Source organism: Amblyraja radiata, chromosome 31 (genome assembly GCF_010909765.2).
Source record: "Amblyraja radiata isolate CabotCenter1 chromosome 31, sAmbRad1.1.pri, whole genome shotgun sequence".
In the NCBI taxonomy this organism is placed as follows: Eukaryota; Metazoa; Chordata; class Chondrichthyes; order Rajiformes; family Rajidae; genus Amblyraja; species Amblyraja radiata.
Window position 1 is genome coordinate 19,459,795 of NC_045986.1, and position 454,043 is coordinate 19,913,837.

The following is a 454,043-nucleotide window of genomic DNA, read 5'->3' on the forward strand; positions in this document are numbered from 1 at the left end:
TGGAGATAACCACTCATTCTGGAAATGTAATAATTAGACCTGTGTGGATCTGCTGTAAGAAGAGTTTTCGGTTTTATCTATCTTTAGTATTATGTTAGATTTTCGTGTTTTTCATTGTGTGTTGGGGGATAGAAATTGAAATTTCATGAATATCACAAAAGAGATTTTTCAAAATCTAATGTTGCTTTATTGTGCAAAGAGGTAGCGTTAAGTTCAATTTATCGAAGATATATGATGAATTTGTAACTGACAGCAGAACGATCAAGGATAAGTGGAGGGAAATGGACATAGGACTGAGTATAACGAAGGGTCCTGACCTGAATCGTTGTCTGGTCTTTTCCTAACACTGATGCTGCCTGATGCAGTGAATTCCTCCAGCATGTTTGTTTTTTACTCAATATTATGGTTACAGTCTCTTTGTATCCATCAAAAAATAGCTTGTTATCTGCAAATATTTTGCAGTAAGGAAACTTACTGACCTTCACCAAACTGGGAGATAGGGCAAATTATGAGAACAAGTCAAAATCCTGTTAATTTGGTTTCTTGCGTTATCTATTCATTTGGGAATTAGCTGTACAATATTTTTGCTAGAAGAATCATATTTGGGCATTTTTTTAAAGCATACAGTTAGGACCATCAAGTAAGTTATTGAGATATGTAGCACAACTAATTGTGCAGGCACCTCGTGTTTATGCATGTTTGGTTTATGCATTTTTGAAATAACATGCTGTTATTTAATACCAAAACCTAATATACACGCTGTATTTTTGAAGTGTGCTCCAATTTACGTGTTTACATTTACGCATTTTTGATTCGCGTGCTGATTTTCAATAATGTTATCCCTGCATAAAATCTGAGGTGCCTGAACTCCCAAATAATGTGAACATGTATACCAGTATTTCATTTCTGCTCAAAATTGTCTCTGGATGAATGCCAAGCTTTTTAATTGTTCAAACATGCTTGTGGTTTTTTGGGCAACCTGGGGAAAGACAGCTCATTTTCCAGAGATCAAGTTTACTTGAAAACTTGTACGGTACATATAATTCCATGAATACCAGAGGCTTCATTATTCAACTCTCAATGCAAAGAAAGCACTGCCTGTTAAAAGCCACAAAACTAATCTTGCTCTTTACTATATTCCGCATCTAACGGGGATCATTGGATAGGGATTTAAAAAATAATTTAAACTGCCCACTTCCCAATTATCCCAGAATCGCTTCCTAATTATTACCATGGTTTAGATAAGGTCATCTTCCAAATATCTTACAGGTCAGGCAGCATCTGTGGAAATAATCTTGGACTCAGTCCAGAGTCTGGAAAGAACTGGAGAAGAGCCCCAGACATGCTTCATCTGCTGAATATTTCTAGCCATTTTTCCATCGTCAAATAATGTTTTTGATTCAAAGAACATCTTTGGTTCTCATGTTCAGTGCCACGTTAAGTAGTAAACCATTCAAAGTAGGACCATTAGCAAGTTGAGTAAGTCTCATTTTCAAAAAAGTGCTGCTGTCTTCTCTGTGTAAAGATAAAACATTTGACCATGTAGCTGTCAGGTACAGACGATCAATTTTCAAATACACATTTGTCATCCAGTTGAACCCAAATCCTGTGGCTGATTGTTTTTTGAAGTGCATGCTGGATTATTAGTTGGGCTGGTTTTACAGAAACTTGTTCAGACAAGGTAACATGCCATTACAACATTTTACTTGAAGTAAAATCTGAATTGAGATAAATTAGATTAGATTATTTTTTGTATTTGAATCAAAAAGAAACCTTATGGGCAAACAACGTTGTCACAATTATTTTTCAATATTCCAAGATGCAGCTTGAGGAAAAGTAGACATCATTAATCTGAAGAACATGTTTGGAAGGTTCTTATTTGAGAAACATTTAACAAACATGTTTCAAATGGGGGTGTTATTCCAATATCCAATTGAAGGTAGGTCTGCTACAATGCTGTTTCCATAATGCAAATTTGTTATTATAACTTACTTTTCATTGGTTACTAGTGAGCCATTTAAAAGTTATTTTGAAATTGGACCAAATTTATAAAGCGCTGTCTTGGGGAAAACACGGTTTATGGGGGGGGGGGGGGGGGGGGGGAGGAAATAGGTATTCCATTTAAGTGCCTGGCAGTAATTTGACAGCATTGTCACTTAAGGACATTATCTATATATTTCTGGCCTACAGATAAAAAAAACTTAAAGGGGCCCATTTAATTTTGAAATCCATGCGGGAAAAATAACTTTTTGCAAATCTGAAACTTTCGCCTGTAACCCCCCCCCCCCCTTTACCCCAATGACAATTGTCATTCATTGCGGGGTTTCTTAGGAACATAACTATCCCATTATAGCGGAACAGCCTGTACAGGGAAACATCCATTGCAAGATATCAGCTGATATTAATAACTCAATCTTTAACATGGATGTAAGACCTGTGCTTTTTTTAATTATGGGGAAAAATCATGATTTTTGATTGTCTGCACAGATATAAGGAAATATTTGGCAACTTTTTTGCAAGAACTGGAATATATTGTCATATGGAGGGGGCATTTTTAACTTTAAATTCAAATGATTTGTAGACCCACTGAATGTATCATAAAATTAATTTGTTTAATTGATGAGTTTCCAATGTTATTACTTTTATGATATAAATTTTGCATTTCATCATGAAATTATAGTACATGCATGACAAATACTTGACAGTCGTCTTAATATTTGCTTTACTGCATTTTAATGCAGTAATTTAAAAAAATCCCAATCTTCAAGTGAGGTTCCCAGAGCAGGTTTGTCAGCTTCACTGTGTGTAATGCTACCCGTGCTATTTTCAACATGCCCATCTCAATCGATCTATTGCAAGAACATGGCTGCCAGCACTTGGGCTAACTGTTGTGACTTTTTACAAGCCAAGGCCTAAAGTGGACATGAGCATACTTTAGTTGTTGGGAAATGCTGCTGCTTAAAGAATGGGTGGTGCAATGATGGGAGAGACTGGGAGCAAATCCCCTTAGGAATTTGGGTGTATGGGGGTCTGAGATGCTGAAGAAGATCAGAATCAGATCAACCCTCAAGATATACAAACAGGTGCAACTGGCAAGAGTTTGCTAGTCTGGTGACATATTTTCTTACGGCATGTACTCTGTGTGCCAAGTGATTTCCTTCTATACCCACTGTGGAACAGATCAATTTCAACAATGTTGTTTTAGAAATGCTATCAAGTGTTAAACTAAAAATAGGGAAAAATTGCAAGCATAGTAAAAATATATTTGGTGCATACCAACTTAGCTTCAGCAGAATTACATTTTTGTCAGTTCTGCACGATATACCAAAGTGGAACTTTAAAAATAAAAAGTTTCATGGGTCATTTGTTTCTTGGTAATTACCAACATCACACTGGGCATTATAAGATTTGTGATGGAAATCTTATAGATACATTGCTTTGATGTTGAAAATGCACTTAATTTGAAACTACACCGAACAACCACAATACAGGGCACATTTCCATTACGCTTTATACTTTTTCGAAATTTCATTCCAAACTTTGCAACAATGCAGATCAGTCTGAAGAAGGGTCTCGACACGAAACGTCGCCCATTTCTTCTCTCCAGAGATGCTGCCTGTCCTGCTGAGTTACTCAAGCATTTTGTGTCTAGCTTTGGTTTAAATCAGCATCTAGAGTACCTTCCTATAAACTAACGGTAAACTTGGCCACCCTCCATTGTATAGAGAAAAATCACTGATAAACCTCCAGGAACATCTTTTGTGGGAAGGAGCAAATGCCATAGCGAACATTGGAAAAGAAACAATTCTCCAAAATTAGGCTGCTTATCTGTTGCTATTGTACAAATGTCTACTTTTCAATCCTTGAATAACTTGAATCGGTATCACTTTGGTAGAAATCCAATAACTTTATACTGTTTTATACAATGCAAATTTTATATTGAGTATAGTATGAGTTTCTATGTTATAAAACAGTATGCTGAGATTTGTTTATAGATTTTTTAATACTGTGTTGCTCAGACAAAAAACATCTATTGCAATAATATATAGTGTTTTCATAATGTCAACAAAATTGTACATTATTTATAGTAAATCCTTGATTATTCTAATAAATTGCCTCTTGGATTTACTATATTCTGATTCAAATGATTGTGCTGTTCTACTCTTAGCTTTAGGTGTCACCTTTAGGTATAATCCGAGGAATTATCACACTCGCCTCAGACTAAACTCATAAAGAATGGCAGGTTTAGGCCATTTGGTCCATCAAGTCTGCTCTGCCATTAAATCATGGCTGATCTAAACCCCCCCCCCCCCCCCCCCAACCCTACTCTCCTGCCTTCTCCCCATAACCTCCGACACCCGGACCAATCAAGAAGCTATCTATCCAGTGACTTGGCCTACGCAGCCTTCTGTGGCAATAGATACCACAGATTTCCCACCATCTGACTAAAGAAATTCCTCCTCATCTCCATCCTAAAGGAACTTCCTTTTATTCTGAGACTATGGATTTGGCCCCTTTTTTGAATTGGATTCAATTTATTGTCATTGCACTTTTCAGTGCAACTAAATGGTTTAGCCTGCAGTCATAACATAGAATAAATAACAAACATTCAACACAGTTTAAAGTTCCAAAGTCATTGTCTCTTCCCTCCTTGCTCTCCCTCTGCGCTGAGGCAATTCAAGCCTCCGATGTTGTGACCCCGCCGGGTGATGGTAAGTAAGTCCCGCGGCTGAATCCGTGCTCCGCAAACGGGCCGGTTCAAACGCTGCGGCCTGGGGCGGTCGAAGCTGCGGCCCTCCAGTCCAGCGGACGCAGCTGTAGTTGCGGGAGCTCCGGAAAAACAGGTCACCACCTGTGACCTGTGAGCTCCCGATAATGTCGTCCACTGGCCCGCGGCCGAGCCTCCGAGGCTCCAAAGTCGGGCCGCACCGCGACCACAGCCCCGAAGTCGGCCAGCCTCGCGTTGGTAAGTCCTGGCTCTGCCTCCGCAGCCTCGAGGTCGGTCGCAGTTGGAGGCCGCCAGCTCCGCGATAGGCCTCAGCGCAGACGGACACGGAGACGGGGGATACGGCAGGAAAGGTCGCATCCCCCCCGAAGAAAGAGTCCAAAAACATGTTACACCCACCCCCCCCCCCCCCCACACATACACAACTAAATAAACTAAAAACGGGACAAGAGAAAACAGAAAAGACAAGCGGACTGCAGCCGAGCCGCAGCTGCAAGGCAGCGCCACTTCCTAGACTCCCACTAGTGGAAACATACTCACCACAGCCACTCTATCCAAGCCTTTCACCATTCGGTAAGTTTCAACGAGGTCCCGTCTCGTCCTTCTAAACTCCAGCGAGTAGAGACCCAGCGCCGTCAAACACTCGTCATATGTTATCCCACTCATGCCTGGGATAATTTCCATAAACCTCTTCTGGATCCTCTCCAGTGCCAGCAAATCCTTCCTCAGATATGGGGCCCAAAATTGCTCATAATGCTCCAAATGTGGTCTGACTAGCGCCTTATTAAGCTTCATCATTACATCCACGTTTTTGTATTCTAGTCCTCAAAATAAATGCTAGCATTGCGTTTGCCTTCCTTACTACCGATTCAACTTGCTTCTGCCATTTCTCTACCAATTTCAGTAGCTGATCTATATCCATGCTGTATACTTTGACGCCTTTCCACACTGTCCACTAATCCAGCAATCTAAAAAGCATCAGCCCCTTTCAGATCATTAACGGTCTTGCATACTGTACATTAAGCTTTTCCTTCCAACACATTTAAACAGAAAGTTATACAAGTCATTCTTAATAAACTTGACGCCTTGTGAATTTTGTATTGTATTGTATTGTATTCAAATTTATTGTCATTGTCTCAATTAGAGACAACGAAATGAATTTCCCTTACAGGCAGTATCATAAAAATAAATAAATAATAATAAATAATAAAACATTAAAAATAAAATAGAATTTAAAAAAAAGCACAAACACTGAAAGTCCACGACACAACATAACACAGTGGCACCAAGGTGAGGAAGGCACCATAGTCCAGCCAGCCTCCCCTCCATTCTTCCCAGATGTTCACTCGTGGTCGAGGCCTTCCTAGCACCCGCAGTCGCCGCCCCGGGTGGCCCGATGTTCAGGCCCTCACGCCGGGCTGGTGGAACGGCCATTCTGGCCATTTGAATGAGATGACCTATGATTCTAAACTCAAGAGCACAGGCTCAATCTGCTTAATCTTCCTACATATACCAAGCCCTCTAATGAATTAAATTGCTAAGGTAGCTGCAGTTACATCTACCAATAACCAAGATTGAGATTTTAGCTTGTCAAAGGAGCAGGGAAAAGAAGGAGTATATAATTCTAAACCAAAATACTTCATGTTGGATGCTACTTATATTCATAAAATATGCATTATTCCCAAACTTTGTCACACTTTAGAAAGCAGATAAGTACAGAAAAAATAAATGGTATGGATATAAAATGTCCGTACCAGTACACATGTGGATTGTTTCACCTGATTATTTCAATATGCCTAGGAATCATTAAAGTTAAAAATATATGCTTGCATTAATTTTACAAGCTTTTTTTGAAGTATGGCACCTGCTGTCCTTCTAAATTACAAAGAGAAATGACCCCATTCCATCGTGCAAATTACCACTTCCATAGCGTGTGGCAGCTGGTGAACAGCTGTGAATTGATTGTGCTGCCTACCACGCTGGCAGCACTGTTACCCATATTATACACAGGTCAGCTTCTGCACAGATCTTTTCTCCTTTGATGGCAAAAAAAATTAACCTGAAAAATGGTTTGGTACAGCACGGTGGTACAGCGATAGAATTGCTGCCATACAGCACCAGAGACCTGGGTTTGATCTGACAATGGAGTTTGGACGTTCTCCCTGTGACTGCGTGGGTTTTCTCCCACACTTCAAAGACGTACAGGTTTGTAGGTTAATTGGCTTGGTATAATTGTAAATGGTCCTTCGTTTGTGTAGGATAATGTTAGTGTGGGGATTGCTGGGTGGCATGGACTTGGTGGGCCGAGGGGCCTGTTTCCATACTTTGTAGGTTAATTGGCTTGGTATAATTGTAAATGGATCTTAGTTTGTGTAGGATAATGTTCGTGTGGGGATCGCTGGGCTGCGTGGACTTGGTGGGCTGAAGGGCCTGTTTCCGTACTAAAACTAACTTCAGAAATTGGAAGCAGAGGAGACTACTTGACCCATTGAACTTGCTCTGTTGTCCAAAATGATTGATCCTCCACTTCATCCTCTTTTCTCCCCATTCTTCTTAATCCTAAAATCCAAGAACTGCAGATGCTGAAGATCCAAGGTAAAATGCTGGAAACACTCGGCAGATCTGGTGGCATCTATAAAAGAGAAACGGAGTTAATGTTTCAAAAAATGACCTTTCACCAGGACTAGGAAAACCTAGAAACATTGTTTTAACGTAGAGAGGGCGAAGAACAAATGAATGCAAAGAACAAATGAATGTGACCAAAGATCAAAGGAAGCTAGGAGATACAAATGTTGCTTTTGGTTAAGTGAGCATGAAGTCTTGTTAATTGTAAATGATATGTCTGAAGGGGGTGTAAATTGAGGAACAGTGAGGATGAATGAAAAGAGATGGAAACAATAGTCCTGGAACTGTAAGATTCCAGCATTGCAGTTGCAGTAAATCTGGAGGGGGAAAAAATAGCTTGCCAGCAATTCTTTGTATCTGTAGGAAATGAGTCAGAATTACCGTTACATGATGACCTTTCATCAGAATTGGGCAGTTCCTGAAATAAAACTGGAAAGACTGGATAATAGGAATTGATGTTGAGTTCTGAAGGCTCTAATATTCCTTTTTCAGCCTCAAGAACCTGTGCTTCACGGCAACAGTGTAAGAGGCCAAAAAACAAGTGGTTCATGTGAGAACGAGATGGCAATTTACAAATGCCATGAGGAGGTGAGGGGATTTTAATGAAGATGGAAAAGTGAGCAAGAGATTTGTGGATGGACCAATCCCTTTCAGAATTCTGAGAGGGGAAGATATGCCTGTGATGGCATAAACTAGATGAGAGAATTAGAGAATTAAGAACTTGCTGCCAAAAGATGGGAGCGTGTGTCAGCCATATGACCCGTCATATACAGCATAAATGATGGTGGGGAATTAAGCATCTCGCTGGAGGAGATGATTCCACAATGATCCCCATTATCAATGAGCTGGAGGGGAATCGGTACAAAAGAGAAAGTTGAGCATTTGCATTGATCTATCTCGGTTTCCTCGGGTGATAATCAGCATGATAATCAGCCTTCAACCAATTTGATTCACCCCAAGAGATATCAAGAAATGGCTAAAGGCTTTGGATACAGCAACAGTGTGGTTCCTGACAACATTATGCAAAAAGTACTGAATAACTTGCTGTGGCCTTAGCCAAACTGGTCAGGCATAGCTATAAATACTGACATCCATGTCACAATGAGGTAGCATCTCCGCCATGGTGTACTGTTTTGGTATTTTTTGTGAGATGAGCAGTGAGCCAATAGTGAGGTGGGAGATTGCAACCTTCACGTGGTCCGCCCTGTTTCAACCAATGCAATCAACCTAGTGTGCACAATCAAATAAGATCAAATAGAACAAGTTGTCCTACAACTTTAGGCTGTGCACGCCATACGCAAGAAGAAGATGAAGAAGAAGCCAATAGTAATAGGAATTGATGTTGAGTTCTGAAGGTTGTATCTATTCCTTTCCAACCTCAAGATCTTGTGCTTCACTACAACAGAGTAAGAGGCCAAACTCCAAGAGGTCACAGTGAGAATGAGATGGCAATTTAAAACAAAAGACAAGTGGAAGCACCCGGTCACCCTTGCCGACTGAACTGAGGAGGCTATCTGGCCCATCAAACTTTTTCTATTAACCAATAAAATCTTGGATGATTCTCCCAAGCTGTCGTGCAATCCACGTTTTGTTACAAGAATAGAATCATGCAGCTACCAGAATGCCAGCCTTGTTCACCAACACGCAGCAGCTGTGAAAAAATATCAGAGGAGCTCAGCTGCAATGAAAGTCACAAGTTTTGTAAAAATCTGAAGCTTTTCATAGTTTGTGCGGAAATAAATCTTGGGTAATAACAAAAACCCTTGCAAGTAGAAGTTTGCATCTCACGTGGACCAAGATGTTTACACCATGTGAACTGCATGAGGCTTTCTGTTTCTCTTACAAATAATAATTGGCACACAATGTAAAACCTTCGCTGACACTTTGGCATGTCAGCAGTGACATATCAGGCTGAGATATTTAAATAATTAAAATAATTAAGAGCGTTATTTATGGAGTGAGATGCTAAAACATAAATTCATTAATTGAACTGTGATCATAACATAAAAAGCATTAATCTGCGTGTTTCCAGCACTTATGTAATGTATTAACACTGTGATGTATCAGTGTGACATTCACCAGTATCCAATGGGAAAATGTTCAACACTGAGATGACATGCAGGGATGGTTTCAAGAATACGTTGAAGGAAAGAGATTGCTTAGCACACAGCTTTGAAGTGCATCTGTATTAATTGTCATAAATGAGCTTCGAATGCCCAGCTCCAAAACTCCTGGCCGTATGTATCTCTGAAGATCGGTTCTGGTCTCAGCTCATTGATGCAATCACAAAGAAAGCTCATCATCTCCTCTATTTCGTTAGAAAATTGAAGAAATTTGGTATGCCGACAAATACTCTATTGTACTTCTACAGGTGCACATTTTAAAGACCATTACGTGCAGGGAGGAACTGCAGATGCTGGTGTAAACCGAAGATAGACACAAAAAGCTGGAGTAACTCAGCAGCACAGGCAGCATCTCTGCAGAGAATGAATGGTGATGTTTCGGGCCGGATGGGTCTCGACCTGATACGCCACCCATTCCTTCTCTCCAGAGATGCTGCCTGTACCATTGAGTTACTCCAGCTTTTTGTCTCTATCTGGGAGACCATTATGACAAGTTCCATCACAGCCTCGCTTGGTAACTCGAACACCCAGGAACAAACAAGGCTGCAGAACGTGGTGGACATTGCCTGGTCCACCATAGGTCCTGACCTCCCCATCATTGAAGAGATCGAAAGAAGGCACGACCTTAAAAAGGCAGCTGATATCACACCACCCTGGCCACACTCTCACTTCGCTATTTATATCGGGCAGAGGTACAGGAGCCTGAAAATTGTAAACACCAGATTAAAAAAAGGCTTCTCTAGACCACTATTCAACACTACCCTCAGCCGTTGTGATCTATGGACTTAGTTTTTCTTTTTCACTATTATGATTACCTGGTATGGTTATTAATTTATTGTATTATTTTGATTTTACATATTATCTGTGTTAATGCATCTCTGGGCCTTTTAAGTTGCACCAAGTAAGAAATTTAAAAATTTAATTACTTGGTGTAATTAATGTAAATGTAATTAATGTTTCCTTTGTCATTACATAGGAGAATTAAACACTAGAGTCTCTCTTCACTTCTCGACTGATCACCTGACCAGTAATTTGAGTCTTACAGTGAAAGAGCATGGAATTGGCCATTCAGCCCACAATGTCCACCATGGACAACCCCTATGCTGAATGCAAGTAATCCTATCCCTGAATACTGCGGGAGGTGTGTAGGAATGAACTGCAGATGCTGGTTGAACCTGAAGAAAGACACAAAAAGCTGGAGTAACTCAGTGGGTCAGACAGCATCTCTGGAGAAAAGGAATAAGTGACACTTCGGATCAAGCAGTAGAATTGCTGCCTTTACAGCAAATGTAGTGCCGGACACCCGGGTTCGATCCTGACTAGGGGCGCTGTTTGTATGGAGTTTGTACGTTCTCCCCGTGACCTGAGTGGGTTTTCTCTGAGATCTTCGGTTTCCTCCCACACTCCAAAGACGTACAGGTATGTAGGTTAAATGGCTTGGTAAATGAAAAATAAAATGTCCCTAGTGGGTAATAGGATAGTGATAATGTGCGGTGAATCGCTGGTCGGCTTGGACCCGCTGTCTCTAAACTAAACTAAAACTAAGACTGCAGGAGGTCTTGCTGCTCTAGAGGTGGCATCAGGCCAATCAATTGGCTGTGAGTGTTCAGTCAACATGAAGCATTGAGCTGGATCTCAATCTCTGATTTTATCCTTCTTTCTGCCCAGAGATGAGCGTGATGCTTCTGGCAATGGGCTCCAAAGCCCAATTATCCTGCAGCAACAAAGATACCTCATCACAGTAGTACATGACCATGGGAAACAAACTGCACAGAGAGCCAGTGGGCTGGAATGAAGGGGAGACTGATGTCGGAATAATGAAGCACTGAAGGGGAAATTCAAGCAAAAGTAATAGATTAATTTTCTGCATTGTCTGGAGGCATGAATTCTGTTGGGCATTTTGGTGCATGGGATGTTCTTTATCACCTACTATAGCTGCTGCAATGCTCAGAACCTGTGCCTAGTTTGAGGAAAATAAACCTAAAGATCATAAAGTTGTTACAAAAATACTGAAATACCATTCTTCAGACCCAGACCTCCGTTCTTCCTCAACCACAAACCCATACTGGATCTGAAGAAGGGTCTTGAACCGAAACGTCACCCATTCCTTCACTCCAGAGATGCTGGCTGTCCCGCTGAGTTACTCCAGCATTTTGTGTCTGACTCTGCAATACTCTCTCCGACAAAGATCACCTCCCTTCCACTCACCTTCTTTGCCTCTACCTTGTGGTTGAAACTTTATTCCAGCATTTGTTATCTCCAAACTTGATTACGCCTATGCCCCCTGATGCGACTACCATCTTTCATTCAAATAACCTGCAGCTCATCCAAACTTCTGTGGCTCGTAGCCAAATCTAATTCCTGTTCCTCATCGCTGATCTATTACAGCTCCTATTCAAAACTTTTATTCTTGCTTCAATATTCTTTCATTATTCTCCCCCTCTCAATCTCGGTAACCTAGTGCAATTAATCATGAACGTCCTATTCCTCTGATTTTTATGCATCAATTTGTCTTGTGAATTTATCTCGAGCACAGTATAGTTTGACACTAACTGCACTACAGGGGAAATTCCGAGCTGGCTTTTCAATAAGATGTCAAATGGAGGTCCCGCTTCTTCTCTTGAAATAGACATAGAAGATCCTGTGGATTGTTCAATGAGGAGCAGACAAATGTTGCCAAATATTCTCCTTAACCAAAATTACTAAACAAATGATCTTGTCCAGTTGGCTCAATACACCAATGGGAAAAACCTAACACACAAGATACCTGAGGGATTCAGATCATCATAAAAAAATCATCAAAGGAGCATGCTGATAACTCTAAGCCTCTACCAAAATTGAAAGACCCCAACCATTCTTGAGTACCCCAATCATTCTTGATTGTATAATGTATGTTGTTTCATCTATACTGGTTTAGCTTTACCTCACAAATCAATACAAAAATAACTGTTTATTGCAGCAGCCAGATCTTAACTGAAGTGTGAAACCAAGTTACCAAAGGAAATAGATGATCCATTCTCTACATCTAGTCACAACCCATCAACCATTAAGAGCCATTACATTTAACAGCTGATAGCCATACAACGCAACCTTTGCTTGTCTGTGTCGGAAGGAACTGCAGATACGGGTTGAAACTAAAGATAGACACAAAAAGCTGGAGTAACTCAGCAGGTCAGACAGCATCTCTGGAGAGATAGAATATGTGACGTTTCAGTCCGAGAACCTTCTTCAGACTCCAGTCTGATGAAGGGTCTTGTCCCAAACCATCACCGATTCCTTTTCTCCAGAGATGCTGTCTAACCCGCTGAGTTACTCCAGATTGTTGTGTCTATCTATGCTTGTGTGTAATCTCCCCAAGTAGTTTAGCATATGGCTTTAATTGAACAAAATGGGTTTAGTAAGATAATTTATTATCATCAAATCGATATACAGTATGACAGTGACAATACTTTGTACTCTTCAGAAATTATGTTCTAATGGCTTCAGTGTAGAATACAGAACTAGCTTAGAACAATGAAAAGGGTATTATACACAGCCTCAGGGCTCAGGGATTTGATAACCTGCATATCTCTGCACCTCCACTTTCACTCCCCCCACCTATCCCCAGCTAATTTTGGCAACCATCCCTGTGCACCCCCTGCCCTGTGATATTGCAGGCCAGGGTTAGAAATATCTGCCGTTGATGCACTGCCAATATGTGTTTACAAGATTTCACTACAAAGGACAGCGGATGTTGTTTCTGCTGCTTATTAATATAAGATGATTTTGGGTGCAGTTAAGGAACAATTATGGCACTGACGTCTTCATTTCTTTCCAGTGTTTTTTTCCCTTGCATTTTAATATACGTTTTATACTGTGATACTGTGAATTGTATAAATCAAATTCTCATGAATTCTTCAGATTATACATGGGTTCTAATATCTGAGTCCTTTTTAATGTTAATTGATTATTTTTTCAAGTTGCGTTAACAGAGATTCTCCAGGTTCCTTGTTTCTGCAGTCATATCCTGTTCACATTGCTGTCTCTGTGATGAATATCTCATTCGCGATCAACTTCTTTCAACTCTGCTTTTTATGTTGTACAAGATTGATCACTAGACGCACGAGTAATTTGTCTGATGTCCCCAGTTGGCAGGCCATTGGAAATTCTCCTCTCCAAGAACAGATTCAGATGCAGCCCAATTGAATTTTGGCCCAAACTCTGCATTAAACATGTTGCCGCATCGACGAATACTTCAACGTTAAAAAAAGAGATGGATAAATAAAACGGAAGGATTGTAGCAAGGCACATGTTCAATCATTTCTACCATAACGTGCTTTATCAGCTTTCGGGGATCGTAACTATTTACCTGGCTTCAAAAACATTTGTTAACAAGCAAACCTCTGTTTTGAGCTGGATGAAATGCAAGCTGCAGCAGGCACCACATATCTGCACTTCAATATTTAGCAATCAGATCAAAGCAAATACTGGAAAAAAAACAGGTCCATGGGTCCTTAACTGTATATCTTTAAATTCGAACTAAAACCACTAGTACTACTTCCCTCCCCAGATTTATGTTTACATGAGCTTCTCACCCTACCTTAAAGCCCCATTAAATTACAAAGTTCAGTAAGAACAATTTGTTCCTTTCCACAAATAACAACCACAATGTTTAAAAAGGTGTTTGGATAGGTAACTAGGGAACAGTGGTGGAGTTGCTGCCTTACAGCACCAAAGACCTGGGTTCGACTGACTACAGATCATGTCTTTACGGAGTTTCAATGTTCTTCTTGTGACCGTGTGGGTTTTCTCTGGGTGCTCTAGTTTCCTCCCACAGTCCAAAGACGTACAGGGTTGTAGCTTAATTGACCGGTAAAATTGTAAATTGTCCCTAACTAGAGTCAGTTATTAAAGATGGGATAGCAGCACATTTGGAAAGTGGTGAAATCATTGGACAAAGTCAGCGTGGATTTACAAAAGGTAAATCATGTCTGACGAATCTTATAGAATTTTTCGAGGATGTAACTAGTAGCGTGGATAGGGGAGAACCAGTGGATGTGGTGTATCTGGACTTCCAGAAGACTTTCGACAAGGTCCCACATAAGAGATTAGTATACAAACTTAAAGCACACGGCATTGGGGGTTCGGTATTGATGTGGATAGAGAACTGGCTGGCAAACAGGAAGCAAAGAGTAGGTGTAAACGGGTCCTTTTCACAATGGCAGGCAGTGACTAGTGGGGTACCGCAAGGCTCAGTGCTGGGACCCCAGCTATTTACAATATATATTAATAATATGGATGAGGGAATTGAAGGCAATATCTCCAAGTTTGCGGATGACACTAAGCTGGGGGGCAGTGTTAGCTGTGAGGAGGATGCTAAGAGACTGCAAGGTGACTTGGATAGGCTGGGTGAGTGGGCAAATGTTTGGCAGATGCAGTATAATGTGGATAAATGTGAGGTTATCCATTTTGGTGGCAAAAACAGGAAAGCAGACTATTATCTAAATGGTGGCCGACTAGGAAAAGGGGAGATGCAGCGAGACCTGGGTGTCATGGTACACCAGTCATTGAAAGTAGGCATGCAGGTGCAGCAGGCAGTGAAGAAAGCGAATGGTATGTTAGCTTTCATAGCAAAAGGATTTGAGTATAGGAGCAGGGAGGTTCTACTGCAGTTGTACAGGGTCTTGGTGAGACCACACCTGGAGTATTGCGTACAGTTTTGGTCTCCAAATCTGAGGAAGGACATTATTGCCATAGAGGGAGTGCAGAGAAGGTTCACCAGACTGATTCCTGGGATGTCAGGACTGTCTTATGAAGAAAGACTGGATAGACTTGGTTTATACTCTCTAGAATTTAGGAGATTGAGAGGGGATCTTATAGAAACTTATAAAATTCTTAAGGGGTTGGACAGGCTAGATGCAGGAAGATTGCTCCCGATGTTGGGGAAGTCCAGGACAAGGGGTCACAGCTTAAGGATAAGGGGGAAATCCTTTAAAACCGAGATGAGAAGAACTTTTTTCACACAGAGAGTGGTGAATCTCTGGAACTCTCTGCCACAGAGGGTAGTCGAGGCCAGTTCATTGGCTATATTTAAGAGGGAGTTAGATGTGGCCCTTGTGGCTAAAGGGATCAGAGGGTATGGAGAGAAGGCAGGTACGGGATACTGAGTTGGATGATCAGCCATGATCATATTGAATGGCGGTGCAGGCTCGAAGGGCCGAATGGCCTACTCCTGCACCTAATTTCTATGTTTCTAACGTATAGGATAGTGCATTTGTACGGTGTGATCACTGGTCGCACGGACTCGTTGGGCCAAAGGGCCTGTTCATCTGATGTATATCTGAGGGGCTGAACGATCTCATAGTAAGTAAGTTTCTGTGACTTAGCTAGAGGGGTAGCTAGACCTGGAATGCTACAAGTGCATGCCAAATGCCTTCTTCACACCCTGTCTACCTCTATCGCTACCCTCAGAGAACTGTGTGTCTGTACCCCTCAGTCTCTCCGCTCCACAACATTCTCCAGGGATCTGCCATTTCCTGTGTAAGTCTTACCCTGCTTTGAATTACCAAAAGACATCATCTCACACATGTTGAAGTTAAATTCCACCTGCTATTCCTTGGAGCACTTCCCTAATTAATAATTTAATCAAACTAAGGAATTAAGAGTTATGGGGAAGTGCTGGAGTAACTCAGCGGGTCAGGCAGCATCTCTGGAGAGAAGAAATACGTAACATTAGTCTGAAGAAACGTCTCGACACGAAACATTGCCTATTCCTTTTCTCCAGAGGTGCTGCCTGACACGCTGAGTTGCTCCAGCATGTTGTGTCTATCTTCGATGTAAACCAGCATCTGCAGTTCCTTCCTGCACGTAAGAGTTATGGGGACTGAGTAAGGAAGTGGGGTTGAGATCGGCCGTCATATCAGCTGAGATCTTATCGAACGTTAGGACCGATCGCCTGCTGACACTTCCCAATCCTTATGATTTTACAGATAATCAATCTTTGCAGTCTTCAGTAACTTAGTTAGGTCTTAAATCATTGGTTTATCTATTGACAAACATAGAACCCTTTATTAGAAGAACAAAGTCTGTTTACATCCAGCAACTCACAGGGAATAAAATGAAAGCTCGGTGCTGCCTCAGTCTATACTTGATCTAACACATCACTCTGGGATTATCTAGATTTGGTGATTGAGGGAAGATGGGAGGTTTAATTAGATCTTTGATTAGATTCTGATCCTCAATGCTACCTTCCAGTTAATACTTATATACAATTTCACATGGAGTGCATAAGCTAGCACTGATACATTATATTCTTAAATCATTCAAGCCTCATTAAAATAACATTTTCCTCAGAGGGATTATTTCTTTTTGATTCCAAGAAGTAATCTTACATTTATAACAGGATTAACACAGTTGCAGAGTATTATACAATCCCGGGTCCCATCAGTTAATACTTCAAACGTGATAATAGAGTGAAAACCCTAATGCATTCGGAAATGATAGGGTTCTCTTTGGAGATTCTCCCCATTTACGCTGCAAAGCAAAAAGGTAATCCATTGGACTTTGCTGGCATTGAAATGTCGTGCAGGAAGGAACTGCAGATGCTAGTTTAAACCAAGATTATATACAAAAAGCTGGAGTAACTCAGCGGGGGCAGTCAGCATCTCTGGGGAGAAGGAAGGGGTGATGGATAGGTGGAACATGATAGGTAACATTTCAGGTAAGAATCCTTCTCCAATGATACCTCCTGATCTGCTGAGTTACTCCAGCACTTTGTGTCTTTATTTGTAAGCCAGCATCTGCAGTTCCTTGTATCCATATTAGGCTGTTACATTTGTTCACACCGTGTGTGAACCAGCTGAATGGGAGGCTTGCTCAGCTGCACACATTTTCCTGCTTGCAACTCTCACGTCACTACAATTCATTTAGCAGACATAAATTGAATGAGCTGGAAAATATTTAGAGTTGTTAATTAATTTGAAAAGGGAGTCATTAACAAATTAGATGTGTAAGCTGAACTTTCCCTTGTGTTTGGAAGGGTGGAACCAGATTAGACAGCTACCTCTTTTGTAATACTGAAGAGGTTCACCCCACAATACCACCAAATGATAAACATAATAATTCAGCATCATTGCACTGTGGCCTGAAGATTCTGGTTAGGGGCAGAGGGTTGGCTCCTATGGTGCCACAGCAGTAGAGTCAGAAACCCGACTTCAAACCTGACTACGAGTGCTGTCTGTATGGTGTTTATACATTCTCCCTGTGACCTGTGTGGGTTTTCTCCAGGTGCTCCGGTTCCCTCTCACAGTCCAAAGACGTACAGGTTGTAAGTTAATTGGCTTTGGTAAAATTGTAAATTGTCCCTACTGCATAGGGTCGTGTTCGTGTGCAAGGGATCTCTAGCCAGTGCGGATTTGGTGGACCAAAGGGCCTGTTTACGTGCTACTTCTCTAAACTAAAATAAACTAAACTACTGCTAATCTCGCAGAAACCAATTGGTTCTCTCTTGAGTTCGGAAGAATGAGAAGTTGTCTCATAGGAGTGTACAGAATTTATAAGGGTCGTGATGGTGAACTAGTCAGGAGGTTGTTCTCCCTCATTGGATTATTTGGAACTCTACTCAAGTAGGAAGCTCAGTCACAGTTTATATTCAAGATCAAGATTAATGGAAATGAAACAAGTCAAGGGATATGAGGGTAGTGTGGGGAAGTGAGTCAGAGATAAATGGTCAGCCATATGGTATTATAGAAAGGCAGAGCAGGACAGGGGCTGTGTCATTTTATTTCTTATGAAGCATTGGCTTGCTGCCTTTCTGGGGAAAATAAGAAACTGCAGATAAATCGCTTGATAAACTGCAGCTGCTGGTTTACCAAAGAAAGACACAAAATGCTGGAGTAATTCAGCGTGTGAGGCAGCATCCCTGGAGAACATGAATAAGTGATGTTTTGGTTCAGAAACCCTTCTCCAATCCGGGATCCCGACCCGAAATGTCACCTATCCATGTTCTTCAGGGATGCTACCTGACCTGTTGAATTACTCCAGCATTTTGTGCCTTTCTAGGGCTAGCTTTCTCCTGTTGGTGTCACAGTTTCTAACCTAGTTACTCTTCAGTTTAGTTTAGTTGCACCAAGGTACAATGACAAACATTTGCTAACCAGTTAGCGGAAATACAATATGTGATTACAATTGAGTCATCCACTGTGTACAGATACAGGGTTAAGAGAATAACATGAATAACGTTTAGTACAATATAAAATCCAATAAAGTCCGATCAAATATAGTCCAAGGGGTCTCCAATGAGGTGGATAGTAGCTCAAGACTGCATTCTAAAGTGCAAAAACCTGCAATCATGTAGTCAAGACAACAAAGCAGACACAAACTGCTGGAGTAACTCCGCAGGACTGGCAGCATCTCTGGAGAGAAGGACTGGGTGACATTTCGAGTCGAGATCCTTCTTCAGACTGACGTCAGGGGGGAGGGAGATAGATAGATAAGGTAGTGTGAAGGTGTGAAAACAGGGCAAAGGGAATGGGGATCGGGGAAAATGTAGAACTGATCATTGTTAGCTGGGAGAAGGTAAGAACAAAGCAAACAGAGATAAAATGTAGTCGGACAGTAAGACTGGTCGAAGAACTGGGAACGGGAGGGAAGGAGAGAGAGGGAAAGCAAGGGTTACTTGTAATTAGAGAAGTCAATGTTCATACCGCTGGGGTGTAAGTAATTGTGTTTGACTCAAATCAGGATAACAAAATATTAAATGTTCATGTTTTATTAATAGTGCAGAGTGTTTGGTATTTGGCAAGAAATATACCAAAATACCACTAATATTAAAAATCAACCGTTATTTTAAAATCCATGGAATATTCTCCGAATGTGAATGAGACTTCTCATTCAAAAAAATTATTTAAGGTAAGAAGTTATTGTTAAAAGTGATTAAAATTAGAATGGTATTTAAAAGTAATTTACATCTCATTTGCATAATGTACCATTTACCTTGTGTTTTTTTTAACAAAATGAATAGTATGTAAAAAGTTGGCATTGACATAATTCCCAAATATATATTAACATGTCTTGATGTGTTAAATGATATATCAGCATTTGTTAATAGTTGCTGTCAGTTTTACCAGGTAATGATACTGAGAATGGGTTTACTATAATTAGAACCACATAATTCTGTGCCATTGGATTTATGAACAGAAAAGGAAAATTTGCAGGATACATTTTCATTCATAACCTGCAAAGTTTCCCAGACTGTTTATGATTTATTGAAGTGCGGCCATTGATGTGTCGCCATTTTGGTGTTCCGGACAGCAGTAAAATCAATGGAAGTTTAACTTATTTTGGTACTGTTGAATGCTTGTTGGCTGTAGCAATGAAGAAACTTCCTGCCCCTAATAGCATCAATAACCTTTAACTTCCACCTGCACCACTAACCGTGTAAATGTGAACTCAGCCAAACATTTTTATCTCCAACAATGTACATACTGAGTCTATATCTCTCGGTTGCCAAACACTTTAATTCCCCTTCCCATTCCTACACGGATCTTTCTGTCCAAGGCCTCCTCCATTGTCAGTGAGGCCAAATGCAAATTGGTGGAACAGCGCCTCATATTTTGCTTGGGCAGCTCATAATCCAGTGGTATTAAAATTGATTTCTCTAACTTCAAGTAACCCTGGCATCCCCATCCCTTCTCCACCCAAGTTGTACTTGCATCAAAGTTGTCTTGTTGAGTCTCATTGTCTGTAACTCATTTTCACCTAGCTCACAGCTAACAATGGCTTGTTTCTTTGATCATCGTTACCTTTTTGCATATTCTCCTGACTCTAGGTTTGAAGAAGGGTCTTGACCCAAAACATCATCTATTTCTTTTCTCCAGAAATGCTAACTGGCCTGCTGAGTTACTCCAGCTTTTTTTTGTCTATCTTTGATTTAAATCAGCGTCTACAATTCCTTCCTGCTACATTGAATCACTATGATAAGTGCTCACTCACTCATCCGACAACATGGAATCATTAAATGACCCATCCCACACAACATACCTCCCATCCCACAGTCAACTCGTATTAAAAGTTTCACTTTCATCATTATATATTCTGCCCAAATCACATTTTTTCTAGAGGTCCCAAATACATCTTGAACTGATTTATATATATATATAAATGCTCCATGGACAAACAACCTATGGCTCTCGATGAATATATATATATAAAAGGAAAATAACTTTTATATATATATATATATATATATATATATATATATATATGTTATTTTCTGAGTATATAAGTTATTTTCCTTTTCTTTAAGGTGTATAAGCCTCCTTTTTATTAAAGGTTTTATTAAAGTTGCTGTAGTTTGATTGTGTTGCCTGTGGATGGCAATGTTGCACAGAAAAGATAAGCACATTGGACAAGATTTCTGAACTATTCTTACAGCCATATGATGATCTCCCCCCCCCCCTTAATAGTGTTTCTATTCACGAGAGAGTTTCTAAAAGTTCTCGACCTCTCACTATTACCAGATTTTTAAGGTGAGATTTTTTTGATTGATTTGTGAGATAATTTATTTGAATCTTTCATTTCATTTAATACAGTGAATAGCATTTATTGGTTGCAAAATATTTCTCCTGTCACTTTCCAAACATTGTGCAGGAAGGAACTGCAGATGCTGGTTTTAACCAAAGAAAGACACAAAATGCTGGAGTAACTCAGCGGGACAGGCAGCCTCTCTGGATAGAAGGAAAGGGTGACATTTCGGGTCGAGACCCTACTTCAGACTGAAGAAGAGGTTATTTGGTCAGCTTTTGTTAATGTCCGCTCAAAGCTTTCATGAGCTAAAAATATAAAAATTAAATGGTGTCAAATAACACTAATCATCTTTTGAATTTTGTCGGAGCAAAATGGAAAGGCCGCGCAGAGCTGGTGTTCGAAGTAACGGGTGATTTATTGAAAATAAACTTAAATTATTTTGCCAAATCTAACCTTTCAACTGTGACTTTGGTACGGTTTTATATTCTGAGATGACGAGGCTACTCAGAAACTCGATTAACAGTAATGAGATTTTGCAGAGACTTGATTAAGAATACAACAAAGTCTTAATAACAGAATGGAACTCAGAGAGACTTAGTTAGGTCACAAACAAAATGAGATGATTGTCCACGTCTAAATTCATTAACAGTAGATCCAAATTTCTGTTGCAATGATGGGTGCATGCATAATCAATGACATTCCTGTTAGGCTTTGTCAGTGGTTTCCTGTCATCACATTAGCACAATCCACATCTCTATTTACCAATTATTAGCCCTATAAAATGATTTATATGTTTTTAAATCTCACCATGTCAACTAACTGTTTCTTTTAAAGGATTGAACAATTCCTGTTTGGGAAGAGGGGTCTTCAGAAGTATACACTGAGAAAGGTTGGAGCTGTTTTCATGAGTCATATGTAGTAATATGAGAAAATTTAATCCTCATTTTGGTGTAAAGCTTTCAAGAGGGACAATTCCTTAGCTCTGTTTTATGGCTCTGAAAGATGGCAAGCTCAGTCACAATGGCCACACATGCGGGAATACATGAATGTTGAATAGGATATCTGTTTCATCGCTTACAGACTGCTGTGACTTTCACTTAGCCAAAAATAATTTGAAGAGAAAACCATTCCTGAGGGAATTTCATTTTTCCATCACGTGGATCGGGTGCCCTATTTTCTTGCAGAGTGAAAAATACACAGAGAAGTTTATGTCTCTGTGTTTAAAATCCAGAAGTTTATATGCCTGTGATGCTGCTGCAAGCAAGATTTTCTTTGTTTTTGTACCTCAGCGTATTTGTACATAATTTATTTGAATCTTTCATTTCATTTAAGACAATAAATTCAACTTGACTTGTAAGTTTAATATTGTCCCCCCCCACCCCCCGTCGACACGGTGGTGACATCACCACAAAGGACGTAGAAACGTAAAAGATAGGAGCAGGAATAGACCATTCGGTCCTTCGAATCATCACTGTCATTCAATATGATCATGGCTGATCATCCAAAATCAGCACCCCGTTTCTGCTTTCTCCCCATATCCCTTGATGCCATTAGCATGGAAGGTAGACAAAAATGCTGGAGAAACTCAGCAGGTGAGGCAGCATCTATGGAGCGAAGGAAATAGGCAACGTTTCGGGTCGAAATCCATTAGCATGGAATCTGGTTTGGACAAAAAATGCTCCATGTACAAACAACCTATTGACTCTCGGTGACTAGATATATGGCAAAGAAATATGCAACCGAAGCTCGTGGGGTTTCTGGTCTCTGGGTAACTGTAGATCAGCCTGAGCAAATGTCAGGAGAAAAAAACTGACAAAGAGCCATTACTCACTACACCACTGCAGACTCTTCATTTTGCTTCATTTAACATGCTACATACATTCAGATTTTATGCCTCTGCCCGCCAGCAGATGCTGCCATTAACACTGGTAATAAAATACATTCCAATGGTGGAAAACTGGAATGAAGAACGTAGCTACTGGAAGCATCTGAGTTGCTGTGTATTTCCAGAATTATCTGCTTCTGACTCATTACTTATTGTATCCCAGCAATGAAGTTACTGTGGTTGTATTCGAGGTGAGAGATGGTAGCGAGCCCTGTGCAAGAATATTGCAGGTTGTAGGCAAGCAGACTGACGCAGGCTGCTGAGATTTCTTCATAATACTGTAAATAATTTGGTTTCTGCAGAAAACTGAACTTTGATATTCCATAGCGATACATTACAAAAAAACACTCGGCACGACCCCACTGAAGTATAGCTTCCATCAAAATTAATACAAATTTTAAGTCCCAGAGTATCAAGAATCAATATTAGTCATAAAAATAATAATTTTTCAAAAGAGCAAAGATCTCGGGAGAGTAATCAAGTGAACTCAGCACACAGATGACAGGTCATTATGCAGAGACAGATAACAATACTAACGCCTATTTATTACAAGGTAGGCTCAGACTGGCTAACAGCAGAACAAATTGATCACTGCTGCCGCAGGCTGGGGTATGGATTGAGCATTTCTTCACCAGCAGATGCAAGATTGTTTCATCCAGGGGTACATCAGCATATTACACTTCAGTTCCAATTTCATGCCGTACAATATGTTAGCAGCTGATAAGATTCAGTGAGGAGTCAGTGGAGTTAAAATTCAGTTTTTGTGTTACTAACACAGTATGCATAGACTGATGGTTTATATACAGTATGTCCCCTGCAAATATTATTCCCACCCTGGTTACACATTCAAACTTTGAAATATATTTTCGGCTTGTGCGGTCCATCACAAAAATCTTCTTATATTCATAAGCAGCTGAAAAAAACCCCAGCATCTGTCCACCCTTTGTAGTGAAACCTTGTAAACACACGTTGGCAGTGCATCAACAGATAGAGGTTTCTAAACATGGGCCTGAAAATCACAGGGCAGGGGTGGAATGGGAGAAAGTTGGCAGAAATTAACTGGGGAAGGGTGGGGGGAGTGAAAGTGGAAGTGCACAGATATGCAGGTCATCAAATCCATGAGCCCTGAAACTGCGTATAATAGCATTTCATTGTGTCAAGCAAGTTCTGTATTCTACACACTCCCTCATATATTGCTGCCATTGGAACAATTAGTAAAGTACTGCTGCTGTCATATATCTATTTGATATAATAAATTCCCTCTTGGACACATAGTGTTGAAACAAAGCCATATGCTAACCTACTTTAGGCGCTACTTAATACACGCTATGTTTATGTTGTATGTTTATTAGCTGTTAAATTCATTTACTTTAGTTTAGTTTAGAAATTCAGCAGGGGAACAGGCCCCTACAGACCACCGAGCCCACACTGATCATCGATCACCCGTTCACACTAGTTCTATGTTATTCTACTTTTGCATCCACTCTCTACACACTGGGGGTCAATTAACCTACGAACCTGTACATCTTTGAGATGTGGGACGAAACCGGAGCTCCCAGAGGAAACCCACGTGGTCACAGGGGGAATGTGCAAACTCCACACAGACAGCACCCTTAGTCAGGATCAAACCTGGGTCTCTGGTGTTGTGAGATCTACCAGCTGCACCACTGTGCCGCCCTTCATTGATGTGTTGCCACCACCTTAAGGGAATGGACCATCTATTTGCTTTTTGTCATTGGCTTCAAATTTCAGTTAAGATCTGGATGCGGAAATAAACAGTTTTATTTCACGAATGTTTTGTGAGGTAAAGTTAAACTGATATAGTTAAATTACAGTACATTACAATGACAGGACTCCAGAATGGCTGGAATCTTTTGTTTTTTTTGCAGGGTCTAGAGTTATCAGCATGTTCTTTTGATGACTTTCTATGTCTTTGTTGATTCTGAATCTCTAAGGCAACTTCCGTGTTACTGCCATCTGTGTACTGCATCAACTGGACTGCAATCAATAAGATTATTTGATTTTGATTAAGGAGAATATTGGACAAAATCTGTCCTCTCTTATATTAGTTAAGTTTAGAGATACAGCACGGAAACAGGCCCTTTGGCCCACTGAGTCAGCACCAGCCAGCGATCCCCATACACTAGCACTATCCAGCACACACCAGGGAGAATTTACAATTTTTACCGAAGCCAATGAACCTACAAACCTGTACGTTGTTCAAGTGTGGGAGCAGCCGGACAAAAGCCACGTAGTTGTGGGGAGAACGTGCAAACTCCATAAAGACAGCACCCACAGTCAGGATCGAACCCGGGTCTTTGGTGCTGCTGTGCCATTGTGCTGCTCATTGATCAGTGCCATAGGACCTTTTATGTCTACCTCAAGAGAAAAGATGGGACCTCCATTTAACATTTAAATGCTTAACTAAAAGTTAGCTTAGAATTCCCACTGTAATGCACTGGAAGTATCAACCTATGCTGTATGTTTAACTTGAACTGATGTGAGAAATTGCGGCACAAAGATCAGAGTCAGAGGAATAGACTGTTCATGAATAGTTGCACAAGGTTACGGAGATTGTGAGGGGAAAAATAATGAAGGGATGTCAAACAAAGAATAAGAATTTTAAATTTGAGGTGTCATGGATCAATGACAAGGAAATGGCTATGAGCCACACTATTTTGGATGATGTGCAGTTTATTTGGATGAAGGATGGGAATTATAACAAGGGAGTAAAGGATGGATCAAGTTGCAACTTAACAAATGCAGGGATCAGAATTTCAAGAGGGTGGCACATTGGCGTAGCGGTAGGGCTACTGTCTTACAGCGCTAGAGACCCAGGCACGATCCTGACTATGGGTGCTTGTCTGTACGGAATTAGTATGTTCTCCCAGTGACCTGCGTGGGTTTTCTCCGAGATATTTGGTTTTCTCCCACACTCCAAAGACGTACAGGTTTGTGGGTTAATTGGCTTGGTGTAATTATAAAATTGTCCCTAGCGTGTGTCGGGCAGTGTCAATGTGCGGGGATCGCTGGTTGGTGCGGACTGGGTGGGCCGAAGGGCCTGTTTCCACGCTGCATCTCTAAACTAAACTAATCCACAGGGGTAGAGGCAAAGAAAGGGAGGTGAGCCGTGATCTTCATCATAGAGGGTATTAAAATGTCAGACACAGGTTAGAAACGAACAAGACATCATGCTTGAAAATAGTTTGGGTTGGTCTGAGATAATGCACAGGACAAAGAATTACTTTGGTGGTGAAGACACAGAGCTAGCGTCAGTGGACAGTGAGTAGAAACATAGAAAATAGGGTGTGGTCCCATGGGGTCCCTCTACTTCTTCTTGCGTATGGCGTGCACAGCCTAAAGTTGTGGGACAACTCGATGGGTTCCCTTATTCTGCCCTTTCCTTTTTGTAGCATAAATTAATATAATGTAATGCTTTTGAAATATTTACAGGAAGTATGAAAAGTCTGCAGTTAGGTGTATGGTTGGAGTGGGAAGAGAAGGTACAGATGGACTGTTGCATGGGTACACAATAATGAATGAACCACAGAGGTCAGATACATTTGTGTACATTTCACAACATGTGGGTTCTGCTACGAAACCTTGTTTAATAGAGGGTCCTTGGATGATAACATCTGATTTCGTTCACCATAATATTTTGATCGCTACGTTTTCAACATCATAGAAACATATAACATAGAAAAATAGGTGCAGGAGTAGGTCATTCGGCCCTTCACTATGATCATGTCTGCTCATCCAAAATCAGTACCCCATTCCTACTTTCTCCCCATATCCCTTGATTCCGTTAGCCCTAAGAGCTAAATCTAACTCTCTCTCAAATACATCCATCTCTTGAGTAGCTTTGGCCTTCCTGACACTGAGGCGGAAAGATCATTGCACACCTGAAACTGGAAAATAGATAACGTCAGATGTTGGAAAGAGAAGGTGAAGAGGTATTTTTTCTAAGGTACACAAAAATGCTAAAGAAACTCAGCGGGTGCAGCAGCATCTATGGAGCGAAGGAAATAGGCAACGTCTCGGGCCGAAACCCAGGGTTTCGGCCCGAAACGTTGCCTAGTTCCTTCGCTCCATAGATGCTGCTGCACCCGCTGAGTTTCTCCAGCATTTTTGTGTACCTTCGATTTTCCAGCATCTGCAGTTCCTTCTTAAACACAGGTATATTTTCTACCTATTTCTTCAGATATTCAGCAAGGGAAGGAGAAGGATATTGAATTATGTGAGGTAAGGGAAACAAGTAGAGTAGCTATGGAAACTATGAAGATCAAAGAAAAGGAATACTGACACTTTTGAAAAAATATAAAAGTGGATAAGTCTCCAGGTCCTACAGAATATCCTAGACATTGAGGGAAGTTAGTGTAGGAATAGCAGGGGGCTATGACAGAATATTTCAAATGTATTAGAAACGGGAATGGTGCCGGAGGATTGGTGTACTGCGCATGTACTGCGATGAGAAAAACATTTTCACACAGAGAGTGGTGAATCTCTGGAACTCTCTGCCACAGAAGGTAGTTGAGGCCAGTTCATTGGCTATATTTAAGAGGTTGTTCGATGTGGCCCTTGTGGCTAAAGGGATCAGGGGTATGGAGAGAAGGGCAGGTACAGGATACTGAGTTAGATGACAGCCATGATCATATTGAATGGCGGTGCAGGCTCGAAGGGCCGAATGGCTTACTCCTGCACCTATTCTCTATGTACAGAGTGCGTATGAAAAGCAGGTTGAATTATGTACATGATTTAGGATTCCCTGATGGTGCAAGTGTGAAAAAGAGGAAAATAGGCCATTTCTCGTAATGCATGGATGTGACTTGACTGTAGGCAGTGAAGCATATCACGAATACAATGTTCAAAATGACCGTGTTAGAAACATGATACCTATATCCATCCCTCGCCATGCCTTGAGCGGTTACTCGCCGAGTATGTCAAACACTTAAAGTTAAGAGCATAAAAAAATCTAAATATTATATATTTTATTTTTTGAGAAAACAAGTTTCAATGTAATTAAAAAGGTGCAAAAGGGAATAAGGAGAGAAAAGGTTCAAAAGGGAACAAAAGAGAAAAGGTTCACACTGTCGGCAGTAAAATTACTGTACCATATCAGAGATTTTAAACAGAGTCTGAAAGACCAATTAATCATGATTAATTACGGGGCGAGTTATGGCTCGGCCAATAACCGAATGTAAGTTCTCTCTTCGGTTGAGGGGATTGTTGGACTGGGCAACATCTCTTGGTTGCACGTGGCAGGTATCAGCAGGGAATTCACTTACTCCAGCAGACGGTCCTCAGCCACGGTCTACTGATAACAGTACACGTGCATTGCAGGAAGCTTAGATGAAGATAAGCAGTAAATGGAGTACCCAATCTACAGAGCACAGTGGGCATTAGACACAGAAGGTAGTCACAAAAAGCTCGAGTAACTCAGCAGGTCAGACAGCATCTCTGGAGAAACGGAATGAATGATGTTTCAGGTCGAGACCCTTCCTTCGAAACGCCACCTATCCCTTTTCTCCAGAGATGCTGTCTGACCCGCTGATTTACACCAGCTTTTTGTGTCTTTCTTCCATTTCAACCAGCATCTACAGTTCCTTCCTAGGCATTTTACACAGTGGGAAGCCTTGTGTGTTTGTGCGACTTTGAAACAAAGGCACACGTCTAAATCCTTATGCTGCAATTTCATAAAACAATGGAAAATGTATTATGCAGATGGCTTTCTTTGAACCCAAATATCTGTCAATAAAGATTGCGCTGTCTAATCACAGCTTCCAGCACCACAATTTGTGGCCTTTTAAACATATGTCCGTGGGCTGTTTTAATATCTCCTCGTTGGTGGGTTCCAGACCCCAACCACCCTCTTGATGTGAATGTTGCCATGAAGTTATAAAGGGCCTGTCCCACGAGCATGCGACTGCATGCGGCAAGCGCGACCTAACGTGGCCGCTTGAGCCGTACGGGCTTGCGGGGCTGGTCCCACTTCGATCGCCGGAGCCGTATGGAGTTGTGCGGAGCTGGTCCCGACAACGTGCGAGGCTCCGAAAAACTGACACTGTTCAAAAATTCCGCCCGGCAACGGCCTGCTGGCCCGCAGCCGCATTGAGGCCTACGCACAGCCTCGACGGGCGTAAGCACAGTCTCGACGCCGTATGCAGCATCTTGACGGCGTACGCCTAGCGCGCACTTCTCGCGGACTTCGCTCGGACTTCACGTCAACTCGTACGGGATCACTCGACCTCCGCACGGCCCCCTCTCCAGTGCCAGCACACCCTTCCTCCAGATTATAAAGAATGTTTTATATTCACTGAATTTCAATACAAAATGTGTACATGCATTTGTCTTTGTGTGTAGATGTGTGAGGAGGAAGTTCTGCTCCTTGAGGACAGCTCTCACAATAGGTTGAAATGAGATCGTAGATCTGAAAATTACAACAGGGGAAGCAACTGAAGAGTAACTCTCCCTGATTATGTATAAACTCATACTCAACATAGCTATTGTCAATGTTACACGCTGTCAATGACTTTGTCTTTTGGGTCATAAACAAAGACACCACTGTTTCTTCGAATGAATGCAAAACGAAGGAACAATATGAAGAATTCCAGGTCATTGCTCCCCATAACTAAAGGTATATTCCACAATCATTCAACTTGCCCCCATACGCGGGAGCTTGCTGTGTGAATTGACTGCCCCATTTGCCACTGTGATAGCAATGGTTACACCTCATAACTGATACATTGGGTGGGATGTCAAGGAATTATTATTTTTCCCCATGGATTGTTCTGAAAGTACCTCATAATATTAGTTCCAAATTCATTTTGAAAATAATTATTGTGAAGTGTAATAAAACTCAGCTTCACTCGATAACATTTCATCATTGTTAAACTCACTTGAAAGAAAATCTCTTTGCATTGCTTATTCTCTGTCCCTCTGCAATTTTGCTCCCGCCAATGCAGTTAGTTATCGCTGAAACATCATCTTTTTTTAGTGATATTTAATAACCCCTTTCCCCAAAATAACAGTGGCTGAAACTGTCTGTAATTGCTGATAATAACACTGTTTAATCACTGCCACATTTGCTTCACACTTTCATTTGTTGAATATTACACTGAACGGTTTGCTTCGTTACAATCAATAAATAGAATAACCACAAGCTAATCAGCCGTGAGATATGGAATTGCTTTTGTTTGGCTTTCAATATGCTTAAAAATTGCCATTCCTCTAACTTGTTTGTGCTGAGGCAGATTTTTTCCCCCCAAGTAACCTGTTCATTCAACAGTGTCTCCCTAAAATTTCTCTGAGGAGTAAATTGTGTCCCTTTGAATTTATCTTCCTCTCTGCCTGCAACTTTCCAAGTCAGCCTGCTAAGCAAAATAAGACTGTTCCCATTAAATAATGAAAGTCTTCATCATTGTTATTTATGAACTATTCCCAAGTCCTCTGCAAGTCCCACGCACTCACATCATTGCGAATGTTGACTCTGGTTGATCAGGCCCAGGAAACATACTGATATTAAAGCACTCATCCTTGTTTGGGGATCCCTCTGTGGTTGTTCCCCCCTCTCTATCTCCGACCTCGGAAAGCACGTAACAGAACGCTTTTCACCATGCCTCGGTACACGTGACAAATAAAGTAAACTAAACTGGCCAGCACGCTGGCGCAGTGGTGGAGTTGCTGCCTTACAGCGCCAAAGACCCTGGTTCGATCCTGACTACGGGTGCGGTCTGTACGGAGTTTGTACGTTCTCCCTGTGACCTGCACGGATTTTCTCTCACGTGTTCCGGTTTACTCCTCCACTCCAAAGACGTACAGGTTTGAAGGCTAATTAGCTTGGTAAATTGTAATTTGTCCCTGGTGTGTGTAGGATAGTGTTAATGTGCGGGGATCACTGATCGGCGCTGACTCGGTGGTCCAAAGGAGCTGTTTCCGAGCTGTACTAAACTAAACTAAACTAAACTAAACCTCTTCAGTCCCACCTGGCCTTTGCAAACTGTGAACTCCTTCACTTCTGGAATTGAGGTCAACCACAATTTTTCTGACCTCCAGCTGCAGGAGGGGAGTTGATGACTGGCAGCATCTCTGGAGAGAAGGAATGGTTGACGTTTCGGGTCGAGTACCCTCTTCAGACTGATGGGCAACGTAGGTGTGGTCCCATGGGTTCCCTTAAACAGCCCTTTCCTTTTTGTACCTTAAATTAATATAATGTAATGCTTTTGAAATATTTACAGGAAGTATGAAGAAGTCTGCAGTTAGCTGTATGGTTGGAGTGGGAAGAGAAGGTATAGATGGACTGTTGCATTGGGTACAAAATAATGAATGAACCACAGAGGTCAGATAAATTTATGTACATTTCACAACATATGGGTTCTGCTACAAAACCTTGTTTAATAGAGGAGTCCTTGGATGATAAAATCTGATTGCTTTCACCATATTATTTTGATCACTATGTTTTCAACATCATAGAAACATATAATATAGAAAAATAGGTGCAGGAGTAGGTCATTCGGCCCTTCGAGCCAGCACTGCCATTCAATACGATCATGGCTGATCATCTAAAATCAGTACCCCGTTCCTGCTTTTTTCTCATATCCCTTCATTCATTTAGCCCGAAGATCTAAATCTAGCTTTTGGGAGAATTATTTTCAGGGGATTATTTTAAGGCCAGTGCCTTAGAGATGGAGCTTTTCAGGTACACGAACAACAAAAGTTTATGGAGATAGGAGTCAAACATGGGCAAATAGGACCAGCTTAGATGGGGCATCTTGGTTGGCATGGGCGAGTTGGGCCGAAGGGCCTTCTTCTGTGCTGTTGGATTCTATGAGTCTTTGCGCTCTAAGTGAAGTCATAATCTGTGCAATATGACTCTATATCTAAATATCTGATGTAATAGTGATTGAGGCTTCTTGGAAAAACGTGAAGGATATTTCCTGCCGTACGAAATGTGTAAAAAGGAACTGCAAATGCTGGTTTACACCAAAGATAGACACAAAGTGCTGGCTTACAGCATTTTGTGTCTGTCTTTGATGTTTCCTGCCAGTTGTTTAAATTCAGTAACGCCCCAGGTTACCGAGAAAATCAACGTGGTGTTTCTTAACAATTAGTCTTTTAAAAGATTGTTCATTATCTCAGTGACCAGCTGGTGCTATTTTCACAGCTTTGCAATTGATCTTTCATTAGGTCGAGTCTAATTAGTGCAATATATTACACCGCTTGCCTTGCTGTTAATTGTTTTTCAGCTACAATTGCTTCTTTTTTTCGCTGTCACCCGCACGCGGTACAAACAAACCTGTTCACTTTGTCCACAATGGTGTTTGCTTAAACCCTGTACAACCAAATAAATAAATAATTATGTGTAGGAAGGAACTGGTTCAAACCGAAGATAGACGCAAAATGCTCAACGGGTAACTCAACGGGCCTGACAGCATCTCTGGAGGAAAAGAATAGGTGACATCTCGGGTCAAGACCAAGGTGTCAGAGGTAATGGGGAGGGTCTGGAGAATAGAGTTAGCAGGGAGAGATAGATCGGCCATGATTGAATGGCGGAGTAGATTTGATGGGCCGAATGGCCTAATTCTACTCCTATTCCTTATGACCCTTATTCAGACTTATTCAGACTCCCTCAGTCTGAAGAAGGGTCTCAACCTAAAACGTCACCCATTCCTTCTCTCCAGAGATGCTGCCTGTCCCGCTGAGTTACTCCAGCTTTTTGTGTCTATCTTCTGTATAGTGTATAAGTTGAATGAATGAATCAACAAATTAATGAATGAAGTATAAGTGGATGTGTTATGAATTCCTAGAGTACCGTTACACACACATACATGTGCATGCATACAGAGCTTGCACATGATGCAAACAGACATGATCACACAATATAAATAGGAAGGAACTGCTGATGCTGGTTTACACAGAACATAGACACAAAATGCTGGAGTAGCTCAGCGGTTCTCTGAAGAAGGGTCTTGACCCAAAATGACATATATTTCTTTTTTCCAGAGATGCCACCACTGAGTTACTCCAGCATTTTATGTCTATGATCACAGGATCACACACACAAACATGCACAAATGGTCGCACCCGTACAAATCTACCTTCATAATCTCTTAGAGGAAGCTGCATCCAAATTAATATAGGAAGGAACTGCAGATGCCAGTTTAAACTGAAGATAGACACATCACCCAATCCTTTTCTCCAGAGATGATGTCTGGCCCGCTGAGTTACTCCAGCTCTTTGTGTCTATCTCTAAATGAGTGTAAATGGGCTGAAATCTGGCAGGTTTCTGGCGAGCAGACAGAGCAAGGTTGACGATCAATATTAATATTCTAAAATAAAACTCAAAGCGCACAAGAACTGTCTTAGCCTATTGTTCTGTCATTCAATCAAACAGAATCTCCACGAGAGATCCATTGAACACTACAGGGCTGCTGAAATGAATTTGGATCAACCAGTCATTTGAACAATCTGTCTGCGATCCTTCCTTCCTTGTGTAGTAAGGAACTGCAGATGCTGGTTTAAACCGAAGATAGACACAGAAAACAGCACGTGGACATACGTTCAAAAGGCCACAAACTGTGGAGCTGGAAGCTGGGATTAGACACCGCAGTGCTTATCGACAGATATTTGGGTTCAAAGAAAACCATCTACATAATAAATGTTCTACGGTTATATGAAATTGCAACATGAGGATTTAGACATGTGCCTTAGTTTTAATGTTGCATGCACACAATTACAGATGGCTTCCAACTGTGTAAAATGCCTAGGAAGGAACTGCAGATGCTGGTTTAAATGGAAAAAAGACATAAAAAGCTGGAGTAAATCAGCGGGTCAGACAGCATCTCTGGAGAAAAGGAATAGATGACGTTTCAGGTCTCGACCCAAAACATCACCTATTGCTTTTCTCCGGAGAAGCTGTCTGTCCTGCTGAGTTACTCCGGCTTTTTGTGTCTATCTTTCCTTCCTTTGCAGCTGTTCCATTTCCCTGCAAATATCAACCACAAGAAAAAAAACATCATTCCCAGCAAACTCATTAAATTCAAGTCAATTTCATCACTTGAAGGTCAAACAAGCAAAAATGCCAGTTTGCATAATCCTAGGTTTTACATTATGTACAAGATTAAGTAGGAGATTATAAACTAGTAACAAATAATATATAAGAAATAGCCAGTGAATTCTGCCAACTCCTCGGATCAAATTTTGTGTTAAGCAATTTTTTTAATACAAAAATTAATTTTATTTATGAAAATATTGACAGGAAACACGATACAAACAGCACCTATTATTAGTAACATTTATCCTGTCATCATGTTAATACAGACAAAATGTGTTGGAAGGAACTGCAGATGCTGGAGTGGGAAGGAACTGCCCATTTCTTCTATCTGGAGATGCTGCCTGGCCCGCTGAGTTAATCCAGCATTTTGTGTCTATCATGTTCATACATTCTATTTACAAATCACCAATCATCACCGTTCTTTCCCTACGTTCTCTGCTACCTAGAATAATTTGTTGTCTTTCAGCTCTGAAGAAAGCTATTTCAATTGAAATGTTAAGAAAAATGCTGGAGTATCTCAGTGGGACAGGCAGCATCTCTGGAGAGAAGAAATGGGTGATGTTTCGGGTCGAGAGCCTTCTTCAGACTGAGAGCTTACTTATTCTCTTGAGTTTTTCCAGCATTTTCATTTTTTTGATTTCAGATTTTCAGCGTTTTTATGTTTCGATTTTTTTGGTTTCGTAGGCTGTTGCTGGTCTGGAAACCACTCGAATAGCACTTCAATTGGCAAACTACTTCAATGGAAGCCCATCTTGTGATTCGAGGACGTGCTTGTTTACAAAGGGTTAATTCGGGTTATCACAACAAATGAGCAAAATAAAAGCAGCAGCTCAGAGAAACTGTGGCAAGTCTTGGAATTGATGTAGTCACACCTGAAATGTTAATCCATTATAACTGTGTTTGGCAACTGAAGTGTAACACCTTTGTAAACCACGTATAATTGCATTATTGTGTTTTTGCAATTTAATTACCACATTACATTAAAAAATGGCATCTAAATACTGACACAGATATAATATAGGCAAGAGGAGATTTACTTCCATTTGGAGTCCTGTTTGCTTTATGCCAGAGGATGTGGTGAATACAATAAAGGAGAATATGAAATTATGGCTTATAAAAGCTAAAGGGGTTCTACCTCAAAAAAGGAAGGTCACACAGCCATAAGAAAAATACAGTTGGGGAGCGTGAGCTTGTCAGGCTGTAGAAAGGGCGGCACGGTGGCACAGCGGTAGAGCTACTGCCTTGCAGCGCCAGAGACCCAGGTTCGATCCTGACTGCAGGTGCTTGTCTGCACTGAGTTTGTACGTTCTCCCCGTGACCTAAGTGCATTTTCTCCAAGATCGTCGATTTCCTCCCACACTCCAAAGACGTACTGGTGTGCAGGCTAATTGGCTTGTCAAAATTGTAAATTGACCCTCGTGTGTGTAGGATAGTGTTAGTGTGCGGGGATCGCTGGTTGGTGCGGACTCAGTGGGCCGAAGGGCCTGTTTCTGCACTGCATCTCTAAACTAAACTAAAACTAAACTAAATCCACATGAATGGCACTGGTACTTTGTAAATAGTAAATAGAATATAATCACGATGTACAAATTTTGCAGATTTGATAGAGGTGTTTAAGAAGCTTTCCGATAAGCACCTGTATCAAATATGCAGAAAATGGAAAGGCATTGATGATCTGCAGTCAGATGAGATGAGTTAAACTTGGCATCATGATTAGCATAGACACTGTAGACTGAAGGGGCTGTTCCTGTGCTGTTCTATTCATGCATTCAAATTAGATAAATACACTGATGTATTCAAGAGAGAGTTATGCCCCTGTCCCACTTAGGAAACCTGAACAGAAACCTCTGTAGACTTTGCGCCCCACCCAAGGTTTCCGTGCGGTTCCCGGAGGTTTTTGTCAGTCTCCCTAATGGTCAAAAGTGGTTTCCGCTTCTTCTATGTTCCGGCGATTATTTCAAAAAATTCAAAACCAGCCGCAGGTCTTACCTTCCACTACCTGCAACCTCCGGCAACCACCTTCAACTAGCATCGCAACCGGCTTCGACTAAAAAATTACCGATTTTTAATACGTCAACCTATTTTTAGTTGCGGCCGGTTTTTTAATTTTTTGAAATAATCGCCAAAGTGGGACGGGGGCATTACATAAAGCTTTTAGGGCTGATGGAACCAAGGGATACGGGGAGAAAGCAGGAACATGGTACTGATTCTGGATGATCAGCCATAATCATATTGAATGGCGGTGCTGGCTCGAAGGGCCGAATGGCCAACTCCTGCACCTATTTTCTATGTTTCTGTGTTTCTATGTTCTATGTTGGATAGAACTGCTTGTATTATAGATTCTGTGTATATTTTAACAAATAATGTTTATTTTGAAATAATAAGCAACCATAGCCCATCGTGTTTCTAAGTAGGTGAGGGAAGAGATATTATTATCAATCACTAGCTTAAAGTTTCTGCAAACTCTCAACCTCAAATAAAAATATATCACACAAAATTATGAGTTCAGATGTCCTGTGATTAATAAAGTCCCAGAGTTGGGCACATGAGCAATAAGTGTGTTACATTCAGGTGATCTTAGCAGTACATAATTCTTGGTGGCAGTGCACCTTGTTTTTTTGTCAGCATTGGCATTTACGATACGATACGATAGAACATTTATTTATCCCAGGAGGGAAATTGATCTGCAAACAGTCATACAAACACAAAATACATGAAATATTAAATTAAAGTTACAGGCAGCATCTCTGGAGAGAAGGAATTGGTGACTTTTCGAGTCAAGACCCTTTTTCAGATGGCCTGACTTCAGACTTCTTGACTAAGTTCCTATTTAGAACAGGTAAATAGGTTTTTGGCATTACTCCCATGACTCCCAGTCTAAGGATGGGACAATCAGACCAAATGACAGACTGCCAAGGACCAGACCCATACTTTTCATTTGATTATTTATTAAATAAGAAAAATGGTACAATAAATCATCACCTTCTTGAGCTGCTGCAGTGATTAACTTGACAAATACTTTGGAAAACAAGCCTTGGAGTTCTATCCATCAACGGCAATATGGTGATGTCAAAATCCAAGGACCACAACAATTTTATTCATGAATTACACCAGTATTATGAAGGAACTGCAGATTTATGAATGAGCTGCATGCCATAACTGTAATGAATCTACCCAGTAAGGGTGATTTAAATGTCCATGTGTGCTGTGGAACGGTAAAACCATCCACCAAGCTTCCAATTCAAGTTGCTTTTTATAAATTCTGATCTAGTTGCTGTTGTGTATTGATCAGATAACCTCCTTGATTGTATTTTTTTTTTTTTCAATCCATTGACTTTGCCATTTTGTTTAATTTTTAATCATGACATTCACCATAGTGTGGGCTGTGGCAAGTAGGCATTGTGTATTAGGTAGACACAAAAAGCTGGTGTAACTCAGCGGGACAGGCAGCATCACTGGAGAGAAGGAATGGGTGACGTTTTGGGTCGAGACTCTTCTTCAGACTGGTTAGGGATAAGGGAGAGGTGAGATATAGACGATTATGTGGTGTGATAAAGAACAATGAATTGCAGCGAGAGAGGATGTTGCAGAGCTCTCGTCGTTCTCCTCCGCTCTCTGACGAGATACACATCATGTATTAGATAGTGACATACTTGACATACAGTGAGGAGCAAGATTAGACGAACTATCCACTTACAGCGCCAGAGATCCAGGTTCGATCCTGACTACGGGTGCTGTCTGTACGGAGTTTGCACGTTTCCCCTGTGGCCACATGGGCTTACTCCAGGTACTTCTGTTCCTCCCACACTCAAAGAAGTAAAGGTTTGGAGGTTAATTGGCTTTGGTAAAAGTTGTAAATTGTCCCTAGTTTGGAAGATCAGGACTGCACACTCAGCTTATGGGCGGGCCATTCAATAGTTCCGATATTAGTGGGGAAGAAGCTGTTCCTAAATCTATTGGTACCTGCTTTTAAGCTTTCGTATCTTCTGCTTGACGGGAGTCCTTGATTATGTTGGCTGCTTTCTCGAGGTAGTGTGAAGAGTAGATGGAGTCAATGGTTGGGAAGACTGGTCTATGCTATGACTAATGAAGGAGAGGAGAATTAGGTGTGACATGTGGAAAAACGTATTTGTGCAGTCTATAGTCGGAATTTGGCCCACGCTGCCTTCAGATGTGGTGGAGGCAGGTGCCAATGTGGCCTTCAAAAGGCAATTGTATAAATATATGGGGAGGGGACATCTGGAAGGAAGTGGGAAAGGGGATGGAGAATGGAGCCATTACGGTGCTTTGGAAGAAGGCTGGCATAGGTACAATGGGCTGAAAAGCCCCCATCTCCGCTCTAACCATTCTATATCAGTATTTCTGGTAAACACTTTTTATATTCATTCTGCCACAGAAAGCATTCAACTAATTCAGTCCAAAGTTTTAGCATTATTTCTTCCAGCCACTTTATTTCTTTACACAAAATGTTTCACAGTTTCTCAGTACACGTGTCAATAATAAACCAATACTAATACCAATTGCATCTCTCCTCCCTAACCAGGCATTTAATAATTTCCTCTAATATCTCCCTCTTTTTTACAAATTTTTTTTCTGTTTATATTCCACAAGTTATGTGGGAATTACTGTTGCTACATCAATTAAAGTTGCTGCTTTTGGCACTTGGAGGTTTTAAGGTTAATTGGAATTTCAGTTTGAATCCCACTTGGTTGAGTTAAACAGTTGTCACACCTAGCTCTGTGATTTAACACACCTTCATTACATGTATGTGCATTCAATTAATGGGAAATCGTCACTGAATGAATGCAAGAATATTAAACTACTTGTAAAGTAGATACATTTTTTATATATAGTCATAGTCAAAGAGTGATACAGTGTGAAAACAGTCCCTTCGTCCCTACTTGCCCATGCCAGCCAACACGTCCCACCTACAATTGCCCCAACTGCCCGCGTTTGGCCCATATCCTTTTAAACCTGTCCGATCCACACCGTCACATTTTAGGGAGAGGTTGAGCAAACTGGGACTTTAATCCTTGGAGCATAGAAAGGTGAGAGGTGATCTATGATGAACTTTATTCACCGCCGGAGGGAAATTAGTCTGCGACAGTCACAACACACAAGGTACACAAAAACTTGAAATTAAAAGTGAAAACAAAAAGAAAAAGACAAGCGACTGTTGGCTGGCTGCCGTGTGCACAGAGGCCTTCACCGGAACGAACAAACAATCAAACACAGACTTATCCCCTGCGCAGAGGATTCTAAACTAGAGTGCCCCCACTCCCTCCCCCACACCGGGGCCCCCTTTGTTCTCCTACCTTCCCTCATGGCGGTCCCTCCATGCCGGGTCCCCATTATCTTCCCCTCACGCTCATCGACCGCGAGGCCCAATCGCCACCGAGGCTCCCGTTACCGCCGAGGCCCACGTTGCCACCGAGGCACCTGCTGCCGCCGCCGAGTCTCCCCCAGCCGCCGCCGAGGCTTCCATCGCCGCCATCGCTGAGGCTCCTTCGGCCCAGACAAGCCTCGCCACCCGGCTTCACCGCAGTCCCCTGGGACACGTGGGGGGGGGCGAGTCGGACCGACCGGGGCGCGTTCCAGTCTTTGGTCGTCGTTCTGGCCAGCAGCGGCACGGTTGTTCGGCGGGTGGATCGGTCCCGCGAGCGGCTCCCCGGGGCTTATAGAGGTGTATAAAATCATGAGAGGAATAGATCGGGTAGACGCACAGAGTCTCTTACCCAGGGTAGAGAAATCAAGAGCCAGAGGACATAGGTTTAATGTGAAGGGGGAAAGATTGAATAGGAATCTGAAGGGTAACTCTTTCACACAAAGGGTGGTGAGTGTGTATAGAACGAGCTGCCAGAGGAGGTAGTTGAGGCAGGGATTGTTGCAATGTTTAAGAAACAATTAGATAGGTACATCGTAGGATAGATTTAGAGGGATATGGGCCAAATGTGGGCATGTGGGACTAGTGTAGATGGGACATGTTGGTCGGTGTGGATAAGTTGGGCTGATGGGCCCGTTTCCTTGCTGTATGACTCTATCTGTGAATATACAGTGTGAACATTTGCTCCAAAAGTGAGTTCAACATATTCACTAGCAGAATCTGGATTAAAAGTGATTCTGTGGATCAATGCATTGCCATCAATGCTCAAGCAAGTACATTTCCAAAAAAATATCGAATGTGCATGAAATACCAGAATACATTTTCATCATTCATCATCCTGGATGAGAAAACCTCCAGAAAAAAATCTACATTAAAACAGAAAGTGCAGTCGTCAACATGAAACATTAATTTTGTTTCTCTTCCAGCAGATATGGCCTGAACTGCTGAATAATTCCAGCATTCTCTGTTTTTATACGCTTATACGAGTGGAAATCACTGATAAAACGTCACCTGTTTCTGTCCACACGTATGGAGCCTGACCTAGAGAGTTATGCCCCTGTCCCACTTAGGAAACCTGAACGGAAACCTCTGGAGACTTTGCGCCCCACCCATGGTTTCCGTGCGGTTCCCGGAGGTTGCAGGTGGTTGTCGGAGGTTGCAGGTAGTGGAAGCAGGTAGGGAGACTGACAAAAACCTCCGGGAACCGCACGGAAACCTTGGGTGGGGCGCAAAGTCTCCAGAGGTTTCCGTTCATGTTTCCTAAGTGGGACAGGGGCATAACAGACACTTTGGTACATTGTGTCCATGCTGACTGTCAAGCATGTATTGGTACAGTGTAGGAAGGAACTGCAGATGCCGGTTTACACTGAAGATAGACACAAAAATCCGGAGTTACTCAGCAGATCAGGCAGCACCTCTGAAGAAAAGGAATAGGTGACGTTTCAGGTCAAAACCCTTCAGGGTAGAGGGAATTGAAAGATATGAAAAGGTACATAAGACAAATTAATGATAGATATACAAAGAGAGAGAGATAGTGGCGCAGTGGCGGCGCTGTGATACGGCTGCGGCTCGCCTGCAGTCTGTCTGTTTTTACTTTTTTTTGTGTTGTTTTTTTTTGTCTAGTTTAGTAATTTTTTTGGTTATTAGGTGGTGTAATGTGTGTGTGGGGAGGGTGAAACAGGGCTGTCTGTCTCTTCCTTCGGGGGAATGCGACTTTTTTGTCGTATCCCCCTTCTCTTCCCCCGTCTGCGCTGAGGCCTAATGGCGGAGCTGGCGGCCTCCAACCTGCGACCGACCTCGAGGGTCCGGAGGTAGAGCCAGCCAGGACTCATCAACGCGAGGCTGGCCGTCTTCGAGCTGCGGCGGCATTCGGGCAGCGGCACGACTCGGCGCTCCGGTGAGGGCGGACGGCGCGGGGCTGAGACACTCCCGTGCGGGCGGCACGGCTACCGGCTGGAAGGCGCTCCCGTGGGGGCAGCCCGGTGCGGGGCTGAGACGTTGCCGTGTGGGCGGCCCGGTGCGGGGCAGAGACGGTGCTCCGGTGGCTGAGGCGGCGTTCTGGCGGCGGCGACCTGGATCCGGGGCTCGGCCGCGGGCCAGTGGGTGACAATGTCGGGAGCTCGCAGGTCACAGGTTGATGCCTGTTTTCCGGAGCACCCGTTGCAACAGCTGCGTCCGCTGGACTGGAGGGCGGCAGCTTCGACCACCCCCGGGCCGCGGAGCTTGAACCGCGGGACTGACTTACCATCGCCCGGTGGGGTATCGCCTCGGGGCAGAGGGAGAAGAGGAGGGAAGAGACAGTAACTCTAAGACTTTTGCCTCCATCACAGTGAGGAGGTGTTTGGTGAACTCACTGTGGTGGATGTTAATTTGTGTTTATTGTGTGTTGTTATTATTACATGTATGGCTGCAGGCAACAGCATTTCGTTCAGACCGAAAGGTCTGAATGACAAATAAAGGATTCAATTCAATTCAATTCAATAAAAGCTTTAGTAATAGTAATCCATTTACCAGCACTTGGTCCATAGTGTTTCACAATGCCAATGCCCATCCAGATACTCTTTGAATGGTTTGAGACTACCTGCCTCCACCACCTTCTCAGGTAGTGGTTCACAGACATGCTTTGTGTGAAAATTATTATTCTTCAGATCCCCACTATGCTTTTTAATTCTCATCTAAAATATGTACCACTTCATACTTCTCCCCTGTGGGGGAAAGTGCTAAATATTTCTCACACCTTCTGTTTTCATTTTAGATTTGCAACATTTACAGGGGTTTTTGTTGTTGTGGTATTCTTTAAAAATTCAGCTCTGTTATTAAGCCACGAAGTCACTGAAAGTCTAAACCCATTTTTGATGAGATGTTGAAGCCATTCCATCTCCTTAATTGAATGCTTCAGTGAATATTGAATGTCCCAGGAGGAGTAGAGTCTCACAATGTTTGAAACAATATTCTCACAGCCAACATCACCACAATATATGATTAGCAAGTGCACATCTGCTGGCTGTTTGTGGTTCTTCCTGGATGATTGCATTTTCTGTCTTACATTCATTGTGCCTCAAAGCATGCAAAGTAGTCAGGCTGTATTCACAAGATTGAGTTGCGACCGTTGTAGCAAACGCAATAACTAATGGCTTACTCTCAGGAGCATCAACACGGAAACAGAATTATTACTGTTGGAACCAAACCAAACTGGCAAACAGGTTGCTGAGCGAAATAAAAAAAAATCTGTGTGAATGCAGAATGAGGCAGCATGTCAAAATCCAGAATGAAAACTATTTACCAGAAAGCAGTGCTGAACAACGATCTACCTCTTTGATGACCCTCGGACTATCCTTGATGGCACTAAATGTCATTCCTTTATTATGTATCATGGATGGATTGTAATCATGTATTGCCCTTCTGCTGACCGGTTAGCATGCAACAAAAAGGTTTTCCTTCCTAGCTTATGGAAGAATGTCTTCCCTTCTCCTGAACTCTGGCTCCTCCCTGCCCTAGTTACCAGAGCTCTCGACCACATTCATGTTCTGCACATCTTCTCTCATCCTCTTTCCTCATGTCCAGAACAAGGAGAATGTTCCCTCCGTTCCCACCATCTACCTCATCGGCCTCCACATTTATTGGATAGTCCTGATTTATTGATCGCATTTAAGAAATATTTGGACAGGTACAGGTTTGGAGGGATATGAGCCAAATACAGACAGGTGGGATAATGTAGATGAGACATGTTGGCAGGTGTGGGCAAGTTGGGCCGAAGGACCTGTTTCCACACTGTAAGACTCTATGACTATAACTCTCTATGACTCTGTAATTTCCATCACCTTAAACAAAATGTCATCGCCAGGTACTGTACATTTTCCCTTCCTTCTTTCCTTCCTCTTTCTGCAGACTGGAGACACCGTTCTCTCCTCCATTCCCTGGCTCCCTCTTCTATTTCACCAACATCCTGCCACAGAACATACGACATACAGCAAAGGAACAGGCCCTTTGGTCCACCTTGTCTGTGCTGAAAATGATGCAACCATAAACTAATCATAACTGCTTGCACGTAACACAGACCAGGCCACTCCCTGCATACCCATGTTCCTCTTAAAAGCCCACTATCGCATCTGCCTCCACCACCACCCATGGCAGCGCATTCCAGGCACCCACCAGGCACCCAGTGCATCTCCTTTATAAACTTTGTCCCTCTCACCTTGAAGCTACGTATGCCCTTTAGTCTTTGATGTTTCCTCCTTGGTATGTTTCTACCCGCAGTGCGGACGGAGATACGATACGGAAACAAATCGCATCTCCGTCGAATAAGATATTAGAAAAATATTCCTCCAAGTCCCTCCCACATAAAACAAGCTAAAGGACACTAAAAACATACATTTAACACATATTAAAAAAACAACAAAGAAGAAAGGGACAGACAGGCTGCTGGCGAGGCAGCCATTGCAATGCTGGCGCCACCCGGTTTTTAGTGCCTATCTTCAGATCAAACCAGCATCTGCTGTTCCTTCCTACACAATGGATATTTTAAGGTGGAGATTGAGAGATTTTTGATCAGTAAGGGTGTCATCTGTAATGGGGTGAAGGCAGGAGAATGGGGTTGAGAGAGAAAGATGGATCAGCCATGATTGAATGGCAGAGTAGGCTTGATGGGCCGAATGGCCTAATTCTGCTCCTAGAATGTATGAACTTATGAGCAGTGCTCACGCTGTGCTCACCTCTACATTAGAGAAAGCAAAAACAGAGTGGGAGACCATTTTGCAGAACTTCTTCATTCAGTCTGTAAGAGAAAACCTGAGCTTCTGCCTGCCAGCCTGTCACTTTAATTTTCCCTCCCACTCTTAGTCTGACCTTTTTGTCTTTCAGCTCTTACACTGTTCCAATGAAGCCTAAAATAAGCTTGAGAAACGATGCCTCATCTTTCATCCAGCCACATTGCTCCCCTTGGGACTCGAGGCTGAATTAAGCACATCCCAAAAGCAACCATTAAGGACAACGTTCGGAGAATGGATAACGGGCTACAGACAGCATTACATGCTGACTTTAGATCAGACGCGGACGGGACTGAATGCCAATTTTCATCAGGAGTTATGTGGGTGGTGGCCAGTGTTAGAAACACAAAAACCAGTCTTCTAAAAAAAAACTGTTCATAAGTAGATTACAAGCAGTAATCAAACAGACACCCTTGTCTGCAACAATTTCAGGCTACTTACTCACAGCAGGAGATCATGAAAGTGATATGTTTTGAAAATTTACAAGACCATTGCTTCGATTTACGCTTGTAACAAAATAATGTAACATCCACCGATTCTCAAAAGGGCAGCCGTGGGGCATGAGACTCCCTGGTTTTATACCATTGTGAAAGACACAGGGTAAATACTAGATGGATGTTCATGTTCATCAGGCTACATTGAAACCTACAGGATGATGTTGGGGAGGAGTTTCAGACTAATTTCTTTAGTCAGAGGGTGGTGAATCTGCGGGATTCATTGCCACAGTCGGCTGTGGAGGCCAAGTCAATGGATATTTTTAAGGCAGAAATTTACGGATTCTTGATCAGTAAGGGTGTCAGTGGTTATGAGGCAAAGATAGGAGAATGTGGCTGAGAGGAAAAGATAGATCAGCCATGATTGAATCGCGGGGTCGACTTGATGGGCCGAATGGCCTTATTCTGCTCCAAGACCTTATGAACTAATATCCTGTTAATTAACACATAGTTATACACATTGTTGTTCTATTAATCAATATTTGGTGTGTCAGTGTATCTAGTGAGCCACCCCTCAATACAGTGGTAAAATAAGACAGTCTAGGGTAGAAACAAGGAACTACTAATGCTGGTTTGCAAAACAAAGAGACCGAGAGCTGGAGTAACTCAGTGGGTCGGGCAGCATCCCCAGAGATCGTGGATAGGTGATGTTTCGGGTCGGGATCCTTCTTCAGACTGATTGTAGAGGGGAGAGGGAAAGCCAAAGCTAGAAGAGAGGAGGGGCAGGTCCAAGCATGACAGGTCAATGTACAGTTTTGGGTGCCTGCATTCCCAGCGATGGTGATTGAATATTCAGAGGTGGTCTTGCAGTTGAGATTTATTCCCATTACAATTCTATGGAGCCACTTGTCTATTTGTCAAATGCACTTGTGAGGCCGTATTTAGAGTATTGTGTTCAGTTCTGAGCACCATGTTATAGAAAAGACATTGTCGAGCTTGAAAGGGTTCAGAGAAGATTTATGAGGATGTTGCCAGGACTAGAGGGCCTGAGCTATAGGGAGAGGTTGAGCAGGCTGGGACTCTGTTCCTTGGTGCACAGGAGGATAAGGGGTGATCTTATACTTTAGAGGTGAATAAAATTATGAGAGGAATAAATCGGGTAGATGCACAGAATCTCTCACCCAGAGTAGGGATATCGAGGACCAGAGGACATAGGTTCAAGGTGAAGGGGAAAAGATTTAATAGGAATCTGAGGGGTAACTTTTTCACACAAAGGGTGGTGGGTTTATGGAACAAGCTGCCAGAGGAGGTAGTTGAGGCTGGGATTGTCTAAATGTTTAAGAAACAGTTAGACAGGTACATGGATAGGACAATTCACAGTGGAGCAGACAAAATGTGTAAGAAGGAACAGTAGATGCTGGTTTAAAACGAAAATAGACACAAAAAGCTGGAGTAACTCAGTGGGACAGGCAGCATCTCTGGAGAGAAGGAATGGGTGACGTTTCGGGTCGAGTCTGAAGAAGGGTCTCGATCCGAAATGTCTCCCATTCCTTCTCTTCAGAGATGCTGCCTTTCCAGCTGAGTTACTCCATCTATTTGTGGCTTACATGGATAGGACAAGTTTGGAGGGATATTGACCAAATGCAGGCAAGTGGGACTAGTGTATTTGGGACATGTTGGCCGATGTGGGCGTTGGGCCGAAGGGCCTGTTTCCACGCTGTTTCACTCTATGACTCTCTCTATGACTTGTTTAATACGCAAAGATATTGAAATAAACCATACCATTTTATCTATTGACATTTTATTTAATCATCTGCTGTTTTCTTTGCATTGATACTATTTCTGGTAGAACACTATCGTTTGGATATAATAAGCACACTGCATATAACAAGCATGTAGCAGATATATATGAATAATGGAGAAATGAGGAACTGCAGATGCTGGTTTACAAAACAAAGACACAAAGTGCCGGAGTAATTCAGCGGGTCAGGCAGCATCACTGGAGAACATGAATAGGTGACGTTTCGGGTCGGGACCCTTCTTCAGACTGATTGAAGACTCCTACACATTCAGTCCAAAGAAGGGTCGTGATCCAAAACGTGACACCTATCCATGTTCTCTAGGGATGCGGCCTGGCCCACTGAGTTACTCCAGCACTTTGTGCCCTTTTTAAGACGAATAATGGCATAGCTAAGGATTACTCTGGCCCAGATTTTCTTGTGCTGCATATTTTGCCATCATATCTTTATTAATTTTGCCCAGTTTAATTTCAGTTTTAGTTTTAGAGATACAGTGCAAAAACAGGCCCTTCAGCCCACCGAGTCTGCGCCAACCAGTGATCCCTGTACATTAACACTACACACACTAGTGAAAAACAATTTTACCAAGCCAATTAATCAACAAACATGTACGTCTTTGGAGTGTGGGAGGAAACCAGATTTCCCAGCGAAAACCCACGCAGGTCACGGGGAGAACATACAAACTCCGTACAGACAGCACTAGTCGTGATCGAACCTGGGTCTCTGGCAGTGTTATGCCCCTGTCCCACTTAGGAAACCTGAACGGAAACCTCTGGAGACTTTGCGCCCCACCCAAGGTTTCCGTGCGGTTCCCGGAGGTTTTTGGTCAGTCTCCCTACCTGCTTCCACTACCTGCAACCTCCGGCAACCACCTGCAACCTCCGGGAACCGCACGGAAACCTTGGGTGGGGCGCAAAGTCTCCAGAGGTTTCCGTTCAGGTTTCCTAAGTGGGACAGGGGCATGAGGCAGCAACTCTACCGCTGCACCACTGGGCCGCTAGTTCTGATGATAGGTCAGTGACTTTCACCCGAGAACCATGATGTGAAACATTGAGACATCAATGGAATCATGGTTTGCCTGGCATTGAATGAAGGTCACAGAGAATGTACTTGGAAAGACTTGTTTATTGAGCAAGACTACTGATAATTTATGTATACATATATCGAAACTTTAGATCAGCAAATGCATCTCTATCCTGGACTCATCATGCTGATCGCACCAGAAGGTAGAGCAACTCAGAATGCTAATTAGTCGTTGATAGTTTGCATAATCGCATGATGAATCAGAGAGCTACTATAGATTAACGTGAGGCCTAATTTCCCTTCTAATTAGTGAGCTCCCCGCTGATGTGGTCTGATGCCTAAATATATCATCCTCAACTCGTGTACAGTTACGACAAAGCAAAAATGGCACAAAGCAGCTGAAAGAGGTTTAACTGCATCTCCTCCTTGTGTCACTTTCCCGTAGTTCCAGCCTAAGCGGCCCGATTGAAGGAAAGAAGTAGGTGCAACGAGGTCCAGAGCTGTAGAGCGTCTTCAGATGTCTCTACACACGTTACAACCAAGTTTACTTCTGAATTGCAATTCAAAGTGTAAGTGTTATTAAGCAGGCAAAGTCAATAGCCAGTTTACACACAAAAAATGAATGTTCACCTGCTGCCAATCTTTGTCACTTTTCAAGCAGAAAACGCCACGAGCCGCATCGAGCGCTAAATTAACACATTACTTACACTCCTTAATGATGCTCTTTCTCACATACATTCTCCTCTTATTTTCCAATCTATCATGCTCTACCTGATTCAGTACCTGCTATGCTCTTAATATATCACCCCCCCCCCCCCCCCCCCCCCCCCCCCCCCCCCCCCCCCCCCCACACACTTTCTCACTTTCTGCATTCTCATCTTTTCTTTCTCTTCATTTCTTGACCACTTCCTCTGTTTGTTCCCCGCTGTCTTGCTTGGGCAAGCTGACTTTACCTTCTGAAAGTTTACTCTCCTTCTTTTCAGCTTAGTATAGGTTAGAGATACAGTGTGGCAACAGGCCCCTCGGACCACCGAGACCGCACCGACCAGCGATCCCCGCACATTAACACTATCCTACACACACTGGGGACAATTTACACATGCACCAAGCCAATTATCCTACAAACCTGCACGTCTTTGGAGTGTGGGAGGAAACCCAAGATCTCGGACAAAACCCACGCGGTCACGGGAAGAACGTACAAACTCCGTACAGACAGCACCTGCAGGCGGGATCGAACCCAGATCTCAGTCGCTGCAAGCGCTGTATACTGCAACAACTTTACCGCTGTGCCACCATGACCCGAAACATCACCTATCCATGTATATTCTGTTAACCATTTTGTATATCTGCCTTTCTTTCACTCTTTTCCTTGATCCTTCCCTTTATATACATTTTTTTGTACCCCTTCTGTTTCATTATGTCCCCCTACCTCTCCCTGATGCCTCTCTCTCTTGATGTTCTCTCTCTCAATGTTTTTCTTACTCTGCCTTTTCTCCTCAGGACTCTTTCAATGTCATCCCCTCTCTCTTTCACTCCTCTTCTTCGTCCCAGTTTTGAACTTCTTTCTCTCTCTCTTGCATTTCCCGTTCTCATTTTATTTCTCTTTTTAGTCCCCCCCCTCCCTTTCACCTGCTGTCTTAGCTTCACACTTGCTTTAGCCATCTCGTGATTTCATTCCCAAGTCTAATGTGTATTCTAGGCTCGTGTTGGTGTGTCTTGATGCGAGTATGTGAACTTGTGTTTGGGTGTGCTGTTTATATGTGATGGTGTGGTGTCTGTGCATGTTTGTTAGTTCCTCAGCGGTCTGATGAATAGCCAAAGTTATTCCTTTGTTTAAGAATGGCAATAAAGAAAAATAATATCAATATCTCTCCTATACTTTCTCTTTTTACTTCACACTTTGCCTTATTCCGAACCTGCCCTCTCTCTCTTTCACACACATACTGAACCATCCTACCACAACTAGAGAGCAGTCCTGTACCACTATGTACCTCATTGGAGACCCTTGCACTACTGGATCTTTATCTTGCACTAAACGTTATTTGTGTTATTCCCTTTATCATGTACCTGTACACTTATGGATGGCTTGAACGTAATCATGTATTGTATTTCCGCTGAATAGTTAGCATGCACCATAAACTTTTCACTGTACTTCGGTACACCTGACAATAAACTAAACTAAATATACAACACGCAGTCTCCCACTTTCTCTCTTCCTTCACATACATCCCCATTTCCTTTTCTTTTGTCATCATTTTTTCTCCCTTCTCCCAATCTACATATACTTTCACTCTTGCCACTCCTCTCTATCTCTGACTGTTGACCGGATATAAGGATACTTCACAAGTTCACGTTACAGGAGAAGGATTAGGCCATTCGGCCCATCGACTCTGCTCCGTCATTCAATCATGGCTGACCTCTGCATCCTAATCCCATTTTCCTGCCTTCTCCCCATAACCCTTGACGCCCATTCCAATCAAGAATTTGTCTATCACTGCCTTAAAAATATCCACTGACTTGGCCTCCACAGCCCTCTGTGGCAATGAGTTCCACAGATTAACTACCCTCTGATTAAAGAAGCTCCTCCTCACCTTCTTTCTAAAAGAGCGCCCTTTAATTCTGAAGCTATGACCTCTGGTCCTAGACTCTCCCACCAGTGGAAAAATCCTTTCCACATCCACTCTATCTATGCCTTTCATTATTTTCTAAGTTTCAATGAGATCCCCCCTCAACCTTCTAAACTCCAGCGAGTTGAGGCCCAGTGCTGTCAAGTGCTCATCATATGCTAACCCATTTATTCCTGGAATCATTATTGTAAACCTCCTCTGGACCCTCTCCAGAGCCAGCACATCCTTCCTCAGATATGGGGCCCAGATTTGCCCACGGTACTTCAAATGCGGCCTAACCAGTGCCTTATAGATCCTCAGAATTACATCTCTGTTTTGTAATCCAGTCCTCTTGATATAAATGCTAGATACTTGATCTCTCCACTTTTAATTGAGAGACTGGGATGAACAAGCTGAAGAATAAGCTCAGCACCTGTAATTGTATTTCCTTTTGCAACAAAAAACACATAATTTAAAACTGAAAACAAGCTATGAGGATATGTCAGCCAGCATATTGTGATATTACAGGGAGATAGGAAACACATTTACTTGCAATAACCAGCTAAGGTTTGCAAACTACCTAGTAACAAGGGAACCTACTGATTTATTGTTGCATTTTCATCGTAATTTCTACAGTTAGTATCATAGGGGTGTCCAGTGTAATTTGTAGCCTGAATAACCTGTCCTTGGCTGCCAATTTTTCTAGATTCACTTTGCTGTTGATAGCAACCAATTCAATGCCTTGAGAGTGCTCTGAGAAAGATGACATTCTTCAGCTGGAATAAAGTGATGTTCAAGAAAAAAAAATCTATTCTCATGAGCATTCTTTTCATTGTGCGTTTGTAAATGTATTCATAATAGAGTAATCGAGGCATACATTTTGCATTGGGCCACATTGCAACGGGTCACAGAGGGTCACAACCTCATTAATTCCACTTCCCCACCAATTTTTCTCTAACCTCCTCTCACTTACTCACCCTTCCCCCCTGATTCTCATTCTACCCATTGCAATTCACAATAACCAATTTGTCCACAATAAGCATTTCTTTGGGATATTTTATCCTGACTCCCGGTGCTGTCTGTGTGGAGTTTGCATATTCTCCCTGTGACCGTGTGGGTTTCCCCCATGTGCTCAAGGCTCCTCTCACATCCCAAGGATGTGTGGGTTTTTAGGTTAATTGGCCTCCGTAATTTGCCCTGAGTGTATATGGAGTGGACGTGAAAGTGGGAAAACATAAAACTAGTGTGAATGAGTGATTGATGGTCGGCATGGGCTCAGTGGGCGGAAGGATCTGTTTCCGTGCTGTATCTCTGAACTTACACTAAAGGTAAGATAGACACAAAAAGCTGGTGTCTCAGCGGGACAGGCAGCATCTCTGTAGAGAAGGAATGGGTGACATTTCGGGTCGAGACCCTTCTTCAGACTGAAAAAGGGTCTCAACCCGAAACGTCACCAATGCTGCCCGTCCCGCTGAGTTACTCCAGCTTTTTGCGTCTATCTTCGGTTTAAACCAGCATCTGCAGTTCCTTCCTACACAATAAAGGCAAACTTGGCCAGCCTCCATTGTACAGAGACAAATCACTGATAAAACTCAAGGAACATCTTTTGTGGGAAGGAGCAAATGCCACAGCGAACATTGAAAAGAAACAATGAACCACCAGGTTCTGAATTACTTTGCAGTATTTTGAATTTGGATTGAAATTGAAATTGAAATTCAAATTAGCCCAAAGGTCTCAAGTCACAGTCCCCATTTATGAGGCAAGGTCTTCATCTTTGCCCTTGAGAGCGATCACAGTCTGAGGTGTAAAATGAAATTCAAGCTAAATGCTGCCAGATTGATATTATAAGCAGAAAATCTTGTAAGTATCTATCTATATTGTTTTAGATTGTCAATTTCACTCCTTACAAGATTGACATTTTAATTTAACGCATGTGAAATCAAAAATAATTATACATTTGTGTATAACACATAAGAGTCCAAGCGGTTATCTGGAATTTATTATTGCTGCTTTGATATTATTATTACAAAAGCAGATATGGTTTGCATACTAATTTGTTGAATCACCTTTTGAGCAAAGAAACAGATGGACAGGGGGGGTAAAGATTGAATTCTATCATAAGCAACACAGAGTGAATGTCAGTACAGTATAGCAGGGGTTTTATGGGGTTAGGGGGTAGGATGAGGAGGGAGCAAAGATGGGTGTGTAGGAAGGAACTGCAGATGCTGGTTTAAACTGAAGATAGTCACAAAATGCTGGAGTAACTCAGCTGGACAGGCAGCATCGCTGGAGAAAGGGAACGGGTGACGTTTCGGGTTGAGACCCTTCTTCGGATGGCTGTTCATGTTGCACCGTGTTAATTCTGTCAAAGTTAACCTGCAACCTTTGCCTGACGGATCAGTTGGCCGTTACTCGGTTATTGATTCCACCCTTTGGGTGAGAAAAGGGGAAAGGTGCAGCTGCTCAAGTGATTCCTTATTCCAATGCACAAGCGAGTGAACGACTGACTAGATGAGCTGATGATGGAGGCCTGCCAAGCGTATTCGTGAAGCATGATTACCCATGTAAGGAAAGTGAGCGCTGCACATCCCGTGATAAACTAAACTAAACTAATGCCACAACACATCACCAGACAAATGTTATCTGATTTTCCATTAGTTGTGTTGTGGGAGATCGTCTGTGTTCGCTCGCGCTGATTCTATTTCACCCCAAGGGTGAATTTATTGTTTAGTTTAGTTTAGTTTAGAGATACAGCACAGAAACAAACCCTTCGGCCCATCGAGCCCGCATCGACCTGCGATCCCCGTACACTAACACTATCCTACACACACCAGGGACAATTTTACATTTATAGCCTACAAACCTGCACGTATTTGGAGTGTGGGAGGAAACCGAAGATCTTGGAGAAAACCCACGCAAGTCACGGGGAGAATGTACAAACTCAGTACAGACAGCACCCATAGTGGGGTTCGAACCCGGGTCTCTGGCGCTGTAAGCGCTGTTAGGCAACAACTCTACCGTGCTCCCCTACTTGGTGTTTTCCAAAGAAATAAATGAATTTAAGAGGGAGTTAGATGTGGCCCTTGTGGCTAAAGGGATCAGGGGATATGGAGAGAAGGCAGGTACAGGATACTGAGTTGGATGATCAGCCATGATCATATTGAATGGCGGTGAAGGCTCGAAGGGCCGAATGGCCTACTCTTGCACCTATTTTCTATGTTTCTATGTTTCTATGAATATGAGTCATTTAGTTCGCAATACTTCAAAGATCAATCTAGTCAAGTGTAATCCAAATTATTCCTGTATTCTCTTAAGCTTAACCCTAACCCTAATCGACATTGCCGTTTGGCTAACACACGAGTCTGAACAATAACTTAATTTACTTCCTATCCCGTTGTGCCACATCTCTGACCCTCAAATATAACCTTACAAGATCCTGAAAGCAAACAAGAGGCCACCAAAATAGAACTTGTGCTTCAGCCAAAACATCAATAATGCAAAATCTACTCACAATGGTGATTGAAGACCAAAACTAACTCTACTCAATTAAAAAAGATTGATCTAAACAAACAGGCTGATGAGATAAATACAGGATCAGTCAAGAACAAGATAATCTACATAAGGTGGATATGGACAGACTTGCCAATGAATAGGTTTGTAACTAAAATGAACACATTGAGGATCAGCAAATGTTTTTCTCTTGATTTCTGAATGCTGTTGGGTTTCATTGATTAATTGCATTTTACAACAAGGCACCAACTCTACCTTTATAAAATCCCTCTGTATTATACATGTTGATAGTTGCTCAGAATCTGATATCTCCATTGTACCTCACTAATATGTGGAATTCAGCCTTGATCTATGGCATTCCCAATGTTGTGATGTTCCTTGTCAAGAGCAGGATTTAGTTAGAAATACACTTTGCTTAATTAATATTGTCGGCAGTGTTGCGATGTAGGTCACAGCTCATTTGCTTTCTCAAAATGTTAAATCAACTCATCAAAGTTGCTTTCTTCTGGAGTTTAGAAGGATGAAGGGGTACCTCATTGAAACTTACCGAATAGTGAAAGGCTTGGATAGAGTGGATGGGAAAGGATGTTTCCACTAGTGGGAGAATCTAGGACCAGGGGTCAAAACCTCAAAATTAAACGACATTCCTTTAGGAAGGTGATGATGAGGAATTTCTTTAGTCAGAGGGTGGTGAATCTGTGGAATTCTTTGCCACCGAAGGCTGTGGAGGCCAATTTTTAAGGCTGAAATAGATAGATTCTTGATTAGTATGGGTGTCGGGGGTTATGGGGAGGAAGGCAGGAGAATGGGGTTAAGAGGGAGAGACAAATCAGCCATGATTGAATGGCTTGATGAGCCTAATGGCCTAATTCTGCTTTAGCACTTGTCACCTTATGAACTTAAAATCGTACAAGCCAAATGCAAACATGGAACAGGTTGGAGAATGAAAAGTGAAATGTTGGAGAAATCCTAAATTTTCTTCGGTTACAAATTACAAGATGGATGTGTGAGGCTCCAAGGGCCCCTTGTGGATAAAATGCGCTTGAGTTTCAATACAATTTGCGGGGTGGGAGATTGCAACCTTCACGTGGTCCGCCCTGTTTCAACGAATGCAATCTACCTGGTGTGCACAATCAAATAAGGTCAAACAGAACAAGTTGTCCTACAACTTTAGGCTGTGCACACCATACGCAAGATGAAGAAGAATACAATTAGTAGTGTTTATGATAGTCCACTTCCAGCATAGTTTTGGAATTAATTTAAATCTGTTAGATCCAATAGGGGAGATAGCTGAATGGGTAAAAAAATGGCTTCATGGAAGGAAGCAGAGGGTGATGGTGGAAGGTTTCTTGGTTTCTTGGTTTCTTGGTTTCTTGGTCCTCCAAAATATTCCAAATGGAATTTAAACTGGAAGGTTGCTTTTCAGACTGGAGGCCAGTGAGTTGTGGTGTGCCTCAGGGTTTGGTATTGAGCTCATTGCTGTTTGTTATTTATGAGAACACATGATTAGCATGTTTGCAGATGACACTAATGTGGGTGGTACTGCAGATAGTGAAAATGGTTGTCAAAACTTGCGGTCGAGCAGGTGGGCTGAAGAATGGTTGATGGAATTGAGGTATTGCATTTTGGGGAGTTTATCAAGAGCAGGACCAATACAGTAAATGGTAGAGCTCCGGAGAGTATTGTCGATCTGAGGGCTCCAGGAGTGTATGTGCATAGTTGCATGAAAGTGCCGTCACAGCTAAATAATGTGGGCAAAATGCCTTTCGGCACATTGGCCTTCTTCAGTCAGAGTACTGAGTATAGAATTTGGGAGGTCATGTTGGATTTATATAAGACATTGGTGAGGCCACATTTAGAGTATTGTATTCAGTTTTGGGCAGCATGTTATGGGAAAGATGCTGTCAAGCGGCAAAGGGTGCAGAGACGATTTACAAGGATGCTGCCAGAACGTGAGGGCCTGAGCTCTAGTGATGGGTTGAGCAGGCTAGGAATTTGTACGTTCTCCCTGTGACCGCGAGGGTTTTCTCCGGGAGTTCCGGTTTCGTCCCACACTCCAAAGACGTACATTTTTGCAGCTTAATTGGCTTTGGTAAAATTGTAAATTGACCCCAGTGTGTAGGATAGTGCTAGTGTACGGGGTGATTGATGTCCGGCACGGAATTGATGGGCCGAAGGGCCTGTTTGTACACTGCGTCTCTAAAGTTTAAAGAACCAGGATTAAGTAAGTAATTCCAAAATTTATACATAGGACACATTTCTCTTAAATAAACAGGATTTTTATTGTGGATAAACACTAATTTGTTACAGTGTATGTGCTCTCTTCACGGGATTATCTATAAGTACAAAAGAAAGGTGAAATATGACAAGCTTTACAGCTATAAATAATGAGAGAGACTGACAGCTCACATCATTCAATCAATGAAAGGATTTGCATTGGTTGATAATCACTGGAAAACATTAATGCAAATATCTGTTCAATACTATTCATCTTCAGTTTGCTTGCAAATGTCATTTCTCAGAGGAGGAGATTAATTCTTTCCTTTGAGACATGGCCTTGAATGAGAAAACCCAGAATATATCTCAAGTAAACATTGTTTGTGACTAATGCGGATTCCTGGACTCGTGGCAGGAACTCAGTAAGGATGGGCTAATTCTACTTCTATCGCTTATGATTTTATGACATGATCTCCTGAGGATAGGTGAGAAAACGAGGTATTAGTACTTGATTAGTATGGGTATCAGGGGTTATGGGGCAAAGGCAGGAGAATGGGGTTGGTTAGGAGGGAGAGATAGGTCAGCCATGATTGAATGGGCTGAATGGCCTAATTCTGCTCCTATCACTCACGAAAACCTCCTTCCAGATCATTCCCAATACCGGTGCCCCACACAGCTGATGCCTCCGCTCCTTACTATCCTCCTCACACACTCACGACTGTGCGGCCAAATTCTGCTTTAATTCCATTTACACGTTTGCGGCTGACACCACCGTAGTAGGCGGACCTTGCACAATGACGAGACTGAGTACAGGATGGAGACAGAGAGCTTAGTAGCATGGTGTCAGGACAACAACCTCTCCCGCAATGGGTACTTTAGTTTAGTTTAATGTCACGTGTACAGTGAAAAACTTTTGTTGTGTGCTAACCAGTCAGTGGAAAGACAATACATGATTACAATCGAGCCATATACAATGTACAATACTTGATAAAGGGAATAACATTTAGTGCAAGATAAAGTCTGATTAAAGGTGTCCGATTAAGGAGGGTCTCCAATGAGATGGATAGTTAGTAGCTCAGGAGTGCTCTCCAGCAGTTGATAGGATGAATCAGTTGCCTAATAACAGCTGGGAAGAAACTATCCCTGAATCTGAAGGTGTGCGTTTTAACTGTAGGTAAAACTTCAGGAAGTTGGGTGGAGCACTCAGTCTTCAGGAAATGGCCAAAAGGTTCACATTTCCCAGTGTAAATATCACTGACAGTTTGGCTGATCCAACCACATCGAAGCTACAGAGCAGAAAGCGCAAATACACCTCAACTTCCTCAGAAGGCTCGGTGGCACAGCTGTAGAGTTGCTGTCTACCAGCGCTTGCAGTGCCATAGACCCAGGTTCGATCCCGACTACAAGTGCTGTCTGTACGGAGTTTGTACGTTCTCCACGTGACCACGTGGATGTTCTCCGAGATCTTCGCTTTCCTCTCACACTCCAAAGACGTACAGGTATATAGTTATGTAGCTTATTTGACTTGGTATAAATTGTAAATTGTCCTTAGTGTGTGTATGATAGTGTTGGTGTGCGGGGGATCGTTGGTCGACGTGCACTTGGTGGGCCGAAGAGGTTGTTTCCATGCTATAATCTCTAAACTAAACTAAACCAAACCAAAGGTTCAGGAAGTTCAACATGTCTCCAATGACTGTTACCAATTTCTACAGATGCACCTTAGAAAGAATCCTATCCGGATGCATCGCAGCTTTGTATGGCAACTGCTCTGATCACGACCACAAGGAACTCCAGTCCATCACATAACCCACTCAGGTCGACTCAATCTGCACTTCATGCTGCCTTGGGCAAGTAGCCAATGTGACAAAAAACACTCGCACTCTCCCCTTCAGGCAAAGGATACATATGCATCTACCCACTTTCAGGAAACAATGTACCTATGATCCATCTACCATACTCCCCAGGACCTTTCCATTCACTGTGATGGTCCTGCCCTTCTTTGACTTCCCAAAATGCAACACCTCACACTTATCTGCATTAAACTCTATTTGCCATTCTTCAGCCCATTTGCCCAGCTGTTCAAGATCCTGCTGTAATTATTGGTAATCTTCTTCACTGTTGGCAATGCCACCTACTTTAGTGTCATTTGCAAACTTACTAATCATGGCTTGGACATCCTCATCTAAATCGTAAATATAAACCACAAACAGCAATGGGCCCAGCGCTGATCCCTGATACATACCACTCGTCACAGGCCTTCAGTTCAAAAAAACAAACTTCATCTACCACCCTCTGCATCCTCCCATGAAGCTAATTTTGTACCCAGGCAGCTATCTCTCCCTGGATGCCATGCAATCTAACTATCCAGACCATCCTACCATGTGGAAACATACAAAGGTCTTTGCCCTCATCAACCTTCTTGGTTACTTCTTCCAAAACACAGTCAATTTTGTGTATCTCCCACATACAAAACCACATTGACTATCCCTAATTAGCCTTTGTATATCCAAATGCAGATATATATTATCCCTCAGAATCCTCTCCAGTAACTTACCTACCACAGATGTTAGGCTCACTGGTCTATAGTTCCCATGCTTTTCCTTGCAGCCCTTCATAAACAGAGGCACAACAGTAGCCACCTTACAGTCATCCACCCATATCTAACAATTCATTTATCTACATCAGGGCTCCTGCAATTTCTTCTCTAATTTCCCGCAGAGCTTTTGGATATATCGGATCAGGCCTTGGAGATTTATCTACATTCTAAAGGACTAAAAATAGATCCCAATAAATGCTGACTTTGTAGTTCTGGGATGAGAGATTGAACGTAAATATGCCTTAATACTGAACTCTTGAGATTGAAGAAATCATCAGATAAAAGATCGGATTCAATTTATTTCCAGATTTGATCTGGCAAAAGTAAATGCCTGTTTCTACTTGCACTTGCACCACAATGCAAAATTACAAATCAGCATTTCACAGTTATGATGATAGTAATTACAGATTGGTTGCATTGATAATTCAAATCATTTCATGTTTCAAAACAGTGATTTTCAATAAAATGATTCACACTGTGTTTTGAAGTTCACACACAAACATGTTGGGATTTAAGCTGTCGTTGGCTGAAGCAAAGTAATTGAGAATATTTGTATCATATCCCGCAGAGATTGCTGATTGCCCCTCGAACGATGACCTTATCCACGACCAACACTCGATGCGACATGTCATCAATTGTTCCCATCTAGCGGGGGGAAAAAAATAAATCAGATAGATCATTTCTTAGATTTGTATTTCAGTAGGTTCTGGGCACATTACGACGCAGCATGAAAAGTTGTTAACAGCACGCACAAACTGTACTCCTATTTTCCAATTTTCCATTTGGCACTTCTCCAGAAACATTGAATAATAGAGTATTCTTCTCAGTTCATATCTCATGTTCTCGCTGTGCTTTTTGTTTTTTTTTGCAAAGCTTGTATTTTTCAATTCTCCAGGCTGTTATTCATTGTTCAGAAACGGAGGTTGCTGTGATACAGGTCAGAATGGCTTCATCACAGGGGTGCCTATTGCGGGCCCTGCTTGGGTGTTTAAAGGTGATTTAAGAAGGCAATGTCCAAGCAATTCAATTTCAAGAAAGGAGGTGATAAATTGAAAGCTGGAGCTGGGGCTGGAACAGTGACTTGTTACATAGCAGTTCTGGACATGTCTTTTGTTTGTCGACCTGATGCATTAAGCAGGATCAATTGTCACTTTTGCATCAATGTACAATGAACATCAATAATTTTAGGAGTACTGTGCACCGGAAAAAAAACTAACCAGGAGAAATTGATGATAATGTTGTAGCTCTTAAAAGATTACTATCTGCAACCATTGCTGAATATTGTGCTGCAGCTTGTGAAGTACTGTCACCAAGTACGGTGACATGGAGAAGGGCTCGGGTGCCCTTTTTCACCGCAGTGGGCATCAATATTCTGGTTGAAGAACAAGATCTGGGTTTTCAGGGTAATCAATCCCTAACTCAGAACTACAAAGTTAGCATTTAGGGGGATCTATTTTTTTTTATCATGTACAGTTTTAATGTGCTGTTAACACAATGCATTAAATTCTAAGCGGAGGTTGGGCGATCGTTTCGCCGAACACCTCCGCTCAGTCCGCAATAACCTACCTGAACTCCCGGTGGCTCAGCACTTCAACTCCCCCTCCCATTCCCAATCCGACCTCTCTGTCCTGGGTCTCCTCCATTGCCAGAGTGAGCAACACCGGAAATTGGAGGAACAGCACCTCATATTCCGCCTGGGTTGCTTGCGTCCGGATGGCATGAACATTGAATTCTCCCAATTTTGCTAGCCCTTGCTGTCTCCTCCCCTTCCTTAACCCTCGAGCTGTCTCCTCCCATCCCCCCGCCCTCGGGCTCCTCCTCCTCCCTTTTTCCTTCCTTCTCCCCCCCACCCCCCATCAGTCTGAAGAAGGGTTTCGGCCCAAAACGTCGCCTATTTCCTTCGCTCCATAGATGCTGCTGCACCCGCTGAGTTTCTCCAGCATTTTTGTGTACCTGCAATAAATTCAAGTCTGTGTTATTCACTCTTTAGACTTTTAGGCTTTAGTGATACAGTGCGGAAACAGTTCCTTCGGCCCACCGAGTCCGCGCTGACCAGCGATCACCCCGCACACTAACACTATCCTACACACTAGTGACAATTTTCAATTTTACCAAAGCCAATTAACCCACAATCCCATACATCTTTGGTATGTGGGAGGAAACCGGAACACCTGGAGAAAACCCACGTGGTCACAGGGAGAACGTACAGATGCCAAACAGATAGTGCCTGTGGTCAGGATTGAACCCGGGTCTCTGGTGCTGTAAGGCAGCAGCTCTATCACTGCGCCACTGTGCCGCTCCATTTGCAAACTTATTCATTTTAAACAAGTAATGGAACAGGGAATCCACAAAAGTTTAACATGAAGCACTCAGAAAGTGAACTCAAAGAGGGATGTATCTAGAATTTAGTCCCAATATAGGGAAAAAAGTATAATGACCTTACATGTATTATTAATGTTATCAATATACAATACAATACAATACAATTTATTGTCATTTGAGCCTCAGTGAGGCTCAAACGAAATTCTGTTTCCACAGCCATACAAACAAAGACAATTCCTAGACATACACACAATTTAGTTCACACAAACATCCATCACAGTGGACCCACTGTGATGGAAGGCAAAGTCTTTTCTCTCCCCTGTTCTCCATGTCTCTCCCGATGTCGAAGCCCCAGGCGGGCGATGATAAGTCCCACGGCCATTTTAGGCCGTGCCGGGCGATTTACGGCCCCGCTCCCAGTCTAGAAGTCTCGAAGTTGGAGCCCCCGGCGGGCGCTGGAATGTCCCACGGCCATGAAGCCGTGCGGGGCGATGTACGTCCCCGCTCCGGGTCGTTCCAACCCCGCGACACGGGCTGGAGAAGTCGCGTTGCGGGAGCTCCGGGAAGCGGTCTCTCCACCCGGACCCGTGAGCTCCCGATGTCCCGACAGTCCACCGGACGTGCGGCTGCGTTGCTGGAGCCTCCGAGCCCCAGGAGTCGAGTCGCAGCAGCGAGTCACCACCGCTCCCCACGCACCGAGGCCGGCCAGCCCCACGATGGTGAGTAGTCCGCAGCTCCGCAGTCTCCCGAGCCCCCGGGTCGTACAGGTTGGAGGCCGCTCCACGGTGCTAGGCCCCAACGACAACGGAGACCCGACAGGGAAAAGGTCGGGTCTCCCGGACAGGGAAGAGATTTTAAACGGTTTCCCCCTGCCCCCCCCCCCCCCCGCCCCCCACATATACACATTTAAAACCAGTGTTAAAAAACACCAAACACTACATTTAACTAGACCAAAGTCAACCAAAGTTGACAATAGTTCCATAAATCATCCATAGGATCTATGACCCAACACAAATACACATACACTTCCCACAATTTACACAATTTGCATCATTCTCATTACAGATGCCCAAAGATTGCCACGAGTCCCAATGCTGATCCAGTGGAAGGATCAGTCACGAAGCTAGAGACAAAGTGCAAGTGTAACTCAGCGGGTCAGGCAGCATCTCTCGAGAACAAGGATGGGTGACGTTTTGGGTCGTGACCCTTCTTCAGGCTGAAAGTAGAGGGGAGGGAACTGGAAATAAGGGAAAAAAGGCTATGTTTCACGTATTGGTCATTTTTAGTTTAGAGATACAGCGCGGAAACAGACCCTTCGACCCATCGGGTCCGAGCTGACCAGCAATCCCCGCATGTTAACACTATATGACACACACAACAGGGACAATTTTTTACATTTACCAAGCCAATTAACCCAAACCTTTACGTCTTTGGAGTGTGGGAGGAAACCGAAGATCTCGGAGAAATCCCATGTGATCACGGGTTAACGTACAAACTCCGTACAGACAGCGCCCGTAGTCGGGATCGGAACCAGGTCTTTGGCACACCAGCTCTATCACTGCACCACCCATGTTTCATCTGACGATCAACTTTCATCTGCTCCAATCTTGTCCCTTCTTGAATCAAAGAACGGTTCAGAGCTTTGGGAGCTGATGTGGTTAAAGCATACAACGGGGATGTATAGGTCCACCACCGATTTTCCGGCACCCTTGGTTCCAGAGCCTTTCCTTCATTGTCTGCTGTGCTAGAGGTCTCAGCCTCCGAGAGGAGTCCAATGGTACTGGAATGGCCATTTGGAACAGAACAGCTGGAGCAGAATTACATTGTACCCTGGTGCATATGATAATAAAATAACCATTGAGTTACACACCTCTCCCATTTAAGTATTTGACCAGTTCTGCTCTCACCCCACTTGCTCCCTAACAGAACAGGAGTAGAGTTCCTTTGGCTCTCACCTTTTACCAGACCAGCCTCCGCATCCAGACACATCGCCCTTCGACATTTCCACCACTCACATCTCCAGCACCTCATATTTTGCTTGGGCAGCTTACACCCCAGCGATGTGAACATTGACTCCTCTAACTTCAAGTAATCCTTGTTTTCCCTCTCTCGCCATCCCCTCCCCCCTTCTCAGTCTCCGACCAGTCTTACTGTCTCCGATTACATTTTATCTCTGTTTGCTTTGTTGTTACCTTCTCCCACCTGACAATGATCTATTCTGCATTTTCCTTGATCTACATTCCCTTTGTCTGGTTTTCACACCTAGCACTTCATTATCTATGAACCTCCCAGTCCCCTGACATTAGTCTGAAGAAGGGCCACGACCCAAAATGTCATCCATTCCTTCTCTCCAGAGATGCTGCCTGTCCCGTTGAGTTATTCCAGCATTTCGATTGAAACCAGCATCTGCAGTTCCTTCATACCACACACATCTCCCTCTCTGCACCTCTACCTGTTTTCTGCAGAGTCCACCTTCTCCGTGAGCCCCTGCTTCGTTCTTCCCTCCTCACCTATTCTTTCCACTCCCCAGGTACTTTCCCCGGCAACTATAAGAGATATAGCATGTGTCCTCATATCTTCTCCTGCACCTCCATCCATAGACTTACAATATTACATCTGCCATCTCTTGTGCTTCAGGTGATGACAATGCTACATCTCAGTGAGCTCACAGTCTGAGCAGCTCCAGGTGTCTTTTCCTTGCCCCTTCTCAAGGACAAATATGAAGGCTGGGTTCCGGGTGATTGTAGGCTTCACCTATACAGGAATAACATGGGTATATCGCTGAAACACTGCAGGACGAAGACGGCAGACCTCTGCTACCTTTGAAAATCTGAGTCTCTGGGTACATCATCAGGTTTGGCACAGACATTGTGGGCTGAAGGGCCTGTTCCTGTGCTGTACTGTGCTATGTTTTAAATGTTGGCTCTTTTGAATACCCTAAACACCGGATGGTTACTCTCGCCTGGTCTATTGATGTAGTACAATGCTGAGTGCCAGTGGGGAGGTTATTTTATATATTCGCAACATGACATCAGAGTCTAATTACTGACGGACCTTTCTAAAAATTAACAACAGTTTATCTGGATATTGCACTTGGTCTCAATATTGTGTGAAACATTGTGGGAGTCCTGCTCGCATTAAATTAGTTCCCTTCCAATATATCCTCAGGTTCTGCTTAGACTGATAAATTAAGGGTGTCAGTGAAACCTTCATTGGACAAAATCTGGATCAAAGAGCACAAGGGAATGGCAATAGAAATCTCCATTACATCGAGTCCATGCAAATTCTGCAAGTCCACACCAGTTAGAGCTAAAAAATAGCTATCCAGTGAGGGTTTTATGCATTCTTTCAACGTTGTCAAATGGAATGAAGGTTGAATTAGTCTTTATATAAAATTAATGACTCCATTTATACTTAGGTTTTAGAATAGAGCAAAGTTTCGACCCAGATCTGTCAAGAACTACGTGTTGTCTGTCTGTGACCAGTCTCCCCACTATAAACAAAGTCACGCACAGGTGTCCTCCCAAATGAGGACAGTCATACTTGTTTCGAGTGACCGCCGATGAATAGGGGGAAATGAGCTGGAAAAGGGGTGGATTCGGGACAATGACTGGCAAGTGATAGGTGGATACTGGTGAGGGGAAAGCTGATCGGCAGATGGGTGGACAAGGGCTGGAGATAAAAAGGAGACAAAAGGGTGTGAGATAAGGAGAGAAGAGGAGAGAAATGGGAAGCCAGAGGAAGGGATATAGATAGAGGAGACGGGGATAATTGGAAAATGAGGGGTGGGGGGTGGGGATGGGGAGGGGGTGGGGGGGGGGGGGGGAGGAATGGGAGAAATGGGTGTTCAACCAGGTCGGGCACAGTCAAGAGAGGGAAAAAAGGAGGGCGGGGGAAAGAGCAACATCAAATAAATGGGGGTTGGTCAACATTTTAACTCCCCCTCCCATTCCTGCTCTGACCTTTCTGTCTATTGTCAGAGTGAGGCCCAGCGCAAAATTGGAGGAACAGCACCTCATATTTTGCTTGGGCAACCTACACCCCAGCGGTATGAACATTGACTTCTCTAACTTCAAGTAGCCATTGCTTTCCCTTTCTCTCCATCCCCTCCCCCTTCCCAGTTCTCCGACCAGTCTTACTGTCTCCAACTACATTTCATCTCTGCACCGCCCACTCCCCTGACATCAGTCTGAAGAAAGGTCTCAACCCGAAACATCACCTATTCTTTCTCTCTCTCTCTCAATCAATCAGTCAATCAATCAATCAATCAGATTTATTCATCACATACACAATAAAGTGCACTGAAATAAACTTGCCAGCAGCTGTACAATCAAAAAGAACACACAATACACAATAACATTTAACACAAACATCCACCACAGCATTCTTCACTGTGGTGGAAGGCACAAAGCATAGTCAGTCCTCCTCCATTGTTCCCCCGTGGTCGGGGCCATAAACCTCCGCAGTCGCCGCTGCGGGCCACCAGATGTACAGGCCCTCCCTTCTGGAAGGTAAGTCCCGAATCGGTGCTTCCTCACCCGAGACCGCGGCTTCAAGATGATGTAGGCCGCAGGCCGGCAGTCGGAGCTATTCTCTGGGGAGCCCCCGCTCCGGTTGGCAAGTCCACGCCGCGCCTGCGGCTAGAAGCTCCGCAGACCGCGGCTTCAAGATGATGCAGGCCGCGGGCTGGCGGGTCGGAGCTCTTCTCCTCCGGGGATCCCCAACAAGGGATCTCAGGCTCCGGACGCCGCGCCCGCAGCTAGAAGCTCCGCAGTTCGCGGCTTCAGGCTGAACAGTCCGCGGGCCAGTGATCGGAAAAAGTCCACGCTGCGCCCGCTGCTGAAGCTCCGGGTCCGACTCCGGGAAAGGCCGCACCAATCCTTGGTGTTAGGCCGCGAGGGAGGCGACATGGAAAAAGTCGCCTCTCCGTGGAGGAGGCGCCCAAAAGCGGTTTCCCCCTTACCACCCCCCACACAAGACACACCGAGAGACATTAAAACAAACATTTGGACATGCTAAAAATTTAAAAAAAGTAGAAATGACTAACACGCTGCTGGCAGGGCAGCAGTCTCGCAGCGCACCTACCGACCTTGGAGATGTTGCCTGCCCCTGCTTCAGAGATGCTGCCTGTCCCGCTGAGTTACTCCAGCATTTTGTGTCTATCGAATAAATGGGAATAGTTTTGATGGGGCATCTTGGTCTGCATGGGCGAGTTGGGCTAAAAGGCCCGTTTCCATGTTTCCGTGCTGTATGAGTCTAAAGAGAGAGTGAGAGAATTGCCAAAAAACTGATTATAAATGCCCAGGAGCATGGTCCCCCAATCAGTTTATAATTGCAACTTTAATCCCACTTCATTCTGATAAGTCTCACTGAAGCCTTCAAGGAATGAAAAGAAAATCATATTTTTTGCTCTTGGTGTGATTATTCCCTGAGCTCTTCGTTAATCAGGACTAGACAAGAGAATCAATGTTTTTTTTTAAACTTTCCAATTATAAATCCAGATCAGCAGAGGAAACGTACATCAATCATTCTGTCAATAGCAGTGAGCTCTGCTGACAATCTTCCCCTCCTCTCACTCAGTGTTTGCTGGTGATGGCAGAGCCTGCATATATTGCAAGGCACAGGTGACCAGAACAAGTCCTGAGTATAGAATTTGGGAGGTCATATTGGAGTTGTACAAGACGTTGGTGAGACCGCCTTCAGAGTATTGTGTTCAGTTCTGGGCACCATGTTATAGGAAAGATATTGTCAAACTTGAAAGGGTTCAGAGAAGATTTACGAGGATGTTGCCAGGACTAGAAGGTCTGAGCTATAGGGAGAGGTTGAGTAGGCTGGGTCTCTATTCCTTGGAGCGCAGGAGGATGACGGGTGATGTTATTGAGGTGCAACTGATCATGAGAGGAATAGATTGGGTAGATACACAGAGTCTCTTCCCGCTCCACTATCCTCTCAGGCTATCCATTCCAAACTCCAACTGGCTTCTGGGTGAAAAAAATCTTCCTTATGTCCCCTCTAAACCTTCAACACCTTACTGTAAACCTATGTTATCCTTAATCCCCTTGCTGATTATGAATCTATCACCACCTAGAAAATATTTTCATCGATTATGCATGAGGATGAGAAGATTCAAGATTCAAGATTCAATTTTAATTGTCATTGTCAGTGTACAGTACAGAGACAACGAAATGCATTTAGCATCTCCCTGGAAGAGCGACATAGCAAATGATTTGAATAAATAATAATAAGTGATAATAAGTGTCCGGGGGGTGGGGGGGTGATTGGCAGTCACCGAGGTACGTTGTTGAGTAGAGTGACAGCCGCCGGGAAGAAGCTGTTCCTGGACCTGCTGGTTCGGCAACGGAGAGACCTGTAGCGCCTCCCGGATGGTAGGAGGGTAAACAGTCCATGGTTGGGGTGAGAGCAGTCCTTGGCGATGCTGAGCGCCCTCCGCAGACAACGCTTGCTTTGGACAGACTCAATGGAGGGGAGCGAGGAACCGGTGATGCGTTGGGCAATTTTCACCACCCTCTGCAATGCCTTCCGGTCGGAGACAGAGCAGTTGCCATACCATACTGTGATGCAGTTGGTAAGGATGCTCTCGATGGTGCAGCGGTAGAAGTTCACCAGGATCTGAGGAGACAGATGGACCTTCTTCAGTCTCCTCAGGAAGAAGAGACGCTGGTGAGCCTTCTTGATCAGAGTTGAGGTATTGTGGGTCCAAGAGAGGTCATCGGAGATGTTGACTCCCAGGAACCTGAAGCTAGAAACACGTTCCACCTCCGTCCCGTTAATGTGGATGGGGGTGTGCGTGCCGCCCCTGGACTTCCTGAAGTCTACAATGAGCTCCTTGGTCTTCTTGGAGTTAAGGGCCAGGTTGTTGTCAGCGCACCATGCTGCTAAGTGCTGGACCTCCTCCCTGTAGGCCGACTCATCGTTGTTGCTGATGAGGCCAATCACCGTTGTATCATCTGCATACTTGATGATGGTGTTAGTACCATGTACAGGTGTGCAGTCATAGGTGAAGAGGGAGTAGAGGAGGGGGCTCAGCACACAGCCCTGTGGAACGCCGGTGTTCAGGGTGAGGGTTGAAGAGGTGTGCTTGTCTAACCTAACAGACTGGGGTCTGTTGGTTAGAAAGTCCAGTATCCAGTTGCAGAGGGAGGGGTCGATGCCCAGGTTACCGAGTTTGGTGATCAGTTTTGATGGTATAATGGTGTTGAATGCTGAGCTGTAATCGATGAACAGCATTCTTACGTAAGTGTCTCTGTTGTCGAGGTGGGAGAGGGTGGAGTGAAGTGCCGTTGAGATGGCATCCTCCGTACTCCTGTTCTTGCGGTAGGCAAACTGATAGGGATCCAGTGTGGGGGGTAGGCAGCTTTTGAGGTGTGCCAGGACCAGCCTCTCGAAGCACTTGGTGATGATGGGGGTAAGTGCAACTGGGCGGAAGTCGTTGAGGCTTGCCGCAGTGGAGTGTTTTGGCACTGGCACGATGGAGGTGGTTTTAAGGCACGTGGGGACAACTGCTTGGGCAAGTGACAGGTTGGAGATGTCAGTCCAGACGTCTGTCAGCTGCGCAGCACAGGCCCTGAGCACGCGCCCGGGGATGCCGTCAGGGCCAGCAGCTTTACGTGCATTAGTCCTACTCAGTGCCACGAATACGTCGTAGGGGGTGAGTGTGAGGGGTTGGTGATCGGCAGGTAGCACAGCCTTGATGGCTGTCTCTAGATTGTCCCTGTCGAAGCGGCCATAGAAGTGGTTAAGCTCCTCAAGGAAGGAGGCGTCGCTGGATGTGGGGGTGGTGTTGGAGGGTCTGTAGTCCGTGATGGCCTGGATGCCTTGCCACATGCGTCGGGGGTCGGAGTTGTTGTTGAAGTGCTCCTCAATCCTGAGCTTATGGCAGTGCTTGGCCTTCTTGATGCCCCTCTTTAGGTTAGCCCTGGCTGAACTGTAGGCTCGAGCATCGCCTGACCTGAAAGCGGTGTCCCGTGCTTTCAGCAGTAGCCTGACCTCGCTGTTCATCCATGGCTTCTGATTCGGGAATATGGTCACCTGTTTGAGGGAGGTGACACTATTGATGGTGGAGTTTATAAAGTCCAGAATAGAGGATGTGTAGGAATCAATGTCCGTGTGGGAGTCAAGGGTGGCCTGGGCTGCAAACGCCTTCCAGTCAGTGTTTCCAAAACACTGCTGAAGTGTGAAGTCCGCTTCCTCTGACCAGAGTTTAACTGTCCTCACAGTTGGTTTAACCCGTCTGATGAGTGGGGAGTACTTAGGGAGTAGGAACAATGAGACGTGATCAGACTGACCAAGGTGGGGGAGGGGGATGGCTTTGTAAGCTTCAGCCATGTTGGAGGGAAGGAGGGAAGGAGCATGGAAGGAGCATGGTGACAGGGGACTGTGGTGGGAGAGAAGTCATAGTCATAGTGTGATACAACGTGGAAACAGGCCCTTCGGCCAAACTTGACATCACCGTCCAACATGTCCCAGCTACACGAGCCCCACCTGCCTGTGTTTGGCCCATTTCCCACCAAACCTGTCCTATCCATGTACCCTATCTAACTGTTTCTTAAACGTTGGGATAGTCCCTGCGTCAACTACCTCCTCTGGCAGCTCGCTCCATACACTCACCGCTCTTTGTGTGAAAAAGTTACCCCTCAGATTCCTATAAAATAGTTTCCCCCTTCACCTTAAACCTATGTCTTCTAGTCCTCAGTTCACCTATTCTGGCCAGGAAACTCTGTGCATATACCCGATCTATTCCTCTCATGATTTTATCCTGCGCAGAGGCGAGGGAAAAGTGGGAAAGAAAGAAAGATAGCAGGGGGTATCGCATAAAAATTGATGGTAACCAAAATATGTACAAGAATCTTAGCAACAGATGAGATGAAAGAACATATTAGTCTCTCACATCAATGTATCATGAGTTGTAAAGGGATTACTTGGAACACATTACTTCACCTGTCTCTTACACATTTGAAAAGGTTTTACCATAATGGACAGCTCTTTAAAACATTTTTAATCTTCATTTGCAACGGAACAGTCAGTGTCAAAGCAGTAGGTGTCTGATTAACTTCAGTGTGATCAGAGAATAATGGATCATTCCCCTTCATCTCTCCTTGTTGTTGCACACAGACATGATACATTCCCCATGCTCTCCAGCTGTGAAGTTAACAGATGTTTTGCTTTTTTTTTTACACAATTGCTTTATTAACCTGCAGTTGCATCAGGCGCTCTCCGAGATCTGAAGAAAAAGAATGAGGGGAAAAACACAAAAACGTTCTATTTTTATCTGAATTTACGTATAGCAAGCACTCGGCATTACAAACGCTGCGGATGATCGAGAATAGACTGTTTTAACATTCCCTTTTCTCTGCTCCTGCATATGATCAGTTCCACAAGTGAACCTGTCATACATATTAAAGGAACATTATACAACATAGAGGCGGAGTGTGGGCCAGTTATTACGTTCAACGGGTGAATGATTGTACCCGCTAAACAGGTGTCTCAAGCCTTTCTCACTCACTCCACCCATCTGACAATCACCCCCCCCCCCCTCTCACCTGTATCCACCTATCACTTGCCAATTATGAGCAATTGCAAGGTGCTGGTTTAAACCAAAGATGGACACAAAATAGCTGGAGTAACTCAGCGGGTCAGACAGCACCTCTGGGGAAAAGGAGTGGCTGACGTTTCGGGTCAAGACCCTTCTACGGTCTGGAGAAGGGCCTCGATCCAAAACGTCACCTATTCCTTTTCTCCAGAGATACTGTATGACCCGCTGAATTTCTCCAGCTTTTTGTGTCTATCTATCACTTGCCAGGTTTTGACACATATTGCTTGTAAACAGAAGCAACAAAGAAGCAAAGTTGCATGTCTGCAATTTTGGGTGCTTTAATTTTGATAAAAACACATAGCCTTGTGTTGTTCTGTAAGGCAATGCCAGTACTGATCTCTGTGTAGACTGTGGGTATGGTGCTGATGTGGCAATTAAATTACCATGTTAATAATTTTGCAACCGGGACTCATAACCCAGAGTTCAAATCTTGAAACTGGCCAATGTGAGATTTAAATTCAGATAATAATCGGAAATTTGAAGGAGAACTACTGTTTTGTACAAACTACCAGATTATTGTTAAAAACTGAAGAAGGGTCCAGACCCGATTCGTCACCTATCCATTTTCTTTAGAGATGCTGCTAAACCCACTGTTCAAAAGGGATAGGAGTAGAATTAGGCCATTCAGCCCATCAAATCTACTCTGCCATTTAATCAAGGCTGACCTATCTCTCCCTCCTAACCCCATTCTCCTACCTTCTCTCCATAACCTCTGGCACCGATACTAATCAAAGCAATAATCCAGCCTTTTGTGTCTATCTCTGGTATAAACCAGCATCTTCAGTTTCTTTTTTATTACACACAGTATTGTTGAAACCAATCTGGTTTACTGTTACGCAAGATAAGAATTCTGCCCCCCCGTTACATATACAACTCCAACTCCAGGACCATATACAACTCCAGACCCTCCCTGTGTGGTTGACTCTTAAACACCCTCTGAAATGAACCAGCGAGACCTGTGATTCAAAGGCAGTCAGTGATGGACAATAGTTTTCAGTGACTCCCAGAAATGGAAACATTAAGATTGGCCATCCCGGTTACGAATAGGTTCCATTTTTATACATGTCCTTAAATCGATTTTGTTCAAAAAGTGGAAAATGCACAAATTGACTTGATGTAGTTACCAGTTGATTGTTCAGTTGCCTGATAACAGCTGGGAAGAAACTGTCTCTGAATTTGGAGGTGTGCGTTTTCACACTTCTGTACCTCTTGCCTGATGGGGGAGGGGAAAAGTTGGAGTTACCGGGGTGAGACTCATCCTTGATTATGCTGGTGGCCTTGCTGAGGCATTGTGAAGTGTCGATGTAGTCAATGGAAGGGAGGTTGGTTTGTGTAGGAAGGCAGATGCTGGTTTAAACCAAAGATAGACACAAAATGTTGGAGTAACTCAGCTGGACAGACCGAATCTCTGGAGAGACGTAATGGGTGAAGAAGAAGGGTCTCGACCCAAAACGTCACCCATTCCTTCTCTCCAGAGATGCTGATGTCCCACTGAGTTACTCCAGCATTTTATGTCCAGGTTGGTTTGTGTGATGGTCTGGGCTCCGTCCTTATGACTGAAGTTGCTGCCAGTTTAGATACAATTGAATGTGAGTTCTACAGGAACAAGAATTCAGTACTAACGATTTCTTGCAACTACTGTATGCCTGTATCCTGGACATTGAGGAGTCGACATGTTGTATTAAAATTGTACAATGTGATTGTGAGGTCGCGCTTGGAGTATTGCGTTCAGTTTTAGGCGCTCTGCTATAAGAAAGATGTCACAAAGCTGGACAGAGTGCAGAGAAGATTAATAGTAAGATTAAATGAGAACTTACCAGTTTGAAGTTTGATCTGTATTTTATGAGGAGTTACGATGAGGGATTACGTGAAGAACCCGCTCAGTGCGCAGGCGCGGCATACTTCCAAGTAGCGGTGTGGAATCACAGATAGACACAGTTATTTGAAGTAAACATAGTAAAGATAAGGAGACATCAATTTATTAGTTTGATGCATATAATGAGGGTGGGAGCGGAGGGCACGTAATCCCTCATCGTAACTCCTCATAAAATACAGATCAAACTTCAAACTGGTAAGTTCTCGTTTAATCTTACTATTTTACTTCGGAGTCACGTGAGTGACTACGTGAAGATTTCAAAGCTCTGTGATTTCAAACCGTGTAACAGTTTCATTTCACTCACTGCCGAAGTTCTTGAGGGAGGAAGTGTTATCGTAATCAACCAATGAGTCTATTTGTAGAAAAACACAATGGTATTTTTTAAACAATAACAACAAAGAATTAAGTTGGGAAAACGTTCCTCTTTGAACGGGGGACAGTTTTGTTCCAGAGCCTTTTTCTCTGCCTGTAAAAAACACAAGCAGAAAAAGGCTCACCTGTAAAAGAAACCCGACCTCAGGGTACTCACCTGACGGTCCGGTTCATTCTGTAGCGGGAGCGCCTAACTCCCGTTGCAGCCGCTGTTGCACTGCTGGCGTAATGCCGCGCCTGCGCACTGAGCGGGTTCTTCACGTAGTCACTCACGTGACTCCGAAGTAAAATGAGAATCTTGCCAGCACTTGAAGTACATATTTTTTCTCATTGACTGACTGCGTTTGGTTCTGGTATACCGGTATCTGTTCATCATTAGTTGTTCTTAAATAAGTGAAATAACATTGTTATGTGCTATTAAAGTTGCCAGGGGTAAACAAGATGAAAAAGATTGAGAACGCCTGGTGTAAGGTGATCGGGGAAAGATTCAATAGGAACCCAAGAGGCATTTACATGTGTAGGAAGGAACTGCAGATGCTGGTTTATACTGAAGAAATACACAAAATGCTGGAGTAACTCAGTGGGACAGGGAGCATCTCTGGATAGAAGGAATGGGTGACGTTTTGGGTCGAGACCCTACTTCAGACCTGAAACGTCACCCATTCCTTCTCTCCAGGCAACACTTGCTCACAGAGGGCGGTGAATATATGGGACGAGCTGCCAGAGGACGTGGCTGTGGCAGGTACAACAACAACATTCAAAACTCATTTGGACAGGTAAATGAATAAGATAGGTTGAGAGCGATTTGGTCAAAGTGGGCAAGATGGGACTAGCATAAGATGGACATCTTGGTTGGTATGGACGAGTTGGGCCAAAGGGTCTATTTCCATTCCGAATGTCTCTAAGACTGAGACAGCCTAATGCTCTACAATAATCAAGGAAGCAAATTCTCACACCTACACCGATCAATGTGGTTAAGTACAGGTTAACCAATGTCAAAGATATGTTTGAATAAACAGGAGACATAATATAAACAGTGCATTAATACTGCATTCTTTGCTGCAGCCGTGCCTAACAGTGCAGTTTCCAGTTGGGCAAAATGATTTTCGCGGATTTGTGTTAGGATTTGGAATCATAAAAGATGCAAGAAAGCTGTTCTCATCACACCACAGTTGTGAACAACTGCCGTATACCTGTGCAATGTTCTCACTAGCAGCCAGTGACTGTAAAGGGGCAGCAGTAGCAATGACTGAATATGTCACAGCAGAATGTGGAGAATCAGATTCCTGTGTTCCAAATGCCAATAGCATAGGAGACTAAAGAGACAATATTCAATATCATGAGCAGCTGAAACAACTAGCCACAAAATGCAGATTTATTGCAAGTGACAGTAATCTAGTTAGAAAAATGGATGTGGGTTCACCTGGACTACAAAGAAGTCATAGCTAGGTGTTGTAGAAACAAGGTACTGCAGATACTGGTTTACAAAACAAGACACAAATTGCTGCAGACTTCTGATGAAGTCATCTATCTATGTTCTCCAGAGATGCTACCTGAGCCACTGAGTTACTCAAGAACTTTGTGCCTTTATATAGCTTGGTGACACTAAGTTTTCCCAATTGAGCCAACCCTTGAACGATGTAATAACTCAGCAGCAATAAGGAACGGTAATATATTTCTAAGTCAGAATAGAGTGAAACTTGAAGGGGAACTCAGACGTGATAATGTTCCCCTGCATCTGATGCTTCACCTTAAGCGGTAGAGTTACAGCCTTATAGCGCCAGAGACCTTGGGTTCGATCCTATGGGTGCTGTCTGTACGGAGTTTGTACGTTCTCCCTGTGAACTGCGTGGGTTTTCTCCGGGTGCTCTGGTTTCCTCCCACACTCTAAAGACGTACATGTTTGTATGCTAATTGGTTTCAGTAAAATTGTAAATTGTTCCTAATGTGAGTAGGATAATGCTAGTGTGCAGGGATCTCTGGTTGCCACAGGCTCGGAGGGCCGACAGGCTTGGTTCCACGCTACACAGTACCTCTAAACTAAAGTAAGCTAATTAGATGCTTGGAGCATCTTTCAATCATAGGCAGTTTATCATGGTCAGAGTCAATAATACACAAATCATTCCAAATCACTCCAGACACAGGAAAAAGTTAATAATTTCACACAACACTTTCATACCAATGTATTAAGGCTTTTAAATCCTTGGTTTGAGCTAGGGTGGAACCCACTAGTTCCTGAGATGAAAGGTTATAATGTCACTCCCAGCACTGGCTCAAATCCCTGCTGCATTTTGTTCTACCGGTTTGCCATGTTCCAAATTGGAAAATAAACTTCATGGTAATCAGATAAGAATTCCAATTAGCGTTTCTGTGTTTGTGTATATTTGTTGCATCGTAACAGCTCAATGAGTCTCATCTTCGAATATTAGCATATCATTACACTTCTAAAAACCACTTTATATAAAAGTCAATGCTCTTAATTGTGGCACCGTGCTAGAAATTACATTTCACGGATGAAATCACTGCTGTTAAAGCAACACAAATCAGGACTTAGGTAGATACTTTGGTTCTCACTTAGCGCCAGGCACCAGCAAATATACTCTCGAGTGCAGCGATGCTTCAGAGTGGTGAATCTCCTCAGGACTTCGTCAACTCATTTCTGAGGTTCTTCGGTCTTCAGTCTGAAGAAGCGTCTCGACGCGGAATGTGTTAGGAATTGTGTTCTCTCCACAATCACCACCGGGTGGCGCCAGCAATGGCTGCCTCGCCAGCCGTCTGTCACGTCCCTTCTCTGTTTTTATTTATTTTAAGTATGTTTTAAAGGTGTGTTTCAATGTTGTTTGGTTAGTTTATGTGGGGGGGGGAGGGGGTGGAATAGAGGGAAACTTTTTTTGTCACTTAACCCGACGGAGATGCGACGTTCTTGGTGTCTCATCCCCCCCCCACCGGCCTAACAACTGGTATGGTGCGGCCTTTCCAGGAGACCGGCCTGAAGCTTCAAGCCGCAGGCACAGCGCAAACTTTAACACCGCTGCAGATCCGTTCCCATAGCCAATTTTGTGGGCCGGTATCTCGGCTCTTCAGTGGCCCTTTCTGTTACCATTGGACTCCTCTCAGAGGCCGTTGCCTCTGTTGGTCCAGCAAAACAGATAATCCAGAAAGTCTCTGGAACCATGGGTGTCTGAAAATTGGTGGTGGACCTGGACATGAAAGTGGTGTCGCTCCACAAGTTGCTGACCACTATCTCACATGTGTGGCTCCGTTGCTGCATCCAGAATAAAAGGTTTGCCATTGCCATTGATGAGTGCAGTTATAGTCGCAGAGTCACACAGCGTTAGGCCATTCAGCCCACCATGACCATACCAACAAGTGGTCTCCTAGTCATATTAATCCCATCTTCCAACACTTGGTCTGTAGCCTTCTATGCTTAGGTGATTTAAAAGCTCATCCAGTCACATCTTAAATGTTGAAGAAAGACACAAAGTGCTGGAGTAACTCAGCTGGGTCAGGCAGCATCTCTGCGGTAAAAGGATGGGTGACATTTTGGGCTGGAACCCTTGTTCGGACTGAAAATAAAGGGGAGGGAACTAGTGGTTGGAGAAGGCCAGATCACATCAGGTCCGGCAACAAATGACCAATGGAACCTAAAATGGTCCCTTGTTGCCTGGGGAAGAGGTGATAACGAAGGGATACAAGGATGCGAACAGCGGAACTAGTAGGATGACTAGGGTGGGGAATTGGAGGTGTGGGGTAAAGTGGGGAGAAAGGAGGCAATGAAGTGGTTACTTACAATTAATCCATTAAGAAATTACCTCAAATGCTGGTGGCTTCCACCATTCTCTCAGGCAGTGCATTCCAGGTAATCCCTACTCCATGAGTGAGATAAGTCTCTGTCATCTCCCTACTAAACCTCTCGCCTGTTGCCTTTATGAGTCTCTCAGGCATTGCAGATTAACATGCAAGAAGCTCAATTAAAGGAGTATTGGCCTCCCCGGCATTGAAAGAATCTGCAGAAAATGCAGTCTCAAGGAAGCTGCCAATACAGGTCCATCGCCGATTTTCCCAGCAACTGGTAGGCCGCCCCATCCCCACAATAATCCAGACAAAATCCCCCCCCCCATCCCGAAAGTCCCCCCGAAAAAGTGGCACCTAGGCCAGGTGAGGCAGCCTGGGCTTTGGAACTCCGGCCCAGCCGAAGCAGGCAGATCCATTCCCATAGCCAACTTCCAAGGCCAACTTTGTGGGCCGGTATCTTGCCCCCCCTCCCTCCCTCCCCAAAGGCCGTGACCTCTGTTGGGCCGGCAAAACGGATAATCCAGAAAGGCTCTGGAAGCGAATGTGCTGGAAAACAAGTGGTGGACTTGTATCATTACCCTAAATCTGTGTCCCGTTGTGTGGTTCTACCAAATGTGCAGAGGAGGAAATGAAAGACTGACAGGGGCTGAACAGAGCAGATATAAAAAGGATCACACTTGTTTTTAATAGTTGAAAGTTGGTGCCCTCTGGTTGGGGAATGAGTAATAAGATATAATTAAGTGATTAGAGGTTGGGGAAGTATCTTCTGTGGAAGGAAGAGGAGAGAAAACAAAATTAAAGGATTCCTTGCTTGGCATCTGATCTCAGAAGCCGGAGATTTTATGTATCTTGTATGAGGAGATTATTTTTACATTGAAATGTGACCTAAATATTAGTCAGAAGAAACAGCAGAATTATTTGTTTTCTCAAATTGTGCGGTAATAACTGTGTTATCAAACTGCAATTGGAAGCTTGTTAATCATTTAAATGTCTAGTCTATTATTAGGCTTCAGTCTCTGAGCATTGGTTTTACTCGATCTAAACTGAACAATAATGCAGCTTGAATGCCCGAGTCAGACATTAAAATTCCATACAGACTGACTTCCCAAAAACACATATTCAGTCCAATTTATCACTGTGTTTTCAAACCAGAGGATTTAAATTCATGACAATGTCTCCACCAATTTTCAATATTTTTTTGTCACTGTGAGTGCCAGAAGGGACTGAGATAATAGACTCACAGGGAAAGGTTATTTATGACCAAATAGAAACCATTTACGCACATTAGATGATTTGCAGGTGTTGGAAAAATTGGGCTGTTCAGTGCACCTGGCATTTCCTGGTGTAAATCGTGCATCTGATAATGTGTAGGAAAGGAACTGCAGATGCTGGTTTAAACCAAAGATGGACACAAAAAGCTGGAGTAACTCTTGAAGAAGGGTCTCGACCCGAATCGTCACCCATTCCTTGTCTCCAGAGAAGCTGCCTGTCCCGCTAGTTACTCCAGCTTTTTGTGTGCATCTACTAATGCCGTCTGGTGAGTCAAACTTAGACCGGCTGTTGAAAATGTGACCCAGTCATTGTTGTAATGAAGTGCCTCGAGAGGTTAGTTATGGTGAACATCCACTTCAATCTTAGTAAGGGACTGGACCAGTTTCAAATGGCTTACCATACAACAGATCAATAGCTTATGATAGACACAAAAAGCTGGAGTAACTCAGCGTGACATTGAAACATACAAGATTGTTAAGGGCTTGGACACGCTAGAGGCAGGAAACATGTTCCCGATGTTGGGGGAGACCAGAACCAGGGGCCACAGATTAAGAATAAGGAGTAAGCCATTTAGAACAGAGACGAGGAAACATTTTTTCTCACAGAGTGGTGAGTCTGTGGAATTCTCTGCCTCAGAGGGCGGTGGAGGCCGGTTCTCTGGATGCTTTCAAGAGAGAGCTAGATAGGGCTCTTAAAAATAGCGGAGTCAGTGGATATGGGGAGAAGGCAGGAACGGGGTACTGATTGGGGATGATCAGCTATGATCACATTGAATGGCAGTGCTGGCTCGAAGGGCCAAATGGCACAGCATTCAATACATCATCCCATCCAAGCCTATCTTCAAAGTTTGGGAAATGAATCTCAGGTCGTCTCGATCCAACTTGGATCTTGACTTCCTCCTCGGCAGACCTCAACTAGTATGAATTGGCAACTACCTCCTCACTGGCCATTAGCTTAGGGGCATCTCAAGGCTGTGTGCTCAGTCCCTTGCTCCATCCTCTCTGTACCCATGACTATGGAAGGTCAGGCAGCATCTCAGGAGCACTGAAGTGTTGGAGTAACAAAGTGCTAGAATACCTCTGCTGGAGGGCTCCAGAGATGCTGCCTGACTTGCTGAGTTACTCCAGCACTTTGTGTCTATCACAGGGAAGTGTATGGTTTATCTAACAGCAAAGGAATTCTAAAGTCTCTTTGTGAAATCTGTTACGGGTTCAGTATCTAAAGATCACACAAATCTTTCTTCAGTGGTCAGCCAGTGAGACTGTTCCCAGCGATCGTTGTATTTGACGCTCTTAAATAATGTACTGTCTGCCTTGCCCGATCTTTGTGGTGTGTTTTTAAGCTTACTTCAACAGGAGCTTGCAAGTGAAGATTTTGCGGCAGTGTCGTCCATAAGGCAGTAAATTGTTATGTAGCAATTTGTAAAGTTAAATATTCATGTGAAACTGCGGTAATCATGCAGACATTCACACAGTCCACCAGCATTCCCTCACTCGTTATTATATCGTTTACAGTGTACTATGTTTACGTATTCTGCTGCGCTGCTGCTAGTAAGAATTTCATTGTTCTATCTGGGACATATGACAATAAAACACGCTTGACTCTCTTGACTCTTGAAACCCACACGGTCACTGGGACAACGTGCAAACTCCACACAGATCGTGCTCGAGGTCAGGGCTGAACCCAGGTTGCCGTAGCTATGGATGGAAGAGGAATAACAGGAAACAAAGAGAAAGTAAAAGCCCCAGAGGAAGGTTTTCATTGACAATAGAAATTTATTTTGATTTGAGTTAATGCAGCTGTAAATACAACAATTTGAATGTCAAATAAGTCAACAACAGTTCCTAAAACAAGGAACATTGTTCAAAAATCATTTCTTTCTACAAAATTACTTAATTTACACAATAAGGAAAAAAAGTACTAAATCTATCACTATGCAGTAATTAGTGCCACTTCTATTTTCAAGACTTTGTTAGATGTTGGTATTAATGTACATGTACTGGACAGATCAATATTTCGGAACTGATTGCCTTCAGGTCCTTGTTAAATAGTCATATCAAAATACATTGGGGTAGATATCCTTTTGGTCATTGAGTATAGATTGGGGAAACTGTTACTATACCTCTCCACCTGACCTTTTACTTGCTCCAGGCATGGGTGGGGAAAAAACACCTTGTCGACTTAGAGTAACTCCTTGCAAATGGTCTGCAATTTTAAGGAAGTGAAGGGTGAATTGAAATAATGCCTTTCAATAAGCAACATATTTAGGCAGATGTGTCCAAATAACTGGCAGATTCTATACATTTTATTAGTTCACAAGTGATAGGAGAAGAATTAGTCCATTCGGCCCATCAAGTCTACTCCGCCATTCAATCATGGCTGATCTATCTTTCCATTCTAACCTCATTCTCCTGCTTTCTCCCCCCTAACCCCTGATACCCATACTAATCAAGAATTTATCTATCTCTGCCTTAAAAACATCCATTGACTTGGCCTCCACAACCATCTGTGGCAATGAATTCCTCAGATTCACCACCCTCTGACTAAAGAAATTCCTCCTCATGTCTTTCCTAACGGAACATCCTTTAATTCTGAGGACATGACCTCTGGTCCTGCTCTTCCACAAGAGGAAATATCCTGTCCACATCCCTTCTATCTAGGCCTTTCACTATTCGGTAAGTTTCAATGAGGTCCCATCCCCTCATCCTTCTAAATTCCAGCGAGCACAAGCCCAGTGCCTCTCACCAATTGTTGAGGTAAGGTTCCCCTGCACAATAGGTGCTGGGGCACAGAGGGAAATGAACCTGTTGCCATACTCAGTCCACTCCTGATATTACTTCAGTGGAGGGAAACTTGTAAAGCACCAAAGTATATCCGATCATACACGCGAAAAACCAGTTGATAAAATGGAGTCCAATTCTTCCTGCTGAGCTCTGAACTGTTTGTCACCAAGCATCACAAAATGGTTTCAGCAACACCTTGTAACTTATCTTTTCTCATAACTGTTATGCAAATCAATCAGTTTGCATTTATTTATTTGTCACAACTTAATTAAACTGCCAATAACCTTAGCTTGTTATTTACTTTTATACCTCTCCAAACTGACAGCCATCATCCTGTTTTCATTAAAATATGTTGTTAAGCATAACTGTATTTTTAACCTTTTAAACGTGGTTTAGGGCCAGCACATGGCACTTTGTATCTGCTATTTTATGCGATACAGAGACAGGATAAATAGTCATAGTCCTTTTCCCAAGGCAACACAGTCTAGACCCAGAAGGGTTTACAGCGAGAAGGGAGAAATTCACAGGGTATCTGAGGGCTAGGTTTTTCACACATAGGGTAGTATTTATCTGGAAAGAGTTGTTAGAGGAGATGATAGAGGTTGATGCAATGTTTAAAATCCATTTGGACAGGTACTTGGATATAAAACGTGTAGAGATACAGGCCTAATGAAGGCGAACGGCATTAGCACAGATAGACATCACTGTTGCCATGGACAAACTGGGCCAAAGGGCCTGTTACTGTGCTATTGAATTCCATGATTCTATTTAGAATAAAATAGATGTGAGGAGTGAAAGAGCCAAACAATCGCCACTCAGGTGTCATAGCCAGGGTTACATGCAAAGTGTACGGATGTCCACAGTCCTTGACATAAAATGTGTAGGTCTTCTCTACCGAGTGGACCATGGTGTAGTAAAGAAATATATTAATTATACAACATTTTCACCTTTGTTACATTCTAGTTCCAACTAGTTTAAGCACCTAAGTTTGGTCATACTGGCAATCATCATGGATGAAGGTCATCCTGACTCGGGTAACAGCAACATTTCAGTCATCTCTCGGTTCCTCCAGCTCTGGCTTCCTCCAAGGTTTTGCCTTTCTTCACGTGGAATAACTTTGGTTTGAAAGTGACATTTTCCTTCGAAGGATGAGCATGCAATGAAGCAGAATCAAGATGAGAGGGAGGAGGATTAAAGAGGATCTGAGGGGTAACATTTTGTCACACAAAGAGTAGTTGGTATCTGGAAAATAGCTGCCAGAGGAGTTAATGGAGGCAGGAACAGTATCAACATGTATGGGGCATCTCAACAGGCACTTGAATGAGCAGGATGTAGTGGGATATACAATAGACGCAGGTAAGCGGGATTAGTATAGATAGGCATGATGGTTAACATAGATGCAGAGGACCGAAAGACCTGTTTCTATGCTGTAGAACTCTATGATTCTGATCAATCTGACATTTTTTGTAGGTCCACACAACATATTTGAGAAACCACTTTACTGAAAAGCGAGGACATTGGCTTGGCTCAAAGCGCAGTGTCGTACGGAGGCAAATGCATTGTCGGAGATGCTACCCCCCAAACAAGACCCAAAACCGAGGCCTCATTCATTTTGAAATTGTAAAAATTATGTTCCACTGTTTGGGGGGTTTCACTGTTGCTCTGATCAAGACTTTAACAAAGCCCATTTGTTGCCCATTTGCTGGAACCACCTTGTACGTTTGTTTACTTTATAGCAGCTGCCATTATTAAAAGAGCGTGAGGTGCTTTGAAACATCCAGAGGACCGTGACCGATGCAAGTTTCATTTCTTGTTATAACTTATTGAACATCCCTTGAAAAGGATGAATAGGAATTGATACCATTGGTTTGCCAGCTGTCACCTATAAAAAGTTTCTGGTGCTATCCTGCTGTATGTAGGTCTGGACATCTATTCTTATTTTGGATGGCCATGGAAAAAGCTAACTACTTGGCTCACTGGACCAGAAATAGGCCAAAACCAGCATTCAGACGATCTTGGTTGGCAATGTGTGTTAAGACCAATGTAGCACCCATGGGTGAAGAACAGCACTTGGGTGATAGAGTGCACCCATGGAACCAGAGGAGAAGGGAGGCAGTGGCAAGAACCTGAGGACGTCTCAAGCTACACAGTTAAAAACATAACAACAAATAAAAATAATCTTAACTAAAACTTATCCTGTGACATGGTGGGTCAAAGAACCTGTTCATTTGCCGTGCTCCATCTCAGCCCTTCTCAGGTGGGTTCCTTCTCAGGGAGAGAGAAGAATAGAAGTGATGTGAATACATACAAAACGCTGGAGTAACTCAGCGGGACAGGCAGCATCTCTGGATAGAAGGAATGACACCTGTCCCGCTGAGTTACCCCAGCATTTTGCGTCTATCTTCGGTGTAAGGCACCATCTGCAGTTCCTTCCTACACAGGTGGATTCACTGTCCCGGTTTGTATTCCCAATGCCCAACCATGGATATTGACAACAGTTTGGAAGAAACCAATTCACCTTGACTCAGCCGGAAGATGGAGCATTGCAGACGGAAGAAAAAACAGGTAAAGGCAAATAAAGAGGCTTTTCCCCGTGCTAATTTGACAGTTTTCAGTTTTCAGAGGCGATTTCTTTATGGTTAAATGCAAGAAATACAATAGGCATAAAAGGTAACTAAAATCTATTGAGAAAGATCATTCATTCCACTGATTAAACTTTCCCCTTACAAATGGTGAAAAAATCGGAACGTGTTCAGAGTCCATCTAATCAGCAGGAAAACTGCACTCATTCCATCCCTTGCAGGTACCTCGTTGTTAGTGGACTCAGCGAGTCAACAATGATCAACCATGAAGGAAGGAAAAGGTTTACAAAAGAAAATGGCAATGGCCCTCTTTATTTATTTTTTTGCTTTGTGATGAATTTCCCTTTTTTTTAGCACTATTTGTTTTGAAGTCTCTTATATTATCTGTATAAATAAATTACAGTGCTGATACATTGGGGAATGGGATTTTGTACCCCAATTTAATCAGTAGGAGACAGATACAGAACCCTCCGCTCCCAATGCCAACTACTCCTACGATCGCCTTGAGGAAAGACTTTCTCGAGCGATAGAAGTCATTTGGAGCCAGAATGCTGAGCAGGGCCGTGTTAACAGTTAATGTGTACAGAATGGAGATGGCGGTATTCAGGGCGACAATCTTCCCAAACTTGGCAAATGGAATTATGATGCAAAAGAAAAGGGGGATTGTCGCAATGACAGTGGTGATGGCACTGGAGACGATGGCGACACCGACGTGTCTTACAGCGGCCAGAGTCCTCCATTTCCCCATGTTACATTTATCCTGTGAATTAAACAAGGCAGAGCGTCAGCAAAAATAGGTTCAGCCACGACTTGAAATACATGAGAAATGGCGATGCTGGAAATCGGAAAAAACCCCGAAATAACTGGGAACGCACGGTGGCGCAGCGGTAGATTTGCTGCCTCACAGCGCCAGAGAACCAGGATCGAACCTGACTAGGGGTGCTTGCCTGTACGTTCTGGCCGTGACCTGCGTGGGTTTTCCACGGGAGATCCGGTTTCCTCCCACACTCCAAAGACGTACAGGTTTGTAGGTTAATTGGCTTCGATTAAATTGTAAATTGTCCCTGGTGTGTGAAGGATAGTGTAAGTGTGCGGGGATCGCTGGTCAGCACAGATTCGGTGGGCCGAAGAGCCTGCTTCCACACTGTATCTCTAAACTAAGGTAAAACTAACACTCAACAGTTCAGGCAGCATCTGTGGACAGAGAAATTGAATTAATATTTCATGTCATTTACTTTTCATCAGAATTAGGAAAAGATTATAAGATCATAAGATCAGAATAATGAATGGATGTGGAGAGGATGTTTCCACTAGTGGGAAGGTCTAGGACTAGAGGTCTTAGCCTCAGTATTAAAGGACGTTCTTTTAAGAAGGAAAGTCAGTGGCTATATTTAAGGCAGAGATAGATAGATTCTTGATTAGTATGGTGTCAGATGTTATGGGGAAAAAGACAGGCGAATGGGGCCAGGAGGGAGAGATAGATCAGCCATGGTTGAATGGCGGAGTTGACTTGTTGGGCCGAATGGCCTAATTCTACTCCTGTCATTTATGATGTTATGAATTAGGAAAAGTTAGAAATTAAATATATTTCCAGTTGTAGGAAGTGAGAAGGGTGGAGAGGACAAAAGGAATGTTTTCCATCATCCTATTCATTTCCCCTAATTGCTTTGTTGTTCTGGGTGACACCATCTCATGTTTTTTCATCTGCTATCTTTCCCTCTGACCCCAGCCCTAATTATGATGTCCCATTTTCCTCTACTTTTCCTCTAATCTCCCCATTCGGTGGTATTCCGCTCATCTTGTCCACAGACCCATCTCCTGTTCTCACAGGTAAATGTAATCCATCTCCTGCTACTCAAGCCATCTAAGTATGGTTCTCCCTCTTTGTGTGTTTGCTCTGGCTCCGGTCATGTGTTTCATCTTCCTTTCTGCTAAACAAAACACATTTCATTCCATTATCTCTGGAGAAAAGGAACAGGTGACATTTTGGGTCGGAACGCTTCATCAGACTGGGGAGATGATAAAAGTGGGCCATGCAGGACTGGGGAGCGATAAGGTTGGAAGCTGTGGAGGGCAAACAGCTGGCAGTGATAAACGAAGGGTTTTGACCCAAAACATCACCCATTCCTTTTGCCCAGAGATGCTCCCTGATACGCTGAGCGACTTCAAGCATTTTTTGTCCATCTTCAGATTAAACCAATATCAGCTGTCAGTGTGGGAATGGGAAGAGTAGTTATGGCCCCGACCATGGGGGGAAATGGAGGAGGACTGACTATACTTTGTGCCTTCCACCACAGTGAAGAATGCTGTGGTGGATGTATGTGTTAAATTGTTATTGTGTATTGTGTGTTCTTTATTATTGTACCGCTCCTGGCAAGTTCATTTCACTGCACTTAATTGTGTATGTGATGAATAAATCTGATTGATTGATTGAAATGGTTGGCAACTGGGAGATCCAGTAGGCCTTGGCGGACTGAGCGCAAAAGTTCGGTGCAGGATATAAATAAAAGCGGTGTGAAATAATAAACATTCTAACCAGCATTTATGCTGCAGCGCCTAAATAATTTTACCATTGATTGATAAAAAACAAATTGAAAAATACTCAGCCCCTCACAGGGTTTTCTGCTGCTCTGCACAGCTGGTTACCATGACATTATGTGATTATTCAACCAAGTGTGCGACTTGCCTTAAATGTCTCTCGGATGTTCAGGATTGCCATTGATCAGTGCAGCCAAATGTTCTCTATATGTCGCCAATACATATATATTCTCATTTACTTTGTTTCACAACAATTTGCACAGAAGTAACTCTTCACCTGAAGCTGTATTGCTCACTTAGTTTGAACACATCGCTGCATGAGTCTGAGGAAGGGTCTCGACCCGAAATGTCACCCATTCCTTCTCTCCAGAGATACTGCCTAAGTTTCTCCAGCTTTTTGTGTCTATCTTCGGTTTAAACCAGCATCTGCAGTTCCTTCTTACACATCCCTGCATGAATCTCTCTTAGCTCAACAGTGCTTGCACAATATATCAAATACCTTGTGTACGCCAATAGACAAGTAACATCAGGGGAATAGATGCACAGATTTGTTTACCCACAGTAGGGAACTAAAGAAACAGAGGACATTTTAAGTCTAAGGTGGAGGGGAAAGATTTATTTGGAACCTGAGGGGCAATATTTTCACACAAAGGGTGGTGGGTATATGGAACATGCTGGCAGAGGAGGCAGGTTCTAGAACAACATTTAAAGGACACTTGGACAGGCACATGGATAGGAAAGGTTTAGAGGGACATGAGCCAAACACAGGCAGACGGGACTAGTGTAGATGGGACATCTTGGTCGGCATGCTCAAGTTGGGCTGAAGGGCTTGTTTCCATGCTGTATGACTCAATGACTCGTTTATTTCATTCTATAGGCTAAAACCTTTTGAAATCCTAACTTAATTTCCTCTATTAACTAGTTCTTAGCCCCCATTTCTATTGCCTCTGATTATGCTCCTTCCTGTGTTCTTTCATCACAAATGAGATTAATATAAAAAAATAGCCAGAATAAAAATTACAGCTTTCTTTTTTATTTATTTATGTCGTAACTCTGCAATTCTCCAGCTTACCTTTTTTAATTAGCATTAATACTATTTTCATTTCACTCAATCTCTGACCACATATAAATAGAACGAGTAGTGAAAGATCTGGATAGTGGATGTGGAGAGGCTGTTTACACTAATGGGAGAGTCCAGGACCAGAGGTCATAGGCTCAGAATTAAAAGACGTTCCTTCAGGGAGGGGATGAGGAGGAATTTCTTTAGTCAGAGGTGGTGAATCTGTAGAATTCATTGCCACTAAATGCTGTGGAGGCCAAGTGAATGGATATTTTTAAGGCAGAGATTCTTGAATAGAGCGGGTATCAGGGGTTATGGGGAGAAAGCAGGAGAATGGAGTTAGGAGGGAGAGATAAATCAGCAATAATTGAATGGCAGTGGTCTTGATGGGCCGAATGGCCCAATTCTGTTCCGGGCACTATTGAACTTATGAACAAATGACATCTCCACCAGGTTACAGGTTACACAGTTTGATGCTAAGAAGATAGGCCGATTATCAAAAGACACTTCCATATTTTGTTGCTTCCACTTACATCGGTCTCGGCTGTCAAAAGGGTTTCCCCAGCCAGCAGGTAACCCTCGACGAGGTGGACACAGTAATCCACAGAAGAGCCCATCAGGATGGACAATGAGATGGCTTCCACCGCTCCCATTTCCCAGCCTAACCAGTACATGAGAGCAACCATCAAGCATATCACACCTGGTGAAACATAACAGGCGTGAGCGTCATTGTACACAATACGCAATCCTGCTCATCTCCAAGGACAACTGGAAAACAATGGAATCGGACAGCAAAATATACATAGACACAGAATGAAGAAATATGTTACTGACATTTATATAGTGCCTTTGCAACCAGTGAATCATCACTTCTGCAGTTATAGTCACTGGTGCATTTTTGGTAAACAAGGATCCAATTTGCGCTTATCAATGTCTTACAAATGGACATGATAAATAACCAGGCAAACCTATATTTTTTAAATGATATTGATTACTTTTTCACACAAAGGGTGGTGGGTGTGTGAAGCAAGCTGCCAGAAGAGGTAGTTGAGGCTGGGACTATCCCAATGTTTAAGAAACAGTTATACAGGTACATGGATAGGACAAGTTTGGAGGGCTATGGACAGGCAGGTGGGACTAAGTAAGTGTAGCTGGGACATGTTGGTCGGTGTTGGCAAATTGGGCCAAAGGGCCTGTTTCCACACTGTATCACTCTCTATCATTCTGTGATTGATTGATGAACACCAGCCTGTTCTGTTCAACTTCCAGAAGTGATAGGTAATGACTTGCCTCTGAAACAGTACCTCTAAAATTACAATCGCATTGAAATATCAGCATAGATTACGTGCTCAAATCTCTAGAATCCCCAGAACTCATAGCCTTCTATATTTGAGATGAAATTAACTCCATGGGATATCAAGAAATAGCTGATAACTATAGATGCGACAAAACTAATGGGTAGGAAGGAACTGCAGATGCTGTTTTACACAGAAGATAGACACAAAATGCTAGAGTAATTCAGTGGGATAGGCAGCATCTCTGGATAGAAGGAATGGGTGACGTTTCGGGTCGAGTCCCTTCTTCGGACTGAGAGTCAGGGGAGAGAGAAACTAGAGATATGAAAGGGTAAGGTGTGAAAACGACAGATCAAAGCAGATGGTGATCAAGGAGAGGGCGAATGGTTCATTGTTGGCTGAGGGGAAGGTGACAACAAGGCATACAAACAGTAACATTAATCAGGAGGATAGTGAAAGCAGTCGGAGAACTAGGACGGTGGGGGGACGGACAGAGAAGGGAAGCAAGGGTTCCTTGAAGTTAGAGAAATCAATAGCTGTAGGCTGCCCAAGCGAAATATGAGGTTCTGGAGACATTGATGTGATTCCCTGAATTTGTTTATATCTGTGCATTTACTCAGAATCTGAGACGGGAAGTTCAGATATGTTAATCAACGAGTGGCAGGCACTGTATTTATCCTTCTGTGTGCCAGCCATCCACTCTCGGCATATCTCCCCTTCCAGTAGGGGTATTCCTGCCTCTTCACTTCGCGATGCGCACTCTTTCTGCCAAGGTTCTGTGCAGATGATCTAGGCAGATAGTCAGTGCGCTTTCAAGCATTAGCAATGCTGCTAGAGTAGAAATGGTTTGTTAGTGGACAATCAATATTAATTATACCTGAGGAAATCCATCACTTCCAATTTCACTGGCTCGTGTTCTGCTGTCACAAACCGAATCACAAACAACAGCTGGGTTGGTCTTCATTAGGAGACCGCAATAAACTCCCAGAATGATAACATTGGTTATTTATGTGTGGAAGGAAATTCTTTTGAGTATTTTTCGCATACATCTAAATGTCCGAATTTAGGAAATCTTCATTTATATCCGATGACTACCAGCATCTATTTCAAAATCTGCATTTGCAAACTATTCCACTCTCACCAATTCCATACATTTTGGAAATTTGCTGGAAAAAATTCCAGGCATCAGTATTAATATCTACTTGCAAAGGCATTGATCGGTGTCATCCTGCATGGCTATTTTTGGTGGGCAATCCTGTCTAAAAATACATTGAATGTTTTAAAGAAGTATTTGAACATATGAGCATGTGGGTGTACTTCACAGGATCATCGGAGCTGCTGCTTCACAGTATCAGGGACCCAGGTTCAATCCTGATCTCAGGTGCTGTGTGTGTGTGAGCATATTAAAGTGGGCAGTGCTGTTGATGTTGTCCACATGGACTTACAGTAAATAAGGTCTAGAGTAAAGCCCTGATGGAAGGCTGGCCTAAACATTTAGAGCCAATGGACTCCAATGCAAGTTGGTAAATTGAATAATTTCTACATTTTGATAAAAGTTATCTTAACTTCTTGAATATATTATGTGTTATTTAGTACTATTCACATCATTAAATAATGACAAAAACTAAGTGAACTATAATAGACCAGTCCATCTAAAAAGATAACTAACATTGATTTGTAAATATTGAAGAAAGCGGAAAGATGTTGGACTGTCTCAATGCACAGATTGACACAGCTAATTACAGTCAATCCTACATCAACATTTCTCACGGCGTAAAGTTATTTAGCCGCTGTCTTACAGACACTGAGCAGTAGTCAAGAGTCGAGAGTGTGTTATTGTCATGTGTCCCAGATAGAACAATGAAATTCTTACTTGCAGCAGCACAACTGAATATGTAAACATAATAATCTGTAAACAATATAGTAAATGAAGAAAAAGTTAAGTGTTTGTATACGTACACACACACACACACACACACACACACACACACACAAAAACACACACACACAAAAAAATATATAGACACACACACATATACACACACATACACACACGTACACACTCACACACGCACACACATATATATATATATATTGATCGCTAGTTTAATTAGAAATGTCCTGCTATATCTATGCACACACACACACACACACACACATATATATATACACAATATATATACACACACCCACACACATACACACGCACATATATGCATAGATACAGCAGCATCTCTCCAATTAAACCAGAGATAAATCTGATAATTCATCTACTAATTTCAAACAACTTTGCAATCAATGGACAGCACAAAAAACATATTGTTATTCTTACCTAGAATGGTCATGAGCACTGGTAAAAGTAGTAGGATGTGCGTGGTGAAAATAGCAACTGCTGCAACACAGATTATCAGAGAAAGCATCAAACTGTACAGTGCACTCTGAACACCTGCAGAGGGAGAAGAGACATCATAAAGTTCTCTGAGCCATTGCAAAGTATTATGGAATATTGAATCAGTATTAATATAAATTCCCAACCCACACCATCGACATGCCACAATTCAATTACTACCTTTAACTTACTTCTCAATTTTGAGCTTTTGTAAATATCTGTTGGGAAACTCATAGTTAGACTCACATTCAGATTTGTTTATTGTCAATTGCACCAAGGTGCAATTAAATTCCTTGTTCATTTGAAACTCATAGAGTAAATAGTATACATATAGTGTATATACAAATACACATATACAAATAGTCCACATATGGGGCTGGAGGTGGATACACTGGAGGTGGTCTTGGACGGGAGGATTCTCCTTAACCTGCAGAGCATCTTGGACAATACAGCTTACCCTCTCCATGACACACTGGTCAACCTGAGTAGCACCTTCAGCAACAGACTGGGTCCACCAAGATGCAGCACAGAATGCCACAGGAGATCCTTTTTCCATGTGGCTATCAAACTGTACAACTCCTCCTCATTTGTCATGGGGTAGACTGACTCCCTCCCCCTCCCCCCCAATCTTTGCATATCCCTGGACTTTCCACTTATCACTTTAACTTCATGTTTCATGTACTTTGTTGTGTTTTATGACTGTTGGCAGCAATTTCCCTCCTGGGATAAATAACGCTCTATTGTATCGTATCATATTGTATCGTATCGTATATATTAATGCCAAATGCAGCAATAAAGACAATGATGAATGAAAAAGCAGCAGGATGGTGCAAGATTGTACTGCAATCTCAAATAGTGCACAAATATAGACATATACTGAATAACTGAATGAGCTAGTGTTAAGTGGTTTAGTAATTGGCTTTGGTAAAATTGGAGATTTTCCTTAGTGTATACGATAGTGCTAGTGTACGGAGTGGTCGCTGGTCAGCACGGACTCGGTGGGCCAAAGGGCCTGTTTCTGCGCTGTATTTTTAAAGTGTATCCAGGAAAGCTTCATGAGGCAGTACATAGTTTCACTAGAAAAGGGAATTGCTAAGTTTAATAGTTGGGAATATTGTAGGGAAAGTGGAAGGAATGTCAATGGGAGTATTTTTCAGAATTGGTGACCATAAATTTTTAAAGTCTTAGGTTATTACGAAAAAAGTCTGGGATGAACAGGAAAAGTTATTTTCACACAACAGAGGGTGGTGGGTATATGGAATGAGTTGCCAGAGGACTTCGATGAAGCAGGTACAATAACACCATTTAAAAGATATATGGACAGGGAAGGCACAGCGGTAGAATTGTTGCCTTTCAATGCCAGAGACCCGGGTTCGATCATGAATCAGCACAGAATTCCTTGAGACTTGCCTATTATTTCCATGAAAATCTGCTTCCAGTGCTCACACGTCTGAAATCCGTGGCGTAGGGATGATTGCTCGGAAAACTGTAGGAGCTGGTCCTGGAGGTAGTTCTCCCATTTCAAGTAGTCTGCATAGGTTTGAAACGAGGACTTTCCTTTGTAAGTTGTCTGTGGGGAATCAAGGAGATGAATATGGTGACAGTAAACAGAATCAAAACACTGTGCAGCACATATGTTGTCGGATCAATGAGCTTTCCACTGATGCACAGCTCCAGTTTTGTGGGTCGCATTAACAACCTGCACTTATATTGCAATTTAAATGCTGCAAACACTCTCAGGCTACTTAATGTGTACAATAAGATTAATACTGATAATGAGCTGGGGAAGCAGATAGTATGGTAGAACATTTAAAAACTCAGACATAGAAGTATGTATTCTTAATTTAGTTTAGAGATACAGCGCGGAAGCAGGCCCTTAGCCCACCGAGTCCGCACCGACCAGTGATCCCCGCACATTAACACTATCCTACACACACTAGGGACAATTTACACATACACCAAGCCAATTAACCTACATACCTGTACGTCTTTGGAGTGTGGGAGGAAACTGAAGATCTCGGAGAAAACCCACGCAGGTCACGGGGAGAACTTACAAACTCCATACAGACAGCACCCGTAGTCAGGATCGAATCTGGGTCTCCGGCACTGCAAGCACTGTTATGCCCTGTCCCACTTAGGAAACCTGAACGGAAACCTCTGGAGACTTTGCGCCCCACCCAAGGTTTCCGTGCAGTTCCCGGAGGTTGCAGGTGGTTGCCGGAGGTTGCAGGTAGTGGAAGCAGGTAGGGAGACTGACAAAAACCTCCGGGAACCGCACGGAAACCTTGGGTGGGGCGCAAAGTCTCCAGAGGTTTCCGTTCAGGTTTCCTAAGTGGGACAGGGGCATAAGGCAGCAACTCTACCGCTGCGCCACCGTGGCCGCCCATAAATGGTATTAAAATGGTCGCAGGAAACTTTTGCAGAGGATGGAGCATCTCTGGAATTGTCTATCCTGGGATGCTGTGGAGGCCAAGTCATTTGTTCAGTTTAGTTTATTGTTTAGTTTCATGGGATTGTTTTAAGATTTACGTGGGATTCCACATGGGACTGTTTTATGATCGTGGGGCAATTTAAAGAATATGTACTTATGCTCCACAGAGTCCCCACAACCCAAAATGTTTTACAATTCAAAATGTTCACAGATTATAAAAACCCAGGAAGCATATAAATTTAAATCTGGAAACCAATCAAAAAAAATTGGTTGGCAGGAACAGGAGACAGATTAAAGTGTGTCTTTAAAAATCATGATAATGGATTCAAATATTCACAAGATTAGATTGCTCAGATTTTCACAGCCAGACAATGCTTGGGAAGTTTCAGGTGTGAAATATCCAGCACTAAGCACTAAATTCATTTCTAGGCTTAAACAGAAATGAGCTGAAATTAACTTGGTATATTGGCACAAGGATTCATAAAAGAATTGTGAGAATATGATAGGACCACACGGTCTCTCAGGCTGACAGAAATAGAGATTGGAATCTCAATATTAACATATTAATTTAACATTTTTATGTGACCATTCTGTTTTTTTTCCCTCTCCAGATATGTGTCTGTACATTTTTTGTTTCAATTTGTTTCTTTTCCTTTTTTCACACTCTTTTTAAAGTACACGTAGTTTTGCGATAAGCCGTGTTTCCATATTGCAAAATGGATAAAATGTGGTGGATGAATATGAGAATGTTACTTGTTTTATGTGGGTCGAATTGATTATAAAGTAATTTCGATTGGGAATGAGAGAGCCACTTATAAGTTAATTTGGAAATTGACAAACAGGAAAAAAAGCTGCCTCTTTTACTTTCACCCAGAGTAGGGGAATCAAGAACCAAGGGACATAGGTTTAGTGAGAGGGCAAAGAATTAATAGCAACCTGAGTGACTACCTTTTCCGCACAGTGATGGGTATATGGAACGAGATGCCAGAGGAGATAGCTGAGGCAGGTACCACAGCAACATTTCAAATACATTTGTACAGGTTCATGGATTGGAAAGGTTTAGAGAGATATGGGCGAAATGCAGATAGGTGGAATTAGTGTAGAGGAGCCTATTCATTCAATGTATGTATTCATGAGAGAGTTAGATATAGCTCGTAGGCCCAACAGAATCAAGGGATATGGGGAGAAAGCAAGAAAGGAGTACTGATTGTGGATGATCAGCCATGATCATATTGAATGGCAGTGCTGGCTCGAAGGGCCGAATAGCCTACTCCTGCGCCTATTTTCTATGATACATGCTGTTATGACTCTATGACTCCAATGCAACTATCATGATGTACCAGAATTGTTACCCTGATAATTTTAGTCCGCATCCTATTACAGAAATGACCTCCATCTCTCCACCCACCAGCTATCTCCCCCCATTCTGGGAAGGGTGGGGCATTTTGGGAAGTTTTCTGGGATGTTTTCTCATGTTTCCATTTCTGATGAAGGGTCTTTGACCTGAACATATTTCTCCCCTCCTCACTGATTCTATTAGACCTGCTGAATGCTTCCTGCATTCCTTGATTTTGTTTTCGATTTCCTTTAGTTTGATGCTTCAAGGTTCTTGGTTCTTGGTTCTTGGTTCTTGGGTCCTCCAAAATATTCCAACTGGAATTTAAACTGGAGGTGGTGAAGGGAGGGATTAAGCCAGAAAGGGTATAAAGAACACACTCTATAGAATTTAACATAAAACATCCCCACACAGCAGAATCAAAGTTTCCCACTGTGTGGGAAGGCACCAAAGTCAGTCTCTTCCTCCACTGTTCCTCGTGGTCAGGGCCTCCCCAAGCCCTCCGCAGTTGCCGCTACGGGCGGCCCGATGTCCAGGACCGCTCGCCGGGGTGATACAAATCCGACATCGGGGCTGCGGGACGTCCTCAGCGGCGTGGACACCAGAGTCGGCCCCCTCCTACCGGTGTCGGCGGCTTCCAAAGTCCGCAGGCCGCGCCGGGCGGAGACTGCTGCTGTAGACCCTCTGCAAGGCGCCCCAGGACTTCACGATGTTGTTCAGCGCCGCCGCATTGGAAGCTCTCCGCACCAGAGCTCCACGATGTTGGAGCAGCGGCCCAACGCTCCGGAGCTCCAAACGGCGACCCAGGTAGGCATCGCCCGCTCCGCGGTGACTCCAGCGCTGCACCGCCGCTGTAGCAGCCCTGGTCCGGTTCCCGGTTCCCGGTCCCCGGCAGGAAAGGCCGCTCCGATCCAGCTGGTAGGCCGCGAGGTGGGGGGCGAGGACGCGACTCGGAGAAATAGTCGCGTCCCCGCCAGGAAGAGACTGGGAAACGGTTTCCCCCTTACCCTGCCCCCCTCCCCCACATAGAAAAGTTAAAGTTTCCCCCAACACAAGACTTTAGACTAACTAAAAATAAAAATAAGATTGAAATAACAGACAGGCTGTAGGTAGAGGCTGCTGCAGTGCCCACATTTAAGGTATTAAATGCAATTGGTCTGGAAGATGGAGAAAGTTTATTTCCAGTGGTCAGAATCAGGATCCGTGGACAAAATAATTGTAAAAATCATTCCACAGATGCAACCTGATCTGCTGATTACTTCCAGCATTTTCTGGATTTATTAAAGGTTTTCAGGAACTATAATTTTTTGATTTTCAAGTCAAATTGACTCAGATTTTAGTTGTACAAAAATTAATAGGAGAGGATTGCTGCCACTGTGGCATTGTGGAAGCGGTAGACTGCTTCCTTACAGCACCAGTAGACCCAGGTTCGATCCTGATTAAGGGTGCTGTCTGTACGGAGTTTGTTTGTTCTCCCTGTGACCGCATGCGTTTTCTCCGGGTGCTCTGGTTTCCTCCCACACCCCTTAAGATGTACAGGTTGCTAGGTTAATTGGCTTCTGTAAATTGTAAATTGTCCCTAGTGTGTAGGACAGTGTTAGTGTATGGGGTGAGTGCTGGTCGGCACAGACTCAGTGGGCTGAAGGGCCTGTTTCCACACTGTATCTCTAAAGTAAAGTCTAATGGGTGCAAAGGATAGAAGTTTTCAGCCACTCCAGAGATATTACAGCTAGATGGGATGGGGGTCTAACTGGACGTGTCAGAGATGAAGACCACCAAGGAATTCAAGGCTCGATAATATAATTACCACTCAAAAACATGGTTCTTTGTCCGATGGATGCATGGCACTTGTTGGAACAAAATAAGTTTATTTCCCACATGAACACACAGCAAAGAACTCAACTCAAGGGTAACTCCCTCAGGCGTTTCAACGATGCAATCGGGCAGCTGTAAAAATGATCTACATTTTTTTCTTGGCAATGCTTACAGATTCAAAGGCCATCGAGATCCACTGAACCCTGCCATCTCTCACTCCTACAGCGCCGTGAGACAGTTGCCCAGGAAGCAGGTTGGGTTCTGGTATGCTCTTGCATTCCGGGTGCAACATTTGCAGGAATGTAGAAACGCTGTAACCTAGGGCACAAGAAGAGCTTGATGTTACTTACCAGCAACAGTGTTTATAAATCGTCAGCTGACATCAGTCAACAAAACAAATTACACATTCAGATCGCCATTCAGCAGAAGGGGCCTGGTGTTTTGCTTTGAGTTTCGTAGCTATCAAACTTTACAATTCCATTCCCTTCTGTCGTGGGGTAGACTAAGATTGACTCCCCTCCCCCCCTCTGGCCCTCTCCCCAATCTTTGCACATCCCCAATCCTTTCCACTCGTCACTTTAATTTCATGTTTCATGTATTTTGTGTTTTTTATGACTGTTGGCAGATCAATTTCCCTCCTGGGATAAATAAAGTTCTATCGTATCATATGCTATCTGTCCGGTGCCTCAGCCGGTGACTGCAATCCTCGGTACGATACAGATGTTGACTCGAGGATTGTTCCAGGAATCTTGTGCCAAATCTGGGACCTGCTGCAGCTAAAATTAGTTTCAAGGGTGCCAGATTGTAAACGTATGGAGAACATATTCTGGTTCATCTAGCAAGATGCGTACATCAAGAGTGGTACAGTGGTACAGTTGCTGCCTCACAGGGCTAGAGACCCAGGTTCAATCCTGACCTCGGATGTTGTCTATGTGGAATTTGTATGTTCACCCTGGGACTGTGTGGGTTTCCTTCGGGTGCTCCGGTTTCCTCCCACATTCCATAACACATATAGCTTGGTGGGTTAACTGGCCACTGTGAACTACCCCAGTGAGTCTGGGGGAATTGGATGGGAATACAAAATGCAATTAATGTGGTGTCAGCACAGACTTCCTGTTTCTGTGCTTTATTTCTCTATATCACATTACTTATATCCTCCTTGGAGAGCATTTAATAAAGGGATTATCTCCCAGGCTCATTTGAGGGACGACATCTCAGGAGTTTTTCTCTACCTTACCATTTCCACAATCCAGGTCTCTTCTAGGATGCTTCTCTCACCTACTTTAGCAAAAATGAGAGCTAACACAACCAAGACTAAAGATAACATACTCATCATTGCCTCTTTGATTAAGTGTCAAAATTCATCTAATCAGCCTTCATTCATCTCTAATATTTTCATAACAAATAAAAAATTGAAAGAAGGTGGAGAAACATTTATTTTTTCTTTTTGGATTGCCCCAACTTGCTTGCAGCAGTAACCAGGAGATTAGGCTTCAATCCTGGGACAATTTGGGAGGGGTGGGGTCCTTCTTTGATTCCAGGTGAGGGAGAAAACCTGTCAAGTAAGCACTTCAGGTTTTCACAGACTGCCATTTTAGTTTAGTTTAGAGACACAGCGTGGAAACAGGCCCTTCAGCCCACCGAGTCCACACCGACAAGCGATCCCCGCACATTAACACCATTCTACACACACTAGGGACAATTTACATTTATACCAAGCCAGATAACCTACAAACCTGTACGTCTTTGGAATGTGGGAGGAAACCGAAGATCTCGGAGAAAACACATGTGTTCACGGGGAGAATGTACAAACTGCATACAGACAGCACCTGCAGTCGGGATCGAACACGGGTCCACGGCGCTGCAAGGCAGTAACTCTACCGCTGTGCCACGGTGCCGCCCTGTATGACTGGGCTGCACTGTATAGAAATATCCCAATGCATTGTTTCAAAAATGGGTAATGATATACTCACAGTGTCATGATAAACATATATCCTGCAACCAACTTCACTAAAAGCAGAAGATTGCATCATTATCATGCCCATTTATAATCTCCTACTGCACACAAATGTGACGCTGTGTATCATTTTTTTAAATGCCTGACTTCAAATCTACTTAGCTGCCTGCGAAACACTTTTGCACGACCCAAGAATGTGAAAGATGCAATTGAAATTTGTCTTCCTTTTCAGATTAAGAAAAGACATATACATAACATAGAGACGATATTCTTGTTAAACATAACTGCACTGTGAAAGCCTGTTTTAATCAAAGTTTTGCAGAGATTGAATTGGAGCAATTAAAGAGAATACATTGCTTCTGGAGAAGGTAAATGGATGAAGCAATTACAAGGATGTTGGTGAATTGGTGACCTCTGCTCATAGCTCATTCGACCCATCATTAACGTAAATACTGATTCAAACTGCTGCTTTATCCTGAGGCATTTATTCGAAGTGGCTGTCAATGCTTTGAAAATCTACTTTGAGCTTTTATGCAGTTGGGATACGTGAAGATTTCCTTTAAAGAAAAGTTAATTCTCCACATTCTGAATAAATACTTCCAGTGAAACAGATTCAGTGAAGTTGTCTAAGTGACCTTGTTGAAATGCCTAAAGGATCAATCAACTTTAATGCTGACAGGAATGTGAAACTACAGCAGTTACCAATCAATACAGCTACGTGCCAAACCTATGGTTTGTGCATTTTATTCAGGTTCTAAAGGACATAATAAATTTGGTCACAAGGAACTGCAGATTTGCAAAAAAAAAGACACAAAGTTGCCAGGACTAGAGGGTCTGGTCTATAGGGAAACATTGAGTCTATTCCTTGGAGCGAAGGAGTATGATGGGTGATCTTATAGAGTATATTAAAACATGAGAGGAATAGATTGGGTTGATGCACAGTCTCTTGCCCAGAGTAGCTGAATCGAGGACCATACAACATTGGTTTAAGGTGAAGAGATTTAAAAAAGATTTAATAGGAATGTGAGGGAAATGTTTCACACAAAGGGTGGTGGGTGTATGGAACAAGCTGCCAGAGGAGGTAGTTGAGGCTGCGACCATCCAAATGTTTAAGAAACAGTTGGACAATTACATGGATAGGACAAGTTTGGAGGGATATGGACCAGGTGGGACTAATGTAGCTGGGACATGTTGGCCAATCTGGGCAAGTTGGGCTGAAGGGCCTGTTTCCATGTTGTATCACTCTATGACTTTAAGTGCTGGAAAAACTCAGTGGGTCAGACAGCGTCTCTGGAGAACATGGATAGGTGACGTTTCGGTTTGGGCACCTTCTTCAGACATAATAAATTTGTTTGTCATGAGCATTGAAGCTCTATCATACAATAAACCAATTACTATCTTTAAAAACAAATGGTCAATCACAGTTTCAAAAATAGACCCACAATTTGAATGGCAATGCAAACAAAAAAAAGGTTACATTGAAAAAAAATGATGTTGCATTTATTGGAAAGGGAAGTGTGACATGAGGGAGGGACTGGAGTGTGAGGAGATGCAGAGTCATCTGCTGGCCATGTATGTGCAAGTGACGTTCATAAAATTGGAGCCCATCCATGGAGCCCAGCCTGAAGAAATGTCCCGACTCTTTTACACCTTCAATGCCTCAATCAATGTTCACTCACATGCAATCAGCTGCTCCCTCAACTCCAAGGGGCATTGACTTTAATGGATTTGGCAGGCAGCCACTTTAGGCTTTGACTGCTAAGTTTGCTGGACCACACACATTACCACTGTAACACTGACAACCACTCCAGGATCATCTTCATACGTCTTCCATCACGATAGCCACACTTACGCAAAGGAATTGGCCGAGTATCCCTGAGCTGGCCCTAGTTTCTAGCGATATTTTATGTCTATGTTTTTATGTAGTTTTTGTTATTTTTTGTTGGGGTATGTGTGTGGGGGGGATGGGGGTGGTGTGGGGGGGAGGGGGTAACTTTTAAATCTCTCCCTGCACGGGAGACCCGACCTTTTCTTTGTCGGGTCTCCGTTGTCGTTGGGGCTGCAATGAGGAGCGGCCTCCAACATGAAGACCGGGGACTCTGGTGCCGAACTCACCTCACCGTCGCGGAGCTGGCCGAGTCCAGAGCGGGTGGAGCTGTGGTGGACGCTGCTGCGGCCCGACCCCCGGAGATTCGGTGGCTGCAACTGCGGGTTTGGCGGACAGTGACACCGGGAGCCCACGGGTCCCTGGAGGGAGACCGCTTTTCGGGGCTTCCGCAGCGGCGACTTCTCCCGCCCGAGTTGCGGGGTTGAAGAGCTCCTGGAGCGGGGCCTACATCACCGCCCCGCGCGGCTTGGAATGGCTGCGGGACTGCGAGCGCGCGCCGGGGGCTCTAACACCAAGACCCGGTGTGCGACCTTGCATTACCCGACGTGGCTTAATGGCCACGGGACAATTCGCCATCGCCCGCCGGGGGCTTTGACTTTGACTCTGACATGGGGGGGGAGAGTGCAGTGGAGAGAAAAGTTTTTTGGCCTTCCATCACAGCAATGTGATGGATGTTTATGTAAATTATGTTGTGTCTTGGGTCTATTTGTTTGTAATGTATGGCTGCAGAAACGGCATTTCGTTTGGACCTCAAGGGGTCCAAATGACAATAAATTGAATTGAATTGAATATTCACAAAATCCCAGAGTAACGATGGGCAGCACAATGGCACAGCAGTAGAGTTGTTGCCTTACAGCGCCAGAGACCCAGCTTCAATCCTGACTGCGGGTGCAGTCTATACGGAGTTTGTACATTCTCCCTGTGACTGTGTGGGTTTTCTATGGGTGCTCTGGATTCCTCCCACACTCCAAAGACATGCAGGCTTGTAGGTTAATTGGCATAGTGTACGCCGGTCAGCGTGGATCCGGTGGGCAGAAGGACCTGTTTCCCTCTTGAAGGAGCATCAAAACCTGCTCCTGGCACTTCAGAAAGTGGTCTAATGATTAATCTGTACTAATTTATTCCCTTCACAATTCGTATTCTTTGTTGGATGAATTTGCTTGTTTAAAATGCTAGATAGAACCATGCATTTGTTGCGCTTTGCATGATTGCAGTTTCAGGGCGCAAACGTCAAAAGAGGGCAGCAGACTAGCTGTAAAGTTGTGACAAATTGCTGCAAATGATTTGGATACAGATTCCTGCTGCAGCTCTCAGTGCAAAATAAAGAGGAGACAGTGATATCAAAAGAAAACTAAAACGGGACAGGTAGTGGTTGAAATGATTCTAAACATATCAAATTAACATGCAGAAACAAGAGGACATTATAAAGTTTTATTAGGAATCTGAGGGATAACATTTGTACACAAAGGAACGAGGTTGTTGAGGCAGAGACTATCGTTTCTTAATTGTTTAAGGAACAATTGGACAGGTACATGGATAGGACAGGTTTATAGGGATATGGGCCGAACGCAGGCAGGTGGGACTGGCGTAGATGGGACATGTTGGACGGTGTGTACACTTTTGGCCGAAAGGCCTGTTTCCACACTATAAGTCAGTTGATCGAGATGGCCCCGACCATGGCTGCCAGGAAATCCTCATCAGAACCATCTGAAGAAGGACCCCGACCCGAAACGTCACCTGACAAAGTTCTCAGAATGCTGCCTGACTGGCTGAGTTACTCCAGTAACGTCTGTCCTTTAATGCGTTAACCTGCATCTGCAGTTCCTTGTTTCTTCATCAGATCCTTTCTCACATACCCTTCCATCCACTGCTCCTCATGTCCCATCTCCACAGGCCAATGAATCTGTCAATTAAGTCAAGATGTGGAGGGGATGTTTCCACTAGTGGGAGAGTCTAGGACCAGATGCCTCAGAATAAAAGTACGTACCTTAAGAAAGGAGATGAGGAGGAATTTCTTTAGTCAGTGGGTGGTGAATCTGGGGAATTCATTGTCACAGAAAGCGGTGGAGACCAAGTCAATGGATATTTTTAAGGTGGAGATTGATAGGTTCTTGATTAGAACGTGTGTCAGGGGTTATGGGGAGAAGGCAGGAGAATGGCAGTGAGATAGATCAGCAACGATTGAATGGCGGAGTAGACTTGATGGGCCAAATGGCCTAATTCCACTCCTGGAACTTATGAATTTATAATCTCCAGCACTGTTGTATTGTTTTAAAGACAGGTTGTGCGCTGCACCCAAGTGCAGTCCAGACTGAGTCGCATTTAGGGTAGACATTGGCTCTGACTGCATTCTCCACTTACCAGAAGGTAAACATTGAGCTCCACCTGGCTTCACCAACTCATGGTTGCCACCAATGGCCTTGCAAATCTTACACAGGTTCCCAATTTCTTGGAACAGGTCGAAGCTCTCATCGTAGATGACACTGCCCTTTCAGGATGGAAAGAGAGAGAAGCAGGTGAAAACGAAATTTCAACATTAAACCGCGGAGGTAAACAAAAGAAGTGGAAGATGGCAAGGCTTGGCCGACGGAACAGCAGAAGATTACACAAAATGCTGGAGTAACTCAGCGGGACAGGCAGCATCACTGGAGAGAAGGAATGGGTGACGTTTCGGGTCGAGACCCATTCTGACAGAAAAGCAGCATGTACCATATCTCCTATCACATGGTTGTCTTGTTTCCGTGTGCGGTTCACTCCCAGAATCCCAAACACAATGAAGACCATGGCTCCCGTGTCCACCAGGGGGCGGACCGCTGGCTTCCCACAGCCGTCGTTCATGCAGGGGTTGAAGTCAAACGTTGGGGCCTCTTCAACATTTGACACCGAGAAAGCTAAGGGGGAACACATCATTAAACGTGAAGCAAAAATATGACACACATGTATCATCAATTTGTTTAAAGCACCTTGAACATAAGAAAATAGGTGCAGGAACTGCAAGACTGCCCCAGCATTCAACATCATGGCTGATCTATGCCAGTTCTGCAGAACCCTTCAGTCCTCAATTGTTCAACTATTTATCAATTTCTACCTTAAGTATATTTAATGATCTGGCCTCTTACACCCGGTGGTAAACAATTCCAGAGTCACAACCCTCGAGGCTAGGATGAATCCCTCTACTTAATGTTTTTTAAAGGAATTCATCCCACACTCTATTGATATGTCTCCATGTTGTCACAGTGTGAGGTGAGAGGGGGGGGGAGTTGGGGGGGGGGTGCGGAACTAAGCTGGAAAAAAGAGGCGGGGGCAGGACAGAACTTGACAAGTGACGAGGTGGATATACGTGATGGGGGAGGGTTGATCGGCAGATGGGAGAAGGTCGTGACAAAAAGTTGGAGGTGAAAAGGAGACAAATGGGTTTAGTATAAGGAAAGAAGAGGAGGAGTGAAATGTAAAACTGGAGGGAGGGATATGGGTGGAAGGGTGAGGGGGAGGGGAAAGGGACGATAAAATAAAGTAGGCAAGAGAGCAGTGTATGGGGAGTGCTTAGGGAGTGGTGGAGCCACAGGATGACCGGAGTAGTGGGAGATGGGTGTGCACTGGTGAGGCAGGGTGGGAAGGAGGGGTGGGTAAGGGGTATATTACTTGATATTGGAGAATTCAATGTTCATACCATTAGGTTGTAAGTAACACAAGCGGAATATGATATGCAGTTCTTTCCCTTTGCGTGTGGTCTTGCTCTGGAAATGGAGGACGCCAAGGCCATAAAGATCGATATGGGAATGGGAAGGGGAATAGAAATGGTTAAAACCAGGAGCACCAGCAGGCTTTGGTGTACAACTGTTTGGTAAAACAGTCGCCTAGTCTACGTTTGGTATCGCTGACGTACAGGAGGTCACATCAGGAGCACCAAATGGAATACACAAAGACTATTCCCCTCCAACCCGAATGCTTTGCATAAGATTCCAGCATCTGCAGTTTCTTGTGTTTCCCTATCTCTGTCTAACTCATGTCACTAAATTACTGATCTCATCTGCAGCTTTCTTATCCCCAAACTAACCATGGCCTCCCTGTAAAAAGGATGTTCTCTTTGCCTTATCCATTCCACCTCACCCTCTCTGCAATTAAAACAAACGTATGGTCTCTGGTCCTCAGTTCTGGCAAAGTATCCACAATTTGAGACATGGTCCTGTCTCTCTATCCACACATGCTGCCTGAGATGCTGAGTGTTTCCACCATTTTCTGTTTCTATTTGAGATTTCCAGCAGTTATTCTGAATTTTACTTAACAGTGAATTTTTTTCTTTTAAGCTTGGCTTCAATACTCCAAATACAAACACTTTGGATTTTCCTTCAATCCTATACTTCATACATCTGACCGTAAAGGCAAACGTAGTCCTTTACCTCTGGAGAAAGGGGAATAGCTGTTGATTCAGGTCGAGACTCTTCTTCAGACCCAAAACGTCATAATTCCGTTTCTCCAGGGATGCTGTCTGACCCACTGAGTTACTCCAGCTTTGTTGTGTCTGTCTGTGATTTAAACTAGTATCTGCAGTTCCTTCCTACACATTTCATGTGCTCCTTTATGTGATGGTCAACCTACCTTTCTTGTAGGGGACGAAGAAGTAGCCTTGATTGGGGCCATTGGGTCCTCCACTAAGAATGCAGCCAGGTGGTGCCAGGCAAATTCGACTGTGGTAGGGAGCCTTCCTCAGCTGGGCATAGTACAGCTTCCTGGAGGAACCAGAAATTAGACACAGGGACCAACTTGGAACATATTCACAGATTTAATTGCAGCAGATGAAATGAGTACTTCCTACTAAGAACATCCTGTTTTAATCTACGATGTTACTAACAGACCAAGTCAAAATAAAGAAGTTCTACACACAATGAAAGGAATATTCCTTTTTTATTCAAATACCATCCCTTAGAAAGTTTTTCACCCCACACTGTTGCTGAATAAGGATAGACTTGAATTTTCTCACAAAGAACTATTATGTGAACATTGTGGGGGGGGGGGGGGGGGGGGGGGGAGATAGAAACACACTGAATTGGGATGCCCTCATTAATGAAGTGTTTATCAACACTCATTTTCTAGGACCATGAATTATGAATGGGCATCTCCAGAGTGTGAGTTTATGGAATCAGTTCGCAGAGAAGTGCCCCATAAAATTATAATTTGCTTTGAGACATAATACTTGGCAATTGGTACTTTAGTAGCTTTTATTACTAAAGGCGGCTACACCTTTCCCAGCTGTATCAGGCAACTGTTATGTGAGGCAACTGAACCATCCTACTAGACTGGAAACTAGACTGGAAACTGAGCTAATATCTACCTCACTGGAGATATGCAAACTATCTTTAATCACACTATACTGGACTTTACCTTACACTAAATGTTATTCCTTTTATCCTGTATCTGTACACTGTGGATGGCTCGACTGTGGTAATGTATTGTCTACAGCTGATGCATTAGCACGCAACAAAAGCTTTTTCCTGTACCTCGGTACAGGTGACAATCAACTAAACTATAGTAAACTAATCTAAAAGATTACAACACTGGTCTGCCAGGTTTCTACAAATCAATTTTGAATGTAAATGCAGAATGTTATTGATCGTAATTTTTGTACAACTTTGATACTATGGATATCTTTGTGGATATTTTCCAATACAAACTGCCCTAAACTTAGACGACTTTGATCTCTGTGAGCAATTTCTTTCATAGGGCTCATAAGCATGGTTGGATCAAATAAAGAGAAGATTGCTAATCCATGTTGGACGTCACCTTGATGCTTATGCTGGTAGCGAATAGTGGATGAAACTCTGCATCCACAGTATTGGTCTTCATTATCTTATATGCAGCATTTCCCCATAAAGGCTTTATTTGAATTGAATTGAATTGAATACATTTTTTATCCAAGTATGTATACATACAAGGAATTTGGTGCTTTGCTCGCAAGGATAACAACACAATATTCAGTAGACAATTAAAACTAAAACATTATAATTTAAACATGTGAAGAATAAAATAAAATACCAGAGCAAAAGGAGGCTACCGACATTTGGCTGTTGAGTAGAGCTACGGCTCGTGGGAAAAAAGCTGTTAATATGTCTGGCTGTGGCGGCTTTGACAGTCCGGAGGTGCCTCCCAGAAGGAAGTGGTTCAAAGAGTTTGTGGCCAGGGTCAGAGATGATCTTACCCGCTCGCTTCCTGGCCCTTGCAGTGTTACAGGTGTCCACATACTTTGCAAATAACAGGAGGGACATGAGAACAACAGTTTTGTCATTCGATTAAATCAAGTTTGATCTGAAGCCGAACTCCGTGCACTTAAGTTATCAATCCGATAATTTAATTCTGCTTCTCTTTCCACAATGGTGAATATCTCCAGCATCTTCTGTTTTTATTTCATTCACTCAACTAGGTTGCATATCCTTTTGCATCCCTGCCATCTAAGAACAGGCTAACCTCAGTTTTAAGGTTCTCACTACCCATCGGTGTGATGAAGAGCTTCCTAACAATGTCACTCTAATTTTAAAAAGCATGCTGATTTCTGCCTGCCGCACTTCCCCACCATGGTAAACATAAATTCTTACCAAGTAAATCTTTCAATCATCTTAAAATACCTCATGCAAAAAAACCCCAGAAGTGCATCGATACCCTGCATAAGGTTATACCGCAGAGCACTGATCCAGATTAACAGTCTATGCTCACTTGTCCAAATAATTACAATTACGATCTCCATTGTACATTATAAAAGTCTTGCTCAGATTGCATACTGTAATGCTAGGCAGTTGATGCAAGTCCCTGCTGTGTGTCAGTGCTCCCCACCAAAGAACTTCTCCAAGACTGACTATGGAGAGATCTCCTTAGAATCTAGACACAATATGCTGGAGTAACTCAGCAGGACAGGCAGCATCTCTGGATAGAAGGAATGGGTGACGTTTCGGGTCGAGACCCTTCTTCAGACTGAGAGCCAGGGGAGAGGGAGACACAGAGATAAGGAAGCGCAAGGTGTGAGAACATCTCCCTCTCCTCTGACTCTCAGAATGAAGAAGGGTCTCGATTCGAAAAGTCGCCCATTTCTTCTATCCAGAGATGCTGCCTGTCCCGCTGAGTTACTCCGGCATTTTGTGTCTATCTTCGGTGTAAACCAGCATCTGCAGTTCCTTTCTACACATTTCCGCTTGCCCTGGAAGCTGCCAGATGTTGGAGGAGTTGAACAAGTAGTGTGGTTGCTCAGGGCTGAATGAGGGCCCTTATTGGGTACTGCCAGCACCTGATCTGTGCATTGATGGAACACGCAGATCCTAAGGTCTCGCTCATCATCTCCTGTTGGAGGAGATGGAAATAGTTCTGGGCTAAGGAGAGCAAAGCAACAAAAAAGGGAGAGACAGCAACTTCCATTATATCCAACAGAGTAAGTGATTCAGCCTCTTAAAGTTGGTCCACTATCTATTGAAGACCGACACAAGTTGCTGCAGTATCTCAATGAGTCTGCATCTCTGGAGAACATGGATAGGTGATGTTTCGGCTCAGGACTTTTCTTCAGGACTCAAATCTTCTTTGGTAAACCAGCATCTTCACTTCCTTGTTATTACATTACACCTTCTATTAAGTTCAGGACTGATCCCGATTTTAATTATTTACCTACCTGACTTTCATTGTACCATTCGGGAATCAAATTGGGTAAAGGGAGTTAAAATGAAGATGTTAATGTTTCCAGGCTTAAGGTAATAAATGACAAAATGAGTCCTATCTTTCCACTTACTGAGTGTGGTGTTGCTCCTTTGCTGATGCATAGAAATGAAAATCAAACTTCCAGCCTTTCCTTACGTTGCAGGATAATGTTGTGATCATCCACTTTCTTGGACACTTGGGACTTGGCAAAGCAACAGTTGATGAGCACACGGTCAGCTTCTTCGTGAAGTTGCCATTTGGCACCGTGTACACCTTGGAAGTGGAAAGAGAGTTAAGTTTAGTTTAGCTTAGAGACACCGCACGGGATCAGGCCCTTCGGCCCAACGAGTCCGCACTGACCACATCCCTGCACGTCTGGGCCGGCTCGGTAGTGTTGCTGCCTTACAGCACCAGAGACACAGGTTCAATCCCGATGACGGGTGATCTCTGTACTGAGTTTTTTGCCATTCTCCACATGACCGCGTGGGTTTTCTCCCGGAGCCCCGGTTTCCTCCCATGCTCCAAAGGCGAACAGGATTGCAGGTTATTTGATTTTGGTAAAAATTGCAAATTATCCCTAGTGTGTGTGGGATAGGGCTAGTGTACGTGGGTCACTGTTTGGCTTGGACTTGGTGGGCCTGAGAACGTTTAAAATATTTAAACTTGACAAAAATGGATTCAGCTACAACTACGACAGGCTGTTACCTTTCTCTTATTAATTGCAAAGCCAGCAGAAAGCTCCTACAAGGCTAACAAGATGTTCATGTTCTTTTTCCCATGAACATAAGCGAGATAACAAGCACAACTTCATGAATGTCTCCTCTATAATATAAACATTAAGAGGATAGTCAGACCCTCAGCTCCTACCCTTGCACTATAAGATTATAATGTACGTCATTAGTTAAATAAAAACAAAATGCTTTTTCTGCAGAAAAATAGCCTTTTCATATAACCATATATTTTGCTAACCCTTCCTCTCTCGGAAGAACCTGTCAATCTTAAGAAGCTGTCAATCTTAAGAAGCTGTCAATCCCCTGTCAGGGGATATGGGGAGAAGGCAGGAACGGGGTACTGATTGGGGATGATCAGCCATGATCTCATTGAATGGCTGTGCTGGCTCGAATGGCCTACTCCTGCACCTATTGTCTACTGTCTAAAAAGAGACACATTCCAGCTGAAGGTTCTCATCATGCTCTGATGAGACTCTTTTTCTTGCAGTCACTGACAAGAGATAATTTTAATGCATTTGTAATCCCTTTGGCAGGAACTTACTTTAAATGATGGGATCTCCCCATTCCTCAGCGACAGGAGGTGCCATGGTGATGGAACTGAGGGATGCAGAGAAAATCTGTAAATTGGGGTTTGCACGTCATCTTCGTACTTTGTCACATACACCGTCCATAGATCATCTGGGGAAAATGACAATCACAATGAGATAAAAAGGAAAACTTGTTCCCGGTTAAAAGCAATGGATCAGAATGAAACATTTCTTTCCAATTTCTCTGCTGTCCTGCTTTCATCAAACTTCGACACCATTCCTCGTTGCTAGTTTAATTTTGTTTAGTACCAAATACCACATACCAAACTTCGGCCCACCGAGTCCGCACCGAGTCCGCACCGAGTGGCGATTCCCGCGCATTAAAACTATCGTTCACACACTAGGGGCAATTTACATTTATACCAAACTAACGACACCTGTAGTTAGGATTGAACCTGAGTCTCCAGCGCTGTAAGCACTGTAAGGCAGCAACTCTACCGCTGTGCTACCGTGCCCCCCAGCCGCAAGTGTTTGGAGATTAATTTCTATAAGCGGGTCGTGACAGAATCACAATGTGGCGGATTTGGTGGAAAGAAGCCAAAGAGGGGGCTTCCCTGGGTTAGAGCGGCTCGTCCATGTAAGGGGTGCCTGTGCACATGTGGAGCATTTGCCCACATATGGTGGCTTTGTCCAGGCAAAGAAGGTGTGCCCTCAGATAGAAGAGTTTTTGCTAAGGAGGTGTGATGACCTGTTCATGTGATGTCTATGCCTGGCACACTTCATGAAACCTTGTTAGATTGACACAAAATGCTGGAGTAACTCATCGGGTCAGGCATCATCATTGGAGAAAATAGGTAGGTGACATTTCGGGTCGGGACAGTTCTTCAGGCCGATTGTAGTAAGGGGAGTGCGGATAAAACTGGAAGCGGGAAAAACGGAGGACAAATCAGGTCTGGCAACAGATGACCACAGGCAAGGAGGTTCCCTGATAGGCGGATTGTTGGATTGAGACAGGTGTGAGGCCAAGAGGGATAGATCGTTCCGAATTTTAGAGCTGGTTAATGTGCCTTTAATGGAGGTACCTTGTTCCCTGTGTAGGACTCCATTTGGTTCACTGTGGTGAAAACTAAATCACATTCGCCTTTGAGCCCTCAATACACCTGAAACAACTAGGCGTTTGTAGTACGGGGCCAGTGTGTAAGCAAACATGGTTAGTTTTGTCTCTTATCCTCAGCACTCCACTCCATGGTATTCTCTGCCCAAGACGTTTTGGTGCGTTGGTTAGATTCCAATTCGTCATCCTCCTGCTGTCCAGTCCCTGACCTCTCTCAGACACCAACCTTCCATTGTTTAACCAGCAATACCCGAGCAATGTGATTGTCACCACATTTCCGAACAGCGGAGGCTATACAGCCCATCGAGTACACGCCGGCATTCAGAGTAACCGTGTGAATCTGATACCCTTGCTTACTGCCTTGTAACCTATTCTCTCTCACCAACTGATTTGCAATTTGCAGAGGTCAAGTAACCTACCAACCTGCACATCTTTGGGCTGTGGGAGAGAACTGGAGCACCTGGAGGGACCCACGCAGTCTTTGATTTTAGAGTTTAGAGATACAACGCAGAAACAGGCCTTACAGTCCACCGAGACCTCACCAACCAGCGATCCCCATACACTAGCACTGTCCAACACTATTAGGATAGATAGAGAGGGACAATTTACAATTCTTACCAAAGCCAATTAACCCACAAACCTGTATCTCTTTGGAATGTGGGAGGAAACCAGAGCTCCCAGACAAAACCCACACGGTCGCAGGGAGAATGTGCAAGCTCCTTAGGGCAGCACCAAAGGTCAGGATCAAATCCAGCTTGCTGGAGTTCTACTGTTGCAGTTCTACAATCAGCACCACTGCTCCCCCACACCCCACCCCCCCCACTCCCTGGAAACTCCCCATGTAGATGATTGCCAATCCGAGCTCCAACTAAACTTACAACGCCTGACAATCCATCCTCTTCCCGTAATAACTTCATCTTCTCTGAAATGGTGCAACACCCACTCAGCCAACAGACATAATTGAGCTCATGACCAAAATGGTCAAAGACACACACAAAGACGGCAGGGGAGCACAGCGGTAGAGCTACTGCCTTACAGCACCAGGGACCTGGGTTCAATCCTGACTCCAAGTGCTTGTCTATACAGAGTTTGTACATTCTCCCCATGACCTGCGTGATCTCCAAGACCAACATTCCAAGGACGTAAATGTAAGATTGTTCCGAGTGTGTGTAGGGGAGTGTTAATGTGTGGGGATCGGTGGTCAGTGAGTACTCGCTGGGCCGAAGGGCCTGTTTCCGCGCTGTATCTCTAAACAAAACTATTGTGATTAGATTGCAGAGCCTTCACCACATTTAATTCCTGCAATGAGGGGATTGACATATGAGGAAAGGTTAAGTAAGCTGGGACTCTACTCTTTGGAGTTTAGAAGAATGAGAGGCGATCTCATTGAAACGTATAAGATCGTGAGGGGCCTTGATCGGGTGGATGCACCGAGGATGTTCCCAATGATCGGGGAGGCTAGAACTAGGGGACATAGTTGCAGAGTGAGGGGGGGCTCTTTTAAAACTGAGATGAGGAAGAACTTCTTCACCCAGAGGGTGGTTAGTTTGTGGAATTCACTGCCCCAGGGAGCAGTGGAAGCAGAAACGTTAAATATATTTAAGTCAAAAATAGATGTTTTTTTAGCTGCCAAGGGGATAAGGGGCTACGGGGAGAGGGCAGGGATATGGACCTAGGTATGGTTAGTATAGTAAGACCTGAGTGATCTCCTGGACAAGTGTCGATCGCCTGGATTGGGGTCGGAGAGGAATTTCCCGGATTTTTTCCCCGAATTGGACCTGGGTTTTTATCCGTTTTTTTGCCTCCCCCAGGAGATCACGCGGTTCTTGGGGTGGAGAGGGGTGATAGCGGTATAAAGGGGAGGGTAGTGTCTTGTGTTCTGTGTCTTGTGTCTACTGTTTGTGGGTAAGTGTGTCTGTTTAGTGTTCAGCCATGAGTGAATGGCGGTGCGGGCTCGACGGACCTGGTGGTCTACTCTCGCACCTACTTTCTATGATTCTATGATTCTATGAGTACAATGTAAAGGCCACAAACTCTTCAGACCAATTTCTACTGGTGATTCCCTCATAGAATGGGTTGATGGAAGAAGAGGTGGGAAGATAAACTGTGCATGAAGGAACCGCAGATGCTGGTTCATACCGAAGATAGGCACAAAATGCTGGAGTAACTCGGCAGGTCAGGCAGCATCTCTGGAGAAAAGGAATGGGCGATGTTTTGGGTCGAAATCCTTCTTCGAGGTGGGAAGGTGCTGATTACAAATTAAAAATAAAAGTTGTGTTTGACCAATGTTCATACCTTGTACTGCATTTGCTTCATTCCATGCGAGTATCTGTCCTCGCTTTTTCTTGCCTGAGGATGCTCGGATATTATTTAGCAGAGGCTGGGGTTTCTCCTGAAACAGACCTAATGCATAAGAGTGCGGCATTAGTCAACCAAAACTGTGCTGACAATTGTTAAATCATGTCATTACAGATTTTCACAGTAAACATTCACCCACCATAAGGAAATGAACCGAGCACTGGAATTAAAAGCATCAGAATAGCATTGCTTAGAGTCTATGGATCTGAAGGCGATATCTGGTCTTCAGACCAACCTCTTCAAACAAAAGTCAAACAAAATAGACTTATCCTGACATACCTTTCAGTTAAGGATGCTGCAGGGATAAGTGCAGATTTTGTAACTCCAGGGCAAAAACTCTCCCACTGCTGCCTCTTGCCCAGAGTAGGTGAATCGAGGACCAGAGGACATAGGTTTAAGGTGAAGGGGAAGAGATTTAATATGAATCTGAGGGGTAACTTTTTCATGCAAAGGGTGGTGGGTGTATGGAACAAACTGCCAGAGGAGGTAGTTGAGGCAGGGACTATCCCAACATTTAAGAAACAGTTAGACAAAACCTGGATAGGACAGGTTTGGAGGGAATTGGACCAAATGCGGGCAGGTGGGATTAGTGTAGCTGGGACATGTTGGCTGGTGTGGGCAAGTTGGGCCGAAGGGCCTGTTGCCCACACTCTATGTTACCTTCTATGAGTTGCTATCAACAAATTCAAAGCAGTAATGGAGGTCTGGGCATTACACCAAGTTTAATTCCCTGTGTATTCCCAGCTTTATTTTCATTATTTCATTTTCAAATATTTATACAATATTTATATTGATACCATTTATTTATATTATGCAATATTTAAATATGTATGACATAATGTACAATAACAGAATAAACCCATTTGGTTATGCAATTATTGTATGTTAATTTTCTTTGGCACTATTCAGGTTTTGCACTACAATCACTCTTGCACCATCCGTGTTGTTGTAATTAAAGTTGTCATTATCATTAGTATATGTAACTGTTTACACTGTGAGCTTCAGATGAATAAGGAATTTCATTGCATCCTGGTGAATATGACATTAAACAACCTAATCTAATTTTCTTTTAGTAGCTTGCTTTTCCTTTTAGGGCAGCACGGTGGCTCAGTGGTAGAGTTCCTGCCTTACAGCGCTTGCAGCGCCGGAGACCCAGGTTCGATCCCGACTACGGGTTCTATCTGTACGGAGTCTGTGTGTTCTCCCTGTGACCACGTGGGTTTTCTCCGAGATCTTCGGTTTTCTCCCACATTCCAAAGACGTACAGGTTTGTCGGTTAATCGGTTTGGTATAAATGCAAATTGTCCTTGGTGTGTGTAGCATTGTGCGGGGATCGCTGGTCGGTGCGGACACGATGGGCCGAAGGGCCTGTTCCCGCGCTGTACCTCCAAAGTAAAACTAAACTAAACCAGCTGTTATGTGTTTTTGCTTTCACCACTCCGACCACCAGCCGAGCAAGCCTTCATGCGGAAAAATATTCTCCTTTTATTTGTTTGATGATAATTTTAACCCTTGGTCTCGTGCCTTTGATCACTGCAAATGGATACACCTGAGTCTTACTTGATCTCTATTGTCAATTACAGAAGGAATCTATCTAACAATATCCAGGAACAGTGATATCATGGCTTGAAACCTCATAAAACATTCGTCTGCAAATAATAAAACTTATACATTTATACAGGAAAATCATTGCTACACTGTTCAGGATTATACTGCAATTTTAGTAGCATTAAAAACGATATGACTTAAAGTATATGAGAAAGTAAAATGATCAAGGTTGTTGAATACTGCCTTATGCATAAAGATGTAACTGTAAGATGTAACTGTAAGCAGTGAAAAATGCCATCAAAGCTATAAGAGTTTATTTTAGACCACCTTGTTTTATAGCTAGAAAAGTTAAGGGAAGGAAACTGTCCATATGTGTGTGTGATGTTGCTGGTACATTATGGCAAGAGGAAATTTCCCATTCTGGAATCGTGTCAGTTACATGCCCCTGGTGTAAAGCAGACTGTGAAGCATCACTAAATATTAGCGCACACAATAATAACAGGTCATTATAACAAGCATCTCTTTTCCCAGCACCCCATTGGAGTCTGAAGAAGTGTCTCGATCCGAAACATCACCCATTCCCTCTCTCCGGAGATGCTGCCTGTTACTCCAGTTTTTTGTGTCCACCCTATTATAATAGATACACTCCAGCACAGTCCATGCTTGTCTCATCTTTGAAATATTGGTTAAATAGTTTGTTTATTTATTGTCACAAGTACAGATACAGTGAAATGCTTGTCAAATCATCGCATACATGAGTACATTAGAAGTAGAAGTACATTCGAAGGGTTTCGGCCCGAAACGTCGCCTATTTCCTTCGCTCCATAGATGCTGCTGCACCCGCTGAGTTTCCCCAGCAATTTTGTGTACCTTTGAGTACATTAGAATCTGCCTCAGAGGGTGGTGGAGGCTGGTTCTCTGGATGCTTTCAAGAGAGAGTTAGATAGAGCTCTTAGAGATAGCGGAGTTAAGGGATATGGAGGGAAGGCTGGAACTGATTGTGGATGATCAGCCATGATCACATTGAATGGCGGTGCTGGCTCGAAGGGCCAAATGACCTACTCCTGCACCTATTGTCTATAATCTCTTCTGGAACAGCGCACAGAATGGTGCAATCTTGCAACTTTCAAGTCTTTGAAAAGTCTGATCCAGGCAAGGACAATTTCTTATTTGCTCACTTTAAGGTGCTCCAGTGCCACAATTTACCTTCTTTAAGTAACAGTCACTGGGAAAATGCCAATTTCAGAATTACATAGTTTTTTTCATTCCTCATCAACTGCACTGATTAAATAGTCAGATGTTCCTATCTTACTTCTGCGTAGAATTATACAGCACTTAGACATCCCAGGAAGGAAATCTACTATCTTTGACCAATCCAGCAATAAATGCAAATCCAGACCAAAGGAAGTTCCAGACAGTGGACATCTCCATCCAGAAAGAGTTCAACCATCTACCACTGGTACTCATTGCTATGACTGTGTTCCCACCCATCAACATCCTGGGGGTTCTGTACACCATCCACGATAAATAGCTCGCTTGATTGATCATCCGACCACCACCATAACCATTCATTCCCTTCACCACTGCTGCAGGATGGCTGCAGTGCGTATCATCTGTAGAATGCACTGTGTTCTGATAGCGCCTTCCAAACCAGAGACCTTTACCATGAAAGAGGACACGGACAGCAGATACAGGGGAATACCGCCACCTCCGGGTTTCATTCTAAATTACACTCCATTCTGACTTAGATCATAAGCAATAGGAGCGGAATTAGGCTATTCGGCCCCAAGTCTACTCTGCAATTCAATCATGGCTGATCTATCTCTCCCTCCTAACCCCATTATCTTGCCCGTCCCCACATTCTCTGTACTAATCAAGAATCTATCTATCTCTGACTTGGAGACGATACACATTCTGTATTAAAAAAAACTCCTTTCTCAAAAAAAGGAGACCAAAATTGAATATAATATTCAAGGTGTGGTCTCACCAAGATCCTGTACAATTGCAGTAAGGTATTTCTGCTACTATACACAATTTCTGTAACATTTGCCATAGTAATCACTTGCATTCTTCATATGGTCATAAGGCCATAAGTGATATAAGCAGAATTCGGCCATTCGGCCCATCAAGAATACTCTGCCATTCAATCATGACTGATCTATCTTTCCCTCCTAACCCCATTCTCCTGCCTTCTCCCCATAACCCCTGACACCGGTACTAATCACGAATCTATCTGTCTCTGCCGTAAAAATATCCATTGACTTGGCCTCCACAGCCTTCTGTGGCAATGAATTCCGTGGATTCACCGCCCTCTGACTAAAGAAATTCCTCCTCATCTCCTTCTTAGAGGAACGTCCTTTAATTCTGAGGTTGTGACCTCTAGTCCTAGATGCTCCCACTAGTGAAAACATCTTATTATCATTCACTCATGTACAAATGCCGTGACGGTCCAATGATACATCCTCTTTGCTTAATTTATCGCCATTTGGATAAGAATGTCTTTCTGTTATTGTCAGCAAAATGCCACTTTAATTCACATTTTACTTTGGAGTCACGTGAGTGACTACGTGAAGAACCCGCCAGGACGCATGCGTGTCATATCGCTACACGCATTGCAACAAGTCACAGCAGGGGGGAACGACGTTCCTCCTAGCAGCAAAATTTGAAAGCCGGGAACAGCAGGTAAGGAGACTCTGCGTTCCTTCCACTTACCTTTTAGGTGGAGACATGGACCGGATCCACGAAGGCTGCGGGAAAGCTGGCGGGGGAGAACCGCGGAGTTGCGGGCTGCCGGCAGCAGCAGCAAACGGCACGCTAATCTCCCATAATGGGAACAGCTGTGCCCAACTTTCGCTCCCGACTTCGCTCCCGCGCCGGCCCCGGCCGGTTGGGAGAGGTAAGCATAAACAGAGTCGTTGACTCCGAGGAGTCCGACCTTGGGGGCCGGTTGGAGCAGCTTTAGGAGCAGCCGCGAGCGGCCAGTGCACGTGTGCACGGGAGCCGGTTGGAGCGGGGATCCAAGCAGCCGCGAGCGGCCAGTGCCCGTGAGCACGGGAGCCGGTTGGAGCGGCTGCAGGATGGGGCAACAGCAGCCGGGAGTGGCCTATGCCCGAGAGCATAAGAGCCAGTTGGAACGGCTGCTGGAGGAAATACCCCAAAGGGGCAGGTAGTAAGCCCCACAGCAGTACCTCGTGTAGGGCTGCACAGGGTTTCTCCCTCATCAGAGGGGAACACCGAGGGTCAATCCTGGGCTGGCTGCAGGAGCTGGAGCAGGAGCGGCTTCAGGAGCAGCCGTGACGGCCAGTGCCTGTGAGCATTGGAGCCGGATGGAGTGGCTGCAGGAACTGGAGCAGGAGCAGCCTCAGGAGTAACGGCTTCAGGAGCAGCCACGATGGCCAGTGACCATGTGCATTGGAGCCGGTTGGGTGCCCAAGAGCATCGGAGCCAGCTGGAGCGGCTGTTGGAGCAGGTAAGTGACAGCTCCATGAGATGGAGACTAGTCACAGAGCGGCAGCTAGAAAGTCCTACAGCAGTACCTCTTGTAGGGCGGCACAGTGTTCTCCCTCATCAGAGGGGAGTATAGGGGGTCAATTTTGGGCTGCACTTGAACAAGGGAGCAGAACATACCCCTAGTACACATAGGGTGCAGAAAACCTATTGGAAGACACTTACCATCAGGGAACTGCAAAACCTGAATGTTCCCAGTATCAACCAAAACATGGTAGGGCAGGGAATTGAAACGAAAGAAAGTTCTAAGTCCTAACAGCAGGACGGGATCGGCTGCACTATAAACAAAAGACATGACACTAGATCACCAGGATGCACTGGCCTTATATGTTAACCTGGAACCTCCCAACCTCCAATATTAAAATTTGGAGGCATCTTATCTTAACAGGGAAAGAACTTCACATCGAGGGAACTCTGGGGCACATTAAGGAACGTCTTAAAAAAGAAAAACTGCTTCCTGGGAAATGCGCTACCCTCATCACAGACACCGGCACCTCAACGACCACGGAGGATGCCGAAATAGTAACAAACCTACTAATAGTAACCATGGAGGAAGGTGGGTTTGACTCCTTACGAGGTTGGTGGGAGATAACAGATCTATCTGTATGCATAGAATTATTTCTACCGACACTTAAATTTCAGAAGTATAGGGTTATACCTTAGAATTATTCATTACATTATCCTCCAGTTCAGCATGTACCGAACTGAATGTTCATGCTTACAGGGATAGAAACAAACTAAAGCACATACTGAACTACAGTGCCCATATAAATAGGAGTTATGGAGGACATCCAACACGAATCACAGGAATTCGTGTCCTAAATATCCTATCATAATATAGAGGTGGTTGCCACTTCATCTTCGATTTGACTAATTTGAATACTTTCGTACTTTATATTCATTACTAGATGGGAACCTTTGGTGCAACTAAGGTATTGATCCTAGGGTACTACATGACAAGCATCGTATTAAAATATGCTTGCTATATAGTACTCATTGGAGGTGCCCACAGATGTATTTAACACAACAGATCGTCTGCGGTTCACCGTTAACACAGTTCACATGGCAGTGACTTTGCCGTAAGAAAGGGTACAGCCTTAATGGAGGCTTGCAGGGAACAAAACCATCCATCAGACTGGTAGTAGAATAATTGGCATTAGGGGCTATGTGCCAGCCAACTGATATCGGACCTTTACATAATCAAATTACTGAGCGCAAACACGCGTCACTCAAATATTTATGGGGGGTCATTCGGACAGACTAATGAAGCAACCAACAGAGGCCACTATGGTACAAAAATGGTGGAACATACATTAGGCATTGTTCCTAACCAAACATTAACAGTTACCCGTCTATGAAACCACATACTGATGGGCCTTGGATTGGGATGCTACTAATTCCATCTCCAGCTGTGGGGGAGATGGAATGCACAGGAGGCATCACTACTAACGTTGGGCATATATACCTGGGGAAGTGAGTGCAAGCCATGGCTTTAAGTCATATTGTTTTGGGTTATATCACCAGTATGTTAGACTACGAATTGACAACACCACCGGGGTAGCATATGTCAACCATATGGGTAGAAACATATCGACATCATGTGATTATCTGGCCAACACTAATTGTGAATTGAATTGAATTGAATTGAATCCTTTATTTGTCATTCAGACCTTTCGGTCTGAACGAAATGTTGTTGCCTGCAGCCATACATGTAATAATAACAACACACAATAAACACAAATTAACATCCACCACAGTGAGTTCACCAAACACCTCACTGTGATGGAGGCAATAGTCTTAGAGTTACTGTCTCTATTAATCTGGATTAATAGCATATCCAGATAGAGATTTGGATATCAGCTACCAACTACCAGGGAAACTGAATTTAGTGGCAGACAACAGGTCACGCTAGTCTAAAAACACTGTATGGATGTTGGATAAAATATGTATTGCTGGAACAGCACGGTATGGAACACCAGATAACGACCTATTCACATCCATGCTCTTACCAGTTATCAAATTATGTTCTTGGGAACCAGAACCTGGGGCAGTGGTTCAGATGTATCTTCGCTGATTGGGGGATCATTTATGCATCCCTCCCTTTGCTTCATCAGTCGGGTATTTAGGAAGAAACTATAGACTCCACGTCTCGAATTTGATAATACCTGATTGCCCTACGCAACCATGGGTCCTGGTGATATCAACATGGGTCAGAACCATACATCACCATCCATCATAGACCTAACTTACTGGTTCTTCCCGCAACAAGGGGAGTTACCCGTCACTATTATATATTAACCTATTTATTTTTGAGTTGAAAGCACCTCTGCTACACCTGGGACTGAAGGACCGAATGCGGAATTATTTCAGCGGGTCACAGACAGTCCACCCAAACATCAGTTACTTGGTATCATCAAGAAATGGGAAGTACTGTCACAACTATAATCATCACCCACAGATCTATGAACATCCCATCTGTTCTGGAATTCCTGGCAAGCCTCCATTACGATGAGAGGCTCAGTCATAGTGCCATCAACTGCGCCACAAGTACTCTGTCAACATACCTGTCGAAGGTACAGAGCGGCATTCTGTTGGGACACACCCTTGTAACCAAACTCATGAGGGGCATTTTAAAATTAATCCCCAAGAACCAGGTACTCCCAAATATGGGATGTGAGCATTGTACTGACCATGTTAAGAAACTGGTCTCCAGCTACAGCTCTGTCCCTACAGAAACTGACTATGAAAACAGTCATGCTGATGGTCCTGGTCACGGCACAAAGGGTCCAGTCACTACAGAAAATAAGGTTGGACAACATGATTAATTCATCTGGAATTTAAGTTTTACATCAATGTAATAGTCATACAGAACAGACAGGGGTCAGCAGGCCTAAAAAACAGAATTCAGAGCCTACCCTACAGATGGTCGTCTCTGTATTATAATACACTTACTATCATACATGAAGTATACTAAGATCATCAGAGGGAAGAAATGTCACTTTAATCAGCTACTAACAGCCACTCAAAACAGTGACAGTCCAGACCATCTCTAGATGGCTAAAACAAGTCCTAAATAGGCTGGAGTGGACACTAGCATTTCAAATCTCACTCCACCAGGGCTGCAGCTACATTGGCAGCTATGAAGTTGGACATACCAATGGACCTAATCCTCAAGACAGCAGGATGGTCAACGGAGGAACTTTCGAAAGACTTTATAACAAACCAGTCATTGAACCTGGAACATTTGCAGAAACAACTTTAAGTTCTGTATATAATTTACCCCATAAATAGGGGCAATAATTGGTGTTAATATTTTTACCATTGGGTTTCAATATCGTATTGATGTCTAATGATGTTAACTCTATTCTCCCCAAAAATCAAGGCAGATGTGATGCATGGACTCGTTCCACGGCATGAAATCACAGAGCTTTAAAAGCTTCACGTAGTCACTCACGTGACTCCGAAGTAAAATAGTAAGATTAAACGAGAACTTACCAGTTTGAAGTTTGATCTTTATTTTATGAGGAGTAACATTGAGGGAATACGTGCCCTCCACTCCCACCCTTGATCATATACTCAACTGGTATCTCTTCTCTAATCTTACTATGTTTAGTCATTACAGTTATCTGTGATTTCACACCGCTGCTTTGAAGAATGACACGCATGCGCTTCAAACTGGTAAGTTCTCGTTTAATCTTACTATTGTAGTGCATCTGCCACTCACTCCACATGGCCAAATCAAGCTGGAGCCTTTCTTCATGTTCCACTTTGTTCACTCTCCCACCCAGATTTGTGCCAGGGTGTTGAACATGTTTTTTTTTTTGTCTGTAATTTCTCCAATTCCACTCCCAGTTTCCTGGCGAATAGCCTGTGAAATGCTCAGGGGTGTAACCTTTTTGAGATTGTGTATGTCGGAGGGAGGAACAGGAAGAGATTGAACGCCCATCGTTTAGTCATTCAATTAGATCAAGACTGATTTAATCTGGCCTCAGCCAGCTCCACTTTCTGGTCTGGCTCCCATAACTATCAAATCTCTGGATATTTATGGGGACATTAGAATTTGCTTTGAGATTTAGAATTGATTGTTAAACTGCAGAGCAAATATAAAATCTAATTAGTAGATCCATCTAGTTACCCCGCGCATGTAACACAACTGGTTCTGTTGTACCTTGTAGTAATTAAAACATATTTTTATAGATCAACACATTTTTGAGATCCACAATCTTCACGAGACTGCCTATGGGGCACGAGGGTCTGCAAGTACAGCTACTTTTGTGATAGTTGCTAACTAGCTCCAAGTGCACTGTTTCCTAATGTGCCAGAAGAAGAACGATTCTCGATCTTGGCCCAAAATTGTGACCTTGGCAATTCCTGCACCTGGATTCTTGCAGACAGCACGAACGTCAAAGTGATAACAACCAGCTAATCTGTTCTACTAATTAGTTTGGCTGGAGCCCGAGGGAGTTTCTTGGCCATCTTTAAACTAGTGTCATGGTATCACTCATGCCCATCATTGGGGATGCACAGGCCTTTGGCTTATCCCAAAGATGGCATCTTTGCCAATGCCGCATCTTCTGAATATCACTTCAGTTTAGTTTAGTTCATTGCCACGTGTACCGAGGTACAGTGAAAAGCTTTTGTTGCGTACTATCCAGTCACTGGAAAGACAATACTTGATTAAAATCGAGCCATCCACAGTGTACAGATACACGATAAAGGGAATAACGTGAATAAAATTTAGTGCAAGATAAAACCAGTAAAGTCCGATCAAAGATAGACTGGGGGGTCACCAATGAGGTAGATAGTAGTTTAGGACTGTTCTCTAGTTGTGGTAGGATGGTTCAGTTGCCTAATAACAGCTGGCTCAACCTGAGAACCTCACAATCTGACTCCTAGTGGCGGCGCGGCTCTGGCTGCAGCGGCTCTCCGGCAGTCCTGTTTGTTTTGTGTTTTTGGGTTGTTTATTTTCGTTTTGGTTAGTCTAGTTTTGGTTTTTAGTTTGTGTTTTGGGGGGGGGGGTTGAAACGGGGCTTGCTGTCTCTCCCTGCGGGGGAATGCGACTTTTTTGTCGTATTCCCCTTCTCTGCCTCCGTCTGCGCTGAGGCCTAATGGCGGAGCTGGCGACCTCGAGGCTCAGGAGGCAGAGCCCGCCAGGACTCGCACTGAGCTCGCTCCCGTGAGGACGGCCCGGCTCGGGGCTGGAACAGGGCTTCCGTGAGGGGCTGTGACGGCCGGCCCGAGGAAGGAACGGTGCTCCCGTCGGAGTAGCCGAGCTCGGGGAGGTACGGCGTTCCCAGCCTGAGGGAGGAGCGGCGCCCGGTCGGGGCGGCCCAGCCTGAGGGAGGAGCGGCGCCCAGTCGGGGCGGCCCAGCCTGAGGGAGGAGCGGCGCCCAGTCGGGGCGGCCCAGCCTGAGGGAGGAGCGGTGCCCGGTCGGGGCGGCCCAGCCTGAGGGAGGAGCGGCGCCCAGTCGGGGCGGCCCAGCCTGAGGGAGGAGCGGTGCCCGGTTGGGGCGGCCTGGCGCGAGGGAGGAGCGGCGCCCGGTCGGGGCGGCCTGGCGCGAGGGAGGAGCGGCGTCCCGGTCGGGGCGGCCTGGCCCGAGGGAGGAGCGGCGGCTGGCGCGAGGGAGGAGCTGGCGCCGGTCGGGGGGCGGCCTGGCGCGAGGGAGGAGCGGCGCCCGGTCGGGGCGGCCCAGCCTGAGGGAGGAGCGGCGGCCCTGGCGCGAGGCTGAGACGGTGGGCAGTACTCACGTGAGGGCGATCCGGCCCGGGGCTGGAACGATGCTCCGGGGGCTGGGACGGCAGTTCTGGTGGCGGTGGCCTGAGACCGGGGGTTCGGCCGCGGGCCAGCGGCTGCGTCAGCAGGTCTGGTGAGCGGCAGCTTCGACTACCCCGGGCCGCGGTGTTTGAGCCGCGAGGACAGGTTTTAACATCGCCCGGGGGGTATCGCCTCAGCGCAGAAGGAGAAGAGGAGGGAAGAGACTGTAGCCCTAAGACTTTTGCCTCCATCACAGTGAGGAGATGTTGGGTGGACTCACTGTGGTGGATGTTAATATGTGTTTATTGTTGTTTTTTATTGTATTGTATTATATGTATGACTGCTTAAATTTCGTTCAGACTTCGGTCTGGATGACAATAAAAGGCTATTCTATTCTATTCTATTCTAAAAGCGGTATGCAAAAATCCTTCATAAAACATTCTCAAATTTACACTCTTTGGGTGGAATGTAATTTTTCATTAAGCAATGTAATTTAGCTAATTCTGTAGTTAAAACTGAAGTCGCAATCCTGTGATTTTATTTGTTCATTGTCAAAACTTTCATTGTTCCCACATAATGGACAAGCTCAAGGGAGGAGGCACAAGGAACTGCAGATGCTGGAATCTTACATAGAACACAAAGTGCAGGAGTGCCTCGGCAAGTCAGGCAGCATCACTGGAGGACATGGATAGGTAACGTTTCGGGTCAGGACCCTTCTTCAGAGTCCATATGCAAATGTCAAGGGAAGTACTTTAAGGGAATTAACTTTTAGCGGTCAACAATGAATCAGCGGTTTTCCAAAATCAACTTCTCACACCCACCTAATGACTATAATGCAGTGAAAAATCATGATGCGTTTCATACGAGGAAAATATCATGAAAAGCGTTAGAAGTAATAAGGTAACCAGCTAGAGAGAGGTTTAAACATTTCTATTTGCCTGCTTTTGTGATGAAATGGGATTTGTAATTTTCCTCCCACCTTGAGCAAAAAAAACATTTGTAAATAATCATTCTTGGGTTGTCAGCATCAGGGATATTTATCACCCATTCCTGGCTATCCAGATGGTGCTGGTGGTAACAGCCCGACAACGGCGATGATCATATTTGAGCAATTTGCTGGGTGGGCTGTGTCAGAGGGAGTTACGGATCAACCATTTTGTAGTGGAATTGCATCAGGTAAAGACTGCAGGCTTCCTTCCCTACAAAGCGATTGCAAACTAAGTGTAACCATACAAAAATCTGATCATCTCTCTCATTGAAATCAGCCTCTCATTTAAAAAAACAATTAACAATTCTGAAAATGCAATTTTTAAAAGCTTTAATTTTCACATTAATAAAAACCAAGTCAAGACTGTGGCTTCTTAAGGGGTTGGACAGGCTAGATGCAGGAAGATTGTTCCCGATGTTGGGGAAGTCCAGAACAAGGGGTCACAGTTTAAGGATAAGAGGGAAATCTTTTAGGACCGAGATGAGAAAAACATTTTTCACACAGAGAGTGGTGAATCTGTGGAATTCTCTGCCACAGAATGTAGTTGAGGCCAGTTCATTGGCTATATTTAAGAGGGAGTTAGATGTGGCCCTTGTGGTTAAAGGGATCAGGGGGTATGGAGAGAAGGCAGGTACAGCATACCGAGTTGGATGATCAGCCATGATCATATTGAATGACGGTGCAGGCTTGAAGGGCCGAATGGCCTACTCCTGCACCTATTTTCTATGTTTCTATAATAATAATAATAATAATAAACTTTATTGTGGACTCAAGGTCCAGACAAGGGGCAACATTACATTAAAAATGCATTGCATATCAAATATCATAAATACATATAAAATCATGGTATATCACTTATAAAAACATCATAATTTATATATTTTTTAAACCCCACAATACTTAAGTTAAAAATCCAGATTAAAAGATGATCAATGTCCTACAACGAGACAACGATACCAGTGTCTCCACAGCTGGGATTCGTAGCGTGTAGTGCTAACCCTTATGTTTGACAAGGCCACAATAAGCACATTTTTAGAGTCATTTATCCTGCAAATGAATTTATACATGTGGTGTCTTAGGATAGCTTCTAAAGTACTGACTCCTGCAGCCACAAACATATTACTGGCACTACACCATCTAGGTTGCCTTAGCAGTGATCTCATGGCATCGTTATATTCCACCTTTAGTCTCTGCATACTTGTCTTTAAATAGTTCGACCACAGGTGCGCAGTGTAGAGTGGTGTGCAGTATGCTCTAAATAGCGACATCTTCCCCACATCTGCACACGCACCAAATTTACGCAAGAGGATATTCGCCTGTATCTATGAGTTGAACATTCTGTTTTTGAAGCTAAGAATTGAATCGTGCCGAGACAGAAGGGGTAAGTTTACTTTAGTAATACCTAATGGGAATATAGTTCAGTTTACTGTCACGTGTACAGAGGTACAACAAAAACTTTTTGTTGCGTGCTATTCAGAATATACATGATTTCCATTGAGCTGTCCACAGTGTACCTCTTCTTAGGCTCCCTTCGGTCACGACTGACGATGGGTGACTCCAGGGTGCTATTCCCCATATGGAGGACGCCTGGGCGTGACTTTGTTTAACGTGGGGAGACTGGTGCACAGACGGTCCTTGACAGATCTGGGTCAGGATCCAGTGGCATGGAGTCCAAGACGACCGGAGACCCTTTTCTGCTGCAGCCTTCATCCGCCATCCCAGCCGTTGTGACGCTCCACTAAGGTCAGCCATCGTGCTCCGTTCCATCGTGTTCCACCGTTGAGGTCTTGGTTTGGATTGCTCTTTGTTAGAGATCTCCTCCTCGATCTTACCGCCATGGGTGGCCCTACCAGGAGCATAGCTCCAGACGGCATCGCTCTCAGGATCTCAGGTCCACACAAGCTTCTCCACCACGACAAGGTGACAAACCACAGTGTTCAGATATAGGATAATGGGAATAATGTATAGTGCAAGATAAAGTCCTGTAAAGTTCGATTAAATATAATCCAAGGGTCTCCAATGAGGTAGATGGTAGCTCAGGACTGCTTTCTAGTTGTTTATAGGATGGTTCAGTTGCCTGATAACAGCTGGGAAGAAACTGCCCCTGAATCTGGAGGTGTGCGTTTTCACACTTTTGAACCTGTTGCCTAATGGGAGCGGGGAGAAGTGTGATTGACCGGGGTGAGACTTGTCCTTGGAATTGTGATCTGCTGGTTGTGAGCTCTGTTGCATGCTGTTCTTGCTTCGTAGCGAGCATGTAATCACTGTTTCAGTTTCACCAGCTGAGCGCAGATCTCTGGTGCAGTTCCTCAGTTCTGTTCTACACTCAAAGTTTGGTCCCCCTTACTTGGCAGTAATAGTGGAGGTGAGGTTTATGCTGGACATTGAACATGGAAGAGTACAGTACAGGAACAGACCCTTCAGCCCACATTAGCCGTGCCGCAGTAACAGATGGTGGACATTACTGCAGCTGCTACTGATTCACAATGCTTCATGGCTGTTCACTCACGACCTGCCAGATTTGTTCAGAGTCTATCCCATTTGGATGAATTACATGCCACCCAAGACAATAGATGGTGAACTTGGCTTGAAGATGGAACTGCCTCCTGAGAACTGATCACCTTTAGTAACACTCCTGTATACAGATGCATCTATCACAGGAGACTGGTGAGGATGAGATCAAGTAAGTTTTATTCTGAGATAGATACAAAGTAAAGGAGTAACTCAGCGGGTCAGGCTACATCTCTGGAGAAAAAAGGATGGGTCATCCATTTTTTAGAGATATGAGATAGAGATACAGCGCAGAAACAGGCCCTTCGGCCCACCGAGTCTGCGCCGACCAGCGATCCCAGTGCGCTCGTACTACCCTACACACTAGGGACAATTTATAATTTTTTACCAAAGCAAATTAATCTACAAACGTCTATGTCTTTGGAGAGTGGGAGGAAACCTGAGCACCCGGAGAAAACACACAAGGTAACAGGGAGAATGTACAAACTCTGTACAGACAGCACCTGTAGTCAGGAACGAACTCGGGACTCTGGTGCTGTAAGGCAGCAACTCTACCGCTGTACCGCTCCAAGATGCCAGAGGTTAGGGTGGGTCACCAGCAGTGAGTACTGTCATCACCTTACACAGTTCCTTAGACCCTCGGATAACACAGATAAACTACCGAACAACCCACATAGACATACATTCTGATTAGTATGGGTGTCAAAGGTTAAGGGGAGAAGGCAGGAGAATGGGGTTGAGGGGGAAAGATAGATCAGCCATGATTGAATGGTGGAGTAGATTAGATGAGCCAAATGGCCTAATACTGCTCCTATCACTTATGAGTTTATGAACATGCAAATACTGGTGTGCTCCCAAGGAAACAAGCAGGTACTAAAATACTTCTGCCGAAGCATCAAACCACTAACCTATTCCAATGACCCAATATTGAGTGACGGCTGATTTTTTGATGCCTTTTACTAAGTGAAAGAAATGGACAACTTGTCATTACAAGTGAGAAACTTGTTTCCAGCTCAAGCAACAAGCTGTCAGCACATCATCAAATTGACAAAGAAATAGAGTGGAGAAATGCTGAGGCTCGATGGTGTTGCACAGACTACCTGACAAGAAATATAATTAATCCCGGGGCCTGGAGACTCTGGACTGCAAACTAGGATTTAAATATTGCCAAATAATACCTGCAGGCTGGGTGATCACGGTGGCGCAGCGGTAGAGTTGCTGCCTTGCAGCGCTTGCAGCGCCAGAGACCCGGGTTCGATCCCGACTATGGGTGCTGACTGTATGGAGTTTGTACGTTCTCCCCGTGACCGCATGGGTTTTCTCCGAGATCTTCGGTTTCCTCCCACACTCCAAAGACGTACAGGTTTGTAGATGGAAGGGTATCGACCCAAAACGTCACCCATTCCTTCTCTCCAGAGGTGCTGCCTGTCCCGCTGAGTTACTCCAGTTTTTTGGGTCTATCTTAGCTAATTGGCTTGTTGTATGTGTAAAATTGTCCCTAGTGTGTGCAGAATAGTGTTAATGTGCGGGGGACGCGGGTTGGTGAGGACTCGATGGGCCGAAGGGCCTATTTCCGCGCTGAACTCTAAACTAAACTAAAATACTGATTCACTGAATTTGTTATCTGTTGCTACAAATATGCACAGTTACCTTGCGGGCCGTTATTGGCAGAGAGGAATGTATCGCACGGCTGGCGGGTGATGGATATTGCAGATTCCCATGTGGCCCTCCAGACAAAACAGCAGAACATGCATGGCTGAGGGCTGCTGCATTAATATCGCACAGCCCTTCCCTTCTGAAGCCTCCTTCTCAATACCAGCAGGGGAGCCTACGCACTGCATCTGTTGAACTTACTAATGCTTTGTTTTGTTTTAGAATGTGAATAAAGGGAAAACAATAAAAAGTCGAATATCTCCAGCTGTGTTGGCGAGAAATCAGTTTGTGATATGCCAAAGCAAATGACAAAACCTGGACTGGTTCAGTCAATGTCCCAGGGGAACCTTCCCGAAGGAATTGCTTCAGTGACTGAGAGATGTGCTTTGATTTGTTATATTAGGCACATTTTCTATTCCATTTCTATTCTCTCTAAGGTTCTTTCCACTGGAGGTACCGAGTGCTGCGAGATGCTTGGGTAATATAATTGAAAACTGTGAGGTGATATATTATGATATGCTGCTCATTACTCAACCTCACCTGTGGCTTTACGGTGTATAAATTCAATATTACAATGAGCCGGGAAGATGGCTCAGTTAAATAACTAACTTCAAAAGATGGACTGAATACAGCAAAGCTGACCTGTACGTAAAAATCGCACTTGCAGTCCCACTCACATCAAACTCATACACATAACACATGCACGCGACACACACTCACATCTGTACACAAGGGATGTTACTACAATGCTGCCATAGAGATGGCCAACAGCTTCAGAAAGCACACCTATGTCTCTGCTTCCTTAGAAGTCTTTGGAAGTTCGGCATGTCCCCAACAGCCCTCACCGACTTGTACAGATGCGCTGTCGAAAGCATTTTATCAGGAGGCATCACAGCTTGGTTTGCGAACAGCTCCATCCAAGACCGCAAGATATTGCAGCGAATTGTGGACACAGCCCCGACCATCATACAAACCAACCTCCCTTCCATTGACTCCATTTATACTTCACGCTGCCTCGGCAGGGCCAGCAGCATAATCGTGGATGAGTCGCACCCTGGCCGCTCTCTCTTCTCCCCTCTCCCATCGGGCAAAAGGTATAGAAGTCTGAAAATGCATACCTCCAGATTCAGGGACAGTTTCTTCCCTGCTTTATCAGGCAACTGAACCATCCTACCACAACCAGAGAGCAGTCCTGAATTACTACCCACCTCATCGAGGACCCTCGGACTATCTTTTAACAAACTTTACTGGCTTTTCCTTGCACTAAACGTTATTCCCTTATCATGTATCTGTACACTGTGCTTCATCGACAATTGTAATCATCTATGTATTCCGCTGGCTGGTCATCATAGTTATATAGACAATGGTTGGTTTCTCAAAGTGTACGTGTGTATTTATATATTTGCTCATAACTTCATAAGTGATTGGAGCAGAATTAGGCCATTTGGCCTATCAAGTCTACTCTGCCATTCAATCATTTCTGATCCATCTCTCCCTCTAAAACCAATTCTCCTGACTTCCTCCCTTAGCCCCCGACACCCATGCTAAACAAGAATCTATCCATCTCTGCCGTAAAAATATAATTTACTTGGCCTCCACAGGTTCACCACCATCTGATTAAATCAATTGCTCCTGACCTCCTTCCTAAAGGAATGTGCTTTAATTCTGAGGATATGATCACTGGTCCTAGACTCTCCCACTAGTGGAAACATCCTCTCCATATCCACTCTATTCAGGCCTTTCACTATTCGGTACATTTCAATGAGGTCGCTCATCCTTCTAAACCGCAGCGAGTAGAGGCCCAGTGCCAACACCAATGTTGTAAGAAAGAAATTAAATATTTGAGTCAGGGCCAACTTTGTGGGAATGTAACAAATGAGCAAAACATTACGACTGAGTGTATTGTGTGAAAAGATGACTTCATTCGGCATGTATGAGCAGTGTGGTGTGACTGCTGTGTGGAGACTTTTTCGGCACTGTTTGCTCCACCTTCGCTGGTCCCGTGTCAGTCTCTTCGGCCATTAGAGAGCCCACAGAAATATAGAGAAAACAAGTCATCCTCAACTCAAAGAAGTGTGTTGGCAAATCTATTCCAAGGTTACAACCCTGTTGTTTTATAAGACTGGATGTTGAAGCTTGTGGGATTATCAGCAATGTGTGTGCATTTGACCTGAACTAGAGATGATCAGATCCAACCTATTGGTGATAACTTTGTTCTCTCTTTCTCAATTCCCTGAAGGCGATAAAACATTTACTATTATTTAGATACGTATTAATATTACTGCAGATGACACATTCGGTAATGTGTTGTCATGTATCATCTCTCCCTTACAAGTAAAAGCAGCAATTTCTGAATTTCAGGGTGAAATCCAATTTCACAGCTGGTTGATTTTGACCTGCGCCACTTTGGTACATTGACTGCAATTGTGGTGTTAGATTAAAAACTCAATTTGGGGTTAACAGTAAAGGCTTTGAAACATTTTTAAATGGGCCTGTCCATGCAAAACAATCGGGGGGCAGCAAAAACTGAACGGGACTCGCATTGTTCGATTCCATCCTTACTTAATTAACCTGAGTTTTGCTTTTGGGAAATTGGAGGTCTATAGATAACTCATATTTAGCATATTTCTTTCTGCAGATCTTTTTTGAAAGTGTGTTGTAGACAGCAAACGTTGACAAGTCCTGTGATTTCTCAACTTTATTCCTCGGGCTTGGGTTAAACAGATGCCTTGATTATGTGGAAATGATGACATATACTATTGCTGAAATATACACCGAGCTCTCAGCCTGCACCATTTTATAGAAGAGAAGCTTTGATTACGGGTTACAGTCATTGTACGGCATAGAAACATAGAAAATAGGTGCAGGAGTAGGCCATTCGGCCCATCGAGCCAGCACTGCCATTCACTATGATCATGGTTGATCATCCAGAATCAGTCTCTCCAAATCTCTTGATTCCATTAAGGGGCCTTAAGAGCTGTATCTAACTCTCCCTTGAATACATCCAGTGAATTGGCCTCCACTGCTTTCTGTGGCAGAGAATACCACAGATTCACAACTCTCTGGGTGAAAAAGTGTTTCCTTATCTCAGTCCTAAATGGCCTACCCCTTATTCTTAAACTGTGACCCCTGGTTCTGGACGCCCCCAACATCGGGAACATTTTTCCTGCATCTAGCTTGTCCAATCATTTCAGGATTTTATATGTTTCTATGAGATCTCCTCAAATCCTTCTAAATTCCAGTGAAAAAAGCCCAGTCGATCCATTCTTTCATCATATGTCAGTCCCGCCATCCCGGGGATTAACCTGGGACTCAGAACCTGAGGCTCAGAATGAGCCGTGTGCTCAGAGTGAGCAGAATGGCTCAGAACCAGAGGCTATTTCAAGGCCAGTCCGAAGAAGGGTTCCGAGCCGATACATCACCCATCCTTTTTCTCCCGAGATGCCGCATGACCCGCTGAGTTACTCCAGCACTTTGTGTCTATCTTCGGAATTACAGTGAAATTGGTTTACAGACCATTTGCAAGAACGGAACCTTAACATGAGCCAGGATTTTCCGTACATGCTGCCATCCCGGCTTCAATCTCTAACCCTGTAAACAGACCTGTTAGATAGACACAGAAAGCTGGAGTAACTCAGCGGGCCAGGCAGCATCTCCAGAGAAAAGGAATAGGTGATGTTTCGGGTCGAGACCCTTCTTCGGTTTAAACCAACACCTGCATTTCCTTCCTCAACAGACCTGTTAGTGTGTATTTGGTTTTATAAGAAAATGGATGCAAAGTCTGGCCGTATTTCCATCTGCAGGCTGCATTGTGGGGACTGATTTTATTCAAATAGTTGGCATTATAGTAATGATGTTTAACTCACTGCATTTTGCCGGGAAATAATCCTGCTGTACTCAGGAGACTCTGCTGCGGTTCCAGTCGTGATTATAAAGACTTTACATTAAAATCTGCCGCTGACTCGCTGGATGAAACAGCAATGTTAATATTCACTCTGCACAAAGATTGATAAGTGGTATATGGAAATGTGAAGAGGAATTAAGCTGTCATTTGTGAACCCTGTTCTTGGGTTGTTTGGTTTTACATGGGCAGGACAAGTTTGTCATATAATAGTCAATTATTATTATACTTTTATGGTGGCGCTTAAAGATGTGGGAGGCTTCCGCTGTAAGATGGTTCATAAGTACAAATTAATTACAGAATAAATCCTCCAAGTCTCATCCAGCATCCCTGGAGAACACCAGTTAACGGTGAACACTTTCCATTTCCCAAGGGCCAGGAAAGTGAACAGAAAATGACCACTTTCTTCTTGTGGTTGGTATCTATTTCAGGGGTGGCACCAGAGGTTATGGGGAGAAGGCAGGAGAATGGGGCTAGGAGGGAGAGATAGATCAGCCATGGTTCAATGGCAGAGTAGACTTGATGGGCCGAATGGCATAATTCAGCTCATATGTCATTAACTATTTGAAGTATGACTGACAAATGCCAGAAAAGGCAGTTCACACGTACTTGGTTCCCTACAATGGTGTTGCATTCAGCGCTAATGCCTGATTGTGGGCTTGCAAATACATTGCAGAACTGTGGAAACTTTAACCTGATCGCTGCATTAAAATGGACGTTGCATGGTTCCCAATGGCGTCTGTGTGCACATCTGGCTTGTCTTATAAAGGTTGCAATCACAGGAAGCCTTCAGCAAACTTTCTCCTTTGCAGCCACATTACAGCTGAACAGAAGGCTGCCCAGAGGTGTGGGAGCAAAGGGGAGGGAAGCGCACGAGGTCTCACCGTGTGTGCGTCTTTGCCACGCTCTCGTATTGACTGTCACATGTGACAATAAAGTATCATTCTATTATTCATTCATTCATTCATTCATTCATTCATTCATTCATTCATTCATTCAATCATTCATTCAATCATTCAATCATTCAATCATTCATTAATTCATTCATGACTGACAGTGAAATTTGTGCCCTGGTGCTCTTGGAGAGTGCAGGTCTCTCAGATGCATGGGGCCACCATGTGAAGCTCTACAATGCGTGGCCATAATAAGCACTGTTAGGACCACAATGATGTGAGCCATAGTCTTACAGCTCAGAAACAACCCTTGTGTCCAATAAGTCCATCTGATCAAGTACCCATCCATGCTCATCTCATCAACCCTACAGTGGTATACATTCCCCTCTAAACCTTTTATCCCCTTAGCCCCAACATATGCCCTTTGCTATTAGTTTCTTGCTAATCACTAGAGCCAGGATTTTGCCATAAATGCCATGTGCCTTTTCATGCCTTTTTTGATGATTTCACTAGGATAATGCCTTTTACACAATCGAATGCCTAAATCAGCCTTTTTTTGCCGTTTTGCTCAAAGGTCGTGCTATTTTCTCTAGTTGTACCGTGATTTCTTGGATCTTGGAAACTATTTTCATTCAGACCTTTCGGTCTGAACAAAATTTTGTTGCCTCGCAGTCATACATATAATAAAGTAACAAAACACACGATAAACACAAATTTAACATCCACCACAGTGAGTTCACCAGACACCTCCTCACTGTGATGGAAGGCAAAAATCTTAAGTCTTTGTCTCTTCCCTCCTTGTTCTCCCTCCGCGCTGAGGCGATCCAGGCCTTCGATGTTGTGACCCCCACCGGGTGATGGTGCTTTAGTTCCACGTCTCAACCGTGCTTCGCGAACGGGCCGGTTCAATCTCCGCGGCCCGGGGTGGTCGAAGTTGCCGCCCTCCAGTCCAGCGGAAGAAGCTGTTGCCGCGGGAGCTCCAAAAAAACAGGTCACCAACCTGTGACCTGCGAGCTCCCGACGATGTCGTCTACTGGGCCGGCGGCCGAACCTCCGGTCGGGTCGCTGCCGCCGTCAATTTCAATGACGTTTTCTATGTTAACACATTAATATTAATGTTATTATTAACGTGTTAACATAGTATAGCTTACAAGAAAATTTCCACCACCGGGGCGAAACCGGGGGCGCCACCGTCAGTCATTCATTCGTTCATGCCGCTGCCCGCTGGTTCAGCCTTCTCCAAGATCTATTTAAGAATGAACTGCAGATGCTGGAAAAATCGTAGGCAGACAAAAATGCTGGAGAAACTCAGCAGGTGAGGCAGCATCTATGGAGAGAAGGAATAGGCATTTCTTCAGACTGATGTGGGTGGGGGAGAGTTGGGAAAAAGAAAGGAAGAGGCAGAGACATTAGGACTAGAAGGAGAGCTGGAAAGGGTGAGGGGGAGGAGGGAGAAGACAAGGGCTATCTAAAATTAGAGAAGTCGATGTTGATATCGCTGGGGTGTAGACTCCACAAGCGAAATACCCAAGCTTGTCTCCTCACTACATTTACTGATGGCTCCAGTCACAGATCTGAGTTTTCGAGTGGTCTGTGCAAGGCATTCATTGATGCTGGAATTCCATTTGGAAATTGGAAAACAAATCTCTCAGAGTTTTTTTAGAGAAATACACAGAGGAACATATACCAAGCGAGTCATAATTACGGAAACATTATGTTGACATCAACTTCAACATTGTTGTGCAGAAAATTAGAGTTGAAGTTGCATGCAACATAATATGGATCTCAATAGATGATACAACCGATGTTGTGAGGAGATATGTTGCCAATGTGGTCATCGGTACACTGGAGGCAGGTCAACCATCAAAGGAGTATTTGTTGACATTGGAAGTATTGGAGAAGTCAAACAGCTCAACTATTACTCAGTTGTTTACATCTTCACATGCTGATCTTTGGCCAGAAGATATAAAACACGAGAATGCTCTTCTGTTTGTGACTGATGCAGCTCCGAACAAGAAAAAAGCTGCTCGTGCTCTTAAAGTTTTATTCCCCCAAAATGTTGCATTTGACATGCTTAGCTCAAGGACTTCATAGAATTGTCAAGCACATACATAGTTTGTTTCCAAATGTCGATCGCCTAGTTTCCAATGTCAAGAAAATCTTCCTCAAAGCATGTTCAAGGAAATGGCACCCGAGATTCCGCGACCTCCTCAGCCCGTTTTGACTAGGTGGGGTACATGGCTCTCTGCTGTACTCTACTATGCTGCAAATTTCGAAAACATAAAATAATTTGTCAACTGTTTTGAAGAAGAATCTGCTGCAGTCAGAATCGTCAGTGAAATCATGCAGAAAAAGTTCCTCCACCGCGAGCTTGTGTTTATTGCTTCCAATTTTGCAAACTTCCCACAAGCTATCACTTCCCTTGAGAAATGTGGCAAAACATTAGTGAATAACTTGCAGGTTTTCAATAAAGTAACTGGCGATATGCGTATAATTCCTGGCGATGTAGGTAAAGACATACAAGGAAAATGTGAGAGAGTGATTTTAGCTAACAAAGATCTTGAAGAAATACAAAACATAGCTAAAGTTCTCAAAGGTAGTTGTAATGCACAAGATATCGACATGAATATAGAGTCTGTAGCTTGTTTTGGGTATGCACCACTGACCTCAGCTGAGGTAGAAATAAGTTTTTCACAACTGAAGCATATTCTGTCTGAGAGGCGGCATAATTTAACACCAGATAATTTGAAATAATTGCTTGTAATTATGTGCAACCAGGCAACTTTGGTCATTTAATGTAGAATACCTTTATATTATCATTTTTAACCATATTTTGGGGGTGGAAATACATGCCTTTTTATTTTGTCAATTAGTGCCTTTTTCATGCCTTATTTGCAATTTTATTATGCCTTTTTGCCTCCCTATTTCAGAGTTTTTTCGCACCTGAACATCCTGGCTCTACTAATCACCTTGTCTGGGCCTCTCACCATTTTACATAACTCTACCAGTCCCGCCTTAGTCTCCACTGCTCCAAGGGAAACAACATTGTCTATCCAGTCTCTTCTCCTACTTGAAACATTCCATCCGAGGCAACGTCCTGCACCCTCTCCATTTCAGTTATATCCTTCCTATCGAGACCATTCTTCAGACTCAGTCTGAAGAAGCATCTCGACCCAAAACATCACCTATTCCTTTTCTCCACCACCCTATCTACCTGTGACACCACTTTCAGGGAACCATGTGCTTGTACTCCTAAATCCCTCTACTCTACAATATGCCCCAGGGTCCTACCATTCACTGAGAAGAACCTGACCTGGTTTGACTTCCCAAAATGCACATTTATCTGCTTTCAACTCTATTAGCCATTCTTCAGCCCACTTGCCCACCTGTTCAAGATCCTACTGTAATTTTTGATATCCATCTTCACTCTACGATACCACCAACGTTAGTGCCATCTGCAAACGTGCCTTGTACATTCCATTCCAAATCGTTGATGTGAACCACAAACAGCAACAATGGATCCAGCACTGATCCCTGAGGCACGCCACTAGTCACAGGCCTCCAGTATGATAAAACAATCCTCTACTGCCACCCCTCTGCTTCATTCCAGGAAGCCAATACTGCTATCAGGTCAGGCTGCTTAGCAAAGCAATGCTTTTACGTGCTAAGGAATGCACATGTCTCTACCCTTGTGACTATTCTCCAGGTGGTAAGAGGCAGTTCATAATGATTCAATGACCTCACCTGAGCAGGTAATGCACGAAATGCCCTCTGCACTTAGGTTATACTTGAGGTCGAGGAGCACCTGAATGTTGGTGTCAGGGCTGAAGAGCAATGGGGCTCGGCTTGCAGGGCGCAGTTGTGTTGTGAATCCAATGGACATCACCAGGGTAATGATGTAAAGACCTGGAAGGATGAAACACAAGCAGAACAATGAAATACATATTATTCTCATGAAATAGGATCCTGTTTTTTAAGACAGTCATTTGGAAGGAACTTGAAGGAGACTTCAAGATCTCAACTGGGGGTGGGGAGGGTAATTAAGATTAGAAACAAAGAGCTTTATCTTTAAAACTCAGGTCGAGCAAAGTGATCAGTTAACAAGAGAAATTAATAACAGTATTTATTATTGACAATATTATTATTGATAACATTACAATAGGGCTCAGCAACATAGCAACAAACTAATGGAGCGACTATCTCACAATTCCAGAGTCCTGAGCTTGATTCTGTTACGCGTCTCAAGTGTCTGTCTATGTCTGTCTGTGTCTGTGTGTGTGTCTGTCTGTGTGAATGTGTGACAATGTTTCGGTGTTTGTGTGTGTGTGTGTGTGTGTGTGTGTGTGTGTGTGTGTGTGTGTGTGTGTGTGTGTGTGTGTGTGTGTGTGTGTGTGTGTGTGTGTGTGAATGTGTGTGTGTGTGTGTGTGTGAATGTGTGTGTGTGTGTGTGTGTGTGTGTGTGTGTCTGTCAGTGTGTTTGCACGTTCATGCGACTGTGTGGGGTTCCTCCAGGTGCTCTGGTTTCCTCCCTCATCCGAAAGATGTCCAGCTTGGTAGGTTAATGACCACTGTAAATTTCCCCTGTGCACATGTAGTTCAATTTGAGGATTTGATCAGTCTGCTGGGAGAATAAAATGGGATTCATGTAAATGGATGCTGGACTCAGACTCGGTGGCCAAAGGGCACATTTCTGATCCATGTTATTCCGTAACAGGTCGGATACAGGGAGAAGTTTTCCCTGGCTGGTGGGTGTGCCTAGTCAGAGGTCACGGTCTAAGGATGCAGAGTAGAAATTTAGGGCTACGATGAAGAAGAATCTCTTCACTCAGAGGATGGTGAAGTTGTTTAATTCTATCGCACAGAGTTGTGAATCTGTGGGATTCTCTGCCACTGGAGGCCAATTCACTGGATGTATTTAAGAGAGAGTTCGATATAGCTCCTAGTGGGAAACGGAATCAAGGAGAAAGCAGGAACGGGGTACTGATTTTGGATGATCAGCCATGATCATATTGAATGGTGGTGCTGGTTCGAAGGGCCAAATGGCCTACTCCTGCACCTATTATCTATGTTTCTATGTTTCTATATCAAGGTTAGGGAGGAACAAATCATTGAATATGTTGATGGAGGAGATAAACAGATGTCAAGACAAGGGGTTTGGGGCGGAGAACAGGAATGTGGTTTTGCGAAAGAGGACCAGATTGTACTGAACGGCGCAGCGGGCTTGAGGGGCTCAATGGCTTACTGCTGCTCTTTTGCTTCCGTCAAAGAAAATATTGGCAGTAAGAACGGTAAGCCTGTAGTTTTGGAACCACTTTAGAATTCAGCAGAGATTCACTAAATTGATAAGCAGGGACGTGGAATGAGCGAGCAAACAAGCAAGAATCAAAAACAGACTGCAGACACGTGACAATAAACTAGACTCAATAAACCCAACTCAACACCATGAGGATGTCTAGGCACACAGAGAAAATATGTGAAAAAAAAGAACTGAGCATGACTTAGGTCAGGCAGCATTTGTGCAGAGGGTAACAGAGACAGCCCTTCAATGGATCTAAAGCATCTGAGGTAACAAGCATGGTTTAAGTTGCATAGAGGGAAAGAAAGTGGTAGAAAGAATAAGGAAAATGTCTATAGACACAAAATGCTGGAGTAACTCAGACTTCTCCAGACTGAAGAAGGATCTTAACCTGAAACGTCTTCCATTGCTTCTCTCCAGAGATGCTGCCTGTCCCGCTGAGTTACTCCAGCATTTTGTGTCTATCTTCGATTTAACCCAGCATCTGCAGTTCCTTCCTCCACAGGAAAATGATTAGGCACTGTTCTTTCGGCTTAAGAACAAGGAACAAGGAACAAAGGTGCAGAGTGAGGCTAATCGCAAATTGGAGGAACAGCATCTCATATTTCACCTTGGCAGTTTACAACCCAGTGGTATGAATATTGATTTCTGTAACTTCAAGTAATCCCTGCACTCCCTCTCTCTCTCCATCCCTCCCCCTCCCAAGTCACACCATGTTCCTGTTCTCACCTAGCAAACAGCTAACAATGGCCTGTATGCTTTATCATCAATACTTTTTTGCATAACTTTCATTCATTTGTTCTATATCTCTCTCTACATCATCTTCTATATCTCTTGTTTCCCTTTCCCCTGACTAGTCTGAAGAAGGGTCTCAACTCGAAACGTCACCCATTCCTACTCTCCAGAGATGCTGCCTGTCCCGCTGAGTTACTCCAGCATTTTGGAAACATAGAAACGTAGAAAATAGGTGCAGGAGTAGGCCATTCGGCCCTTTGAGCCTGCACCGCCATTCAATATGATCATGGCTGATCATCCAACTCAGTATCCTGTATCTGCCTTCTCTCCATACCCCCTGATCCCTTTAGCCACAAGGGCCACATCTAACTCCCTATATCCCTTGATTCCATTAGCTCAAAGAACAATATCTAACTCTATCTTCCGATAGCCCTAAGAGCTATTGCCATGTAGATGATTTTGTGCCTATCTTCAGTTTAAACCAGCATCTGCAGTTCCTTCCTACACAAAGATGCATGTTGGATCGATCCCTCAGAGGGTCAAATGAGGTGCAAGCAAAGATTTTTCAACCAATGGTTCAATCATCATTTAATTGCTTCTGCCCACGTGTACAATCCAATCGAGATGAAAAAGAGAAATTATGTTCCTCAAACCAACAAACTTTTAAAGGAAAGCCACTGATCCACATCCCAGTTACTCTCGAGTTTGGTGTTAACCTATCTCCAATTTGCACACCTTTCAAATGTTACTTCAAGCAGAGAAGGCAGGATAAGTGAATTACCCAAAAGTCACAATACTGAAATGAAATGAAACTCACAAGAAAAACATAAATCAACCAGCTGTGGAGAGGTTGATTGAACTGAAGAGTACAGAAATAATGCAAGAATCAATCTCTGCTCCTATTGTGCAGCGCTAAAATGCGTTAAGCTTCACTATAATTATTCTCTGATGTTCAAATAGAAATTGTAAAGAAAGGCCCCAACAAAGTATCATGAACTGAATGTTGCAAAGCCGGAATGGAAACTCAGCTGAGGATCGCGAGTTTCAAATCCATCATGAAATGTTCCTCTGCTCATATTCCAGACTCCCATGTACAATCCATTGCAACGATAGATTACAACACAGCATGAGAAAAAAAAAAGCATCAATGATATATTCTGAGAACCTGTTAACTTAAAATTGCATGAAAAACAGGAAAGTGAAGTTATTTACAAGATGAATACAGGAAGAAATGAGCACTGATCCATAATCATTGGTGGATGATTGTGAGAGAGAGTTGGCTATAGCTCTTTGGGCTATCGGAAGAGAGAGTTAGATATTGTTATTTGAGCTAGTGGAATCAAGGGATATGGGGAGTAATCAGGAATGGGGTACTGATTCTGGATGATCGGCCATGATCAGATTGAATGGCGGCACTGGCTTGAAGGGCCGGGTGGCCTCGTCCTGCACCTATTTTCTATGTTTCAATGCTTTTATGATTGGTTTCAATTGGTTTGAAATTTCCACTAAAACAAATCCCAACTCTTGTCTTTTTGGTAATGTGTTCACCTTTGTGAGTCAGCTCTGGATCAATGGAAGCAATCTTGCCTTTGATCAGTCCCACTCTAGAGATTGAACACAATATCAAGGCTGACACTGCAAGGGGGAACACTCTTTGGAAAGAGCAGCACTTTGGGACATCTTTTGGACAAGGAAGGCTTTTTAAATGCAATATTTATTTTGCTCTCACACGAGCTGAAGGCTGCAAAGCCAGAATGGAAACTCAGCTCTGGATCGTGATACAAATCCATATTTAAAAGATTCATGGCTGATAACATCTCCAATTGTATGAGATACACATTAATCTTCAGTCAGACAGGCAGAAACTTCTTTCCCCGGGGTGGAAATGTCCAATACTGGAGGGCAAGGCTCTAAGGTGAGAGAGAAAACATTTAATGGAGATGTGTGTGGCGTTTCTTTTTACAATAGAGTGCTGGGGGCCAGGAATACACTGCTATCAGTGGTGGTTGAGGCAGATAAGATTTAAGAGGCTTTTGGATAGGCACGGAGGTACAGGGAATGGAAGGATATGGATCAAGTACAGGCTGATGAGATCAGTTGAAGTGTAGAAAACAGGCACGTGCCATCAGGGTAGGCACAGTAGGCACTGCCTACCCTGACTAAAATTATAAAGTGGTCATTATTAAATATAAATAGTAAAAGCACAGGAGAATTATGCTTACCTAAGAGATCGATCTCTGAGGTAGGCATAATTCTCCCGTGCCTTTCATCCGCAGTACATGTAATATGTGAAAGTAAGTGCAGCTCACGTGACTTCTATGACAACGGTCTATAAAGGCAACTGAAATTCTGCCTTTCAACCGTGGACTGCGTACTGCGCATGAATTTTTCCAAACATGGATTGTCATTATCTTAAGAGTATCTTAAGAAACAAAGAGAGAAGAATGGAGTTTGTGTACAAATAATGTTGTAAGTAAATTTTTTTGAGTTATATGTTTTAAAATACCGTATTTCCCAGCAATGAAGACACTATTTTTTACCCAAAAATAAGGCACAAAAATGTACCTACGTCTTGGAGGCTGAAGGTTAGGTTGTTTGCCAAGAAATATAGACTTGGCTATCCCTCAGTAGCCAAGTCTATCCCTCATTGCTGGCAGCTGATGGGAAGCGGCTGTAAAAGGACAGCACCGCTGGGGGGGAGAGGGTGGGGCGGGGGGGGGAAAGAGTTCCTTTCACAGCGTGTGGGGAGTCTGGCATTAAACTTGTCCCGGTGTGTTCCTGTTTTTCCCACCATCTCTCCACCTGCTGTCACCTTCCACCCCCCACCCATTCAGGCATTCAGAATGGAGGTGGTTTGGAGATTTGGGTAAATTGAATTGTTACTTTCCTTATTTTTATTTATTTTTGAGCGTGAGAAATTCTATGTCCCGCCAGCCTTTTTTTCAAAATTTAGCAACTCAAAATGGGGGTGTGTCTCCGACGCAGGAGCGTCCTCATTGCCGGGAAATACGGTACTTTATTTAGAGATATGGCTTTTGAAAACAAATTACTTTATAAAAGTCGACTGACACCTTACGGAGAGGAGAACAATCTGCGCATGCGCGGTTTAAGATTTTTTTTTAAAAGCCGACTGACTGCCTACCCTGAGTAATTACTCATGGCACGTGCCTGGTAGAAAGGAACTGCAAATGCTGGTTTATACCGAAGATCGACACAATGTGCAGGAGTAACTCAGCGAGTCAGGCAGCCTCTTGGGAGAAAAAAGATGGGTGATGTTTTGGGTTGGATGTTTCTGAAGAAGGGTCCCAACCTGAAGCATCAACCATCCTTTTTCTCCAGAGATGCTGTCTGACCTGCTGAGATAATCCATAAATGCCCCTGTCCCACTTAGGAAACCTGAACGGAAACCTCTGGAGACTTTGCGCCCCACCCAAGGTCTCCGTGCGGTTCCCGGAGGTTGCAGGTAGTGGAAGCAGGTAGGGAGACTGACAAAAACCTCCGGGAACCGCACGGAAACCTTGGGTGGGGCGCAAAGTCTCCAGAGGTTTCCGTTCAGGTTTCCTAAGTGGGACAGGGGCATTACAGCGCTTGCAATGCTGGAGACCCGGGTTTGATCCCGACTACGGGTGCTGTCTATACGGAGTTTGTATGTTCTCCCCGTGACCTGCGTGGGTTTTTGCCAAGATCTTCGGTTTCCTCGCACAGGTATGTAGGTAAATTGTTCAAGAAGGAACTGTGGATGCTGGAAAAATCAAAAATAGACAAAACATGCTGGAGAAACTCAGCGGCAGCATCTATGGAGCAAAGGAATAGGCGACGTTTCGGATCTCGACCTGAAGCGTCGCCTATTCCTTCTCTCCATAGATGTTACCTCATCCGCTGAGCTTCTCCAGCATTTTTTGTTTACTATGTAGGTAAATTGGCTTGGTTAATGTGAAAATTGTCCCTACAGTGTGGAGGATAGTGTGGGGATCACTGGTTAGCACAGACCCGGTGGGCCGAAGGGCCTGTTTCCATGCTGTATCTCTAAAATTGAAAAACTAAAAATTGTGGGCTGTCGGGCCCATTCCTGTTCTATGTTCAAAATCCATCAAAACAAGATGAGGTTTCCCTCCACAGATCAACAATAAACTATTTAATTCTTACCTAAGATTATCCATTTACCCTTCACTGCAGGGAGTGCAATAAAATAGTAAAGTGCATCCTGTAGCCATGTGATTAGCTGTCCTGGATGGTGCATCCCATTGTTAGGTGGCTGAGCTTCTGGTGCCAGTGAAACCAAGGGTTCTTCTCCATTGTCCAAAGAGGCTTTAAAGAAAAAAAAAGATCTATTTAAAGAGATATACCTTTATACAATCCTGTTTGGCAAACTCTATTTTTAGCAAAAAAGAGATCATTTGCAAGCAAGCAATAATGGAAAGAATCTAGTTGAAGAGAATAATCTTTCTCCTGGGCGATATATTGGGAAGATGCAACAAACTTCATATGCTACATGGGGGCCCAATTCCAACATTCAAAAGACACTTGGACATGTGCATGGATGGGAAAGGTTTGGACGGATATGGGCCAGGCGGAAGCAGAAGGGACAAGATCAGTTAGGCAACTGTTGGCATGCATGGGTTGGGCTGAAGGGCCTGATTCCTTGCTGTATGGCAAAGGGGTTCTTCAGCAAAGCCGCTCAGTTCCCATGATTGAGAATGCTGTAAATCTTATGAAGACATTCAGCCCATGCTGGCTGCCAACGTATTAGACCCATTCCCCTGTCTCTACGGAGTTTGTACGCTCTCCCCGTGACATGCGTGGGTTTTCTCCGGGTGCTCTGGTTTCCTTCCACACTCCAAAGTCGTACAGGCTTGTAGGTTAATTGGCTTCGGTAAAATTGTAAATTGTCCCTAGTGTGTATGTAGCATAATATTAGTGTGCGGGGACCGCTGGTCGGTGCGGTGGGCCAAATTACCTGGTTCCATGCTGTATCTCTAAACTAAACTAAACTATATCTCCTTATGGATCTATTATTGTGTGCCAATGGATCTGGTAATGATTCAGTCATTGCTGCATTTCCCGACAGAATTGTTACCACACCCAAATACTTCACTTGAAGAAGTCGCAATGTTGAATGATGCCATACTTTATTCAAGTACTTGCACATAATGAAATTTAATATCCCATTAAATATTAGTTTAAAATATATATATAAAATTCATAAAATTAAAACATATAAAATTCTTAAGGGATTGGACGGGCTAGATGCAGGAAAAATGTTCCCGATGTTCAGAACCAGGGGTCACAATTTAAGAATAAGGGGTATGCCATTTAGGACTGAGATGAGGAAAAACGTTTTCACTCAGAGAGTTGTGAATCTATGGAATTCTCTGCAACAGGAGGCAGTGGAGGCCAATTCACTGGATGTTTTCAAAAGAGAGTTAGATGTAGCTCTTAGGGCAACGGAACCAAGGATATGGGGAGAAAGCAGGAACGGATTACTGATTTTGGATGTTCAACCATGGTCATATTGGCTGGCTCGATGGGCGGAATGGCCTACTCCTGCTCCTATTTTCTATGGTTAGTTGGAAGAACAAATATTTTTCACAAGGTTTTTCACCTGCTTCTTCCTCAACTGACAGCAGAGGAATATCATCATCCAGATACTGGAGGCTCCCACCGATCAACACTGAATCCTGATCCGTGACCAGCAGTGCATCATCATATTCTGCTGGATTCTGTGCTGAGTTGCTGTTTTTCCTTTTACACTTAAGTTGACAACTGAAACAGAAGTTTAGCAATTAAAATATCCCGATACAGCTGCAAGGGACCATAATTGGAAATTACATTTATATTGCCACTCGTAATCATATGCAAGTCAGCTCACACCAGCAAATGAACACTGTTGAGGCACAAGAATCTGCAGATGGACAATGCAGATGCTGGAAGATCTCCGTTGTATCGTTGGCCCTTCCACTTTCATGGTGTATTTACCGGAACACTCACTTACACCATTTAGGTTATGGTGCAGATGTGGTGAAACAATGAGCAATGTGGCCGATAAATGATTGCTAGATTGGCCTACAGAATAGTCATTAGGTCGGCATGGTGGCGTAGTGGTAGAGTTACTGCCTTATTGCGCCCGGGGCCTGGGTTCGAACCTGACTATGGATGCTTGTCTGTACAGAGTTTATATGTTCTCCCCATGACCTGCGTGGCTTTTCTCCGAGGTCTTTGGTTTCCTCCCACACTCTAAAGACGTACAGGTTTGTAGGTTAATTGGCTGGGTATAAAATGTAAATAGTCCCTAGTGTGTTTAGGTCAGTGTTAATGTGCGGGGATCGCTGGTCGACAGGGACTCGGTCAGCCGAAGGGCCTGTTTCCGCGCTAATAACTAAAAAATAAAAGCATTAAGGTCCAGTTATGCAAAGATTGCCCTTTCAGCAAAAATACCTTGCGGTTCAATTTCACATAATTTCACTGTTTGCAGTGGAAATGTTTGCAATAATGAATGTTTTAGATGAATAAGTAATCACAGACAATAGCTTCTACCGTTCTGTATTTTATCTGCGCATGTGAGTGTTGAGGTAGATAGATACAAAATCAAGCCGGTCTGGCAGCATCTCTGAAGAAAAGGAATAGGTGACATTTTGGGTCAGATTTCAAGAATGGTCAAAACGCTGCCTATTCCTTTTCTCTAGAGATGCTGCCTGACCCGCTGAGCTACTCCAGCATTTTGTATCTATCTTTGGTATAAACCTGCAGTCCCTTCCTACATACTGAGTATTGTGGTAGTTGCGTGCACATCCCTCCCCCCCCCCCCCATTATAATGGTGAGTACAGTTAGCCTCTATGCAAATTCTGGTGCAGCAACATTCATAATGCAAGCCCAAGGTTCATGCCAGGGGCCGCTGGTCTATTCTCTGTACTAATATGTTCCATAAGTTATCAAGATTCAAGAATGAGAATACCAGATTTATGTTCTTAACTTGCACCCCAGCAGTATGAACATTGACTTCTCTAACTTCAAGTAGCCCTTGCTTTCCCTCTCTCTCCATCCCCTCCCCAGTTCTACCACCAGTCTTACTGTCTCCGTCTACGTTTTATCTCTGTACCGCCCAGTCCCCTGACATCAGTCTGAAGGAGGGTCTCGACCCGAAACGTCACGCATTCCTTATCTCCAGAGATGCTGCCTGTCCCGCTGAGTTACTCCATCATTTTGTGTCTATCCAGATTTATGTTCATTGTTTAAACAGCAACAGAATTACACGCTAATAAATACATAACCAAAAAAAATAATGGATTTCATTGGGTGTCTATCCTGGGAAAAGAAGTAAAGAAAGCTGATGTGAAAATACTCTTGGGAGTGTAGCACTGCCAGACTCCAGAGTCTACAAATTCTGTGTTGGAAACCAGTGGTATGTGCTGATTCCATTTCAAAGGAACCAGTAAATGGATGCAGCAGGGTATCAATGGTAAACATTAAAAATCAGTGCTATGTTCTTTGAAACTACATTCCCATAATAGTGTTTTCCTTTAAGAAATGCAAACATCAATTAAGGACTTTTCTAATTATCCGCACAATGAATGAATTGCTAGGATGCAGTAATTATTTACTGGAGATTACAGGAGCGATATAAAATTAGCCCACTCTACCAAAAATAAATGACATTCTATTTTTTTAACAACAAAGGGAGAATAGAACAAATCATTATATTAAAACACTCTTCAGACAATTACATTTCAAACTGATAGCCCTGTCCCACGGTGCAAGTTCATTCAAGTGCTCTCCCGAATTAAAAAAAAATCAAATTCGTAGTAAGCACGGAGAATGAACGCAGCGGGTACTTCGGAGCTCGGGGACGTCTCTTAGCGGCTCGTAACGCTAACGGCAGGTACTCGGGAAGACTCGCTAATGGCAGGTAAGCACAGACTCGTTGAAAAACGTTGAAAAATGTCCACGAGAGCCCCGAGTACCGACGAGTGGCCATTGCCGTAAATCTTCGAGTTCGAATCAGGGCAAACTCGGGACAGCTCTTGGAATGAACTCGCACCGTGGGGCAGGGCTATGACACGTCTCACTCCAAACATCTAGTTAGTGTGTTAGAATCTGTGCAATACTTTGACCAGTGCTATTACTTAGCAGTTGCAAGTCCTACCCTCCTAAAAAAAAAAATGATAATTACAGACAGAAGGGGGAGAAAAAAAGGTCAGAATTTAAGCTGATGTACAAGCATTAAATCTGCATCATGTAAATCATCTTATTACACTGTACTATTAATTTGTCTTCTTGATTATTTTGAAATAATTATTTTGGATTATCCCCACATACCCCACAAAGCTGTCTAATGTCGATGTGACCAATGACTACATATGCTTTGAACAGCATGAGGTGAAACTTTTTCACCCAGAGAGTTGTGGAATTCTCTGCCACAGAAGGCAGTGGAGGCCAATTGACTGGATATTTTCAAGGAGTTAGATTTAGCTCTTAGGGCTAAAGGAATCAAGGGATATGGGGAAAAGGCAGGAATGGGGTATTGATTTTAGATGATCAGCCATGATCATATTGAATGGCGGTGCTGGCTCAAAGGGCTGAATGGCCGACTCCTGCACCTATTTTTCAATGTTTCTATGTTCTATGTTTCTATGCTTCAAACGATACATTACTGTTTCCTATACAGATATACAAATCAAGAAGGAAGGAACTGCAAATGTCGGTTTATACTGAAGAGAGACACAAAATGCTGGAGTAGGTCAGGCAGCATCTCTGGAGAAAAAGAATCGGTGAGGTTTTGGATCGGAACCCTTCTTCAGACATACCTAAAAGAAATGACAAATTTTTTTTTTAACAACACTCGGAGAAAATAAATAAATGGAGAATACAAAGGGAGAAGAAGGTTCCAACTTGAAACGTCACATATTCTTTTTCTCCAGCGATTTACAAATTACTTGTTTTATCAAATCTCCATTATGATTACTTTATATCCATTATTAGCAAGTTTTCAAATTTAATTGTTTTTATTGCTTTCTGCATTCTCTAAACTCAGCTTAATAAGAACTCTGTTTTTTTGGAACATGGGAATTAAAAAGGCCTTAAACTGCACTGCAAGGTTTCATCTGCCTTTTCACATCTCAGATGCCACCATAAGACCCCTAATGAAATCTAATTTTATTTATTACTGAGCCAGGTTTGGCCTTGATTCAAGTAATGTTCCTTTAGAGGGGAAGATAACCTGATTGCACTGTAGAACAGGTTAAAATGCAATTACATCACTGTTGGAGCTGAAATCAATGAGCGGCTATTGATTTGAAGAGTTCTTTATTGGCAGAGATGGGTTTTCCTTCACCACGGGCATTGGACAAGAAAACCTCAAGGAATTCATTATTAGGAATCTTCTGGTCAACAGGCAGAGCGAATGTACAACTTAAACCCATGCTGCTACTCATTTACTATCACAAGAAGCAATATATCCAAAGCACAACGAGTAGCTGTATTGCCCAATGAAGAAAAATACACAAGTCTGAAGAAGGGCCCCGACGCCAACTGCCACCTATCCATTTTCTCCAGAGATGCTGCCTGACCCGCTGAGTTACTCCAGCATTTTGTGTCTATCTTTGGTATAAAACCAACATCTGCAGTTCCTTTTTATTATATTTATTTTAGCATTAGAATCTTCTGAAATATTTATAATTTTGATAAGAAAAGGGCAATGCAGAATCATTTATTTCCGACAGAACAATTCTGAGCTTTCTTTCTATGGGTGACCAGCTTATTTCCTAAGGTATTGGTTATACAATATGCAGTCTACCTGTTTTTATTTGACTATAATATATCCTGTTGCTATAAAAACTTTGAGCAGATATGTTCTTTTGTGATGTGGTGCAAGTAAACATATGCCAACCCCACTTCAAGGCTAGAGTTAATGGATGTATTTCTGTAATGCTGTGCATAATGGCAAGCTCTTTACCCATTACTGACTCCTGCAAATGTACTTGCTCTACAAGATGCATTTTACTTGCTCTACAAGATGTACACCAGGCAGAAGTTGGTCAGATTAAAAACATCAATCACTAGCTGAGAAAGTCAAGTTTGCTCAAGTAACATAAGGAATATAAAAACATAATTGAGCAGTCTACATGGGCCATTGAGAGCATCTTTGCCATTGAACAAGAAAGTCATAGTAGAACATGTAACCTAATCTTGTATTTCAGTGCAATAACAGAGGATTACTGCCTCAGCAGAGCCATGCCCTTCTGGAGACTATCCTACACACACTAGGGAATTTTCACACATACCAAGCCAATTAACCCACAAACCAGCACATCTTTGGAGCGTGGGAGGAATCATAGATCTTAGAGAAAACCCACGCGGTCACGAGGAGAACTTACAAACTCCGTACAGACAGCACCCGTAGTCAGGATCGAACCCGGGTCTCCACCGCTGCACCACCATGATCATAGCTCATCTGCTCCTCTGCCTCAGGCCTCAGCTCTGCTTCTGTGCCAGTTCCCCAGAGCCCTCAATTGTGCTGTTCTGTGATGCTCGCAAGATCTACATCTTTGTGGGAATTTTAGGAGGATATTGCCAGAACCTGAGGTTCTGAGCCATCGGGAGAGGTTGGGCAGGCTAGGATTTTATTCCTTCGAGCGCAGGAGGCTGAGGGGTGATCTTATAGAGGCATATAAAATCATGAGGGGAATAGATAGGATGACTGCAGAGAGTGCTTTTTCCCAGAGTAGGGGATCAAGGGCCCGGTGACATAGGTTTAAGATAAGAGGGGAATTATTTAATAGGAACTCGTAGTGGCAACTTTATCATGCAGAGGGTGGCGGGTATATGGAACTAGTTGCCAAAAGAAGTAGTTTATACAGGTACTATAATGCCATTTAAAATACATTTGGATAGGTACATGAATAGGAAAGGGTTCAAGTTCAAGTGAGTTTATTGTCATGTGTCCCTGTATAGGACAATGAAATTCTTGCTTTGCTTCAGCACACAGAACATAGTAGGCATTTACTACAAAAGGTCATAGGAATATTGGCATACACAGGCAAGAGGGACTAGCGTAGATGGGGCATTTTGGTCGGCGTGGACAAGTTGAGCCGAAGGGCCTGTTTCCATGCTGTATTACTCAACAAGTAGATTAGATTAGATTATTCCTTTAATAATCCTTTTCAGGAAATTACAGTGCCACGACAGCTTCAAGACAAACATAACACCACGCTTTCATACATAACAAGTTAAAATACGTTAAAATACAAGTTAAAATACAATTAATTTAAAAAAAGTGCAGTTATTTATGCTCATTATAAAGTCTTATAGCAGCTGGTAAACAGGACTTCCTGTATCTCTCCGTTTTGCACATTGGTGCAATCAGCCTCTGGCTGAAGATGCTGCTCTTGATCACCTTCAGGGCATGGAGTGGGTGAGTGGGGTTTGTCATTATGGAACCTAGTTTATTTAGAGTTCTGGCCTCTGCCACCTGCTGGACCGTTCGTTGCTCAGCCCCGACCACTGAGCCGGCCTTCCTGATTAGTTTGTCCATGATTAGTAGGATCGAACAGAGTGGCATTCTTCAGCAACAAACTAATTTCTAGATTAAGGATCTTATATAGCTGCTGTGTTAATCATAACCCACCATAACTTTAAAGACGGGCTTGCACAATGGGATGAATTGGTCAGATTATTGTGAATAGATGGTTCAGAGGGAACCACTGCTTGTTTAGTTCCAGCGTTGAACAGGATCCTGACTTTAGACACAAAAAGGCTGGAGTAACTCAGCGGGTCAGACAGCATCTCTGGAGAAAAGGAACGGGAGAGTCAGGGGTGTCAGTCTGAAGAAGGGTCTCAACCCAAAACATCACCTATCCCTTTTCTCCAGAGATGCTGTCTGACCCGCAGAGCAACTCCAGCTTTTTGAGTCTATCTTCGGTTTAAACCAGCAGTTCCTTCCTACACATTTTGTAGGACCCTGAATTTCATGTCTGTCTCACAGAAGCTGGGGATACACTGGCTGTATAGAAGCAGGAGGGCAGTTGTACTCAGCTTCTTGCTCCTAAGCTCTGTGTCATGGAGACCTGGGGTAATGAGATCACAAAGCCTCATAGTAAGGGTCAACTCATGTTATTTTAGTTTAACTATATTTACGTTCTTTATTGGTAAATTTTACAAAGAGTGCAGAAAATAAATTGCAAAATAAGACAAAGTAAAGGGATCATTTTGAAAATAGGCAGATAGGTAGCAGAAAAATGTGATAATAGTAACTAAAGCATAATACAGTGGATACACATGTATTGGCAATGTAATATAAATACAATACAACATAATACAATACAATATAAATGATACAATGATATTTTGGTTCAAAAAGATGAAGTAGTAGATGCAAATCCTCTGGTGATTCTGAATCAGTGTATAGATAAAACTAAAACACCATTGGGATGTCTAGGGACTTTAAATTCAATGGAAAGTGCTAAACAATAAATTCAAGGCTGAAAGTGATCAGGAGAGGATATTTCAGTTTCCTTTTTCCCTGATCACTGTGGGTATTCTTGACCTCAGCCAGATTACATGTTTTTCTGGGGGGAATGTCAGATGGAGTAAGATAGAGAGATCAATGAGCATAAAGGACCTGTCCCACTTAGGCAATTTTTTTCAGCGACTGCCGGAGACTGTCATAGTTGTAGCAGGTCGCTGACAAACCGGCAACTGGACCCCACTACGACAATGTCTACGTCAACCTACCACCTCGTCGATACTAAGCTTCCGACAACCGGCGACCCATTCGGACGCCCACCTACGCCGGAAGCTTGCGTCCTTTTCAGGACGGACGATGACAGCGATGTCAACATTTGAAACATGGAAGATGGACACGAAAGAAGAAGAAGAAGCATCAGCGACAACCTACGTCACCTGGCGACAAGCAATGTCATCCTGCCGACAAGCTACAACAGCACCTACATAAGGAGAAGTCAAGCTACGCTCATTGGCGTCAAGCCAACTGTCGCTGACTGTCACCGACTGTCGCCGAAACGTTTTGAACATTTCAAAATCCTGCATCGACCAGTAAAATGCTACGACTCTTTGGGCGACTGAGGAGACGACTCATGACCATACAGGCGACACCCCGGTAACCATGTGGCGACAGCCTAGTCGCCTGTAGTCGCCTAAAAAATCGCCTAAGTGGAACAGGCTGATCCACTGAGTTCCTTCACCAATTGTTTTTTGACTGATTGCACTATCCCTCTCCTGAGATGCAACAGTTTTTTTGTGGCATCAATGGCACGGAAATACCCCCCCCGAGTCCCATCCGCTCCACACCAACTATCAGGCTTCCCATTGACACTAACAATGTTACTCTTCCTATATTTCCATCAGCCCCCTACTGAACCCAGATTCTGTCACTCGCCTACGCACTTGGGACAATCTACAGCTGCCATTGAATACATCAACTCACACGTCTGTGGGATGTTGGAGAAAATAGGAGCAACTCAAGGAAAACTCACACAGTCACATTGGTGAACATGTAAACTCCACACAGACAAAAGCAGAGTCAGAATTGAACCTGGGAGTCTTCAAGCTGTGAGACTACTCATTGTGCTACCACACTTATTTGTTTACATATTTCGTTTGGTTTAATTGAGAGATACAATGTGGAAACAGGCCCTCCAGCTCACTGAGTTTGCGCTGACCAGCAATCCCTGCACGTTAACACTACTCTACACACACTGGGGACAATTTACATTGATACCAAACCAATTAACCTACAAACCTGTACATTGTTGGAGTGTGGGAGGAAACCGAGAGATCTCGAGGTCACAGGGAGAACATACAAATTACGTACAGTCAGCACCCATAGTCAGGATCGAACCCGCATCTCTGACTCTACCACCATGCCGCCAGATTGTCCATCTGTCCTCCTGACATGTATCCAGTTTGTACATGAACTAGTCAGTGAGCACACCTACAGTTCAATAAGATGCTTTACTCTTTTCTCTTTTCTCTGGAGCTAACTCTTTTATCTTTTTAGCTTCATCGGATACTGAATTTTAAGGTATTTGAAGGAGAAGCTAATTGTGTTATTTTTTATAGATTTTCCTTGGAGAAACACATTTTTCATCAAAAAGATCCAAATACAATTGAAAATGAAACATTTAGAAATCCTTCTCATTAAAATTTTGCAATAATGTTGTCAATTTCTCCATTCAAGATGGCATTTCAATTTCTATTTCCCTTCAGCTTTGCACTGATATAATGAAATACTCCCATTTAATGAGCTCACAGCAAATAAATGACAGCAGGCTTCATTCAAAAGATATGAAAAATGTAACGTCTAATTTACAGACATTGACAGGATGCATTTTCAAAGACAGCAACTCTACCGCTGCACCACAGTGTATACTTCACAAGGATATTTTGACTGTAAAGCTGTCTAGGACATTCAAGAGCTGCATTAATGTAGGACTATCTTTCCCACATCTATGTATCAAAAATCAAACAATGTTTCACTGGTAAAATCTGGAGCGGTGGAAGAAGTGGAAGGACTTCATTATTTATTCATCTACTGTATTTTCATTGTTTCCGCCTTCACTCCACTCGAGATGGTACTGGGGCGCAGCAGTAGAGTTGTTGGCTTACAGTGCCAGAGACCTGGGTTTGATCCTGACTATGGGTGCTGTCTGCACGGAGTTTGCACACTTTCCCTGTGACCACGTGGATTTTTCCCCCCGAGTGCTGGGTAAAATTGTAAACTGTCCTTAAAGTGGAGGATAGTGCTAGTATAGGTGGTCGGCGCGGACTCGGTGGGCAGAAGGGCCTGTTTCCGCACTGTATCTCTAAAGTCTGAGGTCTACATTTTAATTGTGTATCCGACCCATGAGGCTGCAACTGTATTCACGTTAAAGAAAAGTATGCACTCCTGCTTTAAATTGCAATCCGTGGCTCCAAGTGAGGATTTAAGGCTCCGCATAAAGAGCTAATTTATCTCCATCTGGGGCTGGGAATACTTTGCAGCACGAGTAGAATTTTATATTTGTTGGGGTCTTCAGAGGTCAGCTCTCACTTGAACATAAGGAATGGGAGCTGGAGTACGCAGCCTATCCTCTCAGACCTGCTCTGCTTTACAGTAATATTGTGGTTAATGAGAAAGGCCAACGAGATCATGGCTCTTATCTCAACATCACTTTTCTGCACCAAGCACATATCCCTTGACTCCTCCAAATATTCAGACATCTATCTACCACTGTCCCACATATACAGCGACTGAGATTTCATTACTCCCTGGGTAGGGAATTTCAATGATTTCAATCTACCATCTCTGATGTTTCTTTTTACATCAATCCTGAAAGACCGATCCCTGGTTCTCGGCACCAGAGGAAATATCATCCCTGCCTCTGTCTTGCCGAGCTCTGTAAAGGTACTGTCTATATTTCAGAGTCATTTGATCACGAGTTCAAGCTGTGTTTGAGAGAATTATGCAATACTGTTACATTTCTGTTTCAATCTGTAGTTTCAATTGTCTATTGAAGGTAGGCAGCCCTGTCTTTTATTAGAACGTTAAATTAAAGCCTTTTTGACTCTTTCCTGCATGTAAAATATCTACATGGAGAGCAGGAGAAGGCAACCACATTATCATACATTGTGACATTGCCTCAAAGATATATCTATGTGCTGAGGTATAGATCACAAGTTATAGCAGTAGAATTAGGCCATTTGGCCCATCAAGCCCACTCTGTCATTCAAGCATGGCTGATCTCTGCCTCGTAATTCCATTTTCCTGCTTTCTCCCCATAATCCTTGACACGAACCGTTCTAATCAAGCATCTGTCTCTGCATCATGAATCATGCATCTCTGCCTTAAGAATATCTACTGACTTGGCCTCCACAGCCTTCTGTGGCAAAGAATTCCACAGATTAACTGCCCTCTGACTAAAGAAGTTCCTCCTCACCTTTCTAAAAGAGCGCCCTTTAATTCTGAGGCTATGACCTCTGATCCTAGACTCTCCCACCAGTGGAAACATCCTTTCCACATCCACTCTATCTATGCCTTTCATTATTCTGTAAGTTTCAATGAGGTCCCCCTTCAATCTTCTAAACTCCAGCGAGTAGAGGCCCAGTGCTGTCGAACACTCATCATATGCTAACCCTCATCATATTCTCTGGACCCTCTACAGAGCCAGCACATCCTTCCTCAGATATGAGGCCCAAATTTGCTCACAATACTATAGTGATACTTGTACTGAACTGTGTATAAAAATGAATTTCAGTGTACTTTCGTACAAGTGATAATGAAATACCATTGACTGTTCTTCAAAAACATATCACTGGCTGTGCAGAAATTAACCACGATGAGGGTCTGGTCTGTTCTGCTGACCTAATCTGATTACAGGTACTTAAAATAAAACCTTGATGAAGGGTCTCGACCCGAAACGCCACCTATTCCTTTTCCCCTTTCCTCCAGAGAAGCTGCCTGATCCGCTGAGTTACTCCAGATTTTGTGTATATCTTAAGCATTATGAGGATGTACCAGGCATGATATACATGCAAATTAAAATAGAAAATGCTGGAAATACTCAGCAAACCGAGCAGTATCTGTCGAAGAAGAAACAGAGCTAATGTTGTCGCCTAAAGCTAATATTCAAAACTTAAGAAGATACCATGGAAATGAGCTAGCATCGATCACTCATTCTTCATTCTTCACCAGAAAATGGTCACATTCTCAACATCCACAAGGAAGTTGTTGAATAAGGTTCACTGATATAACCATAGAAATACAAATACAAAGTGAGTGCTAGGAATCATGTTCCTAGTTTTGCGAAGACAGCAATGAATGAATGAATTAATCAATTAATTAATTAATTGCCATCCCTTTTATTTAACGAAGGCAAGCTGAAATTTAAATAAAATTGCACATTATTTTCAGGTCTTGAGGATTGTAATGGTTTAGATGTTTCTTGTGGAACTGGGTAGAGGGGTAGGGGTTGTGGTGGAGATACTGTGATTAAACTCAATAAAAACTCAACAGAATGAGGAGGGAGATTACAGTGAGTGCTGACCTGGTCTGATTCCAGGTACTTAAAATGTTAATACCAAATTCATTTAACACAGCTGTTGTTTCACAAATAACATCTGCTCCGTGCAATAATCTGGTTTAGTTTTGATTTCCTCTGAGGGCTGGAATGGGATTGTCAATAGTATTTTTTCCCTTTCTGCTGTTGGGTTAGTTTGGTTTTAGTTTAGTGATACAGCATGGAAGCAGGCCCTTCGGCCCACCGAGTCCGCACCGACCAGCGATCCCCGCACACTAACACTATCCTACACGCACTAGGGACAATTTTACATTTACACCAAGCCAATTGACCTGCAAAGCTGTACATCTTTGGAGTGTGGGAGGAAACCGAAGATCTCGGAGAAAACCCACGCAGGTCACGGAGAGAACGTAAAACTCCGTACAGACAACACCCATAGCCAGAATCGAACCCGGGTCACTGGCACTGCAAGCGCTGTAAGGCAGCAACTCTACCATTGCGCCACCGTGCCTCCCATTTGTTCTTGTTTCATCTGAGGAGATTGCAAGGCTTAGAGGATGTGGAACAAAGAACACAAATGTGGGACAGGTTTTATGAATGGATAGGAGGCTAAGTCAAGGCCATCTTCCTTCACTGGGACCACCTCAGATCTGGAAGTTATGAGGCATGGATCAATTATCTTCATCCATACTGATTGCATGATCACTTATATTATTCACATGGGAAGGAACAAATAGTGCAGACAGTGATACTTGTACTGAACTGTGTATAAAAATGCATAAAAACATTGCGGAGAACAATGTTCACACTTTGATAGAGGTCACATCAATGTCATCGACCTGAAGGTTAACTCTGTTTCTCTCTTTATAGGGGCTGCCTGACCTGACAAGTATTGCCAGCATTTTCATTCTTCTTTCATGTAGTACAGCATCATGAAATACTGAAGATAGACACAAAATGCTGGAGTAACTCAGCGGTTCTGATTTTCCACATGTGAAGTCTATCTAAAATTGTTGATATCATCGTGAACTAGTGGAAAAGTTAATTTTGAATTGCGTGACATTGAAAACAGATGCGATATAATTCATTTTCTAGACACAGGTGCCTTCTCATAGCAGTATACTTGCAACACTGGAATTTAAGTACAATCAGAACTAAAACGACAGTGGCATCAAACCAGCAATGCATCTATATGGATGCATGTTCGCTCTCTGCAGATCCAAATTCAATGCTTTCCAAAACATTGTTCAAATATTCATAAGTACTGACATTTTTGTTTCAGTCATTTCACTATGTATAATGTAAATTATGCGTTTCTTTGTTATATGAGACTTTGATTTTGCTTTAGAATGGAACAAAAGGGACTCCATTTCCTATCAAAGGGCACTGTTAACACAAATACCCCTAGCAATTTGAAATGGAACAGATAAATTGAAAATACTCGGCATGCCGGTCAGCATCTTTCTGATAAAAGGTGACTGACCTGAAACATCAACACTGTTTGCTTCTCTAACTATGCTGCCTGGCTTGCTAAGTATTTTTGCTAGATTTTGTTTTGTTATTTTAAATTATTCCACTGTATGCCCTCACAGACAAAATATCTCTTGGCATTATTTAAAGAATGGGGTTGTTCTCCAGGCATCCAATGTAACAGTGATCCCGACCCAAACAGCAATATCAATGTTGCCCATTGCAGTGAGAACACTATTTTCTGACTATGGTTCGGAAGAAGCATTGAGGTCATGAAAGGTGCTATACTCTGCAAGCACTTTCTTTATAACTTTTCATTTCTATTAAATTATTTAAGAGCTAAATTGGTCTCGGTTGCTTGCCGCAGCAGCCTTTTGCCCATAGGGTGTTCAGCCAAACATTGCCAAATTAGTCAATAAATAATGTCTCTTTAGTCATTGGCAAGTGAACAATCACAAACATTCCACTTTTGGCTGATGCTACCTGACCAGAGCGTTTCCAACACTTTCTACTTGAGATACATATGACCCACAAAGGATTGCAATTTGTCACGTGGGCATTGCAAGGGTTATCCCCAAAACACTTGGGTATTGCAAGGGTTCCTTCCCACAAAAAAAACATATGTAATAATCAAAATTAAATTAAACCTGGGCAACACCGCGGCAAAGCAGTAGAGCTACTGCCTTACAGCTGCCAATGACCCGGCACCGATCTTGACTAGGGGTATTTGTCTATACAGAGTTTGTACGTTCCCCCCGTGACCTGCGTGGGTTTTCTCTGAGATCTTCGGTTTCCTCCCACACTCCAAAGACGTACAGGTTTGTAGGTTAATTGACTTGGTATAAATTTATGAATGTAAAATTGTTCCCAGTGTATGTTGGACAGTGTATTAGTGTGCGGGGGTTGTAGGTCGGTGCTGACTCGGTGGGCCGAAGGGCCTGTTTCTGCACTTTATCTCTGAAGTAAACTAATAATGCAGAAGTGATAAAAATGCACATCCACGACCAGCAAGCCCCACAATTGAAAGGCAGGTGACCATTTCTCCAAAATCCCCAACATCATCTTTCTTTTTAATGCAGATCAATGTCCAGAATGCACTAAACATCAATTTATCTTCTCTTGTTTCTCCGCATTCACACCGCCTTAGAAAAGAGTGATAAGGAAAGGGTACATGACAAAATACCAGCAATTGGATTTTAGTCACATCACTGATACCAAGGTTTTCGATTCAGGTCTAAGCAGAATGGTATTTTGAACAGACATTTAGCATAGTCCTTCTGAGATTTATAAATACATAATTGAAAAAGATAACACCATTTACGAAAACTGCTGGGAAGAAAATGAGTCTGCTGTGGAAAATGGTACAATTCCTCTCTATTACATTTCATAGAACACAGCAGAGAAAGGACGTCTACCATCCCTCGCTCCTCTAAGCTTTCTGTGACTGTAGGTTTAATAGATAAATAATTGTACGAGGATAAGGACTGATATTTATGCTAATAACGTCAAATATTCTCTAAAGGAAATCTAAATATTCTGAATATGTCTGACACCATTAGTTTCAATCATGTTGCAATCTTCCAGCTTATGCTCAGCATGATTCTGCACGTCTTATTATAAAAAGGATATTGAAGAATGAAAGAGAGTGCAAAACTGACTTCTTGAAAACGTTCTAGAATTAAAAAGCTCTAGCATTTAACAGTTGACATCTGAGATGTGTCCGAAAAATATATACTAAAAATTTGGAAAGACTTTGAGACAGCATTCACACAGAGAGTGAAGACTGTTTGGGGAGGAACAAGAGGATTGCATGAGTCAGTCATCAAGAAATCAAATAATTAAAATACAACTTCTTTATCCAGAATTTAAATCTCCTGATGGCGGGCCATGGTTGAGGCCCTTGATTAACGTATTAGAGATGGATTTAGATAGGCAAATGACGGGCATCAAAGGGTTAGCCTTGCAGAAAGTCTGAAAGAACCTGACATGTGCTGTAATTGTTATATGGTTATATGGTTATTATATGGACATGAAACATAAACAACAACATCGACAAGGAGGAGTGGTGGCGCAGCGGTAAAGTTGCTGCCTTACAGCGTAGAGACTCGGGTTCGATTCTGACTATGGGTGCTGTCGGTACGACGTTTGTACATTCTCCCCATGACCACGTAGGTTTTCTCCGAGATATTCAGTTTCCTCCCACACTCCAAAGATGTGCTGGTTTGTAGGTTAGTTGGATTGGTACCAATGTAAAATTGTCCCTAGTGTGTGTAGAATAGAGTTAATGTGCAGGGATCGCTGGTCAGCGCGGACTCGATGGGCCAAAGGGCCTGTTTCCTCGCTGTATCTCTAAACTAAACTAAACCAACCTAACACCAAACTTCTTGTTCCACAAGAAGACCTTTACAGAAGGTCTACAACCTGAAATGCTCCTCCATTGTGCCTCCATTATACATGCTGCCTGACGTACATAGTCTGAAGAAGGGTCCTGACCCAAAGCTTCACCTGTCTATTCCCTCCACAGATGCTGCCTGACCCGCTGAGCATTTCCCGCACTCTGCTGCTCTCCTCTGACAGGTCATTCCCCCCCCCCCGGTCCCCCCAAAAAAGTATCTCAAAAGCTTATACTTGTTCTGGGGGGGGAATAGCCACAGGGAATTCATGCACTCTTTACTTACTCCCTTTCCTGGTGATCACTTGGCTATGATCACCTCACTATATCACTAATGGCACTTCATTTTGCAATGTGGACATTACATATATTTATAAAAAAGGAAGCTGTTTCCTCAGTTTCCTACCAATAGCATTTAAAAAAAAGTAATTGCTCATTCATTAAATTGCTGATTTTAAAATCCAGCTGTGCACAAAATGGGAAATGCATTGTGCCTGTTTAACTGTGCAATTAAAAGCAATTAATACTACATGAAGCACTTGGAAATGCTGTAAGTCATCTGGGCTATTTAAAAAGCTTCTCTGAAAAAATGTAATAGATTAGGGAAATTCTGTAAAAAATATCACGTGGTTCAAGTACCTATTGTTGAATGAAGATAAATTATTTCATGGATGCCCATTATAAATATTTTTTCAGGGTAATGTTATGTCGAGAGATGGTTAAGCTCAAGGGAGACTGACACTCAAAGCATTGCAGATTTTCTAGGTGCTAACCAGCTCTAAACGAGCATGCTATTAACAAAATATGAGCCGTGGTGTTGGATAAAAATTAGCATCATACGACCCAAATTATATTTGCAGTTCAAATTGGATCATATGCATCGAGTCTCAATGCAAACCAGTTTGTTTGATATTCCCTGGAATCAGACTTGCATCTAAGGGTAGACACAAAATGATGGAGTAACTCAGCGGGTCAGGCCGCTGAAAAAAATAGGTGACGTTTTGGGTCGAGACTCTTCTCCAGACTCAGTCAGGTAGAGAGAAACTAGGTGTGAAAAGGTACAGAACAAATCAGAGCCGGCATCGATGCCCCCAGGAGCCCACAATGGTCCATTGTTGGCTGTGGAGGAGTAGTTAACAAAGGGATAAAAGAATGAAATGAGCAGATGGATGTCTGAAGAAGGGTCTGGACCCGAAACGTCACCCATTCCTCTATCCAGAGATGCTGTCTGACTGCTGAGTTACTCCAGCATTTTGTAGACACAAAATTTCAGAGTAAACCAGCACTTACAGTTCCTTTCCACACGGTGAAACGGCCAAGATGACTAGGGTGGGAGAGTAACATTATCATTCGCAGCCGTCACTTCAATTTATTCGAATGTACATTGGAACTCAAAACTCAAAACTACAATCATTGTGGAATGGTCTTACTATAACCAGGTACACATTGTGCCTGTGGCTTGCTTTTCTTTTAACTTAAAGGGATCCTCTACAGATACTGGTGGACTTGGCTGGTCACATTCGGAACTGCTCGCCCACCTCTCAAAGTCTGGGGCTGCAGTCTTTCTCCAGCATTTAGCGGTGAAAATACACGCTCACCACAAGTGCTTACATGGTTGTACAGTCGGAAGTACTCAATAGGTCTGGGCATTGTTACGGCCATGGCTGGGCACAAGGATTGCTGCCTTATGCCCGTCCCACTTAGGAAACCTGAACGGAAACCCCAAGGTTTCCGTGTGGTTCCCGGAGGTTCCTGGGGTTTTTTGTCAGTCTCCCTACCTGCAACCACTACCTGCAACCTCCGGGAACCACACGGAAACCTTGGGTGGGGCGCAAAGTCTCCAGAGGTCTCCGTTCAGGTTTCCTAAGTGGGACAAGGGCATTACAGCACTTGCAGTGCCGGAAACCCAGGTTTGATCCTGACCACGGGTGCTGTCTGTACGGAGTTTGTACGCTATCCCCGTGACCGCATGGGTTTTCTCAGAGATCTTTGGTTTTCCTTCCACACTCCAAAGACGTACAGGTATGTAGGATAATTGGCTTGGTGTATGTGTAGATTGTCCCTAGTGTGCGTAGGATAGTGTACGTGTGTGAGGATCGCTGGTCACCACGGACTTGGTGGGCCGAAGGGCCTGTATCCGCATGTATCTCTAGAACTAAAAACACTATCTGACTGCAACAGCTGAGTGCAGACATAATGAGAACCATTGACATACCAGGATAATATAGAAAACAATGTGGGTCTCCTGATCATGAGATAAAATTGGCTACCTCCACTTGGAATGCCTTGCAGTGCATGCCAAGAGTTCATGTGTTGCCCAATCCTGCAAATGAAGAATTGCAATTTGTGCCAGGGATAAATAGAATCGTGGAAAATTTGTGACACAGATGTCCATTTGGCCTATTAAAACTTTATCAGTCAGAAAAGAAGTACCCAGCTTAATTCCATCGTCTAGCACTTGGTCAGTGGTGCTCCAAGTCACACCTTTCAAGGTTTATGTCCAGGTTCTTAAATGTGACAGGGAATTTGTCTCTAAACCCTGTCAGGTAGTGAGTTCCAGAACCCTCATGTCCAGGTGAAAATTCCTTCCTCACCTTCTCTGTAATCCATCTGTCATTAAATCTATGCTCCCTCTAATAAGAGTGATGTTTTGGCCCTCTGGTAAGAGGTACATCCTACTTGAATTGTCGAGGCCACTCATAATTTCCACACACCCTGGTTAAGTCTCACATCAGTCTCTTCTGTTGCAAAGAAACCAAGGCTATCTCGGCCAGATTTTCTTTGCAGCTACAATTTCCCAGACCTGGCGAGATCTTCATAAATCTCCTCTGCACTCTGGGACGGCACGGTGACACAGTGGTAGAGTTGCTGCTTTACAGCGCTATAGACCCGGGTTTGATCCTGGCTATGAGTGCTGTCTGTATGGAGTCGGTACATTCTCCCTGTGACTGCGTGGGTTTCCGCTTTTCTCCCACACGCCATAGACGTACAGATTTGTAAGTTAATTGGCTTCGGTAAAGATTATAAATTGTCCCTGGTGTGTAGGATGGTACTAGTGTAAGGGCGGCACAGACTCGTGGAGCGAGGAGCCTGTTTCCACGTAGTATCTCTGAACTAAACACTCTGTCCAGTGCTTTCACCTCTGCCTTTGGTTACCCACTGTATTCTCAAGGCCCAGTGCAATAAGGAACAGCACCTCATCTTGTATCCAGACCCCCCACTGCCCTTGGCACACAACATTGAATTCAACAATTTCAGATAAACATGCTGCCGGTATTAGTTGATATTCCTCGCGTTCTCTTCACATTTCCATCAACTGCATCCCTCAGTTCCAGTCTGTTCCTTTGAGCTTTGCTTTATTTCCTCTCTCTGCAACTGCCCTCATTTATCTGGTTAACAGAGAGCTTCAAAAGGCATTCAGTATCTGGTGCAGTGTTAGAGTTGCTGCCTTACAGCACCAGAGACCTGGCTTCAATCCTGACTGTGGGCTCTGTCTGTACGGAGTTCGTACATTCCCCCATGATCATTTGCGGGTTTTCTCCAGGTTTCTCCGGTCTTCTCCCATATTCCTAAGATGTACAGGCTTGTAGGTTAATTGGCTTCGGCAAGTTGTAAAATTGTCCCTAGTGTGTAGGATAGTGTTAGTGTACGGGGTGAATGCAGGTCGGCATGGATTTGGTGGGCCGAAGAGTCAGTTTCCACTCTGTATCTCTAAAGTCGAAAGTCTGTAAGCACTGTGGCAACCTTAGTTTTCACTCCACCAGACATTCCCGTTGCTTCCTCCAGCCCGGTCCCAATTTGCAACTTAAACCACCTTACCATCCAGGTTCTGATGAAGGGTTCTGTGAACTAAAGTGTTAACTCTCCTCTCTATCTCCACAAAGATACTGAGCGCATTCAACATTTTCTGCTTTCACCAGATCCCTGCAAATATGTATTTTTTAATCTTCATGCTCTACGACTTGTTGACGCTCAGTTTCACTTTTGCTAAATCGCTTCTCAGTCTGGCAGACAAGACCTTGCTCCAACGCACAACTTTCATTCCTGCTTTATCTCCATCAATTTCTGGAGCGATTGTCGCACGAGGCCAGGTTAAGCTGATTGAGGAATGAGAAGCGATCTCTTTGAAATACAGAATGTCCTTTCGGGGCTTAACAGCATAGATGCAAGAGTGATATTTCCCCTGACTGCAGTGTCACGGTCACAGTATAAAGGGTTAGCCATTCATGATAGAGATGAGAAGAATTCTCTCCACTGACAGGATAATGAAGTTTTGAAATTCTCCTCCCAGGAGGACTCAGTTGCCGAGTATTTTAAAGACAGAACTTGGTAGATTTTTAGAATGGCACAGTACAGCTGGTAGACCTGCTGCCTCACAGTGCCAGAGACCCGGGTTTGAACCTGACCTCAGGTGCTGTCTGCGTGGAGTTTGCACGTTCTCCCTGTGACCACCTGGCTTTTCTCTGGGTGCTCCAGTTTTCTCCCACATCCCATAGACGTGTGTGTTTGTAGGTTAAATGGTCTCTGTAAGTTGCCCCTAGTGTGTAGGAGAAAGCGGGATGACGTAGAACTAGTGTATATTGAAGATTGATGGGCTGTTTTCATGCTGTATCTTTAAACTAAATTAAATTAAATTAGTTATCAGTTGAATCAAGGAATATGGGGTTATCACAGAAATGTAGCACAGGGGTAAGGGATTTAAGACAATCTGGTTGAATGGGGTTGAGGGTGTGAGTGTTTGAACACATGACTCTTCCTTCCATTTCTTACACTATATCTAAATGAAAAATGAGAATTAACACAAATGTTTTCCCACTGATTCTCCTTCCAAGTATCCAGCTTCATTCCCTGAACGTAAATTTAAAATATCCCCCCCCCCCTCTCCACTTCTTGTTCTCATTACACTTCTCCTGAATGCAATTTAGAATTTCTGAGTGCTCTGTATCTTTTGCATGAGCTGTCTCCCAGGTAATGCTCAGGTAATTGAAATCCTTCACAATTAATGTCCTAGCACTTACACATTTGGGAAATTAAAAATTACCTCCTTCGCCTGTTGGTGAATCCACAGCACAAGATACACTCCCAACATTCTGATAACCCAGAGAAAATAAGACACAAAGTGCTGGAGCAACTCAGCGGGTCAGGCTGCATCCCATGGATAGGTGAGGTTTTGGGTCCAGGACCTTCTTCAGTTTAGTGCAGTTTAGTTTAGAGATACTGCGCGTAAACAGGCCCTTCAGCCCAGCGAGGCCATGCCGACCAGCAATCCTTGCACACGAACATTATCCTACACACACTTGGCACCATTTACAATTTTAGCAAAGCCAATTAACCTACAAACCCGCACGTCTTTGGAGTGTGGGAGGAAACCGGAGATCCCGGGGAAAACCCATGAAGTTCACGGAGAGAACGTACAAACTCCGTACAGAAAAGCACCCATAATCAGGATTGATCCCGGGTCTCTGGCATTGTAATGCCCCTGTCCCACTTAGGAAACCTGAACGGAAACCTCTGGAGACTTTGCGCCCCACCCAAGGTTTCCGTGCGGTTCCCGGAGGTTTTTGTCAGTCTCCCTACCTGCCTCCACTACCTGCAACCTCTGGCAACCACCTGCAACCTCCAGGAACCGCACGGAAACCTTGGGTGGGGCGCAAAGTCTCCACAGGTTTCCATTCAGGTTTCCTAAGTGGGACAGGGGGCAGCAACTCGATCGCTGTGCCACCGTGCCGCCCCTGATCAGGTCTTCTTGCAGCAAAGAGACCAGGAGCTTTATCACATGAAACAGGGGCGAAACAGAACAGGAGGAGTGAGGTGGCAGGTCCGAGAGTATATCCTGCTCAGCACAAGCTGAGCCAAGGAGGCAGCCACTGTCTACATGGGTTGGAAGTGAGTCTCTTATGAGTGCTGCTTCTCAAGTGGAGATTGTAAAATTATAGTCCCCCAAGGCAAATCAAGGGACTTTATTCACACTCCAATCATTGCCAATAGCATAATATACCAATAATCAGGCAATGGATTCCAGGTGATGCATAATAATCCCTCACAAGATGCTTGGCAGATCCACCTGTATTGATTATACAGTCCATGCAGCACAGAACCTGGCCTATTAACTCACCACATTAACACCAATCTTTTTTCCTACCCACACCATTTGTTTGCATTCAAATCTTTAAGTCGCTATCTAAATGCTTCTTAAACAAAATTATTATTGTATCAGATTGTACCTCCTCAGGCAGAAAAGGAAATGGAGAACCAGTGGCTTGTGAGAGGGAACATGTTGCAGGGCTACAGGGAAATAAACAATAGAATGGCCATTTGGGAGTAGGAGTGCAGGAGTAGGTCATTCGGCCCTTCGAGCCAGCACCTAATTGTTAATGTTACTTTTAATCCCTTCATCCAAATCATTAATATATATTGTAAATAGCTGCGGGGCACCGAGCCTTGTGGGACCCCACAAGTCACTGCATGCCATTCTGAAAAGGACCCGTTAATTCCTACCCTTTGTTTCCTGTCTGCCAACCAATTTTCTATCCATGTCAGCACCCTACCCCCAATATCAAGTGCTCTAATTTTGCTCTAATTTTGCCAACTAATCTCCTGTGGAACCTTATCAAATGCTTTGAAAGTCCATATATACCACATCCACTGGCTCTCCCTTGTCCATTATCCTGGTAACATTCTCAAAAGATTCCAGAAGATTAGTCAAGCATGATTTCCACATCGTAAATCCATGCTGACTCGGACCGATCCTGCTACTGCTATCCAAATGTGCCGCTATTTCATCTTTTATTATTGACTCCAGCATCTTCTTCACCACCGATGTCAGGCTAAACGGGGTCATGGTACCAATGGGAATGTTCTGCTGGAAGCTAGCTAACATGGACACAATAGGGCAATATCCTCCTCCTGCATTGTAATTAGTGAGTTGAGTTTAGTTTAGTTTTATACCAAACCAATTAACCTAAAAACCTGTACGTTTTTGGAGTGTGGGAGGAAAGTGAAGTTGGATAAGAAAGAAGCAGTGTTTCATTCTGTTCACAATAAATGTCGACTATTGCAGCGCTGGGCATTCTTGAATGAGCAACCACTATTGACGACCATTCTCTCACCTATTCCCGCCATTGTTCATCCCATACTGAGGGGACTCTGACAATACATGCGAGCTGTTGGATCACACCATGCATCATCACTCATATTCCTTGGCCCCCATAGGCGACCCTTCCTCACAGTTTGCCATGATAAGACCAGTGAAAGCAGTTACACATAAAGCTCTTTTTGTGCAAGAACAGAACAAGAAGGGAGAAGATTCATGAGACAGGAATTACCTTTGTTTTATAGTCAATACCAGCTATGGTATTCACTAAATTAATCCACAATCAAATGCTCCGACGTGGTGAGGCTGGAAGAGAATCTATCCCGTGGCAACCATGGTTGATGTCAAGCCAGGAGATCAAACATGCAAACATCAATAAAATGATGAGGTGAAGCATCACAGGAGGTACAGTCTGCCAGCATCCAACATTTTGCTAACTTCACTCTGCACATCGAGATAAACTATTTTCCAGTAGGTGAAGGCTTGACCTCTGTATGGGGTGCAGCAAGGTAGAACATCAATGGTGAGTGAGAATAGTGTAGCAGAAACTGTGTGTACGCATCTTGTATACCAACTGTGTATATGAACGTGCATCTAAGTGTGTATGTATCTATCTACTTTGTGTACATTAGCATGTATGCATATAAGTGTATGTTTCAGTGTGTATACATGGATATGGTTGGGTGAGTGTGCATGGTCTACATGTATATGTATGTCTGTGTGTACTTGCATCTGTTCCTGCGTACATGCACACAAACCCATATGGGTGTGTCAGTTCATGCACCTGCATGCACACAGATGCACGTCTCTGTGTGTACATGTCTGTTGCCTGTGAGCCACCTTGCACCAGACTCTTCTACGGGAAGTCCCAAGGCATCCTCTGGCCTCATGAATGCACGGTACACCTCTCCTGGCATATTCCTCAAGGGAGTACGCTCATTCTCTACTGCAATCTCCGTTACCTCCACAGTAGACCTTCAGCAGCTGTGGTGCTGCTTTGAGAATCTGCTTTTAAGCACAAACCCTCATATGCGACGCTGAACAGTCGGCAGAGTGTGAAACCACCAGGAAACGTGCAAACCTGCTCCCTGGGGTAAACTTTCCCAAATGCTGCTCCACTGTCCATTTGGCCAATATTACCATTATTTTTTAGGGGAGATGAGGGGGGTGCAGTGGGTAGTGAATCGACGTCAGTTCTAAATGTGATCATGGTTTAGGGCACCCACAGTGATCCAATCTAATCCTAGCTGAGAAGTGTTTTATTTTGTGTGAGAGTGTCAGATTTTATTTTTCTCCTCCACTTTTCTTGTATCATTGGAGATGACATTTGGCAGTAGCCGAGCTGCTACTCCCTGCATCGCTGCAGGGAGGTCACTGATCCACCTCCTCAATGCTTCTTGGAACAGTGCCTGTGGCCGAATCATGATCACTAATGAGGATGGTGCTGACGTTGCAATGTACAATGCCGAGTCCATCCTTCTGTTGCCCCGGAGGCCCAGAAGACCGGAGAGTCGAGGCCGAATCCGCTGGCAGTGACAAGTGCGAGGAGAGGGCCGGGGTGTTGCCTCCAGTGCCTTCAAGGTCGGCTGCAGGAGGCGCCACCCGCGACACTGAGGCGGTCGGCAGAAAAGAGGGACATCGGGTCATTGACCTGCAGCAGCCTGGGGCTCACCTGGATTTGGGGCACTCCAGTACTTCCAACATGCCGACCGGACTTTGGACTTTTTTATTCCTTTGTAAACAGTGCCAAAATGTGGTGAGTGTGCATTTGGGGGTTGTGCAAAAGAATTGCACTGTGCTGTGCATCGGTGGCAAAAAAATGACCATTGAACACCCGATGGTTCAATGGTGCTTTTTTGTCACATGTGCAATCTCAGTAAGAGTGAAAATGGTCAGGATTGCATTTGGACCCAGAAGGTGATAGACCTGCTTTTAAAGTAAATTGAAGTGTACATGGGGTGAGCAGATGAGCATAATTAGTGTGCTTAAAAAAAACATGCCCATTAACAAATTGAGGCTTTGAGAATGAATCCTGCGACAACCTTGTCTGTGTATCCCTGTGGAGTTGTTTGGTAAATAGAACAAATATTTGCCGTGAATTCAGATAATAACCGAGCTTAACACTGATAATAATGTTGCAACATATAATGACTTCTGAAAGTATTCCCAGAGCTAAACCTTGTGTTCTTCAGCAAAGTCACTTTTCACTTTGATAAATGCAGAAGGAGCTAAAGACACTTGTTCCTACCTGGAGCAGCAGGATATCTCCTGAGGCGAGATGTACTGACTCCAAATGCAGAGAGCAGCTGGCATAAGAAATAGAACAGCTACCCAGCAGCAAGCCACGATTAACGACATGAAGAGTCCAAAGTCATGGACAGCTGGGATCTGGTGGGAATAAAACAGGATTGTTACTAACTATCTCAAACAGCAAGTGGGCAGTGAATCAATCAACAATTTGAACATTGATGGGCACAATTGACTTGATTTGTATCCAGCTGGGCTGGTTTCCTGAACTCCTGGCAGTAACGCTTTGGGTTGTAATGTATTCACAACAGCCATGTTGCATTTGCTGAGGAGTGTAAACGTACAGATTGAAAGTTAGGAGTAAATTGCCAGGTTATTGTAGCCAAAGTGTGACAAATACTGGCAACAAGGTACAGCATACCAATGAAGATGTAGGGACCAAATTGGGTCTACACGGAATGGCCTCTTGCCTCTTCAACCTGAAATATTAACTCTGCTTTCTCCTCCCACAGATGCCGCCTGACTGCTGAATAGTTCCTGCATCTTCCATTCTGATGGAAAAGGGCAGAAGACAGAATGATTTAGGTGTGAATGGTCCTTAATTATGTCAGTTGCTTTCCTGAGGCAGCGTGAAGTATTTCAATGAGTCGATGCAGGGAGAGGCTGGTGTTCATGATGGAATGGGTTGCATTCATAACGCTCTTCGATTTCTTGCTGTCTTGGGCATAGGTTACCATACCAAGCTGTGAGGCATCTGGACAGTGTAGGAAGGAACTGCAGATGCTGGTTTAACCCGAAGATAGACACAAAAAGCTGGAGTAACTCAGTGGGGCAGGCAGACTGGCCAGTCTGAAGAAAGGTCTCAACCCGAAACGTCACTTACAGTGTTTCTTCTCTCCAGAGATGCTGCCTGTCCCACTGAGTAACTCCAGCTTTTTGCGTCTATCTTAGGCATCTGGATAGGATGCTTTCTATTATGCATCTGTACAAAAAATTGGTAATAATCACTGTAGGTATAATGTGTATATAATGTGCCTGACCATGGTGTAAAATCAAGAACACAATGATCAGAGTCAAAATGTTGATCATTGCTTAAGAAGTGTACTAAAACAGAATTATGTTTAGAGCCTTCAGACTATAATAGTGAAGGCACTAATCATGACTGTAGGATGAAGTTTGAAGCAGACAGATAGCCCTGGGCTGGACAAGTATATTAAATCTATCAGGATCACACTGACAAAATACAGTACTTGAAACATTCATTGAAGCTAAAGACATTTGCAACAGAATGTTATACAATTAACACGAGTGCACTCGTTAAATAGTCTGAGAGAGAGCAAACAAGGATGATGAGCACAGTTACGAAAATAAACAAGTTCTGTAATAAGTGAAACATACGATTTATTATTGAAAATGATCAGGACAAAGAGAGTTTAGGAGAATGTTAGCTGGCATTGTACGACTAAAGAGCAAATGCAGAGGGTGGCACGGTGGTGCACCTTGTAGAGCCAGTTTCAGAGACCCAGGTTCAATCCTGACTTGGGTGTTGCCCGTGTGGGGTTTGCACATCCTGCCTGTGACTCATCCTGCACGGGATTCCTCCCGGCTGCTCTCTATCCTCCCACATCCCAGAAACATTTGAGTGGGTAAGTTAATTGCCCATTGTAAATTGTCTCAGTGAGAGGTAGAATGTGTGTTCAGTGTGTGTGTGGATGTGCGTGTATGTGGAGGGGTATTTGAGGCGATGCAGAGGATCAAAGAGAATGTGGGGAGAATTAAAAAATGGGATTAACATAGGATTATTGCAGGATCTGTGTAAATTGGCATCTGAAATAGTCATAGAAACATAGAAACATAGAAAATAGGTGCAGGAGGAGAACATGCAAACTCCACACAGACAGTACCCAAGGTCAAGATCGAACTTGGGTCACTGGTGTTGTGAGGCATCAGCTCTACCAGCTGCGCCGCTATGCTGCCTCTCCAAATGGTGCTGAGTTTTTCAGTCTTCCGCCGCACTCCTGCCTTGTATTTATAGATGGTGGGAAAGGATATGGATTTTAGGAGGCCAGGCACTCGCCCCAGAATATACAGCATCTTACTTACTCTGTAGCCACTGTATTTCTGTGGCTGCTCCCATTATTGTTCTAGCAATGGTGACCCTCAGTGTGTCGATATTGAGAAACTCAAGAATGATTATGCCACAGATTAGAATGCTAATCTTCCTCATATCAGAGATGGGTATTGCCCCGCACTTGCGTGGTATAAATGTGACTTACTACTATCAGCACATGCCCAAATTGCTCACAAGTTCTAGGCGTAGAATTAGGCCATTCGGCCCATCAAGTCTACTCCGCCACTCAATCATGGCTGATCTATCTTTCCCACTCACCCACATTCTCCTACCTTCTCCCTATAACCCCTGACACCCTAACAAATCACAACATTTGGTCAAAGATTGTGCATCTCTGCCTTAAAATATTGTCAATAATCATAGCTGCAAAATTATTGAATATTTTTTTAATTTTAAATTGGGATTTGGGAATCACTTTCACATTTTCTCCTCAACAAGTTGTCTTGGTGAACTATTGGCAAGTTTTTTTATAACTGGGTGATTTGCTTGGATATCTTGAAGGGTAGTTACTGCCAACCATGAAGATTCTCTTTCTAAAGGACATCAGATCAAGATAACGGTCTCTGTAATCAATGCAAGCAGATATGTTTTTTACACTGATAGAATATCTAGATCTCAGCTGGGCTGATAATCCTATAAATTCTGAAAGGAACACTTCAACACTGTACTTTAAAATTTACAGCTGCAACCGGACTATCAAATGGCCTTACTTGAATGGATATAAGCAAGAATATTATGTCATTTGATATTGGTATTAGTATTGGTTTGTCATGTGTACTAAGATAGAGTTATAAATATCATTTTGTGTGCTATTGAGACAGATCACGCCATGCACCACTGCAATTGTACCATGTATTGAGTACAAGAGGTAATGCAAAGGTGAAAATAAAGTGCAGAATGTGGTGTTACAGTTATAGAGAAAGTTCAGATAAAAAGGTTATTTGATCCTTCATGCCTGCTCTGATCAATGCTGATGTTTTAGCCCAGCACCACTTTCCTGCACTTACCCCGTATCCTTTGATTCCATTGATATCCAAAAATCTATCGATCTTCTGCCTTGAATATACTCAGAAACTGATGCGTCATAATCTTATTAAGCAGAGAATTCCAAAGATCCATTGTGAAGGAACCTTTTCTATTTCCAGGCCCGAATAGCTGACCTCTTTCTCTGGACTCATCAGGCAGGGGAATCGTCATCGCTCCATTACCTTTCAAACCTTGTAAAAACTTTGCATGTATCAATGAGACTCCCTCTCTTTCTGAAGAAGGGTCTCGACCCGAAACGTAGCCAATTCCTTCGCCCCGTAGATGCTGCCTCACCCGCTGAGTTTCTCCAGCATTTTTTGTCTACCTTCAATTTTTCCAGCATCTGCGGTTCTTTCTTAAACAATACCTCTCTTTCATTCTTTTAAAAATTTGACAATGCAGGCCCAGTCTGCTTAAACTCTCCTTGCCAGACTATGTTCCAATTCCTTCAGTCAATCAACCTTTTCTGCAAATAAATGGAACCTGGAGCAATCCTTTATAATAAAATTGCACAAACAAAGAATGCCATTTAGCCCATTCCACCCTGATATGCTTCCTGAATGAGCTATTTTTGCAGTTGCCCTATCCCCTGCTCTTCCCTCACATTCCCCTCAAGCATTTATCTAATTCCATCTTTGAGAGTTATTACTGGACCTAGTTCTACCTCCTTTTCAGGCAGTGCACGCCAAATAATAGCAACGCACTCCATTAAAAACAACCTCAATCTCTCTGGCGTTTTAATGAGTGTCGTATCTTTTGACCTGCCTCCTGGTTAACGGGGCCAATTTTTCCCTTTCGAAAGCCTTCACTACTTTGGCAGTCCAAGTTAAAGCTCCCTTGAACCCGCTATGCTCTCATCGCCTCCTCCAGGTCTCTGCACTCGGCAAGTGGAGTCCTCGGCACCACTTAATATGCACGCTGCATTTCTGCGCACCTACTGCCATCTGCATTATGGCTCTGATTATGGAACTCCGTCCAGCACCAACAATCTGCTTCATTTAATTACCATGTTTTACAGAACACCTCGTTCCCTGGAGCATGAGTGAGCCAGCGAGATGGACTGCGAGGAAAAAGAAATGAAGGTTTAAAAATAAAATTCCTGCAGAAGGAGATTGGAAAGTCTGTCGATCACACAAATGAAATAAATTAGCCGGCTACACAGCATCAGGTCTTTATAATTAACCAACCTGGGAAAATATATTGGCTGCATAGGCGGCAGCTGTGGTGAAAGAGGTGAAGAAGGTGGCTCTCCCCGCTGTTTTGATGGTGTGAATCATCCTCTCCTGTGGGCTGAGAAGGTGGCTTGCTTGTCGAAAAGTGTTAATGAAAACAAAGACATCATCCACCCCTGAAAATAGAAAGTTAATTGCTGAAAAGAAGAAATAAACATATGGCATTTGTTTTTCTCAAGATCTAAAAGGTTGGCAATCTCACAGTAGGCCCAGTGCGTAGGAAGGAACTGCAGATGCTGGTTTAAACCGAAGAGAGACCCAAAATGCTGGAGTAACTCAGCGAGACTGGCGGCATTACTGGAGAGAAGGAATGGGTGGCATTTCGAGTTGAGACCCTTCTTCAGACCCGTCTCGACCCAAAACGTCACCCATTCCTTCTCTCCAGAGATGCTGCCTGTCCCGCTGAGTTATCACAGTATGTCAATATGCTTTGATAACACTACTGTGCCCAGTGCTTTAACTAAAGGTTATTTTAAGTGAGTCAAAGCTTCCTTTCAAATATCAAGAAATTATATCTCATACAGATCTATTATGAAGTAAATCAGAATCAGAATCAGACTTTATTTGCCAAGTATGTTTTGCAACATACGAGGAATTTCATTGGCCAGGTCAGTCATACAATTAAAAGCAACAGGTCAGTCAAAAACACATTTTCACATGAACATCCACCACAGTGACTCCTACACATTCCTCACTGTGATGGAAGGCGAAATAAAGTTTAAGTCCTTCCCTTAGTTCTTCCTTGGTCGTCGGAGATATCAGCCCCATTAAGAGTCACCAGTGCGTTAGTCGATAACTACATGATTAGCCCACTGTAGTCAATGAATTGTATATCCAAATACTCCCAGTTTTGAAGAAACAAGATCAATGATCTCAAATCTTGTTTAAAAAGGAGAGTGGGCCAGCCCAAATGGTTTTATTAACTCTGCAAACAGCTATTGCATGATGTTAATTATACCCAGATCAGGCTTTGCTTTCCTTAAGTAGATATCCATACGGATCATAACTTGCATTTAGTGTTACGAGGCTGTATTCAATGTGAGCAGGAGAGTCAGAGAGTCTGGGCAGTTTCAATTAGTTTTTAAAAACAGTTCAAATTGGTATCACACTAGGACACTCAGTAGTTTTGGAAGATAATTAAGAGTGCTTAAGCACGTAATAACAAGTTGCAATAAATTTACCGAAGTACATGAAATTGCCAGCTTACCCAACATGCAGATTTCAAGCTTGTTCTGAATGAGCTGCACTCCGCCACCAATAGTCAAATGAGTCAAAATTCCCCGAAGCCATGGCCATTAAAGCCAGGGACTTCAATCAAGCCAAACTCAAGAGCGTCCTACCAAAATGCTCTCAGCATGTCTCTTGTCCCACCAGGGGCCACAACATGGCATGGTGGCGCAGCAGTAGAGTTGCTGCCTTACAGCAACAGAGACTCTGGTTCGATCCTGGCTATGGCTGCATGGCCGTACGGAGTTTGTACGTTCTCCCCGTGACCTGCTTTGGATTTTCTCCGGTAACTCCAGTTTCCACCCACTCTCCAAAGACACACAGGCATACACATTGGCTTGCTATCATTGTAGAATTGTCCGGTAGATGGAAGCTCGTTACGATCTCCACAAAACTACCAGGAATGCTAAGAGACAACACCGGGCCAAGGTTGAGTCCCAGTACAATTACTGGGACACTGCAGCAAGGCTCCAGGTTAGCACAAGCACGGCAACTTTAAAAATCCCACCCATGGTCAGGTCCGAGTACTTGAAGTTGCCAATCTGAGTTGCCATTCTGAAACTTCTACAATGTAAAAAAGAACACTAGGGAGTTTATTTGCAAGCGTGTCCCTTATGAACATATCTTGCTACGCTTTCCACAGAGAGGAAACGATAGTTCATGTGTCCATCCACTTAATTGTGGATTTGTGGAGTTTGATGATTATGGATGTCAGTGAATAAAGATCATTCAAACCTATTCAAAATGATTCAAACCATGATCCCTCCATGCCTGCACAAATGCTCGTTATCCAAGTTTAGATTAGCAAAGATTAAAAAAACTCTGGAAGAATTTGAGAAACCCTCCTCGCCAATAAATCATCCTGACTAGGGTGGTTAAAGTCTATTGCCAGTTTAGTGACCAACACAGGTTGATTTTTAGACAAGCATCACTGTACAGATGCTACCGATACAGCACGGATTACAGGTCCTTTGGCCCACCGAGTCAAGCCAACCCATCGGTCACCTGTAAGTTTTTGGGTGTATGGGACGAAACCGGAGAGCATTTAGAAGAAACCCGTGTGGTCACAGGGAGAATGTGCAAACTCCTCACGAGCAGCGCCTGAGGTCAGGATCGAACCTGGATCCCTGGAGCTAAGGCAGTTGTTCTACTGGCTGCACCATGGTGATGCAGATTCAATTAAAAATCACTGATTCGATTAAAAAACAGACTTCAGTCAAATCAGCCACTCGTAACCCATTAAGGGGGAAGAAAATCAAAGAGAGAATTTTACAATGAGAATACTGGATGAAAGTAATTCACAGGTACTTAGATCAGGCACAGAATAAAAGCCATTTTTTATTAGTGTTTAGATTCTGAGCCAATTCCCAGATTGTCACTCGTAAATTCAATTTGCAAAAGCTGATAACATAATTGTGCACCAACCCATGTGCTGATGTACAAATCTGTGGCTCATCTAATGATTTTACAATTTAAATGCTAGAAATCTATCTCGGGAAGACCAGAATCCTAAATGAGTGATGCGATTGCCTTCAGTACTGAACTACTATAGTCATTTTTTGGTTTAGTTTAGTTGAGTTTAGAGATAAATCGTGGAAACAGGCGCTTCGGCCCAACAAATCTGCGCCGACCAGCGATCTCCGCACACTAAAGGGCCTGTCCCACCAGCATGCAATTGCATGCGTCTAGCGCGACCAAACGTGGTGGCTTGAGGCGTACGGCCACGCAGGGCCGGTCCCACTTCCAACCACGGAGTCGCCGGGCTGGTCCCGACATCATACTCACCAATCAGCTGGGCAGGAGGCGGGCCGACTGAATTTGGACGTCGCATGGCATCGGGTGCTTACGTCATCACGCAACGGCACGCCGGGCGGTGACATCATGCGCCAGGCGTAAGCCATCTCAACGCTACGTACGACGTTGAGACGCTGCGTACGCCCGTCGAGGCGGTGCATACGGCCTCAATGCGGCTGCAGGCCGACTGGCAGTTGCCGCACAAAATTTTTGGACAGTGTCAGTTTTTTGGAGCCCCGCGCGATGTCGGGACCAGCCCCGCACAACTCCATACGGTTCTGGTGATCGAAGTGGGACCGGCCCCGCGAGGCCATACGGCTCAAGTGACCACGATAGGTCGCGCTCGCCGCATGCAGTCGCATGCTGGTGGGACACTATCACCATCACACTAACGCTAGGAACAATTTACAATTTTTTTTTACCAAGTCAATTAACACCTCCTACAGTCAGCACCCATAGTCAGGATTGAACCTGGGTCTCCGGCGCTGTAAGGCAGCATCTTTACCGCTGCACCACCATGCCGCCCCATTGTATAAACTGAATTCAAAATATAAACAGGAAATAAAGTAGACTTTCAATGGCCAGCTGAGGCTTTTAACATTGGAACAGTAATATTTGATTAAAAGACATGGAAACGAGGGAATAAAAATCTGCACTTTGCTTTACTTTGGCTAGAGTAATAATGCTTGGCTAATGGGAGATTAAGACTTAGTTAGATATGCTGTGCAACTAAATATGTTTGGTTTCCAAATTCAGTGAAGATCCAGTTAGAGGAAGTTGCTGAGCTGGAAACCAAAGTCACTGATGTCCCAGCCCATTAGCTCTTTACAACCAAGTCCATTATTGATATCAAATGTCTTGTGCCATAACAATAATTATTTTTTAATGTCCAGAAGCAAATTACAAAACAGACGTATGCATACGAGATGTAAATGTCGCAGAACATTTAATTATCTTATTCAAATAAATAAAGCGTAATTGCAAATTTATTACTTTGGATCTATATTTAGTTTTGGTTTAAAGCAAAAAGAAGTGGTTAAAAATGTCGATCTTTCGTGTGAACAGCTGAATTATTATATGTGCCCATCGGACCTGACCTGGAATAAGCTTTCTGATGATAATTTCCCCCTCACACCACTTCCTCTGGTGCCTTTGCCTTGCTCCATTTATTCTGCTTCAGTTTCACATTTACTAACTTTTTAAGCAGAGATTTATTCTCTTTTCATCCCCTTTCTTTGGCTCACCCGCGACCACCTCGCGGTAACCCAATCAAGTGTTAAATGACCCTGCTGCATATCATCTCAGAAGCGTCTATGTAGCTAATCATTTTTTAGTTTGGTTTAGAGATACAGCGCAGAAACAGGTCCTTCGGCACCGACCGCCAATCCCCGCACCTTAACACCACCCTACACACACTAGGGAACATTTTACATTTAAACATTTATATCCACCCAATTAACCTACAGAGCAAACCCCATGCTGTCACAGGGAGAATGTACAAGCTCCGTACAGAGAAGCACCCGTAGTCAGGATTGAACCTGGGTCTCTGGCGCTGTAAGGCAGCAACTCTACTGCTTCGTCACTGTACCACCCTAATCTTCTAATGCAATATTTCAGGAAATACACATCTATCAGCATTTTCCCTTCCTAGTGCACACATAACCATCAATAAAAAATATCCACGAGGGACTTCAAAGATCAGATCCAGTACTGTGGCACTCGTCTGTGAAATGTAGCGCAGTTTCTGTTGAGTGATGTTTGATTTGCTTCAACATCAGATGGTGCAGCGATATAAGGAGATGGAGGATCTTTAAATATATTGACTACAATGTTCAGCTGTACGCTCTTTTCACTTCTGCTATCCTTTAATGCGATATAAGGCAAATAGCTCTGGCTGTGAGGATGGTCCCTGTATAATGGGTTGGTCTGGCATCTTCAGTGTCAGTGGACATATGGCCTCCAATTTACAAAATCTGACCCAGAGAGGCTATAAATTGTCAGCTTGGAATGTTTTTTTTCTGTTTTTAGTGAAGATTTCACCTGAGATTGGGTTGCATAGCAGCTCAGAGTTTACAAGTTAGTATATTTGCCTCAGTATGCTTGACGTTGAAACAAGACACATTTCTCTAGCATAAATAGTTCTTGCTTTAATGAACATGAAAGAGAAACAGTGATTAAATTAGATAATCACACAGAGAGTGGTGAATCTCTGGAATTCTCTGCCTCAGAATGTAGCTGAGGCCAGTTCATTGGCTATATTTAAGAGGGAGTCAGATGTGGCCCTTGTGGCTAAAGGGATCAGGGGGCTATGGAGAAAAGGCAGGTACAGGATACTGAGTTGGATGATCAGCCATGATCATATTGAATGGCGGTACAGGCTCGAAGGGCCAAATGGCCTTCTCCTGCACCTATTTTCTATGTTTCTATGTTTCTATAAAAAAGCTTATTTTGAATCGTGGAGCAGCGCAATGTCACAGTGGGCAGCACTACCTCCTCAGAACTCCAGCGTCCAAGGTTCGATATTGACCTCAGATGTTGTCTGTGTGGTGTTTGCATGTTCTTCCTGTAAACATGTGGGGCTCCCCAGGTTTTCCCCTCTCCTTCTAAACCTCAAAGATGCGATGGTTGGTAGGTTACTTGGTTATTGTAAAAATAACTCTCCGTGTAGGCGACCAATAGCAGAGGAGCGAGGAGGGGGAGTTGGGAGAGTCAATGGGCATGTGGGAGAGAATAGGATATGTGGTGGAATGGGATTGAAGGAATTGCTGACAGTCGTACACAAAATGGGCTGAATGGCCTTGTGTAGAGGCATATTCCAATGCGATATTGGAATGTGTGTGTACATATTCACTTGCACAAGAATTTTAAATTCTTTCTATGTATTCCACTTACGTTGACATAGAAACATAGAAAAATAGGTGCAGGAGTAGGCCTTTGAGCCAGCACCGTCATTCAACATGATCATGGCTGATCATCTAAATTCAGTACCCCGTTCCTGCTTTTTCCTCATATCCCTTGATTCCTTCAGCCCAAAGAGCTAAATCTAACTCTCTCTTGACAATAGACAATAGACAATAGTTGCACGAGTAGGCCATTCGGCCCTTCGAGCCAGCACCGCCATTCAATGTGATCATGGCTGATCATCCCCAATCAGTACCCCGTTCCTGCCTTCTCCCCACATCCCCTGACCCCGCTATTTTAAGAGCTCTATCTAGCTCTCTTGAAAGCATCCAGAGAACCTGCCTCCACCGCCCTCTGAGGCAGAGAATTCCACAGACTCACCACTCTCCGTGAGAAAAAGTGTTTCCTCGTCTCCGTTCTAAGACACTTATCTACTGGTTTAAAACTGTAAACAAAAACGCATGTTGGCAGAGAGATAAAACGAAACATTTGTAAGGTCACAGAAACTAGATTATTGGAATGATACTCACCAATACCCACAATAACAAAGGCAGCCACTCCATTTAAGATGCCCAGGTACTGGATCCCAAATACCACATGGTATAGAAATAGGGCAACCAGGCAGCTCAAGCCAATACTGGCAATTCCAAAGAAGGTCAGGAAAGCTGGTGAAATATAAAACGACAATTAGAATGCTCCTTGTGCCAAAGTGTGTGTGTGTGAGAATGGGGAAGGGATGTCTTCAAAGCAGACAAATTGAGATTAATTTTCAGAATTAAAAATTTCAAACTAACAAAGTCATAGAAACAAACAGAACATGTGATTCTTGATTGTGTAGCAAGCCTCATTTCACACTTATTTTCATAAGCAGATATTGGGATCAAATTTACTGATGATAGACACAAAATGCTGGAGTAACTCTCTGGAGAAAAGGAATAGGTGACGTTTCGGGTCGAGACCCTTCTTCAGGCTCAGTCTGAAGAAGGGTCTAAACTAGAAATGTTACCCATTCCTTTCTTCCAGAGATGCTGCCTGACCCACTCAGGTACTCCAGCACCTTGTGCTTCCTTCCTACACAATCAAATCGACTGCCGTTTGCTATTCCCAAGCAGAATGGGAGATTGTGCTCATAATCTTCCCCATTTTATTACCATTAACTAACTTGCTGCCATTTTCTGCTATGAATATCTAATGGAAAAGGATCCAGCACATGCACAAATTATTTGTATTGTTTCAGAGGTAGCAAAGGCAAAATTAACACATGACAATATTTCTTGGTTTATTGGTCCTCGATAATGTGATGCTCATAAGTTCATAAGTTATAGGAACAGAATTAGGCCACTCGGCCCATCAGGTCCACTTCACCATTCAATAATGGCTGATCTATCTTTCCCTCTCAACCCCACTCTCCAGCCTCCTCCCCAACCCCAAGATGCTGAATGAACAATTCCCTTGCAATGTCAGACTAAATGCATCAAAAATGTCAGTTGGATAGTGGAATAAATCAGTGTCATGAGTAATAAAAGCACATCATTAACGACCCTCCCCTCTACCAGGTCAATACACTCAATTACGGAAAGGACAAATCAGATAAAAATCAAAAATTCATAAACTTAATGGAAATGCCGGACATACACAATAAACACAAAAATACATTTAAAAAAAGATCAAAATATTAATCACATTTAAAAATAATGTTGATAGAGTATTAACACGTAATGTTTCCACAGGGCGAGGGCCAGCAGCCAAAGGATATAGTTATAGATAGAGAACCATCAGCCTATTAAACACTACAATCTCCAAATAAGCTCTGAACCACATAGACGTGGGGGCAATTTTACACTATTAGTGTTTTGTTTGTATGTTTATGAACTTTTATTTTCTTGTTTATTAGATTGTTTACAGAGTACTATGTTTACAAATTCTGTTGTGCCGCTGCAAGTAAGAATTTCATTGTTCTATATGGGACATATGACAATAAAACACTCTTGACTCTCTTGACTCTTGAAACCCAATAGAGTGACTATTAGTACTATTGATCAGTACTATATAGTAGTGACTAGAGTACTCTTGGCAACACTGCATCACGCTAGGAATGGAAAGGAAGGGGTTGAGTATACCACACGGAACAAACATTTTATTGCACAGTGAGCAATTTACTTGGAAAAAAAATTCATAAAGACAAAAAAAACAACAGCAACTTCTCTCTATAAATGCTGGACAATAAACTAAATCACAGTTAGCAACAGTGTAGTCATTGTGTTTGGTGGACTGAAGAATTAGAGTCATAGAGTCATATAGTGAAACAGTGTGGAAACAGGCCCTTCTTGCCCACACCAGCCAACATGTCCCAGCTACATAAGGCCCACCTGCCTGCGCTTGTCCTACCCATGTACCTGTCTAACTGTTTCTTAAGCATTGGGACAGTCCCTGCCTCAACCACCTCCTCTGGCAGCTTGTTCCATACACCCACCACACAATTATCCAATCATCTCCTTCTGGCCAGCTATAGTATTGTCACTGGATAATGAAAACAATTACCTGAGTCTAACAGACTATGAAGGAGTTATGGGCTGGGGATGGAAAAGAGGTGAAATATATTATCACGCAACGTGTTATTATGATCTAGAATGCGGTGGAGAAAAAAATTCAAGAGAAACTTTCACAAGTTAATTGGATAGATGGTTGAAGTAGATATATTTGTACAGCCGCAGGCAAAATGCAGGGGGTGTCACTAATTGAATAGCTCTTTCAAAGAGATGCCACAGGTATAACAGATCAAATGACATCCTTCCCCGCAGTGTGGTTTTACCCTGCTGTGTTTTATGTCTTTGGTTGCACAGTCTGCGAGAGTCATGAATTCTGATAGATTTTGGGACAGAAGAGAGTTTCAGTGAACGCATTTCATTCCGGAAGGAGTGTTCTCACAACGGTGTTCCCAAGGAATCAATATTTATATAGAGAGGTGTATAGAGGTGTGTAAAATCATGAGAGGAACAGATCAGGTGGACCCACACAACCCCTTGCCCAGAGTAGGGGAATCGAGAAGCAGAGGGCACAGGTTTAAGGTGAAGGTGGAAAGGTTTAACAGGAATCTGAGGGGTAACTTTTTCACACAAAGGGTGGTGGGTGTATGGGACGAGCTGCCAGAGGAGATAGTTGAGGTAGGTACTATTGCAATGTTTAAGAAACATTTAGACAAGTACATGGATAGGACAGGTTTAGAGGGATATGACTCAAATGCAGGTAGATGGGATTGGTGTAGATGGAGCATGGTGGCTGGTGTGGACAATTTGGGATGAAGGGCCTGTTTCCACGCTGTAAGACTCTATGATTCTACGCCAACATTGGAGATTAAAAGCAAACCCGTGTCAATGAGGCTGGAGGCAGCAACATTAGAGTCTGTGCCACCCATATAGGCCAAACTGGGTAAAGGAGACAGATTTGTTTATTTTTATTTTCTTCTTCGTTTAAAACAAAATGGCACCACTGAATTTCTGTTTGCTGAAAGCAAGATAAACCTTTGGTGATGATTCAACTACCTACGATCACATCACAAACTAGAGGATTACAATCTCATTCTCCCTGTCTATGGTGCTTCACCATTAGCATGTTTCCAACACTGGTAAACAATATAGTATTTAACTGCAGTTTACTAAGTTCAGAAGTTCTAGGAGCAGAATTAGGCCATTTGGCCCATCAAGTCTACTCCGCTATTCAATCATGGCTGATCTATCTTTCCCTCTCAACCCCATTCTCTTTCCTTCTCCCCATAACCCCTGATACCTTTACTATTCAATAATCTGTCAATCTCTGCCTTATAAATATCCATTGATTTGGCCTCCACAGCCATCTGTGACAATGAATTCCACAGACTCACCACTCTCCAACTGAAGAAATTCCTCCTCACCTCTAAAGGTACATCCTTTTATCCTTCTGGTCCTAGACTCTCCCACTAGTTGAAACATCATCTCCGCATTCACTCTATCCAGACCTTTCACTATTCGGTAAGTTTCAAAGAAGTCCCCCCTCATCTTTCTAAACTCCAGCGAGTACAGGCCCAGTGCCTTCAAATGCTCATCGTATGTTAACCCAATCATTCATGGGATCATTCTCGTAAACCTCCTCTGGACCCTCTCCACGCTAGCACATCCTTAGATATGGGGCCCAAACGTACTCACAAATGCGGTCTGACCGGTGTCTTATAGAGCCTCAGCGTTACATATTTTCTTTTAGTATTCTAGTCCTCTCGAAATTACATTCGCCTTCCTGAATATTTATTCTTCAAAAACCAAAATATTTTCAGAAATTTAAGATGTATTTTGCTAGAAACATTGATGCAGAACTTCAGAACTATTTATATTCGGGCTGACAGGCTATGTAACTAACCCTTTGCTATTTTAGTGCCCTTACTTGAAAGCGCTTGGCTTGTCATGTGTAAAATAGGAACATCTATTCAATTCTGCCTGTACAATGTTCCTGTTCTTGTGAAGAGCACAGAGATATTCAGCATCACAGTCATGAAATTCACTTCAGAATATGACATCAATTGAAGGTGTTGTAACTACTGCAACTGATGTGTTAACTGATAGATTTGATTTCCAGCCACACGCTGTGTCACATTGGCAAGTTTTCTCAAAGTTTATTGTTGCCGCCTTTATGGTTAATAGATTTTTGCCTCCACCACAGTGAGGAGGTGCTTGGAGGACTCACTGTGGTGGTGTTAATTTGTGTTTATTGTTGTTATTATTGTATGATTGTATGTATGACTGCAGGCACGAAATTTCGTTCAGACCGTAAGGTCTGAATGACAATAAAGGCATTCAATTCAATTCAACTGGTGTGTGGCCAATCCATCTCCAAGACTGACCAATACTAGAAAATTATAGGGAGCAAAGCCAGCATCCACTTATATTCTGTTAGATTTAGCTTTTGGCACAAAAGGAATCTAGGGATATGGGGAGAAAGCAGGAACGGGGTACCGATTTTAGATGATCAGCCATGATCATGTTGAATGGCAGTGCTGGCTCGAAGAGCCGATTGGCCTACTCCCACACCTATTTTTCTATGTTTCTGGATTTTTTAATTGCCCTCAGAAGAAAACGTTTTGCACAGATCAAGATCGATAGACTCAGACCCAAGATGGCGCCCAAACCTGGCGACTATTTTGTGCGAGCCACAGAAGCAGATCTACAATCACATATTACAATCGCTCCACACTCTTAAATCTCTATTCCTGCTGCAACATTTGACCTTGCACTGAACGTTACTTCCTTATCATGTGTCTATACACTGTAAAAGGCTTGGATGCAATCATGCTGACTGGATAGCACGCACCAAAAGCCTTTCAATGTACGTCAGTACATGTGACAATAAAACTAAACTGTAACTGTAAAGGGGCTGTCCCATTTGGGCGACCTAATTGGCGAGTTTAGAAGAGTTTAGGAGAGTTTGAAAAAATGTCATGTGGAAGACCTCCTTCGACCACGTAGAAGACCTCCTTCAACTATGTTGAAGATTAGCTTCGACTAGCTACGACTAACTTCGGGAAAATTGGACACCGAATAGTGGAGAGTGAAGACGACCTCCTTCGATCTCCTTCGACTATGATGAAGACTATCTTCGACTACCCTTGATTAGCTACGACTAACAGGCCGACCTACTACGACTAAACCTACGAGTAAAAGCAAGTATCTGGTAGACATGTTCCAGTCTTCGGGGGTTCAATACTTGATTCTCCAACTTTATGTGTCACAATTTGCATTTCTATCAGTGTCAGAATTGCCCTTTCTGCCTGCCATTCACCTGTGATATTTGCTAGAGTTTTTCTCTCTCCATCAGTACAGCCTGAGCTGCTGGGCACATCGCACATCCCCACACTTCCCCACACATCAACCCATTTGACAGGGTCACAGGTATCCTCATTGTTCCCTTCCGGTCACCTTCTCAGCAACTTCCCACTGAGCACCATCATTGTGAAAAAATGCCACTTAGATTCCTATTAAATGTTTCCCCTAACAAACATAAATATAGGGTGGCACAGCGGCGCAGTGGTAGAGCTACTGCCTTACAGCGCCAGAGACCCGGGTTTGATCCTGACTATGGTTGCTGTCTGCACAGAGTTTGTACAGTCTCCCTATGACCTGCATGGGGTTTTCTCTGATATCTTCTGATTCCTCCCACACTCCAAAGACATACCGGTTTGTGGGCTAATTGGTTTGGAATAAATGTAAATTGTCCCTAGTGCGTGTAGGATAGTGTTAGTGCGTGAGGATCGCTGGTCGGCACGGAATCAGTGGGCCGAGAGGCCTGTTTCTGTGCTGTATCTGTAAACTAAACTATGTGTCCTTCAGCTTAAGACATCACTACCCTGGGGAATAGACCCTGTGTATGTAAAATGGCAGGAGAGAGATGCTGTGGACTTCCAGTGTTCACCTATTGTGTTCTGGTTCTCTCCAGTGAATTCTATGGTCTTTGAAGCCGAGATTCCTTAGAGTGTTTACTTCATGGAACTCAATGTAAAGTCATGTGGATCCGAACATCTGTACTGCACGATTACTCATGGAAAAACACATCGACTCTTCTCCAGTAGCTGCCAGTGTTCCTGAAGTGGTGCTGACATGGATTCTGCACTCAGTTTTACTGGTAATTTGATTTGTTTCCTCAATTGAAGTGGTGAATATAAATGAATACTTTGACCATCCACTTAAATCAGGGAATGCTTCAGTAAGCAAGTCTCAGATATTACTTTTCTTCACTTTGTCCAATCCAACTCTTCTGCTCAATACTCATGTTTTTGTTAGCAATTTTAAAATCACAAATAGATTTTGCTTTCACCGAATCGTGCCACAGAATAGTAAGATTAAACGAGAACTTACCAGTTTGAAGTTTGATCTGTATTTTATGAGGAGGAACGTTGAGGGAATACGTGAAGAACCCGCTTCCAACGCATGCGTGCCATTCTTCAAAGCAGCGGTGTGAGGTCACAGAAACTATAATGACCTAACATAGTAAGATTATCAAAGAGATACCAGTTTTTGATATGATCATAGGAGGGTGGGAGCGGAGGGCACGTATTCCCTCAACGTTCCTCCTCATAAAATACAGATCAAACTTCAAACTGGTAAGTTCTCGTTTAATCTTACTATTTTACTTCGGAGTCACGTGAGTGACTACGTGAAGATTTCAAAGCTCTGTGACCTCATGCCGTGGAACGAGTCCATGCTTCACAACTGCCTTGGGTATTGGGAGAAGGTATCATTAGTAATTTTAAACACACTCATACAAGACTTGTGTGATATAACGAAAAATAAATTTATTAAATTGAAATCATAGCCCTGTAACCTTTCGGGCAAATTATATTATTGAACGTAAAATGTTTTCAGAAACCGATGATGGCTCCAAAACTGGTTTGTTATAAAACCTTTGGAAAGTCCTTTCCGATGACCATCCTGCCATTCTGAGGATTTGGTCTGTTGGCACCTCCAGAATTTTTGTTGCGGATGTTGCTGCAGCCCTGGTGGAATGAGATTTTAAAACATTAGTGTCTATTCCTGCCATCTTTAGGACACATTTGAGCCACCTTGAGATAGTTTGGGTCGTGACCCTTTTGTGCGGTTTCTTGTAAGAAATTAACAGAGCCATTTCCTGACCTCGAATGCTCTTAGTATATTCCAAGTATAATTGGATATGTCTGGCTATACACAGGCGTTCGTCATTTGGATATGCCATAAATTCAATCACTTGACCCGATGAACCTGGTCTGTTTTGTTTTATTAAATCATGTATAACAAACACCAGTTTCTCGGGTGAGATGATCAAGCAGTCCAGGCTCAGTTTGTTTAACGACTGGACTCGTTGTGCGGTAACTAACGCCATGAGCATAACCATCTTCATGGTCAGTTTCCGAAGTGATAATGCTGTTATGGGCGACCAACTCCTCAGCATGTTCAAAACGACACCCACATCCCAGATTCTGGAGTACCTGGTTTTAGGGGGTTTTGCATTGAATATGCCCCTCATAAGTTTTGTTATCGGGGGTGCGTTCCCACCATGTGCCGCTCCGTTCCTTGCGATAGGTAATTGGAGAGTGCACTTCTGGCACTATTGATGGCACTGTAGCCTAATCGTTTATCACAATGGAGGCTGTTAAAAATTCCAATACGGCCAGAATGTTCTTGGCCCTTCGGTCTAGGTTGTTGTCAAAGCAGTATATGCCCCATTTCTTGATGTGTCCGAGGTACTGCTTCCGTGTTGACAGTCTTTGTGCGGATGTGATGAGATTCATAGTCCTGTCTGACAGCCCCATGCCGTGTAGTGGGTCTTTCAGACTCTACAAATCAACAAATCCATAGTCTTATGGCATGGGTGACTGCCCCCAGTCACTGGATGAATTAATAACTTTTGGGGCTATGTCCAATAAGGGAACATGGTTCTAACACCATCCCCTGTATGACCGAATACCACGGTTGAGTAGGCCAATCGGGTACTATGAGAATCCCAGATGCCGAATCTTGTTGAATTTTCCTTAGTACCCGATTGATGAGGCAGAAGGGGGGAAATGCATAAAAAAGCCATTTCCCCCAATGCAGTGAGAAAGCATCTGTAGCTTCTGCCCCAGGGTCTGGTTCCCAGGACACATACATTGGTAATTGGTGATTCAACCTGGATGCAAAAAGATCAATATCTGGTCTACCATATTTTGCTGTAATTTCAGCAAATACATTTTTATTTAACATCCATTCCGTGTTTTCGTTAAATTTGCGTGATCTGGTGTCTGCCACTGAATTTAGCTTACCTGGTAGGTATGTTGCCGATATCCAAATGTTTCTTTGGATACACCATTGCCAAATTAAATTTGCCAATTGATCACAAGATGTCGATATATTTCCACCCATGTGGTTAATATATGCCACCGCGGTGGTATTATCAATTTGTAATCGTACATGCTGGTGCTTAATTGCTGAGCAATATGACTTAAGGCCATAAAATGCCCCTAACATCTCTAGGTAATTAATACCACGCGTGTTAAGTAATACTGTAGTTCTAGTATAGCTTCCGTAGGCAGCTCCATAGGCCTATCAAAATGACCCTCGTTAAATTTGAGTGCTCTAATTTTTGTTCTTTGCAAATTTTGATAATGTAATGGCCCAAATTGTGTGGCCGGGAATGTAGCCACAATCTTCCCAATTATCCGGGCTACCCGTCTAATGGAGGGTCTGTTGGTGTTAAGAAGCTTGCTGCAATCCTCCTTTAGGGCTACGGCTTTATCTATTGGTAAAGTTACTAACATATTGACCGTGTTAATGGTGAATCCTAAATAATCCATATTAGTTGCTGGTATCAATTTAGACTTAACTGGATGGATGATAAACTCTAGTTGTTCAAACAATTGTTTTGTGGCAAGTACTGTTTGATGTGCCAATTCGTAAGTTGTGCCAACAATAAAAATGTCGTCTAAATATGCCATCACCCTATGGCTTTGTTTACGTAACAATGCCAAAGCTGGTTTCAGAACTTTAGTAAATAATCTGGGGGCTGATCTTAGTCCATTTGGTAAGGCTCTATATTGCCAAAGTTCCCCTCATCCAGTTAAATTTCAAATACCGTCTGTGTTCCCCTCTGATGGGTACTGTATAGTATGCATCTTTTAAGTCAATGCTTGCCATATGGAACCCAGCTGACACTAATTCTTTAGCAGTGATAAAGGTATCCATCTTAAAATGAACATATTGAATGAATGTGTTTAGGGTTGAAAGGTCAATGATAATCCGGCAACCCCCGTCTTTTTATTTTTAATAAATATGTTTGATACAAATTCTAATTGTTCATGAATAGTATGCTCAATTACACCTTTTGTATACAATCGTTGTAGCTCCATGTGGGCTTTAGATTGTTCGGTTTTTGTAAGGACGAAATGCCTTTCTGGTGTATGTTGTACTGGGGGGTTATTGGAATGAGTAAATTCTATCAGATAACCCTGAATACTGTTTAGAATATACGAGTCTGTAGTGATTTTACACCATTCGTCACTGTAGTATTGCAACCTCCCCCCCCCCCCCCCCCCCCCCCCCCACCGTCGTGGGTCTCTTTTTTACAAAAGAACCACACCCACGTACCTCCATGGTTACTGGTGGTTGTATTATTTTCTTTGTTTTTTGAAAAAAGGGGGTTTACTGGAGGTTGAGGCTTCCGCATCTTCCAGGGTGGCCGTCCCTGGCCATACCCTAAAAAAGGCTGCTGCGGGTTATATTGGGTTTTGGCACTGCCACTGGTATAAGCCACACTTTTCGGTCTTCCATGTGGCTGGTACCGTGATCCAAAATAAGCCTTTGCGCTGGCTTTGATGAGCCCCAGTGTCTTGGCTTTTTCGTCCAGTTTTTTGACCTGTTTGCACAAGTCTTGCCCAAACAAAAGGGTTGGGGTTTTAACGGCTCTTTGTTTGCAAATTTGTTGCATATTTAGGATCCAGTGCTGGCTGAATAGCAGCCTTCTGCATGCTATTCAGCTCATATTGTACATTACAAAACAGGGCTAGTGCGTCTTGGTGGTCTTTAGTTAGCTCTGTTTTAGCTTGTGATCCCTGCCGTAAGCCCCTTTAAGGCTTTCTGGATTTTGAGATCATGGTTCCTGATGTCCCTCCCCATATGTTTCCAAATGCATTGGTTGACACTGGGGACTTGTAATGCATCACAGTTTCCAGGTGGCAGATGTCTGGCCAGTGTCTCTGTGAATATTTGCTGTTGGAGTTGATGGCCAGACATATAATTAATACTGGCTGCCATCCTGGAATCCAAGTCTGCCCCTGTTTGACTTGGTTTGAAATAATCTGCCACCATGTGCAGCAGTGTATCTTTTTCTGCAGATTCAGGATCATGTGAAGCTGTATGATCAGGGTCTGGCCCATCAGGGTCCTGCCCACTCTCCTCCGAAGAGTTTGAGATATCAGGGGGCCCCTCACGGGGTACCCATATGGGGCTTGCCTGCCCACTGTGGCTAGTCTCCACATTCATGAGACTGCCACTGTGAAGGAGCTCCTCCAGCAGCTCCTTTAGACGGTCTTTATGTTGAGCTGCACTTGCCATTTTTGGCTGCTCCCTTTCCTGCAGCCTTTCAGCAGTGTGCTGCTCTTTCCTGCATCCCCGCTGTTCCCGTCCCCGGTACTCACGGGTGCTGGTTTGCGGGCTTTCCTCGTCCCGCCGCTGGCCACACTGGTCCTGTCTGTAGGTCCACCGCTGTTCCCGGTCAGCTGTTGCTCCTGGCTGCTCCGTATGCAGCCACTCATAGCGGGTTTGTTTTGTCTCCCGCACCTGCTCAGCCCTGGTCCGATATTGATACGGACTGGTCGCCCGCTGCTGCTCCAAGTCGGGCTCTTCTAGATGGTGAGTTTTCTTTTGAACTTTGCCTCCCGGCCGGGAAGTAACTTTAGTCGGTGCCAGAACGATTTCTGGCACAGCTGATTCCTCTACCGAGGCATCTAGTGCCGACGGCTGCTGTCTCTGCCCTTCATCCGCGCTTTCAACGCGTTTCTCGGGCAGCTTTCTAGCAGACCGCTTCCTTTTCACTCTGTCCATTTTGCTGTGAATAAAAATGCAGAGTGCCTTACCTGCCTTTTGCTGGCCCGTTTTTCCTTCTCCCGCTACTGGGGGACGTCCTCCCCCCTCCTGTTGACTCGTGCAATGCGTGTAGCGATATGACACGCATGCGTTGGAAGCGGGTTCTTCACGTAGTCACTCACGTGACTCCGAAGTAAAATCATACACTCAACACAGTTGTTGTGCAGAAGAGTTTCTTATATCTTAATTCTATTTGTGATTGTGTGAATTATTTTGCTGTACACTAGCACCATTTGTAATCTAATTGTGAGCCTTCATACCCATGTGTAATCAGGTTGGGACATTTACTTATTTAGAGGCATGGGTTTCATGGTGGCACAACAGTAGGTTTGCCGCGTGACAGCACCAGAGCCCTAAGTTCATCCCTGACTACGGGTGCTGTCTGTACGGAGTGTGTACATTCTCCTAATGACCTGCGTGGGTTTTCTCCAGGAGCTCCGGTTTCCACCCACTCGCCAAAGATGTACAGGTTTGTCGGCTAATTGGCTTGGTGTAATTGTAAATTGTTCCTAGTGTGTGTAGGATAGGGTTAAGGGCCTGTCCCACTTCCACGACCTAATTCACAACCTTTTTTACTCGTGGACATCTTTCATCAGGCTAGAAAAACGCCCCGACCTACTTGATGACACGAGTACCTACGACTAGCACCACGACCTACCTACGACCTACCTACGACCTCCTACGACCTTGTGACGACCATGCTGCGAGTATGAGTGATGGGCAAACTTGGCAGAGGCCGTGAATTAGGTCGTGAAAGTGGGACAGGCCCTTTAGTTTGCGTGTATCGCTGGTCGACGCGGACAAGTGGACCGTAGGGCATGTTTCTGTCCTGAATTTCTAAGCTAAATTAAATATGAAGTTCCATTTCATAAACACAAAGCCCTTATGAATGGTATCACTAAAGTTAAACTAAATTTCACTTTTTATCTTTCTAAAAATGAGAAAGATTATTATTTTGGGTAAACGATTTTCTTTGCATTATGGCAGTATTAACAAAAGATAAAGGTAATTTTACATTCATATACCTTTCATGACAAGGAATCCCCAAAGTTCTTTACACCCAGAAATACATTTGTGAAGGATAGGGTGATGAACTGATAATATTTGTAAAGTGAATGTGGTATAAACATTGGCTGGGACATCAGAGACATACCACAAGCTTCTTTGTATCCTGTTATAGGATCTTTCCCATTTACTTAAAGCAGCAGACAGAATCTCAATTTAATACCTTTGGTCAATGATAACACCTCTGACAGTGCAAGATTTTCTCAATACATCAGCTGAATGTCAGTTTAAACAGTGTGTCTGTCTCTGATAAGTCAACCCCATGCTTGCAGGCAAAGCATCCAGATGAGCTACAAATGACTTTCATACAAAGGTTAATCTGAAAAAGGTGGTTTCACATACCTGGCGACATTGGAATTAGACCTTATTAATTTATCCCATGAATTATTCAACTGTCCCGAATTAATTTATCTCGTAATTTTCCAATTGATATCGGGAGGTAAAACCAGGCCAGTTAAATCCATGGGCATGGACAAGAGTTGACAAATGTGCTTGCCTCCTTGAAGTTCCCACCCTCATCCAGATATAGAAACATAGAAAATAGGTGTAGGAGTAGGCCAAGGCCCTTCGTGCTGAAATTGGCCCTTCGAAAGGCCTTTTTTCCCTTCGAGCCATAATCATTCAATTTAATCATGGCTGATCATCCTAAATCAGTACCCCATTCCGGCTTTTTCCCCATATCTCTTGATTTCGCTAGCCCAAAGAGCTAAATCTAACTCTCTCTTGAAACCATCCAGTGAATTGGCCTCCACTGCCTTCTGTGGCAGATAATTTCACAGATTCACAACTCTCTGGGTGAAAAAGTTTTTCCTCATCTCAGTCCTAAATGGCCTACCACTTATTCTTAAACTGTGACCCCTGTTTCTGGACTCCGCCAACATCGGGAACATTTTTCCAGCATCTCACCTGCCCAATCCTCTAAGAATGTTATATGTTTCGATAAGATCCCCTCTCATTCCAGTGAATACAAGCCCAGTTGTATTCTTTCATCATACGTCAGTCCTGCCATCCCAGGAATTAACCTGGTAAACCTACGCTGCACTCCCTCAATAGCAATAATGTCCTTCCTCAAATTAGGAGGCCAAAATTGCACACAATACTCCAGTTGCGATCTCACCAGGGCCCTGTACAACTGCAGTGGGACCTCCTTGCTCCTAAACTCAAATCTTCTCGCAATAAAGGCCAACATGCCATATGCTTTCTTCACTGCCTGTTGTACCTGCATGCTTACTTTCAGATGCGGCGTGTATAGGAAGGAACTGCAGATGCTGGTTTAAACCGAAGATAGACACAAAAAGGTGGAGTAACTCAGCCAGCATCTCTGGAGAAAAGGAATAGGTCTGAAGAAGGGTCTCGATCCGAAAAATCACCTATTCTTTTTCTCCAGAGAAGCTGTCTGACCTGCTGAGTTACTCCAGCTTTTTGTGTCTAAATGCAGCAAGAACCTTGTACCTTTCGATAGGGCTGAGGCTCCTCTGGAACTATCTGGCGGTCTCTTCTGCAGTCGCACCGTCTTGTCCCGAACCACTTGTCAATTTAGAGGCGGTTGATATGGGGGTGTGACTGCCTCCTGAAATAGCGTGTCCAGGTAATTCTCCCCCTCCCTGCGGTGTCGCAGCGTTTAGTACAGTTTAGTTTGGTTCAGAGATACAGTGTGGAAACAGGCCCTTCGGCCCACCGAATCCGTGCCGGCCAGCGATCCCCACATGCTAACACTATCCTACACAAACTAGGGACAATTTACAATTACACCAAGCCAATTAGCCTACAAACCTGTACATCTTTGGTGTGTGGGAGGAAACCGGAGATCTCGGAGAAATTCTCTGAGCTGCAGTGCGTCAGGTTACCTGGACATGGCTATGTCCCACAATGTCTTACTTGCAAAAGGAACAGGCAACATTCAAGCTGAGATATTGCTGTTCTCTCTCCAGCAGCAGCAATTAATTACACGTGGTGTTACAACATCAAACACAGGGGAATAATAACAATGTACACCACAAGGAAAAAGTATCAATGGTTCAAATTGGGAGTGACCACTCACCTGAAAATGAGGTGAGAACATACACCAGGACTGCTATACATCCACTGCTAATAAAAGCCAGCAACATGTCATTCTTAAAGGTTCGTCGCACTTCATAGTCAAACAGGTCTGTTCCACCGTAGAGAACTTTCACCTTCCTGCAAAAGGAATGAACAAAATGAGGACGTAGATTGGCACAAATGTTTGACTGCATATGACTCACGACAAAAATGTACTTATCCAATTTCTCCCACTACAAAGCACAGCAGGAGACGTCATTTGCGATCACTGTTCTGTGGCTGCTTTCAGTTTTGTTGAATCACGTACTAGAACATCCTCTGCGTGTCGGAGCTGAGCGCGCTCTCACCATTTAGCCAAAGTGTTTTGCTTTTCCGTCTAAAATGAGCAGTTTCACATGTTCCCACATTCTGCTCCATTTGCCAGATCTTTGCTTTTTCAATTAATTGCGTCATTGAGATATCTAGCACTGAAACAGCCTCTTCGATCTACTGAGTCCACTCCAACCATGAACCACCCATTTTCACAATTTCTACATGAATCTCACATTTTTATTTTCTCCTCCCAGACTCTGCCACTAAGCCCAGACTCTGCCACTAAGCAACACACTCGGGGCAATTGACATTGGCCAATTAACCTACCAACCCGTACCCCTTTTTCCCTTATCTTGGATCTGCACACTATGAATGTCTCGATGGTAATCAGGTATTTTCTTTCCGCTGGCTGGTTAGCAGGCAACAAATGCTTTTCACTGTACCTCGGCACTCATGACAATAAACTAAACCGAACTGAACTGCCAAATAGCTTCGATATGTGGGACGAAACCTGAACTCCCAGTGGAAAGCAATGTGATCATCAGGGCGGGGAAGAACACCATTCCCTCTTCTCACCTCTCCCGTCAGGCAGAAGGTACAAAAGCCTGCAAGCACTTATCACCAGATTCATGAACAGCTTCTTCCCTGCTATTATCAGACCACTCTTATCATAAACTAGGGTGAGATCGCAATCTCCCTCATTGCAACTCTTGCAATGTTTCTATCTGCTCATCCTCTGTATTTGTAACACTACAATGCAGTAACACCATGTTCTGAACTTTGGTATTTTTCTCTCTGCACTACCTGTTGTACCAGTGTTTGACATGATTGTACTCGTGTAATGTATTAGACTGGATAGCATGCAAACATAATTTGTCACTGTTTCTCGGTACATGCGCGATAACAAACCAATACCCATAATGTGCAACCTCCAAACAGACGGGAATGGATGCCAGGGCTAAACCTGGGAGCTGAGAGGTAGTGGCTCCACTGGCCATTATATCCCTACATAACTTTACAGTCTGTTGTGTTTAAGAAGGAACTGCAGATGCTGGAAAATCGAAGGCACACAAAAATGTTGGAGAAACTCAGCGGGTGCAGCAGCATCTATGGAGCGAAGGAAATAGGCAACGTTTCGGGCCGAAACGTTGCCTATTTCCTTCGCTCCATAGATGCTGCTGCACCCGCTGAGTTTCTCCAGCATTTTTGTGTAACTTTACAGACTCCTCTTCACAACATACCTTTCCATCTGTTTTTGTCTCATCAGCAAATTTAGCAGCTACTTCTTAGATGCTGTCATCCAAGTTAATTATATATTGAAAAAAGCTGATTCCCCAACACTGATGTCCATATCTTCCAAATTCTTATCTTCCCACCACATTCTCTGATTGTAAGCCAGCCAATTTTCTATCCATGCAACTATGTTACCTTCTCCTCCTCAATGCACTTTTATTTCCTACAATCTCCTTCGATGCAGCAACTTATCATTCCCTTATCATGTATCTGCACACTGTGCATGGCTTGATGGTCATCATGTATTGTCTTTCCGTTGGCTGGTTAGCAAGCCACAAAAGCTTTTCACTGTACCTCGGTACACGTGACACCAAACTAAACTGAACTGAACAATCAAAATAACTTCTGTAAATCTAAGCACAGTACATCCACCAATTACTCTTTGTCCAAAGCACACAGGTACTTCATTCAAGGAACAACAAACTGGTCAAATTAATTTACCCTATATGAAACTGTTAGCTTGTCTGATTATGCTGAGTGGTGAATAGCCCCAAGTGTGCAGCCCCTCCCCATCTTCTTGGGTACCAGCAAGAGTTCCCCAGCAAGAGTTCCTATGTTGGAAAGCAGATTAAAACCCCCTTTTGCTCAATCTCAGCATTCTCCTTCAGAAGATTGCCTTTTACTGCACCAAAATGATACATCCAATTTGTCATATATATATAAATAAATAACTCAGGTTCACTTTCGGTCTGATTCAGATTGAGAGAATCTGAAAGAAAACTGGCAGAAGTTAGATCTAAGCAAACGTCGGAACAAAAGATTTCACTCGGCAGCCTCCAACACAAACGTTGTCCCAGTTCCATGCACACTGTGACTGAATACTAATTAGGCCCACTAATGCTAACCTTGTGCCTTTTCTTCAGAGCATGTTGTAATCCCTTAATCCCGTTTATATCAAGCCACAGATCGGTATTTTAATTGCTGTGTTAATGTGTTGACAATATACAGTCTGAGACTCCAAGCCAAAGTACAAATGATCCTGTTTATTCGTCATGTTTCCAGTTTATTTAACTTGCTTGCAGGTAATGGAGAACAGAACAGCATGACGCCTTCTTGGCATCCGATTTGTTGACTCCTGCTTTAGTACTAGAGGCTTTCTTCATGAATATTTGATACTGTTTTCAAAAACACCATTTCCTCTTTTAATTTTATGTACTGTATAAAGGGTGAAGGCCGCTCATTTACTGTGCGCTGGAGAATCTAATGCCCAATTAGTTCCCAAGCATTTGAGGCAGCCAAACAGAAGGGGAAAGGCTGCAAAGAACTGTACAATAGGCTGTAAATGTAGTTGCGTGGATCGTTAGAGAGAGAGAAGGTAAAAGGCGGGTTAGCCTGGCTTTGTGTGAATTGACTCCACCTGGGATGTTAACCTGTCCTTTCTCCTTTCCACGTAATTATGGATTTAATGTGGATTTTCAACGATTTCTATATTCCACGCAGTCAGAGGATTTGGATTTTTGGAGGGTTACAGCAGGGAAACAGGCTCTACGAATCCATGCCAACAAATGGTCACCGCCATGTTATGCCACCTTCTCTTCCACTCCCGACATACCAGGGGCAATGTACAAAAAACAATGAACACAATGACGCAGCGGTAGATTTGCTGCTTTACAGCGCCATAGACCCGGGTTCAATCCTGACTACAGGTGCTGTCTGTATGGAGTTTGTACGTTCTCCTTGTGACCGCATCGATTTTCCCCGGGGGCTCCCGTTCTCTCCTGCACTCCAAAGATGTACAGACTTGTTACAGGCTTTGGTAGAAATTAGTAAATTGTCCTGAGTGTGAGGGACAGTGTCACTATACGGGGTGATCGCTGGTCGGCGCGGACTGGATGGGATGAAGATCCTGTTTCCGCCCTGCATCTAAAAAAAAACCCTACATATTCACACATCATGGAGATGTGAGAAGAAATCGGAGCACCTGGAGGAAACCCACGTGGTCACTGGGAGAAAGTGCAAACTCCACACAGAGGTCAGGATCAAACCTGGGACTCCAGCTCTGTGAAGCAGCAGCTCCACCACCACAGTGGCACAACAGTCTTGTGCATTGGTCGTATGCAAAAGTTCCAAATTCTAATCATGGATTTTAACAAAACACAATTAAACCATTTAAATAATCGGAGTAATATCTCAGTCGATGGAGCAGACTGAAGATTTTCATAATTTTCAGTGCACTTTTTCCTCATGAATGCCACGGTGAAAACCAGGTTCTGGGCTCCATCAATAATACAGAATTTGCAAATGGCGAATTTCATAAATCCCCAGACAGTCCAGGTTCTGGACTCGCCCAACATTGGGAACATTTTTCCTGCATCTAGCTTGTCCAGTCCTTTTATAATTTTATATGTTTCTATAAGATGCCCTCTCACCCTTCTAAACTCCAGTGAATACAAGTCTAGTCTTTTCAATGTTTCCTCATATGACAGTCCCGCCATCCCAGGGATCAATCTCGTGAACCTACGCTGCACTGCCTCAATCACAAGGATGTCCTTCCTCAAATTAGGTGACCAAAACTGTACACAATACTCCAGATGTGGTCTCACCAGAGCCCTATACAACTGCAGAAGAAAGGCAAAAACCGAGCTGCCAGGCCACCCAGAGACGCCAGTGCTGCCTCTTCAACCACCATGCTGAGCTACCAGAATAAACCTGAAACCGCCAGCATCCTTCCAGCTACATTCCTTCTGCCAGCTTCACAATTCGTTCTTTCACAATTTAATCCTTTTATCTCATGCCTTCCGATTTTTCATCTCTGGGCTCTGTCTAACTATCTGCCTTTTAACCCCCACCCAACCCCCCCCCCCTCCACATCCCACTTGTATCAAATTATTAGCTTCCAGGCTTTGTCTTGCATCCCCCTCCCAATCAATGTGAAGAAGGGTCCCGACCTGAAATGTCACCTACCCTTGTTCTCCAGAGATGCTACCTGACTTGTTGAGTTACTCCAGCACTATGTGTCTTTTTTTCATATATGCCCAGCACCATTGGGAAGGAAGGCATGATCACGCCCAGTATTCTATCCAAAAGTTTCTTCAACACTAACCCAGTCTTCAGACAAAACAACACATCAACACCTGTATTCAGAACAATGGCACATCATGGACTAGGTCATTTTATGAAGACAGGATGGAGGAAGGATTCAAAGAACCCATATCATGGGAGGGATTGGTGACTACCCGCTGCACATCACTTGGAGGAATCCGTCATGTCCATCACAAATGCACAAAACAACCCAAAGGTCCCATCTGGTATTTTGGTATGTACCTTTAACATAGTTTGCATCAGCAAGGGTACACGTCAGCAGTTTCAAGACCTGCAACATGTCAATAGCAAAGGCAGAGTCGAGACTGACAACATCAATTTCAGTGCGGCTGTACACAGGGAACTACAGCACAGCTTGCTGATCCTCAGCAGTTCTTGCTCTTTGCGACTTTCACAAAAAAAACATAAGAGAGACACACAGTGTTAGTTTCATGCCAAAGGAGGCCTGCAGCAATTCCTGGCCATGGTCTCTAGTTCTGACCGCCTACTACTGCGATGGTATTCTATTCATCTCTCTGTTAAATTCAGGGCTAACATGTCAGATGTTCAGCAGCTCATCCTCTGTTAATGCACAAACAGTATAGAACTAGAGTGGAACATTTGATCGATGATCAGTGTGGCCTCAAAGATAGACACAAAATGCTGGAGTAACTCAGCTGGGACAGGCAGCATCTCTGGATAGGAGGAATGGGTAAAGTTTCGAGTTGAGACCCTTCTTCAAACCCTCGTCTGTCCCGCTGAGTTACTCCAGCATTTTGTGTCTATATTCAGTTTAAACCAGCATCTGCAGTTCCTTCCTACACATCGGTAAGGATTAGGCTGGCCGAAGGACTTGTTTCCATTCTGCATCTTTCTTTCAATTCATCGATTCTTCTTAAGCTCTTCCTTCAGGTCTCTTCGATGATGGGGAGGTCAATACAAGTGATGGATCGAGCAATATCTACCAGTTTCAGCAGCCTTTGCTCTATTGTGTTTGACCGAGCCAGGTCATGATATATGATACAACCAGTCTACATACTACCTGTAGAGGTTCCATACTGTATAAGGTGAAATGCCAAAATTCCTCAATCATCCGAGGAATTAGAGAGTAATGCCTTTTCATCTCCCTTTTGAACCTTGCAATTACATCTACTTCCAGCACCACACCTAACATTGTATTCCAACCCTAACCCTGTGTATAACCTTCCCCCTTATTCATTTGGCCATTCATCTATATTCTGCACCCAAGTTCTTGACCTCGCTATAAACAAAAACAGTTGCTTTTATCTACTTGTCCCAAACCCTTCATAATTTTAAATACTTTCCAAATTCCCTCACTAGCTTCTAATTTCCTTGGGGAACAACCCCAGTTTCTCATCTGTCCAAAAGCTCATTCCTGAAAATATTTGGTAAATCTCTTCTGCTCCCTCACCTATAGTAGGGTGCCTAGAGCATCGAGAGCATCCTTACCAACTGTATCACAGTATGGTTTGGCAACTGCTCTGTCTCCGACCGGAAGGCACTGCAGAGGGTGGTGAAAATTGCCCAACGCATCACCGGTTCCTCGCTCCCCTCCATTGAGTCTGTCCAAAGCAAGCGTTGTCTGCGGAGGGCGCTCAGCATCGCCAAAGACTGCTCTCACCCCAACCATGGACTGTTTACCCTCCTACCATCCGGGATCTACAGGTCTCTCCGTTGCCGGACCAGCAGGTCCAGGAACAGCTTCTTCCCTGCGGCTGTCACTCTACTCAACAATGTACCTCGGTGACTGCCAATCACCCCCCCCCCCCCCGGACACTCCTCCCACAGGAAAAACACTATGTCTGTATAAATGTAAAAAGATTTATTTATTGAAATCATATTCTATGTCGCTCTTCCAGGGAGATACTAACTGCATTTCGTTGTCTCTGTACTGTACACTGACAATGACAATTAAAGTTGAATCTGAATCTGAATCTGAATCTAGAACTGGACACACTACAGCAGTACACAAGTGTTTAATAAAGGTGTATCATGATTTCCTTGCTCCTATATACTTTGCCACTATATATATATATTTGTGTGTGTGTGTGCGTTAAAACCCATGTTCTTGTGCCCCATTTAGTACTATGCACTTTGGCTTATATTGTCCCTCCTCATTCTACTTTCCAAAATGTAACACTCTTAATTTCTCAGCACTAATGCTCAATTGCCACCTATCTCCCTTGTTCGTATCTTCTTCAAATCTCTTACCATCCCATGTATGCACTTTTTATGTCACATCTGAAAATGTGGCAATAGTGCCCGATACACAAAGCCCAAATCATTAATATATATTAACTTCACAGCACTGTCTTTAGGAAAATTTGCTTGACCACTTCCCTTCGATTGTAATCATGTTCCTTGATTAGTACGGGTGGCAGAGGTTAATGGGAGAAGGCAGAAGAATGGGGTTAGGAGGGAGAGATAGATCAGCCATGATTGAATGGCAGTAGAATTGACGGGCTGAATGGCCTAATTCTACTACTATTCCTTATGTCGTCTTTTTGCTGACTGGTTAGCAGGCAACAAAAGCTTTTCACTGTACCCTGGTACACGTGACAATAAACTAAACTGAACTGAAACAGAACTTCTGTTCAACCAAGAAGCAATTCACTATCTCTCTATTTCCAATCAGTTGGCTTTTCGCAGCTAGTGAGAATATTAAGAGCGTGTGCACGGACAGGTGGTGCAATGTCGTTAAATTACAAGGCATCATAAACTAAGCTTCAGAAAGGAACCCTGCGTGTTTGGCAGAATGCGAGTTGGCAGAAGCAGGGAAATGTAACAGCATATTTTATGAGCAGCATAAAACTACCTGGATAATTGAAGATGGAAAAGACCATAAATATGCAAATGAGGCACTGGCTGTAAAAGCACAAAAGTGGTGCTGAATTTGTACAAGACATTAATTGGGTCACAGTTAGAGTTCTTGAGCACCCAGAGAGAGAACAAGATTAATGAGAATGGCAGAAATGCTGAGGTCACGATGAAAAGATAGGCTTGAGCAATGGTCTCCCCCCCCCCCCCCAAGGGAACAAGGGACTTAATATGTTTTCAAATTTATGAAAGGCTCCAAGGAGGCAAATATTTCACAACTATTCCCACCCTTATGAATTGGATTGCCATTGCAAACAAGGTGCTAGCTATAACAATATCTTGCATGTACTCAACTATTGTGGCAGGCATTTCCACAAATAACAACTGAGCCAATAAATGTAATACAACTGGAAGGGTACTGGGGAAAAAACAAGATAGATGTATGGAAACTAATGGAATTGTATAAAAGTACACAACTCCATTTAAGAAGTTACTACCCAGCCAACTGAGGAGGCCTGAATGGATTTCTGTACTCATGGTTCCATGACTATAGTTAGGTGGAAAACCATTTTGTACATAAAAATATCCTCAAAACAATTGAGAGATAAATGCAATTAAATCCGTTTTTCAGTGTTAGTTGAAGAAAAATTGGCAACCAGAGTTCCTGCTTGTCTTTGAAGAAGGCAAACCCCTTCAAAGCACTAAAACTGGGAAATGGAACTGCTGTTATGTAATCCAAAGAACAATTGTAGGTAATAGAATAGAATAGAATAGAATCTTTAATTGCCACGCAACCAGGGTTGGTGGTATTTGGGTTCGGTACATGATGGTACACTGCTTTTGTTACATACCACTAATAACACAGATCACCGTAATAAAGTGCATCCATACCACATCACAAATCACAAATCTCACCAACAATACATAGTGCAAAAGAACAAACAAAGACCATAGACAAGACACTGTATACATCAAAAGTCATATTATTGTCTGATTATTGGACGGAATTGAGAGTTCTTATTGCTGAGGGGAAGAAACTGTTTTTAAAGCGGGTGGTTTTAGTAACAAGTGACCTGAGGCACCTCCCCGAAGGGAGAGACTGAAAAAGGTGATTTGCTGGATGGGAGTGGTCCGAGATGATCTTTTTTGCCCGTTTTGAGGTACGTTGGAGATAACTGGAATGGATTGAGGGGAGGGGGGAGTTGATGATCCTGGAGGCCTTGGAGACAATGCGTTGTATTCTGTGTAGTGAGTGACTATCGGTGTTACCGTACCAGACTGTGATTGAGGAGGTGATGATGCTTTCAATGATTGATTGATAGAAACGGACCAGGAGGTGTTTATCGACTCTGAACTTCTTGAGCTGTCTGAGGAAATATAGGCGTTGTTGACCTTTCTTGATGACATTTCTTGGTAACATTTCTTTACACTTATACAACGTAATACAGAATAGTAGAGTAACAGCCTAACAGCCCACAATGTCTGTGCCGAACATGATGCCAAGTTGAAATAATTTTCTTAGCCTGCAGGTAAGCCATGTTCCTCCATTTCCTGCACTTTCACGTGCCTATCTAAAAGTCTCTTAAATGCCACAATCGTGTCTGCTTCCACCACCGACCCTGACAGTTTGTTCCAGGCACCCATCGATCTCTGTGTATAAAACTCGCCCTGCACATCTCTTGGAGATACAGCATGGAAACAGGCCCTTCGGCCCACCAAGCCCATTCCGACCATTGATCCCCCAGGTCACACTGCTCCTTTGTTATCCCACTTACCCACTCTCTACACACCGGGGGCAATTTACAGAGGCCAATTAACCTACAAACACACACATCTTTGGTATGTGGGAGGATTCCGGTGGAAACCCACGTGGTCACAGGAAGAACGTGTAAACTCCACACACACAGAGCGCCTTGGATCGAGGCCGGCTGTCTGGCGCTGTGAGGCAGTGGCTCAATCAGCTGTGCCACTGTGCCACCCTAAATCTCCGTTAAAAATTGTCTCTGACTTCAAAGCTATGCCTTTTGGTCTTTGACATTTGCACCCTGGGATTAAGGTTCTGACCGTTGGTCAGATCAATGCCTCATGAACTCAGAGTCTGTCACCTTGATGAAAGGGTGTGACCACAAAGCCCAAGGTTGGAGAAATTCCAAACTACTGAACTGATATCCCACTGGATGCTGATTTGTTTTAGCATTCTTGACAGGCATACTAGTCAAGGTTTTGTACCTATGGTGTCTGTTGGTGTTGTGCACCATGAAGCTGGTAACCTGGCATGTATTCCTGTCTTCTCCGCTGCTACAAGCTGCGAGGTTTGGTGCGGGGAACCTGGTACTGGCAGTTCGGAGATGATCCTGTGCTGATCCCATTGTGGGCTGATCCTGGTGGGAACAGGCAGCGGTCACTCCGTGTCTTGACAGAATGCTCTAATCCCACAAGTAGCTCTCATCACGTCCTCTTGGCTGTTTAGTTTAGTTTAGTTCAGTGATACGGTGCAGAAACAGGCCTTTCAGCCCACCGAGTCTGTGCCGACCAGCGATCGCCATATATCAACACTATCCTAAACACACCAGGGACAATTTAAAATGTTACCAAGCCAATCAGCCTACAAACCTGTATGTATTTGGTGTGTGGGAGGACACCCACGCAGGTCATGGGGAGAACGTGCAAACTCCATACCGACAGCACCCGTAGTCAGGATCGAACCTGGGTCTCTGGCGCTGTAAGGCAGCAACTCTACCGCTGCACCACCCAGCGTGCCGCCCAGCAGTTAAGATGGATGCAGCTTCATCTCCTTCATCCCAGAGATAGAAGCAAGTTCAGTGGCCAATGGGTTACTGCTGGATTTGCACTCAGGTTCGGCCATGTTGACTGTCAGCAACACCTTCCTCCTTCTGCCTAACATGATCATGAAACTTTTCAGTGATAATTCGCTGAATGGGTAGTCTGTGGGAACATGTCCTTACTATTGAGTTAGGCACCAGTGCAATTTGTCCTTTGCAACGTGGATAAGGTTACAGCTTACAATGAAATGATGGAAGCGGACAAAATCTATTGATCAACAGAACTTCATGATTTCTCCCTCCACACTCACCAGGCCTCTCAGATCCATGCTGGTGCTGGGCAACATATCAAACAGACATCTGCAGTTGGAAGTACTTGGCAATGTTATTTAATCTGCATCAACGGAACATTACCAATTTGACCATCCCAGTTTATTAATTCTCTTACAATTCTGCTCCCTTTATTGTCTGGAATGACATCAATCTGAATTTACAATGAGACGAATTATTGACAGCACTACCTTGCGATATTAGTGGAACCGGCTTTTAGTTCTTTCGTAAGTACCTTCGAATCTTTGATCCAATATCCTCCAGGATTTCAGAACTTTCTTTTGAACTGTGATCTCTCCGCTAATAATGCAATTAGGAAGAGTTACCATTTTTCCTGCATCACAAGTTTCCTGAATCTGGGCAGCATTAGTCCAGCAATATTGCTAATGGCTAACAAATGATTATTCTTTCAATCCTATTTCCTACTCATTTGCAAAGTGGCCAATTGGACGATTTCAAATAACAGCATCAATAGAGTTCGATATTTCACCAGCTTATTATCCAATTTAAAATGCCAAGGGTCAGCAAGATAAATGCTCATAAATGCAACATGGCTTTTTCTAGGAAAGCAAAAAAAAAACTATAGGTCTGAAAATAAATAGTAAATACTGGAAATGATCATCAGATCAAGGGTGGCCAATGCAGAACAAAGGAGGGCTAACCTTTCATCAGAACTGGGGAAAGTGGGGACCATAAGGTCGTAAGTGAAAGGACCCATCAAGTTTACTCTGCCATTCAATCATGGCTGATCTATCTCGCCCTCCCAACCTCATTCCCCTGTCTGCTCCCCATACAACTCTTGACGCCCGTACTAATCAATAATCTATAGGTCTCTGCCTTAAAAAATATCCAGTCACTTGGCCTCCACAGCCTTCTGTGGCAATGAATTCCACAGATTCACCACCATCTGACTAAAGAAATTCCTCCTCATCTCCTTCCTAAAGGAACGTCTTTTAATTCTGAGGCCATGACCTCTAGTCCTAGACTCTCTCACTAGTGGAAATATCTTCTCCACATCCTCTCCATTGTGGGTGGGGTGGGGTGGGGGGAAGCACCTTTAAGTTGGAATGGAGAAAGTAAAAGGGTGCGTGCCTTAGCACCAAGAGAGACCGGACAATGCAAATGGTGGTGGTGGTTTGTTAACAGTAACTGACCTGCCTGGATGAAGTGTAATTATAAGGGCGCTAATGTGGACAGGGAAGTGAGAAACAAAAAACTCCATTGGGACCACAAGATACAGAGCCCCAAATATGAAATAACAGAATGTGGGAGAAACACCCAGCAGGTCAGACAGCATTTGTAGAGAAAAATAAAAGAAACAGTTTATCTAAATGTTTATACTGTTGATAACGCCAGTAATTTCCATATTTTGGTATTAATACCCATCAATTTCCACCACCCCAGGTGCAATACTCACTTTGATATAGATAACTTCCAAAATGGCAAAGGAATTTTGACAAGTGTGTAAAATCGAATTTAATGGGTCTATGGGACAATAGCAGGAGTGCTGAGTCGCCCTGAAAGGTAAAACTGATGGGAACACTATAATAGATTCAAGGGTGATCGGGCATCAAAAGTTTACAGGTTTAGAACAGTGAAATGTTTTAACTACAAAAAGGGACTGAAGCATCAGTGTGCAAAGCCAGGTGCAAATCCCAATACAGAATAAAGTCAGGAAAATAGGTTCTCACTGTAGATTCTACCCTGTAAAGAGAATTTACTTTTGCAGCGATTAACAATGGTCCCAGTGGTAACTTCAAGCTGGCTGCAAGCACACTTATTATTGTGTGTATGCCTGCGGGTATATCCCAGTGCTTCAAATCTCACAGCAAACATTACTGTGTTCAGTTAATGGGCGGCACGGTGGCACAGTGGTAGAGTTGCTGCCTTACAGCGCTTGCTATGCCTGAGACCTGGGTTCGATCCCGACTACGGATGCCGTCTGTATGGAGTTTGTACATTCTCCCCGTGACCGTATAGGTTTGCAGGTTAAATGGCATGGTATAAATGTAAATTGTCCCTAGTATGTGCAGGGTCGTGTAATCTGCAGGGATTGCTGTTCATTGTGGACTTGGTGGGCCGAAGGGCCTGTTTCCACGCTGTATCTCTCAACTAAACTAACTATGGACAGGGTGACCATGGGAACATTCGTTAACATAACAGGTAAGTTATTTTACTTCGGGAATTCCTTCAGAATTCAGAAAATAACAGGCTAGTTAAGGAACGCTGATACTATAGAACTTTACATTTACACCTACATTACAGAAGATACCTTATACAAATTAAATTCATTGGTGAGCCTTATTTTTAGGGAAGAATTACCTACAAATCTGCTATATATTATCTGGGTCTTGCTGCATTTGGATGTAGACTGTTTCAATATCTGAGGAGTCTCTGCTGGCTCTCATACCAAAAAACAATTCCCCCATTAATTTTCACTGCAACCTATTCTCACAAATTCCCCAGGTCTACAAAAATAACACCTCACTATTTCCAGGAATACTTACTGAACAATGTCAACCAGTCCCCGCCACACATCCTGGTACAACCACCCCAGTACACAGGGCCCAATCTCTGTTCATCCATACCTTGATTTAACACCAGAAGACCAGCATTAATGAGAAGCTAACTGTTTTTCTAACCACCTTTGTTGACCAAAGCGCAAAACAAAATTCGTAACCCCAAATGTCCATTGTGCAAATATAAAACCCATGGTTGCAAATTGAATTTTGCTCCAAGCAGCTCTTCAAATGTGGTTAATTAAAACTAAAACATTTCATTAATACTTTCGACTTTACTTTAGAGATACAGTGCGGATACAGGCCCTTCGGCCCCCCCAAGTCCACGCCGACCAGTGATCCCCATCACACTAACACTATCCTACGCACTAGGGACAATTGTACCAAAACCAATGAACCTACAAGCCTGTTACATCTTTGGATTAGTCCCACAACAATAACTGGATTACAGTGAAAATATAAACATATTGTAGCCAAATTTTACTAACGGTTGCCTGGGAAACTCAAAACCAGCTCATCCAATTTAGAATGAGGAAAAATAAAAACATACATTGTAATCGAGGGTTGCATGGAATGATGATAGCATCATACCTTGCCTGTTGTTGGGTTGCTTTGGCCATTTATAATTGCAATCCTCTTTCACAACAGCAAAGGGTTGTGCATGCGATGTAGCTAGTAGGTATGCAGAACATAATAGGTAATTTCCAGGAACATTTTTCAGTTAATAAATCAAAAGCACCAATAGGGATTTAAAATAAATTACTTTTACAGTATTTAAAACGATCTGCAAACTGCAAAGAACATAAGAAATCAATAGGAAGGTGACCTTGTAGCACAGACGGGCAAAATACTTTTAACAATCAGTGCGTGTGAACTTTATCCAATTACTTTCTGGTCATGTGTTTTCATGGTATGTCTAGGTTGGGCCTCAGGGAAAGACTGCAGAGATGTTTAGTTTAGCATAGTTTAGAGATACACTGTGGAAACAGGCCATTCGGCCCACTGAGTCCACACCGACCAAAAATAAAGCATATCCTTATTGTAAGCAATTGGACAAAAATAAAATATGCAAGATGCTGAAAAACTGTCATTAATAAATAACGGTAGAGTTGGTGCCTTACAGTGCCAGTCACCCGGGTTCGACCCTGACTATGGGTGCTACAATATCTGCATGGAGTTTGCACATTCTCCTCATGACTAGTGTGGGTTTTCTCCAGGTGCTCAGATTTCCACGCATATCATGTGACATTTGGCATGCATGGTAATCTTTCCAAAATTTGAAGCAGTGGTACTACACAGTGTGGCACTGCGGAAAAACAGCTGGTAGAACCACTATCTCACAGCGCCAGAGACTCAGGTTTGATCCTAATCTCAGCTGCTGTCTGTGTGGAATTCACACCGTCTCCCTGTGACCACATGGGTTTCCTCCGGGTGCTCTGGTTTCTTCCCAAAGACGTGTGATTTTTTAGGTTAACCAGCCTCTGTAAATTGTCCTTCGTGTGTAGGAAGTGGATACGAAAGTGCAATAACATAGAACTCGTGTAAACGGGTGATCATTGGTCAGCATGGGCTCAGTAGGCTGAAGGCCCTGTTTCCATACTGCATCAATCCATTCTCAATATATACAGATATAATTGTAGTTGGCTGCCTCAAGCGTGCAAATCTTATGACAGCCATCATGACTACTGCATGTTATTCATCTTAACTTGGCTTGTACAAGGTCACCAGGGAAACGAATGGGACTGTGTTACAGCCAAACGTAGCAACTGGTGCAAACTCAGCGACACAAACCATTTTGTCACTCAAACTGAACCCTCAAACGCATTTCCAATCTCTCCAGCCCCCGGTAAACTTGGACCAAGTGAAGGTCTCATTGGCGCATTGTACGGTGACATTCTGGAATGTTTCTTGGTGAATTGAGCTAGGAATTTCAGGTTCCCAGACAGCTCTGCAGATTCATGTCATCCTCACACTCAGCAGTCACAGCGGAGCAGAATCTCTAATTGTTCCCTTTGAAGGACTGGCTTGAGTGGCATTTCTCGTGCTCAGTAACTCGCTGGGTTGAAACTACAATCCGAACCGCGCTCTCTTATGAATACTGAACTGCTTCTTCCCAAGTTCTTCAGTTTATATTAAAGTAACACAGAGGACATTTAAAATTTGTAACAGCCTTTTTTCTTTCACTATCCTCATGGACAATCTCTCGTGCTGCCCTTTCAAGGTCAAGAACATGGCAATGCGGCTGCTAAGGGTTAATAACCTACGAGTTTCCTCCAAGTATTAATGTATTAACTTTTAAATTGCTTCAGAGAGATATTCTGATCAGTCCACATTTTAGCAAATTGCAGGCACCAGTCATTTTGATTTAGTGCAATATTAATATTTATAGTGGATTTGAAATGTGGTCTTGGTTTTAACGATGTGCCAAATCATCTGACATTCCCAAGACTTCTCTATGTCACAGGATAATTCATTACTGGATATTATTTTACTATTACAAGGAACATTTATTCTCTGCCAAGCTCCTCCAAGAAACCTTTCAGTATTCCTTCATTGTGCAGACCCGATCCCCCTGGCTCAGAGTTCCATTTAAAAAGCAAATGATGGATGCTAATCGTCCTGCCACCGTACTGTCAGCATTCATGTGAGCGCTGTAGAGAGAATAACTGCACACCGAGGAGAAGGGGTGAAACAAAGAGATCAGCGCTGTGGAATCACTGCAGAGCTTGTGGCATATGTAACTGAATATAAAGTGGATAAAAGGCATTGTGAAGGAGAATCTGAGCACAGTATGTGTGTGGAGTGGGGCTACATCTCATGCCATTGCTATACATTCCCCTGAAAATAAATTTCCCCAATCTATAACTCTCTGTAATTCTGATCTATTTTAATCCATGGTAGCTCAAACCTCTCGAGTAGAAAAATGCGAGCCCACAGACATGTATCAATAAAAGGACAAACAACGTTTCAAAATGCTGGCAATACCAAGCAGGTTATGAGGAACGCACCATCTCAATATTTGAATCATCTCCAATTATCTCTACCCAACACAGGTTCAAATGAGGAAGGTCACTTAACACATCTTGCTCACGCACCTGTGACCCGGCGTGGAGGGGCCACCGTGAAGAACAATGGAGGACCCGGCGTGGAGGGACCTCCGTGAGGGACGGTGGGAGAACAAAGTGGGGACCCAGTGTGGGGGAGGGGAGGTCACTCTAGTTTCAGAATCCTCTGCCCAGTGGATAAACCTGCATTTGTTAGTTTCTTTGTTTGTTCGTTCTGGTGAAGGCGCTGCGAACACAGCAGCCAGCCAACAGTCACTTGTCTCATTCTTTTTGTTTTCATTTATCACTTTTCACTTTTAATTTAATTTTAATTTCAAATTTATGTGCACCTTGTTTGTTGTGTGTTATGACTGTTGGCAGACTAATTTCCTTGCGGGGATGAATACAGTTCTATCGTATCGTATCGTATCGTATCCTATCGTACTGTACAGCATCATAGAACCTAAACATTTCTTGAGAAGGCTTTCAAGAATCTGCTCTTTAGTCTCCACACACAGAATTTAATGTGGTGGAAAAGAAGAACTTCAAAGGCTGGAAATCCAAAATGAAAACAGAAAATGCTGGTGACACTCAGTAGGTCAGGCAGCAACTGGTTGGCTGCTGGTGACTAGCGGAGTTACGCAGGGCTCTGTGCTGTGGCCGCTGCTCTTCACAATGTATATCAATGATTTGGATGAGGGGATTGAAAGCTTTGTTGCCAAGTTTGCAGACAATACAAAGATAGGTGGAGGGGGCAGGTAGTGTAGAGAAAGCAGAGACTCTGCAGAAGGACTTGGACAGGTTGGGAGAGTGGCTGGGATGTGGCAGATGGAATATGGCGTAGCAAAGTGTGGAGTTATAGACTTTGGTAGTAGGAATAAAGGCATAGACTATTTTCTAAATGGGGAGATTTCAGAAATCAGGGGGACTTGAGAGGGCTGGTGCAGGATTCCCAAAACGTTAATATGGAAGTTGAATCAGTAGTAAGGAAGGCAAATGCGATGCTAGCAATTATTTAGAGAGGATATAATATAATGTTATGCTGAGCCTTTGCGATAGTACCTGCCTCAAATACCGCCTCTGGCAGCTCGTTCCATACACCCACCACCCTTTGTGTGAAAAAGTTGCCCCCTCAGGTTCCAATTAAATCATCCCACCCACCTTAAACCTATGTAAGGACTGTGCAGAGTATGCATATTCTGTCTTAAAATAAATAATGTGCAGGCTGCCATTGGAATCAATACATCTCTCAAACAGAATTGCACACTTAATTGACTCACTCTGTGGACTGTGAAGATAATAGATCAACGTAGGAGATCACAAACTTCTGAAACTTTTTGTGTTGTTCTTCCCACCGATCGTCCACGGAGTAGTAATTGGGGAGTGGGGCTCCAAACAGAATCTCACTCCGAAGCAGCGAGCTCTTCATGTTTTCAGCTGTGAGGCCTTCATCGACGTACCAGTAAAACTCAGGGTGAGTAATAGCCAGCTGGAGTGAGCCTGCCGAATACAAAGCCACACATATCATAACCACATAATGAACAAAACAATATGGGCAGCACGGTGGTGCAGCGGTAGAGTTGCAGCTTTACAACGCTTACAGCGCCAGAGATCCGGGTTCGATCCTGGCTACGGGCTCTTATCTGTACGGAGTTTGTACTTTCTCCTGTGCGTGGGAGAATCCACCTGCTTGGATTTTCTCCAAGAGCTTTAGTTTCCTCCCACACTACAAAGACGTACAGGTTTGTAGGTTAATTGGCTTGGTCTAAATGTAAAAAATGTCCCTAATGTAGGATAGTGTTAATGTGCGGGGATCGCTGATCGGTGCGGACTTGATGGGCCGAAGGGCATGTTTCTGTGCTGTATCGCTAAACCAAACCTAAGGGCAATATATTCTTTGTGCCTTGACTAGATCACCACACTTTTCAGATACCTATTTGTCCAAAATAAGCAGAGTCAAATCAGAAATAACAAACCTCGGGGATCCTGAAAGCCTATATTTCAATGGAATATTGTCCAGACAAGTATGGCACGGGGCGGCGCGGTGGTGCAGCGGTACATTTGCTGCCATACAGCGCCAGAGACCTGGGTTTGATCCTGACTACGAGTGCTGTTTGTACGGAGTTTGTACGTTCCCCCTGTGACCACATTGGTTTTCTCCAGGAGTTCCTCCCACATTCCAAAGACATACAGATTCATAGATTAATTGGTTTTGGATTAAAGAAAATGTAAATTGCCCCAAGTGTATAGAATAGTGTTGATGTTGGTCAGCGCAGACCTAGTGGCCCCGTTTCCGCACTATTTCTCTAAACAAAACTAAAAGAGTTGATAACGTTCTCTCAGCTATTCATTTATTATTCACCTCAACATTTAAAAAAACTTTTTAAATCTTAAAAAAAAAAGTTTACTTAATGCAATTCTTCTATTTTATGACTATTTTATGACTATTCCCTAATTTGGGAATTATGACTATTCCCTTCTCCCCGACTCTCTCTTCACCAGCTAGTGTCTTGTGCGAGGTGGGTCAGGGTTTAACTTGGACCTCCTTTGTATCCAGGGAGAACACGCCATCAGAGAAATGGTTTGGAACACAAATGGAAATATTCTGCAGCAGCTGTGCAGAGGAAAATGGTTAACATTTCAGGTAATCAGAATCTGAAATGATATGAATCATTGAACTCCTGCGTTTCTCACCGCAGATGCTGCCTGACCCGCTGACTATTGTTGCCTATCTCCGTTGTATATTAGATCTTCATCTTTTACAGTATTTGCCTTTCAAATTAGTCTGAAGAAGCTTCTCCTCCTGATTTTTATCTTTGTTTGAAACACCAAGGCTTACTTGCTGTAAGATATATAATGAGTTGGACCAGGGCCTTAAGACAGTTTATCTTTCAGGGATGTACAATTTATCAATGTTTAAATAATACCATTGTCATCTTAAATGTTCTCATGTCATTCATGAAGCCCTCTTTAATGTAATGTGCCACCTTGTGTATTACCCTGTGTCATTTATACAAGACTGTATTTAATTTCTGGAGGAGCTAGCTACAGAGAATTTCAGCAATACACAGTGATTTATGAAATCTCAATGTGCATCTGACTTACTTAAAACCCTTTACACAATACAGCCTATTGATTTATATTTGTCTACATAATAAAGGTTACTTCATTTTAAAGTCATTCATCTTGTGCTGAGAATTTTGAGTTACCTCAGAGATGGTTGGATACATGCAATATCAGTACAAGGTTTCTTCCTTTGAAATAAATTATCGTGCTTGGCCTGTGATATACCAATGTATTGATGCCGAAACAAGGCACGAGAGAGACAGATTCAAAATCAACTCTAATCTTGCCATCTGTTGCCTCAGATTGAAGGTAAAAAACTTGATCTGAAGTGGTGCACTTACTTATACAAAGCAGATCTTTAGCCTGTTACTGAAGATCCATCTGTCTACACCATGAGGATCCACATGTATCAAAGCAAGGTTCAACAGCAGCCTGTGCTGAATGGTGCTTTAGGACTGCAGAAATCTCTCATCAAATGCCCAGGGGTCAAAACAGAATGCAGTGTAATGGGAATCTATAATACCGCTAAGGTTGGGTGTGTGGAATTTCAGTATAATGAGATTGTTAAAATGCAGTGGTGGAGATGCTGCCTTATAGCACTGCAGCCCCGGGTTCGATCCTGACTCTGGATGCGGCCTGTATGGCGTTTGCTCGTTCTCCCCGTGACTGCGTGGGTTTTCCCCGGGTGCTAGAGATAATTTGTAAATTATCCCTAGCATCAGTGTCATAGAGAGAGTCATAGAGTAATACAGTGTGGAAACAGGCCCTTCGGCCCAACTCGCCCACACCAGCCAACAATGTCCCAGCTACCCGAAGCCCACTTGCCTGTGCTTGGTCCATAACCCTCCAAACCTGTCCTATCCATGTACCTGGCCAACTGTTTCTTAAATGATGGGATAGTCCCAGCCTCAACTAGCTCCTCTGGCAACTCATTGTAGGCTGGTCAGGACGGTTTTGATCATATGGGATTCAGGGTGAGCTGGGCAATTGGATACAAAATAGGCCAGAATAGAAAATAAAAGGTGGTGGCAGAGGTCGACACTCAATGAACTATTCAAGAGAGGGTTAGCTATGGATCTTAGGGCTAACGGAATCAAGGGATACGGGGGAAAAAGCAGGAACAGGGTACTGATTCTGGATGATCAGCCATGATTATATTGAATGGGCTCGAAGGGCCGAATGGCTTACTCCTGCACCTATTTTCTATGTTTCTATGAACTGCAGGTGTTGCTAAGAGACGGTTGTTTTTCAGATTGAAGGTTGGTAACAAACGGTGCACCAGAGGGGTCTATGTTGTCCGTTAATTCTAACAAAAATTTGGAGGTGCTCGATGAACTGGAAGATGGCCCGGGCGATCCCTGTGGCGTAGGAGGGAGGGACAGGCCACACTTGCGCCAAGTACAGCAGGCCAGAGAGCACCTCACACCTGATGACCAAATTTTTTCCAGTTATGGAGAGGGAGCGTTGCCTCCACAGCTCCAGCTTCTTCCCCACACCCGCTCAGTTCGCAATAACCAACCTGATCTCCCGGTGACTCAACACTTCAACTCCCCCTCCCATTCCGAATCCGACCTTTCTATCCTGGGCCTCCTCCTTGGCCAGAGTGAGTCCCACCGCAAATTGGAGGAGCAGCACCTCATATTTCACTTGGGTAGTTTGCACCCCTGTGGTATGAACATTGACTTCTCCAATTTCAGGTAGTCCTTGCTTTTTCCCTCCTTCCCCTCCGCTTCCCAGCTCTCCCACAGCCTACTGTCTCCGCCTCTCCCTTTCTTTTTTCCGCCCTCCCCCACATCAGTCTGAAGAAGGGTCTCGACCCGAAATGTCGCCTATTTCTTCGCTTCATAGATGCTGCCTCACCCGCTGAGTTTCTCCAGCATTTATGTCTACCTATGATAAAGACAAAGGTTCTGAAACTACAGCACGTTGGACAGTGACAACAACTCAAGCAAGCCCAGTAGATCTACCAGGAAAGCTATTAGCACTTATACTGACATTTGCACAAATGTTTCAGCAATTCCAAATTAAAAGTTAAATGCAGAAAGCCAAAGTAACCTTGGTTTAACCTGCTGTTGGTGTCATGACAATATTCTTAACAATGTTTCCTCTCGTCATCAGATGCATTGAATGGTATGAAGCAGCTCCAGATAAGCAGCATGTATGAATTAACTTGGCAGATCAAATTAAATTGCCTCAGTCTAAATACCTTATAAATGAAGTGATAATTGGTAATAGCTACTAAACAAGATTTCAAGCACTGAAAATTAGCTAATGAAAAAGTACACTGACTAAATTAAAATGTTTATTTTTAATCCTTTCGTTCTCCTTTTATTTCTATCGTAGTCATTCTTTCCCTCTGTTATTTCCAGGGCCTGATTTAATGCTGAGTTTGCAACAGCAATTTATATTACACATCTTTCTTAGACCTCATATTGTTGATGTCACAATATTTCAAACTTGATTTGTTAACAAGATGCACTGTTTGTTGCCCTGGTTTTTGGGTTTCCCACTGCCTGGTTTCACTCTTTAGATTTTAGACTTTAGAAATACAGTGAGGAAACAGGCCCTTCAGCCGACCGAGTCCACGCCCACCAGCGCCCACTCCATACACAAGCACTATTCTACACACTAGGGACAATTTACAATTTTACCAAAGCCAAGTAACCTATAAACTTACACATCTTTGGAGTGTGGAAGGAAACTGGAGCACCCGTGGAAAACCCACACGGTCACAGGGAGAAGGGACAAACTATGTATAGACAGCACCCGTAGTCAGGATCGAACCCGGGTCTCTGGTGCTGTAAGGCAGCAACTCTATTGCTTTGCCACTGCGTCTCACTCACTGAAATGCTCTCAATTCACTCTTTTACCAGCTGGACATTAAAAATTAAAATCAATAATGATTAAATTATTAGTACAGAGAAGTTAACCAATGGAAAATCCCACGTCAAAAGTTGCCCAAAATGGTGAAAAGGGTCAATAGACAAAGGACAACGCTGGTAACTTTCAATGAAAAGCTCAGGATAAAAATCTACATCCAACACTCACTGAAGGAAGACACTTGGAAAAATTAAACCAAGGGAATTGTTAAATCTACCTTCTGACCTATCAAAACATTTGCCCATAGGTTTGTGCTCAGAAATTAGGAATCATTTACTTCTACTGAGGAAGTAAGATAGAATAATTGAGAACATGTGCAATTAAATAGGAGAAAATGTAATTCCACATTCTTTATTGCTTTGAAACGGGGGCAGCATGATGGCACAGTGGTAGAGTTGCTGCCGTACAGTGCCAGGGACCCGGGTTCGATCCCGACTACGGGTGCTTTTCTGCACGGAGTTTGTACGTTCAGCCCAACTTGTCCACACTGGCCAACATGTCCCGGTTACACTCCTCAGTCTGCAGAAGGGTCTTAACCCGAAACGTCACCCATTCCTTCTTTCCCGAGATGCTGCCAGTCCCGCTGAGTTACTCCAGCATTTTGTGTCTGTCTTCGGTTTAAACAAACATCTGCAGTTCCTCCCCACACCAGCTACACCAGTCCCACCTGCCCGCATTTGGTCTATGTCCCTCCAAACCTGTCCTATCCATGTACCGGTCTAACTGTTTCTTGAACGTTTGGATAGTCCCTGCCTCAGCTACCTCCTCTGGCGATATGGGGATTGGCCAAGAACCCACAGCTGATTTCCAGGATCAGCCACAATCATATTGAATGATACGCTAGCCTCAGGGGATCTTTTGCCTCATTTAGTTCATGATAAAAGCACAAACTCATTAAGCAGTCAGCAACCCTTCTTCCTGTGTCATGTAGCCTCATCATTCCATTCTTATTTAAATTCAATCACTAGCCAAGTTTTAATTTGAATTGGAAATTATTTTGAGTGATACACAGCAACATCTCATCCAATTTAGGGGAATTACAGCTGTCCCCTTGGATTAAAGAGAAAGACTTTGTGAATTTAAAATCCAAAAGCACTTTGACGCAAAGAGAGCAGAGAAGAAATAATAAAATAATAAAACCTCAGACATAAAATTGCTTCATGTCCAAGACTGTCAAAGTATTGTGTAAACAAACCATTTTTTAGATCTCAAATTTAAATAGAGCTGCAAGGTAATCTTGTTCAAGTGCCTAATATGACTGTCTGAAATCTCCTTATTATCAATAAAGCATGGTAGACACTAATCAACTTAAAGGTAATGAGTTATTGTCTTCATTAAACCACCAGAGAGGCTTATTTTTTTAAATCTTCATAAACCAATATTTTGTAATGTAATTTCATAATGTAATTTCAAGAAAGACAGGGAAGTTTCAAAATGTTGTCCTTGTTTCTCTTCAAGGCACAAACACTAGTTCGATGTTATCCCACTTTCTCATCCTACTTATTAAGGGCAATTTTCTGAAGCCAAATAACCTACAAACCTGCATGCATTTGGGTTGTGAGAGGAAACCAGAGCTCCTGGAGAAATCCCACGCGGTCACAGGGAGAATGCACAAACCACACACAGACAGCACCCACAGTCAGGATCGAGCCCGGGTTTCTGGCGCTGTAAGGCAAAAACTCTACCGCTGCGCCACTGGATGCAATGCTTGCAAATGCCAAATTCCTCAGACACCGGACAGGATTTATGAGGGAGTTGACAAATGGACTTTGTATGAGTTTTATTGGCAATGTTTATTTTGTCACCATAGAATTTGGGGTTTCATGTATTATTAATACCACTGCTCAGTGGCCATAGTATAACTTCCAGTTCAAGATCTGCAGGTTACGCTACTCTCGAGGAAGAATAGCTGAAAAATTCCATTGCTGCATAATAGGTGCAGAAGGCGGTCTATATATCATAGACCATTCTGGTCAATGATACCCCTATTTAAAATAGCACGGCACGGTGGCATAGTGGTAGAGTTGCTGCCTTAATGCGCCAGAAACCCGACATTGATCCTGACTACGGGTGCTGACTGTATGGAGTTTGTACGTTCTCCCCATGATGTGCATGGGTTTTCTCCGGGTGCTCCGGTTTCCTCCCATACTTCAAAGACGTAGAGATTTGTAGGTTAAATAGCCTTGTAGAATTGTAAATTGTCCCTAGTGCGTATGATAGTGTTCGTGTACGAGGGGGACGCAGATCGACACTGACTCGGTGGGCCAAAGGGTCCATTTGCGCGCTGTATCTCTAAACTAAACTGAACTAATTTTTTTTGCACCTTTAGATGATGCCATGTACTTAATAATCTACAAAGGCACAAATCAGAAGTAGAATAACAATGTTCCCAACCTCGTATCCAAAAGTCTGCATTTGGAAAAAGATTTCTTCATTTTCAAATGGGCGCAAACTGAGTTTTCACCTATTTACATAAATGCGATCAGAGCCTGGTGCCGTGCATTATAATAAGGCCACTTGTGACGAAAGCCCAATCATTGAATCCTTCATTCCTGGGAGAAAGCTTTCATTAGCAATAATGCTCAAATATCAGCCTATCACAACATGCCCACATAAGAAGAGTGAGTCTTTAACATTCCCAAAGCAGTTAATGACTACTTCATCAGTATAACACCCTGCTAATTTAGCTACCTCCGTACAGAGTGTGAGTATTTCTGTTAAGTAGCTCATCAAAGAAACATAGGCGCTGATTATGTGCAATATGGCAGAAGAAGAACTGAGCCATAAAACTGATGTTCAGATTTTCTTCCGCAACACAGTTCCAGAGAAACATGCTAAGAAAAACACTGCGATATTCCAATCACATCGCAAGCACAGAATAATAATGGAATCATCAACCCATTAAGTGTACATTATCCACAAGTTCCTGTGCAAAATAAAAACAAATAATGCTGGAAGTAGTCAGCACATCAGGCAACATTTGTGGAGAGACTACTTGATCGAAGGTGTCAGGTCAATGATCCTTCATCACAACTGATATACCAACCTCCCTTCTATTGACTCAATTTACACCTCATGCAGCCTCGGCAAGGCCCGCAGCATAATCAAGGACGAGTCGCATCCTGGCCACTCCCTCTTCTCCCCTCTCCCATCAGGCAAAATGCACACCTCCAGATTCAGGGACAGTTTCTTCCCAGCTGTTATCAGGCAACTGAATCATCCCACATCAACCAGTGAGCAATGCTGAACTACTATCTACCGTTTTGCTGACCCTCGGACTATCCTTGATCGGATTTTGCTGACTTTACCTTGCAATAAACGTTATTCCCTTATCAAGTATCTATACACTGTAAATGGCTCGATTGTAATCATGTATTGCCTTTCTGCTGACTGGATAGCACGCAACAATAGCTTTTCATTGCACCACGGTACACGTGACGATAAACTAAACGGAACAATTTTCGGGCTACAATCTGTACCCACTCTCCAATGAAATAGTAACATGTTAAGTCTACAGCAGAACTGATCATCAGAATGAATAGCCTATAAGTTGCAAACAAATTAAAAAGTGACCCCAAACATTAAATGAAAAATAAAAACTGCAGGCATTGAAGCAGGTCAGGCAGCAAAGATGGAAACAGAAAGAGACTTAATGTATCAGGTACAGGACCCTTCATCAGAACTGGGAAAGGGAGAGAAAACTAGTTTGTTTGGAGTTACAGACAATGTGGAGGAAGGATGGGTAGAATAAAGGAAATTTTTATAGGGTGATCCAAATAGCTAATGGGAGCACTTTCAAGCACATTAATCTTCCTTGCTTAGTTTAGTTTAGTTTAGAGATACAGTGCAGAAACAGGCCCTTCGGCCCACCTAGTCCGTGCTGACCAGCGATCCCCACACACTTAACGCCATCCTGCACATTAGAGACAATTGATAATTAAACCAAGCCAATTAACCTACAAGCTGGTATGTCTTTGGAGTGTGGGAGGAAACCGGAGACCCCACACAGGTCACGGGGAGAACTTTCAAAGATCGAACCCGGGTCTCTGGCGCTGTAAGGCAGCAACTCTACCGCTGCACCAGCATGCTGTGCAATGTGCTAGTCTGTGGGACACAGCCAGGAGGCCTGACTATATTAATAGGATATGAAAGACTAAACCGAGATAATGACAAGCAGAAATGGCCAGTTCTGACGCAGACAGAAAGAAAGAGGGAGTCCTCCAGAGTTGAATCATTCTGTATCGAGTTTAGATCCCTGCAACATGTCCAGACCGTATATTAGGTGTTGCTTCACAAGCAGGCTAAGGACAGTGCTGTAAACGTGCAGAATTAATGAACCATTAAATTTGTTTCTCTTCAAGAAGGTTGTGCCTGATCTGCTGAGTATTTTCTCTTTTATGATTAAGGTAGGATTTATTGTTGAAAGTGGATTGGTTGAGAACACTAAATCTGAATGATTCAAAGTAGTATTTTTAAATGAGCATCATAGCACCTGCATTAATATGACAGAGAGCATTTTGAGCATAACACATTTCGGTTCATTAGAATAATGATTGTATTTCATAAGTACCATAAACTGTGTTAATTGAAAAGTGAGACAGAGGGAGATGTTGGCCTTTTGCTGTCGGGCATTCTGCCCAATACTGATGCCTCAAAAATTACAGCTGCAAACATTGGATGGTGATAGTTGCAAGATTGGAATCTATCTACAGCCTCATCCCTCCGAATGATATATGAGGCAAGACCATAATCACCCAAATCAATACAGCAAGACTCATCAGCCCATCATGTTTGTGCCAGAGATAGACACTAAAAGCTGGAGTAACTCAGCGAGACAGGCAGCATCTCTGGAGAGAAGGAATGGGTGACGTTTCGGGTCGAGACCCTTCTTCAGACAGCCAGATCTAAGTCATATGACTAACTCAAAATGAGCAACTGGTCTGACTGAAGACATTTTAATTATGTAATCGGTAAGTATAAAAAATATCATTTTAATTTTCTTTCTTCCAATGAGAATGCATTCAGTTCCCCAACTATGACGATATCGAAAATACCTCACATTGTTTCGATGAGTTTATTTTAAAGATACGGCATGGACACAGGCCCTTCGACCCACCGAGTCCGCACTGACCAGCAATTCCTGCAGACTAACACTATCCCACACACGCTAGGGACAATTTTTTAAGTTTAAACCAAGCCAATTAACCTACAAACCAAAGATCTCGGAGAAAACCCACGCAGGTCACGGGAGGAACGTACTAACTTCGTACAGACAGCATCCGTAGTCAGGATCGAACTTGGGTCTCTGGCGCTGTAAGGCAGTAGCTCTACCGTTACACCACCGTGCCACCTATTGTTATTACATCGTACAAATGTACAGTGCAATACTATCAACTTCCACTTGCACCACACTTGATGCGATGGGAGAGGCTATCCTGTATCTTCATTCTTCCCACAGAAAATTAAGATGGTGTACCTTTAAATGGAGAATGGTCCAAATCCTGCAGTAGGCTGCAGGCTGGTCCATTATGGTTGATATCTAGGCTGGGCAGCGCAGTGGTGCAGTGGAGCCGCAGCCTCACAGCACCACAGGCCCGGGTACAATTCTGACCTTTGATGCTGCCTGCGCGGAGTTTGCATGTTTACCTGTGAGCGCGTGGGTTTCCTCGTGGGGCTTTTCCGGTGTCCTCACATTTGCCAAGAGCCTGCAGGATTTGAGGTCAATTGGCCGCTGTCAAATTGTGCCTAAGTGAAGGGAGTGGGAGTGGGATAACAGAACTGGTGTGTGAACAGGTGAAGAGAATAGAATGGTCAGTGTGAAAGGCTTGCTTCCTCTGACGAATGCCGGTGTTGAATGTGGGAGTGTAAGATGACAATCTGCAGTTGATTACTGAGTTGAACTGATAGGAGAGAGATCAGCGCTCCTGTAAGTCCTTAGCTCTCATGACAATACCTCCTGCCGCCTTTTCACGAAGAAAATTAAATCCATAAATCCGTATTTTTCTGTTAACATTTAATTTCAACAAAATTGTTCATCGATTCATGTTCAGCACTACTGAGGTGACATTTACGCCCTGAGACCTCACTGGAGCCCTTGAGGTGATAGAGCCTGCCACCTGATTGAAAAATCAGTTCCAAGCCGGTTAGGTCAAAACTAATTAAAGGATAATGGATTGACAATCAAATTGTGCAGTCGCCCATTTAGGTGTATTGCATGATCCAAGTCTGAGAAAAAAAAATTTGAAATAGATTGGAAAAATCAGAGATTAACCGCAGAAATTGCAATGTTTGTGGTTTTCTTTCCACCATCTTTGAGTCACAATGTGATACAGCGTGGAAACAGCCCTTTGCTCCAACCTGCCCCACACCAGCCAACATGTCCCAGCTGCAGTAGTCCCATCTGCCCGTGTTTGTTCCATATCCCTCCAAACCTGTCCTATCCATGTACCTGTCTACCTCTTTCTTAAAGATCATAAGATCATAAGTGATAGTAGAATTAGGCCATTCGGCCCATCCTTTAACCTTAAACCTGATCTCTGCCAAGAATGTTTCTCACGCCTTTCCTCCCTCCCCCCCCCCCCCCCCCCCCCCAACCCCACTCTCCCCCACTTCCCCCAAGGTCGAAATGTCCAAGACTGGAGAACATGGCTTTAAGGAGAGAGGGGTACTATTTAAAGGAGATGTGCTGGGTATGTTTTTTTTACAGAGTGGGTGGTGGGGCCGATACTATTGTGGCACCTACGAGATTTTTGGATAGGCACATGGATAAACCAGACAGTGGGATTGTGGATCACTTGCAGGAAGAGGAGATTAGTTTAACTTGCCGTCATGTTCAATGTGGACATTGTGGGAAGTGGAGCTTGTTCCTTGGCTGTAATGTACTAACTCTGACTAAGTCTTCAGCACTTTTTCATCCCACAAATGTTTCTTATTGTGAAGGGCAGATTTTTGGATATTAAGCAAACTGAGGGATATGGGGTTAGTATATGGGGTTAGCACTTCCTGCAGTTTCAGTTCTTAGTTTAGAGATACAATGCAGAAACAGGTCAACCCCGTACTCTAGTTTTATGTTAGCCCACTTTCGCATCCTGCACACTAAGGGGCGATTTACAGACCCCAATTAACCTTCAAACCTGCACCTCTTTGGAATGTGGGAGGAAACCAGAGCACTCGGAGAAAGCCCGCGCAGTCACAGGGAGAACGCACAAACTCAGCACAGACAGCAGCCGTAGTCAGGATCGAACTCGGGTCTCTGGCACTGTGAGGCAGCAACTCTACTGCTGTGTTGCCCTTTACCTCGCTGTGTGGCACACTCTGTGGGCTGTGGAAGGAGCAGCCTGCAGCTAATTCTGAATCTGCTCATTCAGCCCTCCTGATGTCAGATGTAACCCTGTGAATATCAACAAAGGCAACAAACCAGTGTGATGTCCTCGTTATGCTGAAACATCTTTGAACTCCAAATTACATATAAAGACAACACAAAAAATGTAATCTCTCACAATGGTTTGTGATTCGATAACATGATGGTAACTAATTCATCTTAGTACCACGTTCCCTGTACAAACGATGTATTCCTCGATTTTCTTAATATCCAAACATCTATCATTCTCCAGCCTTAACATATCAACACTTCCGAAGATAGACACAAAAAGCTGGAGTAACTTAACGGGTCAGGCAGCATCTCTGGAGAAAAGGAACTGGTGAGGTTTCAGGTCCAGACCCTTCTTCAGACCTTTGTGCCAGAGATGCTGTCTGACCCACTGAGTTACTCCAGTTTTTTGTGTCTATCTTCGGTTTAATCCAGCATCTGCAGTTCCTTCTTGCACATATCAACATACCCCAGGTTAGAGAACATCAAAGATTCACCATTTCGTTTCATGTCAGTACTGACTTGGAGCTGATTCTCTCTTTTCCTGACACTCCAGACATGGCACCCAGCAGACACATCATCCTTTCATCTCCCGTGTCCAGCCTTGTAAGGGTTTTATGTTTCAATTAGATCACATCTCATTCTTCTGAAGTTTAGTGAGGACAGGCCCATCCCATTTATAGGACAATCGGCCCATCCCAGGAGTCTATTTAATGAACCTTCATTGCCATCCCTTCTATTACAAGTAACCTTCCTGAAGTAGAGAACTGTGTCTTGAGCATATTTGGAATAATATGCAACTCTAATGGTGCGGCCTCAACATAATTGATCAAGACATGCCAATTTTGTAGTTAAATCCACTTGCCATAAAGGCTAACCTGACATTTTCCTTACTTTTATTTGTAGGTGGATGGAATTAAGATAGAGATAGTCAGTCTCTCATCGATTGGGGCAGCAGGCTTAGAGGTTTAATAGAGTCTCCATTGCAAAGATTGCCTGCCAAGTTCTATGACATCCTTCACTCCATTCCTGTCTGAACCCATTGGTCATTATCACTCAAACCATCTCTACACTTGACTGTGGCACTGCCTTCTATCTTTAGCTCCCCAAAATCCTAGCCTTCAGGCTTTTTAGGCTTTCGAGGGGCACAGTGCCACAGCGGTAGAGTTGCTGCCTTACAGCGCCAGAGACGGGGGTTCGATCCTGACTACGAGTGCTTGTCTGTAAGGAGTTTGTACGTTCTCCCCGTGACCTGCCTGGTTTTCTACGAGATCTTCTGTTTCCTCCCACACTCCAAAGATGTACAGGTTTGTAGGTTAGTTGGCTTGTGATAAAAGTAAATTGTCCCTAGTGTGTATGGGATAGTGCTTGTGTGCGAGGATCGCTGGTCGGTGCGGACTCGGTGGGCCGAAGGGTCTGTTTCTGCGCTGTTTCTCTAAACTAAACTAAAGCTAAACTTTTGCTACCTGTAACTAATTTTGTTGTTTCCTGTTTATTTAGCAGCTTGAGTCAGTTGACCCAGTGGGCTCTATGAAGTGTGATGTCATTTTCTGTTAAACAATGATAAACCTTGAAATTCAGTCATACTCTATTTAAAGTTTTGTACCAAATGTACCATTGCTTTTGAATGAATGACGCAACAATTTTAATTTAAGCTTCTATTTTATCAGCAGAATTGGCCAGTATAATTTTATTGCAATTATATATGGCTTTGGTGAGGCCGTACTAGAAGAGTTGCATATAGTTTTGATCTTCTTACCAGGGAAATAATGTACTCTCCATACAGGGAGTGTGATGAAGATTCAACAGACTGGTTTCAAGGATGGCAGGATTGCTCTCTGAGAAGACATTAGCAAAGCTAAAGTTCTCCAAACTTTAAGGGGAATGAGAGGGTATCCCAATTGCACACACAAAGTTCTTATAGGGATTGACATGCAGGGGAGATGTCAGAGAGGGGGGAGGGGGGTGGGAGGGGTGGATGGAGAGAGAGGTAAAGCAAGGGTTACTTGAAGTTAGAAAAATCAACATTCATACTGCTGGATTGCAAGCTATCCAAGCAAATATGAGGTGCTGTTCCTCCAATTTACGTTGGGCCTTACTCTGACCGTGGAAGAGGCCCAGGATAGAAAGGTCAATATGGGAATGGGAGGGGGGGGGGGGGGTTAAAGTGTTTAACAACAGGGAGATCAGGTATGTCTAGGCGGACTAATCAGGTATGCCTAGGTCGTTGGAGACATGCCAAATCTTCGTCGCCATTGGACGGTTGAGGAATTAGGGTGCTTTCTTGGCCTTGGTATGAATGTGGTTCAACCAGGCTGAATTGTTGGTGATATTTACACCTAGGTACTTGAAGCTCTCAACCATCTCCACTCAGTCCCATCGATACAGACTGAGGTGTGCACTCCACCCTGCTTCCTGAAGTCAATGACCAGAGTCTTTGGTTGATGAAGAGGTTATTTTGATACCATGCTATGCGGTTCCGATGAGATACCAAGCATTGAGGTAACAATTCACTGCTACAGCACCAACCTAGTCCCTAAGACTCCACATAAGACCTGATTTTTTTTGTGTATAATTCCTCTCCTCTCCTCATCACTGCTGCCATCTAATCAAACATTTTGGGATCCTTTGAAATTCTGATTCCAGACAAAAACACCTGCATTATATCACAAAATAACCTTGCAGACCAAACAAAACAAATGCTACTTGTACAATTAAAACAGAAAGAAAAGTAAAATTCTGCTGCAAGAATCTATGAATTGTACTTGGTATCTGTTTAAACATTTCCGCATGAGTTCAGGGCATTATAGAGGCTAGGATAGGAACCATATGTTAGCGTATCATATAGCTGACCAGATCGTAAGTTACAGCAATCCTTAAACTTACAAGTTTTCAATCCAAAAAAGGAATTTGAAAGGAAATAGAGTTCAAACTCAAAAACAATTTGCCCAAATTGGTACAAATGTGCAAGATTTGGAACAAGTGGCCACTTGAGACTCAGCTTTGCCAACAGCTCTATGATTTCTTAATAACAGTACTTGGTCGGGAAGGCGAATTACGCTCAGAGACTGATGGATTTGTTACAGGCTGTTGCTTCATACCAAAGCATTTACAATAACAGCACAATTCATTTCGTAACATCCAAAGCCAAAGGCAATCTGTGTTTCTACTGAACGAGCGAGTGTATACTCAAATTAAAGTGTTTGTTAGTCAGGGTCCTAAATTAAAAAAAAAAATCAGGTTTCATTTTGGACGAAATGTGAAGGAAGAAACTGCAGATGCTGCTTTAAACCAAAGGTGGACAAAAAGCTCAGGAGTAACTCAGCGGGTCCGTCAGAATCTCTGGAGGAAAGGAATCGTTGATGTTTCGGGTCAAGACCCTTCTTCAGACTGAGAGACAAGGGAAAAGAAAGCAAGAGATATAGATGGGCACATAGAGAGATATAGAACAAATGAATGAAAGATATGCATCATTGATAAAGGGTGCAGGCCAATGTAGACTAGGTGGAAATGAGATACGGACAATGAAACATTAGGCTGTTTCCTTTATCATCATTACTTTTTTGCATATCTTTCATTCATTTATTCTATATCATCGTCTACATCTCACGTTTCCCTTTCCCCCGACTTTCAGTCTGAAGAAGGGTCTTGACCTAAAACATCACCTATTCCTTTCCTCCAGAGATGCTGCCTGACCCGCTGAGTTACTCCAGCTTTTTGTGCCCATCTTCATTTTGGACGAGTTGGGCTGAAGGGCCTGTTTCTCTGTCTGTATAGCCGTATGAAGCTATTAGAACTTTAGCTTTCCTTGTTCTGTGCATTCTGGCTGTATATTCATTTTGTTTTCCACTTTTACCTCTCAGCAAATATCCTTTTAAATACAAACCTTGTAATGCCGTGACTAATTTGATTTGTCATTCAATTTTTATTTCACTTAGGATAATGGTTTTCCTTCCGATTGCCCTCTTCAGTTGCTGATGAGACAACGTATCTCAATGATCAATTACCAGATTGCTTTATGATTATTATTAGCAGAGGAGAACAATGGACCTTGGTTTGTCTACCTCTACAATTATTAGAAGCAATAAAAAGTAAAATCAAAGGTTACATCAGCTGAAATGGCTGCTCAAGTCAGCGCTTATTCCTACCATGTATTCCCATTAGTACATCGAGAACAGATGACGACTTACCATGAATATCTGCCAGCTTCGGTCCCATGCCATCATAGTAAATCCTTCCACCTTGTGCTGTCGGGAAAAAATAGGTCATGAGGGAACTTGGAGGCGAGCAATAGGAGTATGAACCAAGAGGCATATCTCTGAGAACTTCATGAGGTTTCCAGCAAAATTCCCGAAACCTAGGGTGGTCCATTACTTTTTTTTCAATGTCATGAATAGTCAACAAACGCTCTTTGGTGAAGATGTTCCTGTCATCGTCACCTCTTGCTAGAAATACCAGCTCCATCCTCCACAGGGCATGCGTCTGTGTGTCTCCGTTAATGTAAGTGCTCGGATAGTTTTTACGGGACACGGCCCTCGATTGCCGTACTCGCAATCTGCTGCAGCTCTCGTTTGTGGCCGAATGGGCGGGCAGGTCATGTTTCCGCAGCCGGATCCCATCCGGCCATAGGCTTTCACTAGATTTACGATTGACTTTGTCTTGGGCGGCAGTGACAAACTGTGAATTATTACTGTGCAGTCTCTGTAATTCTTCGATGATGAGCTTCTCCAATGTCGCAGAAGCGTACTCCGCGAGATCGCGTCGATTCCTCCCCCAAGACCCAAACTGGGATTTTAAAGCAAGGGTCAAAGCATCAAAGTGCTGCGAAGACACATGGTTGCGAATCTCAAAGGCATTGTAGGATATATCTATGTCGAGGTAAGAACAATGCATAAACATGACAACAGTCAGAATTGTGGGAATTGTGCAACCTATTACTAAGATTAAGGCAGTACAATATGGGTTCGTGAATATCCATCCGACTATTCCCCAAAAACCTTTAACTTTCAAATCATGGAAGAGTCTTTTAATGCTGCAGTGGCATTTCTTGCAGAGTTTTTCTCCGCTGTGCGAGCTGACAGATACATCATAGTCTTCTTCTTCCAGCCACAGGTGCTGCACCAAAGGGTCATCATCACTTTCCATTCTAATACCTGCCCGAGGAAGGTGGGATGTGTCGAAAGAGATGAAATCGAATTGGATCCTTGACTCTCCTTGTCCTCAGATGGGTCTTCTGCACAAACCCAGTTTACAATATCTGCAACAGAAAGTACAAATCAGTACATTTTAGACTCCATAAATGAGCTGACACAGTAAATATTTAAAGAGATCTGGTACATCATCGAAACGAGCAGTCTTGTAAAATTCACCACATGGAGATGAATCAATCACGAGATTTTGAAATTTCTCCATTATTCCTTTGGAGCTTTTGTACTGATGCTGCCGGGAAATTAGTGAGTGATAAATTCATGGATTCATGGATTATAGAAGGAGTCTGTTCAGTATATTGTGCTGTGCGGGTTGAAAAGCAGCAGTCTCGACCCGAAACGGCACCCATTGCTTCTCTCCAGAGACGCTGCCTGCCCCGCTGAGTTACTCCAGTTTTTTTGTGTCTATCTTCGGTTTAAACCAGCATCTGCGGTCCCTTCTTACACAATACCCACTTTTATTTTACACCAGTTATCAGTCCCCAGTCTCTACGTACACAGATTATTTAATTGTGAGGAGTGTTTCTGCCTGAATCACCCTTTCTGACAATGAGTTCCAAACCTCTAGCACCTACTGGGTGAAAAAAAAAATACTCTCATCTCTCCTCCAATTCTGGTACAAATTACTTTCAATCTATGCCCCTGGTTTCTGATGGTTTGCTGAAGGGAAATAGACATTACCTGTTAACTTTATCAAGGCACCTCATCCTTTTATGCACCTCAAGTAAGTCTATCCTCAGCTTCCTCTGTTCCAAAGTGAGCCTCATTGCGAGGCGCTGCTGCTGCTGCACTCCATGGGCTGCACTACATCGGGACGGGTGAGGCGGGGACGGACGTGGGGCTCCGACCCGACAGTCTCCTCGACCCGAGTAGTAGGAGCCAAATACGGGATAAGGGCGGTCCCGTATTGGACAAACCAATTTAGCCCAAAAAACGGGATGTCTCGGCTAATACGGGGCAGTTGGCAACCCTCCTAACAACACTCCTGGTCGGGACCCTTCAGACTGATCTTCCAGCAGTTTGTTCTATGCTCCAGATTCCTGCATCTACAGCATCCTGCACCACCACTTAACTTTCTTGTAAATTTCCTCCACACCCAGTTCAGTGCAATCACATCTTTCTTGCAGAGCGGTAACCAGATCTGTGCACAGTGCCTAAGTTGGGACCTAACAACTGGCGTATAACATTTTAAATCTCTTTATTCTTATTATGTATGCTTCTCCTTAAATGCACTAAAGCTACTCCCTTCAACCAGCCCCTATGACAGAAAGCTACACATTTAAACTTTTTCCACCCAAATACCCGATTCAATTTCTTGGTGACCGCGTTATATTGCTGATCTTTCGTTTTATTTATCCCTGTGAGTTGAACATTTCTATTTGTATCTGCATGATCTAAACTTTCAACATTTTAAAGACCTTCTCCCCATGACATATCATTGCCTAAACTAAAGAGAGGGACCTATTACATTCCTTGTCAAATTCTCTCTCTAAGTATCAGATATTCTCAGATCCCTGCACAGATTGCTAAAGCATTATCAGATTCACTTCTTCAATAGGAGTGATCCCTCAACAACATGAGATGGGCTGTCATTTTTCAATGAGCATTGAGCATTGGTGTGTTTTACAATCCACACTCATTGCTTTGAGTTTGAATTGAACGGGTTCAGCATTGAAGGTCAAAGGTCAAAAACTTTATTTGCCATTTGTGCTTACACACCTAGGAACTCTTGTGCGGTTATTCAGAGAGTCAAGTCAAGTCAAATTAAAAATTAAAAAGACACACAGAAGACACATAATCTATAAAAACATATACTACTATAGAAATAAAAAAAGAAAATGCCTAAAACCCTATATAAAGGGGAAAGTGAGAGCATTGTAACTTGCACAAACCCTGTATCAGGACATCAGTTCATTTTGTTTTGTTTTGGCCAAGAGTCTCACGGGTTCAGATTGGACTGACTGAATTAATCGTTTGGTAAAACTGAATTTATTTCATCAGTCCTTTTACTGTGTGCATTTTCTGATAGGTGTTCAAAAGAACCGTGAATTAATAGCATGGAATGATATTGTAAAGTGCAGTCTTGGCAAGAAAACAACATTTCAATTGGTCATGACTTTTGACAGAGGTCTGGTTGAATATGAATTATCTTAAGAAAGAAGCAATATTTATCTGGTTTTATCCCTGCTTTCCAATGAGACAAAATGACACTTAAATCACAAGTTGCACCTATTATTTTGCCTAATCCATTCTTTCATCATATGATCTCATTGAAACCTACAGAATAATGAAAGGCATAGAAAGTATGGATGTGGAAAGGATGTTTCCACTGGTGGGAGAGTCTAGTACCAGAGGTCGGAGCCTCAGAATTAAAGGGTGCTCTTTTAGGAAGGAGGTGAGGAGGAACTTCTTTAGTCAGAGGGTGGTTAATCTGTGGAACTCATTGCCGCAGAGGGCTGCGGAGGCCATGTCAGTGGATATTTTTAAAGCAGAGATAAGACAAATTCTTCATTAGAACAGGTATCAAGGGCTATAGGGAGAAGGCAGGAAAATGGGATTAGGAGGCAGAGATCAGCAGAGGTAGACTCGATGGGCCAAATGGCCTAAATTTACTCCCACAACTTGTGAACTTGTGACCGTTTAAAGAATATACATCAGAAATTAGACAAGCTAAAAATGACCAATGTTTAGCAGCATGAGGTCATTAAAATCCAGCACACCTGTTATCCCACCGGAGATCAACTCTGCTTGCAGTGTATTGAAGTTGATAATATACAATAAATCACTGTTGTACTTAAATAATTTCCAACATAAACACTATGCTGGATTACAATGGTCAGTTTGACTCTGCTGCTGCTGGGCTCAGCTTTGATTCCAATGGCTTTAAAGACCTGGATAAAAAATCCAGGCCATTGCAATATAGAGTTTAAAACAAGTTCAGTGGTTTAAAGTGGGTTAAAACCATTAAGAAAAATGTCCAGTGTTAAATGAATATTCTCTGCCATTTGTACTGAATTTAGATTTAAAATTCACCAAATATAAAATACATTTTTAAAATAAAAAGCAAATTATACATTGGATTTTGCTTATTTTGTGATAGATGCAATGTGATATGTGCCGGAAGGAACTGCAGATGCTGGTTTAAGATAGACACAAAATGCTGGATAACTCAGTGTCTGGAGCATGTCTGGAGAGAAACAATGGGTGGCTTTTTCGGGTCGAGACCCTTCTTCAGTCTGAAGAATAGTCTCGACCCAAAACGTCACCCATTCCTTCTCTCCAGAGATGCTGCCAGTCCCGCTGAGTTACTCCAGCATTTTGTGCAATGTGATATTGTCCTCTAACAAAGCGCTGAACCAGGTGCCTGCGAAGTGCAAGTGGATAATAAAAATGCTGATGCCTACTGCAGATACGCTTGGTATCTCCATTACTGTTACATTGACGAGAAATATGAGAGAACCGATACAAAACAATTCAAGAGCAGTAATTTAAAGATAGCAATGCCTCTCCAAAGTCAGGGCTCTGGGACAGGATAAAAACCAACCTTCAATATCAGGGTGTGCAGATAAAATAAAGATGGATGAGAGGCATGAAAAAGTGTTGACCTTTGTACGATATATTAAGGGAATAATCAGACCACGTACTTGCTACTCAGTAATCACTGCTGGTTCCAAATGAACTCTGCTGTCATTGCTCAGCAGGCAAAGATCTTACAGATGGTCACCTTGTAGAATCACACAAAATAGATGGCTGATTAAACGAGATACTAATGTCGTTTCTAAGAGCATTGGAAAGTACCTCAACATGAAGCGTGGTAATTATTTCTTGTAGGCACAGATAATAACCTTCAATTTCAAGCTGTTGGTGCAACAGGATAGTTCATTACGCTCTGCTTTCCACTTCTTTCACATTGGGGAAATGAATTTAAGCTCCCTAGGTGTGACACAGCAATAAATGGGGCCAAGTGTGCAAGCACATTACAGTGCAAGATGAGAGAGATGATAAATTACAGGTGTTCGGTTTGGTGATCTTAGTCATGAGAAGCTAAAGAGGCACGTTCATTAGCTGTGCAAGGGACATGTTGCAGAGGAGATTGGCAGAGAAGTTGACTGGGACGGTGCAGTTCAGTGGTGAGGTGAGACTGGAGAAGTCTGTTCTCCCTGGTGGAGAATGTCCCAAGAGAGAATGTGATTGGTATGCATACGGTTAAGATGGGTACAAATGGAGTTGACATCAGGAAGCTATTTCCCCATATCAGAGACAGGTAAAACTGGAGGAGATTGGTTTAGGGCAAGGAGTTAGAGATTCGGAGGGGATGAGGGTGGTCATCTTCACCCAGAGAGCAGTAAGCACCTGGAATACATTGTCTGAGAGCATGATTGAGCTGGGTCACTGACAGCATTTAAGAAGTATTTCGATGAGCACTTGATTGATGAGGCATAGGAAGATACTGACCAAATATTGGGCAATGGAATCAATATGGAAGGGTGCCCACTGGTCAATGTGGATGAGTTGGGCCGAATGACACGTTTCCATGCTGCACAATTCAACGATCTATGATTGCCCGAATGAAAGATACACCATGGAAACATGCCCTTCGTCCCAAAGTATCCACACCAACCATCAATTCCCTGTTCACACCAGTTCTATGTTATACAACTTTTGCATCCATTCCCTAAACACTAAGGGCAATTTATAGAGGCCATACCCTGCAAACCCACACATCTTTGGGATGTGGGAGGAAACTGGAGCAAACCCATGCCGTCACAGGGAGAACGTGCAAACTCTACAAAGACAGTACCCGAGGTTAGGGTCAAACTTGGGTTTCTGGCTCTGTAAGGCAGCAACTCTGTGCCATTGTGATTCTATTATAGAGAGGCAGGTATGAGTCAAGAGTTCGATTCCTGATGTTCTTGACTTGCCCTTGCATTTATGGAGCAGTGTTGACCTGCTTCAAAACAAAAAAATATTGCTCCTCAAATATTGCAGTTCTTTGTTTCAACATTTCTGTCCGCTCCACTGCAAAATCTGCTCAAAGTGTGCCTTGTTCTCTGTTGAGATCACACCTTCCCTCCCTAACAATGGACCTACCAGGCCTGAGGTTATTTGTGGTTGGCCCTGATTGATCCTGGTCTTTTCTTCCCGCCAGCTCTTCACCTCCTTCCTCTCCACCCCCCCCTCCCCCCTCCACCCCCAACTTAAAGTCAGAAGAAGGGTCCCACCCCATAACATCACCCATCCGTTTTCTCTAGAGCTGCTGTCAGACCCACTGAGTTACTCCAGCACTTTGTATCTATCATTGGTATAAACCAGCATCTTGTGGTTCTTAGTTTCTACGGGTAATTATGGTGTTGGAATGGGGTTTGTTAACAAGAGTTCTCCACGACCTGCAGTATCGTTACCCTGAATGAGTCAGCTAGTTAAAAATAAATAGATACATTGGGAAATAACAGAAACTTTGGCGAGTAAACAAGTCCTTTTCCACCCAGATGTAAATGCTCACTAGCCACATCTCCAAACTCAGCAGTGAAAATGTGATGAAATTCTGTACACTGCATCAATGTTCCATGGAAAACAAATACAACTGCAGATGCTGAGATCTGAAAGAATGAGAGGAAATTCTGGAAGAACTCAGCCAGTCAAGCAGTTCTGATGAAGGGTCCTTGGCCTCAAACATTATGAAAGAACCAATGTGTAGGAAAGAACTGCAGATGCTGGTGTACACTGAAGATAGACACAGAATGCTAGAGTAACTTAGCTGGGCAGCAGCAGAGGAGTTGGTGCCTGATGCCCCTGTCCCACTTAGGAAACCTGAACGGAAACGTCTGGAGACTTTGCGCCCCACCCAAGGTTTCCGTGCGGTTCCCGGAGGTTGCAGGTGGTTGCCAGAGGTTGCAGGTAGTGGAAGCAGGTAGGGAGACTGACAAAAACCTCCGGGAACCTCTGGGAACCACACGGAAACCTTGGGGGGGGCACAAAGTCTCCAGAGGTTTCCGTTCAGGTTTCCTAAGTGGGACAGGGGCATTACAGTGTTTGCAGCACCGGAGACCTGAGTTTGATCCCGACTACGGGTACTGTCTGTACGGAGTTTGTATGTTCTCCCAGTGACCGCGTGGGTTTTCCCCGGGTGCTCTGGTTTCCTCCCACACTCCAAAGGCGTGCAGGATTTAGGTTAATTTGCTTTCGTAAAATTCCAAATTGTCCCTAGTGTGTAGGTTAGTGCTAGTATACGGGGCGATCGTTGATCTTCGGTTTTCTCCCACACGCCAAAGACGTACAGGTAAGTAGGTTAATTGGCTTGCTGTATGTGCAAATCGTCCCTGTTTGCGTGTAGGATAGTGTTAGTGGGGATCGCTGGTCGGCGCGGACCTGGTGGGCCGAAGGGCCTGTTTCCACATTGTATCTCTAAAGTAAACTAATCTAAGCTGGACAGGCAGCACCTCTGGGGAGAAGGAATGGGTGACGTTTCGGGTCGGAGACTATTCCTCAGAGTTAAGGTTGATCAAATGAAGACCGCAGAGTAAGAAATAAGTTTATGAACAAGTTTGTGCAACATAGATCAGAGCAGCATAAACTGTGGCGCATTAACAATTCTGTCCTTTTGGGGATTGCCAGCCGTGCAATGAAAGTTACACGATAATTGAGATCTTACTGAGTTTAAATTATCTAATCATGTTCCCAGCATGTGCAACAAGACCCTTGTTCCAGCCGTTGCCTACTTAGGCTTCAATATCCTATTACGCTTCACATAATACATTTCTGCTTGACGAAGTGAAAGATCTATAAGGGGACTGGGAGGATAAAACCGAACACCAATTGAAAGCCTCAACTCCCTTGTGTCCAGATACATTTCTAATTAGCAGGGCAATAAATTCCAACTCCCACCTCTCACAAAAATACCTGGCCCTCACAAATGTTCTGCACCCGGAGTTCCAACTCATTCTGACATATTGGACTGAAGGGATAATCACATCTGAATTGTGGCAGAAAATACGTTTAAATATGAGCAGTTCATTGATTTGTTTTTAAACATTGATCCATGTCACAAAAATCACACTCTAGCATGGCCCTGTATTAATGTGCAATAAAGCCCTATCAGAGCTGGTCAGTTGTTATAAAGAGAATTTTCTTGGATAATGAAGATATTGGGCGGCATCATGGCACAGTGGTAGAGTTGCTGCCTTACATCCCACTCTCCAGATGTTCCTTTGCCTGCAAACAACCTACCCCTATCACCTGAAGCAAGTTCCTGTCTAATACCATCAAAGTTGGCCTTGCCATATTCAGGCAGGGACCCTTTATCAGCATTGGATATTCTGAGGACTACAGTCCAGATAACAGGTCCCGGCAGGAAATGTCGGCTGTCCATTTCCCTCCACAGATGCTGCCTGACCCACTGAATTTCTCCAGTATCTTTTCTTTTTGTTCCAGATTCCAGCATCTGCAATCTCCAGTGTTTCCAGAGAATGATACTGACAAGTTGGCTTGCTACAGAATGTCCACCTAGTAAATTCACAATTATATTCCAGGGCTGTAGTTAGTCAGATTTTCATGTCTCCCTATCTACCACTATAATCCTCTTTGATGTTCAGTGAGCTCTCTCGTTCAGCCATCTTAAGATCACTGAACCGTTTGCTGTCCTTCATGTGCTTCAGCATGTTGTCTCATTTTATTCCTTTTGAAATGGGAGTTCATCTATATGAGGTTTTATTTCAACACATCTTTGACTATCTTGAGAACCTGAGGTGCGAGTAAATTATATATTTATTTCGCGAAGAGGGCAAAACATGCCATTATCTAATACACAATAATATATTACATTTAAAAAATCAGAAAAGTGAAGAAAAAAACACTGTCTATGAAGCCATTTCTATCGGCATTTCTTTTTATCCACCTTTTAGCTTGATAGCTCAACTCTTTTTCATCCTGGGGAATTAATGTTGACACTTTACATGGCAACTTTACATGGCACTTTACAGGAGGCAGGTTAGTAATGACAACAGAAGTTCTTTCCTATTTTGCACTGATCTTAATCACCTACTTTGATATATCTTTTTACCAAACATAGCTAAACGAGATTCAAACGATCTTCAGTGTTAGAATGGAAATCAAAGCAAGTATCACTTTAGATGCTACTGTTGTGTCATTTCCACTCTTGCTCTGTGCATACGTGGTGATGTCCTACACGGTGGTTAGTGGATGGACAATCACCTCAAACACTTGCAGTATTCAAAGCTAGTTGCCATAAGTTTTATTTCAGAGTGACCAACCACAAAGATAAGCAGAGTGAATCAGAGACGATCTTGGAACCCTGGAAACACTTCAAAATGAAATTGCTTCTGACTACAATTGGGCCACAAAGGTGGACACAAAATGCTGGAGTAACTCATTAGGGCAGGCAGTATCTCTGGAAAGAAGGAACGGGTGACGTTTCGGGTCGAGACAGCTCTTAAGAAGGGTTTTGACCCGAAATGTCACCCATTCCTTCACTCCAAAGATACTGCCTGCCCCGCAGAGTTACTCTAGCATTTTGTGTCCATTTTCGGTATATAACCAGCATCTGTAGTTCCTTCCTACACATACTATTGATCCATATTCGCTATCTACCAGATAGATGGAAACATTTGTAATCGGAATATATACATCATTATCGACACCTTGCTTAAACACGATTTGCTTCCATAGTAAATTCAGAAGGAAATGCAGACATTTTTGTTAGATTAGGGCAGCACTGCCTTACAGCACCAGAGATCCGGGTTCGATCCTAACTGTGGGTGTTTGTCTGTACGGAGTTTGTACGTTCTCCGCATGACCTGCGTGGATTTTCTCCGAGATCTTTGGGTACCTCCCACATTGCAAAGACATACAGGTTTGTAGGTTAATTGGTTTGGTTATAAATGTCGAAAAATTGTCTCTAGTTTGTGTAAGGTAGTGTTAATGTGCGGGGATCACTAGTCAGTGCGGACTCAGTGGGCTGAAGGGCCTGTTTCCACGCTGTATCTCGAAACTAAATTAAAATATATTAATGTCACGTACCAAAGTTCTCATGGATTATCAAATCTTGGGCAAAAACTCATTCACAATTCAACTCTGGTTCACTGCAAGACATACACAGGACAAATCGTTTTCCACACTGCACCGACTTGGAACCAGTAGACCATATACACTCCACAAATATAGATGCACTTTGTCATTGTTGTGTCATGTGGTACAGTTCCACAGATTATTCTATGTAAGCAAAGCTACAGGGCCTCCATTAGTTCTTTATAACTAATCACCTTGAAAGTGAATATTCCATAAAAGTCATTTCCAAACCCATCTTAGCAGCAATTTACATTGTCATCTGATGCAATTGATGGCTAGCTATAACCTGCTTAGATTTATTTTTTAGGATTATTATTTATTTTTAATTATCAATATACTTTTGTTTTTTCACACATGCCTGCTTTCTTCCTTGATGTATCAAACATTAAACATGGAGGAAGAAGTTACTGAGCATGTCAAATAGCTGCAATTTTTTCCCCTTGGCCTGACTGTGTCTGAATTACTATAATTTAAAAAACCGGAAAGTAGCAGACTCTATTCCACATCATATCGAGAAATTACAGTGTGTATGCAATAGGCAAATGCTATATTCCTTTACAAAATTCCGGTTCTGGTGTTGAATACCTGTTGTAGTGACGGTTTCTTAGAACGTCTCATGGATTTAATCCTCGATAGTCACTATAATTGATGACCGTGGATCAGATGTTAATCTATACGCACCCATGAGCTCTCCACGAGACATTCAATGATGACTGTGGATCAGATGTTAATCTATACGCACCCATGAGCTCTCCACAAGACATTCAATGCCATCGTAAGATAAATGTTCCAAAAACAGTCTCTTGATTAATAGTTTCTGTATTATAGTAGTATAAACAGTAAGATAATTCTTTGTGTATTAGATTTCAATGATACTCATGGTCATGCTCGTGCATGGTCGCAAGCTATTTCTCTTCCCCGATCTTCTTTGAACTAAACTAAACTCCTTGGGAGTCTGCGAATCCCAGCCGCAAACCACGCCCTCGACTACGTATAAATCCCACCCACATAATTACAGGCAGATAAAATTGAAAGGTAACTGGTTATAGTTAGAACATACTGAGTTAAGCTAAATGGCTACTGCACCTGTGAGGACGAAGAGGATGGATGGTGAGGTGGAAGCCATGTGGTTGAGTGGAGGGGTGTCATTGCAGGAGTGGGAGTACTAGAGTCATAGAGTAAGAGTCACATAGCATGGAAACAGGCCCTTCAGCCCAACCGATCAACATGTCCAATCTACACTAATCCCGCTTGCCTGCATTTGGCCCATATCCCTCTAAACCTGTCCTCTCCAACTACATGTTTAAATGTTTCTAAAACATTGCGATAGTACCTGCCTCAACTACATCTTCCGGCAATTTGTCCCATACTCCCATCACCCTCTGTGTAAAAAAAGTTACCCCTCAGGTTCCTATTACATTCACCCCCTCCCCTCCCCTCCCCAATCACCTTAAACCTATTGATGACAGAATGAGAGAAAGTAGGAACATTTTCCATTGTGTTCCAACTATCAATACTTCAGCATCTGAACTGAAGTATTGATAGTTTGAGCTTGTTCAATACCATTGAATATATACATAGAAAATAGTTGGTCACACAATACAAATCTTAAAAGGACATACATAACCCATGCATGTTACAAGAACATTAAAACACTAGTCATGGAAAATTGGTCAGGTTTATCCCAATCAGAAACAGGACAAATCCAAGGCAGCTAATGAATACTTCGATTCTCAATCACCAGTAAAACGAAGGGATGGCTTATGATGTTCTCATGCAGAGTTTTGTCACTAATGCCTTGCTCAACTTGTGTTCCTTAGCACCACTCAGTTCTGGTCTTCATTGCAATCTTGGTCTAAATACAGACAGAAAAAAAAACTGAATTCTTAGGCAACATAAGAGTGACTGGTCTTAATGACAAGAGGTTATTTACCCTATTTTGTCATCAAGGTAGCTTAGCCGAATAAAATTTGGCACGTTGTGAAACTGGCCAATGTTTCAACTGGCTAAGGTTATAGGCAATACGGAAATCATAGGTGTAGTTGGTGGAAACTGAGACCTATAATCGCAACACATCATTCCAAGAGTTCCTCATTAGTTTCCCACAGTGGAGGCACAGTGGCGGCACAGTGGCGGCACAGTGGAGGCACAGTGGCGGCACAGTGGAGGCACAGTGGCGCAGTGGTAGAGTTGCTGCCATACAGTGGTAGAGACCCGGGTTCGATCCCAACTACGGGTGCTGTCTGCACCGAGTTTGTACGTTCTCCCTGTGACCGTGTGGGTTTTCTCTAGGTGTTCTGCTTACCCCCCACATTACAAAGACGTGCAGGGTGGTAGGTTAATTGGCTTCTGTAAATTGTCTGTAAGTGTGTAGGATCGAACTAGTGTACAGGCGATCGTTGATTGGCATAGTAGACTCAGTGAGCAGAAGGACCTGTTGCCATGCCATATCTCTACACTAACCTAAACCTAAGATCATCCATCTAGTGTGTGTACAGAAGGATATCTGCAAAATGTCCAACGCTGTTTGCATCTCCTTGGCAAAGTAAGCAGTCTGCGCCCACTGGCTGATGTAACCATAAACCATAGCCTTGAGCACATCCCACATTAATTCCACCTTGATGTAAATTGAGAGGCGACATATTAAAGATTTTTTTCAGAATGTAAAAATCAATGTTTAATTTAGTACTTTGCAAAAGGAAGGAAACCAAACTATATATTAAGTTGTGAAGGTGCTAAGAACTTTGTGCATAATATTTCAGAGATAATTATTGGCAAAATCACTTCAGTGAAGTTGACAATTAAGCTATGTTTAAGGTACGTGTAATGTGATCGCCATAATTGCAACGCATGAGTTTGGCACTGCGGTGTTATGTTACCTGCCAGCAGACTTATTGCACAATCCATTGTTAAATCATAGGACAGCCAAGCTGCAGTTGGAGTAAGTAGCGATAGAGAGGCTTGGATTTGAGATGTGTAAAGAGACCAAGCTCATGCTGGAAGGTATCACTCGAACATGTAAAGGGGCAATATAGTTAAATAAATTGGCAATATAGTTAAATAAAATCTTCATGTATGGTACCATAGCAGGAAGAAGGATTGATGTAGCACAGAACAGTGGCACAGTGTAGAGCCATTGCCAGACAGTGTCAAATTGATGCTTGTCTGTACGGAGTTTGTATGTGGTCCCCGTGAACTGCGTGGGTTTTCTCCGAGAACTTCAATTTCCTCTCACGCTCCAAAGGCGTCCATGTTTGTAGGTTAATTGGCTTAATGTGCGGGGATCACTGGTGGGTGCGCTCGGTGGGCTGAAGGGCCTGTTTCCGCGCTGTATCTCTGAACTAAACTAAGCCAGACATGTGAAGGGGAAACCAAATGGGAGGGGAATTGGCAGTAAAGTTGATTAAATCCTCATGTACAGTAACGTGGCAAGAAGAAGCATTGATCTAACAGGGAACAAGGTACAGCATGGGAGGAGGCTCAAGCAAAAGTGAAGCAAAACCCTACATAAAAAGGCAAACGCAGACTGGGACCCGTACAAATTCCCCTAGCATTGATTTGAAGAAAATGTGTGGGATTTAAAGTGAAATTGTTCCCCATTTATCTGGTTGAACAAAGACGGTGGAGAGGAGGGACAATTTGGGACAGGTTTGGAGCCTTTAGGCCATTCTTGTGTGGGACAGTGGTGTAGAGGGATGAGGCATTGTGGCGCTGAAGAAGGGTCTCGACTCGAAACGTCACCCATTCCTTCTCTCCAGAGATGCTGCCTGTCCCGCTGAATTACTCCAGCATTTTGTGTCGATCTATGGTGCATGTCAGCCCATTCGTGACCAGGAAACTGTCAAAATGTTGTCGGATGTCAGAAATATCTGAGATGCCAGTGGGAAGAGACAGAAAAACGGGCAAAGAAAAGATCAAAGTTGGAAGAAACAAGTTCTTACGGACAAGAAAAAACATCAATACCTCTCTCCCAACTGCATTTGTGTCATTTGAATTCTCCTGGACTCCAGCCTAGTCTCTTTATTGTCTCCACCCTAACCAGCCCCCTCCCCCCCTCACCCCACACCTCCCGCCTTCATGGCCCCCAAGACCTGCTGGATCTCCTGGCTGCTAATCATTTAACTCCCATTCCCATCCTGAACTTTCTGTCCTGGGCCACCTCCATTGCCATAGTGAAGTCACGTACAAAACAGGAGGAATAACATCTCTTAATCCAATTGGTCAGCTCACAACCCAATGGTATGAACATTAAATTCTCCAATTTCACATAACTAACCTGCTAACAATATACCCCCTTTTCCCCTTCACTCCTTTTTCCTTTGCCCCATCTTGATTCACACTCACTTCTTCCTTTTTCCGCCCACCTGTCTCCTTCCTTTTATATTCCTTCCTCTGGCTTCACAATTTTCACTTTGTCTATCCTTATCTCCTAGTTTTTATCTCTTCTTCTCTGGTCTTTGTCTAACCATCTACCTCTCAACCCCTGCCTCATCACCTGTACTAACAATCACTTGCCAGGCTTTGTCCTGCTCCCTCTTCTTTTACAGGTTTCTCTCTCATTCCCACCACAATCCGTCTGAATAAAGATCCCGCTCCTATGAAACATTTTTCACGGTGACCAGTTAACTAGTTGCTTAGTTATTCAGATATTATTGTAGCATTGATTTACATCAGCTAACATGAAACATGTCAGTAAGGGCCAGTCTATCAACCCATACTGTACAAGCAATGCCTGTACATTGATACATGCAATGCAAACTTTACACATCCTACACATAGAATATCTGTGTCTGCACATATCATACAAGGAGCATCTGCATGCATGCCAAAGATTGGCTTATTGAGCACTTGTATATAAATATGGATCGAGTAAGCAAATCTGTATACCGGCATGTGCAATGGAAGCAGAACGTGTATACTGCTTTGCATTGAATGGACAGTGCCTATACATGACCATTGCTTCTACAAGCAAGCCAAAGCACTTTACACCAACCTTTTGTATTGATTGTTGCTAATGGTCTTTGTTTTTCATGTATTAAGCTTCTGATGGATCCACTTAAGTGCAATTGGGACTGAATATGTGGTCGATCTTTCTGTTTACTGGCAGCATCAAACCTTCCCAAGCTAGATGAGAAGCAAGGCTCCAATAACGCAGGCACCATCCCGCCAACCCACTTTTCTGCTTCTTACATTCTCAGAGCCCAGATGATGCTAACGTTAGATATGAGATGGACTGGACACTTTTGCTGACTCTACCTAAATGTACATGTCTGGAGATCATCACAACTCCTTTCATTTGTGCCACCAGTGTCCACGAAAGAGACAAAGCACCATTTCCTGATTATTTAGGTTGATTTTAAACCAAGTTACTTCCCTACCCTGGGAACAGACACATAGGAGAGCAGAACTTCTGACAAGCAGGTATCACAAACATATTTGTACAACGATCAAATGAACAAGAAAAATGGCGTGCATTAATACAGTGACTGTCACCCACCTCATGTTTTGCCAAAATATTATCTTGTCAAAAAAACTGACACCACTGTAATGGAAGAAACAAGGCAGTTAGATTTCACACAAAAGGACCTAACTGAGAGCAATCCAATACTGTCTGCCGGATTCAGAGATATCCTTCCATTCAAAGAAAAATTAAAAGAAGGGGTGGCACTGTGGCTAGCAATAGAGTTGCTGCCTTTGAGCGCCAGAGAGCTGGGTTCGATCTTGACTACGGCTGCTGTCTATATGGAGTTTGTACCTTCTCTCCATGACCTGCATGAGTTTTTTCCAGTATCTCCGGTTTCCTCCTACAATCCAAAGACCTACAGGTTTGCAGGTTAATTGGCTTGGTATAATTGTAAATTGTCCCTAGTGTAGGATACTGTTAGTCTGCGGGAATCGCTGGTTGATACGGACTCGGTGGGCCTGTTTCAGTGTTGTATCTCTAAACTACACAAAATAATGATCCAACAACCTGCTTCAAATGTACAAATGCACCAAGGATGTAGGAAATCTGAAATATATAAAAAGGCTTTTTGAAACCATGCCATTGGATCTATTGTATTCATCTGAGGGGGGAAGAGGTGATGCCTCATCCAAAAAGCAGCACCTCTGCCAACATAGCACGCACAACAGTGTCAATGTAAAATGTGTGCTCAGGTCTCTGGAGTGGGAATTGAATCCATAACCTTGTGACTCAGAGAGTTTCAAAGTGGTTTCTCTCCGTGGACCATATTTCTGAAGTTGTGAATTAGACTGCACGAATCTACCGCTGATGGAGTTGTTGCAGAAGCTTGAACAGTTCAAAGGGTGAACTTTGCCAATGACTCTGCTGAATCGGTCCCTTCAACAATGCACAGAATCAATCGCATGACCTGCTACCGTACACTCAAAAAAGCTCGGTGCACAGAGATATATCGGTTTGGATTAAAAGAAAGCCAAAATTATAACTCGTCCAAACAGCCTCGCTTGCTGGCTGTGTGCGACACAGTGGGTTTATTTATTCAGGTGTTAAAAAAACAACTAATTTATACTTACATTTGAATTGGTGCCTAACAGTAAGTCAATTTTGATTTATCAAGAGAGATAGTGCTTTCTTCTTTCTACATAACTATTATTCAAAGGCCATCGGAAATCATTTCTGCCTAAAAGTAAATTACTTTATGCAGAGTGACGGTAGAACAGGTGTTTATTTATTGATAACTCAAATTAGCTTCAAGTAAACAATGAAATGCGGTAGAGGAATCATGGGCCTTTTTATAAATATATTACCATTCAGAACATGGACACACTGAGGTGCCCTTGAGACAGTGGCGTGATCACCATCATGCAGCCGTCCTGGTGATGAGACTCCCACTCTGCTGTTGGGAAGGGAGTTTCAGGACTTTAATACATCGATGAAGGAATGACAAATTATTTCCAATTCAGGGCAATGTGAGACTTGTTGTGGAAAACTCAAGCAGAGTCATAGCGTTCTGCAGCATGGAAACAGGCACTTTGGCACAACTTGTCCATGTTGACCAAGCCGCCCGATCTATACTACCACCTGCGTTTGGCCCATATCCCTCTCAACAATCCTATCAATGTACCTGTTCAGCGTATTGTGCAGGAAGGAACCGCAGATGCTGGCTTACACTGAAGATAGACCACAAAATGCTGGACTAACTCCGTGGGACAGGCAGCATCTCTGGAGGGAACGAATGGGTGACATTTCAGGTTGAGAAGTCTGAAGAAGGGTCTCAACCCAAAATGTCACGCATTCCTTCTCTGTCCGCTAATGTTCAAATGTTTTTTTAAATGTTGTTAGAGTATCTGCCTCAACGACATCCTCTGGCAGCTTGTTTCATTTACCCAAAGCCCTCTGTGTGAAAAGGTTGCCCCTTGGGTTCCTATTAAATGTTTCCCTTAAATGGGCTGTTCCACTTGGGCGACCTAATTGGCGAGTTTAGAAGACTTTGATAAAATGACATGTTGAAGACCTCCTTCGACTAGCTACGACTAGCTACGACTAATTTTGGGAAAATTGGACACCAAATAGTGGAGAGTTAAGACGACCTCCTTCGATCTCCTACGACCTCCCTTTGACTATGATGAAGACTATCTGTGACTACCTTCGACTACCTTCGACTACCCTCGATTACCTACGACTAACATGCCGACCTACTACGACCTACTACGACTAAACCTACGAGTAAAAAAAGTATCGATTTTTTCCATGGCGACCCTTCTTCAGACTGGAGTCATAAGATTTCAGGTTGGGACCCTTCTTCAGACTCCAGTCTGAAGGGTACAGACCCAAAGCATCACCCATCCTTTTTCTCCAGAGATGCTGCCTGACCCGCTGAGTTACTCCAGCACTTTGACTCTATCTTTGGCTTGGTGGTGGGACTGGATTTACTTAGGGACTGAGATGAAGTGCTCTGAAGTGATGTCTGTAAAGTTTGATTCCAGGCTGCTGCTTAACCAGAATTGAGACAACTCTCCCAGTTCAGGCACCAACCACCGCCTGGGCTCGGTTTGACTTTGCTGTGTCTAAGTCTCTACACAATGTTCAGTTTTAAATGGAGTAGTCGTTATATGACCGAGTCATTTCCTCAGACATTTAAGAGTCTGGGCGGCACGGTGGCGCAGCGGTAGAGTTGCTGCCGTATCGCTTTTACAGCGCCAGCGACCCAGGTTCAATCCTGGATACAGGTGCTTGTCTGTACGGAGTTTGTACCTTCTCCCCATGGCCTGCGTGGGTTTTCTCCGAAATCTTCGGTTTCCTCCCACACTTCAAAGATGTCCAGGTTTGTAGGTTAATTGGCTTGGTATAAATGTAAAAATTGTCCCTAGTGTAGGATGCTGTTAATGTGCAGGGATCGTTGGTTGGTGCAGACTCGATGGGCCGAAAGGCCTGTTTCCGTGCTGTATCTCAAAACTAAACTAAAAAACGTTAACCACACTGTCAGCAAATCTAAAATCACTTAGGGATCAGATTGGGTAAGGATGGCAGATCAGAGTATACGAGTAACCAGATGGGCTTTTGCATCAATCATCACAAAAATTACTTTTTTTTAAAATTCCAGATCATTAATCTGAATTTAAATTCCACAGCGTTCATTGTGGGCTTTGAACCCATGTCTCTGGATTGTTACCCCAGGCCGCTGGGCCACTGTTGAGGAACGTAAACATTGCCTCACCTACAACTCCCCATTATGCCCATGCACAATATCAAACATCAGATTGAAAGGTACTGCCTGTGCCTTGAAGAGGGCGGTTTTCAGATGCAGCCCTGAAACTGTAAAGAATTTTACTGTGATTGCAAAATAAAACACCAGTCAGCTTTAATCGTGCTATCAGGCTTCTCATTTTTCATGTCAGATGGATCACTGCATGGGTTAACAGACAACTTTCTCTTCAAATTTACCTGCCAGCCACCTTCTGAGTATTTTACGGAGAAATGTCAATTGAGTAGACCTTTAATAATGCACATGACTGACTGCAGAAAATTTATTATTCCGTTTTGCCACCGAGCTGACACTAGTTCTAGACTCTCTAGAAACAAACCTGACTTGTTGGTTAATAATGCAGTTTAATATTTATGAGACCATAATAATGCTGTTTGGGTCTCAAGACAGATCAGAGCCCAAACATATACATTCGCTGGATGTTTGTTTTAATAAATACTCAGGGGGTGGAGAGAGGAAAGGAGGTGTGTGAGTCTTGAAACAAGGAACTGCAGATGCTGGTTTACCAAAAAGGATACAACATTTTGGAGTGAATCTGGAGAACATGAAGAGGTGACTTTTCAGGTCGGGACACTTCTTCAGGCGGGAGTGTGTCCAGCATGTCTGGAGTTGGCGGGGGATCTGGGCAGGTTGCACGTATGTGTACACTAGGCATGCATGTCTTTGTAAATAAAACAATTAATGGACAGGTTTTCTGTATGTTAACTATCATCTCCCGATCAATACGATACCTATATTGGCTGGGTTGAAACCCAAGATTATTGGTTTCTTGCATTTTGAAAATTTAAAGATTGATAGAGGTCACCTTGCAGTTTTAGACATTGCAAGCAGGAGGGGCGGTGCGATTGATAGAGTAGTTCAGGAATCCTTGCAGCACTATACTCTCTTAACCAGTGCAGGTCCACCACCGATTTTCCAGCACCCTTTGTTCCAGAGTTGTGTGTATTTTGGAGGACCAAAAGAGGGCTGAGGCACCGGCCCGCAAAGTCGGCAGTGGAAGTCAGGTATGGGAATGGATCTCCCACCTTCCAGTGTTCCAGAATCCGTTTCCTCATGCATTTAGGAGTCTGGGCGGCATGGTGGCGCAGTGGTAGAGTTGCTGCCTTAAGCCCTTCCAGCATCAGAGACCCGGGTTCGATCCTGGCTACAGGTGCCATAGCCGGCAAATTTGACCCACCGATCGGCCACAGTAGTCGGCTATGGGAACATATCTGCCGGTTCTGGCCGGGTCGGAGTGCTCTCATAATTTTGTCCGGATTAAAGGAGGCGCGGAACACCAGTTGTTGGAACGTTGGTGGACCTGAATTGAGTTCTGAGTACCGATAGGGGCAAGTGTTTCCCTTAGGGGAATGTAGACAGAGCTACAACGTTTGCACTATGATAGCTCAGCCGTACATGGAAAGAGGAGATAGGTCAAGTCAGCAATAGTTATAGTAGGCACGGAGGCGCAGCGGTAGAGTTGCTGCCGTACAGCGCTTACAGCGCCAGAGACCCGGGTTCGATCCCAACTAATGGTGCTGTCTGTACGGAATTTGTACGCTCTCCGCGTGATTGGGTGGGTTTTCTCAGAAATCTACGGTTTCCACCACACTCCTCAGTTGCACGGGCTTGTAGGTGAATTGGCTTGGTTATGAATGTCAAAAAACTGTCCCTAGTGTGTGTAGGGTAGTGTTGATGTGCGGTGATCGCTGGTCGGAGTGGACTCGGTGGGCCGAAAGGCCTGTTTCCGCGCTGTATCTCTAAACTAAACTAATGTAGGTTCAATAACTGGGAGAGCAGACATGGTACCTGATGTCAAGGTTGCATCGCTGCAGAACATTCCGGAGGGAGAGTGTGAACAGCCAGAGATACCAATGAAATGGGCAGAGAATAGGATGAGGTCTTGCATGCAGATTGTAAGGAGAGGGGTGGAAATAAAGAGGCCCAACCTCGTAAATCTCCAAATTACTCCCGTTGGCATGTGCCAGTGAGTAAAGAAAAGGAGTATTGTGCGGATGGCAGTATGAGTGGAGGTGATGTGGGAAGGGGGGTTTCAAATTCTTCAGATTATGGGGATGAGTTCTATGGGAACTGGGGCTTGCTCAGGCCAGTCATGTAGTACCTCAGCAGGGGGGTTTTCATGGGTAGATGGGATTTAAACTTGCTTAGCAGGAGGATGGAAAGATGAATAGAAGGCAGAACATTAGTGAGACATTAGTTTGAGAGAGAGAGCAAGGAAAAGTTGGAAAATAGTCACAAGAAGATATCTGGCCTAGTTTAATGGTGCGTCTAAGAGCAAAGAGGTCCAAGAGTAAGGCAGAAGAAATGAAGATGTTTACAGCATCTATTACTAAAGCATGACAGAGAGAGACAGGACACACAACATTCCTGGTTAGTGGGATAAAAAAAAGAGGGGGAGGCAAAAGTGGCAAAAAAATCTTAGCTATCAGCAGGGAATATGGGAGTAACGGAGCACCCGGGGAAAACCCACGCAGGTCACATGGAGAATGTACAAACTCCATACAGACAGCACCTGTAGTCAGGATCGAACCCGGGTCTCTGGCGCTGTGAGGCAGCAACTCTATCACTATGCCACCATGCCGCCCTTTTGTAGCATTATAGCTCTGTCGGTCCCTGGAAAATCCCGTCTTCGACATTACCAAAGGGAAATCCATCAATTAGTGTCACGCTGAGATCAGGGAGGTTGGAGCAGGATCAGCACCCCTCTGGTAATAAGTTCACTGATCTCAGTTGGATGCTGGAAATTGTTCCAGAACCTCTGGGCTGGGGCAAACACTACAGGTGTGAACATTGGCGCACGGAGAATTGTGTTCAAATGTTTGTCAACAATCCAAATTACAGGTTTGCGACTTCATTGCAATTGAATAAGCCTGCACTTTAATTATACGATCACCACACTGCATTCTTCACAAATGCCTAGAAAATGAGTTTCATCTATTGTCGGGTATTAAATTACTGTGATTAGCACTAATACCGATACGGGCTCCCTGGAAATGACAAAAATTGCATTTTGAAGCACTTTAGAGTGTTTTACAGGCAGATAAAACTGACCTGCACAGTTTCTGAATGAACTAGCTAAACATAATTTTCGAAATCTTGCAGCAACAACAGCCAAAGGCATCAGCCCTTAACAGTGGCGGACTGGGTCTAAAAATATTGGTTGCCAGGAGACAAAGGGGCCCACTTCATCTGGGGCCCACTTGCCATCGGGCAAGCTGACACCCAGGCCAGTCCGCCACTGGCCCTTCAAGGCACACTTCCCCTGGCAAGCAGATAGCAGCAACATACTGTTGCTAGAATGGAATCGACTGCAGTGGAGAGAGAGAAATCTCTTACACCTGCGAAAGAGTCTGGTATATTCTCAGGTGGAATATCCTACATATGCCAGGGGGTTTGGAGAGATGTTCGGATCAACATTAGTCTTTGTTAGCCAGAGGGTGGGTGAATCTGTGTATTACTTGCCACAGGCGGTTGTGGAAGCCCACTCCTTGGATGTTTTTATTTATTTTTTATTTTTTATGTTTTATTTTTATTTATTTATTTTGTTAGAAGTAAGTACAATACTGTGGTACCTCGGTACCTAATACTTGTTGACATATTACATTTCATATACAACTTCCTATTTTTTAATTTAATAGCAAAACAGGAATAAGGAAGAAAAGAGTAGAAAATAAAAGATTGACATAAGTGGTGCGTGAGATAGAAAGATAGTCCAAAATAAGGAAGAAGTAAGAAGAAGAAGTAGAAGGAGAAAGAGGCGAAAAAGAGAAAATAAAAATAAAAGAAGAAAAGGAAAACAGGAGATTGAAAGCTGTATACCTATTTTATGTTCCAGGCCACTCGCCATCTGATTCTAAAACATTCTATTTCTATGTTTGTGTTGCACCATATGCTCATAAGAAATCGATAAAAGGAGGATATTTTTAAAGTGCCATTTGAGAAGTTCTTGATTAGTAAAGGCGTCAAAGGTTACGGGGAGAAGGCAGGAGAATGGGGTTGTGAGGTGAAAATAGGTCATCCTTGATTGAATGGCAGAGTAGACTCAATGGGTCGAATGGCCTAATTCTGCTCCAGTGGCCTCAGTTTTAAACTTTTGAAGAATATGGTAGGAGATGTCTGCTGTTGCTTTTATCGTGTGAAGAAAGCCTATTCATTCGAGCTAATGCCAAAATAAATGTCATGTGCTTCTAAACTAATTTTCAGAATGCACTGCAGTGAATAATTATAGCATGCAAATTCCAAAATTCACCACAATACCCAGAACATGTGGACCTGCAAAGCTGCTATTTAAGGTTCATTGTCTATGCTGCCCTGCCTGAACACTTGTGTACCTTCAGACTATCTTTAATCGGACTTTACTGGAATTTATCTTGCTCTAAATGTTATTCCCCTTATCCTGTGTTTGCAGGCCGTGGCCAGCTTGATTGTAATCATGCATAGACTTTTTTTTAGTGGATAGCACACGGCAAAAAGGCTTTTCACATGACAATAAACTAATCTAACCTAAACTAAATTAACTGTGCAATGCTGTGAAATTGTCAGATGGACTTTAGGGCGGTGCAATGGTAGAGTTGTTGCCTTACAGCGCCAGGCACCTGGGTTCGACCCCGACTACGGGTGCCGGCTGTACGGAGTTTGTACGTTCTCCCTGTGACCTGTGTGGGTTTTCTCCAGGTGCTCTGGTTTCCTCCCACACTCCAAAGATGTACAAGGTTTGTAGGTTAATTGGCTTCGGTTGTAAAAATAAATTGGAAATTGTCCCTAGTGTGTAGGATAATGCAAGTGTACGGGGTGATCGCTGGTCGGTGCAGACTAGGTGGGCTGAAGGGATTGTTTCCATGCTGTATCTCTAAAGTCTAGCCTGAATGATGCATGAAAGTGCCTGATCAAACTTCAGGATAGGCGCGCGTGATTTCCCCCTGCAATGTTAATTAGTGTAATCTACTTAGGGGTAGAAATGACTGCGCAATTAGCACCTAAAAAGCAGGTAGGAATCTGATCCATTTATAGATTATAGGTCTGGAGTGCTCACATTCACCTCATGATGCACATGTAGACGAGTGAGTGAACTATCTGCCAGCTCCAATACTTGGACAACTGATCTATGGACATGTGCACTGACAGAAAGGCCAGACCAGGCTTAGTTTAGTTTAGATACACAACATCGAAACAGGCCCGTCGGCCCACTGAGTCCGTACCAACGAGTGATCCCCGCACACTTGTATTATCCTACACACACTGGTGACAGTTTACAATCATACCAAGTCAATTAACCTACATACCTGTACGTCTTTGGTGCATGGGAGGAAACGAGAGCTCCCAGAGAAAACCCATGTGGGTCACGGGAATGAAATACAAACTCCGTACAGACAACACCTATAGTCAGGATTGAACTCAGGTCTCTGGCACTGTAAAGCAGCAAACCTACCGCTGCACCACTGTGCCTCCCAGGCTTGCAGCTCTGATTTCGGCAGCAAGGAGGAGATGCTGCAGAGATGATCCCAGCTGCGAGGAGAAGTTAACACTTCACTTTGCAAATCCCTGCCCTTTAAAATATTAATATCCTTCATCATAATTTAACAGCCCCCACTTTCTTTTCAAATCGATCACCAGAGGCTGGAGCTACATTACATACTCCTTAGTCGCAACTTAACGTATTGCAAAATAGCTTTGCATGGCATTTTCATGTTATTCAATTGCTTCCAGCCGCTCTAAAGAGGCTGCCAACACAAACAGGGCTTTCGAGGGATTTTCAAACATTAGATTATAATTTGCTAGTCAGCTACTTTATGCTAGAATTGTATTAAAAATTTAGTTAGATTCAGATAGGTGGAGGGAAACAGAACATTTTTCAATTTGCTCTGGCACACGATGTACTTTTGGGGCTTCAATTTTAATTACCACAACTAGCTTGGTTATCACCAAGCTGGCTGAGTCCTGAAGACTGCCAGACTAGGTCCGTGCCAGGAGATGAGTGAACCAACAGGAGACATAAGCTGTTACCTTCTCCTCCCACCATCTCTGTGGCAGATGCATCTGTCCATGATAACATTGGTAGTAATGACCTTTTCCAACCCTTGTGGCAACAACATCCCAGGCGTGCAAGCTAAACAGCAAAAAACACCAGGCTAAGCAATCCAACAACCAATTCATCAATTCAAAGCTCTGCCCCCCTATCGCATTGGTGGGCAATTGCACAGTAAAATGAAGGGGAATCGGGGGCTCCAGAAAAATTCCCAACTTCAGCTATGGGTCAACAACCTGAAGCTAAAGGTGAGGCAGGAGCCTTCATAACCGCGTCCAGCTAGAAAAGCTAGAGTAGATGACTACAACTCCGACAACATGGAATTGTTCAATGAGCCAGCAAAGACCTGATATGCCAAATGGCCTCCTGCTGTTTTATTAAAAGAAAAATTAGGCGTGGATAATTAATGCTGGTATGGCAAAACCAACATCCAGAACTAGAAAAATGAACAGGTAAAATAAATGTATATAACGTAGAAACATGAGCCTGCAGATACTGGTTTATAAAAGGCACAGAATGTCACCTAATGTCACCTATCCACTTCTCCTGAGATGCTGCCTGCACTCTGTGTCTTCAATTTGTTTGCAGTGTTTGTCAGGCACAGTCATTTAATGTCACTAACAAATTATCACTGAGGAAACCCTGAAGGTGCGAGATGTGAGAAGTCATAGATTTGTATCGGACCCTCAGCTCTTAAACATACTCATTGGTAAAGTGGACAGATGCAGAGTGTGGTCTATTCAAATTCCCAGACGATATTGAGTTAGGGGACAATATGGCAGAAAGAAGATGAAAAGTGACAATGCTGGACATGTTCTAATAGAAGATCATCCACAGATAGCACCTGACCTGCTAAATAATTTCCATCATTTGCCATTTTAATTATGGGCTAAATAACTTACTCAACAATATGGCAGTAGTTCATTTAGTTGTGGGATATAAATGATCCAGAAATAACAGACTATAACCTAGTGGATATTAATGCTAACCTGACAGTATACATGTCCGGGGGACTGAAAGACAATGTTGATCTTCAGTTGGTTGTTAAGCCATGCCTTGCACTACAATACATCTGATGAAGTCTGATGAAGAGTCTCGACCCAGAACGTCAACTATTCCTTTTCTCCAGAGAAGAGTTACTCCAGCATTGTATGTCTATCTTCAGTGTAAACCAGCATTTTACAGCACTTTCCTGAGTTTATAGTTAAACAATAGAGCAAACTGCATGACTCTTGCATTACACATTCTTTGTAATTCTTACTATTTCGTGAAAGATAGTTGGATGAGGAGTGATGTGGTTGGAGTTGATGAATGACGTGTCAAACGCCTTCTTCTATGAGGCATTTTGAGAAGCAAAACTAAGATTAGAGATTAGCCACTAAGTTAAATTGGGGAGATATTTTCACAAAGAAAGAAATCCCATGCTCTTGTTGAATAGACCATACATGTTGGATCAAGTGAAATTCACAGAGCGAAGATGATTGATTTTTATTATATGTGGATATAAGGTTTACAGAGCAAAGATAAGGGAACAGATTTAAGGCAGAAATCTGCAAAGATTCTATTGAATGAAGGGAAAGGTTCAAACAGTCTAACTGTAACATCAATTATATTCCTCGTATATCGTATATCCTCTTTGTAAACATAGAGCATAGAACTGTACAGCACAAGAACAGGTCCTTTGGCTCAAAATGTCTGTGCCGAACAAGATACCAAGACCAACTCTTATCTGCTTGCACATAATCCATATCTCTTCAGTCCCTGCATATCCATATGCCTGCCCCGAAGTCTCTTAAATAGGAAGTTATTCATTTCAAGTTTAATGTAAAGTTGAGCTTGTGGCTTGGGCATGTGGATATGAACGCTGGGATGCCAGAGGGAAGTGCACGGAGCTCTTTTCTATTGTATTTGGGGGGACTTCCAGGTAATGTGTTTGGAGCAAAACCGAGGCTGAGCTTTATTTTTCCAAAAGTACTACTCAGCCCTCATTCCTGCACTTTGGCCTGTCCATGTCCTCCAGAGTTGCTGCCCAACTGTCCGAGTCGAGATGCTGCCTAACTTCCCGAATGGCCTATCTCTAAAACTAAAAAAAACTAAAACTAGTCCACAGTGAGATTGTACCAGCTTTGGTTGTAGTCAAGGGGGGGGGGGGAGAGGTAAAGGGACAGCTGTTGCATCTCCTGCGGCTGCAGGGGAAAGTACCTGGGTGGTTTGGGTGGGAAGGGATGAGTTGACCAGGGAGCTGCGGAGGGAATAGTCTCTGTGGAAAGCAGAAAGGGGTGGAGATGGGAAGATGTGACGGTAGTGGGATCCGATTGGAGGTGGCAAAGATTTTGGAGGATTATATGCTGTATGCGACGGCTGATGGGGTGGAAGACATAGATAGGGTAGATGGGAGGAAACCTTTCCCCGTAGGAGAGGCATCTTAAACTAGTGGGCATAGATTTAGAGTAAAGGTTAAGAGCTTTAGAGGGGAGTTGAAGAACTCTTTCATTTAGAGGGTGGTTGGAATGAAGAACACACTGTCGGGGTGTATAGTGGAAGCATGTACTCTCACAAAAAGTATCTCGATGAGCACTTGAAAGGGATGAAAGGCTATGAACCGGCAGCTGGAAAATGGGATTAGTGTAAAGTAGTACTTGATGGTTGGCAAGGACATGGTGGGCTGAAGGGCACTTTTTTGGGCACAAAACCTTCAGAAACCTGCAGTGGGTATAGAGGTTTCCAAACATATTGTAACAAACAGTTATTATAATCTTGTTTTGAAATTAATAGGCAGGAAAAATAAACAGCAACAGGGAATAAGAAGCTGCCACAGAATAAGCCCTTCTTTACCACACACTAAATCCAGAAAGTGGCTGAATTCACTGGCTTGTCACAATGACTTCCACTTCAAAAAGTACTTCTCCGGCGGTGAAATGTCATGAAAGAATCTGTGCAAACAATAAACGAAAATATATCCGAAAGTTTGGCAGAACAGTCTGCTGTAAAGTATCAAGGAATAAATGCAGTTCACCTCTGCACACCGAGGAGTCTTGTGAAGAGATTGCCTTGGATACATAAACTCAGAGCACAAGAGAAATAGATGCCTTTCATTCACAAATTGTCCTTTTATCGTCATACACCAGTGAATTATGTCAGGATGGATGGTTCTGACACACAGCAGATTACCAAAGCAAACAGCTGGTGCCAAATACCCTGTTGTGCGAGTATGCAGTTAATTAATAAATGGCAGAAATTATATGGATCATCAGAAAAAAAGGTATGTCTGACATCGCAGGCATAAAAACACAAGGTCATAACAATTTCTATGTGCCACTACTTTAATAAATATATCACCTTGTTTACTTTATGGAAGAGAGAGAGATAATGTTACTTTCTCTCACAGTGATCAAAGGCTACTGTTTGATATTAGTTAATATTATAAAAGAGGGATCATTTATTGTGGTATGTAAATATCAAAATTAAAGCATACTTTCGAGGAAATGCAGATCAAATTCATTACATGGTGGATAAAATGTAGCACTGAAGTCAGCTTCGGCTCTGATTTTTAATTACAATGTTGGATGAGCTCGATAGATCCATTGCCAGAATGCCACTATACGCATCCAAGTTACACTTTCATAAAGCAAACTGACTTTATGAGACTGTTTTCATTACTCAGAAGCCACTCTTCCAGCATATCAAGCACAGAGTAAGTTAGCATTATTAAATACTGGAGCAAAGAGCAAACTGCTAGAGGTACCCAACGGGTTAAGCAGCATCTATGGGGCAAAAGGAATTGTCGGACTGTTGGGTCAGACACAGCATCAGCACTCGCGACATGGGGTCTTGACCTGAAATTTCTCCTCTCCACAGATGTGGCTCGACCCACCGAGTTCCTCCGGCAGTTTGATTTTTGCTCCCGATGCCAGCATCTGCAGTCGCTTATATTTCCATTCTAACAGACTGGCATTGTAGAATGGACCTATGCATGAAATGCAGCTTAACACAAATTCTTAGCTCTAATCATCGTGCAGCAAGGAAGCGGCATTCAAGGGTAAACACAGAGTTAGGCAAAGAACTCAACTGACCTAAAAAAAACAAAAGCAATTGGTTTAAAACATTGGTATCTTTATGGTTTCAGTCAAAATTCAATTTGCATTCATCATCTATCCAGTCCCACAACAAACAAACCCTACCAGCTGCGCACATGTGAATATGAGCACTTCCAGTCAACGAGAGCTCTGCCAATTTACAAAATAAAGAATCCACTATATCATTTACCTCACGACACTTTTCAAGAAGAGAATATATTTTACAGATCTGGAAAATATACTTTATGCTTAAATCCAACACCTGCCAAGCATCATAATGCCGTGAGCAGAGAGCCCCGTGGTTACATCGCCTCAAATTACCACGAGAATAAATGGGGCAATTAGACATTTTCAATTAATTTCAGTGGTTAGAGCAGAGGCCTGCCAGAGATTCTCATCGCAAATCCGCGATGCAGCTCTCAGCGTGGCAATGCGATAGCAGCTCTGTCAGGGACTTTGGTTATTTAGGGCTGTGTTAGATTGCACTCTGGCAATGCAAGAAGCACAAGCGTGCAGCTTAACCAAGGCAGCAAAATTAAAGCCAGCGGGAAGCGGGCGGTGCACAATGCACTTTATCAGCAGTAGGGCGGACTCACACCGACTTCAGATGATTGGATTTTGTTTTTACTTAGCACTGCAAATGCCTTTGTGGTGAAGTCGGAAGATGGGCCAAAGGTATCACAACGGAAGACAAATTTAATTTGAAGAGTGATCTTCCTCAGTAAACCTCTTTCAGGTGCTACTGCTCCCTGGAGAGAGGGTGTGGGTGGAGGAAAGATGAGTGCACATTGGAAACGTGTATTTAACAATCAATGATTTTGCAGTTCATGGGCAGCCTCGGGGAAAAATAACCAAAACTCATCAGTTGATTCCCTGCAGGTTAAACGCAGAATTTCAATAGCGTTAATTTTTCATGCAGTCATCGAAAAGGCAACTCTACATAATTGCCACGATGTCAGGCTGAGGCATCATGAGATTGACAAACATTTAACTTTTAAAGATTTTTCTTTTAAATCAGCTATTGATGAATGTATGAGGAGGACTTTGATCACAAAGTGTCATGAAGTGTTCGAAAATCAATGGGTTAAACTGCTAATGAGTGGACATCATTAATATCTGTCTCTGGGAGTCTGTTTTGTTCAAACAATCGGAAGAATTCGGACTCATCAGAGAGGACATTGTGGAAATTCATCATCCTACTGCCTTTTATGAGGCGATGCAAAGGCAGCCATGAGGAAGAGTGGGCTAGGTCCTTGGGCAGATTACCACAGAACACAGGAGAAGTCCAAAGAAAATGGGGTAGAAAAACATAAGATTAATTGCAGACTTGAGAAAAATAGAAAATCACAATAACCTTAAAATGGAGAGTAAATGAAACTTTTATGAAGAACTGTAGACAATAGACATTAGACAATAGGTGCAGGACTAGGCCATTCGACCCTTCGTGCCAGCACCGCTATTCAACATGATCATGGCTGATCATCCCCAATCTGTACCCCGTTCCTGCCTCATATCCTCTGACTAAGAGCCCTATCTATTGAATAATGTGTACAATTTGTGCTGAAAGGTCAGAGGCCGAGTCAGAAACAATATAAATGAACAAAACTAAAATGTAGACAGACACAAAAGGCTGGAGTAACTCAGCTGGTCGGATAGCATCTCTGGAGAAGTGGAATAGGTGACGTTTAGGGTCGAAACCCTTCTTCAGACTACCCAAAAGATCAGCTATTCCTTTTCTCCAAAGATGCTGCCGGACCCACTGAGTGACCCCAGCCTTTTGTGTCTGTCTTTGGTTTAAACCTGCATCTGCAAATCCTAGACTGTATACTTGATGAAGAGAAAGTGGCAGAAATGCAACAACACAGCTATTTGCTGATGAAGAGCTGTGTAGAGTGAAGCTGATTTCCAGTATGTTTTTTTTTTATTGGAGTAACTCTGCGGGTAAGGCAGCAACTCTGGAGAAAAGGAATAAGTGTTGTTTTAGGTGGAAACTCTTCCTCAGAGTGAGTATGAGGAAGAAGAGTCTCGACCTGAAACGTCACCTATTCCTTTTCTCCACAGATGCTGCCTGACCTGCCGAGTTATTCCAGCATTTGTACCTATTTTCTGTTTTTCACTGCCTGGAAATTTCTACGAATTAAACAAGATGTTTTGTTTCTCAATAGAGTTTATGGTATTCACCCACACTTGATTACCTTTCCTATTGTTAAAGTTCTCAGCAGGAAAGTAGGCATTTGGAGTTGAATTGGGGTGTAAACAAGCGTCTGCAATTCCTCCCTACACATGTTTTTTTTTTAAATTTCTGTTTTTACTGATGCAAGAAAAACATTTTTCACACAGAGAGTGGTGAATCTGTGGAATTCTCTACCACAGAAGGTAGTTGAGGCCAGTTCATTGGCTATATTTAAGAGGGAGTTAGATGTGGCCCTTGTGGCTAAAGGGATCAGGGGGTATGGAGAGAAGGCAGGTACAGGATACTAAGTTGGATGATCAGCCATGATCATATTGAATGGCGGTGCAGGCTCGAAGGGCCGAATGGCCTACTCCTGCACCTATAAATTAAATTTCTTTATTTATATAGCACATTTTTAGTCAACTTGCATTGACCCCAAAGTGCTTCACATAATTACATCCACACACACAGGCAAAGGTGGGTGAAGTGTCTTGCCCAAGGACACACACAGGCAAAGGTGGGTGAAGTGTCTTGCCCAAGGACACAACGACAGTATGCACTCCAAGCGGGATTCGAACCAGCTACCTTCCGGTTGCCAGCCGAACACTTAACCCATTGTGCCATCTGTCGTATATTCTATGTTTCTAAGATGAAGGATGCATTTTGGTGAAAAGCTCTTGGTGACACCCACTATTCTCTGCAACAGCAACATAGAACCGTTTATTTCCGTTCAGGCTTAACATCCGATCCTAAAATCAGCTTCTCCAACATGGCAGTATATCCCCATTATCGCAATGAATGTGCTCATATCCCTACAGCCCTCTTGAGAGCCGCTTGTGAAGACACACACACACATACATCAGTCAAATGTTTGGATCAACTCTAAAGTCTCTCAGAATTATATGAAATGAAGGGCATTCCCAAATTAACATGCTGATGATGCCCTTAAGAGAGGCTGCAAGAGGAGGATTACATTTACAGACAGATACATTGACCATGGAAGCAGAATCATCAGTGCGTTTCAGGAACAGGGAGAAAGGATTTTGACCTCACAATTGATAAATGTATCTGAAAGGTGGCAGGTTAATGACTGTGCAATATCCGTTGATGTTTAACGACCCAATTTAACAATTTCTAATGCCACACTCTGACCTAAAGTAGACTGCAGAAAACAAAAATAATGGCACTAATGACTACCAGAGGTACAACACCTTTGGGACAGCTCCGAATATCGGCTCCACATATTTTCTGTTTCCATTTCCCCTTCCCCTGGTTCTCAGACTGAAGAAGGGTCTCGACCCGAAACGTCACCTATTCCTTTTCTCCAGAGATGCTGTGTTCTCCAGACCCGCGGAGTTACTCCAGTTTTTGGTGCCTATTTTCTGTTTTTCACACTGACTGGAATTTTCTAAGAGGTAAACAAGATGTTTTATTTCTCAATGGAGTTTATGGTATTCACCCACACTTGATTACCTTTCCTGTTAAAATTCTTCATGGGAAAGTAGGCATTTGGAGTTGGTTTAGAGTAAACTGGCTTTAAGATCCACAGAGGGCCGGTCCTTTGATAATTGCTCAAGAAGCGCACTAGCAATTTAAAAACACTTTAGTGCTAGTTCAGAGGTTAGAAACACCACTAAATAAACATGCTGATTGAACAGCATTCCCCTCATAGGGAAGGCCCTGGTTTCAACCATACCTCCAGCTGGTGGGAATTAGAAGCATTTCATAATAGTAGTCTTGCAAGCCAATTCTTACATTAGAAATAAAACAATTGGCATCTTGATTTTTGCACTAGAACGTAGAACACAGTACAGCATAAGAACAGGCCCTTCAGCCCATAATATCCATGCTGAATGTGATGCCAAGACCATCTCTTATTTCCCACATTTTTCTACACAATTATTTGAATCAATTTTTTGTTCTTACAACTGAATAAAATACTTTATTGTGCTTAGTAATCTCGAGATATCACATCCTTAACTATCTTAGGGGCCTGTACCACTGTATGAGTCATCCCGACTATTATTTTACTCGTGGACATTTTTCATCGGGATAAAAAATGTCCCGACTTACCTGATGCCCCGGGTACCTACGGTTAGCATAACGAGCCGCTACGAAACATCCACAAACTCCTACGGACTCGTTACGGACATTCTGCGAGTTGGAATCAGGGGAAAACTCGGGAGAATTTGTGAATTACCTCGTTCAGTGGGACAGGCCCTTAAACTAACCACCACTGTTTTGTCAAAAATGTTGGATCAGATACATGGGTATCTGATCCATCTGATACACAGAAGTAGAGAGACACAAAATGCTGGAGTAACTCAGCGGATCAGGCAGCATCTCTGGAGAGAAGGAATGGGTAAGGTTTTGGGTCAAGACCCTTCTTCAGAGAGAGACTGGGCGTTGGTGCTAGTGATGTCCCAAATTTTCTGCCTCTGCCACTTGCCTTTAAATTCTGTGCAAATAATGTGGTCCAAGTTGCTTCATGGTGCATTTCAAGCACCATTCTAAATATTTGTTGTGAGCTTTGTCATCTTACAGTTGCTTGCTGCAGAAAATGTAACTCAAATTGGCAATTATACTTGAAGAAGGCAGAAGGCACATCAGAGGCGGGTCTTTGTGTTTAAAGTCTTGCCGGAGGTGTGTCACATCTGACCAGTGAGTAGCTAACATGGAGCCTCCACGTTTGAAATGGAAAGTGAATGTTCTCTCTGCAGGGCATGTTAACATAAGGGGCCGTCCCACTTTCCTGAGTTATTCACGAATTCTCCTGAGTTATACACAAATTTTCCCGAGTGTTCATAACGAGTTCGTAGGAGGTCGTAGGAGTCCGTGGATATATGGTAGCGGCTCGTTATGCCAGCCGTATGTACTCGGGGCATCGGGTAAGTTGGGACGTTTTTTCAGCATGATGAAAAATGTCCACGAGTACCTACGCTGTTTAACGTGGGGGCTGGAACTGATCCTCACAATTCAGCTAATAATACGCTGGCTTCCAAGTTGAAGAATTGGCTTAATTCTCTTGCTGTGTTAGCACAGCCAGAGAGACTAAAGTTTAGGTGAGATGTTAAATGAAAGCCCCGTTTCTAAATTATACTTACACTAAAATAGTGTCTGTACTCTGAAAGTACTTTAGTGGCCATGGAATGCTTTGGGACTTTAAAAAACCCAGAAATTAGAAATAGGCAAATCAATACTTGGACAACCCCAACCATTCAGTAAGATACAGCCAATTAAGCCTTGATTACAATCCTGTGCTTTCCCCTATTTCATTTATTGCTAGTTCCCTTAAATCTCTAAGTTTCTGTGTTGAATATTTTAACAACCCTGCTCCATAACATTCTAGGATGGTGAATTCCAAAGACTTGAAAAACCTGAGAGATTATATTATTTCTTATTTTGGCCTTCAATTGACAACCCTTTATTCTGCCCTCTATTTTTAGTTACTTAAACTAGAGGACACATTCTCTCGGCAGCCACCCTCAAAATCGTGTACAGTTTAATAAAATTATCTTTGTGCTAAACTCCAATATGTACAAGCCTAACCTGCTCAACTTTTCTTCATAAGTTATCCCCTTCATCTTAGGAATTAACCCAGTCAATCTTCTTTGTACGTCTTCCATGTAGGTTTATCCAACTTAAAAATGATACGCGTTATACGGGACACCAATGTCACCACTACCACACTCCACACTCCTGACAATAAATACCTTTGCCTTTCCAATCACTTGCAATTACACAGTGCCTTTATGAGCTCAGCAAGTCTTTCATTAGAAAGATACAGCATTCAACAAGTACAATGTCAATAGCATGCAAAATAGCAAGATTTGAGATGGGCAGTGAAATATTAATACGACTGCAAAGAAAATGCAATATGAATTCATAAAATTAATTTAAATGAATTCTCTTGAGGAAGTGAAGACCATATCAAAGGGGGATTTGTACTCTGATCTATGAGCAAAGGTTCGTAGCTGATTCTGGTGCCATCTCTTCCATGGGGTGTCTAACTTTTTTGTTGCCATCAGACTGGATGGGCCACGGGGCTACACTGTTGAGCAACATAATGGTCACAGTAAGAAAGGGCCACTGCAACCTTTTCATTAAGTGTGCCCAGGTGTACCGATTCAGGAAGGCTGGTTCAGTTTTGTTTAGTGATGCAGAATGGACATGGTTCTTCTGACCCACCAAGTCGGCACGGTGCCACCTAAGGCAGCAGGGTTGGGCAACGGTAGAGTTGCTGCCTTACAGTGAATGCAGCGCCGGAAGCCTGGTTTTGATCCTGACTATGGGTGCTGTCTATACGGAGTTTGCATGTGCTCTCCGTGACCTGCATGGGTTTACTCCGACATCTTCGGTTTCCTCCCACACTCCAAAGATGTACAGGTATGTAGGTTAATTAGCTTGGTATAAATGTAAATTGCACCTTGTCGGTATAGGACAGTGTTAATGTGTGGGGATCGCTGGTTGGCGCGGACCTGGTGGGCTGAAAGGGCCTGTTTCCACGCTGCATCTCTAAACTAAGTCCAGGCCAATGATCAATGGCCAGTTCCATGCTCTTCCACTTTCTCCTCCACTCCCCACACGCTAGGTGCAATTTTAGAGTGGCCGATTAACCTGCAAACCTGCATGTCTTTGTGATGTGGAAAAAAACAGAGCACCTCGAGGAAACCCATCCAATCACAGAGAGAACGTGCAAACTCCACACATGCAGCATCCAAAGCCAGGATTGGCACTGTGAGACAGCAGCTCTTCTAGCTTCACTTCACATCATGAAAGAAAGCCTGGACAGATTACGTGGCTACTTTCATTTACAGTGGTTCACTATTACAAATTGAAATATAATGCATACTTTACATCTCTAGAGCAATAATGGAGAAAGTAAGAAGACACTCGAGTAAAAAAAACTGGAAAATCTCCAGGTCCATCAGCATCTGTGGAAGGCGATACAGGTAATATTTCTGGGAGATGATCTTTTCAACCTTTCTGCGCACATCTATTTATTATTGTGCATGGGTCTGATCTACTTTAACTTTCACCTGGCAGATGGTTATGGTCGTAGGGTAGGTAGGGTCTTAACCCAAAAAGTCACCTATTCCTTTACTCCAGAGATCCTGTCTGACCCGCTGTGGTACTCCAGCATTTTGTGTCTATTTTCCGATGTTTATAGCATTGTGTTGTCCATTTCTCCTGCTTCATAGCACACAACTGGTTCTCACTAAAGAATGAACTGCATTTATACGACACTGTCCCTAACCACAAGATTTCCAAGAGCTGTTTGTAGTTAATTAAGTTCTTTTTTTAGCAAGTAAACTGTTGTAATTATCAAAGAAAGAACAAGCTCACATAAAGCAAAGTAATAATGGCCAGTTAATTTCAGTGAACTAATTGAGAGAGAAGCATTGACTGAATCAACTGGAATAATTCCCCTGCTTTCCCTCAAAATAGTGGCTAGTGATCTTTTCCACCCGAGAGGGCAGATTAGAGCTTGGTTTAATGTTTACATCTTAATGAGCTCATAAAGCAGCTCTCTTTCACCTCTGGGTGGTTTGCCTGCATAGTGCTCGATCTCTGGAGTGGAGACTGCTACAAACCTTCTCACTCCGAGTCAAGAGCTTCATCGACTATGGTCAACTTCTAAATAAAAGGAAAGGTCAACCATTAACTTGTGCAAGCAGTTATCGTGTGCTTACCAGAATAACTGTAACACTATTAAACACTGAATAATTTCTGAAACTGAAACTGAATAATCTCTGAAATAGACCAGAGGGCATTGTTCTTGTCTTTGTGTGTTGTATACGCTGCTGTGCATGGAGTACTTGGTTTACATTTCATACCTTTCATTCATTTTTGCTCAGTGTACTCATGTCTCTCATTTCCTTCTCCCCTGACTCTTGCTGAACTTTTCAACGGACAAGTTGGGATAGTGCAAGTCACCTCTTTCATCTGTATCATTGTCAGTTCTGTTTCCAAGTAACTCCCATTGTAACTTTGTCTGTGCCCTGTGGCGACTCTTTTGTGCACGGTCTATGGAAAACAAAGAATTTCACTGTACCTTCACGGTACATGTGACGATAAAGTATCTATCCATCTATCGCTCCGAGTGGTATGAAAGGCTGAGATGGATCTCTTGCAAATTAAAGCAATGGTGTCCTTGGCAGTTTAGGTTCTGTTTTATTGTTTTGATGGATTGTGTTGATTATGGGCCAGTAACAACAACAAGGTCACCCCGACTAAATTTATAGATCACAGAACAGTTCAGCACAAGAACAGGCCCCATCGGCCCACAATGTCTGTGCTGAATATGATGCCAAGACCATCACTTAGCGACCGGCACGAAACCCATATTCATCCACTCCCTGCATATGCATATGGTTATCCGAAAGGATTTTTTTGAATGCCACTAGCGCATGTGTTACAACCACTACTCCCAGTGTTACAGAGCCTCCGGGCTAAAACATTGCCCCGCACATCCCCTTTAAACTTTGTCTCTCTGGCTGTAAAGATGTGCCCTCTAATATTTGATTTTTCCACCCTGAGAAATAGATTCTGACTGTCCATGTTCTCCAGAGATGCTGCCTGACCTGCTGAATTACTCCAGCATCTTGCGTCTTCTTTTGTGAACTAGCATTTGAAGTTCTTTGTATCTAAACACACACACACACACACACCACCTATTGGAATTAATTTATTTCATATATTCATGCAGTGCAGTCAGATTTGAAACAACAGTTTACAAAGTGACGGCATTACAAAGATGATTCACCAGGATCATAAAGAGATAAGGAGCAGTATTTCATAGTGTTTGAAATCTTTATGCATGTGTGGAGTTAGAGACTTGTGGAGTTAGGGATCTTATTGAAACATATAAGATTATTAAGGGTTTGAACACGCTAGAGGCAGGAAACATGTTCCCGATGTTGGGGGAGTCCAGAACCAGGGGCCACAGTTTAAGAATAAGGGGTAAGCCATTTAGAACGGAGAAGAGGAAACACTTTTTCACACAGAGAGTTGTGAGTCTGTGGAATTCTCTGCCTCAGGGGGTGGTGGAGGCCGGTTCTCTGGATACTTTCAAGAGCGAGCTAGATAGGGCTCTTAAAGATAGCGGAGTCAGGGGATATGGGGAGAAGGCAGGAACGGGGTACTGATAGCGGATAATCAGCCATGATCACATTGAATGGCGGTGCTGGCTCGGAGGGCCGAATGGCCTACTCCCGCACCTATTATCTATTGTATCCATTCACAGTCTGGTGTTCAGCTGCATGGGCACCAGGTGTCCACTTTAAACCGAGCTGGCATTTCCTGCTTATTCACACTGGCGCACAGTGGTTCAGGATCAAGAAATCAATCCTCGCAATGGCATTGGGCAGATGACATAGTCTGGAGTTCCCTGTGTGGAGCCATGGCTGCAGGAAGCACATCATGGGAAGGTGATGTTCCTGCAGCGGGTGTGCTGGTCTGCACACCAACTCGCAACGACGGCGAGATCAGCCCATGAAATAAAGCGGCCAAGTCTGATCAAAATGTAGGTGGCTCCTTCCAGCGATTAGGTAGACACAATTTAGTGTTTGGCTCTCTGGCTGAGAAGATTGTCTTGTTGTTACCCAACTCAAGCTGTGCAATTCAAGCTCGTCCACCGGAAAACCATCGGGCTTGAGCCTGAAGCCTGGGCGTGTAGTTATCCATTGTCGATTAGAGCACCACTAAATTACTGTCTCCATAGGAACAGAGCGCTGCTCGTCCCAATTGACAGGTGCCCCGTGAAACCCTTTGCCAGCTTTTTAAGTATTTAAATACTTTATTTATTTTATTCAACAGTGCATTGTCTAATCGCATGCTGGAAAATATTAGATTGAATCTGAGAGATTACATCAATGTTTGTAAACTCAGAAAAAAACTTTTATTCTTTCCAATGCAATCTCTCTCTCCCTCATCTTTTCTCCCTCTCCCCGTCCCTCTCCCCCTCTCTTTCCCTCCCTCCCTCCCTCCCTCTCTCTCTCTCTCGATTGCTTCAAGCCGCTGGGGGTGTAGTAGTTTTCCCAAGGAGGCTTTGAGAATATCTTTCAATCTTTGTCTCGGCTCGCTTGCTTATACCCAAATCGTTAATACGAAAAACTCTAGTAAGCTGCTCTCTCCCTCCTAATCTCTCGCCTAGGAATCCCAATTCAAATTTAATAGTGATTCTATCCAAAATCTAATCTGGATGCTGCAGGTTTGGGGAGGTGGGGGAAATGGCAGTGATACACAGCATAACGAGTCTCTGTCACCCGACTATACATGGGTTTAGATTCACCGAGTCTCTTGCCCAGAGTAGGGCAATCGAGGACCAGAGGACTTGGGCTTAAGGTGAAGGGGAAAAGATTTAATAGGAATACGAGGGGTAACTTTTTCACCCAAAGGGTGGTGGGGGTATGGAACAAGCTGCCAGAGGAGGTAGTTGAGGCAGGGACTATCCCAACGTTTAATAAACTGTTAGACAGGTACATGGATAGAACAGGTTTGGAGGGATTTAGGCCAAACGCGGGCAGGTGGGATTACTGTAGCTAGGACATAGAAACATAGAAAATAGGTGAAGGAGGAGGCCATTTTGCCCTTCGAGCAAGCACCGCCATTCATTGTGATCATGGCTGATCATCCACAATCAGTAACCCGTGCCTGCCTATCCGCATATCCCTTGATTCCGCTAACCCCTAGAGCTCTAACAAACTCTCTTTCAAGAGAGTTGGCCAGCGTGGGCAAGTTAGGCCGAAGGCCCTGTTTCCACGCTGTATCACTCTGTGACTCTATGGGTGACTGGTGGATTGGCATCTGGCATGGTACAAGTGCTGGACATGTGCCAAGTCTGGGCCAGTCTAAGACTGACTCATTGGAACCATCTGGGCACCAGCACCTCTCCTCAGGGCTGCCAGCCATAGTCAGCATGACTTGGTTCAACGTGTACACGGCAGAGGCAAGCTCTGCTCGACCGGATAGGAGATAAGAGAATAAGAAAAAGCTGCAGGCAAAAATTCAGTGGTCCAGAAACGTAATCGCAATGAATGATTTATTTTAATATGCCATGTACTTCAGTGGATGTGTAAAGTTGATTGCTAATTGTGATCAGCTCAATCAAACACAATGTGAAATTAAATCATTGGCTTCTGAGCACATCACATGCTTATCCAGCGAGACTGCTAGGCAGCCAACACAATAAAGAGGTCACACTCACAATGGATAAACACAGTAGCCCTGAAAGCTGGATAAGGGCCGGCTCAAACGTTAATTAAATTGACAGTGTTTTTATGAACTGCTGTTTAGTTTAGAGATACAGCGCAGAAACAGGCCATTTGGCCTACCAAGCACGCGCCGACCAGCGATCCCCACACACTAACACTATCCTACACACAATAGGGACAATTTACAATTTTACCGAAGCCAATTTACCGACAAACCTTTACGTGTTTAGTGTGTGGGAGGAAACAGAAGATCTGGGAGAAAACCCTACGCAGGTCACGGGGAGAATGTGCAAACTCCATAGAGACGGTCAGGATCGAACCCGGGTCTTTGGCGCTGTAAGATAGCGACTCTACCGCTGCGTCATCGTGTCGACCAGCTCCCCAAGGTAAGCACTGGTGTATAGACAGCAGAGGAGACCCTTCTTTCAGTTCTCAACTGCTACCATTCTTCTCTTGGACTATGCACTCATGATACAATGATACCTGGTCATGGAGTGGAAAAGTAAAGTTTCCTTTCCACCATTCCTTGGCAGCTGGCAGCTGCTGCGTTCCAAGCTCCTGCCGTAGGAGGAATCCGAAGACATTTTGGAGCTTCTTCCACAACTCTGAGAAGATTCATGTGGTTTATACATGTCTGTGTTCACCACTGTTGTGGGTCACCTTCACCTGACCAGAATCTCCACTTCTTCATTATGATTAGATTATCTTAAAAATCATTGTCAAATCCACAGACTGCTCCAATCACTAGCTTATGTTTTCTGGAGGTTCCGCCGGTGATGAGCCAAGGCCGGAGCTCGGGCCTCACGGGCCAGAGGTGGAGCCTCGCGTGTCGCCAAAGCCAGTGGCCAAAGACCCCTAGGTCTGCGAAGCCCATGGCTGGGTGAGGACCCGGCAGCGTTAGTGGGTCGATGATGGCGCCAACCTACAGACGAGGACGGACACGTGGAAGTGAGGACGCCACTGCCGAGTGAAGGAACAAAGGAGGACACGACGTGGGGGAACCGCCGTGAGGAAGGGGGAAGAAAATGGACAATGGAGGTCCCAGCGTGGGTGGACCGCCGTGAGGGGGGAGGGGGGAAAAACAAAGGGGGATCTGGCGCTGGGGGGAATTAGTAACTTTGAAAGCGCCCTTTATGGGCGACTATTTGTATACCTTGGGTATGCAAGCAAATAATTTCACTGTGACTTGTCACATGTGACATTAAATTATCCAAATTCAGTTCAATTCAACTTTCACAAATTCTTCTCAAGTCTGAAGAAATTCGGATCGAACCTTGGCCAGAATCCCAAGCCTCACTCCTAAACCTCTAGTGCACAATGATCACATCTACAATTGCATATTTCTTTCTTATTTAAATACAAGTTCACTTGGCCCATTGGGTCAATGATGACTCTCAATGGAGCAAACCCTTCAGTACCCAATCCCCTCTTCTGATTTTCCTACAGCCCAGAAGCTTATTTTCCCTCAAAACTCCCTCCTAATCTTTTTGCCATCCAGCTACACCACAAGAATTTACAGTAGCTAGTTAATAGAAAGAAAGTGAAGATCCTCGGAGAAATCCTTGCACACAGGGAACTACATGCAAACTCAACACAGGCAGCACAGGAGGTCAGAATCCAAGCTAGGTCCGTAAACCCTCAACTGGAAAACAGGCCACCTAATCTAAACTGGCCAATTTCCCACACCATGTTTAGACCTGCCCTAGAACTGAGCTAGTATTTCAAAACACATGGTCTGCCCTTGCAACTGAAACATTGAAATGGCTAACTGAAATAGAGATTGAGATAGGAAACTGAGGGGCAACTTTTTTCACACAGCAGGTGGTGAGTATATGGACCGTTCAGCAAAGGAGGTAATAGAGGCAGGTAGTGTAACAACATTTAAAGGACATTTGGCCAGGTACACGGATACCTCCTTCATAGTACATTGATCCGCAAACAGTGCTAATTCCATCAGGATGTTTCTGCCTGGTGCACTAAACAAAGGTTCTCAGATATGCAATGTTTACGGTGGCATGGCAATGCAGTGGTCGAGCTACTACCTTACAGCACCAGAGACGCGGGTTCGAACCTAACTACGGATGCTTGGCTGTACGGAGTTTGTACGTTCTCCCCGTGACCCGAGTTAGTTTTTTCAGAGAACTTCGGTTTCCTCCCACACTCCAAAGATGTACAGGTTTGTAGGTTAATTGGCTTGGTAAAATTGTATAAATGTAAAATTACTCCAAGTGTGTGTAGGGTAGTGTAAATGTGCGGGGATCACTGGTCAGTGTGGGTTTGGGGGCCGAAGGGCCTTTTTCCACATGTATCTCTAAACTAAACTAAACTAAACATATCCCTGGGCACCACATCTGCAGGATTCACAGTTTTGTGCATTGGATGCAGGATGCACAAGGCACCCATGAAGCCATTAACCTTCACAAGCCACAAAACAACCCACCCAATCGCAAAATATTTTTCAGTCTAACATAGTTTTCTCCATCTGCATTGAACATCCACAATATCATACATACGTACACACAAACCAAAATCGACAATATCCTACAAATATTTATTCAATTAACTGCAGTAAAGGTTTCCAATCAATCATATTCCAACATAACAAAACCCACTTTCACCATCCATTGACATATTAATTTAGGCCATAGTTCAACATCAAATTATTCAATCAGGCGATTGGATTATTTTTTGAAGCATTCAGTTTACAAACAGATAACACGGTTACAAAAATAAAACTGATCTTCAGTAGCTTCAAGCTTCAGAACATAAAAATAAATGTTTAAAAGTAATATTTGAAAGATTATCTATCCTGCTTATCACAAATGAAAATCCTATAAAGTCGGAGTTGCACACATATATGGCAACATTCATGATCTTCGGACAGTGTGTTTTACTGATTAAAAAAATATATATTTACAACCAGTTCAAATAAAGGAAATAATGCAGCAAATCTGTGCATGGGTAGTTCCCACAAATAACGGAATTTCTTGGTAATCTGCTTTAACTGAAGGGGAAATATTGACAAGAAAATAGTCTATTACTCTTCCTTAAAATGCTACTGGGAAATATTTTTCATCTACCATAGCAGTTAAATGAGACTTTGGAAAGGCAGTACCCCTGCAAGATGTTTTCCCTCATTACTGCATTAAAGGAGCTGGCTCTTTTCAACATGATCTAGTCATAGATTCATGGAGCATGGAGCAGGCCATTAGGCCCAACTTGCCCATGCCAACTAAGATGCCCTATCTCTACTCATCACACCTGTCCGTGTTTGGCCCATATTCTTTAAGTCTTTCCAATCTATGTACCTGTCCAGATATCTTTTAAAAATTGTTACCTGTTTCCACCAATCTTTCCACCACCACGCACAAGAAGCGACAAGACAGACACCATTGTATGCAGATGCCGAGAAGTGTGTTCAGCTCTAGCTGAACAACTTCTAATCTTGTATGTGGACTCAATAAGAAGAAGATCACCCTCTGTGTAGATAATGTTACACTCAGGTTATTTTTACCATTTTCCCCCTCTCACTTGAAGCTGACGTTGATTGGTTCTTGATATCATTACTTTGGGTAAAAGACTGTGTACATTCACACTATCTGTTCCCCTCACAACTTTAGACATTTCTATATGATCACCCCTCCTCCAGCGCTCTAAGGAATAAAGTCCTAACCTGCCCAACCTCTCCCAAAAGTCCCTAAGTCCCGGCAACATCCTCGTAAATCCTCTCTGCACTCTTTCCAGCTTTTGGCCGTGAACCAAGGTTCTCCTATGCAGTGTATAGGAAGAAACTGCAGTTGCTGGATTAAACCAAAGATAGACATAAAATGCTGGAGTAACTCAGCAGGATAGGCAGCATCTCTGGAGAGAAGGAATGGGTGACGCTTCAGGTCGAGACTCCTATGGAGTTCTTGGTTTCCAGTGCTAGAGACATCCTAAGATGGCCTTGTCTTCCTCCTGTGGACTCCTCCCAATTTCACAACTCCCACAGGCTTTCCAGCCTGCTGCTCAACCTGTGCCTGTTGGTCTCCATTCAAATCAACGGGAGTCATTGGCGACATAGAGAAAAGGCAAGTAGTTACTTTTTCAACAATTTATTTTGAAGCAAGCTTATTAACTTGCTGCTGATCTTCAGGGCTTATCCTTAATCACTTTAAAATATCACAGAATAATTCATCCAATAACATTTATGTTGCAACGCAGGGATTGTTACATGGATTCATTAAGCTACTTAAGAAAGATATTGGCTGTTCATAATTTGAGGTAGCTAATACCATATGTTAAGTGTAAAATCAAATGCAGAATCCCTCCTGACCAAGTTTGCAAAACAAATCCAACTGAATCTATTAAACATTTAAATGTAAAACTACCCATCCTGATGACTTTCTACTGCGAAACAGATGGGGTTCATGTACGTTTTTTTTAAATTCAGTGCTACAGGATCAGGAAAGGCATTCCAAATAAAGAATTAATATAAACAGTTCCATTGAGGCGTTTCCTCTACGGCAGCAGTTAGTGAAACATGAGAAGAGGATTAGTTCTTTTGGAAATTGTTCTCCGATTGAATAGGTCTCACTTTTTGCTTCATTTATGGAAACCCACGGTGATATGTGGTTCTAGAAATTGCAGCACACCCCTTGTTTTTCCGCACTGCGAGGGAGACAGTAGTCCCGACTTTGAAGACTGAGTGCATTCGTTTGGTTTTCAAAGTCTCTGAAATCATGAGCTGATAATGCTGTAATAAAGGAGAGTAGGCACGTGAAACTGCAAAGCATTTGACTGCTTTTCAGATTGGAAGCTAACAGTGCAAGAAATGTATTATTCAAATTCAAATCATGTGCAGAAAGTAAAAGAAAAATAGGGCAAGAGAAGGTAGAGTGAGTGTAAAACTAGCAAACAATTTTGAAAAAAAATTACTTTTAAGATTTTATAGCTCGTTAGAAATTTTATAGTGAGACTTCAAAGGTTGAATGGACATAGTGAATGTTATCCTTGATGGTCATTAAGGATATGGTGGATCTAAAGGTCTGTTTTTGTGCTGCAGTTATGGTTTTTAAAAAGCCATGGAGTAAAATAGTCAGAATGCATCTTTCTCCATTGCTTAGTATCTACTACATATACACAACATCTTAAGGTCTTTCATGCAGCTCAAAGTTGAGGCATATGGATATTTGAATATAACTTTACAACCTGAAGTTACAATCATGGTTTAGTTTACTTTAGTTTTAGAAATACAGTGGGTCCGCACCAACCAGCGATCCCCGCACATTAACACTACCCTACACACACTAGGGACAATTTTACATTTATACCAACCTACAAACCTGTACATCTTTGGAGTGTGGGAGGAAACCGAAGATCTCGTAGAAAACCCACGCAGGTCACGGGGATAACGTACAAACTCCATACAGACAAGCAGCCGTAGTCAGGGTTGAACCCGGGTCTCTGGCACGGTAACTCTCCCGCTACGCCACCGTGCCGCCCACGGTTCTTTATACATAATTAACCACAACTATGTTTTGACAGTAATTTTCCAATTCTGCACCATTTACTCCTCTAACATGAAGGTAGAGGCACAAATCCCCACTTTCAGTTTGTGGAATCAATTCTAACACACAACATAGACAAGATATTTTTGTGCTGCACTTCAAGATATTTTAGGATGGGGCACAGCAATTGCCCTCATCAGCTCGTCCTAATTCAGTCTTCATCTCATTTTACTGGTGACCCTTACACTTGATCCAGGCAAGTGTGGCTTCAAGTGACCCTCCAGAGATTTATGTTGAAAATCTAGGATGACAACTTAATGCACTACCAAAGAAAATGCTGCACGATACGGTTCCTATTGATCCTTTCAGGAAGACTTAAATGATCCCAAGCCTTGACACAACGGTAAACCTAACCAACATTTATCCTTCAACCACCTTTATCAAATCACTTAAATGGTCATTATCGCATTGCTGTTGGCGAGCTCCTGCTGTTCAGATATTATCATGTGTATTAATCTGTGGAAGTAACCACAGCATTCCATAATTGTGTCACAGGCTGTGACACGCTTACAGAGATGCAAGATGTTTACATTTACCTGATGTTCAATTCTCAGATTACTGGGATAAAGTAGGTCTTTTCTTGGCAGTGTTGCTACAGCATCTCAACAGTGCAATGCCAGAGTCATACGGAGTGGAAATAGGCCCTACGGCCCAACTTGCCCACACTGATCAATATGTCCCATCTACACTAGTCCCACCTGCCTGCATTTGGCCCATATCCCTCCAAAACCTTTCTTATTCAAGTACGTCTAAATGTTTCTTAAATGTTGCAATAGTACCTGGCTCAACTACCTATGTCCTCTGGTTCTCGATTCCCTACTCTGTGCGTTTACCCAATCTATTCCTCTCATGATTTTATACACCTCTATATGAACACCCCTCATCCTCCTGCGCTCCACGGAATAGAGTCCTAGCCGGCTCAACCTCTCCCTGTAGCTCGGGCCCTCGGGTCCTGGCAACATCCTCACAAATGTGGAATCCTGATGCATTAACAGAGCAGAGCAGGTGAAGACTATTTACACTTCAACCAATGTCATGAAAAATGAACAGTCTCATTGCTTTACTGATCATGGGTTGCTGTGAACAAATTGGTTGCCATTTTCCTGACACTGGAAGTGTCACTTGTGACGGCACTTCAAAAAAATCTTCCTAGGATGAACATATATTTAGGATACCCTAAAGACACGAGATGCATATATTTTTTAAAAAGCCCATTAATTGCTTCATATTATCTTTGTGCTCTTGGTAACAAGTATTAATAAACTGGGAACAAACTTGCAGTAGTCCTCAGGATGTTCGAAAGCTTCAGGGGTGTTAACTGGAACTCGGCCAATTCCATTGTAATCCGTATAATGCAGAAGCCTAATGCATTACAGAAAGCTCTGTGAATGAGAACTCACGTACCACCTTTCTTGCAAGACTTCTTAGAAAGTGAGCGCAAAATCAGCTAATATGTCTAGTCAGAGTACTTCCACTTCAATTTGGCTTTGTATGAATTCAGGGAAAAGATTAGACACATTAGTATGCCCCCACACACTCACACACACACACACCACATAACAAAATGCATCAGTCCATTTCAACGACATGAATTCAATTTCTTTAATGGCAATGAGATTTCACAAATTAATTTAAAGTCAAGTGACTTTAAAAGGCAAATGTCTGGATGGAATAGAGAAGGCATTCTTTCAAAAGAATATTCCTTGACGTTACTCCTCTCCAATACCAGACGCCCACAGATGGCAAACCAGAGAAGGATCTCCATCCCTCCCCCATCCCAGTTCTCTGACCAGTTTGACTGTCCTCCTGATTATATTTTATCTTTGTATATCTCATTGTCGCTTTCCCCATGCCAACAATTCTACATTTCCTTTTGTACTTCGTCCACTTTGATCTATTTTCACACCTTACACTTCCATATCTCTAGGTCTCCCCCTCCCCTGACTCTCAGTCTGAAGCAAAGATCCTATAGCAAGCAAGATAGCCCACTCGACGAAAAAAACGTAGCACGGTCATGGGCAGATTCATGGGTAAATTTTGGCCCCATTTCCGTAAGCGGCTTCCGTCTCCGCTCCAAAGATCCCATAGCGGAGCAAAGATACTAGTGCAGAGACGGAAGCCGGTTACGGAAACATCCTCGTAAAAATAAAAGTTCTTTGTTAAAAATCTTCTCCTCATTTTCAGAATTATACTTTATTAACACAAACTGTTCCCACGCAACGTTGATTACACTGCGATTCGGGTTGGGTCGGGTTACTGAAATGGTTGAAAAAAAGGCCCACGTTCCGCTCCATTGCGTACTACACGTCAGCCCATTGCATTTAGCAGGAGTGGTCTATCTTGCTCCGCTATAGGATCTTTGGTCTGAAGAAGGGTCTCAAACCGAAGTGTCACCTATTCCTTCTCTCCAGAGATGCTTCCTGCCCGAGTTACTCCAGCATTTTTGCCTCTATCTTCGGTGTAAACCAGCATCTGAAGTTCCTTCCCACACATTTATAAATCATCCTTGCCCAGATCTTGGATATTTCAGATTCCTATCATCTGCATCAGAATGCAAAACTTGACAAAACTCTGCCAGACCCGACAGAGATAATTGAAACGCCATCTAAAAATTACGCAATGTTGTAGATGACCAGTGGGGATAAATAAAAACAAAGATGCTGGGGTAACTCAGCAGGACAGGCAGCATCACTGGATAAAAGGAATTGGTGACGTTTCAGTTTGAGACCCTTCTTCAGACTCCAAAACGCCTGAAGAAGGGTCTCGACCCGTAACGTCACCCATTCCTTATATCCAGAGATGCTGCTTGTCCTGCTGAGTTACCCCAGCATCGTTGTCTCTATTTTGCATTTATGTCCATCTCAAGTTTTATTTACTGATATTCCCGAGATGCACCTTGGGACATTACATAACTATAAAAATATGCTATAAAAATACAAGCCGAGTTTTGCCTTGCTTTGTAGATGCTCCAGTGATTGTTCTGCTACAACTATACACATCACGGGGGTTTGGACTCAAACCAGGAACTTGGTTTTTATTCCTTTATCCAGCTGCCAGCTGAATTGTCCTCTTCTGCTTCTGAATATCATCTGAGACAACTAGGAAACTGGTCTAATCTCTGCTGCTATAGCTGGGGACTGCATACTATGGCAACTCATCACCTGCAGCACCGAGCCGTATGTAAATGTGAGAGAATAAAAGAGACAAAAGCTGAAAGGCCAACACCTCGCACAATGCAGATAGGAATATCCATCTGCGTTAGATAGGAGTATCTATCTTCGCTGTAAACCAACTTCTGCAGTTCGTTCTTGCATTTAATATTCTGGCCTTGAAGCAAGCATTTCACTAACAGAGCCACAGGTAACTGACATTCGCCAATGAAACATGCAAAGGCAAACTACACTCTGATGAGCAATCACTGTTGATGCTCAAAATCTAATCAAGAAGCAGTGGGCGCATTGTTTGCAACAGGCATCAATAATTCTGTAAACCAATGTTTCAACAAAACAAGCTACTGTGCAGATATTGGAGCTAAAAGCCTAGCCAGAAGTCCAGCTGGAAACATATCCATTCATAAAGAACAAAGAATTGTTTGGATCCAAGATGTCTGGTAAATCATACTGGAAGAATAACACCTGCTCATTTCTTTGGCTTGGTTTTGGACACAGAGAAAGAAACTCAGATGGGTTGGGGAAATGTGTGAAAGCTGCATTTTCTAGTAATTTGGTGTAAGAAGCATACCCTCAGTTCAACATACGCCGACCATACAGGCGACACCCCGGAGACCATGTGGCGACAGCCTAGTCACATGTAGTCGCCTAAAAAATTGCCTAAGTGGGACAGGGGTTAACAAGGGCTAGAGGTGAAGAGGTGAAAAAGAGACAAAAAAGGTTATACGTTGATATTTCATGGGGCAGAATCAGGCCAATCGGCCCATCATGTCTACTCCGTCATTCAATCATGAATTATCTATCTTTCCCTCCCAACCATATTCTCCTGTCCGTGTTAGATTAGGAAAGAAATGGGTGAGAAGCAAAGCTGGAAAAAGGGTGTGGGTGAAAGGGGAAATTGGGGAGATACGAGGGAAATGGGAGATTTGAAGATGAGGAGGGATGGGAAGTGAGCACTGAGAGGAGGGGGAAAGGATCAGGGTGACGGAGATGGTGGGAGACATGTCTGGGTTAGGGAGGTGGGGGAGGGAGGGGTGACGTGCAAGCTCCACACTAACCACAACAGAAGTCAGGATTGAAGATGTTCCTGAAGGTCTAATCACCAGGTTGAGCAATGATATTTCACTGCACCAAGTCCAGAGGCGTAGATGAAATGTTTTAATTGTCTGAACACTCAGTTAACTGAAGAGCTAAAAGGTTAAACTGATGTTTCAATTAATGAGAAGTGTAATTGCTCTGACAGGAGCAGTGTTGGTGATGAAATTGGATATCCCAAATTCTCTCTGTGCCATACTGCCCGTACTACGGGGTGCTCGGGGGGGCCCCGACCACGGGTGAACATTGGGGAACATCGGCGAGGAGGTTGACTGGACTTTGGTTCCTTCCCCCTCAGTGGGGAACTTTGGTGCTGCTGTGGGGATGTTTGCGTTGTGGACTACTGTGTTTTGTGTTTTTTTTTAATTAATTTTTTTTGTATGACTGTAAGGGAAAAATAATTTTGTTGTCTCTTCATTGAAGACAATGACAAAAAATTAAATCAAATCAAATCAAAATCAAAACCCTTGTAGTACTCTTGAACTCTTGTCAAATGGCAACATCTACCACCTCCAGATGGCAAATGGAGTGGAACAAGGAATTTTATGCTCTCAATAATAAACCTGGCATGTAGGAAGTTAACTGCAGATGCAGGTTGATAAACACAAAATGCTGGAGTAACTCAGCAGGACAGGCAGCATCTCTGGAGAGAAAGAATGGGTGACGTTTTAGGTCGAGACCCTTCTTCAGACTGTTGGCGTCGGGGATGCCTGCTCAGAGTGAGAGAACATCACAGCCAGGAGGCAGAATTCAGAACAATTACACTTACCATTAAGAGAGAAATCAGTTTAACCTCTCGGCTCTTCAATTAACTGGGTGCTCAGTCAGAAATGAGTTTTCCGTGCTGGAGCAGACATGCGATTTTGAGCACCTGTGCCTCCAGACCTGCCTCAATGAAATGTCAATGCTCAGCTTGCAGATTACATCTTCTCTTAAGTGATGCCGACATTTGATGCTACTGAACCTACTTTCAGACAGGCAAGAGCCTCCCAGGGATATCAAAGCTCAACATGATCAAAGTGAAATTGTGACAATTCCTCACAGGCATCAGGATAAAGGGCAAAGTTTAAATAACGGCCATCCTCAACTAAATCCTGGCCTCATTCAAGCTGTGGTGCAAGTGTGCCTGCTGCTCTACTAATGTGACAATGTTGTAGAAAGGCAATGCTGATACCTGTCAACACTAACCTACTGTAAGCTTAATGAATTCCTTTTCTGTGGGGCTTTCACTGCCAGCTTTCTCCATAGACACCAAGTCCTTGTGGAGGAATATTCGACAAGGACTGCTCACGTCCCAGTGCTGTTCTAGAGAGGTATTACTCCAAATACAAATACAATGGTTGCATCCTTTCCCAAAGGGGAACTGACCAAAATATGAACTCTGCTTCTCTTCCCACAGATATGTTTTGGCCTGCCGAGTATTTTCAACATTTTTTGTTAATGATAGAGTTACAGAGTCATAGAGTGATACAGTGTGGAAACAGGATCTTCGGCCCAACTTGCCCACACCGTACAACAGGTCACAATGAAAGAGCTAATAGTCAAATCTAATAGTCAAATGGAGTCGTTCTTCTACAAAAGCATGGACTAGTAGAACAAAAGAATGGCTTGGTGCCAAGTCTGAATGACTTTGTAAATTATATGGAACACAATATGGAGGACAGGTTGTCTTTGCAAAAAAGAAATTAAGAATGGAATCCTGCAGTAATAACATGTGGTTCTTTCAAGGCCATAAAGAAGTCAAGATTGACGAAATAGCTGACGCTCCAGAGATAAGTAATAACTTGTTATTGGATGAGCTTGATTTGGACCCAGCTTTTCTTATATTCTGAAAGGCCACAGAATCTTTCAGTCATGCCATATTCAGACTTGGCAGGAGCGCTTTACTGATAAGAAAAATGTATAATTGTGCTAACTCTCTGTTCTGTGAGTGGATCCCGAGAAGCACTGAGCAATGTTTGTGCTCATTGTAGATCTTTGCCACTCCTATCTGACGAATCAATTAAAGATTGCCAAGGTGTACCATTAACAGTTTTTGTTGCCATGTGCTTTTTAAGAAACAAACTCTGACAACAGCTACACCTGCTCGTGTTTGGCCCATATCCCTCCAAACCTGTCCTATCCATGTACCTGTCTAACTGTTTCTTAAATGTTAGGATAGTCCCAGCCACAACCGTCTCCTCTGGCAACTTGCTCCATTACCCCACCACCCTTTGTGTGAAAAAGGTTACCCCTCAGATACCTATTACATCTTTTCCCCTTCACTTTAAACCTATGTCCTCTGGTCCTCGATTCAGAACCTACTCTGGGTAAGAACCTACTCAGTGCAAGAGACTGTGCATCTGCCCGATCTATTCCTCTCATGATTTTATACACCTCTATAAGATCACCCCTCATAAGGAATAGAGTCCCAGCCTACACAACCTCTCCCTCTCAGACTCTCTAGTCCTGGCAACATCCTCATAAATCTTCTCTGTACCCTTTCCAGCTTGACAACATCATTCCTATAACATGGTGCCCAGAACTGAACGCAATACTGTAAACGTAGCCTCGCCAATGTCTTATATAACTGCAACATGATATCCGAACTTCTATACTCAATGCTCTGACTGATGAAGGCCAATGTGCCAAACGTCTTTTTGATCTACCTGCGACTCCACCTTCAAGGAACCATGCACCTGCATTCCTGGATCTCTCTGCTCTATAACACTCCCCAGAGCCCTACCCTTCATTGTGTATCATTCACATGACATTGATTGAAGTTCTCCTGATCCATACGCAAAGTTAACTTAAAATTTAGGGCATTTTTAATTGGGTTCCAAATAACCTCTCGATATTGACACGTTTTTCAAAGTGCACACAAGAACAACCGGTGTAATAAATTAAATATCATCCCAATTCAGAAAAATATTGGTATTAAGACCACTGAAAAATGTTGTAAATTGGTATGTCATTCCGTGTAATTTCTTAATTCTGGCACATGTGATCATTTAACTGTAACAAAGGCAACTTTTATTGATAAATATATGCAACATCCATATTTCTTTGCTCCAGTTTCAGTTGGTCAACAAAACTATTAGCCAATTATTTGCATGTTCTTTCCCTACATGAGCTACTGTCCAGAAAATAATGCAGTCAGCTAGGAAACCTTCTGTAGATATCTAGACTAGATTTTTACCCCTTCTCCTCCCCTCAAAAAGTTACCACTTGAACAATAGTCTCCAAAACACTCAAAAGACGTACAGGTTTGTAAGTTAATTGGCTGGATATAATTGTTAATTGTCATTAGTGTGCGTTGGATAGTGATTGTGTGTGGACATCACTGGTCGGTGTGGACGCGGTGGACCAAAGGGCCCGTTTATGCACTGTATCTCTAAAACTAAAAACTAAATAGCAGACAAGTATTAAAACAGAGCACAAACAGTACAGCACAAGAACAACCCCTTCAGCCCACAATGTCTGTGCCGCACATGATGTCAAGACCAACTTAAATATTTCACAACTATCTCTCCCATTTCCTAACAATAATCAAGGCCGTGGAGTTCCAAAGACAAAGACAGGGTGTTCTAACTTCAAGTAATCCTTGCTTTCCCTCTCTCTCCATCCCTCCCCCTTCCAACCAGTCCTACTGTCTCCGACTACATTTTATCCCTGTTTGCTTTGTTGTTACCTTCTCCCAGGAAACAATTATATATTCTACATTGTTCTTAATCTCCATTCCCTTTGTTCCATTTTAACACCTGACACTTCCTTATCTATGTATCTCCCTCTCCCCGGACAGCAGTCTGAAGAAGGGTCTCGACATGAAACATCACCCATTCCTTTTCTTCAGAGATGCTGCCTGCCCCGCTGAGTTACTCCTGCATTTTGTGTCTATCATCAGCTTAAACCAGCATCTGCAGTTCCTTCTTACACAAAGACAGGGTTCTTCTTCTGCAAGCCGAGGAACAAATAAGAAGGCACAAAGTGCTCCGTTTGCACATCAGAAAAATCCTGAAAAGTTCCTGCTTACTGGAAACGATTGGTTTGGCCCCAGTGAAACAGTTCCATTCATCTTAAAGCATATACAGCTGAAAGGACAGAATGATAAGCCGTTTCATGGAGTCTGCAGATTCCGGCATAGAGGGTTTTAAAATGTCACAGAACCACTTCATCTCCAGTAGACAAGAGGTAAGCGATTTTCGGAAACTAAATCAAAAGTACTTTAAAATTCATTAGATCCAAATGGTCAATCATTAAGAACAGTGAAGGACAAGGAAAGCCCTAATATTCCCACAAGTACACCAGCTCTCCCATTATCGCACGGATCAGCACCGTTTTATCTATAAAACCCTTTGAAGATTTTCCCGGACACCTCACATTAATAATTGCTGTATTTAAAAAAAAATCAATTTAAAATTCACTTTTCCATCAAGTTGTTTAAACCTTTCAATATTTTGTACACTGTCATGAGATCACTTTTATGTACATCGGAGCCATCCCCACTGAGTTCAACATGTAGTTACTCTGGTAAAAAAAGAATGAGTAATTTCGAAGCAGAATTAAATAATAGGCAGAAGATTAGAATCTGTGTTTCATTCGGCTGTGATCCTAGAACAAAGTCCCTGTTTGTTTCGATTGAAATCTTGCTTTCAATTTTGTTTTCCCTTCTGAATTATGAACCAGACACATTGAGTCAGAATCAATGCAAAGTGCAGAGAAACAGCACATCAATTCCTTATTGATGCAAATTCACACCACAATGAAAACCACGCAAGCATTTTTTTAAACAGACCCAAGGTGGGTGTAGAAATGGCATTGGAACCAACAAATTAGGTAGCAGTCATTCACATAAAAACCCATTGGCACCTGAAGGAGAACAGCGGAAGGTCACGAGCAATTATGCATTACTACTGAACACTGTTATTCTTATCCAGTAAAATAAATAGAAGAGAAAACTAATAAAAATGTAAAAATGCACTGCAAGATCAACCATGCTCTGCATTATTTTGTACTAACACTGGGTCCCAATGGCTGCATTGCGTACAAAGTACAAAATGCATGCAGTCCAGTCCATCACGGGTTCCGACTTCCCCACCAATGAAAGGATTTACTAGAGTCGTATCCTTCAAAAGGACAGCCAGCATCATCAGAGACCCACACCACCCTGCCCACACACTCATTTCAACCCTGCCATTGGGAAGAATGTACAGGAGCCTGAAAACTGTAACATCCAGGTTCACAAACAGCTTCTTCTGTACAGCCATTAGGCTATTAAACATGACAACTTCAAATAAGCTCTAACTACATAGACTATTATTGTTATTATTGCACTATTATTGTTTGTTTGTTTTTTATGCGAATATTTTTTTTTCATGTTTATTATATTGTTGACTGTGTGCTATGTCTACATATTCTGTTGCGCTGCTGCAAGTAAGAATTCTGTCTGGCACATATGACAATAAAACACTGTTGACTCTTGAGGTTTTTCCCCCCCAAAGCTTCAACAGTACCTTCCCAAACTTGAACTCATTACCACCAAAAAGGGCAAGGGTAAAAGGTTCATGGTAACATCACCACCAGTAGGAAGCGCCCAATGAGTGCCTTGGAGCTGTTCAAGAGAGGTCCTGGTGGCACGGTGGGGGGCGACGAGGTTAGGGCCACAGAGGGTGGCAGTGGTTACTTCGATACACGCCACTGAGAGAACAAAGGGTGACCCGGCGTGGGGGGGGGGGGGGGGGGGGGGGGTGGGGGGGGAGGGGGGCGCTGAGTACAAAGAGGGACCCGATGTTGGGGGGCCACTGAGAGAACAAAGAGACCGAGAACAGAGGGGCTATCGAGACTACATTGAACACTTTGTAACCGTGTCGGCACCCTATACTTTGCATGCCTTGTGTATGGTCAGCAAAAGAAAGAATTTCACTGTGACATGCCGCATGTGATAATTAAGTATCATTCATTCATTCGACTGGTTCCCATCCGTCCACCATTCTGACTTGGAACTTTGTCACTCATCCTTCATTGTTGATGGGTCTAAACCTTGGAACTCCCTTCCCCAGAGACATAATGAGAGTGTGTGCACCAGCTGGATGGCGCTGCCTCATAGCCACAAACATGGGCTTGATCCAGACCTTGGGTACTGTGTGGAGTTTGCACGTTCTCCCTGTGACCATGTGGGTTTCTTCCCGGGTGCTCCGGTTTCCTCCCACATCCCAAAGAGGTGCGGGTTTGTAGGTTAACTGGCCTCAGTAAATTTCCCCTAGTGTGTGGGGAGTGGATGCAAAAGTGGATTTGATGGTCAGGGTGGATTTGGTGGGTCAAAGGGCTGTTTCCATGCTGTATCTTTCAGTCAATGAAGTGATTCATGAAGCTTATTCACCACTACCTTAAAACCTCAATTAGGGATTGGAAAAAAAATACTGGTCCTGTAAGGGACACCCAGAACTTAAAAGATATATATATAAATATATATAAACATTTCAGCATCAGAAACATAATTCGGCAGTGAGCGGCAATGGAAGATACTTTATCGAACTGGAAGTCTGTCAACAATGCTGTACCACAATGCTTGGTACTGAACCCTTTTTATGATACATATTATCATTGGGATAAGTCAAGTCAAGTCAAGTTTATTCGTCACATACACATACGAGATGTGCAGTGAAATGAAAAGTGGCAAATACAAGAGGATTTGTGGATTTGTGAAAAGTGGATAAATACAAGAGGAAAGATTAGTAAGTTTATGGATGACACAAAAATGCGTGGTGTTATGGATAGTGGAGAAGGTTTTCTGTTATCGATCAGCAGGATATGGTTCAGATGCTTCAGGATATGGTTTAGATGTTGAATGATGCTTTAGCAGATGGAATTTAATTCCAAGTGTGAAGCAATATATTTTGAATAGATTTTTCATTTTAAACATATCATAATATCTGGAACCTGCTACCAGGGGTGATGGTAGATTCACATAATATCACTCCATTTAAGAGAAATTTAGACCTTGAATGGGCAGAGCATTGAAGGATAATAACCCAATGTGGACATGTGAGATCAGTACAGATGGCACAGAAGATTGGCATGGACATGAAATACATACTAATGGCTTCCCCTTCCCCTCGCCTCTTTCCTCCAGTTATCTCCATCAGTCCAAAGATAGATAGAGGCCGAAAATGTCACACGTCTACTTCCTGACCCGCTGAGTTTCTCCAGCAGTTTTGTTTTTCCCCCTCAATGTGGCGATGGAGGCAGCGACTTTTACACAAGTGAAGAAACATCTGCAGGAGCACTTGATTCTCCCAGACAGAGTAAACTGCACCACATGCTGGAAAGTGGAAATAGTATAGATCGACATTTGATGGTTAGCACAGCATGGTGGGACTGACGGGCCTGTTTGTGTAAATTACTGAATCTCTATTCTTCTTCTCATCGAGTCCACGCACAAGATTAGAAGAACACACTTCTCGGCATCTGCATACAATGGTGTCTGTCTTGTCGCTTCTTCTGCTTCTTGTGCGTGGCGGTGGAAAGATTGGTAGACCAGGACTGCGACGTGAACGTTCTTTCCTTGACCCCACTGACTCTCTATGACCTAAAATACGATACGATAGAACGTTATTTATCCCAGAAGAGAAATTGATCTGCCAACAGTCATAAAACAACAAAATCCATGAAACATGAAATTAAAGTGACGAGTGGAAAGGATTGGGGATGTGCAAAGATTGGGGAGGGGGAGGGGAGTCAGTCTCAGTCTACCCCATGACAGAAGGGGGAAGAGTTGTACAGTTTGATAGCCCACAGGGAAGAAAGGTCTCCTATGGCGTTCTGTCCTGCATCTTGGTGGAACCAGTCTGTTGCTGAAAGTACTCCTCAGGTAGACCAGTGTGTCATGGAGGGGGTGAGCTGCAACTAACATGGGTGCAGCAAGCAGCAACGAGATAGTAACCAGATTGTCTATTTCAAGTGATGATTGAAAGGTACGTATCAGCGGAATACTAGGGCCGTGCTTGGAATAACGCCATTAGACCCTTTATGCTCGGAGTGGAAGGCAAAGGGGACCACTCTTTACCATTCAATCCAAAAGTGGCAGCTCTGGCTATTCTCGTGTCAGTCTGGACATGCTCTCGATCCCACAGCCTTCAATTTGAGAGAGGAATGTGCCCTCACCGAGCCAAGAATTGATTAGATGTTGCAACTTGAGAGAATCATAAATTTCAGGCACGGCTGATCAAAGATGAGTGTGGTTTTCCTCCTCTGCCACTGCTCGCCTTGCCTGGCAGACTACCCTCCCTCGTACATTACTTCCCGTAGTTACAGACATGCCGGTGAGGCCAAAACCAGAGGAGATGAAAAAAAGTGGCAATTCTCAGGGAAACCACAAAAAAGGTTTCTCTCCACCACCTGTAAGCAATCAAGCAAGCTGTAGGAAGCACGGAAGAGATAATGTCCTGAATTATTTAGTATTTTTCTTTCAAAAAGCAGCTAGAGTCTTAGAACGCATTTAAATGTTGCCAATCTGCACCTTGATTGCTGTATTAAGCTTTGGCATTGCAAGTTAAGAGGCTGGAGGTAACAAAGACTGAAGTATTTTGTTTATATCGCATTGAAAATGTGCAAATATAGTGGTTTTCTGCTCTTAGCATTGTACACACTGCATTACAGTGGAGACAAAACACATTACAGTGAGGAATAAAACATGCACGATTGATGAAGATTGGTTTTACGGTTATCGGTTAGACCATAAGAAACAGACCCACAGCAATGTTGGTACACAGCTAGTTGCATGTCAAAAACAAGTCAATCGTTCAATTTTGTTTAAAAGGTTTATGTTTAAAAAGTATCAATGGAGGGGAAAGACAGCAAAGCAATTGATAGCTATTGTTGAGAGGATAAGATTGCATTGATAAGAGCTAAGCACGATAAAAAGGAATCGGTTTGACAAGATGATAAGATAAGATAAGATAAGATAGAATTTATTTGCCACACAATCAGGGTCGGTGGAATTTGGGTTGTCAGCAGCGATACAATAATAAAGAACACACAACCACAATAAAAATGTAACACAGACATCCACCACAGCATTCATCACTGTGGTGGAAGGTACAACATTTGGCCAGTCCTCCTCCATTTCCCCCCCGTGGACAGGACCAGAGTCCGCTGTCAGTCCAGGGTCGGCTCTTCCTCACCGGAGACCGCGGCTTTAAGTTGTTGTAGGCCGCAGGCCGGCGGTCGAGATTTAAAGTCTCCGCCGCAGCCAGAAGCACCGTAGACTGCAGGGCCGGCGGTCGAAGCTCCCCTCCAGGGGTGATGGTAAGTCCATGCCGGCCCCGCGGTAGAAGTTGGCCGCGGGCCGGCAGTGATGGCTTCTTCTTCCCCTGGGTCCCCCACGAGGGATCCCGTGCTGTGGACGCCGCACCAGCTGGAGCTCTGCAGACCGCGGCTTCAGGCTGCCGGCTGCCCCGGGCCAGCGAAATGGAGCGCTCCCCTCCAGCGAGCCCCAGCGAGGGCTCACCCGCTCCACAACGAGAGTCCACGCTGCGCCCGCCGCTGAAGCCCCGGGCGCGTCTCCGGGAAAGGCCGCGCCGATCCTTGATGTTAGGCCACGGGGGAGGCGACCTGGAAAAAGTCGCCTCTCCATGGAGGAGGCGACCGAAGCGGTTTCCCCCTCACCCCCACACAAAACACACAAAGGAACATTAAGCACATACTTTAAAACATACTAAAAAATAAAAAAAATTGAAAAAACTGACGTGCTGCTGACATGGCTGCTACCAGAGGAGCGCCCCCTACAGAAGAGCCTTAAAGGTGTTCAGAGCCAGGCAAATGTGTACCATGATAAATGGCCAACTCAATAGTAAAATAAACACTGCAATCTTAAAGATACAATGCAGAGAGAGGAAAGATATTGGAATCATTGCCATATCGCATACCCATGGTGAGCAGAGAAGATTAAAGTTTCATACAGACATGATGGCGGAGCCTCTGCTATTTCCTCATCTGCTGCTCTTAAAACTTCATCTGGAGCTGGATTTATCTGCATTCAAAGATGCTAGACATTTTTTCTCTTCCCTTGACCCATTCAAAATGCCCCAACCTCCAATGGCAAGGTCTGCATTATTCTCTCCTTCTGTTGCAAATTTGCGATCTATATTCACCAATATCAACCTTTACCTGAAAGAGGGATACAAGACACTACAGATGCTGCAATGCTGGATCCTGGCGAACGACTGCCTCATCCTAATACGTCCCAGGGTGGTGGTTAGGGAGGAGGTGAAGGGACAGGTGTTACACCTTGTTCAGGTATGGGGGACAGGGAGGGGTTGGTGAGGAGGGATGGGTGTCCCAAAGATGGCGGTCCCTGCAGAAAGTGGGGGAAGGGAAAGAAGGGAAGATGTGACTGGTGGCAGGTTAGTGTTGGAGCCGATGGAAATGGCAGAGGATGAGTTGGACGTGGAGGCACGTGCGATGATAGGCGAGGACCAAGGGAGGGACCAAAGGGCCCCTCTCTTGCAAACAAAACACTTCCAGTTTCAAGAACGGAATTAACGAAATACAAGACTCTCAGAAATAGTAAAACTCTTCATGAGCAGACAAAATAGTTCACATTAATTATTTTATATTAATTATCTAGCAGTCATTTATTGTCATTATTAAAAATCAAACATGGACAATGTTCAATGAACCGGAATTGGAAGTGATGGTCTTTTTATTGGGTTTAGTTTAGTGTGTTTTCAACAGGTAGTGGAGGTCAAGGAAAGAGCGTTCACGTCACGGCCCTGTTTCCACCAATCTTTCCACCACCACGCACAAGAAGCACAAGAAGCACAAGACAGACACCATTGTATGCAGATACCGAGAAGTGTGTTCAGCTCTGGCTGACCAACTTCTAATCTTCTGCATGCACTCGACAAGAAGAACAGGTAGTGGCACTGGGTTTAATCCCTGTAAAGGTGCATAGACTGACACACTGTAACCTTTACTAAGTGTTTATTAAAGCACATGGCACACACGTCCCAGCACTGACTGCATCCAGCCTTCAGGCATACCGGGACCAAGTGTGAGGAAACAAAGGGAGGATATCACAGTTATACTAATATGATGGGGCGTGGTTAATGGTGATGAGGTAGCTACATTATAGGTTGCATGTATAAACCATCTACATCCTTCCCCTTACAAATTAAACAAGTTACGGCAATGGCAGGTTGATTATACAGTACCTGCAAAGCTAAGCAAAGTCTCCGTATCGAGCCGGAGGTTTAACAATCCGACCCGAGCGAGTGCGCACAGCACCCTCACCCTCCCCACCCGAAATAAGAGGAGGAGGGACAGGAACAGGAACAGGAGGGAGAGAGAAGGCGGGCGGAGACCCCGGCTTGAAAGGGGAACCGAGAGGCACAGGTGAACCAGGTGAAACAGAAGGGGTAGAATGAGCAGAAGTCGGAGAGAGAGAAGACCTGACAGGGGACGACCGAGCCGGAGGGGCGAACCCTGGAAGAGCAGGGGGAGGAGATTGAGGCAAGCGGGGCATGCAGCTGGCAGAGGGTAAGTTAGTGGAGGAAGGCTCGACACGCGATGGAGGGGTGTAAGGAACCGCAGGAGGTGGTTTGGGCTCGTTGACCGCCAACAGGTGCTGGCGGCTGCGCCGGTATATAGTCCCCTCAAAGTCCACCAAGTAGGACCGTGGCGAACTGTCGACCCCGACCACGGTAGCGAGTCGGGAGAAGCCGGTAGACGTCTGCAAGCGGACGACCTGTCCAGGCAGTAGTGGGGATAGGGGGCGGCAGGACTTGTCGTGCGAGCGGCGCTGGATTTCGTGCTTCTGAGCAATCCATTGCTGGACAGCAGCAGGCTGTAGGACCTTGGGCATCAGGGACTGCTGGGCGATCGGCATCGGAGGGCGAATAACGCGGGACATGAGGCGTTGGGCAGGGGATCGCATTGTACTGTCCCTGGAGATATTCCGAAGGTTCAACAGACCCAGATAGAAATCACCGTTGGAGAGACGGGATTGTTCAAGCAAGTGCTTTGCACTGCGGATCGCACGTTCAGCCAGTCCATTACTCTGCGGGTACTCCGGGCTGCTAGTGTAGTGATTGAAGTTCCACTTCGCAGCGAAAGCTTGAAATTCGGCACTAGTGAATTGGCGGCCGTTGTCGGTCTGCAACCGAACCGGGGAACCAAACGTGGCGAAATGACGGCGTAGCTTACTGATCACCATCTCCGAGGTGATGGTAGGGAGAAGGTCCACCTCGACCAATTTGAGTAGGAGTCGACCAACACAAGGTACTGCTTTCCACGCCACTCGAAAATATCGGCAGCCAGCGATGACCAGGGCATGTCAGGGGCAGGCTGTTGTAGAAGCGGCTGTAGCTGCTGATGCGGGGCAAGAGAGTTGCAATCCGGACAGGAGGCCACCCTGGCCTTGATGTACTTTGCCATGCCCGGCCAATAATATTGTTCCTGGGCATGCGAGATTGTGGCATTTGCCCCGGGATGCCCCATGTGGGCAGCGTTGAAGTACGAACCGTACAGCGATGCAGGGACGACCACCTTGTGTCCCTTGATGATAATACCGTCCCGGAGCACCAGCTCATCGCGAACCAGAAAAAAAGGGTGAACGCCAGCAGGCAATGAAGTCCATTTGATAGGCCACCCACGCTTGATGACAGCATGTAAAGGTGCATAGACTGACACCAACTGTAACCTTTACTAAGTGTTTATTAAAGCACATGGCACACACGTCCCAGCACTGACTGCATCCAGCCTTCAGGCATACCGGGACCAAGTGGGAGGAAACAAAGGGAGGATATCACAGTTATACTAATATGATGGGGCGTGGTTAATGGTGATGAGGTAGCTACATTATAGGTTGCATGCATAAACCATCTACAATCCCAAAACCAGAAGAATATTTAAAGATGAGATCAGCATCCCTCAACAAGCTGGATTCCGACCTGGCAAATCCACAACAAGTCAACTTCTGAATCTCACACAGCACATTGAAGACAGGTTCCAGAAAGGACTGGTGACAGGAGCCGTCTTTGTTGATCTGTCTGCCACATATGACACTGTGAACCACCGCCTCCTCCTAAAAAAGATCTTGGAGAATACCAAAGACCTGGCACTCATGGACCTCATCGGAGCCCTCCTGAAAGATAGGCGCTTCTATGTTGTCCTTAACAACAAGCAAAGTCAACAAGCAACAATGCGAGACAACGGAATGGCTTGCCTCAAGGTAGTGTGCTGGCTCCACTCCTATATAACATCTACACCAATGACCAGCCAATGGACCAGAACACTGAGCGGTTCATCTACGCCGACGACCTCTGTGTAACATCCCAAGAGAGTACGTTTGAAGCTGTAGAAGCGAATCTCACCTCAGCCCTAGATGAGCTACACCTCTACTACGAGCGCAACCACCTACACGCAAACCCTGCGAAGACCCAAGCCTGCTCGTTCCATCTCAGGAACCGGGAAGCAAACAGACCCCTTAACATCACATGGTCTGGAACACCTCTTGAGCACTGCACCAACCCTGTCTACCTCGGAGTAACACTGGATCGCACTCTCTCCTATAAGGAACACGTCAAAAACACCAAACTGAAAGTTAACTCCCGAAATAACATCCTCCGGAAGCTGACCAACTCCAAATGGGGAGCCACAGCACACACATTAAGATCTACTGCTCTGGCCCTGTGCTACTCCTCTGCGGAGTATGCGTGTCCTGTCTGGGAGAGATCATCCCATGCCAAGAAACTAGACCTAGCGTTGAATAACACCTGCCGCTCAATCACTGGCTGCTTGAAGCCCACCAACATAAACAACCTGCACCTCCTCACTGGCATTGCCCCTGCTGATGTGAGACGGGAAGTCGCCAGCCGAGTAGAGATGACCAAGGCCACCAGTGATGAACGCCACCTCCTCTACGGACGTGTACCCCCGGCCCAACGGCTGAAGTCCAGGAGAAGCTTTCTCAGCCATGTCCAGCCCCTAATAGCATCACGGGAAGAAACCAGACTCCAACTATGGACAAAAAGGCTTGAGGACGACCCCCCTCCTACTGACATGGGTATCCCTCCTTCTGAAGCCCTCCCTCCGGGCTCAGAAGCACCATGGGTCCAGTGGAAGACGCTCAACCGCCTGAGAACAGGAACAGGGCGATCAAAAGCTGCCATGGCCAGATGGGGCTATGAAACTGGCCAAACCACCTGTGAATGTGGAGAAGAGGACCATACAATGCAGCACTGCCTTGTCTGCCCCCTACTACCCAACCAGTGCAGCCCAAAGGACCTTGCAGTGTTCAATAAAAACGCAAAGGACTGTGTAAAGGAATGGGAAACTGTCATATAACCAACCAGCTTCAAAGACACGAAAAGAAGAAGAAGAAGCATCATAATGTTTCATTGCCCATTTAAGTTATCTAAAAAATGGTGGGTTTGCTGGTATATTCTTGCTTAATCTGGGCCACTCTATTGCATTCGCTTTCTGAGTGTCAACCTTGCAATGTCGTAGAAAGCCTGGAACATTATTGAAGTCAAATGAATTGTGTATCTTTCTATTGAATTCTATTCATTGTTTAATTAACAAGCAAGTGTAGGTGAGTTCACTCAAAAGGTCAGTTGTTATTCAGGCACTACATCTGAAAACCTTTAATGAGAGGTTCAATTAAGAGAAAAATATGAATATTTTGACTCAAGTACATTTTGTTCTGGGAACTTCTCTGAGCAATGAATGGATTTGCCTTCTTTCCACCTGTACAGCCTTATCGCTCATGGTACAATAATTTATAAACAGCATAATAATATGAGATCTGAAGCAGGAAATACTCACAGGCAAAACATCTATCAGTAATGTCTGTGTAATTGTGCAAAATAATTTTATGGTTGGAGTAAAATGTGAGGAATTTGCCAGACATGTTTGTTTGTTTGTTTGTTCGTGTCGCTAAGCTCTTTGATTCCTGGGGAAGTTAATTGGTAAATTACTGACTCGCCTAGGGATCCATGCTAAAGCACAGCAAAGTTGCTGAATTATAAAAATCTATTCAAATGGTCTCAGTGGAATTTTGTATAATCTGCTTGATGACTACTGCTCACAAACCATTATAATCTGCATCACCAGTTCGTGGCATCCTTCTTTAGTTGCTGTTCTTCATCGTTATTTCGCTTTTCTTACGATTGATTAGTTTATTTTTCTGCAACTGGCGACTTAAGCTAAGTTTAGACACCAGGATCCACTAAGATCATAAGAAGTAGGAGTAGAATTAGGCCATTCGGCCCATCAAGTCCACTCCGCCATTCAATCATGGCTGATCTATCTTTCCCTCCTAACCCCATTCTTCTGCCTTCTCGAGGTTGAAAGGACATGGAGCGAGGCCTAACACCTATGAGAGAGAAGCGAGTGTCACCAAACTTCTGAATTCTCTGGGGTGGAACCCTCTGCAAGACAGACGTGAAGCTCACCGTTTGACCTGTTTTTACAAAATGTTAAATGGTCAGCTCGACATAGATTACAAGACCTACACCAAACCCAAACCAATTAGGAGCAGACAAGGGCATTCAATCCAATTTGTGATCCCAGCTACAAAGACAGATGTGTACAACAATTCATTCTTCCCCCGCACAATTAAAGCATGGAATAATCTCCACCCTATTATAGTTACCCAACCAGATGCAACTAAATTTAAAGTAGCTCTTTCTTCCCAATAACCCTTTCTGGCTTAAGTCCTCCCTCCACCACCTCCAGTTAAAATTCCATTTGGAATATTTTGGAGGACCAAGAAACCAAGAACCAAGATCGCCCGGTGCGGGTTAGTGGCCACGGGGACTTGCCATCGTCACCGGGGGCTCTAACATCGGAGCCCCAGTTCGCCTAGACGCTGCAGTTGGACTGCTGGCCAAAGGGCTTGTTTCCAATACGTATCTCTAAACTCAACTAAAAAAAAGTAACCAAAAAATTAGTCATTATCTAAAAGTTTTTTTTTTCAATAAAAGCAATACTTTGTAAATAGCAAAATAATTGCAATTCCTTTCTGCAATTTTTCAATCTCATAATTCATGGATCACGGACAATATTGGCAATGCTTATATGAATACAGGATAAAATCTCATTAAAAAACCAAGATTCAGTACCCAGGTATGCATGATGTGCAATAATTATGTATTTTATTGAATAGATGAATAACTCGGGTAAATACTGTGGAGGAGGCAGTGACATATTACCTGTATGCATCACCCTTGACCAAGGAAAATTAGCTGTGTGCACTTGACTGGGTGCACAAATTCCAATTTAAAAAACAGAAAAAGCTAAAACAGAAGCACAAAGCACGTTTAACAAATATTCGGCTGCTGGTCTCTTTAGCACAAAGACCCCGATGAAATTAAGCACGTAGGCTACACTCAGGCAAACCTGCAGCAATGTTCAGCTGCTCTCCTCTGGATAAGACAACATCACCTTCACTGGGAATCCCGTACATGCCATACTTGACAAGTTGCAACTCCTTGCTTTCATTCCATCCTCAGTTGAGATTTTGTCCCTACATCTAGATTATCATCAAGAACACTATTTCACTTAAGAAAGACACAAAATTTAACTCATCGGGTCAGGTGGCATCTCTGGAGAAAAGGAATAGGTGACGTTTCGGGTCAAGACCCTTCTTCAGAGTGAGAGTCAGAGGAGAGGGAAAATGGAGATATGAAAAGCCAGCAATGATTTTTGATTTGTTCTTTTCATGTCTTTCATTCATTTGTTCTTTGTGCCTTTTTATTACCTCTAATTTCCCTCTGCCCTGTCTCTCAGTCTGAAGAAGGGTCTCGACCTGAAGTGTCACATATTCCTTTTCTCCAGAGATGCTGCCTGACCCACTGAGTTACTCCAGCATTTTGTGTCTATCTCCGGTGTGAACCAGCATCTGCAATTCCTTCGCATCCACTATTTCTTTTCCTGAACATAACTGTCTTCATTCCACTGCTGTCATTGTGGACTGGAATGGCACCAGCACTAACTCATCAACGTCAGGATCAATTTAGCAATCTTCTCATGACTCACTATTCCCAACGGAGAGCCAATTCAGATTCTGCAAAGCAAATTCACAATGATGACCTGCACAACCTCCATGTCCTATTCCCCAACTCCATTGACATCCTGTGTTCAAGCAGTGATTGCAAGATCCTTGCCATCATTAAACGATCATTACATGGCCTTACACCATGCTACTGGCACTGTTGACAACACAGAGACACATGATATCACTGTACAAGATCCTATTAGGTTTTGACACGGTGGATGTGGAAATTGCTCTTACCTCTTCTCTGAGTTTCTGAAACTAGGAGTTACTATTTAACAATAAGTGACTGTCCATTCTAAACAATTGAGGTGAAAGTTCTTTACCAAAGCAAATATTTGGAACTCTTCCTCGAAGGGCAATGATACCAGTCTTTGAATATTCTGCAAGCAAGTTCTTGATAAATAAGGGAGATAGGTCTCGACTCGAAACGTCACCCATTCCTTCTCTCCAGAGATGCTGCCTGTCCTACATTTTGTGTCTATCTTTGGTGTAAACCAGCATCTGCAGTTCCTTCCTAGACAAAAGGTTATTGCAGGTTGACAGAAATGTAGAGATAAGGTGGCAATCGATTTGGCCACAATCTCATTAAATAACTGAGCAAGCTTGAGGGGCAAAGTGGCCGATTTCTGCTCGTAATACCCATGTATGTGAATATGACAGATCTGCTATAGGACATAAGTAATAGTTAGGTTGTTGATGTTACTCGTGTTAATAATATTGCTCTTTTCAATCTTGTTAGGATATAGGCAGCTCAATATATAAAGACTTATTTTTTAAGTTTAGACATACAGTGTGGAAACAGGCCAGTGAGTCTGCATTGACCAGCGATCCCCGCACACGAACGCTATCCTACACATACTAGGGACAATTTACAATTTTATCAAACCAGTTAACCTACAGATCTTTCACTGTACCTTATTTGGTACATGTGACAATAAACTGACCTTGAAACCTTGAAACCTAGTGCGGGAGGAAACCGGAGATCCCAGAGAAAATCCACACAGGTCAGGGGGAGAACTCCATATGGACAGCACCCATTGTCAGGATCGAACCCAGATCTCTGGCACTGTAAGGCAGCAACTCTACCACTGCGCCACTGTGCTGCCCTTATTAATTAACAGGAAATTAGTCATACACAGGGGCACGGAATAAAATTACATTCACATACATACACACGCTATAGTTCAGATCGTTACATAACATGGGCCAATTACTGACTGGAAACTAAGTAAGATATAGTAAGTTAAAACATTGGTTTTAAATCAGGAAGTTTGAACTCAAAGTTATCAATTATCATCAAACTCTATTACCAGTCAAATTTGGTTTGTTCTTTAAGGATGTTTTGTTTTTTGGAGGATGAAACTTTTGCAAGCAGAAACTTATTTGTGTACTGTCATACCATCATTGATCAAGTTTACCAAAAGCTAGCCAGCTGACTTTTCATTGAAATGAACAAGAGAAGAGATCTTTTCACCTGCTGCTCAGAGGCAAAAGGAAATGAGAAAGTGTGCACCTCTTTTCTTCCCTTAACTGAAATGATTAAGAGGGAGTTTGACAAACATATTGAAAACCATATTGCGGGACAGGAAGTTAATACCTTTGGACACTGTAACACTATGGCTACAGCACTGATATGCCAATCTTAATTATGAACTGTATTCCTGATGTACCACTCAAACCAATAAACACTCCAGCTCAGAGGATAAAGTGATACTAAATGTGCCAAACTGCATCTACGCATGTTGTCAATGGATATTTACAGGCTTTTCCTTCACTTCCAGCCCAGTTACAAAACCATTAAGTCTACACAATCTCTGCAGTGTCAAGCCGCAGATATATGATGCATCTTGTGCCACTCAAGCCCAAGACATTCAATAATGCAGCCTGCCTTCAAGAATGCTTTAAATATATATTTCTGGTTCATGGGTGTCGCAGGATGACCAGAATTTATTTTCTAAATTATAGCTCTCGAGAAGAAAATGTTCAGCCTTCTAGTCGAAGATTGGCCCAAGTGATAAGAGTGACTCCCAGAATAATACTGGATAGAAGGTGTTAGAAATCGGACCTGGTGATATTTCTGAGGCTGGAAATTGAATGTCCTGCAGAAGAACTTTGAAAAAGTCCCATGCACTTTCTACCCTCATCTGTTTAGCTGGTCAGGTTGTGTGTTGGGAATGTTCTGTCAGAGTTTACAAGTTCAAAAGTTCTAGGAGTAGACTTAGGCCATTTGGACCATCGAGTCTACTCCGCCATTCAATCATGGCTGATCTCTGCCTCATAATCCCATTTTCTTGCCTTCTCCCCAATACCCTTGACACCCGTTCTAATCACGAATTTGTCTATCTCTGCCTTAAAATATCCACTGACTTGGCCTCCACAGCCCTCTGTGGGAATGAGTGCTGTAGAATAACAACCCTCTTACTAAAAAAGTTCCTCCTTACCTCCTTTCTAAAATAACGCCCTTTAATTCTGAGGCTATGACGTCTGGTCCTGGGCTCTCCAACCAGTGGAAACATCCTTTCCACATCCACTCTATCTATGCCTTTCATTATTCCGTAAAGTAAATTTAGGGAGTGGTCACAGTGAATCTTGCCAATTCAGCACATCACAGCCATGAAGCAAATCAATGCTTCAGCTGTTCAATAGCGAGTCAGTAAAGCCAGCTTTGATCTGAACGTTGTAATTCATTCATTCACGGGGTATGGATATCTCCCTGAATGCAGTTTATCTGTTTGCTTTGTTGTTACCTTCTCCCAGCTAACAATGATCTATTCTGCATTTTCTTTATACTTCCTTATCTATGCATCTCCCTCTCCCCTGACATCAGTCTGAGGAAGGGTCTCGACCAGGAACATGACCCATTGCTTCTCTCCAGAGATGCTGCCTGACCCGCTGAGTTACTCCAGCATTTTGTGTCTATCTTCTTAAACTAAACTCTCACCCAGAACTGATTTGTACAACCAGAATCTTTTCCCACCAGACCTCTCATCACAAAGTGAAATTCTGATACATTTGTCAGGCCTCTCTGCAGAGGTAAACATGATTATGTCAGAAGAAATATATCAAACAAGTCTTCCAGATATTAAAATCAATTTATTTAATGGGGGAAAAAAACGATATCCAGTCACCAAATGTTAACTGGAGAAGACAGGAGAGGTCTCTAGATACATCGGAATAATTGATCACAAATCAAAAGGTCCACCATCATGTAAATGAGGCAGACATGATTATAATATAAATTAATTTTAGTTCACATAGGTGTATTGGTTAAAATTAATTTGCCCAAATGTGTAGCTACTGTATATTGACAGTACAATGTTAACAGATCTGAGAAATAAATACTGACACGCACTATCAACCACCAACCCATCCATTTTTCATTAAAACCAGTGTTATACATGGGAAGCACAACATGCTTTTAATCAGGTTTTGCTGAAAACAATGTTTGAAATCCAAAGCCAAGTGGCATGAATGTTGAAACAAAGGAAAATTAATCTAAAGAATAGCACTGAAAGAAATGCACCAACAGAAACTAAATCAAATGATGAAGATGAGCAATGCTAAACATGTTCACATGTTTTTTAAAGCAGGCTAGTGCATCCTCCATTTCTCCCACATTGAATCCATTCTATATATTATTCAACTCATCTGAATTTATAAATTGAGAGATCTTTCCCTGACATTTACATTTTTATGCTTGGTAAGGAGCCAATTTGATACCATTTTAGACAAATGCAAGAAGTGCTACCAGTGCATCTACATTTCAGCTTAAATCATATGAGAAAGACGAGAATTCAGGAGTGGTCTCAGCATCAAATCGACAAGATCAAAGTTAGAGCAAACAGCAAACTGCTGGATAAGCACAATGGCTCAGACAGCATGCATAGAGGCAAAGGGATAATCAATAACCTCAGGTTGACACTTTGCAGCAGAAGTTGACCCAAGGCGTCCATGACAAGTTATCTCTTTGCCTCCAAGGTTGCGGCCTGACCCATTGTGTTCCCCCAGCTGTTGATGTTTTGCTCTGGATTGCTCTCGTGTCTCCAAGAGCAAACGCAGCAATACATGGAAATTCACATCCAACCATTCAGGAAAATGTCCTGAATCACCTCAAATTGAAATCAGGTGAAGAAAATTTACTGGCAGACTGAACAAAAATTGAAAGTGGAGATTTGAAGAAGTGGCTGAATGTAGGATGAAGAAGTACCTGCTGAACAAGCTGTTGAAAGGCAATGGGGGAAAAGTTCCTTGGAGAAGTTGTCTTTGTGCAGACCCCTGCCAGGTGAAAGTTGTTAATGATAAAGAAAGCAAAGTCAGAACTCAAAAGCATTGAGTGTCTATAGTAAGACTAGCAGAGGATGTGTGGATGTGGAGCAACAGCATGCCCAAGAATGAAGATTGTGAAACTATTGTACTGTGTCTCATCATTACTACACTCCTCTATCTGACCACTGCACCTGTACATTTTGCAATCCCACCTGAGTATCTCTGCTTGCTTCTTTCAAAACCTCAGATAGACACAAAGCTGGACAAACTCGGCGGGACTGGCAGCGTCTTTGGAGAGAAGGAATGGGTGACGCTTCGGGTCGAGACCCTTCTTCAGACTGGTTAGGGATAAGGTAAAATGAGAGATATAGGCAATGACGTGGAGAGATAAAGAACAATGAATGAAAGATATGCAAAAAAGTAACAATGATGAAGGAAGTGTTCAAGAAGGAACTGCAGATGCTGGAAGATCGAAGGTACACAAAAATGCTGGAGAAACTCAGCGGGTGCAGCAGCATCTATGGAGCGAAGGAAATAGGTGACGTTTCGGGCCGAAACCCTTCTTCAGACAATGATGAAGGAAACTGGCCATCGTTAGCTGTTTGTGTATGCTATTGGATGTGGATGAACTTGCGGGAACACAGTGCACACCAACCTCTCCCTTGACTTTGCATTTAAATTAGCTCAGCATGGATTGACCAATTTTCCTGGTAACAGAATACTTTTAATTGCTTCAGAGAACTTGTGCCAATTCCTATACAGCATCCACGGAATATGTTGCATAAAGGAAGGCAAGTACATATTTTAGTTTCTGCCTTTCAAATATTGGTATGTTATCATTACTTGGTAAATCAGGCTTCAACGTTTAGCTTTATATTTTAGTAGAAGATTGATGTTTTGAACCAAAAGCTGTACTGATCTAGCACAAAGAAAGTTGCCTCCGTTGACTGACTACGACTATTGATTGCTAACCCACCTTTGCCTAGATCAGCACGCAGCTTCGGCTTTTATGGACGAGGATTGTGAATCAATGAGATGCACAGCTGGCTGTGAAGGAGGCCCAGAGGAAATAAACGCAGGCAAATATCTTCCACCTTTAGCACTGCACAGTGGCACTTACTGCCTTATGCCCCTGTCCCACTTAGGAAACCTGAACGGAAACCTCTGGAGACTTTGCGCCCCACCCAAGGTTTCCGTGCGGTTCCCGGAGGTTTTTGTCAGTCTCCCTACCTGCTTCCACTACCTGCAACCTCCGGAAACCACCTGCAACCTCCGGGAACCGCACGGAAACCTTGGGTGGGGCGCAAAGTCTCCAGAGGTTTCCGTTCAGGTTTCCTAAGTGGGACAGGGGCATTACAGTGCCAGAGACCCTGGTTCAATACTGACTACAGGTGTTTTCTGTACTTGTCCCTGTGACCTGTTTGGGTTCTTTTCAGGTGCTCCAAAGACATACAGGTTTGCAGGTTAATTGGCTTTGGTAAAAGTGTAAATTGTCCCTAGCGTGTGTAGGTTACTGTGTGGGGATCGCTGATCAGCACGCACTCGGTGGGCCGAAGGGCCTGCTTCTGCACTGTGCCTCTAAACTAAACTAAACTAAACCTTCTTTAGGCAACTGACTGCATTTGCTGCAAAAGCAGCAATGATCGCCACAGCAGAGATGGGCACCTGAATGACACCATACCATGTTCAACACCAAGCAGTTGCCAAGCTGTACACGATTATCCTATGGTCAGTAGGCTGCTAGACCTACCTTTAACTAGACCTATCGTTATTCAAGGGTTTAGTTTGGTTTTGTTTAGACATACAGCGTGGAGACAAGCCCTTTGTCCCATCGAGTCCGCACCGCCAGCGATATCCGTTCATTACCACCATCCTTCACACATTCGGGACAATTTACATCTATACCAAGCCAATTAACCTACAAACCAGTATGGCTTTGGAGTGTGGGAGGAAATCGAAGATCTCGGAGAAAACCCACGTGGTCACGAGGAGAATGTACAGGCTCCGTACAGACAGCACCCGTAGTCGGGATCAAACCCGGGTCTCCGGCGCTGCAAGCGCTGTAAGGCAGCAACTCTACCGTGAAATATGGCACATGCTAAAAATCTGAAATGAAGCGAGAAAGGCATTTGTTTGGAGAGATATTCAGGATTTCAGATTGCCAAATTTAAGTTCATTGACCTGAAACATAAACAATTTTTCTCTCCAGATGCAGCCAGTATAAGATAAATATCTCCAGCGTTTTCATTTTTTATTGCATATTTCCAGGATCTGAAGTAATTTTTCTTTTGTTGGTCAACCATTAAATTCTTCTATTGAAGGAATTTCAAGGTCTATAAACAAGTAGCAACACTCGAGAAAAAAAGATACTTGCACTGGAGAGGGAAGTAGGTTTAACGGCACACGTCATGTCAAAGTTAGCTTGCGGCTTCTGTATTTTTGATGGTCATTTCTTTGCAGGTTTGCATTTTCAGCTTCACCTACCAGCAGATATGACTCATTATACTAGTGAGGTCTATGTATGCCAACCCTTAAAAAAGAGACCAGATGAGACAAGTGCCTGATATTAGGCAGGTTTACTGAAAGAAATCAGTTTCCATTCCATTTGCTTTATTAAATAGACTGCCTATAAATGTCTCTTTTGTGATTTCTAAGCTATTCCAAAACAGGTTTTGCATTTACATTTACATTTGCCTGTAAGCAAATTCTGAAGCTGGGTACATTTCTGCTAAACAAATGATTTTCCTCAGTCATCTTAGCTCAGATACTTCAAATTGTGAGGCCATACAATAAGGGCCAGAATATCATTTTTGAATGGCCATGGTCGAATAGCGGAGAAGACGATGGGCCGAAGGGCCTAATTTTGCTCCCATCACTTATGATCTTATGATGATCATTTGATCTTTGTGATGATGAAGTTGGATGAGGGGATGATGGTGAGAGGGGAAGATTAGGGGGATGAATGGTCATATCCTGGTCATATCCAGGGTCATAGCCTGGTTCTGCTCTTCACCTGCCTTCCCCAAGTTCCATACTGGGTAAGAGGTTGTCCCATTTTCCATCTCCCATGGTTGCTTGCTTCCGTGCATCATTTTTTAATTCATGCCCATGTCGCTTACTAAATTGGCAAATATTTATTTCCATTTATTTCCGCGTACATTTTGCATCTGATTTCCTTTCTGCTGGATGGTGTCTCTTCTATTAATTTTAATTCAAAAAAAATCTGCTTGGCCCCTCAACGGCAAATCACATTAAACCTCTGATCACATTAGAATCAGAGAATTATAGCTCACTGTGCATTATAGCAGATTGGGTGTCATAATTGAGCATTGTTTAACAAGAACAGTACAAATTATAATTAACATTTCACAAAACAACTTCTCCTTGGACTCCCGAGTCTGAAGAAGGGTCTCGATCTGAGACATCACCCATTCCTTCTCTCCAGAGCTGTTGCCTGTCCCGCTGAGTTACTCGGCCCACTGAGTCCATGCCGACCAGCGATCACCCCGCACGCTGGCACTATTCAACACGCTCAGGACAACTTACAATTTACCAAAGCCAATTAACCTACAAACCTGTACGTCTTTGGAATGTGGGAGGCAACCAGAACACCCGGGGAAAGCCCACGCAGTCACAGGGAGAATGTACAAACTTCGTACAGACGCCACCCATAGTCAGGATCAAACCAGGGTAGACAAAAGTGCTGGAGAAACTCAGCGGGTGCAGCAGCATCTATGGAGCGAAGGAAATAGGCAACGTTTCGGGCCGAAACGTTGCCTATTTCCTTCGCTCCATAGATGCTGCTGCACCCGCTGAGTTTCTCCAGCACTTTTGTCTACCTTCGATTTTCCAACATCTGCAGTTCCTTCTTCAACATCCAACCAGGGTCCCTGGCGCTGTAAGACAGCAACTCTACCGCTGCGCCACTGTGCGGCCCCAAACCTCACAAAACTGACCAATGTTCCTATTTGTCAGTTGATGAATTCCACTCCATTATTTCCTCCATTGGTGCCCCACCTCACTAAGCAAGCTTAGTTTAGTTTAATGATGCTCAGAAGAGAATCCAAGAACGGCTTCCAGGAATCCAGGAAACATGGCTGCAGAAATGTAACAGCATTCACAGCCAGGAAAAGCATTCAGAGCTAAAATATATTAATGCCTATTTTTACTTCTTCCATCTGGAGAGATTTTTTTTTTAAATGACAAAGGCTGTAATAAATTCATATCATTGTCTTTAACTGCGCATCTTACCTCACTGTGAACCTGAACTTGTCACACATCAAGAATGATATTACTTTAAATTCAATTTGCCTGCAGCCTTTCTCAACTACCAATTAAATTTGTGCAATTAATCTCCACTGAACACATATAGACAACTTAAAAGATCAATTTCTATGATGGGAAGTAATGTAATAATATCCATTCTCTTCTGCAGACAGCGATTCCTGTAAGTTTGTCACGGAATTTGAGTCACACAGCATGGAAATAGGTTATTTGGTCTACTGAGTCCTTGGTGACCATCAGAAACCCATTTACGCAATCCTACATGAATGCTATTTTATTTTCCTCACATTCTCAATTAACTCTCTCTAAATTCTACCACTATGAGGCAATTTACTTTTGGCCAATTTATCAATCATCCTGCGGGTCTTTGGGATGTGGTAGAAAACCGGAGTACCTGGAGGAAACCCCCGCGGTCCATGGGGAAATGTCCAACTCCCGGGTCTCAGACGCTGTGAGGCAGCAGCCCTATAAATTGCTTTGCGGGTAAAGCCTGTGCTATTGGGTCTAAATGTGAGAGCACATGTGGTATCGCACTGGGTTAACTGCAAAGAATGGGAGGCAACAGGCTCCAATATTTGCCCACTCTTGATGAAGGCAATGAAGAGAAGACTTCCTGCATGCATAAGGAACAGCAAGTATACTAAGAAGGCAGTAGGTGGCCAATGTGGTCAATGCTTCAGGGCAAACCTCAAGCAGCTGTGTAGAGCATGACAAGAAACAATGATCTATTCTACATTTTCCTTGAGACTCATCTCCTTTGATATCTCGTTTTCACATCTTACACGTCCTTATCCCTGTGTCTCCCTCTCCCCTGACTCTCAGTCTGAAGAAGGGTCACGATCCGAAACATCATCCATTCCTTCTACCGAGAGATGCTGCCTGTCCCACTGAGTTACTCCAGCATTTTGTGTCTATCACAAAAAATTCACAAATGATTGGTCAGTGAACAAATACTCATGCGCTGAAATGAAAAAAAAAAAAAGCATTACAACTTTGTATGATTGAATTATCGATCCAACATTATTTATTCAATATTGGGATGTGGACATTGTTCTATTCTGACTTCCGTTGCTATCTGTGTGGAGTTTGCACGTTGTCTATCACCGACAGCGAGTAAGGGTGGTAGGGGCTTGGACCTCATTGCAGTTGAGCCAGAAACCTTCATCATGTTCAAATGTCATCTGAATCAAACTCACCAGGGCCAGCCACCCAGCCAGCGCTGGAAGATGGAGAGCACTTTCTATAACTGACGTGGGCACTTTGGGACAAAAGGTCCACTGTGTTATAAATGTTCTGCAACTAGATGAAAAGAAAGCACGGGGAAAGAAAATGACCAGAGGGCAAAACATTGAAAGGCATGCAAGAAAGCGAAAGAATGGAAAAAATATACAGTGAGTATTGTTGTAAGCAGAGAGGTGGACTTTCACCAGACATCAGAGTTGATAGATGGAACAGCCACTTGCATTTCCAGGTTTATTACTAGATGGAACAGGCGCTTGCAGTTCCAGGTTTATTACAAGCAACAAAGCATATCAAAATTAATCAAATCCAGCTGTTAGACGTAGCCAACTATTTCCCTGCAGATAAAAACCAAAACATTGTGGAAGCTGAGAATCAGAAATATTAATAGAATGTTGGAAATTTTCAGAAGATCAAGCAACTTCAGCGGGGTGAAACATACATCAAACTCTCGCAAGAATGGACCACATGGTGGGGGGGGGGGGGGATGGTGTCAGTCATTTTGATTATCCACTATAATCGGGTAGAGATGGGGGTTAATATTCATGTTTAGGCAGCAAGGTGGCACAGCAGTGGTTGCTGCCTTCCTGTTCTTGCTGCACCGGAGACCCGGGTTTGATCATGACCACGGATGCTGTCTGTATGGAGTTTGTACATTCTCCCCGTGACCAGTGTGAGTTTTCTTCGAGATCCTCGATTTCCTCCCACACTCCAAAGACGTACAGGTGTGCAGGTAAATTGGCTTGGTCTAATTGGAAATTGTCTCTGGTGTGTGTGTTGGATAGTGTTAATGTGCGGGGATCGCTGGTCGGCGCGGACTCGTTGGGTTGAAGGGGTTGTTTTCTCGCTGTATCGCACTGGAATTCCTTCTATCTTTTATCCTATCTTTTATCCTATTCCTTCTATCTTTATTCTTTCTCACATATCTATCAACTCGCCTTTAATTCTCCGCTGACCTACACCAAAGGAGCAATTTACAACCAGCAATTAACTCACTGATGCATCCTTGGGTTAAGAGAGGAAACCAGAGCTCCTCGGCAGCCATGGAGAAACATGCAAACTCCACAAAGACAACATTCGAGCTCAAGATCAAACCAGAGTCTCTGGTGTTGTGAGGCAGCCGTGCAGTCATGCAACGACACATGCGAGAAAATCTCAAAGCGTCTGTTCAGCGACTGCCACATCTGAAAACTCCAGGCCACCAGTGTCTTTGGTGCCACCTACAAATGATTGGCATATAAATCAAAGTAGCAGAATACATATGTAGAAGTATAGTGAAGAACTCAAGAATAACACAAAGAAAAGAAAATTCTGAGGCCTGAACATCAAAGAGTTGGCAGAGCTCATGAGCGAGGGCTGACGAAGGGTCTCGACCCTAAACGTCACCCATTCCTTCTCACCAGAGATGCTGCCTGTCCCGCTGAGCTACTCCAGCATTTTGGGTCTACCCTGGAGCTGATGAGAATGGTTTCATGGTAAAATTAGCCACATGATATTTTGTTGACCCAGAATACTAGGTGATGGAAATGACTAAAAATGGGTGAAGGTATGAATGCAGAATGCAATGCTTATTCAGCGATACTTGTCCCTAATTGAAGGACACTCTGGATAAATAGCTTTTGAAAATTAACATCTCTCGAATCCACATTTTCCTTCAGGACAGAACAGTGTCATCGGATCTAACCTTGGTAAATGTTTTTAGCTTAGTGTAGAGATACAACAACTAGTGTAGCAAGTCCATGGTTATTATATTTTCACACCCCTTTAAATAAATTATCACAAATTTAGTTTAGAGATAAAATGCTGAAACAGGCCCTTTGGCCCACCGACCCCGTGCCAACCGGCGATTCCTGCAACCTAATACCATCCGACATACACCAAGGACAATTTACGATTTTACCGAAGCCAATTGGCCTACAAACCTGTACGTCTTTGGACTGTGGGTGGAAACTGGAGCACCTGGAGAAAACCCACGCAGGGTACGGGGAGAACGTACAAGTGCCGTACAGACAGCACCTATAGTCAGGAATGAACCCGGGTCTCAGGCGCTGTGAGGCAGCAACTCTACCGCTGCGCCACCGTGCTGCCCTTTTGTTTATTCTGCCCCGTCCCAATAAAAGAAAGACAGGGTCGAATGAGTAGTGTTGTACCAACCAGCCCCCAGAATTAAGTTACGGGTTGCCACAAGATAGGAAGGGTGTGATTGTGCTTGTGAGGATGCCCCAACATTGCACCCGTTTGCAGTAATATTCAGTATTCCCAATCTGTGATTGTATCACCATCCACAGAAATACAATTAAAATATATGGGCAGTGCAATGATATTTTTGATTGGAATCGGACTATTAGTGGTGTAGTCCAAATATAAACTAAAGTCCATTTCACCCTTAACAAGCGGCATTACACCTTTCAAAAAAACACTTTCCTTTAATGAGCTCCAGCAGCATATGTTTTGACAGTTCACCGAGAACTACTCAGAGATAAAGCAATACTGGTTTTCCAAGGAACAATTTAAAACAAAATCAGAACCGCATAATAAATACTATCCTCCAACTGTGATAGTTGTGACTTCCTGCAGAAACGGAGAGACAGTTAGTCGCTGTCTGATGTAGGCAGCAGATCAAAAGGGCATGAACTGCTGTCAATTGCTGGCAAACGCAACAATGTCCCACATCTCCCCAACGCTGTGTGGAAGTAAAAATGCCTCCACTTACAACGTAGAGAGAAATCATTAGGATATAAACTCGAGACGGTTCAGGTGAATCTGCACAGTCCGTTTGCAGCATTTGTTCCTTTCGGGAGTCGTTTCAGCTTGGCAGAGGCACGCAGAATCGAGAAGATGCCAGGCTATGAAGACAACTCTTTTACCTTAGGTGCTGGATATCAAGTATGGTCGAGGTAGAGAAATAGAGAACTTCTAACGCTGCACCATCGAGAGCATCCTTACCAACTGCATCACAGTATGGTATGGCAACTGCTCTGTCTCCGACCGGAAAGGCATTGCAGAGGGTAGTGAAAATTGCCCAACGCATCACCGGTTCCTCACTCTCCTCCATTGAGTGTGTCCAAAACAAGCGTTGTCTGTGAAGGGCGCTCAACATCGTCAAGGACTGCTCTCACCCCAACCACAGACTGCTTACCCTCCCTACCATCCGGGAGGCGCTATAGGTCTCTCCATTGCCGGACCAGCAGGTCCAGGAACAGCTTCTTCCCTGCGGCTGTTACATTACTCAACACTGTACCTCGGTGATTGCCAATCACCCCCCCCCCCCGGACACTCCTTCCACCAGGAAAACAAATAATTGCACTACCATGAATGTATACACGTAAATATATTTATTTATTGCTCATATTCTATGTCGCTCTTCTAGGAGATGCTAACTGCATTTCGTTGTCTCTGTACTGTACACTGCACAATGACAATAAAGTTTGAATCTGAATCGGATGAAACACACCGGCATTTTTGCCTCTGCAAGTCATAATCTGGCTAAAATTACCCAAATTAGTAGAGGTACTGATTAGCACAGGTGTCGGGGATTATGGGGAGAAGGCAGGAGAATGAGGTTTAAGAGGGAGAAATAGATCAGCCATGATTGAATGGTGGAGTAGAGCAGAGTTGATGGGCCGAATGGCCTAATTCTGTTCCTATTACGTATGAAATCCAGTTCAGCCTGTGCAAGCGAGTTTAACAATCTATGTGGATACTTGCTCTCAGCTTGTTTTATATTTGAAGCACTGCAGCAGACACATTCTCTTTGAATTTACTAATCACAAGCCCCAAAAGATGAGATGATTCAGCCTTATAGCAGCAAGTGAGAGCGTTTACCTTATTTAATGGACACTGGCCCACACCAGTAAGACTGCACATCTTCCCCAATTTACTAAATCAACTTCTCCTTTACACTTACCAGCAGATTTGCAGAGAACTGCACGACAGCTAAAAAGATGACTCTGCCGAGCCAACATATGGAGCAGCAATCTGAATTTATCAAATACCTATTTTTGGAATCTCCACCAAATTTATTCAAACATTATTCAGCATATGGTGTCTAACAAAAAATAACACTTCTATGTTAGCATTAGAATTTCATCCTTTCAAACAAAGTGCTCAAAGGATTTTTCTTTCAAACTGAAAGGGATTTTGTTATGTTTTGGTCAGGGAAAGAGTTTATGCCATGTAATCTACAACACAATAGAACTACTTAATGTAGTAATGCGACTTAATGCAGTATTTTGTTGAGAATATTATGGAATCAACAATGAGTGCTAAAATTATGTGTGTGCGCTTACTAAAATGGAACCCGCTAAAAAAAAAAGTGGCCTTAGTTACCCGTGAAAAACAAAGTAAGAATGTTGGTAAGGGGCCACGATTAGGGGGAAAGGGTAGGGAGGTTAAGCTGTGTATCTGCCCAAGTTCCCCATTACACACAACTACCTGGAGACAGAGTGCATTTGTAATACCAACCTCCAAGATGGCGTTACCACTCAATACGCTGTTATCCACAAGAGGCTGATTCCACAAGTGAGAGTAATTGCCTCAGAGTAATTGTCTCAGAGTAATTGCCTCAGAATTAAAGGACGTTCTTTTAGGAAGGAGACAAGGAGAAATTTATTTAGTCAGAGGGTGGTGAATCCGTGGAATTCTTTGCAACAGAAGGTTGTGGAGGCCATGTCATTGGATATTTTTTAAGGCAGATGGATAGATTCTTGATTAGTACAGGTGTCAGAGGTTATGGGGAGAAGGCAGGAGAATGGGGTTAGGAGCGAGAGATAGATCAGCCGTGATTGAATGGCGGACATTATCTGCTTGGACATCCAACAAAGTACAAATGAAATTTCAGCATGAAAAGTGTATGATAAAAGTGGCAAATGTCACTATTCTATTTTCAATATGAAAATATGAAGTATTTCTTTATCTTCTCTGGCCAGCTCATTGGATTATTTTGACTTCCAGCATTTTAGATCATATAGGCCACAAACTGATCTATAATTTAATTTGGTTTAAAACTTTTAGATCCTCTCGCCTCAGAGCTAGTACTTCAGGCAAGAAAGTGAGACTTCCAATCTACAAATATATTCCACACTGCCACCCACTTTCAGTTGAAGAAGATGAGCCCTTGTGCCACATTTATGGGAGATCACGACTACATCTCTTTCTTTCATAAGATCATAAGATCAAAAGTGATAGGAGCAGAATTAGGTCATTCGGCCCATCAAGTTTGCTCCGCCATTCAATCATGGCTGATATATCTCTCCATCCTAACCTCATTCTCCTGCCTTCTCCCCATAACCCCCAACATCCATATTAATCAAGAATCTATCTATCTCTGCTTTAAAATATTTATTGACTTGGCCTCCACAGCCTTCTATGGCAAAGAGTTCCACAGATTCACCATCCTCCACTTAAAGCAACATCCTTTAATTCTCTCATCGTTACCATCTTCCCCTGTACACACCATCATCCCCCGACCCTGTCACCAAACAAAGCCTTGCAGTTTGTGTTGTTGCTGTTTACGGGTTACTTGCGCATGGCGTTCTGTCTGCCCTCCATCCGTGCCTTGTGACTCATGTATATCAGGGTGGCTGCAGGGAAGTCTGACGTTCTGGGCAGTGGGTGAGATGGAGAACAAATCACTCCATGGCCATAACTGTAAAGTGCATTATCGACAAATGGTCCTCCAGCAACTTAGCAGGGCTTCTTTTCCAATATCTCCACAAAGAAGCAGAAGGGTAACATGATGGAATAGCTGCAATCTATTCCAACTCAAATAGGAGGTGGCCAAACAAGATTTAAAACCTGGTATATTTCACCCAGCAGAACCCCTGGGAGCATCTTTGCCAAAAAGAAACCTCCGTAGTTCAAGACAGAGGCTTACCACCATATTCTGCAGGAGGATTAAGTGTGGGCATTACACAGCAGCCGTTTACACAATGCCTATTTTCCACCAGAAAATCAAATTAAGTAATAACGAGGTCCAATAATCATGTAGCTATTTGGGTGACAGAGAGAGCTACATCTCTTCTCCTTCTCACTTCCATATCTAATATGCTGATAACCATCAGTTCTTTCCTTCTTCCTGAAAGGCACTAATTAACTCGTCATTATAGTCTTATCCATACATTTCCCTCCCCTCTACCTGCAAAACGGCAACTGTGAGCAGAAACCCCAGTCTTAATGTCTCATTGACGCTGGTGATTTTATTGAAGGGATCTGTGATGTACTTACTGGGGACGTAACAAACATCAATCACCTCTGCATCAATGTGCATGCAGGGCTGTCAAATGGACTCTGTCCTATTAAAGTTCTCGTCTCAGCATTTTCCTCATTTTCCCTTTACGATACTGCTAATAGTCAGCAAGTTAAACTGTCACAAAATAGTGCATTTATGCAACGGTTTACAAAGCCGACAGGCATCTTTATAGTGACTATCATCCAGAATGAATCCTTTTGGAACTCATCATCAATTCCTACTGCAACACTAACCAGTTATATGATGCAATCCAGAAGGGGACGTGGGCAGGATTTAAGTACCATTATATATGGACTAATGTATGTTATAGTTTTGTTTCTTCAAATCCAACTGGCGTGTCAATTTTATTAATCCCCGCACACAAGACAACCGCATTGAAACATGCACTACAGCAGCAAGAGTGGAACTTCAGGGCTATGTGGTTTCAATAGAGCGCTTTTGCGACATTCATTGGAAATTTATAACAAAGGACATTCAGCACAATAAAATTGAGTCAGTGAGAAAATAGCATCCAGCTTAATAGCACCGTCTAGTATTAGGTCCATAATCTTGCAGTGCTGTCTCTACAAGTACCACTTAAATACGGAGAGGGTTTTTGACTGTCACGTTTCAGGCACTGCCTCGTCTTCATCTCTTCTCTTTGAACCTATGCTCCCTTGCTTTTGACTGCACTGTTTGAGAGGGTTTCGATGATACTCCAATAATTCTATACATCAACGAGATCCCCACTCAATCACTGTCCAAAGAAAACAATTGTAGTTTATGCAACCTTTCCAAATGTTCTACTCTGTAAATCTTCATGGATTCCTCTGCATCTTCTTGGATCTTTCTTGTTAAGGTGGTAACCAAAGGAGCCTTTGTTTGGAGGCACAAAACACAGTAGATGCTGGAATCTGCAGCAAGAAAATGAGGGTTGCTGGAGGAACTCAGCAGGTCAGGCAGCTACGATGGAGGGAAATGGATAGTTGTCGTGTCATGCTGAGACCCTTCATATTTTTTTCTGTATTTCCTTGCCTTCCTGCAATTCCACAAATACATCATGAGAGGAATAGATCGGGTAGATGCACAGAGTCCCTTGCTCAGAATAGGGGAATCGAGGTCCAGAGGACATACGTTCAAGGTTTGAGGGGAAAAGATTTCATAGGAATCTGATGGGTAACTTTTTCCACACAAAGGGTGGAGAGTGTATGGAACATGCTGCCCGAGGAGGTAGTTGAGGCTGGGATTATCCCAACGTTTAAGAAACAAATTAGATAGGTACATGTATAGGACAGGTTTGGAGGGATATGGACCAAGCGCAGGCAGATGGGACTAGTATAGCTAGTTAGCCAATGTGGGCAAGATGGGCTGAAGGGCCTGTTTCCACACTGTATCACTCTATGACATCACCCTGCACATTGGTGGATTAAGTTCCATTGCTATTTTCCGGCTCTGATAACCAGACTATTTTCATTTACTTGCAATCCAAAGCTTTCCCCGTTACTGTTATCATACAGCTACATTTTGAACCATTTGCTCACTCATTATCATGCCTTCAACGCGAGGTCAAATATCATTAATTTATATCATAAAAAGCGAGTGGGCAAATATTGCCCTCTGTGGAACTGTCTTGTTTAATAGCCTTTCAGTCATAACAATATTCTGATCATTTGCCTTTGCTTCCTATCACTAAGCCAGTTTTGGATCAAATTTGCCCTCTTTCCGTGGATCGTATGGCTTTTGCTCTTTTGTCCCACCTGCCATGTGGAACCGTGTCAAAAGCCTCATAAAATCTTCATCAAAAATACTGTCTTCACCATATCTCCTCAAAAACAAAAATCACTTATTTCGGTGGTGCAGCAGTGAAGTTGCTGCCTTACAGCGCTAGCAGTGCCAGAGATCCAGGCTCGATCCCGACTATGGGTGCTGTCTGTACGGAGTTTGTACGTTCTCCCCGTGACTGCGTGGGTTTTCCCCGAGATCTTCGGTTTCCTCCCACACTCCAAAGACGCACAGGTATGTAGGTTAATTGGCTTGGTGTACGTGTAAACTGTCCCTAGTGTGTGTAGGATAGTGTTATTGTGTAGGAATCGCTGGTCAGCGCAGACTCGGTGGGCCGAAGGGTCTGTTTCTGCACTGTATCTCTAAAACTAAATTTGCTAACTTGTTTTGGATCCCATGGACTCTATCCCTTTGGACCCGCCTTCCATGTGGGACCTTGTTAACGTGGGTAAATGGGATTAGTTCATATGGGTGTAACAATCAGTATGGATATTGTGGGCTTAAGGTCCAATTTCTGCGCTGTACCATAATATCCATACTGAATATTTCACAAATAGACACCCATGACAACACCAAGATATTTTCTCTTCCCTTCTTCCAGCTTTCTATCAATTATACATCCCAGTAACAGGACCACAAGACTGGAGATAGACACAAAAAGCTGGAGTAACTCAGCGGGAGAGGTTGCATCTTCTGGAGAGAAGGAATGGGTGACGTTTCGTGTCGAGACCCTTCTTCAGGCTAGTCAGGGAAAAGGAAAACGAGAGATATAGAAGATGATGTAGAGAGATAAGGAACAACTAATGAAAGAATGCATAAAAGTAATGATAATAAAGGAAACAGGCCATTGTCAGCTGTATGTTGGGTGAAAACGAGAAGCTGGTGTGACTTGGGTGGGGGAGGGATGGAGAGAGAGGGAATGCCGGGGTTACTTGAAGTTAGAGAAATCAATATTCATACCACTGGGTTGTAAGCTGCCCAAGCGAAATATGAGATGCTGTTCTTCCAATTTGTGTTTAGCCTCTCCCTGACAATGGAGGAGACCTAGGACAGAAAGGGCAGTGTGGGAATGGGAAGGAGAATTAAAGTGTTTAGCAACCAGGAGATCAGGCAGATTCAGACGGCTTGAGCGAAAGTGTTCAGCGAAATGATCGCCCAGTCTATGTTGGGTCTTGCAGGTGTTTAAGAGTCCACATCTTGCTCGCCGATGTTTCTTCCTACACATTTTGTCTGCTGTCCTTCCTCCACAAGACTGGAGCTTTACGATACACTGCAACTGCACACATTTTGCGGGAAAATGCTGACTGTTCGCACAAGGCACTGGAGTGAAGGAAGGGCATTATCTGCGTGCTCCTGGATTATTTAGAAAGATGTCTCAATACCTCCAGCTTACGTTACAACTTCATGCTCATAAAATTTGTTTCAAATGTATTATAGCAAGACATGTCGTCTGGTAAATCAAGTGTGCAACACTCATTTCTGTCTGTAATGCACAAAGTGCATATGAAAGCATTTTGCTTCTTACAGGTTACGGCAAGGTTCTGCACCCTATGGGATTAGGAGAGAGAGAGAGAGAGAGAGATAGATCACGCGTGATTGGATGGAGGAGTAGACTCGATGGTTCGAATGGCTTAATTCTATCCCCATCACTTATGACCTTATGAGAACTGATTGATCGACTGGGCTAAAGAATGGATCGACTGGGCTTATATTCACTGGAATATAGGATGAGAGGGAATCTTATAGAAACATCTAAAATCCTTAAGTAATTGGGCTGACTAGATGCAGGAAAAAGGGTTTCCTGTGTTGGGGGAGTCCAGAACCAGGGGTCACAATTCAAGAATAAGAGGTAAGCCATTTAAGACTGATATGAGGAAAACAAATTTCACCCAGAGAGTTGCAAATCTGTGAAATTCGCTGCCACAGAAGGCGGTGGAGGCCAATTCAATGGATGTTTTCAAAAAAAAGAGATTGATATAGGTCTTAGGGCTAACGGAATCAAGGGATATGGAGAGAAATCAGGAACAGGGTACTGATTTTGGATGATCAACCATGATCGTATTGAATAGCAGTGTTGGCTCGAAGTGGCCAAATGATCTTCTCCTTCCTGCACCTATCTTCTATGTTTCTATGATTGCAACCGGAGCAGCTTGTAGGTTGGAAGTGTGGCCACAAAATGCTCCCACTCAGCAGAAGATACCCACAGCAGCCAGCAAATCCTTCCTGCTGGCCTCCCAAATACTCATCATGTATATGGGCTGTACACAAGTCTGGTGTTCGTCAGCTGATGAGGACCGGTATTAATAACAGTGACACGAAATACTGGAAACTCTTTGCGCCCATGATTAGATGCTAGAATAAATACAGCCATTTAGCGCTCCAAGGGTGAAATCCAATTTCAAGGCCAAAGTGCATGATTATCACAAGAGCAAGCCTTACAGAAGATTACAGATAACACATTATCACCTGCAGTATCCAACAATTCCTTTGTCCGAAAAAGGTAGCAAAAGTAGCAATGATAGCTGGAGATTTGAAGGAGCACATATAGCAAAAGTCATCCGTGCCAGCTCTGTTCCCTTTTATACCTCTAGTTTCCCTCAACCCTGACTCTCGGTCTGAAGAAGATCTGAAGAAGGGTCTCGACCCAAAACATCACCGATTCCTTTTGCTCCAGAGATGTTGCCTGACCCACTGAGTTACTCCAGCATGTTGTGTCTAACTTTGGTGTAAGTAAGCATCTACAGTTCCTTCCTAACAGCTTCTTCCCCGCTGTATCAGATTAATGAACAACCCTCTCACAAGTTTGCAGATCACACTAAAGTGGGTGGTATATACTTGTAGATAGTGAAGGTGGTTGTCAAAAATTGCAGCAGGATCTTGATCTGTTTCGACAAGGGGCCTGAGGAATAGTTGATGTGGTCTGAGGAATTTGATGTGTCTGTCCCACATACGCGACTTTTTCGGCGACTGCCGGCACCCGTCATAGGTCTTTACAGGTGGCCGAAATGTTTCAACATGTTGAAAATCCTGCGGTGACCAGAACAAGGTAAGACTCTTTGGGAGACTACTCAACACCATACAGGCTTCACCCTGCGACATGTCGCCAGGGTGTCGCCTGCATGGCCGTGAGTAGTCTCCTCAGTCGCCCAAAGAGTCGCAACGTCTTTCTGGTCGCCGCTGAATTTTCAACATGTTGAAAATTTTCGCCGACCTGCAATGACCTATTTTGGCAGTCGCCGAAAATGTGGCATAAGTGGGACAGGCCCTTAATACAGAGAAGTGAGAGGTGTTGCATTTTGGGCATTCTAAAGGGTGCTCTTTTAGAAAGGAGGTGAGGAGGAACTTCTTTAGTCAGAGGGCAGTTAATCTGTGAAACTCATTGCTACAGAGTGCTGAGGCTATGACCTCTAGTCCTAGACTCTACCACTAATACTCTCCACATCCACTCTATCCAAGCCTTTCACTATTCTGGATGTTTCAGAGGTTCCCCCCCTCATTCTTCTAAACTCCAGGGACTACAGGCCCAGTGCCGGCAAATACTCATCATAGGTTAACCTACTCATCGTTGGGCGAGTCCAGAACCAGGGGCCACAGTCTTAGAATAAAGGGGAGGTCATTTAAGACTGAGGTGAGAAAAAGGTTTTTCACCCAGAGAGTTGTGAATTTATGGAATTCCCTGCCACAGAGGGCAGTGGAGGCCAAATCACTGGATGGATTTAAGAGAGAGTTGGATAGAGCTCTAGGGGCTAGTGGAGTCAAGGGAAATGGGGAGGAGGCAGGCACGGGTTATTGATAGGGGACGATTAGTCATGATCACAATGAATGGCGGTGTTGGCTCGACGGGGCCGAATGGCCTCCTCCTGCACCTATTTTCTATGTTTCCTGGGATCATTCTTGTAAACCTCCTCAGGATCCTCTCCAGAGCCAGCACATCCTTCCAGTAAGTATCATAGAAGCGACTATCTTTGCTACATTCCCATGCAAAGAGAGGTTAGGAGATGCCTTGCACCACAGCTTCATCTGAATTTTGATGCACGGGAAACAAAAGTGCTCCGTTTTGAGAGAAATACTTCGAGAATATCGCTGAAAGTCATGTCATTTCCTCATAGGGAACGCCTTCCTCATTTACCCTCTTTCATAATGGCCGACATCAAAGAATGAAAAATTAAGAGCCTTATCTCCTCAATCAGCTCCTTTCTCCATAGATTCCTTGGATTTCTGTACATTTTAGTGTTGGTGCTGACATTACTTACACAGGTGCAATCTTCAAACATGCTCAGAGCAGCAGTTAAAAATATTCAACTCGATGATGCTCTTTTTCCATTCAGATTTTCAAATAAATTCAAATGGTGATTTTTTTTTTTCCATTTAGGTTTTGTTTTAGAAAAAGTGTAATTTACTCCCTGTGATTTTATATAAATGGGTTGTTTAGAATTTACACCATTCAATGTATGCAAATGATAGCAGTACATGCACACCAACCACTGTTTCTTGTCAGCACTAAATTGCTCGGTGGAAGTAATCGGTTCACGAGGAGGAACTGGTTAGAACATCTTACTCACCTGTGTACGTTGCTTGAAGATCCTGGAAAGGTCGTTGGTCAATCTGCCTGGTATGCCATTCTTCGCATCAATAAATCTCTTCCAGAGAAACCTGCAGAAAGACCAGCTTGGATTAGTCCACGACGAACATCTCACTTTGAAAGAACATTTCCCAATGAAGATAGACACAAAATGCTGGAGCAACTCAGCGGGTGGGGCAGCATCACTGGAGGAAAGGAATAGGTGATGTTTCAGGTCAAGATCCTTCATCAGACTGAGCTTTCAGCGTGATGAAGTGACCCAAAACATCACCTATTCCTTTTTCCCCTGAGATGTTGCCCGACCTGCTGAATTACTCCAGCATTTTGTGCCTATTTCCAGTGTAAACCAGCATCTGCAGTTCCTTCTTATGCATTTTCTAATGACCGTTAACCCTTTAAGTGCTGATCCCTCCCTTGCAGTCCACTGTTTGAGACCTTTTTGCATACATTCCAGAATGGTTGTCTTCAAAAGACGTCCATTCCTCATCTTATGGACTTCTGAAAAATCAAGGAGGAGTTGGCTTACATTGGATGCACAAGGGCAAAATCTCACGGGGAAATATCATGAATAGGCAAAAGGCAAAACCTATTTGCTTGATGATCCCATTGAAGCTGCTGAACAATCAGTGTCAGATTCAGTATAGCATTCAGTGAAAAAGACCTCAACACCTCTGCATTATTAAATGTTTCCACTGAATGCTTCTGTCAAGGAACTTGCAAGACAAGAACTGTCCAAAGCCAGAATGCTTATCTGCAAATTGTCAATCTGTACTATTAAGGCCACTGACTAATACATTCAAGGATGCAGAACATTTAGTGTTAAAGTATAGATCATATACAGTTTAGGATATTGGCTGATCTGTCACAAATGCAAACTGACACCGTATCAGATGTAACGATAGTAGGCTTTATTTCAGAGCATAAGGGACAACGCACCAATGACTTGCATTAGAAATTGCATTGATGTATTGATGAAGTTGTATTAGTTCAGACAGTCCATGGGTTTCACAAGGGTTGTTCCCGAGAACTGTCCATACAGCAATTTCTCTGCAAGTCAGAAACATCAGTTTTCTATAGTAATCCATATGGTGTTGCTCTGCAAACACATGCCATAATTCTTTAATTTCATTCGATGAATCAACACAACACTACACATAATTAAACTAATGGAATATAAACCTCATCCAGCCATTAATGAATAACAGGAAATGTATTATTATTAGTATTAGCAGCTTGAACAATGCTTTAAAATTGATGGGGAAATGTGCAACGTTAGATTTCCATAAGTTAAGTCATTCGTAACCCGGGGAGTCCCCGTGCAGTCAAGAACATTTGTCCTCCATTTTAAGAGCTCATTACCACCATTACAAAATTGAGTTTTCTCTGGGTGCTCAACCTGTCTCTGGTATCCAGAATAAATACTACACAGTTAACTGCAACTGCATATTACCCCTTCAGTGTTGATTAATGGCAAGAGACTCAAAAGGAGAGAGTTGGTGGGCTAATATGAGAGGGGATGAGTTGCAAAAATACAAATGAGGAGAAATGGAGTCCGCAAGGACCTAACAAGTTAAATGACTCCTTCTGCACCATTATAAAATGTGATACAATTCTATCACAATTCTTGCAACTTGTTTAGTTGAGTATTATTTATTTTGTTACCATGGAAGTAGTTTTGGTCAATTAAAGAAATGGTAATGAATTCATGGACTGTACAATGGGAATAGGAAACTTCATAGGTAAAGCATGGCTTGGAGAGGCACTGTAGAAATAGCTTGGAATGATAGCCAGTAAATCAAGATAATTTCCCCAACAGTGGAAACAGTGTGCGTGCAAGGGCTTGTGATCAGGGCGGCTTGCTGGCTGTGGCAGATATTATTATTATTTTACATACGGTGTGAATCCTGACCAAAAATAGATTCCTCCTCCTTCCTAGCTCTTGGCCCACAGCCCTGCAGCGTGGAGTTGTCCATATGTTCACCCAATGTGCCATGTTTTCTCCTCCTCCGGAAAAAAAAAATGCAGTTCCTCAAATTCCTGATTAATATCTTCCCGCAGCCTAGAACCTGCTGTCGTGCCGACAACTATGAATCTAAACGTTCTTCCTCACAACTGACCACACTGTGCGGCATTGTGGCGCAGTGGTAGAGCTACTGCCTTACAGCGCCAGAGACCCAGGTTCGATCCTGACTATGGGTGCTTGTCCGTATAGAGTTTGTACGTTCTCCCCGTGACCTGCGTGGGTTTTCCCTGAGACCTTCGGATACGTGCAGATACGTGCAGGTTTGTAATTTGGTTGGCTTGGAATAAATATAAAATTGCTCCAAGTGTGTGTAGGGTAGTGTTAATGTGCATGGATTACTGGTTGGTGTGGACTCGGTGGGCCAAAGGGCCTGTTTCCACTCTGTATCTCTAAACTAAACTGTACTAACAATGTCCTTAACAATTTTTTTCAATTATGGCTCCCTTGTTTATATCTAAACTCTTTACGCATATCACAAACAATAACTAGGACTCAGGAAATGAACTCCGTAGAACAGCACATAACTTTCAGGTCACGAAAATCCCTATTGACGTTTCCCAATGTAAATTCCTATTCACCTTGGTGTTTTGCCACTGCAATATTTTTATTAATTCAACTTGCTGGTTTTTTCTTGCAATTTTACTTTATTTAAATCAATCCAGCACATAGGACTTTGCCAATGCCTTGCTAAAATCCATACCTGCTCCTTCAAATGCCCTCCCCTCACTTGCATTCTTCATTATCTTGAACAATTCAATTAGTCGAATACAACCTTACTTCAATAAATTCATGCTGACTGTTCTTGATTAACCAGCTCATTTTAAATGCTGAATTAAGCTGTCCCTCAGAACATTTTCCAACCATTTTCACACAACGGACACCACTACCATCAGTTGATTATGTAAGCATTAAAAATCTCACTGCTGGCAATGCAACATGCATTGTAGTATCGAAGTATGGATGTCTTCAGCTCAGTTCTGTGCTCCCATTTTGCCTCAGCCCTCTGGGGCTTGGGTATATTAGCTCCATTCTTCAGCATCAGAGTAGGATCTCAACCTGGACCCCTTGACACTTGCTCCAATCCCCAATCCTGAGTCTTGCCCTTCGTTTTCTCTCAGCATCATGCCACCTTGTATAAAGCTCTATAATAATGCATTCAGAAAGTATTCAGACCCTTTCACTTTTTCCACATTTTCCAACGTTAGTCTTATTTTAAAATGGTTTAAATTCTTTTTTTTTTTAATCACCAATCTACACACAATACCCCAGAATGAAGCGGAAACAGGTGTTCAGAAATTTTTGCAAAGTAATTAAAAAATAAATAACTGAAAAATCACATTTACATAAGTATTCAGACCCTTTGCTATGACACTCAAAATTGAGCTTATATGCATCCCGTTTCCATTGATTATCCTTTAGATGTTTCTGCAACTTGATTGGAGTCCACGAGTGGTAAATTAAATTGTTTGGACAAGATTTGGAAAGGCGCACAACTGTCTATATAAGACCCCACAATTGACAGTGCACGGCAGAGCAAAAACCAAAAACATAGACTCCCAATTTAGCATTTGAGCAAAATATAATAAAATGCAATTGCATCATGATAATTAAACCTTCCTTTGACCTCCAACAGCGCATCTCTCACAGGGGTTTCCATTTGCAACTGGAAGAGTCCCAAGCCCACAGGGCAACCACATGCCTTCCCTCACCTTTGCCCATTGACGAAAATTTCTTATTTATGCATTTTTGCAACTAAAAATACATCTTTGCTGACAGAGGCAAAAAACAAGCAAACTTGCATTGTGATCCGAAGGGGAACACGCATAATAAAATTACCTACGTCTTACAACAAGCTTTGAGTAATAATGCTAATTACCATTTCAAATATTAAACCTACTGTAGGCTTTTCTACAAAGAAGTGACAGATTTAAATTGTGTCAAGTAACAGGAGCAATTTCAGCCCAACACATACAGAATTAGGTGAACTGCTTTTTTTAAGAATATATAAACAACCCATTAAATATTAAAGGTACACAAAAATACTGGAGAAACTCAGCGGGTGCAGCAGCATCTATGGAGCGAAGGAGATAGGCAACATTACGGGCCGAAACCCTTCATATTAATCTTTACTAACCACTGGGGAATAAAATGGAGCATATAAAAATATCCTAAACGCAACTAGTCTTCGTTCCCCAACAATTTGGTTCCATTAAGAATTGGGTCACACTTAAGAATTTAGCAAGAGGATGGTGAATCTGTGGAATACATTGCCACAGTGTAGGCCAAGACACTGCATATCTTTAAAGTGGAGATTTATAGGTTCTTGATTAGTAAGGGCATCAAAAGGTTACAGGAAGTAGGAGAATGGGGTTGAGAGGGAAAAATAGATCAACCATGATTGAATAGTTGAGTAGACTCGATGGCCGAATGGCCCAATTCTGCTCCCATGTTTTATGGTCTAAGTTTATCGAAGTTAGCAACACGTCATACTGGGGGTTCTAATGACCCTTCTATCCCCTTCAGATACATATCCATGGTCACACCTTTACATTCTCAGCTCCTTGGCAAGGCCACAGTCCATGCCAACATTCAACAAAGCCTCAATATCAGTACACTGTTCAGAGCCAGGTATCATTTGCACCCAGAAGGTATCGGACACTCATCAATTCCAACCAGTGGGACTAATCATCTTTGCATCACCTTGAAAGGCATCACATTAGAGAATTCTCCAACCAAAGAACAGGCCACACTATAGGTGAGAAATGGAAATATTCTCCCTTGGTGGATAAGCACAACTCTAACAAAGGAAAACAAATGTATTATTATGTTGGAGGAATTTCAGCCCACTAAATCTGTTCCAGCTTCCTTAAGCTATCTTCCTTAAGGAGCGGAAAACAATGATGCAGCGTTAGAGTTGCTGCCTTACAGCGTCAGAGACCCGTGTTCGATTCTGACTATGGGTGTTGTCTGTACGGAGCTTGTATGTTCTCTGTGACCGCGTGGGTTTTCTCCAGGTGCTCCAGTTTCCTTCCACACTCCAAAGGTGTAAAGGTTTGTAGGTTAATTGGTTTCTGCAAAAGTGTAAATTTTCCCTAGTGTGCAAGGCGGTGCTTGTGTGTGGGGTGATCGCTGGTCAGCGCGGACTCGGTAGGCCAATTCAGCGCTGTATCTCTAAAGTCTAAACAGCCCCATGTCACAATGCAAAACACTTAGAGAAGCCAAGGACAGCACAGCATGGAATCTCCATCACCTCAAAGCTTCATGGACACTTCATATAAAGCAGCACCTTTGCCACGGCTGCCAAATAAAAACCTTGAAACTTCCCAAATTACAGCACGGTGAAAGTACCTTCACCTTACTGACTGGGATGAACCCCCAGAGATGAGCAACAATAGTCTCCTTCTCGCCAGCAATGCCAACACCACACAGGGGAATGAAAAATGCAGCCAAAACTTAATATCAAAGGACATCTCGTGAAGCCAAACAGAGTTGTTCTTCTGGATATATTTAAAATGTGCCTCGTTGAAATGACATATTAAAATTCTTGCGTACACTTTTCCCACATACATCAGACAAATTGCCCCTTAGGCTGACAGAAGTGACTTTTATGGTGGAGAATTATTTTCTTAATAATGAAACCTCATGCCAACCATTCACCGCTACCTCCTCATAGAAGTGACAAATTCCCGGTGTCATTCTCACACTGTGATGCATATGCAAAATGCAGCACAAGTTTGAAATGTCAATGACAATCCATCAAGATAGCACTCTACAGTCACATGAGATTAAGCATTTGACAAGAAAATATCTAGAAATTAAGTTATTTGATTCTTTCTGGCAACGTACTGCAAAAAATTTAATATCTATTTAAAATGGTGCATGCAAACAGATTGGCGCGGCATTTGTCAAGATGATATTTGTTGAAGCCTGTTTTATTTAATTTACTTCCACAATGGACACAGAATAATTTTCTCCTATGGAGATAGGACTAGAGGAAACGGTAGATGGCAAAGGTTGAGAAGTTTGGAGAGGGGAGAACATTCCAGTGATGAAGTTGCGGGCGTCTGAAGGGACAATTATCAATGGCTAATATCGGGGATTTTCAAGAAAGTCAGTGGTGGAGGACTGTTAGCATCTCAAAGTAATGCAAGTCTTTCAATGCTAAACTGTAAAAATAAAAGAATGCCTCCTTCAAGGGTGATGAAAGTGATTCTGCAGTGAAATTGTACCCCCACCCCAGCTGACCATCAACCAAGGAAATATAAACTAGCTGTCTTGTCACTAATTGCCATTCGTATAAATTAGCAGATAGGTATTTTTGTCTTATCTATTTAAAGTAATGAGGCTAAATGCATGCAAGTAACCTGGCATGCTTACAACTATTAGTTTAGTTAAGAGATACAACATAGAAACAGGTCCTTCGGCCCACCGAGTACATGCAGACCAGCAATTTCCCGTTACATAGCGGCTTTAAGGGCCTGTTCTACTTTCATGACCTGATTCACGACTTTATTTACTCGTGGACATTTTTCATCATGTTGAAAAAAGCGCCCCGACCTACTTGATGCCACGAGTACCTACGACTAGCATCACGGCCTGCTACGACCTACCTACGACTTCCTACGACCTCGTGACGACCATGCTGCGAGTATGAGTCAAGGGCAAACTCAGCAGAGGTCGTGAATTAGGTCGTGAAAGTGGGACAGGCGCTTTAGTGAAGTGAAATGTCCGGGCGGCCCATCAAGAAATATTTGACTTGTAGCTACACGGGGACCATGGTGGACATTGCAAAGGAAAGACTTAAAAAGGTGGAAAAATTTTAAGAAAGGAATTCTGGAACTTGCTCTAGTAAAGGGAAGACAGAGCCACTAATAGTTGAGTGATGAGAACAGAAATGCAGAATGACAAACACACAAAGTGACATACACTGATTTTGTTTTCAATCCAGGGAACTGTAACTTTTGAGCTGGAATACTGCTGGAGGCAACGAAATGTCAGCTTCGAAGGGGAGTTCAATGATAACAGTCACATTCACCACGTACAGATAACATTCATCCTCCCTGATGCCATAAATCTCAAGCATAACCTTTGATAAGAAGAGGAGACCCAACCAAACACATTAAATTAATTTGCTAGCGTGCTGGCTGACCTCACTGCATGTTTCCTGCTGACGGTGGCTGGTTTTCAGAACACGCAATGAAACAAGAAATCTTATGACTGTGAGTCTTTCCAATTGTCAAAAGCCACTCAGTCAATTTCTGACTTTGTCAAGCAATCACTTACTGCAATACAATCGCAGCATCACATTACAACCCTCACTGGTTGTGAAATCGTTTCAGATGCTAAAAGGTCCTGAAAGGTTCTAAACAACATCAAGTGCTGAGAAACTGATAAACATCTGTAAAATGACCTCAGTAGCGGAACATGCAGAAGAATCTCATGGACATTTTAGTCACTGCAATCAAGCACAGTCCCCCATATCACATACCCTGCAATTCCTTCCATTCCTGCAATTCGGCCCAACCTGACCCGTTTCCAAGGTTCTCGCTTATCCAAGTCCTGAACATGCCTCGCTTGCTACATTTTTCACCGAATAATTTCTCCATTAGCTTCCCTCATGCCCTCTTCCAGCTCAGTTTGTCTTGAAGATTCAACGTTCAACGTTCTCCTTCTCCTTCTCTTTCAACGTTTTGCCTAACAAATTATTGGCCTTTTGTCTCCTGGTCACCTTTGTCGATACAGTTAATGATCTTCATTCCTATTTTCTTCCACCATTATATGCCAACATCATCTTTCTCAACCCACCTTCTTAGCAAATTAACACTTCATCTTCAAACTATCCACAAGTCCTTGAACATGAAGTGGTGCCTCATCAATGCGTATCTGTCCCAAGACCACGTCTGAATTAGTGCAAATCGGATTTCCACCCAGCCACATTTCTCATGCTTGTCCTGACCACACCATTCCCATCTAGCCCCATCATCCATTTGCAGAGTGGATGGAAAGCTTTCAACCTTTGCCTTTGTCATTTACCCACATGGCGACAAGGATTCTCCTTCTACCTCTTCTGGTGCCTTAGATTTCTCCAACATGTTATCTACAAGCAACCCTTCAGCAACATCACAGAAATTGTTTGCAAGAATGATTCCAGGAATGAGTGAGTAAACATATGATGAGCATTTGAAGGCACTGGGCCTGTACTCGCTAGAGGTTGGAAGGATGAGGGGAGAACCTCGGGTAGCTATCTTCGGTTTAAACCAGCATCTGCAGTTCGTCCCTCTACATACACCAATTAATCTGTGGATGAAACTAGTCCCAATGCCTTGGTCATTTCAATCCTAAATACTCCAATCGACCATTGGCTGGACTCACACAAGAACAAGCTCATTAAAAATGTTAGTCTCTGAATAAATTTAACTCGTACTGTGACTCAATTGAACTATTTTGATATGGTGTGCCTTAACAACACCTGCCAAATTATCCTCCCTGTACATCTTCAAGACATCCCTTCCTCTGACTCTGCCAACAGTGGCAGTAAAGAGAATGGCAGTGCACAAGAGGGCAATGTCCTCAACCAAGTAGGGCTCACAATATGGAATTTAAAACATTATCTTTCACTTCTCTGCATATCTCTCTTAATAATTCTCCCTTTGGTTCGATACTCACAAGTTTTCCTGATAACACGTTCGAAATACTAAAGTCTGCCAGATGAAAAGAGGTTCTGTGTGGAGTTTGCATGTTTTCCCTGTGATAGTCTCTGGTCTGGTAATTTCCTCTGAGTGCTCTGGTTTCCTCCCACATTCCAAAGACTTGCGGATGTGTAGGCTAATTGAACTCTGTTAATAGCCTACAAAGGGCAATTAACCTAGGTGTTGGTAGTGGATATGAGAGTACAAAAACATAGAACTAGTGTGGACGGGTGATTGACTTGGCATGGACTCAGTGGGCCAAAAGACTAGTTTCCATGTTTAAGAAGGAACTGCAGATGCTGGAAAATCGAAGGTAGACAAAAATGCTGGAGAATCTCAGAGGGTGCAGCAGCATCTATGGAGCGAAGGAAATAGGCAACGTTTCGGGCCTAAACGTTGCCTATTTCCTTCGCTCCATAGATGCTGCTGCACCCGCTGAGTTTCTCCATCAGACTTGTTTCCATGCTGTGTCTTTAAACTAAACTAAACGTCTAATGTCAGATCTCTTCTGAATAGATAGTATTTATGGAACAACTATATTTTAAATATCATTTAAATCTTGTTTTTACTTGTTGATTTAAATCTTGCATCTCAGCGAGGTCCGATGGATTGGAGCGTTGCTGTTTTACGTACTACAAATCTAATATTGAAGGCACCACTCTGGGAAAAGTACACCTGCCAAAATAAATCTATAGTGAAAGATAACTAAGACCTATTCAGGGCAGCTAAATGCATATATCAACTGCATTTCCTTTGTGCTAAATGACAACGTGTGGTCTACGCTCTCCACCTTTCAAACATCCGGGAGAAAGTAGAATTTAGGGTATACATTTACAAAATTATGTTAAAATATTAATCAATAAAAGCCAATAATGTTGAGCAGCTCCTAAGAGGACACGCATTACAAACCAAAATGAGGAATTATAGCTACATAAGCATCTTTAAATTAAGCCCCTGAACCCGAAAGATACACAGCATGACCCAGGAGTCGGCAATAAAAGCAGAAAATACTGGAAATACTCAATGGGTCAGGTCCTATCAATGGTAAGTGAAACATAGCTAACAGGCAGGACAATGGTGCAGCTGGTAGAGCTGCTGCCTCACAGTGCCAGAGGCCCAGGTTCAATCCTGACGTCGGACGCTGTCTGCGTGGAGTTCGCATGATTTCCTACCACATCGCAAAGACACGCAGGATTGTAGGCTTAAAAACAAAAGACAGTGCTGGAGTAACTCACCGGGTCAGGCAGCATCTCTAGAGAACATAGACGTGACATTTCTGGTGGGACCCTTCCTCATACTTTGTAGATTAATTGCCCCATTAATTTATCTCTAATGTGTGGGGAACTGATGAGAAATTGGGATAACAGACCTGGTGTGAATGGGTGATCTACGATTGGCCTGGTCTCTGTGGGCCGAAGGGTCTGTTTTATGCTATATTTCAATCAATCTATTTCAGGTTGAAGACCCTTCAGCTGTATAATTACCTTAGTACACATTTTGTCAGAATACAATCTTTTCACACAAGGAGTCTGTTCAGAGCATTGAGTTTAAACTGACTCAATCCAGAACTTTTGCTGTTTCTTTGTTTTGGCAAATCCCCACAAAAAATTACTATTTATTCCATATTCATTGTCTCAATATTTCATCTGGATTTTGGATTTTCACCACCAAAGTGAAACTTGTTTACATAGCACCTTGCAAAAACTCAGGCACTTCACAGGAAAACCTAGATTTGTAGTGTTGACATTGCGATAATGGACAAAACAGCCTTACAAATTAAAATAAAATGTTGACCATAGATTTCCTCCACCTCACGAATCAGTGATGCAAGCTGAAGATAAGTCCTTCCCAATGCAACACAGTGCAGACCCTTGTTCCTCTTCGAACCAGTGCCATGGGAACATCAAGCTTCCCCGAGAGGACAGACCAGGCCTTGGTTCATTGCCTTGTCTAAAAGATGACATCTCCCACAGTGCTACATACACTCCCTTGGTGCCTTGTTCGACTGTCAGCTGGAATTACGAGTCAACAGAGACCGTGTTTTGAATTCATGACCTTCGGTCTGAGGAGAGGCCATTGCCGACTTCTATTCGGGGCATGGTCGAGACTGCTGAAATAAAATAATCAAGTTGTACTCTCTCACTGTGACAATACTGCTGGCAGTGCCCCTGTCCAGATTTTCAAGTTACAACGAAGATCAGATGTCAGCAAAGTCTGTGGATAACACCACTGACAAGTTCAACAAGTTGAAAGGAAGTACACTTCTTACCAACATGTTGCAGAGTTCGACAAACATTTTCAAAAAGATTTATTAGTTCAATGCGAAACTCAAAACACAATTGTGATTATTACTTATAAAACTTGAAGCTCATCAGATCCGTTTTGTTTACAACGGCCCAGAAAAGTATCGCCACTAATTGCGGAAAAAACATAGTTTGACAATCTGGGGTTGCTCTGGTTACTGCCGTCACCTTCCCACGCCTCCATTTGGTGTGTGGCCCATGCCAAGGTTGAAGGAACGCCACATTCCTCAAACACCTTTACAACTCGTCGGTGTTTTGCAATTTTTTTTCCCCAAGCTTCGCTCAAAACCAAGCAGCGTTCTGCAAAGACGCATCGTTAAAAATAGGTCTGCGCCACAATGATTAATTGACATCAAACTTCACTGAATTAAGGAAGAGTATTCCACGTCAACATTCACTTGTATCCACATAAAAACACTTGCCACATTTACTAATGCAATTCAGTGGTTAAGCAGGTCTTTGACAGGGGAGCCTGAAACTCTTATTATAGTAAACAAAAGAAAAAAAGAACTGCAGATGCTGGCAATGTGAAACGCAAGTAGAAATACTGGAAGCACCCAGCAGTCCAGGCAGCATCTGTGGAAAGAGAAATAGAGCTAATGCTCCATCAGCCTAAAACTCATGCTCTGTAATAATGGAACGGTTACCTGTGGTCGCAGTAATATTGTTCACATTACAACCTTGACAGTCTTTGGAACTACCACATTACTACCTGGTAATTCGCTGAGCAAGCCAATACCATTGTGTTCAACAATGGAAGGATGCAATGGATCAACAGGGGTACTTGCCTCATAAGGAGATCATGTTAATAGTTAAGCCACAAAAAGCTGGTCATTCTGCACATTAGCAATAGCCTTTCAGGTTTAAATATGTATATATTGGACCCTAATAAAAGTTATCTTCAGAAGGAATACATTTAAAATTTTGAAATTGTAGCAAACTTGGGGCGGCATGATGGCGCAGCAGAAAATTTACTGCCTTACAGTGCCAGAGCCCGGGGTTCGATCCTGTTTACGGATGTTGTCTGGATGGAGTTAGTATGATCTAACTTGTGAAACGCAAGTGGCCGCATGGTTTTTCTCCAGGTGCCCCAATTTTCTCCCATACCCCAAAGACGTATAGGTTCGTAGGGTAATTGGCTTCGGTAAAATTGTAAATTGTCCCTGGTGTGCAGTTTACGGGGTGATCATTGGTCGGCGCGGACACGGTGAGCTAAAGGACCTGTTTCCGCGCTGCATCTCTAAAGCGGCGATCTCTAGGAAAATTGAGTGGTTCATTGGGTAATTACAAAAAAAAGGTGACAGGCTTTAACCTGCACCTGCAACTAATGAATGGAAGAGGCACTTGATGCTGCCCATTCCAGTCATCTCATGAGTACTTGTTATGCCACATTTTGATGGGGATAAAGGTATCCATAAAAATATAGCCATGAAGTATAGATAGGAAGGGCAAGGCAGGTGGGCACAAGGAAGCTTGGATGACGAGAGAAATCGAGGCTCTGGTCTGGAAAAAGGAGGCATGTGACAAGTATAGGCAGCAGGGATCAAGTGGATCCCTGGAGGAGTTTCAGGAACTGAGGAACATGCTAAAGAAGGAAATCAGAAGGGTAAAAAAGGGGCAGGAGATGGCTCTGTTAGATAATAATAAGGAAAATCAAATGAGAATGTATGTACATTTAAAGGGATAGAGGGTAATCAGAGAAAGAATAGGGCCCCTCAGGAATCAAAGTGGTCATCTCTCTGTGGAGTTACAGGAGATGGGCAAGATCCTCAAAGAGTACTTATCCTGTTTTTCCTGTGGAACAAGATATAAAGACCAGGGAACTAGGGGCAGTCAATGGAAGTGTCTCAGGGAGAGACAACAAAATGCTGGAATAACTCAGTGGGACAGGCAGCATCCCCGGGCAGAAGGAATGGGTGACATTTCAGGTGGAGACCCTTCTTCATTTATTCCTTCTAAAGGTAATTTTTATTTGTGTTCAATATATCTTCAGTGTAAACCAGCATCTGCAGTTCCTTCCTACGCAAAGTGTCTTGGGGGCAGCATTATAGTCGAGGAGGTGCTGTATGTGCCAACGTGTATGAAGGTCGACAAATCTCTCGGGCCTGATCAGATAGACTGAGACATTGTAAGAAGCTAAATTGCAAGTGTCCTGGCTCAGATACACGAGTCATCATTAAACACAGATGAGGTAGGGGGTAGAATGGAGATTGGCAAATGTTGTGCCTCTATTTAAGAAGGACTGCAAGGAAAAGCCTGTGTCAATTTACCAAAGTGGCATCTACCAGGCAATGTTGTCGAACATTGCCCAGGTTTATCATGTTCACAAAGGGCAGGGGAGATGCAACTGGCCGATTTGTGCCTCATCAGTTAATTCGCTATTGTCAAAGCAAAGTGAAGGTGTCTATGCAATCAAGTGGCAGTCAATGGCCTTGCTCAATGACCTCAGTTTAGGTTTCATCAGGGCTACTTGGTCAAGATCCTATTACCATCATGATCGTCTTTTCTTTGACTGGATAGCACGCAAACAAAAATGTTTCACTGCACCGCGGTTCATGTAATAATAAGAAAATAAACTAAAAGCCTCAGAGAAACATAGCCTCAGAGTTAAAGGATGTTTCTTTGGGAAGGAGATGGGGAGAAATTTCTATGGTCGGAGGGGGCAAATTCATTTCCACAGAAGGCTGTGGAGGCCAAGTCAACGGATTTTTTTAAGGCAGAGATAGATAGATTCTCGATTTGTACTGGTGTCAAGGATTATGGGGAGAAGGCAGGAGAATGGGGTTAGGAGGGAAAGATAGATCAGCCATGATTGAATGGCAGAGTAGACTTGATGGGCCGAATGGCCTAATTCTGTTCCTATCACTTACGAACTTAAAAGAGATATCAAATGCTGGCCTCAACAATGACAACCACTTGCATAAGATTAAAATAGCATTAGTGTTGCACAGAGATGAACCCTGGAAGCTTGCGAACCACAACAGAATTGTTGGTCATGCACAAGGCAGCAGGTACAACCAGAAGAGATTGATCACCTCCAACAAGACCTGCACTAATTATGTAAATGAGCTGACAATTTGCAGATGGAATTTAATGTTGATAAGTGTATAGCGACGTGCACTGCTGCAAATAATTACCAACAAAACTGTTTCACAAATTACCATGCAATTTTGCAACAGGCCAAAGGAATTGGAGACATCTGAACCACAGAGGCACACTTACAGTGATTAGCTTGGGCGCACTGTGGACCCAAATGATCCCTGGCCAACAAAACACCAAGTGCTGGAGCAACTCAGTGGGTCAGGCAGCATCTGTGGGAAGGGGGGGGGGGGGGGGAGGGGGGGGGGGGGGGGGGGGGTGGGGGGGACTAGAGTCTGAAAGAAGGGTCTTGACCCAAAATGTCAGTTATCCATTCCCTCCACAGATGTCGCGTGACTTGCTGAGTTACTCCTGTACTTTATGTTTTGCTCGATGTGTGGACGATAGCGGAAACTGCGATGGGGTGAATGAGCAAAACAATCGCTGCGCTTCTGGCACAGGGGTCATTAGAGTTAGAGGGACAATATGCGTAGGAGCCCCAAGTACAAGTCCTGAAAATTAAAAATTGTGTAAACTGTGCTAATTGCCTGGTTTAAGACACCTCCTTTGAGCTGGAGAAGAATTCTTATGGGCCTGTCCCACTTTGATGATTTTGTTGGGCGACTATAGGCGACTGCTACAAAATTTTCAACATGTTGAAAAATTCACGGCGACAGTAGCAACAAATGTTGCTGTGGGAGGTTGACGTAGGTGTTGACGTAGTTTGTCAACAGGTGTCGTAGGTCAATTCCATTAAAATTGGATCTGGCAGTTGCCTAAAGAAGAGTCACCTAATTGGGACAGGCCCATTAGGGGGAAATGGTTTTACCATTGCTGCAGTCTGTGTGAAAACCAATGATAGAGAATGGTGGGTTGGGGGGGAGGGGGTGGTGAGGAGAAAAAGGGAGGGAGACAGGGAGGGACAGGCAGAGAGAGGCAGAGAGAGACAGAGAGAGACAGAGAGAGACAAAAGGAGGGAGGCTGCTGTAATAACAGCATCTGTTAAGAACCATCAGTTTTCCATCAAAAACCTGTGCCTTTGGAGTGCAATGCAGGGTCAACAATATTCTTCAGGGTTTAATTAAACTAGAAAAATTATTCATTAACATTGAATGGAAGCAATCAGTATTAAATAACGGAAGATATATTCATCACTGGCTATGGTCATTCTAGATAATTGACGCATTGGGTTCACAGTTTCACCAATCTATACTTGTAAACCATCCAAATGCTGATAAGTCTAGAGCTGAAATGATGTAGCTCTCCTTTGAGAAACCTTGGGCGAGACCGATTTAAACCCTTTCCTGCTGATCCAAGCAGTTCAGAAATAATGCAAGTTAAAAAGGCCAACATGAGCAGAATTCTTATTTTTCCATAAAATCCAGTATTGAAAGGGCCAGTTTAATACCCAGCTTCCCCAAGTCCACTTCAATGGTCAAAGACGCAAAGTAGGTCAGGCTGCATCATGGAGAACATTAGTACGGGTGTCAGGGGTTATGTGGAGAAGGTACAAGAATGGGGTTAGGAGGGAGAGATAGATTGAATGGTGGAGTAGACATGATGGGCCAAATGGCCTAATTCTTCCCCTATCACTTATGACCTTATTCGATAGGTGACATTCCAGGTGCAGGCTCAAAACGTCACTTATCCATGTTTTCCAGAGACGCTGGCCAACGTGCTGAGTTACTCCAACACTATTTGTCTTTTTCTTTAAACCCAGCATCTGCAGTTTCTTATATCAATGGTTAAAGCGACTATTTTATACCCATTAACTTTAACGATCATGCAAAAACTAAATCCCACAATAAACAACTGTGCTTCAAATGCGTGCTTACAAATCAAAATGACAAAAATATGAATAATCCAAGTTAAAATTAGCCATGTTCCAGCAGGTGACTAGCGTGTACAATGCCCAGAATGTCTCCCACACACAAGGGTAATTCAAGTAGAAGTAACTTGTTATTACAAAAGCTGAAATGCCCAAACCACTAACCTCAAAATTAATTTTGTTTACAAGATGCTGCAATTATATCAAGGGCCTTATTTCACAACTTCATTTTAAATAATATTCCAAGCAAAATGTGCCTCAGTGTTTTGCTGTCCAACAAAGTAGTGTTGGTTTTCTAATGCCCTTTTAACCTTTTCTATTTGCTCATTTTCTTTTTCATGTTTTAGACTCTATAAACATTACCCTTGTGTATATTTCTTCCCTCTTCTTTCCCCTTCCATTCTTTCTCTCACACACATTATTTCCCCCTCCCCCTTCCCCAATCCCTCCTCCCATTTAGCACATGCCAGACTCTTGATATATAATTGATTGATATAATTTAATTGCCACACAACCAAGGTCGGTGGTATTTGGGTTGCCAGCAGCGGTACAATAATAAAGAACACAACCACAATAAAAATTTTACACAAACTTCCACCACAGCATTCATCACTGTGGTGGAAGGCACAGAGCTTGGCCAGTCCTCCTCCATTTCCCCCCGTGGTCGGGACCACCACCCTCCACAGCCGTTGCTGCGGGCGTCCAGATGGTAAGGGACAAAGTCAAAGTCAAGGTGAGTCCAGGATCGGCTCTTCCCAACCAGAGACCGCGGCTTCAGGCTGGTGTAGGCCGCAGGCCGGCGGTCAAAGTTTTAAAGTACCTGCCGTGCCGCAGCCGGAAGCACCGCAGACCGCAGGGCCGGCGGTCGAAGCTCCCCTCCTGGGGTGATGTTAAGTCCATGCCGCACCCGCGGTAGAAGCCGGCCGCGGGCCGGCGGTGGAAGCTTCTTCTTCCCCCCGGGTCCTCCACGAGGCTGTAGACGCCGCACCAGCTGGAGTTCTGCGGACTGCGGCTTCAGGCTGTCGGCTGCCGGCTGCCGCGGGCCAGCGTAACGGAGCGCTCCCCTCCAGCGAGGTCTCACCCGCTCCACAACGAGAGTCCACGCTGCGCCCGCCGCTGAAGCTCCGGGCTCGTCTCCGCGAAAGTCCGCGCCAATCCTTGCTGTTAGGCCACGGGGGAGGCGACCTGAAAAAATCGCCTCTCCATGGAAGAGGCGGCCGAAACGGTTTCCCCCTTACCCCCCCCCACACCACCCCCACACATAACACACAAAGAAACATTAAAAACAGACTTTTAAACATACTAAAAAAATAAAAAAAGTTGGGGGAAAAACGGACAAGCTGCCGACAGGCTGCTGCCAGTGCAGCGCCCCCTTCTGTGGATCTTAAAATGTTGTCTACCCTTTAACTATCATAAGTTCATGTGGTAGGAGCAGAATTAGGCCATTCAGCCCATTCACTACTTTGCCATTCAATCATAATAAATCTATCTTTCCCTCTCAACCCATTCTCTTGCCTTCTCCCCATAACCCCCGACACCCTTTTATAATGCCCCTGTCCCACTTAGGAAACCTGAACGGAAACCTCTGGAGACCTTGCGCCCCACCCAAGGTTTCCGTGCGGTTCCCGGAGGTTCCTGGAGGTTTTTGTCAGTCTCCCTACCTGCTTCCACTACCTGCAACCTCCGGCAACCACCTGCAACCTCCGGGAACCGCAAGGAAGCCTTGGGTGGGGCGCAAAGTCTCCAGAGGTTTCCGTTCAGGTTTCCTAAGTCGGACAGGGGCATTTTTTTACTAATCAAGAATCTATCTATCTCTGCCTTAAAAATGTCCATTAATGGCCTCCACAGCCTTCTGTAACAATGAATTCCACCGATTCAATCAGGCACGGCACACTATGTCACTTAAAGACGTAATTTTATAACCATATACTGGCTACCAACACAGGTCTATCATCGTCTGCTTTGATCTGTCATTTTCACACCTTACCCCTCGACATCTCTAGTTTCCTCCTCCCCTGACACTCAATCCGAAGAAGGGTCTTGACCCGAAACATCACCTATTCCATTTCTCCCGAGATGCTGTCTGTTCTGCTGAGTTACTCCAGCATTTTGTGTCTGTCTTCAGTGTAAACCAGCATCTGCAGTTCCTTCCTATACGGAAGTTTGCCCTGTGTTTGAGAGTGCTGCTGCTGGTATTATAGCAATGGCATTATCCATTACATTAATGGGTTCGTGTCTCCTACAAAACTAATTATGGAGAGGGAAAAAAAAAATCATACATCAAGATACTGTCATTAAAGAGAATGGAGACATTTAGAGCACATTGTTATGTGGTCTGGATTATCTGTGCTCCATTTAGACTTCCTTTTGCCCCAGGCTCTTCTCAAAAATATGATAAATAGTCAAGATAAGAGTTTGAAAATCTGTAATTAAAAAATATACAGATATGCTCTTCTAGGTTGTGCAGACCCTGATAAAATTCTGAGGCATCTGCCATCTAAGTGGATTCAAAATTGTTTCCAGCATGGAGCTATATTTAAAGTATACCCAATAGGTGGTGCCTGTGTTCTTGTCCATATCTATTGAAATAGATCATCAGACACCAACTAGTATTGCCATCTGCTTGCCGACTCAAGTTTTCTATTATTGGAACAGAAAATACAGGACAAATTTCAGCTAAATGAAGACAATCTACATCAGAAGACATCTATATCAACTCTCTATATCTCACCGTCTTGTTTCTCTTTCCCCAGGCTTTCAGTCTGAAGAAGGGTCTTGACCCGAAATGTCACCTACTCTGTTTCTCCAGTGATGCTGTCTGACCCGCTGAGTCTCTCCAGCATTTTGTGTCCATCTTCAGCTAAATGAAGAGTGTATGCGTCAGTGTGTGAAGTTTATTGTCTATAATCAGGGTTATTGGATGGAGAGCAAAATAAAATTACAGAAAGGCGACACAGTGGCACAGTGGGCTCTGGGCTCTGGGCTCTGGGCTCTGGGCTCTGGGTTATTGCAGTCTGTAGTCGGGCATAGTTATTGCCCAACTACAGGTCCTGTCTGTACGGAGTTTGTACGTTCTCCCTGTGACCACGTGGATTTTATCCGAGATCTTTGGTTTCTTCCCACACTCCATAGATGTACAGGTTTGTAGGTTAATTGGCTTGGCATAAGTGTAAATTGGCCCGAGTGTGTGTAGGATAAGTGTTTATGTGCAGGGATCGCTGGTCGGTGAGGACTCAGTGGGCCGAAGGGCCTGTTTCCACGTTCCATCTCTAAGCTAAATTAAACCAAATCTGTAATCCAAATGCAAGCCCTCCCTACTTTTAATGCAATTAATGCCCCTTTCTCAGCCATCAATTCTAGTATGTTTTTGTAAGTTAGATGTAAGTTCATACTCAGAACCAAAACCCAAACCCAAACTATGAAAACGCACAGCTCTGATGATTACCACGTGGCTTTTCCTCACTATGTTTTACAGCTGCAAAAGCACAGTGAGCAAATAGCCACTTACTGTGGAGTCACCAATAAATCCACTGGGAATGTCCAGTTCAAAGTGGTTAGCCTTGTATGGCAATTTAGCCGCTATTTGTGGCCAATTTGGAGGAGACACGAATCGTGTCTGCTTCTGAATTCTCTGCTGCCAGCAATGTTTTCCAAAGGTCACTGGTTAACCCCAGTAAAAGGCAGGCGTTCACGGCAATAATATTTCAGTCACATCATTCTGGCACACTCACAATGCTAGCAAGGTGTAAAACAGGTGAAGCTAACCAGCCCAGAGCTAAGAGCCCAGAGCCCAGAGCCCAGAGCCCAGAGCCCAGAGCCCAGAGCCCAGAGCCCAGAGCCCAGAGCTGTTTTGCCACCCTTTAAATTTTAGGGTTACTGCACAAAGAGGGAAGATAGGAGGGGGCAAGGTGTGGTGGAGATGTCCCTCAAATAAGGGAAGGGGTATCACCCCAGGGGTCCACATGACTGGCAAGGTTGCCTGGTATAATAATAGACCGCTGAATACTACCACATTGTAACAATGCTGATGAATATACTGTATGTTTAGCATCTGAGAATTTTGAGGAATTTTGCAGAGTTTTTTTTATAGAGCCAGAGTCATAGAGCATGGAAACATGACCCTCGGCATAACTTGCCCACACCGGCCAACATGTCCAATCTACTCTGGTCCCACCTGCCTGCGTTCGGCCCATATCCCTCTAAACCTGTCCTATCCATTTATATATATATATAAACAAAATAAACTTTATTCAGAATTAAATTCTGAATAAAGTTTATTTTGGTTAATATATTTTTATAAAATTGGGCTTTGCTATTGGACTCATCATGAAGTCCAGTGACAGAGCATAGGGACACTTGCACTAACTCATCCATTATTGACTGCACAGTATCCCCGTAACTGAATAACTCATCAACCAAATGCGATCGGTCATTGGTCTTGGCACGGTAAATACAATTGTAAGTCATATTTTCAACATGGAAATGCAACATGGAATTAAGCGACAAAGGGTTTAATAGTGTTAAATTGGTGTTACTGGTATAAAAATAAAGAGACTATATTCTTTCCTCAAGTGTTGAAGTTCCTTGAAGTGTTGCCTTGGTTATTATTGGTAAAGCAAGAAATGTAAACCTATAATTTATAGATCACACTTGAACACAAACACACTGCTGCCACTTTGAATCCTTGAGACTACAGTTTAAGAGGCATTGAATTGATCTTTTATTGCAGTAATCCATTGGGGGGGGGGGGGAGTTATTAAGGAAGAGGGAATGAGAAAAAGGGGATTAGGGTCAGGGATTCCATAGCTTTTCACCAAAAATAGACAATGAGGGACCTAGCTAAAATGCATACAGTACGTGCTGCATACACAATCTTCTGGGAGTCTTTAACTATAAATAGCAAAGCACCCCATTATTCTCTCCCCTTTCAGCATTGTGATGGGAAGCCACAAGTCTAGACCACCACCAGGTACAATTCTTTGACTCCATTCACCTTCAAAACACGATAGTGTGTTACTTTCAATGGCCAGTGCTTATCACAGCATGTGCGCACACACACACACACACACTATTTGGCCATTCCTTTTGAAAATGTACGCATGTATCTTCTCAAAAAGCAATACCCCAATGAGCAGAACAATAAAAAAAGAACAGACGTCCAAGATAGACAGTAAATCCCCACCAAGTTCAAGTACCAGTTTATTGTCCTACGCATGAGTACGGTGAGGTACAGGTCACAAAGGATCTTGCTTGCAGCATTACAGGCACACAGCCTCAAACACACAAAAGCAAATTGCACATAAACCATGGATAAAATGTTGCAACAATGGAGCGAGCATGGGACAGGAGCAAAGACAGAATGGTATTTGTGTATGTCAGTGTTGATGGTTCTTAATTACAAGTGAATTAAAAAAATATATTTTGTTTTGGACGTACAACACTCAAGAGGTAAGCCTCTAAAATGAGAGAAATGACTATTTTGGGGTTTGACGATTAAATGACTATTGAAATGAGTATTTTGAGCCTCAAAATTAAAAAATAAATAAAAAATTCCAGCAATAAGGAGGGTTTATAAAGTTTAAACATTATAGTATCTCCAAAGTTCAAGCTATGGATCTTAAGGTATTTAGAGTCATTTAAAGGCCAGTTGATGGAGTTCAGGCCTAGCATGTGCTGGTAAGGAGGAAGGATAAGGGAACTTTGGATGACCAAAGAGGCTGTAAATTTGGTCAAAAAGAAAAAGGAACCACATGCAAGATTGAAGAGGATGGAATCAGACAGTGTCTTTGAGGAATATAAAGAAAGGAGGAAATAACAATTGGTCAATTAGCAGGGCCAAAAGAGGGCAGAAAATGACATTGGTGAATCAGATGAGGAAAATCCCATAGCTCTTCATACCTATATTCAAAATAAGAGGGTAAATAAGAAGGCAGGATCTCACACTTGCTTAAAGATTGTAGAGGGCAAGGCAGTGACATTACCTATATGGACTTTAGCAAGGCCTTTGACATGTTCTGCATGGGACGCTAGTCTGGATGGCTAGGTCAATCATACAGCATCCAACGTTAGCTGGCTAATTGCATTCAAAATTGGCTTAAAGAATGAATCAGAGTAGTTGTGCAGGGTTGTTCGTGAACAGAGGCCTGTGATAAGTAGTGTACCACACGGGCCAGTTCCAATCTCTGTTATCTACATTAACTGTTTGGATGACAATACAGTTAACATTGTTCGTAAGTTTACAGATAACATCGAAATTGTTGACAGGGTGAATGATGAGAAAGGATATCCAAGTTTTCAACAGGATTAGGGAGGTGGGTGAAGAAATGGCAAATGGAATTTAAATCGGACAAATATGATAAGCTGCACTCGACTTCATTGGGAAGGGTCTTCAGTTCAAAAGTGGGGACAAGATGATAAAGCTGTACACTTCGTTGGTGAGATCACACTTGGAGTACATTAAAGTGAAAAGGGTGCAGGAAAGATTCACCAGGAGGTTACCTGGACACGCGGGCTTGAGTGATAGGGAGTGGCTGGATCTTATTTCTTTGTAGTGCAAGAACTCACAGCGTTGTCCATATCTGGAACAAGCTGCCACAGGAAGTTATAGAAGTGGGTGGAATTAAGACATTCAAATGACATTTGCACGGATATATGGATAGGAAAGGTTTAGAGGGATAATAATCAATACAAGGTAACTGGGACTAGCCCATAATACCAACTTGGTCAGCATGGACAAAGTTGGGCCAAATAACCCGTTTTCATGCTGTTGCCTTATAACTCGATCAATATTTCAGCATCCAAACAGATGTTGAAACGGCTTTAACAAATCCAAAACAGACTTAAAAACCCATTATCAAGAAACAACCCAGTAGTAACAAGTTGAACAACTTTTTGAGAACAATGTAATTAACCTTGTTTGCAGTTTGCTTTGAATATTAGGCTTTGCTGTCCATACGATTACTACTTCCTTAATCAGCTGAAAGTGAATGAACTGCAAATTGTTTCAGGAGAATCTTTCCCTTTGATGGATTGTGTTTAAGGAATTTGGGTCCCTGTAGAAAACAATACATTATAAATGTAAGAAGTAGAGCAGCTGCCAAGGAGGCATTCGATTCTTCTTTGGCTTCTGTTTACAATGCACTTCTACATTTGGTTTTTGATGACTCCATAGGGACAACCTTTTGCCCACCAGTGAAGTTTTACACAAGCGCTTTACCTGAAGGTAAAAAAAAAAGAATACATCCTTGGCAATTTAATAGCAATTAGCAAACACATGTTCTTGAGGCATTCTACTAATGGGAGGTGAAAATGTATTTTCAGTCAGATGGCATTTGGAGAAATGCAAGCAGTCTTGCTGATCGATTGGCACCATCTCAAGCCTTCCGCAAATGGCAGTCTCTGCACTTTCTCTGTCAGCTGCTCCTGGTTTACCCCGAGACTCTCGGGGCAAACCAGGAGCAGCTGACAGAGAAAGTGGAATACTGAGGAAGGGTCTTGACCCGAAACTCCACCCTTTCCTTCTCTCCAGAGAGGCTGCCTGTCCCGCTGAGTTACTCCAGTTTTTTGTGTCTACCTTTGGTTTAAACCAGCATCTGCCTTTCCTTCCTACACAAGGAGAATTTCTTGCCCCTTTACCCTCATCAATATCACTGCCCCACACACTAACCATTGCACACAAATACTTGTAACTGCCTAATTCCAAATGTTGAAACTGCCGTCCAGGTTGTGAGAAGGTATTTCCAGATTTATTTAAAGTTTCCCTTAAAAACAGAACAATGGTTCCTAATTATTTTGGAGATGGTTCCCAATGAAATTTCAAATGAGGTATAAAACAAAAACAAAAAAACCCCTCAGCAGCCATACAGTGCAATGAAAGTAAAACTCGATATTTGCTGAGATTGTGGGTAGTTGATTATTGCTGTGGTTATTGACCAGTTTGTGTACAAAATGATGACAGATATTTATAAAGATTCACTTTCTATCACTTTCTCTGGCTAGAGTGAAACACCACTTAGTTTTTACTTGGACAAATGTATGTATTGATTTTATTTTAATCACACTACATATTCCAACATTTACAATCAAATCATTGACTCATCCCCAAATATTAGAACCGATCAGTACAGGAACAGATCCTTCAGCCAAAATGTTCATGCCAAACATAATGCCAGATGGATACAAAATGCTGGAGTAACTCAGCGGGACGGGTAGCATCCTTGGGGAGAAGGAATAGATGACATTTCGGGTCGAGACCCTTCTTCAGACTAGAGTCAGGGGAAAGGGAAACAAGGGGTATAGACGATGCAGAGAGATATAATGAATGAAAAGGTACAAATGAATGAAAGTATTACAAACAAGTAATGGTGATAAAGGAAACAGGCCATTATTAACTGTTTGCTAGGTGAGAACGACAAGCTGGTGCGATTTGGGTGGGGGAGACATGGAGAGAGGGCTACATGCAGTTAGAGAAATCAAAAATCATACCACTGGGTTGTAAGCTTCAAAGCGAAATACGAGATGTTCCTCCAATTTGCGTTTAGCCTCACTCTGACAATGGAGAAGGCCAGGGACAGAACGGTCAGTGTGGGAATGGGAACCAGAATTATAGTGTTTGGCAACCGGGAGATCAGGTAGGTCCAGGCCTCGTCTGCTTCCATGTGATCCGTATCCTTCCATATCCATGTGCCTATCTAAGAGGCTGTAAAATGCCCCTAACGCATCTGCCTACACCACCACCACTAACACCATATTCCAGGCACCCACCTCTGTGTAAAGAAAACTTGATTTGTTAAACTTTTGCACCTTTCATCTTAATCTATGCCCTCTATTCTTTGGTATTTCCACCCTGGGAAAAGGTTTCTGCCTGTCTACCCATCCATGGCATTAGTAACACCATACTTTATTTCTGAGAAGAAGCATAATCTATTCCATTAGTTACACATTTTTGCAGCATATCACACATTTGCACATGTACTACAATATGCCCATGCAATTCGACACACCATATGGAAGCAGCATAGGCACTGCCGCTAAAGGTCAGAAACAGGGCTGATATGGACCGGCAAGGGAAATGGGGATGAAGGAAACTGTTGTATCTCCACGTGACGAGTATTTGGACCACTGCTGTTTTCAATCCATCCAAATAACGTGGACATCATTTTAATATTTGCACAGCACATAAGATTTGGAAACAATTATGTGAATGTACCAAGACGGCAGAAGAGTGGTGACACACTGGTGATGTGAGCCACGTAATTTCGAATGGAGACGTGCAAAAGGTAACTCGCATTAGAAGGAACCAAGAAGAGAAACAACACAAATTAAACAGCATCAACCTGTAGTGGTGTGGGAGGAATAGGTAGTGGTTAGTGGTCTGCTTATATATGATAGGATGACTGGTAATGTTAACTGGATTAACAGAGAGGGCCTACAGCAATAAACCTTGCATTGAGGAGGGTACAGAAGCTTGGAAATGAAGCTAGACTTTTATTGCACACAGGCTAGACCGCTCCTGCAATGTTGTTTCAATCAAGGCCCTGTCCCACTTTTCCCGAGTTACTCACGAACTCTCCAGAGTTTTCCCCTTGATTTGAATTCGGAGAATTACGGTAATAGCTGTTCGTAGGTACTCGGGGCTATTTTTTTAAACTCGTGGACATCTTTCAACATGTTGAAAAAACGTCCCGACTTACCTGATGCCCCGAGTTCCTACAGCTGGCATTACTACGGCTGGCCGCTATGAAACATCTACGGACTCGCTACCGACATTCACCGGGTTCGAATCAAGGGGGAAACTCGAACAGGAGAGTTTGTGAGTAACAAGTGGGACAGGGCCTTTACACGGTAGATAATAAGGTCCTGCAAAACAAAAGAGAAAGGAAATTTGACAGAATGGTACCAAGGATAAAAAGGACGTCAGTAATGTAGAGCAATTAGAGAACTTGGTGCTGGTCTCATTAGAACAGGAGGTTAAAGGGTGATTGCATAGGCAGTGTTCTGTGTTCAAATTCATGAAGAGTTTTGATTTTAATTGAGCAAGACAAATTGTTTCAGAAGCCAAAGTGTTAGAAATTTGGGAGAAGGCTTTAATAATCTCAGTGATCGACAATAAATGAGCAAAGCTTCGGTTCTCATTTGGAAAAGGGATATATCTTCGATGAGCAGTGGGCACCAGCCTAGATAGTTATATATTTTTTTTAAAAGAAGAAAGTCAGGAGTTGTTTGTTTAAAACTTGGAAGAAAGAAGGATTGTTAAATAAATTAAATAAACCACCCTTTATGTGAAAAAGTTACCACTCAGATTCCTTTTAAATCTTTCCCCCCTCACCTTAAACCTATGCCCTCTGGAATCAAGCTCAGGATTCCAGATGTCGATGTGTGTTTTTGTTTTCTTTTATTAACTAACTTCTTAATAAAAGCAGAAAGCTATGATTAAATATCGGGCCAAACGCCATGGGGAAATGGCAGAGAAGACTCAATGGACCGAATGGCCGAATTCTGCATCTATGACTTATGAACTTGTGTACATAGAAACATAGAAAATGGGCTGTCGAGCCTGCACCGCCATTCATTGTGATCATGGCTGATCATCCACAATCAGAAACCCGTGCCTGCCTTCTCCCCATATCCCTTGATTCCGCTAGCCCCCTGAGCTCTATCTAACTCTCTTTTAAATCCATCCAGTGAATTGGCCTCCACTGCCCTCTGTGGCAGAGAATTCCACAAACTTACAATTCTCTTGGTTAAAATTTTTGTTCTCATCTCAGTTTTAAATGACCTCCCCTTTATTCTTAGACTATGGCCCTGGTTCTGGACTCCCCCAACATTCGGAACATTTTTCTTACATCTAGCTTGTCCAGTCCTCTTATAATTGTATACGTTTCAATGAATCCATCTCATCCTTCTAAATTCCAGTGAATATAAGCCCAGTCTTTCCAATCTTTCCTCGTATAATGGTCCCGCCATCCCGGGGATTAACCTCATGAACCTACGCTGTACTGCCTCAATAGCATAAGTGGTAGAATATGGAGAATGAAAAACAAAAGGATCTCAGGGTGAAAACAAAAAGTTCTTGTGGGTAGGATGGGTGTTAAAAATGCTTGACGGTCAGCAGTGACAGTGGGCAGAGGGGGCTGTTTGCAACAGCATCTCTCTATGACTAATACATATGGAATGCACTAGCAGAGTGATAGTGAAGGCAAATTCCAGCAAGATGTTCAGGAGGGAGGTGAATGGCCTTCTGTGCAGTAACATTAAATGAGATTCCATTAAATCCAACAAAGATGGGAGAATCAAAACGTCTAGATTTAGGTTTACTATAGTGCCACATGTACTGAGGACAGTGAAAAGCTTTGCTTTGCCCGCTATCCAAATAGGTCTGATATACTACATATAGTGATAATTTTCCAATGTTCTATAGACTCTGGATCAGTTCCTGTGGACGGGAGGGTAGCTAAATGTAACCCCACTTTTTAAGAAAGGAGGGAGAGAGAGAACTGGGAATTATAGACCAGTTAGCCTTACATCGATAGTGGGGAAGATGCTCGAGTCAATTATTAATGATGTAATAGCAGTGCATTTGGAAAGCAGTGACGGGATCAGTCAAAGTCAGCATTGATTTTTTATTTTTTTTTAAATAGAAGTGGAATTCTCTGCCACGGAAGGCAGTGGAAGCCAATTCACTGAATGTTTTCAAGAGAGTTAGATATAGCTCTTAGGGCTAATGGAATCAAGGGATATAGGGAGAAAGCAGGAACGGGGTGCCCAATTCTCCTCCATCACTTATGACCAAGAATAAGAGGGCAAAAGATGCTGGAAAAACTCCAGTCAAGTAGCATCTGTGGAAAGTGAAAGAGTCAATATTACAGGTCTACAACCCTTCTTCAGAACAGAGATCCAAAATGAGCATAATTTTTCTTTCCACCGACATGGCCTGACCAGATGAATTTTTCCAATATCTCCTATTTTATTTCAGATTTCCAACATCCACAGGGCTTTTTCTCGGCAGGATAAAATATGTTCACTGCCCGATCTGATGGAAATGCACACCTCATTCGCTTTGTTGGGAAGACAAGGAAGACGTGATCGAAAACGATTCTTATTCTTTTATTAAAAGAAAAAAAAAAAAACAATTTCTGTATACCGTGTGCTGGCTCTCACCCAACCAGTAGACAAGCAACGACTGGCCAATATCATTAACTTTTATATAAGTGAAGGGACTGAGGCCAATTATAAGGAAGATGCCTGTGCCAAGAAAGCTTAGAGAAATGACAAAATAAATCAAGAAATAACTAAGTAGAGTTAAAAATTAAAGAATGTTCTTTCAAACATCCACAGAACCTAGTAAAAAAAAAAATTGTTCAGTAGCTGCATCAATGCTAATTCCAGAATGAATGAGCTAACCTGAACATTGTTCTGAGATAATATATTTCCTTCACCTTTTCACAGATGCATTCTTCGAGTATTCATTTACTCTTGTCAAATTTTGTAAAGGAGCTCATTTCTTTCAAGGACGGCACGGTGGCACAGTGGTAGAGTTGCTGCCTTACAACGCTAGCAACCCAAGATCGATCCTGACCATGGGTGCTTGTCTGTACGGAGTTTGTGTGTTCTCCCCATGACCTGTGTGGGTTTTTCGCTGGCATCTCTGGTTTCCCTCCCACACTCCAAAGACCTGCAGGTTTGTAGGTTAATTGACTTAGTCTAAGCCTAGTCCAATTGTTAATTGTCCCTAGTGTGTGTAGGATAGTGTTAATGTGTGGGGATCGCTGGTTCGCACAGACTCAGTGGGCCGAAGGGCCTGTTTCCTCACTGTATCTCTAAACTACATTTGTGATCATATATTGCAAGGGGTGTGGGAATATTACAATGGTGGACTTGCTACAATGGTTGGTGAAGAAACACCTGGAAAACCACACACAGTTTTGATGTCCTCATTTAAAAGAAGGATTTTGCAGGGTCACTTAGTTGATCACCTAGAATGAATGGGTTGGCCCACTGAGGATGATGGAGCAGGTTGTATCTACAGTCACTGGTCTTCAGGTCTGATATGATGTATGAGAATAGATTAGATTGAAATTCAACACTTGACGGATCTTGTCAGGATAGATGCCACGCCTATGTTATCAGTTGCGGGGAAAATTCAAAGCAAGGAAGTCAGAGCTTCATGATAAGGGGCCTCTCATTTAAGATCCAAATGAAGGAGTATTTATTTTCCTTGAGGGGCAGCAATCTTTGGAATTGTCTACCAAAGAGAAGGATCAGAGAGAAGTAGCTCCCCAAGGAATGTGAGGAGGGGGAGGAAGAACAAAGGAGACCCGGCGTGGTGGAACCACTGTGAGGGTGTGGGGGGAGGGGGGGGTGTAGAACAAAGGAGGACCCAGCGTGGGGGATCCGCCGTGCGGGGGGGTTGGAGTACAAAGGGGGACAGAGCGGAAGAGGGGGGGCATGGAGTGGGAGGGAGGAGGGTGGGAGAGCAAAGGAAGACTTGACGCGGGGTATTTGTAACTTTGTCAGCACCCTTTACGTGGCCACTATTTACATACCTTGTGTATGCAAGCAAGGAATTTCACTGTGACTCGTCACATGTCAAAATAAAGTATTCAATTCAATAATTGACACTGTTTAAGACCAAAATAGACTTTGTAACTGAGGGAGAACCAATGGCTATGGGAGACATGCAAGATTAAATTATTATAAACAACAGAATCGAGGGAGTGAGCTCAGGGCCAAAAGGTCGACTCCAGCTATTTCTTTGTGTTCTTCTAAAACATTCCATATTCAAATAATAATTTTACATGAGGGAACAATCGCATCTACTCATTTTATTCTTGTAATATTGGTCCCAAATCATCCATTTGCTTGCCAGTGTAAATAATCTTAAATAACTATTTATTTTAACTAACCTGATCCCAATACCAGTCACATCTCCCCATCTCCACCCTTTCCACCTTCAGCAGAGACTGCTCCCCGAGATGCAACACCGGTCCTTATGCCTTCCCCCTTGCCTCCATCCATGGACCCCAGCAGTCCTTCCAGGTGAGAGCGATTCACATGCATGTCCTCTAACCTCATCTACTGCATCTGGTGTTCTCAGAGTGGCCTCCTGTATTTTGGTGAGACCAAGCATAGACCCGGCAACCCTTTTGTTCAACACTTGCATGCAGCCCACCAAGGCTGAATGGATCTCCAAATTGCTAACCATTTTAACTCCTCTTCCTATTCCCCATACTGACTCTCTATTCAGGGCCTCCTCCATTGTCAGAGTGATGCCACACGCAAACTGGGGGAACAGCGTCTCATATTCTGCCTCGGCAGCTTCCAAACAAATGGTATGAACATTGAAATCTCCAGTTTTGGGTGAGCTCTAACAACAACAACCCCCCCCCCCCAACCCCAACCCCCCTACTCCTTAGTGTTCTATTAAAATGATCAGTGTTTTCCTCCAGCTGTGTTGAACTAGCAGCAACCATCAATGTGGTCCTTGGTTAGAGCTCTACTTTGGGCTGGTGGACTATCCGAGGAATGACTGCCCGGAAGCTATAATGGGGGCAGAATGTTGAGCTGCACAACAGCAAAAGGCTAAAGGCAGCTGTTGGGGAAATGCAGAGTTTGACCAGGGAGATATGGCCGCCTGCAATCTGGCACAATATCTTCTTGCAAGGACATCAGGCGCAGGGAAAGGGAACATTCTGCAAGTTATTTGAGGCTTCGAAGCAGAATAGTGGCACAGAAGCAAATCAATGAACAGGATGAAAAAGGGTTCTTACTGAAAATAATTGTCACCATCTGTTATTTATAAGCCAATAAGAGAGGTAAAAAAAAAAAAAAAATCTCTGATGGAACAGCATTAGCCAAAGGTTATGGGAGCACAGAAGGTGCAACTAATCTTTTTTACAATGTAATTTATTCACTAATGATATACAACAGAGTAAATCAAAGACAAATTATTATTCACATTCACCAGAATAAGGTCTGGCCACTGCTCTCAGAAATAATTTCTGTAAACCCGTACCCTCTTCCACTGCTGATCTTTGTAGAACACCAGACCACAAAAACAGAACCACCACTTTAAACGAGAAGCTTTCAAATCTTTGAATGTGGACCAACAGCGGCCTGCATTTGTATTCTGATTCTGAAAGACGTCCCAAAGCACTTTGCTGAAGTATCATCAAGAACTAACCTGATGCCAGGGGAGAAGGCAGGAGAATGGGTTTAGGAGGGAGAGATAGATCAGCCATGATTGAATGGCGGAGTAGACTTGATGGGCCGAATGGCCTAATTCTGCTCCAATCCCTTATGACCTTATGGCCAGGGATGTACGTGATTCTAGGGCAGACGGTCAAAGCTTCACCAAAGAAGAAGTCCAGTGTAAGGAGAGAGGTAAGCAGATGGAGTGGGTTAAGGGAGGAATGTCAGAGTTTAGGCCTTGGGAGCTCAAGCTTAAAGATGGCGCCCAACCCAAGCGACTGTCTCTGTGTGTGTGTGTGTGTGTGTGTGTGTGTGTGTGTGTGTGTGTGTGTGCGCTCTTCACAGAAGTGGATCTGCAATCATGCATTGTAATCGCTCCACTCTTTTAAATCTATACTTCTCCAGCAACATTTCTTACTTTAAATATGCTATTTCCTTTGTCATGTATCTGTACATTGGGAATGGCTCGATTGGAATCATGTATTGTATTTCGGCTTACAGGTTAGCACGCAACAAAAGCTTTTCACTGTTCCTTGGTGCACGTGACATTAAACTAAACCACGCTCAATGTTTAGTTTAGTGTGGAGATACATCACGGAAATAGGCCCTTCGGCCCAGCGAGTCCGCACTGACCAGAGATCCTCGCACACGGACACTATCCTACACACACACACACACTAGGGAGAATTTTACACTTATACCAAACCAATTAACCTACAAACCTGTACGTCTTTGAAGTGTGGGAGGAAACCGATGATCACGGCGAAGACCCATGCGGTCACGGAGAGAACGTACAAACTCTGTACAGAGAGCACCCGGGATCGAGCCCGGGTCTCTGGCGCTGCAAGCGCTGTAAGGCAGCAACTCTACCACTGCGCCACCATGTCGCCCATGTTGCCAAAAGGTGGGACAATTTAAAGGCAATTAAAACAGGAAGGACAAGTCAGAACTGGAAGGTAATCAGCTTCGAGTGCCCCGCTCCTAGAGATCATACTTAACTTTCAGATAAAGGCAATATCATGCACCCACAAAAAGAAAGCAGCATTACAACTGAAGAATGGAATATTTACATAGAAGCATAGCAACAGAAATACTGTTAGATGCTCCGTACAGTAGACTTGAACCATATGTTATAAAATTAACAGCGTAATTGATTCCTAGGGCTCTCTGCAAAGTATCTAATGTGTGTTTAGACAATATCACTAACTGCAGGAAAGAGGTTTAGTGCACTTTAGCCAGAAAATATATTAGCTCCAAAAACATTTTAATGCAACCATTATATTTTCTAATAGCAGGCACTACCAATGTTAATGGAGGACTTGGACTTTATTTGTGTTGCAATTTATTTTTGCAGGGCAGGCAATGCACATCTAGTACACATCCATGAAGGGATAATCATGAAGCTTCGACTCAGGTTGGGAGAGAGAAAACAAAGGGAATTCAGTTAAAAACTGAATGGCAGAGCAAAGGCAACAAAAGCAAAAACAATGCCCCTGAAGCCTCTTCCAGTTCAGCGATCTCGTTGCATCTCAAGACAGGGATCAGGCAACAGCGAGAAACCTTTTGAGCTTCATTCATCTGTTTAAGCATCATCGGAACAACTCAATTACGTAGCAGCCATGCTATTACTCACAGGTATTAAAATGTCCAATGTACAGTAATTAAAATACAATGTCTTCCCTGTGGGCAGATAGGCACAGCTACAAACACTACTCAGCCTTTGTTTGTCTTTGCTTTGTACATAAATGATTTGAAATGCAGGTTAAATAGACACAAGGTGCTGAAGTAACTCAGCAGGTCAGGCTGCAAACTGACCTGCTGAGTTCCTCCACCACTTTGTATCTAAAATTTGTTATAAACCAGTTTAATCTGCAGTTCTTTGCTTCTGCAGGTTAAATCGAGCTCCACTCGAATTGAGATCAGGAGTCTGAAGTGGAACATTATTTGCCACAGCCCACAAGAGTCACAAAACCTACAGGAGAAAAATCTGTTTCTTGCCTTCCAAATGTTCCCCATCTCCATTTCCAAACATCATCTCTGTGGAAGCTGTTTCTGATGAATGTAGAGATTAAGCATTGTAAAGGAGGCTTAAGGCACTAAAATTCTTTATGCCATCTTTTAGTTAAGGCTTTAGGATGCTTATTTACATATAGATTTTGCCTCTGCCAAAAACAGAGGGAGAAAATGCTTATATATGTGTTTTTCTTGCTCTGCAGTTTTAAAAGTCTACAGGCCAGTATTTGTACCAAAGCTGCCGTCACTTAGTAGTTTAGAGATACAGCACGGCCTTCCACCCACCGAATTCACACTGACAATCGATCACCCGATCACACTAGTTCTACATTATCCCACTTCCATATCCGCTCCCTACACACCAGATGCAATTTACAGAGGCCAACTAGCTGACAAACACGCACACCTTTGGGATGCAGGAGGAAACCGGAGCAATCAAAGGAAACCCATGTGGTCACAGGGAGAACGTGCAAACTCCACACAGAAAACACCGGCGGTCAGGATCGAATCTAGGTCTCTGGCACTGTGAGGCAGCATCTCTACCAGCTGTGCCACTGGTGGAGCTGCTGCCTTGCAGCACCAGAGACCCTGCGTCACTTCCATTCGAAGGACATGAAAACATAAAATCCAGAAATGTTTCTAATTCCGGTAGTCGACAGGTCAAAGAGGTTTGGAAGGTCTCTCAATTGCAAAAAGTGTCCAAGTTCCCTCCATTCCCTATCTTCACAGGGTTTCATTTTAATTAAGGAAACCATAGAATTCAATTTTGCACAAGGTTTTTCTGGTGCCCAAATTCATTATCATGAAGTGTTCAGTACAATTATCCAGCAGCTGAAAACGTAGCCTACAACAAGCCACATGGTGCATGAGCTAAAGCTACACCAGTCTACTGAAGGGTCTCGACCAGAAACATCATTCATTCCTCTCCAGGGATGCTGTCTGTCACGCTGAATTGCTGCAGCATTTTGTGTCTACCAGCCTACTCATCTACTCTACTCACGGGTCTTCTCTTCCACACCCAACTGAAAACAAATCTTGCATATTCCCGTTTAGTCTTTGAAACGGTCCCCCCTTGTGAGTGATCTCATCCACAATAGAAAGACACAGCAAGTAAGAATTTAATTGTACTGTTCCAAATGCACATGATGATTCTTGACATGTTTGCACATGGCATGAAAATTGGTTGCTAGGTGCAGGCAGCACACTTATAGCCTGTCTTTATTAGCCATGGCATACAATACAAGAGCAAATAAATTTTTATACAATTTTATAAAAATGTCCTTCAGCCCATAACTGGAAAATTGTGTGCAATTTTGGCCACCGCAAGACCTGATTATACCAGAGAGGGTGCAGAGAAGATTCTCCAAGTTGTTACCTGGGACAGAATGTTCCATTTATAAAGGAGAGGTGGGAGAAGCTGGGCTTGTTTTCCTCTGAGCCAAAAAGGCAGAGGGGAACTGTGTCAGAGGTACCCAAAATTATGAGGCATCTACAGGGTCGATGGCAAGAAACTTTACCCTATAGTAGAGGGAATAAGTTTTAGGTGAGAGGGAAGAGGGTGAGAGGGGATTGGAGAAATGTTTTTTATATTCAGTGCATGGTTAGAATCTGGAAAACACTGCCTGAGAAGGTGGTGTTGGCAGGTACTCGGCATTTAAACCACGCCTGGATGAGCACCTGTATCATCAAGAATTAATAGACAATTGACCAGGTGCTAGTGAACGGAATCAGTACACAGGGAATCCCCATTATGAAAGGGCTCTATTTTTACAGACATCCTTTGAGTAGATAAGTTGGGAGTTGAGACGTTGGTGAGGCCGCATTTAGAATATTGTACTCAGTTCTGGGCACTGTGCAATAGAAAAGATGTTGTCAAGCTGGAAAGGGCATAGAGAAGATTTTCAAGGATGTTGCCAGGGCTCGAGGGTCTGAGCTATAGGGACAGCTTGAGTAGGCTGGGACTCAATTCCTTGGAGCGCAGGGGGATGAGGGGTGATCTTATTGAGGTGTACAGAATCATGAGAGGAATGGATCAGTTAGATGCACCGAGTCGCTTGCCCCGAGTAGGTGAATCAAGGACCAGACAACATAGGTTTAAGGTGAAGGGGATAAGATTTAATAGGAATATGAGGAGTAACTTTTTTCCACACAAAAGGGTGGTGGGTGTATGGAACAAGCTGCCAGTGGAGGTAGTTGAGGCCCGGACTATCCCAATGTTTAAGAAACAGTTAGACAGGTACATACATAGGACAGGTTTGGAGGAATATGGACCAAACGTGGACAAGTGGGACTAGTGTAGCTGGGACATGTTGGTCGCTGTGGGCAAGTTGGGCCTGTTTCCACACTGTATCATTCTATGACTATGACACCAATAAAGTCCATCGAGTCAGAAAATATATAAAATCACTTGATATGGTGACCATACCTCTGCAAATTTGTAATAAATGTTGTTCATGAGGCCAATTTAATGGGATCATTTACATATTTTCTTCCTCTGCCTAGTTATAATGGTACATAATCAGGATATTCCATGCTCAATTGCTGCTTTCAATGAGCTTGGTATCAATGGCTGTTACATTGTTTAATAAAGTATTGTTTCACAAGCATCAGTTCATTTCTTAAACAACTGTCTTAAATAGCCAAGGTACACAAAATTGCTGGGGAAACTCAGCGGGTGCAGCAGCATCTATGGAGCGAAGGAAATAGGCGACGTTTCGGGCCGAAACCCTTCTTCTTAAATAGCCTCCTGCCATGAAACCGGCTGCCTGCATTTTTAAGATACAAGATTGTGATTGCTGTAGGAAGGTTACATGTAAACATTTTTTTTAAATTTCCAAGACAAGTTCTCATTTGAAAGCTTAATGAGAACTTCATAAGGTCATAAGTGATAGGTGCAGAGTTAGGCCATTCGTCCCATCAAGTCTACTCCGCTATTCGATCATGGCTGATCTATTTCTCACTCCAAACCCCATTCTCCTGCCTTCTCCCCATAACCCCTGACATCCAAGCCTGTTCATATCTACTGGGTGCCAGGCATTCATAGCTCAAGGATAGCCTGTAGATAGGATATGATGGAAGGCAGGGGCACAATGGGCCAGAAGGCTATTATTTCCTGCACTGTGTGACCAAGTCTATTTGAAGTCAGAATGTAAAATGGATTTGCATCAACACAAAACGAATCAATTGCACATTATTGCAGCTATCTGAAAGCCTGTGTGCGCTGGGGATGGCGAGGAATAAGGAAGAAATAATTCAAGGCGGGGAAAAAAAAATCTGTTTTAATAGCAGAATATCTGGACTTCGGGTAATTGAAGTAATTGGTGATAATAGGTCATCAAGTCATAAGTAAGAATGATCAGGTCATGAGCAGAATTAGGCTATTCAGCCCATCAAGTCTACTACACCATCCAATCAAGTCTGAATCTATCTCTCCCTCCATTCTCCTGCCTTCTCCCCACAACCCCGGACACCCGTACTAATCAAGAATCTATCTATCTCTGCCTAAATATTATTCATTGACTTGCCTCCAAAGCCTTCTGTGGCAAAGAATTCCACAGATTCACCACATCTCTGACTAAAGAAATTCCTTCTCATCTCCTTCCTAAAAGAACGTCCTGTAATTCTGAGATTATGACCTGTAGTCCTAGACTTTCTGACCAGTTGAAAAATACTCTCCACTCTATCCCAGCCTTTCACTATTTGGTGCATTTTGATGAGGTCCCCCCTCATTCTTCTAAATTTCAGCGAGTGCAGGCCCAAACGAGAGTCGTCAAACGCTCATCATAAGTTAACCCACTCATTCCTGGGATCATTCTTGTAAACCTCCTCTGGACGTGCTAACACATCCTGCCCAGATATGATGCCCAAAATCGCTCACAATACTCCAAACGTGGTCTGACCAATGCCTTATAGAGACTCAGCATTACCTCACTGTTTTTGTTTTCTAGCCCTCTTGAAATAAATGCTAGCATTGCGCTTGCCTTCTTTACTACCAATTCGACTTGCAGCTTAAGTTTTTTGGGAAAGTTAAATGTTAAACAAATAATTTCATTTGATTAACACTTAACAATTGTCACCGATTATTTTGGAAATAAAAACAAGTTGGTGTACAAACCCCTTACAGACAGCACTCATAGTCAGGATCGAACCCGGGACCCTGGCGCTGTAAGGCAGCAACTCTACCGCTGCGCCACCATGCCAAATTTTTACTACTGCAGAATGGAATGGTACATTAAAATGCTCCATTTTCTCCAAAATTTTCAGTTTCCATCTCATACCTTTGAATGCAAAATAACATGAAGTATTCAAAAGGTTCAATATTTCGAGCAAAGGCACTTTATTCAAAAAGTCACTTCTGGAGCAGAAGACCTTGCAACGTCACCTCACCAGCGTATGGGAACGATCTATAGTGGCAGGACTCTCCCAGAAAATTAATAGCCTGACACAGTTGTACTCATTGAAATTATATTGCACAGGCACTGTGCCAAACTCCTCCATTACAATCCCTGTGTATCTACCTGATCTATTCCTCTCATGATTTTATATCCCTCAATAAGTTGATGGGGAGAATGTTTCCAGTAAAGGGAGAGTCTAGGATCGGGGCAGAGCCTCGGAATAAAAGGACATACCATTACAAAGGAGAAGAGGAGGAATTTCTTTAACCACAGGGTGATGAATCTGTGGAATGCAATGCTGCAGATGGTAGGGGGCTAATTCACTGTCTATTTTTAAAACAGAGATTGATAGGTTCTTGATTAGTAAGGGTATCAAAAGGTATGGGGAGGTGACAGGAGAATGGGGTTGAGAGGGAAAAATAGATCAGCCATGATCCAATGATGGGACAGACTCGATGGGCCGAATGGCCTTAATTGTTCCTATGTTTTATGAACTATTACCAACTGACAGCAGAACCTGTGATTGAGCTGGCCAAGTCCAAAAGGGGACACGGACTGCAATGGAACATGTTCAGAAGAGACTTAGAACCCAGATGGAATCTGAAACACATGCCAGTGAACCAGCACAAAGAATAATCCTACTCGAGTTAATAAAAAGCGAACTGGCTGAGATTAGATTAAGACAAATCATGCTTGACCAACCGATCTGAATATTTTGATAGAGGCAGCAAAGATTGATACAATGGCTGTCATTTAGCTTTAGTTTAGAGATATAGTGTGGAAACAGGCCCTTTGGCCCACTGAGTCCACACCCACCAACATTACCCGCATATTAACAGTAAAACAGTAGCCACACACTCCAGGCAGTGAACTGCCCTCCACAACAGCGAGGGCTGAATCGTAATGTTTGCCAAAATATTATATAATAATATTATATAACCCACATCCCCTGCACTCTAAAAGCCCAAATCAAATCAGCTGGACGACCAAAATTGTTTTGATCTTAACAAATCTCTTTATTAAGACCACCTTCTGTTTAACAGAGAAGATTTACGAGGATACTGTCAGGAGTAAAGGGCCTGAACTATAGGGAGAAGTTGAGTCGGCTGGGACTCTACACCTTAAAGTGCTGGAGGATGACGGAAGATCTTATAGAGGTGTATAAAATCATGATAGGAATAGATTGTGTAGATGCACAGTCTCTTGCCCAGAGTAGGGGAATCGTAGACCAGAGGACATAGGTGTAAGGTGAAGGGGAAAAGATTTAATAGGAATCTGAGGGGTTACTTTTTCACACAAAGTGTGGTGGGTTTATGGAACAAGCTGCCAGAGAAGGTAGTTGGCGTTGGGCACTATGCCAATATTTAAGTAATAGTTAGACAGGTACATGGATAGGGCAGGTTTGTAGGCATATGGACAAAATACAGGCAGGTAGGGCAAGTGTAATTGGGATCTGTTGTCCAGTGTGGGCAAGGTGGGCCTATTCCTGCAATGTATCACTCTATGATGATTACATTGGCCTTTTGCAATTGTAATGAATCCTCCTCCTGTGCTTGCAGTATTCTAGTGATGCAGTTTGGAAACCCGAATGTTGGAATGGTGTGTTAATCCAACAGTACACATTAGGTTTTACTTCCAAAAGCTCGCCTCAAGATTTCTTGCATACAGCAGAAAATTGATTGCACAAAATTCCCAATGGGACACCTCCCCTCTGCTGCAGTTTCTGTACTGTCACAGAAATCTTGAGCATATAGAACTAGTTTTCCCTCATCTCTCGTCTCCCTCACCGCGAGTTACTGTCTCTGAAACTAGGAGGAGGAAATAGTGATCAAATCAAATCTAATGATCATCTAAAAAGAAAAACACTACAAAGTACAGGTGGGTGTAAATGTGTGTACATTGAGATGGCGTGCACAGATTTCTATGCTGGTTGCAAAATGACACTGGTAGATTGAGCACAAAATTGATCTGATCAAATCCATTGGAAGGATATGCAAACTATTGTTGCTGAACTTTCTCGTGGCATTGAACCCGCGCCAATGGGCGATTTAGAGCATTGAGGCCCTCGTTGACTATGTGGGCCAAGCTGGGAATGCAACTAAGTCACGTGTAAATAGTGAAAGGAGTGCACGGCCTCAAGCATTACCCACCCACTCAACCTGTGAGGCAACTTCTTCCCCATCTGTGGAAGAGTTGATGGTTCCCAAATCAGATTTTCAAGTGAATAAAGCCTTGCACAGCCAGGGAAAGCAAACCATCCTCAACCCCAATCAGCTGCCTAGGAAGAAGGGATGCATAGAGTCATACTGCATGGAAATAAGTCTATTGGTCCAGCTGGTCCATGCCAACCAACATGCCTCAGTTAACCTAGTCCCATTTGCCTGTATTTTGTCCATATCCTTCCAAACCTTTCCTATCCATGTACATGTCCAAGTGTCTTTTAAATGTTATTGCACCCAACTCCATTACCTCCTCTGGCAGCCCATTCCAAAATGCCCACCATCCTCTGAGCGAAAAATGCAACTTGTCCAAAAGCCGAGAAGTACCTTGCTGCAAGTGCAAGTGAAATGTTGAGTTTATCTCCCTGTATTGTTTGATAATGTATCAGCTGATGACGATACTCACCCTTTGTGAAGTCCCTGCCTAAAGCTGGCCACCAGCTCCTCTAGTTTGTTGTGAACGTACGTACGAGCCACATTTAAATGCTGCAAGTAAGAATTTCATTGTTCTATCTAGGACATATTGTAGCGGCACCTGCTGGTGCTCGAATGTAATCGAACCCTGAGGTTGGGTTCCTCGAATATGTGACTCTGGGAGGGGTCGGGATTTTGTGTGTTTTCTGGGCTGTGCCCAGTTAGACAATCGAGACCACCGTTGTGGCTAGACCTGCATCCAGAGTGTTTGTCAGACTCGTTGTCGTTGATCAGTTTGTGAATAAAACCCGATTTAAAAAAATCCGACTTTTGTCTGCATCCACCAAAATATGACAATAAAACACTCTCGACTCTAGAAATAGCCTGACTGAAGATGGGAAGTGCGGCAAAGCTGGGAAATGCCACGATGCCCAACTCGTTGAGAGCACGAGATTTGTTTCCAAATAAACTGAAAGATATTTATCGGAAGGTACATATGATTTATTCAATGATGAATATACCTAAGGCAATAGCTGTTAAAGGCATTTAAAAATCATTTTCATTCCTAATGTATGGGATTCACTTTGTTTTGTTGAACTATCACTCACTATGGCATTGTCAGTTTCTGGAATCTATGACGTTCCTCTGCGAGTGTTCATCGTTGAAGATGCCAGGTAAATATATCCCTTCTCCCCAGAGATGCTGCCTGTCCCGCTGAGTTACTCCAGCATTTTGTGTCTATCTTCAGCAAATATATTGGTCGTGTCCTGCTGCATAAACAGATTATTAATTCATTGTGAGTAGTGTTTTGCATTGACATTTGCTGAGTGGATGGCAACAATACTCTTTAAAAAAGAATGTTTTATTCTAATGGAATGATTGAACTTGGGATTTTCTGGTTTTGTAGTGGTTGTAAATTGAACTACTTGTCGCAGCAATTTACTTGGAGAAATGCTCCAGCTCCAGAAATAACTCTATTATTAAACTGAGCAAAGTCAAGATGTTACAAATTCTTGCAAAAGATGAATAGAAGATGTTATTGCGTTAGGTTTGGAATATTTGTGACTGTATATCTTTATCATTTTCAGTGAGGTGTGTAAGAAGGTAAGCAAGGGTAAGCCAGGGAACTGTAGGCCGGAGTGCCCAATGTCAGTGGTGGGTAAATAGTTTAATTTAGAGAAACAAAAAATGGTATTTTAGTTTAGTAAGTAAGTAGTTTAGTTTAGAGACATAGAAACAGGCCCTTTGGCCCACCGAGTTCGCGCCGAACAGCGATCTCCGCACACTAACACCAAGACAATTGATCACAAACCAGTACGTCTTTGGAGTGTGGGAGGAAACCGAAGATCCCAGAGAAAACCCACGCAGGTCACTGGGAGAATGTACAATCTCCATAGAGACAGCACCCGTAATCAGGATTGGACCCGGGTCTCTGGTGCTGTAAGGCAGCAACTCTAATGCTGCGCCACCACGCCATATTGAAGTTTCTTTGGGATAGGATTTACCTGTCATTTGGAAAGGCACAGACTTGGTTGCAGATAGTTGGCACGTGCATGGGGAAACTGTCTCTCACAAATATGAGTTTTTTTGAAGAGATCACTAAAGGGATTGATGAGGCCAAGGCTGTGGACATTGTCCATGTGAACTTTTAGCATGGTTGGCTTGTCCGGAAGGTTAGGTCATATGGAAACCAAGACAAGCTGGGCAATTGGATACAATATCGGCTTTTAGGATGTAGACAAAGGGTAGAAAAGATTGGACCCCTATCACCATGGGTGCTGTGTTCAGTGCTGTTTGTTATACATATTAACAATTTGGATGCCAATGAAGTTAACATTGATAGTACATTTTCAAATGACACCAAAATTGGTTGGAAAGAGGAAGGATATCTAAATTCACAACAACTGCTAGATCAGTTGGGAAGGTGGGCCAAGGAATGGAAAATGGAATTTAATTCTGATAAGTATCAAACCAGGGCAGGACACACACAGCAAATGACCCCAAGAGAATGCTGCAAAACAGAGGAGATCTGGGAATACAGGTGTACATTCCCTAATAGCGGTGTGTCAGGTAAACAGCATGGTGAAGAAGGCAGTTGGCGTGCTTGCCTTCATTGGAATAGGTATAGAATACAAAATATGGGACATTGTGAATCAACTGTACGTTCAATGAGTTGGAGGACCATGTGCAGTTCTGAATACCCAGCTATACGACGGTGTCATTCAGCTGGAAAGGATGCAAAGAGTAACAGGAGGCAGCACCGTGATGCAACAATAGTACTGCTGTCTTACAGCACCAGGTTTGATACATTTGTGCGTTTTCACCGTGAACTGCGTGGGTCTTCTCCATAATCTCCAGTTTCCTCCCACACTCCAAAGAATAGAACGATTTTTGATTAGTACAGGTGTCAGAAGTAATGGTGAGAAGGCAGGAGAATGGGGTTAGGAGGGAGAGATAGATCAGCCATGATTGAATGGCGGAGTAGATTTGATGGGCCGAATGGCCTCATTCTGCTCCTATCACTTATGACCTCATGACTTAAAGATTCATAGGCTAATTCGCTTGATTTAATTGCAAATTGTCCTTTGTGTGCGTAGGATAGTGCAAGCGTGCGGGGATCGCTGGTCGGTGCGGACTCAGTGGGCCGAAGGGCCTGTGTCCGTGCTGTATCTCTAAAAACTAAAGGAGTCAAGGAACCGCTGTGCCAACTTTGTGAAACCATGCTCCCTGTTTCACAAGGAGTTCCCTGTAAAACTACCATCAACTACCAAATAAATGTTGGAACACACTTAAAATTTCCAACGAGCAGCTTTGCGCTGAATGCCAACATTCTTAAACCTTTCTCACAAAGAAGCACAAAATTTCTGCATGTATCCAATGAAAGCACCTTGGAACTCATATAAAACCAGAAGTCAGGCATTATCGCATACAGCGCAGTTCTTGTACAATAAACAGCTGGGAACCAGAGATAAGGCCAAAAAGCTAGAAATTCCCTATTTTACATGATCGCACTATCTTGGTTGGCCTTTAACTAAATGATAACACTGAAAATCCGCTGAATACAGCCGACCAATTTTACAGAGCTGTGCAAAAAAAAATCTCACTGCAGCTACAATAACTCCAGTAAGGCAATGTAACATTTTATTCTTTACATTTCATACTTTGGTGGCAGTTTAAAAAATGAATGTAAATTCCAGTGTAGAATTTAAACATTCTTAACACGACTGCACTTCTTAGACCGAGGAATAGGCAGTGTCCAGCTTCACCTGCCCATAGACAGAGCAGGAACAGGCCCTTCAGCCCTCAATGTGTGTGCAAGGACCCTTTCAGGTTATTTAGTAACAAACTGGCATTGCAATATTACCAGAATCTTAACAGTTTTGTTTCACATTTGAAGGTAAAATTGAGTTGGTGACTAACGATGAGAAATGATGGGCTAATTTCTCAAGGGTTTTAAATTATGAGCTAGTTTTGAATTAAGCGGGGAAAAGTCGAGATCTTTTGAAAACATCACATAGTTCTTATCTTCAGAAAGGAAAACATCAGTACAAGTGAAACGCATGTTATAGCTATTCAGGTAAAGAAAACAAATCACCTTTGCAGAATTCATAAATCAATACTAAAAATTGCGATACAGAATAAAACTTGCTCTTATGGAATTTAGTTTAGAATAAATAAATAAACATAAAATATTGATACGATACGATAGAACTTTATTTATCCAGGGAGGGAGATTGATCTGCTAACAGTCATAAAAACACAAAATACATGAATCATGGAATTAAAGTGACGAGTGGAAAGGATTGGGGATGTGCAAAGATTGGGGGGGGGGAGTAGGAGAGTTAGTCTTGGTCTACCTCACAACAGAAGGGCAAGGAGTTGTTCTGTTTGATAGCCACAAGGATGAAGGATCTCTTGCGGCGTTCTGTCCTGCATCTTGGTGGAACCAGTCTGCCGCTGAAGGTTAACCAGTGTGTCATGGAGGAGGTGAACTGCACTGTCCAGGATGCTCCAAAGTTTGAGGAAATACGAAAGAAGCAACACGTTTTTGGCTTAAAACATTTTTTTTAGACACTCAATATTGTGGGGTAACAAGACTTGGACATTGCGCTACCATCTTGATGGGATCGGCGGTCCCAGCTACAGTGTGTCCCTCCTTTGCCAAGGTTCATGTGAAGACACGTAACTAAGTGCAGAGCCTCTGACTTTTTCATCTGAGAGACATTTTACCTCTAAGGGGCTGCCTTTATATGGAGTTACAGTCGCCATGGATTGATCCTCAAAATCACTACATTTACCAACGCCTTCCAGTTATCCTTCAATATCCTATTTTTGGATGGCAAGAGAAACCATGGGGAGCCCAAAGCTTTGAACACTTCCTTCCTCAAAATGAAATGGCAGCATTGTTTTACCCTGCTTGCCCGATAGCACCAACCAGCCAAAGTAACTTACTTTCTAAAAGGTTGGTGTCAACATGGGATAAATTCACATGGACACTTCCAGCTCCCATCTGTCCTTGTGACCCTGGTGGGATTTCCACATCAGTGGCGTACAGAATTATAACTGTTCAATTCTGAGGAAGGACCACCACTCCCACAAAAACAACACACCATCCCCCCCCCCCCCTCCTAGTCTCAGTTTAAGCTTGTCCTCATCGTCTCGCAGTTTCTCCCATCGCCTGAACTCTCAACGCGATCTAACCATATTATTCCCCTGGAAATGAATCCCAGTGTTTATCTTGAACATGGACTTGTTGCCTTTGTCAGTGGTTCATGCACTTGGCTTTGCCATTCTGAAATTCTTTACAGCTGGAATTCTTTGGATGGTCTCCATTTAATATTGTCCTTACAGCGATTCCCAAGCAAAAAAAAGGCAAGAAAATGAGGCAAGATTACATAGCTACTGTCTGTATTGACATCCAACAATTTTGGCCCACTGAGGTCACTTGCCACACAATATACAAGTAAACCTTAACTCCAGACTAGTAAGTCTTAATGTATCAATTGCACAGACAGGAGAATATACACACACACACAGCATTTAAATAAGGTCTACTTCAGCCCATGAAAGTATCCCAAAATATGACTGCTCCCCTGAGCACTGTTCGCTGCAGTATCAGTGCTACTTTGAAGGTCGTGGACACAAAATGCTGGAGTAACTCAGCGGGATGGGCAGGATCTCTGGAGAGCAGGAATGAGTGTCGTTTCGGGTCGAGCCCCTTCTGGTCCTACTTTGAAGGTGTACAGCAGTACAAAAACAGCCTCCAGAAGGTCACCACACAAAAGTAGAGTAACCAATTCCTGGGGTTTCCTGACAGGCAACAGCAAGTTAATATATTCTTTGTAAAAATATTCTAGAAAACTAAGGAAATGTTCCAAACTCTTTCCTTTGAAGAAGGAAGGAAGAGAGAAGGAATGGGGGATGTTTCGGGTCGAGACCCTTCTTCAGACTGAAAGGAGGAGAAAGAAAAAAGAAGAGGAAATGGGACAGCATGAAAAATACTAGCTGAAAATGTTAAATACTGCGAACAGGAAAGAAAGTGGAACTGATAGGAGACCATGCTCTGGGAGGTAGAACTTCAAGGACAGCATGTTTCTGCACTGCATGACTATGCTGTGGGAGTTTCAACAAAAGGTGCAGTTGAGGTTTTAGACAGGTTAACAATTGAAAGGAGAGGTACTGCAATGAATCATTTAATCTTGCAGCAATACATCCCAGCCATCTGAAGGGGGGGAAAAGTGAAAATTGCAAAGGTCATGAACATAATCTTCCAATCATCTATAAACTGCAGGGTGATGCTTAATATCTGGAAATCTGCAACTAGTACCTGTGCTAAATATAAAGTGCAAACCCAGTATCTACACAGCAATAACCATCTTCAGTGAGGAGAAATTAGAGAAAGCAATAATCCAGGGCAGAAATGGCAGTCACTTGGCCAAATGTGTATTGATTAGAGAAAGCCAGCATGGATTTGTTAAATGCCAATCTTGTCTTAACAACTTGATACTATTCTTTGATAAAGTAACAGACAATATCAATGGAGGTAATATATGGATTTCAAAAAGACATTTGATAAGGTCCAAATAGTCGGCTTGCCACAAGACTGAAAGTCTGAAGTTTTAAAAAAAAAAAGCGCACTGGAGCAGCATGGATAAAAGAAGTGGCTAAGGAACAAGAAGCAATAGTATTGAAAAGGTTGTATGAAATCAGATGGAGAGAATTGTACAATGAAATTCCCCGGGAGACTGCATCAATTCTTTAAATATTCATTGGAGACTGCAACTTGGACGTACAGGGGACAACATTTCCAAAAGTCACTGGGGAGTCATGGTGAACTGTGATGCTAACAGACTTCAAGGACACAGAGATATGCTGATGAATTGGGCTGATAGGTAGCAAGTGAAATGTAAATCTTGAGAAACGTGAAGTGCTACATTATGGTAGGATAAATGAGAAGAGACAATATAAATGAATTATAATGCAATCATTCATCGAAAGTGATGAGGCTAGGGTTGGCTAAAAGAAATGCATACAGGATCACGCATTGAAGAATGGAGCACAAGAGAAAGGAAGTCAGGATGAACCTTTATAAAGCACTGGTTTGTCCATATGGGCAGGCAAAGTGGCGCAGCGGTAGAGTTGCTGCCTTATAGCACCAGAGACCCGGGTTCGATTCGACTCGGCATTCAACACTATCATTCCCTCAAAACTCGGCCCCAAGCTCCTTGATCTTGGACTGGAGACCTCCATCTGCGGCTGGATATTCGACTTCCTGAAGGGCAGGCCCCAGGTGGTGAGAATTGGCAGCCAAACCTCTTCCTCACTGATCATCAACACAGGCACACCACAGGGCTGTGTGCTCAGTCCTCTCCTGTACTCTCTGTTCACGCACGACTGTACAGCTAAGCACAGCTCCAACATCATCTTAAAGTTTGCTGACGACACGACCATCCAGGGCCTCATCACAGACAATAATGAGATGGCCTATAGAGAGGAGATAAAGGCACTAAACAGCTGGTGCCAGGAAAATAACCTCTCTCTCAATGTCAGCAAAACTAAAGAGATGATCGTGGACTACAGGAGACAGTAGGGGAGTGATCACCTCCCCATCCACATCAGTGATGCTAGTTGAAAGGGTCAGCAGCTTCAAGTTCCTCGGTGTGCACATCACTGAGGACCTCTCTTGGACACTGCATACGGACACAATAACTAAGAAAGCCCGCCAGCGGCTCTTTTTCCTGAGAAGACTGAGGAAGTTTGGCATGAACGCAACGGCATCCTCACAAACGTCTACAGTTGCACCGTCGAGAGTCTGCTGACGGGCTGCATCACAGTGTGGTACGGGAACTGTTTTTGCCCACAGCCGCAAATCGCTACAGAGAGTGGTGAAGGCGGCACAGCACATCACTGGCAACTGAAGAAGGGTTTCGGCCCGAAACGTTGCCTATTTCCTTCGCTCCATAGATGCTGCTGCACCCGCTGAGTTTCTCCAGCATTTTTGTGTACCTTCGATTTACCAGCATCTGCATCTGCAGCACCGGCACCGGCTCAGCAGTGGCGGTGGCACCGGCTCGGCATCGGCGGCGGCGGAGCTGCGGGTCTCGAGTAAGGAGGCCCGACTATGGGTGGACATGGGGATGGGACTGGACTTTGTGCCTTTCCCCACAATGGGAACCATTGTGGGGGGATGTTTTGATGTATCTATCTGAAACTATCTATTACTGTTATGTTGTATTCTTTTTTTTATGTGCTGTATGGCAAAAAGAATTTCACTACACCGAAAGGTGTATGTGACCAAATAAATTTGAACTTTGAACTTTGAACTTTAAACATCACTGGCAACTGTCTCCCGGCCATTCAGGACATTTTCCACCAGCGGTGCTTGCGGAAGGCACACAGCATCATCAAGGACCACAGCCACCCAGCACACAGACTGTTCTCCTTGTTACCGTCAGGCAGACGATACAGGAGCACGGCTGCACGCACCACCAGACTTAAGAACAGTTTTTATCATCATGCCATCAGGCTTCTGAACTCATAAACACATCATATATGTTGATTATTTTATTTATTATTGTCTTTTACCTACCAATGTCACTTTTATCTTATCTTTTTTAATCTTAATTTTATCCTTGTAATATCATTGCTGAGGTGACCCGTTGTCTTGTCAAACACATTTCATTGTACCGTTGACCCTGTGTTAACCTACATATGACAAATAAAACTGAACTGAACTGAAATGGGCCTTACAGCCCGCCATATTTATGCCAGCCTCTTCACCCATCTTCACTAATCCCGTTTATGCACATTAGGACGGTATCCTTCTATGGCCTGCCTATTGAAACGCAAAGATTTCAATCCTCTTTTATTGGTTCATAACTTTGTAATTCATAGGAGCAGAATTAGGCCATTCGGCCCATCAAGTCTACGCCGCCATTCAATCATGACTGATCTATCTCTCTTTCTCCTAACCCCATTCTCCTGCCTTCTCCCCATAACCTCCGACACCCGTACTAATCATTTGGATGACAGACTAAGCTATTCAGTCTCTCCATTCAGTTGGTGTGTCCAATAGTGCAAGGAACTATGCAACGAAGAGGGAGGAGGTGGTATCTGGTGTCCTAGCAACCATTCATCCCGTAACTAACATTTGCTAAAATGGATTGTAATCTAATTGTTACCTTGATAGTAATCATGTATAGTCATGTATGTATAGTCTTTCTGCTGACTGGATAGCACGCAACAGGAAACATTTTTTCACCGTACCTCAGCACACATGGCTAAACTAAACTGGTCATAATTGCACTTTTTTTTCAATTAAATTTGACTGGTACTTCACCTACATTGCTTATATTTCCAAATACGTCATCGGCTGTACAGAGTGTTAGGTCATCATCGATGGTGTCAGCAATAGCTGCCTCGCCAACAGTCTGTCTGTCCTTTTATTCTTTGTGTTTTAATTGTATGTGTTAAATGTATGTTTTTAGTGTTCTTTAGCATGTTCAATGTGGAGGGGGTAGTTGAGGGAAGCTTTTTCTAATCTCTTACCTCGACAGAGATGCAATTTTTTTCTGTATCGTTTCTCAGTCCGGACTGCGGCCTAACATCGAGGAGTTGGCGGCTTTTGCTGGAGACCGATTTTGAGAGCTCCACCGTGGGTCGCCTATGGGACTTTAACATCGCGGAGCCCGCAATCCCTTTGCCAAGGATCGTCCTCGGAGCCCCAACCCTGGGTGCTTGGGGACTTAACATATCGGAGCCCGTGGTCTCTGGTCAGAGTCTGACATCGGGAACTCCGAGCCGCGAGTATTGACTGCCGGGACGCGGGAGTTTCGATCGCCCTGATGCGTGGGTTTCGATCGCCCCGACACGGGGGTTAAAAGGGTAGAAGATTGGAATTTTTTGCCATCCATCACAATGAGGAATGTGGGAAATCCACTGTGGTGGATATTTATGTTAACTTTTATGTAGTTGTGTGTCTTGTTGCTTTTTTTCCCGTATGCCTGTATGGTAATTCGCATATCACTGTACCTTAATTGGTACATGTGACAATAAAAGACCTTTGAAAGCTTTAATAAAAGTCAAGTAAGTTCTTTACAAAGATACTCTATGATTAGTTCTAGTTGCATAATACACTTTTTGGTAGGCGAGCAGAGTTGACAAATACTGAATGTCAACATGTCAGGGAATATTTATGAATCACACGTCAACAATGCAGGGAAGTCTAGGAACAAAATTACAATATTTTAATATAAGGCAAGGCGGAAAGATTCTCGTAATATGGAGAAAAAGCAGGAATGTGGTACTGATTGTGGATGATCAGCCATGATCATATTGAACGGCGGTGCTGGCTCAAAGGGCCAAATAGCCTATTCCTGCACCTGTTTTCTATGTTTCCATGTGTAGCAACAGAGAAATAACAGTTGTGTGTCAGAAAATAAAAATGCAACAAGGCTGGAATAAATACTAGTTTTATGCATGACATGACAAGCAAGAGAATATCCCAAAGGAAAGACTTTTAATAACCTATTTAAAAATCAAAACTGACTTGCAATTGTCATCCAAAAGAAGAATGGTTGCAGGCCCACCGGTCACTAGAGACACAACTGTACATACGTAACCATGCTAGAATGTTACCCTGGTAACAGATCCTTCCTGTGGAATCTACCACTAACCTTATAAAACTGTAATCACATTCTTCATTGGCCGTTAAACTTTTACAATGAAGGCATGCACTGAAAAGAGCAGCCTTGTTCTAAGGCCAGAGTACATAGAAATATAGAAAATAGGTGCAGGAGTAGGCCATTCGGCCATTTGAGCCAGCACCGCCATTCAATATGATCATGGCTGATCATCCACAATCAGTACCCCGTTCCTGCTTTCTCCATATATCCTTTGATTCCATTAGCCCCAAGAGCTATATCTTTAGGGTCTGTCCCACTTTCGTGACCTAATTCACGACCTCTGGCGAGTTTGCCCTTGACTCATACTCACAGCATGGTCGTCACGAGGTCGTAGGAGGTTGTAGGTAGGTCGTTGCAGGCCGTGATGCTAGTCAAAGGTACTCGTGGAATAAAGTAGGTCGGGGCGTTTTTCTAGCCTGATGAAAAATGTCCACGAGTAAAAAAGGTTGTGAATTAGGTCTTGAAAGTGGGACAGGCCCTTAACTCTCTCTTGAATACATCCTTAATTCCAAATATGTTTCCCTTGATTACATCTAAAGCTGAGATGGGGTGTATGCAGGTTGACTCTAGTACATTGGTTCTGTGTGTAGAACCAGCTCAACAAGACCCATGTTTACTGGGAAGGATTCGAGGACATGTGCATCCCCTTCCAGACCAACATCCACTGCACAGAGGCCCTATTGCACTCAGTCAACTCAAGCATGTTTGGCTCCGTCAGGTTCAGCATGGACATTGTGGGCCGATAGGCCCGTTTCTGTGCTACACTGTTCTATGTTCTATGTGCAGATCACATGCTCATCAGACCCCTGAAAAGCAGCCTTCTCCAAGTTCTGCCATGGGAAGAGGTGACCAAGGGCATAAAGGCAAAGATTCAATGGATGTGCTCGAAAGCTCCTTGAAGAAAACCTTGCACAGGATTGTAGATGAATCGACTTTGGTAAATTTCTAAATTGTTCCTAGTGCATAGGAGAGTGTTTGTGTGCATGGAACGCTGATCAGAACGGGCTTGGTGGGCCGAGGGGCCAACTTCTGCGCTGGATGTCTAAACTAAACTTAAATACAACATTCTTGGTAAGATGATATTGAAAATCAAGGCCTTGCATTGGGTGTGCAAACATGCCCGTCTAAGCAACAGAATATATAACCTCACAAACTATCCATGGCACCTGCCCCATCAACTGCGGCCTGAACCCTAAAAAAACTCCGCAGTGCCCACATTGTCTCAACCTCCCCTAGAACCCACAAAAACAGAAGAGAAAAAAGTCTGAAGCCGGGTCCGACCTGAAACATCACCTATTCATGGTCCCCAGAGATGCAGTCTGACCCGCTGAGTTACTGAGTTACTCCAGCACTTTGTGTCTTTGTGAAGATAGTCGTTTTTTGTCACGACCGGAGTTACTCCAGCTTTTTGTGCCTATCTTAGTTTTAATACATATTGGATTGACCATTTGTCCAATCTACTCGATCCCCATCAGTTAGGTCCAATGCATCAGTATTAACTTAAGTATTGGTCGGTGAGTGATACCTCTAGTTCCTATCCACCTTCAAAGTTATATAATTACAAAATATAAACTTGGTTATTGTCTAAAATGGAAACAACAAGGACGATTCAAATGTTTGACCTTTCAATAATTTAAACAGGTCTCTTGCCTGTTGTCTGTCATCATGCTCACAGGACTACTTTGAAGAAAATATTGGAAATGCTAGAACAGATATTCTATGGACCAGTCACATTTTCTACTGGTGTTATATTCCTTTCTAGAATAAGGGGTAGGCCATTTAGGAGTGACATGAGGAAAAACTTTTTCAGAGTTGTGAATCTGTGGAATTCTCTGCCAATTCACTGGATGTTTTCAAGAGAGAGTTAGATATAGCTCTTAGGGCTAATGGAATCAAGGGATAGGGGGGAAAAAGCAGGAACAGGGTACTGATTTTGGATGATCAGCCATGATCATATTGAATGGCGGTGGTGGCTCGGACTAGAATGGCCTACTCCTGCACCTATTTTCTATGTTTCTGTTGACTTCCAGGAAATGTCAAAGTGGAATGTTTACAGAGGCAGATTATTTCAAGAGCCAAGAGAGTTTATTGTCACATGTACCTGCAATGGAACAATGGAATACTTACTTGCTGCAGCTCAACGGGCCCATTAATGCAATAACACTTCCACTTTGTTCACCAAAGGAAATCTGTTCCTTATTAAGGCAAACAAATATTCAAAATAATGGCAGAAGCTGCACAGGAAAGAAACATCATCACTTGTGCATGAAATCAGCAAGATTTTAAAAAATGCCGCACGGTTCTTCCATCTCCTGTCCACGGAACATTTTTCGCAAAAAACAAAAAACCTTCATGAAGGCAATGTTCTTAAAACACTATTTGTTTTGCTTTCCATCTTGCTCAGATACATAGGGGTTTAAATAAAAATCAGTTGCAGAAAATGAATTCTGGCACGCAGCACAAAAAGGCAAAGGCAATATATTCAACAGCAACAGGATCATCTGGCAGGCAAGCAAGATAATTTACAGAATTGACATATGATGGAGTTAGGATGGCTGCAAGCTGTAATGCAGATTACTGATTATTTTCTCATAGTCCTTAAAAAAGAATAACATCTCTTGCACAACTGTGAATTTAGGAACCTATTTACAGTATGTACCAGGTCATATGATGGATATGCACCAGTTAATACAAAATATATTTACTCAGGAATACATGGTAAAATGTCACTGAGTGGAAAAAAATAATCAGCCACAGACGAGAAGAGGTAAAGAGTGGTTGTAAGCTGCATAATTAATTGGCCAGATAATGGGCAACAAAAGCATGTCAATCAGCAATAGCAGTTACAATTGGGATGCAGGGACCAAATGAATTGTGTAATGATTAGTCAGGAGACACTTGCTTTCATAATATTCAGAAGGCACAGCGGCAAGCACACCGAACATGAATAACACCTTGCATTTCAAACTCGGGGGAAAGAAACCAAACTTGAAAAAGATTAATTACTAAATTAAGAATACGTCGTCAAATTAGACATCTGGCTCCAATAGCTAAACAAACACTGGAGGTGCCAAAATATCATGCAGAGGAGGAGATAAATGTTATGCAACTGAGCTGCATATTTAAAGAGATCAAAAGTCTGTTTTATAGGTCCTTATGTTATCGAGATGTGTCAAAGAGTGATGTTAATGAGGCAGTTTGTGTCAAGTCAAGAACGTTTATTGTCTTATGTACCAGCAACGGAACTATGAAATTCTTGCTGGCTGCAGCTCAAGAGGCCCATTAACACAATAACACAAATAAATGTGCAATAATCAATAAAATAATAATCAGTTTTAGTATGTAACTAGACCATAACAGTGAAAAATCCAAAATACAGTGTAACCAAATACAGTCCATTAAAAAAAATATCATAGTTGCTGAGGTAGATCATAAGATCATAAGTGATAGGAGTAGAATTAGGCCATTCGGCCCATCAAGTCTACGCCATCATTCAATCATGGCTGACCTATCTCTCCTTCCTAACCCCATTCTTCTGCTTTCTCCCCATAACCTTTGGCACCCATAATAAGAATATATCTATCTCTGCCTTAAATAGACTTTGCCACCACAGCCTTCCGTGGTAAAGAATTCCACAGATTCACCACCCTCTTACTAAAGAAATTCCTCATCGGGGCTGTGGTTATGTGCAAGGCCATGAGACTGTAGGAGGACCCAGGGGAAGACCTCTGGAGCACTCGTCCAACTCCAGGAACGAGGACTACGCACACCACTCCCAAGTACATTCCTTGCAAATCCACGTTCTCTCAACAACAAAGTGGACAAACTGCAACTCCTGTACCAAACAAACAAGGACTTCTGCGAACAAAGCACCAAGTCAAATTCCTTGCATGTATACTTCCTTGGCCAATACATTTATTTTGATTCTGTACTGTGATGGTACTACATGTTATTCTTCCAATAATGGTGGTATCAATGGTGGTAAAGATGGTTTTGGAACGGTGTTTGGCTGCACAGTCATCGGTATAGAGAGAGCAGACTTGAAGTGATCCTGTGTCTATGGTCACAGGAGGAAGTGTTATCAGCAATTCTTACTGATGATGGCGGTCTGCCAATGAGGAGGAAGTTAAGAATCTAATTACACAAGTCAGAGCAGACACCCAGTACTCCGAGTTTGATGATAAGTTGAGGCCATGTTGGTATTGAACGCCGAGCCGTCGATGAACAGCCTGACGTACGTGCTCCTATTGTCCAAGTAGTCCAGTGCTCAGAGTGGGCAGCCAGAGACATGGCACCACTGTGAACTGTTGCAGTCACAGGTGGAAACAACATGATACCCTCCAGAATAATCATTTGAAACTCATTTCTTTGGTGGCGCTGACGAAGAGGAGATAAATACTGGCCACAACATTCTAAATTTCTGAACTCGTGTCCACCCAGTAAGCAGATTTTTAAAATGTTACAGGACATTTATTTATACAATGAGGACACAGGCTCTTCTGCCCCCTCAGCCATGTGGACCAGCGAACACCCCATACACCAACACCATCCTACACACGAGGGAACATTTACAGAATCCAATTAGCCTACTAGCCTGAATACCTTTGTATTGTGAGAGGAAACCAGTCCACCTGGAGAAAAACAACGTGGTCACGGGGAGAACGTACAAAATCTGTACAGATAGCACCTATAGTTGGATTTGAATCAGAATCTTTGGCGCTGCAAAGCAGCAATTCTACCACTGTGCCATCCCAACTCAAGGCGGGTTTCAGAGTGTACGTAGAATTCCATATTATGGCACACTTCCTTTAACTGCTGCCAGTGTGGAGTTTGCAAGTTGTCTGATTATATATTGGCTTCCTCCAAGTTTTTCATTTTCTCCCACATTCCCAAGTTGTGCTGAATTAACTGACCATCATAAATTATCCTTCTTTCAGCCAAGTAAAAGAATTAAAAGACAATTGGTTGGAAAAATAAGACAGTTGTAAATGACAGGAAAATGGAGGGGACAGTTAATCTGATGGGATTTCCATGCTGGAAGCCAGCATAGACCAGTTAGGCCGAATGGCCACATTCCTTGTGGAGCTTCACAATGTACGTTGAATTACACATTGTTCAGGCCAACTTGTCCACATTGCAGGTTATCTTGGACAACATCTTGAACAATTCAGCTCACCCCCTCCTTCGATACACTAGTCAACTTGAAGAGTACCTTCAGCAACAGACTGGTTCCACCAAGATGCAGCACAGAACGCCACAGGAGATCCTTTTTTCCCTGTGGCTATCAAACTGTACAACTCCTCCCCTTTGTGTCGTGGGATAGATTGACTCCCCTTCCCCCTCCCCAATCTTTGCACATCCCTAAACCTGGACTTTCCACTCAACACTTTAATTCCATGGTTCATGTATCTTGTTGTGTATTATGACTGTTGGAAGACCAATTTCCCTCCTGGGATAAATAAAGTTATATCGTATCGTAGGTTTTACACCAAATTTACAATGGCCACTGATAAAGACAGTCCAAAATAGTCAGTCTAGTTCCTGTTAAATAGCAAAGCGAGCTAGATCGCCAACTCACGTCCACTTTATTTTAAAATACTTCCAGTTGATCACAGGTAACAGTAGAAGAAAGAGTTTCTGTTATTGAGTTTAATTAATAACCACAGACATACACTTGCAAGCCCGAGGAGCTTCACCAGAGTCCAAAATCAATATCCACACAGGGGGCATGCAAAGTCACATCATCGGTCCGGTATCCCACAGCATCATCAATTATACCAAGCAAAAGAAAGATGAACTGGGAGGGGGTTGTTGATAATGTCATGTAAAAGTTCAGTATCTGGGATATTAATGGCATTCATTAAATTTTGTTTGGCTCAACAGATGCATCACACTCAGTTCCACTTTTGTAACACTTATTAATAGATGTACTGCGCAGCATTTGAAAATGTACTAAACAGCAAACTTTGGCATTAATCGGCGAACACATTCCTCTGACACTTGTTACAAAGTCCATTACACTACAAAACTATTATTCCATAGTTCTTTTTTTTTCTGCAAGCCATTCTAATTAGTTCCTAATTTTCATAATTAGTCTTACATTATAATTGTTATTTATTTCAGTGCTGCTTGTTATTCCTAGAAACGCCTGCGTTGGAACACACATTAGTTTTAGCATGTTTATCATAATAGCTTTATGAAATATTTAGCACCAAATTTTAAATGTCAATTGGCAGTTTTTCTTAAAAATTATCGCTGAAAAAACAAATTAAATTTCACAATTATTCATCAAGGAGATACGACTTTCTTTTATTGAAACAATCAGGATAATGTGCAGGCCAGTTCAACTGTTTCCGAACAAGTGTAGCATCTGTGCAATTACTTCCCATTCCAGCACCACAACAGTCAGACCACCAGTCTGAAGAAGGGTCTCGACACAAAACGTCACCCATTCCTTCTCTCCAGGAATGCTGCCTGTCCCCGCTGAGTTCCTCCAGCATTTTGTGTCTAATTTTGGTTTAAACCAGCATCTGCACTTCTTTCCTACACACCACAATAACTTTGTTGCTCCTTGCACATCTGCACAATTTGTGAACATCGCCAGCACTAATTCATTGGCGTGCACATCAGCAGTGGACTGGTATTGCAGGGGATAACCTAGCCGACACCTTCAGAAGATGCACCAGGTTCTGGGAACATATTGGACTGTAGACCAATAGTTCTTAACCTTTTTGGCATACGTACGCCCATACTATAACAAAATACTGTATGTGGTATGTACCTTTGTTAGGTTCCTAAAAATGGGCTCAACAAATGGATATGTTATTTATGACCCCCTTCATGTCCCCCGGTAAAGCCCCAAATTACCCCCATGGGGGTCCCGACCCGCAGGTTAAGAACCACTGCTCTAGACTGACCTGCAAGATTCTGGAAAACAACAATACACATCAACATAGACTCCCACGATTACATGATGATGCATTGAAGAGCACAGAAGGACAAGCGGAGATGTAACCTATTGATAGAGAATAGAAGCCAGACAAACTGAAGACAGTGGAAACAGATTGATGTGGTGCCCCTGTTAGTGGTCAAGCTCAAGAACCTATTTTCACCATTGCCGAGGTTCAATAATTTAAATGCACCAGCTAATTACTTTCCACCCTAGGATCTACAGGAGGTCATTCAGAAGTCATACATCATATTGGGGAGGTTCACCTCAAATTCAAAAAAGGGCATGGGATCAGAAAAATGTAGGCGTATATGTTTGTACGCCATTGAAGGTGGCATGGCAGATGAAACGTGGTTACAAAGACAGGGAAGACACAACTAGGAGGGTGGGGGGTGGGGGGGGGGGGGGGAGGAAAGGGAGGAAATTACAGAGGACACGTACATGCACAGTAAAAGGGTTTGTGGAAATTAAACCTATTCTTAGCCAAGATCGCTAACTGGACAAAATCATTTGGCATCACCAATCAGAGGACTGTGCCCAGATTTGGGTGCTGCACTCGATGAATTATGTAAACATTTTGCGCAGCACACGGAAGAGATTCACTGGAATGATTCTTGGGATGATGTGCAAGAAAAGCTGGGTTCTTTGTGGAAACACAAGAGGTTTTGAGGAGATCCAAGAGAGGTGTTGAAAATCAAGACCAGTATAGCCATTGGACAGAGAGATACTGCACCAGTTGAATTGAGGGATATATAGAATGAAAATGCTTGAAAAAGAACCAAAACTAACAAAGAAAACATTATTTTGATAGGATTTATAAAGATAATAACAGCGGCAGATTCAATTGCATTTTTCCCAAAAGGGAGCTGGATAATTACCAGAAATAAAAGAATTTACAGGATGGTGGAGAGTGTAGATATTGGCTACATTGGTCTACTATAAAGCAAGTAGGAATCTCATCGGTCAAATGGTTTGCCTCCATGATACAAGCTTTCTGTGATGCACAAAGCGGACGGCCATTGAGGGAAAGCATCAGGATAATTAACTCGCATTTCCATTAAGTTTTGTCCGTTTTGACTTTAAGTATGGTTTGGAATGTATAACTCATGTGGACTTTTGTCGTGGAGACATGTTTGCTACAATGACTGGCAACAGAGGTAGGACAAGATTGCTGAAGAGAGGGTGTGTTCAGCAGATTCCCCAAATCAAATAGCCAAGCCAGAATGGGGCTTTCCAGTTGCCCGCCCTCTCTTGGGACCACAGAAGTTTGCTGTGTTGGAACACTGCTTTTACAATGCAAAGTGTATTTTAAATTCCACACTCTGGGATTTCTCCAGTGTGTCAGGATATTGAAGCATTCTTTCCAGTGGACTGTAGTCTCTTCAGTCCTATGTAAGCATGTTGCTGATTACTGGTTCTGGAATAGCTACTTCCCCACTGTTATCAGACTATGGAACAATTCTCCCATAAGCTTGGGTGTAGTCCTCATCTTCCAATCTACCTCACTGCAGGCTTCGCACTTTTCCCCTCAGTAACTGTAATGCTCTATTGCTCCAACACAATCGTCTGCACTCTCGTACGTTTCCCTTTGCACTCCCTGTAATATTTGTACATGGCTTGATTGTACGATTTGATAGTATGATTGCACACAAACAAAGCTTTCCACTGTATCTCAGAAAGCTTGACAATAATAAACCAATATTATTCCAACCAGAAGCTGCCAGTGCCTCAAGCATATCAGGGCTGCTTTAACAATTCAATATTGCCCTCAAGCCTGAAAAAGGGAAACTGAAAAATTCACATAACTGACCACACACACACATAATCAGAAATCAAGGGAATTCATCCAAACAGAAATCTAGGAATACACTATCAATTTTTATTTAGATGGAGTCTCCATACGAGTCAAATTACAGTATATTTACCACAACTTCGACAACATTATTAATGGTAGCATTTCTGTTTTAATCATTAGGAAAACTAAACTTATCCTCTGTTATTTGGACAGAGGGCAAAACAAAATTGCATTGTCATAATGTTGCAATTAACTAAGATAGTCACCCACTGCTTTACATCACTTTACAAAACCTTTTGTTGTGTGCTAACTAGTCAGTGGAAAGACAATACATGATTCCTAAAACTAGGAGCAAAACCCAGCCCATTCACTGCAGTCACTGTGGGCATTACATTTACCAACTGGAATAATCAAGTACTATGATTAGTTTGTACTTTGTGTCACAGGTGGTGTCAGGGAGTTTTCACTTCCAAGAGAAAAAATGTTTAATCATCTGCGGCATGATGGCTTGCAGCGCCGGAGACCCGGGTTTGATCCTGACTATGGGTGCTGTCTGTACAGAGTGTGTATGTTCTCCCCGTGACCCGCGTGGGTTTTCTCCGAGATCTTTGGTTTCCTCCGACATTCCAATGATGTACAGGTATGTAGGTAAATTGGCTTGGTAAAATGTCTAATAGTCCCTAGAGTGTGTAGGATAGTGTTAATATGCAGGGATCGCTGGTCAGCGCGGATCCGGTAGGCTGAAGGGCTTGTGTCCGCGCTGTACATCTAAACTAACCTAAATTAAACTCATCTATATTATCCAAGAATATATACCTTGGGTATGCAAGCAAAGAATTTCACTGTGCCTTGATACATGTGGCAATAAAGTATTCCATTCAATGTATTCCAATTCTGACTTATTCCAAGTATCAAGATCCTGCAACTCGGTTTAATTTGGAATATTTAGGAGGAATTCGGAATAACACTTGTTTTCCTTTTCAAAACTTAACTCTCCCCATATCACTTTATTCAATTGAAGCAAGTGACTGAAATTGGCTCTATTGATGTCGTTAAACCAGGTTCATCCAATTTCCTGTATGCTGTTATGCTCAGCAGCTGTTTCGCATTTCCCCAACCCACATCAACAGGCAAAAGTTTAAATCTAACAAGGGATTTAACGGTTGATTTTAAACAGGTTAGGAGCACAACTGAAAGTGAATTTGCACCTCGATTAAGCACTCACTCCCACTCAACAACCACAGTTGAAGCACTAATTGGCAATCATCACACAACACTGCCTTATCACCCAACTATTTTCATCAGATCGCTGGGGAATGTGAAGAGAAATAAATTATTTCAAGACACATGCATCTCCAAAAAACAAAAATAGGCAAAGAAAAAGTTTCAGCAAAGTCTGAATTTGCAGGAAGAGAGAAGAGAGTAAAGTCCTTGCCAATACAAGGAAGGAAATTATTTTATTTAATCCTGGCACGTGTGTAGACTTTAGCCATTATATTCAGAAGGTGGCATCAGATAAAGTTTGAATAGTTACCACTTGATGTGTTACCAGGTCAGGCAGCCTAGGGGTTGACTTATCCGCCCAAATCCTGCCCACCTTCCACAAAAGCAACTGGTGTGGAACAAATTACACAAGCAATTGTCCAGAGTAGGTACACATGGTAGGAGGATCCAGCAATCCCATCTCCACCAAAACTTGCTTACACAATGTGGTGTTCCCATTGTTTAAATTTAAAAGATGCTATTAAGCTGGAAAGAAAGCAGAAAATAATTCCAAGGATGTTGCCAAGACTGGAGGGACTGAATTATGGCACGAGGTTTGGCAAGTTGGGGATTTATTTCTTGGATCAGCGGAGACTTGAGTAGTGATCTTACAGAGGTGTATAAAATCATGAGAAGCATAGATAGGGTGAATGCGCACAGTCCTTTTCCAGTCTGTTGGGGAATCAACAACTAGGTTTTGGACGAGAGAGGGGAATATTTGATAGGAGCCTAACAAGCAAATATTTTCCAATACGTACATGGAACGAGCTGCCAGAAGAAGTGGTTAAGGCAGGTCCAGTAACAACACTTAAGGGAATTTGGACAGGCACATGGATAGGAGAGGTTTAGAGGAACACGAGTCAAACACTGGCAAATGGGACAAGCATTGACGGGTATCTTAGTTGCCATGGATGCTGGGCCAAAGGGCCCATTTCATGTTGTATGACATTATATGACATGCTAGAATTTAGAAGATTGAGGGGGGGATCTTATAGAAACTCACAAAATTCTTAAGGGGTTGGACAGGCTAGATGCAGGAAGATTATTCCCGATGTTGGGGAAGTCCAGAACTAGGGGTCACAGTTTAAGGATAAGAGGGAAGTCTTTTAGGACCGAGATGAGAAAATCATTTTTTACACAGAGAGTGGTGAATCTGTGGAATTCTTTGCCACAGAAGGTAGTTGAGGCCAGTTCATTGGCTATATTTAAGAGAGAATTAGATGTGGCCCTTGTGGCTAAAGGGTTCAGGGGGTATGGAGAGAAGGCAGGGATGGGATACTGAGTTGGATGATCAGCCATGATCATATCGAATGGCGGTGCAGGCTCGAAGGGCCGAATGGCCTTCTCCTGCACCTATTTTCTATGTTTCTATGACTACCGTGCAACTTAAAAGAAAAAAATATTGACATGTAGACTGTTGTCTGCATGTGTACAAATATAATGTTTCCAAAGCAATATTTCCAGTGAAACTAGCTCAGTATTTGGGAAAGCTTCAATACCTTTGGTTTGGCAAGAATAAAACTGTGATTCTTCCCTTTTGTATTCAGCGGGAGATCCACAAATGCAAAGGAAGGAACTGCAGATGCTGGTTTTCACCAAAAATAGACAAAAAATATTGGAGTAACTAAGCGGGCCAGGCAGCTTCTCTGGAGAGAAGGAATGGGTGATGTTTCAGTTCAAGATGTTTCGGATCGAGGTCTGAAGAAGGGCCCTGATCCGAAACGTCATCCGTTCCTTCTCTCCAGAGATGCTGCCTGGCCCGCTGAGTTACTCCTGCATTTTGTGTCTATAATCACTGTGCAAGTGGCATTGACTAATGACCAGTTCAGCCTGCCAGAACACCAACATGTAAAAGGAGAGCCGAGAGAATAGATACAGCAGATTCACAATGAACAGGTTCAAAGAATCCCTGGAAATTTTCCTGTAGCACCCATCAAAGTCGTTAGTTCAATCCACAAGCTAGATTTTGTCCACATTTTCTTTTCCCATACAGACTCTGCAAATAGCTAAAGTTGAACAGCAACAGCTACATTCTGGGGGGCATTAAGGGGAATCAAGGGTTTAAAGTCAACATGTTTGAATGAAGACACTGAAGCTCTGCGTAATCCAAAGCTCCAGGGACAAGAAGCTGCCAAAGTGTTGGAGAAAGCAGAAATTGAAGCATATCTCAGGTACCGAGAGCTTTATACAGTAGAGCACTTGGAAGAGTGCAAGAAGAAATGAAATTCAAAAAGGGAAATCAAGAGAGGTACAAAATAAAAAAATGCAGAGAATGCAAAAGACATTTTGATTTATTTTTTTAAAGCACAGGAGGATAACCAAGGGAAGTGCAAGATGTAACAGGGAGCAAAATTGAATCTTCAAGTATCTTCTTGAATATTCTATGACAGTTATGACAAATAATGAGAATGACACCCGTGTTGAAGTTAAGACTGATGGCTCTGAAATATTAAATGGAATAAACAGAATCAAGGATAGGGATCAATCACAAGGAACAGATGGTTGAAGGTAAACTGCAAACTTCAGCTACTCTCAGCAGTGGCAGAGAGTAGCACCAGAGAACTGGACATCTACCGCTGCTGTACAGGTGCTTTAACAAGGAAGGGATAAACCAATAATGAGCAGTTCGTCTTCAGTGATTTACCAAATTACTGGAACCTATTCAAAAGGACAGAATAAACCTTCAGTTAGAACGGTGCATTTTAATTAAGGACTATCAGCATGAAGTTGCCAAGAAATGAATCACATCGTGACTGAGCTCTTTTAGGAGGTAACAAGGATAGTGGATGAGGTCAGTGCTTTCTTGATTTGACCTAAATAGGTTGTAGCAATGGCTGATCAAAAAATAAAATAAAGGGCAGTGGAAAACTGGATCTAAAATCGGCTTGGTGGCAGAACTCGGGTGTCATGGTTGATTGGTGTTTTTTGTGACTGGAAAACTGTCAGCAGTGGGGTTCTCTTACACGCAGTACATGGTCACTTGCCTTTGAAACTTTGTTGGCTTGGAATCGAACGTAGAGTGAAAAGTACTTTGCTGATGATACAAAATTATTGTTGACAGTGGTTGACAGTGAGGTGAAATACCTTGGATTACCCCAGAGAAACGGGCGTTGGAAAGGTGCAATAATACAAGGGAATACATAGGAAAAAGTATAGAGAGAGATATGGCGGAATGGAGGGATCTGGAATAATTTGTCCACAGATTCTTCAATAGCAATAAGGCAAGGAAATAAGATAGATGCAAAAATGCTGGAGTAACTCAGCAGGACAGGCAGCATTTCTGAAGAGAAGGAATGGGTGATGTTTGGGATCGAGACCCTGAAGAAGGGTCTCGACCCGAAACGTCACCCATTCCTTCTCTCCAAAGATGCTGCCTATCCCACTGAGTTACTCCAGCATTTTGTGTCTATCTTCAGTTTAAACCAGCATCTGCAGTTCCTTCATACACAAGCAAGGAAATAAGGTAAATAAAAGATATACAAGATCCTTTCCTTTCTTACCGGAGGCACAAGACACAGAATCTGGCAGTAATTCAGTCCCTTTACCTGCTCCATGAAATAAAAGCAAGACTAATCTTTTACCACAAGACCCCTGTCCTGCAATAACCCAATCTCTCCTAATATCAAAACTCCATCGTTCTGTCACAAAAATAATCGACTCTATTCAAAAGTAGAGCATGTCTGAAGAAGGGTTTTGACCCGAAACATCAGCAACACATTTTCTCCAGAGATGCTGCCTGACCCGCTGAATTACTCCAGCACACTGTGTCCACCTTCAGTATGTGATCTGCAGTTCCTTCCGACACTCAATTCACAAGTAGCCAGTTACACTAGAACTGTTATGCATCATCCATTGTGGTTATGGCTGGAGTACAATCTATGCCACTGGTCATCACATTAAATGAAAGATGTGTTGCACTACAGAGAGATATACAAATACATCGCCAGAATGGGAAACCTGTAGCTATCAGGAATGATAGAAAAGACTAAGTGTTATTGTCATAGAACAGAGGAGGACGAAGCAAAACAAAACATAATCATTATAAAATCCTTATTTATAGTAAAAAATAACATCTCGGGCTTATTAAGCATAGGAGGCATGAATTTAAGAACATATATTAGGGGAAAGATGGTGTTTCTTCCCCTCAACACAAATGGTCTGGAGCACATTTAACCATTAGTTGGATATGCACTTGAAGAGTTGTAACCAGTAGGACTACAGGCAGATTGCTGGATGGTGAGATGTCTCTTTTTGAACCAACACCATCCAGATGGAGCAAATGGCTTCCTATGTGAAAATGTTTAATATCGTGCAATCTCAAGACATTCTGCCATCAGAGTGCAACTCAAAAGCTTCGAGATACTTTCGACTTTAAATCACCAGAGACAATATGTTATCGATCGAATTGTTACAAGAAACAAATATTCTAAATTATTTCCTTTCACTCCGGTGTTTAAAACAAAACTTACACTTTTTTAAATCGCCAATGTCGCTATAGTATCCGAGCTTACAACAACGGTGCGTGTAACTCGACCTCAACAGATTAAAATCGTGAAGAGATGCAAAACAAGAGCAAACTGAGTAAACTTAAGGTATTTCTGAACACTCAGTATAAACCGAGTAAAATAACATCCCATGGAAGGGAAAGGTTAGTTACAAACCGCTTGTTCCCAAGCCTCCTGACATTCACTTAGAACCCACCCCCAAAACAGATATCTATATTTCACTAACAGCTTAAATCCCCTTCTACAGAAAAAGGGCACATGTAATTTGTGAAGGTGGTACGCAACTGATGTTGCATGCCCAACCAGAATCAGAATTCCGTTAGCACTGCCTGTTATGAATGCTAAAACGACAGGACTCACCGTCATACAACGCCGCTTGTTTTAATAGCCACACAACAAATAGAGACAAACAACGCTAATAGACAAAGAACAAACAGCAATATATCCGAGGTCGGGGAGTTTGAGCAGAGACGCCAGCAAAACCTGTGATCTTCCTGCAAAGGATAGAAACAATGCTGCCCATATACCGAGATTAAATATGTAGTGGTTAGCAACCTCCTCTCCACCTCACTCCAGTAGGGCACAAATCGGCTAAGTCAAAGTTAAACTTGACTCACAAAGGATAAACTTATCCGCTTGCACCCCATCCTCTCCAGCCGTGCACTCTTTGTTCACACAACGATAGCAGTCTTACCAGTGTATCGATGCCTTGTCCCTTGCACGTGATGGGGATAGTCTCCAACAGAAACCAGACGGTGGAGTGATCACTGGGTGAAGAGGGGGGGGAGACCCTCTTCTAGAGGAGGGTGGAAGTTGGCGGCTGGAGGTGCTGCTCCCGCGGCCGTGAAAGGCGGGAGGAGAGGGAGAAAGGAGGAGGGGGAGATGGTGGAGGGCGGGGAGAGAGAGAGAGGGATAGGGATAAAGTAACGGGGACGAGTTTCACCTTTGCAGCCTAGAAGGTGAGCCCGGGACAGCGGGCAGGGCGAAGAGTGGGGGCGGGAGCCTGGTAGCTGAGAGGCGGCTAGTCGGTCAGCCAGCTATCGCCGCTGCTGCTGCCACAACCACCACCATCACCGCCGCCGCAGCAGCAACAACAGAATGAGCTCCTGCCTTTAACTCAAGCCTGCCCCACGCTCCGCTTTTTGTTTTGTTGGCGGCTCGGGTGCGCACCAATCGCAGCCGGGATGGTGATCGTTATCCCGGCAGCGCTGTCCAGCTCAGCTCAGCCCCGCTCAGCTCAGCTCCGCGCCGGCCTCCCTCCCTCCCTCCCTCCCTCCGCCCGGCCGCACAAGCCATTGGCACAAACCGTTGGCACAGAGCGGCCGCTTCTCGCTTCAGGAGTCGAGCTGTCTAGCAAGCGGCGTTCCTTCCCGACTGGCGACCCCGTTCATTCTGCCAGCTTGGTGCGGTCTCGCCACATTGCTGTGTGGCTGTGCTCCCCGTCTGAGCAGTTGTTTTTGAGGCGGGGGGAGGGGGGTGAGAGAAGAGGTAGACCATAAGATCTTTGGTAGACAGGGCGCTGAGAGCGAAAGAACGAAACAACACACTGGGTACCAAGCGCTGATGTATAAGCCACCTGCTCACTCGACATCAGTGTAAATCTAGACCGAGCGTTGCACTAACATGCGTTGAGTGTTGATAAGAAGGATTTGGGTATTTTTTAAGAAGAAACTGGTTGGCGAGAAAGTAACAATTACATATTATAAGGAAATACACACGATACTGGTGAAACCCAACGGGTCAGGCAGCATCTCTGGAGAACATGGAGACCTACTGAGTTTCTCCAGCATTTTGTATTTCCTTATTTTATGTCATTGCTACTTTCTCTCTCAAACAGTTCATCAACCATGTTCTCAAGAGATGTTGCCTGACCCGCTTACTTACTCCAGCATTTTGTGTCTTTCCTTATTTTAGATCATTGTTACTTTCTCTCTGAACAGTTTATCAACCATGTTCTCCAGGGATGCTGCCCAACTTGCCTCTTAAGAAGGGTCTAGACCCGAAACGTCACCCATTCCTTCTCTCCAGAGACGCTGCCTGTCCCGCTGAGTTACTCCAGCATTTTGTGACTGTCTCTGCTTAGTTATTCCAGGATTGTATGTCTTTCCTGATATTATGTCATTGTTACTTTCTCTAAAACAGTTTATCAACCATGTTCTCCAGGGATGCTGCCTGTCCCGCTCAGTTACTCCAGCGTTTAGTGCCTTTCCTTGATAAACAAGTATCCACGGTTCCTTGTTTCTACATGACACACTGTGACAACAAACACGTCTCGGAATTTGAGTGCAATGTACTGCACACCATTTCCAAAACCAACCAAATTAGATCTACTCATTTGTCGGAGTTTTGATACACGAACAGCTTCTTAAAACAATAAACGAGGTTTCTCCAAGTCATTAGTTCCTCACGATACGTTTTAATAAGTGGCGCGGATTCATTGTTGGGTGTTCCACGTTGCATCATTCTGCCTGTGTAACAATGATGGGAGATCATTGATTTCAATTACTTTTGTTATTATTAAAATGCACAGATATGGATTGTTGGGCGGATTTAACTAAAATATCGCCGCAGAACATATAAATTCAACAAAGCACAAAGCGCTGGAGGAACTCAGCGGGTCAGGCAATATCTGAGAGAATGGAGAGATGGCGTTTTGGGTCATGGCCATTCGGCTATTAAACACTAATTAAATCTCAAATAAGTTCTGAACTACAGAGACTATTTTTGTTATTACGGCACTGTTACAGTTTTGGTGTGTGTGCGTGCGTATATATATATATATAGTAATTGAAGCACAATGCACTTTAAACAAAATAATAAACGAAAGGGAAAAAACATATATATATCCCTCCTGCCCCTCTCCCTCTCTACCCACTCCCTCTCCGCCCCCCTCCCTTTCCCTCTCTCTCTATATATGTATACTTTTTTTTTCTCTCTCGTTTATTATATTGTTTAAAGTGTATTATGGTTACATATTCTGTTGTACTGCTACAAGTAAGAATGCATTGTTCTATCTGGGACATATGACAATAAAACACACTCCCTTCTTCAGACAACAACTAATACAACACCTTTCAAGTTAGAGTTTGAATAGATTGAAAATGTGAGTAGTATTGGTCTATTGATAATTCCATTATTGCTCTCTGTTGAATTTTCTTGCAACACACTTTAGAGGCGATAATGGGAAGATTGTAACTGCAGGGGGCACTGATAGAGATACCTGTTATACTGTGCATGCAGTAAATACCGACCAAAATGAATGCCCACGGGAAAATTAATCATTAGTGAAAAGGTTACGCTGACAAAAAAAAAAATCTCAGACAAGTAGTTTTGGAATCGTAAATGTATGATCTGCGGACTTATGCTCACTGTTAATTCTGGTGTTTACAAACCTGTTAGCTGCCTCCTGGCCCTGTCTCCAGCTCTTGTTTGAAGAATGGATTGCAGCTGGCAATAATTTCACAATTTAATATAGAAATTGGTATGAATATTCTCCTGCCGGGTTGGTGAGGAGACAAAAGAAAAAACCTTGTAGAAATATGATGCTGAAATGCAAGTCAGGCAGTATTTGCGGATAAAACAGATGCAAGTCTCTCACCTACGACCATTCATCTGAAGACAGTTGGTCAACCTGAAGCATTACTTCCCTTTACTTACTCTATACTTTATTGTCACATATGATAAGTCACAGTAATATTCTTTGTTTTACATATAGCCAAGGTATGCAAAGAGACGCCACATAAAGGGTGCAGACTAAGTTACAAGGTATCCCACACCAAGTCCTCCTTTGTTTCCTCCCCCATATATAACACACTGGAGAGATAGTGTTGTTAATCCTGGCTGTATTGGAGCAGCCATGGTATTAAAATTGAGTAAGGGCTGATGTACTGCTAGGCCATTTTGGTCAAGTTAAATGTGCCTTTGCAGAACAAGACAAGCTGCTGAATGGTGCCAGTTTGCCTGTGGCCTAAATAAGAGCTGCAGAGAGAGAGTGGGACATCTGCAGTAGTCTTACAATGAGGTGTAAAACGCATGGAACTGATTGGGTCAATGCAAACCAGATATACATAGTTTAAATAATGTTGCAAAGCCTTATTTGGATAAATGTTGATTGGTTGAAATGTTAAGCTTTGTCTGGGTTGCCTGAATCTCAGGGCACATGTTGCATTATTCATCTGTGTTAGCTTCTTTCTAGAAGCTCCTTTCGAATACAATGTATTGGTTACTATGTTATTGGGTTGGGGAACTGTCCATCATGTACTGTTGTAATCGATATGTGTTATTGGACTGTACAGAGCCAACCCCCATTTGGTTTGGTCCCTCAAGGTTCGGGGACCTATAAAAGGTAGCTCCCACGAGGTCCGATGTCGATCTTCTGGAAGAACGCTTTGGACTGCTTGACCTTTTGGAGTGTCTCTGCTTGCACGCGGTTGGAAGGGCTTGGCCAAGCAGATACAAGGATCGAACACGCGGTGGTTGGGTATTGTATAGGGGAACTGTTACTGTGTTATCCAAAATAAAGTTTAGTTGCTCAAGTGCTTAAAATTCAGTGTTTTGTTGATTGAAACTAGACTGAGGGGAGCTTTGAATGAGCTATTTAGTGCTAATGGCCATAATTGTCCCATTGGATGCCAGTTTGGAAATTTAATGCAGAATATCCGCATTGCTGACTCATGAAAAGGGAGATACACGTTGGTGAAAGAGGAAATGGAGTATGACTTTTTCATTCAACCTGTCACCTGCTGAGGGTATTCGGCCATACACTTGATGCATGATTTAAGTTCCCTGCAAATCTGATGTTGTCCACTGCAGGCAACCGCAGAGAAGATGCATGTACCATTGTATCTGGTGCTTGATGGCCACTTGATGACATTGTGCTTAGTGAAGTGCATTATTTTGGTCTTTCCATGCTTTGCAAGATCAGTTTGTAATTGTAGTTATGTTTTTTAAATTAATGTTTACTTACGACCAACAATTATAGTTCATCCCTCGATGCCCATGAAATGAGTGGTTTTCTAGGCTACAATCAGTTAAGAATCTACCTGATGGCCTAAGCCATATATGGTCCAGACCTGGTTGTGATGAAGAATATTCGTCTGCATACAAAATGAATGAACCCCACAAAGTATTACAATCCAGTTGTATCAAGGTTACAATGACCAATATGTAGTTTATGATTCCAGATTCTTTCAATTACTTGAAATTCTTAGCTGCTGTTGGGAATGGGAATGGGCATATGATTCTGGGATTATTAGTTCATAGAGTCAGAGAGCCATAGAGTCATATAACACGGAAAAAGGCCATTTGGCCCTACTTATCCATGCTGACCAAAGTGTCCCATCTAAGACAGTCCTATTGGCCTGTGATTGTGTGATCTTGATCCTTCCATCACAATGAGCAGTGAAAATAGATTGAGAAAGAGATGACAAAAATAAATAATGGGGCAAACATTGAGAAATGGTTTCATAAAACATAAAGAAATGGTGTCAGAGAGTGACAACATTTTGCTTGTTGTTGCTGTTAAAGCAGCCTTCAATGATTGTGGGGGGGCTCTCCGGTTACAGCTGAGACAACAAGGGGTGCTGGCCACCCCTCCGCGGCATTCTTCCACCTGACGTTGAATCACTCAACAACAAACTTGAAAAGCTTAGGGCAAGGCTGCTGTTTCAAAAGGGAGAATAGGAAATGTTATTTTCCTTGTTTCACTGAAACACTGCTTTTCACTGACTCACCTGACTCTGCCATACAGCCCGAAGGTTCCTCCATTTATCACAGAGACTGTACAGAATCTTAAAACAAATGGGAAAGGCGGTTGCACCTGCTCTTTGATCAATGCCTCGAGATATACTGATTTGACGGTCTTCATAAGCTCATAGGTTCACAAGGGTTAGGAACAAAATTAAGCCATTCGGCCCATCAGATCTACTCTGCCATTCAATTAGGGTTAATCTATCTTTCCCTCTTAACCCCATTCTCCTGCCTTCTCCACATAAGCCCCTGACACCCGTACTATTCATGAATCCATCAGTCTCCACCTTAAAAATATCCATTAACTTGGCCTCAATAATCATCTGTGGCAATGAATCCACAGATTCTCCACCCTTCATGGCTTTCTTGAACATTAATGCTACCATTACTGCCCTGGAATATCTAATCATATAAGGCTGTCCCTTTAATCTACTGAAGGAATTCACCTAATCCATTTTATCAGGGGTCTACATACTACCACAAGCTAACACCAAGGTGGTACTGGACAATTAAACTTGATCAACAACTCTCTCGAGACAACAAACCCTGATATCTTGTTCAACCTCGCTGGCGATTACAACGAGCAGACTTTAGAAACCTACTTCCCCAAGTATTACCAGCATGTCTCCTGCTCTACATGTGGTGTTAATATGTTTGACCAGTGCTACACCACCACCAGGTACATCTATCACCTCATCGCTTCCTCTCATCTCACCCAGTCTAATAGTTTGTCAGTGCTGCTCCTGCCAGCTTATAGACAGGCACTAATACAGAGAGTAATAGTGGTGTGTGGAGGCTGAGGATTTACTCAGGTCTGCCTTGAGTCAGTGGACTGGACTTCAAGACCACTTAGTCCAGCCGGAATGGGTCACTAATGAGTACAAGTCAAGTCAAGTTTATTTGTCACGTACGCATACGAGATTTGCAGTGAAATGAAAAGTGGCAATGCTTACGGATTGTGCAAAAAAAAAAACCCCTGCAAAACAGAATAGAACATAATCAGTAATTACATATTTGTGAGAAAACCCCCCAGCAATTTAAAAAAGACACAACACAACAGTAAATTGGTGCAGTAATGTAGTCCCTGGTGAGGTAAGAATTTACAGAGCTAATGGCCTCTGGGAAGAAACTCCTTCTCATCCTCTCCGTTTTCACAGCATGACCACGGAGGCGTTTGCCTGACCGTAGCAGCTGGAACAGTCTGTTGCTGGGGTGGAAGGGGTCCCCCATAATGTTGCTGGCTCTGTATCTGCAGCTTCTGATGTATAGTGCCCAGCAATCCTCAGTTAGATGGAATTGGTCAATCACAACATTTCCTCCACCCTTACCCTCAACGCTGGTGCTCCTCCCATCAGGCAAAAGACACAGAAGTGTGAAAACGCACACCTCCAGATTCAGGGACAGTTACTTCCCAGCTGTTATCAGGCAACTGAATCATCCTACCACAACCAGAGAGCAGTCCGGAACTACTATCTACCTCATTGGTGACCCTCAGACTATCCTTGTTCAGATGTTGCTGGCTTTACCTTGCACTAAACAATATTCCCTTGTCATGTATCTGTACACTGTGAATGGCTCGATTGTAATCATGTATTGTCCCTCCGCTGACTGGTAGCACCTTGACCTCGTAATGGTGTTGCTGTAGAAATGGTTGACAGCTTCAAATTTCATAACATCCATATCTCGCAGTCTAACCTGATCTCTTCACACCGATGCATTGATCAAGAAATTGCACCAGCTTATTTACTTTCTCGTGCATCTTTAGACTTTAGAGATACAGTGTGGCAACAGGCCGTTCGGCCCATCAAGTCCACGCCGTCCAGTGATCACCCCGTAAACTAGCACCATCCTACACACTGGGGACAATTTACAATTTTACCAAGGCCAATTATGCTGCAAACCTGCACGTTTTGGAGTGTGGGTGTAAAACCGGAGCACCTGGAGAAAACCCACATGATCACAGGGAGAATGTACAAACTCTGTTCAGATACCACCCGTAGTCAGGATTGAACACAGTGCTCTGGCGTTGTAAGGCAGCAATTCTACCGCCGTCAGAGAAGTTTCAGCATATACATGGAGATTCAGAACTTCTACAGATGCTCTGTGGAAAGTTTTTTGACAGATGCATTGAAACTGATATGGCATTTGCTCGACTCCTGACTGCCTGAGTCTGCAGAGAGTGGTGAACACAGAACACAGACTGGTCACTTCCTTCTCTCCATTCCATCTTCATGGTTGCATGGCTTCAGGAAGGCTGGAAGTATTGTTAAGGAAAGCTGCCACCCTTGCCGTTCATTCCCTTTCCTTTCTTCTGGGAGAAATTCAGGAGCTCGGAAGCCCAGACCTCTTGACTCTAGATCAAATTATTCCCCATGGCTGTCAGACTCCTGAACCAATGACCTGTTTCAAACTCCCTTCAATTCAGTTTAGTTTATTGCCACATGTACAGTGAAAAGCTTTTGTAGCGTGCTATCCAGTCAGCGGAAAGACAATACACTACATGAGTACAAATGAGCCATTTGGAGTGTATCGATACATGATAAGGGAATAATGTTTAGTGCAAGGAAAAGCCAGCAAAGTCTGAACAAGGACAGTCCAAGGGTCACCAATGAGTTTCTGGAGGTGCTGTCATTAACTCGTACTTTTAACTCTTCCTTATATAGTTATTCCATTATTGTGCTTTAGTATTTTTTTCGGCTTCAGTTTCTACTACAACCTTGCACTGTTGTCTTTTGCATTCATTGTTTGCATTTATTGTTGTATCTAACACTACCATTTACTGTTTACTCTGCGAGCTTCATGTGAGCAATGATTTAATTGCACTCTGGTGCATATGACAATAAACTAACCTAATCTGGAATGGATAGTCTATTCTTAGAAAATATCTCAGGATTGGGGGTGGATAGAAATACTAAAATGTGGGAATGGGTGTGTTTGGGTGAAACATTTAATTGTAGGGACTATGGTGAATAGTGTTATTGTGTGAATGTTATTTTAATAGAACCACTAACCTATTTATTGTTATTGACTTAACACTCCTATTAAAATAGCAAACAGAAACTTGTCACAGTGACATGAAGTATCGAGAAGATGACATTACCTGATGACTTCCAGGGTCTATTTTTGTTACATGCGAAAGGACCCAAAGCAAAGAGTCAAACTCTATTCATAAGGATTTCAGCTGTAGAATTTAATCCATTGACAATGTGTTTCCTGTTGCTCAAGCAATAAAGGAAGCATTTTGGAAACAATCATGTTGGCACCACAGCAGGGATCTCTGTCTTGAAATCCTTGGCAGGCAGGGAACTGATGTGAACTGCGGTTTTGCAAGAGTAATTACCGGTAAATGATCTTTCTTATTTTTTAGGTAGACAAAAATGCTGGAGAAACTCAGCGGGTGAGGCAGCATCTATGGAGCGAAGAAATAGGTGACGTTTTGGGCCAAGACCATTCTTCTTATTTTTTAGGTCAGAGACCTGGTGAATGGGTAATAGCCAGAGTCTTGGAGCAAAACCTAGCTAAAGTAAATTTTAGATAGAACTTGGGACAAGTATTAACTTGCCTTATTTTGCACTGCATGTGTCAGTTTATTAAAGGACAGCTATGTCAATTGACATGGACCAATTCTTGATAAGTACGGGTGTCAGGGGTTATGGGGAAAAGACAGGGGAATGAGGTTAGTTGGGAGAGATAGATCAGCCTTGATTGAATGGCGGAGTCGATTTGAGGTCCGATTAGGCCTAATTCTGCTACTATAACTTATGAACATGAATATATAAATACACCTTCTTCTCCACTCTGTCTACCTGTATCACCACTTTCAGGGAACTATATAATTGTAACCAAAGACCATGCTGTTCAATAACATTCATCAGAGCACTTCAAATTCATTGTGTGTGTCCTGGCCTGATATAACTTCCCAAATTGCATCAATCTGTACTTGTTTCGTTTTTTTTTAGTTTAGTTTAGAGATACAGCGCAGAAACATGTCCTTTGGCCAACCGAGTCTGCACCGACCAGTGATCCCCGCACACCAACAGTATCCTACACATATCAGGGGCAATTTACAATTATACCAAGCAAATTAACCTACAAACCTGTCTGTGTTTGTGGTGTGGGAGGAAGCCAGAGCACCCGGAGAAAAACCCAGCAGATCACGGGGAGAATGTACAAACTCCGTACTGACAGCACCCGTAGTCAGGATCGAACCAGAGTCTCTGGCGTGGTAAGAAAGCAACTCTACCACTGCGCCACCATGTTGCGTTGGGTTAAATTCCATCTATTATCCACTTTTCTACTTGATCTGGATCATCCCATAATAGATAACCTTCACTATCCACTGTACCACCAATTTGTATGTCTTCTGCAAACTTATTAATCATGCCACTTAGACTCTCTTCCAAATCATTAAAGTATATATTGAACAATAAAGGACCCAGCAATGATCCCTGCAGGATCATTTAAAAATAATTGTAAAATCATTTACTCTAATTTTAACAATTTTAAATGTCATTGAATATTATCATTCTTTAAAAGTAATGAAAAGAATTCCATTTTTACAGCTGGCAAAGCTGTGGTCAGGAACGTTTCCGTCTGATGAATCATTTGGAAACATTTCTGGGCTGGGGCCTCACTGTGTTACCAGAACAGTCGTGGGATCTAGGATAACTAGATCCCTTCCATCCATCCCAGGTAAGTAAATAGTGGATAGACACAAAAAGCTGGAGTAACTCAGCGGGCCAGACAACATCTCTGGAGAGAGGAATGGGTAATGTTGGGCTACTGAGTTAGTCCAGTTTTTTGTGTTCCTTCTCTACAGATATGCTGTCTGGCCTGCTGAGTTACTCCAGCTTTTTTTTGTCTACCTTTAGTTTAAACCACCATCTGCAGTTACTTCCTAAATAAATAGTAGTCTAGTGGTAGTGCAGTCATGATTCCATAAGAGAGGACTGGGCATGCCAACTTAGTGTAGCTGTTGCAAAATAATGCCATCTACACCCTTCCCTCCCCACTGTACTCTTATCCACCCATCAATCCGTCTTCATTTACATCCACCTAGAGCTTGCCTGCTCTTGCCCCATCGGTCCCTGTCACCTTTAGACTTTAGACATTAGGGGTACAACACGGAAACTGGCCTTTCGGTCCACCATCCAAGCAGACCAACGATCACCCCATACACTACACACTAGGGACAAGTTACAATTTTACTGAAGCCAATTAACCTACAAACCTGCACGTCTTTGGAGTGTGGGAGGAAACCGAATCACCCGGAGAAAACCCACGCAGGTTACGGGGAGAAGGTCCAAACTCCGTACAGACAGCACCCATTGTCAGGATTGAACCCGGGTCTCTGGCGCTGTAAGGTAGCAACTCTACCGCCTCTTTGATTGCCTTCTTCTCGGTTCAGTTGTCAAGTCATAGATTTAACGTAGCAACTGCCCCTCTACTCCTTTAATCCAGATGAAGGGCCTCAACCCAAAATTTCCCTCCACAGATGCTGCCTGACCAACTGAGTTCCTCCAGCAGCTCTTCTTTTATTTTGCTCCAGAGTCCAACATCTGCAGCTTCTTGTGGCTTCCTATCCAGGCTATTTACAATTAAGTTGTGGCAAAGCCAAATTTGTCATCCAATGAGGAAATAAAAGTAGTTGGTTCTCCCTGATATCATTTCCCCATCTCAGTCAACTCTCTCAAAAATAATCATTTAGGCATCTTTTACTAAAGTTCTTTGAAAGACTTGGCTGTGCACAAGTTTGACTGTCACATTTCTAACATCGTCACAGTCGGTATATTCCCAGTAGTAAACTTACTCTGAGAAGTCCCAGAGTTAGGAAAGGCACTTCATAAGTGTACGTCTCAGCAGTCTGTGTGAAATTCAAGTGTCTGAACTCCATGAGCAGGACTTTAGATCTTGCTCAACCGAAGAAGCCTTTAGGTTATATCTGTTATATTGAAGTTGGACTGTGAAAGCCAAAGTAATACACGGCAAGCTGTGGAGCGCCTTGGGATATTTCACCATGTTAAAAGTTCTATTAAAATGAAAGTTGTTCTTGAGAAAGAAATGCAGCACATCACAGACATTTCTGGGAAATTTAATGGAGGAAGTAGTCTAGTGATACGTGATTTTGACACAGGTTACTGAGTGCTTATATTTGGAATTCTACAAGAAGAGAGAGTTGAGAGTAACAATAACCAAAATGACATAAATATTTGCCTTCACATAATCACCTGCAATGTTATAAGATATTTCAAGGCATTTAACATAAAATATGAATTGAGCCAAAGCGACAGAGAGTTGAAAAGGTGAAAGGCTCAAGTTAATGGCTTTGGTCAATTAAGTTTTAATCAGCTTATTGAATGAGCAAAGCGATGCAGAGAGACAGGTGGGGTTAGGGAGGGAATTACAAACATAAAGGGCATGGTCAACTGGTGCCAATGTTGCCTAAAGTTGGCGATACCCAGACTGAAGGAGTGTTGAATTCTTGAAGGAAGTTACAGAGGTGGGAGGCATGAGGTTATGTGTGTGAATGTGCTGAATATGAATGGAAATGTGATTAGAACACGTGGATTAGAATTTTTCGATTTTTGCTTTGTTGGACAAATTGTCAAGATATATGTCAACCAGCTCAGGGATGTGTGAACTGCTTTCCCTGGGTTGCAAGCGTTTTCGGAAAGTGGGAGGGGAGAAAGATTTAAAAGAGATCTGGGGGACAACTCTTCCGAAGAGTATCATGAGGGTGGTGCAAACATGGAATGAGCTGCCAGAGTAAGTGGTAGCTACAATTACGGTCTTTTAAAAGACAATTGGACAGGTACAAGGATAGAGAACAAAAGAAATATAGATGCTGGAATCTTGAGTAAAACACAAAGTGTTGGCAAGTGGGACTAGCCCAGTTAAACTAGACTGGCATGGCATGTGGAACTCCAGAAACTATGCAACAAAAAGTGGGAGGAATAGGAAAGTTTAAGAGAATTTCCTTCTGTTTAATAGAATCTTTCCTTTGCGTGGACTTACTTTCAAGACTGAAGGCACGAGGAACCGCAGACGTTGGAATCTTGAACAAAACACAAAGTACTGGAGGAACTCAGCGGGCAAGGGAACATCTGTAAAGGGAATGGACAGACAACGTTTTGGGTCCCGACCTGAAAACTTGCCCTGTCCACCCCCTCCTCGATGCTGCCTTGACCGGACTGCAGTGCCAGCATTTAACTTTGATTGCCTTCTTCTGGGTTCAGTTGTCAAGTTATAGATTTAAAGCTGCAGGTCTTGTCAAAGCCATTCAAGTAATGGCCGCAGGTTCAACAATATTGATGTACCTAAAGTTCCCCTGCAAGAAAAAATCTGCTGAGTGTTCATATTTTGGTCAATACATTTATAAAGGTCCTATAACCAGAGTGAACACAAATCAGTCTACGACTTGTGCACAAAGACAGACGTGATATCAAAAACAATGAGCCACTTGAACTATTTGGGAAAATTAAAAAATGTCATCCATATTCTTTGCTCGCTCCAATCCTGACTTAAACTGTATTCTGCTTCCTTCTACTTAGCAGTTTCCTTCTCATTTTTTATCAATTTTTATTTTTTTCGTAGCCACAATCCAATGAATCCCCCTGGAAATTGCACAGGCGGAAATGTCGGATGAGGGCACAACCAGAAAAAAAAATTACGTTCCCTTTGGTTGAGTGACCCATAAATTCTGTAAGGGATTACCTCTTGGCTGCCCAATGTTGGGTCAAAATACTTCAATATCTCCCGACAACACTGTACTATCATGTGGTACGAACTTTTCAAGAGGGAGTCTCACCGCTAACACCTTCTCTACGGCAGCTAGGGATGAGGGATCCATATACACTCATTGATTTCCATAGTCTGGGAATGATTTGTTGATTATGCAAACACCTGTGCCATCATGGCAAACTCCCCTCATTATTTGGATGGCAAGAATTGATGGGTATGGTTTAGTTTAGTTTAGTTTAGAGATACAGTGCGGAAACAGGCCCTTCGGCCCACCGGGTCCAGGCCGACCAGCAATCCCCACATATTAACACTATCCTACACACACTAGGAACACACACTGCACGGTGGCGCAGCGGTAGAGTTGTTGCCTTACAGCGCCGGAGATCCGGGTTCGATCCCGACTACGGGTGCTGTCGTGACCTGCGTGGGTTTTCCCCGAGATCTTCGGTTTCCTCCCGCATTCCAAAGGCGTCCAGGTTTGTAGGTTAATTGGCTTGGTAAATGTAAAAATTGTCCCTAGTGGGTGTAGGATGGTGTTAACGCGCGGGGATCGCTGGTCGGCGCGGACTCGGTGGGCTGAAGGGCTTGTTTCCGCGCTGTATCTCTAAACTAAGCAAATTTTGACATTTACCAAGCCAATTAACCTACATACCTGTATGTCTTTTGAAGAACATATGAACTCCGTACAGACAGCACCCGTAGTGGTGAACGAACCCGGGTCTCCGGCGCTGCATTCGCTGTAAGGCAGCAACTCTACCGCTGGGCCACCGTGCCGCCCTGGTGAGCAAAGGGATCAGAGGGACCCCTCTGAATAAGTAATATAGTTGAAACAAGATCACATTTTTGGAACCTCTTCTGTTTACAAAAAACATACGAACTACCTTTAGCGAAAACTAATTTTCAGAGACCTCCAAAACATTTCATTCAAACATTAATCATCATGAAGGTTTTACAGTTCTTGCGCCAGATGTGAAATCAAAATTGCCAGAAGCACGGTGTAATGGTTTGACAGGATGTATGTCAGCATTACATTCTTGCATTCCACCTGCTATGAATGTACTTTGATTACCACAGTGGTGATTTATAGTTTCTCAAATGAATTTAAAGCCCTTATTCCGAGTCTTCTCAAGAGGTGTGCAGTTGTCCTGGCATTTGATGGTTGTGAGAGATGGGTCAGAATCCCACAACTGATGCTTCATTGATCGCGGGAGCCTCGAGATTAAGTGGGCTGCTGCACTGTCTGCCACATACACAGAGCTGTTTCCCTGTAACTTGTGTTGTTTGTCACCAGGTCACAGGCAAAGTGAGAGAGCAGGTTAAACATCTTTCCTGAACCTCACCTGTGAGTGTATCTTCCCCATTAATGTTTGATTTTTTTTTAAACAGGGGAAAAAACAGGAGAACCACAGAGTTGTGAATCCGTGGAATTCTCTGCCACAGAAGGCAGTGGAGGCCAATTCACTGGATGTTTTCAAGAGAGAATTAGATGTAGCTCTTAGGGCTAACGGAATCAAGGGATATGGGGAGAAAGCAGGAACGGGGTACTGATTTTGGGTGATCAGCCATGATCATATTGAATGATGGTGCTGGCTCGAAGGGCTGAATGGCCTACTCCTGCACCTATTTTCTATGTTTCTATGTTTCGATCCATGTTAAAACTGTCGTGCAAATGTACAAACAAAGATTGCTACCAAAAAAAAGGACAACAGTACTGGAGTAACTCAGTGGGCGAGACAGCATCACTGGAGAACATGCTGCCTGTCCTGCTGAGTTACGAATCCAGCATCTGCAGTTCCTTGTAATTCAAATTGTTTCCAGACAATGAGGCAGGGCTCATGACTCTTCATCTTATCATAATTCACTGAGGTAAAAATATCGACTGGGGCAGTATGGTGGCGCAGTAATAGAGCTGCTGTCTTACAGCGCCAGAGACACAGGTTAAAGCCTGACTCCGGTTAGAAACATAGAAAATAAGTGCAGGAGTAGGCCATTCGGCCCTTCGAGCCTGCACCGCCATTCAATATGATCATGGCTGATCATCCAACTCAGTATCCTGTACCTGCCTTCTCTCCATACCCCCTGATCCCTTTAGCCACAAGGGCCACATCTAACTCCCTCTTAAATATAGCCAATGAACTGGCCTCAACTACCTTCTGTGGCAGAGAGGTCCAGAGATTCACCACTCTCTGTGTGAAACATGTTTTTCTCATCTCGGTCCTAAAGGATTTCCCCTTTATCCTTAAACTGTGACCCCTTGTCCTGGATATCCTTAAACTGTGGCCCCTTGCCCTGTCGGTACGGAGTTTGTACGTTCTCCCTGTGACCGTGTGGGTCTTCTCTGGGTGCTCCGATTTCCTCCCACACTCCAAAGACGTAGAGGTTTGTAAGTTAATTGGCTTTGCAAAAAAATAGTAAATTCCCCTTTGTGTGTTATTGTGCTAGGTGATCGCTGGTCGGCGCAGACTCTGTGGGCCGAAGGGCCTGTTTCCGTGCTGTATCTCTAAAGTATCTAAAGTAAAAGTAAAATGCTGAGTGCTGAGCTAATCATCAGCTTATATTACCTGCCTATGAACTACACTACCTACTTAATGTAAGTTCATGTTATAGGAGCAGAATTAGGCCATTCAGTCCATCAAATCTACTCCGCCATTCAATCATGGCTGATCTATCTTTCCCTCTCAACCCGATTCTCCTGCCTTCTCCCCATAACATTAAAGTAATTCCAATCCCATAAACATTGGGGGAAAAAAGTGTTTCTCATCTTTGTTATTTCATACCAAATTTTTCATGCATTGGAGGTCATTTGGCACAATGAGTCTATGCCACCTCAGTACAACCCCATCAATCCTATTCGCCCAATTATCTCCCTGCAATCTATTCACTCACATTCCATATAACCTATTAAAAATGTAACACTTCATCATTTAGTTAATGGTGTGTTGGTTTCCTTTTATTATTGGTTAAAGACATTGGATGTCATTTCACAATGTAATAATAATTTGCTCCCTTAGGAATTTGATTCCGCAAACTTTTATGAACGTTGTCTGGATAATGGTGTGCGGTACATCGACTGAGTCTGATGGTCTGTACTTCCATCGGAAATACCCCATAACTTGGGAAGAGTAAACTGATCTATTTATGTTGAATAAAGGAGCAACGTGCCTTCGGCTGGTAAAGTTAAGTGTGCGAAGTATTGATGCAGATTGTCTGGAAATAAAAATTAAATGGGAACTATATCGAGATTTCATACATTGAACTATGCAAAGCTCTTTAGACACAGTGAATGACAGCTTTTATGGTCTTAATGATAGTTATTTTGCTCCAGTAAAATAAAACAAATCATTATCATCATCGGCGGTCATTCGAAACAAGTATGACTGTCCTCTCCGGAGGGCGCCTGTGCGTGACTTTGTTTAAACTGGGGAGACTTGTGCACAGACAGCCACCACACGGTCCTTGACAGATCTGGGTCAGAACCAAGTGGCATGGAGTCCAAGACGACTGGAGACCCTTTTCTACTGCAGCCTTCATCCTCCTTCCCAGCCGTTGTGACGCTCCACTAAAGTCAGCCATCGTCCTCTGCCTGTTCCACCGTTGCGGTCTTGGTTGGATTGCTCTTTGTCAGGGACCTCCCCCTCTACCTTACTGCCATGGGTGGACCTACCAGGAGCAAAGCTCCAGACAGCATCGCTCTCAGGATCTCAGGACTACACAAGCTTCTCCACCACGACAAGGTGACAATTCACGGATAGCAATCTATTGTATGACCTGTTAATCTACTTCAGGTTGCGCTGGCTGTAAGAGGAATGTTGACTGTACGGCTTTGCCTTTTATGTTTAATGTGAAGTTTGTGACAATTGAATTATGAGGCACAAGAGAGATGAGCAGAACAAGTTGCAATTTAACCATTTATTTAATGCTATGAAACAAACAAGTATGCTAATCTAACTATGGTTGATAGCTATACAACTTATTAGCACCTAGCTCAGAGAGACTTCTCGTCAGTACAAAAGATCAGCAGTCAGTGACTGGTTGTTTGCCCAACTCCAGTGGGACTAGTGGACTCTGCAGTAATGTGTTTTTTTTTATTCTTTCTTTCCCCACAGATTAGTTGAAACTCTCCCCATCCCACCCTTCCTCTTTCCCAGAGGCCTGGCAAATCACACTCAATCAAATGTGGCCCATATCCAAGTTTCAGCTAGGTATTCCCTAATCCCATCCCACTCATCACTATATTGTAATATGTGCAACATTTAAAAAACAAAATTGGAAACAAAAAATTAAAACATTATTTGGCAGAAACATCTCTGTGGTCCATCTTGGTGTTATGTTAGTTCAGAGTAAATGAGATGCCAGGTCTCTTCTAATATATTTTATAAATTCCTAATAATGAGAATATTATGAAAATAATTTGTTTAAGAAGGAACTGCAGATGCTGGAAAATCAAAGGAAGCCAAAAATGCTGGAGAAACTCAGCGAGTGAGGCAGCATCTATGGAGTGAATGAAATAGGCAACGTTTCGGGTCAAAACCCTTCTTCAGACCCGTAAGAAAGGTTTCGACCCAAAACATTGCCTATTTCCTTCGCTCCATAGATGCTGCCTCACCTGCTGAGTTTCTCCAGCATTTTTGTCTACCTTATGAAAATAATTTCCCAGTTTATTATCACTGATGAAGAATAAAGTTTAAAATGCGTTTTTATTCCATTTGGGAATACCAATTCAGTTAAACCGCATTTGGCGTATTGTGTGCAGTTCTGGTTGTTCCATTACCATCAGTGGGGGCTTCGGAGAGGGTGCAGAAGAGGTTCACCAGGATGCTGCCTGGATTAGAGGGAATTAACCATCAGGACAGGTTGGACAAACGTGGATTGTTTTCTCTGGAGGACTGGATGTTGAGGAGAGACCTGAGAGAAATGTACAACATTATGAGAGGGATAGATAGGATGGCCAATCATAATCTTTGCCCAGGATGGAAATGTCAGAGATTAGAAGGCATGGTTTTCAATTCAGAAGGGAAAAGTTTAAAGGAGATGTTTGGGGCGACTATTATTACACAGGGCGTGGAATGTGCTGCCAGGGATCGTGGTGGGAGCAGATATGACTGTGACATTTCAGAAGCTTTCACGTGGATATGCAGGAAATGGACGGATACTGATCATATGTAGGCAATGAACATTAGTATAACTTGTCATCATGTTTGGCACATTCAATGGGGGCCAAAGGACCTGCTCTTGTGCTGTATTTTTCTATGTTTAACATTGGATTGGTCAGATAATTGAATGAGTTGCACCTGAAGGTTGATTACATTGTCAGTGAGTTATAAGGGAGGATGAATGAAACTCTCAAAATATTTAAGGTGTAGGATGATGTTGCCCCTGGCTGGGATAGTTTAGTTTTAGTTTAGAGATACAGCACAGAAACAGGCCCTTACGGCCACCAAGTCCGCGCTGACCAGCGATCCCCGTTCACTACCATTATCCTACAGACGAGAGACAATTTAGAATCTTTACCGATGCCAATTACCCTACAAGCCTGTATATCTTTGGAGTGTGGGAGGAAACTGGAGCACCTGGGGAAAACCCACACGGTCACGGGAGAACGTAAAAACTCCGTACAGACAGCACCCATAGTCAGGATCGAACCTTGGTCTCTGCCGCTGTAAGACAGCAAATCTACCGCCGCACCACCGTGCCACACTGCAAATGCCCAGAATCACGGTTAAAATCTCTAAATGATATGGTGGCCATTCAATACCATGATGAGATAAAATATATCTTCACTCAGGAAGTAGTGAAAATTTGGAATTCTCATTCCACAATCATCATAGAGGCTTTGTCACCGAGTTTATTCCACAGAAAAACATAGATTTTTGGATATTAGAGGAATCAAAGGATATGGGATTACTGTAGGAATGTGTTGAAAGATCATCCATGATCTTGTGAAATGGTGGGCAAGAAGAAGGGGCCCAATAGCCTACTCCTGCTTTGATTGCTACGCTTTTTATTTTCTTACATGATTTTTCTAGAAGCGAGCACGGCTAATGTGAAACATAACTCATCAGAAATTGATTTGCTGCATGGGAAAGTTTGTAAAATGTATTGGGAAAAAATATTTCAGCCTGCACCCCAGAGTTTAAAATGATGAGAGGGATAGACAGAGTTGATGTGATCAAGCTTTTCCCTTTGAGAATAGGGAAGATTCAAACAAGAGGACATGACTTCAGAATTAAGGAACACAAGTTTAGGGGTAACATGAGGGGGAACTTCTTTACTCAGAGAGTGGTAGCGGTGTGGAATGAGCTTCCAGTGGAAGTGGTGGCGGCAGGTTCGTTGGTATCATTTAAAAATAAATTGGATAGGCATATGGATGAGAAGGGAATGGAGGGTTATGGTATGAGTGCAGGCAGGTGGGACTAAGGGAAAAAAGTTGTTCGGCACGGACTTGTAGGGCCGAGATGGCCTGTTTCCGTGCTGTAATTGTTATATGGTTATATGGTTAGTTTATTATGTTTGTTTATTTTAACTTATTTCCCAATTAATTATTAATTAACCGGTCACGTTGTTCACCGATTTGTACATTTTGCCTTGTGAGCAGTAACTATTGCGAGAGTAGGTGACCTTAATGTGCAGTCCCAATGTAGCAGCATCTGCTTTGTAAACAGCGAGACACAAGGAAATACATATTCTGGGATTTTGAGGGGAAAAAAAAAATAAAAGTGCTGGAAGAACTCAGGGGGGTCAGGCAGCATCCGTGGAAGCAATGGACAGTTGATGTTTCAGGACCTGCAATTTTTTCCCGTCCAGATGCTGCCCGACCCGCTGAGCCCCTCCAGCGCTTTGTCTTTTGCTCAAATGAAACAATAATTTCCCGTGGGTGATGGCAGTTGTTGAAGGATGTGGACATAAAAACTGAGAGAGATGTGCAGTGACTAAATGACGCATTTTAAGCTATAAATCAAAATCAAAATGACGGCTGAGTCTCTGAGGATTTGTTCCGCATGCAGGGAGAATTTCTCCTTGTTCCCCAGTAGTACCTTGTGAATTTTAATACATTCCTGAATTGGTGATCTGGTTTACAATGACTCATTAAATATCTCATCTCAAGGCTGTTGAAATACAAAAGTTGCGGCTACAAGGAGAATATAACATTTAACTTGTTTTGATAGAGCCATCCAGTTAGTCTCACTTAATGGGCCTTTACATCTAATCTATAATCCCAGTTTCTTTCAAGTAGTTATCCAAATCTATCGAGAATGTTGCTGCTGGATTTGCTTTGTTCATTGTTTCAGAAGGTGCATTTCAGAGCACATTTCATCGTGTAAGAAGACAAGTACCAAGAGGATGATTCATCATGGTCCCCTCTGAGGATATGCATCCTTACTAAGAGCAGTCTTCAGCCCGTTTGATTCACTCCATGTGCTACCATGAGAAAGAAGATACATCTTAGGTTATGGTCAAGGATTGGATGGCGCAGTGGTGGAGTTGCTGCCTTACAGTGCTCGCCAGAGGTCACAGGTTACATGAGGTTGAACAACTGCAGCTTCATTAAACCTTTCAGGTTGGCATGGTGGTGCAGCGGTAGAGTTATTGCCTTACACTGCCAGAGGGCCGGGTTCAATCCTGACCACGGGTGCTGTCTGTATGGAGTTTGTATATTCTCCCTGTGACCGCGTGGGCTTTCTCTGGATGCTCCGGTATCCTCCTGCACTCCAGATACATACAGATTTGTAGGCCAATTGGCTTCTGTAAAATTGTAAATTGTCCCTTGCGTGGAGAATAGTGCTAGTGTGCACGGGGTGATCGGCACAGACTAGATGGGCTGAAGGGCTTGTTATCATGCCGTAACATCTAAAGTAAAGTCATGGGACCAAATGGCATCCCTGCTGCAGACATGTTCGAGAACGCAAAGCACTTGTGTTCAAGCCACCCCCGTAAGCGTGAGCATTTACTTGACACATTGGAGAGTAGCTGACACAAGCCTCATCCCTCAACAGAGGCATAAATCCATTCTCGTCCATTAACACCATTATTGGTCTGCTGACAATCATCATCAAAGTGATGGTAGGGTTTGTCAATAATGCAATCAAGTGATATTTACTCACCGGTAGCTTACACATGGTTATTGAGTTCCAGTTCTATCAGGAGCACAAAATCCACAGTCAGTTGGATGCAAAATTAGTCTGGCCATTCAAGACAGGACAGAGGTATAGGGATGGGTGTTACTTCTCCTGTGGTTGCAGGGGTAAGCACCTGCGGAAGGGGTAGTTTAGGTGGGAAGGTATGAGTGAACAAAGGAACTGCGGAGGGTTAGGTCTCTGCAGGAGGCAGAGAGGGGTGGGTTTGGGAAGATGGGACTGGTGGTGGGATCACATTGAAGGTGGTGAAAATGTCGGATGATGATGTATTGAATGCAGAGGCTGGTGGGGTGATTGGTAAGAACCAGAGGAACTCTATCCTTGTTCTGCCAGGGGGAGGGGGTGCGAGAGCAGATCTTTGGGACACGGATCAGATGCGGGTGAGGGATCCATCTATGACAGCGGGGTGGGGGGGGCGGGGGGGACCATGTTTACTAAAGAAAGAGGACATCACGGATGTCCTAGAATTGAAAGCCTCACCTTGGGAGCAGATGCGGCAGAGACGGAAACATTGAAAGAGAGGGAGGGCGTCTGTGGAAGAGGCAGAGTGGGAGGAGAAATAGCCCAGATAATTGTGGGGGTTTGTAGCAGATGTCAGTCGATAGTCTGTCCCCTGTGATGGAGACAGTGAGATCAAGAAAGGGGAGAGAGGTATCAGAGATGGTTCAAGTAAATTTGAGGGCAGGGTGGAAGTTAGTGATAAAGTCAATGAAATCCATCAATGTAGTGGAGAAAGAGTTAGGGGATGGTGCCAATGTACATGTGGAACCAGGACTCTTCGATGTAAGCAACAAGGAGGCAGGCGTAGCTGGTGCACATGTGAGCGCCCATGGCCAGGACATTTGATGTCATGCCAGCAGTTAGGAATAAAAACGTCCAGAGGGTGAAGGTAGAAGGTCGGCAGGGTTGTCTATGAGGAGGCAGAATGTTGGAGATGGGAGAAGGCGTCATCACTGAGAGACGACGATTCCTTGGCAGAGAAAACGCTCAGAGGGAGATGTGATGATAGAAGAATTCAACATCATGACGGACTCAGAACTCATTGAGCTGTGGGCGTAGGGGTACAAAGATAGGTCCTTCACTATTCCCTGCAACACTGTAGATGGAGTGAGGGATAATCACACATTCAGCCCATGTAACCACATGCCTCTGCATACATATATAAATACAAGCGAGAAAGAAAATTAGTCTCCCTTATCCTGATTTTGTTTGCTGAAAATGGAATAGATTAATTTTACAACCAATATTTTTGAGTCCACTTAGGAAAAGCTCAGCCTCAGCTAGCAAGATACAGAATAGTAGTGGCACGGTGGCGCAGGGGTAGAGTTGCTGCCTTACAGTGCCAGAGACCTGGGTTCGATCCTGACTACAGGTGCTGTCTGTAGTGAGTTTGTAGCTTCTCCCCGTGACCTGTGTGGGTTTTCTCCGGGTGCTCCGGTTTCCTCCCACACTCCAAAGATGTAGAGGTTTGTAGGTTAATTGGCTGGGGGGTAAAATTGTAAATTGTCCCTAGTGTGTAGGATTGTGTTAATGTGCGGGGATCACTGGTCAGCATGGACTTGATGGGCTGAAGGGCCTGTTTCCGCACAGTATCTCTAAACTAAACTAAACTAAACTAAAGTTTCTCGTAACTATGGAGATAACCTAGCAAACAACGGGGAGCTTTGAACAAATGTATTGTGGCCTTTGGAGGAAATATATGTCAGAATGTATCCGCTAATGGAATGAAACAATTTGAATATCGTGACTCTCCAACTTGAATATCACTGAGGTGACCAAAATACAGCACAGTGGCATGAACATTTCAACAAAGGGAGCTTTGCTTTGTTCATGCTTTGCTAAGGGTGAATCACAGATCTAATATGCGGTTTTAAAGTTTGGAACAACCATCTGTGCAAGTGGAAATATAATCTAAAAATAATTGCAGGCAAGCTGAAGATTAACACTTTGAGCATTTAAAATCTGGTGTCAAAGCCATCATGTACTGGTATCTTTAAAGACTCAAATTGCCACATAGTTCAACCTGCCACCAGGCAATAGTGATATTCCCCACACAGTTTCCCCAACCACTGGCTGATGATTACACTGAAATGTCCACCAGCAAATAATGCAAATATCACAACTGTGCAGTATTATTTTTTATTGAAGCCCACTGCGAACTTGGGCTGATGCTTCAGTACTGAGCTCAATGTTGCCATTTTGGAGGTGTGATATCAAATAGTGAATTTCCATCAATGCACAACGTATCATGAATTACTTTTGAAATGCAATTCTTGTGGTAATCTAAAAGAAAATGCTTGAAGTACTTGGCAGCACAAGTGTTTTTTTTCCACGCATAAAGAGAGAGAGGGAGCAAATGTTTCTGGTAACTTTAAGAAGAGCATCAGATATAAGATGAAATAGACCTGATATCTTATCTGACCTTCCTTCTTCTGACCCGCTAAGCATTTCCACCATTTTCACTTTTTTACTTAGGAAATATTTATTCCTTCCAAAACCACAAAAACAAAACCTGCAGATGCTTAAGCAGAAATTCTTAGTTCTGTAAAGCCCAGAAGAAGGGCATACGGGGCACTTTTATCATGCCAACCGAGCTGGCATCTTAGGTTATTTCCATTTGCCTTAATTTGGCCCATAGCCCTCGTTCATATCCGTATATCCGTATATCTGTTTTCCATTTGCCTTTAATTGGCCCATAGCCCTCCAAAACGTTCATATCCGTATATCTGTCCAAACGTCTTTTAAATGTAATAAATTGCATCCATTGCTATAACTTCCTCTGGCAGCTCATTCCAGATGGACTATCATCTGAGAGAAAAAGGTCCCCACAAATCGCTCTTAAATCTTTCCACTCTCACCTGAAGCCCAGGCGTTCGATTTTTAGAATTCTCTTCTTCTTAGACCCATGGCTGACCATGGGTGCCATTCCCTATATGGAAGACGCCTGTGCGTGACTTTGTTTAACGTGGATAGACTGGTGCACAGACAGCCACCCCACGGACCTTGACAGATCTGGGTCAGGGTCCAGTGGCATGGAATCCAAGACGACTGGAGACCCTTTTCTGCTGCAGCCTTCATCCGCATTCCCAGCCGTTGTGACGCTCCGCTATGGTCAGCCATCGTCCTCCGTCTGTTCCACCGTTGAGGTCTTGGTTGGATTGTTCTTTGTCAGGGACATCCCACTCGACTATACCGCCATGGCTGGTCCTACCAGGAGCATAGCCCCAGACGGCATCGCTTTCAGAATCCATGGAGAAGAATCTTCTACTGTGGTGAAAAAGTTAACATTGCGGTGAATCTCTTCTGCATCCTTTCCAAGTTAATGGCATCTTTCTTAAAGCTAAGCGACCACAAATCTAAAATAAAATCAGAAAACATGGGAAGTACTTGTTAGGCTCTAATTGGAAATGCTGATACTGTTTCTCACTCTGTAGATTCTAACTGAGTGAACAGTTCCAGGAGTTTTTGTTGTGCTTCTAGTTACTGCCATTTGCAATATTTTGCTCTGCACGTTGGGAAATCTGGCAGCCAACTTACACCCAGCAGGATTCGGAAAACTGTAATATTAAAACAAATAGATTTCTGTTTTTGGGTGGCATTCAGCGAGAAACAATTCTCTCGGAGGTCAGCTGGCCAACCTTGTAATCTTCCTCTAAAGATGCCTTAGATCGATTGTACCCAACATAGGGCTTGGATTAATATTTCACCTTTGATAGTTGCAACGTTCCCACATAGATGCACCACTGAGTCAGCATTGTAGGGACGTTGGGGGAACAAAGGGGGACCCGGTGTGGGGGTGGGGGAGGGGGGGACTTTAGTTTTAGAATCCTCTGCCCAGGGGATAAGTCTGTGTTTGTTTGTTTGTCTATTCATTTGTTCTGGTGAAGGCGCTGTGCACAGTGCAGCCAACCAACAGCCGCTTGGCTTTTATTCTTTTAGTTTCCTTTTTAATTTAAAGTTTTTCGTGTACCTTGTTGTGTGTTGTTAATGTCGGCAGACCAATTTCCCTCCGGGGATGAATAAAGCTCATCGTATCGTATTGTATCAATTATCGGCTCAAAGTCAGTGAAATAAAATGTGAACATACTCGTGACTCTGAACTCTGGGGGGAAACTGTTTGCGTATCAAGTTGAACTGTGTTGAATACTGTAGTTTTTCTAAATGTGTGTGATAAAGTTGCCCCTCGAGTTCCTTTTCCATCTTTCCCCTCTCACCTGACGCCTATGCCTTAGAGTTTTAGAGTTAGAGCTAAGCTACTGAGGAGACTACTCACGACCATACATGTGACACCACGGCCACCATGTGGTGACAGCCAAATTGCCTGTAGTCGCCTAAAAATATCACCTAAGTGGGACAGGCCCATTACAGCGCTTGCAGCACCGGAGATCCAGGTTCGATCCCCACTTCGGAGTTTGTACGTTCTCCGCTTCCTCTCGCATGGGTTTTCTACAAGACTTCGGTTTCCTCCCACACACCAAAGACGCACAGGTTTGTAGTTTAATTGGCTTGGTATAAGTGTAAATTGTTCATAGTGTGTATCGGATAGTGTTAATGTGCGGGGATCGCTGGTCGGTGTGGACTCAGTGGGCTGAAGGGCCTGTTTCCGCGCTGTATCTTTAAACTAAACTAAACTATACTAATCCATCAGGCTCTTGAACACTGCATAACACCAATCACAACCCTACCTGAGATGATCAATTGTGGACTTTATTTTGGTTGCACTATATATTTTGGTTTGTCCTATTATGGTCTGATTACTTAGTATTACCAGTGTTACTTATTATTACTGTCAATAATGAGGATTATTATTATTATTGCTGATTATTATTACTGATTAGTACTGATGATTAAATTATTGTATTATTGATTATTGTGTATTTATTTGTTGTCTTATGTTTTAATGGGCCTGTATAGTTGCAGCGAGTAAGCATTTTATGGTTCTGTACCCAGTACATGTGACAAATGAACAGTCTTGACACTTGATTCTTGATGGTCCCAAGGACTGCAGCAGTTCAAGGGGAAGATGTACCACCGTGATTGTAAGCAACGGGAGATACAATAAATGTTGCCCCATATCCAGGGATTAATTTTTTGAAACCTGGCTTTCGTTTAGTCTGTTGATCTAGTTTTTGTCCCAACCACTGACCCTGGAAATAAATTCTATCGTTTTGTCAAAATCTTTCACACACATAAAAGTGCGTTTAGCCCAAGGGATAATACTGTGGCACAGTGGTTGGACTGTGACCTCTGGATGCTCAAAATGGTGTTCAGCAATGCAAGGCAATTGTGTTGATCATTGCAGTGTACACCCCTGCCCTGGCAAGGTTTATACAGCTTTAAAAAGAGCACAGTTGCATGAAAACCACAATCCATTCCACCTTTGAACATCAATACGGATTTAAAAAAAATGAAAAAGAGAGTAGGAATTTACTCTCAGTTTTTCTCTAAAGAGACGTGAAGTATTGTATTGAAGATTACACCTAATTAACCCAACGGGTCAGGTAACATCTCTGGAGAAAGTGGATAGGACATGTTTTGGGTCGGGACCCTTCTTCAAACCAATTGTATTGGAGGGGGGGGGGGGGGGACTGAAAAAAAAGGACAAATTGTGGCTGGCAACAGATGACCTTGGGCAAGGAGGTTCCCTGATAGGCTGATTGTTGGCTGGCAAGTTTCCCTGATAAGCCGATTGTCAGCTAGAGACAGTGTGATTCCAACAGGGATAAATTGTTGAGAACTGTGGAACTGGTTTAACCAACTTTCAGTGGAGGAAGAGGGGGAAAGGGGAGGGGGGAGGTGTATGTAGAAGTTACCTAAAATTAGAGAATTCCATATTTGCACCACTGTTTTTTTTTCCGTATCCATTTCCCCCCCATTAATCCCCCCGCCCCCCTCTGCAATCTGAAGAAGGGCCCTGACCTGAATCCCCCACCCCCCTCTGCAGTCTGAAGAAGGGCCCTGACCTGAAACATCTATCCATTTTCTCCAGAGATCCTGCCTGACCCGCTGAGTTAGTCCAGCATTTTGTGTCTATCTTCAGTATAAACCAGCATCTGCTGTTCCTTTTTATTGCATTAAATATTGTATTTATAAGTTAACTGCTGCTTACATACAGGAGATCTGGCACACAGACGCAAGGAGAAAAGGCAGGATAATATTCTGTGTGGAACCCTAATTGAAGACTGGCACGAAATGCTGGAGTAACTCAGCAGGACTGTGGAGGAAAGAAGAGTCGAGACCCATTTTCGAAACAGAAACTTCACCTATTCCTTCTCTCCAGATATGCCGCTTGGCCCGCTGAGTTACTCCAGCATTTTGTGTCTATCTTCGGTGTAAACCAGTCTGAAGAAGGGTTTCGGCCCAAAATGTTACCTATTTCCTTCGCTCCATAGATGTTGCTGCACCCGCTGAGTTTCTCCAGCATTTTTGTGTACCTTCGATTTTCCAGCATCTGCAGTTCCTTCTTGAACACTCCTTCCTGCACTTACTTGGATCCTGTTTTGGATGAAGGGCCTCATACTAAAGCAGAAGCCTGTCTGATTTTCTTCGCTGGTGCTAAAAGACCAGCTTTTAGATCAAAAGATTTCACTGCTCTTTCTATAACTTTCTTTAATCACTGCCAGCATTTGATACTTCAGCCAAATGTGGAGCATGACAATTTGATTGAGATTTGAATTGCTTCGTTTTAGTGCTGTCTGTAAAAAATGAATTGTTCGATCATTTTATCCAGGAAGGAAAATAAAAAGGAACTACCTTGCCAGGCTGTAAACTATTGGAGAGGGGTAAATTTGCAATAGGGTTGAGTGGAAGAAGAACAGTATAAACTGGCTAAATCAGCCATGGGTGGGTTAGTCATGTAATGAGTCAGCTGTACATTTTGAAGTGATCACATTTGACACTAATGGGATAACCTTAATTTCTTGCACCTGTGAAAGGCAAGTCTGAGGGCCAAACTAAAACACAAACCAAAAGCTAAATTCAACCAATTCTGCCGTCATGGAAACCATTGCCAACAAACCCATTAACGTCAATGGCTTCAGGAAAGTGAATTTCACCTTAGATAGACATAAAAAGCTGGAGTAACTTGGCCGGTCAGACAGCATCTCTGGAGCATAGGAATGGGTGATGTTTCGGGTCGAGACCCTTCTTCAGACTGAGTGTCAGGGGAGATGGAAATGCGGGTTTTACCTTGTTGGCTGCGTAAATTCAGCAAAGTCCTTATTTTGCAAATCGCCTTCCGATAGATGTAACCCAAGTCCAGTTTCCAAACCAGCGTTTCAGAAACCCGGGTCCAGATTTTGCAGGACGCCAGCGATCAAAAGACGGAGATCACCGCATCATTTACCACAAGCAGAAGAACAGGGCACAGGACAAAGTGGAAACACTCCAATTACAAGTGACAGCATAAACAGAACCATCAGTCAGAAGTGACGTGTTGGAAGTCTGTCATCGCTCACAGATAAAGAGAATCTGAAATAAAAGCTGCAAGTGGAAAGCTTTCCCAAGGGTTTAAAAGTCACATTACATCAGGACTGATTAGCACTTCACTTCGCCAAACTTTAGACATCAGATGAAAGACCCCATCAAAAACATGGTGCAATATTTACTGTTCAGATATTGACAGCCTGCTGCAGGTTTCCAGCACTTTGTAGCTCGGTGGATGAGGAGCTTCCTAATATTTTACCCTCCCTCGTTCAGTAAATGTGATTCCTACAGAGTGTAACATCTGTCAGAGATGATGTTTTATTTCACTTCAGCAGCCAGCACGGCTCATGTCGGTGGAGATAACAAGTTGAGTGGAGTTGATGTTCATACGCACGAATACAGTCGGTACAGACACTATGAAACTGTTGCTTGCAGCAGCATTGCAGGCACATAGACGCAGACAACACACAAAAACACAAATAATACATAAATGACACAAAAAAATTGTACAAGACCATGAAGATGGGGACTGCACAACGATCACTCTAATCAAAACTCTCATGGTTATATCCATTACAGGAAGGATGTGTGCAGGAAGGAAATGAAGATGCTGGAGTAACTCAGTGGGACAGGGTGGTGAACATGGATCGGTGACATTTCGGGTCAAGACATTTCTTCAGGGTCTCAACTTGAAACGACACCCATTCAATCTCTCTGAGTTACTCCAGCATTTTGTTTCTAGTTACAGGAAGGATACGGAGGCTTTGGAGATGACACAGCACTGGCCCACCAGGAATACTGCCTGGATTACAGTGTGTTAGATATAAGCAGAGGGATGGACAATGTTGGCTTGTTTCCTCGGAAACATTGGAGACTGAGGGGAGACTTAACAGAAGTTTTCATTCCTTGTTCCCAGTACAGAACACCATGGAATGACATTGAGCTGAGGGAAGATATTCAGTGGCAACTGGGACAGAGGTTTGCTGTCCATATTTGGCCCGATGCTCTGAGATTTCCTGAGGTTTGGAGTCAATATTGAAGACACCAGGGACTACTCCCTCTCACATATACCACTGAGCTAGCACCATTGGTGGAGTCTGTTCCAGAAGTGGAATATGATTTGCCCAGGCGATTGTGTTGCAGAAACCCAATACCTTATCTGCAGGTACGTTAGTTTGTTTAGTTTGATTTATTGTCACGTGTACCGAGGTACAGTCAGCGGAAAGACATTACATGATTACAATCGAGCCATCCACCATGTACAGAGACACGATAAAAGGGAATAACATGAATAACATTCCGTGCAAGATTCTGTATGTTTCTGTGAGTGTGGCTACACTCTGCCCAGAGGGACAACGGTCCCACTTTATAGACCGGACACCCAGTTTAGTTTTGTTTAGAGCCACAGTGCGGAAGCAGGCCCTTCGGCCCTCCGAGTCTGCACCGACCAGCGATGCCTGCACATTAACACTATCCTACACACACTCGGGGCAGTTTTTAAACTTTTTTTTAATACCTAGCTAATTAACATACAAACCTGTACATCTTTGGAGTGTGGGAAGAAACCGAATGTCTCGGAGAAATTCCACACAGGTCACGGGGAGATCGTACAAACTCCGTAAGAGTCGGGATCGAACCCGGGTCTCTAGCGGTGTAAGGCAGTAGCTCTACCGCTACGCCACTGTGCTGCCCACTATGCCACCATGCCGCCTAGTATTTGAGAGGTGGAATTTGCAAGGCCAAATTGGTTGGCTATGATATTACTCTGTCTGAATTTGGAGTGTAGGTCAATGTCAAGTTACATGTTCAGTTGTTTTTTACTCTATTTAAACATAACAGTATAAGTATAGCCAAGTATCTGGAATCACATGGTGTAGCAACTTGGGCGTTTCAAACGGAAAATGTTGATAACCTTCGATAAGCAATTTGCAATAATGTCAGTTTCTAAATTCTAGTCCGAGTGTATTAATGGCTCAATTTATTTCAGGCACTAAGAGCTGGAACAGTGATATTGTATGCATGAAAATATAGATAACAATTTTCTTCATTACTTCTATGTACATAAAAATAATAGAGTGCCAACTAAATAGAAGGGGTAATAGCAGCACCCTATGTGCACCATGCTGAAAAAATTAATTTGATGGTAAGTTTTAATGTAGCACACTGTGCCGATGTAGTGTAGCATTAATGGATTGTGGAATCTAAGAAACTTAGGCGAGACGCAGGCTGTATAATTGAAGAAAATGCTCTGAGAATGAAATGACCTTATTTATTTTTTGGTTCATTGGGTTCATCTAACGGTGCTTTTGAGAAGTGTAGGAAGGAACTGCAGGTTCTGGTTTAAACCGAAGATAGACCACAAAATACTGGAGTAACTCAGCGGGACAGGCAGCATCTCTGGAGAAGGAATGGGTAACGTTTCGAGTTGGGACCCTTCTTCAGACTTCTTCAGACGAGCCTGAAGAAGGGCTTCGACCCGATACGTCACCCATTCCTGCTCTCCAGGGATGCTGCCTGTTGCTCTAGGATTTGGTGTCTATGCAACGGTGAGTTGGAGAATATAGTTTTCTCCATTTCAGTTACATTCATACTGGATTATAATCTATTGCATATGTTTAACTGAAGCCAATGTGCACAAAGTTGTTGGAACTACTCCAGAGCGTTTAAAGTTGGAGTGGGACCCAAATCAATGGCGTGGCAGATGAGAAGGTTGTGGCAAATGCAGCAATTAAAGAAAGAAATTCAATATACAGAGCAGGTAGGAGCAGGGCAGGCAGCGAGGGCATGCTAATGGACTAAACTCAATTATTTCAATGCACGAAACCTGACAGGTGAGGCTGATGAACTCAGGACAAGGACAGGTTGTTGGCGTTGGGGTATTATAACCATACAGAAACATGGCTGAGGGAGGGATAGACTTTAGACGAGAGACTTTAGAGACACAGCATGGAAACAGGCCCTTCAGCCCACCAAATCCATGCCCAGCAATCACGGGGAGAACGTATAAACTCCAATCAGACAGCACCATAGTCAGGATTGAGCCCGGGTCTCTGGCGCTATAAGGCAGCAACTCTACCACTGCACCACCATGCCACCCAGTGTCCTTTTATTATGCAGCATTTTCTCAGTTTGGGTTGAAATGGTGGTGCCTGTTTTCCAATTTTCTGACTGAAAGCTTTACAAAACCAGCACAGGAGCGCATCAAACACATCATATTAGGGGGCCCATACATAAATATATTAAACTTTTCGGGAATTATCGTGCATGATGTGAGAAATTTGTAGAGTACTACAATTTCATTGTTCTCCGAGTGTTTGCATAATTTATTGCTCATTTATAATTGAACGGAAATCACATATGGATTGCAAAGATAATAAAACTGAAATGCCATGTCTGTGGTACTTGAAAGAGATTCCATACGAAATCCATAAGTGGATGATTCAACAGAGGAATAGTAAATGAGAAAAGTGCCTCCATGGAGATACAGATCCTGGTGGTCACTGGTTTATCACTGCTGTAAAATGCAACATTGTGCATTGATGGCTGGTGAAATCTTCCATGTACACATTGCTAGATGATTAAAAATGTTGCCGGCTACCTACACATTGATAACATCCAAGCCATTTCTAAAAGGCATCAGTTATGTTGCCAGCTGAGTTGAGTTTAGTTTATTGTCACGTGCACTGAGCTACACTGAAAAGCATTTGTTGCGTGCTATCCAGTCAACGGAAGGACAATGCATGATTACAATCAGCCATCCACAGTGTACAGTTACCCGATAAAGTGAATTCCGATCAAAGATGATCTAAGAGTCTCCAATCAGGTAGATGGTTGCTCAGTATTGCTCTCTAGTTCAGTTCAGTTCTGTTTAGTTTATTGTCACGTGTACCAAAGTACAGTGAAAAGCTTTTGTTGCGTGCTAACCAGCCAGTGGAAAGACATTGCATGATTACGATCAGGGCATCCACAGTGTACAGATACTGTACATGATAAAGGGAATAGCGTGAATAATGTTTAGTGCAAGATAAAGTCCAGTCAAAATGTACCTTACACCCCAGCCCTATGAAAATTGACTTATCTTACTTCAAGTAACCCTTGCTTTCCCTCTCTCTCCATCCCTCCCCCTTCACAGTTTTCTGACCAGTCTTACTGTATCTGACTACTTTATCTCTGTTTGTTTTGTTGTTACCTTCTCCCAGCTAACGATTATCTATTCTACATTTTCCATGATCTCCATTCCCTTTGTCCTATTTTCACACCTTACACTACCTTATCTATGTATCTCCATCTCCCCTGACATCAGTCTGAAGAAGGGTCTCGACCCGAAACGCCATCCATTCCATCTCTCCAGAGGTGCTGCCTGTCCCGCTGAGTTACTCCAGCATTTTGTGTCCTTACAAAGGTTGAGTACAAAGAAGTCTACCCTTGGACTATCTTTGTTCGGACTTGACTGGACTTTATCTTGCACTAAATTCTTACCCTGTATTCAAATCCTCTTGCAATAAAGGCCAGTGTACTATTTGTCCTATCAATTGTTTGCTATATTTGCATGCGCTTTTTCAGTGTTTCTTATGCAAGACAAGACAGATAGTTCTGAACACCTAAACCTTTTAATCTCTCATTATTTAAATATCGTTTGTTTATTTCCCCCCTATAGCATCTTTGCAAAATCTTCCTAGCCCACACTGCCAACCAGTTTGCATCCAACAGCACATTTGGATATATTCAAGTCATTCATATAGATTTTGATAGTGATAGATAGAGTGGATAGAGTGGATGTGGTGAGGATGGTTCCATTTTTGGGCGAGTCTAGGAGCAGAGGTCATAGCCTCAGAATTAAAGGACATTCCTTTAGGAAGGAGATGAGGAGGAATTTTTTTAGTCAGAGGGTGGTGAATCTGTGGAATTCATTGCCTCAGAAGGCTGTGGAGGCCAAGTCGATGAGTATTTTAAAGGCAGAGATAGATAGATTCTTGATTAGTATGGGTGTCAGGTGTAATGGGGAGAAGGCAGGAGAATGGGGTTAAGAGGGAAAGATAGATCAGCCATGATTGAATGGTAGAGAAGACATGATGGGCCAAATGGCCTAATCCTGCTGCTATCGCTTAGGTTCTTATGAACTTATGTACAGCTGATCCTTCGGTATCCCACCTGTCACAACTTCCCAACCCGAATACGATCTATTAATTCCTTCCTGCTTTTTTATGTCCATGTACCAACCCATCCACACCAATATACTGTATATTACCAAGTGCTCAGTTTTGCTTTAAAATCATTATTGCAATTTAAGCCCTTCTGAACCCATAAATATGCCATATCCGCTGGTTTTCTCTTATTTGTTCTGTTAGTTACAACCTCCAAAAACTCAAGTGGATCTGTCAAACATGATTTTCGTTTCAGAAGTCTGTGTTGATTTTTTCCCAGTCTTTTAATTATTTTATTCTTCAATAATAATAGGTTCCGGCATTTTACCTATTTTACTGATGCCGGGTTAATTAATTTGTCTTTCGCTCCGTGTTTCTCTCTGCTCTTTCTTAAATAGCTGGTTTATGTTTTTTTTTTTACCTTCCTGGCTGTGAATAATTCCAGAATCTAGATTTTAGTTTAGTTTAGTTTGGAGACACAGTGCGGAAGCAGGCCCTTCAGCTCAGCGACCAGCGATCCCAGCATATTAACACTATCCTACACACAATAGGGACATTTTTTTCTTTACATTTACCAACCCAATTTACCGACATACGTATTTGGAGTGTGGGAGGAAACCGAAGATCTCGGAGGAACCCCACGCAGGTCACGAGGAGAAAGCACAAACTCCGTACAGTCAGCACCCATATTCGAGATCGAACCCCGGTCTCCGGCGCTGCAAGCGCTGTAAGGCAGCAACTCTACCACTGCGCCACCGTGCCGCCCTGGGTCACTTGGGTTGTGATGGGGGGGGGGGGATGAAAGTAAGAAGTATCTGCTGGGTCCAAAAACGTCCTACAAATATATGCTTAGATAGTAGTTTAGGTACTGTAGTGTAGATTTGTGGTGGAAAGGTTCCATGGGTGGAAGTCCGTAACCAATGGAGTTCTCCAGGACGTAAACCAGCATCAGCAGCTCCTTCCTACAAGATTTCTGCAGGGATCTAAAATACAATACAATACAATACAATACAATACAATACAATCTGCGCTGGGACCTCTGTTGTTTGTAATAGTACCACCTCAGAACACATTCCCTTTAGTGATAAGTTGGCATCTTCTTCAAAAGGCCTGATACAATCCCTTCCCAAAGATGCCACTTGGCCTACTTGGTGTTAACAGCATTTTCTGCATTTATTTCAAACTTCCAGCATCTGCAAAGTTTTGATTTTCATTTATTGATTCATATTCTGCTCTGTATAACTCGGTTGGACATAACTTTCCTCATGGCCTCCCTCCACACCAAAACGGCACTGAGCACAATTGGACTCATAAATGCTATTTTGAGCGTGTGTGTGTGTGTGTGTGTGTGTGTGTGTGTGTGTGTGTGTGTGTGTGTGTGTGTGTGTGTGTGTGTGTGTGTGTGTGTGTGTGTGTGTGTGTGTGTGTGTGTGTGTGTGTGTGTGTGTGTGTGTGTCTGTCTCTTGGAAGGTGAATGGAGGCGTTATCATTTATGACTGATTGTTACCGAAGTTGTGTGTTATCTCTCTGTATACTAATTTAAAATCCTTCACAAGTTGGACTACAGGCTCAAATACTGCTCCGTTGGAGAGCGAAGCTTCAGGGTGATGAACTGTTACTAAATTCTAAATAATTTTCCCGGATTGAATTATTCAAAATGAGTCCAACTTGCTGGATTGTAAGATTTATTTGGCAGTGAGTTTAATCATCGTAGCATGTACAAATAGACCAAAACATCCTGACCTCTACAGCTTCCTTCAAAACTCAGCCTGAATATTTGATGTAAACATTGAAAAACTGTGGTAGTGACCATCTCTATTTTAGAACGTGTCGTCCACTCTTACATCTAGTACTTGAGGAATAATCTTGCAGCATCTTGGACAATACAGCTCATCCCCCTCCATGACACACTGGTCAACCTGAGGAGCACCTTCAGCAACAGACTGGCTTCACCAAGATGCAGTACAGAACACCGCAGGAGATCCTTTTTCCCTGTGGCTATAAAACTGTACAACTCCTCCCCTTATGACTTCCCTTACCTCCCGAGCAGAGGAATAAGTGGGATGAGAATTGAGAGGTATGCGTGAGAGAAAAATTACAATGAAATAAGTCAGTGAAACAAATTGATGGGTATGCTCTGAGAGCTAGAATAGACTTGATGGGTTGAATATATCATGGGAAAAAAGATGAGAATTCGTTTGTAGGTGTAGTTTGTAAGATGAGATCACGTGTACATTTCAATGTATTAATATACATTTACTAGTCTAATAATTCCAGTGGATTGTATCACTGTGTCAAGTAATGTGACAAACATGACACTGGGTTGAAAACAAGCACACAAAAAGCTGAAGTAACTCAGCGGATCAGGCTTCTTGAGTCTGAAGAAGGGTCTCGACCCGAAACGTCACCCATTCCTTCTCTCCAGAGACGCTGCCTGTCCCGCTGAGCTACTCCAGCATTTTGTGTCTATCTAAAGAGAACCAAATGTTGGTGGCACTGTGACACAGCGGTAGAGTTGCTGCCTTACAGCGCTTGCAGCGCCGGAGACCCGAGTTCGATCCTGACTGTGGGTGCTGTCTGTACGGAGTTTGCACGTTCTCCCTGTGACCACGTGGGTTTTCTCTGAGGTCTTCGATTTCCTCCCATATTCCAAAGACATACAGGTTTGTAGGGTAAGTGGCTTGGGTTTGTATACTTGGTATAAGTGTAAATGTCGCTAGTGTGCGTAGGCTTGTGCTAATGTGCGGGACTCGCTGGTCGATGTGGACTCGGTGGGTCGGTATCCATGCTGTATCTCTAAACTAAACTAAACTAAAATTGTTTTGAGGATGTTGCTCAAACTGACAGGGAGAAAACCCTTCAAACTATGCATTCAACAACCTTTTGAGTTATTCTTAACAGTCAAGATACCAAACAGTCTCCTCATGGCTTGGAGTGGGAAGTTTTAGTTGTCCTTTAAGTTGGAGAATTCAGTTGCACTGACACAAAATAACTACTTTTTTAAGAAAGAATGTTTGAGAAATCAATAGCAAACATGACAATTGCAGTAGATGAGTCATTGATATCATCCCAACATCAGACCTCATCTTGTGGGATGTGGAGAAACAGATTGTGATGACAATTAGCGCACGACATTTCTTGATATTCACAACAGAATTCTTCATTAAAAATGTTTTGCATCCTTCATTTCCAGCAGGTGTTATTTCCTTTATGGGGAACATGCCATAGCGTTGTCTAATGTTTCACAAAATGTTAATTCACATGCACTTATCCCACTCCAGAGGATGCTAGGATGGATGGAGTCCAGCAGACAGCTGACAAGACCCTTCAGTACAATGCACATCAGCTCCTCGTATCACACAACCACTGGACTCATTCAGACCTTATACTTCAGGGATGCAGTGTGGAAACAAGCCCTTCCGCCCCACCTAGTCCACGCTGACCAGTGACCATCCCGTACACTAGCGCTATCCTACACACTAGAGACAATGTACAATTTACGGAAGCCAATTAATCTACAAACCTGTACATCTTTTGGAGTGTGGGAGGAAACCGGAGCACCTGGAGAAATCCCACGCGGTCACAGGGAGAACATCCAAAACTCTGTACAGACTGCACCTATAGTCAGGATTGAACCTGCGTCTCTGATGCTGTAAGGCAGCAACTCCACCGCTGCAGCACTGTGCCATCAACTGTTCCTATCTTACTTCATCTTCTTACTACAATATTTAGAATGCTTTTTACATGTACACTTTCTCGGGTTCATATGCTTTGATTTGAGATGCAAATATTTTCCAGGATGTGATAAGAACATTCTCCTCCTCTTGAAATAGCTTCAGGGTGTCTTTAGCATCCAATTGGCACAATCAGAGTAAGCACCTTGAATTGCAGGTTAATGTCTCATTTGAACGATGATCCTACTGGTATCTTGCCTCGAGCAAAGTGTTAGCCCATATTCCGATGATCTACAATGCCATGAATTGAGGTGATGGCAACAGAAGATCACAATCACAATAATACTTTATTAGCCAAGTATGTTTTGCAACATACGAGGAATTTCATTTGCCAAGTCAGTCATACAAATAAAAAGCATCAGAACACGCAAAACACATTTTAACATAAGCATCCACCACAGTGACTCTTCCACATTCCTCATTGTGATGGAAGGCGAGAAAAAAAAAGTTCAATCCATTTCCTTGTTTGCTCTCCCACGGTGACCAAGGACTGCATGCACGACAATGTACCAAACAAGTAGTCTTTGGTAATGGACTCTTACTGAAGTTGAAATATTGATTTTACAAATGAACAGACTCAGTCAATCTATTATAGTTTACATTTTCCCTCACTTCTGCACACTTTACCAGAAAATGTTAAATAGCAATGTCTTGTAATTAGCAATGCTAAATATAAGTTGAAGGTCAAGTTGGCTTTGGGACATAATTTCCTAAATTTGGCCTTCTCACAGCAAAACAAAATTAAGTTTATGATCTTATTAATATCTGATCTTATTGTATAAGGATGATTTTTAAATTAGATTTATTTTGTCATTAAGCCTGGCTGACCATCTAGTGCTTGTCTGTTTAAATAATAGTCTTAGTCATAGAGCCATACAGCATGGAAACAGGCCCTTCAGCCCAACTTGCCTACACCGACCAACATGTCCCATCTACGCAAGTCCCACCTGCCTCCGTTTAGCCAATATCCCTCCTAACGTACTCTATCCATGTAAACTTTGCTATAGAACTTGCCTCAAATCCTCCTCTGGCAGCTCGTTCCATACATCCACCATCTTTTGTGTAAGAAAAGTTACCCCTCAGGATCCTATCGGTCAATAGTGGTCAATGTTGGAACTTAACAGAGATGATCTATTAGACATAGAAAACATAGAAAATAGGTGCAGGAGGAGGCCATTTGGTCCTTCGAACCAGCACCGCCATTCATTGTGATCATGGCTGATCATCCACAATCAGTAACCCGTGCCTGCCTTCTCCCCATATCCCTTGATTCCGCTAGCCCCTTGAGCTCCATCTAACTAATGCACTATTCTTGCAACTAGATTATATTAAATAAATCTAACACCAATGTACACTTCCCTCCTGCAAAATGTTATTTTGGTTTTGTTATTATTTTCGGATCAACTTTTAGTTCCTATTTCCATATTTTTAATAAGTACCACCAATGCGTTCTTTAAGTGTGTGCATAAAACAATGTTAATGTCAATGAATTCTGTGAATGTCAAAAATAAGGAATTTGCTGCATTCATTCACTGTAAATCAACAGCGCTAATGTTATGATCTGGTTGGCATAAATATTGCATTAGTATAAAAGACTGCATCATCAACTCGATCATCTTGATGAGAAATCCAGAAGGAATGTAATGTGTGCCCGATAGACAGCAACAATTCCCTGAATGTGTTATTTGTTTTCGATACTACACATCAGCAGCGTGCCTCATTTTAAAAGACACAGTGCTGGTGTATCCCAGCGGTTCAGCTGCATCTCTGGACTGAAACTGCATCATTTGGTGAAATAACAGAAAATTAGAAATGAAAGAACAGAGAAATGTTCAAATCAAAAGCAAGGGAAATACTTAAAATTGAGTCTGAGTTCTGAGAATAGGTAATCCATCAGGATGAGATGATAATCCAGATGTTCAAAAATTCATAAATTCAAGGAGCAGAATTAGGCCATTCGGCCCATCAAGTCTACTCCGCCATTCAATCATGGCTGATCTATCTTACCCTCTCAACCCCAATCTCATGCCTTCTCCCCATAACCCCCTGACACCTGTACTAATCAATAATCTATCTATCTCTGCCTTAAAAATATCCATTGTCGGCCGCCACAGACGTCTGTGGCAATGAATTAAACAAAATCACCACCTCTGGGGAAATAAATTCCTTATCTCCTTTGTAAAGGTTTGTCCTATTATTCTAAAGGGCCTGTCCCACGAGCATGCGACTCCATGCGGCAAACGCGGCCTAACGTGGTCGCTTGAGCCGTATGGCCTCGCAGGGCCGGTCCCACTTCGATCGCCGGAGCCGTGTGGAGTTGTGCGGAGCTGGTCCCGACATCGCGTGGGGCTCCGAAAAACTGACCGTGTTCAAAAATTCCACGCGACAACGGCCTGCCGGCCCGCAGCCACCTCGACGCCGTATGCACCGCCTCGACGCCGTACGTCACGCTCGAACTTCCAGCGGACATCGCTCGAACTTCATGTCGACCACCGCGCAGTCCCCGCTTCCGGTTTGGTCGTGCTTGCCGCATGCAGGTCGCATGCTCGTGGGACAGGCCCTTAAGGCTACAGCCTCTGGTCCTGGACTCTCCCACCACTGGAAACATCATGTATAGACCTCACCAGTCAATGAAATAACTTCTAGCCATTAAGAATTTAAAAGAAGTCCACAACAACAAACGCTAAGTCCAAAAACTTGTCACGACATAAATCGCAGCTGGAATTGTACAGAAAGAAATGAGTTTGTACCAATTTTAAACTCTCATATTCTCCTGTAAATCCCTGTGTCCAAACCTGAAATGTTAAATGCCAACTCTGTATTTACATTCCCACTCATTGTGGCACCACAGTCCTCGCTCCTTGGGAAGAATTTAATTCAGCAGAACAAACATACAGAAGCAATTTGAAATCTAAAGGCAGATATTAGCATTTACAGTTTGGAAAATGAATTGATGGGAAGTGTGTCTGGTAAAGGTTCCACGGAGGCACAATCAATAATCCTGATGCAAATAGTGCCCAAAATTGGCTAAATTGGCACTGATTTATTAAGGTAACTGTAAATGTGTTATTCATTACAAAAAAAATCCCATTGTATTTCTGCCCTGTCTGCCACTTCTGAGCCATCTAAATTAAATGACTGAAAATTTCTTCCGAGAAATTATTTTACTATATTGAAACACTATATATCAAAAATCTGCAAGACTATGTTTAAATCATATCGTGAACACAGAAGAGTGAGGTTTTGCCACCAATAGATGTCTTCTGTTGCCATAATCTGAATTCATGCCACAGTACATCATTAGAATATGGGCTAACACTTTGTTGAAGTCAAGATGGCAGAACCATCCATCAGATGAGACATTCGACTGAAATTCAAGCTGCTTCCCAAGGTAGTGCCAAATGGATTTTAAAGACACTCTGAGGCTATTCTAAGAGGAGGGGAAGGATTTCCTTTAAGAGCCCCTATAGTTTAGTTTAGAGTCACAGCGCGGAAAACAGGTTGCTCAGCCCACTGAGTCCGGGCCGACCAGTAATCTCTCCACACTAACACTATCCTGCACACACTAGGGACAAATTACAATTTTACCAAGCCAATTACCCTATAAACTAGTTTGTCTTTAGAGTGTGGGAGGAAACTGGAACTCCCGGAAAAAACCTACGCAGGTCATGGAGAGAACGTACAGACAGCACCCATAGTCAGGATCAAACCCAGGTCTCTGGTGCTGTAAAATAGCCACACTACCTCTGCGCCACAGTGCCACTCATAGCCTCTCTAATTGGTCAGAAATGCACTCAGTTGGTAGAATTTGCCTGTGGTCTCAATACAGGACTCCATCCTGTGGACAGTTCCCTGGAAGGAGGTTGAATTGGATGAGAGAGTAAAATACTTGGATTCAACCATAATTTTCAAAAGGGAATTGGATACATAATTGAAAAGGCATTGCCTAGAAACGTTAACTGTTTCTCACCACAGATGTCAAAGGTTTCAGTATTTTCTGCTTTTATATATGGTCAATACGATAGGTCACTATATCTATATATAGGATAGATACAATTTGCTGGAGTAACTCAGCTGGACCGGAAGCATCTCTGATGAGAAGGAATGGGCGACGTTTTTGGTCAAGACCCTTCTTCAGACTGGATTGTATATGCAGACTGGTCAGTATATATATATATACGAGACCAAGTGCAGACCCGTTGGGTCTGTTCCCCCAACGTGCGGTTGTGGGGGGGGAGGCAGCATGCACTAACTACCCCCCCCCCCCCGCACTCACGCTAATGGGGGGGAGAGGAGAGGGGGGGGAGAGGAGAGGGGGGGGAGAGGAGAGGGGGGGGAGGAGAGGGGGGGGAGAGAAGGAGAGGGGGGGGGAGAGGAGGAGAGGGGGGGAGAGAGAGAGTGCCTTTTTACTTCAGCCCAAACTCAAACAACCATTTGCAGGCAGTGCTTTTTACCTCTAACCATATTTTCATTTTCAAACCAAATTAAGGGTACTCACAGTGCTGTAGACATTTGTCAGTGTCATTCAGAGCTCTGATTGAGGCACACCACTTGCAGAGACTGATTGAGGCACACCACTTGCAGAGACTGATTGAGGCACACCACTTCCTGGTTTTATAGTCCCTCCCCCTCCCTCCAGCAGGGGTAGCAGAGAGAATGGGGAATTTTGTAAAAACATTAATATCTCTGTCAATTTTCATCGACGGGAAAAATCCTCGGCACACATGCGGCGGAGGGGGGCTCTGAGCGAGGTGGCCAAAAATGAAGACCGTAGGTGGCGGCGTACTCTCGGAAATCGCAGCACAGAAAGCCAAAACCGGTCAAAAACAGACTTTTAGTAATATAGATATATATATATGTGTGTGTGTGTGTGTCTGTGTGTATGCATGTGTGTATGTATGTGTGCCTGCGCGAATGTGTCTGTCAGGAAAGGATGCCAGAATTTTGTCGCTGAACGATGTTAGCCAGCAAGATGGGTCTTTATGAGAATATAGACTCAAGCTTTTTGTACCAACAAAACCCAGATGTAAACTTAATGACTCGACTTTGTTTCAGCTGACACAATGAGATATGTATGTATCTCAGAATCATTAGTCTCTGCATCTGATTACGAGGAGAGCCTGTGAAGAAAGAGCTACTCCTCTGCTTGGTCTCACCGATTCTGAAAGTGGCTCTTGGCATGAAAGACCTCACTGATCTGAATCACCATTATACTCGTAAGGAAATGTAATATTGTTGGTGGTGCCTGGGGCAGTAGTACTCAAAGGAGCCTTACAGGCCACTAGATGTTGTTATGTTCTATTTACTTTTGTTTCCATCACTGCCCATAATTAAACCCAGCAAAATTGCAGGAATACCCGTGCAATATCGAAAACCACACATCACACAATAATATTGGTTCAGTCGTACACTCAGCAGCAGCTGCTTTGGGATAGTCTGAGATACTGGAAGCTTTCCTCTTTTTAAACTATTCTCTCCTTAGGAAAGTTAATTTTGCCACCAGTGCGACTGAGAATGGTGGAACCATTCACTTGTCCTTATGGCCTTCCGTTTTGTTCAGAGATACAGCGTGGAAAATGACCTTCAGCCCACTGAGTCCGCGTCAACCAACAATCCCCGCTCACTAACACTGTCCTAGTCACACTTAGAGACAATTTACAATGTTACCAAGACAATTAGCCTCCAAACCTGTAGGTCTTTGGAGTGCGGGAGGAAACCAGAGCACCCGGAGAAAACCCATGCAGGTTACGGGGAGAACGGACAAACTCCATACAGACAGCACCCGTAGTCAGGATTGATCCCGCGTCTCTGGCACTGTAAGGCAGCGACTCCACCGCTGCCCCACCATGTCGCTCAAAGTACCAGAGAGGGACTTCGCCATGTCCACGGGCACCCTGGGCGATTTCAGGGACCGCTGGGCACCGCGGGGGGTTGAATGCTTCCTTGACAAGGATTGTAACATAGTTGTATAGTAGTTTATTTAGTATATTTGTTTGTCTTGTTTTATGGTGGTGGGTTCTGTTTTGTTTTATTGTATTGCAAATATTAATTTTAATAATTTAATACATTTTTTGGTTTTAAAAAATGATGCCGCCCAAAATGATGTGCAGAATACATTCAATCACAGCCCACTCTAAAGTTGCTATCCTCCTGAACTCTGTTATCCTTTGGCTGGTTTTGGAATGTGGTTGGGCAGGGTTCCAGAGTGCAAGGAGTGCAGGAAAGAATTACAGAAGCTGGTTTAAATGGAAGGTAGCCACAAAATGCTGGAGTAACTCAGCGGGACAGGCACACATCTGGAGAGAAGGAATGGGTGACGTTTCGGGTCTCGAGACGCTCCTTCTCTCCAGAGATGCTGTCCCACTGAGACTCCAGCATTTTTGTGTCCACCTTACAGAGTGCAAGCCAAGATACAGAAGTGGGGAGCAAAGCCGAATGTCACTCCTCTCCATAATGTTCAGTGTATCGAGTGGTGCTCATCGATCTTGGTCCCCTGGGAAATCGGGAGATAAAGCCACCTACTGAGAAGAATCTACAGTCCCGGCTAGGTTATTGCTTCATCTCCAAAGACAAGACCACAATATAAACGGCACATACGATTGTCAAATCAATATTGTGGTGGAATTGAATTTGAACACCTCTACAACCTCAGAACAAATCTAAATGTGTGCAAGAGTAAATTCTATTATACTGATTGGATGTACAATTTTAATTAATTATCTGTCTGTAACCCTTTTAACATTTTCAAGAGTGAAAACGAGCAGTTCAGAATTATACATTAATGACCTATATGCATATTATTGATTCATCTCATTTTTCTAGGTACTGATTAATGATTAGTATCAGATATGTGAAGGTGCTGGTGAGCTTGAAAGCATTCCAACAGTTTGACTGGCTTAAATAAGTGTTATGTTTCAGCCCTTTGGAGTCTGATTGAAAGGCAATTCTATTGAACTGCCATCCATTATTCAACTGATGGAGACGAGCCAGTGTTATGAGCTGGCACAGTCTGTGTGACGCCGTGGATAGGTTCAGATGGATAAGTTATACTCATTCTATGTATTGCAAAACGTGCCAGGTTTACACAACACCCAGTAACCTTGACTGCACAAATTGGTGACAGAACATTTTGGATGGTGTTGAGATCCTCGAGTCCATGCATTGCAAACGCACACAGAGGCCCTGCAATAACCTTTGCTGGAGCGGACCACTTCACAAAGTAGCCCCTCATCCCTATCTACCCCCCACCTCCCCGCCCGTCCCTGTCTCCCACATTAGCTGTGTCCGTCTCAACTCCGCAGTGGAAACAAATCACCCTGCCACGGTTCATCCTGCCTCTCCCCTCATCGAGCTTTCTTCTCCCACCTTCATTCAGTCTGACAAAGGGTCCACGATCCAAAACGTCAGCTGTCCATGGTCTCCAGAGATGCTGCCTGACCTGCTGAGATACTCCAGCACTTTGTGTCCTTTTGTGAATGAACTAGCATCTGCAGTTTCTTGTTTCTACAGACTGAGTTGGGGATGTCTTTGTGTCGCTGAGCTGTGCTGTTGAAGTGTCACAACGGCTGTGAAGTTGTTTATTGTAGTTTAGAGATACAGAACGGAAACAGGCCCTTCGGCCCACCGAGTCCGCACCAATCGGGACTAGGCAGGTGGGACTGACGTGGTCAGCATTGGCAAGTTAGGTACCGTAGGCAATGTTGTATGACTCATGACTCCATGACTAAGCCACGTGTGACAAAAAGGTAAATCTGATTTGATTGTGTTCTGTTTAGTTTAGTTTAGTTTAGAGATACTGCCCGGAAACAGGCCCTTTGGCCCACCGAGTCCGTGATGACCTGCGATACCCACACATTAACACTATCCTACGCACACTAGGGACAATTTACATTTATGCCATGGCAATTAACCTATAAGCCTGTACGTCTTTGGAGTGTGGGAGGAAACCTTAGATCTTTGAGAAAACCCACCAGGTCACGGGGAGAACGCACAAACTCCGGACAGATAGCACCCGCGGTCAGGATCAAACCCGGGTCCCTGGCGCTGTGTGGCAGCAACTCTACTGCTGCGCCACCGTGCCGCAGTTGTCTTGTGTTGTGTTGCCTGTCTGGGTGCCACCAGTAGCAGGGAGGGAAGGACGTACTGTTTGTGACACAAACTTTGTGAGGTTTGGACATCTCAATGGAACTGATGTTCAATTGATCGCGTTTTATCTGAAAATGAGATTTTGCTCTTTTCATTGACGTGAGAATTGAAAGCTCATGTTCGATGGGTTACAATTTTATAACCATTCAGTGAATTACTGGGCTGTGATTTATCAGTGAAAGAGCCATTTGGGTGGACAGTAAAGCCACACAACAGCAATGAGGTGAGTTGAAAGTTCATCAATCGATTGGTGGTTTTGTTTGAGCAACAAATGCTGCCAGCACATCACTCTCCTTTTGTGCTCTCTGTTTCAATTGTGTCACTAGATCTTTACCATCCATTTGAAGAGCTGCACAGAGTCTCTGTCACAATAAAAACACAGAACATGTTGCGAGTGTTCAGCAGATCAGGCAACCCCTTTATAGAGAATAACTAGGTTAACATTTCAGCTAAACGACCCTTCGTCATCGCTGAAATTGTTGTATTGGAGCAGTCTAGATGATATGCTTGAGTTCTGGATGAGGCATAGATTTGAACCAGTATCTATAGTGGGATGTGGAAACAAGACACTGCAGATGCTGGTTTATATCAAACATAGATACAAAATGCTGGAGTAACTCAGCCAAACAGGTAATATCTCTGGAAAAAAAGGGTGGGTGACGTTGCAGGTCGGGACCCTTCGTCAGTCTGAGGAAGGGTCCCGACCTGAAACATCACCCATTCTTTTTCTCTGGAGATGCTGCCTGATCCATTGAGTTACTCCAGCACTTTGTGCCTGTCTATAGTGGGGTTCCCTAAATCAACTGCCTGCCAGAGGAGGTAGTTGAGGCTGGGACCATAGTTTAAGAAGCAGTTGGACAGGTACATGGATAGGACAGGTGTAGAGGTTTATGGACCAAGCACAAGCAAGTGGAACTAGTGTAGTTGGGACATAGTTGGCCAGTGTGGGCGAGTTGGGCCGAAGGGCCTGTTTCCACACTGTATCACTCTATGACTATGACTAATTATTGTTGATGAAATGCAGCAGCTTGCGACCAACAGTGGGATAATTACATCATGTCTTAACATAAAGTGATCCCTCGAAGAACTTAGCAATTCAGGGCAGCATCTGGAGAGGGAATGGATAGACAACGTTTCTGGTTGGGACCTACTTCAGACTAAAAACTTGAGTATGAAGTGGGGTCCCGAACTGAAACATCATCTGCCCATTCCCTCCACAGTTGCTGCCTGATGCGATGAGTTTTTGATTGACTGAAAGATACATAATGGAAACAGGCCATTAAGGCCACAGAGTCCACGACAACCATCGATCACCCATTCATACTACATTTATGTATAGAAAGGAACCACAGATGCTTGTTTACACTGAAGATAGACACAAAATGCTGGAGTAACTCAGCAGGACAGGCAACATCTCTGGTGAGAAGGAATGAGTGAGGTTTCGGGTCAAGACAAAAGACTGAAGAAGGGTCTCGACCTGAGGCACTAATTGCTGCTTTTCCTACAGAAGTGTCCTATCCTGAGTATTTCCAGCATTTTCTATTTTTCATGTAAGGTTTGCAGTATCTGGAGGTTTTTTTTAAACAATCTTTTTCAAGCTTTGAACGTGGCTCTTTAAACCCTGCTGTCCAATATCTGGAGAAACATATGGTTGAATCACTGATAATACCCTGAAAAATTGAAGAGGTGCCTGTGATATGTTTATCTCTGAAGAGCTTAACTAAAAGATATTGAATTGTATCCATTTCTAGAGTGGTTAACAAGCACTGTGATCAATGATCTTCAGACAGCCATTTTACTAATCTGTTTCATGTGATGAATGCTGTTATTGCACCTATCCATACTTCTCGAAGGAGGTTATCAATCAAACCAGAGGTGTGGAACTAGTACTATTTCTCAACTTCTAGAAAATTCATCACATATTTGTTTGCCTCATTCAGTCATTAAAGATATAATGTATGGTCTTTGTTTGTCATCCCTGATGCACCATTAAAGCCTACAATGCCACTTACACTGACATGAGAACAGGTCCATGGGTCTGGCTGTTTTCTGATTATACCAGAGGGGTAGTTGGGAAAGGTACAATAACAGCATTTAAATTAGGACAAGTATATGGATAGGAAAAGTTTACAATATGATACCATACGATAGAACTTCATTCATCACAGGAGGGAAATTGATCTGCCAACAGTCACAAGGCACAAGATACATGAAACATGAGATTAAAGTGATGAGTGGAAAGGATTGGGGATGTGCAAAGATTTGGGGAGGGAAGGGGGGGAAGTTAGTCTACCCCACCACAGTAGGGGGAGGAGCTGTACAGTTTGATAGCCACAGGGAAGAAGGATTTCCTGTGGCGTTCTGCACTGCATCTTGGTGGAACCAGTCTGTTGCTGAAGGTTCTCCTCAGGTTGACCAGCGTGTCATGGAGGGGTCGAGCTGTATTGTCCAGGATACTCTGCAATTTGAGGAGCATCCTCCCCTCCAAGACCACATCCCATGAATCCAATATGTAGCAATTGGACTAAGTCTTGATGGGGCTTTTCGGTCGACATGGATGAGTTGGGCCGAAGGGCCTGTTTCAATGCCATATGCCTCTATGCCTTTATAAAGAGGCAAGTGGCTGTACATCAAGGGAAAGATTGGCCAGGCAACTGGATCAAGATAGCCCAATGATCTGCACAATCTAACAGTGAGCCTATTAAGCAAACCTTTCTCAAAATTAGTTCTGAAATCCGAATATAATCCTGTTCTCCCCAATGCTTCTCTGTCCGTCACTTCCGTTTGCAATCATTAACATGCTCAGTGCTCACCAGGGCAATGCATTGGTCTCGGAGGTCTGGAGAACAGATTTTCTTTTCATATCCCAAATGCAGGATGATTTTAAAAGGAGAAACACACTGGCACGGCTGGTTGAGCCACTGCCTCACAACTCCAGAGTCCCAGGTTCAAACCTGACCTCAGGATAGGCGAAGTGTACTCACTCTCCCTTTGTCTGTGTGAAATTCCTTAGACTGCTCCGGTCTCCTCCCACATACAACAGACTTGCAGGTCACTCAGTTATTTGGCAACAGTAAATGGACCCTTGAGTGTGGATGAGTGGGAGAATATGGGGATGGAGGATGGGGCGGCGAGAATAAAAACTGTGATTAATGTAGGATTGGCGTAACTCCATGCTTGGTGATCAGCGTGGACTCAGTGTGCGGAAGGACCTGTTTTCCTATCTCTCTCTGACTAAGCCTGTTTGTAGATTTTCTATTTCATTCATTCAAATGGGTTTTGGCTCCCAGTCATTTTTTTTGACATTAGTGCGCTCTGACCAGCCTTGAAGAGATGCAGGATACTCTGGGACATGTCACATTTCTCTTGTTTTGCCCAACATTATCATGTGAGAAATAGCAGTTTCCATACAGTGGCTCTTTACGTTGTTCAGCAGAACATTAAATGGAACGTTTCAAACCCGAGATTAATAGGTCTTGATAGACACAAAATGATGGAGTACCTCAGCGGGTCAGGCAGCATTTCTGGAGAAAAGGAATAGGTGACGTTTCTGGTCGAGACCCTTCTTCAGACCATGGATCTTGACACAAAAATTCATCTATTCCTCTCCTACTCCAGAGATGCTGCCTAACCCGCTGAGTTAATCCAGCATTTTGTGTCTATCTTCAGTATAAACTAGCATCTGCAGTGCCTTCCTCCACATTGAAAGGCTTTTGTCAGGTAAGGGCATTGAAACATCATGAAACCTAAGTAGGTAGACGGAATTAAAAAATGCAGATCAGTCATATCCTAATTAAATGTTAAAATAGACCACAGGGATACATACTGGTCTTTGGTTATTCCTAGATGGCACAGTGCAAGCCAAATGAGTTATAGCAGGAGGAACAACAAGCTGAACAAAAGTTAGATTGGCAGAATAAAAGCATATTTCACAAGAGAAGTGAATAATAACCCAATCGAACCTGCCAGACCAGAAATGAAAATAATCAAATGAAGATTAATTCAAGAGTCAAGAAAATAATGAACCTCGCGTTTGCAGTATCTCCTCCATCTCCTCTCTACACAAATATTTCTTACAACATGGAAATAATCAATAGTTATCGCTTGGTGAAGTGTATGTACATGAAAGTTGACAAATATGGACTGGAGAACATGCTAAATGATTTTTATTTTCATTCCACAATAATAAATCACTGGATTATTTTCACTGTGGAAACAATCCATGAGGCAACTTGATATTTATAGCCCGTCAGAAAATATTGCGACTATTATTGACTTTTGGCATAGACTTTATTGAATGTGCTTTCCCTTGCTGCAGCGATTGGCCAGTACGTAGGAAAGAACTGCAGATGCTCGTTTACACAAAAGATGGGCACAAAATGCTGGAGTAACAAACGCATGTGATGCAACCTAGTCCTCACCTATCACCCCATCAGCCGGCGCATATAGCACATAATCCTCCAACATTTTGCCATCTCCAACGGGATTCCACCACTAGCCACATCTTCCCATCTCCACCCCTTTCCGCTTTCCGCAGAGACCGTTCCCTCCGCAACTCCCTAGTTAACTCATCCCTTCACACCCATACCACCCCCTCTGCAGGTACTTTCCCCTGTAACAGCCTGAAGAAGGGTCTCACCACTTCCTTACCCGACGATCGATTACAATGATTGATCACTGCGTGCGCACAACCTCCTGAAGTCGGAGCTAAATTTGCCTTTTACTGGTAACCAGTTGCAATCCTTGACCCCCCCCCCACCCCCCGGTCCTGCTGCCACTGATTAATTTGAATGAACGTTCAGATTTCACGATCTTGCAGCTCTTGATGCCACTGAGAGACAAGTCATTCCTCAGATTTGCAATCTCTGTGGTGGCGCAGCAGTTTGAGTTGCTACCTTACAGCGCCAGAGACCCGAGTTTGTTTCAAGTTCAAGTTCAAGTGAGTTTATTGTCATGTGTCCCTGTATAGGACAATGAAATTCTTGCTTTGCTTCAGCACACAGAAAAAATAGTAAGGCATTTACTACAGTACAGATAAATGTGTCCATATACCATGATATAAATATATACACACATGAATAAATAAACTGCAAATAAAGTGCAAATAACAGAAAGTGGTTGTTAATAATCAGAGTTTTGTCCGAGCCAGGTTTAATAGCCTGATGGCTGAGGGGAAGTAGCTATTCCTGAACCTGGTTGTTGCAGTCTTCAGGCTCCTGTACCTTCTACCTGAAGGTAGCAGGGAGATGAGTGTGTGGCCAGGGTGGTGTGGGTCTTTGATGATACTGCTGATCTGACTATACATCTGACTATGCGTACTGTATGGAATTGTATGTTCTCCATGTGACCTGCATGGGTTTTCTCCGGGTGCTCTGGTTTCCTCCCACACACTAAAGACATACAGGTTTGTAGGTTAATTGGGCTGGTATAATTGAAAATTGTCCCTAGTGTGTGCAGGATAGTTTTAGTGTGAGGGGACTACTGGTCGGCGTGGACTTGTTGGGCCGAAGGACCTGTTTATTGGCTGTAATCCAAAATCTCAAAGTCCGACAAGAACAAATGATCCCTGCAAAGACATCAGATCCTGATCGGATCAAGGGTTGCTGGAAATAATGAGAACAATATTTCTATCATATTTTTAACCTTGACCTTTAAATGGTAAAAATGGGCTTAAATGCAGATGAATTAATATGGCCAGTTATCAATATGACAAATCCACAATCGCCTACCTGAAAGAACGGCACACCTTGACCTAGCTCAGATTGCTGACAAAGTAAATCACAAAGTTTTGAGATGAACCCTGCTGTGATATTTGAGCACTTAATCAAAAGTGACATGCCAAAGCAGTCTTGAAAGATTGCTCATTATCATCCTTAGGTTAGGACAATAAACTGTCTGCTCTCCTGCTGATCTGGGCGGATGCTACACGCTGCCATGGCACCACTCGCTTTGGAACAGGAGGTCATCTCACAGCATCACCCATATCACTCAATCCCACATCAGTGCTGCGCTGTAAACTGCTCATCCGTCTTCTTGTACGAGCATTGGCGGCTATCAGTAACAGAGTGGAAACAGCATCCTAGTCCAGGCATGGTGTGTGTGTATATGAGTGTATGATTTACAGCTGGTGTTTCCTTCTGTGTTGGAATGCTAAACATAATTATTTATAAGCATAGTCACTTAGTATTTGGTATAAATATATAATTAATCTTCCAATTACATATATTCAAGTCATTTAAAATCATATATTTTAAAATTGCATTGCCAGTGAGGTTTAAAATAGTCACATCTGTATTCATGCATAGTATTTTCTTTGACTGGATAGCATGCAAATAAAAGCTTTTCATGTAACAATAATAAACTAAACTAAACTAAAGATAGACACAAAATGCTGGAGTAACTCAGCGGGCCAGGCAACAGCTCTGGAGAGAAGGAATGGTTGACGTTTCGGGTTGAGACCCTTCTGAAGAAAGGTCACCCATTCCTTCTATCCAGAGATGCTGTCTGTCCCGCTGAGCTACTACGGCATTCTGTGTCTATCCACGGTGTAAACCAGCATCTGCAGTTCCTTCCAAAACTAAGCTAAATATTTAAATGGTTTATTGGGTAAATGAGAGTTTAATTAGTGAAAGGGAACAAGGGAATATGGGATCATGTTCACCAAATGGCAGCATTTGTGGCATCATCTTCACTCAACAGTGGCAGCAATGGGCAACAAGTTCATTAGATAAAGCACATCAATTATAAGAAGTTGAGTTGAAAAATAGAGCAGTTATGTTGAATGCTGGGATCACTTGTAGTCTACTACACATTCATTTCCACATCATGAGACGGACAAAGTTGCAATAAAACACTCAAGGATTCTATCAAATGTGGGAGGTTAAACCTATTGGGGGAAAAACTGAACAGAGGCACGGTGGCACAGCCCAGTTCAATCCTGACTATGTGTGCCTGTCTGCACTGAGTTTGTACGTTCTCCCCGTAACCTCGTGGGTTTCCGCCGGGTGCTCCAGTTTCCTCCCACACTCCACAGATGTGCAGGTTTGTAGGTTCATTTGGCTTCGCAAAAAATTGGAGATCGATGGCCAGCGTAGACTCGGTGGACCGAAGGGCCCGTTTCTGCACTGTATCTCCAAACTAAGCTAAACTAAAAGGGTTAAATATCATGAAGAGACCTATAAAGGAAAAAGAAAGGATGGCTCACCAACTAGTCAGTGGTCCTGGCCTACCATTTACCTCATTGCGAACCCTAGGACTATCTTTACCCTGACTTTTACTGGACTTTATTTTGCACTAAACATTATTTGCATTATCCTGTATCTGTACACTGTGGACAGCTAGATTATAATCATGTATTGTCTGTTCGCTGTCTGGAGAGCATGCAACAACAAAGCTTTTCACTGTACCTCGATACTCAAGACAATAATAAACTAAACTAAAATAAAATAGTTCTTCCAAATTCCAAATATATTACCTGAATTTAAAATCCACAACTGCCGTGGTGGGATCATTTCATTAGAAATGATTACCCCGTAAATCCACCGGATTGACACAAAAACCCATCTAAGTCTCAAATGTCCATTTGAGATGAAATCTGCCCTCCTTACCCTGTCGGTACCGTGAATGGGAGTTCACTCTTAAAATGCTCTCTGAAACTGCAGTTACAGCCACCTTTTCAAAGGACATTCAGAGGACAGTCTAGGGTCCTTCCGCTGCTGGACATGGAGGCGGGGGGGGGGGGGGGGGGGGGGGCAGGGGGGGTGCAGACCCCTCTCAAAAAATAAGGGAAGGGATTTCACGGCAGTGGGCCACATGAGTAGCAAGGGTGTGGGGTAAAACTGTGATTTGGGTAAACAGTATTGTATGTAGAGCCTCCGAGAATCTCAGATGACTTTTTTTTGCACGATTTCCTGTATTGTATATATTTATTTACCTGAATAAAGTCTATTATGAAAATGAAAAGTGAATAAAGTTTATTTTGATTAATAAACACGAGTGGAATAGTTTGGGTAGATGCACATAATCTCTTGCCCAGAGTAGGGGAATTGAGGACAGGAGGATATAGGTTCAAAGTGAAGGGGAGAAGATTTAATAGTAATCTGAGGGGTAACTTTTTCCCACAAAGGGTGGTGGGTGTATGAAAGGGAACCAGCTGCCAGAAGAGGTAGTTGAGGCTGGGACCATAGGCAGGTACATGGATAGGACAAGTTTGGAGGGATATGGACCAAGCGCAGGCAGGTGTGACTCATGCAGCTGGGTCATGTTGGCAGGTGTGAGCAAGTTGGGCCGAAGAGCCTGTTTCCACATTGTATCGCTATGACTCTATGACTCCAAGTGAATTCTGGCCACACAACATTTTGCAGATCCTCAAAGATGATCAGATAGTTGCCTCTTACAAATTCAGACTGACCAGCATTTGCAGATGAAAATTGTGCACAAAGAGCTTTCTGATTAACCTCCCTGAACAGCCTGGCTCTAATTTGCATATCTCGTTTGTATTCTTGGTGCCTCATTGACTGTAAATAGTTTCTGTTTATCCTGCTGCATTCTGATATTTTAAGCAAGCAGTCTAATCGGTCTTCAACGTCCGACGCTGAAGGACATATACTGTAAATATGTTTGAAGGAATTTGAAGGAACTGCAGATGCTAGTTTATACAAGACAGACACAAATTGCCAGAGTAACTCAACAGGTCAGACAGCATCTCAGAGAACATGGTTAGACAACGTTTTAGAACATAGAACATAAAACAGTGTTTCCTGCATTACCTACCAGGAGTTTCTGCCATTTTCTGCTTTTACATTGAACAGTACAGCAGAAGAACAGACCCTTCAGCCCACATTATCTGTGCTGAACATGATGCTGAGACCATTATTCATCTACCTGCACATAGCACATATCCTTCCATTCCATGCACATCCATATGCCTTTCCAAAAGTATTTTGAATGCCATTAACTGCTTCAACCACCACACCCAGCTCATGTTCTTGGCATTCGCCACCCTCTGTGTAAAGAACTCTACACATCTCATTCAAGCTTTGCCCCTCTCACCTTAATGCTATACCCTCTAGTATTTGATTTTTCCGCCCTGGGGAAAAAATTCTGACTTTGTCTACCTCGTCTATGCCACTGTTAATTCTGTATATATTTTGGGTCAGGACCATCTTTAAATCAACTTATTGTAACCTGTTCTCAATATTTAAATATTGATTGAATTTTAATTTCCAACAAAACAATTTGTGTGTTGAACTTTTTCTAATCAGAAGTTCAGAAGGAGACATTGTAAACAAATCAGTGAAGATGTTGCCAGGACTCGAAGGCCTGAGCTATAGGGAGTGGTTGAGCAGGCTAGGACTCTATTCCTTGGAATGCAGGAGGATGAGGAGTGATCTTATAGAGAGATGCACAAAATCATGAGAGGATGAAATCAGTTAGATGCATTATGTCTCTTGCACAGAGAAAGGGAATTGAGGACCAGAGGACCTAGGGTTTACGGTGAGGGGGCAATAGGGACTTGAAGAGTAACTTTTACACATGAAGGATGGTGGGCAAATGGAATGAGCTGCTGGAGAAGGTAGTTGAGGCAGGAACTAACACACAACATTTGAGAAACATTTAGGCAGATACATGAATAGGATAGGTTTAGAGGGATACGGGCTAAATGCAGGCAGATGGGGCTAGTGTAGATGGGACAAGTTAGTCGGTGTGGGCCTGTTTAGACGCTCTATGGCTCAATGATTCTCTCTATGACTCTTTTACTCTCCCCTATTTTCAGAAGAGAGAAAGAAAATAATTATCTTCCTCATTTGCTTGGCACAGACAGATGGCAAAAATGTCCTGGATGAGTGCAGGGATCGTTGGAGCCACGCAGCCAGGGAGTTAGTACAGCAATGCTCAGCCTCCACTCCCATCAGGACCAGATGGGGAGAAGGGAAAGAACGGACGGTGCTCCCAGTAAATACATACCATCCAGAGGTCATCGATTGCGCACCTCAAAGAAAATATCAATTGAATGTCTTAAGGTTAAAGCTACAATTGAATTGTGTTCATCCTAGAATTTAATTAACCTGCCTATCGCTATTGATTTTGTAATGACAACGTTTCAGCTTTAGTCTAGCTTAGTTTAGAGATACAGCGTGGAAACAGGCCCTTCGGCCCACCGAGTCCGCACCGACCAGCGATCCCCACAGCCAATTAACATTATCCTGCAACACTTGGAATAATTTACATTCATACCAAGCCCATTAACCTACAAACCTGTACATCTTTGGAGTATGCGAGGCAACCGAAGATCTCAGAGAAAACCCACGCCGGTCACGGGGAGAATGTACAAACTCCGTACAGACTCCTGGTTTCCCATAACATATCTCTCCAAGTTGCATGCAGCAACGTGCCAAACAAAAACTACAACTAGGCAACAGGCTGCTGGAGGAGCAAGCAGGAGATCCAGCAACATCTGTTGGGGAGAAGGAGTGGTCAATGTCTAAGGTGGAAACGGTGCGTCAGGAATGGGGTTTGCAGTCGCTTGTGCCCCCAGTATTATTCAGCAGCACAATTCCTTTCCCATATGAAATTATGGCCAGTTTGATGGGTGCCAGCAACCTTTCACTATTCTGTCCTTAATTTCAGACAAGTTGTGATCCTCGTTATACAACATTGACAGGCTATTTGACGAGGGTTGGCATAAGATCATAAGGAATAGTAGAATTAGGCCATTCGGCTCATCAAGTCTACTCTGCCATTCAATCATGGCTGATCTATCTCTCCCTCCTAGCCCCCCTTCTTCCCATAACCTCTGACACCTGTGATTGGACTAATGCATTTAGTGTCATACAGCGTGGAAACAGGCCCTTCAGCCCAACTTACCGACACAGACTAACATGTCCCATCTACACTAGTCACTGCCTGCGTTTGGCCCATATCCCTCCAAACCTATTTTGTTAATGTACCTGTCTAAATGCTTCTTAAACGTTGCGACAGCACCTGCCTCAACTACCTCCTCCGTCAGCTCATACCGTACACCCACCATCCTTTGTGTAAAAACGTTACCCCTCAGGTTCCAATTAAATCGATCCCCCCTCACCTTAAACCTATGCCATCTGGTTCTCGATTCCCCTACTCTGGGCAAGAGACTCTGTGCGTTTACCCGATCTATGCATTTGGTTTCACGATGTCTATAAGTTTCTAGAACTTTCCAAAATCAGCTTCCTTGAACCAGGTTAGAAAATCAGTCCCAGATCATTGCCTCATGCATTTTGTGGGCAAGGCACTAAAATAACTCATTTATATCGAACACTTACATGCTGACAGATGCCTCGGTGTGGAATGTTTCAGTAACAGATGTTAGTTCCTCAATGTTAAATTAGTCTGAAGAAAAATTGATTCTTTATTTTCCCTACGTCTAATCCAAGTGGATTCATCAATTCCCCTTGAAGAAATGCTTCCTCCATGACCATTTTTCTTGCAACCCTTTGGGGCTCCTTAATGCAGATGATTCACCACACAAGAGCTGACCATCAGAAACGCAAAATATATAAATGCTGCAAAGCAGATGCATCGTGCAGAGCCAATCCAGCAGCATCGTTAAAAACTGATTATCTGGTCATTATCATACAGTTGTTCGAGGACCTTGCTCTGAGCAAAAAGGCTGCCGTGTCTCATTAATTACAACTATGGCTGCACTGTAATGTATAGCAGTGTTGAAGCCTATCGGAACATCCTGAAGTGATGAAAGATGCTCAAGCAACTGCCGTCATTTGTCTTTATGTTTTATTCTGCGCTCCATTTTGCATCACAGAGTCTGCAGCCCAGAAACAAGCCCTTCATCCTGCACTGTCCACACTAAACACATTGAGCTCATTTATACACATCCCATTCACCAACACTTGCCCCATTGCCAACTGCATGCTGTGGTGATTGAAGTGCTCATCAAGTCAGCTTAGTTTAGTTTCGTTAAAGATACAGCATGGAAACAGACCGTTCGTTCCACTGAGTCCACGCCCACCATCAATCACCCAGTGTAGTTTATTTTCACGTTTACCAAGGTATACAAAGATACATAGATACGTAGACAATAGGTGCAGTAGGCCATTCGGCCCTTCGAGTCAGCACCGCCATTCAATGTGATCATGGCTGATCATCCACAATCAATACCCCGTTCCTGCCTTCTCCCCACATCCCCTGACTCTGCTATCTTTAAGAGCCCTACCAAGCTCTCTCTTGAAAATATCCAGAGAACCGGCCTCCACCGCCCTCTGAGGCAGAGAATTAAACAGACTCACAACTCTCTGTGCGAAATAGTGTTTCCTCATCTCCGTTCTAAATGCCTTACCCCTTATTCTTAAGCTGTGGCCCCTGGTACTGGACTCGCCCAACATCGGGAACATGTTTCCTGCCTCTAGCGTGTTTTGTGTTGAGACATAGGGATCCGAAATGAAATGTTGACCATTTTTAGCCTTCGCAGATGCTGTCTGACACGCTTCCTGATACAGAGAGAGTGCTCTGTGAGGTCTCTGAGCAAACATAGTCATGGGCTGAATGACCTCCCTCTTAGCCATACAAAAATTGAATTGAACTGAATTGAATTTCTTTATTTGTCATTCAAAAACAAGTTTAAACAAAATGTTGTTGCCATGCAATCATAACAGTAAGAAAGCAACAAAACACCCAATTAAACACAATTTAACACGAACATCCATGACAGTGACTTTCCTCCAGGCACCTCCTCACTGTGATGGAAGGTAAAAAAAGTCTTATCTCTTCCTTGCTTCTACTCCCGCGGTCAGGCAGTCAAACTGCTGCGTCGAGGCGATTGAGGCTCCCGATGTTGAAGCCCCCGCTGGGCGATTGAAGTTCCCGCGGCCGATTTTAAGCCGCGCCGAGCGATGAAAGGCCCTGCGAACGGGCCGATCCAAGCCTCACATTTCGGCGCGGACGAAGTTGCTGTTGCTGGAGGAATGAAAATCGGTTACCAACCAGGGACCTGCGAGCTTCCGATGCCACAGTCCACAGGGTCCGCAGTCGAAGCCTCCGAAGTCGGGTCGCAGCCTTCAGCGCCACCACAGCCTCCGATGTCAGCCAGTTTCGCGGTGGTAAGTCCACAGGATCTGCCACCGGGGCCCTCAAGGTCGATTCCAGTTGGAGGCTGCCAGCTCCTCATTGTTAGGCCGCAGTGCGAACAGAGATACAACACGGGAAAAGGTTGTATTTCCGAAAGAGATTTTAAAAGGTTTCCCCCACTTCCTACATAATACACAAATAAAAATACACTATAACATACATCGAACCTTAACAATAGGACAACGAAGAAAAAAAAGACAGACAGACTGCAGGCGAGCCGCAGCTGTATCACAGCGCCGCCCCTTATGAGCATGGGGGGGAATATGAGCATGGGGGGGAATATGAGCATGGGGGGGATATGAGCATGGGGGGGAATATGAGCATGGGGGGGATTATGAGCATGGGGGGGAATATGAGCATGGGGGGAATATGAGCATGGGGGGGAATATGAGCATGGGGGGGATATGAGCATGGAGGGAATATGAGCATGGGGGGAATATGAGCATGAATTCTCTAACACTTGTAAGCACATTGATTTGTTTGAGCAAAGCGCACCAAATGAGGATTTTTTCAAAGATTTGCGCTGCAAACTTGAGTCCCAACCTATTCTGTATTATTGATTGGGCTTTGTATGTTCTGCCTCATCTTCATGTGAACTTCGAAGATAGACACAAAATGCTGGAGTAAGTCATCTCTCAAGAGAAGGATTAGGGTGACCTTTCGGGTCCAAACCCTTCTTCAGGCCTTTTTTTCCAAAGATGCTGCCTGACCCGCTGCACAACCAGTAAATGCTGCAAATATTCAGCAGGTCAGGCAGCATCTGTGGAAAGAGTAAAAGCCTGGTGGGAATATGGGAAGAATCAAAAAAAGAATTGTCATAAAAGGTCGCTTAGTGGAGTCAGTGAGAGGACCTGCCTGTTTCCGTGCTGTGTAGCTACAGTATGTTCCTGACTTCTGTTATATTTATAGTTGTTTATCTAAAGTGTTCTTTGGCCTTGCGTGCCTGCAACAATAAATAAATGTTTCATTTGTGCGTTTTAAGTGTTTAAGGAATGAAGATTGATGAGGAGAAGGGAGAGTTTGTGTTTCTTCATGAAAGACAAAGAGCAAGGCGGCTTGCAGGAAAGTGTGCGACAGAGATTTGTGTTTGAAGGCAGGCTCTCTGAGTGGATTAGATGCTGACAAGTGAATAAATGAAAGAACGGAAGCTTATTAACAATTTAGCAATGGCACCTTCAGTATTACATTTTGCTTCAATGCAACATAATTGAAAATGCCAGCAAGGGCTTTCGTGAAGGTCATAGGCTCTGATATGAGCTGCTAGAAAACACAGGATTCTTTAGTTTCAGGGTATGTTCAGAGCGGAAGGGAAATATTCTTCTGCTTCTCGTTTCCTGGCTGTACTCCAACAATCTGCCCTGTTCTATGAGATTGCTGTGAGTAACTGGTTTGAGTAACTTGATTGTGGGTTCCAATGGATACGGCTTCACAAAGCGTGTCAGGGGTTATGGGGAGAAAGCAGGAGAATGGGGTTGAGAGGGAAAGATAGATAGCCCATGATTGAATGGTGGAGTAGACTGAATGGGCCGAGTGGCCTAATTTGGCTCCCATAACTTATGAACATATAAACCAAGCACAACTGACCAGGTATGGATGTGTCATTGGGCCACGTGACATTAAAAAATAGCGCCATCATTGTAACAGGTAAAGGTCTTTCGCAAGACCAAGTGAAGCACAGAAATATTTTTACAGAGCAGAACAACTTATCAAATTTTCCTGGGCTCTCTGGAAACTCTAGAGGCCACATTAATGACATAAATGGTTTCTTTAGCTGCAGAATACATTGCTTACCAGTGTCAATAAATTGGCCCATGGAGATGAAGTGTTTCATGTTGATCTTGTCTTGATTTGCTGAATAGGTTCTAATTCAGTGGGGATGATTAGAGAAGTGTTTTAAGTGATTTAAGCAAGCGTTATTCTCCCTACAGTCTCACTTTAGGTGGGGGAATGCTCTCGAGCACCAATAATGAACAAGTACCAGCTTCTTTGATGCCTGGAGTGCGAATTATTATGTATGGCGTGCAAAGAAATGTTTTCTTGAGAGCCCGTCATTGCAACATCCTGTGGCCTTTGAATCTGGGAATCTGGGATTCAGTCTGAAGAAGGGTTTCGGCCCGAAACGTTGCCTATTTCATTATCAGCAACTCCCTGGCTGTCTAATGTTGGTTCAAAACTTTACAGAATTACCTCTGACCTCCCACTTCCCAGCACTTGACTTACAAATGCACCACACTCAGTCTGAATAAGCGTCCCGACTTGAAACATCACCTATCCAAGTTCGCAAGGGATGCTGCCTGACCCGTTGAGTTACTCCAGTACTTTGTGTCCTACTGTGTAAACCAGCATCGGCGGTTCCTCGTTTTTTCTCTAAGAAAATCCTATCTTCCCCCCGCAATGCTGAACCACAGCTGTGTCATTGCCAGTTTTATTTTATTAAGTATACTTTTTATAGTTTACATTTCTATGTAGCATTTGCAATGAACATCCATCAGTGTGTGGACCTTGAAACTAAGGTGTGATTCTTTGACTGGAAATGTTTAACAGGTTTCACGGGATTTTTCACTGCCATTTTGAGAGAGCTTCATTTTAAATCATCTCCATTAAGATTCACAGCTATGGATTAAGTGTAATGTTCAAAGCAACTTAGTGCCTATAAATTTTGCACCTTTGGTATAATGGATTCACACTCTTAAAAGTTAAAGCAACCATGGAGTTCAGAAGAGTGGGGACTGATTGGGTTAGAGCAGGAATATCTCCTTTTTTTCAATATCTTAAAAATGGTAAATATCTTGAAGTATTTTGTACAATGGGTGAATGCTAGTGTGGATTGTTTAGGGAAGGTCAGCTTGGATATGCTGGAAGAAATTCTGGATTAACTCTCCGGAGGAAGGGCTCTTGACCTGAGTCATGACTGCCTATTTTCATCCGGGTTCGATTCCGACTACGGGTGCTGTCTGAACGGAGTTTGTACGTTCTCCCCTTGGCCGCGTGGGTTTTCCCAATTTCCTCTCACACTCCAAATGTAGGCTAATTGGGAGTGGGTGGGGGTGGGGGGTTAGAACCTAGCTTCACCGGTTCCAAATAAGGTGTTATTCATTTGGGACAGAGGTAAATAATTGTTTTTTGCCCAAAGGAGACTGAATCCTTGGAATTTACCACATACTGGGCTGCTGAAATTCATAATATGGATTAATTATGAATTTATACACTGGAGTACAATTTTCATGATTGGGAATAATATACAATATGGTAACACTAAAGAGGATAATACTAGACTTCAGGAGGATATAAATACACTGGGAGAATGGGAGATTATCTTGTAGAAACATATAAAATTCTTAAGGGATTGGTCAGACTAGATGCAGGATAAATGTTCCTGATGTTGGGGGAGTCCAGAACCAGGGGTCACAGTTTAAGAACAAGGGGTAGGCCATTTAGGACTGAGATGAGGAAAACCTTTTTCACACAGAGAGTTGTGAATCTGTGGAATTCTCTGCCACAGAAGGCAGTGGAGGCCAATTCATTGAATGTTTTCAAGAGAGGGATAGATTTAACTCTTAGAGCTAAAGGAATCAAGGGATATGGGGAGAAAGCAGGATGATTTCTGATCATTACTGATTTTGGATGATCAGCCGATCATATTGAATGGCATTGCTGGCTCGATGGGCCGAATGGCCTACTACTGCACATATGTTCTATGTTTCTAAACCTTTACAGTATATAACACTGGTTATAAATGGAGGATTGCATCTGCTTCTGACACAACAATGCGGGAAAAAAATGGGAAACCTTTAGCAAAAGTGCAGAAGAGATTTAGCACGAAGAGTGGAGGTTGTGAGGGGATCTGATAAGGTGCTTGAAATCACAAAGGGTTGAGATATAGTAGATTTCCAATGAGCAGAGGACATAGACTGAAAGTGATTCATAAAGAAACAAACTTGCACAAACTGGTACAATGCAATAAGTGGTTGGAATCTGCCTGGAGAGGTAGTGAAGGCAGATTCAAACTGGGCTGGATAAATGTTCAAAAGGAGAAAAAAATCATGGCACAAAGTGCTGGAGTGACTCAGTGGGTCAGACAGCATAGCTGGAGAACGTGGATAGGTGGCATTTCCGTTCAGGACTTTCTTAAGAATTAGCCGAAACGTCACCTATCTATGCTCTCCAAAGGTGCAGCCTGACCCACTGAATTACTCCAACACTTAGTTCTTTCTAAGATTAGTTTAGTTTAGTATAGTTTGGTTTAGAGACACTGCGCGGAAACAAGCCCTTCGGCCCATCGAGTCCGTATTGACCAACGATCCCTACACACTGGAGACAATTTACATTTATACCAAGCCGATTAATCTGCAGACCTGTACGTCTTTGGAGTGTGGGAGGAAACCGAAGATCTCGTCGAAAGCCCGCGCAGGTCACAGCGAGAACGTACAAACAGCACCCGTAGTCAGGATTGAACCCGGGTCTCCAGTGTGATAAGGCTAAACCGCAGCGCCACCGTGCCACTCAATTCTATCTATGCAAACTGTGCTGTGTAAATGCAATCCACAGTTCAGTTAGCAAGGCTCTCAAATATAAGCCGTGCGAGAGATGAACACAAAAAGTAGGAGGGCACTTCACTGAAGTGTCGACAGGCTATCCTGTGGATGAAGTATTAGACTTGTCATCTAAACTGGCTGACAAACCTGCCAAATCGAAGAAGGATAGTAGAATTCTTCCATATCCTGGCCAATATTTATTCCATCATAAAATTCAACAGTAACAAAAATTACCTTGTTTATATTTTCAGTGATTTACAAATTGATTGATGTTTTTTGTGCAGCAAAACAAGACTACGCTTCAGAAATATTTAATTGACTGTAAAGTGGAGTGTGGCATTACTAGTCTGTGACAGATGCCTTTCTTTACTTTAAAATCAGGGTGGGAAATCAACTGAATCAAGAAGGTAATTGGAGACAACACTGGCTCCACATCTTTGAACTGTAGTCTTTACAGTTGTCTGAACCTGTCTGAAGAAGAGTCTCCACCCGAAATGTCACCCATTCCTTCTCTCCAGAGATGCTGCCGGTCCCGCTGAGTTCCTCCAGATTTTTGAGTCTATTTGCAGTCATTCCATCCAGGTTAAAAGTAGCTCTGGGGGCGCCCAGCTCTAAAGTTTAATGGTTTGAGGTTACTGACAAAGATTCTCTGACCTAACACATTGATTCTGTTTCTCTTCCCACTGCTGAGAATTTTCAGCATTTTCTGTTTTTGTTTTGGAGCTTTGAGGCTCTGCTCATTAAAAAGATGTAACCATTTCATACAGGTACCAGCCGGTGGAGATTAGATGTGTCATTTACCCTTGGTTACAAGTCAATGCTGAGGCAATGGTAGCTCATGGGAGTAATCTCCAAGCCTTGGAGACCCAAGACGCTGTAGGTGCTGGAATGTGGAGCTAAAACCAACAATCTTGAGTACAAATTGTAGGAGCAACTCAGTGGGTCAGGCAGCATCAGTGGAGGGAAATGAGCAGACGATATTTTAGAACGGGACTCTGCTCCAGACTTTCGCCATCAATCTGAAGAAGCGTGTTGATGTAAAATGTCGTCTGCACGTTTGCCACCACAGATGCTGCTTGATTTTAGACTTTAGAGATACAATGAGGGAGCAGGCCCTTCAGCCTCGCTGACCTCGTGAGTCCTCGCCGACCTGTGATCACCCCAGACATTAGCACTGTCCTACACACAAGGGACAGTTTACAGTTTCACCAAAGCCAATTAACCCACAGACCTGTAGTTCTTTGGAATGTTGGAGGAAACCAGAGCACCCGGAGAAAACCCACGCAGTCACAGGGAAAACGTACAAACTCCGTACAGAGAGCACCCATAGTCTTGATTGAATCTGAGTGCACGGGGTTTGTACGTGAGTTATCCCCGGCTGCTCCGGTTTCCTCCCACACTCCAAACACGTCCATGTTTGTAGGTTAATTGGCTTCGGTAAAGATTTTAAATTGTCCCTAGTGTGTAGGATAGTATTATGGGGCTTTTTCACGGGGCGAGTTGACGCAAGATGTCACCAGAGTGAAGTGGTCGTGGTCCAGCACGAGTTTCGCACGATATAACGGGGGGTAGATAAAGAGTTCCCACGGTAGTCGGCATTTCTGTTATTTGTGCGAGTGACTTGTCCGTCTCCCGAGCTTTCCCGTTAATCTTGAATGAACATCGTGAACTGTAGTGTTGTTAATCACGTGGCACAAATGATGTTACTTTGTTTTCACACACTATATTCGTTTTTTTCACACACTATATTCCTCCCTTGGTTGAATTGGCTCATTTGGAGACATGCCTATACTAACTATGTGCATCGAGAACGCTTGCGTGAAGGCAGAAGGGTGAGATTAATTAAAAAGAGAATTAAGAGGAAGTCTCACTGGGTGAAGCCCATCTTTCAACGGAGACCTCAATTTGGACAATATGATCAGCTGCTTAATGTGCTGTGCGAAGAGGATAAAAGTGCATTCACAAACTTTGTCAGAATTTCACCCGAGCTCTTTAATGAGCTGAAGAATAATCTGTTTTTTTTAGACAAATGTTGTTTGGTGTGATGCACCTTCTCTCAATATGTGCAAGAAGTCGTCTTTTTATTTTGTCAAATAGGAATAAAGACTTTGTCTCACATTGACCGTGATGGTTGTCTTATTTTATTATCTACTGAGAGGTGAAACTTTCAAACGTTTAACCAGTCAGCAGACAGACAATAAATAGTAACAATCGAGCCATAAATGGTGTATACAAGGTGAAGGGAACAACGCTGTGTGCAAGATAATGTTTAAAATCATGCGAGGAATCGATCGGGTAGATGCACAGTCTCTTGCCCAGAGTAGGCGAATCGAGGACCAGATTACATAGGTTTAAGGTGAAGGGGAAATGATTTAATATGGATCTGATTAAATACTGTCAGTAGTAAACCCGATCAAAAACAACATCAGGACGTCTATTAAACACCAGAGATCCCAGTAAACACCCAGCCGAGACTTATTACAGGTCTAGTGGAAAGACACAAAGCGCTGGAGCAACTCAGCGGGTCAGCCAGCATCGCTAGACAACATGGATAGATGATGTATCGGGTCGGGACTCTTCTTCAGCGCTGAGTTACTCCCGCATATTGTGTCTTTCCAATGCAGATTAGCGTCTGCGATTCTTTGCTCCTGCATTACGGGGTCTATCTCGATTCCCGATAAAGTCTAAAACCCATCCTCCAGAGTTCTCAGCCCAGGGCGCCCATAAACAAGCCCTTAACTCCACACTGGGGACAGAGGCTGAGAGGTGTACAAAACCATGAGACGAACAGGCAGGGAAATAGACAGAGTCCAGGGTAATATATGTCCTTTGCCCACAGAGGGGATTCGAGGACCAGAGGGCATAGGTTCAAGGTGAGGGGGGAAGATCTAATAGGAATCTGAGTGAGGGGTAACATTTTCGCACAAAGGGTGGTGGGTGTATGGAACAAGCTGCCAGAGGAGGTAGTTGAGGCTGGGTCCATCCATACATTTAAGAAACATTTAGACAGGTACATGGATAAGACAGGTTGGGAGGGATATGGACCAGACGCAGGCAGATGGGACTAGTTTCGATGGGACATTTTGGCCGGTATGGGCAAGTTGAGACGAAGGGCCGGTTTCCACACTGTAACTCGATAACACCAGTGAGTATACGATCTAAGATAGTCCGAGGGTCTCGAATGAGGTAGGTAGTAGTTCAGGAATGCTCTGTGGTTGGTGTTAGGATGGTTCAGTTACATAAGTGCTCAAATGTAGGCACCGTTTTCGCAGTGGAAGCTCCGAGACTGTGCAGCGGGCGATTGTCGTGTTGGCTGGGACTCCTGTTATCCATGCAGGGGATTGACCTCAGTCTGAAGAAGGCTCTCGACCCGAAACGCCACCAGTTCCTTCTCTCCAGAGTTGCTGCCTGTCCGGCTGAGTTGCTCCAAGCAACTGGTGTCTATCTTCAAAGGACTGACCACCGGGCTGGATGTCGGGGTTGGCGTGTTGCATTTCACAGACCGAACTGTCCAATTAATGGTAACAGATGGGCACTGAGGGAAGTCCCCCCCCCCTCTCTGTTTATCTGCCCTTTCTTTAACTTTTGTGCCTCTATGCAAGTATCTCGCGAGCCATCCCAGACTGCCCATTTCTGCTCCCCCTCGTCTTTAATAACTACATTTCCCTAACAATTACTATCTTGGTTAGTTATAGGAGCAAAATTAGGCCATTCGGTCCATTAAGTCCACTCCGCCATTCAATCGCGGCTGATCTATCTCTCCCTCTCAACCACATTCTCTTGCCTTCTCCCCATAACCTCCTGACAGCCGTACTAATCAGGAATGTATCTATCTCTGCCCCTATTCTTCACCCTTTTGACAGTAGTTTTGTTTTATTGGAGACGCGGGAGACAGCGGATGCTGGAATACTGAACAAAACACGAAATGCTGGAGGAACTCGGTGCATTTGTGTTTAAGAAGGAACTGCAGATGTTGGAAAATCGAAGGTACACAATAATGCTGGAGAAACTCAGCGGGTGCAGCAGCATCTATGGAGCGAAGGAAGTAGGCAACGTTGCCTATTTCCTTCGTTCCATAGATGCTGCTGCACCCGCTGAGTTTCTCCCGCTGAGGTTGGGCAGGCGAGGATTATGTTACTTGGAGTGCAGGAGGCTGAAGGGTGATCTAATGGAGGTGTATAACCGAGGGGAAATGCACAGACTTTTACTCAGGGTCGGGGCATCAAAAAGTAGAGAACACGGGTTTAAGGTGAGAAGGCAAGATTTAATAGAAAGCTGAGGAGCAGCTTCTTTACACAGAGGGTAGTAGGCAACGTTGCCTATTTCCTTCGTTCCATAGATGCTGCTGCACCCGCTGAGTTTCTCCAGCATTTGTGTGTGTGGGTGGGAGTAGGGGGGAGGGGGTGGGGGGGGGAGAGAGATAAGGCAGCCTGAAGAAAGGGTCGCCTGTCCATTTCCCTCCGTAGATGTTGCCTGGCCCGCGGAGTTCCTACAGTCTTAGAAACTGCTTTAGACAAAAAGAGACACAAACTGCTGGAGTAAAATAGCTCAGCAAGTGAGGTACCTGAACACTCAAAAATGAAAAAGAATGAAAATGTGATTATTTCACCTCCCTTCAACTATTTTGTGTTTCAGCATGAGAGGGATTATAACATTAGAAACATTCATCTTGTAGTGATGTGTTAATGAAGAATTGCAGACATCAATCTGATAGTAAAAAATATATTTATTTAACAATGAGGTAAAACAAGCACTGACAATCAAACTGCTCAGTTACTCACCGTTCGCAGGAGTTCCCACGGTACCCGCAAGAGTTATTACGGGTATCGCACGGATATCGCACTGGCCACTTGTTCATACAATGTTGCAATGCTCAACCACAAGTGTACAAGTCACTCTTGGAGAAATTCAAACTTTCTTGAATTTTCTCCCGAGTGACCAACTTACACAATTACCTGCCGTAAGCGCCACGGTGGTCCACGGTGGTCCACGAATGCCGTACTGTTATCGCACGAGGTTCCCACGATGTTAAACTCTGGTTCACTCTTGCGTCAAGTCGCCCCGTGAAAAAGCCACTTTAGTGTATGGGTATCACTGGTCGGCGCGGATTCAGTGGGGCAAAGGGCCTGTTTCAACGCTGTATCTCTAAACTAAACTAAAAGTTGAAAACACAGAAGCGACCAAAATGTTGTACAGCAGTGACACGATGCTTTCGATCTATTCTCCACTCCTGTCTAGAGTGAACAAACTCTGACTGTATCATTAGTTTGAGTTCTGTTTCACCCACATCATCCTGATTTCCACATCCTTTGATTGAAACTCATCTCAGGAGCCATATGTGCCATTTGGATTTCAACTGTGTAAATTGCACACTGAACTCCAGTTTAACAGCAGAAAGATTAATGGCCTTTTCCTCAAAATCACAACCTAATCATTAGACTGAATAACCCATGCAGATGTTGTTCATTTATACCTCTTAGTGTCCTGGACCTCATCCACACATGAACAAAGGAAGAAAATAATCCACAATGAAGTAATCTTATCACAAAAGGCGTAATATTTTATTTAGCATCATTAGCAGACATTTTAAAATATTCCGCAGTGCAGGAATCAAACCTGTGGCTTTCTTGACCGTGGCTTGGTCGTGCAAAGACATTTGCTCAGTTGTTTATTTTCTTTATTGCATCTCTGGTGTTGGGAGTTCTGTAACAATAGCATGAGCATATGTTGTATTTGATTTTTTTGACACTACCTTTAAATGGTCAAGAAAAATGCTCCACATCTTATGAAAATGCCATGGTTGCCTGATTAGACTATGACTGAGTTAAAACATCTGAAGAAGGGTCTCGACCGGAAACCTTCCCTCCATTCACTTCCCTCCAGAGATGCCGCCTGGCCCGCTGAGTTACTCCAGCATTTTGTGTCTATCTTAAACTGATATGCGTTTTGCCCCATTATTGCTGGTTGTATTTTGTTCAGTGTCGTGTATTTTGTTCAGCATTAGATTTAGATGTGCAGGGTTGATAGGCCAAATACAGTCAGAATCCCACAATGGCCATTGTTCACCAGAATGTTCCCAGCTGACAGCCCATGAGAATCCAGTTGGATTACATTGGTCTTGCTGCTGCCATCTCCGGGGTTGTGTGTGGGAGCTAGTGGACAGGACTGCATTCCATTAGAACAGTAGATGGAGTCCTCATTTCCCATGTTGCCGTAATGTATTAACCTAGCTGCCTCATTCTGCCTCTAGTGCTGATCGCTCATCCAAAGAAAAGCAACGTACAAACAAAGGGAAGAGGGATGGAATGAGCATGAAATGGAAGATGGAAATGATGATTACAACAGGGAAAGTTGCCTGGAGGCAGCTTTGTAGGGTCCTGGATGTTGTGAAATGGAGAAAGCACCCTGAAAAAGACTGGGGGTGGCCTTAAAATGGAACGATAGACATATTACTGATCTCCGGAAAAGACAGAAATAATACCAGAACAGTAAGTGCATTGGTGCCCCCTGTGTACTTGGACAGTAAAATCATTTTTCAGTTATCACACATTCCGATCAAGTAGCCAAAGACACTTCCAGGCTGAATGCTGAAAGTCTGTGCATAAATAACAGAGGGTCCCATTTGCCTTTTACTGTCAGAGTGACAGGAAAATCAGAGTTGTCAAGTCTTGCTGTTGTTATTCACAGCCAGACAAAATGAAAAATAATATTGTGCTTACAGGGCAAATATTTTCTAGATATTCAAGAATTTGCATCTTCTAAATATGCAGCATGGATCATTGTGAGAGAATTATTACCACGCCTGTAAATTTTTGCTGCATTCTAATTGATCAGTATATCAAGAAAATGATATTATAGTCATAGAGTCTTACAGTACAGTAGCAGGCCCTTCGGCCCACTTGCCCATGGCAACCAAGTTGCCAGTCCCACTGAGTTACTCCAGTGTGTCTACCTGATGGGAGTCCCAGACATTCGGTATACCATCTTGTAGTACATGGAGGGGAAAGCTGATACTAATAACAATGACAAACGCGAGCCACCTTCACAAAACCATAGACATTAATTCCATTTGGTCCTGTATCAATTAGAGCCTTGTATCATGACTGGATCCCAGCTGATGCTGAACTACCAATTTAAATGTCTCTGATTATTATCTGGCACATTCCTTCCCGTGTAAAATGATGTTGCTGCCAGTTATATCATACTAAATGTTGTAATAAAGAAATGTTAGTTCAAGAGATCAAAGTCTAACTTCTTCTTTAACGGCTTGGTGGCAATCAGAGATTAACTCACTCGGGCTAGAATGTGAGCATTAACATAATGGAGGACAGTTTGAGTCAGCCAAATGCAGACTCCTAGTGTGTGGACAAGGAATGTAAATTTCCAAAATGATTCTTTCATGAGGATAGGGTGAAAGTACGAAATATTGGATGAGAATGTACAAAGGCATGATTAGTAAGTCTGCATATGGCACTAAAGTAGGTGGTGTCATAGACTGTGAAGATGGTTATTAAAAAATGCAGCAGGATCTGGGCACGGTGGTGCAGCGGTAGAGTTATTGCCTTACAGTGAATGCAGCACCGGAGATCTGGGTTCGATGCTGACTATGGGTGCTGTCTACACGGAGTTTATACATCTCCCTGTGATCTGCGTGAGTTTTCTCTGAGAGCTTCGGTTTCCTCCCACACTCCAAAGACGTACAGATTTGTAGGTTATTTGGCTTGATAAAAGTAAAAATTGTCCCTAGTGGGTGTAGGATGGTGTTAATGTGCGGGGATCGCTGGTCGGCACGGACCAGGTGGGCCGAAGGGCCTGTATCCGTGCTGCATCTCTAAACTAACAGACTGGGCACGTGGGCTGAGGAATGGCTAATGGAGTTTAATCCAGTTAAGTGTGAGGTGTAGCTTTTTTGCATGTCAAACCAGGGCAGCACCTTCGCAGTGAATGGTAGGACCATGGGGATTGTTGTAGAGCAGAGGGATCTACAAGTCCTGGTACTTAGTTTCCTGAAAGTGGCGTCATAAGTAGATAAGGTGGTGAAAAAAGGCTTTTGATGCATTGGCCTTAAATCTGTGATTGAATCAATGTGCTGGGTCCAGGACAGATCTTCAGAGATGTGCATGCCCAGGAATTTGAGGTTTTTGACTCTCTCCACTACCATCACTGAAGACAGGTTCGGGGATCCTCAGCCTTCTTCTTCCAAAGTCAACAATTAGTTTAGTTTAGATTTAAATCAGTTTAGAGATGCAGCGCGGAAACAGGCCCTTTGGC

At 43.3% G+C, this 454,043-nt stretch overlaps 1 protein-coding gene across 2 annotated transcripts; it reads right to left on the reverse strand.

Annotated features, from left to right (window-relative positions):
- Positions 1 to 83,226: 83,226 nt before the first annotated feature.
- On the reverse strand, positions 83,227 to 383,520 carry disp3 (dispatched RND transporter family member 3). 2 transcript variants are annotated; one of them, XM_033048014.1, is made up of 22 exons: positions 383,354 to 383,520; positions 317,182 to 317,272; positions 227,652 to 228,718; positions 211,427 to 211,646; positions 194,008 to 194,144; positions 179,817 to 179,951; positions 173,320 to 173,480; positions 168,977 to 169,116; positions 144,366 to 144,526; positions 142,910 to 143,071; positions 136,477 to 136,638; positions 111,914 to 112,021; positions 108,519 to 108,655; positions 107,338 to 107,519; positions 104,172 to 104,302; positions 102,282 to 102,463; positions 101,934 to 102,060; positions 95,900 to 96,045; positions 91,556 to 91,715; positions 90,089 to 90,202; positions 86,995 to 87,161; positions 83,227 to 83,623 (listed from the first exon to the last, which is right to left on the reverse strand). In XM_033048014.1, exons 3-22 carry the CDS (start codon positions 228,604 to 228,606, stop codon positions 83,261 to 83,263), a joined length of 4,050 nt encoding a protein of 1,349 aa, XP_032903905.1. In that variant the 5' UTR covers positions 228,607 to 228,718; positions 317,182 to 317,272; positions 383,354 to 383,520; the 3' UTR covers positions 83,227 to 83,260. The 2 variants fall into 2 exon arrangements, with proteins under 2 accessions (XP_032903905.1, XP_032903904.1); XM_033048013.1 differs by lacking the exon at positions 383,354 to 383,520 and adding an exon at positions 382,742 to 383,312.
- Between the last annotated feature and the right edge of the window lie 70,523 nt (positions 383,521 to 454,043).

Coding starts and splice junctions, on each gene's coding strand:
- disp3 (XM_033048014.1), bottom strand. CDS start 228,606: ATGGAAAGTGATGATGACCCTTTGGTGCAGCACCTGTGGCTGGAAGAA. Junction 91,716..95,899: donor TCTCGATGGCCTTTGAATCT/GTAAGCATTGCC, acceptor GATTCCCCACAG/ACAACTTACAAAGGAAAGTC. Junction 87,162..90,088: donor AGTGCTCATGACCATTCTAG/GTAAGAATAACA, acceptor ATGTTTCACCAG/GTGTGATATGCTTGATGGTT.